Source organism: Cricetulus griseus, chromosome 2 (genome assembly GCF_003668045.3).
Source record: "Cricetulus griseus strain 17A/GY chromosome 2, alternate assembly CriGri-PICRH-1.0, whole genome shotgun sequence".
Taxonomy (NCBI): Eukaryota; Metazoa; Chordata; class Mammalia; order Rodentia; family Cricetidae; genus Cricetulus; species Cricetulus griseus.
Window position 1 is genome coordinate 41,008,878 of NC_048595.1, and position 544,920 is coordinate 41,553,797.

Genomic DNA, 544,920 nt, shown 5'->3' on the forward strand with positions numbered 1-544,920 from the left:
TCCCACCAGCAGTGGAGGAGTGTTCCCTTTTCTCCACATCCTCTCCAGCATAAACTGTGGTTGGTGTTTTGGGTAACGCTAACCAGAAAAGTGAAAGACCTGTATAGCAAGAACTTTGAATCTTTAAAGAAAAAAATTAAAGAACATACCAGAAAATGGAAAGATCTCCCGTGCTCTTGGATAGGTAGGATCAACACAGTAAAAATGGCAGTCTTGCCAAAAGCAATCTACAGATTCAATGCAATCCCTATCAAAATACCGGCACAATTCTTCACAGATCTTGAAAGAACAATATTCAACTTTATATGGAGAAACAAAAGACCCAGGATAACCAAAACAACCCTGTATAATAAAGGAACTTCTGGAGGCATCGCCATCTCTGACTTCAAGCTCTATTATAGAGCTATAGTTCTGAAAACAGCTTGATATTAGCACAAAAATCGACAGGCAGACCAATGGAATAGAATTGAAAACCCTGATATTAACTCACACACCTACGAACACCTGACCTTTGACAAAGAAGCTAAAACCATACAATGGAAAAAAGAAAGCATCTCCAACAAATGGTGCTGGCATAACTGGATGCCAACATATAGAAGATTGTAGATAGATCCGTATCTATCGCCATGCACAAAACTTAAGTCTACATGGATGAAAGACTTCAACATAAATCCAGCCACACTGAACCTCTTAGAAGAGAAAGTGGGAGGTACCCTTGAACGAATTGGTACAGGAGACCACTTCCTGAACATAACACCAGTAGCACAGACATTGAGATCAATAACTAATAAATGGGACCTCCTGAAACTGAGAAGCTTCGGTAAGGCAAAGGACACAGTCAACAAGACAAACCGGCAGCCCACAGAATGGGAAAAGATCTTCACCAACCCCACATCTGACAGAGGGCTGATCTACAAAATTTACAAAGAACTCAAGAAGCTAGTCTCCAAAACACCAAATAATCCAATTAAAACGTAGGGTACAGAACTAAATAGAGAATTCTCAATAGAGGAATATAAAATGGCTGATAGACACTTAAGAAAGTGCTCAACATCGTTAGCCATCAGGAAAATGCAAATCAAAACAACTCTGAGATACCATCTTACTCCTGTCAGAATGACTAAAATCAAAAACACCTCTTGAAACTTCCATTCCAGCTCTTCTCTAATTTGCCTGGATGATGATGATTTGGTTTTTTTGAGACAGGGTTTCTCTGTATTGCTTTGGAGGTTGTCCTGGAACTCACTCTGTAAACCAGGCTGGTCTCAAACTCAGAGATCTGCCTGCCTCTGCTGGGTTTAAAGGCGTGAGTCCCTGCCACCACCCAGCCATTGACAGGGGTAATCCCTGGAACCTAGGAAAAAAAGGAGATGCAGTGGTACATATCTGCAACTAAACATTTCTACAGAGGATAAGAGGAAGGACAGGAGAGGTGCCCTGAAGCTATCATGGAACACATGGTACAACAAGACAAACAACAAAAAAGACCCTGAAGGTCAAAGGTGAGAACCAACTCTTGAAAACGGTCCTCTAACCTCTATGCAAAAACACCATGGCACACGTGTGCATGCTTGTGTGTGTCTGTGTACATAGAAACCCAATAATTTAATTAGAGTTTAATTAATTAGAATGATGTTCAAGTCAAGGTGAAGTGTGAGTTTATTTTCTAGTCCTGCTCATTTAAAGACCCTAAAAGCAATGGCATCATAGAGGCAGTGAGGAATGATATTTAGCATTTAGATCTGTTTGTTTGTTTAGCCAGCTTGACCTAAAATTTACCACCCTCCTGCCTCAGACCCCACAAGAGCCTGGGATTACAGTTGTGTGCCACCATGTCTAGTCCAGGGAATTCCTTTTTTAAAAAAGCATTCTCCACTAAATGGAATTAGTGTTTTTAGGAAAACCAAATTACTCCAGCACAAGGGCTAGCAGAGTACAAAGTGAACCTGAGGTACGGTGACAGAAAGCCAGAAGAGTCTAATAAATGAAGAAATGCTGAAGGAACACTGAAGTTAGTCAAGGCTGAAAAATGCTTGTGTATCAGTGTGAATAGGGTAGTAATGATGACAGGCATAAGCTACCATACACAGTGAAAAACAAAAGTCAGTGGGGAGAAAGTTAATAAAGCAACAAATATAGATAGCTAAGAGGCTTTCCTACATACCAGGAAGAAAAAGGTATAAGGAATAATGATGGAATTAGACAATTATGTGGTGATCTCTATAGTAATAATTGTTTCAAACAAGAATCATCAATTAATGTTAAAATTTGTGGGTATTCTCAAATGGTCTTCCCAAAAGATATGTATTAATCACAGAGCTAAACTAGTTACTTTACAAGATGGGTATAGTGACAGGCACCTATAGTCCCCAGTTACTGGAGGGCAGGGGCAGAAGGCTACTGGAATCCTTGAGTTCGAGACAGTCCTAAGCAACATGCATAAACTTCCAACGCAAAGCAAAAATAAAAGGAAAAAAGAAACAAGACAGAAAGCATTTTTATGGTAGAGAAATCTGGTAGATGCCACTTTGAACAAATGAACTAAGTTGTTGCTGCTATGGGACACACAGGTATCACACATCTTATGTAATTCACTGAGACCATATACCAGCTCTGCAATATTACTTCACATATGCATACCTTGAACTTAATTATGAAGAAACATTAGAAAAACTGAAGTTAAGACAAAAGCTTACAAAATAAACACACTCCTCAAGATTGTCAAGTCACAAAAGACAAGACCAAGAAACTGTTCCAGCTTAAAGAAAAAAAGAAACTTTAAAACTATCTTTAAAATATTTATTTTTGGGGCTGGAGAGATGGCTCAGCGGTTAAGAGCACTAGCTGCTCTTTCCAGGGTCCTGAGTTCAATTCCCAGCAACCACATGGGGGCTCACAACCATCTGTAATGAGATCTGGTACCCTCTTCTGGCCTGCAGGCATACATGCAGGCATAACTCTGTATACATATTAAATAAATCTTTAAAAAATATTTATTTTTATCCACCCCCACTCCCGTGTGTGTGTGTGTGTGTGTGTGTGTGTGTGTGTGTGTGTATGCATGCCTCATGATACAAGGTGCCTGGGGAGGCCAGAAGAGGATGTTGGATCCCTGAGAGTTGAGAGTTACAGGTGGCTGGCTTGAGCCTACTGATATTAGTTGCTGGGAATTGACCTTGGTTCCTCTGGAAGAGCAGCAAACACATAATCATGGAGCCATCTGTTGAGGCCCCCAACAACTACTTATGTGTGAATCCCATATTGTAGTATAGACCAGAATAAAAAAGTTCTCTTTTCTTTCCTTTTTTCTTTCTTTCTTTTTTTTTTTTTTAGTTGTGGTGGGGATAGGGTTTCAATACATAGCCCTATCTGGCCTGTAACTCGCTCTGTAGACCAGGCTAGCCTAGCCTCAAACTCACAGAGATCCACCTGCCTCTGCCTCCCATGTGCTGGGATTAAAGGCGTGTGCCACCATGCCCAATAATTATTTTCTTTTTCTATGAAGGATATTATTGAGACAATTGATAAGATTTGAGTAAGTTCATAGATTAGATCATAATACTATACTAATGTAATGTTTCTAATCTTTACAATTATACTATATCTGTACTGTTTTGAGGAAATACACTAAAATATTTAGGAACAAAGGATTAGAAAATAATTATTCACTGGGCAGTGCTTTGAGGCCAGCTTGGTCTACAAAGCCAGGGCTTTTATACAGAGAAACCCATTGATGGGGGAGGTCCTTCTGTGTATATGTTTGTCTTATTGGTTGATAAACAAAGCAACGTTGGCCAACAGGGAAGCAAGTTAGGTGGGACTAGGAGAGAAGGAGGATTCTGGGAAATGTAGGAAAGGGAATCGCCATGTGATCCCAGGAAGAGAGGACGCATAAGGCTGGCGTCCTCGGTAAGATAACTCCTTATAAAAATATATAGATTAGTAGTTATGGCTAATAATTAATACTGAGCTAGCAAATAAGAAATCCTAGTCATTGGCCAGCAGCACTGTAACTAATATAAGACTCTGTGTGTTATCTAGGGGCCCTAAAGTGGTGTCGAGTTATCATTACACCCTGTCTCAAAAAACCAATAATAATAGTAATAATAGCAACAATAACAATAACTACAAAGAACTAGTAATCTGGGGTATCCAGCCTTAACTAATACATCTGCAACACAACACCTGTACCTAAGGATCAGGGAACATCATGGAAGAGAGGACAGAAGGATTGTAACAGGCAGAAGGACCAGGAAAGCTGCTGTGAGATTGTGTCTCCTAGAAATGATAGGGAAACTTCACCTCAACAATATGGTTGCCTAAACAAGACCTGAAGAAACACACCTCTGGACAAGCTAACATTGAAACGGGAAATCTCACAGGGCCCCATCCTTACAAAGAACAACAGGTACCTAAGGAATGCTAAGAGTAGGAGAAATAGTCTTGCCCAAGGATGAGTCTCCTAGTTGGTATATATATATATATATATATATATATATATATATAATATATATTCATTTGAGACAGTGTTTCTCTGTGTCTCCCTGGCTGTCCTAGAACTTGCTCTGTAGACCAGGCTGGCCTTGGACACATAGACATCAGCCTGCCTCTGCCTCCAAAGTGCCAGGATTAAAGGTGTGAGCCACCACTGCCCAACATAATTATAATTTGAAAAATAAAAACTAAAAGAATTACAGCTATATATATTATATACACATCTACATATCTATTATATATAATAGCTGTATATATTATATGTATATATACACATCTATCGCTTATTGAGATAGAAAAATAGAGAATAAAAGAAAGTATACTAAAGCCAATGTGGATACAGTTGAAATATACTTGAGATCTGGTGGTACTATCTTTTTGCATTCTTTTAAATAAAAAATTATTCCAAATTATAAAGTAAGAAATTCCCACAAGCATACAACATTTTAATTATTCCTTTCTAAATAGATGTACATTGGAACTGAAGAGATGGCTCAGTAGTTAAGAGTTTTTACCGGTCTTGCAGAGGACTGAATTTGGTTCTCAGCACAAATGCCATTGGCTCACAACCACTTCTAATACCATCCCCAATGGATCTGAAACCTCTGGCCACAGAGGGCATCTACAATACCATGTATAGACTGGCATACAGGCACACACATTGACACATCTATTAAAAATAACAAAATTAATCTTCAACTATATCTATATCTATGAATAACAATTGAAACCGTACAACATTATTTTTTACTTTATACTTTTATTAATTGGGTATTGAATCAAGAGCACTTTTCAATGTCATCTAAAATAATTTAAAAACAATTACTGGAGGCTGGAAAGCTCCAGTGGTTTAGAACGCTCACTGATCTTGCAGAGGACCAGGGTTCAGTTCCCAGCACCTACTGGAGATGCTTCATAGCCACCTGCAACTCCAGGTCCATGCGATCTGATGCCCTCTGGCCTTCTTGGGTACCTGTATGCATATGGTGCACATAAACTCACACAGGTGCACATATACATATTTTTAAAAAGATTAATGGATGCACAATATTTTGTGGCAATAATGTACTTAATCTATTTTAGGTTATCCTCATATTTTATGCCAACAACACTTTTATATACCATATATAATAACATATTTGTTATTTTATTATATAATAAAAATAAACATTTATGTATACTTATTTTATACATTTATCTATCTACATATCTTTATTTATACATTTGTTTACTTCTTTGTGTTCAATTCCTAATCTAAAATTGCTTTGTTTGAAAAAAAAATTATTGCACTTTGTGTGTGTTTCTGTGTGTGTGTGTGTGTGTGTGTGTGTGTAGGTCAGAACATGTGCAGGACAAGGGACAACTTGTAGGAGTCAGTTCTGCCCTGCTACCATGTAGGTCCTAGGTCATCAGGCTTGGAGGTAAGTACATTTCCCCCCTGAGCCATATTGCAGGCTACTTTGTTCTTTTTTTAAGTGACTAAGGTGGTTTAACAAGCTCCCGGATATCCCCAGGTTCCGTCTTCAGTTTGGGTTGCTTAACTGACTTCTGGCCTGCTCTGGGGCTTATCCACTCTACAAGACTTGGAATTTCTGGTGTGACTCCGGGCAGCATTTGATGAGGGAAGAAGCATGTGAGAGATCCCAGCTGTCAGCAGCAGGCTAGGTTCAATTCTGGGCTACACATCTCAAAGGGAATTCTTATTTTAGATCCTAAAAATTGAAGGCCAGGCTTAAAAAGTCACTGAGCAGGTATGATGTAGGCTATCTAGTTCAGCATAACAGTACCCATGCTGAGTTCTAGGGATGCAGAGAGGATTAAAACACTGCACCTGGCCCACAGGCTCACGATCTGATAAGAGAGACATACAAGTAAATATGTATTGGCCTTGTATTGATGAAGAATTGTTAAGTTGGGAAAGTACAGGGCTAAAAAAAAGCACGGATGGGGTTTTATGTTTCACTTTCAACAAAATTTATATAGTATATACTTTTGTACACAAATATAAAATTTATTTATTCCTTTTTCCTCCCTTCCCTTTTCCCTTCTGTAAACTTATAATTTATTCACCAAATATCTTAGACCAAAGGGGCAGCACCGAGTTGGAGGGGAGGACTGTAATAAAAACAAAACAAAACAAGAAGTAAAATTTGTCAGGCTTTGTATCCAGTATTGATACAAAGTGATACAGAGTGGTAACAATTGAATATGATCCCCAGAATTTGGACTAGGTACCTGGTGGATGATGATGTCATTGATATCTTCCCTCCCCCACTTGAAAATTTTGAGATGGGACTATTGTATATTACCTAGATAGGCTCCAAACTCCTGAATAATAGTGATCCTTTTGTTTAGCCTTTGAAATAAACAGATATACAGGTGGATGCAAGCATGCCTGGCTTCATTCGAAGTTTAAAGAGCAAAGAAAATTCTATTAGGGATGATCCTAAACTCCCTTGAAAACATTCTTAGGATATTGGCTTTCTGAAGGATGTCTATGGTATAAAAACAAATGTGGGGAATTATGATATACTTTAAAGTGATTGGAGGGTGGTGGAAATCAATGCAAAATTGAGAGTGGGAGAACTGAAACAACTGACAGCAAGCTGAAGAATTAAAATAAAAAGAGATCGTTGGTAAAGAAAGGAAGCAGGTCAGAGACAGGCCAGGGGCAGAGGATAAAATGAGTAAGGAAGAGGGGGAAACAGTCATGGTAGCAGACAACAGGGTTTTTTTTGTTTTGTTTTGTTTTGTTTTGTTTTGTTTTAATTTGCTGATTGATTGACTATGGGTACATGCATGCCTCCTATGGTAGTTGGTTCTCTCCTTCTACCATATGGGTTCCAGAGATGGAACTCAGATCACCGGCTTGGCCCTTTACCACACTAAGCCATCTGGCCAGCATATGACAAAGGTTTTAAGCAAACTACTATCAAGCAGCCAATGGAAGAAAGTGTGAGGCAAGAAGAAACTGGTCCTGGGAACAAATGAATCATCTCCATGTAGTAGCTACACCCTAGATGTCATGATTATTCATAAACAAATGCAGGTTTTCTGCAGTGTTAGTGAGCTAGGCTTGGAAAGGACAGTGCTAATGTCAGGTTGCTAAATTGATCTAAATTAAAGGGCCCAATTCTAGATAGCAAATTTTGTCAATAGTAACTTAGTCTAACAATGTTTTCTTAATATTTCAGAAAGGACTATTATCAGATAGGAGACTGGAGGAATTCTACAGTCTACTTCCAGCTTTTTCTTCGGTTGGATGTATTTCACAAGTAAAATGGTGGTACCAAGGTACTGGATTCATAGAGATGTTGTGAGGATGAATCACAGTTTCCTTCTGAGCCTGTTTCTGTCGTTATAAAAAGGGGATAGTGATTTTTTTTTTTTTTTTTTTTTTTTTTTTGGTAATGTGACTCAGAAGTATGTGGCAAAGAAGACTTGGGACTGTGCAGGAACAGCTTTCATTGACGAGAAGAGAACTGCTAGGTTATATTTTCTTTGGGTGGCTGCTCAATTATTTCTTGAACAGTTCCTAAAGTCCTTATGTAATTTTCTCATGATTTGTTACTATTATGCCATAATCTAAGGTAAGGCAAGATTGCTTATAATATTTTTATGCAGAAAATGTAGTGATTCTATTTTGATACCTGCTGTGCAATAGAATGTCAAAGGATCCAGTATATTAGGCTCTCTTCTTTAGAGGAGGATTATATAAGTGCACTAGTGAAATTCAGAGAAATTTCACTCAGACAAGGGATGGTGAAAATGACCTTTGATGAGGAACACACACACACACACACACACACACACACACACACGGTAGGGGGAGTGAGGTGGGACAAACAAAAACAAGCTGGAGATTAAGAATGACTAAGTGTTAGGATGTTTTGGAATTAACAAAAATTGGAACCATAGGCCAGTCCTTTCATCCCTAACCTTCACAACCAGCTAGGCAGGCAGAAGAAAACAGGTTCAAAATATTACATAACTTTCCAGGGTCATAAAACTATACATGATGTAACTGGGACCAGTGGTATCAGGCTCTGCTTGGCACCAAAGTCTTTGCTTTTTCTAGTATTGCACTCAGAAGAAACAAACAAACAAACAAAAACACCGTACTTGGGAATTTGGGGGACCAAGGGCTTTAGGAATTTATTTCTTTCCCCATTTCTCTTCTGACAGTCTTTTGCTTTTGGTTGTGACATTAGTGCCCTAGAAGCTGGGCAAAATCAAACAGGAGGCATTTGTAAACAAAATTATTGCATAGCCCTCCATATACCCACAATGTCCCTCTTCCAGAGTCTTACCTAGGATTTGGTTAAGGGGTGGGTGGTGGTGAAGTGGTAGAGTAGAGGTGGTGGCCAGGGCTAGGTTATTAAAAGGATGGTTCTTTTCTTACCTTTAAGTTGTTTATCAATTTCAGGACAACACGTTGCTTATTCTCTTCTCTTGGGTCAGCGTTTTATTTATTCTCTATTTTCGGGAGGAAGGTTAGGGGTTAAGGGATTCTGTAGCAAATTTCTGTAATGAATCTGCACAGTAGCCCCCCAAAAGTTAAGATTAAAGATCATTCCTTTATCTGTTTTGGGAAGGGATTTTGCATGTGCTTAGAAAAAGATAAAAGGAAGATTTGTTCTGGGTCACTCTCCTTTCATGCCAACGCACTGAGGGGATTAAAAGGAACCCCCTGTCTTCCATGAGAAATGAACCGAGATTCCCTCACGTTCCCGCTCTCGGGTGCGGGTCCGAGTGACAAGAGCATTCACATACCTTCCGGAGGGAAGAAAGGTGCTGGGGTCTGACGGGGGTGGGGTGGGGGTGGGCCGACAGCTTCCGGCTCCCGGGAAGCCGCGTTAGGGCGGGCCGCGGGCGCGGGCGGCGCAGGGCGCACGGGGCCCAGCCACCCGTAGGCCGCGCTGCCTTGCGTTCCCTGCCGCCGTACTCGCGCGGCCGCCGCCGCAGTCCCGGCGCCGTAGGGACGTGGGTCCAGGGGCGCTGTGGCCCGGCGGCGCGGGAGCTGGAGCGGCCACCGCGGCGCCCGAGGCTTCGCCGAGCCCGTCTGCCTGCAGCGCCTCCGTCGTCCCGCCGTCGCCTGCGCCCCCGGACGCGCTCGACCGCGCTCCCCCGGACCCGCGTGGCTGAGGCGGCCCCGGAGCCGATGCGGCTGGAGGGGCGCCGGGCCTCGGCCTCCGCCGCAGCGACCGCAGCCCCCTCAGGAGTGCGAGGCTTCGCGGCGGAGCCCTGCTGAGGAGGAGGAGGCTTGCGGCTCAGGGACGACCCCCTGGCCATGGAGAGGCGGTGAGTGTGGCGCGCCGCGGTGCGGTGCGGTGCGGGGCTCGCCGGCTTGCGTCGCTCAGGGGCCCTGGCGCCAGCTCTCGGGCCGGGCGGACGGAGCGTCCTGGCACTGCGGCCGCCGCGGGCACCCCGCAGCCCTGGGGCCTCGGCCCTTTTTCCAAGGGTCCCCCGGGAGGCTGGAGGCGCGCGGGGGACGACTAGGCCCGGTGCTGCGGAGAAGCCCTTGCCCGGGCCTGGGTTCCGGCGCGGCCGGGTATGTGAAGACCGGGCTGGCGGCCGCACCGGTGCCCTTCGCGTTTGTCCCGGGCGGGGCCGAGCGTGCCTTCCTTCCCAGGGCCCTGCTTGCACATCCCGGAGGGAGGGAAGGGACGCTTGTTTGCAAACAGCTTTGGCTTCTCTGCGGCATACCGAGTCCTGCAGAGCCACCCCCTGGGTGGGGAGTGGTGAGTATTGAGGTGCAGAGAGTGCGGGTCCCCGGAGCCCCTGATACTCCAGGAGTAGCATTCACGCCTCTCCTCCTAGAGACACAGCGTTTTGCGTCTTATTTGAGGTGAAATTTCATCACTTGCCGCTAGCTCCTCATTTCCTTCTTATGTTACATCTTGTCTCTGAGCGAGGTCTGCCTTGGAGAAAGCCCCATCCCATCTTTGCCATGCTAAGTTTCCTAGCTAAGCACTCACAGTTCAAAGAAAAAAAAAAAAAAACCTTTTATGAATATGTCTTCTCCCACCTTCAAAGAGACAGGAAATGTTTTAATGCTTCAGTCCTTGGTACAAAAATGTTCCACCTAAATAAGGAACGATTGGCAAGAGAATTTTAAGTCGAGCTAATTATCCTAATAACAAGGACCTGACGAAAATGGGGTAGAGACTCAATTGTAAAAGGAAAATGATTTGTTCTGGTAGTAATGTAAAAGAAATTAGTGTTTGTAGTGTGATACCACAAGTCAGTATTGGGGTGGTGCTTGTTTAGGATAAATGTGATTACAGGTTATTCTTATTCTCCTATTATATAGGGCTTATATGTACATCTAGAACTTTGATTCATGAAAATATACTGTATATATAGTAAATTATTTGGACACAGAGAGGTTCTGTATCGGCGTTCAGTACTTATTTAATAACTAGAGAGCGATTACTGATAACGTCATAGTACGTTTTGATGGTCATTCAAAGTTTAAAGTGAGATCGTGGTGATGGTGACTTGTAAAATTATTATTGGTCTTAAATGAAAAATGCTGACTGGTCCAATTTACAACCAGGCATTTGTTTAAAAAATATGAAATATGTTACTAATTACCGGAGTTAAAGCCATTAGTTAACATGGGTTGTTACTTGTAAGACTCCTGACTTAACTTTCCTATACAGCATGGGAATCTCCAGAGGTCTAAGGAGGTTCAGTGTGGTGAAGAATTTTGAGGATCCCTTATGTTAGGTGTTGTAGCTTTGCCTTTGTCAGATCTTGTGTAAGCATTTCTAACTGTAAAAAGTTGGATTGATTAGATATTTTGGTTAATTTAGGTCTTAAAAGTCGAATTCTTTTCTCATTGTGTCTCTGAAGACCAATATTAGAATCAGTTGGGAGTGCTGATTAAAAATTCGATTCCTGGTCCCCTACATCAGAATTGTGGGTATAACAGTAACTCAAAGATTGTGATTTTTATCAACCTTCCTGATTCTTAGTACTACTAAATGTGAACATTACTGATAAAAGTTAAAAGAGATTTGCTTAGGTGAACAAAAGTACCAGCTTTCTAGCAAAACTATCTTCAGTGGCTTACAGATGTTTTGCATAGCAACAGTTAATGGTTTTATAATGCAGATAGAAAAACTGTGTTTTGAGGGACAGCTGTTTCAGTCCACAAACGTCGAGAGCCTGTTACAGTAATGTTAAGGCTATCAGAGCATTCATCTTGGCAATTAATAAATTTCAGTATTGTCTGTAAAATGCAGTTGGTATACTTAATTTGGAAGGTTTTAGGAGACAGCATTTGAACAAAGTATTGTAATATATAAAAATTTTATACAATTTTAGCTATTAGTAATGTCAGGTTCTGTCTTAGGTGTTCTGGGAAATACAAAAATTACAAGGCTTCTGATAGCAATTAGCTAATTGTGGAAGCAGTACAAGTTTAATTAACTGTTACAAGACAGGGTCAGAAAGTTGTTGTAATTGAGTAAAATGAGCTAGATCTCTCTCTGCTCAGGGTTTCTGTGTCTCATCCAGTATCTTGCCCTTCAAGGGATGGGAGGTCACTTGGTGGAAGAGGACTTGCTTAGAATGTACAAGCCTCTCGGTTTAATTCCCAGAATTGAGAAAAAAATTCATATGTAGTATTCCTTTCTTTTGCAATTCCTGATTCAGTGTTTTCTTTAAAGAAATAATGGCATATGTTGCCTGGAAAGCACTAGTTTTATATTAACTCCTTAGTGAAGAAAGAAAAAATGAATGAGTAGGGGTGGTCCCATTTCTTCCTCTGTTGCTAAGCTACCATTTTTATTCCATGCACTAGAGTTTATTGGCTACTCTTATGTGCTGGCCACAGATTGGCTGGTTGCAAGGTACAAAACTTGATTAAAAGATTATTGCCAAGCCAGGTGTTGGTGGCGCACGCCTTTAGTCCCAGCAGTTGGGAGGCAGAGGCAGGCTGATCTCTGAGTTTGAGGCCAGCCTGGTCTACAAGAGCTAGTTCCAGGACAGCCTCTAAAGCCACAGAGAAACCCTGTCTCGAAAAACCAAAAAAAAAAAAAAAAAAGATAATTGCCTAGATTTTAGTTTAAGGTTTTTTTTTGTTTGTTTCTAGGAGGTGGTACATATGTGTTTTATGATTATTAATTACATTGCATGCTTTATAGTACGGAGATGGAGTCAGATATGAACAGGAGTCCTTACTACACCTCTTAGAGCAACGTGACACTTAGGTTCTCAGCTTCTTATATTCTCTTAAAGTAATATTACTCCTCCCAGGGCCGTAGAAAGTGTCTGTGAGATGCAAGTGATCGTACACAGTGCAGACACATGTTCATTTCTATTCTTCCTTTTGGGGAAAATAAAAGTTAAAAACCAGATCTTGTATCATCTGTGTAACTTAAAGCTTAGTAGCTTTATTTATTTATGCTTTTGGATTTTTTTTCGGGGGGGGGGGATTTGATGGAAAAAATTGATTCTAACAGTGCATATATTTTCAATTTCATCTTTAGTAAACTAATATACTTGTTTGTTAATTCACTTTAAGTTTTACATTACTGTTGTGTATTTGGCCTGCAGTGTTAATTAGTAGAGTGTCATTCTCTCCCTCCCTGCCTCCCTTTTTTTCTCCCTCTCTCCCTCCCTCCCTCCCTTTTTGAGACAGGGTTTCTTTGTGTAGCTCTGGCTGTCCTAGAGCTAACTCTGTAGACCAGGATGGCCTCAAATCACAGGTCTGCCTGCCTCCTCTGGGATTAAAGGTGTGCAACCACCACTGCCCAGCTGTAGAGTGTTATTCTTAGTATGTAGTGATAATTGGAAAATGCTTAGTTGTAGATACTGAACAGAAATAGTTCCTGTGCTTTGTTTAGTTTAAGAACTGAGTAACAGGTGTTGGAGAGATGGCTCACTGGTTAAGAGCACTGGCTGTTCTTCCAGAGGATCCAGGTTCAATTCCCAGCACCCACATGGCAGCTCACAACTGTCTATAACTCCAGCTCCAGTTCTGATACCATCACACAGCTACACACACATGCAGGCAAAATACCAATGCACATAAAAATTAATTAATTAATTAAAAAAAAGAGCTGAGGAGCTGGTCGTTGGTGGCGCACACCTTTAATCCCAGCACTCAGGAGGCAGAGGCAGGCGGATCTCTGTGAGTTCCAGGCCAGCCTGGTCTCCAGAATGAATGCCAGGATAGGCTCCAAAGCTACACAGAGAAACCCTGTCTCGAAAAAAAACAAAACAAAAACAAAAACGTAGACTTACTTTATAATCTGTAGTGTTCTTATAAGGATTAAGTGATATAATATATAAATCAGACATATAGTCTGTTTCATGGATAAATATACATTGCTCTAGAAATGGAAAATACATGTCTTTGAACTTTGAAAAAGTTTAAAAGACCATTAATTATTTATACAGTTTTCTACTAAGAAATAAAGCTAGCATGATCAATTATAAAGCATTACCAATTAAGAATGAGACAAGTTTTGAACAATTAGTATTTTGATTATGTAGTTAATAGACTGTCTTATACTTCATCATAAATTTTATTTAATGAAATAATTTAAAAATGCTATTTATAAAATAGTTCACATTTTATAAATTAGGTAATACATTAAATTTTATTTTCTTTTGAGACAGGGTCTGATGTAGCCCAGGCTAGCCTAGAACTTGCAACTGTAGCAGGCAATGATCTTGAACTTCTGATCCTCTCATCTCTACCTCCCAGGTGATGGGATTATAGCCACGAACCACTATACCTGTCTTAAATGATTTTAAATAGTCCAATTTACAGAACTGAGCTATTATAAAAATTTGAATGGTATGTATGTTTGTATTTATACCTTTTCAAAACCTTTGGTAAAATAAGGTAAGGGCAAGATCTCTAATGTTATCCATTAATGTCTGGAAACAGTATACAAGGGAAAAAGAATTTAATGCATGTTGATAGGAATTTTGAAGCAATTAAGATTGCTTCTACGACATTAGCTGTAGAGACTTTAAGATAGAAAATGAAGAGCACATGTATTTCAGCCAAATTTAGAATATTAAGGAAGGGTCTTTTTTTTTTTTTTAATGGTCTATGTCTTGAGATACAATTCACATACATTTAGTTTATTCATCTAAAGTATAAAATTTAATGGCTTTACTATATTTACAGAGTTGTGTAAATGTTGCTACTCTCATTTTGCAACATTTTCATCAGTCCAAACTGTTATCCATTAGTAATCACCACAAATATATCCCTAATCCCTCAGCCCTGGGCAAACACTAATGGGTTTCTGTTTTATCAATTCTAAACACTTAATATAATAGAATCATATAATATGATTGGTTTATTTCAGCTAGTATAATTATATTTTCAGGGCTCAATAATGAATCTATAGCTATTTTTTTTTGTTTGTTTGTTTTGCTTTTTTGAGACAGGGTTTCTCTGAATTGCTTTGGAGGTTGTCCTGGAACTCACTCTGCTGGTCTCATAGTCACAGAGACCTGCCTGCCTCTGCTTCTCAAGTGCTGGGATTTAAAGGCATGAGCCACCAACACCCAGATAGTTTATTTTTTTTAAGTTTAATTTTAAATTTTCTACTCATTTTACATACCAACCAGTTCCCCCCACTTCTCCTGCTCCCCCCACTCCTTCCCCATTCCCCATCCACTCCTCAGTAAGGGCAAGGCCTCCCATGGGGAGTCAACCAAGCCTGGCATATCAAGTTGAGACAGGACAAAGCCCCTCTCCCCTATATCGAGGCTGAGCAAGGCATCCCATCATAGGGAATGAGCTCCAAAAAGCCAGATCATGCACTAGGGATAGATTATGGTCCCACTGCCAGGAGCCCCACAAACAGACCAAGCCATACAACTGCCACCCACATGCAGAGGGCCTAGTTTGGTCCCATGCAGGCTCTCCAGCTGTCAGTCCAGAATCTATGAGCGCCCAAGAGCTTGGGTCAGCTGTCTCTGTGGGTTTCCCAATCATGATCCTGACCTCCCACCCCCCTTGCTCATATAATCCCTCCTCCATCTCTTCAACTGGACTGCTAGAGTTCTGCCCAATGCTTGACTGTGGACCTCTGCATTTGCTTCCATTAGTCACTGGATGAAAGTTCTATGATGGCAATTAGAGTAGTCACCAATCTGATTACAGGGAAGGCCAGTTCAGGCACCCTCTTCACTATTGTTGGAGTCTTAGCTGGGGTCATCCTTGTGGATTCCTGGGATTTTTCCTAGGACCTGGTTTTTCCCCAACCCCACAATGGCTCCCTCCATCAGGATATCTCTTTCATTGATCTCCTTCTCTGTCCCTTCCCCAACTCAGCCATCCTGTTGCATCTATAGCATATTTCTTACTATTGTTCAATAATATTCTGTTGTATAGATATTCCACGTTTTATTTATTTGTTCATAAGTTTGCGTATACTTTTACTTTTTGGCTGTTATGAATATGTGCATGTGTACTTTCATTGTTTTTGGAATATACATAGGAGTAGAATTGCTGGGTTAGATAGTAACTATGTCTAACCTTTTGAGGAACAGCTTGGTTGTCTAAGTGGCTGCAACATTGTATGTTCTCACTAGGAAGTGTGTGAAGGTTCTGATTTCTTCACATCCTCACCAACTCTTGTTATCTGCCTTTTGATATAACTGCCTGAGTAAGTGGAAGGTGGAAAGGTAAGACTTTATGTGAGATTCATAACTTTGTTTACAGTCATTAGGTAAATTGTTGAAGCTTTTACTTGGTGACAAATTGCCAGATTTTTTGATGATAAGAAATGCTTTTGGCTTGAGGATAAAAGCTGTGTACTTTTAGTGAACTCATTAAGAAGAACTGGTTAGCCATATTGGGCGATGATGGGAATGAATTAGGGACTCCAGATTTTTTTCCCCCATGCTGGCCTGGAACTCACTTCGTATCTCAGGCCAGCCTCAGACCTCAGGGTTTCCTTTTTCAGCCTCCAGAGTGCTAGAATTACAGATGTGAGCCACCAGACCAGGCACAGACCTGTATTTTTATGTGTAATATGTTCAGGTTCTTAAGTAACTTCTCATGGTTAAAGTGGTATTTTATCTGCCAGAATTTGTTTTATTAAAATAAGGAGTGCTGAGATTAAAGGCATGCTCCACCACCACCCAGCAAAGTGTGTGTTTTAATTACTTTTTTGTTTGTTTGTTTTTTGTTTTTTGTTTTCGAGACAGGGTTTCTCTGTGTAACTTTGTAGCCTATCCTGGCACGGGCTCTGGAGACCAGGCTGGCCTCAAACTCACAGAGATCCACCTGCCTCTGCCTCCCAAGTGCCGGGATTAAAGGTGTATATCACCAACGCCCTTTAATTACTTTTTAATATATTATTTTATTTTTATTATAGTATTATTTTGTTCATAGCATAATAGTCTATGCTAAAATTCATAAAACTTTAACAGTTTTTTAGATTTATTTATTTATTTGTGTGCAGGTGCATGCTGTTGAATGTGTACCATGGTACGTGTTTGGAGGTCAGAGGACAACTTGTAGGAGTTGATTCTCTCCCTATATCATGTGGGACCCAATTACAGTCTCAGGTTTTTAGGTTTGCCAGCAGGTGCTTTTACCAGTGAGCTATATCACCAGCCCTTTTTGGTTTTGTTTTGTTTTTGAGACAGGGTCTCAAATAGCCTTGGACTCAGAATGTAGCTAAAGATAACCTTGAACTTCTGATCTTCTTGACTACACCTCCAAAGTTCTGGGATTATAGGCATGGGCTATGTGTGACACCTGGCTCATGGGATGCTAGGCATCAAACCCAGGGCTTTGCACATTTTAGGCAAGTACTCTAGCAACTGAACTATGTAAACAGATGTTTCCTGTCTTGACTTCCTGGTCCCAAACAAACACACTGAGACATAATATTACTTATAAATGTTCAGCCTGTAGCTCAGGCTTATTACTAACTAGCTGAACCCATCTCATTTAATCCCATGTACTGCTTGCCCCAAGGCTAGTGACCTTTACCTCTATCTCATTTTGTGTGTCTAACTCATTCTCCATCTTCTCACTCCACCTTCTCCTTCCCATCATCCTATCCTTCCTGCCTGGTTGCTGGCCAGTCAGCATTTTATTAAACCAATTCGAGTGACAAATCTTTACAGTGTACAAAAAGGATTATTCCACACCAGAACTACCTCTCAGGCCAATGGTTTAGATTCCTTAACCCTGGCAGACTGCCCCTCACAATTTAGTTACATCATGATCACCCTTCATTCCTGTTTCTGTATTTAATTCTTCCAAAATAACAAATTTGTGAAGTTTTCCATCCTATTTTTTGTATATGCGCTATTTTTTTGTATAATGTGTAAGATTTCACTGTAGTGTGCCATCTTTTTGCTAGCTGTTTCATTGTATTTTATTTCTAACTATTAGAATGACCTTAGAATGTCCATAGTGTTATGTGTGTTTTCAGCCAAGGAGGTGGAGGCTTGGAGAGTCTTTACTGGTTTTCCATGTTTCATGATTCAAACCCATATATTTTTTACTTTGTAATCAGATACTATTTTTATCTTTTGCCAATGTCTGTTATCTAATAATTTCCATAATAAAGTATTTCCAGCTAAATACACATTTAGTTGGTTAATACAGATGGGTATTTGCCTTTGAAGTATACTAACATTGTCTTATACAAGCCAGAAAAAGATGTGTGTGTGTGTGTGTGTGTGTGTGTGTGTGTGTGTGTGTGTGTGTGTGTGTATTTTGGGAATTTCAGGTCTCATATACTATATTTTTGAATAGATAAATGTCTTACTTGTTGTTATTAGAAAAGTATAACTGGTTTAGGCCTCAGGTTTCTGTTCTAAAAACCAGTTGTAGTCTCCATAGCAAGGCCCTTTCTTTCTTTCTTTTTTTTTTTTTTTCAAAAGATTTTATTTATTTGTTAGCAACATTCTGCTTCCATGTATATCTGCATACCAGAAGGGCCACCAGATCTCATTACAGGTGGTTGTGAACCACCATGTGGTTTCTGGGAATTGAACTCAGGACCTCTGGAAGAGCAGTCAGTGCTCTTAACCTCTGAGCCATCTCTCCAGCCCAGCAAGGCCCTTTCTACATGTAATACTCTATTAGTTATTTCTTTTCTTTTCTTTTCTTTTCTTTTCTTTTTTTTTTTTTTTTTTTTTTTTGAGACAGGGTTTCTCTGTGGCTTTGGAGGCTGTCCTAGAACTAGCTCTTGTAGACCAGGGTGATCTTGAACTCACAGAGATCTGCCTGCTTCTGCCTTCCGAGTGCTGGGATTAAAGGTGTGCGCCACCAACACCAGGCTCCATTAGGTATTTCTAAAGGATTGAATTGAGTGAAAAGATAGATGACATTAGATGACTTGACTTGAGGCTATAGAGATGGACTGGTACAGATAAAGATTGGGATTGATAGGCAACTGGTGGTGACTGAGAAATATGCAAGAACCAAGCAGAGGAATTGTATTTTGTATTGTATTTTATATTATGTTGTATTTTTAAAAATAAGCTTTTCTTTTCTTTTTCTTTCCGTTCCTTCCCCCTCCCTCCCTCCCTCCCTCCCTCCCTCCCTCCCTCCCTTCTTTCTTTCTTTCTTTGAGACCATGTTTCTCTGTGTAGCTCTGGCTGTCCTGGAACTCCCTTTGTAGACCAGACTGGACTCAAACTCACTGAGCTCCACCTGCCTCTGCCTCCCAAGTACTGGGACTAAAGGCATGCGCCACCACCGCCTGTCTACACGCTTTTCTTGTGTTTGAAAGACAGTGTGTTTCTGAAAACAAACCTTGAAAGTCTGAACATTCATTTGTGTCTGAGGCCTTTTCTGTCTTTAGCTCATATCCTCGTTCTTCTGCCTTTGCATATGACAGTGTGCATATGTTTGAAACAAATGCATCTAGAGCTGGGTTGTATGGAAATAGGTCATTCAGTACCATGCTTGAAATAATGAAAGTTTTCATATTGCTTATAATGTGAGAATTTAGTAATTGAAATATGTCCCTGTGGTTACAGGTCTGTGAAGTTTGTCTATAAAGGAAAGGAGGGCATGTACTATATTCAAAAAGGATGAAATACATTTTTTGAAATACATTTTTATAACAAGATTTATATAGCCTTCCCACTCTTAAAAGGTGTTAGACTAATATTGATAGAAATAGACAGGTGATAGTTTGGCTAACTGGAAAGTTAACTTTCCTTTCCTTGTTAGCTTATTTTAGATGTTGTGGTTAATTGAATATTGACTTTGGAAAGAAATTATCCCAGGCCAGGATTGTTCAAGTGTATTCTCTGGGAACAAGGAAATGTTCTTTAATCACATAAGTTTGGGTTTTCAGCATTCTGTATTGATCACATTAGCATTTCAAAGACTGAGGAGTGGAAATAAACTAGCTGAAATTTGTTCAGCCACATATTACCAAGCTTGTTTGTCTGTGGAACAGCCAACATCAAAAGGGTAAACAGTTACTAATTGACCCAGCAATTCTATTCCTCTGTATCTATCCCAAAGGAAATGAAAGTGTATGTGCAAGTTAACAATCTGTACATAAACATTCCTAACATTATTCGTAGTAGACCTGTAGGGGATGCTGTAGCCAGTCCCTAAGCAGGCGTGGCTACAGCATCCCCTACATAGACCAAAATTGAGAGGTGTTAATATACCTTTTACCAATCTAGGTCAACTTTTATCCGTTTTTATAATGCCTCATCATCAATATTTGAACTCTCAGTTGATAAGCTCTCATTACTTCCTTAAGGAATCCACTTTGTTGTTTACTCCTCATTATTAGAAAGTTTTTTTTTTATATAGATTTTGTAAAACATCTCCTTTTCTCTAGTTTGCATCCTTTTGCTTTCTGAAACTAGGAAGAACAAATCATTATTCTTTTAACTTCTAGAGATGTCAAAATAATATCTTACCTCCTAGAGGAGTAATTCAAAACACAGACTCTGGAATTGGATCCAGTTATATTAGTTTTATGGCATGTTGTTGGGCAAGTTAGCAGTTTTTTGTGCTAGCGATGCTTTCATTCCTGCAAAATAGGACTAGCAGTAATACTACAGTGCGAGATGATCACCCAGTGTAATGGATATGTTTCCTAAAAAACAGCCACTGAAATGGATTTAGTAGTATAAAAAAATGGAGAGAGGAGGTTAGAGGGGAATGTGAAAGAAAAGGGGAGGGACCTGCCTGTTACACAGTTCTGAAAAAACTTAGCTAACCTGATAGGGAACTCTAGAGCACAAATTGCTGGCTAGAGTACTACACTGGGCAGAAGTGGATGGATTCTACCACCCCTGTCATGTTTAGGCACTGTGTAGTTGTTGCCCTTGACAAGTATGGTCTCAATTGGGAAGTTGGGATTCAAACATGTTGGAGTTGGAGGTTGTTAGCTACTGTACTCCTTGCCCCTGAATGGCAGTTCTCTTTGAAAGAAGATCTAAATAAGTGCCACTGTCCATTTCTTGTGCTAAACTGATTCGTGTATTTAAACACTTTCTGAGAGCAGCAGTCCTAGGATCCATAGACTTTCTTCCTGGTGAGAAAGGTGGAAGGAAGTAGTTGAGATAGGTTTCAGCCCCCATTGCTGTAACTGATCTCAGGCTACAATAGTTTTCATTGTCTGCCTTCTCTGATGTTCAGTCTAAATAAAAAGTCCTTGGTCTAGCTGTCATTTCTCCTAGTCTTGGCTGCTTATTAGTAGTATGGCCAAAACTTTCATATCTGAGGGGTCTGAGAGCCATATCTTTTCAGGCAGGAGTTACTGTATATGTGAATTCATAGTTAGGCAAGAGATTATACTGTTGTCACCCCACCGAATATCTAAGTTCCATGAATACCTCTTGTTTGTTATGTAACTGTAGCTATACTCCCTGATGAAGATGAGGGTTAACTAAGGCTGCAGAGATTGTTGCTCTTCTTTTGACTCCTGGATACAGGGAGTTCCAGCTGTAAGTTGTAGTTGTTGCAATCTTTCCCTGTGTCCCTTCGTTACTTTGTTATTGCTGTGATAAAACACTGAACAACACTAACAGGGAGGAAGGGGGTTATTTTGCTTACAGTATATAGCCCATCATTGAGGGAAGTGAAGGCAGGAGCTAAGGCAGCAACCAAATCTGGGACCATGGAGGAATAATGTTTCCTCCTGGCTTGCTCAGTTTGCTTTCTGACACACTCCAGGACACCTGCCCAGAGACAACACCATCCCTAGTATCATCAATCAAGAAAATGCTCCATAGGCTTGCCTACAGGCCAGATGGGGGCATGTTTTAAATTGAGGTTCCTTATTCTCAGATGACTCTAGCTTGTATCAAGTTGTCTAAAAGCTAACCAGCATGGTTTACTAGCAAGGAAAGAATACCCCTTTAGGCAGGAGGTTCTAATTCTGTAGAACCCAGCATTCCAAGGATGAAAAGCACAAGTTTTCCATTGGATCACTGGAAATTATGATGGTTGGGGCATTTATTTTTCAACCTGTTTCTAAGACCATGTGATCCTGCTAATGGGAATACCCTACTAGTAAAATACAACTTTGAATTAGTTTATATACCATATACTAGATCAGTGGTTCTCAACCTGTGGGTCACAACCTCTGTGAGGGGTTGAATGACCCTTTCACAAGGGTGGCATATCAGATATCCTACATATCAGATATTCAAAGTATGATTCATAACAGTATCAAAATTACAGTAGCAACAAATTTTATAGTTGGGGTCATCACAACATGAGGAGCTGTATTAAAGGGTCACATGTTTAGGAAGATTAAGAACCACTGTGCTAGAGGATCTTACATGTTCTTACCCCTCTGAGTTGGCATACACTGGTAGTATGGGAATCTCTGTTTCTTGGGTTATGTTTTTGTTATTTATTTATTTATTTGTTTGTTTGTTTTTCGAGACAGGGTCTCACTGTGCAGCCCTGGCTAGCCTAGTACTCTCTCTGTAGGCCAAGCTGGCCTTGAACTCACAGGGATCTGTTTGCTGCTGCCTCTGCCTCCCAAGTTAAGTTTCTGCTCTCCAGTTCCTTATAATGGGAATTAAATTTCAACACATGGACCCTTGGGGAGCATACTCAGACCATATCCAAACCAGAGTAGGTACTGTGCAAGCCCTATGCGGTGGTGCTAGTCTGGGTTTTTACTGGCTAGAAAGGCAAACCCATACCTGTAATAATTGTCTGTTCCTGTGAGATTCAGTCACTGGTTGTCATGATCATTTTTTTTTTTTTTGTCATCTCAATACAAGCTAGAGTCATCTAGGAAAAGGCAACCTCAATTAAGAAAATTCATGTCTCAGATTGGCCTATAGACATGTCTGAGGGCATTTTATTGATTAATGATTGATGTGGAAGGGCTCAGCCCACCTTAGGTGGTATACTCCTGGGCAGATGGTCTTTCGGTTGTATAAGAAAGCAGTCTAATAAAGCCTTGGGAGCAAGCCAGTAAGCCGCATTCCTCCATGGTCTCTGCTTCAGTTCCTGCTTCCAGTTCCTGCCCTGACTTCCCTTTATGATGAAACTGTAAGCTGTAAGGTAAAATAAACTCTTCTCCAAGTCTTTATCACAGCAATAGAAACCGAACTAAGACACTGGCCCTTCTGAGATAGGAAGGACATAGAGTAGTCAACTTGCTACCTAGTAGCTCGTTGATTGATTGAAGTTTAGTGCTTTATTGGGAGCTTGGCAATGTTTAGAATTGGGTGTGGTAAATGAGACCATATTTTCTTCTCTTTCCCCCATTTCTATTTTTGCCAGAGTGACCTATTCATTCATGTCCTCCTCATGCCAGTTCTGAGGTGGCATATGTCAGTTGAGTCATTTTGTACATTTGGTGGTTCAGTGGCTCTTCTGCAGAAATTAGATGCTTTCTGTCGAGCATAACACAGGAAACAGATTTTCATGCTTTGTGCTCAATTCTATGTGGTCATTCAATTGTTCCTTTTTCTTACAGTGTTTCTCTGGACAGTTAGCCAGTCTGCTTGCCATTGTCTATACAAGTGTGCATCCTCATCCCACTTTTTCTTTCTACAAAATTTTATAGCCACATGCATCATTCCATCTTTTGAGGAATTAGGGAGGTTTTCATTTCCAGTGTCAAGGTCACCCTTAAATTCGGCTGTAATAAATCCACTGTTTGTTCTCAGCTTGCATTCACATACTGAGATTTAGTGTTTTTTTTTTTTCTCCTTTCCTTATGTTGATTCTATAGGATCTCTAAACAGCTGTAGATGTGAGCTAAGGGAGTGCTTGGATAATGGTGGTGTCTGTCAGGGAAGTCCTGGCTGCCTGCTTATGTAGCTTGTGTCCTCTGGTTCTGTTTTATTTCAGTCTTTGGTATATTGTTTCCATATTAGAATGGGTTGCTGCTGAGTTCAAATGCATTTGAGACTTACACATGGTGCCCAGTGATCAAGCATTCTGTCTCTTACCAGGATACGGAGCTGTTGTTCTAATAGCATGGCTTTCCTGTAGAACTCCATCATGTACCACTGGTGCTTCCTAGCGATTGATTACTATTCCTTCCCCATGAATACTTAACAGCTTAGCAGTGGTTCACAACCTATGGATTGTGACTCCATTGGGGGGGCATCAAACGACCCTTTCACATGGGTTACCTAAGACTGAAGCATTAATCTAACTAAACTTAAAATCAGTAAAAATCTGGGGGTGAGATACTGGGGTAAAAACCTAGAAGATCAAAGAACCAGGAGCAGCTGCCAGTTGCTTCCTACCTGTCTCCTTCCTCCATCCAAAAAAAGGCTCAGATTCTGTCTCCATCCCACTTTACTGCTTCCTGACTCCAACTCCTGAGTGCTGGAATTAAAGCCATAAGCCACTCCCCCAGCTTCTACAGTTAACTAGTGACTAGCTCCGCTTTCTGATCTCCAGGTAAGCTTTATTTGTCAGAACACAATCAAAATATCATACTACATACGATTCATAACAGTAGCACAATTGCAGTTATGAAGTGACAATGAAAATAATTTTATGGTTGGGGAGGTTATCATAACTTGAGAAACTGTATTAAACAGTCAGAGCAATAGGAAGGTTGAGAACTACTGGCTTAAGGACTGCTTGCTTGGATTTCTGCAGAGTTGTTTTCCACTAGAAGCTGGTAGCCTATTGTGTCACCATATAGGCTCCAGCACTATCCTATATAAAATATGTTGCCTGTAGAATCAAAAGAAGGTCACCAGTCACTGTAGGGATACAATCAGTAGCAGTTTGTTTTGGAGGGGGTGCATTGGTGTGGTCCTGACAATTTCACTGAGATGACAGAACCCTGAATACAGTCACCCCATGTATCTGTGAACTTGACATGCATAGATTTAATTGACTATCCATCGAAAATATTTAGAAAAAAGAATTGTCTGCACTGAACATGTGTAGACCTTCTTTTCTTGCCATTATTCCCTAAATGACATAGTATCACAGCTGTTTACCTATCATTTATATTGCACTAGGTATTATGAGTAATCTAGAGATGACTTAAGAAGATATATGTAGATTATGTGCAAATACTATACCATTTTATAGAAGAGATTTGAGTATCAAGAATTGGGCTTCCATGGATTTTGTCATCCCACAGAGATGGAGGACTAGAACCATTCCTCATCAATATGAAAAGACAAGTGTTTTCTCCTATCCTTTGGAATGTCTGTATTTTTCAGGTCATTCAGCATGTTGGAGATTGGCATGCAGTTGATGTTACAAATGGATGTGGTGTTCTGAGTCTGTATTTCTTCAGACAGTAGGGATATATATGAGTCAGTGGGTCTGTATCTGGACAACTTAGGTTCAGGAATTAGGTATGGGCTACTGGATTTTTTGGTGGGCTATCAGTCTGAGCCTCTAACTTGTTTTGAGTGTATATGTTTAGCAGCGCTGTGATTGACTGTCTACTTTTCTCCTAATGATGCTCTATCCCATTAACTATCTGCACAGGTCCCGGAGGATTTAGCTTATTAGTTTTTACTCACCTGTCAGTCATTATGATAGATTCACTTCTAGTGTTGCCACATGGTTGCTGCTATTGCTTCAGTGGCCCCATTCCTATTCCTATCAATGAGCCAAACCCTGACATCCTCTTTTAGAAGAAAACCACTGTCTAACGACTTAGTGATGCTGTTGTCTCTCTGTGTTCTTGACGGTCTTGTTGAGTGTTCTGATCTTCTGTAATTTATCCATTCTACTGATCTTTCCCTATCCTGTCCTACACCCTGTCCAGTCAGTTCAGGCTTTTCACTTTTTCCTAGGCTTCTAAGAGCCACCCTAGCCACAAGGTTATACTATCACTTAGGTCTACATCAGAATTAATTCCTGAATCTTGAGACAGTGTCTCCTTTGCAGTCCACTCCTCTCCCCTGTAAACTTTACCTTAGGCAAATGTTTCTGCTTTGATTAATGGTATTAAAAATACAGCCCTGTGGATGTCCTGCATCTTGCTGGGTTATGCTGGCTAGTCCTTGCAGTTCTTTTGGAATATATATTTTCTTTTCTTCATTTTTCAGGCTCAATGCGTCCTTCTCAGAGGTGGCATTAATTACTTTCTTAGCAGCCAGAAGTGGAAATGAGAGCAGATTGGGGTGGGGGAGAACTGTTACCTTGGAGGAGGAGGACTGTTGTGAGAGTGCTTTCTCTGGGGAAATAGAAACAGCTGATGTAAACAAATGTCTACTTCCTTATAATGTCCCGGTGATAAACCAAAGTCTTACCTGCTAAATCAGTGACTTTTGGGGGCTTACTTACAGAGTGTGGGATGAGGGGCTGCTTATAATAGCATGGGTGACATGGGTGACCTCTTAGGCCACCTGAAAGTCTCACCCCAGCATGAATGATAACTTCCCCATAGCTGCATAGAATTCTCCTTTCAAATTCTCTGTACTCTAGTACCTCCTGAGACCTTGGAGCAACATACACATACTTTAGAATGGGCTTGTAGCTGGGAGGTGCAAGAGAGAGAGAATGCACTCTCAGGTGAGGGTTAGTGACTCCCTTCTATGAGGGAGTATCAACTGTCAAAATGCCCAAGCTGAAGAGTCTCTTGCAAGTAGTTACAGCTGCTCTGATGAAGATGAGGCTGTTATGTTAGGAGGATAGCGTTCTGCAACAACAAAGGCCTCATACAGCATGGGGAGGACTCTCTCATTTCTGTAGATTTGGAGGGTTCAAAGAAAAATGACTGGCTAGTCCGTGGTGCACACCTTTAATCCCAGCAGAGGCAGAAGCAGGCAGATCTGAGTTTGAGGCCAGCCTCATCTGCAGAGTGAGTTCCAAGCCTGCCAAGGCTGCAAAAAGAAACCCTGTCTTGAAAAGCCAAAATGAGAAAAAAGGAAAAAAAGAGTGACTGCCTTTGAGGCCCACTGTCTTAAGTGTACCTACCCCATCTTTCAGGCTTCTGGTTTCCTAAATTAAGACTGTGGACTTTCACATAACATATTTTCCCATGGCGAACATTTAGTTAGTTTTCCAACAATGGTCTTAACTGCCCTGGGTTTACTCTGTGTTTACTGCTTTCCCACTGTAGTGATAAAGATCTCTGTGTGCTACCAAACAGTCCTTAGTTTTCAGTCATTTGTTAGTGGCCCTCTCTGGGGAATCAGTGTAACAAAATAGCTAAGCTCACTCCATTGTTCTTGTAACTCACACTTTTAACTCTTTATAGCAATCAGAGAATTCCTTTCTGGGAATTGTCTCTAAAGTCACATCTCGTGAAACTGTTATTGCTTGGACCACCAGCTTGTGCCAAGGACTGTCCATGCATGTCTCATATCCCACCTGGCATGAGGTTCTCATTGCCTGTAGGATGATAAGTGATTTAGTTTCCAAGCCTTGTTTTACCTCCTGTTCTCGGTCCTTGTCTGCTATCAACTGTGTCGGTTCCAGTCTTTTAGGAAGTAGCTGCTGACACAGAATTAGGAACACAAGAGGTTTATACAGGAGGAGAAGACTCCTGAGAAAAGGATGGGAGAGGTGGTAGAACTGTCAGGAAGAGCTCATAAGTGCCATGTAGATCAAAGTTTCCCATTGACAAAGAAAAGCTGTGGGATCAAAGCCTGTTCTTTAGAGCAATTTTTAAATAGATATTATTTAAATCAGAAACAATCTTATTTTACATACAATCCCAGTTCCCTCTTCTTTCCATCCTCCCATGACACGCCCCCAACCCCCCATCCACTCCCCAAGGAGGTTGAGGCCTTCCATGAGGGATCATCAAAATCTGTTAAGTCATTTAGGGCAAGGCCTAGGCCCTCCCTTGTGTATTTAGGCTAAGGGAGTATCTCTCCATGGGAAATGGCTCCTGAATTCCATTTGTGCACTAGGGATACGTCCTGGTTCCACTACCAGAGGCCCCATAGACTGCCCAGTGCTCCTAGCTGACACCCACGTTCAGGGGGTCTGATTTGGTCCTATGCTGGTTCCCCAGCTGTCAGACTGGGGTTCATGAGTTCCTACTTGCTCAGGTCATCTGTTTCTGTGGGTTTTCCCAGTATGGTCTTGACCCCTTTGTTCATCACTCCTCCCTCTCTGAAACTGGATTCCAGGAGTTTGGCTCAGTGCTTGGCTGTGGATCTATACTTCTGCTTCCATCAGCTACTGGATGCAGGCTCTAGGAAGGCATTTAAGGTAGTCATCATTCTCATTATAGGGGAAGGGCATTTAAGGTAGCCTCTCCACTATTGCTTAGGATCCTAGTTGGGATCATCCTTATGGATCTCTGTACAATTCCCTAGTGCCAGATTTCTCTTTAAACCTATAGTGGCTCTCTCTATTGATGGGTCTCTTTTCTTGCTCTCCTCTATTCCTCTCCCCACTCAATCTTCCTGATTCCTTATGTTCTCCTCCCTCCTCTTTCTTCTATCTCCCTCCCCCTCCCCCATGCTCCCCATTTGTTCAGAGGCTCTTGTCCCTTTCTGCTTCACTGGGTGACCACGTATGTCTCTTTTATGGTCCTCCTTGTTTCCTAGCTTCTCTGGCTGTGTGGATTGTAGGCTGGTCTGGTAACCCTTTGCTCTATGTCTAATACCCATATATGAGTGAGTACATACCATGTTTGTCTTTCTGTGACTGTGTTACCTCACTTAGGATGGTTTCTTCTAGTTCCATCCATTTGCCTGCAAATTTCAAGATCCCATTTTTTTTTTTTCCGCTGAGTAGTATTCCATTGTGTAAATGTACCACATTTTCTGTATCCATTCTTCCGTTGAGGGGCATCTAGGTTGCTTCCAGGTTCTGGCTATTACAAATAGTGCTGCTATGAACATAGTTGAAGAGATGTCCTTGTTGTATGAATGTCCTTCTTTTGGGTATATGCCTAAGAGTGGAATTGCTGGATCTTGATGCAGACTGATTCCCATTTTCCGGAGAAACCGCCATACTGATTTCCAAAGTGGCTGTACAAGTTTGCATTCCCACCAGCAATGGTGAAGTGTTCTCCTTTCTCCACATCCTTTCCAGCATAAACTGTTGTTGGTATTTTTGATTTTAGTCATTCTGACAGGTGTAAGATGATATCTCAGAGATGTTTTGATTTGCATTTCCCTGATGGCTAAGGATATTGAGCAATTTCTTAAGTGTCTTTCAGCCATTTTAGATTCCTCTATTGAGAATTGTCTATTTAGTTCTGTACCCCACTTTTTAATTGAATTATTTGTTGTTTTGGTGACTAGCTTCTTGAATTCTTTGTAAATTTTGTAGATCAGCCCTCTGTCAGATGTGGGGTTGGTGAAGATCTTTTCCCATTCTGTGGGCTGCCGTTTTGTCTTACTGACTGTGTCCTTTGCCTTACCGAAGCTTCTCAGTTTCAGGAGGTCCCATTTATTAGTTGTTGATCTCAATGTCTATGCTACTAGTGTTATGTTCAGGAAGTGGTCTCCTGTGCCAGTTTGTTCAAGGGTACCTCCCATTTTCTCTTCTAAGAAGTTCAGTGTGGCTGGATTTATGTTGAGGTCTTTGATCCATTTGGACTTAAGTTTTGTGCATGGCAATAGATATGCATCTATCTGCAGTCTTCTACATGTCAGCATCCAGTTCTTCCAGCACCATTTGTTGAAGATGCTTTCTTTTTTCCATTGTATAGTTTTAGCTTCTTTGTCAAAGGTCAGGTGTTCATAGGTGTGTGGGTTAATATCAGGGTCTTCAATTCAATTCCATTAATCTACCTCTCTGTTTTTATGTCAATATCAAGCTGTTTTCCTTATGCTATATAGTAGAGCTTGAAGTCAGGGATAGTGATGCCTCCTGAAGTTCCTTTATTGCACAGGGTTGTTTTGGCTATCCTGGGTCTTTTGTTTTTCCATATAAAGTTGGATATTGCCCTTTCAAGGTCTGTGAAGAATTGTACTGGGATTTTGATAGGGATTGCATTGAATCTGTAGATTGCTTTTGGTGCCATTTTTACTATGTTGATTCTACCTATCCAAAGAGCATGGGAGATCTTTCCATTTTCTGGTATATTCTTTAATTCCCTCCCTCCCTTCTGTCCCTCCCTTCCGTCCCTCCCTTCCGTTCCTCCCTTCCGTCCCTCCCTTCCGTCCGTCCCGTCTCTCTCTCTCTCTCTCTCTCTCTCTCTTTCTCTCTCTCTTTCTTTCTTTCTTTCTTGAGGTTGTCCTGGAACTCACTCTGTAGATCAGGCTGGCCTTGAACTTACAGAGATCCTCCTGCCTCTGCCTCCTGAGTTCTGCAATTAAAGGTGTGCACTACCAACACCCGGCTTTTAATCTCTTTCTTTAATGACTCAAAGAAAGAGAACATGCAAATTAACAAAATCAGAAATAAAAAGGGGGATATAACAACGTACACTGGGGAAATCCAGAGAATCATCAGGTCATTATTTGAAAACCTGTACTCCACAAAATTGGAAAATTTAAAGGAAATGGACAATTTTCTGGATAGATATCACTTACCAAAGTTAAATCAAGAACAGATAAGAAATTTAAATAGACCTATAAACCCTAATGAAATAGAAGCAGTCATTAAAAGTCTCCCAACCAAATAAAGCCCAGGGCCAGATGGGTTCAGTGCAGAATTCTACCAGAAATTCAAAGAAGAGGTAATACCAATATTCCTCAAATTGTTCCACACAGTAGAAACAGAAGGATCATTGTCAAACTCTTTTTTTGTTTGTTTGTTTTAAATAAATAACTTTCTTTGAAGTTCAAGGCATAAACAACAAATAGTGTCAACAGTAACTGATACAGTTTTCAAGTGGAATTCCATAAAAAAGCTGCTTCAAATAAAACATTTATAATGAGCACATTTGTGGGAACCCCCAAATATTTAAGAATATTCTACTTCCTTTCACCTTTTCCTGATAATGGTCCCTTGTTCCCTTGGGATTCAGAACCCAACAGATGTTAAACTGTGAAGACAGTTTATTCAACAGATATTAAACTTATATTTCTTACATACATTGGGAATAGTGACAAGGAATTGGTTCATATATGTTCATGTGCAGCCATTTTTTTTTATTAGTTCAAATTAGAAACAAGCCTGCTTCACATGTCAATCCCTTCTCCCCCTCTCTCCCTCCTCCCCCACCCCCACCAGCCCCTACCCCATCCACCTTCTGCTCCCCAGGGAGGGTAAGGCCCTCTATGGGGGATCCCAAAGTCTGTCATATCATTCTGGGCAGGGCCTAGGCCCTCCCCCATTTATCTGGGCATAAAGAGCATCTGTCCATGTGGAAAGCCTCGAAAAGTCCTTTCTTACGACAGGGATAAATATGCCAACCCAGGCTACTGTATCCAGTAAAACTTTCAATCACTATAGATGGAGAAAACAAGATATTCCATGACAAAACCAGATTTAAGCAATACATATCCACAAATCCAGCCCTCTAGAAAGTACTGGAAGGAAAACTCCAACCCAACGAAGAGAACTACACTCACAAAAACATAGGCAATAGATAATCCCATTTTACCAAGCACCAAAAGAAAAAAGAGGGGGAAATCCACCCAGTAACACCACCAACAATAAGTCCAAAACAAATAAGAACCAATAATCAATGAACATTAATATCCCTCAATGTCAATGTCAACTTGCCTGTAAAAAGATACAGGCTAACAGATTGGATATGAAGACAGAATCAGTCCTTCTGCTGTATACAAGAAATACACCATAACTTCAAAGACAGAAATTACCTCAGAGTTAAGGGTTGGGAAAAGATTTTCCAATCAAATGGACCCAAGAAACAAGCTGGTGTAGCAATCCTAATATCTAACAAATTAGACTTCAAACTAAAATCAATCAAAAGAGATGAAGAAGGGCATTTCATGCTCATCACAGGAAAAGTCCATCAAGATGAAGCCAAATTTTTTATGAAGCTACAATTACCTTGGTACCCAAACCACACCAAGACACAACTAAGATAGAGAACTACAGACCAATTGCCCTCATGAACATTTAATGAATGAATTACCAATACGGAGTCAGGTAGGTTATTTATTAGGGAATTGTTTTACTTGCAGAGTAACCTAGCCAGCCGGCAGGCAGGGAACAGAGTAAGTAGAGCAAGTCCATGATGAAAGGGAAGAAGGGGCTCCCATGTGCATGCCCCTCACTCTTAAACCTTCCCCACATCACCCTGACCACGGTGTCCAGAGCAGGGGTGGAAATGGTGTCCCCTACAAACGTTGATGCAAAAATACTCAATAAGATACTGGCAAATCGAATCCAAGAACACATCAGAAAAATCATACACCATGATCAAGTAGGCTTCATCCCAGGGATGCAGGGATGGTTCAACATACAAAAATCCATCATTGTAATCCACCTTATAAACAATCTGAAAAAGAAAAACTACACGATCATCTTACTAGATGCTGAGAAAGTCTTTGACAAAAATTCAACACCCCTTCATGATAAAAGTCCTGGAGAGATCAGGAATACAGCCCAGTTGATTTGAGTGTAGAGTGAGATGTTTAATATGGAGAAGAGATATATGAGATAATGTGAGGTTTTAGGAGGATAGACTAGGTTTAAAGGGATTAGTTAAAGCTATAGTTGATGAGACCATCTGATGAGAAGATGAAGAGTGCAGAGAGTCTATGAGAGAAAGCACGAAACTGTATACAGTCACAGTTAAGAAATAAAGAGAACTGGACCTAGTGCCATATAGACCTGTAATCCCAGCTACAAGGGAGTTGAGACAGAATGATTGTGTCTTAGCCACTGTTCTATTACTGTGAAGACACACCATGACCCAGGCAATTCTTATAAAAGAAAGCACTTAATTGGTGCTTGCTTACAGTTTCAGAGGTTTATTCCATTATCATCACGATGGGGAGCTTGATAACACTTATGGCACTGGAGCAGTAGCTGAGAGCTATATCTTGATCCACAGACTGAGGTGGGGGTGACTGGGCCTGGCATGGGCTTTTGAAACCTCAAAGTCCACCCTCATTGACACACTTCCTCCATCAAGGCCATACCTACTCCCACAAGGACATATCTTCTTATCCTTCTCAAATAGTGCCACTCCTTGGTGACTAAAATTTCAAATAAAGAAGCCTATGGGGGTCATTCATATTCAGACCACCACAGATTGTAAATTCAAGGTCTTCCCCGGGGAACTTAGTTAAACCATTTCTCAAGAGTGAAAAGGGGACTGGAGTATGTAGCTCTGTGGTAGAACCCTTGTCCTAGATTCATTCCTCAGCAAACAAAGATGTGTTGGGAGCGTGGGGAGAGACAAAGAAGTCATCAAGTTTTGTGGAAGAAAAGGAGAGTTTTACAAAGCAGTGGTCAGTTGTGTTGGTATGTATTGTATAGGTATAATAGGTGAGAACTTGAAGTGTCTGTTTGAGGTAAGAGTCTCAATGAGCTTTGATCTTATGAGTAGGGAGGCAAAACAGGATTGCCATAAATAGAAGCAGCCCTGAGCTTCATGGCAAGTACCATGCCAGCTAGGGCTACATACCAAGATCCCATCTAAAATAATCAAATAGACTGTGGCTGGAGAGATGGCTCAGCAGTTAAGAGCACCGACCGCTCTTCCAGAGGATCCGGAGTTCAATTCCCAGTACCCACAAGTTAGCTCACAACTAACTGTCTATAATTCCAGTTCCAGGGGCCCTGACACTGTCACACAGGCATACATGTAGGTAAAATGGTAATGATTATAAAATAAAAATAAGTTTTAAAAAAAATCAAATAGACCAACAAAAGCTTAAAAAGTTTGTTGCTAAGGGAACTGGGATTGTCATGTGAATCAATCTGTCTCTAATTCAAATAAAAAAAAATGTTGAAAAAAAAGTTTGTTGCTGGGTAATGGTGGTGCACACCTTTAATTGCAGCACTCAGGAGGCAGAGACAGGTGGATCTCTGTGAGTTTGAGGCCAGCCTGGTCTACAGAGCGAGTTCCAGGACAGCCAGGGCTACACAGAGAAACCCTGTCTCGAAAAACTGAAAAATAAGAAAAGAGAAAAAAAAGTTTGTTAGACTTGGCAGTTAGAAAGTATTGACCTTGGCTGGAGCAGTTCTGATAGATTGGAGATGAGAAGATGGATCAGTATAAATGTCTTTATTTTAGTTTTATTGTTTTAGTTTAAAAATAATTGTGTGTATGTGTACACATATACATTCTCGTATGTGCCACATGTGTGTATGTACCTGAGGAGGCCAGAGGAAAAAGCTGGAGTTACAGGCAGTTGTGAGCCACATGACATGGGTGCTAGGAATCAAATCCAGGTCCTCTGAAAAGCAGCAAATGCTCTTAACCACTGAGTCATCTCTCCAGCCCCAGTTAAAAAAAAAAAAAAATGTTTTTAAAGAAAGCTTGGCTGGCTACACGGTGGTGGAGCCATCATGTGGATCTCTTGAGTTTGAGGCCAGCCTGGTCTACACAGTGAGTTCCAGGATAGCCAGGGCTACACAGAGAAACCCTGTTTTTAAATAAATGAATGAATGAATGAATGACCAAAAAAGTGCATGATTAAATAAACAAACAAGAAATTCAAAAGGGCAGTAACTAGGACATACTAGGTTAAAGCAAAGATTTGAATGTTTGTTATTAAAAGATAGGTGAGCACGATTATAAATCTCTAAAGGAAGAAGCTGAAGACGGGAGTGTCAAGTACTACATGCATGCTGGAAGATTGTTCCAGAATTAGTTATATATGTATTGGAAGATACAGTAATCTGAACTATGAACACATTGGATATATTTTTGTTATAGCTTATTTGAACAGTACCCACCAACAAATAGAACATGCAAACTCAATTTTAGAAGTCTTTTATTAGTGTGAAGTCTCTACATTGGTTAGATGAGGGAATTAAGACCTGTGCTTTGGTATGTTTGGCTTTTTAAATTACTAGATTTATTTATATAAAATTATTAATATTTAATTTATTAATTACTTGACTTTCCTTTTTCAGGATCAGACTTTTGTTACATATATGTTGTTTGGACACAATAGCATTCAGTTTTTAATATTTTCTAATTGCATATTTGCATGCTGAATTAAATGCTATTATCTCTGAGCATCCATTATTATGAATTGTATTACACTCAGTTGTTGCCCCTCAATTGGGCTGCAGGTTTCTTGTTTTCAGAACTCTTACCATAGCTTGATTAATAGATGATCATTAAATAAATGTCTGGGTAGACACATGATTGGTTGAATTGACAAACTATATGAGAAGGTTTTCTTTCTGTCTGTGCATAGCCTTAGTATTGTCTAAGGGAAGATGTAATGTTGATTTTGATGATGTCTGATATTATGTCGGGTTTTATTGATGTCTGATTTAATCAGCTTTATTTGATTTGCATTCCTTCCCTCTCTTCCATTTGAAGCACCATACTCACATGCATTGGAATTGCTTGCCATTAGCTTCCAAAATTACACTGTTTTTTTTTTTTCTTTGCTCTTAAGACAGTCTCACACTGTAGCCCAGGCTGTCCTCAGATGTGAGGTAATTAATTCTGCCTTAATACTGGATAGTTGTAGCTCAAGTTCTAATAGGTCTTATTAATTAAAAACCTGGGGGTTGGAGAGATGGCTCAATGGTTAAGAGCACTGGTTGCTCTTCCAGAGAACTCAGGTTCAATTCCCAGCACCATATATCAGCTCAAAACTGTCTGTAACACCAGTTCCAGGGGACCTGACACCCTCATACATACATACATGCAGGCAAAACACCAATGTACATGAAATAAAAATAGAAAAATTATTAAAAAAAATAATAAAAACCTGGTGTCAGATATCGGGGTAAATGCTAAGAGGTCAGAGAAGTAAAGGAGCCAGCCATAAGAGAGACCTCTTACCTCTACTGAATCCTCAGACCAAAGGGGTGATCCTGTCCCTACGAAACCTCAAACTGAATGCTATGAGCTCTTGTCTCCTCCTGCCTTGTATTCCTTTCTCTGCCCAGCCATATCACTCCTGTCTCCACCTCCCTAGTGCTGGGATTAAAGGCATGTGACTCCCAAGTATGGAGTTAAAGGTGTGAGCCTGTTTCTCTTTTAGACTGGATCAATCTTGTGTAGCCCAGGGTGACCTTGAACTCACAGAGAACCACCCGCCTTTGCTGGGATTAAAGGGTGCCACCACTGCCTGGCATCTGTGGCTAACTAGTTTGGCTAACTCTGCACTCTGATCTTCAGGCCAGCTTTGTTAGATCACAAACAAAATATCACCACATTCCCCTCCCCTCCCCGTTTTTTTTTTGTTTTTGTTTTTGTTTTTGTTTTTGTTTTTGTCTAAAACAAAAAAGGTAAATAACTAGTATAAGAAAAACTATGTACAGTAAGTACAATAACTATATATAGTATATACAGGCAATAAATATATCAACAATGTCTAGTCTATTTGCATTTGACAAATTCAGAGAAAACACTCCATATCTATCCTATCTTGGTGAGTCCAAAAGGTTGTACCTAATGCACTTTCTATTCTAATTTGCATTATCCAAATTATTTATTAATCTCTCAATCTTTTGCACTTTACACCTCTTTAGTGAGTTTCTTTTTTGAGTCTGGTCAACAAGGAAAACTCATAAGTATCTAGTCTTCAACTCCTTCAGAGACCTGAGAAGGAAATAATATTAACTGAGTAAGCAGGAAGTGCAAGCAACTGACTCCCAAAACATGTGACAAATGACAGAAACAGCTGGCTGCCTGGACAGTCACCCGAAGTTCCTCTGTCATGTTGGGCCATCCATCTTCGGCCAGACTTTTCTATGAAGCAGGATTTTTTGAAGAACTGTCCTGCCTTGTCTTGGCAAAATTTGGCAGTCACTCTCTCTTGTGTCCTACTTGTCCAGTTTGGATAGCATACTGTCAGCAGTTGAGGCAAGGGCACTTTCTTGCCCAGTGGCTTACTTTTGCCACAAAGAAAGTAAACTCTGTGTGGCATTTGTTCAGTGCCCATCATCTTCTCCAACATAGATTGGTGCTGCCACGAGAAGACATGTCTCATTGTCATAAAAAAAGAGAACTGTATGTTACTAAAACATCTTAAATGCCATATTCTGTAAATCTCTGGAGTGTTTGAAGACAACCTGTCTATCTAAAATATATCTGTTTGTCCTTGAAAACATACCTAATATGACTACAAGTTTGATTGTAATAGGTGACTAAACTACTAACCTGAATTTCTTTATTTATCCTAAATAGTTTCTAATAATAATTTTCAAGGACTAGAAATTTGCATTACATTGTTAAATGAGCTATATAGGTACAATACCTTGAACAAGATTAGAAATGTATGTATAGTATGTTCTAACAAAAATAACCTTAAATTTGTATCAATATACAAAGACCCATTTCAGTGTAAAATATTTAAAACTAGTAGATGCTTTTTAAAAGCAAATTTGATAATGTGCCTTTTTTATCTTATCACATCTGTATTCTCCCTCAGAGTAGACTCAGTAATCTACCCTTTTATTCTATCAGATAGTTTTCAGTAATCTGCCCTTTTATTCTGTCAGATAGTTTTTAAGATGTAGTTTATGCAAACTGATGCTTTCCTCACCAGCTACAAGTGGTGTTTGAAGTCTAACAATTGATCAGAAAATACCTTTGAATTTTTAAATATTTCGAACATCACTTGTTGCATGCTTTCTATTCTTTTATTGCTATTTCGGGGTTGGTTTTTGTTTTGTCTTGTTTTGTTTTGTCAAGACAGGGTTTCTCTGTGTAACTTTGGAGCCTATCCTGGCACTTGCTCTGTTGACTAAACTGGCCTCGAACTCACAGAGATCCTCCTGCTTCTGCCTCCTGAGTGCTGGAATTAAAAGTGTGTCACCACTGCCTGGCTTTCAGTTAATGTTTTTAATAAGAGCTCATCAAATCTTTCATCCTTATAAAATAACTTTTAAAAAATTAATGGTGGACTCCCTTAATATAGGTGACAATGTTGTGACTGGGACAATATATGAAGCCCCTGGCAATGGGTCCAAGACCTAACACTAACATACAAACTGACATAGTGGAGCCCATTCTATATGGACAGTTACCTTGCCCAGCCTAGACACAGGGGTTTGGGGTGGGGAGGTGCCTTGGTCCTGTCTCAACTAGATGATGGGACAGACTTAGTAGACGTCCTATGGGAGGCCTTACTCTCTCTGTGGAGCAGATGGGAGGAGGGAGGAGTGGAGGGAGTGCGAGGAAGGGGGGAGGGGGAATTGGGACTGGAATAAGTGTCACTTTACCCTTGGGAGTATACCTTTTGAGCTAGAAGCTTTAAATTGGGCCATTTTATGGCTCTATTTGTACTTATGGCATTGAATGGCAAGTGTAGATGTTTCCCTGGCATGGTATTTTTAATTATAGTTTGCTAAGGATGGTGTCAGAGAAAATGTTACTTTTGTTTAAATATTTGTATTATTTAAAAAATAACATTAATCAAGTCAGCATGACATTTTTGTGACTAACTAATTAAAATACTTTAAGGAAAATAGTTATAAGTCAGCCTTTCCAGTTGAGGAAACGAGGGTGGGAGTTTGTATCATACATTTAATGTATTAGTTTAAAATCTTTGACTGTCCAGGATGGTTAGTATAGAACTAGCTTCTAAATGTATTTATTTTTTATTTACTGTTTGTTTTCTTTGTCCCTCCCTCCCTCCCTCCCTTTTTGTTGTTGCTGTTGGTTTTCATTACAGGGTTTCTCAGCATAGCCCTGGCTGTATCAGAACTTGCTCTGTAGACCAGGCTGGCCTCAAACTCAGATCTGATGATTAAAGGCATGGCATGGGCTACCACCACCCAGCTGCTGTTTGTTTTCTTGAGGCAAGGTCTTACTGTGTAGCCCTGGCTGTCCTGTGTTGAATATGTAGACCAGGATGGCTTTAAATTAGCAGCAGTCCTTCTGCCTTTTTGCCTAGGTTTGGGATTACAGGCATGCACCACAAAACCTGACTTTGGTCTTTAAAAGACTGAATAGAGTTCAGCGAATATAACTGTGAGGACCTGAATTCAACTCCTATTTTAGCTGGGATTTACGGTATTATGATGAAACATCATGATCAAAAGCAATTTGGAGAGTAAAGGGTTTATTAGTCTGCACTACCCTATAAAACAGTGGTCCTCAACCTTCTAATGCTTTCACCTTTTAAGATAATTCCTCATATTGTGGTGACACCAACCATAAGATTACATTGTTGCTACTTTATAACTGTAATTTTATGAATTGTAATGTAAATATCTGGCATGAAGACATCTGATATGTGACCCCTAAAGGGTCTCGACCCACAGGTTGAGAACCGCTGCTCTAAACCCTCACACGTCTGGCTTCCATTGTCTATACTACTTTCAGTGTTCTTACCTTTCACGCTCCCAGAGAACAGCCTGCTCAGCTCTGACTGCTCAAAGACTTTCTAGCCCCAAATTCCAAATGCCTTCCACAATTCCTCAAAACAGCTTGGTCAGGTCTGTCACAGCAATACCCCATGATTGTCACAGAATTTTTTTAGTTAGAAATTCTATCACTGTGATGAAACACTATGACCAAAAGTAGTCTGGGGAGGAAAGGGTTTATTTTATTTACTCTTCAATATCAGTTCATCATGAAGTCAGGGTGGGAACCTGGAGGCAGGAGCTGAAGCAAAAGCTAGGAGGAATGGTGCCTACTGGTGTACTATTCCCACCTGCCTCTGCCTCTGCCTCTGCCTCTGCCTCCTGAGTGCTGGAATTTAAGGCGTACATCATCACCACACCAGCCTCAATTGTAAGTTCTTGCACTGATACAATAATAGGTACTTAGTATAGGTATTTGGGTGAAATTAAAAATGAAAATGTGAGCCTGGTGAATAAGGAATGTCTAAAATTCTGTTGCTGGATTAATGAACCAACCAAACAAAATATATTATCAAATAAATGCAATACTATTTATTAGTTGGAAGTTTTAATATGGAACTGTGCTAAGTACTTTTAGTCCCTCGTTAAAAATAAAATTTAGGGCCAGGCAGTTGTGGCACATGCCTTTAATCCCAGCACTCGGGAGGCAGAAGCAGGCAGATCTCTGTGAGTTCAAGACCAGCCTGGTCTTCAAGAGTTAGTTCCAGGACAGCCTCCAAAGCTACAGAAGCCCTGTCTTGGAAAAAAAAAAATTAGGAACTGGAGAAATAGCTCCCTGGTAAAGAGCTTGTCCTGCAGAGAACCCAAATTTGATTCCCAGCTCCCATGTCAGGTAGCTAACAACTGTAACTCCAGCTCCACAGGGACCTGACCACTATGGCTTCTGAGGGTGGTACTCACGCACACACATACATACACACACACACACACACACACTCACTCTCTCTCTCTCTCTCTCTCTCTCTTTAAACGTTTAGCTTATCAGTTAATCTGGCATTTTATAAATATTTTAAAACATATACTTTTCTTAAAATCATAGTTTTATAACTCTTAAGATGAATTTATTTGGTGCCTGGATAGATGGCTCATTGGTTAAGAGCACTTGTTTTTGCAAAGGGCCTGGTTTCATTCCCAACACCTACATGAGGGCTCGCAAATCATTTGTAACTCCAGTTCCAGGGCATCATATGCTCTCTCTGACCTCCATAGGCACAAAGTACATATGTGGTGCAATACATATATTCAGGTAAAACACACAATCTTCAAAAAAAATGAATTAATTGGTTGTGAGAGGACTGTTTGTTACCTTTTTCATCCTGTAATTGAAGATTAGTTGAAATGGCTTATATTGTAGGCTGATGGATATAGCAGAGCAAGCATATTTCAAGCAGGTTGAAATTATAGTTATAGCTTTAATTCTTGTTTCTACAATAACTTTCTTGAGATATGTACATACCATAAAATTTGCCTCTTTTAAAAGTGTACAGTTTAACAGTTTTTATTGTATGTACAGAACTGTGCAATGATCACCACTGTAGTAGTATCTAATTTTAGAACAACTTCATCCCATGAAGAAATCTTGTACTCATTGGCAGATCCTTCCTCATCTTCACGTTTCAGTTTCTAATTATACTATAGTTCCTCTGTGTAATTGTCTATCTTGTATGTTTTATGCAAATGGATCCAGCATCTGGCTTCCTGCATGTTTTTCTCTTTCCATTCCTACTTTTTCCTTTCCCCATTCTCTTTCCTTTATTTTTTATTTTATTTTTTTTAGACAGGGTCTTGTGTATAGCCCACAATGGCTGCCACTATGATGGGATTTTTAGGCATGTACCACCACATCAAGACATCTAACTTAGCATGCTATTTTGTCTCTCAATTCTTTCCCACTAATATGTATTCCTAATGGATCTGTGGTAGAAACACACTTTCTAGATTAAACTAATTTTGTAGTACGTTTATTAACTAGGCCATGTGAGCCCTTCAACTTTGATTTTATGGTATGATTTTGACTAGCACTTTTACAAGATGTATTTTCAATTATCTTGACAATATTGACAACACAGAGTACCTGGGATTTTGATATAGTTTTGTTGAATCTATACTTCAATTTGGGAATTATCCTAACATTAAGATTTCCAGCTCAGCTGGGTGTTGGTGGTACACACCTTTAATCTCAGCACTCGGGAGGCAGAGTCTCTGTGAATTCAAGGCCAACTTGGTCTACAGAGTGAATTCCAGGACAGCCAAGGCTACATAGAGAAACCCTGTCTCAAACAATCAAAATAAAAATAAAGACTTCAAACTCATGGACATGGCAGTCTTCTCATTTATTTGGGACATCTTTAACTCCTTTCCAAGATGCTTCTTAGTTTTCCATGTACAAATACTGCACTTCCTTTAAATTTCCTCCTCTTGATGCTATTGCAATAAGGTTGTTTTCTTAATTTCATTTCTGGATTATTTGTTAGTAGTATATAGATTTCTGTATATTGCTCTTGTAGCTCTTATCCTTGGTGAATTTAGTACTTTAGTTTTTGTGAATTTATAAGGATTTTCTGTACTCAAGTTCATATCTTTTGGAAGTAGAGAGTTTTAACTCTTTCTAGTCTGAATATATTTTATTTCTCCTTTTTTATTGACTGTCCTTAGCAGTTCTGATTAACTGTGTATTTGTACAGTTTTGATAGAGGTTATATATAATTCGTGCTGTTGGCTCTTCCTGGTGCTAGCACTGAGCATTTCACTGGAAGTGTGATGTGAGGCATAAGTTGTCATTAGCTGCCTTTTCAGGTTGAGGAAATATCCTTTTTTCTTTTCTCAGGTTATATCTATTTATATGCATGTATGTATACATGCATACTATAGCACGTGTAGAGATCACAGGACAACTTGCAGGAGTTTTCTATTCCATTGTGGGTCTCAGGGATTGAACTCAGGGTTATCGGGTTTGGCCTCAAGTGTCTTATCAGCTGAGTCATCTTGCCAAACTTAGATTATCTGAGTCATTTTGCCAAACTCAGATTATCTATTCCTACTTGAGTCAGTTTTGAAGTTCATGTATTTCTGAGAATTTATATCTTTTACTTAAGTTGTTCAATTCTGTTTACTTCTATAAGGCTAATAGTAATGTTCATGCTTTCATTTCTGATTTTATATTAACTTGAGTCTTCTCTCTTACCAGTCTTGGTAGAAAGCTCCTTCCTTTTCAAATTCTGTTCAAAAAACTAAATTCTGTTTTTTTTTTAAATTTTTTGTATTTTTCTTCTTTTTTATTTATTTTATTCTTTATTAATACCTATGCTTGCTTTGGTTAGTTTCCTTCCCTTTTTATAATTTCTTAAGGTGGAAACTTAAATTATTATTTGAAGTCTTTTAAAACTGTAAGTAAACCAGATGTAGTTCATTCCTGTAATTTCCAGCATTTCATAGGCTTAGGCAGGGATATCATGAGTTTGAGGCCAGCCTAGGTTAGTCTGCATAGTAAAACTATTAAACCTGTCCCCTCCCTGCCAGGATATTTTTAGTGATACTTTCTCAAGTACAGCTTTGGTTGTATCCCCTAAGTTTTAGGATACTGCTTTTATATTATGTATTTATTTTGTTTTTTGACATAGGATTTCTCTGACTAGCCCTGGCTGTCTGGGAACTCACTCTGTAGACTAGGCAGGTCTGGAACTCCAGATCTGCTTGCTTCTGCTTCCCTAGTGCTGGCATTAAAGATGTGTACTACCACTGCCCAGCCATAAATAATTTTTAAATGAATATTATTTTTTAATGTGCATTGATGTTTTCCCTGCATGTATGTCTTTGTGAGTGTTTTAGATTTCCCTGGAGTTGGAGTTACAGACAGTTGTGAGCTGCATGTGGGTGCTGGGAAATGAACCTGGGTCCTCTGGAAGAGCAGCTAGCACTCTTAACCACTGAACTCTCTCTCTCTCTGCATTTAAAAAATAAAAAAATTTCAAGGCAGGGTTTCTCTTTGTAGCCTTGGCTGTCCTGGAACTCACTCTGTAGACCAGGATGGCCTCGAACTTACAAAGATCTACAAGTGCTCTTAACTGCTAAGCTAGCTCTCTAGCCCCAAATTTATTCTTTGGCCTTTTGGTTATTTGTATGTTGTTTAATTTTCATATGTTGGACTGGGGATTTTAGCTTAGTCAGCAGAGCCCTTACCTAGGCATGAAGCCATGGTTTTGAACCCAGCAACACATAAACTGACCAGAACTGTCCACCTTTATAATCTCAGCACTCAGGGGATGGAGACAGGGCAAGCTCAAGGTCATCCTCAGTACATAGTGAGTTTGAAGCCAGCCTGGGTTACAAGGGACCTTGTCTCAAGAAAAAAGTTCCCAGAGGTTGGGAATTTCTCAGACTTTATTCTGATTTCAAATTATATTCTGCTGTGATGAAAAACATGTATTTTATATGATTTTTAAATCTTTAAAAATTTCATAGCTTATTTTATGGCCAACATATGATCTCACCTGATTCATATATTCCTTGTCAACTTAACTTATTGGAAATAAAATACAGATGATAGTTCTTTGTCCCTAAAAGAAAATGATTTGGTACCCATTGTTTTTTCTTTCTTTTTTTTTTAACTATTAGCTATTTTCCTTTTTTGGTTTTCAATCAATTTCTAAACATGACTTAGGCGAAGAAAACAAGGAGAGAAGTATTCATTATATTTTATTCTGAGTATCATTTCTCTTTATCTTCAAAGCAATCTTTTTTAGTGGGTGGTAGTGTTACACCCTTTACAAATAAGGAAGTTGTAGATGTTTCTATTTGGGTAAAGTCAATACTTAATGCTTTAAAATTTTCCTATCATTTTTATTTTTTCCCAAAATTCAACAAATATGCCATGCTTTTGGGATTGGAGAGATGGTTCAGTGTTTAAGGGCACTGGTTGCTCTTCCAGAGGACTTGAACCTGGTTTCAATTCCTAGCACCTATATAACAGCTCACAATCGTCTGTAACTCTTAATTCCAGGGGATCCAAAACCCTCTTTGGTCTCTTGGACACCAGTTATGCATGTGGCACACAGATATACATGCAGACAAAATACCTATCACATAAAAGAAAATTAAAAGAATGGATATGCTAAACTTTGGGGAAGTAGCCATGATCCTCTCAGATGTTCTTGTTATCATGAAGTTAATTGTTCTTTCATTGATACTGTCTTTGAGCCATATTTCATATAGTGGTTATTCATGTTTAGAGAATATTTTAGAAAGTATTTCTATATTCCCATCTAATTTTATAGTCCTCATTGCAGTATCATGACCTAGGTAGGTTAGATATAATTGATATTATCCTCATTTGAAAAAAAAACAGTTTTTTTTGGAAATTTACAATCAAATAGCTGATGGCTGAACCAGTACACAAACTCAGGCCACCTGGCCCCAGGGATCCTGTATTTTTCCCATTTCACCACATTGTCTCATTGTTTCATGTGAAACTACAAGCCTAGATCATTAAGGACGATACCCTGGAAAGTAGCCAGTCTAATAGCACTTAGCCAAGCAGGCATTTAAGAAGAGAAACAAAAGGTCAGGAGATCCAAAAGCTGTGTCTAGTGTGCTGAAGTGAACTCATCCTTAATGTAGTGAGAGAGACCAGAGAATAAAACATGAGTAGATTTAGTGGATACAACCTCAGAAGCATCCAGATGGGTTAAGGGCCCCATAATTGTTCAGGGCAGGTTTTATTTGTCTGTTTGGTAATTTTGCTATATTAACTAACATGTGACCCTTTTCATTTAGGTTATCAAGTTTGTGGACACAGGGTTGTTAAGTGTATTAATTTTTATGCTTTTTCTTTCTATAGGATCTATAGTTGTGTCCTTTCTTTCATTTTGGGTATCACAAATTTGTATCTTCTCTATCTGCTTAATTTGCCTGGCTGGAGACCTTTTTATTTTATTTTATTATTTTTTTGTTTTTTTGTATTTTTGAGACAGGGTTTTTCTGTGTAGCCCTGGATGTCCTGGAACTCTCCTTGTAGTCCGGGCCTCAAACTCATAGAGATCCACTTGCCTCTGCTTCCTGAGTACTGGGAGAAAAAGCATGTGCTACCACTGCCCAGCCTGGAGATCTTTTAAAAATATAATTGTGTTTTGTATACAAGTGTACGTGATGCTATGGCACACATGATCTCAAACGTATTATGTACTTCAAAGATCAGAGGACAGCTCCCAGGATTCAATTCTCTCACATTCCCCGAGGTTGGGTCCAGGTTGTCTGATCTGTGTGCAAGTGCCTCTACCCACTGAGCAATCTCTGACCCAATTGCTGACTTTTGATTGGTGCATTTACACAACCAAATTTGATTATTAATGTTATTTCCATCACTTATATTGGATAAACTTATAGAGTACAGGTTACTGTGTTGGCTAGGTCTTACAACCAGAGCTCTAAAGACTCTATCCCTCTTTCTCACTTATGTGGTGTTTTCAGGAAAAGTCAGATATATTGCTTACCTTTGCTTTTCTGTAAGATCTTCCTTCCCTTCTCTGTGGCTTCTTTTTGTATTTTTTCTTTTGTGTTTTTAAACTTTATATCTTACTATTTGTATGTGTGCATGTGATGTATGTGAGTCCAGGGCACACACACACATGATGCACATGCAGAGGACTGGACAACTCTCAGAAGCTGTTTTTCTGCTTCCGTTATGGGCTCCAAGGATTAAATTCAGTGCCCTTGCCTGCTGAGCCATTTTACCTGCTCTTCATTTCGTTTATTTTCAGACAGAATCTCTTGTAGCTCAGGCTGATCTCAAATTTACTACGTACTTCAAATTGGCCTTAGACTCCTGATTCTTACACCTATACCTCTCAGCAATACCATGCCTGGCTTGCATTTTTTCTTTATCTTTGAATCTCTGTAGTTTGAATATGAAATGTATCACACACATACACACATGCTATCACATACACTGCTGCTGCTGTTGCTCCTCATATTCTGTCTTGGTGTTCTCTGAATTTCCTGGACTTGTGGGCTTAATACCTGACATCAGTTAGAAGAAATTCTGTCATTATAAAGCAAAGCAAATATTCATCCTTTTTAGTAGTTCCTTCTAGTGTTTTCATTTTTTTCTTTTACTTTTTTTCTTTCTTTCAGGTTTCTGCTAAGAAATCCTCAAGTTTAGGAGCATCTTTGCTCAGTCATGTCTTAGTAAGTCCATCAAAGACAGTTTTCATTTCTGATATAGTATCTGTGAGTTCTAACTGTGTGTGTGTGTGTGTGTGTGTGTGTGTGTGTGTGTGTGTTTTGAGACAGGGTTTCTCTGTGTAACAGCCCTGGCTGTCCTCTGTAGACCCAACCTTAAACTCACAGAGATCTGCCTGCCTCCTGAGTGCTGCTGGCATTAAAGGCATGTACCACCACAGCCTGTCCATTTCTAGCATTTCTTTTGTTTTTAATTTTTTTCCTTTTAACATTTTTAATATGGTATATTTTGATCATATTCTTTCCCCTTCACCAACTTGTCCCTGATTCTCCTTATCTCCCTACTCAGCCAACTTCATATTCTTTCTCTCTCTTAAAAAAACAAACAAAAAACAAACAAACAAAAACAACCCTCCCCCACTTACACACAAAAACCACATGGAGTCCATTTTGTACTGGTAAGTATTACTGAGCATGAACCCTGCCCTAGCTTGTGCTTGATATACGCCATGCTACTTCATTGAAGAAAACTGACTTTTCCTCTTCCAGCAGGTATCAGCTGCAGATAGCTTCTTGGTTAGGGGTGGGGTTTGGTGTCCACTGCCTTTTCTCCATGCTGGGATTTTGTCTGGGTTGAACTTGTGCAGGTCTTGTGCATGTTGTCACAGCCTCTGTGAGTTCCTGTGTGCATGGTCCTGGTGTGTCTGGAGAACACTGTTTCCTTGGAGTCATTCACCACCTTTGACTCACATTCATTCCACATCCTCTTCTGTGTAAATCCCTGAGCCTTGGGGGAGGGGTGATAAAGATGCCCCTCTAGGACTGAGTGCCCCCAAGTCTCTCGCTCTCTGCATATTGTCCAGTTGCGCATCTCCGTGTAATTACCATCTACTGGAAGAAAAAGCTTCTCTGATGAGGGTTGACTGATGCACTGATAGGGGGCCCCAATGAACGTGGCCTTTTGGTTTTTTCCTCAGTTTCAGTGGGTTCTTTTTGGCCTGGGTGTCTGTGTATGTATATGCAGGGCATGTGGGTACATACATCTATGTATGCATAAATGGAAGCCAGGGGTCACCCTTGAGTGTCCATTCCTCAGGTGCCAGCCACCTTGGGTTTTTTTGTTTTTGTTTTTGTTTTTGTTTTTTTGAGATAGCACCTCACTGTGTAGCTCTGGCTGTCCTGGAACCCACTATGTAAACCAGGCTGGTCTTGAACTCACAGAGATCCACCTGCCTCTGCCTCTGCCTCCCCAGTGCTGGAATTAACGATGTGCACCACAACCCCTGTTTGTTTTTTGTTTGTTTTAAGATATGTTTGTGTGTGTATGTGTATGTGTGTGTGTGTGTGTGTGTGTGTGTGTGTGTGTATGTATGTATGTATGTATGTATGTATGTATGTATGCTTTGTCTGAATGTATGTGTGCACACCAGAAGAGGGCATTGAATCCCATAATGGACAGTTGTGAGCTGCCACGTGAGTGCTGGGAGTTGAATTCTATACTTCTGGGAAGGCAGCCAATTGTCCTTAATAGCTGAGCCATCTTTCTAGCCTGCACCTTGTTTTCTGAGGTAGTTGTGTCTCATTGATGTGGAATCCATCAAGTAGGCTAGATTGACTTTATGGCAAGTTTCATCTGTCTGCCTCTGCCTTCCAAGCACTGGAATCACTAGTGTGTGTTACCACACCTGGCTTTTTCATGTGGTTTCTGGGAACTGAACTCAAGTCCTCATATTTGTATGGCAGTTAGTGATTGAGCCATCCTTCTAGCACATTTTCTTGAATTTCTCTTTTCTTGCCTTGCCTATCTGTTCTTACACTTTGTTTTGCCCATTATAGATCTTATGTTAATCATAGTTGTTTTATGTTCCTGGTCTGAAAACTCCAGTATTTCTGCCTTATTTAGTCTGGTTTCTGTGCTTGCTCTATCTCTTTCAATTGTCTGTGGTTTTGTTTTTACCTTTCAGTGTGCCTCATAATCTTTTCTTGGTAGCAGGACATGATATACTAAGTAAAAGAAAGACATATAAATAGACCTTTAGTAATAGGATGAAGTTGGGGTAGGAAAAGGAAACATTCTGTAGTCCTGTAATTAAGTCACAATCTTTGAACATGTCTATTCCTCTGACCTGTTAACTTCAGAAATGCTATTTAGTATTTTTTCCTCTGTTTCCAGGTGACAAATGGGTAAAATGGGCTAGAGTTGGGTATGTGCCTTGTTTCAGGTCAGTTAGGCTCTGATATAACTCTAGCAGGTTGTGTTTTACTAAAAGAATTTCTCCCAGGGACAGACCTTGTTAAGAACTGGCTTATTTCAAAATAGTTCTTTTATTCCTTTTCCTGCTAGAAGTACTATGGAGTTTTTTCTATGATACTGGCGGTAACTGTTACAGTTTGAGTTCTACCCTCTACGAGGTAAAACTCCTAAGAGTGTGGAGCTGTCCTTTGACATGAGTTTTTGTCTCTTCAGAGATATTCACACTAAGCCTCTAACAATTTTTCAATTCCAGCCTAGATTTTCCTGCCCCAGTACTTCCCTTTCCAAAGTTTTTGCTTTATGAGTTTCTGCTAATGTAATTTGTGATTTTCTATATTCTATATTCACCTGACTTTCTCCAAATTTGGGAGCAGTCATTTTGCTTGTGATCTCACTTCTTTTGTGGATCTAAGAAGAGTTGTTGAATTTTCAGTCTGATTAGCTGCTATAGGTCCAGCTTCTTATATGATGTTTAGCTTCTTATGTGCTGGGAACTGTCACTCTACATCTTTCAGGGTACAGGTAGCTCTGAATGGCCTAGATTTTGCTGTATAAACCAGGCTGACTTGGAACTTCCAGCAGTCCTTACTTGCCTCTGTTTCTGAGTGCTGGAATTACAGGTTGTGTGCAACTATGTCAGGACATATTTCTCCCCATATACTGTTTATTCTTTGATTCTCTGTGTATACAATTTATAGATTATAAATCCATCCCTCTGTTGACTAGAACATTCCCAAAAGACACACTTCTCTTCTATGAGTTTCTCCCATTCATTATCTTTTTAAAGTCAAAAAGCATCAGAATCAATGACGGATCTTAAATTTTAAGTGTTAAAATTGAAACTGTGGTTTTGATGTTCCATTTCAATTATGCTATTAAAATATATTTGTTAAGACTTTTTGGAATTTAAAGCAACCCACTGAAACTAATGGGAAAGGGGGTGGAATTTTATAAGGATGCTGCTATCTCATAAATTTCACAGGTGCCAGTTCTAGCTGTATCTTCCAGGTTAGGGTAGAGAGTCAGCAGAGAATCTCTATAGTTCATGTTAGGTCAGGAGCTCACACCATGCTAATAGGTTAGATGGATGAACTTTACTTGAACATGGTGTTTATCTTAGAATAAAAATGTATCGATAGGAGTAGTTGCCTAGCATGTGCAAGACCCTGTGTTTGATATCCTGGGTGGGTTGGGGGGGGCAGAATGTATGTATGGGGCAGAGATAGGCAATTTAGATAGCATGCTATCTAAAAATTCAAGGTATGGAATTGAACTAATGCATTGATAATTTTTGTTCAGTCAGTCTTGAACAATTAATTCATTTACGACTTTGTACTAGGATTCTCTAGAGAAACAGAGCCAGTAAAGAGGATAGGTCTGTCAGCAAATTGTGGACATAGAACTTCATAATTCCTGAGCCCAGGGCTCACTAAAATCTCATGATGTATACTTGTGTGTATATATATTGTGTGGAGAGCAAGGTGTTTTATTCAGCCCAATGGAAATGCTAATTTTTAAAGCATTCTCACAGACATGACAAACAATCTTTAATCAGATGCCTAGGCATCCATTGGCTCAGCCAAATTTCCATGTAAAATTAACCATTCCAAGGATGTTTATATGTTTGTCAATGTATTTAAATAGTCTAGGGTTGTATTACTCCAGTCTTGGGAATTAAACATACCTTTTCTTTTAATACTGACCTCAAATCAGTGGCTGAACTAGGGATTTTGATGTCTGTATATATTTGATACACCTGTTATAAACAACACTTTCCAATATTTGTTAGGCTGTTCTGTCTTTTGCTTAGTGTGTACTAGTTGAAAGCAATCACCTTGTTCTTTGTGTCTATTGACTGAGAATCTGATGGTTGTGAATGGAGCCAGATTGATAGCCTAGAAATTGAAGCCCTGTGAGACCGTGGGCAGCAATGCCAGCTTTCCAGATTCTGCCCTTTAATGTACTTTGATCTTGATCTACAGGAACAAAACTCTCCTCAGAGATTATCTCATTCCCCCCCTGCCCCAGTACTGTGATTGAAAGTGTTGATATCCAAAAAATGTGTCATGTTAGGATCAAATTTAGCCTTTTCAGAAAATTGAACAGTAAGGTTACCTTTTTGTTCTTTTTGTTTCATTGTTCTGGCTTGAATTTAAGACTAAGGATTATAATGGATTATTAATTGTATGAATGACCAATCCATTGGTTAGTTGCATGGTTCAGATTACACTCTGTCTTTCTGTCCTAATATGTCACATAAATTAATTTTTGCTAAATAATAATTCGCTAAATAATAGTTACCATCTATTGAGCACTCTACGTAAAGTTCCTTTCACCAAGTAAAATTCAAACCATAGTTTCCATATATCACAGTGTAAAGAAACCGAAGCTCAAAGAAGTTCATTGACTTAGTGAAGTAACTCCAATGTTAAATACTAGAGCATGATTAAAGCCTGAATTAGCCCGATTTTCACACCACTCTCCACTGACTGATCATTAAAGTGTTCACATGACTTAAGCATCCATCTTATATATGACATGTTATTGATAGTTTGTTAAAAATCCCAGTCCTGCTCTTACCAGATATAAATTACTATATTCATATACTTGAAATACTTTCTATTTTTTCAAAGTAGTCAAACTAATATAAATTTTCCAGAGATAAGAGATTGTAGATAGAAAGTGGAATACCTTGATATAATATGATTTAAGCTTTAATGTACAAACCATTACTTTATGTTGGCACTCATAAGCTTTGGAATTTTAAGTGCATTGAAATTTTAGCAGTCATTGTACAACTCTTGAGAACTTTTATGTCAGATATTTCCTGGATGAAAGTGCTTTGAAAGTAAATCTTTCAGTTTGTCTCACAGATAGGTAGTGAGTATATGGTGTCATCTGCTACAACAAAAAATTGATAAGGGCAATTCCAATCCTGAAAAACCTTAGGTGTTTGGAAGGGAAGACAAATGGTTGAGAAGAAATCATGACCAGGTTGATAAGTGTTGTAGTCATCATAAAAACAAAGGAGAAAGGATAGGCTCCTATCCCAGACCTAGGCCTAACTGGTAACATGTGAATTGTTGTTAAAAAAATGTTTGATTGTTATTTAGATATAATTAACATAACATAAAATTAACTCCTTTTAAAAGATACATTCTGTATATACTTTACATTTTCAATATATTTAGTGTTGTTCAACCATCAATATTGTCTAAATTAATCCCAGAGCACTTTCAGCACCCCAGAAAGAAACTCTGTACCTAATAATAATTACGTTCCTGGCCAGGCGGTGGTGGTATATACCTTTAGTTCCAGCACTTGGGAAACAGAGGCAGGAAGATCTCTGAAATTGAAGCCATGCTGGTCTTCAGAGCAAGTTCCTGGACAGCCAGGCCTTCACAGAGAAACCCTGTCTGGAAAAATAAAAGAGTCACTTCCAGGGCTGGAGAGATGGTCCAGGGGTTAAAAGCACTTGTTGCTCTTGCAGAGAAGCTAGGTAACAAAGAGGACCCTAAGAGAAACATACATGGATCTGCCTAGGAAGGAGAATTAAACAAGATCTCCTGAGTAGATTGAGAACATGGGAGGGAGGTGGGAGAGTGGAAGGGGGGAAGGGAGGAGGGAAGGGAAGTGGGGAGGAGAACATGAAGGGACAGAAAGGTCAAGTTGGGGGAAGGACAGAGAGGGAGAACAAAGAACGAAATACCTTGATAGAGGGAACCATTACAGGGTTAGCCAGAAACCTGGCACTAGGGAAATTCCCATGAATACACAAGGATAACTGCAGATAAGAGTCTAAACCATATTGGAGAGGAGTACTGAACTGGTCTTCCCCTGTAATCAAATTGAGGTCTACGGTAATTTTCAAGCCTTCTTCCAGTAACAGATGGAAACAGATGCAGAGATCCACAACTAACCACTAGGCCAACCTCCTGGAGTCCAGTTGAAGAGAGGAAGAAATGATAATATGAGCAAAGGGGTCAAGACCATGATGGGGACACCCACATGTGCTAGTGAGAGCTCACTGAGCCTGGGCTGACAGCAGCAGAACCTGCATAGGACTGAACTAGACCCCCTGAATGTGGGTGACACTGGATGGATTGGACAGTTTATGAGGGCACTGGCAGTGGGACCAAGATCTATCCCTAGAACATGAACTGGCTTTTTGAAGCCTGTTTCCTATGTAGAGATACCTTGCTCAGCCCAGTCACAGTGGGGAGGGCCTTGTCAGACCTCAACTTAGGGACAAACTTCATTGACTCCCCATGGGAGACCATATCCTCTCTGAGGAGCAGATGGGAGGTGGAGTGAGGGGAAGGTGAGGGGAACAGGATGAGGGAAGGGAGGAGAGCTGGGATTGATACGTAAAATTAAAAATGAAATAAAAATTTTAAAAAAGAATGAAAATGAGGGGCCTGTGAGATGGTTCAGCTGGTAAGGGAGCTTGCTGCCATACCTGACAACCTGAGTTTGATCCCCAGAACCCATAGGATGGAAGGAGAGAACTTCACTCTTGCAAGGTGTACACACCCTCCCCCCCCCCAATAAATAGGGTAACAGTTTCTTTTAAAATTCCAAGTGATAAATTTGACATGTGTAGGGACTAGTCTAGAAGGATACTAAATAGAATGCAAGGCAGCTAGTTTGGAACTTGCAAATTCTGGACAATTGAAAGGTGTGACAGTGTGGAAGGTGACAGAGGAAATGGAGTAAAGTGTATGGGTCAGAAAGACTCAAAAATGACTGGCAAGCCTGGGAGTTGGGATGGATGTAGAGGTAGGAGGGATAGCTAGAATGGCACTCAAGTTTCCTGGTTGGTGAGATGGAATGATGATGCAGATACCCACTAAGGAGCTCCACGTTAGCTAGGCAAGTTCTTGAGTGTTAGTCTATAAAAAATATTAAAATATGCTTGAAAAAAGAAAGCACTGAGAGGTAAATGAGACTTTAAAAAGTTTTCTACAGGTTTTTGTTTCCCCCCTTCTCCCATCTAACTTTTGCTTGCTTGAGTAATGTTACTTTTCCTACCAAACTTTACCCTGAGAGACCCAAACTGCTTCTTGTTGTCACCTAATTACTGAGATGAGGGCTTACATTGTATCTCAGGCTGGGCTGGCACTAGGAAGCCTAGGCTGTCCTCAAACTTGTGACAGCCTTCCTGAGTGCTGGAGCTATAGGCATGAGCCACCATACCTGGCTTTTTCAGGGTTTGTTTTATTGTGTCACACAAGTTGGGAGTTAGAGCAAAATAGTTTAATAAAGGAAAGGCTACACTCACATAGACTTCATTAATGCCTATCCCTTGTGAGGCTTCTACTTTGAAATGTTTGTTTTGAAGAATATCAAATTACTAACCTGGAATTCTATTTATCTCTTCCTATATAATGAATTACACCCAAACTCAAAGTATTGATTCAATTACTTTTTTTTTGTACATTTTTAGCAATTGATTGGGTTCAGATAAGTGGTTCTTAAGATCTTCATGAAGTTGTAGCTAGGCAGTGACTGAAGCTAGAGTCATCTTTAGCCTTGCCGTTCACACGTGTGAAGTCTAATGGGCCAGATCAGCTACAGGTAGGTGGCTGCTTCGTGTGTTTTCCCTGACATGGTAACTGTATAGTTAAGAGTGAGTGTTCCCAAGAGACCAAGCAGAAGCTGTTTCACTTTTGAGGGATTGGCTTCGAAAGTTATATCGTTTTCCTACATTAAGCTCTATTAGTTGAGGCAGTCACAAAGGTCAGCCCAGGTGTAGAGGAAGGAGACAGGCTGCAGCTCTCTTGGAAGACTGCCACAGTCACATAAGAAATTATGTGGGCTGGTGTGTGGTCATACATCTGTAATCTCAGCACTTGAGAAACAAGCCTGGTAGCCAGGGGTGGGTTGCATGACAAGTGCTAGACCATCTTAACACACACACACACACAAACTCACTCTCTCTCTCTCTCTCTCTCTCTCTCTCTCTCTCTCTCTCTCTCTCTCTCTCTCTCTCTCTCTCTGATTCTGTAGCATCATTTGGGAAATTTGATTTGCCACACCTACCTGAGCTCCTTTCAGACGAGGGTAAGGTTGTGAGACAGACAACTTGGCCAGTGTTTGAATGCCTTGTTAGACTTCCTGATGGCATATTAAGAGGTTTAGCTACTGGGAAAATACTACATTTGTTCTATGTGAATTGTTTTCATCAAAAACAAGACAGGGAACATACTTAGACTGTTTTCTGTTTTATTCTCCTCATTTTCTGTTTTAAAATTTATAGCCAGGATTTAGGTGGGTTTTTGTTTGTTTGTTTTGATTCAGGGTTTCTCTGTGTAGCTCTGGTTGTCTGGAACTCGATTGTAGACCAGGCTGGCCTTGAATGCACATAGTTGTGATTAGAGGAATTTACCACTACCGCCTGGCTAGCCAGAATTTTGGAAGTTGTTATCTTCTGTTATAAACATCTCCACATCAGAGATTGCTCAAACTTGCCTGTACTTTATATATTGAGCACCATCTTTATTCCTATCAGTTTCCTGCATGTTTATTTTTAAATTAATTAATTTTGGTTCTTAATTTTAAATGATTCTTTAAGTCTCTCCCATATTTCATTTGAAATTTTAGTCTTCTATTATATATCCCAGGGAGAAATAATCTTTTAAAAACCTTGCCTATCCTATTCCCATTGCTTTTCAGGTTTCAAAGTAAAACTGTAAGTAGCTTGAATTTTTATCAGTTGAAATTCAAGTAACCTCAATTCCTCATTCCATTTTGATATGTTAAGAAAAATTAGGACTATAGAGGCTCTTAAGTTACCTAAACATCAACTTTCAAGAGATTCCCTGTTTGTGTGTGTATATGTGTTTTTTAATACTTTAAAATTTTTATTCAAAATGAGGCCTTCAAATTTGTCTTCTTAGCCAGGTGTGGTGGTATATGCCTTCATTCTAGTACCTGGGAAGCTGAGGCAGGGGAATCTCTGTGAATTCCAGGCAGCCAGAGCTACGTGGTAGGACCTTGTTTTTAAACATAAATAGTCCTCTTAGCTGCAAATGAAATCAAGAAAACTGTTGTTTTCTAATAGGAAACACCTCTTTCCTGTCCTGATTTTAAAAGCCCATATACATACATACATACTTCTTTTTTTTTTCTTTAGGAATATGTAGTAATTTTGTCAGAAAGATTTAATCTGGGCAACTTTGATTCAAGACAAAACAAATCTTGTGAGTGAACTTTGAAATTTACTGAAAGAAAATGAGATCTTATGGTTTATTTCATTCTGTAACTTGTTCCTGTTTTCCTTGACATTTAGATTTTTCCACTTTTTAATTATTTTAAACTTGAATCTGAATAGTTAATTTATTATCTTTTATATTTATTCAAATATTTAAAATAAAGGGGGACAATGAGATAACTCAGTGGGTAATGACCCGAGTTTCATTGCCAGGGACCTACGATGAGAGGAAAGAACTGACCTTTGCAAGTTGTCTTCTGTCTCAACACTAAATAAATGTTTATTTTTGTTGTTTTAAAATTTTGTTTTCTATTAGGTTCTCATATATCTAACTTGTTTATTCTTATGTTACTTTCTCCCTCCTAATAATATGTTCTCAGTAGTATTAATTTTTTAGGACAGAAGAAATATTTATCATGAATTTGATTATTGAATATAGAGTCTTTAATTTGACTTGATTTAATTATTCATAAGGCATTTGCTAAGCACTTTGTGTCATGCCCTGGGTTACAAAAAATGAAGATGTCATGGGGCTTGCACCTTTTTGTTTACTTTATTTATTTTTTTTTTAAGACATGGTCTTACTGTGTAGCTCTGGCTGTCCTGGAACTCACAATGTAGACTAAACTGGCCTGAAATTCACAGAGATCTCCTTGCTTCTGCTTCTCAAGTGCTGGGACTAAAGGCATAGGCTACCATGCACAGGGCTTGTTTGCACAGGGTGTATTTCCTGACCAGTGGGAGAGAGAGCCATATTTACAGTGATAAGTGTTGCCATTAACAGAGAAATACATAACGTAAGCGTAAATTGATTCTGTACTACACATGGTGGAAAATAAGGAACAGTTCAGATTGAGTTGAGAGTTGAGCCAGATAAATGAGAGTCAGCCAAGCCAAACTAGTTTAAGTGTTTTATGATTCTCACACAATAAAATCACCTAAGAATACACTTCTCCAATGTATCCCTATCATTAAATGGTAAATGATTGTGAGTTCAGGTCTCCCTGGGCCACATACCTTTTTCTGGCCTCAGTGGTGCTAGCCCTCTTGTGCATACATGTATACACAAATTGTCTGAAATTAATTAATTACTGTCTTACTCTGAATTAAAGTGATTGAGGATGACACCCTGTGTTGCCCTCTGGCCTCCACTTGTACCTGCTGCATAAACACGCATACTCACATGAAATGAACAGGCACATACACACACACACACGGACATACACCAAAAGATAATTTACAGGGATGACCAAGGGTATTTGTCCCTTGGAATGCCTTTCTGTCTAGGGAGCTTTCCACCACTTTTCATTAGGAAACCTAAATTATTTGATCTGCTCAAAAAAAAAAAAAAAAAAAAAAAAAAAAAAAAGGATAATCAGTAAGCCTGATGTGGCTCCTAACTGTAATCTCAGTTAGGCTGACTCAGACTCTTAGGAGTCTGAGTCAGCCTGAGCTCCAGTGTGGGTTTTGACATTCTGTCTGAAAAATCTTAAATAGTAATAAAGGAATAACCAATAGCATTTTTAAAAAGTCCTACTATGGTGTTACTTAGTATTCTGTTAAGTCATAGATATCTTGTATATATGCTTTTAGGTCAAGTAACAGTAAGGGAAGTTTTAAAATTATATTTAAAAATGAGAAGTATAAGTCTACCTTCTATATTTAAAATGGTTCTACATTTCTCCCTTAGTGTTTATGGAGGAGTGGCCCCAGGACCATTGCAGACTCCATAATCCATGGAATATTTGTATATAACTTGTTTAAGCTATCTTGTATACTGTAAATCATTTCTATATTACTAAAATAAAGTGCTAAAGAAATAGCTGTTAAACTGTCTTACTTAGATAAAAATGACTAGAAAAATGTTTGTGTATGTTCAGTTCATAAGCATTTTTTTCTGGATATTTTTCATCTGTAACTTAGAACTTACAGAGGCTGACTGCATTTTGATAATTGTTAGCTTATAGGTTTCTAGATTTCAAGATCTTAGGTTGTTTATCATTGTCCAAATCCTAACACTCTTAGGATTCGTTGGAGATTTCATCTTTGTATAGCTAAGATCAATAAATTATATTTTAATAATTCAAAGTGTAACTGAATTTTTTTTTCTTTTTAGGTTTAAACAAGTCTCTTCGGCAGTGTCTCCTCACTGATGGAGAATTACTTCCAAGCAGAAGCTTACAACCTGGACAAGGTATTAGATGAATTTGAACAAAATGAAGGTGAGAATTTACATTGGGAAGTCTATTTGGATTTATGATATAGAAACTGTGAGAATAAGAATATGCAGTTCTTAAAAATACAGTCAAGAGGTTGGAAAGATGGCTTAGCAGTTAAGAGCACTGGCTTCTCTTGTAGAGGACCCAAGTTCAATTCCCAGCATCTATGTGGTGGCTCCCAACTGTCTGTAACTCTGGCCCCAGTGGATCTGATGCCCTCCTCTGGCCTTCATAGGAACTAGACATGCAAATGGTACACAGAGATACATCCAGGCAAAACACCATACACATAAAATAGAATGAAGTAAATCTCAAAAAATAAAAAGGTCTGATGATGTAATAATAGTAATAATATATAGTATATTTTAAAGGGGGGATTAACATTTCTTAACGTTATGTGCCAATTACATATTTTTAACTTAATGTTTAAGAGTTTATTAAAGGTAGTTTCTCATTTCCTGATTTAATGAGAAAATGTATGGCAAATGGCCAGGCCTGTAATCCTAGTACTTGGAAGTCAGAGGCAGAAGGATTATCACAAATTCGAGGTTAACATGATTCATATAGTGAGTTCCAGGTCAGCTAGTGGTACATAGATAAAATCTGCATACCAGCCCCCAAAATCCAAGTATGATCCATGCCTGTAATTTCAGCACTTGGTCAATAGAAGGAGGCAGGAGATTAGGAAGTTCAAGGCTAGTTTGGGCTGGATAGTGAGATGTGAGGCCAGTATAGGATACATGAGACTTGTCAACAGAATGAAACACGCAAACATACATTCACAAATACACACACACACACACACACACACACACACACACACACACACACACACACACACACACACAGACCCCCCACAAATGTACTAAAGTAGATAATTAATATGTCTGGGTAGTAGGTAAAACAACCATTCCTATATTTCCTATTTAAATAATATTATTAAACATTCTTGTAAGAAATAGCTCTTTTCAGCCGGGCGTTGGAGGCTCACACCTTTAATCCCAGCACTCGGGAGGCAGAGGCAGGTGGATCACTGTGAGTTCGAGGCCAGCCTGGTCTCCAGAGCGAGTGCCAGGACAGACTCTAAAGCTACACAGAGAAACTCTGTCTCAAGAAACCAAAGAAGAAAGAAAGAAAGAAAGAAAGAAAGAAAGAAAGAAAGAAAGAAAGAAAGAGCTCTTTCACACAGGGGTGGGCCTATGGCCTATCGCAAAAGATATGATAGACTCTGATGACACCCTAGGGAGGCCTCACAGTCCAGGGGGAGCAGAGAGGATATGTGATAAGTAGGGTTTTAGTTGGGGGGGGGGCGGTAGGGGAGGATGGGAGGGAGAAGGGAACTGGGATCGTCATGTAAAACAATCTTGTTTCTAATACAAATAAAAAAGAAATAGCTCTTTTTTTTATTTCTAAGCCATAGCTTAGAATTATTTTTTAAATATTAAATCTCTGCTACCCTAAATTTGAATTTAAACTTAAAGAGTGCCTCAAACTCAGAGGCCCACTTGCCTCAGCCTCCCTACTGCTAGGATTAAAGGTGTGTAACACCACTGCCTGGCCATTTTTAATTTTTTTTTTTGTTTTTGAAGACAGGGTTTCATGTAGCCTGTTTGCCTTGAACTTGTCATATAGCCAAGGGTTACCTTGGATTTCTGATCGTTCTGCCTCTGCCTCTGTCGTGCTTATGATGTTGTGCATCACAAGGCTCAGTTTTCTGTGGTGTTGCGGATTAAGCCCAGGCCTCATGCCTGCCACAGAAGCCCTCTACCAACCGTGCTACATCCCTATCTGTAAATGTAAGCACATTCTTTAAACAATTTGAAGTTCTTTGGTTTTCACTATCTGCCTTGAGCTGTTTTGTTTCACTGTTTCCTAGTCTGGTTGTCTTTTTGCCTAAATTGATTTATTTGTTGTTATTTTTTGTTTGATTGTTTTGTTTTTCGAGACAGGGTTTCTCTGTGGCTTTGGAGCCTATCCTGGCACTCACTCTGTAGACCAGGCTGGCCTCGAACTCACAGAGATCCGCCTGCCTCTGCCTCCCGAGTGCTGGGTTTAAAGGCATGCGCCACCAACGCCCGGCATTTGTTATTCTCTTAAATCTTACATTTGGTGCTGTGCTTTCCTGGTTTCCCTACTTACAAATCCTTGACTTTTGATAAAATGCCTGAGACCTAGTCCAGTTCCTCCTTTTAGTGAATTCAAGCTCATTTACCTCACCCTAGAATTGATTTTGTATTCTTACATAATAATTTCATTTATGTATATTGTTTCTATGTTTTATTTTCCCAATTAGATTATATACTTTGCAGAGGCATAAGGTATTAATCTTAATGCTACATAAACCAAATGCTTTTATTTGTATTTACTATTGTGTATTTATCACCTACTACCACATGACGCTATGCAAAGTAGGCCTGACACTAATGGAATGAAATGGTTTCTGCCTTCAGAAATCACTCACTGGGTGAAAGAGAAGGTAAATAAACTATTGTATTGCAGAACAGTAAAAACTTTAACAAGGTCTATGGGTGCATTGAAGATTAGTGTTACAATTATAACTGCATAATTTCAGCACCGTGGTTATTATTTACTGAAGGGAGAAAGAAGAAAAGGCACTAGGTGCATTTGTTTTTGTTTGTTTACCTCATTTAGAGATACAAAGTAGTACTGTAACTTGAGAGAATAACTTGGCTATCATAGTTATTATCTGTTACAAAGGAAACAAATGTTAGATGAATTTATGTTTATGATATGCTAGAAATTGATTTAATAGATAAATATCATTTTCCCAAATGTCCTCAGGTAAGAATATGAATATAAATTTAATTAGTAACATTATTACAAGCAGGGTTTCACATGCTGTAGCAAACTTTTAAAAAAACCTTATGGGAAAAATTTAAATACATACAAATTGTACTAGGCATGGTGTTATACACCTCTAATCCCAGTACTTGAGAGGCAGAGGCAGGTGGATCTCTGTAAGTTTGAGGCCAGCCTGGTCTACATAGAGAGTTCCAGAACCCTGTCTCATAACAACAAATGAAAGGGAATAATCTAATGAACTTACGTGCATCATAACCCAAGGTCAGCAGTGATTAGTACACTGATAGTTTTGTTTAATTTATGCTTTTTCTGCACCTCTGTTTCAGTTTTAATGTTTTGGGATTTTTTTGGTGTGTGTGTGTGTCAGAGAGAGAGAGAGAGAGAGAGAGAGAGAGAGAGAGAGAGAGAGAGAGAGAGAGAAGAGAGAGAGAGAGAGAGAGAGAGAGAGAGAGATTGATTATACACATAGGTGTTCTTGTCTGTGTGGATGCTTGTGGAGGCTAAGGGTCAACATTGTATCATGTCCTCAGTGGTATCTAACCTTAATTTTTTGGAACAGATGTCTCACTGTTCTCTGTTTGCTGTTTTCAGCTAGATTGGCTTGTCAGCAATCTTTGGGATCTGTTGTCTCTATTCCCCATAGCACTGGGTCACAGCTGTATGCCACCAAACCCCAGCTTGTGTCTGTAGTATTTTATGTGACTACTGGGAATCTAAACTTAGGTCTTCATGCTTGCATGACCAGCCCTTTACCCACTGAGCTATATCCCCAGACTTCTTTTTTTAAAATAAGGTCTTCTATATTGCCCATGTTAGTCTCAAACATAGGATATAGCCAGAGATGACCCTGGCCTTGTGATCCTCCAGCTTCCTGCTTCTGCCTTCACCTCCCTAGGACTGTAGGTATTCGCCAGCACAGTTTAGCAGTGCTGGATGTTGGACTGAGGCTTAGCACATGCTAAACACTCTTACAACTAAGCTAATTCTCTAAGCCCATTAAAAAAATTGTAGGCTGGGTGGTGGTCGCACACGCCTTTAGTCCCAGCTCTTGGCAGACAAAGGCAGCTGGATCTCTGTGAGTTTGAGGCCAGCTTGGTATACCGAGTGAGTTCCAGGGCAGGCTCCGAAGCTACACAGAAAAAACCTGTTTCAAAAAATGAAAAAAAAAAAGTTTTAAAAACTTTCTATTCACTAAAATGCCTAAATCCTAATTATACAGGGCTAATTGGGTTTTGTTTTTGTTTTTGTTGTATTTTGAGATAGGGTCTCACTCTGTTTCCCAGTTGGCCTAAACTTGTTGACTTGGTTATCCTCTCACCTCGGGCTCCCAAATAGGTGGGACTACAAGGTTGACCATACAGTTTAGTAAATGGAGATATCCATGTAACCTATACCCCAATCATATTGTAGATTAGAAGAGAGCGTATAGATTCCACAGAAAAATTTTCGCTCAATTGCCAGTCTTCACTACTGTTCCTTTATCTGTGCCTTGTCTTGTATCTAGACAGTCCAAAGGGTCTGCAGGTCAACTTAATTGTGTTATTGTTTATCTCAATCTAATAACAAAATTAAATTGACATAAAATTTTTTTGTTGTTTGAAATGTTCTGAGACTTTACCATGTATTGACAGACAATTAAAGGGCATTGTCTTAAATATACTTTATGTCTAGCTAAAGATTAGATCCTGTCATAATCTGAGAACATTTTATCTTCAGAGTATAGTTAGAAATATCAGTTAGGTAGCTTTTTTGTTTGTTTGTTTTTGTTTTTTGAGACAGGGTTTCTCTGTGTAGCTTTGGAGCCTATTCTGGCACTCGTTCTGGAGACTAGGCTGGCCTTGAACTCCCAGAGATCCGCCTGCCTCTGCCTCCCGAGTGCTGGGATTAAAGGCGTGCGCCACCAACGCCCGGCTCTGTTAGGTAGCTTTTTACGGTTACCTGCAAACTTATTTGTAGGCAGAATTTTCCTGTCCTAGCAGCTGTTTCTCATATAACCACTCAGAGTCTTAATATTAATTACAAATGCATGGCTAATAGCTCAGGATTGTTACAAACTAGCTCTTACAATTTAACCCATTTCTTTTAATCTGTGTGCTGCCCCGAGGCTCATGGCTTTTACCTCTATCCCATATTGTGTGTCCAACTTGCTCTCCGTCTGGCTGGTAACTCCTTTGTTCCGCCCTTCTTTATCCCATCATTCTCAGTTTGGTTTTCCCACCTAATTTTACCTTGTTCAGCTATTGGTCAGTGGTCTTGTTTATTAAACCAGTCATAGCAACAAATCTTTGCAGTGTACAAAAGGATTTTCTGTAGCACTTATTGTTATTACTTTTTTTATTTTTCAGATGAAACAGTTTCTCCTGCTTTATTGGATACAAAGTGGAATAAGATTCTAGATCCCTCTTCTCACCCAGTGTCTTTTAACCCTGCATTGACAAGTGTGAACGAACCTGTAGTTTCTAATGAGGCAGGACCACAGCTGAAAGTCTTCTCTCTGGCTGGCTCACCTCTTCTTACGAGGGAGGGAGAAGATCCCTGTGCTAATGGACAGGGCTGTAGTCTAAACTCAGAGAGTGACACAATGTGGATTGATGAGAACGCTGTAGCAGAAGACCAGTTAATTAAGAAAAGCTATAATCGGGATGATCAGTTTAGAGCTGTTGAAGTGGAAGAGGAGAAATGTGGAAGCCTCACTTGTCTGCCAGATGAGAAGAATGTTCTTGTTGTAGCTGTCATGCATAACTGTGACAAAATGACATTGCAAAGTGATTTGCAGGACTGTAATAGTCAACCCCTCGTGGATTCTTTTAGCTATTCACTGGATAATGAAAATAGACAAACTGATCAATTTAGTTTTAGTATGAATGGGTCCACTGAAAAAGGTATAAACTCAGAGAAACAAATGGATGCTTTGAATAAACCAAAATCAGAGGGGGATTCTGTTAATCATCTCTGTGCTGCTTCATCTAATAGTACAACCAGTGTCTCTTCACCTTCACAATTAAAGGATGATGACAATGTAGGCAAAGACCCTTCCTTAGGTGCAGGTACAAGCTTAACAATTAATTCATCCCAGGGAGTGGATGGAGGGTCTGCCGTTAAAAAGCAGGAGAATTTTATGCCAGATGAAGACCTTGGTGGCAAAAACAGCTCTTCTAGGACAAACCTGGGGAGCCCAAACTCCGTTTCCCATGAAAGTGAAATTATGACAAAAAAAGAGCCAGCAGAGGAGAGAACAACTGGAGATTCCCTCCCGTCTGGTTTATCTGTGTATCTTAAGCCAGGTACATCTGCAGTGTCTGGAAGGGACAGTTGTGAACACTCTTCAGATTGCCTTGTGTCCAGTGAAGCTAAAGCTGATGAAGAAGAAAGTAATGAGAATGAAAAAAAAGTTGGCACTGCAGAACATTTTAATGTGACAGAACATTTCTCTGACTCTCAGATGACTAATTGGAAATTAACAAAGCTAAATGAGATGAATGATAGCCAAGTAAATGAAGAAAATCAAATGGTTTCACAGATTAGCCAGCCTGAGGACACTAATAGTGGAGGAGAATGTATGGGAATGTCGGATTCAGATCTAGATTTCAAAGGAACTTGTGTGAATGAAAGTGAAGGGTGTGATTTCTCCACTGTTAATGATGTACCAGCAGCAAATTCTCTATCTAATGGCTGTGATTCCTATGGAATGCAGAGCCCAGTTGTTTCTTTTGTTCCAAAGACTTTACCCTCCAAAGAAGACTCAGTAACAGAAGAAAAAGAAATAGAGGAGAGCAAGTCAGAATGCTACTCAAATATTTATGAGCAGAGAGGAAATGAGAATGCAGAAGGGAGTGGACTGCTTTTAAATAGCACTGGAAATATAATGAAGAAAAATTATTTACATAATTTCTGTAGTCAAATCCCATCAGTACTTGGGCAGTCTTCCCCCAAGATAGCAAACCTGCAATCTATTAGTGTTCCTTTTGGTGGTGCAAGACCCAAGCAACCTTCTAATCTTAAACTTCAGATTCCAAAGCCATTATCAGAACATTTACAAAATGACCTTCCTGCAAACAATGGAAATAATACTAAAAATAAAAATGATACTCTTGGGAAAGTAAAACTAGGGGAGCATTCAGCAATCAATGCATGCAGTGCGTCTTTGGGAAACATCTCTGTGACCGATACAAACGGGGAACATTTAGAGAGTTATGAGGCTGAGATCTCCAGTAGACCATGCCTTGCGTTAGCTCCGGATAGTCCAGACAATGATCTCAGAGCTGGCCAATTGGGAATTTCTGCAAGAAAGCCATTTACCACCCTGGGTGAGGTGGCACCAGTATGGGTACCAGATTCCCAGGCTCCAAACTGCATGAAGTGTGAAGCACGGTTTACATTCACCAAAAGGAGGCATCATTGCAGAGCCTGTGGGAAGGTAAGTTGCATGCATTATCTCAGTAACTTGGCGTATTTTGTAATACAGAACCAGAAATTAAAGCAGGATTAAGTAAATGTAGTTCTGGTTGAGATGGCATTATAAATAGCCTTTGAAAGCCCAGTTCTAGTGAGTTTCTTTATAAAACATGAGCTTGCTGTTTGTTTCTGGGTGTCTTTTTGTTGTTGTTGTTGTTGTTGTTGTTGTTGTCAGAAAGTTTGCTGTCTCAGTTTTCTGTGAAGAAAAGTGAATTGGAATTAAGGAAGTGTTTCTTTGTGGTTTCTACATTGATAGATACTTGGTTAATGGGATGGTTTAAAATAAGGAAGTTGTTCTTTCATCTTTGTACATATTTGTGATTCACTTCTTTTTTTTCTTGTTTTTTTGTTATTTTTACATTTTTGTTCATTTATTTTTATATTTTTGAAAAAGAGTGTGGCTATGTAGCCTTCACTGATCTGGAACTTCCTTTCTAGAGACCAAGCTATCCTCAAACTTGCACCAGTTCTCCTGCTTCTGCTTCCTGAGTGCAAGGGATTATAGACATTACAATCACTGTGGTCTGTGGTTGTTTTTATATTTTTTAATATTTAAAAATTTAACTTACGTTGAGAGTCTATGTTATACCTATACTCTGTTTTAGGGTTTTTGTTTGTCTTTTTTTTTTTTTTTTTTTTTTTAGACAGGGTTTCTGTGTAACAGTCCTGGCTGTCATGGATCTCCCTTTATAGACCAGGCTGGCCTTGAAGTCATAGAGATCCATCTGCCTGTGTTTCAGAAATGCTTGGATTAAAGGCATGTGCCATTACTGGCCAGCAGATATGGTTAGTTTTAGTGAGTGTTCTGCTTGCATGTATGTGTACCTTGTTGTGCCTGGTGCTCACCGAGGTCAGAAGAGGGCATTGTATTCCCTTGAATTGGAGTTATAGATGATTGTGGGCCACCATGTGGGTGCTGAGAATTGAACCCACATCCTCTGCAAGGTCAGTGAGTGCTCTTAACTGTTGAGCCATTTCCTAAGCCCAGTCCTATTCTTGTTTCTGCATAGAGTTTTTTGATGTAATGAATGTTCCGAGGGCTTATATAAATACCTACACATATTTTCTCTCATATGACTTTAATGCAAATATTTGAAGGCTATATAGATCATTATTCTTATTAAAGATATAAAAATAACTAATATTCCCAAATTCTGTTAATAATACAATTTGGGTTTATTATGTTTATTTTTATTTTTGTGCATGCATGTTTGTATACCATGTGTGTACTTGCATATAGACCAGGGAGGCTAGAAGGGTATTTTGAATTCCCTGGATTTGGAGTTACAAGTGTTTGCGAGCTGCCTGATATGGGTGCTGGGAACTGAACTTGGGTTGTCTGGAAGAGCAGCAAGCACTCCTAACCAATATCCCCTTAGCCTCCACAATTTGTTCTTTAATAGGAGTTGTAAATATGGAGAAAAGAGGATTTTATATTTTTTAAATAATGTAAAAATTTATGTGAAATCTACATTCAAATTTTAACTTTGTTTCTATTAATTATGTAATTTTACTAACCCTTAGTTTTGTAATCTGTAACAAAGTTAAATAGTTTTCATTGGGTTGTTGTGAAGAACATCAGATACAGAAGTAATAGTAAGTCTCAATAATTTATCTCTACCTCCTTTTTCATGTGATTTACCTGCTCTAATGCTTTCAACATCAAGAAAAAGAATATTTGAGCTCCAGTGACTAGACAGAACATTTACTTCACATAAGACACTGCAGAGTCAGGACTGGAAGATCCCTTGATCTTCTCATGGTCTTAATCAGTAGTTGAGCTCCATAAAGTCCAGCTAGAACAGCTTCCTGTGGGAAAAGAAACTGGCTGAGGGCCAAACAAGACTTCTTGCTAGTTTCTTACCGAGGAGAAAAGAATCCCAGAGTCTTCTATCAATTTATTGACCAGTTCTAGGCCATGGGTCAGTTACTGGATTAAGCCAGGATTGACTTAATCATAATTTATTTTCTAGGTCTTAGCACAGTGTAGCCTGAACCAAAAAAAAATATTTTGTTAATAGATAAAAGGGGAGAATAGGTCCTTGGTGGGCAGTTAGGAGGCATTACCAGGGTGGGGAGATGTCTCAGAAACATGAGAATCCCTGAGGCTGGCTGGTAGTCATTCTAGCTTTGTCTGTGAGCTCCAGGTTCAGTGAGAAGAGGTGTCTCTAAAGAATAAAGTGAATGACTGGGAAGACATCTGACATCACCCGTTTCCTCTGTATACACATGTACACATAAACACACATATATATGCAAATACGTGAATGCACACAAAAGGAATAATTACCAGAAGGTAACTAAACCAGGGATGGGAGCAGAAAGAAGTTAAAGTTGAGACTGGGCTTTTGTCCTCTTATTGTTAAAGTTTAAGGAAAATAATCTGTCTAGTGCCTAAATATCTTGTATTCTATTTGTTAGTTAAACCTGCCTCATGTTCCTAGCTTGAGTAGGATGGTGTCGCCAGCTTGGAATTTAGAGACAGGAAGATGAGGACTACATGGTCATCTTCAGTTCCATAGCAAGTGTGAGACCAGCCTGGACTAATGAAACCCTGCTGAAAAGCAAAAGTGTTTTTTTTTTGTTATGCAAATAACAAGAAGAGTTTGGTATAGACTACTATGTTTTGGTTTGAGTAGTAAACTAGGACTGTAGGTGAACTCATAAAGAAAATTATAACAAAAATGAAAATTGAGAGAGTAGATAGAGTTTTCCTTAGTGTAATTTGGAGAATTTATGGAGGTATATGGATTCTGAATTCACAATTCCATCTTTTCCTTCTGTTCTTTTACCTCTGAGATGGTTACAAGGATTATTGACAAAATCCGTGCACTTCTTAGAACAAAAGGGTTTATACCTTGTAAACATCAATATAGTTTTTCTAGGTATTAATCAGATTGGGAAGGTAGGTAGGAAAATATCTAAGCAATGTGAGGTTGTAAAATAATATTATCTATTTGTAATGCAACTTTATTTGTTCATTCCAATAGAAATTAAATATCCCCAGTAATTTCTCTATTTCCATATATTATAAAGTTCTTTTCTCAGACATCAAGTGTATATTAAACATTTAACTTTTGTTAATAGAAAATCTATACTAGGTGCTAGGGGTTCATAATTTCATGAATTGGAAGTGGTTATCTCATAGAATTAATAATCAAAGGCTCTATTTCAGTATTTGAGAGAAACACTTTAAAAGAGGAAGGATTTATTTTAGTTCATGATTTCGGAGGGCTTAGACTATGGTTGGCTGGCTGACTCTATTACTTTGACCTGAAGCAAGGCGGAACATCATGGTGTCAGGAGCATGTGGAGAAGGCTGCTCATATCATGGCAGATCAGAAGCAGAACTTGAAGGTCAAAGGACTAGCTGTAGTGTTCCAACGCTCTGTCCCAGTGATGTACTCCTGCAACTAGGCTTTATCTCTTAAAGTTTCTCCCAACTCTCAAAATTGTGCTATCATCTGGGGATAGACATTCAGTGCGTTATCCTAGGGGGGACATTTAAACCTCAGTAGGTAGCAGTTAGTTTTGTATTTCTGTCATCTAGAGATTGACATATAGGTTCCACTTTTGCCTTTATTGTTGCTTAGAAAAGTATGTCACACACTCTCAAATGCTTAACAAATGTGCTTTGTTTTATACTGTAAGAAATTTTAAATTTAGGTCATTGTTCTATATAGCAACATATCCCCTATTTTTCTTCTTTGATAAGCAATAAGTTTCAGAATTAAAAAGAATACAGAGATTGCCTTTCCCAGATGGTGCCCTGTAAATTCAAATCATCGTCATCATTACAAATCTATATAGATTTCCTTGGGAAATTGCTGGTTCTAGGATATCATGATAATGAAATTTTTTATTAAGGATTGGGAATTTGAGTATTCTATTTTTAGGGAAGACCAGAAATTATGAGGGTATCAGGTGATAGGAGAGGCTAGCAAAGTTAGCAAAATTTAAAATTTTCCTTTACCTCTTGAATCATAGAATAGGGAAAGAATAGAGTGTGTCTTGGTTACTTTTCTGTTGCTGTGATAAAACAGTGTGAGCAAGGTAGCTTAAAGAAGAAAAGATTTATTTGTCTTAAGTTCCAGAGGGGTAAGAGTCTGTGGTGGCAGAGTGGAGGCAGCAGGAGACAGGTAGCTGGAGCAGCAGCTGAGATTACACATTTCAAACCACAGACAGGAAGCAGAGAGCACAAACTCAAATGTCATGAGTCTTTAAGCTCTCAAAACTATCCCCAGTGATGTACTTCCTCCAGCAAGCCACAACTCCTGACTTCCCCAGACAGGGCCACCAACTGAGAGCCAAACATTAAACTGCCCAAGACTGTTGGGAAAATTTATCATTCAGACACCACAATATGGACACCAAGTGTCTTAGGGTTTCTGTTGCTGTCATGAAACACCATGACCATAAGCAACTTGGGGAAGAAAGACTTTTCTTTTATTTACACTTCCACGTCACAGTCCATCATCCAGGGAATTCAGGACAGGAACTCAAACAGAACAGGAACCTGGAGGCAGGAACTAACACAGAGGCCATGGAAGAATGCTGCTTACTGACTTGCTTCTCATGTCTTGCTCTACCTGCTTTCTTATAGCACCATGGACCACTTGCACAGGGGTACACTACCCACAGTGAGCCTTGCTTTCCCACATTTATCATCAATCAAGAAAATGCTCCACAGGTTTGCCTACAGGCAAATGTTACAGAGATGTTTTCTCATTTCTCTTTTTCAGTATTTTTTATTGTTTGTGTGTTTTTCAAGACAAGGTTTCTATGTGTAGGTCCTGGCTGTCCTGGAACTCGCCATGTAGACCTGGATGGCCTTGAACTCACAGTTCCACCTGTCTCTGCTTCCTGCGTGCTGGGATTAAAGGCATGTGCCACCACCACCCAGCTGAAGTTCTCTCTTAAATAACTCAACTTATTGTCAAGTTGGCAATAAACTATCCAAGACACTGAATCATTGAAGAAGAGCAATTTAATGACAATTATATAGTCACTTGACTTCATTGTGTTCTCTTTTTTTCTGCTTTGATTTTTAAAAAGTATAACTCAGGTCTGGAGAGATTGCTCAGTGGTTAAGAGCACTGACTATTCTTTAGAAGCCCGGTTTTGAGTCCCAGTACCCATATGGCAGCTCATACTGCCTGTAATTCCAGCTCCAAGTGCCCCCTTCAGGCCTCTTCAGGACCAGAAATATACATGTTACACAGTCATGCAAGTAAAACACCCATACAAGTAAAATCATTTTTAAAAATTTAAAGTATAGCTCATAGATGAGTTTTTAATGCATTTATTGGCAGTTTGACTAGACAGAACAGAGAGCTGTGGTGAGGTAGCACTAGGGTGCATATGAAAAACTCTGGGTCTCCTGTTTCTTTTTTCTTTTCTTTTTTTTTTAATAAATTCTCTCTTTTCTGCTCTGAAATAGCTTGTGTGAACCTCTGTGCTTTGGGCATAGGCAGTGAGGGCTGATGAGATGGCTCAGCTAGTGAAGGTGTTTGCCAATAAACCTGATAACCTGAGTTTGATCTCCAAAATTCACATGGTAGAAAGAACATACCCCGGTTCTCCTCTTGCACTGAGCCATTTATATGCCCTCTCCCTGCAATAAAGTAAGAATAAGTACATGTATAACTAAAAGAGGAAAGGGAACAAAGATTTGTGCTAGCACTCATTTATCCTGTATGGTGACCACAGAGCTTACAGATTAGCTGAGGTCATTTTGTGAGAAGAATAGCCACTAAATGGTTTGAGTTGAGTGTATTTTCTGGAAGTCATCCAGGTAACAGAAGTGCTATTTTTCAAGGTGTCAGTAAATAGGGCCACACTTTAGGTTTTATTTTAATTTGTCATACTAGCTTCTTCATCAGGTTTCGTTTAAGGCATTCATAATCTTATCACTTATATTAAAAAATAGCTTGGTGACAATGATATCAAAGTTGCATATTGAAACATGATCTGGATTAATTTTTAATATGATTCTAGACAGGTTTCCTTCTCAGACATTTGAATTTATAGATACTTGAAAAATTGAACATTTACAAATATAGCTATAAATCATCATATCTTCTATATGTGTCTAAAATGGAAAACAGCCACTTTTTTATTTTATGCACTCATTCATAAATTTTATTTATGAATTCGTACAAAATACTTTACTTCAAAGTGGGGATTTGTTTGTTTGTTTGGTTGGTTGGTTTGGTTTTTGAGACAGGGTTTCTCTGTGTAACAGCCTCTGCCTCTGGAGGGCTGGGAATAAAGGCATGTGCCAGCACCACCTAGCTGTCAATATTTTAAGCCTTTCTTCCTTCTCTTCATCCTGGCTAATCTTGAAGTCATGCAATTTATAACTCTTGGCTGCTAATAACAAGTGACCAGTCATGTAAATTATTCATCATCGCCAAAATATTATTTTATCTATGTGTCTATTTAATTTCTGTTGTTGTTTTGAGGATCTCAGTATGTATCCCTGGATGTTTTGTAACTTAGGGAGATCTGCCTGCCTCAGCCTCCTGAGTACTAGGACTACTCACTGATGCCTTTCTCTCTCTCTCTCTCTCTCTCTCTCTCTCTCTCTCTCTGTCTCTCTCTCTCTCTCTCTCTCTGTCTCTCTCTCTCTCTCTCTCTCTCTCTCTCTCTCTCTCTCTCTCTCTCTCTCTGTCTCTCTCTCTATTTATTTATTTATTGTTTAGTGTTCTGCCCAGGCCAGAAGAGGGCACCAGGTTGCATTACAGAAGGTTGTGAGCCACCATGTGGTTGCTGGGAATTGAACACAGGACCTCTTGAAGGGCAGCGAGTGCTCTTAACCTCTGAGGCATCTCTCCAGCCCCCTTTTTTTCTCCTAATGTGGGTGCTGAGGATCTGAATCAGGTTCTCATGGTTATGTGGGAAGCACTTACTTTGCTCTCTCCTGAGCCCATCTGATCTCTCTCTCTCTCTCTCTCTCTCTCTCTCTCTCTCTGTGTGTGTGTGTGTGTGTGTGTGTGTGTACATGTTCATATATGTATGCATATGTGTGTGTGCAGTCATACATGCACATGTATGCATGTGGAGGCAAGAGGTCAATGTTGAGTGTCTTCTCTATTCACTTGTCCACCTTAGTTTTTGAGACAAGGTATCTGAACCCGGAGCTCATCAGTTCAGTTCAACTGCCAGGGAGTACAAATGTACTCCAAATGTACTCTGCTATGCCTGTTTTTTTTTTTTTTAATGTGGGTACTGGAGCTTGGAACTCAAGTCCTCAGGTCTGCTTTACACACACACACACACTCTCTCTCTCTCTCTCTCTCTCTCTCTCTCTCTCTCTCTCTCTCTCTCTCTCGATGTTTAAAAAAAAGAAAAAAAAAAGTGGAGAGTGGTGGTGTATGCCTGTAATCCCAGCACCTGGAAGGCAGAGGCAGGAGGAGGATCTATGAGCTTGAGGAGAACTTGGTCTACAGAGTGAATTCCAGAACATTCAGGGCTACACAAAGAAACCATCTGAAAAGCAAAAGTAAATAAAATAAACAAAGATAAGTATATATTGCCTACCTCTACATATCCCCAGGGTATCTCAACAGACACAACCACTTTAAAAACATTAATTGACTTTTTCAGAACAGAAAAATTAAACACAGACTATATTTTGCAAATATACTAGCTCTCCATGGTTTAACTCATTATTAACTTTCATTAATGTCATTTCAATATCCAGACATTTTTGCTGAAATGCTATGAAAGAAATATGTAGGGCAACAGTTTACTGTTTATTTTGTAGCAGGTTTTAATAAATATATATTATGTATTCTATCACATTATCCTCCAGCACAGTTATATTCTGGGAACCCCCTGTAGCCCATCTGTTTATTCATCTGCCTGAACTCCTTGTCCCTACCACTGGTCTTAATAATGATTCATAAGTTTACTTTTTGCAGAATATCTTGTAGTTGAAATCACATAGTATGTCGTAGTTCAAGCTGCCTTCTTTCACTACAAAACATGCATTAGAAGACTGGATATAGTTCAGTGGTATAGCATTTGCCTTGCTCCTGCAAGTCCCTAGTTCAAATGCATTCAGGTTTTATCTTGTCTTTTCTTGTCTTACTAACAAATTTCTTTTTATTGATAATAAGATTCTATTGTATGAGTATGCTGCAGTTTGCCCATGAAGTTATCAGTTACAGAACAACTTGGTTGCCTCATTTTGGGAGCAGTTATAGTTACATTTTGGTTTTGTTGTTGCTGTTTTGTTTCTTTATTGTTGATTTGCTTTTTTTGCTGTCCTGGTGATGAATCAGGGCTTTCTGGCAAGCCTGTGTCTCTGAGCTATAGAACTATCTTCTGCAACTCTAAATTAGACTCAGGTTCTCTGAAAATAGAGCCAGTGCTCTTAACCACTGGGCCATCTCTCCAGCCCCTTAGAATACTTTCTTTTGTTTGTTTTTAGACTGCTTCTTGGCCTTTTGGCTAAGGTCAAGTGTAAATGTGGTTATGCTCTATATCATTTTAAGTCACATTTCTCACTTTTTACTTATGATTTATTACTTGCTATCTATTTTATGTTTCATAATGTGGAAATATGTTATAAAGCAAATTTGAGCCATTTTAATGGTCAGAAAGGATTGGAAAGCAACAGTGACAGCATGCACCATCAGTAACATATTTGGCCCAAGAACTACTAGTGAATGTCCAATGCAGTGGTGGTTCAAGAAATCTTGTAAGATGAGAGCCTTGAAGATAAGAAGTTTAGTGTCTGTCCATCAGAAGTTGATAATGACCATTTGAGAGCAGTCATTTAAGCAGATTATCTCACTACTACACAAGAAGTTGCCAAAGAACTAAAATGGACCACTCAGCTGGTTTGGCATTTGAAGCAAATTGGAAAGGTTGGAAGAGTTTGGTAAGTAGGTGCCTCATGAGCTGACCAAAATTAAACAAACAAACAAACAAAAAAACACCCCCCCAAAAAACTGTTTTGAGCTGTCATCATCTCTTGTACTATACAACAAGTAACCATTTCTTGATCAAATTGCAAGATGTAGCAAAAAGTGGGTGGTATACAATAGCTCAGTCATTTGAACAAAAGAGAAACCTTACAGCACGTTCTAATATACTCATAAAAAGTCATGGCCACTGGTTTGTGGTCTGCTGGTGATCTGAACCACTGCAGCTTTCTGCCTCCCTGCAAAACCGTTACATCCCAGGACTGTGCCAAGCAAATCAGTGAGATGCACTGAAAATTACATTGTCTGCAGCTGTTTGAGTCAACAGATCTGCCCAATTCTTCTCCATGACAAAGCTCAGCCACATGGCACACAATCAACATTTCAGAAGTTGGACAATTGGGCTGTGAATTTTTTTCTTCTCTATCATATTCACCTGGTAGCTTGTCAGCTATCTTCAAACATCTCATTACTTTTTGCACAAACAGAAGGATACAGAAAATACTTTCCAGGAAGAGTTTGTAGAATCCAGAAGCATGGATTTTTATATTAATAAACTTATTGTTTGAAAGAATATATTAATTGTAATAATTCCTTAGTTAATAAAGATGTGTTAGATCTTAATTATGATTTAAAATTCACCATCCAGAACTACAACTCTTTTGTACCAACCCTAATAAATACTTTGATGTTTCTTCATCTGTTGTCTTTCTGATTGTGATTTTTCTTTTGTATTTACTGCTTATTTTGTTCAAATCTGTTCCAACTTCCTTGAAGGTGCAGATCATTTCTGCTTTGGTTGCTGCTGCATCCTCTCAGTCCTAGCATGTAAGAGATGCTTAGTTGATATTGGTTAAACTAAAAGGTAAATAGTTTCTTATCGCAACAGTGATTTTTTTTTTTTTACATTAACACCTTCAGTCTTTAGATAATGGTATCAAATTTAGATATAATAAATGCTAGAACTTGGGAGATAGTTTGCTTTTTTGTTGTTGTTCAGTTTTTTGAGATGGGGTCTTGCTGTATATCCCTGACTGGCCTAGAACTCACCATGTGGACCACATTGTCTTCACATTCATGGTGAACTCCCCTGCCACTGCCCTACACATGCTGGAATTAGAAGTGTGTGCTGCCACACCTGCACTTTATTTGAGACAGGGTCTTGTGTACCCAAGTCCCAATCTTGTTATATAACAGAGAGTGGCTTGGGACTTCTGATCTTCTTACCTCTACCTCCTAAATGATAGGATCACAAATGTGTACACCTGATGCTTTTTGTTGGCTTGAGATAGGACCTTATATAGCCCTGAATGACCTCAGACTAGCTGTGTAGTTGAAGACAACCCTGAACTTTTGTCTCTATTTCTGGCATTCTGAATTATCGTAATGCCTGGATTACAGGCCTGTGCTTCTGTGCCCCATTTATGTGGTGCTGGGACTAGGCAAGTGCTCTACCAACTGAGTTATATTCCCAGCCCAGGAAATTCTTTAAATTCTTGGATTTCTTATTTAAGAACAGATTGAAACAATGACAGGTTTCTGGTCTTGTTTTCTGTGCTAGTTGCTATTCTATTGCTGAGTATACAACCAAGGCAACTCTTTTTTTTCTTTTTAAAGATTTTATTTATTTATTATGTGTACAATATTCTGCTTCCATATATAACTGTATACCAGAAGAGGGCACCAGATCTCATAACGGATGGTTGTGAGCCACCATGTGGTTGCTGGGAATTGAACTCAGGACCTCTGGAAGAGCAGTCAGTGCTCTCAACCTCTGAGCCATCTCTCCAGCCCCCCAAGGCAACTCTTATAAAAAGAAAGTATTTAGTTGAGGCCTTGCTTACAGTTTCAGAGGGACCATTATTATCATGGTGGGAAGTAGACAGGCATGGCACAGTGGCAGTAGCTGAGAACTTTACATCCTGATCCACAGGTAGAGAGAGATTTTTAAACCCCCAGTGACACATGTCCTCCAACAAAGACACACCTGCTCCAACAAGGACATACCTCTTAATCCTCAACAGTTCATCAACTGGTGACTCAGCATACAAATATAGGTGCCTGTGGAGGCCATACTCATTCAAACCTTCACATTTTCTTCATTTATGTACTGACAGAAATCAACAGATATGAGAGCAGTTAACTGCCTTTCTTAAAACAGGATACTGCATGCAGTTCAGTTTCCTTTATACTCCACCTGAAAACCTGTAATCTTGCCTATAATTGTTATGATCTGAACCATTAGGCGTGGTCCAATAGGAAGGACAACAGTTAGATTCAATGTGGTTTCTAATGAAAACTAGGGAAATGTTTCCCATTACAGACTCTCAGAAAGACTGTGTTGGTTAAAAGTAACCCTGACCTAAGGCAGAGCAATTACCACACAGCTTTGTCTTTATTTTCTATTGTATTGAACATTGACATTAATTCTGGGTTTGACTTGCATTCTCAGTGTCCAGCACAGCTTCAAAGTGCTCAGCAAGCATTGTGAATTGATAAATGAGTCATAGATAGCTGATCTACTGTATCTCTGTGCTGAGTATTGAGTTTATACTGATAATAACTGTTATCCCTAACTCCATGTATATGTAAACATTATACCATTAACCAAAGCTAAACACGTATGTGGTAGTAAGGACTATGAAGGAAATGAACAAGAAAGTTTATGTACATAGCAGTTGTGTCTAAGGCATTCTGGGAAGGTCTGTGAGACGTGACATTGGATGTTCCAAAGAGAACAGCTTGAATGAAGGCTCTGAGCAGAACAGCACCTATTCAAGAAAGGAATCCAGTGTAGTAAGTCTATTTAGTGAGGAAAGAATCCAAAAAGAGTTTATAGAAGAGATCAGGGAAAAGACCAGGTAGTGCTTTGCAGGTCACATTAAGGATTATGTTCAACCATAGAATAATATTGCATTGCATAAATGTACGTTTTTCTTTTCCTTTCATCTCTTGGTGGACATCTAGGTTGTGTCCAATTTCTGCTGTTATGAACAGAGCAGCAATGAGCATGGATGAGCAAGTGTCTCTGCAGTAGGATGTAGAGTCCTTTGGGTCTATACCCAAGAGTGGTTTAGCTGGATTTTGAGGTACATCTATTTCCAGGTTCCCGAGGAAACGCCACATTGATTTCCATCATGGATGTGCCATGATTTTCAAAGAAAAAAATTGTAAATATACTTCAAAAGTAAAAAATACCTCGTTTTAAATTTTATTTTAGCTGTGATTCATTGTCTGTTTGGTTGTTTTTTTTTTGTTTGTTTTTTTGTTTTGTTTTGTTTTGTTTTGAGACAGGGTTTCTCTGTGTAGTCCTAGCTGTCCTGGAACTTACTCTGTAGACCAGGCTGGCCTTGAACTCACAGAGATCTGCCTGCTTCTGCCGCTAGAGTGCCGGGATTAAAGGTGTGTGTTACCACTGCCCAGTTGTGATTTCTTATTTTAAATTAACTTGCATGTTGGGGTTTTTTGTTGTTGTTGTTGTTAGGTTACAGCCATTTCTGTTTTGTTTTGAGAATTTGAGTAGTGAATACAGAATAACCCTCATAAGATCTGCAATGGCAGAACATTAAGATAGATTATGCTTTGGCTTATACCTTCAGTGATCAATTTTCTTAAGACTAGCTTTGTCCTTGAATGTTAAAACAAGGTTACTAGTTGTTCCTTAAAAAGCAATGGATAGTAAATTCTTATATTAAAAGTTGGTTGAAGTATGATGTTAAGGTCATTGTAAAGGTCAAAAGAGGTAGGTGTCTTTTTATTCATTGTGTGTGCACGTGACATGTGCACAGGTGTTACATCTTGTATATAGAGATTAGAGGGCAACTTTGTAGAGTCCTCTCCTTCCACTTTCTACCTTTATATGGATTCTGGAGGTTAAACTTAGGTCACCAAGCACCACTATCCACTAAACCATTTCGCCAACTCCATGGGATCAGTATTTTTTAAACATTAGAAATATACTAGTTGACAATATAGATCAGCCATCCAGCCTTAAACTTTATATAGAACTAATGTGATCTAGGTTTAGAATAACCATATAGTTACTTACCTGCTTCTTTATTTTAGGCAAGGCACTTTGTTCATCAGTAAGTGGAACAGACTTGCACATTTACAAATGGCTAAGATTTATTGAGTCACTTGGTGGCTTACAACTGTTTGTTAACTCCAGTTCCAATGAATCCAGTGCCCTCTTCTGGTCTACACGGATACCTGCATGCACATGGTAAATAGACAGCACATAGTCTCTCTTTTTGGTTGGCTTCACTCAGTTCCTACATCTTTGTTCACCACCGTATGGAATTTGGATATCCTAGGTTTTCCATTGCAATGTAAACTTCAACTTCTTAGCTTCACACACAGCTCACTGAAGAGCTCCATGCAGAGTCCTGACCATACTATACATGGTCTAATTGACTTTTTGTTTGGCTCCTTAGCATAAGCCCTCTTAACCCAGTAACTTTAAAATTCTTCTTGCCTGCAAAATTATCACAATGCTGATGATACTAAATTCTGCTGTGCACTTGAGACAAACCTCACTCTCGTTGACAGCAGATGCAGTGGCCTCTGTGAGCTTTTACAGCTCAGCCCAGGAAAACACTTCCTGCCTCTGTTCTCCAGCAGTACATCCTGGAAGCTCCATGTTTCCAAGCATTCTCCTTTCAAATTAATAGTCTTCAAATGAGCTTTCAGTTTTATGCCCTGGAGCCTTTCTTGAGTATAGTCGCTTCCTCAAGCAGCTATTCCTAATACCCCAGTGCTACAGTTGAGACTTTTCTTTAGTTGTACTACTCTCGAAGCCACACCAGCTTTGTTTGGACCTGCCTTTCTGCCCTGTTTGTCAAAGGTGTTAAGCACAGCCACACCCTTCCCTCACCAAGATGGACGTTTTTCGTGTCTTCTGCTCTATTCTCTATACTCTCTCACTTTATTTTAATCTTATTTTTTTGAGACAGGGTCTCTCCATGTAGCTCTGGCTTTCCTGGAACTTGCTTCAGGCTGGTCTCGAACTCAGAGATCCTCTTGTCTCTGCCTTCCAAGTGCTGGGATTAAAGGTGTGCACTACCATCACCTGGCTTTACTCTAAGTCTGTCTAAATTAAACAGTGAGTTATAACTGTATCACTACTGTAATATTACAGTATTTTCTAACTGATTACGGCAAACAAATCAGTCCATTTGTAGTTTAGCCTTGCCAGATTTTGAAGACATTGCCAGAAGGAAGTGTGATGGCTTTTACTCCAATTCTTAATGGAGTTCTCCTTCTGAACTCCAATGGTCACAGCCTTCACTGTCGGCATTTTTAATTTTTTAAAAAAATCATTGGTGAGTGTGTATGTACAAATGCATATTTGTAAATATGTGTGTTCAAGTGCACTCTTCTGTGTGTGCACATATGGAGGCCAAGTGCTGATGTTAGGTGTCTTCCTCTGTTGCTCTTTCTGTTTCCTTGTTTAGTGTATGTGTGTGTGACGTGTGCATGTGCATTTTTTACATTCACAAGTTGTAAGGATTTAAGTCTCTTTATTCAAGAAAACACCAGGGCAAAACACAGGCCAGAGCTAGGTTATGGAACCCAGCAAGCGCGGCCAGAACAAAAGGGGCTCGGGTCCCCACGTGCAGCCCCTTAAGAAGCTCCCTTACATCACCCCGGCTTTCCTTCACCACGCCCTTATGGGCGAGTCCCGGGTCCACCTGGTACCTGTCCCAGGACTATTGGGCGGGGCTAGGGTGTCTCCTTACAACAAGTGTGTAGCTATGTGTGTGCAGGGTCCCATGCGTGCACATGTTTTTGTAGGCTTGAGGTGTCTTTTTCAATCACTCCACTTTTTATATTTTAAAAAATATTACACATGTATTTGTTAGGAGGGGGCATGCAGTCAGTCCATGGTGCACGTTTGGAGGTCAGAGGACAACTTACAGAGTCTGTTTCTTCCGCTCACCATGTGAGTTCTTGGGATTCAAACTCAGGTTGCCAGGGTTGGTGGCAAGTGCCTTTACCCATTGAGCCATCCCCTGTAGCCCTCTACTTTGTATATTGAGGGAATGTCTGGAGCCTAGATCTTGCCATTTTGGCTAGTCTTGCTTGTCAGGTTACTTAAGAAAGAAATTCTGCTGGGCAGTGGTGGTGCATGCCTTTAGTGCCAGCACTTGTAAGCTAGAGGCAGGTGGATTGCTTGAATTTGAGGACAGCCAGGGCTGTCTCTAAAAACCAAAAAAAAAAAAAAAAAAGAAGAAAAAAGGAAAAAAAAGGAAAGAAAGAAAGAAAAATCCATTTCTATCTCCCATAGTGAAATTACAGGTGAGCTGTAATGCCCACCTAGATTTTATATTGGTTCTGGAATCCAAACTCTAGTCATCCATACTTGTGGAGCAAGCACTTTAACTGCTGAGTCCTATTTCCATCCCTACTGTCTGCATTTCTCAGCATTCAGGTCTTCCACACTCCCACCAGAATAATTCATCAAATTTTGCTTACAGCCTTCTGGGACTTAACCTAGCTCATAGCTCCACACTCCTCCACACATCTCCTGCAAAGTTCCAAAGGCCCACAAGCCAGTTGTCAGGCTTGTGACAGCGATGGTGCTGTTCCTGATGCCATTTTTTTTTTTTTTCTGTATTTGTTATACATCCTATACCAGAATGCCTGGAGGAAGCAGCTTAATGGAGTGTTACCAGTTAAGTTACGGTCAGGACTGGGGCCCTGGCAAAACTAGGACACTAGGTTCAGCCACCCCTCTTCAGAGGGTGAATTAACACAGACAAGTAAGAGTGACAAACCAGGAAAGGAGATTTACTCAATATGGCTGGCTACATTGGGAAAAGGAACAAATAAAGAGATCCAGTAACAGCTCCCCCAACCCCCAAAGTACATCTTCTAGGTCTTATCATGAAGTTTGTGTTTAAATAGGAGGCAGGAGTTTGCATAGCTAAGGTCAGTATGTATTCTCATCTGTTGTTGGCCCATCTTTGTTGTTACTTCAGTTTCATCTGCAAGGTGACAACTTGTCAGAACTATGTAAAATCTCTTCCTGGAAGACAAGTTCTTCCACTAACTTTAGCCTTTTACTTCTAGCATGAGACTCCTGGGGAAATTCCAGTTTTGGGGGGACTATTTTTTTTTTCAGTAGTGAAAAGCAGGACAGACAGAGGTGTGTCGCTTTAAAATATTTCATTCATATTTAAACCATAGTGGTTTTATTTGGAGGGGATTGCTCAGTGTCACTCTCAACCTCTTAAGAGTCTAAGACAAAGCGTCTTGGGCCTCCCTCACTAAGGGGTCATGTCCTAAGCATCTCCAAAGGTGTATGTTCTCTCCCTCCCTCCCTCCTCCCTCCCTCCTCCCTCCCCTCCCTCCCTCCTTCCCTCCTTCCCTCTCTCTCCCCTCCCTCCCTCCCCCCCCCCTCTCTCTCTCTCTCTCTCTCGGTTTTCTGAGACTATCCGGCACTCACTCTGTAGACCAGGCTGCCCTCGAATTCACCAAAGGTTCTCTTATAACACCATCACTTGGGGTGTTAGAATTTTAACCTGTTTAAAGAGACAAGATTTTTAAGACTTTAACACCCGTCTGCTACCTATCTGTTATCTGTAAATGACTGTCTTCATAGACATTTTTAGGTGAAGTGAGCCAAACAACATATGTAAAGTGCCAAGTATTCTTTTTTTTATTTTTAAAGATTTTATTTATTTGTTATGTATACAACATTCTGTTTCCATGTATATCTGCACACCAGAAGAGGGTACCAGATCTCATAACGGATGGTTGTGAGCCACCATGTTGTTGCTGGGAATTGAACTCAGGACCTCTGGAAGAGCAGCCAGTGCTCTTAACCTCTGAGCCATCTCTTCAGCCCCAGTGCCAAGTATTTTTACAGTTTACTGTGAATTTCAATATGTCACCTAAATGTCATTGGTGGTTAATTTTGATTGTAAACATGCGTGGATTAAGCCATGCCTAGGAAATAAGGAAAGAACATTCTAAGTATAAATTTGATGGCATTTCCATAGAGTAATAACTAAGTGGAAGATACCCCCTCCCAGTTTGGGTGGCTTTGTTTCACAGGATAGTAGGCTGATTTTAAACAGGATAAGGAGAAACTCAGCAGCTCAAGTATTCTCCCTGCTTCTTGTTCCTGGCTACCATGATATAGACACATGTCCTCCAGTTTTGTTGGCCCAAACCTCTGAAACTAAACCAAAATAATCTTTCTTCTCTTAAATTATTTTTCCTGGTAATTTTGTCTCAGTGATGAAAATTTAACAAACACAACATTAAAACCCAGTTTCTTAGCTGTGTATCATGGTTCATACCTGTAGTCCCAGCAGTTGGAATGTGAAGGCAGAAGGATTGCTGTAACTTCAAGGCCAGCATTGGCTACAGAGTGAAATTCTCCAAACGACAAAAATTAGAAACAAAACCCTTAGTTTCTTCCTGGGTGAAGTACATCACACCTTCTCTTCTATGGGTATCTTAGTGGATTTGAAATTGTAAAGTGGTGGCACACACCTTTAATCCCAGCACTGGAGGCAGAGGCAGGCAGATCTCTGTGAGTTTGAGGACAGCCTGGTCTACAGAGTGAGTTCCAGGACAGTCAGGCTACACAGAGAAACCCTCTCAAAAAACAAAACAAAACAAAACAAAAAAACAAATAAAAAATCAAAGTCCTTTGGAAACTAAATTGGAAATCATCAGCTAGATTTGTCAACTTTACCTAGTGGGAAGAAAGCTGCTGTAGCTAATGTTACGTTTAGTATGACCCTTCATCTCTTGATTCAACTTCAGAGGCATAAGATAGTTCTAGGCCATGAAAACTAGGGTAGAGTTTATTTTACTGGGAACAGCTTTCTTCCTCTGCAAAGCTATGTGGTAAGTGACTAAAGAATCCTCAAGACTCCAAAGCCGCACAGAGAAACCCTGTCTCGAAAAACAAAAACAAAAAAAACCCAAAAAACCAACCAAACAAAAAAGGAACCTGAGGAGAGGAAGAAAGGCTCCAGCTAAGCTCAGAAGGTGAGAATGAAGAGTTAGCACTTGGCCTGGCTGGCTCTGTTGTCTACTTTGGCTTCCTATAGCTAGAGCTGTGCTGAGTTTTATTATTCAGTTGTATGTTTTAATTCTTATCCTTCATAGCAAACTGATGTGGTTACTAGGTAATAGAAAATGGAATTTAAAACCCAGAACTTGCCATCTTTGATTATTTCCTCCTGCTATATAACTCCTTCCCAAACAGAAATAAGTGCAATGATCTCTTAAGTGCTGGTGTTTGTCTAAGGGTAACTAAAGCCTTGTTTTATTTTTCCTTGCTATGTATTTCCCACGTGACCATGGCTAATATTTTTATTTTCGTCAAGCTTTATTGACTTCCTTATTGTTGACAGACTTGTAAATATCACTCTTGATTTTGAGTTCCAGCTTCCTGAATTGCTGTTTTTTGATTCTGTAGCATGGTAGATAACATGGTTCAGTTTTGATCTGTATTGGTCAATAATAGTTCACTTCTTTGGTGCTGTGATCCTGTAAGTTCAGTATATTCTTTTTTCTCTCAGGTTTTCTGTGCTTCCTGCTGTAGCCTGAAATGTAAACTGCTATACATGGACCGAAAGGAAGCCAGAGTGTGTGTAATCTGTCATTCAGTGCTGATGAATGGTGAGTATTGAGACTGCAGTCACTGAGACAGAGTGAGAGAATTCCTATGAAAAGTCTCCCTTCCCCCTGCCTTTCTTTACTATTTGTTCACCTTCTCCAATGCCACGACTGTAACTGAAAATCCTGAGCTTAATCTCCATGTTTTGAAAGTATGTTAGCATTTCAGATTTCCCATGTCAGATTTAATGAGTGAATACTAAAGTTAGATCAGTTCTTTGGGAAGAATGACATCCTTTAAGAAAATGATGTTGTGTAGCTCTGCATGTTCCTGCCACATGATTGGAGAGGTGTGGGTTTGGGGTGTCTTTGACTGTACAGCTATAAGACAGTAAAACTGAGACAAGGTTCTACTTCCCAGAACTTTCACAGTACTTAAGAATACATTTTTAGTAATACCTTGCTTCATTCATTTTGTTAGAAGTGAATTTTCAGTATCAAGTAGAAATTAGTATCAAGTAGAAATATTAGTATTTAGTATTCATTATCAAGTAGAAATTTGTACTTTTTTTTTGCCAGTTCCTTCTACAAAACATTTTTTTTTAATAAGGGGGAAAGAATACAGCCAAAGGAAGGAAGATAAAACTTAATCATTTTTCATCTTTTATGGGGTTAGAAATAAATCCATGGACATTTTATTTAAAGAAAAAAAATACCAAAACCGAAATCTTTGACTATTCTTGTGAAGAAATACAGTAAAACTTAGCAGGTGATAGTATTTTCTCTTTGAATGCCTTTGTGCATTTGCCAGAACAATTCTAAGTAAACATAGTATTGAAACTGGACACTGTTGCTGCCTGTGTCCCAATAGTGGCGTCCTGGAGACTGGAATTTATCTGTTCTTAGATCCTCCTGCTCTGTCTGTCTGCATTGCTCACAGTGATGTTTTCCTGTTGCTGGCTTATTAACCTATTGCATGTCAGTTAATCTGATCTGTTCTAGTATCCTGTGATCTACCCAATTTCCTCCCATTTCTGAATTCTTGGAATTTTGATGAAACATGAATCATTCTCTCTATTCTTAAATCACTGTTTGAATGGTGGTTACTTCATTGAGTTGTTCAATTGATGGTTTTTATTCTACTGCTTTCATTGTTGGACACATATTCACAGACAAGAATATACAGCTTAATGGTAATACTTAATACCTCTTTTATTTGATGAGGTCTTCCAACTTGATAGCAATTTTTTTTTAACTTGGCATAGCTAAAGATGAAGGAAATGGCAGAGGATTCATATGGAATCACTTACTTTTTATTAAGCCAAAGAGGCCCTTAATGGGATCCTAAGGTAGTTACTTCTGGTTTTGCCAATGTCTTTTCCTCTTGCATGGCTTAGCCTGGTCTCTTTCTGAATATTTAATTTGATGCTTTTCAATGTTCCCTCTTTTCCCTTTCTCCTATTTTCTTCCTCCCCTCTTCCTGCCAGTGCTTTCAAATGAACATAGCTTTTGTTACTAGCCTTAGAGGAAATAAGTATTCAACATAAATATTCAAAGTCTTTTGGATCATTCTTTGATATTGAGTGAGGGTGTTTGTTTTTGTTTTAAAGGTGCTTTATTAAAAATTGAGTAGTTTCTATTCTTGGTATATAAACTTTTGATGTCTTTGGTTTTATAGCTTCATCCATCCTATTTACTTTCAGAGACAATGTTGATATGTCAGTATTTAGTTATTAAGATTGCAGGGTACATAGACTCTTATTTTAAAGATTTTAATTTATTTATTATGTATATAACATTCTGCTTCCATAATGTATACAACATTATGTATATCTGCATACCAGAAGGGGGCACCAGATCTCATAACAGATGGTTGTGAGCCACCATGTGGTTGCTGGGAATTGAACTCAGGACCTCTGGAAGAGCAGCCAGTGCTCTTAACCTCTGAGCCATCTCTCCAGCCCTACATAGACTCTTAATGTATTTGTGATCATACTGGTTGATCACACTTATGTTATATTGGCACATTTTCATGTTTAAGTAGGTCCTATACTTTTAAGACACACCAAAGATGTGCAGTGGTTTACTGTTGGATGCTTTCATACAGGTGATGACTGTATTAAAGCACAAATCACAAAAATACCAAAATGTATATTCCTAAGCTTTAGGTGTCTGAATTTTTCAAATGAGATTTTATCTCAGCTAAAAAGAGCCTGAAGATATAACAATAAGACTAAAACAGTCATACAATGGAATTATATTTTTTGGTTCCTGATTTAGATTTTTTAATAGACTGTATAAAATACATTAAACCAGAAAATGCCTAAAGGCTATCTTAGTTGCAGATCTTCATAGTTTGATGTAATATTCTTCCCTCTTAAGAAACGCATGGACTCCTTTAAAAACAAAACAACACAAACAAACCTATAGGACTAGTCCTTAACTTACAGTCTGTACCAACAGTTCTGGAGTTATTATTTTTAAATATTGTATCATTTTAATTTAATCCAGTCAAATAATTTGCTTAGCTAAGTGATCTCTCCTATTGAATAAAACCACCTATCTCCTGAATACCTTCACTATCTGGAAGAGAAACGTACTGGGAATGTTAATGAGGACAAACTGCATTATTTATCCAATATTGTGAAGGTCTTGATGTCCATATTTGCAATCCATTCACATTGATTGTGTCTGTATTTGCTTTAGCTCAAGCCTGGGAGAACATGATGAGTGCCTCCAGCCAGAGCCCTAACCCTAACAATCCTGCTGAGTACTGTTCTACTATCCCTCCCTTGCAGCAAGCTCAGGCCTCAGGAGCCCTGAGCTCTCCACCTCCCACTGTGATGGTACCTGTGGGAGTTTTAAAGCACCCTGGAACAGAAGGTAGGGGATCATGTGCTCTTCTCTCCTTTTCTTCACCAAGCTCCTCTGAAAGGTGCTGAAGTTTATAGCACCACTCTTTAAAACTCTACAGCTCAGTCTCTTTGGGTGATTTTTAAGTAGAAGACCCAGTTGAGAAATATATCAAGATTATATGTGGGCAAGTAAAATATACTGTATTGCCTGATATTTTGGAGGGACCTCTGAAAGCATGCCCGTTTCCCCTCCGCCTTCAGAATGACCTAATTACAGTGCCTGTACCTGAGAAGAGTTGTAGACTTTGAAACCATCCTGGAAAGTCCTAGATTCAGACTACTTAAATGTTCTTCGTAGGAGTTTGCCAAGTGGTGAAAAATTAGCCTTCTTCCTGCTGACAAAGCCATTCTGGTATTGCTTTTAGGAATAAACATTGCCGCATTCTCTTTTTGTGATTAATTAATCCATTGTAAAATATGAAAATATTATCTCATTTATAGACCTTTAAATCTAGGACTTTAATTCTGATTATATCATGTGATAGGTTATGGTCCCAACTTTTGGGGGTTGTCACTTCTTTATGATTATAGTAGTGTTAGATGAAAGGCACACTATAAATTTAGAAGAATATGAATAATAAAAATAACAATTACATATTTCTTTAAAATGACCATGTCAAGATGTTTCCCTTGCTATTTCAATCTATCTTCATTAATTTTATGTCTGTTCACATAGTATGTTCCCTTCCCCTTGTTAAAGTGTTCCTTCCCTTCTGGAGATCAGATCTCTGTTGAGATTATCGCTCTTCCTGCTTCTCCTCTTTCAGATCATCCCTTAGTGGATAATCCTTGTATTTTTGTGAGTTCGGGTTTTCTTAAAATCCTTATTCTCTTTGCTTCATTTGCCATTTTGTTATTCTTCCCTAGTCTCTTTGTTTTAACCATCAGACTGATTTCCAAAACTGGATTTAAGGATATTGTTTCATCAAATGCTAATTTCCAGCTTTCCCTGTCCTTTCCCTAAAGTGCAAACTAGCACTGGATTAGTCTTTTTCCTCTTCAGTTACACTGAACCAAAAGTCTGGTCATTTTGCGTCTCACTTCTTACAGGTCTGTGCCAACTCTTCCTTTACTGGTCAGTGCTTCTTCAGTATTCTTCAGAGCATCTTTGCCCTTTAGAAGTACCATATCATTTTGCAAGTATTTAATTTCTATGGCTGTTATATTTTTAGGAGGTAGGGATTTATTTTGCTAGATTTTTTTTCCTGCTATAAATCTATTTTCTGGGTTTAAGACACTTTCCATGATTTCTGCCAGCAATGCAGAATAGACTATGTAACATCATCATAGAATTGTCTGAGAATTACTGTATTTTTAAAGCAAAGCATTTTAAACTTTTGCCAATAAAAGTAAAGAATATTTAAAGAGGAATTTTTGTTAATTATAACTGTTGCCATTCAGCCACAGTTCTCCTGTATGTAGTGGTAAAAAGATAATAAGTAGGGACCTCCTTGAACCTCTGGAGTTGGTGACCCTTCTTTGCCATGAGAAACACTATCAATGTCACATTGATTCCTGTTTTATTTTCCTGGCCCCTCAAGTGCCACAGCCCCGAGAGCAGAGGAGAGTTTGGTTTGCTGATGGGATCTTGCCCAATGGAGAAGTTGCTGATGCAGCCAAATTAACAATGAATGGGACTTCCTCTGCAGGAACTCTGGCTGTGTCACATGACCCAGTCAAACCTGTAACCACCAGTCCTCTACCAGCAGAGGTAAGAAAACAGGAGGGCAACTACAAGTGACTACTACTTTGCTTGGCATGGTTCTGTCTGTCTCCTGTCTTTTGTTAAGTTGAATGACTTCTTTGTGAAACCCTGTGTTCTTTGACACAGTTTAATAAGAGCAGTGATCCTTTGTGTCTGTGTGTAAATAAACATGGCGAAATTAGCTGCTCTTGTTTGCTCTACATTTGAAAGGTTTTTTTTTCCAAGGGAAAGTTTCTCGGGGTACTCAGGCTGCTGCTTTAGAGAGAGGCTAAGCTTAGAAGCTATCAAGATCCCTAGATACATTGATTGGTTTTCAAATCGTGTTCCTGGGTTCTGTTGTGACCCCTCAGGAGTATTGTGGAGAGCAGTGTGAAAGTAGCCTAGGAACTATCCTGTTCGTCTTCGAGTGTCTCTAGTTGTTTACCCTGTTGTTTCCATTTACCACTTTAAAAAATAAGTTGATAAGCCATTTGCCTCCTCCATGGAAGGCTCATACAGTTTACTTTAAGATGCTAGCTGTTACTGTGTCTTCACTTTCTTATCTGTGGAAGTCAGTTACAGTTTTGGAACTAGTGGGATTTTGTTTTTTTTCCTTAAGACCCAATATTCAGAAAAACAGAAATACCAGCTCCTTATTTATTAATTTGTTTGGTTTTTGTTGAGGTGTAGAAGAGTGGATCTAGGACCTTGTAAATGATAGACAGAAACACTCTACCATTGAGCTATATATCCAATCCTTTTGAAATTCTTATTCTGAAATGGAGCTCACTAAGCTGCCGAGGCTGGACTTGATCTCACTCTCAGCTCAGGTAGCCTGGAAGTTTTCATCTTCCTACCTCAGCTTCCTGAATAATTGGAATTACATTCCTGTGCCACCAGCCCTGGCTTTTTCATGTTTAATTAGAGGATAAGAGTTTGGGTACATTTTTAACGAAACCTTTTAGAGCAGTTTTCCATTCATAGCAAATTGGAAAGAATACTAAGCTGGGCATAGAAATGCCTGCCTTTAATTCCAACACTTAGGAGTCAGAGTTTAAGACAAGCTCAGTCTACATAGTTTCAGGACAACCAGAGCTACATAGTAAGACTATGCTTCAAAACACACACACACACACACACACACACACACACACACACACACACACACACACACACACACACACAGAGAGAGAGAGAGAGAGAGAGAGAGAGAGAGAGAGAGAGAGAGAGATTTCTCACATTCCCCATAAGGCATCCATCATTATCAGTTGGTACACTTGGTGAGCCTGCATCATGATCACCCAGAAACTACAGTTAACATTAGGGTTGGATAAAGTTTGTTCTTATAAAGCTTTTCAGAAAATTGTTACTGTTTTATATTTATATTCAAAGATACTTGTTCAGATATTTATCTCCATATTGTCTGCAGACTTTGTAATAATTGTAGTTGCATGTTATTAAGATTGACTGTACTGGGTCTGGGGCTGTAGCACAGTTGGTAAAATGCTTGCATAAAGCCCTGAGTTCAATTCCCACCACCACTTAAACTGAGCATTGTATTGAATACCAATGTTCCCAGCACTTGAGTTGAAGAGGTAGGAGAATCAGGAGTTACAGTCATCCTTAGTCATGTAGTGAGTATGAGGGCAGCCTGGGCTAGTGAGTCTATCTCAGAAATCCAAGAGGCAGCTGGCTATGGTGGAATACGCTTTTAATCCTAGTACTCGTGAGGCAGAGGCAGGTAGACCTTTATGAGTTTGAGGCCAGCCTGGTCTACATAGTGAGTTCCAGGACAGCCAGGGTTACATAGTGAGACCTTGTCTCAAAAAAGAGTAAATTTCAATTTTTTGCCCAAATTCTTACTTAACATTTTAATTGTATTTTACTAAAGTCTTTCATGCACTAACGTTCACATTGATGATTGCTTCTCCTAGGCTGATATTTCTCTCTTCTCTGGGAGCATAACTCAGGTTGGAAGTCCTGTTGGAAGTGCAATGAACCTTATTCCTGAAGACGGTCTTCCTCCCATCCTCATCTCCACGGGTGTGAAAGGAGGTATATGGACGTCTGTGCTTACACAGAATCATTATATATCCACATGTTGCTTCTGCTTAAGGATGATCGAGTGGTAGTCATCCTTCTATCTAACAGCAAATGCAATATCCTCAATGCCATGAACACAGCTGGTGCTATGACTGTTTGCCCTATTGTAGCTGTTTTTGGTTTTTCGAAACAGAGTTTCTCTGTGTCTTTAGAGGCTGTCCTGGAACTACCTCTTGTAGACCAGGCTGGTCTCAAACTCACAGAGATCTGACTGCCTCTGCCTCCCGAGTGCTGGGACTAAAGGCATGCGCCACCAACGCCCGGCTCCTATTGTAGCTGTTGATATGTTTCTTGCAATAATGTCATTTTCACTCTCTGGAAGACTATTTCAGAGTTCGTCATACTCTGAATAGTTGCTTGTGGTTCTAGAGTACACCGTGGTACACTCAGGACGTTAATTTCGCTTTTCTTTTGATGTGTGATGATACCTTCAGGATGATACACGAGGAGGACTTAAGTAGCCGTTTTGCTGTTAAAGGTATCTTTTAGCTGGGTGTGGTAGCACAGGCTTGTAATATGTTTTAATTAAATATACAAAAGTATTTTTCTGTCTGGTAGAAGATGGCTGAAGTTAACAGATACAAGCTTTATCAAAACAGAACCCAGTATCTGACTTACTTTATTAATAAAATAAACCACTATAATTTCTTATTAAAATAGCCCCAATTTGTGCTTAACATAGCAGCCTTCTTAACAAAACCATGTTGTAGGGAATCTTGGTAAAGGAGCAAAGGTGTGACACAACCAAAGAATGCTGCCCTAGCTGTGACAGTGGCATTCAATATATCACACCTGCATCTAGGCAGTTCCTTTCCAGGTGAAGGGTTACTAATAATAGTTTTTTGATCTTTTCTCTGATTCCACCAACCTCATACTCCTATCTTTAACTTTTTTGTTTGTTTTTTGAGACTCTGTCTGTGTAGCTCTGGTTGTCCTGAAACTAGTTGTATAGACCAGACTGGCCTTGAACTCACAGAGATCCACCTACCTGCCCCTGCCTCCCAAGTACTGAGATGAAAGGCGTGGACCACCACCACCACTAAGCTACTGAGGTCTATTTTTAAAAGTGAAGTAACTGTGCCTATTTAAGAGTCATTGTGGCCATTAAATCATCACATCCCTTTTTGTCTACAGCAAGAACCTGACAGCAGTCAGGTTGGCATGCAATTGTTACTTTCTCTTTCCTGTTTGAAAGACTTCTGTCCTCAGACTTCTTGAACAGCTGCTCAGACTCTCAACTCTCTCAGTCTTACCCTGGGATGCCTACAAAGTAACACTTTGCTGTGGCACCCAACTTAAAGGCATGAATGAATTCACTAAAAAGTCGCTTATCTGTGGCTTTGTAGCCACTGGTACAGGCCACAGCAGCATTTGGGGAATCCCACTGGAGTAGCCACCCAATCTGGCTAGGTTTTCTTTTCTTTTTTACCCTAGCCCCTGAGTGAGTTTGGGATTTTCCTGTTGTAGCCTCTCTAAAACAGTCTCCAGCTGCCATCCAAACTCCAGAAGCACCTTGGGCTCCAAACGCTACAAGACTGGCTGGCTCAGCCTTTAGACTGCTCCTGCCACACGTGCTTTTCTACACAATCCCCTGTGCAGCTTTTCAGACAGCCCTCTCTCTCTCCCCCTCTCTCCCTCTCGCCCTCCCCCATCCCCCCACCATGGATTGCCTGCTTTCCCTACAGCCCCTCTCCTTGGGCTGCCACTCTGAGCTCACTGCCACATGCTAGTCCTGCTATCAGATGTGGTACACCTAACAGCTCACTGACATTATCAGCAGATTTGGTGAGACGATTGCGAATTCTTAAAGGAAGGAATTAGTTAAAAGAGAGAGGTTTCCCCCCCACTATAAAATGGGAAACACTATTACAATGGAGGGATTTAGGTCTCTGTATGATTATACACTGGGCAGTTTGAAAATGGAACAATTAAATGAGGGAATAACTAATATAGATGGGACTTATATAATGTCAGTTATAAACTATCAGTTTAATCTTCTTGTTTTATCACTAAAAAGTTGGTTTATCTGAGTGCTAAGATACAAATTTTAGAAAAACTTAATTAAACAGATCACAGAGACCATCAGTTCCATACAGGTGAATTTAATAGAGAACTAATTTCAGTATTGCATTATAAGGTTAGTGAAGAACAGCCTGAGGTTTTCAGACAACCAACCTTAATATACCCAGTAACCTTACAGGAGTTGCCAAATGATAGAGGCTCTGTAAGAGCTCATTGGACTCCTGTGGCAATATTAGATTTGAGATTGAAGGAATCGGTAGTTTCATGGCATGCATTTGTAGGACCCACGAAGAGGACCTAAACCAGCAATGCCAGCTCACTGAGATACAGAGACTGAGACTGCCGCAAAAGCATGAGGTTTAATTATTTCAGTGAGCACTGGGGTCCTCTATACTCAAGACAGGAGCGACCCCCATCAGCAAAATCACACATCTTTTATAGGCATTTTGAGGCAGATTCAAGCAACAGGCTAAGTTGGTTATTGTTCATTTGGCTGGTCCCATATTTGGCTATGTTTTGATAATCGGGTGGGGAAATGTTCCTCCTCCATGCTCTCTCGAGGTTAGGGTATAGTGAGCGGGGATTGTTTCTGAGAAGTCCTCAACCACCCTGCATACACCTGGTGTTTTTCACCCTGCTAAACATGGTCTGGAGTCTCACATTCCCCCCTTTCTTTGGTAGTATTTCAATCTTGAAATCTATGGTGGTTCTATTTGGTTTTTTTCCCTGATATTGCTGTCTAAGCATCATTATTTGCGCCATGGTAATAAAGCTGATAAAGGCTAGTAAGTGGTTTAAAACGCAAGACCCAAAGTTAAAAGCAGAAGCAGAATGAGTAAAGGTCTCATTAGGGTTGAGATTTCAGAGTGGTGAGCCATGGGGAGGTCTGGAACCAAGACTCAAACCATCCCTGGCTCTGCTTCCTCTCTCTCCTTCTCTTGGTCAACCCTTCTCTGACTTTGGCCATGGAGTCCTTGTTCACCCCAGAGTGGTCTATATAGAAGCAACACTCTTCTTTCAGGGCTGCACATAAACCTCCCTGTTGGAGGAACAAGAGGTCTAGTCCCCTTCTGTTCTGCAGTGCTACTTCAGATAGGGAAGTCAGTGACTGTTGGAGTTTGGTTATAGAGCTTTCTATTTCTTTAATGTCCTTATCTATGGCTTGTTGCAAATGCTGGTAATTTTGATGTCCCAGCGCTAGTGTTGATGCCCCAGTGGATGCCCCTGCCACTCCCAGTCCTAGGCCAAGTAGGATAGACAGTGTTATTCCTACCGGCTCTCTTTTGAAATGGACTATTTCCTCGTCCAGTGAGATAATAACTCTTCATAGGGGTGGTAAATCATTGTAAGCATCAACTGTACTAACACACAGAAATCCTTGGAGTTATTTAGAACTTCTAGATGAATACATGGGGTTAGGCCTTGTGAACAAGCCCACCAGCTGTTGCTAGGGGACTGGAGGAAACCAGTGCTTTGGTTTAGAGTCAGGGTGTGATTGCACAGTTGAGAACGGGAATCTGGGTCCTCTCCTATACATAACCCCTGCCAGTCACTGCTGGTAGGGTAAGCCTGACTCCTTGTTGTTGCCATCTGCATTGGCTGTTATCCTTAGCATGGTGAGTCTGTCCCTCTATAGCTATTCCCTCATAATAGCGGGGGTGGGGGGTGCCACATTGTAGCACAACCAACAGGATTTGGTCATCTTGGGATTTATGGAGTTGACCACCTCATATGCTCTCTCTATGAGAGTCATTAATCCGGAGAAGCCAGTGGTGTCCGTAGAGGCGGTAGTTGGGCCATCTTTAGGGACCTCCGGTGTCATGGTCTCCCTGGTGGGTGATGGGGGCTTAACCTTTGTTTTGGGAGACAAGTTCCTGGAGGGCCTTAGAACCGGATTTGTCGCTATGGATACAGAAGGGATCTCTATCTTTAGCCTAATGGTAAACAATACCCCATCACCATACCCAGACTTATGGAGCCTTAATCCCCAGTTGTACCCTTTTGTCCAAGTCCTATTTTTCTTGCCTGCTCCTGAAAAGTGAATACTGAGTGGATTTCATGTAAAATTGGTATATAGCCCTATTCCCTTCCACACTCCTGGCCTCTTTCCCTGAAACCCTGAAGCTTTGTTCCCTGAATAGGTACTTGAAGTCAGCCCCCAGCCCATGAGGGGGCTTTCTGTTGAGGGTAATGAGATCCCTGTTTGAGGTGAGTTTCCAATAAACGTTTCCCGTGGTCTCATAGCCCCAGTTCTTACAGGAATAAGTCTTTGCACCCCCACATTTGGGGTAGTCAACAATACCAGTTAGGGTCCTTTCCTAGTGGTTCGAGGGAGTAGGTCTGGTGTCATCTGACGTATACCCAGTGTCCAACCTGGAACCTGTGTGATGTCTTAGGTGTTCCTGACTGATAGGCGGCTGCCAGCTGGGTCCATACCTCCTTCTGCACCACCTGTAGGCCCTTGAGCCTAGCATATAAATCATTGTTATTATGACAGATTGGTTCAGTTGCGTCCCCCACTATGGTTAGTCGGGGAGGTATTCCAAAGAGTGTCTCAAAGGGGGTCAGACTGAATCTTGAGGGAGTATTCATAACCCTGAAAAGCGCTAAAGGAAGGATCACTACCCATTCCACACCAGTCTCCATGGTTAATTTAGTCAGGGTCTCTTTTAGAGTTCTATTCATCCTCCCCACCTGACCTGAGCTCTGAGGTCGGTATGCACAATGTAATTTCCAATCGACCTCTAAGTATTTGGCCACCCCCCTGACTCACCTTGACAACAAAGGCAGGGCCATTGTCCCACCCTATTACTTTTGGCATCCCGAATGTGGGGGGGAGGGATTTCTTCTAGTATCTTTTTAGCCACCATTGTAGTGGTCTGCTTGGTGGGGAAGGCCTCTACCCATCCAGAAAAAGTATCTATAAACACCAGTAAGTATTTGTACCCATATTTCCCAGGTTTTATTTCAGTGAAGTCCACCTCCCCGAAGACCCCAGGCCTGTCTCCTCTAAGCCTAGTCCTGGGTCTGTCTTATTTCTGCAAGTGTTTACCTTCTGACAAGATTGACATTGCTGGACCACTTGTTCAGCCAGCTGTCTGAGGCCTAGGACATGATTTTCAGATTTTAAGACCATCTGAACTAGCTTCTTGGCCCCTAAATGAGTCTATTGTTGCATTTGCCTAAGCATGGCCTTTGCCTGGTTTTGGGGTAGTAGTCCGTGTCCCCCCCCAATGTTTTTTTTTTTTTTTGAATTAGATACAAGATTGTTTTATATGTCAATCCCAGTTCCCTCTCCCTCCCGTCCTCCCCTTCCACCTCGCCCCCAACTAAAACCCTACCTATCACATCTATCACATACCCTTTCTGTTCCCCAGGGAGGGTGAGGCCTTACATAGGGTGTCATCAGAGTCTATCATATCCTTTGGGATAGGGTTTAGGCCCACCCCTGTGTGTCTTGGCTCAGAGAGTAACTCTCTATGTGGAATGGGCTCCCAAAGTCCACACCTATGCTAGGGATAAGTACTGAATTACTACAGGAGGTCTCATAGATTTCTGAGGTCTCCTCACTGAAACCCACAGATATGGTGTCTGGATCAGTCCCATGCTGGTATTCCAGCTATCAGTCTGGGGAGCAAAAGTTCCCCAATGTTCAGGTTAGCTGTTTCTGTGGGTTTTACCAGCTTGGTCTGGACCCCTTTGCTCTTCACTCATCCTTCTCTGCATCTGGGTTCCAGTTCAGTTCAGTGATTAGTTGTGGGTGTCTGCTTCTACTTCCACCATCTGCTGGATGAAGGCTGTATGAGTTGGGGGAAGAACAGAAGAAAACAAGAAAGGAGAGACCATAATAAGGAGGGAGACATTTTAGGTTTACAGAGAAATCAGGTACTAGGAAATGTCTGGAGATCTACAGAGATGACACCAGCTAACAATCTTAAGCAACAGAGAGGCTACCTTAAATGCCCTCCCCTGATAATGAGATTGATGACTGACTTATATGCCATCGTATAGCCTTCATTCAGCAGCTGGGGTAGTATCTTCTTACCTGTTGCAGTGAGCCAGTCTTTTCTCCTCATCAAAATGGTTTGAGAGATCTTTGGAGATTAAAGCGAGGTCCCCTGCTGAGTATTGGGATAGTGGCCTGAAGGTAGATTCCTTTATTACCATCTTGGGGGCCATTTCTCTGGCCTCCCAATCTACCTGGTTATTTCCCTGGGCGGTGAATAATACTCACTTTTTTTTTTTTTTTTTTTTTTTTGGTGCATGCAAGGCCTCCAGCAATGCCAGAATCTCAGGTTTATGTTATGTTCTTTTCCTCCGGAGGTTAATAGACCCCTCTGCTGGGAAATAGCTCCATGCACATGTACAGTTGCAAAGGTATACCTGCTGTCTGTGTGGATGTTAATTTTTTTACCTTTTCCCAATTCTAGAGCTTTTGTGAGGGCAATGAGTTCAGCTTTTTGAGCAGATGTCCCTTCTGGCAGGGCTGCAGCCCATATAACTTTTTTTCCATCTACCACTGCAGCTCCCGTCCTTCTTTTACCCTCTTCTAAGAAACTGCTCCCATCTGTGAAGCATGTCACTTCAGCGTCCTTCAGAGGTTGATCTGACAGGTCTTTGCACCAGCCATGAGCCTCGGCTAGTACCTGCTGGCAATCATGTATTGGTGGCTCCAAATCTGGATCCTGGAGCAGGGTGGTGGGGTTCAGGCTGGTAGGTGGGGTAAATGTGCTACGGTCTGAGTTAAGTAGCAGTGTCTGGTAGTGAGTCATTCGGGCATTGGTTAGCCATTGGTCAGGTGGCTGCCTTATTATGCTTTTGAGCGCATGCGGAACAGAAATTACCAAGTCCTGTCCCATAGTTAACTTATCAGTATCTTTCACCAAGGTAGCAGCTGCTGATACAATGCAGAGACAGGCTAGCCACCCTGCTACCACAGGGTCGAGTTTTTTTGACAGGTATGCCACTGGCCTCTTCCATGGCCCCAGTTTTTGGGTCAGAACTCCTTTTGCTATTTCTCTGTTTTCTGCTACATATAGATGGAATGGTTTTGTCACATCAGGGAGCCCCAAAGCTGGGGCAGACAACAAGGCAGTTTTGATAGAGTCAAAGGCTTTTTGCTCTTTCTCACCCCAAATAAATGACCACTGATTTTTGGTCAGAGGGTATAGAGGGGCTGCCATTTCTACAAACCCTGATATCCACAATCGGCAGAAGCCTGCCATTCCCAGAAATTCCCTAACCTGTTTCTGGTTAGTGGGTAGTGGGATGTGGAACACAGTCTCCTTTCTGGTTTCTGATAGCCACCTCTGGGCCCCCCTTAATAGATACCCCAGGTAACTAACCTGGTGCTGGCAGACTTGGGCCTTCTTGGCTGAGGCCCGGTAGCCTAGATCTCCTAACTCTACCTGGAGTTGTTTTGTTCAGTCAATGCATTCCTCTCTGCTGGAAGCTGCCAAGAGCAGATCATCTACATATTGCAGCAGAGTTAACCTGGGGGTTGGCCACTCGGAAGGAGGCCAATTCCTGATATAAGGCTGCATCAAATATAGTGGGGGCAGTTCTTAAATCCCTGTGGCAGTCTGGTCCAAGCAAGCTGCCCCTCGATACCCTACTCGGGGTCCTTCCATTCAAAGGCAAAGTACTCTTGGCTCTTGGGCACCAGAGCAAGACAGAAGAAAGTATCCTTGAAGTCCAAAACCGTGTACCAGGTTCTGAAAGGAGGAATAGAGCTCAACAGGTTATAGGGATTTGGCACCGTCAAGTGCAAGTTCGTTGATTTCACAGAGGTCCTGGACTGGCCGGTAATCAATCATCCCCGTACAGGGAGGTGGGGGGTATTCCTTGCTGATTGGCATTTCTAGAGGATCCCCAGCTGGAGGAGCCATTGTATATGAGGTCGAATTCCATCTCTAGCCTCCTTAGACATAGGATATTGGCAGACCATGACAGGGCTGTCTTGGGCTTTTAATTCCACACTGATTGGGGGTTGGTTCTTTGTTTTCCCCATCCCTGCAGTTTCTGCCCAGGCCTGGGGGTACTTCATTGTCCACCAGTCTATGTCTTCTCCTTTTGGTTTAGGGCTCTCATGTAGTTTGTATTCATCTTCTAACTGTATTGTTAATATTGGGATGGGTCTCCTTTGCTGTTGGTGACCTTAGGCCCATCTGGCAGGAAATGTATTTGAGCACCCATCTTAGTAAGTCTCTGCCTAATAAGGGGTACGGGCATTCTGGAATCACAATGAATGAGTGGGATACCTGGCCCATGCCAAGGTCCACCATTCTTTGGGTAGTCCATGAGTATTGCCTATTACTGGTGGCCCCTTGCACCTAAGACTTCTTGTTGGAGATTGGTCCTTCTGCTTGTAGGAAGACCGAGTGTTGGGCTCCAGTGTCCACTGAAAACTGGGTAGGCTTTCCCTCCACACATAGCATTACCCTAGGCCTGGGGAGGGAGTCTGAGCTCCGACTCCCCTAATCACTGTCATCTTGTACAGCTAAGACCTGGGGGGCACCAGGGGTCTCCCTCCTTCCCTGATATCTTCCTTTCGCCTTTTTCTTAGGGCACTCCTTTGCCCAGTGACCTTTTTCTTTACAGTAGCCAGGGGGTCCCTTCAGTTACCAGATGTTTTCTAACTAGACTCCTTCTGTTCCCTAGTCTCCTCACTACAGTGGCCAAAATCTTGTGTAAGTTTCTCTCTTGTCTTTTGTCCCGTTTAAGTTCCCTAGCCTCCTGCTCTTTCTGTTTTCTTTCTTTCTCTTTTTCTGTCTCCCTGTTGTGATACACTTTCTCACCTACCTGTACCAAATCTCTTAATGACTTATCCTGGAGCCCTTCAAGTTTCTATAGCTTCTTCCTGATATCCCTACTGGACTGATCGATAAAGGCAACTGTAACTGTGGCCTTGTGGGCTTCACTGGTGGGATCATATGGAGTAAACAAACGCAAAGCCTCCATAAACCTTTCCAGAAAAGCATCAGGGGTCTCAGTTGGTCCTTGGACCACTTCCCTTAACTTAGCCAAATTGGTGGGATGTCTGGCTGTACCCCGGAGACCTGCCATTAAAGCCTGGATATAGACCTTTAGATGCTCCCTACCTTCAGCCGTGTTGAAGTCCCAGGCTGGCCGTGTGAGGGGAAATGACATCTGGCAGGAGGGAGGGCCTGCCATCTGGCCCCGGAGCATTGTTTTTGGCCTCCAAGAGGATGTGTTGCCGCTCCTCTGTAGTGAATAACACCTGCAAGAAGTGCTGGCAATCATCCCAGGTAGATTGCTGGGTGAATAAGAGGGACTCAGTCAGATTAGTGAGGGCTTGGGGGTTGTCTGAGAAAGGGGGATTCTGGTTCTTCAATTATAGAGGTCAGCGGCTGAAAATGGCCAGTATTTTAGGGGTTATTGTCCCTGCTCATCTGGTGGCCCATAGGCCCTGAGCGGGAGGGCTTGAGTCTGATCCCTGAGTCTGGCCCTCCTCGGCAGCTCCGCGTCCCCAAGGCAGGTACCTCTGGCTCCTGGGAAGCTGTAAGAGGGGCACTGGGGGCCCCTCAGCTCCTGCAGTCCGGGGTTGGGGGGGTAGGGCGGTGGAGGGTCCAAAAGGAAGAGGTCACTATCCGCGTCTGTCTGTGAGAACAGACTTCTTTCTGTCCCCGCAAACCGCAAAATCTCCTGCAGGGGGAAGGAATGGGCGGACCCAAGAAGAGGGGTCTGAAACAAGGTTTTCCCAGGCCAGGATATAGGGGATCTGATCCGGGTATCCATGTGGCCCTGAAAAGAAAACCTTCCTTTTTACAGCCGTGATTAGGGGCCAGGAGAAAGATCCTCCCGGTGGGCTGGAAGGTGGGCCATTCTGAAGCCCAGAAGGTCTGCCATTTAGTTTTCTTGATGTCTACAGACAAGTTGTGAGCCCGGTCCTTAACCTTAGACCAGTGTTTGAGTCAAGTTCAAGGGAAGTTGTCCAAAAATATCGTCAGTCCAAGTCCACACACAAAAAGACAAACAGAAAGTAGAATACCAACGCGTCCTTTCTGTGAACGCCACTAGAGAAAGACTGAATTACTCGGCGGTGGCCTGCGGCCCACCTCCCCCTGATAGAGTCGGGTCCTATCCTACTCGACTTCCTCCCCCGAGTCCAGGGCGTCCCCTGTAACTCCTGGCTACTGTGGCATCCTGCCACGGATAGCCTAAGAAAATACAGACGGCTGACAAGCCAGAAACCAAACCCAACAGCTGCCAACGCACAGATAATGACACTCAGACAGACGAAGACCGAGACAGAGGTGCCTCACCCTGTTCGTCTCCAGTCTCCTGTCTCTGGTCTCACTAGCAGGGGATGAATGCACCAGTTGTAGAACCCACGAAGGGGACCTAAACCGGGAATGCTGGCTCACTCTCAGATACAGAGACTGAGACTGCTGCAAAAGCATGAAATTTAATTATTCCAGTGCGCACTGGGGTCGTCTGTACTCAAGACAGGAGCCACCCCGATCAGCAAAATCACACATCACACACATTTTGAGGCCGATTCAATCAACAGGCTAAGTTGGTTATTGCTCATTGGTGGCCCGCAATACCCTTCATCAATTTGGCTATCTTTTGGGGCCCGCAGGCCCCATATTTGACTATCTTTTGATAATCGGGTGGAGAAATATTCCTCCTCCATGCTCTCTCGAGGTTAGGGTATGGGGGGGGGGATTGTTTCTGAGAAGTCCTCAATCGCCCTGCATACACCTGGTGTTTTTCACCGTGCTACACATGGTCTGGAGTCTCACACATTCACCATTTGCGAAGCAAATGTAAACTCTTTGTCAGTTTGTAATAGAATTATCCCTAAAGACTGGATAGACTTGGTTAAAGCTGTCTTAGAGCCTGGTCCACAATTACAATGGAGTACCTGGTTCAGAGAAAAGGCTAAGACCATTGAACAATGGAGTAGAGCTAGAGGTATGGAAGTCTCCCAAGATCAACTTCTTGGAGAGGGAGATTATGCTACTTTAGAAAGGCAATCTCTCTATGGCTTTATGCCATGAAGCAGCTTTGAATGCTTAGGACAGAAATGGAGAAGTAGGAAAGAAAGTTGAATAATTTGCTGAAGTTATATGGGGCTCAAAGAAAGCCTTCACAGATTTCTTTACAAAGATTGACATCAGTAGTAAATAAAATGATACCTAATTCAGAAGCTAGACAAATAATTGAATCTCTGGCTTTTGAAAATGCTAATTCTCAATGCAAAAGGATAATTAGGCCGCTAAAGACAAGGTTAACACCCTTGGAGAAATGGGTCTGAGATACAATCAATATTGACTTTTATGACCCTGATGATGTGTGGGTAGGAGACGTGATTTCCAGTGTCAAATGTTTCAATTGAGGCAAAGAAGGTCACCTTAAAAGGGATTGTAAACCTGGCATTGCTAGAAACAATGTTTTTTCTAAGCATAGTTCAAACAGAATGCCCCTCCCTCCTGGATTATGCAGAAAGTGTGGCAAAGGCAGGTATTGGACTAATGCAGGTCAACAAAGGACATTCAACATAACCCTTTGTCATTGGGAAGCTTGAGGGGAAGCTTGTAGGCCCCTGTGCCAATTCAGTTCAGTTGTTTCCTGTCATAGAGGAAACTCCTCCCCAGAGCAATTAAGGAACTCAATAACTGTTGTAAGAAACCATACTGTGCTGGATGATAGAAGAGCTGTAGAAGAGAAAACAAAAAATTCAGGAGAAACCACAAGGCAAGTATTTTGGCAAATTTCTATAAATGAACAAAGACCAAATTTAAAAATACAAATAAGTGGGCTAGAGAGATGGCTCAGAGGTTAAGAGCACCGTCTGCTCTTCCAGGGGTCCTGAGTTCAATTCCCAGCAACCACATGGTGGCTCACAACCATCTGTTATGGGATCTGGTGCCCTCTTCTGGTGTGCAGATATACATGGAAGCAGAATGTTGTATAAATAATAAATAAATAAAATCTTAAAAAACATACAAATAAGTGACTTTGTCATTGAAAGTCTGGTAGACACAGGTGAGGATGTAATAATAATTTCACCAGAATCTTGGCATCCAAATTGGTCTCTTCAGGAGATAAACCGTAGATGGTAATAAGGACTTAGATAGTCCCAAGGAATTATCAGCTGAAGCTGAGAGAGAATTGGCTTTGGTGAAAGAGAAATTACACATTGCATATGTGTACCATGTGAATCCAAAGCCTAACTGCTGCTGCGTTCTGGTCATATTACCCTCTAAGCATTCCCCTACAGGATTCTAATGCAGAGGGAAGATATTATCTTAGAATGAATCTTTTTAGTACATAAGCGGAGTAAAATATTTAAAATTTTTGTGGAAAAGGTCTCTGAGTTAATTCTAAAAGGAAAATTGAGACTTTGTCAATTAGCAGGAATAGACCCAGAAGAAATTATATCTTAATAGACAAATTATGGGCAGAAAGTGAACCCTGGCAAAGAGGTTACAGTTATTTTTTGGAAGAGGTTAACAACAAATATCTCAAAAGCAAGAGAATTCAACTTAAAAAGAAAACTAGCTGGAATCTTCCTCACATTGTATGGGACATACCAATTTCTGGAGCCCCTACATTTTATACTGATGCAGATAAATCAGGAAAGGCAAAATACAAATCAGAAAATTTAAGTAAAGTGGATCTTAGCCCTTATGATTCTGTCCAAAAGTCAGAATTATATGTTAGTCTCATGGTATTAATGGATTTTATGGAACCTCTCAACATAGTTGCTGATTCACAATATGCAGAAATAGTTGCTTTGCATATTGAAACCACTGAATCTATACCAGATGATACAGAATTGACTTTATTATTTATTCAGTTGTAAGAAATAATCAGGAATATGAATTATCCCATATATATAACATACATCTGATCTCATATGTGTCTGCCAGGCCCTCTAGCACAAGGTAATTCAGAAATTGATCAATTTTTGATTGGAAATGTGCTGAAGGCCTCAGAATTTCATAAAAAGCATCATATCAATATCAAAGGTTTAAAATATTACTTTTCCATCATGTGGCAACAAGCCAAGGAAGTTATAAGGGAATGTCCTATTTGTTCTTTATACAACTAAATTCCACTACCTGCAGGAAGTAACCCAAAGTATACTCAAAAGGAATGGAATCTAGCAGGTGGATGTGCTCCATTTTGTAAAATTTGGAAAACTAAATTATGCACACCATATTATTAATACCTATTCAAGTTTTCTTTCTTTCTTTCTTTCTTTCTTTCTTTCTTTTTTTTTTTTTTTGCTTTTCAAGGCAGAGTTTCTCTGTAGCTTTGGAGATTGTCCTGGAACTCACTTTGTAGACTAAGCTGGCCTTGAACTCAGAGAGATCTGCCTGCCTGCCTCTGCCTCCAAGTGCTGGGATCAAAGGAATGCATCACAACCATCTGGCCCTATTCAGGTTTACAGTGGGCAACCACTTTGAATTTGGAAGAGGCTGATTCAGTAATCACATGTTTGCTAGAAGTTATGTTCATCATGGGTATACCTGTACAAATAACGACATACAATCCTCCAGCATATGTCTCTAAGAAAATGAAACAGTTTTTTTTTTTTTGCTTATTATTATATAAAGCATATTACAGGTATACCATACACAATCCTACAGGGCAGGCAGTTATAGAAAGATCAAATTGAACTCTAAAGGATTTACTAAATAAACAGGAAGGGATAATAAGGCCCCCCCAGAAATAGATTGCCTAATGCTTTATTAACTTTGAATTTTTAAATGCTAATGAAATGCTGTGGAAAGACATTGGATAATAGAAAAAACTTTGGAAATAAAAGCTGGTATACTTTAAAGATGTGTTGACCTCAGAATGGAAACCAGGACATGTGTTACATTGGGAAAGAGGTTTTGCTTTTGTTTCCACAGGAGAAGAAAAGCTATGGATATCATCAAAACTGATAAATATTCAATTTGAACAAGAAAGACCTCTTAATTAGAAGAGATGTAGTTCATCAAGCAGCATGGCCTTTTAATACAAACTAAATATAAAACTAAAAAGTGCTTTTTATTGGATCAGATATATAACTTGCCAAAGTTTACAAGCTTCAGAAAGGAAACTCACTAAAGAGCTGTAAAGTGTATAAGGTTGAGAAATATCTAAAGATAGTTTTGGATGGTAATGTAAGTTATGATAGAAAGTAAATTAGGTACAAGACTGTGGACTCACCAAGATAGGATAGATAATGGAGTATTTTCTCTGAATTTGTCAAATGCAAATGGGCTAGACATTGTTGATGTATTTATTGCCTATATATAGTATATACTTGTACTTATTGCATATAGTTTTTCTCATGTTATAGACTTCTTTTTTATTTTAGACAAAAGAGGAGAAATGTGGTGATATTTTGTTTATGATCTGATACAGCTTGCCTGAAGATCAGAGTGCATAGCTAAGCCACTAGTTAGCCACACACACACACACACACACACACACACACACACACAAAGCCACTAAGCCACTAGTTAGCCATAGAGAACAGGCAGTGGTGGCCACACCTTTAATCTCAGCACTCAGGAGACAGAGGCAGATGGATCTCTCTGAGTTCAAGGACACCTTGTACTACATGAGAATGAATCAATCTAAAAGAGAAACAGACCTCATTTCTTTGATCCCAGCACTTGGGATGATGCGCCTTTAATACCACGACTAGAGAGGAATATAAGGCGGAAGGAGACAGGAGCAGTGAGTCTGAGATTTGGTGGAGAGCATTGCATGGAAATGCAATCTGAGCATTGGTAGAGGTGAGAACTCTCTAGTAGCTGGCGATTTTGCTTCTTTGAACTTCAGCCTTAACCACAGTATCTGTCTCTGAGTTTTTATTGTTTATGCTACACTTTGCTTTTTTTCCTATTCTGTTACTCTTCTAGACTGTTTCTCTTTAACACTTTTCTCATTTACTGGAGATAAACTACATCTGATTGTTTCACTTAGGTCATGAAGTCATTAGGTCTTGATTCATGTTTGTAAATGCTGCTTCTTCAATGGGGCTCATCCTATGGAAGTTTTGTATGTGTTTTGTACCATTGAATGCAGCTGTCCCAGCTAGCTCAGCATTCTTTGGTAGTATCATGGACCTTTTCTTCTTTACCAGGACTCCCTAACACATGTTTTTGTAAGAAGGTTGCTCTGGGGACTGGAGAGGGCTCAGAGGTTAAGAGCACTGGCTGCTCTTCCAGAGGTCTTGAGTTCAATTCCCAGCAACCACATGATGGCTCACAACCATCTGTAGTGAGATCTGGTGCCCTCTTCTGGCATACAGGCATACATGCAGACAAAATACTGTGTACATAATAAATAAATAAATAAATAAATAAATAAATAAATATTAAAAAAAGAAGGTTGCTCTGAAAGTGAAATTTTTCGTCATTTTATTTTACTTTATTTTGAGACAGAGTCTCACTATGTAGCTCTGGGTAACCTGTAACTCACTATGCAGACCAGGCTGGACTTGAACTCAAAAAGATCCACCTGTCTCTCCCTCCTGATCTGCTGGCATTAAGGATGTATGCCATCACACCTGGCTGGGTTATTTTTATGTCTTTGTTTAATAAAGATTGTAATAGTTTATTTTTAAAAGTAGTTGTATTGCTGGGCTCTGTTTTGATATTACAATCTCTTGACTAGGATTTTGCAGTGTTCTTTTTTTTTATTTTACTGAGTTAACTTATTAGAAAATTTTAAAACAGCAGTTAGGAGCTGCTGTTAAGAGCACTACTCAGCAGTTAAGAGCACTACTGCTTTTCCAGAGGATCTGGGTTCAGTTCCCAGCACCCACATGGCAGCTCACAACTGTCTATAACTCCAATTCCAGGGTATGCAACACTCTCACATAGACATACATGCAGGCAAAACACTAATGCACATAAAATTAAAATAAATAATTTAAAAATTTTTAAATCACTATTTTTCTTTTAAATATATATTTTCATTGATAGGAAGGTAAGTATTTTCTACTATAGCCAAAAATCCCCAGTTTTCATTTCTTTTGATCAGTGAAAAATTGTGTTCACTTTTTCATCCTGGCTATCCTTTAGTGATACACTCTATGAGAACTGCACTGAAAATTCAATGTTAATTCCTTTCCTTTAAGTTAGATTTTCAATTATTTTTTGCTCATAATTTTAACTTTGTCCTGAGATGAACACCATTAAGAATGAAGTGGTCAAGTAGGACAGTGTGTGTTTGCGGAGTCAGAGGACGAGCACACTGAGTCAGGGGCTGGCCTGTCTGTGCCACAGTCCAGTGTGTGGCACACCAATGGTTTTAGTGCTGTATGTAGTGAGTACTTATATACTTAGAGGAATTCCTTCAAGTTTCCAGTGACTTATGATAGTTTTATTTTTTGGTGTGTTAAAAAGTCTAATGCTTTGTAAGGGTCATAAATATAAAACAGTATAGAGTAAAATAATCAGGCTTCCTCTGTACCAATCCATCCTTTCCATAGGAATTCCTAGTTTATAATCACCTTTTAATGTATTTTGGATTATTTTAAATGTTGATCTTAAAAATACTTGTTTTGTGAAATTTTTGTTATGTAGTTGAACATTTTTCTTAGATAAAGAGGCAGAGCAGACTTGAAACAAACCATTTTGGGGGAAAGTTTATGCATAGGACAGCCATATTTTTCATTCCAACCAGAGTAAAAAGAAGCAGTATTGACATATTGGCAGTGAGTGCCAATACCACCTGTGGCACCGATTGTCTCTTTTCTGTGACTAATCAGCCCATTCTCCACTAGATTTCTTTCTCAATTTGTCCCTTTAACCAATCCACTACAATGTTTTCTCTCTTACAGACTATGCTGTGGAAGAGAAACCGTCACAGATTTCAGTCATGCAGCAACTGGAGGATGGTGGCCCTGACCCACTTGTCTTTGTTTTAAATGCAAATTTATTGTCAATGGTTAAAATTGTAAATTGTAAGTTAGATTTTTTTAACTAAAAATAATTTAAACATATAGTTTTTAAAGCATTTATATTCTTTACACAAAAGAACTTGTTTTAAGTTGGTCTTAGAAACTAGAAACACTGTTATACCGCTTCCTTATATGCTCTCCATTGATGAAAAGAGGTTTCTAGATTAGTTCACAATTCTACCTTTATATGTCTGGCCCACTGTTAATGTCATCCACTTTTCCTTCCAGAATCACATTTAAGTATAATGCTGCTTGAAATTTAAGTTTACCACATCTAGCTCATACGTTACAATTAGAGATTAGCTAACTTCTCCATCTGAGGCCAGAAGCCATCCTGCACTTTTACCTAGGACAGTGTCTTTCCCACAGCAGTTACCCATTAAATGATTATGGGATGAACAGAGACAGACAGACAGACAGATAGACACAGAGACATATAGATAGAGACAGACAGACTGACAGAGACAGAAATTAGCTAGCTTGCAATTCCTGAAACACCTTAAAATAATGGATTAATTGGAGGGCTGGGGACTTGCCTTAGTTGGTAAAGTATTTGCTGCGAAAGCATGAGAACCTGAGTTTGATTCTAGCACTCACATTAATTAAAAAAAAAAAAAAAAAAAAAGAGGCGGAGGGGGAGTCAGGTGCAGCAGCATGCGTCTGCAATCCCCAGCGTTGGAGAAGCAGATGCAGGATTTCTAGGGCCTTCTGATCATCCAGTCCAGCTGAATTGGCAAGATTTATGCTCACTGAGATGTCTCAGTGGTGGAAAACATTTGAAGATGCCCAGCATTTCTGGCACATGAGCTTGTGCGCACACACAACATGAATATGACTGAGTTCTTCCTAGTTAGGTATACAAAGTAGTAATTTTCATACAAAAAGAAAGGGATCTTTTTATTAGTTTTGATATACCTAGTGGTATTAATCATGTTATTTGAATCCATTTGGAAATCCTGTTGTTAGGGTACAAATGATAACGTGTCAAGGATGGGATATTTTTTTGCTACATATGGCTTTTGGGCTTTTTTGGACACTTTTTAACCTAAAGTGAAGTAGAAGTCATCTAGACAAGTCATACTTTGTATAGTCCTCTTCTGATACCAGATAAAGTCCTCTTCTAATTATCTAGTATTTTCTCTTAGAAAGGACAATAATTAAACTAGCTAGTATATAGAAATGTGTTTTCTTTTAGTCACAACCTGAAGCCAGACCTAAAATCTGGGTTTTATTCTTTTTGTTCCTAGTCTTATATAATGAAAAGTGATTTTTATGTGTGTGTGTGGCGGGGGTTGGTGTGCATGTAGGTGGACACACCATGTAGGTACTTATATATGGCAGAGGTCAGTGTAAGGTATTTCCCAGTATTGCTGTCCACCTTATTTTTTGAGAGAAGGTCCCTCACTAAACCTGGAGCTCACTAATTGGCTAGTCTGGCTCACCAGTGAGCCTCTGGCACCCTCTGTACTGGTGCTACAGGCAAGTGCTACCATGGCCAGCTTTTTGTGTTGGTGCTGGGGATCTGAACTCAGGCCTCATGCTTGTACAGAAGCACTTTACTCCCTGAGCCTTCTCCCCAGCCCCCTGGAAAATTGATTTTTTTAAAACTAGTAACATGGAGGGCTGTATCTTTGTTGTCTATTTAAGTCTTAAATGTATTTTCTTTTTCTGTTATTTCTTTTAACTTCCAATTATTTTTCTAAGTTTTGAGAAAATAACAAAAAATAAGCAAGGCATTGGCATGTTTTATTTTCTACAATGATTCTTTGGCTCATGCAGTGACCATTTAAAGTTGAAGTATATGGGCTTAAGTTATCTTTCATTTTTTGCTGTGCATCCATTTGAGATCAGTGACTGAGAAGAATGTCTATATTTTTATTCCACCTATAGATGTGAACAGGAAATGCTGGTGTTTTACAACCAAGGGAATGCATGCTGTGGGTCAATCTGAGATAGTAATTTTGCTACAGTGTCTACCAGATGAAAAGTGCTTGCCAAAGGACATCTTTAATCACTTTGTACAACTTTATCGGGATGCACTGGCAGGTAGGAATGATATAGAACTTTGTACTGTTAGTAGATGATAAAAATTTTTGGACTCAGATATAAAATAGTCATATTATATTTGGAAACCTGGCATTGAACTTTGATATTTTCTAACAGTGTTGGAAACTGAACACAGGTCCTTATGTGTGCTAGGCCGACACTCTACCAATGAATTACATCCCTAGACCTCGGACTTTGATATTAGTGGCAAATATCAAATTAGAACTTGTCACAGTTTGAGAAAATTATCTATTTTATTACTGTGGTTCTCTTTATTTTACAAAGGATAGACTTAAAATTATAAGAAAGTCTGTTGACATTAGGTTAAGAATGTTGTTGTGATACTATAGGTCATAACATTAGTATTGCTGGGTAGTGGTAGCGCATGCCTTTAATCCTAGCACAGGCAGAGGCAAGCGGATCTCGGTGAATTCAAAGCCAGCCTGGTCTACAAAGTGAGTGCCCAACAGACTCCAAAGCTACACAGAGAAACCCTGTCTTGAAAAACCAAAAAACAAAGCATGATGTTAGTATCTAATAAAAAGAAGCATAATAACTCAGTCATTATAACTTCTAGTTACCAGTATTCATGTAATCATAGTATAAACACTTGAAATAGTCATATAAATATTCATATATTTAAAATCAATTAGCTTGTATGGTTTCAAAGTAAGTTGTATTATTAGCTATGCAATGTAAAAGTAAAAGCACACTATAAAAACTGGACAAGGTTAAGGATGTTAACTTAAGGAAATAGTAAAGTTGAGAGAAAAATAATTGTATTTGACCTAGCCTGGTGGTTTATGCCTGTAGTTCCAGTACTTGGGAGGCTGATGCAGGAGGATCATGAGTTTAAGGCCAACTTGGGCTTTATAGTGAGAGCCTACCTCAAAAAAACCAAAAAATACATTTATATGATTTGACAGTACAGATTCACTTGATTTAACAGAAAAAAAATATGTGGTTTAAATGAACTAATTTTTATTTATGATAACAGAAAGTCAGTAAATAATATCTGCAGTTTGATAGAGAACCAATATCATAAATGTACAAACTAAAAGAAATAGTCCGAGGTTTTTGTTGTTATCTTGGGACAAAGTTTCATTATGCAGCCATGCTGACTTGGAACTTACTATGTATACCATGTAGGCCTTGAACTCACAGAGATCCTTCTGCCTCTGCCTCCTGAGTACTGGGATGAGATTTTCTTTTAAAGGATTTTTTTTTTTTTTTTTTTTTTTTAGTTTTTCGAGACAGGGTTTCTCTGTGTGGCTTTGGAGACTGTCCAGGAACTAGCTCTTGTAGACCAGGCTGGTCTTGAACTCACAGAGATCTGCCTGCCTCTGCCTCCCGAGTGCTGGGATTAAAGGCCTGAAACACCAATGCCTGGCTTAAAGGATTTATTCTTATTTTAATTCTGTGTATGCATGTGTGTCTGTGAACATGATAGCAGGTGCCTGTGGAGGCCAGATGAGGGCATCGGATCCTCTGGAGCTGGAGTTACAGGTGGTTGTGAGTTGCCTAACATGGGTGCTGGGAACCAAACTAGGGTCCTCTGGAAGAACATCACGTGTGCCATCTCCCCAGCCCTTAAAGAGAGTTTTGGTTTTTTTTTTTTTTTTTTTTTTTTTTTTTTTTTTTTTTTTTTTTGTTGTTGTTGTTTTTCCCTAAAGAGGATTCTTACATTTTTGGTTGTGAACCTAGCCTTTAAGAGCCAAGCCATCTCTCCCGCCCCTAGAAAGACTCCTAAAGACAGATGTGGTTGCACACTTCTCTAATCCCAGAACTCATAGGCTAAGGTAGGAAGATGATGGGTTCCAGACTAGCCTAGGATATACATAGTGAGACTCCCATTTCAAATAAATAAAAAAATAGAAGAGAGATTGTCCTGAGGAACAGGAGTTGGAGACGGAGGTAAGAATGGCTAATATAAAAACTATTTTCTTGTATTATCTGATAGTTTTTCATAACAATATGAAACCATGAATTATTCAGGCTTTCTTTTTAAAATTTATTGTTGGGTGTATATATTATGTGAGTGTGGGCATGCATGTACCACAGCATGCTTATGGAGGACAAAGGACGACTTTGGGGAGTTCTCTCCTTTTTCTTTTATGTGTGGGTTCTGAGGACCAAACTCAGGTCATCATCTCAGGCTTGAGTGTCAAACACCTTACCCACTGGACTATCACCTGCCACACAGTCTTAACTTTGCAGTTCCCAAAGATGTTATCTAAAATATAAAATAGCTTTTATATGTGAAGTATTTTTTGCAGCATTGCCTAAATTTTACACAAAAATTAGAAATAAAAATACCCAGGTATAGGTGAAAAGTTTAACTGTTATGTTTATTACATGTATGCTTCTTTTTAAGAATCTGTAGAAATAGGGCGTTGGTGGCGCACTCCTTTAATCCCAGCACTCGGGAGGCAGAGGCAGGCAGATCTCTGTGAGTTCGAGACCAGCCTGGTCTACAACAGCTAGTTCCAGGACAGCCTCCAAAGCCACAGAGAAACCCTGTCTTAAAAGAAGAAAAAGGATTTGTAGTAATAACCAAATGTTATATCATAGGGGGCTAGAATGATGGTGCAGCAATTAAGAGTACTTTTTGCTTTTGTAGAGGACCTGTGTTCAGTTCCAAGCACCCATATAGTGGCTCATAGTCATGCTGACTCCAGTTCTAGGCGGTCTGATACGCTCTTCTGACCTCCTTGGGTTCCTGTGCACACATGGCACATGTGAAGCATTTATCTAATTATTCTTTATCAATAAACCTCAGGAGTCAGATATCAGGGTAAGAACTTGAATGATCAGAGATGTGGCAGAGAAGCAACCAGTGACCTACCTGCTCTCTTGTCATCCATCCAAAAAGGCTGAAACATTCCCCAATCCCTGCCCTACTACTTCCTGTGTTTCTCTATCTGTCCTTGGTCCTCCAAAATCTCTATGGCTAATTTTGATGAGCTAATGACAGTCTCAGGAGCATCAGAATGCAATCACGTGTACATACACACTCAGACATTTATATATAAAGTAAATATTTACATGTATTGGATGTGGTAGCTCACATCTTTAAAACCAGCACTTGGGAGACAGAGGCAGGTGGATCTCTGTAAATTCAAGGCCAGCCTGGTCTACATAGTGAGTTCCAGGACAGCCAGTGCTACACATGAGAGTCTGTTTCAAGACAACAACAAGGGATCCACCTCCATGAATCTGGTATACTTAGCTAATGTGGCATATTTTAGGCAGCAATACCACTCAATAGTTAAAATTAACCTACTGCTGATATCTGCAAGAACATTGATGAATGTGGAGCCACAGAAGCCAAGCCCCTAAAGTACATATTAGTTGTTGTTGATGTTTGTTGTCTTTTAAATTAGTTTCTAGAACAAGCAGAATTAATCTGTGGTGATAAAAATCAGATCAGTGCTAGCCTGAAGTAAGGTAGGGTCCAGGTATCAGGGTTTGTTTTTTTACTTCTGACTGGAATAGTGGTTACATGAGCATTTACATTTATTAAAACTTACATCACTTAGCCCATATGGTGGCACAAAGCTGTAATCATAACATTTGGTAGATGGGAAGCAGTTTGCAACTATGTGAGACCCTATGTCAAAAATAAAACAAAATCATGGAACTATATATGTAAAATCTGTGAGTTTGTAGAGCCAGGCATTTGTGGTGCATGCCTTTAATCCCAGCACTCAGGAGGCAGAGGCAGGAGGATCTCTGAGCTTGAGGCCAGCCTGGTCTATAGAGTGTGTTCTAAGACAGCCAGGGCTACACAAAAAAAGACCCTGTATCAAACAACAACAAAAAAATCTGTGAGTTTTATCATATGTGAATCGTGCTTCAAAAATGATTTTAATAGGCTAGTATAGAGATTCAATAATAAATTAAGAAATTGCAAGGCTTAAACTTATTAACAGTGTGAAAAAGAGATGAAAGAAAATGGTGGCTCAATTAAATAGGATATTGTAACTGAGTGTGAGGTCTTGTAAGAGAACAAGAGAAGGTTAGCTTCAGATTTCTGGCTTGGCACCAGAGTGAGTTGGTCTAAGTGTTCAGATGTTCAGTAGAAAAATTGACCGAAGAGCAAGAGATGCTGAATCAGAAATAATAACTAAGAAATTTTGAACTATTCAGATGGAATATGTAAATAGGAGGTGAATATATGATGTGGCTTTTAAGAGATGTCTAATTTAAATTTAAGAGGTGTAGTTTTCATAAATATCAAAATTAGAATTTTGTATAGGATAGGCCAGTGTGAAGTGACTAGGCTGTAGGCAAATCTAGGGAGGTAATAGCATTAAAATATGTTTTGTATAAATAGTTTTGCATTATAAAATTTTATTTTGTTCAAATATTTTTATCTAAATATCTAATATTAATAGAGTGTGGTACAATAGTTCACTACATGTATACAATGTGTAATATGTAGCGGTCAAATCAAGACAGTAAGCACTTTCATCTCCTCAAATATTACTCATTTCTATGTTGGGAACTTTTCTAGTAAACACAGTGTACATTGCAGATTCCTTTTTTGTTTTTTTGTTTTATTTTGTTTTTCAAGACAGGGTTTCTCTGTAGCTTTTAAAGCTTGTTCTGGAACTTGCTGTGTAGACCAAACTTGCCTTGAACTCACAGAGATCCACCTGGCTCTGCCTTCTGAGTGCTGGGATCAAAGGCGTGTGCCACCACACCCAGCACATTATAGATTCTTGTACGTTCTCTTCTGTGCTACAGGAGCTGGTTCTTCTGTGTTGGTGTTCCTTACTAACTTCTTTCTCCTGTCTCTCCTTGTTGCCCTTTGCAGTCTCTAGTGAGCACTCCCTCTCAATTCTTCTTATTTTATGCTCACAGGAAGCCCTAATAGAAATTAGAAAACAAATTATCACTTAACAAATGTCACTCCTACTTAAAAAATAACATTCGAAGACAACAGGGATTGCTTGGTTGATTAAGTGATTTTTATGCAAGTCCAAAGACCTGAGATTAATCCCCAGCACCCATGTAAAAGCCAGGTGGAGTAACAGGTGCTCATAATCCCAGCACTAGGGAGGCAGAGACTGGTGGACTTCTGGGGGATTACTGGCCAGCCACCTTAGACCAGTTAGCAAGCCCCAGATCCAGTGAAAGAGCTTATCTCAAAAATACAAGGTGGAATGCTCCTGAGGAATGGCATCTAAGGTTGACCTCTGGCCTCCACACAAATGTGCACGCATGTGAAAATACACACAAAATGAAATGTTTGTAATTATCGGTCTTCCACAGGGAAAGATTGGGAATTCCTGTTTGGTTGTGTCTAGCTCAATTGTAGGTAATAATAATTATTTAAAATATGATTGATTTCTTGATAGAAAATAATTAATAAACTTTTTGTTTCAGGGAATGTTGTGGGCAACTTGGGACATTCTTTCTTCAGTCAAAGTTTCCTGGGCAGTAAAGAACATGGTGGATTCTTATATGTGTCATCTACTTACCAGTCACTACAAGACCTAGTGCTTCCAACCCCACCTTACCTGTTTGGGATTCTCATCCAGAAATGGGAAACTCCCTGGGCCAAAGTGTTTCCCATTCGGCTGATGTTAAGACTTGGAGCTGAATATCGACGTGAGTACAAATGTCTTCTAAGCCATACAACCAAGACGTGATTAGATAAAGCTTGAAATATTTTGACCCCCTCTGGTGATACAGGTTAGTAAAAGTAACCTTTTGAAAATAGGTGTGCTAAATATGACCAATTATTTGGCTATAATGGAAAGAACTGGTAAAAAAAATCATTTTTAAAACAATTAATTTGGGCAAGTATCCTTATTTTTTTATATTATACCTATGAGCATATTTGTTATTACTTGGTTAGGAGCATTTATAAATTTTCATTTTACTTGACTGATAATGGAAACTAGTGGTATGGTGATAACTCTCACCTGGTAAGCTGACTGATAGGACTTCTGGGCCCATGGTTGTAGCAGTATAAATACATGTGTGTCTGTGTGCATGCATGCATGGGCACTCCTTATTTTTAAGACATGAAAGACTAGATGCAAGCTTTACTTTAAATTTTGTATCTTCACCTACTTAGAAGTGCCCTGGTCTAGGAATCAGAACCCTTGAATAAGGTCCTCAACTCTACCATTTACTAGCCCTATAATTTAGGCAAGTAACTCAGATTTTCTGATTGTTAGCTTCTCAAATTGTCTGGGTTTTGTTTTGTTTTATAAACTGGTGATCTTAATGGTTGCCTCATGTTATACTACATCCTTAAAGGAATAAAATAAAGTTATAAATGAAAGATTATTTTATAAATCAGAAAATGTTTCCAACAAGACAACTTTTGTATTAGTTTACTTTCTATTGCTGTGATAAATACCATGACCAAAAGCAGCTTGTGGGGATATTTATTTTAGCTTATGGGTTATAGACCATCATTGAAGGAATCCAGGACAGGAGCTCAAGGCAGGAACCTGGAGGCAGGAACTGAAGCAGAGACCATGGAGGAATGCTAGTTATTAGCTTGCTCACAGGGATACCTTCAGCTACCTTTGTTATATAGCCCAGACTCACATGACTAGGAATGCCATTGCCTTCAGAGGCCTGGGCCCTCATACATCAACTAGCATTCAAGAAAATACCACTATACATATGTCCACAGGCCAGTGTCATGGAGACAATTCTTCAGTTGAGATTCCTTCTTCCTAAGTATTGTGAAGTTGACAACTAAGATTAGCTGTCACATCTACATAATTTTATTTATGTGTTATTCATTGATTAAGAATTTAATCAGGGGGGCCTGAAGAGATGGCTCAGCAGTTAAGAGCACTTCTTGTCTTACAGAAGACCAGGTTCATTTCCCAGCACCCACACAATGGTTTACAATTACTCAGAAATCCAATTCCAAGGGATCTGATTTCCTCATCTAATCTTGGGACTGCCAGGCACACATGTAGTACTTTGACTTTCGTGTAGGCAAAACACTCATAGACATTAAAATAAGTGAATATAAGCAAATTAAAGAAAAGTAATTTAATCAAAGGCTAAACATGGTGATTTACACCTTTAATCCCAGCACTGAAATGGCAGAGGCAGGTGGATCTTTGTGAGTTCAAGGCCATTCTGGTCAACATAGCTCATTCCAGGCCAGCCAGAGCTACATAATGAGACTCTGTCTCAAAAAAACAAGGATAAAATAACAGCATTTAATCAAGGCCTACAAAGCATTTGAATCTGAAAATTCAGAAATGGCTAAGATATGATTATAGACTCTTAGGAATCTATTTAAGGAAAAAACAGAAATTATGATTATAGTAGCATGTTGTGTTGCAAACCCATGCTTATTGTTAAACTCTTTGGGAGCTCCAATGTGATCTTTATCTTGATCAAGAATGAAGGAGTTCCAGGATGGAACTCCAAAGACAAATCAGCAGAAGAGAGAAACAGGATTGCCTACAGAGAAAGCAGCATGAGTGTCTTTGTCTTGTCATTTCAAACAGGAAAACTTGATTAATGAGCCATCTAGGAGTGTCCCCAGAGTGTTTGGCCTTCCTACGGAGGGTCTTGGTTAGGAGGTTTAGGAGAATGATCTCATGGACTTCTTGAGCATAGGGGCTTGGAGAGACACTTGTTTTTCTGGATCATACAATCCAGTTGCTTCATAGGACCTGCTTGGGTCACTTTAGAAACTGCATCAAAAGACTTCTGGTCATCAGAAAACTAAGTCTGGCTCAGAAGTTGTCTGTAACCATACTAAATTCTGATGAGCCCAACATTTGAAATTTCATAGTGAGCCATTATAATTATATTTAAATTATTTTAGAATGATATCTCTTTTCCTAGAAATTTAAGCTGCCAAATTTAATCTGATCATTTCTCATTTCTGTAGTTTACCCCTGCCCGCTATTCAGTGTCCGATTTCGGAAGCCATTGTTTGGAGAGACTGGGCATACCATCATGAATCTTCTAGCAGTAAGTGGGAATTTTCTTTTTATATTTCTTGTGCTTGTGCAGGAGAAGGGAAAGATGTCATGATTTCATTGACAGCTGTTCCATTGCTGCTTTAGTCAAGTGACGCTCTATGCTGGAGGAGAAGAGAACATATAGATGCTTTTGAAAACAGTGGAGCAGGATTCTTGTATAAATAAAGACCTAGCATGTTGTCTTGTTTTCATTGTAAGAATGACATCTGCATCTCTGTATGGTTCACTGTTAGCCAAAAAGTGGTCCAAGGTTACGTTCAAATACATGCCAGTAAGGTTTCTTCTGCTCAGGGGTCTGTGTATGGACTAGATTTTACATTTTATTTTTTCCTATCTATCTGTTGACCTCTCTCATATCTGCTATATATGTGCAGGCTGATTATTTTGAACAAAATGTTGCTCAGTTAAAGTTACTGATACATATTTCACAGAATAAGATGAATCTCAGTTATTTAGAGTGTTTCCTATTCCACCTCCCAGAACTCCCTATTAAACTCTAACTAGTCTTCATGAGTGACTTGCCCCAACAAGCTGACAACCTGAGGCTAACACATCTATTAGCCCTCCGTGTGTGTGTGTGTGTGTGTGTGTGTGTGTGTGTGTGTGTGTGTGTGTGTGTGTGTGTACATTCACATGCCGTACATAGTATGTGTCCGAAGACAACCACTACTGTCTGTTTTTGCCTTTCACCCTTTTTGAAGGAGGGTCTCTTGATATTCACCATTGCGTATTGACTAGCTGGTCTTGAGTTTCCAGGATTTCTCTTGCCTTGTCTCCTGTCTCCATGTACAGGTATTGGGATTACAAATACTTGGCTATGAGTTAAACTTTTACATGGGTTTTTGGAATTCAAACTCGTCTTCATACTTTCAGAAGCAGTTTTTACCCACTGAGCCATGTGCCCAGCCCCATTGTCCCTAAGATTATTGCTCATTTCCCCCTGCTACTTGCGCTGAACTCAGGGCTAGGCAAATACTCTACTCCTGATTTACATCTACAACCCCAGCCCTATGAAATTTTTATTTTGAGACAGAGTGTCATTTAATTGTTCATGTTGGCTTCAAGCTTGTGATCCTATGGTGTTAGCCTTCAGAGTATCTGAGATTGCAGGCTTGAACCACCTTTTTGTTTTAAACTCTGTGTATGTCCTTATCTGTGTGTGCCTGTGTGTGTGTGTGTCCTGGTCCATTAATTAGGCTAGGCTATCTAGCAAGTGAGGCCCAAGGATCCTTGTCCTACCTGCCTAATATTGAGATTACAAGCAGGCTCCATCACACCTGGCTTTTTAAGTGGGTTTTGAGACCTGAACTCGGGTCTTTACAGTTGGGTAAGCACTTTATCAGCTGAGCCACTCTCTAGTGCTCTGGTTGCTACTGTTTGACAGTGCTCCAGAGCAAGTAAACTATTTCAGTTATCAAACATATTGTTTTCCATAGTATCTTTCCCTGGTTGAACAACCTAACAGGCATTTGGGACATAGCTGGCAAGGCAGTCACAGCCTCTGCTGGACTGATCTTACTTGAAGTTCAGTTGTTTTCATCAGTCACTCCTGAGTGTGTTAGATGTCTTTGGTCTAATTTTACAACACTGATTATTTTTATAAATGATTTACTAGGATTTTAATTGTCTTTCCTTGTTTTGTTGATTCATCTGTTTGTTTGAGAATTCCTATGTTTTGTGTAGCCCAGACTACCCTTAACTCTGTACTCTCCTGCCTTATCCTTCCTAGTGCTGGGTTTGCAAGCATGTACAAACTTGACAAGCTCTTAATTTCTTTTTAGATTTATTTAATTAAATCTTGTTTATGTATGTTTGTTTGTGTGAGTGTGGGTGCCTGAAGCGTTGGATTCCCCGGTAGCCAGAGTTGTGAGCCCCAGACATGGGTGCTGGGAAGTGAGCTTGGGTCCTCTGGAAGAGTAACACATACTCTTAACCACTGAGCCTTCTCTCCAGCCCCTCAATTGGTCTTTTTGAAGTGGATTTGGTGATGCCCTCCCCTTCATGATGAAGTTCTTTTTTAAGGGAAAAAGGATTTTTGTACATCATGGTGGGGAAGTCACAGCAGGAAGAACTTGAAGCAGTTGGCCACATGCCGTCTGCAGTCGGGAAGCAGACCTAATGAGTCCAGGACCCAACCATACACTGAGGCCTCCCACGTCAGTCCTTCCCACTTCAGTGAATGAGGTCTAGATAATCTGACAGATTTTCACTATGTTGAACTATAAACACTTTACACAATCACGGACTCTTCCTGCATTATTCTTATTAGCTCATCTCATCTTCTCTCACGTATACTTTCTCACCACCGAGTCTTCATAAAGAAGTCAGATCTGTCAAAACAGGCCAGAAACCTCCTCAGAATGAAAGTCAGAGGTCTTTGTGGTGTCAGTGTGGTGACTTAAATCTGTAATCTCAGCCCTGAAAATCCTGAGGCCAAAGAGTTTTGAAATCAAGGGTAGTAAGTTCTAAGTCAGTCTGGGCTATGTAATAAAACACTGTCTAAGAAAAAAATAAAAAGGAGAAAAAACATCAAACCCTGTGAGAAGCTATGACATTCAGCTATATATTCTGTCACTCTAGACTTGACTTATGCTCATTTTGCTTCAGGCATAATGGATAGTAAATACTCAGAGTAAAATGTTTGAGAAATACAAGACCAAATGAATATAGAAAATGTTAAGTGGCAATAAAGCAGAGTGATCATTGATTTAGTGTTACATGTAAGGAGTGTAGGAAACCATCTGTTTTACTGCCTGTGCCAAGTAGTGAATGAGAGCTAAGATCAGTGAGTAAGGGCTTCCATTGCACATCCTCTCTGTTTAAAGAAGCAAGCCCATTCAGTATCACCATTTTTACTTGTGCTACTTTTATTGCTGTAATTCAAATCCTACCATTTTTATCATGCTTTATTCTACTTTAATCTGCTTTGCCCAGGACTTCCGAAATTACCAGTATACTTTGCCGGTAGTTCAAGGTTTGGTGGTTGACATGGAAGTTCGGAAAACAAGCATCAAAATCCCCAGCAACAGATACAATGAGGTAAGACTTTACCACAAGGAACTTTTTTTATAATTGAAAATGTGAATGAAAGTAAAAGGTACATGATTACATGTAAATTTTATCTTCAATTGATAGTAAACTCAGTTTATATTAGTACTTGTCTTTGTTTATGTAAAATTTCCATTTACAAAAAGGTAGAGTGATAGATTTCAGATTTTTTATAGTAATTGGTGTGTCATTTTATTTTTCAATATTATGTTAGACTTTCATTTTCATTAAAAAGTATAAAGTTAGCTATAGCATATCTGTAAAACTTGGGGTGGGATTTTTTTTCTTTTTCCATCATATAGTAAATGCTTTGCTGTTCTTTTTTGTTTTCTTTTTATTGAAAATAAATTTCTTTTTTTATACAGTATGTTATTTTTTTTACTTTAGAATGTACAATATGTTTTGATTATGGTTTCCCCTCTTCCAGATCCCCCCTGACTCCCCACCCACTCAGATTCACACCCTTTCTCTCCCATTAGAATGCAAGCAGGAATCTAAAGAATAGTAATGAAGTAATATAAAATAGCATAAAATAAAATAAAAACAAGCAAACTGGAATAGGATGAAGCAACAAACTACCAGGAGAAAAAGTACAAGAAACACAGATGCAGAGACATACATATCCACACAGAGAAAAATCCCATAAAAACACAAAAACTGGAAATCATGATATATATGCAAAAGACCCATAAGGGGAAAAAAAAGAGTAAAAGTAATGCTGAACAAAGCATTATGAGACATGGAACCTCCAAAAATGCCATTGAGTTTGTTTTGTGCTGCCCTCTGCTGCTGGTGGTTTATTTACCCAGTGAGACTACATCGAAGAAAAGTACTTTTCCCTTTGCCAGCAGTTATCAGGTGGAGATAGCTTCTAGATTAGGAAAGGGTGTGTGTGTGTGTCTACTTCCTCTCTCAGGGCTCGAACCCCATCTGGCTTAGATCCTTGCAGAGATTGTACATGCTGCTATAGTCTCTGGGTTCATATGTATATCCATCCTGCTGTGCTTAGAAGGCCTTGTTTCCCCGGTGTTCTCCATTTTCATTTCCTCTTCCATAGGATTCCCTGAGCTCTGAGGGGAGGAATTTGATGGCGACATTCCATTTAGGACTGAGTGTTCCAAGATCTCTCACTCTCTGCACTTTGTTGCATTGTGGGTCTCTGTTTTTGTTCCCGTCTGCTGCACTCTGATGATTGTTGAGCAATGCACTGGTCTATGAGTATAGCAAAACATCATTGGGAGTCATTTTATTGCTAAATTCTTTTAGCATAACAGTAGTGTTTGGATTTCCCCTAAGCCCCTGGCCTATCTAGCCTCAGGTTCTTGACTGCATGGGTTCCATTTCATGGAGTGGGCCTTAAATCCAGTCAGATATTGGTTGATTACTGCCACAAATGATGTGCCATTATTGAACCAGTGTATCTTTCATGCAAGTCACCATTGTAGATCACAGAGCTTATAGCTAGGTTGATGTTTACCTTTCTCCTTTGGTGTCATGCAGACTACCTTCTTAGGATCTTGAATACTAGTCAGTAGGGGTGAAGGCTCTAGGTAGACACCAGCTCAACTTCTCTATGTTTATCAAATTGTTTAGATACTGTCTTCAGCAGTAGGACCTTACCATCAATTTATAGTGAGCAACCAATAGCCTTGGCAGTAAGCTGAGTTGTTTGGGAGTGTCCCTAGGTCCCCTTTGGCCAACAACTTGATTAGCTATAACCTATTCCTGGAACTAAAAGTTTATTTGATGATGAGAGATGTCTAGTTGGGCGTATACAGCCAAGACCACCTTTTTTTTTTTTTCCTGTGTGTTGGTGAATCCAGATTCAGGTCCTCATGCTTGCATGGCAAGTCATTTATCACTGAGCCATCTCTTTGCCTGCACATAGTCTTTCTTATCCTCATGTCCTTGATCTGCTTTTACATCAAGCTTTTCTATAAACTGCTACCTTATTGACATACACTTAACCTTACTCTTCACTTGCCTAACCCTACTTACTTTTCAAGTGTCAGTTTAAGGATATTTTCTCTAATTGATTTTAATTTCTATGGGGGGTGGTTGCCCCTGCAAACACTGCAGCCAACAGAGGAATGATCCATAAGAGTCAAGAAGGAAATGCAATTCATCACAACTTAGCTGGTGCTGGTTCAAACTTCTAGAGTCTGACCCTGAGTAGTTTATTGTGAGCATATTTTTTTAGGTTCAAAGCTGCTTGGACAATGACTAGGATTCTTCATCTGCTAGCTCAGTCTTAATTATCATAAATCTATATATTTTATAAGACTTATCAGATGCCTTATTGGCGTCCCTCCTTGCCAATGGTAAGCATATTTTTTATTAAGATTTATTATGTATACAGTGTTTTTCCCGAATGTATGCCTGCATACCAGAAGAGGACACAGAATCTCATTATAGATGGTTATAAGCCACCATATAGTTGCTGGGAATTAAACTCAGGACCTCTGGAAGAACAGCCTGGGCTCTTAACCACTGAGCCGTCTCTCTAGCCCTATTGTAAGCATATTTAAGTACAGTACACTTTGGAAAAAGGTTTACCCCTTTGAGACATAGTCTCACTATGTAAGCCCCAGCTGCTTAGAACTTGCTGTATAGACCAGTCTGCCCTGAGACTCACAAAGATCCGATTTCCTCTGCATGTACTGTGATTAAAGACATGCACTACCATCAAAGCACATTTCTGTTCATATTATTGATAATCATTCATAGTAGGTATCCAAAAATATGTTGAATAAAACATGAAACTGGGCGCTAGGCGGTGGTAGGTCCCTACTGTAAAACTAGCATTTGGGAAGCAGAGGCAGGTGGTTCTTTGAGTTTGAGGCCAGCCTGGTCTACCAAATGAGTTCCAGAACAGCCAGAGCTATTACACCGAGAAACCCTGTCTCTCCAAAAACAAACAAACAAACAAACAAAAAAAACCATGAAACTGGGGTCAGACAGCTTGAGTCCAATCCCTGGAACCTACATGTCTAAAAAACAAAAACAAAAAAACATGGCTGTGAAATATTTATCTAATTTTTTTTTTTTTTAAGACAGGGTTTCTCTGTGGCTTTGGAGCCTGTTTTGGAACTAGCTCTTGTAGACCAGGCTGGTCTCAAACTCACAGAGATCCACCTGCCTCTGCCTCCTGAGTGCTGGGATTAAAGATATGTACCACCACTGCCTGGCTATCGAATCATTCTTTATTAATAAAAAATCGGGAGTCATGGGCTGGAGAGATGGCTCAGAGGTTAAGAGCACTGACTTCTTTTCCAGAGGTCCTGAGTTCAATTCCCAGTAACCACATGGTGGCTTACAACCATCTATAATGAGATTTTGTGTCCTCTTCTGGCCTGCAGGCATACATGCAGGTAGGACACTGTATACATAATAAATAAATCTTTAAAAACAATAATCAGGGGGCTGGAGAGATGGCTCAGAGGTTAAGAGCACTGACTGCTCTTCCAGAGATCCTGAGTTCAATTCCCAGCAACCACATGGTGGCTCACAACCATCTGTTATGAGATCTGGTGCCCTCTTCTGGTGTGCAGATATACATGGAAGCAGAATGTTGTATACATAATAAATAAATAAAATCTTTAAAAAAAAATAATCAGGAGTCAGATATCAGGTAAGATCCTGAAAGATCAGAGAAGCAGGTGAGCAGCCACCAGTGACTTTCTACCTCTTCAGTTCCTTCCTCCAAAAGGGCTGAAATCCTCTCAGCCCCACCTTCCTACTTCCTGTCTCCTGTCTGTCCGCAGTCCTCCAAACCTCTATGGTTAAATTTGTTCAGTTAGTGGCTAGCTCCACCCTCTGACTCAAAGCAAGCTTTATTTTCAGAATGAAATCACATTACCATACAACATGGCTGGGAATGGTGGCAAATATTTTTAATCCTAGCACTCCAGAGGTGGAGGCAAGTGAATCTTTGAGTTTGAGGCAAGCCTGGCCTACATAGATAGTTCCAGGCTATCCAGGACTAACTACATAGTGAGGCCTTGTAACAAAAACAGAACATGGAACTATCTGTTTTCTTATTTTATACTGGTTTGAGTACCCAACAAAAACAGTACTTTGCATATAGAAAATGTTTATAAATTATCACTAGATAGATAAATAAATAAATGACAGATATTATGGGTAATGAATGGTGCTTTTACACATTCAAAGAAACTGAAATAGATGAGGGGTAGAATAGAATGATGATTCAAGCTTGTAATCCCAGCACTCAGGAAGTGTGGACAGGGGTGTCAGGAGTTCATGGCCATCCTCTATTATATGCTACATGAAAACTGAAGTGGGCTGTCTCCCAGAAGAAGACCCTAAGCTGCATAGTGAAGAGGAGACTAAATAGAGGCTTGCCGAAGGCCTTCGAAAACCAGCTGCAGAAACTTCAAATTTAATGTATATGTGAGCATAAGTGAGCCATAGCATGCATTGGAGGTCAACGTTCAGAAGTCAGTTCTTCTATTTGCCTTGGGTGCCAGGGAAGAAATGTAGGTCATCAGGCTGTGTGTCAAGCCCTTTTACCCTTGGATATGTTTAGATATCAGACAGTTTAGGAAAACATATGAGTGCTTAATAAAAGGAGTATTGAGTATGAGGAAATTGGGACACAGAGAACTTGTTTTTATATCTAGCAAGTAGTTGAGCTACAGCCAAACCCAAGCAGATCTTGGACGTTTGTTAAGATCAGAAAAATGAGGTCAGAGAGATGGCTTGTGGTTAAGAGCACTGCTGCTCTTGCATTGGACACCCATATCAGAGACCTATAACCTGAAATGCAGTTTTCTGAATTGCAGGAAGACAAAGATTCACATCAGACAGCTGCAGGAACTGTCCTGCCTTACAGGCATCAACAGCTAGAAATCCAAAGTTGTCTAGCTGTAATGTTATTATTCTCTATACCCATATAGTTTATCAACTTTTATTTGTGGTCATGGTAGTGTAACAGAAATCAGTTGTTAATTAGTTGACCTTATTTGGAGGTAAGGTCTATTCTACAATAGCAAAGTTCAAATGAAATAATTAGGGAAGCCATATTGCCACACGATAACATCATGAAGAGAAAATATAGCTACAGATGCATAAGGAGGGAAGATGATAAAGATGTAAAGGGTGAAAATAGCTGTTTTTTGTTTGTTTGTTTGTGTTTTTGAGGAACAGATCTTTCTGACGGCCCTTGTGAAACCATCTCTGATGACTTTAGTACTGGACCTCTAATTTCCAGGACTATGGGATAATCCACTTCAGCAGCAGCAGACAGGGAGCATGAAGGGAAGCTCATAATCACCCCCAATTTACTGCCTGTTCTTCCAGGCCATAAGATAAACAGGCAGAACCTAAGCAGACATTACATTTCCCCAAATTGAGGAGATAGAGTCAAGGATACAGGGAAACCATATTTTCAGGCAAGATTACCAGAAATGAAAGAGCTCAGGAGATCTTCCAAGGAGTTTGTGTTGAATGTGTGCACATGAAGAAAACACTGGAAAATAACAGGTAGAGCAGTTCTCATGGGCCCGGAAATATTTTTCTTACCAACCATGTTGTACATAAAATAATGTTGCTAAGCCATCTTAACAAGCTGAAGAGAACTTCAAAAGATGAAAGAATGTCAGTAAGATAGGTTATTGGTTAAACCTTGCTGCCAAACCTGATGACCTGAGTTCAGTCCTTAGGATCCATATGATAGGAACAGAAACCAACTGGCAAGTTGTCCTCTGACCTCCACATGTGTCATGGCACACTGGAGTGCATGTACATATACAAAATGAATAAGTATTTTTAAAATAAAAGAATGGACCTGGCTGGGCGGTGGTGGCACACACCTTTAGTCCCAGCACTCAGGAGGCTGAGGCAAGCGGATCTCTATGAGTTCGAGATCAGCCTGGTCTACAAGAGCTAGTTCCAGGACAGCCTCCAAAGCCACAGAGAAACCCTGTCTCAAAAAAGAAAAAGAATGGACCTGTTAAGAGAAATTTGCCTCATTTTTTAAAAGTCAAGTTTCAGAAGAAAAAAATAGGAAATTCTAGGGTGAGATGGCAGATAAGAAACTTCTACCATGGAATATGATGAATAAGATTCAGAAGTATAAAATGTTAACTAGTGCAGAGAATATTGTGAATGTCAGAAATCACAAAGGGTGTAGGACAATGAAAAGTGTGGGAAAACAAAGGGTAACACAGTAAGAAGAAGCAGCCCCCAGTGTGGGGAGGGAGCAGAAGCTTCATTTAGAAGATAAGCAGGTAACCTTGGTGGGAAGAGGCAGGCAGTCCTTATAGGACAAGCCTATAGTTCTTGTAAGCCTTGACTTTAGTTGGATGTGCTCATGAGCTAGTGACTCCTACAGTGCAGTAGATCAGCAATAGAGAGGAGTTCCATTCTGTCACTTACTATGTTTCAAGTGGCTGTAGCCAGATACTATATTAAAAGAACATTATTATTAAAGACAGAGAGCAATAGCAAGGGACAAAAATGACAAGTTAGGAAGCCTGGGCTCAACCTCCCACAGCCCCAAGGGGGAGACTGCTGCAGGAGGCAGTAATGGAGCCCAGGGGCCAACACACCAAAAGGTTAAGGAGACTTGACTCAAGCAATGAGGGGTACCATGGGTTGTAGCTTCATGTGTAGTGCCTGGTAGCTAGGTTCTTTGCCTGAAGATAACTGCAGAGTCTGCTGATACTGAGCTTTAGGTCAATCAACCTTTCTGCCAAGAAGCTCACTGCCACAGAGACTGAGAATTTTGAAGGCAATGGATATTTGATTGACATTTATATCCTCATCCCCACCAACAGGTGTTTAACTCAAGTACATTTTCAAAGTCTAGAGACTGATCTGCCTATATAATTTCAGTGTTGTGTTTACATTTCCTGCTGCCAATACACTAATGAGACATCCTCTAGCTAGAACATTAGTTACCACATGCCATACAAACTGGGAACTCCTGGAGCATGGGACTACCTGCCTACCTCATAGACTGCAAAGCTAAGTGTGACCAGCAGAGGCTTCTAGTATACAAAGAAAGGAAGATACTAAAGGAAAGATAGCTCTGTCCAATATCTGATCCTTGACTGATTAGCACCAGTGCAAATGGTATAGGTAAAACAAGAGTATTCAAGTTCCGTTGAAAATAGCCCTCCACGACTCTCACCCGGGAGACTCCAGTATTGGAGGGCCCAAAAAGAATCTACGCCAACATTTCATTCTTCTTTTCCTCATGCTCCCTTCATTTAAATATTCATTGTCCCGCGCCCGCTCTGTATTCCTCGCCAGCAAGAAATACACGCAGGGCACTCGGATCCTTCTGCAGACAAGCTTTAATGCATTTTACCAGAGTGGAGACTGAGCCAGAGACATTGAACCAAGAAAACCATCCCTATATAAAGGCTGGCCAGCCGCCTGGGACGTGTTATCCTATGAATGGCTTCAGCTCCTCAGGCAAAAATGAGCCACGGGATAGGCAGAGATCAAAGGAATGGAGATTACCCAGCGCCAGTGAAGTAATTCACATCTTGGTGTCTTTAGGCACCATTATAATGCAGGAACCGGCTTCCTACATATCCCCCTTTTTTTATTAATTAATGAAAAGGCTTTATATATTTTTATAAGCAAATAGGTCACCCAAATGTTGAGGGATAGAGGTAGAGGTTGTACCTTCCCAATCAAATATTAAGACTGTGTACAAGAGTCGCCATCAGGCTGTTAGCTTGACCCGAAGCGCTCTCGACCTGTCCTCTGCCGTTTTTCTGGGAAAGGGAGACTAGGGCAGGCAACCCTTATGCAGGACAACATGCCTCCCAGAGAAGCCTGCATATTGGGCAACTCTCTGTGCGATGCCTTGCTCGACATCCCTCATGGGCTGCTCAAGCCAGGCACTCTACCCTGTGCAATGAGCCTAGGCTCCGGGTGTGCAAGAGCTGTCTGGCCAGCGGCCTATTGCTTAAGCATAGTTAGCCAAATATCAGTGGAAGCCCCTTGTTCCAAAGCTACAAGCGCTTGGGCGATAACCACCTTGTCTCTCTTAGTTTGAGCCCTGAGCCTACAGACCAGCCAGAGAAGCAACATCAATCCGCAGCAAACGGCTGCACCAAACAATCCCACCCCACCCATTCCTTAAAATAGGAGACAGCTGAAGCAATCCATGATGACAGTCCCTCCGTCAAGGACAGGAGTTAATCTGGATAATAGCGGCTCTCAACTCCCGGGGAGAGGGTGGAGTTCCGACTTTTGAAGGTCCGAAGAGGCTCTTCAGGTTGAGTCTTTCTGGGATCCACAGGGGATTCTCTTTATCCTGTGGAAAAACACATATCGCTCCCCTGGATCTTATGAGAATAGGATCCGGGCCTCTCCAAAGACCAGTTAAGACATCTTTTCATTTTACCATCTCCTTAGACCTTTCAGGTTCTGAGGTATGACGCTTGGCCGCTGTATGGCCCTTAGCGTCGGTGTTTAGAAAATTAAGGGTAAAGAGTGCCATGGATATTGCAACTCTTGGCACCGAGGGTAAGGATGCTCCCATTCCCTCCTTTTGTTTGATTAAATAAGACTTAAGTGTGCGATGGGCACGTTCCACAATGCCTTGTCCTTGAGGGTTATAAGGTAAGCCAGTCAGATCTGTCTACAGAAGTGCTGGAACTTTTGAGAGGTATAAGCCGGCCCATTATCTGTTTTTAAGAAGCACACAGGTGGCTAGGTAAAGTCTTATTTCTGTAATACAGCTGAACTTCCTTAAACAGTAGCTTAACTTCTTTCTGAGGCAGGGTTTTTTTTTTTTTGTGACTTTGGAGCCTGTCCTGGAATTCGATCTGTCGGACCAGGCAGGCCTTGAACTCATAAAGATCTATCTGCCTCTTACTCACGAGTGCTGGGATTAAAGGCGTATGCCGCCAACGCCCAAAACTTAAAGGCGTGTGTCACCAACACCCTGAGCTTAAAGGTGTGTGCTACCAACATAATAGATTAGCATCTTTTACAAAAACAAGAACTTTACATTGTCAAGCTTTGCTTAAAAATTCTAAATTGAAGCTCTTTAAGTATAAACATTAATAAAATCAAACATTTGAAAACTGGTTTTAAAAAGAAATTTAAATTCCCTTAAGGTCTTTCTTTAATATATAGAAGCTTTAACATTTTAAATCTTAACTGAAAAACTTGTTTCTAAGATGGTACCTCTAATTTCCATGCGGTAACCTTTAGTTAAGATGGCGGTCTAAGTATCCTTTTTTTAACTTTAGCAAAATGGCTACCGTCAGTCATGTGACCAGCTACAAAATGGCCGTACCAGGAAATAGAACATTTTAAAACAAGCATACATAAATTACTTGAGCATCTTTAGGATATGAGGCTTTTCCCAGGCACCCCAGGCCTCTAAGAAGTTTTGAATAACATGTGCGGCCTTTTCCCCTGTCAAAGACTGGGAAAGCCATCTGCAATTTTCTCCGCTCCTCTAATGGTAAAAAGGAGTCGGTACCAAATAATGGGGGTGCTGATGGAAGTACACCCGCTGGATTAACAGGTCTCTTAAATTTACCGGGGTGTGACCGGTTATCCCCTATTTTCTCTCCCCCCTTTTTTGTTTCTTTTTCATCTAGCTGAGCTGTTTCCCTAGTATTTAAGACTTCATCTCCTGAGCTTTCAGAGTCATCAGAGCTATCAAGATTTAAAGCTTTAAACTTATTTATAGAGTCATCTAACAAATTATTCACTCCCTTGTCATTAGACATTCCAGGAGGTCCTTTTTTCTTATTTGTTGTTTTTTCTGTTAACAAATTATTCACTCCCTTGTCACTAGACATCCCGGGAGGTCCTTTTTTCTTATATTTTATTGTTAGGCGCGCCCCATCTCTCACCACATTCGGTTTCTGATATGTAATTCTGGACTTCTTTAAGATTGCTACAACAGTGAGAAAAGTCAAAATAGCTCCTAGTAAAAGCATAGAAGCCTCTATATTAACCTCCCACAATAGCAACATTCCCAAGCCAAAGTCCAGAAAAATCATACCTCTCCGAATTTACCACCCTGCAGTTCTGAATCCGCCTCGTTAGAGGGGTCTCCGCGGTGCTGGAGATGTTCACATGTTCCCGGGTTTCGGCACCATATGTCCCGCGCCCGCTCTGTATTCCTCGCCAGCAAGAAATACACGCAGGGCACTCGGATCCTTCTGCAGACAAGCTTTAATGCATTTTACCAGAGTGGAGACTGAGCAGAGACATTGAACCAAGAAAACCATCCCTATATAAAGGCTGGCCAGCCGCCTGGGACATGTTATCCTATGAATGGCTTCAGCTCCTCAGGCAAAAATGAGCCACGGGATAGGCAGAGATCAAAGGAATGGAGATTACCCAGCGCCAGTGAAGTAATTCACATCTTGGTGTCTTTAGGCACCATTATAATGCAGGAACCGGCTTCCTACAATTCATTATTAGTATTTTGACATTTTCTAAAGCTTCCATATATGTATATATTTGTTTTGTTTTTTCAAGACAGGGTTTCTCTGTGTAACAGCCCTGGCTGTCCTGGAATTCAGTCTGTAGACCAGGCAGGCCACGAACTCAGACACCCTCCTGCTTCTACCTCCTAAGTGCTGAGATTAAAGGCATGTGCCGCCACCACCTGGCCATGTCTTTATTTTTTTAAATCCCCCTTATAGTTATGTAATCTTATTTATACATCATTGTTATTGTTGAGTAAGCAGGCACTTTTTTCTCCATTCTTATTTGTATTCTCCCTTCCTTTTAATTGACCTTGCTTCTTTCTTTTTCTCCTTGCCTTACTTCCCTTATCCATTCACTTACGATTACTACATTTACCCCCAAATAATTTTTTAGCTGCCAGAGCATTCTACATTATTTTTTCAGTTTCTATTCTGTGGTCATTGACAGTGTATTAGTTAGTGTTGATCTATGTTAAGTGTATTTTGATACTTGTTTGGTCCAGTGTTGTTGCTGCTATGACAGTTTGTAGTTTTGTTTTTTTTTCTCTCTCTCTCTCTCTTTCTCTCTCTCTCTCTTGGGTGGAACTGGAGATTTAGCCCCCAGAAGTAGGACACTACTAAAAAGATCTCCAAATAAGACCACAAGAGATGGCCTGTCAGCCAGCATATAGATCACAACACAGAAACAAAAAGCAAAGCAATGTGGTACCTCTGAGAAATCACAACTTACCAGTCTCTGAATCCTACTGAAGTGGTTGAAATGCTGAACAAGATAGATAGATGGATGGATGGATGGATGGATGGATGGATGGATAGATGGATGGATGGATAGATGGATGGATGGATGATGGATGGATGGATGGATGGATGGATGGAAAGCCTACTTATAAAAAATAACAAGTGACTTCAAAGAAGAAACAAACAGCAAGGAAGAAAGGAAATTTATAAATCGTAGCTATGAAAGCAAAACAGGAAAAAAGCTAGAAACATTTATTAGAAATTAGGTAAGGATATCGTTACTTGCTGGTTTAAAAGAAAATAGCCCCCAAAGGGAGTGGCACTGTTAGGAGGTGTGGCCTTGTTGGAGTGGGTGTATGGTCTTGTTGGAGGAAATGTGTTACTGTGGAGATGGGCTTTGAGGCCTCATATATGCTCAAGATACTCCAGGTGTCTCAGACCACTTCCTGTTACCTTCAAGTCAAGTTATAAGAGTTGCCATGGTCATGGTGTCACTTCACAGCAATAGAAACCCTAAGACAAGTTACAAGTACAAAAACTCCAGAAAAGTTGGAAATGAAAACTTTAATTAATCACATATTAAAAAAAAAACAGAAAGAAATCCTAATTGGGAACTGGAGATACCTCAATGGGAGAGAACATTGGCTGCCCTTCCACAGGACCCAAGTTCACATCCTAGTACCCTCATCAGTGACTCACAGCTACCTGGAACTCCAGCTTCAGTACCTCCCACACCCTTCCATGACCTCTATGGAAACATGCGCACAGTGGCATACACACATACACAAAAATAAATATTAAAAAGAGGAGCTGGAAAGATGGCTCAGAAGGTAAGACAGCATACCACTCTCGCAGAGGACCCAGGAATGGTTCCCAGCACTCACTCAGCACTCATATAGTTCACGGACATCCATAACTACAGTTTTAGGGAATCCACACCCTCTTCTGACCTCCCTCAGCACCTGACACAAATGTGGTGGACAGACATAAATGTAGAAAAACACGAATGTACATAAAATAAAGAAGTAAATCTTTGAACTGGAAAGAAAGCATTACCAATAGAATACATCCAGCAAAAGACAGAATATTGAGATGGAAGACAAGGTTGAGGAAATTCAGGCATCAAAACAAAAAATAATAAACATTAAAAACAACATGAGCATGATCACAACATCCAGGAACTCTGGAACATGATCGAGAAACCAGACTTAAGAATCCATGGAGTAGAAGAACAAACTAAGATAAAAAAATAAACAAAACAAAACCAAAAAACCAAAACCAAACCAAAACAAAACAAAACAAAACAAAAAACTAAAGGCAAAGAAATTAGATCAAAAAATTCCCAGATCTAGGGAAAGAAAGGGATATCCAAGCACAAGAGGCATTGAGAATCCCAGACAAACATAACCAAAGAACTTCTCCCTAACATAGTCAGGATGTCAAAACAAAGAACAGTGAAAGCTGCAAGAGAAACATGCCATTCACAATGACAAACACATCAGAATAACATCAGACCTCTGGCAGAAAACCCTAAAAGCCAGAAAAAAAGATGCAATAATGCATTCAGTCTTTGAAAGGAAATGATTATATACCAAATTGCTGCAGCCAACAAACCTATGTGGGGAAGTTGTTTTGTTTTGTTGGAAACAGATATAAATAACCCAGGCCGGCCTTAAACTTACACAGCGACCCTGTGTTAGCCTCATGAATGGAGGATTGCAGGTATGAATCCCATGATCAGATCAAAGTTATCTTTTAAAAATCTACAGAGAAAGACATGATAAAACAAATACAAACAAAAAGTTCATGACCACCACTTCAGCTCTGTAAAAAACGGTCATGGTAGTTAGCTTTTCTTCTCACTGTGACCAAATACAGACAAGGGAGGGGATGTTTGTTTTGGATCACAGTTTCAGAGAATACAGGTTATGATAGCAGGGAAGGCAAGGAGACTGAAGTGACTTGGCCAATGGAGATGGGATCCTATGCAGCAGCTCTAAAGCAGCTTGTTCACATCTTAGAGAGTAAGCAGAGGGGACGGGCCTGGGTTTGTCTCCTATCACTGTGTAAAACTGAGGTGTGGTGATACATTCCTATGACTCCAGCCTTTGGGAGGGGTGGCAGGAGAATCAGAAGTTCAAGACCAGCCAGGTAATAGTGGTAAACACTTTTAATCCCAGCACTCGAGAGGCAGAGGCAGGCAGATCTCTGAGTGTTCCAGGACAGACTAGTCTACAGAGTTAGTTCCAGGACAGCCAGGGCTACACAGAGAAACCCTGTCTCAAAAACCAAAACAAAAAAGTTTAAGACCATCCTGGACTACATGAGATCCTGACTCAGAAGAAAAGGTGACATACTCGGGGTAAAGTTGACAAATGATTGCATGGCCTAACACCTAAAAACTAGAAAGACTGCTAAGAAAAAGATGACTGACTCCACAGATGAAAAAGACTTAATGCTGGTAAGTCTCCCTGGGTTGAATTATGGTTTTAACACAATCCCATTCAAAATATCAACAGGTTTTTGTTTCTGTTTCTTGGTTTGCTTCTTGTTTGTTTGCTTGTTTATTTAGAAATTGAGATTCTAAAAGTACAGTCAAACAAACAAAAAAGAACCAGAATAGCCAAAGGAACTTTGAGAGGGAGCATAATCCAAGGGCTGACAACAACCTGATGCTTCAACTTTTTTTGACAGGGTTTTGCTATGGAACCCTGGCTGGCCTGGAACTTGGCTGTGTAGACCACAGAGGCCTCAGATTTACAGCAACACTGTGTCTCTGCATCATGAATGCTGGGTTACAGGTGTATGCCACACACTCAGCTGCTGTCATTGCTTTAAGCAAATATATGAAGAGACTGCTGAAACAGAATAGAGAACCAAAAACAGATCCTCACATAGTTGATATTCCATAAAGGTGCCAGACAATTCGTTAGGACAGAGTCATCTTTTGAACAAAACTGGTAATTTTATAGTTAAGCATTCAATTTTTTAAAAATGGCTACAACCTTTTACCTCAATACCATGTACAAAAATGAGCTTAAAATGGTCCATAGACGGCCAGGCGGTGGTGGCGCACTCCTTTAATCCCAGCACTTGGGAGGCAGAGGCAGGTAGATCTCTGTGAGTTCGGAGACCAGCCTGGTCTACAAGAGCTAGTTCCAGGACAGCCTCTAAAGCCACAGAGAAGCCCTGTCTCGAAAAACCAAAAAAAAAAGTGGTCCATAGACTTTAAAAGATTAAGCCAAAGCTTAAATTAAAAAATCTTTGTAAGGAGTATTCGAAAACGGGAAATTGATCAGCTGGTTGTGGTGGCTCATGACTGTAATCCCAGCACTTAGGAGTCTGAGGCAGGAGGACTTTGAGACCAGTCTGAACTACAGATTAAGTAAGGTTCAGGCCAGTCTGAGCTAAAGAATGAGACCCTACCCCTTACCCATCAACCTCTGAGGCAGGTGGGTAAGCTGTCTCTGCCCCCCACCAGCTCCAACACTTGGGAGAGCATGCCCTGCACCTCTCCAGGGCAGCACAGTAGAGCCAGTCCTGTTGGCACAGGTGTAGTGAGCCAGGTCCAAAGTAGTAAGAAAGGAAGAGCTGTTCTCACTACTCAGCTGTCATGTGGCGGTATGGAAGGGGAAAGAGATACCCTCCTTTACCCCTTGTCCCTTACCACCTACAACAGATGAGAGTTGGCTCCCCGCCTTACCAGCTGCAGCACTCAGGAAAGCCCTGCCCCTCACCTAAGCAGCACAGCATAGCTGCCCAGTGGTTGTAAGTCAGGGTGATCTGTTTGGATGTGAGCCAAGGGAGAGCTGCCCTCATTACTCACCAACATGTGATGGCATGGGCACAGGAAAATTGTCCTCCTCCCAACCCTGCCCTTGCCTGTACCTCACCTGGGCAACAGTTAGAGCTAGCCTTGATGGTATAAGGGCAGGAGAGCAGACCCTGAGGGCATTAAAGCAGGAGAACTGGCTCACCTCTCCCTCAATGCTGCCAGAGGTGTATTAGCCCAGGCACTGCTGGAGAGCTCATCCTGGTGTTGAGGACAGGAGAATTGGCTGCTGGACCAACCCTGCAGCTGCTCAGGCCCAGAACCAGGGTTATGACTTGGCCTGCCCCAACATCCACCTGGTCTATGATCTGCTGGAGCACATGAAGGGATCTGACCCACAGATGGAAAGCTACAGGATCTCCACAACACAGGGCAACAACAGGATACCCGAGAAGAGTCCTAGGGAGGGCCCAGCATCTGTAGTGTAGTAGAAGTCAGAGGCCTCGAACCAGACAGTGACTCTTTGCAATGAACACTTGCAAGTAATGGTCTATGGACAAAGGGGTTTTCTGTGTGACTGTCACACTGCAGCTTCCATGATAGAATTTTTAACTTTTCCTTTGAATTTTGTTTTATTTGGGGATGGTATGAAGGCATGGAGGGCAAATGCAAAGGGACCCCCACCCCCAGGAAATCAATGGGATTGAGGTACATGATGTAAAAGACACATAGAATAAATACAAAGAAAGAAAAAAGAAGAATGAGACCCTGTCTCAAAAAAGAAAAGGCAAGCTGGGATCAAAGTTTCCATAACTTTTGCTCAAAAGTAAAGTGAGGAAAACAGAAATTTGTATTTTTTGTGGCTGTGGTATAATGAATCAGATACTTATATAGTCCCCCATCTTGAGTAATTTAGACTGAACAAGTTAGGCTGAATGGCCTCTTGAGATTCTTTCCCACTCTGATTTTAAACAAGAATTTTGGGTTATTTCAGTTTAGAAGTATACATATTCTTCAGGGAAGTATAAAATTACAAAATCATAATTTCAAAAGTTCTTTGTATCACTAATGAGAGCACATGGCTCTGAAATATGAGAAATGTTTTGTTTTCTGGTCTTCAAGGAATACATTCCTTTCGGGGAAGGAGGAGTTGATAGTTCTGTTTTGGAAAAAAAAATGAAATGAGTTGGTCCAAGGTATTCTAGAGAATAGTGCAGATGAAGGCAGGTGTAGTTTGCTGATGATTGACAAGGTCATTCCTTGTTTATATCAAAATGTTAGTGTAACCTTAAGCATTGTACTAATAAGGGTTCTCTTAAGAACAGAACTGAGATTGTGTGTGTGTGTGTAAAGGAAATTTACTAGATTGGCTTCCATGATGGGGTGGGCAGCTAGCCTCACAATGACTACCTATATGCTAGAGTGGCTGAGAACCCAGTAGCGTCTTGGTCTATGGAGCTGGATGCCTTAGTCCCAGTGTGACACTGGAAGGTCTGAAAGATTCCTAGAGTTGCTGGTCTTCAGTCCAGATTTGAAAGGCAAGGAAACTAATAGGATGGCAGCCACGGGGTGACAGGACAAACATACTCACCAGCGTGAAAAAGAAGGCAGGCACGATTGATTTCTCCTGTACTCTGCATTTTATTTATTTATTACTATTATCATTATTCCAGTTCCCAGAACTGAAGAGGAGAAATAGGTATGGAGTTCTACCAATAACCAAGAAGCTATCTGCAATTGGAACCCTCTGGCAAGGAGAAAATCAGTTTTGTCCAGTGCAGTCTCACTGGGCATATCATCCACACTTCAAGGCAGGCCCCATGCCTAGGAGTAGTTAACCAACACAAAATGAACTCCATGGTATTTTTACAGACTTTTTGTTTCTTTTTACTGTGTTCCGCATTTTTTGTCTTACTTATTTGCTTACTTACTTTTATTTTCATTTTTGAGGGGTGTTGTTTATCTTTGCTTCTTTGTTTTTTTTAAGAGGAAAAAAAACAAAATTGAGTAGGTAGGGAGATGGGGAGAATCTGGGGAAAGTTAGGAGAAAGGAAGGAAAAACATGAGCAAAGCATATTGAATGAAAAAAAGTCAACTAAAACAAAAAATGAAAAGGGGTCGGACATTGGTGGCGTACTCCTTTAGTCCCGGTACTCGGGAGGCAGAAGCAGGTAGATCTCTGTGAGTTCAAGGCCAGCCTGGTCTACAGAGCAAGTTCCAGGACAACCTCCAAAGCAATACAGAGAAACCCTGTCTCAAAAAAAAAAAAAAAAAAAAAAAAAGTGAAAAGGGAATCAAAACAAAAAAGGATTCCCTAAGAATGCGCCCCTGTACTCTACTTCTAGTGTCTGCCACAAGGAACTCCCTATTTATGCATGCCGGTCAAGAGGAATAGCCAGTGGTTCTAAAACACCGGGCAGAAACGAACTGATGGTATTCCCTGCTTATCAGAACTCAGTGTTGCCGCCTCTTTTAGCCTTGTGACTGCTAATCTAATTACTTTTATTCCAATTGTCACAAGATGCCCTAGACTTCTATAGTATCCCTCATTTCACAAATTATATGTAAGTATGCCCCTTTCCTACTCTGGAGAACACAAGGGCTCAGTTCTTATAGCCTTAAAATCTTTTTAAACAAATGCTTAAAGTGCATATGTGTTTGGTGCTATTCTAGACACTTTACTGATTCATACAGGTCATACCTGTGAAATGCATACTTTGGCAAGTTACATGTGTATATAATGCATTCCAGTCACTGTCAGTTCCCCTGCTCTATCTATCTCCCTCCCACTCCATCAACCCCCACTCCTCCCTACAAGTCCCTTCCCATGTTCATGTCTTTCTGCTTTGATTTTTAACTCGTAAAGTTTAACTAGGGCCGTTTGTGTGGCCCTAGGTATGGAACTATCTAGTGGTGTTTGTGTTTGAGACCAAGTCTCATGTACCCCAGCTTGGTCTCAACTCAATATGTAGCCAAGGCTGTCCTTGAAATCCTGATTCTCCTTCTCTGTCTCCTGGGTACTGTGAGTGCAACCAGGTGCCATACCTAGCTACATTTTAACTTTTTTTGTTTATTTTTGATAATTTCATATATGAGTGCTTTATTCACATCATTTCTCTCCTCTCTCCTTTCCTTTCTCCAGCTCCTCTCATGTCTTCCCCCATTCCTCAAATTCCTGGTCTCTACTTCTTTTTTTTTAATTTATTATGTATATAACATTCTGCTTCCATGTATATCTGCACACCAGAAGAGGACAGCAGCTCTCATAACGGATGGTTGGGAGCCACCATGTGGTTGCTGGGAATTGAACTCAGGACCCCTGGAAGAGCAGTCAGTGCTCTTAACCTCTGAGCCATCTCTCCAGCCCCAGGCCTCTACTTCTTAATTACTATATTTGCACATATATAACACATATAACTTACAACTATAACCTGCTGGATTCATTTAGTGTTGCTCATATGAATATGTCTTTGCAACAGACTGCTTGGGATTGAATCACCATTGGGGCTCATCCTTGGAGCCTCTTCTAAGAGGTTCCTGTGCTTTTGGCGTAGAGTTTGTATTGTAGATGTATCAATTGGTGTTGAGCATCCCACATTTAATTGTTCTCTGCATTTTGACCAGTTCCTCTGATGCAAAAAGAAGATTCTTTGATGAGAGGTGAGAGCTATACTTGTCTGTAAGTGTAAGGATAGTGTTTAGAAAGCAGTTAAGAATTTGGGAAGTGGCATAGTAGAATCTCTGTATGTTCCTTAGCTTCACTAGCCATAGGTAATGGGCTAGGTTTACCAAGTCAGGCATGAATTCTTTTCTGCTGAATGGGTCTTGAGTACAATTAGGCATCTGTTGGCTGCCCTTAAGATGTAAGTACCACCACTGTACCTTTTAGAATGCCTTGCAATGCATTCTAGTCATTGTTATGGTTCATAGATGTTACAGCTGGCAAGGATTATTGATTGCTTTTCTCCATTGGCATAATTCTTTCCAACACTATGAGAGCTAGTCCTTAGAAAAGAATCTTCCAGGTCAGTTAGTTCCAGCTTAATTCCTCCAAAGCCTCTGTCCAAAGTGTGTGGTGACTTTAGCAATAGGGTCTTACCTTTGATTTCTAGTATGCAACCAAGGACCATAGGCATAGTTTATATTGTTGGGGTTTTCTTGGTCTCCACTGACCATCACTCGAAAGAAGTTTCTTCATATTGGGCACTGGGGTTTTTGGTAGTGTATAGCTTTTGAGGGAACACCGTCCCCCCAAGCGTTGGAACTTCATTTAAAGAGTGTGTGTTGGGGGTATATATTTGTAATTATAAGTTAACATAAAATAGCTTGATTCCCTATGACTTTTTCAGACTTTTTTTTTTTTTTTTTTTTTTTTTTTGGTTTTTCGAGACAGGGTTTCTCTGTGGCTTTGGAGGCTGTCCTGGAACTTGCTCTGGAGACCAGGCCGGCCTCGAACTCACAGAGATCCTCCTGCCTCTGCCTCCCAGGTGCTGGGATTAAAAGGGTGCGCCACCAACGCCCGGCCACCAACGCCCGGCTTTTCATACATTCTTAGAATTATTTATCCTTCCTCTGTCCGTCTTCCTCTGTGTTTCCTCCCTCCACTCTCTCCAGACAAGTCCCTGTACATTCCTAACTTTCCCTTCATAAAGCCTGTAGAGCTCCTTCCTGCTCCATGGTCCTTTTTAACTTTCCTGGTGTATTACTTTTCTATTGCTGTGATGAAACTCCATGACTAAGGAAACTCACAGAAGGGAGGGTTTATTTTGAGCTTACATCTATAAGAGTCTCATCACCATCATGGCAGGGAAGCCTGCAACAGGCTTGTTGGCAGGAACAAAGCGGAGAGTTTACACCTCAGATAGCAGTCAGGAAACAAAGAGCAAACAGAATGACAAAGCCTGTCTCCCCCTAGGGACTTACCTATTCCATCAAGGCCATATCTCCTAATCCTACTCAAATAGTGCCACAATCTGGGCACCAGATATTCAGATGTCCAAGAATATGGGGATATCTCATTCAAAATACTATGCCTGGTATCCAATTGGTCCAGGTATATTCTTAACATCTAAAGGTCTGGAGCGAAGTTCAACAAATAAGAGAGAACATGTGGTTTTATCTTCCTAGGTCTGGATTACCTCACTCAGTATAATATTGTATAGTTCTATTTACCTGCAAATTTCATGATTTCATTTTTCTTTACCACTGAGCAGTATTCCATTGTGTGTGTGTGTGTGTGTGTGTGTGTCATATTTGCATTATCCATTCATCAGTTGAAGGACATTTAGATTGTTTCAATTTCCTAACTATTGTGAATAGAGTAGCAATGAACATGGCTGAGCAAAAAACTATTGTGAATAGAGTAGCAATGAACATGGCTGAGCAAATATCTTGTAGAATAGGAAATCCTTGGAGTATGCTAGGTGGGTTATATAAATACCTTTTTTTTTTTAATCTCATTTTCCAGAGGAGGCAATAGGACAGAGAGGTCATCAAAGCCAAGGTTCAAATACAGTATGTCTGGCTTAATCCTTGCTTGTTGGTCATTATTTAAGGCTGAATGAGGATGATAGCATGTATAAAAATGTAAAGAGAAAAATGTGTGCTGTATCATTTCAAAGGTGGGGATGCTCACATTGGTGTCTAATTGGGAGTTGAAGACTTTGTACAGGAGTTGAAAGTCAGATTTTTAAGGTGCTTCATTTTGGCAGAATAAGAAGAAGCAAAATAATAGTATATGCATGCAAAGATTTAGATTTAAAACTATAGTGTATCAGGTAGTCGTGAGGCTGCTCCTGCTTGTCTAACCCTTACAACCAATTATAAGATGAGCAAATGCTCAGTGGTAGCTTGAAGTCTCAGGAAACTGGCCCCCTTTGAGGTATATGGTTCGTGAGAAAGGTATAAATAAGAAGCTGTGGTGACTGGAAAATGGCTAATTAGGTAAAACAATGTACTGCACACGAATGAAGATACGATTTTCAATTCCCCAAGCCCATGTTAAAAGACAGGTGTGCTTATACACACAGCTGCAATGCCAGTGTTGTGAGGGGACTTAGACAGGAAGGTGTCTGGGGCTTGCTGGCCACCAGTCTAGTTCCAGGTTCTGTGAGAGATCTACCTCAAGGGAGTAAGATGGGGAGTGATAAAGCAGAACACTCACTATCCTACCTTGGCCTTGATGTTCATAAACGTGTGTGTGCATACACCACACACACACACACACACACAGGACAACATTAGTGTCCCACTTTCAAAAGGACCCGGAGAGAGCTCTCTTTTTCCCACGTTGAACTTCTGAAGGCAAGTAGCAGCTCTACTAGAATCACCATGAAAATTCAGCCAGGGTCCTTGCTCTTGCCATGTCTATTCAGATCACCACATCCTGACCTGGAAATGTGGCTGACCATGTCCCACCAATATCTCCATTATTGCATGAAGGACAAAGGCTTCATTAGGTTGGACTAAGTGACCTTCTTTGAATGGGTTTTTCAAGACCATCTAGCCAATGAAAGAGATCATGCTAGCTCTTTGTACATTAAAAAAAAAAAAAGCTGGAGCAATACAAGAATACTGATGAAGGAGCTGGAGAGTTGGTTCAGAGGTTAAGCACACTGACTGCTCTTCCAGAGGTCCTGAGTTCAATTCCCAGCAACCACATGGTGGCTCACAACCATCTGTAATGAGATTCGGTGCCCTCTTCTGGAGTGCAAGCATAAATGCAGACAGAACACTGTATATGGAAGGAAGGAAGGAAGGAAGGAAGGAAGGAAGGAAGGAAGGAAGGAAGGAAGGAAGGAAAAGAGAATACTGATGAAGATGAATTTCTTGGCAAACTCTCTGAAGAGGAACTGAACCATTTGGAAGTGTTCTGGATGACTTAGACCCCTAGAGTGCAGTACTGCCAGCCGGATTCCAACAGAAAGGCCATACCAGGAAGCAGCTATCAACTCATTTTACCATGAGAAACTCCTCATGTTCTTGGAGAGGGAGGTCTTTGAACAGAAATATTCTAGAGCAACTTGTGCCCTTCACAAAACAAACAAACAAGCAAAAAAACACAAAACAAAACAAAAAACAAAGGGGAAAGTTTTTAGCAGAAACTCATGAAAAAGAAAAAGTGATCCACCTGGTGGTGGTGGCACAAGCTTTTAATCCCAAACTTGGGAGACAGAGGCAAGTGGATCTCTGAGTTCAAGGCCAGCCTGGTCTACAGAGAGAGTTCTAGGACACCCAGAACTAAACATGAAATCCTGTCTCAAGAAAAGGGGGTGGGGAGTGATCCTGGTCCCAAAATCTAGAAATATCTTTGACTAGCTCTTCTGCTCTGACACTGAACTCTGAAATCATGCAAGTGTCCCTGGAGTACAGAAGTTCCTCAAGGATCAATGTTTGATGAATAAACAGCCAAGAGCAAAGATGCCAAAAGACCTGTATACAATGTTGTCAAAGGTGACAAAGCCAGTATTTGAGGAACCATCCTGTCCCACAGATGTAGGAGAGTCTGCAGTAAGTGAAAGCCAGTGGGTCTGGTCTGCAAGATGTCAACTTCAACATCAAGAACATTCTAGCTATGACCCTGAAGAAGTCTGTGAAGGCTCTGGTGACCAACAGTCACGTAAAGCTCAGCCTGACTTTTCCTGTAGCAATGACTTTATGGTCATTGCTTTTCAGATATACTGAAAGTAAGCAAGACCATGAAAAGCCTAAACATAGAATCAAATTTTATGACCAGAACTGGAATCCTGGCCTTAGAAGTCCTGAAATGTGGGAATTCATTCTGCCAATAGCTTTGGGTGAACTTTGGGGTGTCTATGGATGAGATCTCTTAAAAGGAGAGAGACAGAAGTTCTTTGCTCTGTTGGGTTGTAAAGACTGAGTCACGTGGTGTGAAGCAGCATGTGGTCGGTTCTCAGCTCCCTTGGGCAGAACTGAAGAGCTTTGCAACTGGTTATCTTTGTGGTTCTCATAACACTGAAAGAAAATGACATTTTGACAGAGATCAAGATTGACAATCAAGCTGGGCAGTGGTAGTGTACACCATTAATGCCAGCACTCAGGAGACAGAAGCAGGCAGAGCTCTGAGTTCAAAGCCAGTCTGGTCTACAGAGTGAGTTGCAGGACAGGGCTACACAGAGAAACCCCACCTCTAAAAGCAAAACAAAACAAACACATACACAAAAAGACTGACAATCAAAGGTAGTAGTTGAGAATGGCTGGAGAGAGAGAGAGATTGTACAGGTGCTAAATGAGAACTTGAGGATCCTGGAGTTTGGGTACCAGTTTATCAAGTAAGGTATAGACAAGAGTAGGAGCTACCATTACAAAGAATGATGATCCAGTTTATAAGGAAAGTGTTGAAGGAGACTTGAGACAAAGTTCACTGGTAATGTCTCACCATACAGTCATTAAAAAAAAAAGGAGACCTAAAGGTGTGCTCACAATTAGAGATCAGAGGTCAACATGCGATGTCGTCCTCTGCCACTCTCCACCTTGTATTTTGAGACAGGGAATCAGCAAGCTTGGAGCTCACTGTTTTGGCTAGACTAGCTGGTCAGGAAACCCCTACGGTCCACCTGTTAATGCCTTTCCAGCAGTAGGGCTACAGGGAACCACCATGCCTAGCTTTTACATGGGTTCTAGGAATCCAAACTCAGGTCCTTACATAATGCAGCAAGTACTTTACCTTCTGTGTTATTCCCCCCCAGCTCTCATTGGACCATTTTATCCAAGATTATTCATTTCTGTTAACCATGTAGCTAATAATTTGTTATCTGATTTTCCCACTACTTACCTATCTGAGATTCATGAACACTTCTGGGAATTTTTATAAGTAAACTGACACAGATCTTTGTGACAACACTGAAAATGATTCTGACTGTGGTGGCTTAAGTGAGAATGGTCCCATAGGCTCCTGGTTCCCAGTTACAGGAACTGTTTGGGAAGGATTAGGAGGTATGCCCTTGTTAGAATAGGTGTGCCCTGTTGCAGGAGGTATACCATTGCGGATGGGCTTGAGTTTTTAAAAGCCCATGCCAGGCCCAGTGTCTGTCTCTTTCTCTCTTTTGGCCTGTAACTTGTGGATCAGATGTGAGCTCCCAGCTATTTCTCCAGCACACCTGCCTGCTATGCTCCCTGCTATGATGATAATGGACTAACCTTCCAAAATGGTAAGCAAGCCCCCAATTAAATGCTTTCTTCCATAAGCTGCCTTGGTCATGGTGTCTCTTCACAGCAATAATACAGTAACTAAGACAGTGACCACTTTCATATTGCCTTGTCTCACTTTCCTACGTGAACTATTTTTAACCACTGAAAAGGATTTAGTGCATATCCTTACCATAAGGCCAGTCTCTGTTTGCATGCATTGCTTTGAGTTAGGTGTTCTACTTACTACATGAGATGTTTGTGTTGCCACTCTTTTACTGGCTAAGAAAATGTGGTCACTTTGGCATAAATTCTATTAGTCCCAGGGAAATCACTAAATGGGTGGAAGGGGTTAGAGTGTGGCTGTGGCTTGTTCCTTCTTCTCTCTGATCTCTCAGCATTTTCCTCTATATCTGACTCCAACTTTTATTACTTAGATCAATTAAGAACTCCCATTTACATTTTGGTTTCTGTTCAGAAGTGATGCTGTTTGGATGCCACAGCACGATTTTATTGTTGTTGATTATTTTTCCAGACAGGGTTTCTCTGTGTAACAGTCCTACTGTCCTGGAACTCACTCTGTAGACCAGGCTGGCCTCAAACTCACAGAGATCCCTCTGCCTCTGCCTCCCAAGTGCTGGGATTAAAGGTGTGTGCCACCAACATCATTACAAATGTATGTACTTTTTCCTTCCAGCCTCTCTGTACAGACCTCTATGGTTAGCTAGTGGCAAGCTCCATTCTCTGACCTTTGGACAGGCTTTGTTTATACAAACATTACTGTGGAGAAAGAGATAGAAGAGTTTGAATTGATGGAGTGCAGAAATAACATAACTAAGACAGTTAAGTATTTATATCATCAGCTGGTAAGCATAAGTGTATTTCAGGGTTAGTAAAAATATCTGGGAAAATCTCCTTTTCCAAATGAACATAATTTTAAAGGGATGTTAGACCCCCGAAAACTCAAGTATTCGGGGTCCCAGGCCACGTTCCCAGTCACCCCAATCACCAGGCGGATTCGAGAGCTTGCTGCAAACTGCACGAGGCTTTATTGTAATTTAACGAGCTAAGGATTGGTGTGCCTCCAGGCTTGGAGGGCTTGCCCTGTGTTGATTGGTCAACTGGTTGTTATGGCCCATAGGCCCTCCCAGGGTGGTTGCTGTGCACTTGTCCGTAAAGCACACCCAGGGTCATAAAGCATAGCGCCACCAACTAACTTCTGATTGGTTCCTTGTCAAGAGGCAGGCATCTGACTTTCTAGTGTCTAGGACAAGGTCATAGAAGCACGTTTTTTGGCCGTTATGGCTGCAAAAAGGGAAGCTGTTCCCTTCAGGGAAATATGCTAATTCAGCTCTAAACTAGCACCAGATAAATCAAGGAAATATTTCCTTCAATGCCAGGTTTTTATTCAGAGTGTTTGAATTGTGCGTGCTTCTTAGTCTGCTTAGTGTAGACACAATTAGAAACCACTTTAGCTTAATGCTTTGGAGGAAATGATGGGTGTGGCATTCTTTAAATTGCTTCAAGCAATTGTATCCCTTTCACATGATACAAATGTAAATTGCAAATGACAAATTAGTCTCTTAGTTGACTCTGGCCAAGCATAGGCCTGCTGATTCAAGTTGTTTGCATTTAAAAAATAGAGCCTCTGGGCCAGCAAAGGCCTTTGCTGCCAAGACTGAGAGAGCAGTGCATTTGATTCCCTGGGACCCACACGGTAAGAGGAAAGAACCAACTCCACTAAGTTGTCCTCTGACACTCTCTCTCTCTCTCTCTCTCTCTCTCTCTCTCTCTCTCTCTCTCTCACACACACACACACACACACACACACACACACACACACACACACACACACACACACACACGTGCTCAAGCTAGCATCAGGCCATCTGGGCTCTTGGATGAGAAACTTCAGCACCCTGGAAGCTGAGACTGTTTATTGTATACAGTTAAGCTGGGATGTGGGTTTACTACATACAGATAAACAAAGATGCAGGGTTTATGGTATCCAGCTGTATCAAGTTTAGGTAATCTTGGTAGGAGCAATCTTGTGAACATTTTCTGTACACACTGTCAACATCCACACTTGGGCCAGAGGGGTAGTCTGCTATTTCCCTGATCCTAGCCTAGGGAAGACAGCCATTTTTCCATTAGTCTGAGGCTTTGGAATCCTTGATATGGCCCTGCCTGAATGATAAGCACACATTCGTTTCCTCCACTCCCCACAGACTTAGCAGTTAACACTTGCTGCTCTTGTAGAGGACCTGTGTTTGGTTCCCAGCACCTACTGTTCTGATAAAGCATGTGGGCGACCTTGACATATTCCATGGAGAGCAAGGGACAAACACGCCAGGCAGTCAAAGCTTAAGTGAGAAGTGTTATTATAAAGGGAAAAGAGAAAAGAGGCAAAGAGACACAGAGACAGAGGACAGAAGAGAAGAGGAAGACAGGAAAAGTATTGTCTACCCCTTCAGGGGAACAGTGGGAAAGAGAACGGAAGTGAGTGGGGTTTTTCTTTCATTCTTTTTTTTTATATTTTTTTTATTATTTTTTATTTTTTTATTTTATTAGTTCAGATTAGGAACAACCTTGCTTCAGATGTCAATCCCTTCTCCCTCTCCCTCCCCTCCCCCCCAACATCCCACCTGCCCCTAGCCATCCCCACTCCATTCCCCATGTGTTCAGGTCAAGAGAGCATCCCTTCATATGGGATGGCCTCTCAAAATCCCTTTTTTTTTTTTAGACCTTACATATTTAATACAGTAAGTTACCCCTGTACAAATGGAAAAAAATTAAGTTCAACATTTCTAGAACAATATGGCTGTTAATTTTTGTACAATGCCAAATGAATGCTGGTAAACTGGGATACTTTTTTCCAAGGTTGACAGCACAGCTAAAGTTTCCAAAAATTCAAATTATATATATATATATATATATATATATATACATATTTATGTATATATATTTATATAAAAAGACCAATAATGGCAGTATGTAATGCATCAATAGCAGCAATAGCTTTTCCAGGTTCTGCAGTCATTTAAACAAAATTGTAGAGACATCCAGCACTCTCCACTAAAAAAAAAAAAAACAAAAGTAAAAAACAAAATCCCAGAAAAAACAGCACAGTTCTGTTACCCTTGTGGTACCTGGCACCATTTTTTTTTTTTTTAATTAGCTTCTCAATCATCATCTGGAAGGAAACCATTCTGAGCAACTTCATTAAAAACAGCTCTGATAAAGCACGGTCACTACTGTGTATCATAAAGCAGGTCCACATATGAGTGAGTACATATCATGTTTGTCTTTTTGTGATTGGGTTACCTTGCTCAGAATGGTTTCTTCGAGTTCCATCCATTTTCCTGCAAATTTCTAGATTCCATTGTTTTTTTCTGCTGAGTAGTACTCCATTGTGTAAATGTACCACAATTTCTCTATTCATTCTTCAGTTGAGGGGCATCTAGTTTGCTTCCAGTTTCTGGCTATTACAAATAGTGCTGCTGTGAACATCATTGAACATATGTCCTTGTTATATGAATGTGCTTCTTTTGGGTATATGCCTAGGAGTGGAATTGTTGGATGTTGTGGTAGACTCATTCCCATTTTCTTGAGGAGTCGCCATACTGATTTCCAAAGTTGTCACTTCCACCAGCAGTGAAGAAGTGTCCCCTTTCTCCACATCCTCTCCAGCATAAACTGTCATTGGTATTTTTGATTTTAGCCATTCTGACAGGAGTAAGATGGTATCTCAGAGTTGTTTTGATTTGCATTTCCCTGAGGGGTTTTTCTTTTAAGACTCCACTCACCTCAGGTCCTTTGCATCTGAGGGCAGACTACATAGTGATATAACAGCCATGGAACCCTGGGCTGACCCTGCCTGAGTGCATTCTGCCAGGATATGGGGCAGACCAGCATAATGCCTGAGTCCTTACACCTACATCATGGCTCATGACATCAGTAATCCAAGTTCCAGGAGATCCAATGCCCTCTTCTGGTATCTTTATACACCAGGCATGCAGAAGGTGCTCATACATACATGTAGGCAATATGCTTATACACATTGAATTAATAAATAATAAAAAACAAGCCTTTGAAAGGGCTGGAGAGATGGCTTAGCAGTTAAAAACAGTTGCTGCTTTTGCAGAAGACCTGAGTTCAGTTTATAGCCACCCATAAATTGGCCCCTAACGGCACCTTCCTCTCACATGGACACACACATACCACACACACACACACACCACACACACACACACCTACACATAATTAAAATTTTTAGATTAACCTTTGAGGACTTCCTAAAATGTTTGCCTAGCATGTGAGATCAGAGTTCAATCCCCAGCAATACATAAAGCAAGCATGGTGACATACTCTGTAATCCCAGTGCTAGGAAGGTAAAGCAGGAAGATGAGAAGTTTACGATCACCTGGCTGCATATCAATTTTGAGGCCAGCAAATACCCACTTTTCAAAAGTTACAAGTAAAGCTGTGGGATAATGATGACTTCAAGTTGTATTGATCCCTACAGTAAGCTTAATTGGGGAGGTAAAGATTTATACTGTGAAAACTATAAAAGATTGTAGAAACTGAAGAATGCCTACATATATGGCATGACCTCCATGTGCTGGATCCAGAACCTAATACTAACAAGGTCCTCACCATTCGGAGTGCTCTACTGGGTCCATGGAAACTTCATGGTTTCACAGCCTTTGAGAAATGAAGCAGCCAGTACTAGACATTCAGAGAAGTGTAATGGGTCTAAAATAGCAATTTAGAAATAGTTTTCTAAAAGAGAGAATAAAGTTGGGATAAAGCTTTAAAACTTATTACAAGACTACAGTACAATGTTGTATTGGCATAGAAATAGAATTTAGAATTGAGAAACAAATTCTTATATTTGTGGCCAACTGGTTTAAACAGGGGTGTTGTGGACACTAAATGGCAAGCGAAGTATTTCAACAAATGGCACTAAAAGAGCTGAATTTCCACACATAAAAGAATGAGATTGTAGCTTGGTGGTGATGGCAAACACCTTTGTTGTTTTTTTGTTGTTGTTGGGTTTGTTTTTGTTTTGTTTTTTTTTTTTTGTGGCAAACACCTTTAATCCCAGCACTTGGGAGGCAGAGGCAGGTGGACATCCTGGTCTCCAGAGTGAGTTCCAGGACACCAGTGCTGTTAAATAGAGAAAACCTGTCTCAAACAAACAAACAAACAAACAAAAACCAGAGTAATATTGTACCCCAGCCTCTCTCAAACTGTTTAAAAACCAACTCAAAATGGACTGGTTTGAAACCTCTCTCCATAGTGGAGATAGTAGAAACCTCGTTTCACCTTGAGCCAAAAGCGTCATGAAAACGTGTTTTCAGTTCTGTCACTTGCTGAGTTGTTGATGAAACATGAAAGCTTTGACCACTCCAAGAATAAATGGTCTCTGGTTTTGCAAGATAATCACAGTATTTTTTTGTAAACTGCCAGAGTCCCACTCCAGGGGGTTCAGGTCCCAAAGAGGAAGTGTGGAATCAGCAAGAGAAGGAGACTGACAGGACCTGGATGAATCAGAATGGCTGACCGTTTGTTGAAAATAGACTACATCTTATATACTCTGTAATTGTATTATTGTTTAACCACAAGGAACATTGAGAGCAGGCTTAATAATCCTGGGGTGAAAGCAGCCATCAGCTTTATTGCAGTATTTTTCTTGAAGCAAAAAACAGTAAGTTTAGCAAGGATCTTAATGCCTATTGTCCTCTAAGGTTCAGTAATCCCACCAAGTGCCCTTCTACTCTTCCTCATGAACAGTCTCAGCCTTTGTGGGCAGGAGGTATCAGATGTGAGTCCTGAGTAACAAACCCCTAAGAGCGATTTTCATTCTTCAAGGGGCATTGACCTGTTTCCTACTTGAATTCCTTTGTGCCTTAGTCTTATAATATGGGCTTGTTCCCCTCATGTGCTCCCCAGAGGGAAGGTGCTGTTGTCTTACTCTTTTTTCCACTATACCATATCATTCTGATTCCTTCAGTGTATGCTCTTGTATATGGCAGAGGGGGATCGAGCCAATCTAACTTCTGCCCTTTGGGGCAGACCAGATCCTGGGACTCATCCAGTAAGTCACTGATCCTGAGCACTATTCTATTCTTACTAGTTGATTTCTTGCCCTAAATGACCTCAGGCTCTGGTTCTGAGCCCATTATTTCTTTCAGTTGTGTGTTTTTCAACCCTGGGACCTGGCATGCCCCAGTTAGTAAATCTTTAGCTTCTCTATTCTTGGTGTAATGTGTTGGGGCACAATGAGGAGTCCTGTGTGAGGAGTAGGCAGAGTCATTATGCTGTATAGTTCTACGGTGGTGGGTGGTGGGGATTTTTTCCAAAGAATTATTTTGCTTAAAGAGACTGCCATTGTATACATTTTCATCCTTTAACAAAGCCTACACAATATACCCAAAGGAAGAGACATAAAAGAATTCCCATAACACAAATGAGAATCATTGAAAATGAAAGTAAAAATGTGCTGAAGAATTGTGATTCACTATGTCGAATGCTGAACTTTGTCAAGTAGCATGGTCACCATGCGGTCCGCACCAATAAACCCTTTATATTTTCATCATTCTCTTTCATCTGTTATCTGACTCACAGCCTCACTCGTTTATACATCTTGTATATCTTACACCTCTCATGCTGACTTGTCCTAGTGACATAGGATAGAAAGGATATGGGAAAGGAGAAGCTCTTCTGGGATTTAGTTACCCTTTCCTAGTGACTGGGAGTGAAGGAACTTCAATACAACTAATAAAGCCTATATGTATTTTGCTAAAGATGTCTCAAGCAAGGATGCTAAAAACAAGGGAATTTAGCTTACTTGGAGCCAGAACAAAATGGACCAGCAAACTGAATAAAAGCAACAAAACCGTAAAGTTACCCACTGTAATCCCAGCACTGAGAGGTAGAGACAAGAGGCTTGGGAGAGGAAAACAGTTCTCCACTACATGGTTATGTAGTGAGTTGGAAGCCAGCCTGAACTACATGGGACCATATCTCATAACCCCTGACCCTGCCAAAAAAAGAAAGAAAACAGGCATATAACTCAACAACAAAATATAATATGATTTCAAAAAAAGCAAAGGGCTTTGTCTTGGTCACTGTTCTATTGCTGTGAGGAGACACCATGACTAAGGCAACTCTTATAAAAGAAAACATTTAATTGGGAGCTTGCTTAGAGTTTCAGAGGTTGAGTCAGTCCATTTTCATCATGATGGGGAGCATGGTGGCGTGCAGGCAGGCTCTGGAGCCAAGAGCTACATCCTGATCTTCAGTCTGAGAGAGAACCCTGGGCTCCGAATGGGCTTTTGAAACCTCAAAACCCCAGGAGGCATTTACCCAAAGAAAGCCACACCTCCTAATCCTTCTAATCCTTTCAAATAGTTCTACTCCCTGGTCACTAAGCATTCAAATATATGAGCCTATGGAGATCATTCTTATTCAAATCACCACAGACTGTATAGGGATTTTTCAATGATATATATACACACACACACACACCATAGACACGGACATACAGACATGGACACATGTATACACACAAATAGAATAGTTCATCCACCATTAAAAATCTGGTAGCTTCTTAAAGCATTAAACAGAATTACTATATGATTTTGAGTTTTACTCCCAAATATATATTTCCCCTTCTCCTGCCAATTTTTTTAAAACAGGGCTAGGAGGTGAGCTCAGTAGTAGAGACTTGTGTAGCATTAAAACAGATTTAATCCCCACCTTTGGTTGGGGAGGGAGAGAGGGAGGATACTCAAGTGCATTTATTCACGTACATTCATAGTAGGTACTGTAAAGCATAGTTAAAAAGGTAGAAATAGCTTAAAAATGTTCATCAGTGGATAAATTGTGTTGTGTTTTTTTTTTAAAGATATTATTTATTATGTATACCGTCTTCTGCCTGCATGCCAGCAGAAGGCACCAGATCTCATTCAAGGTCTTTTTGAGTCACCATGTGGTTGCTGGGAATTGAACTCAGGACCTCTGGAAGAACAGTCAGTGCTCTTAATCGCTGAGCCATCTCTCCAGCCCGTTGTGTATGTTTTTTAAACCATAAAAATGTAGTACTGTAGGGAGCTGGAGAGATGGCTCAGTGGTTACAAGCACTTGCTGCTCTTGCAGAGAACCAAGGGTCAGTTCCCAGCACCCATGTAGCAGCTCATAACTGTCCATAACTACAGTTCCAAGGGGTCTGGATTTCTCTTCTGACCCTCACAGTCACCAGGCACATACATGTTGCACATATATACATGCAGACAAAACACCCGTACTCATAAAAATAAATCTTAGGAAACAACAACAAAAGCCTCTATGCTCAATAAGTGTAGCTAGATATGACAGTTTTAGTATATTGTGTGGTTCCATTTATATGAAACACTCGGGATAGATGAATACATAGAAACAGAAAGCAGATAGTGAGTATGGGAAGGAACTGGTGTTGCTGCTTATTACAGAGAAAGAATTGGGGACTAAAACAAGTTTCATATTAACTGTCCAGACAATGGGGCATTAAAAAAAAAATAAACCAGTAAGTGAAGCAGATGTAAAAATGTAAAGGAAAACTGGGAAAATAGAAAGGATCTAGCTGGATTTAACATCAAGGGAGGTTCTGTTTTGTTTAAAAATGGCCCATGAGTAGCATGGCTTACTGTCCCCTACACATGAGCTTTCTTTTTCTCTTGTGTCTGCACGTGCCTGTGTACATGCAGACACCAGAGCAGGATATCTGCTGTCCTGCTCTGTCACTCTCCACCTTTCTCCTTTGAAACAGGATCTTTCACTCAACCTAGGGGCCACCAAGTCCCAGCAATCCTCCTGCCTCTGCCCCTCCTACACACTGGAGTTACAGGTGGTCAGGGTCATACTTACCTGTTTATATGAGTGCTGGGATCTAAACTCAGACATTCATGTTTACCCACTGAGCGCTGTTACCATTGAACCACATCTCTAGCTCTCCACGTGTTTTTCCATGTTAGATTTATAATTTAAATTATAATTAATAAACTGTTATTAATAAACAGAGAGTTCCAGGTCAGCCAGGGATACACAGAGAACCCCCCTGTATGTGTGTGTGTGTGTGTGTGTGTGTGTGTGTGTGTGTGTGTATATATATATATATATATATATAAAGATATATATATATCTTTACTCTTTTGGAAAGAACACAACAGAATATTAATATTCATTAAAGAACTCAAACATAAATTAATAAAATTAATAACAAATTTCATAAATTTCTAGAGAAAAGCCTCATTTTTTATATTGAAGAAAAAGGCAGATGTACTTAAATTGGGACATTCTTCTGTTTGTTTTTTGTTTTTCAAGAAAGGGTTTCTGGGTGTTTATTGCTGGCTGTACTAGAACTTGCTCTGTGGACCAAGCTCAACTCCGAGCTCACAGAGATCTGCCTGCCTCTGCCTTCCAAGTGCTGGGTTTAAAGTGGAGCTCCACCACCACTGGCTGGCCAGTCATTCTTTTAGAGTTAGAATTTCAGAGGGTGTGTCCTCAGAGGATGTAGTGAGTAGCAGCAAGTACTACACTTAACTGAACTAGTTTACATTAATTGAATTCATTACAACTAGGAAAAGACAAAAAAGTTGGGCATGGTGGTGCACACCTTTAATCCCAGCAGTCTGGAGGCCGAGGCAGGTGGATGTCTATGAGTTCAAGACCAGCCTAATTTATATAGAAGTTCTAGGCCCCTTACAGAGTGTGACCCTGCCTCAAACAGTAATAACAACAAAAAGACAAAACAAATGTGTGCAAAAAGTGTATAGGTTATATGACCAAATCTCACAGGGAACTTTTGTATTCTAAACTGGCTGTGACTGACTTTTTGTCTTTGAGAAGGTGGTGTTTTACCATGTTAGAAAGGAAAATTGCTCATTCTTGTAGAATAAAGCTAACCCTGCTCTTCAATTGCAGATGATGAAAGCCATGAACAAGTCCAATGAGCATGTCCTGGCAGGAGGTGCCTGTTTCAATGAAAAGGCAGATTCTCATCTTGTGTGTGTGCAGAATGATGATGGAAACTATCAGACCCAGGCCATCAGTATTCACAATCAGCCCAGGAAAGGTAAGCAGGTGAACTACTGGGGGAGTTTCATATTGATGATGGAAACTATCAGACCCAGGCCATCAGTATTCACAGTCAGCCTAGGAAAGGTGAGCAGGTGAACTACTGGGGGAGTTTTATATTTTATATTTATTTATTATTTATTTATTTATTTTCATTATTATTTATGCATGTGTGGGTGTTTTCCTTACAAGTATGTCTATGTACCACATGCATGTCTGGTTCTAGCAAAGTCTAGAAGAGGGCATTGGCTCCTCTGGGCCTAGAGTTACAGACAGTGGCAAACCATGAAGTGTTGTCCTCTGGAAGAGCAACTAATTCTCTTAACCATTGAGCAATCTCTCCCACCCCTGTAGGGGACAGTAAGCCACGCCTGTTAGAGGCTGGCTACAGGTGTGTCTGACCATGCCTGTCAAGGCATGGTCAAGGTGAGGTCAGAATGACTCGGGATGGGCTCTTCAGGGGCTGCAGAGCACATGGGAAGCCCCTTCTCCCTGGCTTCGCTGCTTGGCTGCCCTGGTCTGGCGTGCGTTTGGCTGGTATTTATCTCAATAAAGATATTTTGACCTTGCGGACTACAGATCGTCTATTGTGGTCACGCAATACACCTCTACTTATTTTAATTATTATAGTTTTGAGACAGGGTCCCTCCATGTATTCCTAGCTGGCCTGGAAATCATCATGTGAACCTGTCTCTGACTCCAGAGTTCTGGGATTGAAGGCTCATGCCACCACACCTGGCATAGTGAATTTTTTTTTTTTTTTTATAGTGGAAGTTTTTTTTGTTGAAGGATTGGATATCTTTGGTCCCTACCACTTACTTTCCAGTAGATATGTGATCACAAATTAATCTTTTCAATTTTATTTTCAGAATTATTTTCCCTACTCAAGTAGCTGTTGGCTCTTTGAGTCTTCAAATTTGCAAATATGATCTTTGTTATAGGGGGATGTTTTAAAGATCTCTTAGGCTAGAAAGATGGCTCAGCAGTTAAGAGCCCATAAGGCTCTTTTTCTTCCTTCTCCCTCTCTCCCTCCTTCCTCCCTTACTCCTTCCCTTCCTCCCCTCCCCCCCTTCTCTCGACAGGATTTCTCTGTATAGCTCTGGCTGGTTGTCCTCAAGTTCAGAAATCTGCCTACCTGCCTCTGCCTCCTTCATTCTGTGATTAAAGGTGTGTGTCACCCTGCCTGGCCCTAGAACTTCTTCATAAGACCTTAGTACAATTCTCTGCACTCACACAGGACAAGTATGAGCCACCTGTAACTCCAGTTCCACCAGAATCCAGTGCCTCTGGCTTCTACATGCACCTGCATGCTCTCAAGTGCACATAGCACACACACACACACACACACAATTTAAATAATAAAAATAAATATTTTTAAAAGAAAAAGAGCTGTTTGGATATTGATAGGCCAACATTGATATCTGAAGGTGAGAGTATGTGTAGGTAGCATTTGCAGCTCAAGGAAGGCCTTTGGTTTGGTACTGCCCAGAGTGCGGGCTCACCATTTACAAAGGAAGACTGTTCATGAGGTGGATCTTATAGATGCCCAAGTGGTTCCAGAACACATTCAAATTCAAGAAGCTGTTCAGATTGTGATAACTCAAAATGTTCTCAGGTCCTGTGGCTTGGAATGTTCACATAGTTAGGCATGGTGCTATGTAGAGAGATCCTGTCTGAAAACCACAAAACAAAACAAAAAATAAGTAAATAAATAAATACAATATTCACATAAATAAGGTCTTAAATCTGGGAAAGCTGTGTTAAATAAGTTTCAGCCACCCGGCAGTGGATGGAAAAAAGGATGTTGTTTGACTCTTCCCAAATCCCTTTAACCACAAACTTTATTTTCCTCCAAGTTCCTTTTAAAACTGTTCCTTCAGTATATTTTGTGAAGCATTCCCTAGTCAGCAGCAGCAGTGGTCACTGTCTTCAATTTATATACATTTAAAATCAGTTGGTTAGTGGAGGCATAAAAAGTGTTCAGTATGTGTGTATTCAAATATAAAATCCAAAATGAAGTAGGGTGGAAATGCCACAATGTTCCCTGTTAGTTATGTCTACTTAGTTAGACATGACTAGAGTACTGAAAAATGTTCTGGATATCATTGATGAAAGCATATTTGAGAGCTCTGAGAAGTCAGAACTTAGATGAAAGGAAGTGTGTAAAGCATACCCACTTACCCTGGAAACAGATGCACTTGGATAAAGTATACATGTCTATCCTGGAAAGAAATACTTTTGAAGATTAAAAATTAGCTACTTTTTTAAAAAATATGAAAATAAAGATTCAGCTTATTCTCTAATAGCTACCAAAGCTGGAACCATTAAGGAAGAAGGTAGCTAAGGATGCAACTCAGTGGTAGAGTGGTTATCTAACATGCATGGGGCCTTAGAGAAGATGATGATGACAATGATACGTCGATGTACTGACCGGGTTCCAGTGGGCAAGTGTTACAGGGAGCCAGCTTGGCTCAATTTGAGGCATGCTCTATGATTCTGAGAGTTGTCCAGAGGTAGCATGCTTACCTTGTGCCTTCCTGTCATTAGGAGTGCCTGACAAAGACCGGATCACGGCCTGTTAGATATATTAGAACAATCAGGAGGAAACTGGGTTAGTCTAGTTTAGTTTAAGATGTAAGAAAATAGCTTTAATCCCAGCACTCAGGAGGCAGAGGTAGGTGGATATCCAAATTCAAGGCCAGCCTGGTCTGGTCTACACAATGAGTTCCAGGACAGCTAGGGCTACACAGAGAAACTCTGTCTCAAAAACAAACAAACAAACAAACAAAAAAGATGTAGAAAAATAAAAGCAGTATGTTTTGATTGCATAGCTTTTCCTTTCTGGAGAGATAGCGGTAGTGTGACTGTGTGTGTGTGTGTGTGTGTGTGTGTGTGTGTGTGTGTGTGTGTGTGTGTGTGTATGCACACATGCATGCAGATATGTATATGCACTTACTTGGCACATTTATAAAATGTGGAAGCCAGAAGTCAGCATCAGGTATCTTCTTTAATTACTTGCTCACTGTTTTGTTTTGTTTTATTATTGTTGTTGTTGTTTTAACATTTATTTATTGTGTTTATGTAAGTCAGAGAACAATTCGAAAGAATAGGTTTTCTCCTTCCAACATATGGGTCCTAGGGATAGAAATCAAGTCACCAGATTAGTGGCTAGTGCCTTTACTTACTGAGTCATCTAGCCAGTCCCTACCCCTACCCTGACTTACTTTTTGAAATAGGATCTCTCACTGAACCTGAGCTGACTGAGTGGCTAGGATGACTGGCCAGTGATCTCCTAGTAGATCACTTATCCCCACCCACTAGCTAGAGTTACAGATGGACACTGTTATATCGTGAATATTCATGGGTACTGAGGGAGCCAAACTCTGGCCCTCATGGTTATATGGCAGGAAGTGCACCAACTGAGATATCGCCCAGCCATAAATATTCATTCTAACTAGGCTTTAGGCTTTTAAAAATAGCTCTACTTGGGAGTGGTGCACAGCTTTAACTCCAGCACTTGGGAGGCAGAGAATGTAGATCTCTGTGAGTTCAAGACCAGCCTGGTTCATAGTGAGTTCCAGGAAAGCCAGAACTACCCAGTAAGAACCTGTCTCAAAAACAAACAAACAAATAAAAATACCAAACAAACAGAATAATTCTACTTGGCAGATAAGTAGCTAACAGACTTGTCTTGCTTTTCAATGGGTATTTATTTTTAACCTCTTCAATGTATACTCAGTTGAAAAACAGAAAATTTATCGTCGTGGTGGAGGTGGTGCACACCATTAATCCTTTAAATCAGCACTGGGAGGCAGAAGCAGGTGGATCTGTATGTTTGAGGCCATCCTGGTCTATAGATGAATTCGAAGACAGCCAGGGCTACACAGAGAAACCCTGTCTTGAAAAATGAAAAAAAAAAAATATAGAAGAATTACAACCTCTTCTAGGAAGAGCCCAATGATTAATATTTAAGACTTGACAGTGTTTGCTACCAGCTGCTCCATTTAGAGTCCTAGTACTAGATTGCCTTTGAAGGACTGGGCAGTGGTGGCGCACGCCTTTAATCCCAGTACTTGGGAGGCAGAGGCAAGCAGATCTCTGTGAGTTCGAGTCTAGCCTGGTCTGCAAAGTGAGTTCCAGGACAGGCTCCAAAGCTACACAGAGAAAGCCTGTCTCAAAACTGCCCCCACCCCCAAAAAAAGGAAATATGTAAATGAATGGAATTGGTGAGCTGTGTTCCAGTAAACATTTCTTTCAGAAATACACTACAAACTAAGCTAACTCTAGGACCATTAATGTTTTATTTGTAAAATTCTTTGATTCTTGACTGAGAAAGAGTCCAGCAGAATGTAGGATTGATTGTATGATAAAACTTTTCACAAACATATGGTAAGCATTTAAACTGACTGGTTAGTTGCACATGGTGGTGTTTTGTTTTCTGTGTGGTGATATCTGGAATTCTCAATGCCTCATATTGTTTCCAATGCCCATCTCAGTGATCTGTCTTCACTAATCTATTTCTGTGTCTGTTGTAGTGACTGGTGCCAGTTTCTTTGTGTTCAGTGGCGCTCTGAAATCCTCTTCAGGATACCTTGCCAAGTCCAGTATTGTGGAAGGTAACGGATGAATTGTTTATTCCATGTGCTTCAGTTCGGTCCTGATTATACAGCTGAAATGTAAGCGATATTGAGTTCACTGAGGGCTGAGATGTAGCTCAGGTGGTGGAGAATTTGCCTCTAAACTTGCTGCACAAACCAGATGTGGTAGTACAGGTATTGGGAAATGGAGGCAGGAGTATAAGTTCATTCTAGAGAGTTCAAGGCCAGCCTAGACCACATGAAATGGTGGAGGTGGGGCTTGACACTTCTGCTGTAGATGTTTGAGGGTTTTATTGTTGTGATGATATACCATCACCAAGGCAACTCTTATGAAGGAAAACATTTATTTGGGGCTAATTCAGAGGTTTAGTCCATGGTCATCATGGTGAGAAGCATGGTGGTGTTCAGGCAGACACGGTGCTGGAGAGGTAGCTAAGAGTTCTTCATCTGGATCTGTTCAGCCAGCAACAGGAAGAGAGAGTGAGCCACACTAGGCCTTGCTTAAGTTTCTAAAACCTCAAAGCCCACCCCCCAGTTACACAGTTTTTCCAACAGGGCCATACCTACTCCAGCAAGGCCATACCTCCAATAATGCCATGTCCTGTGAGTCTAAGGGGAACATTTTAATTCAGACCACAATGTGTAACCTGTTTTTTGTGTTTGTTTGTTTGTTTTTGGTTTTGGGTTTTTTTTGTTTGTTTGTTTGTTTTTACTGCTAGCTACTCAGGAGGCTGAGGCAGGAAGTAACTGGAACCCAGGAGTTCCAGACCAGACTAACCAACATAGCAAGAAAAACAGGCAAGCAAACAAAAACCTGGCATAGAGTGCCTAGTTCTCCAAAGAAGGGAATAAGTACAGATACCACAGGCACTGGTGAACTGTCAGAAATGGCCATTCACATTTCTGATATAGGGTGCCTGAAAGGTTTTATATAGGGTCAAATACCATATTGCAGATAGGCAAGAGTGTAGGTGATGTCACTCTCTCCTACCTGCAGAAATACTTGCTGTGGTTGCTGTAATTAGACTTGGCACACACCCTGATAGAGACTAATTAAACACCTTTGAAAGGCAGGCCAGCATACTGTTTATTTTCCTTTTGTAGTAGTTGTTCTTTACTGTGTTTTGGTTTATTTATTCTTGTTGCATTACAGATTACCTCAAAATTTGATGGTATAAAGCTGTTCTTTTATCACGCTGCTGATTCCTGGCTAAGGAATCTTGATAGGGCAGTACAGAGAGGGAGAGTTTGACTCTGCTCCATGACATTTGGTGGTCTCATTTGGGATGACTTAAAGATACAAAGTTATTTTCTGTCATGAAGATAGAATTCCCTGAAGATTTTTTCAAGCATCTGTCTGGGGCTTGGGATGATTTGGAGACCAGGAGTGATCTCTGGAGGGTTGTAAACACTGTAGTGACCCAGCAACAAAACAACAAAGTAGAAGTTTCATTGCCTTTTGTGCCCAGCTGGAACCCATGTCCTGTTGCTTCACAGTGCTCTAGTGCTGGCAGGGCAAAGAGAAGACTTAACTTTTTGATGGAGGAATAAGAAAATGGCTTTTGAGACAGGAAGTTGTATCTTTATACTACAATTGATTATATATGACAATGAATTGGGTGTTTGTTTTGTGTTTTACTACTAGAGTGCAGTTGAATTATATTGCTATAGTTTTTTATTTTGTTTTTGTTTTTCTGAGACAAGATCTCACTATGTAGCCTTGGCTAGCCTGGAACTTGCTTATGTCATAGTCTTAAACTCATAAAGATCCTCTTAATGGCTCAGTCATATTATAACAGTTTTAAAAAGATAAAAACCAGTCCAACAGTAATGATGCCAATGAGTTACATTTTAATACTATAGAAAGTACAAAACAGATTCTTACTGGGAATGTGCATGTTACAGTAAAAATAATTTTACCACTTTAAAATGTAGTAAACATTCCTGCCCTAAGGCCATCAATCTTGAGAAAAATAAATTTATAGTACATCTAAAATATTTACTCAGCCAATGGTCATAATGTAACAAAGGGGAAAAAACTAAACCAGATGGAACTATGGGATCTTGTGTACTTCAGGTTAGCCTTGAGTTCATTGTGTAGCTAAGCATGACCTCGGACCTGTGGTCTTCCTTCCTCTACCTCCTGAATACTGGGATTGCAAGTACTTACTGCCACCATACCTGGCTCAGGAATTTCTTGGGATAAGATTCAAAGCATCATGCATTCTAGGAGATCAGTCTGTGAGACTGCTACAGAGAGCTGTAAAGGATTCAGTCAAACTGTTGTTTTGAAGCAACCTGGGTAAGACACAGCTTGAGCTCAGCTTTGCTTGCTATAAGGCATTGTAGGTCTGCAGCTCAGGGGAAGTCTTTTAGATTTTATTATTATTTTAAGGATTTATTTATTTTGTTTTGCATGTATGAGTGTTTTGCCTGCGTGTATGTGTGTGTTCCACATGCATAGGGCCGGAAGAGGTCATAAGAGAGTGATAGATGTCCTGGAGCCCATGTTTCAGATGGTTGTGAACAACTATGGAAGTGCTGGAAATTAAACCTGGGTCCTCTGGAAGAGCAGTTAGTGCTCTTAACCACTGAGTCACTCCTCAGCACTGTTACTGTCTTTGAGATAAGGTCAAGGTCATACTACGAAGTTCAGGCAGACCTAGAACTTGCTATGTAGCACATTTAGAATTGAACTCTAGGCCCTCAATGTGCAGCCTCCCAAGCGCTGGGATCACAGGAGTGTGCTATCATGCTTAGCTGATAGACGATCGTGTTCATGGTAGCTTACTCTATCTAAGAGCATTCCTGCGCCTGTGAGTTGTCTTAGTGGGTAAAGGCACCTGTCACCAAGCCTAATGACCTGAGTTTCATCCCTGGGATCTACATGGTGGAAGAAAAGAGAACTGACTCCTGCAAGTTGTCCACTGACCTCATATAAACTGTGTCATTTATATATACCCTCAAATAAATAAATGTAATTAATAGCATTCCTTTTTTAAAAAGTATTTTAAAAATATATTGATTAATAATTCCATACATATACAATGTAGCTTAAACATATCCGTTCCCAACTCTCCCCAGGCCCCTCCCCCAACTTCAGTTTTTTTGAGACAGGGTCTCATGTAGTTTACACTGGCCTTGAGCTCAATTTGTAACTGAGAATATCTTTGAAATCCTGATCCTTCTGTCTCTGTCTTGTAAGTAAAATCACTCCGTTTTGAAATACAGATTTCCAATAGACATCAATAGAAAATTTTATATATATTTATACATGCTAGCTTTGATCTTTTTTGATAAGTTAAGTAAAACAGTGAGTGAAGTGCAGCATATCTTACACCCAAATCTCATAATTCCAATTATAAAGCAAACCAATATTTAAAAATCATTGGGGCAGGGCTGGAGAGGACACAGATTCTGGGAATCCTGTGCCTCTGGGCACCTGGAGTCATAGTCACATTTACAGTACCCACCCAACACACACATACATACTCACACCCACCACATACACTGACACCTACACACACCCTACATATACACCCAACATACATGCACACATGCACACCCAACACACACACACACATATATACACAGATACCCTACACATACCCAACATATACATACACACACCCAACATACATGTGTACATACATAGCCAACACACATACACACACACGCACACACACATACACAGACAGCCTACACACACCCAACACACACATACACACACCCAATACATACACACACACACATAAATACCCTACACACACCCAACGTACACACACACACACCCAACACATACATAATTAATTTTTAAAAAATTCTTTAGGAAAAAAGGAGGAAAGAAATTGTTGGGCTAGTGAGATGGCGCTCAGTGGATAATAGCACTTGCTGTTAGCCTGATAACTGAGTTTAAATCGTGGACCCCAGGGTGGAAAGAGAGAACCAACTATCAACTCACAGAGATTCACCTTCCTCTGCCTCCCCAGTACTGTGCTACCACAATTCAGACAGAGAGTCTTTTAAAATCCAGTCTTTCTTTCTTTGTTTTTGAAACCTCTATTTAAAAATTTGCAAATAAAAATATTTTAATGTTTTATTTATTTAAAATACTTGTTTAAACTTTATTACAAAAAAAATTCCAGGGGCTGGAGAAATGGCTCAGAAGTTAAGAGCACTGACTGCTCTTCCAGAGGTCCTGAGTTCAATTCCCAGCAACTACTTGGTGGCTCACAACCATCCGTTATGAGATCTGGTGCCCTCTTTGGGTGTGCAGGCAGAACACTGTATACATAGCAAATAAATAAATCTTTAAAAAACATTTCAAATAAAAATATGTACTCATGTTTATTTTTGTTTGTATGAGTGTTTTGCCTGTATGTGTGTCTGTGTACCACAGGCATGCCTGATGCCCTTAGAGACTAGAAGAGAGCATCAGATTCATTAGACTGGAGTTTCAGAAGGTTTTAAGATGTTAGGTGGGTTTTGGGAATCAGACCTAGGTCCTCTGAAAGAGCAGCCCATGTTCTTACTCACTGAGCCATCTCTCCAGACCCATAAAATCATTTGAATGTAATTAAAATGATCATTTGAATTGACTCAGATTCTTATAGATGCAAAGCAATGTGTTTAAATTTTTTGTATTGGGGCCACAACAGGACTCAGGAGGTCAAAGCACATATTGCCAAGTCTAATAACCTGAGTTGGATCCCCAGAACCTGTGTGATGGAAAGAGAAAACCAACTCGTGTAGGTTGTCCTCTGATCTCCACATTCATGACCCTACACATATACATGGAAAATGAATAAGTAATTTTTAGAGAAATTATATTAAAGAAATTATTTATAATTAAATAAACATATAGCATATCTATTATAGTATAATTAAATACTATATTAAAGACATTATTTTATGACAAGATCATGTGTATGTGGCCACAAATCAGAAAAGTATTCAACATGTGGCATTTTACTCCCAAAATTTTAATGTTTGACTCAGATAGGTAGTGTGAAAAATAGTTTACCATCTGTTGGCCATGAATCCCATCTGAAACTGGGAGGGATGAGGAGTGCCCTATTTTTAGTCAGTATGTGGATCTAGTCCCAAACCTACTACTGTAATTCTGTATTCAGCAGTCATCTTAGTTCCATTGCTGTGAAGAAACACCATGTCTGAGGCAACTCTTATGAAAGAAGGCATTTAATTGGGAGGGGCTTGCTTTCAGTTTCAGAGGGTTAGTCCGTTATGGTGTGGAGCATGGCAACATGCAGGTAGGCACTGGAGCAGTAGCTGAGAGCTACGTGATTCTCAGGCAGAGACAGACAGACACTGGGCCTGGCTTGGGCTTCTGAAAACTCAAAGCCCACCCCCAGTGACACACTTCATCCAGCAAGGGCACACCTAGTCCAACAAGGCCACACCTCCTAATAGTGTCACTCCTTGGTGACAAAGCATTCAAATCTAGGAGCCTATGGGGGCCATTCATATTCAAATCACCCCATTCCACTCCCTGGCCCTCATAGGCTTGTAGCCATATCATAATATAAAAATGCATTTAGTTGAACTTCAAAAGTCCCCATAGTCTATAATAGTGTCAGTACTGTTTAAAAGTCTAAAGTTCAAAGTCTCTTCTAGAACTTTCACAGTCTCTTAACTGTAGCTCCCTATAAAATCAAAAAAAAAAAAAAATCACATACTTCCAACATACAATACCATTCCAAAGAATTGGAAAGGGAGCATAGTGAGGGAATATGAGCCCAAAACAAGAACACAGACCAGTGATGGGGTAGAGGAATGTTGACTGGCCTGGGCCTTTAATCCCAGCACTTCTGAGGCAGAGGCAGGTGTATCTATAAGTTCAAGGCTAGCCTGGTCTACAAAGAGAGTTCCAAGACAGCTAAACCCTGTCCTGGAAGGTGGTGGTGAGGAATGCAACCAGTAGGTCAAACTCCAAATTCTCTATCTCCATGTCTGATGTCAAAGCACTCTTCAGATCTCCAACTCCTTTCAGCTTTGTTGACTGCAACACACTTCTCTCCCTTGGGCTGGTTTCACTCCTATCTGCCACAGCTCTGACGGCTCCAACATCTTGAGGTTTCCAGTGAAATCCGTGTAGTGGCCTCTCTGGGCTTCCATGCAGGAACTCCCCTGACACATGCCTAGCCTCAGTCGCTTTCCTTAGCCATGGAGGAAGACTCCATAACCACTTTCTTGTTTTCTTGACCTAAAGCCAGAACCATATGACTGGAGCTGCCAAGTTCTGGTGGCTGGGGCTGGAACTTGGCATTTTTATCAGCTCTCTGTTTTAATGGTTTCCTTCACTGCTCAAGTTTTTCTTTAATTTCTTTTTTACAAGTTGGAAGCTTGGCCTGAGGGCACACCTCCTTTTACCATTTAGTATTAGGATTTTCTTTAAACTTTTTACCTCCTTGAACACTGGCCTTAACTTTCTTCTTGAACTGTACGTTTTGCATTTATTTCTTGCTGGGCTTGCTCCTTTTCATTTTAGATCTGCACAACAGTGACCTCTAATAACCACATCACAAGGTCAGTACTAGGCTCTCTTCAAGTTTCCTCTGTCAATCCCATATCTAAAACGCTTCAATTTGGCCTCAGGCAGATTTTTTCTTGAACAAAGGCTGAAAGCAGTCGCATTTTTTGCCAAAATATCACAAGTATGGTCTTCAGGTCATTTTTTAATATTTGTTTGCTCTAAAACATCTTGCAGATTATGCCATCATATTCTACGTTGCTATCAGCAGCACTGTCCTCCATGCTCCTACAGTGGCATGGCCCATTACCCCAAAGTCTACATTCTGCCACAAGCAGCATGGTCAGGCCTATCACAGCAGTACCCTGATCCCTGGTACCAATTTTGTCTTAGTCAGTGTTCTACGGCTGTGAGGAGACACCATGAACAAGGCAACTCCCATAATATAAAACATTTAATTGGTTGCAGTTTCAGAGCTTTGGTCCATCATCATTATGGTATGGAGTATGACAGCATGCAGGTAGGCACTGGAGCAGTAGTTCAGAGCTATATCCTGATCCTTAGGCAGAGAGATAGATCACACCCACTCCAGCAAAGCCACACCTCCTAATCCTTCTCAAGTAGTGCCACTCCCCAATGTCTAAGCATTCAAATATATGGGCCTATGAGGGCCATTCTTATTCAAACCACCACAGTTAGCCCACTTCCATTATGGTGAGAAGTGTGGTGGCAGGTAGCCATGGGGCTGAGAGCTTACAGGCAGCAGGGGCATGGGAATGGAGACTGAGCCTGGGCCTAGGCCTGGCATGGGCTTTTGGAACCTCAAAGTCCACTCTTAATGGCACACTTCATACAACAAGGACATACCTCCTCATCCTTCTAAACAGTTTATCATTGGGGGACTGAGCATACAAATATATGAGCCAGTGGGGCCCTTCCCCCCTCCCTAAGACAGGTTTTCTCTGTAACCCTGGCTGTCCTGAAACTCAGTTTGAAGATTAGGCTGGCCTCAAGTTTAGCATTCCGCTGCCTCTGCCTCCCAAGTGCTGGGATTAAAGGTGTGTGGTACCATTGCCTGGCAAGTAGGGCCATTTTTATTCAAACCACCACAGTAATTTTTTATTTATTTGATTGTTTTGTTTTGGTTTGAGACAGGATCTCATTATGTAACCCTGGATGGCCTGGAATTCTCTATGTATGTAGATTAGGCTAGCTTCAAACTAGATCCTTCTGTCTCTGTTGCCTACATACTGATATTAAAAGTCTGTACCACCACACCTAGTCAAGCTTTGTTTTGTTTTATTGTTGTTGTTTTATAATTTTAAAACAATCACTTATAGGGAGGGCATTAATACACCAGGCAATCATAATAAGAAGTTAAGAGAAGCCAATGCACCTGGTAAGGGTGTGGTAATTGCAAGAGGGCAAATGGGACTAAGATGCTCTATGAGCCTGAAGAGCAGGGGTATGGTTGTGTGTAAGTTTTCCCTCTGAGCAATCTCAGAAGAAACTCTTTCTTAAAGGGGTCTAAAAGGAAGTGAGTAGGGTTGAAGCCCAGGGACTCTCCATGTTTGCTGTAGTTCTAGCTCAAAAAGAAAGCTGCATTTTGTTTGTACAGGTATCAGAGGATCTACTAGACACTAGGCACAGTGTCTCAGCCACCTCCCTCCCTGGTTTTGCACTGTTCCCATCTGTATTATCTTCATTTTGATATCCTTAGATGGCGTTATGGTCCAAATCACTGCAGAGAACATGGATTCCTTGAGGCAGGCACTCCGAGAGATGAAGGACTTTACTATCACTTGTGGGAAGACGGATGCAGAGGACCCCCAGGAGCAGATCCACATCCAGTGGGTGGATGATGACAAGAAAGTTAACAAAGGGTAAGTGGAGGCCCTCAGAGCCAGTTAAGGAATCAGTGGCAGGCTTTGTCTGCTGTGCACACTGGCATATTAGAGTTTCACTAAAACTTTGCCTACAAAAAAAGGAATTTATAACAGAAATTTTAATTTCTGTGTTTTTATCTTAATTTCTTTTTAAAAATACGTTTTTAACATTTTTTGAAGTTATGTATCTATGTGTGCCAGTGCACATGGCTGTGGGTGCCCATAGACACACAGGCCTTAGATTCCCCTGACTCTGGATTTACAGGTGGCTGGGAGCCATCTGTCCTGGCTACTGGGAACCAAACCCAGTTCCTCAGCAAGCAGGGTATGTTCCTAGCCACTGAGCAGCCTCTCCAGCTGGTTCTCTTTACCCGAGTTCTGAAGGGTTCACTGTATGTATGGCTGAGGAGATGGTAAGGCCGTGAAACAAGAGCAGGTCCTCTAAAGTTGCTCGATAGAAATACCCACACCTTTTGGGCACCAAGCATCTCCACTGACACATTCCATTTGACAGAGCAGGCACCTCAGCACCATAAAGCTAAGACACAGCAGACTCTGATGTAAAGCCATCTTCCTGGGCTTCAAAGCCAAACTCTACCCTGGTTCATGGCAACTCTGTGCTAATGGTTCACACCAAAGCTTTGGATTAATTTTGACACTTCTCTTTCTTTCCTACCCCACAGTTAACCCAACAGTAAATCCTGTTGGCTATGCTTCAGAATATATCTCATCACAGTGGCTCTGACTACCTCCATTGCCACCATCCCTGTTTGCAAAGCAGCTTACCCAGTTTAAACAATCTTACTCTGGACAGCTGCAGTGGCCTGCGGTGTCCCTTCCTGAAGTCCTTCTCTCATTCTGACCTGTCTCCAGTCTCTCTCTAACACAGCCGCCAGAGTCATGTCACTTTTCTGTTCAAACCACCAATGGCTTCTGCTGTCTTTCCAGATAAAATTTGAAGTCACTTGTTACCTCTTCAGCGCCTGTATTTCTTGTTGTTTTGAGACAGAGTCTCTCTCCGTAGCCCAGGCTGGCCTGGAATTCACTGTGTAGTTTTGCTGAACTCAAACTCAAGGCAGTCTTCCTTCTTCAGCCTCCCACATGCTCAGCATGACGTTGGCCTTTTTTTTTTTTTTTAACTGTTTGATGACAAAGAACATTTTTCTTTCTTTTTTTTTTTTATTAGTTCAAATTAGGAACAAGCTTGCTTCACATGTCAATCCCTTCTCCCTCTCCTTCCTGTGCGGTCTCCTGTGCCAATTCGTTCAAGGGTATCTCCCACTTTCTCTTCTAGAAGATTCAGTGTAGCTGGAAATAATCAAACTGAGGGCTGAAATTAATAAAGTAGAAACTAGGAAAACATTACAAAGAATCAATGTAACAAAGAGTTGGTTCCTTGAGAAGATCAACAAGATAGACAAACCTCTATCCAAACTAAGCAAAAGGCAGAGAGAGAACATGCTAATTAACAAAATCAGAAATGAAAAGGGGGGACATAACAACGGACACAGAGGAAATCCAGAGAATCTTCAGGTCATACTTTGAAAACCTGTACTCCACAAAATTCGAAAATCTAAAGGAAATGGACAATTTCTGGATAGATATCACTTACCAAAATTAAACCAAGAACAGATAAGCAGTTTAAATCGACCTATAACCCCTAATGAAATAGAAGCAGTCATCAAAAGCCTCCCAACCAAAAAAAGCCCAGGGCCAGATGGCTTCGCTGCTGAATTCTACCAGAAATTCAAACAAGAGCTAATACCAGTACTCCTCAAATTGTTCCACACAATAGAAGCAGAAGGGACATTGCCAAACTCTTTTTACGAGGCTACAATCACTTTGATACCCAAGCCACACAAAGACACAACTAAAAAAGAGAACTACAGACCAATATCCCTCATGAACATCGATGCAAAAATATTCAACAAAATATTGGAGAATCCAATCCAAGAACACGTCAGAAAAATCATCCACTATGATCAAGTAGGCTTCACCCCAGGGATGCAAGGACGGTTCAACATACAAAAAATCCATCAATGTAATCCACCATATAAACAAACTGAAAAAGAAAAACCACATGATCATCTCACTAGATGCTGAAAAAGCCTTTGACAAAATCCAACAGCCCTCCATGATAAAGATCTTGGAGAGAACAGGAATAACAGGAACATATATAAACGTGATAAAAGCAATATACACCAAACCAACAGCCAGCTTCAAACTAAATGGAGAGAAACTCAAAGCGATTCCTCTAAAATCAGGAACAAGGCAAGGCTGTCCACTCTCTCCATATCTCTTCAATATTGTACTTGAAGTTCTAGCTAGAGCAATAAGACAAGAAAAGGAGATCAAAGGGATACAAATTGGAAAGGAAGAAGTCAAACTTTCACTAATAGCAGATGATATGATCGTCTACATAAGTGACCCGAAAAACTACCAGGGAACTCCTACAGCTGATAACCATCTTCAGCAAAGTAGCAGGATACAAAATTAACTCAAAAAAAAATCAGTAGCCCTACCAAATACAGATGATAAATGCAATGAGAAAGAAATCAGAGAAACATCACCCTTCGCAATATCCACAAGCAACATAAAATATCTTGGGCTAACACTAACCAAAAAAGTGAAAGACCTGTACAGTAAGAACTTTAAGTCTTTAAAGAAAGAAATTAAAGAAGATACCAGAAAATGGAAAGATCTCCCATGCTCTTGGATAGGTAGAATCAACATAGTAAAAATGGCAATCTTGCCAAAAGCAATCTACAGATTCAATGCAATCCCCATCAAAATCCCAACACAGTTCTTCACAGACCTTGAAAGAACAATACTCAACTTTATATGGAAAAAATAAAAAACCCAGGATAGCCAAAACAACTCTGTACAATAAAAGATCTTCTGGAGGCATCACCATCCCTGACTTCAAGCTCTATTTTAGAGCCATAGTTCTGAAAACAGCTTGGTATTGGCACAAAAATAGACAGACGAATGGAATTAAATTGAAAACCCTGATATTAACCTGCACACCTACGAACACCTTATTTTTGACAAAGATGCTAAATCTATACAGTGGAAAAAAGATAGCATCCTCAACAAATGGTGCTGGCACAACTGGATTTGGACATGCAGAAGATTGCAGATAGATCCGTATCTGTCACCATGCACAAAACTTAAGTGCAAATGGATCAAAGATCTCAACATAAATCCAGCCACAGTGAATCTTCTAGAAGAGAAAGTGGGAGATACCCTTGAACAAATTGGCACGGGAGACCGCTTCCTGAACATTATGCCAGTAGCACAGACATTGAGGTCTGCAATTAATAAATGGAACCTCCTGAAACTGAGAAGCTTCTTTAAGGCAAAGAACACAGTCAGTAAGACAAAACGACAGCCCAGAGAATGGAAAAAGATCTTCACCGACCCCACATCTGACAGAGGGTTGATTTCCAAAATATACAATGACCTCAAGAAGCTAGCCACCAAAACAACAAACAATGAAATTAAAAAGTGGGGTGCAGAACTAAATAGAGAATTCTCAACAGAGGAATCTGAAATGGCTGAAAGACACTTAAGAAAGTGCTCAAAATCCTTGGCCATCAGAGATGTTGGCCTTCTTACTTGAGCACAGCTGTGCATCTGCCCCAGACCTTTGCCAGTGCTGCTCTTAACCTGCCCTCTTCCTCATGATGCCCCGTGAGCTGCTCCATCCCCTCCTCACATGGTTCCCAATGCCACTGTCTCCATCGGGTCTTCTCTGGCCACTGTCTATGTTCTAACCCTGCTGTACATTGCTCTTTTCATATACAGCGAAGCTTCCAGTATTCCCCATTCTGCAACTTTGATTTCTTCTTTAAAGTTTTACTCCATTTATTTATTTCAGGGATGGGACTTGCCATGGCACACCTGTATAGGACAACTTGGTCCAGTTGCTTCTTTCCTTCACCTTTATGTGTTATAAGCTCTGAGGTTCAAACTCTAAGTGGCCAGACCTTTCCCTGCTGAGCCATCTTGCTAGCCCCTAATTTATTTAATTTTTGATGTATAAAGAACTAAGGACAGGGCAGGCATGGTGGAGCACACCTTTAACTCCAGCACTCGGGAGGCAGAGGCAGGTGGATCTGTGAGTTCCGGGCCAGCCTGACTACATAGTGAGACCCTGTCTTGAACAAACTACAAAGACCTAAGAACATAAACAGGTTTAAGAATTATTAAAGAGTCTAGCCAGGAAGTGGTGGCAATGCCATTAATCCCAGCACTTGGGAGGTAGAGACAGGTGGATCTCTGTGAGTTCGAGGCCTTCCTGTTCTACAGATCAAGTTACAGGACAGCCTCCAAAGCTACATAGAGAAACCCTGTCTCAAAAAACCAAAAAAGAAAGAAAGAAAAGAAAAGAAAGAAAAAAAGAAGTCTAGAATCTTTGTGTCAATCGTTGTATGTTCTTTTCAGAGTAAATGTGTATCTCCATATATTTAATTTACTTACTATATTTTAAGGGAGAAATAACTCTCAAAAGTAACTTCTGTTTAGGAATCTAAGACTGATAACAGCACTGAAGAGAATTTGTAATGATAGATACTGGTCTATCGCTTCTAACCAGCACTGGAGCTATCTGTTTATTATGTTATTAGTGGAGAATGAACTCAGTCAGGGTCTTCTGCCTTGTGAGCAAGCGCTCTCTTTTTTTCTTTAATTTAAAAAATTTATTTTTCATTTTACATACCAACCCAGTTCCCTCTCTCTCCCCTTCTCTCATCTCCCCTACCCCCTTTCCACTCCCCATCTACTCCTCGCAGAGGGTAAGGCCTTCCTTGAGGAGTCAACAAAGTCTGGCATACCGTGTTGAGGCAAGACCAAGCCCCTCCCCCTGTATCAAGGCTGAACAAGGTATCCCACTATAGGGAATGGATTCCAAAAAGCCAGTTCATGCCCCTGAAGTAGGCCCTGGTGCCACTGCCAGCCCCCCCCCCCAACAGATCAAGTCACATAACTCACCCACATCCAGAGGGTCTATCTAGTTCAGTCCCATGCAGGTTCCCCAACTGACAGTCCATGGTCTGTGAACTCCCATTAGCTTGGGTCACCTGTCTCTGTGGTTTTCCCCATTGTGGTCTTGACCCCCCATATGATCCCTCCTCCCTCTCTTCAGCTGAAGTCCAGGAGCTCAGCTCAGTACATGGCTGTGGGTAACTGCTCCCATCAGTTACTGGATGTAGGTTCTATGACAATTAGGGCAGTCACTAATTTTATTAAAGGGGAAGGCCCATTCAGACACCCTCTCCACTATTGCTAGGAGTTTTAGCTGGGGTCAAGCTTGTAGATTCCTGAGAATTTCTCTAGCACTAGGTTTCTTCCTAACCCCATAACAGCTCCCCCTATCAAGATATCTCTTTCATTGCTCTCCCCCCCCGTTCCCTCCCCCAACTCAGTCTTTTTGATCCCTCATCTTCTCATCCCCCACTGCCTCCCTTCTACGCTTCCCCTCCCCCAGTTTACCCAGCAGATGTTAACTATTTTCTCTTCCTGGGACTTTCCATGTGTGTCCCTCTTAGGGTCCTTTTTTTACCTAGCTTCTCTGGGGTTGTGAATTGTAGCCTGGTTATCCTTTGCTTTACATCTTAAATCCACTTATGCGTGAGTACATACCATGTTTGTCTTTCTGGGTCTGGTTACCTCACTCAGGATGGTTTTTTCTAGTTCCATCCATTTGCCTTCAAATTTCAAGATGTCACTGTTTTTTAACGATGAGTAATACTCCATTGTGTAAATATACCACATTTTCTTTATCCATTCTTCGGTTGATGGACTTCTAGGTTGTTTCCAGGTTCTGGTTATTACAAATAATACTGCTATGAATATAGTTGAGCAAAATGGAAAGATCTCCCATGCTCTTGGATAGGTAGGATCAACATAGTAAAAGTGGCAATCTTGCCAAAAGCAATCTACAGATTCAATGCAATCCCCATCAAAACCCCAACACAATTCTTCATAGACCTGGAAAGAACAATTCTCAACTTCATATGGAAAAACAAAAAATCCCAGGATAGCCAAAACAACCCTGTACAATAAGGGAATTTCTGGAGGAATCACCATCCGTGACATCAAGCTCTACTGTAGAGCTACAGCAATAAAACCAGCTTGGTATTGGCATAAAAACAGACATGTGGATCAATGGAATCAAAGCGAGCAAGCTCTCTTATCACTGAGCCAAATCCCCAGTTTTTAAAAACTTCATTAAACTCTCTAAATTCCAAGCAGTGGTTGGTACCTGAACTACAGCATCCAGGGATATCATGTCAGGCCCTTCCCCTTCAGAACTGCCTTTCTCAAGCAGATGAGCAAAGAGGAGCATGGTGAATGTTAGGAGTCAGGAGTAGAGTGTGAACCGGGTTGGGTGAGTAGCCATTTATTTGGTAAAGAAATGCTAGGGAAAGAGCAGGATGAGTCAAGAGCCTGTTTATACTACAGTAAACTCTGAAAACTGGCTCCTTGCAAAGTGTCTACATTTTGGTTTGTGCTTGAATTGTTTCAGTGCATACCCCTTCCCATGAGCAGTCTGCATCTTGACATGATATGTATGCTGCAGATGTCTTCAGCAAGGCGTGTTTGGTATTTGGTAGTAAAATGTGACAAGATACCTCCTTCCCTGTCCTCTGTTGTAGTGTGGTGAGTCCTATAGATGGCAAGTCCATGGAATCTATAACAAATGTGAAGATATTCCACGGATCTGAGTATAAAGCAAATGGAAAAGTCATCAGATGGACAGAGGTAAGAAGTGAATATTGGTGCACTTGCCCTGCTTTCAATCGGCTCCCATATTGACCTCTGACTTCCTCACACTCTGCATGGTACTTGTGTGACTAATACATATTAAAAAAAAAAAAAAAGTAAACTTTTTCTAAGAAAAAAGCTTCTCTGAGGAAAAAATACCTTTTCATTTATCTACTATATTTAATTCCCTTGAATCTATCTTAGTTCACTGGGAAAGAAAGTCCAAAAGTACAGCCTGCTACACTCTGATGTGTCTTCTGCTTTGGAAGGCAAGAAGGCTGTCTCTGGTGGTCACCTTCTGGGCTGTATCCTTCAGAAAGCTGAGTATGTCATACTGCCCTCAAAGACCACTGAATAACATGGTCTTTAAAAGACCAACAGTTGGGCTGGAGATGTCCCAGTGATTAAGAACACTAGCTGGCCTTCCAGAGGTCCTGAGTTCAATACCCAGCAATCACATAATGGCTCACAGCCAGCTGTAATGAGATCTGGTGCCCTCTTCTGATCCACGGGGATACATACAGACAGAACACTATAATAATAAATAAATATTTGAAAAAAAAAAAAAACAATTCCCAGTAAGATTTGTCAAAATTACAAAGGAGGGCTGGAGAGATGGCTCAGAGGTTAAGAGCACTGGCTGCTCTTCCAGAGATCCCGAGTTCAATTCCCAGCAACCACATGGTGGCTCACAACCATCTATCATAAGATCTGGTGCCCTCTTCTGGTGTGTAGGCAAATATGCAGACAGAACACTGTATATGCAATAAAAATAAGTAAATTAAAAAAAATTACAAAAGAAACAAGTAATGGTAAGTTCCTGGTTGAAAGCCAGATCTAGCCAGCTCTTAAGCAGCTAGCCAGGTGTGGCCACACACTTGCAATCCCAGTACTTGGGAGGCTGAGGCAGGGAGATCACAAATTTAAGGCCAGCCTGGGCTACCAACATCCTACATCAATTAATTTTTTTAAAAGTCCTACACAACCCCTATCCATAGGCTTGGAGTAACCTCATGAGAGTGGCAAAAAGATGGTCAGAGTCAGGGGACCAGCACATCTGCTGTGAGGTAGTGCCATCTCTGTGTGATGGGAAGCTCAACAATATGGTCGCCTAAGCAAGACCCTCGTGATGACAACAGGAGTTGACATGACAAAGTGGACTGGGGAGTGTCACAAGGCTCCACTCTAGATGAAGGGCTATAGGCAGTTAATGGCTGCTGAGTGAGGGAGAGGCCAAGTAGCCATTATGGAATCTGTTGAAAGCCAGGTGTAGTGGTGAATGCTTGCAATCCCAGTACTCAGGATGAACATGAGGATTGCTGCCAGTCCAAGGCCAGCCTAACCTCTCCCCAGTGTGTTCCAGGCCAGCCAGGACTACACAGACAGGAAAGGATGGAGAGAGAGGAGGGAAGGAAAGTAGGTCCTTTGAAAAGCAGAACTCAATCTGTGAGCTGTGAGCTGTGAGATGGCTCCGTGGTTGAAAGCCCTTGTCATAGAGCCTGACAATCCTGAGTTTGATTTCCAAAATGCATGAAAAGATGGAAGGAGGGCTGGAGAGTTGGCGCAGAGGTTAAGAGCCCTGGCTGTTCTTCCAGAGGTCCTGAGTTCAATTCCCAGGAACCACATGGTGGCTCACAACCATCTGTAATGGTGCCATCTTCTGGCCTGCAGGCATACATGCAGACAGAAAACTGTACATAATAAATACATAAATCTTTTTTTAAAAAAAAAAAGATAAAGGAGAGAACTGACTCCACAAAGTTGTCCTCTGACCTACACAGACATACCATGTCACGTGTACCTGTACATGTATGTACAACCTCGGTGTCACCATCAGGAACATCATCTCTCTCCTTTGAAAGAGTCTTTTGTTGGCCTAGAGGTCACCAATTAGGTTGGACAGTGAGCCCCAGGTATCCTCCTGTCTCCCCCTCCCGAGTACTGGGATTTTGGGAGCACACCACCACACCAGCATTTTTATATGGGTTCTGGGGGAGTCAAGCTCAGTTCATCATCGTATGAGGCAAGAACTTCACCAACTGAGCTAGATCCCAAACCCAGAAAGCTTTAAGTTCCGTGAAAACTGGCACGGCAGTATGACCCCTGTAGTCACAATGACTTGGAAACTCAGCCAGGAGGCTATCTTGAGTTAATAAGAAATTAGCCTGGTAACCGGGCAATGGTGGTACACACTTTGAATCCCAGCACTTGGGAGGCAGAGGCAGAAGTAGAGGCAGGCAGATCTCTGAATTCGAGGCCAGCCTGATATACAGAGTGAGTTCCAGGACAGCAAGAGCTGTTACACATAGAAACCCTGATTCAAAAAACCTATTAAGAAGGAGGAGGAGGGGGAGGGGGGGTGGGGGGGGAAGGGGGCTGAGAGATGGCTCAGAGGTTAAGAGCACTGACTGCTTTTCCAGAGGTCCTGAGTTCAATTCCCAGCTACCACATGGTGGCTCACAACCATCAGTTATGAGATCTGGTGCCCACTTCTGGTGTGCAGATATACATGGAAGCAGAATGTTGTGTACATAATAAATTTTAAAATCTTTATAAAGAAAAAAAGGAGGAGGAAGAAAGAAAGAGAAAGAAAGAAAAAGAAAAAAAGAAATTAGCTTGGTCACCACAGTAAGAGCCTTTGTCAAATGTTGGGATGAGAAGGAGGTCCTGTGGAATCCATTATTCCTTTGGCTTGCTCTGACCCTCCTGTGTGACTAGGTCTTGGGTCCCAAATTCCATCTTTTCTCTGCTTTGGCCTGTCTACAACAAAATGTGTGACTTGTGTGAACATGATAGCGCAGCAGCTCTGGTCTCCAGAAGACTTGGATCTTGACCTCTGTCATCATCATTGTCTTTTTTTTTTTTTTTTTTTTTTTTGGGCGGGGAGGGTGGGTGTTGTTGAGATGGGGGTCTCTATACATAGCTCTATCTGTCCTAGAACTCACTGTTAAGACCAGAATGGCTGTCCTGAAACTCAGAAAGCTCTCCTCCCTGAGACTTCTCTAGTGCTGATTAAAGGCATGTGCCATTACAACTCTGTTTACACACTTGGAATAATCTGTGAAGAGCTGGATCCCCCAATCTACAATGACTGTTCTTTTAGATTCTCACATCACTTCCTAAGAAAATTGTCCATGTTTTATTGCCTTTTAGAATACATAGTTCACGGGGGGGGGGGGGGGGGGGCGGGGAGGATGTGGAGTATGCCTTTAATCCCAGCACTCTGGAGGCAGAGGCAAGCAGAGCTCTGTGAGTTCAAGGCTGGCCTGTTCTACAGAATGAGTTCCAGGACAGCCAGGGCTACACAGAGACACCCTGTTTTAAAATAAATAAACAAAAGCATACACAGTTCATTTGCACATGGTGGTGCATGGTGGGAAGATCAGGAGCTTGGGGTTAGTCTTCTCGACTACACGATAAGTTGGAGGCCAGCCTGGACTACATGAAGCCCTGTCTCAAAAAAAAAATGTACAGTGCAAAATAGGAGCCTTTTTGAGTCTATGTAGAAAGTTCTATTAGACCATGGCATGTTTGTAGAGAGCAGGCAGGCTGCTGCCAGTGTGTGGATGCAAAGACTGGCAAACAGGGATCGTCTTGGGTGCTGCACTTTTCTTTTTAAAGATTTTATTGTGTCTGTGTGTGCATAATGTGGCAAGCACATCTGCCATAACACATATATGAAAGTCAGATGACAACTTTATAAAGTAAGTTCTTTCTGGGGGTTAAACTCAAGCATATACAGCTTGTGCCTTTACTGGCTAAGCCATCCCTCCTGAGCTGGTATAGTACTTTTTCTGGCCCCAAGGACTCTATTGTATGCTCTTTCCATCAAGTCACCTTGTACATGTTAGGGAATTGGATGCTCAAATATAGTGGGTTAATCTACTTATTCCACATCCTAGGCACATGGTGAAAAGTCTCTTTTGTTTGGGGATAGGTGTTTTTCCTAGAAAATGATGACCAGCATAACTGCCTGAGTGACCCTGCAGATCACAGCAGATTGACCGAGCATGTCGCCAAGGCATTCTGCCTAGCCCTCTGCCCCCACCTGAAGCTTCTAAAGGAGGATGGAATGACAAAACTGGGACTGCGTGTGACACTTGACTCAGATCAGGTAAGAAGCATCTTGGGAAGCTTTCGGAACTGGTCTGGAGAAGTGTCTGCTTTGTTCTTGTTTTCCTGAGTCATCCCACAACACACACAGGTATGCTTCCTGGTCAGAACCTTTTGTGCATCTTCCATACAATAGGGTATGGAAGAAACAGTAAGGACCTGCCTGCCATCTGTAATGAGCATGTGTTACCCTTGGAAATTCCCCATTCCCACCCTTGAGGTACTACTGCTCTGCAGCCCATTAAGGGCAGGTTCCAGGTGTCCCTAATCTTGCCATTCTTATTCAGCTGGACCAAGCTCCTGCTGACTGTGGTCTGCAGTTGTCACTGCCTAAGGTTTTTCTTGCTACCAATATTTTCATGTAGTTGCTAGGTTTACACGCTTTCCCCAACAATTCTGTCATTGGGACTTAGTTTTTTGCTTTTTGTTTTTTGAGACAGATCCTCACTGTGTTGCCCTGGCTGGCCTTGAACTCACAGAGATTGATCTATCTGCTTCCTGAATGCTTAGATTCAAGTTTGCTTGATGTTTTGACCAAGCCTCCACGCCTCTACAGAAAGTCCCACTGGTTCTGCATTGGATGCCTATAATTTGCCAGCTACCATTTCACCCTCAATCCTTAGTGTTATTAGAAGTGAGTGGAGTGGAGGCTGGAGAGATGGGTGGCTCATGGATTAGGAGTACTTGTTGCTCTTGCAGAGGACCATGGTTCAGTTCCCATCACACACATGGTGTGCCCTTAACTCCAGTTCTAGGCGATCTGACTGGACCTTTTCTTTCTTTTTTTTTGGGGGGGGAGGGGTTGGGGTGGTTTGAGCCAGGATTTCTCAGTGGCTTTGGAGGCTGTCCTGGAACTAGCTCTGTAGGACCAGGCTGGTCTCAAACTCACAGAGATCCGCCTGCCTCTGCCTCCTGAGTGCTGGGACTAAAGGTGTGCACCACCACTGCCCAGCTGACTCGACCTTTTCTGACTCTTTGGCCACCAGCACACATATGCTGCACATGCATACACACAGACAAAACAGTCACACATATTAAAAAAAATATAGGTTTATTTTTAAAGAAAACGTGAGTGTAGGTGAGAGGTTGAAATTCCTTCTGAGCCAGTAGTTAATTCTGCTCCAAGGCTGATTCTCTCTGGGTGCTTACATGGAGAAAAATCTGGCCTTTCAGTGCAGTATTTAATCAAATAGATTATCAGGGCAGAGTGAAAAGTTCTGCGTTTGACTTCATTAACTCATCATCAGCCAGTGTTTATTTTCACTTAAGGTTCTGTCCTATGTTGAAAGAAAGCATATCTGGGGCTTGCATAAAGCCCTGGAATTGGTCCTCAGCACCAAAGCTGAGCATAGTGATGCACACTTGTATCTTAGCATCCCAGAGGTGAAGACTGGAGGATCAGAACCTTAAGATCATTCTTGGCTACATAGCAAGTTCACGACCAGTCTGAGTTATATAAAAACCCATCTCAAAACAACAAAACGCAAGCTCAGTGGGAAAAGGTATCCAGCTGCCAAGCTTGACAACCTGAGTTCAATCCCTATAACCCATGCCCTCAGTGTAGGAGAGATGGGACTCCTAAGTTCTCTGGTCTCCGCATGCATGTCATGGCGCCTGCACCATGGTGCATGCACATACCCATACACATAGTAGTAAATGCAGTTTAGAAAAAAATTCCTGTATATTAGTGAAGTATGCTTCCATCTCACATCGTACTGATAACCAACCTAGATAGAGGCTCCCTTATGTGGAACAAATGGATAGCAAGTATTTTTCTCCCAATTTTAAATTTCTGTTTTCGGTTGCTAAAAATGTAGCGTGTTGATGACTGCATGGGCTGAAGAATAAATGCTATGTTATATTCCTCTACTTGAGTTTTTACAACCAGAGACTGAAGTATTATCTCACTCATCTTTTTTTCTTCCCAGGAAATAGACATCACCAGATTAAAGGGACTAGCCCAAGGTCTCATAGCTGTCAATGGCCAAGGTGGATAAGTAGAAGTCAGAATGATGAACCACAGTTAAAAAGAGGAAGAATTTGTATGCACTGTCATGTGTCTAGCTCATGGCAAAGGAGAGATCTTTCCTGTTCAGTAACCTGTCACCCCTTCTCTCTGATAGGTTGGCTATCAAGCAGGGAGCAATGGCCAGCCCCTTCCGTCTCAGTACATGAACGATCTGGACAGTGCCTTGGTGCCTGTCATCCATGGAGGAGCCTGCCAACTCAGTGAGGGCCCTGTCGTCATGGAACTCATCTTTTATATTCTGGAAAACATCGCATAGATGAGGACTTCGTTTTTTTTCTGTTCAGACCTGTTGCAACAGCAGTCATATCCAAATCATTTGCACTTTAAAACTGGAAGATTAAGCTTTTGTTAACACTATTGGTAGGGAGGGTACGGGTGGGAGTGGGGGAAAAGGGTGGGGAGGGTGGTTGGGGGACAGATGTTCCATGATTTTAAGTCTTCTATGCATTCTCCAAGACCGGGCAGCTTCTTACTGCACAACAGTTACGCTATCTTTGCAGCTAACCTCTTCTGTTACTGTCTAGACAAGAATTCTGCTCCTCTCTTATGGTCATGTGCTCAGAAATGCTCCTATGGGTACAACCATCTCCAAGGTCAGGGTGGGGGGGCAGAAAGGAAATAAACAATGAAGCATCACTTTTCCATTTCCTGTACAGAATTGACATAAAAAAAAATACTCCACTGCTCCATTTACCATCCTGGTTACACCCCAGCTGCTTGCTAAGGAGAAGTCACATTTAGATTTGTGTTTATTTGTTCAGACTACTGACTGACTCAAACCAAAGGGGTTTCTCTGATAGCCACAGAAGGGTAACTCAGTATAAACCAGGCTGTTTGTATGCCTAAGTGAATGGCAGGTGGTAAGATGAGCCTTTTGTGACCGTTGGCAAAGAACACCCAAGACGTTTTTATTTACTATACACTAGAAATATTTTTAAGAAACCTTTTACTAGGAAATTGCTTAAACTTCCAGGAAAGTTGTAAATATAAAAAGGAAAAGAACTGTCCTCTCTTACACAGCCTCACTAACATTTGCCCATTGATTTGTCAGTGCTTTCCCTTTTTCCCTCCTCTGTAAAACTGAAGTATTTCAGGTTAAGGTGCATACAACAGAGTCCCTTACCCCTTTACAGTAACTGTTTATCCCTTGCCCAAGTAGAACTTGGCACTGTGACAGATGGCTTTAGCCTCATACCTGCCCAGTGATATCCTGGCAATCTTTCCTCAACAGTGAACCCTCCAGCCTAGAGTCAAGCACAACACAGAGCTCTTGGGCTGGCTTTCTTTGTGGCATGGGTATTTTTTGAGTGTTTTGTTTTGCTTTCGCAGAAAATGTGTCATTTGAGTTTGTTGTCTGACAATGACAGTTGACTGCATTCTCAGCCAGAGTCACTTGATGTCCTCCTGCTTCTCAGAGACGGTGGCAGATTTCACCAGTATCTGCTCAACATGTCTACTGTCCCCTTGTAAAGTAGTAACCAATATATGCAGAGGCACTTTTCAGACTATGCAAATGTCTTGCTCCCCAGAATTTCCCTTAGAATTAGTACCATGGATGTTTCTAGCCTGCACTGATCTTTTACTATGACAGCTGCCAAATGATTTTCTAATTTCAGCATGTCCTTTCTTTACCAGCTGGACTTAATCTATGAACAAATAAGCTCTACCTTCATCCCCGTTATTCATTTAGTTTTCAGGCTGGTCTTGTGGAGTTCTACCTTCCTAGTTTGGTACTCAGGTGAGCTCATCTTTGGGTAAGTTGAGCTTCTTCAGGCTGGCACCTGCACCCTTTCACAACACATTTATTTCTCTAACAGGATGCTCTAGACTAATCTTGCACTTACCTGTCAGGCTTGGAATCAGTTTATCTCTAAGCAGCCCTTTAACTAGAATAGTACAGGAAACCAAGGATTGGTTCACTCAAGACAGACACACTTTGACTTTATCTTTGTTAAATTTATTTTTTAAATTAATTTATTTATTATGTATAGTATCCTGCCTGTATGTTTGCCTGCACACCAGAAGAGGGCACCAGATCTCATTACAGATGGTTGTAAGCCACCATGTAGTTGCTGGGAATTGAACTTAGGACCTCTGGAAGAACAGCCACTGCTCTTAACCTCTGCGCCATCCCTCTAGCTCCTGTTAAATTTATTTTGATCACAAGCCAAATGCATTTCTCTTAGTTTGAAATATACTGCTCTAGGGCAACTGATTCTAGTATCCATGGCATCTTCCGAAGCCCAGGCCACACAGGATCTAGTTCCTCTATAGCAAAAGCAGTGTACTCAAATGCAGGCCTCTGGGACAGTGGGAGGCTGCTGCCACCCCCTTCTGTGGTTAGGGCTGAACCTGGCCCGTTAGTAGCTGTTTTCTAAAGGCCCAAAGGCCTGGCCTAGCAGATGTGTCTGTCTATGACCATGTCTCTCTTCTGGGTGAAGATTACATTCTATACCTGCTTCTCCAAAGGTTTTGCTGATGGAAGCTACAGAACTGGGATCACAACCTTTCTCTTACATTTAGGTACAAAGCCTCAGAAATAACCTTTGGCCTAAATAACATTAACTTGTAAGAAAAGAGCCCTTGAACCATCCCCAAACCTATAATACTACAATACAGACTACTATATTAGTCTGAATATACTTCAAAATATGGGTGCTTCTCCAGCAGCTGCCCCATCCTCCTGCCCAGCTAACAACCTTGCTGTTGGACATGGATCTTCCAGAACATGCAAGGTTTTTAACCCTCCCACAAAAGACAAATTCTGGAGCCATAAAGACAGGTAATTTTTTTTTTTTGACAGGTACATTCTTAACTCATAAAATATCCTTTATGTGTAGTAAAATCATTTTGGAAAATTGGGCTAATGCCATCAAGGATACTCATTTTTTTCTCCTTTTTAACTTTGGTTTTATATAATGTGTACTGTAATTTCTATTATAAAGCAAAATGCTAAAACATCACATTCCTCATTAGGCAAGGTTTTCTATATTTAAACCTAAAAGATAAATATAGAGCCTTCTACACAGAAGAACAGAATTGCATTCTGGTAATTTGTTTTAAAATATTGTTATATGCTTACGAAGTGTATTTGTAAGCATATATTGTATAATGTATTTCCTGGTTTTTTGAGACAGGCTCTCTTGTAGCCCAGGCTGGCCTCAAACCCACAATTTAGTTAAAGATGACATTCAATTTCTGATGCTCCTGCCTTCTCCCAAGTGCTGGGATTATAGGAATATGCCACTATACCTGATACTCTCCATTTTTTCATCAACTCTTTCTCAATACCTCCTGCACTTAAAGTGACAGAATGATTGGATTATCTAAGGTCCCATTCTCTTGTTTTCTTCATCTACATTGGGTCCTGCTGGTAGGCCCCCAAATTCCAATTAGACTTCTCTTTGATCATCTGAAAGATAATTATGCATTTAATGTATTTCTAACAGTAGCTTCTATTTTACTAATGCTAAAATTAAATAATGATAATGGGATTTTTTAGGAGTCATATACATAGGACCTAAGAATAGAGCAGGAATGGAACTGATGCCCATCTTGGAGGCCAGGCATCTAAGACCCAGAGAAGGAAGAATCCATTTGATCCTTAACACATTAGAAATAGAGCAGGTACATGCTTCCTGGGACTACCAACCCCAGCCCTATGATTTGTTTGAAACTCAAAACAGCTAACCTCACTTAGTGCAAGGATCTTTTAGGGAATGCCACAAATACTTGGTGGTAGGTGGAGCCTTAATAATTAGGAGAGCAACCATACAGGTTTTAGAGTGGTACTACATAAAAGGAAAAAAAAAATCTTACAAATCTTTGCCTTTCATGAACACAATTTCCTGACTCTAAAATTTCGCATTTTATTCAGTAAATCAAAGGACGTGCAGTGTAGTATTTATAAATGATTTTGTGGCTGGTTCTTAGTTATATCCATGAACAATGTTTGGTTACTGTGGTTGAACAAACCTTACATAAATGAGGCTTTATGCAGCTCCTCCCCCACCCATGCATTCCTTGGCTACAACAAAGACCTTTAAGAACCCCAGTCTCCAAGTCCAGGGGGTGGCTTTGTCAGGCCTCCCTCAGCCGTGAGGTTGTTTTTCAATAAGCAGAGCAATCAAGTGGACTGAAAGAGAACCAGTTGTAAAGGGAAATCCTTCAAGTCTCAGAACACTACAACACTTCCAGCAGAGAGGTCAAGTGAGAAATGCCTAGGGCTGAGTGCAATCTTGGAGAATAACCCAGGGGTGCTTCATCTTAGCAAGCAGTCAGGTGTAAATTGTAAGGAAAGTATAGCAGGACCAAAACTCTTCAGCCACTCCTCTGTTCTGGGTTCCTTCATGAAGGAAGAGACCCTTTCATTCCAAATTACTGCTGCACACACAATGTGGCTATCTCTTATATATGAAAGATTAGGAACTCACATCTGCTAGGTAAGATTGGCCAGAGGGCTTTTGTCATTAGTTTCTGCTTTATGATACCACTAACAATTTTGATAAACTCTTAAGGGCAGGGAAGCATGGTCTAGCTCTGTTATTTCCAACAGACACACAAGCTCACCCTGAGCTCTGCTTACGCAACACTGTAGTGACCAACTGTTGAATGTACTTCCTTCACATAGAGCCTTCCCAAATTATCTTGAGGAAGCCGGGCATGGTCACTCATGCCTGTAATCCCTGCACTAGGGAGGCTTCAACAGAAGGATTGCTGTGAGTTCAAGACCAGCCTGGACTATAGAGTGAGACTCTGCCTCATACAACCAAAATAAATAAAAAGTAAGTCTGGAGGAAGACTTTGTTGAGATTAATGCTTTAAAACAGGGGAAAGAGTTGGGGTGTTGATTCCTGAGAAATCTAGAATTTGTGAATATCAACTCTTGTAACTACCTGTCCATTCATTTCCATCCATTCACTAAAAGCTATAGAATTTGTACAAACAGGGATTAGCCAAGTGATCAGCTCGAGGACAGGCCTTGTCAAGAGAAATGCATGGGTGCAATGGGCACATGGTAATACTGATTTGACTTTTAAAGTGACAGGGAGCCAGGGCATTTGAAGACTCTGATACTGCTTAGAATATAAAGTCCTTTCAATGAATTAGACCTAGTTTTAAAATAAAAATGGCTACATAAAATTGATATTTTTTTTCTTTTCTTCCCAGTTAATATCTTAGTTACATGGACCAAAACCAAGAAAACCTTCCCCTTCCCACCAATAGTACCAAAGTAATTTTCCTGTCCCAAGTCCGCTGGGAATCAGAAAGGCTAGTGCAGCAGGTGTCAGGGTCAAAGGCACAAGCATGGGGAAAACAGCTGGGCGGGACAGGCTGCCACTGACCAGCTGGGTCACGGAATCCTGTCCCTCCCCTAAGCAGGGAAGGTACCGATCACCCTCAAGTTTTCCCATCACTTACAGTTAAATCTTTGAAAGGCACATCCAGAAATGGTACAAGTGGGGGCCGGGTTAAACTGTACATCATTACTATGCAGAGGTTAAGGGGCAATAGGACTCTATGGCACAGAGCAGTGGGGGTATCCTTGTCTTCATCCACATTCTGGGGAATGGAAGGCTGTAGGAGAAGCTCCTAGGATCTGGCCTGCTTCCATGGAGGCCCAGAAAAGGCAGCTCGAGGAAAGCCCAGGCAACGGTTAGTTCAGTGGATCTTTGGTGCTTGGGTAGCAGCGTCTGTCACGTACAGAGGCTCTTGCAGCCAGCAGCGCTGGGTCAGTGAGCTGGTACCAATGCTGGCTGATTATCTCCCAGTGCTGACCACCTCACAAGGCAAAAGCACAAAGAAAACCATTGGATTTTTAAAAGGTTTCTTAACTTTGAGAAGCTCTCTTCCTGCCCCAAGTCTACCAAAGAACTTCAGAAACAACCTACAAGTGCTTCCCAACAGTTTTGCTTTAGTCTCCTTCAAAGAGGAGAAAAATCAAAGGCTTTCTCCCCAGAAATGACTAATAAAAAAGTTTTAGTAGGGAGGCAGATCTGGAGCTCAGAGCTACCCACCTCACAGGCCCCTGGGCTCCAGGACCAGCCAGTTCTCAGTGACCATCTGCACATCCTGGCCACTCAAAGGCTCCCGAAGCCTCACCTTGACCTCCAGCTTGCCCCCTGTGGGCTTTCTTCCATCCAGAACCTGTGACAGCCACAGAAAAAAGACAGTAATTGAGGGACAGTCTAGGACAGGTAGGTCCCCACAGCAGATAATGCATCCTTGGTGTTTGCATCAGGAGAACCCTGTCTTCCTCCTGCAATATGGGAAGTGATGGACTGCTTACTTTCAGTGTATCTCATAAATAAGTAAAATTTCCCTAGAAATCTAGGTAAGTATCAATGCTCCTACATTTAGCACTGGCTTCAAGGGGCAGAATGAAGCCCAGAGCCCACACCCTCACACATGGCCCACAGAGAAGTGGATGGTTGGGTAGCAATTACAAGTAGAACTCAGGCCATGACCTCCTTTAAGGCAGGTAAGGGAATAGTTAAATACAGCAACAAGCTTGAGAAATTCAACCACCCTCAGGGCAATTCAGACTAGGCCCCACCTTAGGACAACTCCAGGTCTGTCTGGACCTGGCTCTGCTAAGGACAAACTAGGAACTATCAAGTCCCTTTTCCACAGGCTTGTTCCCCATTTGTTAAAGGAAGATTCTTAAAGCACCTCAGTTTGTATAACCCTGTAAGGTTATAAAAGCTTAAGGAGCTACCTGCCCAGTTTTCAATCACAACTGACATATGATCTAGAAATACTATATCCACTTCCTGTTTGGAGCTTGTTCTCTGCCTCCTGCTACTGCCCACTGCCCCAAGCACAACACAGTCCTACAAACAGAAATCTATACCATGCCGAGCATTGTTCAGAATCCTCCAGGATCTTCTCTCAACTGTCACCCTTAGGAACTTAAGTAGTCCCAGACTATGGAAAGAGTATGACTTCTTCCCATCTGGCTGCCTTTGAAAGATGCTCAGACTTTTTACTTCCCCCATTCATGACACAGGGACACAGCCCATTCCAAAGCACACTTCAGACAATTTGAAAACAGAGTTCCAAGGATATCACCTCATCCTGGACCCTACCTCCATGATCTCTCTGATCTCACACTCATTCTCCAGCCTTTCCAATTTCAGGTGTGCTGTGCCAACCAGCTTGTCACTTCTAAAAAAGGATCTGGGAAGGCAAGACATAGCAGAGGATTAGCCTGGACAGAGAGGGCAGGAATGAACTGGCCAAGTTCAGTGCAAGCAAACAGTGGTATGGGGAACAACGGGAACAGATCTGCCATTCCTCCCTTCCTCCCCTGCCAGTGGGACTGACAGAAAGAATTCTTACCCTTTGTGAAAGATCTCAAATTTGATTCCTTTGCTCTGGATCACCCTCTTAAAGCCACGGTGATTTCGATTGATGTTTAATTTGAAAACTTGTTCAAATTCTGCAAGGAGAGGGTTGGAATTCTTGGGGAAGCAGAAAAGGAAGCCCAGGGCAGGCTTCCTCTCTCGAGCTCACTGCCTGCAATTTAGGGTGTCAGTCACCAGAGAAAGGAAGAGCACATAGGTTCTGGCCTTGTAAATATTCTGGTGATCTGAGACATATATTGGAAAGCCCTTGGAATCTGGAGTGAGAATTCCTGGCTTCAAGTACCATCTCCCTCACCCCTGCTTAAGACAGTCTCACTATGTAGTACTGGCTAGCCTGGAACGCACTATATTGACCACACTGGCATTAACCTTGCTGTGATTCTCCTGCCTCTGCCTCCCAAGTATTAGGATAACAGGTGTGAGCCACCACACAACAAGCCTTCAAGTCCACTTTTAACACTTCCTTGCTTTGAGCCCCCAGACAAATCCCTTTACTCAACCTCAAGCCTCAGTTTTTGAATTGCTTTTTCTTAAGAATTTCATTAATTTTTTTTTTCAGGTGTGGTAGTGCACACCTTTAATCCCAGCACTCAGTAAGCAGAGGTAGATGGATCTGTGTGAATTCCAGGCTAGGCAGAGCTACAAGCTACATACTGATCCTATCTAAAAAAAAAACTGAAAAATACCTGTCTTAGTTTTAATAGTATGTATGTATGCACGTGTGTGTGTGCAAGTGACCAAGAATGCCAGAGGCATGGTGTCCTTCTGGGGCTAGTTACAGGTAGGTGGATATGTAACTCTAATGAGAGTGTTGGGGACCAGAAGTAGGTCCTCTGCAAGAACATTACATTTCTTCTTCTTCTTTTTTTTTTTTTTTTTAATTTTATGTGCATTGGTACTTTGCCTATATGTACATCTGTGTGATGGTGTTGGATTCCCTAGAACTGAAATTACAGTTTGAGCTGCCATATGGGTGCTGGGAATTGAACCCTGGTTCTTTGGAAAAGCAGCTAGTGCTTTAACCACTGAGCCATCTCTCCAGCCCAAAAGCAGTACATTCTTAACCACTGAGCCCTCCAGCCTTAGGCTTCAGTATTCACAACTATGTAAGAGAACTATTAATAATGCCTGCCTTTATTTTTGAGTTGGGTGGGCCAAGACAGACAGTAGCTCATAAAATACTGGAAATTGGGTTGTCCACACAAGAAGAACAAAAATAGGTCTTACATGTCACTCACCTGGAGAGTTTGTATTCTTTACCACGGCTGTTTTGCTTTTTTGAGCCTGGTCCTACAGCAGCAAGATGACAGATGTTAAAATCGATCAAAAAAACCCCAAAAAAGCAAATAAACAAAAAACAAACAAAAAAAACAGGCATGCACATAGCACTTTGGCTGAATCAGTGGTAAGGAAAGCAACCCGTCCCTATGGCCATGCCTCTCAAAGATGCAGAGAAACTAAACAGTACTGGGGGTCAGAGGGTCCTAACCCTATCAGAACCTCACCGAGTTAGGGTAGTGAAACTCAAAGCGTACAAAAGCATCCAAGTCATCAGGCGTCACTCCTACAGAGAAAAAAGGGAGTCAGGTGGGAAAGCACAGTTAGAGCCTGGTACCCAGGCATCAGGTAGGATATGTGGACAACATCCTTCAGTACGGCGACCCTGGGTACCTGGTGGGGCTGGGAGGTTCATTCCCCTGACGATGATCAGATGCATTTCTGTGCTGTTGAGTTCTGAGAAGATCCTACAGACCAGAATCAAGAGAGTGCAGAGTAAAAAGACAGTAGCAGAACAAGGGCCAGCACAGAGGTCCAGAGCAAGGACTGCTGGCAGTCCTTGGTCTCTGACTCCTGCTCCAAGCCATTTCTATGGCACAGCAGTTCTGAGCTCCTTCCTGAAGGCAGCACCCCTACCCCCACCCCACCCCCCATGGCACTGGGAAGTCTCACTGAAGACTCCAGAGTCTCCATGCTCTGCTCCCAACCTTTTGCCCTATCCCTGCACAGAGCCACAGTTTCCCTTAGGCTTTGGCACCTCACAGTCTGGAAGGTCTTCAACTCAAAGTGGTGGCTGGGAGGGTCAAGGCCCTGGGCCTGAGCTAGCTGCAGTATCTCAAGCTGTTTCTTTCGGTCCTGAGCAAGCTTCTCAAACCTGCCAGGGACAGGTAACCAAGTCAGCAAGATAGGATTTGTTATCTGGTCCCTAACCCAACAAGCCCAGCACAGCCTTGGCACTTACCGGGTAGTCTCAGCCACATTGCCCTGGTGCATGAACTGCTTGGAGAACAGCAGGCACTTCTAGAAACAGGAGCCCAGTGTGATTCCATAGCCAGAGCAGATCGTGCCAAGGCTAGCAAGGCCAACCTCTCAAAGCTCCTAACAGTCCTCTTTAGCTGAAGCTCTCCTATAAAACATATTCCCAGGGCACTCCTCCTAAAGCCTGACACACTTTCCTGCTTCCATGTATTTGTCAGTTTGAGACAGGGTCTTGGTTACACAGCCCACACTGGAACTCATACCGTTTTCCTGCCTCGTCCTCCCAGGTGCTGGTTTTGCAGTTATCTGTCACCCACCATGCTTGGCTCTACCTGCACTTGGGTGCTTCCTCTGAGGATAGCCATTTCCTAAAACTTCATTTGCAAACTCCTTCCTTCAAAACTTAATTCATGTAGGTGTGGTGACACTGTCTATAATTCCAGCATTTGGGAAGCTGAGGCAGAAGGACTTTGAGTTTGAAATCAGCCTGTGGTCCATGATGAGTTCTAGGAAAAGCATGGTACATACAAGATTTTGTCTTAACGATCAACACCATCAAAAAACAAATTCCAGCAAGAACCTTAGAACTCTGTCTTCTCAGAAAAGGCAGCAATTCAGGTCAGTTCCCTCTCACAAAACCCAGTCCCCTTCACTCTGCTGTTTGAATTTCTAAACTACATGAAAAAGGGCTTAGAGAGATGCTCACTAAGTAAGAGCAGAGGACCTGTGCTAGTTCCCAGCACCTACATAGTGGCTCACAAGCACCAGAACTCCAGTTTGTTTCAAGGAATCCAATGTCTTCTGACCTCCGTGGGTATAAGACACATATGTGATATACATACACATACGTGTAAGCAAAACATACATGTTTAAAGAAACTAAAGTAAAATTTAAAAGGGTAGCTTCATTTTGCAAATGAGGAAAGTGACTTGTTCAGGGTCATACCTTAGGCCAGTGAGAAGAGTTAGACCCTGAACCCATGCTAGGACAGAGAAGGCATAGATAACACGGGCTACTGACCTCATGTTGCTCCAGGAGTATTTTCTGTAGCTGGACATACACCTCCTCAGCCTTCTGGGAAAGTCGCAGATCCTCATGGTGAATGAGGATGAAGTCACCCTCTTCATCCGTCAAGGGTGAAGGCACCTGCCCAGATCATAAGGCCCCTCGGGCCCAAGAGTCACATTACACCTCTATTGAGCCAAACAAACACAGGAATCCATACTATACTTTTTTCCCCCAACTGCCATTAACTTCCAGTGGCACTTACTGCCTCCCAGTCTACCTTGGACTCTACAGCACTGCTTTACTAGACTGGCTGCCATGTCCCCTCTGACCACAGTTAACCCATATTCCTTTCCCCTTCTATCTCCCTAATGGTCTATTCTCAAGGCTACAAAAGGGAGAAAAGCAAAAGACTCTTTCCCTGCTGTCGCCATTCTACACAACTTCTACATCCACCCAGAAGCCACCCCAGTTCATGCCCATCAACCAGGCCCCACCTCTCTGCTTGAGGTAGCCTCCTGCTTCAGTGGGTGGCACTCACCTTGGAAAGGTCAATGGGTTGACCTGCTCTGGCTTGGATGATCTGGGCCTCAAGACTTTTAGCCACTCGTAAATGAGATTTGGCCTGCTCCAGATCCTGCCTGCGCTTGGCTTGCAGGGCTGCTCGCTGGTATTGCAGTTTCCGAGCCTCCAGCAGTGCCAGCTGCTCCCGAGCTAAAAGAAGCCAATGGTTAGGGCCATGCCTGTCTCACTGGACCACCACCACTGTCTGTCCTGTCGGTCCCTGACTCACCAGACGGACTCAGTGATTCCTTAGAACTTGAGGCCTTGGGCTCAGTCAGAAGACGAGATGAATGGGCCAGAGGCTGTGCTGGCTTCTTGGCCACTGGGGCCTGTGCTGGGGCGTCACTCTGCAGGTAGCACTCAGTTAGGAGGCTATGAAATAGTTAACATTCCCCACCCTGGCCTAGACTTTGGCTACCTCCCAACACTGCACCCATTCACTGTGTGACCTCAGTGGAGTGGCTTTGCATCCAGAGTCATAGAACTCAAAGACAGAAACCTCAAAAGCTTTCTAGCCTAACTTCCCTGACAAGAAGGATCACCATAAGAGAGGGGGTCAGAAATACTCAGGTCTGAATTCTAGTTCTGCCTCTGGCAAAGATTTTCCCAAAAATAGAGGGAAATATTTCTATTTTATGAGATTAATATACAACAGTAGGATCTGGGTTTATTCCTTATCTGTTGTCCCCCTGACCAAACCCTGATATCCTGGGCCCATAGCCAAACCTCCTCATCTTCATCTACCAGGACTGATTCTGAGGCCAGTTTTTGGGCAGTTGCCAAAGTTGCTGCCATGGAATCCTCCTCGACACCTGTACTGGGCTCCAGGCCAGGGATGGGAGGAAAGCCTGAGAAAACAGGATGGAGAGGGAGCAAGGTAGCGGCATTAAGGACACCCGAGGCTGCTCTGTGGGTGGAGTTACACACACGTGAAATTTCTTTTTCCCTACTTTCTTGCTCAGAAACCTCTTAAGTTCCATAGGCCAAACCCCACCCACCTGGAGGAACAGGTAACTCAGCAAAGTCAACTTTCTGTCCTGCTCGATGAGCTCGAACAGCATCCTGATATTGCTACATGGAAAGGAAGGAAGGAATTTGTAGCAGCCTGCAGCCTCACTGCAGAGAGGCAGAGAGAGAAGACAGGGAAAGGCTGCAACCCTAGGAGGAAAGTGCTCCCAAGGCAGCAAGACCTCTGCAAACAGACAAGGACTTGGAGAAGCCCAGGGCTTGTAGGAAAGCAGACAGGCAGGACACAGCCAGGACAGGCCAGCATAGGATAGGGACTGCACAGCAACAGGCTCACCTTTGCAATGCGATCATGCATCCTGGCCTTACGCTCATCCCCATTGGCCCGGGCCTGGATGCCTGCCTCACGGTACCTGTTCAGCCTTTGCTGTAAAGCATCCAGCACTGTTTTTGGCTCTGCAGGGGCCACTATGAAGGTAGTAAAAAGAGACTATCAGCTCATCCTGCCTCTTCCCAGGCCCCCACTCAACTGTCCCACTGTGAAGTCCTACCTGGGGTGGCTGGGAGGTCAGAGGTCATCACTGGTTGCACTTGCTCCACTGCTGGGGATAGGACTCGGGTTGCTGTGGGGGCCTTAGAAGCCTGTGGGAGAGCCTTCAGATCTGGGGACCCAGAGTAGCAGGGTAGTCAGAGTGTCTGGCCAACCACACATTTCATATTCCTCCTTAATCCCAGCCTAAGCAGATACCCCCATTATCTGACTGACCCTCAGGTGCTGGGGGCATGCCACTCAGATCCACAGGCTGCCCCTTCTCCAGGGCCTCCAGGACAGTACCAAATCTCTGCAAAGGAAGAGCAGTTACAGGCATAAGCCAGGGTACCCCAAAAGCCTGGCCTGAAACAATTCCCATCAGGCCTGAAACAATTCTCATCCAGATGCTGTCTGGCTCCCTCTCTGAGCCTCTGCTTCCCCATCTACAGGATGAAAGCAGGATGTCATACCTTCCCAATCCTCATGAGCTCCCGGGCACGATCTAGATCCCCAGCCCGCTTGGCATTGAGAGCAGCTACTTTGTACTCTCTCTGTCGTGCTAACAACAGGGCCTGTGGGTCTAGGTCTGCATCAGGCAGGGGAGCAATGGCAGAGCTGCCTGGGAGGCTGGTCTCAGGTTGGAAAAGGTTGCCTACACAAAACAAAAGACCCTTAGAGAACTTGGCTAGAGTTCTCCCTAGCCCACCCCACGTCCTGCTGGTCTTTGGGAACAAGAACAGGATATCCTCAGATACCTGGCTCCATGGCACAGGGAGCTGGTGTTTCTTTCTCAGAGTTTCTGCTGGCTGTTTCCTGGTGGGGTGGAGGCCTTTTGCCCAAGGCTACGGGAGGTGGAATCTCATCCTCACTGATCTTCCCACCTTTCCTCACAGTGGCAAGCTGGGACTCCAAAGTCTAAAAGAAAGAATTAGACTAGGAATGCAGGTAGCTACCTGGGCCTTGCTGGAAGACAGGCCAGGGACCCACCATGTTTATCACACCTGTGAGTGGCCTTCCCTTTACTGCCACCTTACCCACAGCCCTGCTCTCCCAGTCTGCCTCACAGACAACCCGACTCACCTTCAGGCCTCGTTCACAACGCCGGGCTTTGGCAGCTTCACCAGCCTCCTTGGCACTAGCTGCAGCCTCCCGGTAGTTATGGATCCTTTCCTCCAGCAAAGCCTGCAGCCCCCGAGGCCCTCCAGCCTGCAGATACTTCAGCTCAGGGCTGGGCCACTCCGTAGCCAGCTAGGCCCTTGCCATTCTCTCCCTGTGAGGAAGCTACCCCAGAAGACGGATCTCTGGGACTCCAGGAGAAAGAAGTATCTAAACCCCCAGAGTTTGAGGCAAAGCCCACAAGAGAGGCCAGACACTAATTCAGGCAAACAGAGCTCCCCTCTCCCTCCGCATCAGTAGAGGCCATGGAATGATGTCCAGGAGTGGCCTGGAACGGGAAGGCCTTTGAAGTCTGCCAGCTATGGAAGTTTCTCATGCCTGCTTTCTATGTGGAGTAGCTGCTATGAGGCAACTCTGCTTGTGTAAACCATGCTTCATGCATACTATTTGGGACACACAGGAGCATCAAGGACACATTAGGGCCTTTCTGCAAAACCTACCTGGGGCACTGCAGGTAGAGCCTGTTGGAAGGCTGTCTGCACTACAGGTTGTTCAGTGTTGTCCTGTGCCTTCTCCTCAGACAAGTCTGGGCTTGTTGCCTCCCTGTCATCTAGCAGCTCAGTTTCTTCATCCACTCCCAGGACTTCCTGCAGCTCTGTCTGGGGAAACACAATCCAAGAAGTTTGGGTGCCTCATAGCCACTCATGACTAGAAAAAAGTTAAAGGACTCATGTCTCCAGCAGTATCTGTCACTGTCAAATCCTGAGCTTAGTGCTCTTTACCAACAGGTCTTTAATATGGTCAAGGTAATATAGTCTGATAAAAACAGACTTCAAATCTGAGAATTCCAAACTGCAGAGCTCAGGCCAAAAGTCAAAGGAGACAGATCTCTTACTGTATAGCCATGAGGTCTTGCCTGGGAAAGGAAGGGTGCTCACTCAGTCTGGGGCAAAGAGGAACAAACCCCAGCCCCTCAAAAGCTCTCTCCTCTACCATGCCAGGGCGGATCCTTGGACACCAGCCTGGCAAACGTACCAGCAGCTCTGCATCTTCCTCCAGCCCTTCATCTTCCTCGCCCTCCTCCTCCAGATCTCGCATGCAGTCTGCTGCCAACTCCTCAATGTGGGCCATGGGCAGGGGGGCTGGGGAAAGAGTGATTCAAGTGAGGTGCTGGGCGGCAAAGGAGGGTCTTTAATTCTCTATACTCACTACCCCAGGTAGACATGTCCCCATCCCTTCCACAGCAAAGGCCCACTCAGAACTCTTTTTTCATAACCCAGCTCAAAAGACCCTTTGCTATAGATGCCTTCCTGAGCTCTCCAACAAGTAACAAGCTGCTCCCTTCCCTGCTTTCTGCTTGTAGATAGAAATATACTCCCCCTCTATGCCTTTCACATTTGTAAATGGTTTTCACATCTACTCAAGTTACTTACTACTTACAATTCTGGAAGATGGACAACATCATCCTCATTTTCTATACTGAATACACTAAGATGCACCAACATCATGTCCCCAAATCCACAATCTTAGTAAGAGGTGACATTCAAACCTAGGCTTGTCTAACCCCAAAGCAGGGCTAGACTAGTGAGCCCTTCCCAGTCACAGCACTGACGTTAGTTCAAAGACATACAGGATGCCCGTGAGGGTTCCTGCAAAGCAGAATATTCAGACTCCTTATTCTGATACCAAACGGGAGATTTCACTTACTCTTTTGACATCATGTCTATTTACTGCGCACACAATCTGTCAGTGCTAATCGCCTCTACTGTATATGAAGCCCTAGTAGGACTAACACTGAGCTAGGCTAGAATCAGATTTGTCCATGAAGGGGAAGAAGCTCCAAATACCTTTTTGTGGCTGAACTAAAGGAAGGATATAATTATCAAAAGAACTAGGGGAGCTGGCTGACTGATTCTTCCAGGCTGTAAGGAAAGGACCCTCTCCCCCATGGGCCTGCACCAGCCCAGGGTGTAAAAACTCACCATGCCCCTTGGGTGCTGGCTTCTTGGTTGTGCTCCTCACTTCCCCAGTGAGAGCCAATAGCTCAGCCTCCAGGTCTCCCTCATCTTCAGTCTCATCCATTCCCAGGAGCATGTCCTCAGTGTTGAACTCCACAAAAAGCCCTAGCTAAAAACAGATTTTAAAAAAGACTTTATTTTTGTTTTCCAAGATAGGGTTTCTCTGTGTAGCCCTGGCTGTCCAAGAACTTTCTCTGTAGACCAGGCTGACCTCAAACTCAAGAGATCCGCTTGCCTCTGCCTCTCAAGTGCTGGGATCAAAGGTATGTGTCAGTCACCACCAGATGGCAAAGAGATTTTATAATTTTATGTGTGAGAATGTTTTGTCTGCATGTATGAATATATGCCTGGTGCCTATGGAGGTCAGAAGCCAGATCCCCTGAAATTGAAGTTATGGATTGTTTTACACTACCATGTGTGAACTGGGAACCACACCCAAGTGCTCGTAATAGAAAAGCCATCTTTCCAGCCCTCAGAGGATTCTCAAGAAGCACATTATAGGGGCTGGTGAGATGGTTCAGCACTAAAATGCTTCTTCCTGTTGCAGAGGTCCCAAGTTCAGTTCCTAGCACCACATCAGGTGACTCACAATTGCTGTTAACTCCAGCTCTAGGGGATCTGATGCACTCTCCTGGCCTATGGACACCCACACAGGGCATATGTTCACATATACATATACCTAAGTAACTTTCTTTTTCAAATCACATAGTGAACCACAACGCAAGGGGTTAAGACAGGAGAACCATTCCAAGTCCAAGGCCAATCAGGTCTACATAGTGAGTTCCAGGCTAGAACTCGAGACCAGCCCACAAAATAAATATACAAAAAGAATCACATAATGCAGCCTGGTATGATGGCACATGCATGTAATTCCAACACTTGGGAGGGGGAGGTAGGATGATCAGGGTTCAAGGACAACCTAGGCTATACATGAGACCCTGTTCTTAAAAAAAAAAAAAAATACAATTATGTGTTGTGGCCCATGCTTATGATCCCAGCACTGCAGAAGTGTGAGGTGGGAAGACTGCAGGTTCAAAACACGCCTGGGATACATGGTAAGTTCAAAGTCAGCCTAGACAACTTGAAAACAAACAGGGCTGGGACTACAACTCAGGAGAAGAGTACTTGCCTAGCAAGCCCTGAATTCCATCCCTACTCACTTTGAGGCCCAATGAGCAGATAGGTAAACAGTCATAAAACATGGAGAACTTTTTAAGAAATCAGTAAGACATCAGTATCACCATTATTAATTAACAACAACAACAGCTGCTGGCCATAACACTTAGCATTACTCACAACTTAGTCAATTCTCACCATCCTCAGAGACCCTACCACATACACACACCCTTAACCTTTTTGGGGGGGTTAGGAGGTAACGAGACATGCTTTCATTGCATAACCTAGGCTGGCCTTGAACTCATGATCCTCCTGTTGCAGCCTTCCTAGTGCTGGGATTATACACATGGACACATTTATTTTTTAATCGTAGTAAACACACAGCATGAAATCTGCCATGCCACCTGTTTGCAAGCATGAAGCTACGTGATATCACACATTCCCACTGTTATGCAGCCATCATTACTATCTATTCACACAATCATGTGCACAACGGACTCTGTGCCTATTAAACACTAACTCATCTTCCCCTCTCTCTACCTTATTTTGTGTCCATTATTTTGAATATTCTAGGCAGATATGGGTACTAGTTTACCCCAATGTTCAGTAATAACCCAAACTTTCTGGACAACAAATTAAAATAATTTAAAATAAGGTTTTAATGACATGTATGCCCTGTATCCCAAACCATTCCTTAACTGATTTTTTATTGTCTGTTCTGATTTGTTAAATTTTGTTTCTTTTTATATCTATCATGGTTTTGCCCACATGTATGTATGTATGTGCACTGTGTGGCTACAGTGCCCATGGAGGCCAAAAGAGTGTCAAATCCCCTAGAACTGGAGTGACACGTGGTTGTAAGTCACCAAGTGGGTGGAAGGAACTCAATCCCATTCTGTTGAAAAAACAGCAAGCACTCTTAACCACGGAGCCATTTCTCTAGCCACCACCTGTTCTGTTGTTTGAATCCTGCTTGCTATGCAGTCCAGGGTGACCTGAAACTTGCTTATGTAGCCCACTGAATTGTGGCCTTGAATTTGTCATCTTCCTACTTCTGCCTCCAAAGTACTGGGATTTGGCTGTGGCCCACCAAGCCCAGCCTACCTGCTTCCAGAAGACAATAAAAACAGTCTAAGACCCAGAGGAAATAAAGGCAGAAAACATGGAGGATATACCTCCTTCAGATTCCCTCACTAATGTCTGCCCCTTTGTCCGTGGGCAGCAACTGACTACCACTGGCTATAGCCCTAAAGTCCTGGCACCCTAGAGCTAGCGAACACAGTTATCACCCTAAATAAGGAACCTGTGAGAACACTTGGGTCTCAGAACAATCTATGCCTTGGTAGCTCCTGAACACTCAGGTGGTATGTGGTATGGCCACAACAGGATGGCAGAGTTGAAACCCAAGAGAGATGAGGCTCCAGTCACTGAACTCTTAAGGCCTTCACCACCATAAGCACTACCTATGGACTAAAAAGTCACCACACCAGTGAATCAATTTGTCACAAGTGACTAGAGATGCCCACCCCAAGCTGACCCTGAGGTAAAGGAGATCATGTCCATACCTGCTTGGCAGTTGCAGCACCCTGGCCTCTGGTCTTAGGGCCCTTCTGAGGTCTTGGCCCTGGCATCTTGGCAGGCTAGATACCTATTAGGTGTAAAGTTGAAGAGACTTATACTGGAGCAGATGATGAGACATGGCTGCAACAGGGGTACCAGTGGTTGAGGAGCGCATTCCATCAGGTAAAACACCACATTGTAATTAAAGCCGGCAAGAGCAGGCAGTGGATGAAAGACTAGGTACCATTGTCAACAGTGATAATGGGGAGTGGGTACACAATAGTTATTGAACTGACTGATGGACATGGAAGACAGATTCATGGAAGCAACGCTTAGCAGTTGTACATGGCTAACGGGTACCAATAGGCAACACACACTGATCGCTTTCACCATCAGTTTCCCTGGACACTCCACACCTGACTCAGCATTCAGATCCTCTGAAAGATGTCACAAGAGATCAACGGGTACTGTGGCTCAACCAGCCCAGCGCTGGAAGTGCAGAAACTCATCTGCTCCCACCTCAATCTTCAAGGAAACCAATCCTTGGGCAGACAACCACCACAGGGCTACTGCAGGGGCCGTGGATGCCAGAGATGGCCCTTTATCCAGGACATCAAAAACGGCATCTTAGAAAGGATGATATCTATGCTGAGTCAAAGTTTGGAGACTGGGGACAAGCAGAATTCCAAGCAAATCTAACAAACTGGTACTGGTTCTAAGATGAGAAATCGCTTGGTCTACACAAGGAAAAGGAAGGCCCGGCATCACCGAGGCAAAAACCAAAACCGCGAGACTAGAACAGGGACGAAATAGAAACACTTGAGGCTCTAAAGGTATTTGGGCGTTATCCTGACAGCATTGGGAATCACTGAGAGCTGCAAAAGATGCACGGGGAAGTGTGAGGTGACACCAGGCGGGAAACCTTGGCCCTGAGCATCTTGCAAGTCTATGACCGAGCGTGGGGACTGAGAAATAGACGGGGTCCCGCGCCTGGAGCTGGAGCTGGAGTCAACAGGGCTGCGAGGTTGCCTGGGTGTGAGCGCCCAAGCGCTCGTCACTACAAGTGTCAGACTGCGACTCCGAGAAATCGCGAGGCGTCACCGGGGGTGGGTTTCGGAGCTCAGGAGAATGAGGCGCCCGCTCCGGTGCCGCAGACCGGTCGGGACTCAGGAGAGACCAGTGCTCGTCCAAGGGCGACGCCAGACTCATCTCACCAGCACGTCCTCCCACGGCCACACCCGTCCCGTCCCAAGCTACCGCCATCCCCCCGGCCGCCCCCAGACTCCACACGCTGGGACGCGGGCACGTGGCATACCTCGCGGGGGATCCGAGCCAAAAGCGGGCCTCCTCCAGCTCGGAACCGCCAGGCTTCCCGCGGCCCCCGGGCGGCGGCGGAGACAGCCACAGGAAGCGCCCGCCCAGGAGGCGGTGGCTCGCGCCGGGCACGTGACACCACAGCCAGCGACCCCCCAGTGCGCATGTGCGCGGGCGAGCGGGCGGGGGCGCAGACAGGTGACGCTAAGGGTGGGGCTGGCAGTGCGCAGGCATCTTCGAGCAGGTAACGCGAGACTGGCTGACTGAAGCCTTGTGAGGTTGGCGTCCTGCCATCGCCACACGCACGGTAGGCGCCCCCTTCCGGGCGGGCCTAGTTTCTCCTCCCTGCCTAACGTCTCTGCGCACTCAGGAGGGCTTGGCCATAGGCAATGGGGCTCCTTTGCACGGACGAAACTTCAGATCGGAGGAGTGCTCTTAGCCTGAGCTCTCTCTCCAGCCCCCTTTTATTTTTTTTAATGTGTAGAGTGTCCTGTTGCATCTGTTAAGTGTACCCCATATGTGCAGTGCCCGTGGAGCCCAGGAGGCATCGGATCACCTGGAACCAAAGTTAAAAATGGTTGTAAGCTGCCGCGTGGGTTCTGAAAATTGAATCTGGGTCCTCTGTGAGAGTTGCAGGAGTCTAACCACTGCGCAGTCTCCTCAGACCCCATATGCCTAGCTTTTTAATGTAGGTTCTGGGAATCGAACTGATGTCCTTATGTTTGTAGAGCAAGCTCTCTTACTTACTGAGACATCTCCCCGGTTATGGGTTATTGTTGGTGTCGGAGTTTTTGTGTTTGAGGGTTGTTTCGGGTTCCACTATATAATATAAATATTTAAAGGCTAGCATCCACATGAGACAACACAAAGTGTTATCACTTCAACTATTTTATAGATCCATCTATTTTATAGATCCATCTATCTTCCTGCAAATTTCCTAATGTCACTTTTCTTTACAGATGAGTAAGTTCCTTGTGAACATATATGCATCATATTGCACCTGTTGATGGACACCAATTACATTTCCTTGCTATTGTGAATAGAAGGGCGATAGGCACGATCTGAGTGTAAGTATATGGTAGGATATAGTTATCTGGATGTATATGCAGGAGCAATATAGTGAAGTCATTATTTTAGAAACTTCAGTTAAAGGAGGTTCCCAGAAAAAGTTGCACCCACATGTAAAATTCTAGGAAAGCAGATTAGTAAGTTTAACTATGGAAAGGTGAAATGCTGCAGGTCTGTAGCCAAATTATCTTGGCTTACTTTAGATGCCTAGCTAGCCATTTATATTGTCCACTATTATCTGGTAAATCCTTTTGGGGTGTATGAATGGATCTCTAGCTTCTACTAAGCCAAAAGATAAGACTATCGTCAGATAATATCAGAGGCCAATAGCAGGGGAATCTACACTTTGCTGTAACCCACCTAACTGAAGCTTCCACCAATTTATCTGAAAATTTTCTTTGGAACTGGGTTCAGTGGTTTTAAAATACTTGATTTCGGGGGCTGGAGAGATGGCTCAGAGGTTAAGAGTACTGACTGCTCTTCCAGAAGTCCTGAGTTCAATTCCCAACAACCACATGTTGGCTCACAACCATCCATTATGAGATCTGGTGTCCCCTTTCTGGTGTGCAGATATACACAGAAGCAGAATGTTGTATACATAATACATAAAATCTTTAAAATAAATAAATAACTTGGTTTCTCTTTCAGAGGACCTGAGCTTATTTCCTAGCACCCACATAAAAGGTCTCACAACCTTCTGTAATCCCATCTGCACTTAACGACACAGAGAAATAAAAATAGGAAACAAGATTGGCTGGAGAGAGAAAAAAAAGAAAATCCTGATTTTCTGTTTAACTTGTGTTTCTATAAAAACTCCATAAAACCACTACCATATTTGAATGTGGTGCTTGGTATAACCTAAATCTGTGTTCTCATGCCATTGACACTTGCATTTGGCTCTAGAACCAACTATTTATTCCATAAACTATTCCCTTTGAGATGAGAGCCAGTTTTTGTCTTGCTGTTTTGCATGCTTTTGGAGTCCCAACATGCATCCCAAAAAGACCTTGAACTAGCCACCTGCCTCTTCTTGTTAAGTGCTAAGATTAAAGGCATGCACCACCATGCCTGGGTTCATATTGGTGTCTTCCTCTGTTGTTTTCCTCCTCATTTTTCTGAGACAGAAACGCTTAGTGAATGAACCCAGAGCTCAGTTCCAGCTGACTATTAAGCCCTTAGGGATTCATTCACCTGCCTTTTAACCCCCAATGCTGGAGTTACACATGCTTACCACTGTGCCCAGCTTTTCTGTGTGTTGGTCAGGTTTGTGAAGTAAACACCGTACCCACTGAGCCATCTCTCCAGTCACATTTCAGATTTTTAGAGATTAAAAACTTTTTGATAATGTATTCGTGTGTGGATCTGTGTGTAGACATTTACATACAAGTGCACATGCCCTCAGAGTCCATATGAGGGTGTTAGATACCCTGGAGTTACAGGAAATTGTGAACTGCCAGATGTAGGTGCAAGGAATTCAGATTCTCTGCAAGAACAGTATATGGTCTTCATCACTGAGTCATCTCTTCAGCTTCTTTTTATTTCTGGCAATTAAAAATGATCAGTTGTCTGCATTTGTGCATGCAAGATGTCCATGGAGGTCAGGAGGGTATCAAATACAGGAGTTGGAATTGTAAGCTATCTGACTTCAATTCTAGAAACTAAGTTCAGATCCTCTGAAAGAGTTCCCATTTTTGGTTTTTAGAATCATGTCTTTGATCCATTTCAACTGCTTCATTTTGTTAGTTGCTCATTTTTTGATGAAGAAATGAATGCTTTATATTGGTGTGGATTTTGGCTTACTAGAGAAGGGTCCGGACCTCTAACTCCTTTGTTGGCTCACATGGTGACTGCTATGTGTCTCTGTAGAGAAGATGATTTCCTGTTTGTCCCTGCTTATATCCTGGTTCTGCCCAGCTATATATCACTTCCTGTCTGTCTGCACAGACATCCAGACCTCTATGGTTAGCTAGTGGCAAGTTTCTGTCCAGCCATGTCACTTCCTGTCTGGACAACCAGCCAATCAGTGTTTTAGTCATTAACCAATAAGAGAAATATATATACAGAAGAACATTCCCCACCATCTCCTCTTTTCTGTCTAAATAAAAAGGGTTTTAACTTTAACATAGTAAAATATATAACAAGAACTACAGTTAACAATATTTAGTCCATTAACATTTAGCAAAATTTAAAGAAAATATTCTCTCATCTATCTTTGTGAGTCTAAAGTCTTCTATGTAGCTTATCTCTAATCATAACTAAGGAAAACCATAACCATAACTATCTTTCTTCAACTCCATCAAAGACCACAGAAGAATAATATTTAGAACTCTAGAATTGACAGAGACATTTCATTGCCTGGTCAGCAACCCAAAGTTCCTCTATAACGTTGGAGCATCCATCTTCAGCCCATAGACCACTGTGTGTGTGGCAGACTTCTCAGTGAAGCAGGAAATCTTAAACTGTTTGCTTGCATTGGCAGTTTGTCAGTCATTTTTCTGTGTCCTGCAAAATGCCTGGCACTCTTCCACGAAGCAGGAACCCTTAAGACCTGTCCCATCTTGTTTTGGCATGTTCACCAGTCACTTTCCTGCTTTATAAAGCATACAGTCAGACAGTCCAGGCAAGAGCAGTTTATTGTACAAATGGCTAGTATTGCTATATCAAAAGCAAACTCCATAACAAGTTTCTTCCATGCCCATCTTCCTCTATGAAGTAATTGGTGTTGCTAGGAGCAGTTGTGTCTCATTGTCATGAAAAACTCTAAACCATTTTAAATGCCATATTCTCAAGGTCTTTGAAAGGTTTGAAGACTAAATCCATCTCAAATATATCTCTGTATATCTAGAAAACCTAAGTTTTTTACTATTAAAGGTGACTATAATCTGTATTATACATTTTTAAATAAGATACCACAAACACAATACCTAAACAAAATAAATATACATATAACAAAATTGACCTTAAATTTGTATCAATAAGCCAAAATCCATAACATTGTTAAGTATCCATTTCTATATCAATTTTTCTTCTGTAAATGACATCTTTACTCTTCTTCCTTTTATTTAATCTTGGAAATTATAAAAATATTCTGATACTGTGGCTGAAAAGGTGGCTCAGCAGAGGACAGATTTGGTTCCCAGCATACACATGGCTACTTAGCCATTTGTAACTAGTTTCAAGGGATGAGATGGCTGCTCCTGGCCTGAAAGGAATGCACACAGGCGGTATATAAACACTGATGCAGACAAAATTTTGTTTTAAAAATTTGAGTGTTTGCCTGCGTGTAGGTATGTGTATGTACCATGTACATGCTTGGTGCCCTTAGAAGACAAAAGGAAAGTTTTCAGATACCCTATAATTGGAGTTACAGATGGTTGTGAGCCATTGGGTGCTGGGAACTGAACCCTGATTCTCTGAAAGATTTAGTCCCCTTAACCACTCAGGCACTGTGTGTATCACTGTGAGTGATACCTTTTAAAACTTTATACCTATTATTTCTATCAGTTCTTTTTTTTTCAGGCTGGTTTTGAATTTACTGTGTGACCCAGGCTAGCATCAAACCTACAGCAATCCTTCTGCTTCAGCCTCCCAAATTATGGATTGCAGGTAGGTATGTACCATGCAGGGCACAAGGCATCAGTGGCTAACAGCATTTGGTTTGCATTTAGCAGTGGGAAATGAACCCAGTACCTCATGCATACAAGGAGCACTGTCACTGTAATGCACACAACCCCCTGACCCCGTTCTTTTCCAGAAAATAAATTTTATGTCATGCATGATCGAAGACATCGCAACATACACTGAACTTTTCCTCACCTCTGACAAACCACCAGGTTATTTCCCAGAGGCAACCAGTGTAGCCAATTCCATACAAATTCTCCCAGAAGTACTTTATATAGATACAAGTATAGTGTGTGTGTGTGTGTTTATATATATATATATATATATTTATTTTTATTTATTTATATACATAGTACATTACCACAAATTTCTCAAACACTCTGGAAAAAGCAAACTAAATAACATAAATGCCAAAATCTACAACAATCATTTCCATTCTGTATATTTTGCTATTATTCATGTTCTGAAGAAAAATAAATAGGCTGAGAAACAGCAGAAGTCTGTGAAGCTCTTCACTCTTCTTTCAGAGCATAGAGCACATCATCCTGGCTCACATTGAGCCTTACTCTAAGTAGTAGGTCATTCCTGCTGGGCTCCACCAGGAGGAGGCGACAAGAACCCAGATTTGAGCACACAGCCATGGTCTCCGACATGGTAGGGTAAGGCAGTCCCTCCATCCTGCACAGAGCCACATGTTGACTGTATATCTAAACATCAAAAGTAAAGCAAAGGTTAAGAGGAAAAATAATCCCGGGATTGTGTCTGATCATCTTTTCTAAAAACTGGGTTCCTGGGGCTGGGTGGGTGATGCTCTCTCACCTTTAGTTCACATACATGGGAGGCAAAGGCAGGCAGATTTTTGAGTTCCCCAACAACCAAGGCTACAAAATAAGACCCAGTTTCAAAACAATCAGATACTTGGTACTTTAGATACCAAAGGTCTCATCAGTAAATGCCCTTTCACCACTGCCAAGGAGTAGAAAACAAGCTGTAGAACAGGAGACAGCACATCTGAACCCTGCTTTTCTGTACTTTAACTATGTGACACTGGGCAAACTACTTCTCTTTCCTTTCTTCCTTCCTCTTACCCCCGCTTCCCTGTCTTTCCTAGTCTTTTTAAGACAAAGTCTTAGTCTGTGGCTCAAGGTGGTTTGGTAGTGCTAAGTTTACAGATGTGAGTCACCATGCGGCTACTTCATGTTTTAAAGCAAAGCTTCAGTTTACTTTATTGCAACAACTGAGCAATATTTGGAATAGAGAACTGCTAAAGGTTCCTTCTGGGTTTTGTTGGTGGTGGTTGTTTTTATTTTTTGTTTTTTGTTTTTTTTTCTGAGACAGGGTTTCTCTGTAGCTTTGGAGCCTGTCCTGGAACTCGCTCTGTAGACCAAGCTGGTGTCGAACATAAGAGATCTGTCTGCCTCTGCCTCCAGAGTGCTGGGATTAAAGGTGTGCACCACCACCTGGCTTATTTGCTGTGTTTAAATGGTCTCACATACTCCAGGCTGGTGTTAAACTGGGTATGTAGCCAAGAATGACCAAATTTAGGAACCTCCTTCCTCTACCTCAAAGTCCTGGGATAACAGGCATGTACCATCATGCCTGGTTAATGATGTACTGGAAAACAGAACTCAGATTTGTTTATTCAAGGCCAATACCTACCTTCTGAAGTATATTCTTAACCCCGTGCCACATATTTTAAGTGTTGGCTATTCAGACACTTCATAATCCCCACCTTTGGATATCTCTGGGCACCTACACTACTCTGGCAGCCCAGCCTGACCCCTCGAGGTTGGTGAGTGGCCACCTCCTCACCCCATCTCCACTGGCTAACCCCCCCCCCAACTTCCCTAGTGGCCCTACCAGGAGGCTAGACAATCAACAAGCTTGACAAGGTCAGGCCACATAACTTCTCCAAAGCCCTCCCCCACCCCCACCGTATGTTATGCCCAGTTCACTGCTGCTGCTCACCAGTGAGGTTTGTTGTGTAGTGTGACTTTGTGGTATTCCTTGGTTCCCGGCTGACAGTCGAGCTGTAAGACTATAATATACTAAGAACCCTGGACCCCTACATATCTAGAAGGATCAGGAAAAACAAAACAAAAACAAACAAAACCAACCAACCAACCAACAACAAAAACCAAACAGCACTCAACCAATTACCTGTTGAAATGTTGCTTCCTCTAGTCCAGATCGACGGAATTCTGCAATAATGGCTCTCAGGAAGCCCTGTTCCAGGAGGGAACAGTTTCTTAAAGGAAACCAAGAAATGTGAATTCTAAGAGGCTGCCTGCACCACTGGCCTCAAGGAGAGAAAAAATTTTCTGCATCACCTGACAAAGTCAAGTTGACAGAAAATGTTCTTTTGGAAATGGGGGAACATAGCAACTACTTTGGAAATATGTCTGCACCTCAGATAAACAATTAAATAAATAAATAAATAAATAGCCAAAAAGTCCCATGTCCAAATTGTGCGAGCGGAGTATTTTTTGTTTTGTTTTTTGGAGACAGTATTTCTCTGTGTAGCCTTAGCTGTCCTAGAACTTGCTCTGAAGACACCAGACTGGCCTTGAACTGAAATATCCACCTGACTCTGCAGGGATTAAAGGTGTGCACCACCATGGCCCGGATTGTTCATGTAACTTAAAAAAAAGTCTGTCTCTGTGTGTAGTGTGTGTGTGTGTGTGCCTTCCCCAATTGCCCCTAAGGACTTTCTCTAGCTAAATGGCATAGACTCATTCAGTTAAATGTGAGAAACAGAAGCACATTTCCAAAACCCGAAACTGTCATCTCTTCTCAGACCTTCCCAGAGGTGCAGGCAGCAGAGCATCTTACTTGATGGCAGTGATGTAGGATGAGGAGAACATTTCATCTATAGCCTCCATTAAGTGGGACACAGTCACTGGGCCCAGAGAGTTGCCATGATTATGGGAAAGCTCGCAAATCTCGGTGGCACGCCTGCAGATGTCCAGGCAGCGCCGTGCATCTCCAGAGAGGGCTGCTACCTACAAGAGGGAACATGTTATTTACAATGTCCACTTGCCATCTCAACCTAGGTTAATAACCACTGGGTCTACGCACAGCTAAAAAAAATAATGTAGTGCTGAGAATGGCCTTGTGCCAGGTCGACAGCCAAGGAACCTTGTGAAAGCCTGTAATGTATCATATATGGAACACTCTGCCTCCATTCCAAACCATAGCCCCATGATTTTATGAGTAACTCCAGTGGAAAGGGCAGGGCAGAAATCCCCAGTTTTAGTATTCAGGAAATAAGGAGGGCTTGTTATTTGTTAAGCAGGGGTAGAAAAGATGCTTGATTGTTAAGAATACACATGGTGGAACACAAACTGCCTTAAAACCAGGATGGGGAGGAAAGGAAGAAATCAAACTTGGGGGACCCCTATATTGAGACAGGTGAATCAGGCCACTGCACAATGCCAACAGCTATGCTATGGTCAGTCCTTTTCAGTTTCTAGGTCCAACTATCAAGGACCCTTTCACTCTCCCATACTTCAATGTTTTGTTATATGCTTGTTAATTTTGACAGACTATCCCAATGAAGCTGAGGCTGGCCTTGACATTGCAATCATCCTGCCCCACCTTCCCAAGTGCTTATAGGGAGGGATGCACTGCCACACCTACTCAGATCATTTACATTTTAATTCTCAGAATCAGTGCAGTCTACAAAGACCTCTTTCTCAGCTCTTATATTCCCAGGACTCAGCAAGCTGAAATCCACCTGTCATTGGACTGTACCTCTAAAATGATCCATTCCTCCAAAATTGTGGAACATAAACCAAGAAAACTGGCCGAGTGGTGGTGATTATGCATGCCTTTAATCCCAGTACCGGGGAGGCAGAGACAGACAGATCTCTGTGAGTTTGAGGCCAGCCTGGTCTACAGAGCAAGTTCCAGGTCAGGCTCCAAAGCTACAGAGCAACCTTGTCTTGAAAAACCAAGAAAACTATATAGGTATATATTTATATAATACACTAAGATTAAAAGTAGTCATCTTAGCCAGGCATGGTAGTACATGCAAGCAGATCTCTTGAGTTTGAGACAAGCCTAATCTATATAGCATACTAAGCCAGCCAGAGGTACACAGTGAGACCCTGTCTCAAAGGCAAACACAGCAGTCATCTCTGAATAGTGGGCTTATATGCAATTGTTAATGTTTTCAGTAGACCAATTAGACCAAAGAACTCTTCTAATAAAAAGGCATGAGTATCCTCGTCTTCACTTTCACTAGCTTCCTACATCCAAATATTTCCTCATTATTTCCTGGTTCCTATCATCATCCTCACCCTGTGAAACAGCACCCTAGTGGCAAACAGTGTGAACTTATAAGCTCAGGCTAAGACCTAAAGACAATGAGAGAAAACACAGAGAACAAGAAAATACTCAAAGCAGTTCCACCCGGAGCCTTAGGGCTCTTCTGTAGTGAGGAGAATATGTATACAGCCTTATCTGTAGAATGGATGATTCCCTATAAACAGTTCTAACTCTGACCAGTTTCTAAGGGTTGATCTTACTGTGTCCACCTCATTATTTCAGGGTTTTGGTCCTTCTTCGGTGGCTGGCATGGATATAAATGATCCCTTCAATTACACTAAACAGTTTGTTCCTTGAATCATATATGGTTAGTTTGTATAAAAGCCCATAATCCCTGTGGCGTTCTAAATAATGATGTAATAAAAAAAGGTTAAGGAGTCTTCTAGAATATAGTTTCTTCATTGATTTTATCCATCCATTCATTCAATGAGACAGTAGTTTACTATGTAGCCCTGGCTGACTCAGAACTTTCTATGAAGACCAGACCAGCCTCAAACTCAGGGATTCTTTCCCCGCTGTCCTCCATTTCCTATAATTGCCAGACATGGAACTGGAGGTGTGTGCTGCCACCCGCGGCCCATTGGTTTATTCCTAAAGTTCTCTTCATTCAGCATACATAGCACAGGATACATATAGCAGGTGCCCAGGAAGGACTTGTTGACTAGCTCAGAGGTGTAGCAAGGAGCTTCTTGATGGTGATTTACCTTTCTGGCTACCAATTGGATGGCATCATCTTCAAAGGCCTTTAAATGCTTGAGTCGGGACACTAGGATCTCTTTCAGCTGGTTGTGAGAATAGGGCTGGAAGGACATCCTGGTTAGACCCTGAAGAGCCAAGAAGAGAGGAACAAGTTTCATTGTCTAGGTTGGGGAAAAAAAAAAAACCCATCACACTCAGGTCCCCTAGCCCGATTCTCAAGCCCCACATAACAATCTATTTCTTCCTATTTCTCCTTTGAGTTGCTGCCGGCACTATCAATGACTAGGGTATCCTGCAGGACAGTAGTTGTCAAACTATTTATCTTAGAACCTTTTATTCTTTTAGACTCATTTGAGGAGATAAAGGTGCTCTAAAACCTGCATAGTTCCCACCTTCCCTTACCATAGGCACAACATAGTCTGCCTTGTTCTCTGCTCTATTCCAAGTACCTAAGAGGTGGCAGGTGATACATGCTTAGATATTTTTTAAAGTAATAAACTTCTAGGAATTTAAAACTACACAGGGACCAGAATGCCAAAGTATGGGGGAATGGTACTTTTAGAAAACGGCATTGTTTTTCATTCCAACAACAACAAAAACTATTAATTATGGCAGTAATCATTTTCACAGAACATCCTGGACTTACCAGCCGACTAGATACACGGTTCATCATGATCCTCTCTGGCAGGTCCATGGTGTTGGCAATGGCCAGGACTATCAGCCGGGCTCCTTTGTGAGTAGGCCAATCAAAGAGGTTGTACATGACATCTTGTTTGGAAGTCCAAAGAAGGTCAAGCTATCAAAGACGACACAGTGTCACTCAGAGCCCGAGCCAGTGCACCTAAGTAAGCGACTGCCTGCTCTACAGTTAGTACACAGTGCTGCCTGTATTACACCTTCAACAACAGCAAGGAAATCAAGGGTCAGGCTTGGTTGGATGCAGGAGCCAGCACTTCTGCCCTACCCGCCATCTGCTCCTGGGACAACAAAGCTGTGTGGCCATCCCTTCTCTTGTCCTCTCAGAGGTACTTTACCTCATCCACAAGCAGCACAGTGGTCTCCTGTTGGGACCCTTGGCTGCAGAATCGCTTTGCCAGTAGTTGTGCTGCATGATTAGCTGTTGCCTTCTGGCCCGTCAGCTTCTGCATGGGGGAAAAGCAGTTGCTGTAGTAAATGGTGATGATTCCACTCCACTGACCTTAAAGTGCGTTTGTAAGAGGAAGAAGCTGTTTCCTATACTCTGCCTGTTACTATAGACCCTTCCCCAAGAGGGACATTACATGTTCCAAGGTAACAGCTAATGAAAGAACGTTTACACCCTATTCCAGGACACTCCCACGTCACTTGTGAGCTTCTGATTACTGTCATGTTGGCATGTAATCAGTCAACATAAAGCCCTTAGGCCATGGTTTTTGATGCTAAAAATCCTACCCCCTTGCCACCTCAGCATAAATGTGTAAAATGCAAATAAAATTAAGCCTTTCCTTTTCGATGTGCTTCTTAAGAACTATTTCCAACTCCCCCCCCCAAAAAAAACTTTGCCTACCTGTAAAATCTGCACATAGACTTGGTGGGGCTCTGTCAGCTTCATGCCATTGACATCAACATATTCAAAGGGAGGAACATCATTTGTTTGGGCTGCCTGCTGCAGACAGCGTATGACCTCGTTTACAGTGGCCGTCTTCCCTGTCCCAGGAACCCCAGAAATGTACATACACCTAGAACAAGAAAACAATACTCACAGCCTGGGTCTGTGCCATCCACATCCTACTAAGAAAGAACAAGACCCCTGAGATAGGGAAGTGGGAACAGTGAAGACTACCCTAGGAAACTGCCTCAGACTTGTACCTGTTTAGACACACATTCTACAGTCAAAGCTATATGCATGCAAACTGACTACCCAAGCTATATGCATGCAAACTGACTACCCAAAGGTCACCCCCTCCTTTTAAAATTGAGACAAAACCCCACATAGCTCAAGCTAGCCTCAAACTCACTATATATCCAAGGATGACCTTGAACTCTTCATACTCCTGCCTCCACCTCACCACCATGTCCAGTTTATGTAGTGCTGGGGTTCAATCCCAGTGTCACAACCGAGCAGCCCCCCCAGTGGTCACATTAGTTCTGAAAGGCAGAATTCCACTCTTCTAGGCTTAGCAGTGGTTCTGCTTATCCTGTTGTCCCTGAGTGAGCAGCTCTTCCTCAAACTTCCTGTCTACTCAGCATTACTCACCCTCCAGTCCCATCAAGAAGTTTGCTTTCCACAAAGCTATAGATGTCTTGGAATTCCTGCTCTCGACAGGGAAGAGAGTCAGGCACAGCAGAAACATGCAGCCTGCAGTTGGTGGAGGATGGAAGAAAAGAAAGGCTTTAGAAGTCTTTCACCCAATAGAATGTAAAAGACAATAATATTTCTATACAGGAACTATATGAATAAAAGGAAATTCCTTCTCACCTCTTTCCACAGTGCCTCACCCAACCTCCCTTTTTTTCAACAAAACCACTTGGGTAGACCAAAATCTACTAGTTTCCAAAAATCTTGATCTGATCCTGAATTTTAAAAGAATTCCTACTTTAGGGCCCTGCAGCTAAGAGGAATCAGGCTCAGAAACACTAAGAAAATGGCAGCAGCCTTGGAGGCATTTCCTTCCATCTGCATTAGCCCAGTCATTAGTTGTTTAAAGTTCATGTAAGTACTTGTTTTACTGTCTTCCACCAGTATATAAAACTGACTTCACAGTACTGGCCCAACCACCTCCAATTTATGTGAAGAAAGAGGCCCACCACTCCAATCTATCCAAGCAGGACCCCTGAGCAGCATTACCTCAGCCGGGCCTCTTCAAGCACACTTGTTGGCTCCTGGACAGCGATATTTCTACCCCGAATCTGAGGAGTTGGATGATGAGTCTGTAATCAAAGAGAATATAAATTATAATAAAACAAAACAAAGCAAAAATAAACAAACAAAACAAAACCTACCCAGGACACAGAAAACTGATCTGGTAAAAAGACAAGGTAGTCTTACCTCCTACATGTATGAAAGAAAAATGATTCACTCCTCATCCCCACCCCCTCACATCAAACATTTTGTTCATAACCCAAAAAGGATCTCTTTTTATATTTATATGGGTTCAGAATTGGATTATAGTTGAGGAAAGAATTAAAAAAATATATATATAGATTATTCAGCCAGGCATGGTGGTGCATGCCAATCCCGGTACCTGGGATGGAGACACAGGCCAAAACAAAACCCCCAGGGCTTCACACCTATTATGCAAGTACTCTGCCACTGAACTACATCTCTGGCCTTTCACTAAATATTTCAAAGCTAAAGAAATTATTAGCAAACTGAAACTACTCTGCTCAAGAAAAAGAGCCATAGGTTGTGTCTGATTCCTGAGATCTTTGTTTATTTGAAAATAAGATCAAGCTTTGACTCAGGAAAAATAGCAACAACAAAACCCAATAACATCAAAAAGCCAACTCACCAGATTTTTTTATTCTAAATCCCTGGGTCATCGCTCCCACTCACAGGCCTATTCCATTTTTTTTTTTTTAATTTTAACTTTATTTCATGTGCCTGAGTGTTTTATCTGTATGTAAGTCTGCACACAATGTGCGTGCCTGAGGCACAAAGAGGCTAGAAGAGGACACCGAGTTCAACAACAATAGAATGAGTTGCTCTGTCAGTGCTGCAAATCACTCGGGTCCTCTGGAAGAACAAATGCTCCTAACTGCTGAGCCATCCATCGCTCCAGCCCCACAGGCTTGCTCTTTCTTGATGGCTACTCTATGGAGCAGAACAATGCTTTCTCTCACTCCTCTTCCTGGTATGGAGTGATGGCCAACTCTCTACCTTTCCTTGGCCAACAATGTGCAGACTCTGACTGTTTAAAAGGTCTTTTATCTATTAACAGGAGAAAACATACGATCCGCAGGAAGGTAACTACAAGTCTAGTAGACATTTTGACTATTCTGACAGGGCCACACATCCCTATTTTCTGGTGAGACCTAGGGGATGTGAACAATCAGCACAGTGAGCCTTTTGCACCTGTATTTGAGGAAATCCAAGTAAATATGGCCTTTAGTTCAAATGGGATCTACTAGACTTCCTTCCTTACAGGCTCTGCCTCAGCTCCATCTTGATCTGGAAAAATGGAGAACAGTAGTTTCTAAGCAAGCATTCCCTAACTGTATGCTAAAGAGTTCTACCGTGTTTAACTCTCGTGTTTCTCAAACCCGCTTCTACATGAGAAGATACCAACATCTTTAATGCCGTTAAAGTCAACAGGAACTTCCCTCCATTTTCCTGTTGCACATTCATTACCACACTTAAGCAGTACTCCTGATCTCTCAACTGCACCTAGTGCAGCCCAGAATTCAGTTCCCTCTGAGTGCCAAGGGAAACGCAAACCCCTGCTCTTGACCATCTGACTCTGGCTCTTGAAAGAAACTTGAACCCTGAGCAAGGCACATGTGGTAGCACATGTTTGGGGTCTGGCTATAGAGTAACACACCATAAGGGAAAAAAGTCATCTTCAAGTAAATTAATCTTCAATCAAGTTGCCAGCTCCTCTAGGGAACAAACAGACTACTTTAACTGTCATAGCCCTCTGCTGAGAATCCAGCTGTTACTGCTTGATCTGGGAATTACCATTATTTACCACACAGGAGGGACATGTCCGTGAAAAACAAACCCAAAAGAACCTTACAGTTTTCTTTGGTGTCTTGGAGGGGGTCTGCAATGATGGCTTTGAGGCCATTCTCCGGTTCCTGGACTGCGGCTGGGAATTTCTCTTTAGAAGGGAAGGAATAGAATCATCTTCCTCCTCACTAGTGGAGTCTGACACCTCTGCTGAGGATATGGACTCTTCCTCTTCTTGGTCACTCTTATCATCATCGAGAAGCCTGAGCGTGGTGGAGACTAATTATTTTCTATTATTTGGTGTTCAAGCCTTCATAAGAACTGTATAAAAGTGTGCATTAGAGGCATTATAGTTACTTCCACCACCAGGCAATGTGATTTGTTTCACTTCTTAGATACTTGCTTGAGATGCTCTGCTAAAGGCGTCACATGTTCACTAAATCCCTCAACAAAGTTTTTGGCATCCCACACTCCCAGACTTGCTGGAAACAAGAATGATGTGGCCAAGGAACCACAAGCCCAGGCCAGTATTTCTTGTCGCTTTCAAACTATGGCACTTGTACAAAATGCAAGGTGAAAGAGTATCAGTGCACTGGCCATTCAAATAGAAGGGGCATTAAGGGACAAATGCTATCACAGACAAGGTTGTTCTGCTTATCATTGGGCAGTCTTACCAAAGCTGCTGCCTAATCCGATTCAAAGTCAAGAGAGAGCTCCTTCTATGAACACGATGGGAAGTACGGGTGGGTTCTGTGTGAGCTTCTTGTTTTCCCGCCTCCCTGTAAGGCATCACATCTTAATTAGAGAAAGGCATTGAGACACCAAGGATCCACAGTAGGTACTGGAGATAGTCGGGTCTCACTGGCTCCTATTCTTTCTATAGCAATCAAACGGCTCAAAAGCTCATCAAATAGACACATGTTTTCTTAACACATCATTTAAATCACTTATCACTCTGTCATTGTGGACCAAAATGGATGAATTCAACAGATTTTTGTCCCCTTTTTATTTTTGTCATTTTTTTATAAAAGCTCAAAGTTAGCAAAAATATATTCAGTAATAATATATACTCAGTATGTATTGAGCAATGTATTATGTGCCAGGTGCTGGGAATTTCTATTTAAGAAATATTGAAAAACATGTTATTTCTAGTCTGTCACTTTTATTGTGAAACTCATTATCTACACATATTATCAAGTACCAAACTATAAAGCTTGCTTTAGGATTTATTGTCTTCTTTAACTACATTTAAGAGTAGATCCCAGGTTCAAAATACAAAAACAAACAAACAAAAAACCCCACCCAACTGAAAAAAAAAAGATGATTAAATTTAGTGTCACCATGTAGCTCAGTCTAACCTTGAACTCACACACTAGCCCTGTCTTATGCCTATCACCATACCCAACTTCAAAGAGCATTCCAAAATACAGATTCCTGGGTGCAACACTTGAAGCATATTTTACTAAACCCTGGCTCAGTAACCTTTATTTGGAAAAGATCCTCAGAGATTCTCAGTCTGGTTAGACAACCACAGACCAGAAGCTTCCCTCTGTGACATTAATTTCTTATCATAAAAAGTATCTCTGTTGAGATACTTCAGGAGGCGATGTTACTGCTTACCTCCCAGTCCGCTTTGGTGTCAGAATTGAAGTGAGCATCACTGAAGGCCTCAATCTGCTCCTGACAGGGTCGAGTGCCCTCTCCATACTAATCTTTGTAGTTATGAAAGATGGGTCTTGCGCTCTTAGAATCATGCTACCTTTGTCACAAAAGGAATGAGCCTGTCCATTCTTTTCCAGAGTTTTCAAAGGTGACAAGTTCTTGATTTCACCAGGCTGACATCTTTTAGGTGGTGAGGCTGTCTCAGAGAAGGCTGTTTTTCGTTTAGAATTTTTTTGAGAATCCAAGGAGTCACACAAGATCTTCTGTGATAGCCTCATGTTAGGCTTCCTGGGAATGTCTGAGTCTCAAGAGACAATGTAGGATATGTTATTTATACGTAGAAACACACTCCCCCAATCTCATGATGCAACTGAAGTTACACAACTGAAGCTATTCATACCTTGAATCAGTCCATATTGTCCCTTTCTAAGCCAAGTGGCCTCTTCTTTCCTAAACTTCACGTATGATTTTACTATTTAAAAACATACATAACTTTTATTTGTTTTCCTATTTCAGCCCTAGGGATTGAACCCAGGATCTTGCTAAGTATGTGCTCTACCACTGAGCTGCATCTGCTGGATTTAGAATTTGACTTCTAGGTTAGCTTTTGTAGAAAAAATATTCAGTAATCAAGCTTCCCTGAGGCAACACTGCACAGTAACCACCCCCAATGCAACAGCATTTGAAGAAATTTAGGACATTACTGAGTGATGCTATACCCAAATTTTTTTCTGTTCTTTTTTTAAAACCCAGATTATATCTGCCAAGACAGAGGAGGAATTCCTAAAAACAATCATTACATGTAGATCTGCTCTACCCTTGCCAGGACTATGAGAACCAGGGATCATAGCCCTTTATAGATACAGCTGAACTATTAAAAAGGCAAGGTATAGATTAGGTCCTAGCAAGAAACAAAAGGTGAACGAGACTCAACCTTGGTACTTATCCAAGGACACGCTGATCTAACTGAGGAGATGGCAGGCAGGAATTCCACACAGTCTAAAGCATAGATGAGACAACTTCAGTCATACTTATGGTGCGAGACAGGTACAGACAGTTTAAGAGCCATCTAGTGTCTGTGTGAATCATTAATTAAGGTGGCTTTATTCACAATCAACAAAAACTAAAAACATCCAGATGTGGTTATTGATAAAACAGAGCATTGCATAAAAAGGAACAAATCATCGATAAAAGGGATGACTCACAAATGAATGAAACTAAGAGAAGAGAAACAAACAAAAAGGTCAGACTGTGATTCCAATTGTGGGACATGCCAGAAAAAGCCAACCATAGACAGCAAACACATCCCTGTGCAGCAGGGGTTGGGGGGAGGAAGAACTGGTGTGTTACAAAGGAGCATAGCACACTGAAGTAGAACTATTTTACAACTACACTTACCACTGAGTTCCAGCGGCTTCCTTGCATTGGGGGAGACAGGATGAGCAGATGTCTGGCAAGATTTGGAGGTAGAGTGACTTGATTCAATCCTTTTGACCATTTGTTCTGTTGCGTTCCAAGAAGGGTTTTTTACATTCTTACTCTTGCCTTCTAAAGGTTTCTGGCACTTAGGGCTATCTTCTAGTTTCTTCAATGCTGCAAGTACTTCTGGTGACAGTGGTTCAAAGTTTTTTGTATTCCAGGATAGCTTCACAAACAGTGTGTCCTCACTTTTCTGATCCATAGGGATCACTTCATCTGGGGCTAAAGCCACTACCTGAAATTTGGAAGTGAGATAATCAAGAAAAAATGGAGACTATACAGCCAAGAAAAACTATCATGCCTGCAATGAAACCTATTTAAGCTCACATCTTTATATGAAATGCCACCTTTTATATCTAAAGAGAAAGACACTGCATAGCAAATTAGTTGAGAAACTAAGCATTTACAAAGTCATGAATAGTTTGAGGAGAATGTCAGCAAGATGTAATTTGTTTTTCTGGTTTTTTGAAACAGTGTCTCTTTACGTAGTCCCGAATGTCCTCCTAGGTCAGAGATCCATCAGCCTCTACCGTGTGCTGTGATTAAAGATATGTACCAACACATCCAGCAAATTATTCCTGTTTTCCCCCCAACCTCTTATTGACTTTACTTTTTTGGACAGGGTCTCCTGCAACTTCTAATCCTCATAACTTTACTTTGTGAGTATTGGAATTACAGGTATGTACCTCCACAGCTGATTTATGCAGTACTTGTAACTGAACCCAGGGCTTCATGCATGCTAGGCAGGAACTCTACTAAAGGAACTCCATCCTCGCCTTGGCTTCTCCTCTTCATTCCTGCTATCATCCAGTTCAATCACACATTATCCCCTTCCTTGCTCCCCCCATCCCACCATCTATTCACCTAGGCCAAACTCCCAAAAACTTCTCAACATACTAGACAGTTAGCAGTAGTTCCACACAGCTGCAAGATGACTTTAACTGTTCTTCAATGTCTTCTAAGATCATGCTGCACCTCACTTCCAGAGCTCTCAGTGATCCCTACATGGCCAAGCATCACTAGCAGAGCTTGGCTCTAGTAAATGTCCTGCTTACTGCCAACAGTTTGATTTTCCCAAATACTACTTCTCTCCTGCCCGTTTATTCTAGTTACTTTCTGTTGCAATGATAAAACACCGACCAAAACTAACTCAAGGAGGAAAGGGTTTATTCCACTTTACAGCTCACAGTTCATCACTGAGGGAACTGGAGACAGGAACTGAGGCAGAGGCCATGGAAGAATGCTATTTACTGGCTTGTTGCCCTTGCTTTCTTTTTTTTTTTAATACCACCCAGGAAAGGGTAGCATACACAGTGGACTGGGCCCTCCCACATGAATCATTAATCAATAAAATGCCCCCACAGACTTGCCTAGAGGCCAGTTTGTTAGAGGTACTTCATATAGACTCTAGTTAAGTCAACAAAAGCTAACCAGCACACCTTCCAAATCTACCTGCTCTGCTGCCTCAACTTCATTCATTCTATGAGATAAATTACTGTAAATAATAATAACCATAAATAAATTACTGTAGCCAGGTCAGACCAGTCTCTCTGGCCAACTGTTAAACCAATTCACTAATCACCCAAAGCCAGACTTTATACAGGAGATAGTTATGAAAGCAGCTCTAGAAATAAGATAAACATTCACGGGTACACGCACACACTACAAACACACACACGGTTTTCAAAACATTATCTACTTCAACAGCTCAGCTCCTGAATACAAAAATCCTATAACACAAAGCTGCCTTTAGCAATCAGCACTTTTTGAGTTATTTAAGGTGAAGTCCTCATGTTACAAAGCACACTCAGCCTTACAATGTTTTGTGCCTGCCATAATCATAGCTAGATATGATTTTTCACTGAGACACATTTTCTAATTCCTGCTCTTCCATCAGGTCATAATCCAAATGTCATTTCCTCTAGAAGGTACAGAACACATGTGCTATGCTCTCAATATCTGTGGGATGGGACAATCAGCCACAGAAGGTAAGAAAAAAATTCAAATTAGAAGCCGGGCGTTGGTGGCGAGCGCCTTTAATCCCAGCACTTGGGAGGCAGAGGCAGATGGATCTCTGTGAGTTCGAGACCAGCCTGGTCTACAAGAGCTAGTTCCAGGACAGCCTCCAAACAATACAAAGAAACCCTGTCTCGAAAAACCAAACCAAACCAAACCAAAATCAAATTAGAACCAATAATATTTCTGAGGCCATGCAGTGTAGATACTTTAGAACCGGAGGATTTAAGGCACCACCTACCTGAACAGGACCAATGATGGTCTCCACACAAATGTTGTTACCACAGTCGGGATCGTCATACCAGAATATCTCCTGTGCAGCAGGCTTCCGGCCTAACAAATGCCTTTTAGAGATAGGAATCTCAGAGAATCGGACACACCACTGTACTCGAGCACATTTCTTGGAATGAAATTTAGATCCTAGGAGGATCAGGTGGAAAGGGGAGATGAAAATAGGAAGGTAACTAATACAATGCATCACTGAATATGGCCTACATGCCAAATACCACACAATATAAATATTTACTCCCCATAACTCTACAAAACAGGTACTACACCTATTACATTTACAGGCCAAAAACCAAGTTTCAAGAACCTTAGATAATTTGACAATGATCCAAGAACCAACCAATCACTAGCAAAATGACTCCACTTCAGAAACATGCTCTTTATGGTACTCCACTTAGAAAAAAAAAAAAGATTTTATTTTTATTTTATGTGTATGAGTGTATTGCCTTCATGTACTTATATGCACCACTTGTGTATAGTATCCATGGAGGCTGGATTTGGGAGTCACAGTGAGTACTATGAACTAACCCTGGGTTCTCTGAAATAGTGAGTGCTTTTAAGTGCTGAGCCATCTTCCCAGCCCCAGTGTTCCATTTTTAATAGTGTTTATCAGTATAAAAAGGAATTTCCAAAGGGATGGAAAACAAGTTACTATAATCATAGGCATTTGTCAATGGAAAAATTGTATAAATTAATGATTAAGAAGGCCACCAGTTAGGTATGGCGTTTCATACTTGGGAGACAAGGACAGGAGCATCCTGAGTTTAAGGTTATAAATAGAGTTCAAGGCCAGTGTGGGGTATTAAAGACTTCGTAAAGAAACCATACTTGCAAAATTTCATATTAACTTCCTCAACGCTGGTGGCACACGCCTTTAATCCCAGCACTCGGAAGGTAGAGGCAGGCGGATCTCTGTGAGTTCAAAGCCAGCCTGGTCTACCGAGTGAGTTCTAGGACAGGCTCCAAAACAATACAGAGAAACCCTGGGGGTGGGGGGCCCTCCAGAACTACAAACATGTGTACCCAGCTGTTATGGACTATTACTTTAAGATGTGTCTCGTTTATACTACAGAGTATTTGTTCAATGATGCAAAGATGTGTTGCATTCTTTTATGTTGCATTTATTTAACTCTGTAAAACTGTGTTACTTTGACTGTCTAAAACACCTGATTGGTCTAACAAAGGGCTGAACGGCCAATAGCAAGGCAGGAAAAAGGAAAGGTGGGGCTGGCAGGTAGAGAGAATAAATAAGAGAAACTTGGGAAGAGAAGGTGGGGAACAAGAAAAGGAGATAGGATGCAGGGGCCAGTCACCCATCTGCACAGCAAGCCATGGAGTAAGAAGTAAAGAAAAGTATATAGAACAAAGAAAAATAAAAGCCCGGAGTCATAAGGTAGATGAGATAATTCAAGTTAAGAAAAGCTGGCTAGAAACAAGCCAAGCTAAGGCTGGGCATTCCATAAGTAAGAACAAGTCTCTCTGTGTGTATTTATTTGGGAGATGGGTGGCGGGCCCCCAAAGAGAAAAGAGCGAAAAAACAGACAATACCCCACAGTGTAAATCACCAATTTTCCTTCAGTCTTCCTAAACTCCCCATCCCTATACCCTGCACTTGACATCCTTAGTCCTAAAAATAATGGAAAGGCTAAATTCTAGAGTCCACTAATTCCATTTTACCACACACTATGCTGCTGCTGTGTATGAAGTCTACATGAAGAAAGAAACAGCTAATACTTATGTGATCTACCCATAGTGCTCTGCAAGTGCCTATGAATAGAGAATTCAGTATCTTCCCCTCTTACATACTTTGCAATTGTGTCCAGTAAATTAAGGCTCCCATTTCAGGCCCAAACTCACCATCTTCAAATAATTCAATCAGTTTAGCAACATAGGGCTTTGCATTATTATTTCCTTTAATCAATACAAACTGTCCAACCTTGATGTGAATCTCAGTGGAACAATCATTGACTTTCATTCGCATTTCTCTAGAAAGCAAAGAAACATGATCAAAGGGGGATAAGGTTTTTATTTAGTTAATTTAATTTTTATTTATTTATTGATTTGAGGCAGGGTTTGTGTATCCCTGGCTGTCCTGGAACTAATTCTGTATACTAGGCTGGCCTCGAACTCAGAGATCCCCCTGTCCCTGGAAAAGATTTTTAGAAACAAAATTCTTTTAAAGGACATGCCTATCTAGCTACCTCTTTTGAGATTTAATTTTTATTTCACACGTATGAGTGCTTGCCTGTGCAATACATGCATGTGCAGTGCTCATGGAGGCCAGAAGAGGACACTGGATCCCCTGGGACAGTTGTGAGTTACCACGTGAGTCCTCTGAAAGATAAGTCAGTGCCCATAACCACTGAGCAATCTTTCAAGCTCAAAAACATTCATAAGAGCTGGAGAGATGGTTCTTTCAGAGAACCCGGGTTCAATTCCCAGCATCCAGCAGGGAATCTGACATAACCACAGGAAAAACACCAATGTATATAAAAATAAAAATAAGAATAATTAAAAAATAGATTCTTAAACTAGAAATTCCTCTAAGTGGTTTCTCTAAGCTCTCCAATTATCTTACTAGGAAACCAATATACCCCGTGAAAGTACACAAAAAGGGTTCAATGAATTGTTTTAGCATAAATGACTAACTTAGATGCCTCCCCACAGTCTTAACTACCTCAGTTACTGACAAAGGTCAATAAAGGGTTCAGGAGGCTGGAAAGCTACCCAGTAATAATAGCAAAACTGCTAAGGAATGGGGAGAAGCTCAGTAGATGAAACACTTGCTGAATGGGCAAGCACAAGGATTAGAGCTCAGTTTCCCAGCACTCACGTAAAAAGCCAGTTAAGTGTGTCAACCACCTGGAATATAGCATTTGGGAAGCAGACAAGGAATCCCCAGGGCAAGTTTAGCTAGAACTGGTGAGTTGGGGTCAGCAAAAAGAACCTACACAAAATAATAAAATAGAGGTTGTCTATGAGGTTCAGGGACCTTCAGGGAAGAAGAGACAGAAAGATTCTAAGATCTATAGGTGGTTGGCCATACATCAAGGAAAAGGCGTTTTTCAGATACAGCAGGGCAAGTGCACATATGAACTCACAGCAATGTGACAGAACACACAAGACTTTTTTTTTTTTTTTTTTTTTTAAACAAACTCTAGGCAGGCAAAATCCTAGCACAGAGAGAAGGTGGGTACACGAATCCCAACAGTAGCTAAGAAGCTATTGGCATTTGATAGCTGCTGGGAGAGGGAGAGTCAGTTTTCTTTAATAATAATGCGATCCCTATAGGGCAGGCCCACTCCCAAGACTAGCTGCACAACATGAACTTAACATATTTGGTAAAGAAAAGAAAAGAAAAGAAAAGAAAAGAAAAGAAAAGAAAAGAAAAGAAAAGGGAAAGGGAAAGGGAAAGGGAAAGGGAAAGGGAAAGGAAAAGGAAAAGGAAAGGAAAGGAAAGGAAAGGAAAGGAAAGGAAAGGAAAGGAAAGGAGGAGGCCAGGCGGTGGGGTGTATACCTTTAATCCCAGCACTCGGGAGTCAGAGGCAGGCAGGTCTCTGTGAGTTCAAGGCCATCCTGGTCTCCAGAGCGAGTGCCAGGATAGGCTCCAAAGAGAAATCTTGTCTCGAAAAACAAAATAAAACAACAACAAAGAAGAAATCTCAAAGTTTGGTAGAAAGGAATGAGATAGAGTGGTGATGGAGTGGAGAGAGGATGATGAATGTTCAAAATACATAGTATGTAAGAAATCTCAAAGAATAAAAATACTGCAATCAGTAACGCAGAAGGCAATCAAGGAAGCACTCAACATCAATTTCAGGCATCCACCGAGCATACACACCTGCCCCCATACATATATGCATACATACACTAAACATGCACACACAAGTAAGTTGGGAAGGATGCAGTACCAACATCTCTCTCTTTTCTACTGTCCCTCAAATCTCAATCTGCACTGAATTGACTAGAGCAGCTTAAATACGAGGTGAACAGTTTAGCTTGAAAAGCTAGTTACATTTTGCAGCCTAACCAAAGAGCTTCGCCACTTACTTGTAGATTTGGTGGTTGTGTTTTCGATCTGGCAATGGCCTGCCAACCCATGAGAAAATTTTTCGGGTCTTCTGCCTTGTGAGATACGATGGCATGTCTCTGATGGGTTGTAAGATATAGTTAGTCCCTGCCTTCACTGAATTAGTTCAGCCTCTTTTCTCAATACCCCTGCTTTTTTATCTCTCTCTCTCTCTCTCTCTCTCTCTCTCTCTCTCTCTCTCTCTCTCTCTCTCTCTCTCAAGACAGGGTCACTTTACACAGACATGACTATCCTGGAACTCACTATGTAGACCAGGCTGCTCTCAAACTCATAAGAGATCTGCCTGCTTCTACCTTTAAGAGTGTTAGAAGTAAAGGCATGTGCAGTAGCCACCTGGCTAGCAGTAAGTACTTATAAACATTTATGACTTATTTCTTAAGTATTGGGCCTCCAGTTTCCCCAGGTGAAATTAATTAAAGTATTATATGCAATATCTACATAAAATACACTAAATTGCCTGTATTTGATTTCCAACAAGATCGACTTTACCCACAAATTAAATGTTACTGATCTAGAACAGCCAAGGCCACAGAGAAACCCTATCCCCCCAAAAAACAGGAAGAAAAAAATACTGACTTCAAACACAGTATAACAGATGTGAACAAATATCTAAGTGAATTCAGATGTAATAAAATATAATCAAAAACTAATGGTGCAAAGAGCCTAAAGGAACTACTGGAAGTTAGAAGGCCAGGTCTTGTGATTCAGGGAAAAAGGGCTTTGCAAGGATTTCTCAGATGAATTGAATAATTGAAACACCGATAAATAGAACTGAAATAAGGAGTTGCCAGCTGATTCCCTGGGACTCAATGGCAAGCCAGGCTAACCTACTTGGCAAGATAATGTTTAAAAAGAAAAAAAATTAAGTTATAGCTCCTGAAGAATGACCTCCAAGGTTGTGCATAGAAATATACCCATACAAAACCAGTAACTGACTATACTTCGTTAGCAGGACATTTTTCTTTGAATCTGGTAGACCCAGAATACTGTGAATAGGTAAAAAGAAACGCTGACATTAAAGTACAGGGTGGAGAGCTAGAGAGATGACTCAGCAGTTAAGAGTACTTGCTGCTCTTGCCAAGAACCAAGTTCAGTTCCCAGTACCTACATGGTGGCTCACAAGTGCCTGTAACTGTAGTTGGATCGCATAGTCTCATCTAGCCGCTACAGCTGGTGATGTTAGTAGGTTCACTTATACACATGAAGGCAAAAGTTTATATTAAATAAATCTCTAAAGTACATTTTTAGTGACAAAAAAAGTTAAAGGACCAAGAAGTACAAATACAACCTTCTCCGCAAAAGATGTAGACATTAAAACCTATCAGCCCTGGAGGTGGAGAGATGGCTCAGAGGTTAAGAGCACTGACTGTTCTTCCAGAGGTCCTGAGTTCAATTCCCAGCAACCACATGGTGGTTCACAACCATCTGTAATGAGATCCGGTACCCTCCTCTGGCCTGCAGGCATACATGCAGGCAGAACACTGTACACATAATAATAAATTAAAAAAAAAAACTATCAGCCCTAATAAAAATATTAACACAGCATCTTAGAATTAATTAGTACTAAGCCTTTAATCAAGATTTCATGCTTCTCTTATAGCTCTCAGAGGGCTAATATACAAGAAAACTGGGACTTAGAATTTTTCTGAATTACTGATGAGAACAAAGTCTAGGGGGGGGGTTATAAAAACATATAGACATCCAAATTAAACAAATTGGTTTCCTTGAGTTTTGTGACATTGTGTACTTATTCTATTCAGGAACATTTGACCCCTAAAATTTCTCAGCTTTTCCTTTTCTTTTCTTACTTTTTTTGGCTTTTCAAGACAGGGTTTCTTTTCTCTGTGTAGCCTTGAAGCCTATCCTGGCACTTGCTCTGGAGACCAGGCCTGCCTCAGCCTGGGATTAAAGATGTGTGCCACCAATGCCCAGCTTACTTTTTTTTTCTTTGAGACAGGATTTCTCTGTGTAGTCCTGGCTGTTCTGGAACTCCTCTGTAAACCAGGCTGGCTTCAAATTTACAGAGATCCACCTGCCTCTGCCTCCTGAGTGTTGGGATTAAAGGCGTGTGCCAACACTGCCCAGATGCGTTAAAGAAAAAAAAAATTGAAGAAACTCTAACAGTGAAATGAAGATACTGGGTCATTAGTAAATAAACCACCTATATAAGATGCATGAGGGACTCTGGCTCTGGATCCCTTCTTGTTGCAAGGAGTCTGCTTTCTCCCTTACTTACACTTTGAATAAAAATTAGCTTTGCAAAAACCTCAGGGGGCAGGGCAGGGAGAAGAGATAGATGAGTGATGGCCTTGAACTTCAGCATTTGGAAGGCAGAGGCAAGTCGATTTCAGCTGAGGTCCAGTCCAGCCTGGTCTACATGACACATTCCAGGTTATCTAGGGCAACACATAGCAAAACCTTGACTCAAAAACAAAATGACATCCTTAGTCATCAGGGAAATGCAAATCAAAACAACTTTGAGACACCATCTTACTCCTGTCAGAATGGCTAAAATCGAAAATAACAATGACAGTTTATGCTGGAGAGGATGCGGAGAAAGAGGAACACTCCTCCACTGCTGGTGGGAGTGCCAACTTGTACAGCCACTGTGGAAATCAGTATGGCGACTCCTCAAGAAAATGGGAATGAGTCTACCACAAGATCCAGCAATTCCACTCCTAGGCATATACCTAAAAGAAGCACATTCATATAACAAGGACATATGTTCAACATTGTTCATAGCAACATTATTTGTAATAGCCAGAAACTGGAAGCAGCCTAGATGCCCCTCAACCGAAGAATGGATAGAGAAATTGTGGTACATTTACACAATGGAGTACTACTCAGCAGAAAAAAACAATGGAATCTTGAAATTTGCAGGAAAATGGATGGAACTGGAAGAAACCATTCTGAGCGAGGTAACCCAATCACAAAAAGACAAACATGATATGTACTCACTCTTATGTGGACCTGCTTTATGATACACAGTAGTGACCATGCTTTATCAGAGCTGTTTTGTTGTTGTTGTTTTTTTTAAAGATTTTATTTATTTATTATGTATACAACATTCTGCTTCCATGTATATCTGCACACCAGAAGAGGGCACCAGATCTTATAACGGATGGTTGTGAGCCACCATGTGGTTGCTGGGAATTGAACTCAGGACCTCTGGAAGAGCAGTTGGTGCTCTTAACCTCTGAGCCATCTCTCCAGCCCTATCAGAGCTGTTTTTAATGATGTTGCTCAACTAATTTAAAAAAAAAAAATGGTGCCAAGTTCCACAAGAGTAACAAAACTGTGCTGTCTTCTGGGATTTTGTTTTTTACTTTTTTGATGTTGTTTGTTTTTTTGTTTGTTTTTTGTTTTTTTAAAAATGGTGTGTGCTGGATGTCTCTACAATTTTGTTCAAAGGACTACAGAACCTGGAAAAGCTGTTGCTGCTATTGATGCATAACATATTGCCATTATTGCTTTTTTATATAAATATAAATATATACATAAATATAAGCTAAAAAAAATTACAAAATAAAACAGGCCACAAATGATTGTATGATTATGTGATGTATAATTTGCAACATATTACCAGTGTTATTAACTTGTACTGCTCTGTCTGTGCTACAAAACTGAATCAATTTTAATTGAATACAAAGTAGACACAAGCAAAGAGCAAAGAAGCCAGGCTGGGTGGCAGAGAGACATAGTCCTAACTATTCAGGAGTCTGAGGCAGGAGGATCACCAAGTTCAAGGCCTGTCAGATAGATTGAGTTCAAGGATGCTATCTCAAGCTGAAAAAAAAAAAAAAAAAAAAGCGCTGGGGATATAGGTCTATGGGTATTCACTTGCATAGCTTTATGTGTTTATGGCTCTAGATTCAATCCCCAGTACTTGGTAGGGAGGGGATGAGCAAACATAAATAAAAGGATTGCTCAAGTGAAAAATAAAATTGGATTTGTACTGTTCAATAACCTTTTGGGAAAAATTAGTGAAAGTGCTTGAATCTATACAAATGTTTAAGGAAAATCTAACACGTACTTTCAACATATATTCTTTTTAAGAGATGATGCAACACACAATTGTCAGAAATAATCTTGTAACTTCTCCCAGCTTTCCACAATGAAATCAAGCAAATGCCTCTGGAATATAAAACAAGGACTTAAATAAATTGCAGTACTCAGCAAGCACTCATTTAAATAAAATGAGAATATCACTGGGTGATTTGAAGCAACTTACTGTTTTCTATCAAAACCGTATATAATCCTCAAATGATCTAACTTTAAGATGAATGGCATTTATATTGGTACAGCCACTAGGCATAATGGCCTTTAAATCCCAGCAGAGGTAGGCAAATTTCTGAGTTCAAGGTCAGCCTGAGCTATATAGAGTTCCAGGGCAGCCAGGGTGACACACTGAGACCACTCCTCAAAAACAAAATAGCAAAAACAAAAACCCTATAGAATCCCTTTGGGAAACTAAAAAAGTTTTCTTTTAAATTCCTGGACATATGCCTACTCTTTGACCCAGTAACTCATGTGCGTATCAAATATACACACATCATGAAAAGACACGAACAAAAATGTTCCCATTATTTTACTAGGTTGGCACACAACCTTTAATCCCAGCACCCAGGAAGCAAAGACAGTTGAATCTCTTCCAGACCAACCTAGTCTGTAAACTGAGTTCCAGGTCAGCCAGGGCTGTTACAAAGAAACACTGTCTCAAGAAAAAAAAAAAATTAATTTTGTTCCTGTGCATGTATGTGTTTACCAAGTGCCAAAGCACACATGTTGAGGTAGAGGACAATTTGAGGAAGCAGGTACTCTCCTTCCAACCTGTGAGTTCCTAGATTCTAGCTTAATGTCAAGGGCCAATATTGTCATTTTGCAGGTCCTAATTTTGCTTTTTCAATTGGAATGTTGAGGACAAGTGACAGAACTTGGCTTGTTAGAGCACCGGTTGTGATCTTCTATTTGAAAACACTACTTTCTTACATTCAAATATAAAGATCAGCATTTAATTTAAGTACAAATTCGATGTTATGTAATTCACAGTTCAATCCAAAACACTGAACTCAATTTCACAGAATTCAGAAACCTCCAAACATCCAAATATTGTCCTCTAATACAGCTCTTTAAAAAAATTGTAATTCTGGACGGACGGTGGTGGTGCAAGCCATTAATCCCAGCACTCCGGAAGCAGAGGCAGGTGGAGGCCAGCCTGGCCTACAGAGTGAGTTCCAGGTTAGCCATAGTTACACAGTGAAACCCTGTCTCGAAAAACCAAAAAGTAAATCAACAAATAAATACACAGTAATTTTGAAAAAGCCAGGCATGGTGGAACACACCTTTAATCCCAGAGCCCGAGAGGCATACACAGTAATTTTGAAAAAGCCAGGCATGGTGGAACACACCTTTAATCCCAGAGCCCGAGAGGCAGAGGCAGTCTCTGAGTTCGTGGCTAGCCTGGTTCAGAGCGAGATCCAGGACAGCCAAGAAGACAACACAGTGAAATACTGTCTCGGAAAAAAAAAAAAAAAACCCACAGTGCGACTATTCGACTTCTATGGACAAGTAAAATGGCCTGCCTCATCATTGCAGTTTCACTCGTACTAACCCTCAGCAGGCATCTCTCATCTCAAGCCTTAGGACAACCACTTGACAAGGTTACATTCTGTTCTAGGCTAGCCCCTAGAAAGTAGAAAGCGGGCCATTAGACTTTCTCTTTTGTGACTGGCGATGAAAGCCTCCCCCACCCCCCAAGGGCAACCCATTTGGAGAGGATTCCTGAGCAGGCCGGGACGCCAAAGCACAAGAGATAACTTAGAGAAAGTCTCTCTCTGGGCGCAATCGCTAGTTGATAAAGTGGAGAAGAGCATCAGCTTCGCCGTTCCATAGAAAACGTTGCGAGGGTTTTTCAGAGGCAGTGCTTATGAAAAGCCAGAGCCTTAGGCACCCGAGGGCAAGCCACACACACACACTTCTCTGAGGTGGACTTCCGGCTTCCACAGGGCAAACACTCGGTTTCCCGCAGAGCAGGAAGTATTCCAGGACCTTGGTGGAGCCAAGAAGGGTCTGTTTGCTAGCAGAGAACAGTGCCCGCCACTTAATAGGTGCTTGGTGCATGTGTGTGGACCGAAATCATTAAGTCTGTGAAGAACGAGCCGCACTCACCACGCCGAAGCTTGCCAGGTCTGGCCGCTGCCTGGCGCTTTCCACCGCCTCCAGTCCAGGCACTCGGGGAGCTAGCTACACAAGGCTCGCCCGTCCGAGCTGGGGTCCTCCCGGGACAGCCAGCTGCGCTGCGCACCCACCGCACGCGCCAGAGTCGGAATGGAAGGCAGAGCAAAAACTTTTCCCGCCACTAGCCGTAACTCCGCCCACAGCCTGATCCCGATTGGCGTTCTCAACCATGTCGCCACGCCTACCCAGGGCTCATGACGTATTTCCGCCATCGCTGATGCCCGCCCTGCGTAGTTCCGGGGAAGTGTTCAGCGTCGCAGTTTCCGCTTCCAAGCGGGTTGCTTTCAGCTGTTAGAAGGGTTTCCCCAGCCTCTGAAGGTCTTTTTTTAAACCTGGATGTGACGTATTGAAGAAGCCGACGGAAATAGAATCGAAAGCGTTCTAAAATGGCGAACCGTACGGTCAAGGATGCCCACAGCATCCATGGCACCAACCCTCAGTATCTGGTGGAGAAGATCATTCGGACTCGAATCTATGAATCAAAGTACTGGAAAGAGGAATGCTTTGGACTTACGGGTGAGTGACAGAGTGCGGCCCGCGTCTCGGCCTTGCGGCTGGCTTCTTCTAATTCAATGAGGAAGGATAGACCCTCGGGTGTTGGTACTGCAAAAGAGTATGTCAACCATTCACATAAATAGCTGTGTGCCTAGACCCGTACCAGACAGGACACAGACAAAGCTGACAGGGACTCTCTTGATGCTGAAGGGTTTCTTTAGGTTCTTTGAGCCGTTCCAGGCTGGCCTCGAACTCAGAGATCTGCCTGCCTCTGCCTCCCGAGTGCTGGGATTAAAGGCGTGCGCCACCACCGCCCCGCATGTGATGGTATTGACAAGACTTTTTTCTGCACGATTTGTTGGATAAAGATCGAAGACTCATGAGCCACACCCTTCCTTGACGGACTACAAATAATTAATGGGGGCTGGGATAAGGGGTATTTCTTTCTTCAATGGGGTAGCCCCAGGCAGTCATTTTTTATTACTATTGTTAAGAAGCACCTGTTCTCCCAGTATTAATTAAATTCTTGTTGACTATTTAGCAGCTCTAAACATCTGTTTCACCTTCCAACCAAGAAAAGCTAAGACCTTTATTATGTCTAAGATGTCACTATTTGTGTTTGATTATTTCAGCTGAACTTGTAGTCGACAAAGCCATGGAGTTAAGGTTTGTGGGTGGTGTCTATGGTGGAAACATAAAGCCAACTCCTTTCCTGTGTTTAACCTTGAAGATGCTTCAAATTCAACCTGAGAAAGATATCATTGTTGAGTTCATAAAAAATGAAGATTTCAAGTGAGTACAATGTTGACTAGTACAAAAATTTTAGTGGTTCAGAATTTGGCTTTGTTAGTAGGACTGAGTGTTATATGTTTAATTTTCACGGGCTTTTGCCCTTGAATTTTGTATTTTGGCTGTTGTGATTATGTAGACCTTCTACTTTATCAGTCTTGGTAACTTCCCCTTCTCCCAAAAGTATTTCACAAATTAAATAAATTCATGCAAATACCTGTACATGTACAGATACACACTATGTCATCAAAATGATATGTTGGTAGGCAGTAGATATGGGAATCATACAACATAGAATTTTAGTTAACAGGTTAAATCTGTATCTTATCCAGACTTTGCTACCTATTGACTGTGAGCCTCTTTAATTTTTTAAGCATAGCAATGCATGGTAACCATAATAAACTGCTCCATATTTATTATCCATTCTCTAGGCGTTCAGAGTCAGGTAAATAGCTAATTATGTACCATGATGTGTTTAAGGGTTCTACATATAGGGATTCTTTTTTTTTTTTTTTTTTTCACTCCACCAATTTAAAAATATGATACCTGTTTTACTTGTGAAGAAACTGAGACTCCCGGAGAGATTGTCAGTAATTTGCCTAAGGTCAGATGAGTATGTGGCAGGTCTGGGCTGAGATAAAGCTTGGTAGTAGAAGAAATGGTAGTAGAAGAAAAGTTTTATCCCCCATTGTGAATTGGGGAGGCAAAGCTGGCTTCAGAGTACACTTTCTTCCTGTGGGTTTTGTTTTGTTTTTTTAATTGAGATAGTGCCTTACTATGTAGTGCTGGCTGGCCTTGTATTTATGGCAGTTCTCTGTCCTCTGCCTCCTGAGTGCTCAGCCTCAGCTACAACTCATGTCAGAGTACATATTCTCTGTGATAGTGCTCTTCTCATAAGATGGATCTTGGATTTCAGATGGAGATTTGAGTAAGGAATTGAATACATGAAAAAGGAAAAAGAAGGAATATTACCAAAAAAGAAAAAAGAAAAAGGCTAGAAAAATAGCTAATTTTGTATGCTCATGTCCTTCTGACACAGTTTTCTTTGCATTTTTTTATGGCACCAAGGCAGTAAATTAGGTTGCAGCTTTCCATTTTAGAGGTTGAGAAAATAAGCTTCATGTCTGCTATCAAAGTTAGTAATATATGAAGTCAGAATTTTAACCTCTATGACTTTGATCTTTTTCCAGAACCTGTTTGTGGCTATGTATGCTTGTTCTAGCATTGTTGTAAAATGTATATAATGCCTTGTGTTAAATTTATTATCTTTCTGGAACCTTAGGCTAATTCTTTTTTTTTTTTTTTTTTTTTTTTGGTTTTTCAAGATAGGGTTTCTCTGTGGCTTTTGGCTTAGGCTAATTCTGTGAAGTTTTACAGATAATATATTTGAAAGCTCCCCTAGCCAGTAATCCATAGATGAGAAAGTTCATTAGGTCTCCATATTTTAGCCATCATCTGTTCTATGGTACCTTCAATATTATGACTTTCTTACCTGATAATGAGAAGGAAAACAAACTTTTATCTGCTATTGTCATGAGAAAAGCCAGTTATAACACTCAGGAACTCTTAGGATGGCTTGTTGCGTCAATATCTTTTCTCTGTTAGGTATGTCCGCATGTTGGGGGCACTTTACATGAGGCTGACAGGAACTGCAATTGATTGCTACAAGTACTTGGAACCTTTGTACAATGACTATCGAAAAATCAAGAGCCAGAACCGAAATGGGGGTGAGTATGATACCAAGTCTCTAGACTATAATTCCTGGGCCATTTGTATTTCCCCTGTATCTCTACTCATTTTTATATACATTAAATCTTTCTCTTCATCTGCATGATGGCTGTCTTCACCCAAATTTTCCATCTCCCCCACTGGTTGGCCTTAACCCTTTTGGTACATGGCTGCCTCCCTTTCCAGCGGCATTTTATGCTCAACACTGACTTACATCAGATATATCTTCCATACCTGTTCCATCCACAAGATCTGGAAGCTTAAAAATGGTTTCTCTATAAAACCTGAATTAGCCTGCCCCAAGTAATTTTCCAAATATTACAACTTCACATTTTTTTCCCCCTTGCAGGCCACTTATCTACGACTCTATTCCATGCTATACTTTGTAGACTAAGTGGACCTATATTAATCATGTAGAGATTAACAAGGAGATATCGCTGTATATTTTACACATAACACCTTTGTTTTGTCTTGATTTGAGGGCATGTGGACCAGGCTTCCTTCAACACTGTGTAGCTAAAGATGACCTCAGGCTTTGGATTCTATAGTCTCTGCCTCCTAAATATGAGAATTACAGGTGTGCACCACCATGCCTGTCTTTTCTGGGGGAAGTGGAGGAGCAGCATTGGAGAAACTGAACCTCATGCATGTGAGATAAATACTCTGGCACCAGGCTCCAGGCCTTGCCCTCATAGATACACCCTCTGTGTTAAGGAAGGGTTTGTGGTAATATAATCAGAACCTTTAAATTGGAGAGACGCCTTTCTTTTTCGGAATATAGAAGGTTGAAATTTAGTGTAAGTTGAATATCCCTTATTCAAAAGGGCTTAGAACCAGAGTGCTATAGATTTCAGGGTAGTTTAGATTTTGAAACCGTGTATAAACAAGCTGTCAGATAGCATCTCTATCCAGAAACCTCAAATACTTAAAAATCCAAAGCATAATGAGTAAGTATCATGTCTATGTTAAAAGACTTTCAAATTTGAGGTCATTTCAAATTTAGAATTTTTTTGTCTTAGGCATTCAATCTGTATTGTACTTTAAACTTTTATTAATGTATTTCTTCACTGAACTAATATGTATTGAGATTAATGATAAGCCCGGTGAACAGATGGATATGACTGTAGTCATTTTTGAATTATATTGTGGTAAACTAAGATGGGATATCTCAAAGCATTGACATTTTTGACTGGGTAATTCTTTGCTCTGTGGTAGTGCCATACAATATGTTAAGCAGCATCCCTGTATGCTACCTAGTAGACACAACTAGCCCTTCCTTTAAGTAGGGTGATAGAGGTATGCAAAGTTACTTGTATAAAACTAAGGTAATGTTGTGCTTTTGTGCTATAAAAAATATTTTTAATATTTTCTTTTGTGTATCTGTGTGTTTGTGATTATGACTATGTGTTTGTGATTATGTGTGCTACGGTGCAAGTGTAGAAGTCAGAAGACTAGGAATTGGCCCTCTTTTTCCAGTGTGGGTTCCTGGGATCAAATTCAGATCATCAGGCCTGTGTGGCAAGTGCTTTTACCTGCTAGGCTATCTCACCACAGGTCCCTAAAGGAGAAATATTGTATATTCAGGGACATTATGGCTTAATGTGAGAAATCACAGTTAAGTGATCTATTAGAATTAACTTGAGTTACTTAATCTTGAGTTATCTACTCAGTATTATCCTACATAATTCAAGACTGTGTTTACTTTTATGTTTGTGTCTCCTGATTTTGGTTTTGTTTTGTAGTGTTGATAGGAATTGAACCTAGAACCTCACACATACAAGGCAAATGCTCTGCCACTAAACTATACTATACCTACAGCCCATCTTTTCTTACTTGGACTAGCCTCATTCCTTAGTCCCTTGTTCCTAAAAAGGCTTGGTTGGGCTGACACTTCCTGTCAAGTCTGACTTAAGCCTGGGACCCAAATGATCAAAGGAGAGAACAGGCTCAGTTTTCCTCTGACCTCTGCACATATACTATGGCAAGAGCAAGCACACTTGCGTGTTTATGAATGTGCAATAAATAATTAATAATTAAATAATTTTTTAAAAGAGGTTGGGGATTTAGCTCAGCGGCAAGCTCAAAGCCCCAGGTTCATCCCCATCTCCAAAATAAATAAAGAGGTGTGGCATGTAGGGAACTTCATTTAAAATTTCATGATTCCTTGACTTTTTGGTTAACTAAATCTATCATTTCCAGGTTGCTTGAACTAATACATCTTCTCTTCCAGAGTTTGAATTGATGCATGTAGATGAGTTCATTGATGAACTTCTGCACAGTGAGAGAGTCTGTGATATCATTTTGCCCCGGCTACAGGTATGAGACAAGGGTCTATTATAAGAGTCACCTTTTACCTCCCACACAAATACATACTGAAACACTGAAGTGTTAAGGGTTGTCTTAGTAAGTCCTTATAACAGGCTTTGTACATGATAGGGAATAAGATGTTTCAAGCACAGGGCTTTAGAAGTGAATAGTTAAAGAGTTCTTCAGGATGTATTATCACAAGTTCTGTAGCTGGAGCAACTCGGAATGAGAAAATAAGCCCTCAGTCCCTTAAACTTGTTTATCCTCCTGCCGCATATCCCAAATAATGATTATCTATAAAGCACCCTTCAAGGTTGTGGGCTGTTTGGTGGTGTTTTGTTTCTTGTTTTTTTTTTTGATAGTCTTGACCATATAGCAATAACAGGCCTGGGCCTGACCATATTAACTTGGTTGTCCTCATGCCTCTGTCTTCAAGTTTTTAGGCTTCAATCACCATGCCTGAATAAGATTTCAGTTTTCAGTTTTAAAACTATCATTGAAGAAAAACAAACAAAAAAACTACCATTGCAAAATACAAAGAGAAAAAAAAAGATGGCAGTTAACCTAAAGAGAAATGAAATATGCTGTGGTGGAGAGTTGACTGGATAAGGATTTAACCTAGGTTCCTGTATTATAGAACCTTATCTATAAAATGGGAAATTCCTGTTGAAACGAAAAAGGGGGGAGGGGGAGGGGGCAGCCTGGCTGAAAGCAAACTGTGCCAGGTATGGTGATGGATGCTTTTAGTCCCGGCATTTAGGAAGCAGAGGCAGGCAATTCTCTATGAGTTTTAGGCCAGCCTGATCTACACAGCAAGTTCCAAGCTAGCCAGGTTTACACAGTGAGACAAGAAAGGAAGGAAGGCATCAAGAAATCATTCTGCTCATTATGTAACTGGAGGAAAAGGTGAGTCATGACATTTGTGGCTGTCTCCACTTGTTCCTCCCTTACATCTTTCAAGTAGATATACAGGACAATTTAAAGGGTTGGAAGAGACTTACTATCGTGATTGTAGTGAAAATTTCAAGTGTGTATGTGTTAAAACTTAAATATACAGTGTTCATTGTTATGTCAGAAAAGGCAAGTTGAATAAAATGGTACATGTCTGTAATCCTGAGTACTCCAGAGGCTGAAGCAAGGAGATGCTGAGTTCATGACAGCCAGTGGCTACATAGGAAGCCTTATCTACACACACACACACACACACACACACACACACACACACACACAGAGACACACACACACACACACACACACACACACACACACACACACAACACACACACACACACACACACACACACAGACACACACACACACACACACACACACACACACACACACACACACACACACACACAGACACACACACACACACAGACACACACACAGACACACACACACAGACACACACACAGACACACACAGACACACACACACACACACAGACACACACACACACACAGACACACACACACACACACACAGACACACACACAGACACACACACACACACAGACACACACACAGACACACACACACAGACACAACACACACACACACACACACACACACACACACACACACACACACACACACACACACACAGACACACACACACACACACCCACAGACACACACACAGACACACACACAGACACACACAGACACACACACAGACACACACACACACACACACACACACACACAGACACACACCCACACACACACCCCTTTACTGTGTTCTCTACAGAAACGCTATGTGCTGGAGGAAGCGGAACAGCTGGAGCCTCGAGTTAGTGCTTTGGAAGAAGATATGGATGATGTGGAGTCTAGTGAAGAAGAGGAAGAGGAAGATGAAAAGGTACGGAACATGAAAGCTTTAAGGGCTAGCAAAGAAGGAAAATAGCCATTATTTTTCAAGCTTTAGTTTTAAAATTAATGCTAACCTTTTCAACTACTATTTTTTTTTCTTTTTTGTTTTTCTAGACAGGGTTTCTCTATGTAGCCCTGGCTGTCCTGGAATTCACTATGTAAACCAGACTGGCTTCAAACTCATAGAGGTCCACCTGCCTCTGCCTCCTGACTGCTGGGATTAAAGTTGTGTGCCACTACCACCCAGCCTCTTTAAATCCTTGTGATTACTTTTGGGTCCGTTTGGACAAGGAGGGCCCTATTGTATGGATCATGCTAGATAGACATTTCAGATCTGCCTCAGGGATGCTAGGATCATGGCCATGTGTCTAAAAATGATGGGGGTGGGGTGGCTTGGTCCTGCCTCAACAAGATGATGGGACAGACTTAGTGGACTTCCTAGGGGAGGCTTTACCCTCTCCAAGGAGCAGATGGGATGTGGGGTAGGGAGGAAGTCGGGGGAGCAGGTGGAGCAAAGGTAACTTAGATTGAAATGCAAAAAAAAAAAAACAATAGCAACAAAAAACAAGATGACCTTTAGAGTCAAATATCCTTGGTTTGAATGCCTCAGCTCTGTCATAGCAGTGGTATTATCTTAATAGTCCTGATTTTTCTCCTTTTGTGTGAGGTACTGAATCCACAGTCTCAAAGGATAACAGTACTTTTCTTTGAAGACTGTTGTGTGTTCATGAAGGTCTTAGTACATTTCCACATAATTGGTTAATGAATTGTAGCTATTAAAAAAAAACTTGGAAAAAAGGCATGCCTGAACAAACTCTAAGGAGGGAAGTTACTTGCTGCATAGTCATGTTTTTTTCAGAACTAGTGATTATAGTGCTGAACAGCAAAGAAACAATCAAGCTCTCTAGCTGTCAGTGACTGAGGAGTCAGATATATTGTTAGACTGCTATTAAAACAATGATAATGGGAAAGTACTTATAGTGAAGTAGCTCTAAAGCATTTGAATTAAATTTTAGGAAACATTATATATAGAAAGGGCCAGAAATAAATAAAAGAAATGGTAACCCTGCTGGGCATGGTGGCACACGCCTTTTATTCTAGCTCTCCAGAGAGGCAGAAACAGGTAAAGCCCTGTGAGTTTGAGACCAACCAGAATTTCACACTGAGACCCTATCTCCAAAACTAAAAAGTTAACCTCAAATTAGGTTTTATATTGATGAAACAGTAATCTTATTTTTCCTCAACATATCTATTCCAGTCCTTTGTGGTATTTTATTTTTTTAATTTTCCCTCCGCTTACCTACATTGCCATCTTTGCCACGATTCCAAGTTATAAATGTTCCATCTATTTCCACTTTCTTCTGCTGGCAAATGTGTGCGAGTAGGACACTGCCCCAACTGTATAGCTTCATAGTAAGTCTTGATACTTGGAACAGAAAATGCCTCTTATACTGTACTTCAGCAGCAGTGGTGCTATTTTTGCTCCATTGTTTCTTCTTTGGCTTATTTATATTTCTGTGTATGTGTATGAGTATGTGCACATGAATGCAGGTGTCCTTGGAGACCAGAGGTATTAGATTGTTCTGGAACTGAAGTTACAGGTTATCATGAACCACCTGATGTAGGTGGAATCTGAACCCAGGTCCTCTGCAAGAGCAACAAGAACTCTAAACCACTGGTCCATCGTTCTGATGGAAAAGATATAATCTGCTGGAATTGTGATTAGAGTTACATTGAGGGGCTGGAGAGATAACTCATCTATAAACATGGTATCTAGGCCTCTACAGGTCTTAAAGAAGTTTTATATGTAAATTTCTCCTATTTACCTACATTCAGTCCTAGATTTATTCCTTTTAATTTATACATAAACCCCTTGGTTTTGTTTGTTTTGTTGTTATTGTTGCTAATATAAAAGCCTTTGTTTTCCATTTTTTCTTTCTTTTTTTTTTTTTTTGAGGGGCAGGCTTCACTATATAGACCCTAGGTTCAATTCCTAGTACTACACACACACACACACACACACACACACACACACACACACACACACACACACAAATAATAACGAAAATTCATGGTTTCCATTTGCAGTTTTGAAAATATAGGAGGGGACTGGAAACACGGCTCAGAAGATGGGAGTACTGACTGTTCTTCCAGAGGTCCTGAGTTCAATTCCCAGCAACCACATGATGGCTCTCAACCATCTGTAATGAGATCTAGATCTGTAGAGTCCTAGATACCATGTTTACAGATGAGTTATCTCTCCAGCCCCTCAATGTAACTCTAATCTCATATTATATATATATGAGCTCAAATAGCCATACTACAGAAACACAGGAACATTAACTTTTGGGTGTGATTGTACAGGTCTGTAAGCTCAGCACCTAGGAGATAAAGACAGACAGGAGTTTGAAGTCTAGCCTGGGCTACATAGGAGGCTGCAGACCACCTTTAGCAAGACCCCTTCTCAGAAAACTAAAACAATAAAATTAGGCACAATCCCAGAACACATACAGTAATTGAATATGCTGCTGAGAGTCTAGTAAGCTCTTTCTCAGACTAAATAGTATTATTTGTCCACTCTAAAATAATCTAAAGTTTTCAGGAAAAAAAAAAATACTAAGAGGCATACAGCTATGTCTGCTGTTGCAACTCTAGTTCCAAGGGATCAGCTAACCACTTCTGGCCTCTGCAAGAACTACACACACACAGTGCACAGATTATACAAGCAAAACAAAACATATATAAACATAAAATAAACTAGAGGAAGTACAAATGTTGACATGGATCCTGGGACAATTCTAATGAAGTATATCAATTCATTTTAGGGTACAAAATGCAAGGCCATCCTCTGGATCGGAAGTCATGCAAGGATGATTACTCTTCTTTGGGAAATGAACCAAATATAGGCTCTTTGTAGTTGTACTTTTTAAGGCAGGGTCTCATGTAACCCAAGCAGGCCTTTAACATGCTGCATATCCTAAAATGACTTCAGCTGATTGGTCTTCCTGCCTCAGTTCTCCCAAGTGCTAGGTGTGAGCCACTGTGTTTGGCTGGCATATTCTCATTTCTTATGTTGTCTTTCTCTTGTGGTCGTGGGCACTGAGCCATACTGTTGGCCTTGTCTCACTTGTAATGTTAGGATCCACTAATGGCCAATACCTAGATGTGTTATAAAATGGTAAGCTATTCTAATTCTTTCATATCTTCATTTTCTTTAAATCTGGAATATTCATAAAAAGAGGAAACTTCCAAATCAGCATATTTTCATAGTAACAGTTTAAAGGCTACAAGTAAGAGATACTGTCTCATGCTCCACAAAAACAGGTGAATTTCTCATGAAGTAAGATAGGCACAGAAAATCATGAGTTGGTTCTGTAGTGTCCTCCTAAAGTGATGCTTTTTTGCTAAGGGTAACATTTTAAACCACCATAGTTTAAGCAAATTTGGTGTGTTAATCCATGTAGATACTTAATCCCTTGGCCAGCAGAGACATCCTATCCAAATACACTTTTGAGATTTTTAGATACCTTCACCGCTTGATAGCTTCCTTGCTTTATTTATGATGATGGCATGTTCTAGCCTCTACACACATCTAGCCTCTTATGTACTTACACTCCAAACATAAAAGTAGGTATTTGTCCAAGTAGGTAATTAATAATCTGGGTGTTGCTACACTTTCCCCTCACTCCCCCCAGACAGGGTCTATGTAGCTCTGGCTGTCCTGGAACTATATAGAACAGAATCCACCTGCTTCAGCCTTTCGACTGCTGAGATTAAAAGCATGTACCACCATGCCCAGCTCCTGCTCCTACACTTTTGTGTAGAGGAAATTAAGATTAAAATCCACTGTGACTTTGCATTTAACATTACTAATCTTATCTATTTTTTTTTTCTTTCATACTGGAAATCCAGCTTAAGGAAATATGCAAAACCCCCCCCCCCCGTTTTTCTTTTTTCAAGATTTATTTATTTATTATGCATACAGTGTTCTGCCGGCATGCCAGAAGAGGGAATCAGATCTCATTATAGATGGCTGTGAGCCCATGTGGTTGCTGGGACTTGAACTCTGGACCTCTGGAAGAGCTGCCAATGCTCTTAACCTCTGAGCCACCTCTCCAGCCCTTTCCCCCATTTTTCAAGACAGAGTTTCTCTGTGTAGGCCTGACTGTCCTAGAACAGTTTTGTAGACCAAGGATTTGAAGGCCACCTTCAAATCCCAGAGATCCACCTGTCTCTGTCTCCCAAATGCTGGGATTAAAAGTGTGTGCCACCACTACCTGTAGGCTGCTGATACTGGTAATTATTTTTGACACTAGGGCTACCTGTCTATGTAGTCAAATCACTGTTGTAAAGTCATTTAAGAGATGTACATTGGGACAGAATAGAGAGGGGACAATAACTATGTTCTTACATGGCTGCCTTTAATAAGAACCAGTACTCATCCATGTTCTTTCAAGCTGGAAAGAGTGCCATCACCTGATCACCGAAGAAGAAGCTACCGAGACTTGGACAAGCCACGACGCTCCCCTGCACTACGCTACAGGAGGAGTCGGAGTCGGTCTCCCAGGAGGTAGGGCTAGAACACTTAGAGCTTAGGACTCTGACTTTAGAAAGGAAAAGGATTAGCCTATAGAGAATGTTTGCCACTGTATCTGTTTCCCTTTTACTACCGAACCTTCACCCATAAAACCTCATTGGCAGAAAAAAAAAATCCATTTCTTTAATTTACTTAATTTGTGGTCAGTGAATTAAGCTGGGCTTGAATATACATACAACTGAGTAACCTTAATAAGGATGGCTAGAGGAGCTTCTCTGTACCTCCCATCCTCCAAGAGGTTAAGTTCGTTATGTTAAAGGTGGTGACAGAATTCAAGAGACAACAGGTCCTTCCTGTAAGTGTTTTTCTCATATCTGTATCATATTTAATATCATCCCACTGGTCAAAATAAATTGCATGGCCAGAGCATTAGGAGTAGAAGTGTACTACATTTTAGACATATACACAAATAAGAATCAGGAGCAACTGTGTTGAATCTCCCGCTCTCCTCCCCTCTTAAAAGGGGTGGGGGTGGATTTTATTTATTTATATTTTGCAATTTGCAATATCCAGTGCACTAACCTGCTCTTCTTCTTGCTACAGGCGAAGTAGATCCCCCAAAAGAAGAAGGTGGGTCCTGAGTTATTTCTGACAAGAGGAGGGTTTCGAGAGGGAAAGTGGTGGTGATCTTTATTGCAAAACGTGTGCTGAGCTCGCTGTTTTTTTCCATAGCCCTTCTCCCCGCCGAGAAAGGCATAGGAGCAAGAGTCCACGACGCCATCGAAGCAGGTCCCGAGACAGAAGACACAGATCCCGCTCTAAATCCCCAGGTATTTGGGTTCTTTCCTGCTTGTCTTAGTAAAGAAATCTGAAAGGAGCATTGAGACTCCTGTAGTACAGAACTCCTAACTGCACTACAACCTAACAGGAAAGACGATGGACATGGAATTCAAAAGTGAGGGTCATTACTCTGAGGGTCATTAGACTCTGGTGATGGGGTTGCAGGGTTTTTTTTTTTATCCAAAATTGAAGAAATAAGGCCTAGTAAAATACTGGTTAAAGCCTGAGACAATGTTTTGTGAAGTTAGCCATAATGTTCTGGATATATGATTTCATTACTGCATTCTCTGTCACAACTAACAATCAAACAGACAGGTTTGATATTAAGTGGTGTCCTCTCATTATAGGCCAGAAGGTAATACAGGAATGAGAGGAATTGGGGGAGGTGAGAATGATAGTCTACAAGTGGGAGAAAAGAAACTCATCCAGTGACCTTTTCTTCCCTAGGTCACCACCGTAGTCACAGACATAGGAGTCACTCAAAGTCTCCTGAAAGGTATGGGTTACACTTCCATTTTAACAATTTAATACTGGGCTGGGAAAGTGCTCATTGGGTAAAGTGCTTCTCATTGCAAGCAAGAGGACTGGAATTCAACCCACAGCACCTATGTTAAAAGCCAGGTGCATCTGAAATCTTAAGTTTATAGTGCTGGAGAGACAAGAAGACCCACTGGGCTTCCTGCCAGCCAGTCTAGCCAGTCATCCAGCTTCAAGTTCAGTGAGAGACCCTATCTCAAAAAATAAAATGGGAGTGAGTTAGGAAGACCATGTTTACCCCTGGCTCCCGTGTGTACATAAATACATACACATTATTCAAAAGTTAAAGTTTCAAATATAACTAAGACAGGGAATTTTGTTTTGATGTGGGTATTGGTAGTTCATTACAAGATAAAATAGGCGCTTTTTTTGCTTTGAGAATTCCTGCCATTCAATTTCTTTTGTACCTTGTTTTCCCTTTTAGAATTAAAGCTTTGAACATTGGGGGATATAAAAGTGGTTCTGGGCCTTTTAAATTTTAATTGTATATGTATATCTGCATACACTTAAGTGCAGATGCCAGTGGAGGCCATAGGTCTGGAATTCTCAGGAACTGTGGTTATTGTGAGCCACCCAATGTGTGTGCTGAGAACAGAACCTAGGTCCTCTGAAACAGTGCCTGCTCTTAACCACTGGTCAGTCTCTCAAGCCCAAGAACCAACTTTTAAAACTTAACAGTTTAAGTTAAACCAACTTTTAAAACATTTTAAATTGATCTTCATTAGAACCCTGTGAGCCATGTACCCCATTAGGAACATTCTTATGAAGCAGTTCTTTAATGGAAAATTCTAGATAATAATGTTTGACTCAAAGTGCTGTTCAGAACCATAAAAACAAACTAAAAACTCCTGATAAGTTCTCAATGGCTGAAGTGCTGGTTACGTAAAGAGGTCCAAATCCTCAGAAACCTCTTAAAAAGCCAGGCAGGTGATTATTGCCCTTCTCAGCACTCTGGACAGGAGCCTCAACAAGTTGTTTCACTTTGAGCTCTAGTTTCAGTTGAGAGATCTCTTTGCTTTTTGTTACAGGGATAAACAGCATGACCCAAAGCAACAGGATTGAGGGAAGTCAGGGTAGGAACTCAAGCAGAAATTATGAATGGAGAAAAATTGCTACGTCCTTGCTCTCTGGTCAGCTTTTTACACAGCTAGAGCCAACTACCTTGTGATGGTGCAGCCCTCAGTGAGCTGGGCCCTCCTACATCATTCAGACATTGCCAAAAGCTAGTCTAAACTAGACAGATCCTCGATTGAAATTTCCTTTTTCCCAGGTGACTGGTTGTGTCAAGTTGACACTAAAAACTAACCAACACATCCTGTCCCAAAAGAGCACTCAAGGAGGACACAGGGTCAGAGTTTTCCAGCTTTTGCATGCACATATGCACTCAAGTGCATATGTACATATTAGCAGGCATACAAGACACACACAATACAAATAAAATTGTGCTGGGTGTGGCAACAGACCTGTAATCCCAGCATTGAGGAGGCAAAGGTGGGAGACTGTCAAGAAAACATCAAAGTGCATCTAATGTTTATGTCATCTCGATTCATCAGTGTCAGCCTACTATGATTGTCTTCCATATTTGCTCCTTAATTTAATGATTTATATCCCATTTCAGGTCTAAGAAAAGCCACAAGAAGAGCCGGAGAGGAAATGAGTAATGGATTGATTTATATTTTAGTCCAGATGGCCTCCTGTAAATATGAGAATATCTGTCTAAGTGAAATGATCAAGATCTCTTTAGGCAGCTATGAGTATTTGGGGGTTTTAAAAAATCAAGTTATTGTTTGGTTGGTTTTTTTTGTTGTTGTTGTTTATTTTAATATTACAGAGGTGCTAAATTTTGTATCTCTTTGAATTATAATCAACATCTTTGAAGGGTGTTTTTGACCAAGTCAAGGTCAGGTTTTGACCTAACCAACTATGGTTATGTATACTTAACAAGGGCCAAGAGGACCTGGGAGTTGGGGAGATCCATGAGAATGAAGAGATGTAGCCACATGATGATACTTTTATTTGTAATTAAACCTGACACAGTTGTCATTTTTCTCTAGTTTCTGGTCTGGTTTCTCTATGAAAACCTGAGAATCCTGTGATTTATGCTGCTGGGACCCAGCTAGTAGTAATTCCTAACTTCTCCCTAACTACAGACAGCAGTAGTACAATAAACATACAAAGTTACTGGTTAACAGAATACATTCAAACATAAAGCTTTTTCTGGATTTTTTTTAATTCGATTTCATTAAACAATTCAACATGATTGCACTTAACATCCTTAATACAAGCCAAGTACAGTGGTTCACACCTGTAATCTCAACACAGGCCAAAGCAGAATACTGTTTGTAGTTTTGACTGAACTAAGTTGCTAGATAACATTAGAGACTGCTTTTAGAGGATAGTATGGGAGTAAGAAGGCTGTGGTGGTAATGAAAATGACACATTCAGTTTAGCAAGTTTAAGACGGCTATGGTATTTCTACATGGGTAGAAATAGGAACTAGTAGGATTCAACATAGTGATCTAATCCAGAATTGACAATTGTTAAAGATGTTTAGATGCCCAGGGAGTATAAATAGATTTAAGAGAAAACAGCAGCACCACAGGCAATGCCAACACTTGTGACTAGTAATACAGGTCACCTAGTAAACGCTGGAATGAGCCATTCATGAAGGTAAAGAATCAGTAGGTCAAGAACACTGAAGGGTCTGAAGCTATATAAGCAAAATAAAACTTTACTAAGTTCAGTGTCAGTGTTGCTGGAGAATATTACTATCTTAGCTAAAACAGTTCCTTTTGCCTGTACTTACCTTTCCTCCTTTAAGAGGGTAGAAATGATTGACTTCTTGTAATTCTAATCCTAGGAAGAATTGTAAAGAATTGTAACTGCCTTGTAGGAACCAGCTTCTCAGGAAGTCATATCTGGTCGTAGGATAAACATTTTTATTGTTTGCTGTTGACTGGGGGACTTTTCTAGCAATATTAAAGCAGTTTTTTTTTTTATCAATTTGTGCTTTTATATTCTTTAATGAATTCTCTAACCATGATACCTAAATCAATAAAGTTGTAAGATGAAACCTATTATAGCTTATTGATACAACTATCTATTGTAACTTTTAAAATTAAATACAAGTATCTCCATTTGGGTTTGGTAGAGATTCCTAAAAGTTATTTCTTAGTGAGGTGATTTACGTGGCTACATAATCAAATGGCCAACCAAGTACCATCCACTAAAAAAAAGAATTTAAAATTAAAGTAGATTTAAGTAATAATAAACCTACAACAAAAAGCTCCAACAATATTTTAAGAGGAACCTTTACAAATTTTAAAGTATGCATTAGATGTAGTGGAATCTGGATCAATGGGCAGCAAGAAGCATAATATTTCTACTTAATTAGAACAAAGGAGATAAGGGTGAGTTGAGTAGGACATGTTGACCATTTTAACAAACTACAGAATTACAGAGATGACTTTTTTTCTTGGTTTTTTGAGACAGGGTTTCTCTGTAGCTTTGGAGCCTGTCCTGGAACTCGCTCTGTAAATCAGGCTGCCTTGAGCTCACAGAGATCCGCCTGCCTCTGGCTCCCAAGTACTGGGATTAAGGGCGTGTGCCACCACTGCTGGCTCAGACATGTTATTTTAAGGACAAATTTCTGTCATCTGTTTCACCTATTATTACAAGATGACTTTGAATGGTAGTGTTAAAACTCTTAGGTTACAACATACTCTTAGAAGTATGCTTTACATCTCAACTGTACACATGCATATATTCTTTGTGCTGAAGCAGACCTTAAGAAAAAGTTATGCAGGCCATGTGGTGGTAGCACACACAGTGAATCCCAGGACTCCAGCCTGGTCTACAGAGCGAGTTCCAAGAAAGCCAGAGCTACACAGAGAAACCCTGTCTGGGAAAACCAAAAACCAACCAACCAAACAAAAAACAAAATTATACAAAATGCATTCATATTACTTTTATTATTAGGATTTCAAAAAAATTTGTATGTGTATGTCTCTTAATGTAGATGCACTTACTATATGTCCAAGTGGCAATAGGCCAGAAAAAGGTGTTGGATTGCTTGAAACTGGTAGTTACAGACATTTGTGAGTAACCTGAGTTGGTTGCTGGCATCCAAACTCCACTCATGACTGAACAGCAGATGCTTTTAACCATGGAGCCATTGTTCCAGTCCCTGTAGTTAATATTTTTACATCACTAATTGGATTTCACTTTCTACAATTTGAAATCCAGTTCTTTAAAAGCTTACTTTGGACACCATGACCTTAACATTAAGGAAGATGTGTTTTCAGAGGGAAAAGAAGTTGCAGACTTGGTTAGTGGGTTGTAGTAAAACCCAATCTAACCTCATCAACCCCTTTCTGTTACTCTTCAGTAGTGTAACATGAGTTTAAACATCAGAAAATAGCACCAAGCCTAATGACCTGAATCCACTTCTTGGATCTTCACATGCATCACACATCTACATATAGAATAGTAAAAATGAAAACAAAAAAGGTTTGTTCATTTTTTTATATTAAGCATATTGACTTCAGAGAAACATGAAGCTAAGAAAATGAAAGTTGCCTCTTCAGTGTTTTACATAACTGTTCTTAGTCTTGTGAGCAATCTTGAAATTATGCTTTCTTGTGTGGAAAAACAATTGTCATTTCAATTTCCTAGTCTTCTAAGTCTGGTAAAATTAATTTCCTATACTTAAGTGCCCAGGAGACCGACAGCAGTTCTGTAACTTGCTGTATTTGTAAAGTAACAGACACTTTTATAAAGTATTCTGCATATATACTTATGATAATTCACTGGAATGATTCAAGTTCACCAGATAATAGAATTCTTACTTGATGGATTTTACTGTTTTACATATTGTGTATGCACACACAAGTAATATGTGAAATAAAAGTGACATCCTGTTTTCTTCATCAAGAAATGCATGCACTTTGGTTGCTTAGCCATAGCCATCTTGCTAGCCCTAAACTTTAACACCCTTTCTTTCAATAAACACATCACATTATCATTTATAAGGAAAGTGGGGAGTTTAAAGTTTTATCTGGGAACCATTTTTGTTGTTATTGGGTTTTTTTTTTTTTTTGGAGACAGGGTTTCTCTTTGTAGCTTTGGAGCCTATCCTGGCCCTCGATGTGTAGATCAGGGTGGCCTTGAACTCACAAAAATCTGCCTGCCTCTGCCTCCCAAGTACTAGGATTAAAGGCGTGCACCACCAACACCTTTATCTGGGAACCATTTTTATGGAAGGCAATTAGGCAGAAACTTTAGAACTTTGGGCCTGGAGCAATGGCTGAGTGAAGAGTGAATACTGTTCTTGCAGAAGCTCTGAGTTCAGTTCCTAGCATCTACTTCAAGTGGCTCACAACCACCTGTAACTCCAACTACAGGGGAGTGGACACCCTCTTTTAGACTCAGGACACCTGTGCTCCCGAAATATAGGCACAATTAAAAATTTTAAAAGCTTTCATCCTTTCTCTCAAGTCCCACTCACCCTAGCAGAGTAAATCTACGAGCAAACATTATTTTGCCATCAGTATGCATGCATTTTTTTTTATTTACAGGAGAAAATTTACAGACAGTAAAATTGTCTATGTGAGGAGGACTAAACAAATTACACATTTTATTGTTTTTTTTTCTTCTTATTTAGTGTTTGGAGACAGGGCCTCACTATGTAGCATTGGTTGGCCTGGAATTGAGTAGGTATATAGGCCAGAATGGCTGTGAAATAGATCTACCAGCCTGTGCCTCCCAAGTACTGGGATTAAAGGTATGTGCCACCACTTGCAGCTATTAGTGTGATTTAATGGGCCAAGGTAAAACCATCTCCATGTCAAATGGCACAAAAATTGTATCACAAAATAATTATGATTTTAAGTGTGTATGTGTTCTCTAGGACTGATCATTTTTTGAACTGTTAACTGTTTTCAAACTACTAAACTATTACGCAAAATCTATTCCTCAGCTTAGAACACAGTTTTACAAACTCTGAAAGAAGGGTAGATATGTTCAAAATCAGTGAATAGAACACTGTCATAGAAGTAAAACCTGGGTTAAGAAGCTGCCTTCAGACAGGGGAGAGGGGAGGGCTGAGCTCCCAGCATATTGCCATGTTGGAGTTTTTAAGAGTTTGGTTTTTGTTTGTTTTTTTTCAGTGAAAACCTCAATTTTACATAAAAGCAGAAAGAACAGTGAAAAGAATGTCATTATCTTAATCTCCAGGTGAAATACTTGAATGCTTAAAAATTGAATTGTCTATTTGCTTTTAGACAGTCTTTTTGTAGCTGTTCTGGAACTCTACGTAGTTGAGGATGGCCTTGAATTTCTTGCTGATTGAGACAAACTCTCACTATGTAACTTTGACTATCCTGAAACTTGATGTATAGATCAGGCTGCCTTCAAACTCAAGATCTGCCTGCCTCCGCCTCCCAAGCACTAGAATTAAAGTTGTATACCGTCATGCTTGACAGACCTTGAATTTAATTTCTTGATCCTACTGCCTCCACCTCCAGAATGCTAGGATTTCAGGATGCTCCACATTTTTTAACTGAAAAGACAGGAGGATGCCAGGCGGAGGTAGCAATCGCCTTTAGTCCCAGCACTTGGGAGGCAAAAGCAGGTGGATCTCTGTGAGTTCGAAACCAGCCTGATCTAAAAGAGCTACTTCCAGGACAGCCTCCAAAGCCACAGAGGAAACCCTGTCTCAAAGAGAAAAAAAAAAAAAAAAAAGTACAGGAGGATCAAGTATATTATTAATAAAACAAAAGAGCTGACTCAAACAAGATTCTGAATGATACTGAATCTGTAATGTAAAAAACCAACAGTAAAATATACCTGTCCTTGGGGCTGTAAATATGGCAGGGAAAACCTGAACCACCTGCATTTCAGGGTTATTTTAAATGTCTTTCAAGTTGAAAATATGGAAAGAGCTCAGACAATCTCTTATTTAAGTAACACACACCTGAGAAAACAACAAAAATAATACACTATCCTTACAAATAATATTTTATCTACTACTAGCTTGTGCAAACATCCATAGTTCCAGCTGGCAAATCTAATTAAGGGACTTTAGAAAAAATAACTCACTGAAAAAGGAATAGCTAAAAAATGTCACCACTATCTCAAGTCTGAATTTTAAAATACCATGCACTTTATGATAACATTTTGCTTGATGACCAACTTTGTGGCCTATAGTAACGGGGCTAAAAATGCCTACTACCTGTGCCATGATCTCAGAACTACCTATAAACTACAGGTTCATGGTGAAGCTCATATATCAAACCTATTGTACTGCCAGTTGTAAAAAGTTACAGCACCCACAATTCTGTATAGTCATAATAGTATATGTTTTATATAAGATGTCTATTACTATAAGGGCATGATATATTCTGCCAGCAGCCAGACTCACATATCTTGTGTTTACTGTGTTTGCTAATTGCAACAAGAAGCCAGATAAACAGATTGGCAGTATCTGAGTTTAGGCGAACTGATGTTTGTTGGAACAATAATGATATCACTCCATGAAGCATTTCTAAAACTACACCCCAGCAGCTACAGGGCTCAAGACTGATGACAAGTATTGATAAACAGTTACCATCCTGGCAAGTGTCTTTCCAGGAAGCAGCACAGGGCTCTGAATACAGTCTGGCACATACTAATTCTTCACTAAAAAAATTGTTTTTCCTTTAGTATCCTTTTAAAAGATTTATTTTGAGCCAGTTAGTGGCAGCATACACCTTTAGTCCTAGCACTTGGGAGGCAGAGGCAGGAGGATCTTTGTGAGTTCAAGGCCAGCCTGGTCTACAAAGGGAGTTCCAGGACAGCCAGGGCTATACACAGGCTAAACCCTGTCTCAAAAAACAAAGGTTTGTTTTTTTTTTTTTTTTTTTTTTTTGGGAGGGGGTGGCAGCACAGGAATGGGCTGGAGGGAAGATATTGCAGGGGTTGAACCAACTGCAAAAGGTAGGAAGGCTCTCTGTAACTTCACAACAACCCTCATGAGTCAAACTGTAGTCCACTTCACTGTTCTGCTCTTGAGTTTTCACTGTCAACGATAAAATGGACATGCCATCTGCTTCTATTACCTTCATATGGCAGTTGTGAAACTCCAATAAAATGAAGGAAAAGACCTTAAATATCTAAAACATCTGATTTAGAATAACCACTGAGAGTAAAATCTTTCCATTATTACAACGTATTCCTATAGTCTTAACCACATGAATTAACCAAATTTGACTCTTGTCAAAAAGATTTATTAACTTAAAATAGAACTTCAAATACAGACAAAACTTTCCATTCAAGTTTGAATATATTCAACATACAAGTATGTAAAAGAAAATTTTTTTGAATCTTTATGTTGTAATTTTATTTTTTTTTTGACCTTTTAAAAAGTTTTTGGCACTACAAGGTTCTGTAAAGAATAGAAGTGACAAATTTAAAACACATGAAATCCTCTCCTAATCCTTAAGAACAATATATATAAAGTCTGAAGCAACCAAAGTATGAATACAGCTAATAGAAAATAAAGAATGTAATTTTTAAATTCTCTCTTTATACAATTCATCAAGGTTAAACAAAACATAAAATTCCCTTAAAAATAGGGTAATAAAATAGATGAAATTTGTATCACTCATTTTAGTGATACCAGTAAAAACTATAGTTCATATTTATATACAAATAATACAGTGTTTAAAAACAGTCTTAGAATTTAAATAAGCTATCTAAACATGTGTTAAAATTTTAAATCAGGACCTGATTTGTTTTGCTTTCCTTAAATGTCACTTTTTCTGCTGAGTGTAACTGACACTGAGGTACGGATACCCTTGAAACAGCAGGATTGGCTGGTTGCTGTGGGCTGGCATTACTCCGACACATTTCCTCTTGGTGGGTGGGGACAACGCTCTCTACAGCGACGGGTAGCACATCTGTCTGCTGGAAATAACATAGACAGCATACTGAAAGACTTGCCTACTTACCTCACAACCCCTTAAAATAAATGTGTAACTAGTTATATACAGTGCTTAAAAAATTCATGTAATAAAAGCATGATCAGATATTGGGGGGAGGGCAAATATAAGAAGTCAGGAAACAAAAAAAGACAAGAGACAAGGGAAAGAAACCCCACACACAGAAAAACTGCAAATTTTTCTATAAGAGAAAGAACTTCCTCAGCTCTAGATCTCTGCTCAAGAGATAAACCCAAATGTAGTCGAGGTCCTGCCATTTATTCTACCAGTGGTTCTCAACCTTCCTAATGCTGCAACCCTTTAACACAGTTCCTCATGTTGTGGTGGCCCCCAACGATAAAATTATTATCATTGCTACTGCATGACTGTAATTTTGATGCTGCTATGAATCATAATGTAATATCTGTGTTTTCTGATAGTCTTAAGCGAATCCCCATGAAAGGGTCATTTGACCCCAATGGGGTCACAACCCACAGGCTGAGAACCACTGCTCTATACTATGTAAGAATCTACCAATTCATAGATCAGGAAGGATATTCCCTCTTGAGACATACTTTTGAAGTAAAAGGTTAGATAAAATGGCCTAGTCCTTAAAATGTATGGTTTGCAATCTTTATTACCTCAGTCATAGCTTTTATACTGCTATTAGTATAGTATTAAATAAATCTGACTCAAATACCATTAGTTTTCTAAATGAAGTTCAAACTCCTTTACAGAACTTTTCAGCCTACCTTCCCTAACATTACCATCCACCTCCTTTCTCTAGTATTACTTTTTTTTTCATGTCAGCCAAAACTAAGAACACCTTCCTTTCTTCTAAATTCTAGAGTAAACATAATTCTCATATTACAAGACGGAATTCACACACAATCTCTGGTACCTAAAGCCCTGCTTGGTAAAGGACTAAGACACTGTTAACTCCTAAACTCCTATTTTTGTCTGTTTTTGCATGCTTGGCTCTCTTATTAAACGATGCATTAAGTATGGGCATTGTGTTTTACTCATGCTTGGGAAACAAGTACTGCATATAGTCTGGTATATTAATACAGTATGCTATCTCAATAAATATTTGCTGAATGCATGAATTCCTACATACTGGCCGCCACTGAGATTCCCACCATAGATAGAATAATACCCACCCAGCTTGATAAATGATTCGTAAGCACTGGTACCTTGAGCATAGAAGGGTTTATTGGGCTGAAATCTTGGATTTCCCTGATGCATGAAATTTTGATGCAAACCATAAGGCCACGAAGCTGGGACAAGGGGGAAATGGGGACGTGGTGCATGTTCCCATGGAATTGGAGGATTTAGTCCTCGAAAGCGTGGCTCTGCATTCCAACAAGAAAAGAAAACCACATTTTAAATGATAGTTTACTAATTCAAACATTCCTTCATTTTAGAGACATACTGAATAACTACCATCAACTATGTATTATACCACATCCAGACACCAAATTTCTTTTAAAGAACCAAGCATTGTTATTTGTCCAAATTACTTGAATACATGCAGTATATAATAATATGTCATTTATACCAAAGATGGCTAACCAAGAATTTTAAAGAACAGACAAAAGTGGCAGAATGGGCATTTCAGAGAGAAGGATGAAAATGTATGAAAACTTGAGGGCAAGAAAGCACAGCAAGTTTGGGATTACAAAGTAATCGGCAACGTGATCAAAGGAGACATAGTCAACCTGAGCATGGTGGCAAACACCTTTAATCCCAACACTTGAGGCAGAGGCAGGTGGATCTCTTTAAGGATCAAGGCATCCTGGTTGACACAATGAGTCCAGGACAGCCAGGGAGAGACCCTGTCTCAAAAAGCAACAACACATCCACAAAACAACAATCCAACAAACAGGAGGATGAAGAAATGGTCAGGTAGATGGCAAAATATATCTCACAGAATCTTAATACATGATGCTACAAAACATAGGTTTTTACCAGTATGGTAATGTCAGCTAGGCCAGAATCTAGAACTGGAAGAAACTCATACAAAAAAGGTTGAGGTATTATGATTGAAAACTTGGGTTTTGGAACCAAATCATACGTAAGTTCAAATCATAGTTCTGAAAACTGCTATGGCTCTTTTTTGAACCTCAGGTTGTAAATGATAATTGAAAAAAAATTAAATGGCTTACACAGCTTTGGAAAATAAACACGAATACCCCATATGTTGGATCCAGGTAAAAATGAGTAAAAGTATTTTTCCCAACAGCTTGAGGTTGAGTCCAGAAATTCTCAGTCGAAGGGGAAATGAACTCCTGAAAGTTGTCCTCTAACCAGCAAATATGAGTTGTAAAAATGTGTGAACCTACACAGGTGTGTGTGTGCCTGTGCACATGATCATCAAAGTCTGTTGCATTTCAAAGTAGAGTACCTATGAAAACTGGCTATTTCTAGTTGTTTTTCTTATTCAGCTAATTATACTAGAGAAAACAACTGCTAACCTTTGACTCCTGTTAGGAGATAAGAAAGGAAAAGCTTGTATTTGCTGCATTTTCACAATCAGTCTTCTTGGAAAGCAATCAGAAAAGGCTGGTTTATGAAGTTTAAAAAGTCACATTACAAGTAACAGAGCTAAAATTAAGGGCTCAGAGTTTGCAAAATAAATGAGAATTAGGTATCATCATCATGGCCAACGGAGAAATACATTAGAATAAAAAGATTATTTTTGAAGGATATATTACAATGTCCCTTGCTCAATTTTCACAACCAAATATATGACACTAATATGTCACCAAGAGCAAGTCTTTAATTCCAGCCCTGATCCAGACGCAGAAGCAGATGGATCTCAAGTTCCTGAAGAGACAGGGTTATACATAGACCTCATCTCAGACAACAAACAACATAAAATAAACAAATACCCGGGCGTTGGTAGCACACACCTTTAATTCCAGCAATCAGGAGGCAGGGGTGGGGGCACACATAATGAATAAAAGTTAAAAAAAACAAAAACATGCAGAGAAAAATTACACAATCTTCCACTCTAATAAAATTCTACTTTTCAAGTTTATCCATTGCACACACACCCCCTTTGGAGGCTGTTCTGGAACAAGCTCTGTAGACCAGGCTGGTCTCGAACTCACAGAGATCCGCCTGCCTTTGCCTCCCAAGTGCTGGGACTAAAGGCGTGTGCCATCACTGCCCAGCTTACATTTATGATCTCTTTTAAAAAACAAAAGCCTAATTTTCAACTTAGTATAGTCCCACTACTTTAACTCAGTAATATTTTTAGCTTTAATATTATGAGTTGTATATGTATAAACCAAACATTTGAATTATTATTTAGTATTAATACAGAATGTAAATGATGCATCTAAAAGTGTCAGGCACTAATCTAGATATTGCAGAGGCTCAGACAAAAAAACAATTCTTGGACTTTAGAACAGTAGTTCTTAACCTATGAGTCAAAACCTTTTTGGGGGTTGAACAGCCTTTTCACAGGGGTTGCATATCAGATATTTACATTACAATTCATAACGTAGCAAAATTAGTTATGAAATGCCAAAGAAAATAATTTATGGTTGGGGATCACCACAACATGAGGAACTTTATTAAAGGGTCATAGCATTAGGAAGTTCAGTCTAATGGGTTGAGCATACAAGTATGATTTGAACACTGTGAGACAAGTGCTATGGTATAAATACTAAGGAAACAGGCAGACAAAATTCAACTGGAGGACAAGATCAACAACATTCAAAGGCTTCTTGAAGACAGTAATGTAATTTAAGTCTTCAGGATAAGGCTGGAGGTACAAAAATGGGTATTAGAGGTAATGGAGAAGACATCCCAGATAGAAGCAATCACCTGGGTAAGAGACAGTATGGTAGATTTCCAAGATGTTTTGTTAATTAGTTCATTATGACTGAAAGAAAGATGATGGAAGTCCTTCTGTGTATATGTTTGTTTTATTGGAAGATAAGTAAAGTACTGTTGGTCAATAGGAAAGCAAGTTAGGCGGAACTAGGAGTCGAGTGGGATTCTGGGAAATGCAGTAAAGAGAAGTTTTGTGATCTAGGCAGGAAGTTACATAGCAGGCAGACTCAGAATATAAGTAGGGACAAACAGGAAATCACTTTCTTCCTCCTCTCTTCTCTGTGGAGTCGCCATGTGATCCTGGGAAGAGGACGCATTTCCACCAGTGTCCTCGATATGTCTTTTAAATATATAGATTAATAGTTATGGTTGATACTTAAGACTGAGCTAGCATATAAGAAATCCTAGTCATTGTACCTAATATAAGTCATGGTGTATAATTTTGGTCGCCCATGTGGCGGTGGGGCTCAGTTGGCTTGGCAGAAAGATTTATCATTACAGAAAGATATACCGATGGCAGGTTGGAGAAAGTATTTGTATAAAAGTGAACTAATCTGTCAAAGGACAAAATACAGGTTCTGTCTTTATAACTCATTGACAATCATAACATATACATAATAAATGTCTGTTGACAGATACAAAGACTATGTATACTATATTTCCTTTGGTCTAGAAACTAAAGTTCCACTTGCTTTATTCCAAACAGGTTAGAGGTACCTTCTAAGATATCACATACTTTTGGGTTGGAGATATAACTCTATGGTACAGTGCTTACCCAGCATGCATACACCCTGGGTTCAAATCTTTTTTTTTTTTTGGTTTTTCGAGACAGGGTTCCTCTGTGTAGCTTTGGAGCCTATCCTGTGGCTTTGGAGGCTGTCCTGGAACTAGCTCTTGAAGACCAGGCTGGTCTCGAACTCACAGAGATCCACCTGCCTCTGCCTCCCGAGTGCTGGGATTAAAGGTGTGTGCCACCAACGCCCGGCCTTTTTTTTTTCTTCCTTTTTTAAAGACAGGGTTTTTCTGTGTGACTGCCCTGGCTATCCTAAAATTCCCTTTATAGACCAGGCTTGGCCTTGAACTCACAGAGATCTGCCTGCCTCTGCCCACTGGATACTGGGATTAAAGGCATGTGCTACCATGCCCAGCCACATAGGTTCAATTCTTAAAACCACTAGAAGAAAAATGCAAACAAATACTTTTCCCTGGAAATATCTCTAATGTTCCTTTGAAAATTAATAAAAGGAGCCAGGTGTGGTAGCAATCACCTTTAATCCCAGAACTCTTAGGGGAAGGCCAGCCTGGTCTACAAAGTGAGTTCCATGACAGAGACTGCTCCCCAGAGAAACCATCTCTTGTAGAAAGAAAGAAAGAAAGAAAGAAAGAAAGAAAGAAAGAAAGAAAGAAAGAAAGGAAGGAAGGAAGGAAGGAAGGAAGGAAGGAAGGAAGGAAGGAAGGAAGGAAGGAAGGAAGGTAGGAAGGAAGGAAGGAAGGAAGGAAGGAAGGAAAATTAATAAAGGGAAAGACTGAACCAGTTATGGTAACCCAAACAGAAGCAAGAGGTTCACTTCAAATTAGAATCCATTCTCATCTACATAATAAATTCTAGGCTAGCCACTATTACACAGCAAAACCCTGTCTCAAAAACAATCAAGTAAACCTTAAAACTACCTCCTCTAAAAGCTTCTGTCTGGCTATATTCCCTATGCAAACTATACTTCAGAATAATTAAGTAGGTAATAGGAAAAAGTTCCTAGTAGAAGATTCTCAATGAGGAAACAGATTGACACCCACCTAACTTTGTGCATATGGGGCAGGGTTCCCAAGTGAGATGGTGTGAAGTGTGGGAGTGGGGGGGGGGATGAGGGAAAGAAAGTGTGTGTGTGTGTGTGTGTGTGAGTGTGTGTGTCCCTATCCCTATCCATCCATCCAGAAACTCAGGTTATCCGGCTCAGGTGGCAGGGCATTTACCTGCTTAGCCATCTCACCACCCCAACCTGAAGTCTAAAGGCAATTTTGATCCACTGTCTGAAATTTTTTAAAAAACTGTAGTAAAGGGTCAGATAAAAAGGAAAAAAAAAAAAAAGCAGTTAAGTTCACTGGTAGTATTTCACTCTCTCATTTTGTGTTTGAAATTTCCTACAATAGTATTTAAGATGAAGACAGTTATCACTACAAAGCTGGATATAAAATCAGCATATACAGCAAGTAAACTATTTTTAAATACGCAAGTATAATTAAAGGTTTTTTATTATTCTATGTGTCAAATCTATGTATTTATTAAGACATCAGAAAAAAACTGTTTATTAATTCTACTAAATGCATTTTGACTGTACTGCCCCTTAGCCAAGTATGATGGCACGTTTTTGTAATCCAAACAACAAGGCAGCAGAACTGAGGCTGAGGTAAGAAGACTGCCATGAGTTCAAGGCCTCCCTGTGAAACAGAAGAAAGGGAGAGAAGGGGAAAGAGGAAAGAACAGGAAAGACAAAAGGAACAGGAAAAAAAAAAAAAAAAAAAGGGGTTAGTAGAAAGGGAAAGAAAAAAAAGGGGGGGGGGAATGAACCAAAAAAAAAAAAGAAAAAAAAAAGAAAAAAAAAGAGCAAAGAAAGGGGTGACATTCCTTTGAGGAGCCCATGCCCACACTTGGGTATGTCTCAATTTATACAACTTTGCTTTGAGAAGCCTACACCCAAGTTCTCAGGTGTGTGTTACTTTGCTCTGATCGTCTTACTTTCTTCTAACCTTATGCTTAAGCCTACATTAAAACATTTATATTATGTTTCTTCCAATTAAAAGAGGAAGAGAAGGGAGAGAAGACATGAGTAAATGAGCTGCTCCTTACTGTAGAGCACAGGTTTAGAAAAAACAAACAAATCTTATTAGTCTAAATCTTGATTCTACCACTAATGACAGTTACTTATTTCTTCAATTTTATACCACTCACCCTAGGGGGAGGGGCATCTCATATAGCTCAAGCTGGCCTCAAATGTATTACCACACCTGGCTTTCTATTTTACTTTTGTTGTTCTTTGAGACAGAATCTCATTTAGCCCAAGCTAGTCTTGATCATCCTGAGTGCTGGGAGTGCAAGTGTACAATACCACACCCAGTGGGCTCTCAATTTTATCATTTATAAAATGAGTACCAATAATACCTACACCAAATAACGTGAAGGTGAAAAGGTGAACAATAAAAAGACCAATATATTCAAGTGTTACCTCATTTAATATTCTCAACATTCTTGTTAGATGTTATTCATATCCTTATTGTAGAGATGAAACAAATGCAGAGATAATGTCAAGACTTTGTAATAAATGGCAGACAAGATTCAAATCTTGACAGTATGTATCCAAAGGCTATACTGTTTACTTTTATCTAAATTTTATATTCTATCTCCATAAATACAGATCTTACCTTCCTTTTTTCTCATTGTTATCCAAGGTTCGACCAATAATACCAACCACCCAACCTTTCCACAGCCAAATATAAAAGAACAAAAAAGGAAAATTACCTGAATTACCCACTGCACCATTGTTCACCAGGGAATTTGGAGCCACAGTACGAGGCCAGTGTCCATCATGAGAAGAGCTAGGGATTGCCATTGGTCTGGCAGCAGGCTGTGCAAATATGATGCTGGGATCATTCAAGCCAATATTGCTGGGGGTACTACCAGGTGCAGAGTGGAGCATTGGGCCATGAATGGGCCATGATGGGGCAGGGATCTGGAGGGGGTGCATTGGCAATAGTCCCATACCATGCATGGGAGAATACTGAGCTGGTGGTGATTGAGGAAAGTTATACAAGGGCATCTGAACCTGATGAGGGGGCTGGCCTCCCTGCTGAGGTGGGCCAAGCTTAGGCTGGGATCCTGGCTGGGATGGAGGCTGAGGAATAGCGGTTGGTTGGGGGGAATTCTGTGGAAATGGCTGAGGCTGAGGAGAATAAGATGGTGAATCAGACTGCAGGAAAAAAAGACAATTTTAAAAATTAATTTATGAACATCTTAATTTCCTAAAAATGAAGATTATTAAAATAGCAGTTATTTCATTAAAACAGCATATACAGAAATATAATATATATTAATTAACAAATAATAAATATTACATGAAGGTAAAATTTTCCCCAAGGTGTTCAAATTCTCTTACATAGGTAATGGTTCATAAGCCCTTTTCTTGAGAGATGGAGAGGGGGGAAGAGGGAGGAAGAGGAGAGACAGAGAGCTTAGCATCATTCCCATCAAAAACAAACTACTTCATTTGTAAACTAAGAACAAACACATAAATAACTCATAGCCACTTTCATTCAGTTCTCTGAACAACTGTATGCATTAGGCATTATTACCAGGTACTTAAAATACAATACTAACACGTATGCCTTCATGAAGCTTAAAAGTTTATTGGGCAGGAAAATCAAGAAGCAGAAAAAGATTAATTACATAAGGAATCACAATCGAATATAATGATTATTAGTATGATTGGACAGGCAGGTATGGTAGTATATCTATAGTCTGAGTAGGCAGGAGAATAAAATCAGAAGATCCTGTGTCCTGACCAGCGTGGGTTACATATTGAGACCATCCCAAAACAAACGAAAAAAAAAGTGTCATTCATAGTATATAATGATAAACAGGAAAAAATAACTTCCACTTTTCAAGAAATGTAGAGATCAAGGAGTTTCCAAGAGGAAGTAACCTTTAGACTGACACTAAAAAGTAAGTAGAAGTACAGTAAAAGCCAGAGGATACAGAGAAGAGAAGACTATTTAGCAGCAGAAATAACATGTCTGAAGGCCCATGGGCATGAAAACACTTAACTGTTTAAGGTAACTGAAATCTGGAAGTTTAACAGTAGAGTACACGGGTAAGGGTATTCCTTACATATCTGTTGAGGAATAACCTTTTAGCACATTGTGAAGCTGTATCTTTGTCAAGGTGACTTCTGATTGGTTTAATAATGAGTTGAATAGCCAATAGCTAGGCAGGAAGAGGTTAGGTAGGACTTCCAAACAGAAGAGATGCCACAGGTCACAGAAAGGAAACAGGAGATGCAAGATGGAAGGGGTAAAAATTCACGAGACAAAACATAGATTAATATAAATGGGTTATACAAGCTAGTGGGACAAGTCTAAGCTATAGGCTGAGCTCTCATAATTAGTAAGTATCTGTGTCACTTTCTGTGAGCTGGGGGCCCAAAGAAAAATCTGTGTGTACTTCTCTGAAACTTAAGAACTAAACAGAGCCAGGCAATGAGGACTCCTGTGTCTTACATATCCCATAATTTATACAATTTATACAAGAGCAGTGCAAAACGACTGAAAAGTTTGAACCAAACCACAAATATAATCAATTTGCAATTTATAACAACTATCCTGACTTAATAATAATGACAAACACTAAATAAAGTGAAAAAATACTTTTAAAAAAGGCAAGCCAGGTGGTGATAGCACACACCTTTATTCCCAGCACTTGGGAGGCAGAGTCAGGTAGATCTTAGTGAGTTCAAGGCCAGTCTGTTCTACAAAGCCAGGACTGTTACACAGAGAAACTCTGCCTCCTCCAGGGAGAGAAAGAAAAACACAAAAAACACAAAAAAAACGGATGAGACTAATAAAAAGGTTTAAGGAAGTCCATCGTGGTGGCACATGCCTTTAATTCCAGCAGAGGTAGATAGATCTCTCAGTTCAAGGCCAGCCTGGACTACAGAGTGAGTCCCAGGACAGCCAGGACTACATAGAGAAACCCTGTCTCTACAAACAAAACAGAACAACAACAACAAAAAAGCTGTTGTGCCTCAGTAGTACTGAGATTATAATACAGGGATGGAGGGAAGCAAGGTACTATAAGGATTATTTATTTACTTACTTATTTAAGATGGTCTCACTATATAGCCCTACCTGGCCTAGAATTCACTATGTAGCCAAGGCTGGCCTGGGATTCACGTAGATATGCTCTCTTCAGCCTTTCAAGAGAGTGCTGGTATAGTCGAGATGTGAATCACAACACCCAAGCCAGGATTTTGTTTATTTTGCTTTTCTGAGCTCTTATTGCATAGGATGGCCTCAAATTCACTATGTAACACACAGGATGATCTTGAACTTCTGATCCTCCTACTTCCACCTTCCAAGTGCTAGGATTACAGGTAGGTGCCACCATGACTGGTTTATACAGTGCTAGAATCCAACCCGGGGCCTTGTGCATGCTAGGCAAGCAAGCATTCTTCTCAATTGAGCTACATCCCCAAACCCAATTTATAAGTTATTTTTGAAAGACTGAAGCAATAGAGCTTGGTAACTGACTGGACACAGAAGTTGAAGGAAAGAGAAATGTAAGAGAAAGCTAGACTGTGAGACAGACATTAAGGCTATAAACACTGGACAAAGAAGCAAATCTGTATTATTGAAAAGAAACATAAACTGCATTCTAGATAATTAAAGCTGAGTTGCTTTGTAGACACCAGAAAGACAATGTCCATTAGATTCTTAAAGAAAGTTGGGTGAGAAAGATTGGTAAATGACAAAGAAATTTAGGAGCAACACAAAAAAAATAATTAGAGCATAAGTTTTATACATAGAACATGCGAGTTCAAGTTGATTTCAAGTTATCTACTAACATTAGGCAAGAAACTTAAATAATCATTCATAAACTGATAATATAAACTACCTCATGTTTCTATTGAGATTAAACAATGCACATGGAAAATATAAACGCCAAATTATGGTTCTTTTCCCCCTTTCTTTAAGAAGTTCCAAGGGTAGCCAGGCAGTAGTGGAATCCTAGCACTTAGGAGGCAGAGGTAGGTGGATCAACCTGAGTTTGGAGGCCAGCCTGGTCTACAGAGAGTTCCAGAACAGCCAGGGCTACACACAGAGAAAAGCTATCACAGGGGTAGGGTGGGGAGGTGTGTGTGTGTGTGTGTGGGGGGGGGGGTTGTCCTGAAACCATCAGACTGCCTCAGCCTCCAGACCTTAGGAACTCCACAGTGCCTGGCTACTGGTGCATTTTTATAGCTAGGAGAAGGTGTATAAATAGCTTCAAAATTAAAGTTGTAAACAGTTAGAGACAATGGCTCTCTTCTTGTCAAACTCATTCAAAGGCAGAGTACTTACACATTCTGAAGACTGTCTAGTCCTTATGGACTGGTCACCCTGCTGCTGGGCTGAACCAGCCACCTGCTGAGCATTGACAAGATTTCGGACTAGCTGGGCTGCTGAGAGAAGACATCATAGGAAAAAAAAGTCAGAAGTACAGAAAAAGCAGGCAAGCATGTTGTTTTATATCTATAATCATAATGCTAGAAGCACTGAGGTGGAAAGATTTCTGTGAATTCAATATCTGAGCTGCACAGTGAGTTCCAAGCCAGTTTAGGGTACAAACAAACAACATAGGAAAGTAAGAAGAATGAATAAACAGAAATCAATAAACTAAAGATTATTTTAATGATACTTGTTTTTGTGGCACTAGAGGTTGAACGAAGGATTTCACATGTTAGGCAAGCACTCTACACTGAGCTACAACCTTAAATTCCAGTGTCTTAATAAATTTCAAGACTTGACAGTTTTATCAAGATACACATTTTGAAATAAGATTGGCAAGGATTACTGAAAGTATAGTAATATACACAAAAGCACCACACAAAGATTTCTCAAATGAGCAGACTAAAGTGAACGTTTTTTAAAGGCTGATTTTATCACTACTTTCTACCCCACCTCCATGCTGAGATCACAGCCAGGGCCTTACATATGCACTCTACTACACAGCTGTATCCTTTCACCTTGTGTGTACATGTGTGTGTGGGGTGACATGGAGACAGGGCTTCTTTACCTAGCCCTGGCTGTCCTAGAACTCACTTTGTAGACCAGGATGGTCTCAAACTCATAAATCTGCCTGCCTCTGCCTCCCAAGTACTGGGATTAATGGCATGTGCCAACACGGCTCAACTTGTGTTTTTGTTTTTAAATTTTTACTTTTATTATGATTTATTTCATGTGTATGTGTTTTGCCTATATTCAGTTCTATGCACCACATGCACATGCAAGATGATGGCACTAGATCCCCTAGAACTAGAGTTCCAATTTGTGAGCTACCCTGTGAGGGCTGGAATAGAACATGGATACTCTGAAAGAGGAGTCAATGCTAAGTGCTGAACCACCTCTCCCAGCCATTTGGGGTGTGGGTGTGGGTGTGTGTGGGTGTGGGTGTGGGTGTGTGCGCACGCGCGCGCCCAAGCACTAACACACACATGTACCCTCCACCCACTATGTATGCAGAGGTGCACATGGAGGCCAAAAGAGGACACTAAACCCCTAAAGCCCCTGTAGCTGAAGTTATAGGCAATTGTCCATTGCCTAGCATTGATGCTGAGAAATGAACTGAGGTCCCTAACAGAGCAACAAGTGCTCATAACTGAGCCACCTCTCCAGGCCCCTCATACCTGGTTTTGTTTTGTTTTTAAGAGTCATGTTATAGCCAGGCGTTGGTGGCGCACGCCTTTAATCCCAGTACTCGGGAGGCAGAGGCAGGGAGACCTCTGTGAGTTTGAGGCCAGGATAGACTCCAAAGCTACACAGAGAAACCCTGTCTCGGGGGGGGGGGGGGGGGGGTGTCATGTTATATAGCCCAAGCCAGTCTCTTGTTAACATCTCAGAAATGTTGGGTTTAAAACTCACTTTCCTATCTCCTATATAAACTGATTTTTTTTAATTATTTTTCTGAATTTGTCATTTTTTAAAATTTCATACTGTAGGGCATCAAACCCAGGACCATGAACATAGCAGATTTTCACTCTCACTGAGCTAAACCCCCAGCCCAGATCAATTAAAAAAGAATGCCTGAAGTTAAGTATTATATATCCGAAATTCCAGAGAAGCTGGTGCAGGAAGATCCTAAGTTTGAGACCAGCCTGCACTATATAGCAAAACTCTGTCCCCAAAACAAAGTATACTAGTACTAGGACTGTAGCTCAGTAGTAAACCATGTGCCTAGCATGGACAACAGCCTTGGTTTGATCCCTATCAACAAGCAAATAAACATTCTCAACTACTTTTGATCTTTTCTACTTACCTGCCACACTGCTATTCCTCTGTCGGGCCATCTTGACTTCTGGGCATTCCCGACGCACATGTCCTGCATCTCCACATATGAAACACCTAAGGTCTCTGGAGTCAAGGTCTCGGGAGTCTTTTTCTTCTTCGTTTCCTTCCTTCTCTTCTTCACTGTCTTTCTTCTTTAGTCTAAACAGTAAACTGCTGATACCAATAATGTGGAGCCAGGAACTTACAAACTGATGATTCATAAAACAAACTAAACCATATACAATGACAAATGGACTAACACATGCAGTTTTACACTGTTTTTTAAAAGAAAGACATTTCCACTTATAACATAGCTAAATCATATTTCAAAAAAAAAGTATTGTAGCCATTTTATAACAGTATTTTTTGTTTAATTTTGAGACAGGGTCTCACTATATAGTCCTTGCTGGTCTGGAACTCATTATGCAGAATCCACTGGCCTCGATGTCAAAAGATCTTTCTGCCTCTACCTTTCAAGGGCTGGGATTAAACGAGTGTTCTACCAAGCTCAGACACAATAAAAATTTTAATATTAAGTTTTAAACTTCTAAGATCCTTAGAGAAAAACATGGAAAGAAACTAGTGCTTATTTAAAAACTTCCAAATGTTTTATTAAGCCAAATTAGGTAAAGAAAGGTGCTCTACCCATCTACTGAATATACATGTGAACCTGGGAAAGCATGAATCACATATATATCTTTTCTCCCCCCCTCCTTTTTTAGTTGTTACATTTTTGAGACAGGGTCTATTACATAGCTCTGGCTGTCCCTATCTCAATAACCTCACAGAGATCCTCTGGCCTGTGCCTCCCAAGCACTGGGATTAAAAGTATGTGCCACCAAGCTTAGACCCACAGATATCTTGAGGCGGTACAAAGGACATGAATTTCTCAATTTACGTAATACACAGACCCAGCTCAACATGAATCTCCAGGATTCAGCTTATTGTACTTTTTTTGTTTGTTTCTTTTTCAAGACAGGGTTTCTCTGTGGCTTTGGAGGCTGTCCTGGAACTAGCTCTTGTAAACCAGGCTGGTCTCGAACTCACAGAGATCCACCTGCCTCTGTCTCCCGAGTGCTGGGATTAAAGGCGTGTGCCACCAACGCCCGGCTATTATTGTACTTTTATTATGAGCTTGTGTGACTATAAGTTCTCCCTTTTTTTGTGTTCCTAGAGGTTCCAAACATATAATATGTCAATAAACATTTCTATTTTAAAACTAAAACCTGGCCGGGCAATGGTGGTGCAAGCCTTTAATCCCAGCACTAAGGAGGCAGAGGCAGGTGGATCTCTGAGTTCAAGGCCAGAGTGGTATACAGAGTGAGTTCCAGGACAGGCTCCAAAGCTACAGAGAAACTCTGTTTTGAAAAAAAACATTGAAAAAAAAAAACCCTAATAACTGAATTAAAATAGAAGACACCACTAAACATAAATTTCACAAAACTCCAATCAAATGAAAATCTATTTAATTAAGATCCAATTAAAAACCTTAAACTTAAAATTTTAACTTTCATACTTAAGATATTTCTGGATAAAAGTATTAATACAAATTGGTCTCACATTTACTTTCTCTATAAAGATGATAGAAAGTTGTTTGCCAACCTTTTCCTTTTGGGACAATCTTTCATGTAATGACCTATTTTTCCACATACTCGGCAACAACGATCATTAGGAGCCAGTTCTCCATCTGTTAATACTCTCGAATCAAAGAAGTACTCCTGAAGAAATAATACAAATTTACTATTTAAAAAAAAATCAATATAAAACTTCCCAAATGCAAAAAAAAAAAAAGTTATCAAATATTTCATTGTAACTGGAAGCATGGGTAAGAAAATAAAGTTCAGAGCTCAGAATTATTGTCAACATCATATATAGGTGGTAACAGTACTAAATACTTTATATCCACCAAATTATACAGTATAATGCAGAGAGGCTAGCGATATAAAGTAAATACTATTTTCCATTTCAATTTATAGACAAAGAAAATGCAGCACAGAAGATTCAAATCATTTGCACATGGTAATGAAGTTGGCTAAATCTCATACAAAGTTTCATCTGTAATGACTGAAAAACTCATGCTTTCTGTTACACCAGGCTACTTCTACTAAGGAACTGCTCATCTTTCCAAATGGTTTCATGTAAATAAATCATTTAGCTTATTTAAAACGCAATTGGATTTGCAATTAAAAAAACAAACAAACAACACACGTATATGATGGGTATATGACTGTAAATTTACATAGACCATGTACATGCAGGAGCCCGGGAAGCCAGAAGAGGGCATCAGATCTGCTAAAACTGGAGATAAGAACTAAAAGGGCTCTCAATCACTGAGCCGTCTCTCTAACTGCAAATAGCTTTTAAATAATATGTAACATTTACCATATAATGTGGAATGTACCTGAGAAGGCCAAAAAACATTTTCCAAGTCTCAAAACTAAGTTCATTTCTATCTTAGAACCTTGCTTAACCTTCTTAGAGCAAATCCTATATAGGAGCTAGAAGTATTAGAATACTAATAAAATGTAGTATTAGGGAGAGGATTTGAACCTCTGGGAACAAGGGCTTAAGTCTTACGAAATTACAGGGCTCTACCACCCTAATTAACCCTTATCTTGGGGAGAGTTGATATGAATTTACTATGTTGAGATGTATTCATTGATTATTTAGGGGCGCTTGTGTCAAGGGGGCTCCATTTCTCTGCCTTTCATACTGGGAGAAATCGTAAATAGATAGAAACCGACCTGGATTACTCCAGAATAACAACCCGGATAACCATTGTTAGTTAACATACATGTACATTAACCTCCTATGAATTTACCTACTATATAATGTTAATCCAACACAGGTGTGCTTTAAGGAAAGATAAAAAGAAATAAAAGGAATTCAGCAAACATGAATCCCGCCTGTTTACCAAAAACATAACCTCTAGCATCACAAGTATTAGAGACAATGATGTGAACTCAGATCATGTAGGACTTTAATCGTTGAACAAACGAACCTTTAATAGCTGCTGCACCATTAGGATGTCCTGATCCAACATCGAGTTGGTAAACCCAAATTGTTGATATGAACTCTTGAATAGGATTGCGCTGTTATCCCTAGGGTAACTTGGTCCGTTGATCAAATATGTTTTCGTCAATGAGATTATAGGTGCTTTGGCTTGTGGGCCTTGGCTTTAATCATTCAGAGGGTTTTTTATGCTCTGAGGTCACCCTAACCGAAATCTATAACTTCTGTTTTATGTTTTGGGGCCAATAGGTTATTGTTTTATCAACAACTCTTCATGGGAAGGTCAATTTCACTGATTAGAAATAAGAGACAGTTGAATCCTCATTTAGCCGTTCATTCTAGTCCCGAATTAAGGAACAAGTGATTATGCCACCTTTGCACGGTCAGGATACAGACCGTTAAACTCAGTCACTGGGCAGTCATTGTCTCTAATACTTGTGCTGCTAGAGGTTATGTTTTTGGTAAACAGGCAGGATTCATGTTTGCTGAATTCCTTTTATTTCTTTTAATCTTTCCTTAAAGCACACCTGTGTTGGATTAACATTATATAGTAGGTAAATTCATAGGAGGTTAATGTACATGTATGTTAACTAACAATGGTTATCCGGGTTGTTATAGGCTTGTGCGTGGAGAATTATATTCTTGTTACTCAGACTAACAGTATCTCATCTATTTATTAATAGATTAACCCAACTATGAATATAGGAAATAGGTAAAATTTCACATATTAGTAGTTTTTAAGTGTTGAGCTTGAACGCTTTCTTTATAGATGACTGCTTTAAGGCCAACTATGGTTTATTTTATTCCTTATTCACTATTAAAGGTTGTTTCCATTCCTAAAGAGCTGGCCCTCTTTAGGCTATATTTTAAGCTTACATTTAGATTACAGTTTCTTATAGTAGGCTTAAAGATGAACTGAAATTCTTTATTGGGTAACCAGCTATCACCAAGCTCATTAGGCTTTTCACCTCTACCTAGAAGTCTTCCCACTATTTTGCTACATAGACGGTTGCATTCATAAAATTGCTCTTAGGTAGCTCGTTTGGTTTCGGGGTTTCTAGCTACAGTTCTCTTAGAAGTTTTCTAGTTAGTTCATTAAGCAAAAGGTATAAGGTTTAATCTTTGTTTTTTTGAACTTTTAACATATCTTTCATCTTTCCCTTACGGTACTGTTTCTATAGCTCCTTGAAAAAAGTTTCTATCACCAATACTTGTATTAATAAATGTTTTGGTTAACTGGTTAAAATAATTTAGTTTAAATGTGCTAGGGCTAGAGTTAGATCATAGCATCCAATGGGTGTGGAGCCTTCTGGGTGTAGACCAGATGCTCTATGGGGTTTAAACTACGTTATGATTAATCCAAGCACACTTTCCAGTATGCTTACCTTGTTATAACTTATCTCCTCTCATAGGCTTGTCGATCACTATTAAGATCGGCAGTCTAATTTGAGGAGGGTGGCAGGCGGTGTATACGTAATTCATTGCTCTATTCAATTAAGCTCTCGATTCTTAATTTACTACTAAATCCTCCTTTGTCCTCTAGATTTCATAGAAGGTAGCGTGAATGTTCTTATCAAGAAAATGTAGCCCATTACTTCCCACCTCATAGGCTACACCTTGACCTAAAGTTTTTACGGTTATGCTCTTGCTTACTCTTGTCCTTTTTTAAGGTTTGCTGAAGATGGTAGTATATAAGCTGAATTAGCAAGGGGTGGTGAGGTATAACGGGGTTTATCGATTATAGAACAGGCTCCTCTAGATGGATATAAAGTACCGCCAAGTCCTTTGAGTTTTAAGCTGTGGCTAGTAGTTCGCGGGCAAATAGTTTTGTTATTTAATTATTTAAGTTTAAGGCTAATCATATTGGGGTATCTAATCCTAGTTTGGGCCTTAGCTGTCCTGTATTGGTAGAATTACTTTCGTCATTGAGTTTAGCTCCAACAATGAGTTGTCACATATTAGTTGGGTTTTAATTCTATTAACTTAAGTCTATAATCCGTTTTATGACGAAGATAATTAGTTTGGGTCAATCGTATGACAAAGGTGGCTGGCATGAAATTTACCAACCCTGTGAAAGGTATTACTAAGTCAAACTTTCGTTTATTGCTTAATTTTTATCACTGCTGAGTCCCCTGGGGGGCGTGGCTAGGCAAGGAGTTTTTAACTATTAGTATGTGCTTGATACCCTCTCCTTAGAGCTTAAAGACTAAAGTCTAGGGATTTGAACTGGTGTAAGGAGTTTTTTTGTTTTGTTTTGGTTTTGGTTTTCCAAGACAGGGTTTCTCTGTGTAGCTTTGGAGCCTATCCTGGCACTCGCTCTGGAGACCAGGCTGGCCTCGAACTCACAGAGATCTGCCTGCCTCTGTCTCCCAAGTGCTGGGATTAAAGACGCTCGCCACCAACACCCGGCTGGTGTAGGGAGTTTTGCATGTGTAATTCTACCTTCAATTAATTATAAGGCCAGGACCAAACCTTTGTGTTTAGGGGTTAAAAATCCACCTAAGCATTTTCAGTGCTTTGCTTTGTTTATTAAGCTACATGAACAAAAAAATCAATATTGAGCTCCCACTTGTAGATTTTGGTTAATATAGGTATTAGGAGAAATTTTGGTTATTTTGATAAAATTTTACACATACTAAAATTTAAGTCACATTTGGTGAATTACTAAAATGGTGGAAGAGGCTTGGTTATTGAAATCTCTGGTTTTGGGGTTTTGTCAGAATTAGTAAATGCCAAGCAGGGGGAAAGGGAGTTTGGATTGAAAATCAGTAGTGATTCAATTTATATGTCCGAGAAAACATTAATAATATGCTTTGAGAGGTTTCCTATGATAAGTGACACTTGAATAGAGAAGTCCTGCTACACGAATAAACTGACCTTCATGCCTTGATGGCTATGGTGAGCCACAGCATACCGAAAAATAAAAAATACCAAAGGCACGAGACGACAGTGTGTTGGGCATGGGCTGACTAGACCCGTACCATTGAGATGTCTTATCTAAGGGGAACATATGGATGATAAAACATTCTATGGAACTAAAGTAAGAACCAGATGCCATGTAAAAATCAGGGATAAAAATATGAGATATGGAGCTGGAGAGATAGCGCAGTGGTTAAGAGCACTGACTGCTGTTCCAGGGGACCCATGTTCAAATCCCAGCACCCACATGGCAGCTAACAACTGTCTGTAAATCTAAGATTTTGACACCCTCACACAGACATACATGCAGACAAAACACTAATGCAAATAAAATAAAAATAAAAAAAGAGATACCCCAATAGAATTGATAATAAAAATAATTAAAAAAACAATGGTGACTGTAGAAAAACTGAAAACTATACGTGTTTCTGGTAAAATTATAATAAAGCACAGATTTGCTAAACACACACACACACACACACACACACACACACACACACGTATATTCAACCAAATTAGTAATTCCACTTCTTGGTGTAATCTCTTAAAAGCATACATTCATGCAACAAAAATTTACACATGTATTCTTCATAAAGGCACTGCTCATAATAGCTAAGACAAGCAATCCAATTAAACAACTGAATGGATAAATAAAATACAGTATATTTATATAGAATATTCAGTTATAAAAAGAAAGTACTGACACATCATACAACATGGATGAAACTTAAAAATATGATTAGTAACAAAAACTATATATTATATGATTCTAAACAAATAAGAAGAGTAAAATCTAGAAAAAGAAGGCTAGTGGATTCAGAATGGGAAAGAGGAGCTCTCTTGGAGCCCCTCCTATTCTCAGGTGTTCCTTCGCACTTTCCTTAATAAATCTATACTTCCTATTCTTAAAAAAAAAAAGTGTAAGTGTGTGTGTGTGTGTGTGTGTGTAGAACTAGAAGATGGCTCTACAAGTAAAGAACAATTACTGCTCTTGCAGAGAAACAAATTCAATCTCAAGAAGCTACATTAATTAGTTCACAACTGTCTGTATCTCCAGCTACAAGTAGATTCAATGCTTCTGCTCCCAATGGTTACTCAGGTGCACATACCCAGGTATCAACCCACATGCATACAAATAATTAAAACAAAAATAAATCTTAAAAAAAAAACCCTCAGAAATAAAATAATAAAAATTTGGTGATGTGGTTACCAAATATTCTGAATAACTAAAACCTCTGAATTGCAGTTAATCAGAATTATACCTCAACAAAGCTATTTAAGCTAGCACGTATATGCAAGCAGGGAACCAAATGGCAGGGAGGAAATTTTTAGAAAATGAGTAAAGAAGCCCAAAATGTTAGAGTAAACATTCATATAATGGACACCGAAATAAACACAGACTGAATTTAGAAACCCCATGACTGAAGCCTGTAAGCCACTGCCATATCCAAGTGCTGGGATTACAGGCATGTTCTACTATGTACAGCTACAACTCTATTTTCTATCAAAACAACAACAAAGTCCTTTCTCATGTCACCACTTGCTTAATGCAGAAACTGGCATCATCCAGATTCTGATCTTCACCCATTACTTCTAATTAATCATCAAGCAGTGGCCATTCTATTCCTGAATTATCTTTGTTTTCCTCTATCTCACCATCACTTACAAGGGACCTGGTTTTGAGATTTGCAAAACTCAAATACTTTAAGGATTTTGGTGGTGGCCAAACTTAAAACAGAATGGAAAAGTAAAATTTTGCTAAAATTTATAAACTTAAATTCAAAATATGCTAGTAATGAATGTAATTTATACAACTTAAGTTTATTTTTAATTTTATTTATTTGTTATGTATACATTGTTTCTGCCTGAACACCAGAAGAAGACACCAGATCTTATTATAGATGGTTGTGAGCTACCTGGGACTTGAACTCAGGACCTTTGGAAGAGCAGGCATCTCTCCAGCCCTACAATGTAAGTTTACTAATTAAGAAGAACATAATTTTATGAGTGTGTATGACAGAGTAATTCACTTGAGATTAAAGATAGTGTTCCCCACCAAAATCTGTGGCAAATATTCACCTGTAATTCATCTCTAACAATAAGAACAAAGAAGGATGGATGGATGGAAGTAAGGAAGGAAATAGAAGAATTAAATAAAGTGAGACAAAATGTAAGACAGTGAATTTTTAGTAAAACAAAAAAATGCTTTAATAAAAAAAAATACTTATTTATCCTCATATGTGCATGAAAGTTCCTATACATATGCATGGACACCATGCATATGCCTGGTGCCCATGAAGGCCTGAAAAGGGAATCAGATCCCTTGGAATTGTGCTTACAGACAGTTGTGGGCCAACATGGATGCTGGGAACTAAACTCCGGTCCTCTACAGGAACTATTAGACACTAAGCCATCTCTCTAACCCCTTGAAATTCATTTTACAGAATAAAATATTACAAATGACTAAAGTTGTAATAAGACTATCAAATTGTGCCAGGTGTTGCTGGCACACACCTTTAATCCCAGACTCGGGAGGCAGAGGCAGGCGGATCTCTGTGAGTTCCAGGTCAGCCCGGTATCCAGAGAGAGTGCCAGGATAGGCTCCAAAGCTACACAGAGAAACTCTGTCTTGAAAAATCCAAAAAAAAAAAAAAAAAGACTATCAAATTGTACTGACAAGTCCAGTTGAGGGTGGCAAATATTAATTTGTAGTTGTACTATACATCAGAAATTGCCTAGATTTATGACTTTTTTCTCATTAGTGCTATTCAAGCAGAGAGACAGATGACAGCTGGACTTAATGTAAGGTTGAACTTAAGTGGATACAAAAGGTAAAGTATAAACCAGAAAGTAGATAGGGTCAAATGGGAAAAGAAAATAGACAGAAGACAACTGATAGGTAAGAAGAAAGTAGGTTAATATTATATATTAAGAGAACCAAATTGTAGAAAAAAATAAAGTGGGAATATTTCTACGCATTCCTATAAGGAGGCAGCATATTTAGCAGTGAAAAAGATATTACGTGTAAACATGAAAAACAATGAACAGTTCCTATAAGATATAATACTGATAAAATAAAGACAAATGTCCAAAAGAAAATGACTATAAGTTATAAAATACCATATACTAATTTTTGTTTGTTTGTTTGTTTTTCGAGACAGGGTTTCTCTGTGGCTTTGGAGGCTGTCCTAGAACTAGCTCTTGTAGACAAGGCTGGTCTCGAACTCACAGAGATCCACCTGCCTCTGCCTCCCGAGTGCTGGGATTAAAGGTTTGCGCCACCAATGCCTGGCTTAAAATTTTTAATAGAATAAAAAGATTAAAAAAATGATTAGCAGGCTCCAAAGACTCCACTTTTGAGGCATCAAAATAGCATTTGGTTTTCATACTAAACAAAATACAAAACTAAAGATTTTTATATCTACATACAAGTAGGGACAAGTTGCAATGTACTGAATTATAAAAGGATTATTAAATTTTATTCATAGCCGGGTGGTGGTGGTGGTGCATACTTTTAATCCCAGCACTCGGGAGACAGAGGCATATGGATCTCTGTGAGTTCGAGGCCAGCCTGGTCTACGGAGTGAGTTCCAGGACAGTCTCCAAAGGTACAGAGAAACCCTGTCTCGAAAAAACAACAACAAAACTTCATAAAATGACATTCGTATATTTCAAGTTAACTGAGGTATCTGATATAGTACTCTGTACTATGTGCTTGCACTGCTAAGTTCCTACTGAACATACACATAAATAGTCAGTATTCCCACAATTTCCAGGTAAAATGTCACTGTGTATTGCTACATCAAATAATGCATTAATAAAAATATTATATTCTCTTGTAAGTTATTTTTTCATAACTTGTGTTTTGAAATTTCCTATTTAATTATGTCCAATATAATTATTACTCACTAAGAGGCTAACAAACAAACATACATACATGAGAACCAGTGTTCCAAGGAAAAGATAATGCTTTTATTCCACCAAAAAAGGAAGAGTTTTAAGACTGGAATAGACAAGTTTTCAAGGAAATTCGTTATGTGATGATAAATACATGATTTTACTCACTCCAGATTTTTTTTTTCTCTTAAAAGTCTCTTCCTCTAAAACTCAAAGCTCCTTGGGCCCCATAGCCAATAGGAAGCAAGCAAAAGTTGAGTGAGATCAAACAACAGTATGTGACAAACACAATTCAGGTCAGAAGGTTTAACTCTGCAGCTACAGCAGTTTGAGCAGGAGTCACAGTAAACAACTAATTCAGATTTGTCTTTTCTGCTATTTCAGACGTTTTGCTCCCTTTCACTTTGCCATCTGTAAAAACCTCAATGACAATGAAGTTCTAAAAGAAAAAAAAGAAAAGAGTGAAAATTCCAAATAATGTAAACTTACAGCTTCTCTGCCAATGAGTGGATAAAAGGGGGTACCAAAAAGTTTCCTTCCGTTAATGAATGCCTTCATAATAAAATTGGTCACTGTTAAGAAAGAAGATAATAAAAGATGCAGGCATTACTATGTCATAACTTCTTTTAAAATTTTATTTATTTATTTATTTATTTATTTATTTATTTATTATGTATACAACATTCTGCTTCCATGTATATCTGCACATTAGAAGAGGGCACCAGATCTCAAAACGATGGTTGTGAGCCACCATGTGGTTGCTGAGAATTGAACTCAGGACCTCTTCCAAGAGCAGTCGGTGCTCTTAACCTCTGAGCCGTCTCTCCAGCCACCTATGTTATAACTTTTAAAGCACAGATTCTCTATATTTAAAACTTACTTTTTCTAGAAACACCAGCACCAAGGTTATGATTCAAGTCAAAAGGATCTAGAAAAGAAATATTTGTTAATTAATAAAAGTATTATTCCATAAAGTGAACTTTGCAGGAATGAGTCTACTTCTATATATTTTCAAACTATTCAAACCAGTGAATTCTTCTTTTAAAGTTACTAAGTGACAGAAAACAAAAGGTTTTTCAAGACAGTGTTTCCGTGTAGCCCTGGCTGTCCTCCAACTCACAAAGATCCACCTGCCTCTGCCTCCCACATGATAGGATTAAAGGTGTGTGCCACCACTTCCCAGAAAGGCTGACTCTTTCACATCAGTTTTCTTTGCCAATTTTTCTTGTGGTTCTTGAATTAACAATTATGTAAACAATCACCTTCAATTGCAATGCATTTAGATGTCCACTGCTTTTCAAAAGTGGTCAATAGCTTTTTCTGACGAATACTGATTACATACTCCTTGAAATCAAATTCTTCAGTATAGAATCGAAGCAGTCCTAACCAAAGCTCTCCTAGTGATTCTGTGTTCTTTCCAAGTGAAGGTAAACGCTTTTTCTTCAGTTAAGGAAAGGGGGAGGAAAAGATAAGACAGAAGAGGAAAGTAAGGGAAAAGAAGAGAGAAATTGGTACATTATTAACAATATTGAAATTAAAAACAAGTACAATTATTAAACCATGCAAATCCTAACATCAGTGAGCATTCTATAATATAAAAATTACCAGTTCTTCTGTTTTATCAAAGAAAAAAGCATTCCATCCATCAACCATTCTCTGTGGAATCTGTTTTCCATCAAAGATCTGTATAAAAAAATATAATTAGATTTCAAGTTATCCAATCCAAAGACCTATAAACTTTCCTATCATTTTAGAATTCACTTACAGGAGACATTAATGATTTACTTCCCAAGGAAAAACACTAGGATGTGATAACCTGATAACAAGTAATTAATTAATGGGAATATATCTAAAACCAAGCTGAGAAAGTATATCTGAAGAGTATCATATTCTCCAAACCCACTTAATATTATTTGATGCTACCTATTTGTTCTATCTAAATAAAAATAATATCCAGCCCAAGATTAAGTAAAAATAAAGGTAAAGAAAATGAAAATGGCCAGTCAGTAGTGGCATACACATTTAATTCCAGCACTTGGGAAGCAGAGGCAGGTGGGTCTCCCTGAGTTCGAGGCCAGTCTAGTCTACAAAGCTAGTTCCAGGACAGTTGGGGCTACAAAAAGAAACCCTGTTTAGAGAGAGAGAGAACTTGATTGATTAATGGATTATAAACGTAGATATACAATAGATAATGCTGCTTATATAGCCTAAGAAAATCAGTATCACTGTTCCCTAGTACATTCAATCAATTACTATGATCACATAAGACAGAAAGGTCCTTAGATATCAGATTATGTTTAATGGAAAATTAGGTAGCTTTCCCTGATATCTTTATTAAAAAAATATGAATTCTTCTAATTAAGTTGTACAGTCTGGCCTCAAACTTGAAATCCTCCTGCCTCAGCCACCAGAGCAGCTGATATGTCTGACTAAGAACTACTATTTTGTTAGAAAAAAGCATCCAATTAAAAAGTGATTGTTTTAGATACAACTGACTTCCCACAAGTAATTTTGTGAGTTTGTTTTTCTTTTATTGAGACAGGGTCCAGGGTGGCCCTGAATATGTTATGTAGCTAAGGATGGCACTGAACTTCTGATGTTGCCTTTAGCTTCTGAGTACTAAGATTATAGGCATATGGCACAATGGCTAGTCTATATACTTCTAGGGATCCAACCTAGTAAGGCTTATACATGTTAAAGAAGCAATGTTACCAACTGTGCTACACATCCAGCCCTTATTATTTCCTTTTTAAAAAGAGGTTTAATAAAATGACTCAACAAAGTAGAAAGATATACAATATTGTTTCAGAGAAAGCAAAACTAATTTCTAGTCTCAGGCCTACATACAGATTCTGGTCAAGATAATTATCCCCATAAACCTCCAATTAACCAGTAAAGATAAAAGATTACATTAACTACACAAGTAGTTTATAAATTGACTTTTGTTTTGTTTTGTTTTTTCCAGACAGGGTTTCTCTGTATTGCTTTGGAGGTTGTCTTGGAACTTGGTCTGTAGACCAGGCTGGCCTCAAACTCACAGAGATCCGCCTGCCTCTGCCACCCGAGTGCTGGGATTAAAGGCGTGCACCACCACCGCCCGTCGATTAAGTAACGTTACTGAATACATCCTTAATAACAAAAAAAAAAGGATCCATGCCAATGGCCAGTACTTAAATAACACCAGACAACAGAAACCATTTGACCAGAAAGGGCTAGAAGCAAAAATGTACTTATCAGTCTGGAAGTGTTGACCCACAATCAAAACTCACTATACTGGGCCCACTGACTCCCTGTCATTTTAACTATTATAATCTGTTAACCAAATAATGGGGTATTCTCTGTCAACAGTCCATATACTAAACTGAAGTGACACAGAGAATATCAGCATGAACTATGCATAAGAACAACAGCAAATTCATGAAGCATAAGAGGCCATGAATGTGAAAGGGAACAAGAAGGGCATAAGGCATGGGCTGAGGGAGAAATGGGAAGAGGAAAATGATGCAATTATATTGTAATCTCAAAAACCAGAAGGAATATTTTAAAAACAGATAATAGGAAAGTTTTTTTAAGTTGAATAAAATAATTCTATTTTCCTAACAACAATAATTTTGGCAATGATAATAATCACAAAAAAAGGTAAAAGAACAATTAAAATAACCACCACTATGAATATCTATTTTTATATCTATTGTTAAAAGACATTCAATTTCTTGGTTTATTTATTAGGTTGCTTCAAACAGGTTCTCACTTTGTGGCCTTGTTGGTGTGGAGCTCCCTATGCAGACTAGGCTGGCCAGAAACTCAGAAGTCCCCTGCCTCTGCCTTCTTGAGGACTGGAATTAAAGACTGAATGCATGTCCAGCTTGCTTTTGTTTTCTGATTTTTGAAGAAAGGTGTTACTATGTAGCCAGGTTAGCTAGTTTACAACTGCTAGTCTTAAAATTGAGAGCCTTCTCCTGCTAATTACGGACATGCACACACCCATGCACCACTTCAGTGTCTCTGCTATCCAAGACAACACTGGAAACATATTATCATTACATTTTGTTTGGTTTTGTCTGTTAAGACAGGATGTTGCTATGTAACCTAAACTTGAAATCATCCTGCCTCACATCTGCCAATGGTGTTACACTTTTATTGATAGTGAAACTCATAATTATGGAAGTTATGTAAGTTGCTGAAGCTCATACTATCAGAAATAGTTTAACTAAACTCTGAGCCCAAATAACACAACCACATATATTAGCTCATGCCACCTCAATGATAATTAATCCATGATATAGAGAAAATACTGTGGCCCAATCATGTTAATCAATATGCTGTCAAAAGAACAAAGTATAAGTAATATTTGAATAACAAAAAAAGCTCCTCAAATTCAAAGCCTAAATAATTAGAGAAATATAGAAAGTGATAAAATTAACTTTGGCAGGCCTAATTAATTAATGGCAGATTTAAAAATTTCTATAGTAAGAGCTGGGTATAGTGGTGCAAACCTTTTATACCAACACTTAGGAGGCAAAAGCAGACAAATCTCTGTGAGTTCAAGGCGAGCTTGGCCTACTGTGAGGTTCCAGGAGAGCTATGCAGAGAAAACCCTGTCTCAAAGAGAGAGAGAGAGAGAGAGAGAGAGAGAGAGAGAGAGAGAGAGAGAGAGAGGAGGAGGAGGAGGAGAGAGAAAACCAATACTTAAATTGGGGGGGTGGGGGGAAATGTAGATTCAAAACTTGCTCAGAAAAAAGATCATGGAGTGGCTTTAGATGAGAGGGAAGAAAGTACATGGTCAAACAATGGGCCCATGGAGACAGTGTCTTCTGGAATAAGAAAAACAATTCTTAATTTTCCAATGTGGCTCCAGATAAGACAGGTAAATAAAATATTTCTCTGGAATGGTAGTGGTAAAATAAGAACCTGGATGCTCATTCTCTGTGGCTCATTAACCTAATCCCCAGCTTCGAGGTAGCAAAGTTCCATGACTGAAGGGAAGGGAAATGAGGCTAAAGGCCAAGAAATTAAACCTTAAAATTAATTGACAACATTTGATTAAACAAAACAACAAAATAAAAAAAAAAACTTCAATTATCACCAGCAATGGTGAAAAAAACGGGAGCATAAATTAACATAAGAATAAAATAAGCAACCACAACTATAGATTCCATGAATAATAAAAGGCAATATTATGAACTCTTTATTCCCAAATTCAATAACCTATATGAACCAGACCTTTCTTTCCTTTTCTTTTTTTCTTTTCTTTCTTGCTTGCTTAGTTTCATGGTAGTCCAATCTGCTCTCAAACTCAGAATATAGTCCACAATGACATTCAACTTCTGATCCTTCTGCCTCCATCTCCCCAGGTTTTGGGCTTACAGGCATGCACCACATCTGGTGGATATGGTACTGTGGAATCAAACACTGGGCTTCATCTATATTAGGCAAACACTCTACCAAATGATCTAAATGCCTAACCTTTATGTATGTTTTTCTTTTGATAGGATTTCACTCTGTAGTCCAGGCTGGCATTGATGTAATACAAATCTTCCTGCCTCAGCCTCCCAAAATGCTTCAGTTACTAGCATGAGAAGTACATCGAACTAGACCAATTTCTTTATAGATAATTTTGCCAAAATGCACACAAGGACAAACAAAACAATCTGGATAGGTGCATAGCAATTAGAGAAACTAAATCAATACCTAATGACATTTCAAGAAACATCCAGCAATGTATCAAAATAACTACAAATTAAGATCAAGTGAAATATATCCCAAGTATTCAAGACTGGTTCAACACATTAAAAAAAAAATTCAAACTAATCTATCACATTAGCAAGCAAAAGAAAAGTCCTGTTACTATTATCAATAGACTCAGAAAAAACATTTGACAAAACTCAATACTCATTCATGAAAATGAAAGTAAAGCCACACACAGTGGCACACAACTACTTTCAAGTTCAAGAAGAATCAGATAAACTCAGAGTTTAAAAGAAGCTTGGGCAACACAGAAAAACTGTTATCCCCAAAAGACAAAAATTACCTAGGCATGGTGAAACAAGATAACAATCCTGGCACTCTGGAAGTAAAAGCAGAAGGCTCGGGCTGGAGAGATGGCTCAGAGGTTAAGAGCACTGACTGCTCTTCCAGAGGTCCTGAGTTCAATTCCCAGCAACCACATGCTATCTCACAACCATCAGTTATGAGATCTGGTGCCCTCTTCTGGTATGCAGATATACATGGAAGCAGAATGTTGTATACGTAATAAATAAATAAAATGGTAAAAATAAAAAAAAAAAATAAAAAGAAGCAGAAGGCTCACCAAGACCAGCCTGGTGTATATATCAAGTTTTAAGCCAACCAAGGCTCACATACAAAATCTTTATAAATTTTAAACAAAAATTAAAAAACAAAAGTAAAACCACAATGATAAAAACATAACAAAATCTTCCAAAAACTAGGGTTTAGGGAACTGATTTAACTTGAAAAGAAATCTACCAAAATCTACAGGCCTCTTTTCCCTTTGGCAATGCCAAGCTAGGCAGCGGCACTGTATGTGGTGCCTCTGCATAGTCATGAAGTATCTTTCTCTGCTTCTCCTTGGAGCCAATTTGTATTTTTCTTTCCAGTCCTTGCCTGACTTCATGCTTGCCTCCTCCATGAATTCAGTTTTTTTTGTGTCCACTTGTGATACATGCCACTTTAAAAATTTTGCCAAAGACCACGACTAGAGAGATGGTTCACTTGTTAAAAATCACTTGCTGCTCTCACAGAGGACCAAAGTTTGGTTCCAAGCACATGTTGGGAAACTTGTACTCACCTGGTAGACACTCACATAGACACACACATATAAACATTAGAAAGGTATTGGCCAGACTTTAACACACACCACACTACAGACCTAAAGATGACAGCTGAGCGTATGGAAAGATGCTCTCCAATGTAAGTAATAGGGAAATGCTGATTGAAACAAGGAAATATCACAGCACATCTAATAGAATGGGCAAAGTACTTAACACAGATGTAGCACAAATTCTGGTAAGAATTCGGAAAAAGAGGAGCTTTCCCTCATTTCTGGTAGGTATACAAAATGGTACAGCCACTTTGGAGTTCAGGCCAAAAGAGGACATCAGATGCCCTGGAACAGGAATTGCAGATGATTGTGAGCTGCTATGGGGTACTGGAAAATGAACCTGTGTGCTCTGCAAGAGCAGCCAGAGCTCTTAGCTGCTGTGCCATCTCTCCAGTAAAGTGTCAACTTGCTACAACTTAGAATCACCTCTGATAGAGAGCATGAATGAAGGACTGCCTAGATCAAGTTGGGAAGTACACATGTCTGTGGAGGGCTGTCTGTCTTATTTGTTAACTCATACAGAAGGACCCACCCCATTATGGGCAGCAGCATTACCTAGGTGTTGGGAAGGAAGAGACTATCTAACAGGAGATAGTTACCAGAAAGCAAGCAGTAAGCATGGATGTATTCATTTTTCACTGCTCTTGACTGTAGATGTGGCGTGACCAACTATTTCAAACTCCTGGTATTGTGACTTCCCTGAAATTATGGACCAAAGCTGAAACTGTTTAAGCCAAATAAGACCTTTCCACCCTATGCTACTTTTTTGTCAGAATATTTTATCATAGTACAGAAATGAAACAGAGACAAACTGTCAAAGGTTTGGTCATCAAGATGATGCAATGAAGAACTATTAGGTTTTTATGGGAAATTATTAGGTTATTGAGGACAGGTCCTACAAGTGGATTGTGAAACCCTATTTTCAGTGTGTCTGTGTTTCTATGCCACCTGCTCCACCACATACATGAAACATGGTATGCTAAGGTGGGGGGGGGCAACTAATCTTAAACTTAAACAAAAAGGGTAGATACTATTTGATACTCTACACAGAGACAAAAATTATGGAGATACCAAAAAGATCTTGGTGGTGGATGCCTTTCATCTCAGCACAATGGGAGGCAGAGGCAGGCAGATCTCTGTGAGTTCAAGGCCAGCCTGGTCTACAGAGTGAGTTCCAGGACAGCCAAACCTTGTCTCAAAAAATCAGTGATTACCAAGAGTTGGCAGGATGGAGGATAACTACACAAAGCAAAAGCTTACAAGTTCAGAAAAAACTATATCATATAACCAATGTGCACATAATTAGGTATTTATCCAAGCATGAACTAATAATATAAACTATAGATTTGGTATGATTATGACATGTCACTGTAAATTTATAAATTTTATCAATGAATTAAGTTGATAATGAAGGAGTGACTGCCCAGATAGGGGTTATATGAGAAGTTTCTACATATTCCTCAAATTTTGCTGTGATCTTAAAATTAACAAAAAATACAGACTGTTCTGACTGGAAATATATCTCAATAATGTACTGCATACAACACAACAAAGACAAATATAAAGGCATAATACCAAAAATATAGCACTTAGTTAGGAATTTTTGCCTGGGGGAAAAATATTTAAAATGACTTCCCTGGTACTGATTGTAAAAAGAGAAAGAGGTACTGCTAAACCTGTATCATTCATGAGACTATTTGAAAATTCAGGACTGGCTATCAGGTATTTATATCACATGGCTTGGTATTTTGTCATTTTCTTCTTTGCCATCATATTATAGTTAGTGTATCCGTCTTGCAGTGAACTTGCAACAATGGCCACACCCCCTTGGGTGTGGTCTCAATCAGAAGGAAGCATAAAAAGGGAAGCTTGAGGTATGGCTTTCCTTGGTGCTTTCTTTTTGGTAGATCAGCCGATCTGGTAAGAAGGGAAGGGAAACACTCTTGGGGTTCTTTGTATTTTTCTGTGTAATTGTTCCCCAATAAACAAATTATTATTTATCTTGGATCTAGTGAAATAATTAAACCTTGCCTTCATTATAGTTTATGTGAAAACAGAGTATGTGGTTTTCCAGCCTGGCATGGTGGCACACACCTTTAATCACAGCACAGGGAAGGCAGAAGCAAGCAGGTCTCTGAATTTGAGGCCAGCTTGCTCTACAATTTCCAAAACAGTCACAACTGTTACACAGAGAAAACCTGTCTCAAAAAAACAGAGCAAAAGAATTTGTGAGTTTCCAAATGCTTCTGGTATTTTCTCCTATCTCCTAACTTTAAGAAGACAGAACTGGATTTTCTCTAATGCCCACAAACGCATTCTATTCCCAAAATTGGGAAGAACAAATGGAACATTAAGAATTATTTTACACCCTATTTCAGAGTGCATAAACTGGCTTTAGAAGTTGACACTGAGTCACCAATTCTTGGTAAATATAAACATAATAACCTCCTTCTTTCAAAGTGCATTCTTATGCTTAGTTAATATGACTTTAGAAGAAATGAAGAAATTGTTCTTACTTCTTTTGGGGGGGGGCAGGGAGGGAGGACAGGCTTCCTCTGTGTAACCCTAGTTGTCCTGGAACTCACTCTGTAGACCAGGCTGGCCTGCCTCTGCCTACTGAGTGCTGGGATTAAAGGCTTGCGCCACCACCACTGGGCTCATCTGCAAATATTACAAGACTACAACATTTTGAAATATTATAAAAGTACTCAACAGTTCCAATTACCTCACACTCCTCTGATACTCAATATGCTCCTATAATAAATTTTCCCAAAAGGTTCACTATTTGATTATAGCATTAATTTTAACAGGAAAAAAATTTTAACATAGAAAAATCCCTCATGATGTCATGAACTCAGCAAGCTCTCCTGTTTAAATCCAAATTTGCTTGAAAATACCTGTAAGAGTTCTTTTTTAGACAGGTTATCACTCATTGCTTAGGGTATCCTGAAACATACTATGTAACCAGGTTGGCTTTGAACTCATAATAATCATATTACTTTGGCCTCCCAAGAGTTGGGACTACAGGAATCAGCCACTGTGCTCTGTCTGGGCTTTACAGTATTCTTGAACACTAACCTCTTGTAGGACTGGGATAACTGGTGGCTTTCTTTGCTGCAGAAAGTACAGCACCATAAGGATATACGCATATGAAGATAAACTTCCCCGAGATGCATCTCCAATGTCACAGCGCTAGAAAATAGAATGATTTTATAAATAAACATTAATATTCTCATTCCACAAACCACTGACTACACTGATATGCCATTCTATTTTATTTTATTTATTTTTTGAAGCAAGGTATCTCTGTAATGTCCTGGCTGTCCTGGAACTCCTTCTGTAGACCAGACTGGCCTCAAACTCACAAAGACCTACCTGCCTCTGCCTCCCAAGTACTGCGACTCAAGTTATTCATTACCATGCCTAGCAACTTTAAAGAATCAGTTTAAAACACCCACTATGAAAAGCAGGCACTACCAAAACAAGAACAGCAAATCAAATTTAATGACCTAGTACTTCTGTTTCAAAAATTATCTTTAAAAATGTATAAAATAACTAAGAAATTTAATTTTGAAATTGGAATAGTTACAATAGCAAAACAATAAGAAAAAAATTAGTTTATCATTAAAGTTTAGTATAAAAGTACTAGAGCTAGCCATACAAAGTAGTAGTAGTAGTATATATCCACTTAAAACAAAGTAATTAAATTATTTTTTTTTTTAAAAAATGAGGGTTAAGAAAATGGCTTAATGAAATAGAGCAATAGCTGTAAAAAACAAGAGGGCCTGGTTTCACACCTGAACACAGCACTGAGGAGCAGAGATAGAAAAATTCTGAGCGCTTGTAGATCAGCTGTCTTTTCCTTTTTAAAGATTTATTTATTATGTATACAGTGTTCTGCTTGCGTGTATCATATGCCAAAAGAGGGCACGAGATCTCATTACGGATGGTCATGAGCCAACATGTGGTTGCTGGGAATTGAACTCAGGATCTCTAGAATGGCAGCTAGTGTTCTTAACCCTTGAACCATCTCTCCAGCTCCAACTATCTTTTTTTTTAAAAGCTCAGGGACCAGCCAGACATACTAGTACACACCTTTAATCCTAGCACTTAGGGGACAGAGGCAGAGGGATCTCTGAGTTCGAGGCCAGCTTAGTCTACATAGCAAGTTCCAGGCCAGCAGAGACTACATGATGAGACCTTGTAACAAAAATAAATTTAAAAACAAGTAAATAAGTTAAATTAATATATAATAAAAGTTCAGGTACAACTCAAGAGATTAAAACAGCAAGATCAACTGAGTTGAAGAAACAGAGCAAGACCCTATCTAGAAAGAGAATGAAAAATAAATAGGAAGAAAAAAAATCTATGTAAATAAAATTAAGACAATATTTTGACAAATCTAACATCGGTATGTTTCACTTTGGCTATCACAAGTATTATAACCAAAGAGATGATTTAACTTCTCCATAAGTACCTTGGCAAACACTTTCATTGTATATCCCAGGTACTGTACTCTAGGATCAATAGCTGCATAGGTAGCTAGCATTCTTGTGTTGTGTTGAGCCTGAAATAAAAAGTACGTATTTGAAGCCATTTAATATGTACTAGTAAACTTACAAATCATGTAAAAAGATACAATATACTGTAAATACTATAGAGATTTCAAGATGCTTAACATATCAATTTCACTCTGAAATCAGTATCAAAACTAAAATACTTTTTCCTTATAATGCTCACAGTTGAGAATTTACACACACCAATAATCTGTCAACTTTTTAAAAATCTTATTCATTTATTATGTATACATACAGCAGAAGAGGACACCAGATCTTATAACAGAAGGTTGTGAACCACCATGTGATTGCTGGGAATTGAATTCAGGACCTCTGGAAGAGCAGTCAGTGTTCTTAATCACTGAACCATCTCTCCAGCATTTCAACTTTTTTTTTTTAAGTTAATAAGGAAAAGTGGGAATGCAGTGCCCCCACTATCACAAATTATACTATCAAGTTTCCCACATTTGCAGGGGTCATTCAGCATATCCAGGATAAAACCTATGTGACAATGATACCTTCACTGCCAGGGAAGTCTGTCAACTTTTCAAATTAAAAGTATAAAACAATAGCAAACACACTAAGAAGGAGATCACAGATATTCCCATTCACAACAGCCTCAAAGTAAATAATGTATATAGGAATAAACTTAAACGAGGAGAAAGATTTCTACAATGTAAACTTTAAATCAATGAAGAGATAAAACACTAGACCTATCATGCTCATGGACTGGTAGAATCAATATTGTGAAAGTAACTTTCCGCCAAAAATCTTAACAGTTTCAATACAACCCAATAAAAATCTCCACCTCATTCTTCACAGAAATAGAAAAAAAACTATTCTAAAATTCATATGGGAACACTAAGGAACATGGATAGCGAAAAAAGATCCTGAACAAAAGGAGTCATACTGGAGGGATTACAATTTCAGACCTTAAGATTACATTATTAGGCCCGGCGTTGGTGGCACACGCCTTTAATCCCAGCACTCAGGAGGCAGAGGCAGGTGGATCTCTGTGAGTTCGAGACCAGCCTGTCTATAAGAGCTAGTTTCAGGACAGCCTCCAAAGCCACAGAGAAACCCTGTCTCCAAAAAAAAAAAAAAAAAAAAAAGATTACATTATTATAATGTATATATGGCTTATTACAGAGCCATAATAATAAAAATAATATGGTACTGGCACATAAGAAGACATGTAGACCAATGGGAAAAATTAAAGACCCAAACATGAGTATGCCTAACTACAGCTATCTAATACTTGACAAAGATGCCAAAAAATATATATTGAAGAAAACATAGCATCTTCACAACCATGGTCCTGGGAAACTGGATGTCCAAGTGGAAAAGAATGAAGTTATACCAGTATCTATCACCTTGCACAAAAAATAACTCCAAACAGATAAAAGACCTAAATCTGAATCCTGAAACATTGCAACTACTAAAGGAAAACAGTACCTTATAGTGTTTAGGTGTAGGAGAGGACTTACTGAATTAGGACTACACCTGCCTAGGTATTGAGTCAAAGATTGAAGACCTCATAAAACTAAAAAGCTTCTATACAGCTAAAAAACAATCAAGTGGCCCAGAAGAGGTGGCACACGTCTTTGATCCCAGCACTTGGGAGGCAGAGTAAGAGGGATCGCAGGGAGTTTGAGGACAGCCTGGTGTACAAAGCCAGTTCCAGGTTAGCCAGAACTGTTAACCAAGAAAAACCTGTCTTGGAAAAAAAAAAAAAATGAGACAAGGAGACAGACAGAGAGAGAGAGAGAGAGAGAGAGAGAGAGAGAGAGAGAGAGAGAGAGAGAGAGATGATCAAGTGAAGAGAAAGCCCAAAGAATGGTACAGAATCTTTGCCATTTGTAAATATGACAAAGGATTGATATTCAAATATATAAAGAATTCAAAATACAGTTAAACAAACAAACAAACAAACAAAAACACCAAATAATCCAATCAAAAATGGGATTGGGAGGGCTGGAGAGATGGCTCAGAGGTTAAGAGCACTGGCTGCTCTTCCAGAGGTCCTGAGTTCAATTCCTAGCAACCACATGGTGGCTCACAACCACCCGTAATGAGATCCGGTACCCTCTTCTGGCGTGCAGGCATACATACAAGCAGAATGTCGTATACATAATAAATAAAATCTTTAAAAAAAAAAAAGGGCTTGGGATCTGAACAGGGAATTCTTTTGGTTTGTTTTGTTTTTCAAGACAGGGTTTCTCCATGTAGCCCTTACTGTCCTAAGAACTCACTCTGTAGACCACGATGGCCTCAAACTCAGAGATCCACCTGCCTCCAGGATTAAAGGTGTTCACCACCAAGCCCTGCTCAGGGAATTCTTAAAAAAAAAAAAAAAGAGGAGGAGGAAGGAGGAAGGAGTGAGGAAGGAGGAGGAAGAAGACTGCAGCATATCTCCAAAAAATGTTCACCATCCCTAACAATTAGGAAAACACAACTCTGAGATTTTGTCTCACCCCAAAACAAAACAACCAACAATCAATCCTGGAGAGGATATGGTGAACCGTCGTCCTCTACTGTTGGGATTGCAAACTGCTGCAGCTAGTCTGGAAATCAGAGAGATTGAAACAAGGGACCTTCTTATAGAAAAGGGAATTCTATAAAAATATATCTTGCAGACATGAAAGAATTGTGTAGGTCTGAACATTGTTGTCCTTAAGGCATTGCGTCATGTCTATTATTTTGTAACTTTGTAACCACAAGTTGACATAATTACTGCAAGAGCAGGATGTGTTTGGATTGTTACTTACTTAAGCCTACAAAAATTCTGAACTCTATGTCTAGAAGAAGGTTATGTAGGGGGTGGGAAGGTGTACTTGGGGAAACATAAAGGGGAACACTGGGTGTTTTCATAATGATCATAATATATTCCTTAAATTGTGATGTGTTTCTTAAAGTAAAAAATAGAAGCCAATAATGTAACCCTGGTAAGAAAAAAAAAAAAAACTGTTTAAGTATAAATAAAGACGGCCTGAACTTTATGGGGCCACTTGAGTGCAATCCACTTGGTGGTCTTAAGTTTTCCTTGCACCAACACCCCTTCCCCACCTCAGGACCTGAACCCAAGCTGAGGATGGACATTTTCTAGCAAGACATTTGCTAGAAATTTCAGAGAAGTGAAACCCATGAAGTCTCAACAACATGGCTGTCTAAATAAGATCTGAACAAGGACTACACCAAAAGATACCTTTAAATGAAAGGGGAAATCTCCTGGGACCTCGACCCTAGAAGAAAGACTGAGGGCAACTAAGGAATGCTAAGAGCAGGAGAAATAGTCTTCCCCCCAAAAAACTTGGCAAACTACTACCAAGTGATCAACTCTAAAATCATATACATACAAGTAAGTAACTTCATATGAACAGAGCAGGCTGTATTTATGTATTTAGGAACATACATACATATACAACATATATGTACAACCATATACATACACAATAATTAAAGAATAGATGCCATCAATTTGTAGAAAGAACGCAGGGGTGCATGGAAAGGGTGGGAGGAAAGGGAAAAGAAAAAGGGATGTAGTTATATTTTAATATCAAAAATATATTTAAAATGTAAAAATAAAAAGTACAACAATAGCTGAGCCTACAAAGGAAATCTTACCAATGTGTTATATAGACTGATATCACCTTCTAATCCACTTCGTCTATGTTCAAATTTTACGATAGGCACTTTGGCAGTAGTTATAGGCAGAATATTTCTTAAACCTGAGGTTGAGGGAACAAAAACTTAAAGTTAAATACTTCTTATAATGCTAAAAAGTATTTTTTGTCATAAAGATATGAAATTTTACCTGGATGCCTCTTAAGAATTTTTGCCAGATTTTCAATTATTTCCTTACAGTTTAATTTCTGGAAAAATAAACAAGAAAAATAAATAGGGTTCAATTTGACCTACTATAAATTCTACTTTAAACAAAACATTTAATACCCATACTGTTAACTAAGTAACAGTTCAAAGACCCACATCATCAACGTAACTCTGGAACCTGGTAGAAATGCAGAATCTTAGGCCTTTCTAATATGTTTTATAGAAGATGTCAAGGTTATTCATACACAGACTGAAGTCTCAAAAGCATGAAGAGAGTAAAATTATTTTCAATTTGTGAATCTGTTTTTTACAGGAAATTATCTATGATATCTATTCTTTTGGTTTTGAATAGCTGAATTTATTAAGAATCTAGTAAGTAAGAGTAAAAGAAAAAATAGACCAGTATGCAGCAAAAAAAAAAAAAAAAAAAACCCAAAAAAAAACAAAAGTAAGAGTGATCAGACATACAATGCAGCAGAAACTACCAGAAAAGCCTGGGTTACACAACAGCAAGACCCTTTGAACAAGAGGTCCCCAGGCAGAACATTCAGTCAGTTTACTTACTGTTTACTCCTTTAGTCCTGGTACTATATATTCAATAAACTCACTCATTAAAAAAAATACAGCTATTATAGACCATTCTCTATATAAAACATAAATAGTATAGCTGCAAGATCTATAAGTTGCAATTTCTGCTGAAACTTACAGAATGAAATTAAAGATAGGTTTAGTGAGGGCCAAATACTGTAATGATAAAGAACACAGGCACCCAATTTACATAAAACCAGACTCAAATTTTGAAGTATTAACTGTCTGCATGATTGATCCTTAATATCTCCAAAGATCACACTACTACTCTATAAAGACAAAATAACCATTAAGTTCCTGCCCTAACCCTGAATTACATACAAACTATTAAAACGCATTCAGCAGCTAGGAGGTGGTGGTGCACGCCTTTTATCCCAGCACTCAGGAGGCAGAGGCAGGCAGATCTCTGTGAGTTCAAAGCCAGCCTGATCTTCAAAGAGAGTTCCAAGACATCCAGGACTGCTACACAAAGAAACATAGTCTCAAAAATCAAAAACAAAACCCCCAGCAAGTCTGATGCAAGAAAAGTACTTAAAAGTTTTTCAGCTATTTATTATTGTTGTTATTGTGTATTTTAGTTTTGCTTGTTTGTTTCATTTTGGTTTTTTGAGAGGGAGCTCTCTATGTAGCCCTGGCTGTCCTGGAACTTTCTATGTATACCAGGCTAGCTAGCCTTGATTGAACTCAGAGATGCTCCTGTCACTGCCCCACTGCCCCTGCTGGGATTAAAGGTGTGTACCACCATGCCTAGTTTCTGTTATGTTCAAGAGGTACATGAACAAAATCTTATTACTACAGCACCAACTTCCTCAAGGAAATTTAAATCTATTTTTTAAAAAGCAGAGACAGCAAAATTGGCATGGCAATGAAAATCAAAATAGAGCCTAATCCTCAGGGTCAGAGCAGCATCAGTGGGAAGCCCCAACACCAGCCCAGAAGCAGCATCAGAAGGAGGTCCCAGCCTCAGGCTTGGGAGCAGAGAGCAACCACTGGGTAAGGAATCAGCAACAGTTTCCAACTGTGGCTTCCAGAAACTATAGCAAGAAGGTCCTTTGGGAAAGAGAACCTGTGTCCCAGCCAGCAGCCACTGCCATTTCTCAGTTGGAGATTCCCGCTACTACAGCAACCACTGGACCCTCAGCCCCACCTACACCAAAAGGAGCAATCACTACAGCTGTGGGCCCCACCTCCAACCAGAGGAGCATCCACCAGAGATGTAGCCCCATCTGCACCTCAAGGAAGGATCACCTGAGCCTAGGGCCCACTTCCACTAGGAGGAGTGTTCACCAGAGGCTCTGCTCTGCTTGCTCAGTCAACGGAGCCACAGCCCCAACTATACCAATTGGAGAAAGAGAGACACCCTGAAGCATAAGCTCCAACTATACCAATTAGAGGAAGAGATGCATGGACAACAAGGTAAGAACACTCAACAATATAAAGATCAATATGGCATCACTAGCAACTCGTGAACATCCCAACACAGATGATGTGGAAGAAAACAACCTAAAAAAATAACTTTATGAGGATGACTGAAGCCCTTAAAGAGAAAATGAAAACTCCCTTAAGAAATGAAGGAAAAGACAAACAAAAAATTAGAAGAAATCGACAAATGCCTTAAAGAAAAAGCAATCAAACAAGTGAAGGAAATGATTCAAGTTTGAAATATGAAATAAGGCAATAAAGAAAACACAAACTGAGGGAATCCTGGATATGGAAAATCTGGTTAAACGACCAGGAACCACAAATACAAGCATAAACAACAGAATACAAAGGATGGAAGAGAAAATTTCAGGCACTGAAGATACAATAGAAGAAATAGATTCATCGGTCCAAGAAAATTTTAAATTCAACAAATCCTTAACACAAAGCATGCAGGAAATCTGGGATGAAAAGATGGAACCTAATAATAACAGGGATAGAAGAAAAAAGAAGTCCAACTCAAAGGCACAGAAAATATATTCAATAAAATCATAGAAGAAAACTTTCCCAACGTAAAAAGGGCATGCCTATCAAAGTACAAGAATTTTACAGAACACCAAAATAGGCTGGACCAGAAAACAAAAACAAAACCCTCCTTCACCACATAATAATTAAAACAATAAATGTACAGAATAAAGAAAGAATATTAAGAGCTACAAAGGAGAAAGAACAGGTAACATATAAAGGCAGACCTATCAGAATTACACCTGACTTCTCAATGGAAATAATGAAAGCCAGGCAAGAAGGCCAGAAGGTCCTGGTCAGACATTATGCAGAAACACTAAGGGACCAGAGATGCCAGCACAGACTACTTCTTCCAGCAAAGCTTTCACTAACCATAGATGGAGAAAACAAGATATTCCATAATACAACCAGATTTATAGTACCTATCCACAAACCCAGCCTTACAGAAAGTATTAGAAGGACAACACCAACCCAAGAAGTTAGCTACATCCACAAGAACACGGGCAATAGATGAGCTTATAGCAGCAAACACCAAAGAAGGAATTGAACACACAATGCCATCACCACCAACAAAAACAAAACTAACAGGAATTAGCAATCACTGGTCATTAATCTCCATTAATATAAATGGTCTCAATTCACCTATAAAAAGACACAGGCTAATAGATTGGTTACAAAAACAGAATCTATCCTCCTGCAGCATAGAAGAAATACACCTCGACCTCACTAACAGACATTACCTCAGAGTAAAGGATTGAGAAAAAATTTTCCAATCAAATGGACCTAAGAAGCTGGTGTAGTTATCATAATATCTAACAAAAAAGACTTCAAACTAAAATCAATCAAAAAAGATGAAGAAGGGCATTTCATATTCATCACAGGAAAAATCCATCAGGAAGTCACAATTCTGAACATCTATGCGCCAAGCACAAGGACTACTGCATTTGTAAAAGAAACATTACTAAAGCTTAAATCCCACACACTAATAGTGGGAGACTTTAACACCACAATCTCACCCTGGACATATCTGCCAGACAGAAGCATAACAGGGAAATGAGGGAACTAACAGATATTATGACTCAAAGGAACTTAACAAACATCTACAAAACATTCCACCCAAACACAAAAGAATATACTTTCTTTTAAGAACCATCTCAAATATAGACCACATACTAAATAACAAAGCAAAATTCAACAGATACAAAAAAAAATTGCAATAACCCCTGTACCCTATCAGATCACCAGAGTTTGAAAGCACTAGAACAGAAGAAGGAAATTCACCCAGAAGGAGTAAACAGCAAGAAACAGTGAAATTGAGGACTGAAATCAATAAAATAGAAACAAAGAAAACAATACTAAGAATCAATGAGACAAAGAGTTGGTTCCTTGACAAATTCAACAAAATACACAAACCTTTATCCGAACTAACCAAAAGACAGAGAGAGAATATCCAAATTAACAAAATCAGAAACAAAAGGGGGACATAACAACAGACACCTAGGAAATCAAGAAAATCATCAGGTCATACTTAAAAAACCTATATTCTGGGGCTGGAGAGATAACTTAGAGGTTAAGAGCACTGACTGCTTTTCCAGAGGTCCCGAGTTCAATTCCCACCAATTGCATGGTGGCTCACAACCATCTGTAATGAGATCTGGTAACCTCTTCTGGCATACAGGGATACATGCAGGCAGAATACTGTATACATAATAAATAAATATTTTTTAAAAACCTGCACTCCACAAAATTGGAAAACTTTAAGGAGATGAACAATTTTCTAGCTAATTACCACATACCAAAATTAAATCAAGAACAGATAAACAACTTAATCCCCTTATAACCCCTAAGGAAATAGTTATCAATAGTCTCCCAACCAAAAAACAGCCCAGGCCCAGATGGTTTCAGTGCAGAATTCTATCAGATGTTCAAAGAACTAATACCAATACTCCTCAAATTATTCCACACAACAGAAACAGAAGGAACATTGCCAACCTCTTTTTACAAGCCCACAGTTACCTTGATACCCAAACTATACACAGATACAACTGAGAAAGACAATTATGGGCCAATTTCCATCAGGACCATTGATACAAAAATACTCAATAAAATACTGGCAAACCAAATCCAAGAACACATCATAAAAATCATCCACCAGAGATGTAGGGATGGTTCAACATATGAAAATCTGTCAATGTAATCCACCATATAAGCAAAGCGAAAGAAAAACAATACCACATGATCATCTCATTAGATGCAGAAAAAGGCCTCCAAATTTAACACCTTTTCATGATAACAGTCTTGGAAAGAACAGGAATACAAGAAACATAACTAAACATAATAAAGTCAATATACAGTAACCCAACAGCCAACATCAAATTAAATGGTGAGAAACTCAAAGCAATCCCTGTGAAATCAGCAACAAGACAAGACTGTCCACTCTCTCTGTATCTATTCAATATAGTACTCAAAGTTCTAGTTGGAGCAATAAGACAACAAAAGGAGATTAAGGGGATACAAATTAGAAAAGAAGTCAAACTCACTATTTTCTGGTGATATGACAGTTTACATAAGCAACCCCAAAAATTCTACCAGTAAACTCCTACAACTGATAAACACCTTCAGTAATGTAGCAGGACAGAAGATTAACTCAAATAAAAAAAAAAAAATCAGTAGCCTTCCTATATAAAGATGATAAAAGGCCTGAGAAAGAAATCAGAGAAACATCATCCTTTACAATAGCCACAAATAACATAAAATATCTTGGGGTAACTCTAACCAAACAAGTGAAAGACCTGTATGATAGGAACTTTAAGTCTTTGAAGAAAGAAATTAAAGAAGATACCAGAATATGGAAAGATCTCCCATGCTCTTGGATAGGTAGGATCAACATAATAAAAATGGCAATCCTACCAAAAGTAATCTACAGATTCAATGCAATCCCCATCAAAATCTTAGCATAATTCTTCACAGACCTAGAAAGAACAATACTCAAATTCATATGGAAAAACAAAAGACCCAGGATAGCCAAACAACCCTGTACAATAAAGGAACTTCGGGAGGCATCACCATCCATGACTTCAAGTTCTACTACAGAGCTATAGTGATGAAAACACCTTGGTATTGGCATAAAAACAGACAGGTGAACCAATGGAATAGAATTGAAGACACTGATTATCAACCCACATACCTATGAACACCTAATTTTTGACAAAGAAGCTAAAAATGGAAAATGGAAAAAAGAAAACATATTCAACAAATGGTGCTGGTATAATTGGATATCCACATGTATAAGAATGAAAATAGATCCCTATCTATCACCATGCACAAAACTCAAGTCCAAATGGATCAAAGACCTCAATATAAATCCAGCTACACTGAGCCTCAGAAGAGAAAAGTGGGAAATAAATTTGAACACATAGGCACAGGAGACCACTTCCTAAATAGAACACCAGTAGCAAAGACACTGAGAGCAAAAATTAATAAATGGGACCTCCTGAAACTGAGAAGCTTCTGTAAAGCAGAGGACACAGTCAACAAGGCAAAACAGCTTCCTACAGAAATGGAAAAGATCTTTACCAACCCCACATCTGACAGAGGGCTGATCTCAAAAATACACAAAGAACCCAAGAAACTAGAAACCAAACTACCAAATAATCCAATTAAAAAATGGGGTACAGATCTAAACACAGAATTCTCAACAGAACAATCTCAAACAGCAGAAAGACATTTAAGGAAATGCTCAACATCCTTAGTCATCAGAAAATGCAAATCAAAACAACTGTGAAATACCATCTTATACCAATCAGAATGGCTAAGATCAAAAACACTGATGACAGCTGGAGAGGATGCGGAGAAAGGAGGACACTCCTGCATTGCTGGTGGGAGTACAAACTTGTACAGCTGCTGTGAAAATCAGTATGGTGCGTTCTCAGAAACTTAGTGATCAACCTACCTCAAGACCCTGCAATACCACTTTTGGGCATATACGAAAAGGAGGCACATTCACACCACAAGGACATTTCCTCAACTATGTTCATAGCAACATTATTTCTACTAGCCAGAACTTGGAAACAACCTAGATGCCCCTCAACAAAAGAATGGATAAAGAAAATATGGTACACTTACATAATGGAGTATCATTCATCGGTAAGAAAAAATGACATCCTAAAATTTGCTGAACAAATGAACTGAACTAAAAAAAAACCAACAACAAGAAAAAACATGCTGAGTGAGATAACCCAGACCTAGAAATACAAATATAGTATGTACTCATTCATAAGAGGATACCAGACTTAAAGCAAAAGATAACTAGCCTACAATCCACAACCCCAGAGAAGTTAGAACCCTCTTCCAGAAACAGATGGAAGCAGATGCAAAAATCCACAACTAAGCATTGGGCCAAGCTCCTAGGGGATAATCGAAGTGAGGGAGGATAGATAATATGAACAAAGAAGTCAAGATCATGATGGGGAAACCCCCAGAATCAGCTGACCCGAGCTAGTGAGAGATCACTAACTCTGGTCTGACAAATGGGGAACTTGCATAAGACCAAACTAGACTCTGTTAAATATATAGGTGACAATGGTGGGGCTGGGACAATAGAGGAGGCCACTGGCATTGGGTCCAAGATCTAACTCTAATGCACAAACTGGCTTAGTGGAGCCTTCTGGAGAGATACCTTGCTCAGCCTAGACACAGGGGCATCAGGAGGTGAGGTGGGGTGCCTTGGTCCTTCCTCAATGAGATGATGGGACAGACTTAGTAGACTGCCTGGGGGGTGGGGGGTCTTATCCTCTCTAAGGAGAAGATGGGAGGTGGGGTGGAGGGATGTGGGGGGAGCGGGAGGAGAGGAGGGAGGGGGAAGTGAGATTAGAATATAAAAAATATAAAAAAAAGAAAACCAAATAGAAAACAAATATAATGAGTTTATAAATTAACTGTATTAAGCTAAAGAGCATAAAAAATCAATCCCAATTACCATTACCAAATCACTTTTGTATATATTCAACTTATATTCCTTAATTACAAGAAAGAGCCTATGCAGGTAAATCTGGAGATTTCAACAGAATCATCAGTTACTAATTCATATACACTAAAAAGGATAACTGCTCTTTTAATTTTTTTAGATTTTCTTTATTATGTATACAACATTCTGCTTCCATGTATATCTGCACACCAGAAGAGGGTACCAGATCTCATAATGGATAGTTGTGACCCACCATGTGGTTGCTGGAAATTGAACTCAAGACCCATGGAAGAATAGTCAGTGCTCTTAACCTCTGAGCCATCTCTCCAGCTCCAAGTAACTGCTCTTGACTGTGGAAAATATACAATTATGACAAACTTTTACAGAGCTAATAATATCTCATCTGGAATAAACGATTTTATTCTTTTTAATTTTCTCAACTTCCATGTATTTAATCCAAACCAAATTATTAAAGTTAATAAAGAAGATATCTGTATCTCTCTTTGCTGCTCCATCAGTTTTTGCTCTTCAAAATAGAGAAGGGTAACTTCCTTCCACATAGGTGAGAATTTAAAGAGAAAGACAATATTTACAATTCTTCAGTTGGCTTTGAGGAGGGGGGTATAACAACGTTGCTCTGTGTAGCCTTGGCTGGCCTGAAACTCACAGAAATCCACCTGCCTTTTACCCAGAATGATGGGATCACGTTTCTTTATAAAACAAACATTTTGCAAACAAAGCTTGCAAAATGACCATGAAAGTCTGATGCCTTGAGTTCAATTCCTTGAATTCCTTGAACCCACAGCAGAAAGAGAAGTAACTCCCAGAGGGTTATCCTCTGACTTTTACATACTTATGACAACTAAGACATAGGCACAGGCACTCGCGTGTACACACACACACACACACACACACACACACACACACACACACACTATGATGATGATGACGATAAATAAAATTTAAAAAAAATTTAAGGTGAGATGGGCGTTGGTGGCGCACCCCTTTAATCCCAGCACTAAGGAGGCAGAGGCAGTCAGATCTAGGTGAATTCAAGGCCAGCCTGGTCTACAGAGTGAGTGCCAGGATAGGCTCCAAAGCTACACAGAGAAACCCTGTCTTGAAAAACCAAAAAAAAAAAAAAAAAAAAAATTAAGGTGGTCACTTTCTTAAGAGTCAGACACCACTGCTATATTTACTCCAGGCCTACCAATTTTAAAATCATCCCCTGGAATAACTGCCTCAGGAACACAAAGCTACACTATTCTGCTGGATTATTTTCTTTAAAAGACTTATTTTTTAATCATGTGTGTATGGGTGTGCACGCACACACACACACAGGGGCATACTACATGTATGGGTGCCCAGGGAGGCTCAAGGTCTACAATCCCCTGAAGCTGGAGTTACAGGTGGCTTTTGAGCTGCCTGATTTGGGTGCTGATGATGAATCAAATTTGGGTCCACTGGATGAATAAATAACACACACTTTTAAATGCTGAGCCATTTCTCCAGCTTGTGAATTATTATCTAACAGAAGATACACTGATACCACTACAGATGCCAAAAAGCTTGACCTTACTCCAATCTTACAAATGGTAACTGCAGGGCTGAGAATATGGCTCAAGTACAGAACGCTTGACTAGCATACACAAAGCTCTGGTTCTATCTCCAGGAATATTTGGGGTTAGGAGTCAAGAGTGTGAGAAGTTCTAGACCAGAACTACATGATACCCTGTTATAATGTACCATAGCATAACACAGCATAGATAAAAGCAAAACTAAAATAACTCATTTTACCCAATGCATTTTACCTGAGACATGATTATTGATTGAAAAAAAAAATAAAGCCAATAGATACATTGGTCAAAGATCTCTACAAGCCCTATTAATACTATATTCAGCTACATTTGGGCTAAAAAATATTAGAGAGGCAGTGAGATATAATATGAAGAGCAGGAACCACAGAGCCCTAGACCCAAATGCTGGCTACAGTATGTACAGGAAAGTGAAGTATGATTAAATAAATCAACTTATCTTTTTTTTTGGGGGGGGGGGTGTCTGTATGAAGAAAGTGGGAGCGCCATGGCACATAGGGAAGTCAGAGGACAACTACAACTTTCTATAGCTAGGTCTCTCTTTCCATGTGGATCCCAGGATCAAACTTAGGTTGTCAGACATGGAAACAAGCATCTTTACCCACTGTACTATTTCTATGGCCCAAAGTTTATCTTTTGAAACTTCAGTCTCCTGATTTTGAAAATGTAATTCATATCTACCTCAAAATGGGTTAAGAATGAAAAAGGATAAAGCATGTATAACTATATAGAGCAACTCAATAAATGTTAGTTTCCTATCCAACCCAGAGTAAAAAATTCTAAACCTGTGGACACTGTAACATTCCTTCTATGGAAAAGATGTCAGTACCCCCAAATTATAATCAATTTTTATAATATAATCCATTTATAAATTAGACAACTGCCTGGATTCTCTACTTCCAGAGTATATAGCACAGAGAGACAGAGACAGAGTAACCAAGATCAACGCTTACAACCAAACAGAAGTACCAGCTTCTCACTAGTTCTAATGAAAGAACTGCAACTTATGGTAAGCTAACCTTTTCACCCAGTTCATTACTAGACCTTTGAAAGTCTCAAAAACCTAGTTGTTACATTAAAACAGGATGAATATCCATGTCCATGTCCCCACAGTGGTTGGGGGTCTAGGGTGGTGTCTGTGGCTCATATTACCACCAAGGGCTCTGCAGATGCCTGGGGTCTGATGCCCGAGGGCCATGCTGCCACAGAGGCTCTGCTGATACAGGGCCACCGGGGACATGGTAGCATCCAGCCCATGGTCCTGCTGCACCTGGTACTGTGGTTATGTGCATGGACCATGTTAGCACAGGGCATGCTGTGCTGAGCCGGCCCTGTCCTTCACTGGCCCTGCCCCTTGCTGGTTACTGCAGCAGGCAAGCTGTCCTTACCCCTCAGGGGAGAACTGGCCCCATGCTAGGGAAAGATGGCCGCACCCCTCACTACAGGCATACACCTCACCTGGAAGGCACACTAGAGCCTGACGCAGCGGTCTAGAACACATATGAGCCAACCCTAAGGGAGTGACAGCAGGACAGCTGATCCTCGCCTCCTCCCTGCCCCTCCCCCATCTACCAAGTGGTGGCATAGGTGAGAGAAATATGCCTCCCCACTCCTCCTATTACCACTTGTAGAAGGGGAGAGAGCTGGCCCTGGGGTCACAAGAGTGGGAGAGCTAGCCCTGACCCTCACTGGCTGCAGCACACAAGAGAGTGGACTTTGTAGTGAAGACTTCTCGGTTTAGCCCGATCCCACTGGACCAGTTTCTCTCTACCCACCGGGTCCCTGCAGGCCCTTATAAGATAACCACTCAGAGACTCAATATTTATAATTGCTTGGCCAATGGCTTAGGCTTATTACTGGCTAGCTCTCTCTCTTACAAATTAACCCATTTGTACTAATCTGTGTAACACCACATGGCTGTAGTTTACTGGTGATGTATTCCCTGGCATCTTGTTTCCCTGGTGGTTACATGGCACCTCCTAGACCCTGATCTCAGTTCAGATTTCCCACCTAGCTTTACTCTGCTTAGCCATTAGCAGAAAAAGCTTTATTCATCAACCAATAAAAACAACATGTATTTGCAGCATACAGAATGACATTCCATATCAGGGCTCGCACACTAGAGCTGACCATGCTGTCAGGGATGCAGGTGAGCCAACCCTGAGGGCATGAAAGCAGGAGAGCTAACCCTGAATGCCTCACCCTTGTATGCTCCCTACAGCAATCAGGAGACAGGGCCCTGTACCTTGCCTGGACAAAACAGTAGAACTGACTCTGGTAATGGGAATGTCGGAGGACCCTGATCTGAGGATGTGAGAACATGAGAACTGGCTTGACTCATAGCTGTAGGCTGCACTGGGTAAGCTAGCCAAAGCAATGCTGGAGAGTTCACCTGGGCAGTGATGTTAAGAAAAAGCTGGCCAGCTGACTAACCCAACTACCACCCAGGTCTAGAAACAGGGCTATGAATTGGCTAACCACAACCTCCACCAAATCTATGAACTGCTGGAGCATGTGAAGGGAATAAACCAACAGATCCAAAACAGCAGGGTCTCCATGACACAGGACAGAAGTGAAAGCCCATTATTGGTGGTGTACCATGAGCCAGAGGCCTAGAGCCAGACCAGTGACTTCTGGAATGAACACTTGCAAATAAAGATAAGTGGAACAAACTGTGTGACTCATCGAGCCACACTATAGCTTCCAAACCTATTTCATTTGTTTCTTTGTTCTGTTTGTTTTTCTGTTTTCTTTTAAATTTGATTTTGATTTAGGGGAAGTTCTAAGGACAGAGGGCAGATGTGAGGAGACATAGAGATAAGTAGGATCAAAATGCATGATGTGAAATCCACAAAGAATCAGTAAAAGTTAAAAAAAAAAAAAAACAGCATGAATAGTAAATTTACTTTTTTTAAGTCTGAATATTTTTAAAACAGATTTCTGAGTTTAATTAACAATAGCTGAGTTTAATTATTTCCTAAATCCATAGTGCTAATGGTTCTACATCTTAAACACCACTGACACAGATACAAAAATAATAACATGTATAATCAACACAAAAACAAACTGTTAAATCCCTTCCAAATATCAACTCTTACCTCTGCATTTTCATGGCCTTCCAAAGTCATACAAATATCCAGATCACTATCACGGAATCCAAATCCATTCTTTGAAGAACCAAATAAACACAATCTTGCCTTTTCTAAGCTCAAGAAAACAATTCAATGAGCAGGTTAGAGGAGTCATTTAACATCTACTAATAGCTTAACACAAATCGATACCCTGAGAAATCCCAAAACATTTAACCCCAGCTAGGATCTTTTGCTGAGGTTCTTATACCCAAGTAGCTAACTGTACTTTCTTTTCAACATATCATAAATTGAACATGGCTGTACTATCTACCTCACCCTGGCCTTCTATTATTCCTATAATTCCAACTGTGTTTGGTAAAGTTGATTATCAGTCTTATGGGGGATCTCTAGACATGATTATGAAGTACTATCTAGATTATGTTAAATGAGGTGGTGGGACCCACCCTTAATGTGAGTGATAGGATTCCATGGACTAAATAAAAAGGAGAAATTGAGCTAACACAAGCATTCATCATTTCCTGCTTCCTAACTAGATACATTGTGACCAGTGGTCTCCAGCTCAAGCATTCATCATTTCCTGCTTCCTAACTGGATACATTGTGACCAGTGGTCTCCAGCTCAAGCATTCATCATTTCCTGCTTCCTAACTGGATACATTGTGACCAGATGTCTCCTGCTGCTGTGATAGATGCTAGTCCCTACAACTATATGCCAAAATAAATCCTTCCTTAAATTATTTTCTCAGGTATTTTGTCGAAGCAAGGAGACAAGTAACTAAAACACTAATTCTCAGCAAACAGTATCATTTTCTATTTAGATGTTCACTAGAAATATAGGAGGTCTTTAATACCGTGCTCAACCTACATAAGCCAATCACTAAGACCTTCAGCTTCTTCCCACTGAACTACCTACCACCCACTGTTGTTCTTTAACACCAGTACCAAAGGTTAAGCTCAATATCTGATAATCTGATAACTCATCTCTTAAAAGTAAACTAGTTCTTTCAGTGTATAATTCAAGTACTTTTAAATTATCACCTCAATACATAGGGTTAATTTTCCTCCCATAGTCACTGTAATTCACTAGACATAAATCATGTTAGAGTTATTCCTTTTCATTTAAGAGTTCTTCTATAACACCTACTTTTCAAACAAATTGTAACTTAAAAGTTTAATTACACTTATATTAATTTATTTATTAGTTGGGGCATGCAAAAGTGTGCTGGCGGCCATGTCAGCAGGTAGCAACTGAAGTTCAAGGTGTTAGCCCACCAGGAGGTAACTCCCTGATAAGTGAATCTTGGATAGGCAAGGTCCCAAGACCACAGCACCTGGAATGTCTTTTGCTTCTGCTGTGCCTTTACTGTTTGTTGCTGCCATCTTCCTCTGGTATCTAGCATGGTGTCAATGGGTGTGGGAAGCTCTCCACTACCTGTAATGTAGTGTGTTTATCTCATGGAAGCATCCCGTTCTACTGGGCAATTTTACCTGTGGATTATTATTAAGATGATTCCTTCCTAGCTGTACTTCTAACTAGTAATAATAATGTTAGTTTAAATGGAGTTTTAATGATAAAAATAAAACAAGAAAAGTGTCACACGGCTAGAACATATGAGTTTCTTTTATTGAGGAGCACTATAAACTGTGGCTTAGGTTGATGACCAAGAAAAACAACTGAGCCGGGTGGTAGTGAAGCACACCTTTAATCCCAGCCCTCAGGAGGCAGAGGCAGGAGGAACTCTGTGAGTTGGAGGCCCACTGGGATTAGAGGCCAACACTTGCCATATTTTTAAAACTTTATTTGTGCATGTGTGCATGTGCCACAACACATGTGGAGCACAGAGAATAATTCACAGAAGTTGATTGTCTCCATCCACCTCATGGGTCTAAGGAATCAAATTCAGCTGAGCATCTTTACCCAATGAGCCATCTCACTAGCCCAAGAATTTATTTTTATGAGTTTTATTTTGAGGTTTTGTTTGTTGGTTTGTTTGTTTGGTTTTTCGAGACAGGGTTTCTCTGTGGCTTTGGAGCCTATCCTGGCACTCGTTCTGTAGACCAGGCTGGCCTCGAACTTACTGAGGTCTGTCGCCTCTGCCTCCCGAGTGCTGAGATTGAGGCGTGCACCACCAACTCCTGGCTGAGTTTTATTTTGAATTCTACTAAAATAAAATATCATTTAAAGTACCCTCAACATAAAATACTTTAACATGAGCCTTCGTTTTTCAAATACACAAAATATTCATGAAAAAGAGGCTATGATGACCAAAGAAAATCGAGTATGAATTTTATTTTAAAGAGAGGGAAGAGACTTAAGATTGTCTAAACATCATCAGTTAGGATAGCTGACAAGTGAGCACAGGGCCAGGAGGCCTGTCTCTGCCTTCTCAGTAAGGAGATTACAAAAGTGTACACATGTGTGTGTGAGCATGTAGGCACATATGGACACAAATGCTTGTAGAGACCAAAAAAGTGTTGAATCTCTAGAATTACAAACAGTCCACTGTACACTAGTGCTGAGAATCAAACTCAGGTTCTCTGGAAAAACAAGTGTTCTCAAACACTGAGCCATCTCTCCAGCATCTGCACCCTATGTTTTTACACTGGTCCTGGGAATAAAACTCAGGTCCTCATGCTCACAACACTTACAAGTGAGCCATCTACCCAGATCTAAATAAATTACTATAAATATCCTTTTCTAAAATATGTGATCATAAACCTCGTTTCTTTATGCTCACACTAAAAAACTGTCTTGTTCTGCCATTTTGGAGCAAAAGCCTTCAGGTCGTGCTTGATTTTTCTTTCCTTTACACCATACATGCACTAGCAATTCCTGTTAGCTCTAGCTTCAAATACAACTCAATTCTGACCACTTACTTCCTCTAGTTCTGTGCTTCATCTGTACTTACGTCACAGTTCTCTGCAATGTTCTTGCTGGTACTCTCAGAGGGGTATAATCTGTTCTCTAGAATGCATCACTTAATGCTAAAAGCTTCTATATAGCTTTCATTAAACAAAATGTTCTTCTACCAATATCCAAATGGTTCTAATGATCTAATCTTTAGGATACTTCTATGACCTCATCTTTCTATTACAACTTATCTTATACATTCCACTCCAAACACAGTGAACTTCCAATCAGTCTTAAAAAATGTCATACATAATCTAAGACTTGGTATCTACCCTTTCTTTCTATAATGTTCTCTCTTTGGAAGTTCATATAATGTGTTACTTTGTATTATTTAGACTCAACTCAATCGCTACCTCAGGAGAGATTTACTAACAACTTATCACCACACTTTTAATAGCATTTACTATTTACTGATATAGTTATATCTATTTCACTTGACTGCTATCCCCTCTTAAATATACTCATGAAAGCAGTTTCTCTTTTATGAGTAATACTGCCACAGAAAGCAAAACAGCACTTAACATATAACTGTTAATAAACATTTTTAAGTCAATTAAAATAAAACATTACGTAACAGTAACGACCAACTTTTAGCCTATGACATACCATCATATTCTTTTTGTATAAACTTTTCCAAGCCAATTAAAATTTGCTCCCTGTTATGTTGTTCAGAGCAAGGTGGTGATAATTCATCTATATGAAAAAGAGAAAGAAAAGTGAGAAAAACAGAATATAAAAATTCCTTCAGGTTTTAAACCTAAAAATTTTGACTCTTTATTTTCACTATTTACTTTTTTGTTTTGTTTCAAGACAGGGTTTCTCTGTGTAGCTTTGGAGCCTGTACTGGAACTCACTCTGTAGACCAGGCTAGACTCAAACTCACAGAGATCCACCTGCCTCTGCCTACCGAGTGCTGGGATTAAAGGTTCTCATCACCTTGCCTGGCTGAGATGGAACCTTTAAGAGGTATAACAATAGTAGGAAGTCTTCCAATCATAGAGAACATGTCCTTGAAGAGGGGAAATTTTGGAATCCTATGCACTTCCTCTTCTCTTCAGCATAGCAACTTTGAGAGTAATGGTTTTGCCATATTGTGCACTTCTGCTACAATACATACCACCTCATCATAAGCACAAAGTGACAGAACCAATAGGTCCTAGACTAAATTCCCTCAAATACTGAGCCCAAATAAACCTATTTTTCTTTTAAGTTGACCCCTTTGAAATTTAGCTTAACATGACTAAATTATAAAAAAAAAAATCATAGAACCAAGAGCACTAAGAGTAAACCAAAGTGAATGAGAACAAAGTATAATGATATATATTTATAATGATTCCATGGAAACCCACTACTATGAAAGCTACACTAAAAAATTAATAAAACTGTTTTAGGGTATACAAATTTTACAAAATGATTCAAGATCAAAGGATCTCAGGATGAAATATAGACTGCAATCAAAGGATTTATTCTATAAATGCACAAAAAGCCTTCACTCAAGGGAGTGGAACAAAAGTACTGAACCTAAGTAATTTTGAAAATAAATGTTAGCCTGGTCTAGTGAATTCCAGAGCTACAGAAACCCTATTGTTGTCTTAAAAAAAAAAAAAAAAAAAAACAAAAAAAACAGCATGGGCACACCTTTAATCCAGCACTTGGGAGGCAGAGGCAGGTGGATCTCTGAGTTCAAAGCCAGCCTAGTCAATGGAGCTAGTTCTAAAACAGCCAAGGCTACACAAAGAAACCCTGTTTCTTGAAAACCAAACCCAAACCAAGCAAACAGTAATCTAAGAGAAAATAAGACAATGAGTGCAATCTGTAAGTTTAAAGCCAAAAGAAACTATACAAATGCTCAACTCTGATGATGATGTTTCTCAAGATTTTAGTTAAATGGTTCTGAGACTGCTAATACAGGTATATTGAAATAAAACAAATAAGTTTTAGTAGCAGATTATGAGAACTGGGGTCTCCTTACTGGAGAAGAACAAAGAATGAAGAATGTAATAACTCAGAATCAAAGAAGAGACTGTGAGTGAAATCAAGTTTAGGATAACATAAATAAGATGACAACATGTAGAAAAATATATACACAAGGGTTAATATTTACACATGTGTTTTCTTGCTGAGTGTCTAAAAGCAACATTCCAATAATGTTAAGAACACATGATGGGTATAGTGGCACAAGATTTAAACACAGCACTGGAGGCAGAAGCAGGCATGCCTTAAATTTGGGCTAGTCAAGGCTACACAGTGAAACTCTGTCTCAAAAACAAGCCATCAACAACAAAACAGAATACCTCCAATTCACATCTTGAATCCTAATACTATTCTCCAATGAAAGAAATTAAGGTACCTTGGAGAAAAGTCCAACTTTAGTACTAAGTCAGAAAATATACACAATAAGCCTAGAGTATCTTGTGGTCCCCAAGGAAACCTAAAAAAATGAATAAAAACCCACACACTGATGAGGTTGTTAGAGACACAAGCTCCAACAAGTTATATTGGATTACACCCAAAAGTATAAGATTTCCATGAGTAAACAATGAAATAAGGAAATGACTAATTACAGAGTTAGTAAAGTATAGCTTAATAAAGCCACTCTGAAAAAACATGCTATCAGCTAGGTATGGCAAGTGGATCTCTGAGCTCAAAGCCAGCTTGGTCTAAAGAACATTCTGGAACAGCCATGGCTACACAGACAAACCCTGTCTCAAAAATAAAATTTGGAAAAAAAAAAAAAGAGGAAGAAAGAAGAAATTATGCTATGGTGCTGGAGAGATGGGCCAGCAGTTAAGAGCACTGACTGCTCTTCCAGAGGACCAGGGTTCAATTCCCAGCACCCACATAGCAGCTCAAAACCATCTGTAACACCAGTTCCATGGAATCCGACACCCTCTTGTGGCCTCCATGGGCACTGCATGCACTGTGGTAAACATACATCCAGGCACTCATATACTCATATACATACATACATGTATGTACGTATGTTTGTATGTATGTGTATATATGTATATATCATATATATATATACTCATATATATGTAACATATATACTCACATACAAATATATATCATGAAGATAAATAAAATTAAAAAAAGAAAACATGATTTAATTATTCCACAATTGAGTATTTCCCACAAAGAAATACCATATGATCATACCAGACTCCTACTTGTGTCTAACAGATTTTTAAAAAGCTTTTTATTTATATGTATGAGTGTTTTACCTCCATGCATGTGTATGCACCATGTACCTGCCTGGTGCCTGCAAAGAGAGCATTGAAAACCACAGAATTGGATTCACAGGTGATTTTGAGCCACCATGTGGATTCAGAGAATTGAGCCTGAGAGCTGCAGTACTTTTAACTGCCAAGCCAACCAACCCTGGGTGTTTTTATGTAGTTCAGACTGGCCTCAAATTTGTGACAATACCACCTCAACTTCCCCAGTGCTAGGAATACAAGGGTATGCCACCATACCCAGCCAGAGTTAGCTAGAATTATGCTAATTTAGGTAAGTGTCTTTTATATCCAGCCAAGCAAACATGGTCCAAAAGAACACAGCAAAGACAGAAATGTTCTCCATCTAGGCCTTCCAATGCAATACCCATACACTATCTGAAAGGTGGAGATAAGCCAGTTAAATTTTTTAACTTTACTTAGCTTTAACTGATCTTAATTCAGTAAGCACAAAGAACTAATAACTATAGTATTAGATATCACAATTATTCAGTTTAAGTTTCTTCAAGTAGTACATACAAATTCAATTGTATTTTCCTTAGTATTTAACACAGTACCCTGAGTATGGTTAGCATTTAATAAAATCTATGCTTGATCTTTTCTATTAATAAAAAACCTGTCAATCAAAATTGAGTTTTTTTATATTAGAAAATAAATATTCAGCATTTAGCAATCTACCTCCAGTAATTTTTGTTCCAAACACTTACCAAAACATCTTTTGCATACTAAATCAAGTATTTCTCGAAATCGGTTTGTCATTGGTGGTAGAGGTTTTAGGTCAATTTTCCTGAAATCCTCTGGGCAATCATTTTTTGAATGGCCATCCTTTTTGCAGATGCTGCATACTATTGTTGGCGGCTAAATAATGGTTAAAAAAAAAAATCCAATGAACTTTTAAGTTATTTCAACACTTAGCATATCCCAAAATAGAGCAGCAACAAACACTATGTTGTTAACTCAGTTTGGATAACCTATTCAATCAATAGGTTTTTGTAAAAAGCTGTTATGAATGTAATTAATATAAAAACTTGTTTTAACCACTTTACTCTCCCACCAAAATTACATCATAAACCATTTACCTGGAAATATAAGACACAGGAATTAACTAGCAATACAAAAGGTTTGTGTTGATTCAAACAACCTAATCAACTCCCAAAGGAAAACATATACTTTGTATTTTTGTCTGGGCTCCCCCCCACAACATTTATCTTTATGTTTATTAATGTTTTGCCTACCGGTGTATCTGTGCACCACTTGCTTATCTGGTGCCCTGAGGTCAGAAGAAGGCATCAGATCTCCAGGAACTGGGAATTACACATGACTGTGAGCTAGCATGTAGCTGCTGAGTCATCTCTCCAGCCCCCATCTATCTGGTCTATAAGACAGGGCCCCAAACTGGTCAAGTGACAAGAATAACCTAGAACTTCTGATCCTCCCATCTCTTTCCTGAGTGCTGGGATCATAGGTGTGAACTACCACACTGGGCTTATGCAATGCTGGAAATCAAATTCAGGGCCTCATACATGTAACTACTCTACCAATTGAGCTACATTCTACAGTTCCTACCTTAAATTCTTGACTTACTGAGACCCAATAAAGTTATTCATAAAGAAATTTTAAACTGCATCTTTCATTTGACTCCAAGTATTTTCCTTCTTTAGAATCAATCAAGAAATCCTCTTTTACCAGGTGTTGGTGGTGTACGCCTTTTATCCCAGCACTCAGGAGGCAGAAGCCGGCGGGTCTCTGTGATTTCAAGGCCAGACTGGTCTACAGAGTGAGTGCCAGGACTGGCTCCTAAGCTACACAGAGAAATCCTGTCTCGAGGAAAAAAAAGAAAAAAGAAAAAGAAAAGAAAAGAAAAAAGAAATCCTCTTTCAGCTAGTGTGTAAAATTATATTGTGGTTTGATCTCTGGAGACTGAACTCTAAAACTTAAACCTCCATATAATGAGGCAGTTAGTAGCTACTAACTGAATTTCCAAATTCTATAGCATCATTTTAAATATTTTCTAGCAGAACACCAAATAGGTGGGTCAAACAGTAAACAGTTATGCCAATGAGCTAAAGAAAGGAAAAGCACACATGGTTAATACCTCATTGTTATTATGTGTACCTAAAGAGTTCCTCCAATGTTAGCTTGGACATTTACATAGCCAGAAACTCTTGATTCAAATTATACAACAAAGGGGATCAGAGAGGTGGCAATATTTAAGAGCACTGGCTACTCTTGAAGAGGACCTGAATTTGATTCCCAGAACCCATAAGACAGCTCACAAGCATCTGTAACTCCAGTTCCAGGGAGACAGACAACCTCTTCTGGCCTCCGTAGGCATAAAGCACGTATGTGGTATAAACACACACATGTAGGCAAATATTCATACATACAAATTAAAAAACTAAACAGAATATATACAGAAATTTCTATAGGCATAATGTCATAAAACAATTAAAATTATGTATATATGCAATTAAGAGTACTATAGAAATTTCTACCAGCTTTTATTTTCTGTTTTTTTAAACAAAATCTCACTATAGCTCTGGATGTCCTAGGACTTGCTACATAAACCAGGCTGGCCTCCAACTCACAAGAGATCTACCGGGAGCTGCCTCCCAAGTGTTGGGATTAAAAGAATGCAGCATTATGCCCAGTTATCAGTTTTTCAAAGCATTCCAGTTCTGTTGTTTTTTAAAATGATACATTTAGAGTAGAAATTCTTTTGTAAACAGAGTACTAATTTATATGACAGACTGTACTCAAAACTGGTTATGTAGTCCAAGTGGGTTTCAAATTGACAATTTCCCTGTTTCATCCCTTCAAGTGCTGGAATTACAGTCACACTTAAACCACAATGGATTTTTTTTGATTATTAGTATAAGTTTGGGGGAGGGAGGAATGAGTTAAAGGAATGTAAACTGCAATTCTCTAAGAGGTTTTTCTAACAATCTGCCATCTAGTCTTTTCAACAGTCTATATAAATAAATACTATGACCAAGATAATATGCTTATACACAGATATATCCTTATACACAGATATATCCTTATACACAATAAAGAAATACTACCTAAGTAAGTGGAGGAGAGAAAAGAAAGGAAGAAGTATGGGTCCAAAGCTACAAAATTTCATTTATGTAAAAGAAACAGGTTCTGGAGAGCCACTGTTATCTGGGCCTATAATAGTGTATTACAGTCTTAATTTTTGCTAGAGATTAAAATGGAAAAGGAAAAAAAGGTGGAGAAAGGACTTTTTGAGATGATGGATATATTTGTGGCGTCATCAGTGGTCATGATTTCATAGGTGCTGACGTATCTCTAACACATCAAGTTGTGCATGTGCGTTTGTGTATGTAATATCTATAGCTTTTAAAACTATCAATCTGGGCTAGACAGATTGCTTAGCAGTTCAGAGCATTGCCTGCTTCTTTCAGAAGATCCTGGATTCAATTTCTACCACCCACATGGCAGCTCACAACCATCTTTGTTAACTACAGTTGGCAGGGATACAATATCCTCTTCTGGCCTCTCAGGGCACCTGGCAAGCAAGTGGTGAACACATATACACAAAATACCCATACACATTAAATTAGATTTTTTAAATCCAATCCTATTTTAATAGTATTTTTTAATTGTATCTCATGTTGTGTGCATGTGTATGCACCTGTGTGTATGTGAACACGTTTACAGTGCCTACAGAGGTCGGGAGAGGAGGCTGTCCCCTAGAACTGGAGAGATGAGGTAAGCTAACAAGCGGGTCCCCTTAGACACCTAGTCATCTCTCCAGTACCAACAAAATAGTTTTGTTTTGTTTTGTTGGTTTTTCGAGACAGGGTTTCTCTGTGTAATAGCCCCAGCTGTGCTGGAACTTGCTTTGTAGACCAGGCTGACTTCAAACTCACAGAGATCTGCCTGCCTCTGCCTCCCGAGTGCTGGGATTAAAGGTGTACGTCTGACAAAAACAGATTTTTTTTTTTTAAAAGAAAGAAATACTGCTCAGTAAATAGGTTAACAAGCTTAAAGCTGGTCAACAAGTAATTATTGATAAAATAAGTGATTTTCTACTTCATTTTTCACCTAACAATCTACTATGCTTACAATTAAGTCTAAAAATCATTTTGCTATTCCACATGTAGATATTTTAGTAATATACATTGTACTAGAAGAAATGCAATTTAACCAAAACTCTTTTTATTAACAAAAGAGTTATTGCTTATTTTCTATTCCCTGTAGTACTTTATATACGATAAAGAGTTAAGTTCAAATTCTTTCACTTTAAAAGGACAGGACTCCTATGATCCATAAAGGATACTAAAGTCCAGAAATATTCAGTGTCAGAACAGAATCAAGAATCTCCATTTTTTTGACTCTTGTTCTTAGTTTCAACTACAACTTAACAGTATACTTATACATTCACATCAAAAATAAAAAGGAAAAATTATTAAAATTTAAAATTCTGCCTTCTTTTTAAAGAGAAAATAATTTGATATATAAACAAGTAAAACTTTAAAATATATACTGCTTTACTAAACTGATTTTCATAATATCAGATAAACCATTTCATGTATAAAAAAGAGAAAACCAATTACTAGTAGATTACTGGTGCATCTTTACACTTTATATGTTCTATTTAACTGAAACTAGGAAAAATATTAAAAAGATATACACCAAAATATCATTCCAAAACAAGTCACTACCATAGAAGCTATTTTATGTTACTATTAATAAATCTAATAACTATCAATAGTCATACAGAAACTGAAAAGTTTTACAAATTGTTTATTATATCCTACCTTGCCAGAGGTTAAAATAAACTTATCAAACACATAATATAATTCCTGGGAAGGGAGGTTATCATCATCAATAAAGTCAGAAGCAACTTCTGTAGCTTTGCAGTTGCAAGAGGTAGCAGATATGTTGTTGCACACAATCTGATGTGAACTCTCCATTTCTAAATTTGATCTGCAGTCTGTTCCAGCAGATTCAGCTCCATCAGGGGACCCAATGCAATTACACTGGCTGAGTTCCTTCTTTAAAGAAGTTTCTGAAGGTGTTAAATCACCTTGTTTCTCAGCTGATTTTTGCTCTAATTCACAACCTTCACTGGCAGTAGAAAGAGATGAAGATTCTTGTCCATGGTCAGCCAAACCTAGTTCATTTGCCAACAAACTGTCACTGTCAACAATACATCTCTGTGATGTAAACTCCATTTCATCACATTTAGCAGGTTGACCTCTTTCTGTATTTACTTTCTCTGTGCTTTCGCCAAGAGTGCAACAGTTGGTTGCCATACAATCAGACTTCACTGGTTTCTTACTGCTTATTTTCCCCTTCTCTTTTTTCTTGAAATCCACTGTAGATTTATTTCCACCCTTCCTTTGAGGACAGGCAAAATACCGATAAGCTGCCCTGAATCTCTCCACAACATATTCATAAACAAGCTGGCTGTTTAAGCTCCGTGCAACATTCCTCTTGACTGAAAATGGATCTAGTAAAAAAAGAAAATGATCAAAGGCTAAATTTTTACTAGCAAATTACATTTCCATGCTTACACAAACAGATCTTAATTGCTAGAATGTCAACAGAGTACATTTTCCCCAAAGTTTTCTAACCTAGGATCTTCTGTTCTTGAAAACAGAGCAGAAAAGACAAATGTGTTGTCTTTTGTTTCTTCCATACAATTAAAAACTAAAAGGGAAAAATTATAAGAGAATAGCTACAGTCAACTCAATAAAGTTTCAATCAAGATATTACTATAAGCTATACCACTGTGCTTCCCCTACACACTGTCACTGAATGAAACATTTCAAATTCCAGTACCCAAATTAACAATTTCATTTCTTGTCATAGTATCTTTTTGACAGGGTTTCTCTGTGTAGCTTTGGAGCCTATCCTGGCACTCGCTCTGTAGACCAGGCTGGCCTCAAACTCATAGAGATCTGCCTGCCTCTGCCTCCGGAGTGCTGGGATTAAAAGTGAGCGCCACCACCAACCAGCATGGATCTCACTCTTATAGCCCAATCTGAACTAAAACTCATTATGGCAATTTGCCTGCCTAAGTCTTCCAAGTGCTGTGATTACACACATGCTGGCTTTTTGTCACAGCATAATTATGTGTATGGGATTTGATGCGGAACCCAGTCGGCATCAATTATCATTTTCTTTAGCACACCCAAGTGATAAAGCTTAGAATGCAGTGTTAGATGGTGAGGAACACACACACAAAATAGCTTGCACATGTACAGCATATCATCTCACCTTCAATGGCTATTCGTCTTTTAGGCCAGTTTTTGTTCTCTCTTGTTAGAATATCTTGTATCCGTACACATATAACATATTCCTCCAAAGCAAAATCCAGTGTGTAAAATTTTAGCAACTCTAACCACAACTGTCCCAAGGGTACCTGATTTGGTGCTTCTAATGTTAAAGGAGACTGGAAGAGAAAATATTTTTCATTAAAGTTTCTCAAAACCATAAAATCAGTAAGTTGTTAATTAGAAAATAAATTTAAGTGTATTTGTTTTCAAAAATAGGCATAAAGAAAGCATTTCAAAAGCAAAAAAAAAAAAAACAAGAAGAAGAAAAGTCAGTTTAATTTACAGAAATCCAAGGAATTCTGTGTTTTTTTTTTTTCATTAAGCCAGTGACTAGCAAATTTGACTGCACATAACAATCACCAGATGAGCATGAAAGTCCTAATAATCCGATTTAACTGATCTGGGATAACTGGAATGATGACGAGGGTTTCTGTAAGTGTGAGTCTTCGGGGTAAGAACACTGTGGATGGAACCCAGGGGCTTTCACAATGTTAAGCAAATGGTCTGCCACTGAGGTATATCTTCTTACAGTTTTTTTTTTTTCTTTGTTTTTTGTTGTTGTTTTGTTTTTTGGAGTAGGTGTGTGAGCTTGAGACACAGTTTCATCCTGCAGGAAAAATCCTAGTTCAAGAAACAACCTCCCAAGTAACAGAGTTACAATCACCACACTTATCCTTTAAAATTGTTTTAAAGCTCTTTGCAGTGAATGTCATGCACAGTCAAGGTTATATAAACTACTGAATAGTTATTGCAACTTCTTGTTGCAAAATTACTTTCAAAAATTAAAAAAAATCTGTCATTCAGCAAACATGTCTTTAAAACCTATTGTGTTCCTGGATTTGTGCTAGGGATATCATAATAAAGAAAACTCACATTTATACATTACGCAATGTCTACTATCCGTATTCACACATCAAAAACCTAACCCTACATTAACAATTCTATGAAGCACACATTACAGAGCAAGGATCTGACTGAAGACCACCTGTCTACTATGTCTGTGTTGTAAATCACTACATAATAACGCCACCCAAAGATGGAAAGGTCCTACTATACAAACTATTAGGACAGAGAGTGATTTTGACAATTGCAGTAAAAATTAAATGCTAAGGTGGGATTTGGAATAATCTTTGGAAAGAAGCCAAGGTCCTTGTCTTCATGGAGCTTACTTCCCATGAAAACAAATACACTTGATAGGTAAACTAAATAATAAGTTAGAAGCAACTAAGTACCATGGGGGAGCAGGGAGTTGAACAGAACAAAAAGGATGGGAATATAGGAACAGGAAAATTTAAGAGTGTTAAACTGAGTATCAGGATCAGTTTCATCAAGAAATCCTGACCTGATGAAAAGAGAAATGTGTCATAAGAATGGGGAACAGATAAACACATATAACACAAAGGGGTACTAGCTTTAAAAAGAAAAACCATGTTATTTTCAGCATTATAGGAAGGAAAAAAAGGGGAGAGGGAAAAAGAAAGGAAAACATAAGAGAAACATTGAAAGCTAGTGTAGCAGAAGGAAACAGAAGAAGCTAAGAGTGATCCAATGACTTTTTTCTATACTAAATGAAATGTCAACAAACTGAAACATTTTTGTGCAAGGACAGACAAGGACAATATCTGACTTAACATTTTAACAGCCATTCAGATTACTACATTGCTGATGAGAGCAGGAATTATCTGTTGGAAGACAGTGGCAAAAATCCAGGCCAGGATGATAGTGGCTAGGATCAGGATAGTAACAGTATGTGTTAAGAGGTGATGGAATTCTGAATATATTTTGAAGTAAAAATAACAAGATTCAAGATTTTCTGACATAGTTGATAAAGGGTTTTCAAGAAAGCAAGCAATAAAGGATGTCTCTGAAGTTTTAAACTAAATGCTTGAAAGGATGGAGTAGCATCAACTGATGAAATATGAGAAACTTCAAGTGAGAGTAACATCCAAAGTTCAGTTTACAAGATACCTAAGAAGACACTAAATAGGCAGCTAGATATAATTATACAGTTCAAGAAAGAGGACTTTGGCCGGGCGTTGGTGGCGCACGCCTTTAATCCCAGCACTCGGGAGGCAGAGGCAGGTGGATCTCTGTGAGTTCAAGACCAGCCTGGTCTACAAGAGCTAGTTCCAGGACAGCCTCCAAAGCCACAGAGAAACCCTGTCTCAAAAAACAAAAAAACAAAAAAAAAAGGAAAGAAAGAAAGAAAGAAAGAAAGAAAGAAAGAAAGAAAGAAAGAGGACTTTGTCATCTTACAGATGGCACTTAAAATCAAAAGGATTGGACAGGATCACCTACCACAAGTAATTAGATAAATCAGAAAAAGAGAGATTGGGATAGAGAGATGTCTCAGCAGTTAAAAGCACTGGCTGTTCTTCCAGAGGACTCAGGTTCAATTCCCAGCACCCACATGACAGCTCACAATTGAAACTCCAGTGCCAGCAGATTCGGCTTCCTCACACAGACATACATGCAGGCAAAACACGAACTTACTTTAAAAAATAATAATAAATAAATAAATGAATCTTTAAAGAAAAAAGAAAAAGAGAGGTGACTGGACACACAGACATATATGCAGGCAAAACACCAATGCACGATCTATGGATGGATGGATGGATGGATGGATGGATGGATAGATAGATAGATAATTACGTAAGTCTTTAAAGAAAAAATAAAAGGGGGGGGAGCCTGGAGAGATGGCTTAGTGGTTGAGCCCCGGCTATTATTCCAGAGGCCCGAGTTCAATTCCCAGCAACCACATGGTGGCTCAAAACCATCTGTAATAAAATATGGCACCCTCTTCTGGCCTGCAAGCATACATGCAGACAAAACACCACATATATAATAAATGAATCTTAAAAAAAAGAAAAACAGAGACCATAAACCAAGCTCCTACCACTTAAATGTTAACTGACTAGAGAAAAAGAATGAATTAGCAAAGGAAACTGAGGACTAAGCAACTATAGGCGGGTGTACTGAAATTATTCCAAGGAAATAATCAACTGGGAAATGTTACTATGTCAAAAAAAAATTTTAAGTGACCATGAAATTTAACAAAATAGAAGCTAATGATACAAGTTTTGGCAGATTGATAATATGAGTTAGGAGATACAGCAAAATGTGAAATTGTGAATATAAGCAATTCTATTTAGTTTTACTACAAAGAGAAACCAAGCAATAGCTGGGAGGGTAGGTACTTAACTTTTTTCTTTAAAATGGGAGAAACAAAGGAATGGATGAATGAAAAGTTGACAATTTAGGAAAGAAAGAAAATGGTATCCAGGCGGTAGTGGCGCACACGCCTTTAATCCCAGCATTCAGGAGGCAGAGGCAAGATTATCTCTGGGAGGTTGAGACCAACCTGGTCTACAAGAGCTAGTTCCAGGACAGGGCTCCAAAGCTACACAGGGAAACCCTGTGTCGAAAAAAAGAAAGAAAAAGAAAACTGCTAGAGTAATATATTCATTCTAAAAGAAGGCAATGGAGAAGATGCCTTTTGATCATGACATGGGAAGCTCCTTTAGGAAAAAAGGTACAAGGCAAAATATGAGTATAAATGATAGAAATGATGGTGAGTGTATAGTCCCCTTTTGATAGCTTCGGTGTTCTCAATAAACTAAAAAGCAAGATCATTAACTGGAGCATTGATGCTTTGAGAAAAGCGTACAAGGTAGTTGAAGAAAAAGAAAGATACCTCTCTAAAATAATGAAGTAGATCCAGGGAACTATAATTCAGTGTTAACCAATCATTTCAAACAACAGTGCATCTGTATTTTTTGAATACTACAGGCTTCTGAAGGACACAATCCATGTATATTTGCCTATGGTTGTCTAGCACTCAAGAAAATTCCTGGAGCACAGCAGGTCTTTAATAAATGCATGCTGAATTGATTAATTAAGAAAGCCATCTCCGCATAGAGCAAGACTTTCATTTCTCTACCAAATCTGGCAACATAATTTACATTAATCTTAAACTATAATGAAACTCATAAAGGGAATTTTGCAGGTTTAAATGAAAAAGGAAACAGAATTACCTTGATACAATTCAAACAATACATAAGTTTATTAGAAAATCTCAGTACCAAAAACTAAACCAGATCAACCCCTCACTTTATAGATGAGGAAAATGAGGCCAAGAGGTCAATCTACTAGTAAATAGTTTCACTCAAAGGTAGCATAAATTCTACAGATAGAAAAGCCAAAATAAAAAACAAAAAGCTTACTTTGCCATGTTTTTCCTTCATGGCATTACTTTGGTTGTCTGTTTCTGTCTTCTTGGTATCATCTTTTGGTTGGTCTGCCTTAGCTTTGTTTTCATCAGCAATTAAGTTTCTCTCAGTTGCACTACTTGAATTATATTCCCACTTCACAAACTTCTCTTCTACTATGCCCTTCAGCTGAAAGTCATCCATTCTTTTTGGGTCAAAGCCTTCAATCTATATAAAAAGGCATTCCAAATTGGTAGTAGAAAAATTATTAAAAAAAAAAAAAGAGAAAGGGAAAGAAAAGATAGAGAAACCAGAATTCCACCTTAAAATGTTTAAGCACAACACTCAGCAAGAACTATTTATACATACATATATATGTATATATATATAAATACATACATGCACATATACACCACAAACTTATGCTTACCCAACTTCCAAGTAAGCAAGGAAGAAGAGGGGGTTTTCTTTGTTGAAGAAAAAACATCACCATTAAAGCAAAGCAGTAAGAAGGGATTCCACCATCAGTTTGGGAGTCAATATAGCACAACTGCAAAATCAAAAGGAAAAATTCCTAGCATTTAGGTTTCTTCAATTTTCATAGCACATGTAGCTTGTTACTATTAAAAACAAACAAACAAACAAAAAACCAGTCCAAGCAACAATGAAACTTAAGAAATAGTCTGAAATCTCACTAGTTCCCTGAATATACACCCACTTTATTTGATAAAGGGTTTCACCATGTAGCCTATCCTATAAAATGCAAGCATCTTGCCACATACCCCAAAAAGTGAAATTACAGGCATATACTACCACATCAAGGAAGAAAAACTTTTAAAATCCAATAATCTCTTTTTAGATGTCAAACACAGCTTAGAAAATAAAAATAAGGCCGGGCACAGTGGCATACAGCTTTAATCCCAGTACTTGAGAGGTGGATCTCTGCTAGCTCAAGACCAGCCCAGTCTAAAAAGTGAGTTCAAGACATCCAGAGCTATGTAACAGAGAAACCCTGTCTCAAAGAAATCAAAATCAAAAATAAAAGATTTAAATTAAAATTTAAAGATTAAAATTTTAAGCACAATTCTTTAGTACAAAATTAACAAAAATCAGGTAACTTGACTGGAATTACTAATGATAGAAAACTGAAAGTTTTTTGTTACCTTGATTTAAAAGGTTTTATCTATAATAACTCCCTATCACTTGATGGGGGAGGTCCTTCTGTGTATGTTTGTCTTACTGGTTGATAAATAAAGCACTGTTGGCCAATAGGGAAACAAGTTAGGCGGGACTAGGAAAGAAGGAAGATTCTGGGAAATGTAGCAAAGGGAGAGTCGCCATGTGATCCCAGGAAGAGAGGACCCATAATGCCGGCGTTCTCACTAAGATAAGTCCTTATAAAAATATATAGATTAGTAGTTATGGTTGATAATAACTAAGACTGAGCTAACAAATAAGTCATTGGCCAGCAGCATTGTAACTAATGTGTTAGTTACAATGTATTATTTGGAGGCCCTAAGTTGGCAGCAGAACCCAGGCAGCTCCCAGAAAGAGTTATGGTTACAATCACCAGAACCCAAAAGAATGCATTATTAACTACTTAATAATGTGCTCATTACTTAGTGCTCATACTTTCAACCTAAACTACATAACAAATGGCGCCACCTTGAATCTCTACTATTTATGAGGGTTTCCTGTCACTGAATTCTCATCTGCCACCTGACCCCAAAGAATGAGTCCTCAGTACTTTGAAGCATGAATTCTTCTTATTCCATGCTGTCTGGGATCACTTCCTACCTAACTAGCCACTCTACTAGCCCATAAGAGAAACAGAGCTAGCTCACATCTTTAATCTCACCACTAAGGAGGGAGAGGCAAGTGGATCTCTATGAGTTTGAGGCCAGCCTGATCTTCAGGGCTAGTTCCACAACAGCTAAAGGTGTTACACACAGAAAACCTGTCTGAGGAAAGAAAAAAAGAGAGAGGAAAGGAGGGAGAGAAGGGGAGAGAGAGGGAGAGAGAGAGAGAGAGAGAGAGAGAGAGAGAGAGAGAGAGAGAACCAAACCAAAGCTACGGCTAGATACCCCCATCCCTGGAATGCTTTATCAGGTACTCTGCATCCTCACCCAGCTCCTCTAGACACAAGACTGAGCTCTGACGGACCATCTCTAAGAGTGAATGCTGTAACTATGGTCCTAAGCGACAGTTTATTCAAAGTCCAGGTGAGTTACACAAGCCAACTGCTACTTCAAATACATGATGAAACTCTACCACAAATTCTACTTCCCTGGGCTACTATGCCTATGACTTGAGATGCCACTTTATACACAATCCCAACAAACACCTGCCTATCACAGCCACCCTCTATGTGTGTATCAAAGCACGAACTTCCTTGCCTGCCATCAGCATCAGACCTGGCAGGTCCTTGTTCTCACATTCTTTCTTGCCCTGCAGCTCCACCCCATCACTCAGGGAACTTCTACTTTCATCCTCAGCCTTCTCTGCTGCCCCTAGACCCCTTGTGACTCAAAGGGATCCCACCTCAGCCTGTTGCCCTTCTGGTCCAAGAAAAGACCCAGTCCAAATGAATATGCAGGAACAACAGCAGAGATAGGGTGTGCAAGGTTATGACTCACCTATCTTTGAGGCCTGGGTGTTTGAACCACCCCAAACCCCAACATAACCCACTCCTCATCTTCAATCACATCTCTACATGAGTGATAAATGCCTGCCCAGCACAAATCAGCTAAAGGGAGGCATCGGTGCTGTGTGAACCTGAGAGATCCGCAAGTTCTTCAAGTGCCCTCCCCTCCCACATTACAAAATGCATTAACTATTCCAGCTGCCAAGGTGGAGCAGGTCCTCAGTGTACAAGCTCAGTGTTCAAATGGAATGCTTCCTAAAATTCCTATGGTGCCAGGTCTTCCCTGTCCACACCTTTAATATCATCACTTGGGAGGATGAGGCAGATGGATCTCTGTGAGTTCTAGGCCAGACTGATCTACAGAGTGAGTTCGTGGAAAGCCAGGGTTAAACAGATAAACTGGGCCTTGAAATAAAACAAAACAAAACAAACAAAAACAAACAAACAAACAAACAGGACACTATAATTACACTATAATATTCAATAATATTTTTACATTAATAAGTGAGAAAACAATCAACTGTCAATCTTATCAGTGATGTGAGAAAATTTTATCATATGCTAAATTTTTTCTAAACCCCAAATCATAATCTGTTTTTCACTATGCAAAATAATGTGACTTATAAAGTTTCAAGAGAAACAAAAATGTTCCAAAACTTTAAATTAAATTGAAAGAAACTTGTAAAAAAATATATTAGCAATTATTTCTAGGTTTATAGTAGTAAATTTGGAAAATGAAGGACATGAAAACACAACTGCCCAAAATGAAGAACATTGTTGTATCAAAAATAGGAATGGACCAGTCTGCATATCACTCCCTACTCTTATGTTCCAGCACCCTACAATGACTGGTGTACTGAGACACAATTACATATCAAGTACCAAAACAAGAAACCATGCTAAAATCCACTTTAGGAAACAAAGCTCATAAGATTACTTTTTTGTTGTTTTTAATTGAGAATATCTTATTTAAGAAATGAGAATCAATGGCACACACCTATAAAACCATCACTCAGGAAGCTGAGTGAGGAGGATTTTAAAATTCAAGGCCACCATGGGATGTATAGCAAATTTAAGGCTAGCACTAACTAATCAGCTAGGCCCTATATGAAAAAAAATATATCATTTATATATATATAATATATATATATATATATATATATATATAGTTTAACTTATTTTATTGAGTAAAATTATGCCTGTAAGGCAGCTGGGTATGGCGGCCTGTAATTGCATCACTTAGGAGGCAGAGGCAGGAGGACTACCCCAAGTTTGAGATGAGCTTGGAAGACAAAGCAAATTCCAGGTCAGTCGGGGCTACATAACAAGAAATCTTTCTCAAATGACCAAACTAAATAAGTTCTGTGAGAAAAATGGTACTATTTTAGCTCTCCAAAAACCAAATCACAGTTAAGAATTATCTCCAATAATAATTAATATAAAACAAAAACAACAACAAAAAACCTCAATCTGCATTAAAAATAAAGGAAAAATGGCTCAGCAGATAAAGGTACTTGCCACAACCTGATTACCTAAATTCAATCCTTGGAACCCACACTAGAGGAGGGTAAACAATTCCCGAAAATTGACTAGTAACCTCTACACACATGCCATGCACCTGTGCACCCATAATCACAAACACACATATATATGAAAAGAAAAAAAAAAGGAAAACATTCCTTTTCTCTTTTTGTTTTTTTAGTTTTTCAAGACAGGGTCTCTGTGTAAACAGCTCTGGCTGTCCTGAAACTTGCTTTGTAGAGCAGGCTGGCCTCAAACTCACAGAGATCCACTGTAAGCAAAACATGGGAGCAAAACACTTGCACACATAAGGTAAATAAATTAGAAAAAAAAAGTATATAAATTAAACAGAAAATTCCCAAAGTAAGTAATTCAGAAGTTTCAAATAACTTAATGCATTATTATTAAAGGTGTGTGCTACCACCACCCAGCCAGAGAACTTTTCCATAGTATAAAAAGGTATGACTATTAAAAATCCCAATACAACAATAATTCTGTATCATAGTGGCCATTATTCATAGTTATATTTTCGAAACTTTCCGTTTCCCTTAGTCAACTGTGGTTCAAAAATATTGAAGAGAGGGCTCAGACAGTTGATCACTGGCAGAGCTCTTGCCTAGGATGGATGAGGCTCTGGATTCATTCTTCAGAGCTGACAGTAAAAAATAGTGTTTTTAAAAATAAATAATGAAGCACTTGGGAGGCAGAGGCAGGCGAATCTCTGTGAGTTCGAGGCCAGCCTAGTCTACAGATCGAGTTCCAGGACAGCTAGGGCCACCCAAAGAAACACTGTCTTGAAAAAAACAAAAATAAGTAAATAATGACTAGAGTTGATTCAGAGGTTAAAAGCACTTGTCACTGTAGAGGACCCAGGTTCAATTCCCAGCACCCACATGGCAGCTCACAATTTTCTGCAACTCCAGTATCAGGGAATCCAATGCCCTCTTCTGATCTCACCAGATTCCAAGCACCCAAGATATACATGAAAGCAAAACACTTGCACACATAAGGTAAATAAATTTGAAAAAAAAAAAAGTATATAAACAGAAAATTCCCAAAGTAGTTCAGAAGTTTCAAATAACTTAATGCATTATTGCACTGTCATAAATGTCCTATTTTATTCTCTTATGTAACCACAGAAGTTAATGAAGGAAAAAAATAATATGTAAAATGACTCAAGGTCATCTACAGTTTCAGGCATCCACTGAGGGCTGGATAAAGGAACTTACCACATACCTATGAAATCTCATTTTGATGTCCAAGATGCAAACAGACACATGATTTTCTGTATGAGATAGACAACTACTTCCTCCTACATGTTATAATTTATATGTCAAAACAAGAAAAGGCTTGATTACTTACCTTAGCCCAGTAGCGAAAGGCTAACACTAAGGGAGTGAAGACAGGTTCCACTTTGCCAAGAGCAGCAAGTAAGTCAGTAGTGAGACATGCCATATCATTTCCTGCACTCACTCTACATAGTAAACCACTGTGAATGAGAAACAAATTTCACTGCATTAATACGTTTAAAAGCAGAATACTTCAAAGACCCAAAGAAAAGGCTACCCTTTTCTGTCACCATATTTTAATAACCAAAAAAGTTACTGTAGAGATTGGAGAAATGACTCAGCAGTTAAGAGCCTGTACTGTTCTTGCAGAAGACTCCAGTTCTATTCTTAGTATTTACAAAGATATACATATAATAATAATTGTTTTAAGTCATTGTAAAACATTTCTTCTGTTCCTTTACTTATTGTGCATGTACACGTGTTCCATGATATGAATGTGGAAGTCACAGAAAAATTTGTGCAAGTTGGCGCTCTGATTCCACCATGTGGGTCCCACCACAGATCAAGCTCAGAAGTCAGGTTTGGAGACAAGCAACTTTATCTACATTTTTGGAAAACTTAAGGACACGATCTTGTTATAAAGTCCAAGCTAACAGTATAAGCTTGAGCCACCAATGATACTAAAATCTTCAATGTTAATTAGTATATCTTACTTCTCTTCTAGTTCATTCTTTATGGTTTTCTACATGATAAAATTTTTAAAAATTAATTTACAGGCTATACTTCAACTATAATTTCTTAATCTTTCATAATTTTGCTGCTACCTTTAAGTTAAAGATTAGAATTTATTAATCTATGAGTCATGCTTCTGTATAATGAAAGCAGTAGCTACCTTAAATGGAATGAGAGGAATACAGTGGAGAATATCCAGGGGAAGAGAAGGGGAATAGCAAAAAGAATGATTCTGAAGCTGTCTGTCACATACAGTATGAAAAATGTTTTCTGTTTTGTTTTGACCTACTAAAAGTGGAATATCTATACTCCAGTACTGATTTTATCTTAAATGGTATAATTTGATAAAATGCTTACCCTCTCCCAGTGTGAATTTTCTAATTTAGAAAATAGAGAAGTTGGGCTGGCAAGATGGCTTAGCCAGCCACGTAAGCCTGAGGACCTCAGTTCAATCCTTTAGAACCATTCCCAGAACCCACACAATGTTTTAAAGGAGAGAACCAACATTACAAAAATTGTTTCCTGACCTCTACACATATCATGGGGCACAAATGTCCACACATATACATACACTAATAAATACTTTAAAATCCAAAATAAGGAAGTTGAACTAGACCTCAGCAAAAACTTCTGAAACTGAATAAAAAAAAAAAAAATTCCACACAATCTTAGACTACAAGAAAAGCAACTTAATAATCAAATGAATATTTGACCATCTTTGTCCTTTTTTTCCATGTTAATCTCAAGTACTATTTAGTTTCTTTTCTTCCTTCCTTATGAGCCATGCTAAGTCAATGAAAACTAGATTGTAAATATTTCTTATTTATTTTTGTATGTGTGTGTGTGCCCCTGCACATACACAGTTAAATAGAGATCAGGAAACAACTTTTAGGAGTCAGTTGTTTCTTTTTACCATGCATGTCTCAGGATAAGTTCAGTTCTTCAGTCTTGGCAGTGAGTTCTCTTACCTACTAAGTTATTTTGACAGGCCCTAGATTATAACAGGCAGTAAAATCTTATCAAGAGTGGCTATTTCTTCATTTTTTTAATCTCCAAAGCAATATAGTACTTACACAAAAGTAAATGTTCTCAGTATTGATGGGTGACTAAATGAATTTAGGCAGAAAGAGAAGAGAGGAGGGAGCTTTACCTAGTGTGTTTTAACTCTGCTAGTTCAATTTCTTGTTCACATGCATTTGGTGTGCATCAATAAACAACTTGTATGGTCACATTAATCTAATAAATCTAACACACATAATTTCTTCTCTTGGATATGTTCAACACAAATTTGGTTCTCTGTAGGAGTTTTCAAGGAGTGGAACTCTGTCAGGTTTATATGGCAAATAAACCATCTTACTGGCACCCCGTGCGTGCACGTGCGTGTGAGAGTGTGAGTGTGTGTGTGTGTGTGTGTGTGTGTGTGTGTGTGTACACAAACATGCATGGGTACATTGACACATGTGTCGTTGCCAAAGGTTCTTGTTGGGTATCTTTGATTATTGTTCTCCTTGTTTAAAAACAGGTCTCTCATTGAACCTGAAGTTCAACATTTTGGATAGGCTGGCTACCCAGCAAGGCCCTAGGATCTCTCTGTCTTTCCCAGAAGTAGGATTGCCCAACTTGTTATCTCAGTGCTAGGGAATCAAACTCAAGTCATCATGCCTCATGCTTGTGCAGCAAACACTTTACCCACTGAGCCATTTACTCAGCCCAAGGTTTGTTTGTCTTTATAAATACCTTATTTTCTTCATTACCAACCTTTTACGATCTTTGCACACCACAACAGGAACTTTAGCATGAAAATCAGATTCCACATCTACATATAATGCTAGTAAGAGGGGGGGGGGGGAAAGTAAGTTAATGTCAACATCTCTAAGTATTTTTTCAGTCAACAATAGTAACAAACAGTTTCATTCCAAAAATCACTCTCATTACCTCTGTGGGATAACCTACTCTTCTTATTATGAAAATATTAACATCCGAAAGAATCTCTTACACCCCCCCCCCAGTCATTTGTTGCATATACAAATCACAAGTATATTCTAAAATATTGTTTGGAAATTAGAAGCACCTTAAGAAAGGGCTTTTAACATCCCTCAGTGTTTGAGTATTTCCAAGTAAGTAGACAAACTTCACAGATACACAACAAGAGGGGACATCACTAAATTCTGAGGGCTACAGCCATAGGTGAACTTACGTTTTGCCATTCAGGTACAACTCATGGCCTCACCCAATTACTGTTTCCAAAATCTGCCTAATGAAAGCTTCTTAGAAGGTATTAAGGGGGGCACAGTCTATCACCAAAGTAGATTTCAAGTTATAAATATCTACTTTATGGTCTGGGGAGATGGCCCACCAGGAAAAGTTCAATCCCTAGCACCCATGTGATAGAAAGAGAAAACCAATTGCTACAAGTTGTCCTCTGACGTCCAAAAATGCATGCAAGCACCCAACCATCCACAAACATGCACAGGTATATAAAATTAATTTAATTTAAAATTAAAAATAAATATTTTAAGTAAAGATAAATAGATTAACATTTCATTTGGGGGGGGAACCTAACTAAATGGAAATCTCTAGTAGTAGTTGATGGGATGATTAGTAATTTAAAAATATGTACTGGAAACCCATTATGTCAGTCATACCATTACACACAGTGAATATGGCATTATCTTAAAACACAAAAACTCAATGAGGATTTGGAACACAAATATGAAAACAAATCTTGTAGATGACAAGTTTCTAGAGGATACAATGAGGATATTAAATAAAACAATTTAAAAATCAGATGAAGCTTTTAAACCTATATTAGATGACTTAAGATGATCTCTCATGAAAAGTATGTATTTTTTAATAGTTATAATGGGCTGCTACTTCTCAATAACTCTCAAGAGGTAAAAGCCATTATGTCTACCTCATATGTTTACCTATGTTTTTAAGTTTTTGTTTAATTAGAAACAAGCATTTATTAACAAAAGCAACTCTACTGAAATATCCCTACATCATTCCTTAAAAATGAATTTTCCAGGACAATGATCAATAAAAAGCTCATAAATGAGATAATAAAATAACTTGGCTAGTAAAGGCCCATGCCTTTAAGTATGACAACCTGAGTTCAATTCCAAGGACCTACACAGTAAGGAAAGAACAACTATCATGCACACCAAAAATGCCACAAATCACACACACACACACACACACACACACACACCCCTAAATAATTATAACAAAAAAAAAAAGAGGAGAAAAATGAGCCAACTAATAGGTACTAGGATTTGGTTTGAAACACCACTCTTTTTACTTTTACCTATGTAAAAATCCTTTTACAAAAGCATTCCAGACAAGTAACATGGAAAAGCTACTTGGTATGATTCAGCTGATATAACGTAAGTGATTACATTAGGCTACTATTATTATTTCAAGTGGACTACTACTTCAAATGGAAAGAAAGCATCAAGTATTAGTGGTACATGCCTTTGATCCCACCACTCAGGAGACAATGGCAGGTAGATCTCTGTGAGTTCGAGGGCAGTAAGGTCTACAAAGTAAGTTCCAAGACAGCCAGGGCTATAAAGAGAAACCCTGTCATGTAAAACCTAACAAACAACAACAAAAACAAAAAGAAAACATGTATGCACAATGCATACACATCTTTATTTTGCATTTCTCCCCAATTTTCCTTCATCGGTGACTTTTCAAAAAGATGAAGACAGGTCTTTATTTACAAATAAAATGCTCATAACATAATCGTTCCCTTTTACCTAAAAGAAATACGTTCTAAAATGGCAGTAAATACCAGCAACCCAAGGTAGTATCACACGATGTAAATACTCATTTCTTTTCTTCTTCTTCTTCTTCTTCTTCTTCTTCTTCTTCTTCTTCTTCTTCTTCTTCTTCTTCTTCTTCTTCTTCTCCCTTCTCCCTTCTCCTTCTCCTTCTCCTTCTCCTTCTTCTTGAGACAGGGTTTCTCTGTATTGTTTTGGAGGCTGTCCTAGAACTCGCTCTGTAGACCAGGCTGGCTTCGAACTCACAGAGATCCACCTGCCTCTGCCTCCCGATTGCTGGGATTAAAGGCGTATGCCACCAATGCCTGGCTACTCATTTCTTCTTAATCACACAGCCAATTGAAAAATTTTAATACATATATTAAGGACTACAAAAGATTAGCAGGAATAACTAAATAGAACAGAATTATAACATAATCAGTTATATGAATGTGGACTCTCTTCTGTACTGCAAGGAATTAATAACCTGATAACTAGATAGTTACTAAAAGACAAATTGCTGGAGCTACTGAGACCGGAATGCAACTTAAAAATGAGGAAGGACTAGAGATATGGCTGAATGGTTAAGAGCACTTGTTCTTGCCAGGCAGTTGTGGTGCACTCCTTTAATCCCAGCACTTGGGAGGCAGAGGCAGGCGAGACCAGCCTGGTCTACAAGAGCTAGTTCCAGGATAGCCTCCAAAGCCACAGAGAAACCCTGTCTTGAAAAAAAGAGCACTTGTTCATTCTCTCTCTCTCCCTCTCTCTCTCTCTGCACTTGTTCTTAACAAGGACCTGAGTTCAGTTCACAACACCCTCATCCATCCATAACTCTAGTTTCAGGGGATCTGACACCCTCTTCTGACCTCCACAGGCATGAGGCACACACATGGTCTACATATAAGCATGCAGGTAAAACACCATACACATAAAATAAGTAAAAAAAATTTAATGAGGAATTGCTTGTTTTTAGAACATTCCACCTGATTTTCAGATTGTAGCTGAATGCAGATTGTAACTGAAACCACAGAAAACAAAACTGGTATCATGATTGGATGGTAGCTTACTGACAGGACAGAACACGCATGTAGTGCAAGGCCCTGGGTTCTATCCTGGCACTGAAATAAATATATAAATATGTAAATTTTGTAGCAAAGGAGAGACTATTGTATTGAAAGCTATTATCTAAATTCCATAACATTTTTTAATTATTAATTTCCATACAGTATATCTGACCTAACCAACAAGTAAATTACTTTCCAAGTACACCTACTAAATATACGTGGATATATAAACATATTCATACATGGTATCAATTCTAACTTGGTTAGTCATATGTAAAAAACACACTACATAAACTTTTAGAAAAAAAATTCATAAAAGAAGAAAAAGTAAGGTACTTACTACTTTTTTTCAAAATTCCAAGCACTTGTATCAGAAGATCTGGATGATTCATCTAAAAAAATCATTAAAACAAAGAACAAGCAGCAGAATATTAGTGAGAACTCAATTTGATTAAAGAGAAACATTTAAACAAAACTCATACTATGTATTTTAAAATAATACAAAGTAGTACTTTTACTTTATGTTAACCAATCTTGCTCAGAAGTAGAATACAACAAATGTATAACTTTTTATTATTCAAGGAAAATAGAAGCAAGTTTACCAAATGACTATTAAATAGACTAGAAATTTAAATGCCAAACTTTCATTCAAACCAAACATCTTCGAGCAAAAGAAAAAAAGTATTTAAAAAAAAACTTTAAACATATTTTTATGTCAGCTTGACACAACTCATCATTTGGGAAGAGGGAACCTTGATTAAGAAAATATTATCACTAGATTAGCCTATAGGCAAGCCTATAGGGATTTTTTTTTCTTCCCTTGATTGATGTGGTGGCACCCCTGGGCAGGTGGTCCTGGGTGCTGTAAGAAAGCAAGCAGGGCAAGCCATATAAGATTTAAGCCTTTAAGCAGCACTTCCTTCATGGCCTTTGCTTCAGTTCCTGCCTGCCTTCCCTGGATGATGGACCAGAAGCTGTTAAAATGAAATAAACACTTTCCTCCCCAAGTTGCTTTTAGTCATGGTATTTTATCACAGCAACAGAAACCTTAAGACAAACTTGAAATTTTGAGTGGTAATTTTTAAAAAATTACTATTATTGTGTGTGATAGGGGAGTGTATGCACAGCCCAAATGTGAGGCAGATGACAACATGTGGAGTCAGTTTTTTTCTTTTCAATTTGATGTGGGTTCCAAGGACTGAACTTAGGTCACCAGGCTTGCTTGGCATGCGCCTTTACCCACTGAGACATCTTGCCAGACTTTGACAGACAATTTTAAATGTTTGATTTGACAAAAATTAGCAATGTTGCTAGGCAGTGGCGGTGCATGTCTTTAATCCCAGCACTTAGGAGGCAGAGGCAGGTGGATCTCTGTGAGTTAAGGCCAGTCTGGTCTACAAAGTGAATTCCAAAACAGCCTCCAAAGCAATACAGAGAAACCCTGTCTCAAGGAAGGAAGGAAAAAAAAAAAGCAACGTTAATACCATGTATTATTGACATTGCTACTACCTGACTACTAGTTCTTATAAGTATTTATCATTTACCAGGCTATATGTGTTCATCTCATTTAATATAAAAATTGGGCTAGGTGTGACAAAGCACTTTTAATCCCAGCACTTGGCAGATAGAAGCAGGGGATCTGAGTTTGAGGTTAGCCTGATCTACACAAAGAGCTCCAGGACTAACCAGGGCTACATAGTGAGTCCCTGCCTCAAAAACAAAAACATTAACCCCTGTTTGGAAGCCAGAGATGGATATTCTAATAGAATGTGGTCCAATGTGGTGGTGCACGCCTGTAACAGCAGCATTCAAGAGGCAAAAGCATGAGAATTACCAGAAGTTCAAGGACAGCTTGGACTATACATTGAGTTTCAGCGCAGGATAAATAGGGAAATCTTGTCTTGAATAACCAAAAACAACAAAAATGTTATTAGCCTTGTTTTGAAACTGAGGAAAACAATGTTAAAAGAGATGAAGTAATCTGTTTTGTTTTTGTTTCCAGTAAAGTTTTAAATTCAGCTTTTTGGTTTCTATATCTTTCCAACTTTTCAATACTGCTTACCAGAAGTCGTAACTAATCAATAATCAAATACAAGCACTTTTCCCTTTTATTACTTTCTCTGTTGGCTATTTTCTCTCACTTGTATGTTTTTACCCTCCCTATTTGAAATGTAAGAGTAACTTTTAAAAACACTGTTTAGACTTCACGGTAATACTCAACAGCCAAAGGTTGTTTTCCTCCTATGGATATCAAGTACTAGTTAAGTACCATACAGAGAAGGTTCTTTTGTAATTACTTACCTTAGGAGGAAATTTTATATCTATATTAACATCACTGCTTTTCAGAGCAAACTTTGTCAGAGATGAACCATACAACCTCAGTGAACATTCTGGAATAAAGATAAAACACAAAAGCATGAAATTATAAATGAGTTTTGGGGTTTGTTTTTTGTTTGTTTGTTTGTTTGTTTGTTTGTTTTGGTTTTTCAAGACAGGGTTTCTCTGTGTAGCTTTGGAGCCTATCCTGGCACCTGCTCTGAAGACCACAGAGATACGCCTGCCTCTGCTGGGATTAAATGTGTGTGCCACCAACGTCCGGTAAATATGATTATTTTTTTTAAAAATTCAGAAACTGGAAAGATGACTCAGCAGTTAAGAGCACTTGCTGTTCTTGCAGAAGACCAGAGTTCAGTTTCCAGTGCCTAAATGGTGGCTCATAACCATCTGTAACTCCAGTTTTGGAGTATCCAGTGGCCTCTTCCAACCTATCAGGCATTCACACATACATACTACATATAAACTCACGCTAGTCCCACACATATACATCAAAAAACAAATAAAAACATCAGGAAAACTATACATTACTTCAATCACATAATTCTGGCACAATTATTTTCACAAAATTGACATCCTTTCAATGGGTATTATGGGTACAAGAACAAATTATTCATGGGTACAAGAAAAAAACCTACCAGAAAAGTTCAGTGTTCAAATATAAACAGGGCATTTAGAAACCAATCTAAGAATATTTAGCAAATTGTACTCATCTAGCAATGCTTTTGTCACAAAATGTATTGTTTTAGATACTTACATAAGAACCAACTTTAAGAAAAGGATCAGACATTCAATATAAATGCTTTTTCAAAATACAAAGTGACTCCAAGTCAACTGATAGTGCAAACTTAAAACACAAAAAACTTTATGGCTGTCAAGAGGTCTTAACACAAGATAAATAGAAGCTACCTAGATCTTCAAAACAAGGCATACTTTCAAAAGATCACACCAAAGAACAAGAGAAAATAACATATGAAGCTGGTACTGACCAAGCAGCATCAGTTTCTTAAAAATAACATTCACCTTCAGTTATATACTTTTCAAACTTAGAAATATCAAAACATTATGTCATTAAAATCATAAAAATATGTCCTGTTTTTACAATAATACTGAATTACTTTTCAACAATTCTAATCAATACCCAATGCATTATTTAGGTAGAAAAACATTATGAGAAAAGTAACAGGAAATGAACTATTTTTCCTCTTATGACTCTCACAGTAGGACTATATGTGACTATAACTAATCAAATTTCTAACATCTCTTCAGATGGTAAGAAACAAGTCTTATTTAAGATACATTTATCTAAACATTAAAAAGAAGACAGGCAGCAACATGTATAAATGTGTACATGTTTAAATGTATACAATAAATCTGAATTCATAGCATCTTGAACACAAAAACAAATTTTCTCTAAAGTTTTTACTTAAACTAATTTTTCCCTAACATTAAGCAATAAGAATTTTTTTTGGTGCATGGGTGCGTGTGTGTAGCTCTAGCTGTCCTGGAACTTGCTTTGTAGACTAGGCTGGCCTCAAACTCATAGAGATCTACTTGCCTCTGCCTCCTGAATGCTGGGATTACAAATGTATGCCACCACCACCTGGCTAAATAATAAGAATTTTATTTGGTGATGTTATAATGTGCATACTGAAAATATATAAAAAATGTTAAAAATCCACCTAAAAATCATTAGATACGGGGGGGGGGGGGGGGTGGCTGATGAAATGGCTCAGCAGTTAAGAATACTTGCTGCTCTTACAGTAGATCCAAGTTCAGGTTCTCAATACCCCCATCAGGAGACTTATAGCCACCTGTGACTCCAACTCTTAATTAATACCACCTTCTCACCTCTTCAGGCACCCAACACATGTGTGGCATACATACACATATAAATACTTTTATAATAAAACTTAATCTCTAAAAACAAAACAACAATGATACTCATAAACCAATGTAAACTAATATGAAATTATCTATGTTTGGCATTTTAAAAATCTTTTTCTCATACCACAAAATTATATAATTTTCTTTTATTCTTAAGATACTTTAATAAAAGCAATTCCTAAAGAGTGAGATGTTAAAGGTACTTGCTGCCTGAGGAACCGAGGTGGATCCCAGACCACATATGGTGGAAGAAAAGAAGTTGTCCTCTGATTCTACACTTAGAAACCAGAGCATATGCATCCACAAACACACATAAACAAAAATTTAATGTACAAAAAAGGTCATTCCTATGGCACTCAAATTCATCTACTTTAAAGAGGCAAAACACAAACAAACAAAAAAACGCAAAACAAAAATTTAAAAAAAAAAAGCAAAACAAAAAAAAGAGATGAGCAGTGGTGCCACATGCCTTTAATCTCAGCTGAGGTTACTAGGAGGCAGGTGTATCTATCTCTGTAAATTTGAGGCTAGCCTAGTGTGCAGGTTGAGTTTGAGAACAACCAAAGCTACACCAAGAAACCATGTCTCAAAAAACCAATTAAAAAAAAAAAAAAAAAAAAAAAAAAAGGAGGATATACAGCCGGACGTTGGTGGTGCACGCCTTTAATCCCAGCACTCAGGAGGCAGAGGCAGGCGGATCTCTGTGAGTTCAAGGCCAGCCTGGTCTACAGATCAAGTTCAAAGACAGCCAAAACTACACCAAGAAACTCTTATCTCAAAAAAAAAAAAAAATTTACTCCAGTTCAAAAGGAAGTAAGGGAAAATTTTGTGATTCTAATAATTAAATATGTAAAATGGTTCTGTACCTGGTAAATAAGTCATTATAACCTTTGACATTTCCTCCACAATGTTCTGGCGGACTCTGAGGTCATCATCTGTTATTCCTTGTTCTTTTGCTAATTCAACAACCGCAATACTTAAAGCAGCCAAGTGAGCAGGGGAAGGAGATGGAAGAGATCGCAGTTCACTTTCTTCCTGTTTTTCCTGTTAGTAGAATGTTCACAACAATAACAAAGTTTCAATTTAATGTCCTTATATTTAAGAAAAAAATATAAATAACAAATATTCATCTATAAATGAGAAAACATGTAATAAGTGAGGCAAAAAAAAAAAAAAACTTTTGCTTTTAGGACACAGGATTCAAGGAATGAAAGGTACAGCAAGGGAGTTTACTAGTGATTCTCTGTGGCTTTGGAGGCTGTCCTGGAAGTAGCTCTTGTAGACCAGGCTGGTCTCAAACTCACAGAGATCCACCTACCTCTGCCTCCTGAGTGCTGGGATTAAGGGCGTGTGCCACCAACGCCCGGCCTAGTGAGATTTTTTTTATACTTTCAAGTTTTTTTGAGGTTATAATTATATCATTTTACAAACTGCTCTACTGAAACTGGAGACATAGCTCAGAGGTTAAGAGCATGAACTGCTTTTCTGCTTTTGTGAAGGAACCCCATTTCTGTATTACCTATACAGAACACTGTATAGGTAATAAATAACTAAATCTTTAAAAAAAAAATGTGAAAGAACTCTCAAAATAAAAATGTCTTTGGGAGCTGGGAAGATGGCTTAGTGGGTAAGAAAGTTTGGTAAGCATGAGCACCCACATCCATTAGCTCACAACTGCCTATACAAGCTCCAGGAGACCTGATGCCCTCTTCTGGACTCTCCTAGCTCAAAGAGGGAGCCATTATACACTTACTCACTCACTCACAAACAAATAACCATTTTAAAAGAACGTAACATTTTAAAAACTGTTCTATTGTACTATTGGTACATTTCTGAAAATCTACATCAAAGCTAACACAGAGGTTCAACAGTTGGCTCATGAGTCTGTGCCAGAAAAGGCAGCTATCTTAGGTATATCAAAAAAGTCATCAATTGGGGAGGGAGAAGGAACTGGGATTGACATATAAAACAATCTTGTTTCTAATTCAAATAATGGAGGGAAAAAAAAGAAAATATATCTAAATTAAAAGTTGTCTTAAATAGTAAAAAAAAAAAACAAAAAAAAAGTCATCAATCAGATCTAGTCAATACAGGCAGCAATGAGTCAAATTGTCATAATACTCCCTAATACATATACAAAATACACAGATTAGGCTTTATAATCAAACTATGCAAAAGCTTCTATGGGAACGCAGAGAAGGACTACAACCCAGACATTCTGGAAAATCAGGTGAGAGGATTCTTCTTAGAGAAGTTATCAGAGTTGAGACTTAGACTATAAATTAGTAGTAGTATAATATTTGAGAGAAAATTAAATAGTTAATATACCAATATACTTTAAAAAGTATTCTAGATAATTTAATAGAAATAATTTAAAAATTGCAAATTCTGAAGTACAAAATTTAGGAGGATTTCTGTGGTCTACACTTCTCCAGCTTCATGCCATGCCATTTTTCTTCTAGTACTTTCCTTCCCCCTTACTGAATTCACTCACATCCTTACACACCATGTCCACTTTTCTCTGAGATTTTAATGTACCAAACTCACTTTTTGTTTCTTATACTACTGTTTCAAAGTTCAGGTCAAAGGTCACTTTCCATATAAACTTCCGTGCTCTAGACCAAGTAAAATATCCTTGTAAATTTCCTTAGCACATTTCTGCCTCTACCAAAATTTACTGTACTTAAACCCCTATTCACCAATTATTAGGAACACTAAGGACAGGAACTGTGATTACCTTATTCACCATCACCTATATCTAGCAATCAGATAATAAATACCCTGTGTATAAGGTGAGACAGAAAGACCAGGAAAATTATGAAGACATGGAAAGTAGAAAAAGCACCTCATCCCAGAGTCCAATTGAAGCATCTTAGTGAGAAGTCAAACTTCCAGTACATTATATGTTTGCTGAGAAGACTGAAGAGAGATAATATTCCTTTCATATATAGCTATTTTATGTTAAAATAGCAAGTACACATGTGCACAGTGGCATGTTCGCCCAGGTACACAAAACAAATGATAATAAATGTGAAGGAGGAGCTGGAGAGATGGCTCAGTGGTTAAGAACACAAGCTGGTTTTCCAGAGGTCCTGAGTTCAATTCCCAGCAACCACATGATGGCTCACAAACATCTGTAATGAGATCTGATGCCCTCTTCTGGCCTGCAAGGATACATGCAGACAGAACACTGTATAGGTAATAAATAACTAAATCTTTAAAAAAAAAAAAATGTGAAAGAACTCTCAAAATAAAAATGTCTTTGGGAGCTGGGAAGATGGCTTAGTGGGTAAGAAAGTTTGGTAAGCATGAGGACCCAAGTTCAGCTCCCAACACCCATGTAAAAAGCCAAGCACAGTTGAGCACACCAATGGAGATGAAAATTATTAAGACTTCTTAGCCTGCAGTAATAACTCCTGGCTCAGCGAGAGACCCTATCTCAAAGAATAAGGTAGAGACTGACAGACACCCAAGTGTTCCCAGGGCCCCAATACAAGTATAATCACGTTCACCTCCCTACACACACACACACACACACACACACACACACACACACACACACACACACACACACACAAACACACACACACCTTTTAATAAATCACAACTCTGTTTTACACTGATTATCCTGGAATTCCTTTCTGAGTTGAAGCCAAGGATCCAGTTTTATCTGAGCAGCTGTCCCTAAAAGATTAAGGGAACTCCTTGGGCTACTGCAGGTGGCAGTATGGAGCCATGCCTCTTTGCTGCTGCTGCAGCTATACTTGACAGTTTTTAATTTATGAATCAATTTTCTTTAGCATGATCAAACTGATTCCTAGAAGGTTCCTTCTAACCACTGGAAATGAAGAAGTTAATCACAGCTTTTCAAGTCTATCATTTCTATTACTTCATGCCTTATTATTAGGTTTGTAAGTTTAAAAATTGCCTAATATACTTTTACAGCTGGGTGGTGGTGGTGCACACCTTTAGTCCCAGCACTCGGGAGGCAGAGGCAAGTGGATCTCTGTGAGTTTGAGACCACCCTGGTCTACAATAGCTAGTTCCAGGACAAGCTCCAAAGCCACAGAGAAACCTGTCTCGAAACCTGCCCCTCTAAAAAAAATTGCCTAATATACTTTTACAATTCAAAAAGTAAAGATTTTTAAAAGAGATTACTTACCAAAATATTTTTCTTATGTCGTTTTTCTTTTATGTGTTTATGTGCTCCTTGGATATTTTCAATGTGAATTAAGCAAAGTTTGCATAGATAACGGCAATTGGTATATTCTGGTGATCGCTGAAGAAACAAGTTTAAAAATATACTTTCTCAGTAAACAAATAAATGGCAGACTATATAAGTGAACAATCTGACTAACTGTAACAAGCCAAAATAGATACTGAAGAGCTGCTGATATAGCTCAGTGGTAGAATGCATGCCTACCTTATGCTGGGACTTAGGTTAGACACCCCAGCACCACAACAAAGAAAGCAAGTAAGCACTACAAGAACATGTGTTTTAGTAAGCCAGTGATTAAGTACTCAAGAGATAGTTGACTTTTTCAAAACAGTCATTATAGGATACTAACTACTAATTTCAAGTTATATCACAAAAATTCCAAATAGGCTTACTACTCATCTAATATCACCTTGCTCCTCAAATCCAATGGTATTCCCAAAATCAATTTCAAACTTAACTTTTGGTCTTTCTGAGTACTCTGAAAAATAAAACAGTCCCTTATGTTAAGATTCAAATGAATTGATCACAACTATTGAAGAAAATTTCAAAGGCTAAATTCTAAAAATGCTCCAATCAATCACTGTACCATGAGAATAAATAATAACCTCTTGATTATCTACTCTGAAGATACAACGTTTTGGGCATAATAAAATACAAGTCACAATACTTCACTCATGATTTTCTGTGTGTTTTCTCAAAATAATAAAACAATAATTACTAAGTGCTTGCTAGGTACCAGACACTATGCTAGACAGTTCATATATAAATTAATAATCCAGGAAGATTAATATCTTCATTTCATGATGTGAAAACCATAGAGCTTGGGACTTCAGAAGGTTTCAATAGTACCGAGCAGGAGATAACAAATTTCAGTTCATGCGTATCTCAATCCAAAGCCAACAATCTTTCACAATAGAAAATTAACAAAAATAAACAATTTTTGATTTTAAAGCACTATCTCTATTGCCTGACATTAAAACTTCAGTAATACTTACTATTTTGTTTCAGATTAATTTTCAATATTCAATGCAACTCCTGACAAAAGCATTTTCTTACCTGGGAATATATATTCTTTTTTAAAGATTTTATTTAGCTGGGCAGCAATGGCACATGCCTTTAGTCCCAGCACTCGGGGAGACAGAGGCAGGCGGATTTCTTGTGAGTTCAAGGCTAGCCTGGGCTATAAGAGCTAGTTCCAGGACAGCCTCCAAAGCCACAGAAAAACCCTGCCTCAAAAAAAAAAAAAAAAAAAAAAAAAAAAAAAAAAAAACTATTACATTTCCAACTACAACTATATATACTCAGCATTTCTTAAATTTTATGTGAAACATTTTTCATGGAGCTGAACAGAATTTATATTCTAGTGCATGAAGATTAATAATAACAGTAAGGTATAAATAAATAGAAGTAAATGAAAGTTACTTTTTAGAACATGGTCACCACTTAAAGACCTTTTTATACAGTGATTTAAAGGCAGTGTAGGATTAGGCTGTTGTAAGATACCTAGAGCCATATACTCATATTCCATACAGAGAAAGAAACTAAGGTCCTGAGCCAAGAATATAACCAAAATATTTATGAAACCACATATTACAGTTTAGGGCACATTTCAAGGTCAAGGTGTAAGAAGTAAAACTGTGACTGTTAATGTTGTCAACTTGGCTTGTTTGAGAAGCACCCAAGAGATGAGTAAATGTTGAATGGGTTGAGGAGAGGGAGGCCTCTTTGCCCCACTCCTTCCCTTTGGGCCTCCACCGTGTGAGTTGCTTTCCTTCACCACAGCATCTCTTTAATCTCTGAAACTGTAAGCTAAAATACTTGTCTCCCCCTTTTTCTTGGGTCCTGTCACAGGAACAGGGTTTTTGATGGATACATTATAAAAACACTAGTATGACTAGTAACTGGGTCAGATCACAAAGTCCTAAGGATTCCTGTTTTTACTCTAAGTATAAGAGAAAGGCTATAGAGTGTGTAAGGGAAAGCTTAATTACCTAAAAAAAAATTATGTTGAATTGGGCATGGTGGCACAAGCCTTTAATCCTAGTACTTGGGAGGCTGAGGCAACACAGGGTTTCTCTGTGTAGCTTTGTAGACCGACTGGCCTTGAACTCAGAGATCCGTTTGCGTCTGTCTCCCGAGTGCTGGAACTAAAGGCGTGTGCCACCACCACCCAGTTCAGATAAAATAATTTTTTAATTGTTTCATAAATACAGATATAGAAGTAGGTCTCTGTGATATTTATTCCAAAATCAGATGAAATATCTTAACATTCTGACTTCTTACTCAGTGTTTGTTATATGATGTTGAGTTCTCCCTCTCCCCCGCAAAAATCTATGCACATTCCATGTACTAACATTTTATATCACTGATTGCATGTCTCTTAGTGATCTCATCAGTGTTAATGGTTTTATTAGATATTAGCTATTTTCAGTTCTTAAATCTAAATCTTTACTACTCTGCCACATTTGTTACCTCTTTTCTAGATTATTCCTGTTCTTAGAAAACAAATGGTTCTTTTAAGATGTAGATTAGATCTGTATATGGTGGTGAATGCCTTTTTTAAATTTTATTTATTTTTTCATTATGTGTGTGTGTGGGTTTGTGTACATGGGTACAGTACATGTGGGAGTCCAGAAGAGCTTTGGAGTCCCTGGAGCTTGTGAACCACCTGTTGTGAATGCTAGGAGCCCAACCCAGATCTTCTGAAAGAGCAGCTTGTACTCTTAATTACTGAGTCATTTTCCCAGCCCTGTTTGGTGGTTCATGTCTTAAATCTGTCAGGAGGTGAAGTTCGGAGAGTCAGGCATTTAAAAGATCATCTGTAGTTGGGGTGGAGGCACCTTTAATCCCAGCCAATTGGGAGGCAGCGAAGGCAGATCTTTTGAGTTCAAGGCCAGTCTCGTCTACAGTGTGAGTTCCAGGGTAGCCAGGGCTATACAGAGAAACCCTGTCTCAAAAAAACTTAAAGATCATCCACAGCTACATAATGAATTGAATTAAAGACCAGCCTAAGACACCTATGACTTTGTATTTTAAAAAAAGCCACCATGCTTTTAATCCAAGGAAGCATATGCGGGAGAATCTCTGTTTTTAAAGCCAGCTGTTCTGTATAGTGAGTTCCAGACCAGCTGCAACACACAGTGAAACCATGTCTTAACAAGAACAAAACCATTCAATGGGAACTGTCTGTTTTATTTTTGAAATGGAGTCTTACTGTATAGCTCTGTCTGTCCTGGAACTCACCAAGTAGATTGTGCTACCCTGAGATTGATAGAGGTGTGTTGCCTCAGCCTCCCAAGTACTAGGATTAAAGGCTTGTGCCACCATGCCCAATTCAACATAATTTTTTTTTAGGTAATTAAGCTTTCCCTTACACACTCTATAGCCTTTCTCTTATACTTAAGAGTAAAAACAGGAATCCTTAGGACTTTGTGATCTGACCCAGTTACTAGTCATACTAGTATTTTTATAATGCATCTATCAAAAACCCTGTTCCTGTGACAGGACCCAAGAAAAAGGGGGAGACAAGTATTTTAGCTTACAGTTTCAGAGATTAAAGAGATGCTGTGGTGAAGGAAAGCAACTCACACGGTGAAGGCCCAAAGGGAAGGAGTGGGGCAAAGAGGCCTCCCTCTCCTCAACCCATTCAACATTTACTCATCTCTTGGGTGCTTCTCAAACAAGCCAAGTTGACAACATTAACAGTCACAGTTCAGGCCATCTCATCTCTCTGGTATCTGTCATCTCTGTCATCACAACATGGAAGCAGCCATAGACAATATATAAAAAAAAGGAACACAGCTGTGACCCAGTAAATGTTTCCAAAAAAGAGAGGTTACATGTATTTTTCTATATTCAAACAAAATAAGGGGGCATGCCATAGTTTGCTAATGCCTACAATAACTAAAAGTCAACTTATATCAGGAGTGGTGGCATGCTTTTAATCTCAGCACTCAGAAGGCAGAGGCAGGTAGATCTGAGCTTGGGATAACCTGGTCTTATATAGTGAATTCCAAGCCAGCCAACACTACATAGGAAGACCTGGCTCAAAAAAAAAAAAAAAAAAAAAAAAGTGAATTTACAAGTGTATTTGCTGAATAAGGGGGTGTCCCATCAATAAAAGAAACATGAAGTGTTACACTCTGGAAAAAGTTATAAAGCATACACTCCTCCCTCAATAACTATTATGACATAGCATACTTTTTCAAGTCGAAAGATGTGATCTCTTTCTAGGCGTTCTTCTGCTTGTTTCAAGCCTAGTCTCTGCTCAGGCGTCAATGCAGATTCATCTATCACAGTGGCATTTTCTAAGTAGTCCATCTCAGAAGAATTTTCCTTATTAGATTCTTCACTCTTCATTTTACCTACAAAAGAAGCAATCACTACATCAGTTATCATCATGTTGGGCGTGATGGTTCACACCTTTAATCCCAGCACCTGAGAGGAAGAGGCAGGCTGGTCTCTTTGAGTTCGAGGACAGCCTGGTCTACAGAGTGAATTCCAGGACAGCCAAGTCTACAGAGAAACCCTGTCTCAAAAAACAAAACAACAAAATCAGTTATTATCATTAAAAATTATAAATTTAAAAAATAAACATTTAACTATGGGGGAATTCTTTTCTTATATTTAACTTGGTTGTACAAATTATTAAATTATTTTTAAATACATGTGTAAGATATATGCATGGTGAGCTTATGAGATAGCTCAATGAGAAGGATAATTACCACTAAGCGTGATAACCTGAATTCAATCCCCAGGATTAATATGGTAGAAGAAAATATACGCCCAGAAATTGTCCTCTGATCTCCACACATGCCATGTGCACACCCACACATACAACAAATGAATAAACATAACATTTTTAAAAAGCAGTGCTAAGGAACTGAAGAGATAGTTGGCTTAGCAGTTAAATGCCTTGGTAGTAGGTGGCCATGAGGGTGTGCCTCTTCAATCTCAGCAGTGGCAAGCAAATCTGAGTTCAAGGCCAACTTGATCTACACAGTAAGTCCAAAACAGGGCTATAGAGAAAAACCCTGTCACAAAAAAAAAAAAAAAAAAAAAAAAAAAAAAAAAAAAAAAAAACACAAGCACCTACATGACAGCTTACAACTATCTGTAACTCCAGTCCCAGGAGATCTAATGCCTTCTGCTCACCTCCATTAGTACCAAACCAAAAGAAAAAAGAAAAAAAAAGATACACACACATACATGCAGGCAAAACACACACACACACAAAGTAATTTTGTTAAATTTTAAACCAATGTTCAGTCAATCAATAAAATACTCCATTATATTAAAAAATTACCCATCATATTCAAAAGTCAACTACTTAACAACAGTCAATCTCATCTTTGGTTGGTTAATTTTGAGGTAGGTAAGGATAGGGGTGTGTGTGTGTGTGTGTGTGTGTGTGTGTGTGAAAATACTAAAGCTCTAATTTTCTAAACAAAGAAATAGCATTTAGAAGTAGTACATATCCTACCAAAGGGCATAGGACTGTCTAGAATAAAAAGTAAACTCTTTAAGAATGTCATAAGAAGGGAAGTAAATTTGGGCAAATACCCAAAGGAGGCACACTCACACCACAAGGACATTTGCTCAACTATGTTCATAGCAACATTATTCATAATAGCCAGAACTTGGAAAAACCTAGATACCGTCTCAACAAAAGAACAAATAAAGAAAATGTGGCACATTTACACAATGGAGTAAGAAACAATGACATCCTGAAATTTGCGGGCAAATGAACAGAACTAGAAAAAAAAAAAAAATCATGAGTGAGGTAACCCAAAACCAGAAAGACAAATATAGCATGCACTCACTCATAAGTAGATATCAGACATAAAGCAAAAGATACCCAGCCTACAATCCACAACCCGAGAAGCTAGAACCCTCTTCCAGAAACAGATGGAAGCAGATGCAGAAATCCACAACTAACCATTGGGACAAGCTTCTAGAGTACCATGGAGTGAGGGAGGAGTGATAATATGAACAAAGGAGTCAAAACCATGATGGGGAAACCCACAGAATCAGCTGACCCAAGCTGGTGAGAGATCCCTGACTCTGGTCTGACAACTAGGGAACCTGCATTAAGACTAAACTGGACTCCCTGAATACAGATGACAATGGTGCAGCTCTGGGGAGATTCCTTGCTCAGTCTGGGGCGGGGGGGGGGGGGGGGTCCTGCCTCAACGAGATGATGGGGACAGACTTCCTAGAGAAGACCTTAACCTCTCCAAGAAGCAGATGGGAGGGGGAAGGAAGGAGTGGAAGAGAGGAGGAAGGTAGAACTGGGGTTGGAATGAAAAAAATAAATAATAAATTTTAAAAATCTGAAAAATGAGAAGAAGAAAAGCTGGCAAGAAACAAACCAAGCTATGGCTGGGCATTCATAAAGGGGATTGGAGAGACAGCCCAGTAGTTAAGAGCAATTGTTACCCTAGTGGAAGACTCAGGTTCAGTTCCCAGCATGGCAACTAACTACAGTCTGCAACTTCAGCTCTAGAGGATTCTCGTCTTTGGGGGCAATGCACATATATGGTGCCACACAGGCAAAAGATCCACACACATAAAATTAAAATAAATCTCTTATTTGTGTTTGTTTTTGAAGACAACGTCTCTAACCCTCAATGTCCTGGAACTCACTATGTAGACCAAGCTGGCCTCAAACTCACTTGGTTGAGTCACGACCAGGCTCAATAAATCTTTTTTTTTTTTTTTAAGAGTGTTATAAAAAACACCAAATACTCAAACGTTACTTGGTAAGATAAAGCCCTTGTTTTTTTTTTCCTAAGAGATGGCTTATCAAGGGCTGGTTGCTCATCTAGAGGTCCCAGGTTCAGTTTCCACCACCCACACAGCAGCTCACAGCTACCTATAATTCCAGTTCCTAGGGATCTCATACCCTCTCTTCCAGACTCCATAGGCACCAGGCACACACGTGTGGTACACAGACAAAACACCCATACATATAAATAAAACTATTTTTATGAAAAAAAAGATCTCATTGCTTGAATGCACATTAGATCCACTTGTTCTGCCTTCTGAGTACAATACCACAACTTGCACAGTAAGTGTTAAGTGGCAGGCAAACACTGATGCACAATGTGGTATTTGGAATTATCTCCGAGTATTTGGGAAATTTTTAGTGACTTTTATTATTGAACTATGAAAGACAGAATCTAGTTTATTTCTATAGTTCATGAAAAAGAACAGTAACAAGACAATACAACCCTCTTTTTAAAAAAAAAAGTACAACTTTCCCTACATGACTATTAACTAACAATACAAATCCCATGAAATTATTATTTCTAAGACAATAATTGGAAAAGGCTACATAGCACTCTTTCTTTCTTCCTTTTTTTCTAGATAGGGTTTCTCTGTGTAGTCCTGGCTATCCTGGAACTCCTCTATAGACCAGGCTAGCCTCGAACTCAGAGATCCACATTCCTCTGCCTCTCATGTGCTGGGATTAAAGGCACTGGCCACAATTCCTGGCTACATAGCACTTTTTAAGTCAGAAATAGGGCATGGTGGCACATGCATTTAATACCAGAGCTCAAGAGGTGGAAACAGGCAGATCTCTACAAGTTCAAGGCCAATCAGGTCTACATAGCAAATTCCAAGAGAGTCAAGGCTACATGGTGAGACCCCAAGTCAAAAACAGGGTATATACTGCTCTTCCAGAGGACCAGGTTTTGATTCCCAACACCTACACTGGGCAACTCACAACCACCTATAATGCCAGCTCAAAGAGATCTGACTTCCTTGGGCACCCACACTCATATGCACATAGACATATATAAAACTAAATATAAAATAGGGATGGAAAAATGGTTCAATTGTTAAGAGCACTCAACAGCTCTTCCAGAAGACCCAGGTTTGGTTACCAGCACCTGTAGGATAAAAAGGTCAGTGAAAGAAACACAGTTTGCCCTAATATCAGAGCCATCTCTGCCCCTGACCCACTAAATTAACCAATCCCTGAGCAGAAAAACCTCTCCCTGGGAAAACTTCGCCTCCAAGAAGCCCTATATAAGCTGTCGGCTGTCCTTTCCCACCCTGGCAGAGGCAACAACTTTCCTGGACTCCTCCTTCCCAGATAAACCTCTTTCTCAAGAGAGTCTTAGGTGAAGATCTTCATTCACCAGTGCACAATAGAAAAACTTGCTGAGTCGTCCCTAAAAACAAACAGAAGAAACTTGCTGGGAAATTCCCATGGGGGGCTGAGCAAGTCTATAGCAGAAAAGTAACAACTTTTCCCAGGAGCTGAAAGAGATTGCTACATTTCTTCAGAGGCTTCTCCTTGGCAGACTGTAGCTGAAGCAGGGCCAAAGAAGAAGCAGTTAACTCTGCTAAGATGTTCACTTGGGGGAACAGAGAAGAGCTCAGCTTAACAGCGCTTTCCAGGGAAGGAGCAGGACTGCTATGTCCTGTGGGGAGACCATACCCCACCACATCCAGCTTCAGGACACCTTTGCAACTCCAGAGCTGTAACACACTTGCTTACATTTTGGTGCCAAAACTCAGAAGTCACATTAGCTTATAGCACCCACACCAGTTAACTCAATTTCCAGGGATCTGATGCCCTCTGACCTCCACAGGTATCTGCAGGCACACGGTGCACAAAAACTCAAGCAGGCACACATACATATACTAAATAAATAAATCTTTGAAAAATAAAGTATCCTTTTTAAATGTATGAAATTATTACATTTTCTAGAATAAACATTAAATATTAAACACCAAATTGCTCCAAACTATGTTCCATAGATTGCAATAACTTGATAAATGTGAATACATTTATAAGCAAGAAGTATAGACAATACCTGTCCAAATGAAGTCTTAGGCTGTGGAATAATCTTTTCATACACTATAAAGATTTGTTACTCAAACTTGCTTAACAAAATGCTAACTGGTCAGTAGCCAAGCAGGCAGTATAGGGTAGAGAGACCAAACTAAGGAGTTAGGAGTCACCAGCCAGAGGCAGAAGGAGCAGGAGATGATCATGGTGTGTTAAAGAAGGTATCGCCAAATAGCAAAGTGTCAATAAGGAATATGGGTTAACTTAAAATGTAAGACCTAGTTAGTAATAAGCCTGCGCTAGTGACTGAGCATTTATAATTAATATAAGCGTCACTGTGTTTGAGAGTGGCTGCAGGACAAGAAAACTCTGCCTACAGTCTTGTATATGAATGTTTATATGATTAGTGGTTGGCAGTGAATAGAAGATGACAATGAATAGTGAATACAAATATATACAGTGTATTTTGGAGGCATGATTAAAAACAAGATGGTACAAGCCTTTAATCCTAACACTTGGGAGGCAGAGGCAGGCAGATCTCTGTAGTCTGAAGCCAGATTTGTCTACAGAGTGATGTTTCAGGCAGCCAGAGATACACAGAGAAAAACCCTGTCTCAAACAAAAATGGGCTAACAATCTAAGCAACAAAGGAGAGGCTACCTTAAATGCCCTCCCCTGATAATGAGATTGATGACTGATTTATATGCCACCTGATAACCCTCATTCAGCAGCTGGTGGAAGTAGAAGCAGACACCCACAACTAATCACTGAACTGAACTGGAATCCAGATGCAGAGAAGGACGAGTGATGAGCAAAGGGGTCCAGACCAGGCTGGTGAAACCCACAGAAACAGCTGACCTGAACATCGGGGAGCTCTTGGTCCCCAGACTGATAGCTGGGATAGCAGCATGGGATTGATCCAGACCCCAGGAACATGAGTTTCAGTGAGGAAACCTTGGAAATCTACAGGACCTACTGTAGTAGTTCAGTACTTATCCTTAGCATAGGTGTAAACTATGGGAGCCCATTCCACATAGAGGGATACTCCCTGAGCCAAGACACAAGGGGGTGGGCCTAAGCCCTATCCCAAAGGACACGACAGACTTTGATGACACCCTATGGAAGGCTTCACCCTCCAAGGGGAGCAGAAAGGATATATGATAGGTAGGGTTTTAGTTAGGGAGGGATGGGTTGTAAGGAAGGAGGGGAGGGAGAGGGAACTGGGATTGACATGTAAAACAATCTTGTTTCTAATTCAAATAAAAAAAAGAAACAAAAACAAAAAAGGGAAAAAAAAGAAAGACCAAAAGATAGAAAAGGAATTAGGTAATAGTGATATTTGTATAACTGGAAGTATACTAAAAGGATGACTCCTGGCCTGGAGGTGGTGACACATGCCTTTAATGCCAGCATTCTCTGTGAGTTCAAGGCTAGTCTGGTCTATAAAACAAGTTCCAGGACAGCCAGGGCTGTTTGTATAACACAGAGAAACCCTTTCTCAAAAACAAAACAAACTAACAACAACAAAAAAAAAACAATAACAACAACAACAAAAGGGTGTTTGTCATGCATACCTAAGCAACCTGAGTTCCCTCCTCAAAACCTAAAGGTAGAAAGACAGAATCGAGTCCACAAAGTTGTTCTCTGACTGCTACAGACATATCATGAGATACACCTCCACATATACACATTTCATACATACACTATAATAATAAATTTAAATGAGCCGAGCGTTGGTGGCACACGCCTTTAATCCCAGCACTCGGGAGGCAGAGGCAGGTGGATCTCTGTGAGTTCGAGACCAGCCTGGTCTACAAGAGCTAGTTCCAGGACAGCCTCCAAAGCCACAGAGAAACCCTGTCTCGAAAAACCAAAAGTAATACTAATAATAATAATAATAATAATAATAACAATAAATTTAAATGAAAAAGAAACAGGAAGTTAAAAGGACTAGCTATATGGATATGTAGGGGACAAGCACTCATAAAGAGAAAAGCAAATGCAAAGGTCCTTCCTGAGGTGGCCTTTTGCCTTCAGGGAAAATGCAGGAAAACTACATAACTAGAACAGAGAGAAAGAAAAGTTAAAAGAATGAGGGCACAGAAGTAGGAATGCCACATTATACGGGACCCTACCACTCACTCTAACACTAGTTTCACTATAATGTATGGCTAACCATTAAAATATGTGAACAACATTGTCTGACTCCAAGCCATTAGGATGCAAGCACAATGAAAGGTGATATGGATTTATTCAGGTTTTTTTTGTTGTTTTTTTAATGATGACTTAAGGTATGATATTCAAAAAGATTGGTCCTAACCACCCACCCACCCCAAAACCCATGCCAGCAGCAGCAACCAGGAACTTGCTAGAGTTCAGTTTCTCAGGCCACTCCCTAGATGTTCTAAATCAAAACTCTGGGAATGAAGCCTAACAACCTCCATTTTAATGTGATTCCCAGGAGACTCACATGCATACTGAAGTTTAACTTTTGTTTGCTGGTGACTTTGGGAGAAGAGAACAATATGGTTGTTATTGTAAAGCAGGCTCTTACTCTGTAGCCTAGGCTGGCCTAGAACTCACAACAATCCTCCTACCACATCTTCCCAAATGTTAATATTACAAGTGTGGGCTATCTCCATATCTAGGGTAAAGCTGTGTTTTGTTTTTTGTTTTGGAGGTGGGACCAGTCCTTGAGATTCAATCTAGAGCATCCCTCATGCTACAAAGTTTCTCTACCACTGAGCTATATCCTCATCTTGAATATTAAAAGTTTGATAATCTTTTATCAAGAACATTCTCCTCCAAATAGTCAGTTGGCTAATTCTCCTGTTTCCTTCAACTATTTGCTCTCATATACACAAAGACAATTCTATTAATGTTTTTAAAATCTGTTTCTAAACTGTGGTAATTTGGATTATGTGAGCTATAGGCTCAAAGATTTGAATACTTGATTACCAGATAATGGCACTATTTTCAAGGATAAGAGGGTGTGGCCTTGTTGGAGGAAGTGTGTCACTAGGCTTTGGGGTTTCAAAAATCCCATTCTAAGATCAGAGTCTCTCTCTTCTCCTGCTGCCTGTGGATCCAGACCTCAAACTGTCAGCTCCTTCTCCAGCACCATGCCTGTCTATGTGCCACCATATTCCCATCATGGCAATGAACTAACCTCAAACTGTCAGCTCCTTCTCCAGCACCATGACTGTGTGCCACCATGTTCCCATTCCCATCATGGCAATGAACTAACCTCAAACTGTCGGCTCCTTCTCCAGCACCATGACTGTGTGCCACCATGTTCCTCATCATGACAATGAACTGGCCCTCTGAAACTGTAAGCAAAGCCCAATAAAATGCTTTCTTTTCTAAGAGTTACCTTGGTCGTGGTGCCTCTTCACAGCCACAGAACACTGACTAAGACATAAACCATCACCTGTATCCTATCATAAATGAAAAGGTAGCTATTTCTGGAAAAGAAATGGGGGGGTAAAAGGGGGTGGAATATGTGCAGGTCAAAGGACAACTTCAGGTAGTTACTCCTCTACCTTCCATCATGTGAGTTCCAAGGATCAAATTCAGGTCATATTTAGTGGCAAGTGCCCTTAACTGCTGAGACAATTCACCAGCCTTATTTCTGAACTTTTTACCAATGTTTCACAAAATATGGCAATAAAGCATTTGTAATTTTTTTTTGAGAGGGTGCTAGTGATCAAATCCAGGGCTTTATGTATACTAGACAACTGTTTTACCAGGTGAGTTACATCCCTAGCCCCAATTGGTTTATTTTTATTTTTACATTAAGGTAAACTTTACTCTCCAGCCATGGAAACAAAAGAAAATAAAACTGCCTCCTCCCAAATCATTAAACAAAACAAAATTAAAACTACCAAAATAATAATAATAATAATAATAATAATAATAATAATAATAATAAAAGATGAGAGCTGAGCATCCTAACATGCATATACTTAGACAATTAATTGAAAATAAAACAGAGCTAACCATGGTAGCTTATGCCTATAGGTAAAATACAATTAAAAAAAAATATGTTTGAGACTAGGTCTTATTATGTAGCCCTAGCTAGCCTGGAACTCTCTATGTAAACCAGGCTGGCCTCAAAATCAAGAGATCTTTAGAGCTAGTATTAAAAAGAAATGGCCACCACAGTCAGCCAAAACATTTTTTTTAAAACAGAAGTAAGTAAATCCGGATGTGGTGACCATGCCGATAATCCCAGCACTAAAGACATGGAAGACAGCCTGGTCTACAAAGCAAGTTCCAGAGCATCACAGAAAGACATTCTCTTTTAAAAAAAAATATGTACATAAACATACACACACATACACATACACACAACTCAAGAAATGAACAAAAAAAATTTACAATAGTAGTTCACATATGTTAACAATATATATCTTAATCAATCTCTGCTTCCACTTTAACATCTAACAAATAATGTGGTGCATTGGAGCCAAAAAAAATTAAAAAAAAAAAAGTAGAAAACATTTTCATGGAACTATATTTGATTCCTTGAATGTCTTCTAAAATCATACATAATGTTTATTCTGTCATAATTCAAAATCACCTTCATTTTATGCCCAGAAAGCTGAAATTTTATCATGCCCTAAAATTTCTGCTCAATACTGAATCTCATTCATAGTCAGTCCACATTTAATAAAGTAGTCACCCAATCTGAAGGCCAAGTAACAAATTAAATTATGTACATTCTCAAGTTTTTGCCACTGAAAATCAGTTTTGTAACACATCAAATAGGAAGCTTTCTTGAGACCTGGAGTTGGATTTCATTTTGGTTTTCAACTGGAAACACATTACCGGGCCACAAATAAGAACCCAATATAGCCAGGCAGTGGTGGCGCATGCCTTTAGTCCCAGCACCTGGGAGGCAGAGACAGGCAAATCTCTGTGAGTTCGAAACCAGCCTGGTCTACAATACAAGAGTGAGTTCCAGGACAGCCTCCAAAGGCACAGAGAAACCCTTAAAAAAAAAAAAAAGGAACCCAATATATACTTAATTATTGAATAAATAAGAATATATTCCCAGTATCATTTTTTTTAAGACTGGGTTGCCAGGTACAGTGGTAAATTCATGTAACCCCAGCACTTCTGATACTGTCAGATTAAGAGTTAGTTCAAGGTGAAGGGCTAGAGAGATGGCTCAGTAGTTAAGAGCACTGGCTGCTCTTCCAGAGGACCCAAGTTCAATTCCCAGCACCCACATGGCAGCTCACAACTGTCTGTAACCCGTTTCAGGGAATCCAATACCCTTACACAGACATACATGCAGGCAAAACACCAATGTACATAATATACAAATAAATAATTCAAAAAGAAAAAAGGAGTTCAAGGTGATGGCTAGAGCACATAATGCTCCAGGCGTTGGTGGCGCACGCCTTTAATCCCAGCACTTGGGAGGCAGAGGCAGGCGGATCTGTGAGTTTGAGGCCAGCATAGGCTCCAAAGCTACACAGAGAAACCCTGTCTCCAAAAACCAAAAAAAAAAAAAAAAAAAAGAGCACATAATGCTCTTCCAGAGGAATCAGGTTCAAGTCCCAGCACCTACATCAACTGATTGACAACTAACTATAACTCTAGCTCCAGGAGAGCCAACACCATTGGCCTCTGAACAAAGGCATAAACACACAAACTCCTACACACATATATGCACATAAGTAAAAATAATTTTAAAAGCCAAGCGGTTGTGGTGCATGCCTTTAATCCCAGCACTCAGGAGACAGAGGCAGGTAGATCTCTGTGAGTTCAGAGACAAGTTCCATGACAACCAGGACTGCACAGAGACCCTGTTTCATAATAAAACAAAAATAGTAATAATAATATTTTAATAATGAAATGAAAGAGTTCTAGACCATTTTGAGTTACATAGTTCAATCAAAGCCAGTCTTCTCTATACAATGAGACCATCTTTAAAAAACCTAAATAAGTGTACAAGGCCAAAAGTGTAGCCCAGTGATAGAATACTTGTTCTTGTCCAGCATACACAAGGATAAGACAGATCCCTACTATCACATGTATGTGTATTCACAAACACCCAGTAAACTCATGTGTGCAGTCTTTTACCACAAAAAAAAAAAAAAGGTTTTGCTTATCACTTTGTTTTCAACTTTTTGAAATTAAAGTAGCTAAACCAGAAATAACCTATAGAACATTAATAGGAAAATCCTGACCAAAACGTAACTTGTGGAAAACACCATGTGTATTCATACTTACTCAACTCATCTGATGTATCTTCAATTCCTGAAGCACTGTCATCAGAATCACCAATATTATCTGTTCGTGTCTGTTGCTTCTGAGATGGTGATAAGTTTTCCAGAGTTGATTTTACTCCCTGTGGAGCTTCACTGTTCCTTTTGTCCACAGAAACAACAGAGCTTACAAGTTTTTTCCCAGTCTGTTGTGATTCTGTCTGTTTCATGCTTTCTTTCAACAGTAAACTGGGTTGGTTTTCTGGTTCTAGAGGTGAGCTGGATGTCTTTTGTAATTTCATCTGAGAAGTGGGTATATTTTCTTCTTTCTTCTGTGAATTAAGTGCTTTTTCTATTGTTGTTGCTGCTGCTGCTGTACAGGGTATTTTTTCTGCCTTTACTGGTAAATTAGGTGACTTTGGTAACTTTTCTGCTTTTGCCTGTAAACTAGGTGTTTTTTCTACTTTTGCCTGTGAAGATCCCTTCTGGGCTTTCATGGGTGAATTTGGTATCTTTTTTACTTTGCAATGACTTTGATCTCGAAGTACTAACCCCAAATCTTTAGGGCCTGGAACACTGGCAGCATTTATTTTACATGATTTAACTTCTGTTTTGTCTATACAAATATCATTTTGCTTGGTTTTTTTACTACTATTTCTATTCAGAGAGCTGGTCCCAATTTCTGTCATGGACTTATCATTTCTAGGTTTCAAGGTTTGATTAGTTATAATTTTAACTGCTTTGCTTTCTTCACAAATAATATTCTTCTTTGGTTCATGATTTTCGCTTTTAGAAGTCTTGGGCTCTTCCATTATTTGAAAATCTGGTTCTTTTCAATTGTGATACTGTAAAATGGCAGATCTCAGGTATATGAACTGCTCCAAATCTAGTTTAGGCAAGCAAACTATAGGATTTAAAAATAAAAACAAAAATCTGTTATTTAAAAATCAAAAACATTTGTAGTCATTAGTCAATTTTAAATAACTTTAAATTTGTTCTCAAAACTAAAGAAAAATTCTTCAGAAAGCTGTATGAAAAGAGCTTAAATTCTCATTTATCAAGAGGCAGGCAGATCTCTGTAAGCTCCAGGCCGGCCTAGTCAACATAACTAGTTCAAAGCTACCCAAGACTGCAAAGTGAGACTGTCTCAAAAAAAAAAAAAAACAAAAACAAAAAAAAACCAAGACACCCAGAAAAACAAACAAACAAACAAAATCCAGACTTTTTATAAAAACAAAGTTGCTTTCAATTGCCTAATGAGAATTTCCACTAGAAAATAAGTAAATATTCCCACAAAAATAAAACCTGGCCAGGCAGTGGTGGCACACGCTTTTAGCCCCAGCACTCAAGAGGCAGAGACAAAGATAGGTGGAATCTCTTAAGAGTTCAAGGCCAGCCTGGTTTACAAAGCAAGCTCCAGGACAGCTTGGACTACACAGAGAAACCCTGTCTTGAAAAACCAAAAGATAGGAAGTAGGGAAAGGGTGAAGGAGAGAGAGGGAGAGAAGTGAGGAGAGGGAGGGACGGAGGGGAGGGAGGGAGGGAGGGAGGGAAATAATATGCCTCCATCATAAGGAACTGGAGAACTGAAGAGCTGCAGAACTTCAATCTCTGTGCACAATAAGTAAAGTTATAGAACCCTCAGCTTTAAAAGTCTTTCGCCCACATGATTTCATCCTAAAATGCCTGTTTATAACAAAACCTATTCATACACAATTCTCTAAATATGAGAATCACCACTGAAGTAAAAAGTATAAATGAATAAATTCAAGTAAATAAATAAACTTTTAAATTCTATTATTATATATTTCCTAAAACCCAAATAATGAACACCACAAAGTACAATTTCTGCTTAAATCTATGGACTTTGGGTGATAACAGTGTTGGTGTAGAGTCATCAGTTACAATAAATTTATCACTCTAGTGCCAAGGGTTGATGGTAGGGGTAGGCTATAAACATGTGAGGACAAGGAATATGTGGGAATGGTTTTCTGCTCAATTTTGCTGTGACCCCAAGAAAGTGACAGTAAAAAAGAACACTGAAAACAATCAATCTATTTTTCTCTAAAAAATAGTCAATAGGAACAATTATACTGATGAAGAAACATTAAATTTAGAAGACTATTCACATGGTTAAAAAATGTTGCATTTTGTTATAGTATTTGTGTATCAGAAATACCTTACATATTACATTTTATAGAATTTTTTTAAATTCTTTACCTTGCCCAATTTGCCTTAAATAGATATATGCCGCTTAGCAAAGATTAATATATGAATAAAAACTAGAGTCTTCACCCAACAAAGGCAAATTCCAGGGAATTACAATATATTATTATCTTTGACTTTTACTAGGTAATATTACTAAATTATAAACCAGAGCAAGCAAGTCTAATCGTATAAGCATCCATCATATAACACAAAAGTATTACCTAAGACAAAAAGCTCAGAACATGAATCGATTTATTTGCAACTATACATATGCAAAACTATACACACAAAAAAGAAAACTTCAGTCTAAGTATGTTGCATTAAAGCATCTCACCAGGGCAGGAGAGATGGTCCAGTGGTTAAGAGCATTGACTGCTCTTCCAGAGGTCCTGAGTTCAATTCCCAGCAACCACATGGTGGCTCATAGCCATCTATAATGAGATCTGGTGCCCTCTTCTGGTGTGTAGGCATATATGGGGCAGAATGTTGTATACATAATAAATGAATCTTTACAAAAAAAAAAAAAAAAAAAGCATCTCACCAAACTATAACTAGAGTTTGTAACTCCAATTTGTAGAAAGTCCTCTACATGACCTGGCAGTGGTGGCGAAACTGGACACACACCTTTAATTCCAGCTCTCAGAAGTTTTGAACTCCCTGAGTTCAAAGCCAACCTGGCCTACATGAGTTCCCTAGTCATTGTAGTTACAGTGAAACCCTGCCTCAAGAATTGTTGCTTGATCCACTTATACTATCAATATCCATCATTATTTTTATTCTTTTATCTATGCATGAATCAAGGATAGACATAATCACAACCTCAAAGTTCTTCACTAGAGATCTTTGACATCCTTCCAACAATTTACATTACAAACTGTTTTAAAATGCATTTGCTTCTCATTTACTGACACCTCATACTTCTCTTAACAAGAATAAATTCAGATTATGCTCCTTCCTAAAAATACTATGGCTTTGTAGAATATGTCAATACTATCATAAAAATGAACATCCATTCACAGTAAGACAAGTATCTTCAACTCCATACCTCATGGTCAAGACAAGTCTCCTTATCACAATTATCATTCTGAATGGTTATATTCCCTCTTGTATGTGTCTAAACTCATACTGATTGAGTTATTGGTTGCACAAGATGACTTATTTTTGCACCTGTCTTTCAAGCCTTTATCTACCAGTTGAACAAAAACAGCTATCGTTGTTTTTTAAAAATATTAGGCTCTGGAACTAGAGATGGCTCAGCTGTTAAAAGCACTAGCTGCACTGGGTGGTGGTGCATGCCTTTAATCCCAGCCATATCAGCCTGGTCTACAGAGTGAGTTCCAGGACAGTTGGAGATAACATGAGACCCTATCTCAGAAAAAAAAAAACAAACAAAAAACCAACAACAGCAAAGAGCAGTAGCTCTTTCAGAAGACTCAGGTTGAATTCCCAGAACTCAAATGATGGCTCTCACAACTGTCTATAACTCAAGTTCCTAAGGATCTATCACTCACTCCTGGCCTCTGAGCACACTGGGCACACCAGGCAGACACACAGCTCAAATACATACATACAGGCAAAACACTCATACACAGAAAATAAAACAAAAATAAATTTCCTTAAATACATTTACTAGTGCTGGGCATTGGTGGCGCATGCCTTTAATCCCAGCACTCTGGAGGCAGAGGCAGGTAGATCTCTGTGAGTTTGAGGTCAGCCTGGTCTACAGAGCAAGAGCCAAGATAGGCTCCAAAGCTACACAGAGAAACCCTGTCTCGAAAAACAAAATAAACAAATGTGTGTGTGTTGGGAGGACACCCATGCCACAGTGTGTAGGTGAAGGTCAGAGGACAACTCTATGGAATCAATTCTTTCTCTTCTTTATGTAGATTCAAAGGATCAAACTCAGTTCACTAAGCTTCATGGCAAGTTACCCTTTGAGCCATCTTGCCTGTTCTTAAACTTCCTTTTTAATATTTTCTGGCAGATCTACAATAAGTTAAAATTGTGAAAAAAAATACTTTTACTTCTGGGTTTGGTGTTTTCGAATTTGCTTAATAAACCCATTTTGCATTTCCTGTCCTTGAACTGCTAAAAATTTGCCAAAGGCTAGACACATGACTCACAGGTTTAGAGAATGCACTGCCCTTACAGAGGACCAATCTTCAATTCCCAGAATCTAAGTTAGGTGGCTCCCTATCACCTATAATTCCAGTGCCAGAGGATCCAAAAGCTCTGGCCTCCATGGGCACCAGCACTCACATGCACACACCCACCCACACACACACAAAATTTAAGCTGCCTAAATAAATGGCTCTTCCTAAAATATTACAAAAACTGACATGTTTTATTTTAAAAAGAAAAATGAGCCAATGAGATGACTCAGCTGATAAGGGAATTTGCTGCAAAGTCCAACACCCTGAGTTCAGCCCCTTAGTGCTCACATAGTGGAAGATGTACTCTCTGCCCTCCACATACACACACATGCCCCACCACACACACAAAGACTGACACACATACAAAATAAATGTAAAAAAAGAAAAATAGGCTGTATTTTTTAAAGTTTTATTTTAACTCATCTAGTAACCAAAATGTTTTAAATTTTCTAGTGGTGTTCTATTAGTCTTTAATAATTTATAGACGACATCTTACTGATAAGAACTGAAATTTCCAGAAAAAAATAAAAGTTGCACCTATGTTAAAGATTTACAAGGCACACTGAATTAGAATGTTCAGGACTAGAGAAAGCCAAATACCTCGGACTATTTTAAGTCCCCTGTTGCCCAGCCTTATGACTATCAGAATGTAAAAGAGATCCCAAGTTTCTACCACCAATAGGCTAAAATATCAGATAGCATCTGATGTCTATAGCAGAGGTTTCCCTGCTCTACAGTAATCTACCTAATATGCCGTTTCCAACAAAAAGGTGCCTTGGTTTATGACTTTCTTTGTTCTGTTAAATAACACATGCTAAATAAATAAATGCAAAAATCTCATTTTTCTGTTACCACACTGGAAAATGGTATTAAGAAACCTAAATCTGTGTTCTTGGGCCATAGTCACTCACATTTGACTCCAGAATAAATTATCACATTCCTTTTGAGGTGAAGCCAGTTTTTGTACATTGACAAAAAAAAAAGCCATAAACAATAAAGACTTTATATAATATTAGAGCACAATTTTGTTGATTAACTTCATTGAAAAAAACAAAAAAGCTGAGGGAGAGGCAACTATGAAGACAGTTCAGTGAGTAAGTGCCTAAAAGGAAAGCCCAAGACCAGAGTTCAGACCCCTAGAACCCATGACAATGTTAGAGATACAGAAACCAACCTGTAGTCCCAGCCCTTGGAAGGTAGAGACAAAGGATCCTAGAGCAACCTAGCTAAGTAGATTAGCCATATTAGTGGGCTTCAGACACATCAAGAAACCCTACCTTAACTGGGCAGATGGAAGTGACTGTGTTGACAACTGAATTACAGGCTACTCTTGTTAAACAGTGGAAATGAAGATGGCTGGCTTTTATTTAAATTCTCTTAAAGCTGACAGATTAAGTTTACCTAGAGAGAAATTTCTAGGTAGCAAAGCACTCAGACAGTGGCCCATGCATTATTGGCTGCTTTTAACCGCATTTTACAGTGAGGAGCGAGAACCAAGAGAAACAGAGCAGAATGATTTGGGGAACTTGAGTTTGGAAGTGGGGGAGAGGCTAAAGGTGATACCATTAAAGGTACAATTGTTAAAGAGATTAGAATCTGTCAAACTTCCATAGGAAATGGTTTAAATGGAAAAGATTTACTCAGTTTCAGAGATTTCAGTCTACTGTCATTTTGGTTCTATTACTGCAGGCTGAGGTAAAGCATAGCATCATACAGAAAATAATGTTGTAAAACTGAGGTGCCAAGCAGAAAAAGGCAGAAGGAAGCTAAGGCACGACACACCTTTCAAAGACATGTTCCAAATGACCTACTTCCTCTAATCATGCCCTATCTCCAGCTACCCATTTAGTATTAATTCAACAACGAATTAACCCACTAATGAAACTAGGCCCCTTATGATCCAACCACCCTTCACCACCAGTTGGGAAACAGGCCTTCAATAACATGAGTCTTTTCCGAGTTTTGGGGATTATGGAGGCTGCCACTGAGATTTCAAAGTAAAGTCTAAAAGACCAAGCAACGTATGGCAAGCTTCGAGTCACTATGAGCAACACCTGACAGGACAATCATGGAGCTGTTAATTAAAGCTAAAGCTGCAATGGAAACCCAAAAAGTTAAAGAGATACCAGGACAAACAAACTGTCTGCCAACTGAAGCTACAGATTACTGACAGCCAACCCAAGAAAGCTGCCATGCGGACTACAACTAGCAAGGCTGTAGGCAGGAATAGATGGCCCAAACCATTGGAAACCCTGAACTTCACAATGCCTAGGATGCCACACACAAAGCATCAGGATTTAATGTTTACCCTACTTGGTTTGGTCTTGCTTTGGTCCTAAACCATGGCTGTCCTGGACTAGCTCTGTAGACCAGGATGGCCTCAAACTCAGAGATCTGCTTGCCTCTGCCTCCCAAGTGCTGGTATTAAAGGTATGTACCACCATGACTGGAGAAAATAAATCTCTCTAACCCTGGAACACAATGCTACAGTTTAAATTTCCCCTAAAGGCCTGTACATTAAAGACTTGTTACTCTCTAGCTTAATGCTATTGGAAGGTAGTAGAAACAATTTTAAGAGGCAAAACCTAATGAGAAGTCTTCTAATCACTATGTGGTTCTTAAAGAAAAGGTAAGGCAGGGCAGTGGTGGTGCATGCCTTTAGTCCCAGCACTCAAGAGACAGAGGTAGGCAGATCTCTGTGAGTTCGAGACCAGCCTGGTCTACAAGAGCTAGTTCCAGGACAGCTTCCAAAGCCACAGAGAAAAAAGAAAAAGAGCACCTTCCTTCTCATACTATGAAGTTTTATAGCATACTGTTGATATGGTATGCTGTCTCTCCATAGGCTCAGAAGCAACAGACCAAGAACTGAAACTCTAAAGCTATGAGCTAAAATATTTCTTCTTCTAAATTAATTATTTCAGGTATTTGTTCTAATACAGAGAAATGAATTAACACTATACAAATCTAGCAATTTCACTCCTGGGTCTATACCCAAAAGAACCAAAAGCAAAGAAAGGTCTCTCTAGAAGATACATCTGAATTCCCATGTGGCATTATTCACTACAGTTAAATCATGAAAGCAACACAAGTATGAACAGATGAGTAGTGGCACACACCTTTAATCACAGCACTCAGGAGGCAGAAACAAGCAAGTTTCTGTGAGTTTGAGGCCAGCCTGGTCTACAGAGAGAGTTCCAGGACAGCCAGGACTACACAGAAACGCCCTGTCTTGAAAAAAAGAAAGAAAAGGAAAACCTATGTAATGGTATATAACTCAGCCTTAAAGGATGAGGCAAGCAAGATAGAGTTCAGCAGGCAAAGGTCCTTGCCACCAAGCCTGACGATCTTGAGTTCAATCCCTAGAACTCACATGGTGAAAAGTGAGAATAGACTCCTACAAGTTGTCAAAGGACAAAAAAAAAAAAGGACAACTTGTAGGACCCACACACATCTACAATACTAAATAAACATAAAAACAAAGAGGGCTGGAGAGATGGCTCAGGGGCTAAGAGCACTTACTGTTCTTCCAGAGAACCTGAGTTCAATACCCCACACCCATATCAGTCATTTTACAACTAACTGTCTGTAACTCCACCTCCAAGGGATCTGGCTTCCAAAAACATCTGTATACATGTGGTGCACACACACAGACACCTAAATAAAAAAATAAAAACAAAATAAAAACATTAAAAACTAGGAAATTCTGCACTATCCTATAATGTGGATTAAGTTTGACCATTCTATGCTAAGAAAATAAGCCAGTCACAAACACACTTACACTTATGATTCCATGCCTATGAAGTAGTAAAAAAATAACAAAATGGTGGTAAGAGAAGGAAAAAAAAAGAAGTAATTTTCTTGTTTTGGGGGTTTGGGGGTTTTCCTGGGGGGGGGTGTTGTTGTTGTTTTTTCTGAGACAGGATTTCTCTATGTAGCCTTGGCTGTCTTGGAACTAGCTCTGTAAACAAGGCTGGACTCAAACTCTGTCTCCTGAGTGCTGGAATTAAAGGAGTGAGCTACCACTGCCCAGCTGAAGTAATTTTCTAATGAGAATAGTTTCCCATTTTATAGAATGAAAAACATTCTAGAGTTAGATATAGTGATGACAGTACCATAATATTAATGACTAAATACCATAAACTATTAACTAACTCAGGTCACCCTCAACTACACAGCATGTTTAAGCCAGTCAGGGCTAGATGAGAACCTGTATTTTTTTTAATCAATTAATTTTACAAAGATCTCAAATTTTATGACTGCTTTTTTTACCATCTCAAATTTTTTTACATTGTACAATTTACCCCATTTGTTAAAGAAAATAAAGACTATAAAATTAAATACCTAAAAAAAAAAAAAAAGAATTTACCATCCAGATTATATAAAGAATCCTTGAGGCTAGAGAGATGACTCAGCTGCTAATAAGACCCTTGCTATTCTTACAAAGGACCTAGGTTCAGTTCCCAGAACCCACATAGTGGCTCATAACCAACTGGAACTCTAGCTTCAGGGAATCCAATGCACCCTTCCAGCCTCCACAGGCTCCTACATGCGACCATACAGTCTATAACTGGAGCTGGAGAAATAGATGGCTTAGCTGTTTAAAGCACTTGCATTTCTTCCAGAGTATCTAAATTCAGTTCCCATCACCCATGTATGGAAATGCCAACTCTAAGCCTAGGGAATCCAAAGCCCTTCTGGACAGACAGGCAAACAAAAGCACGCACATACATACATACATACATACATACATACATACATACATACATACATGATCACACACACACACAAATAAATCTTTTTAAAAGTGAGTCTATAGCCGGGTGTGGTGGTACACACCTTTAATCCCAGAACTGGAATCAGAGCTCTGGAGGCAGAGGCAGGTGGGCAGGTGGATCTCTATTAGAGGCCAGCCTGGGCTAAAACCAAGTTCCAGGATAGCCAGGGATACACAGAGAAACACTGTCTCTAAAAATCAAACAGGAAAGGACAGGAAAGGAGAGGGAGTGGAGGGGAGAAGGGAAGGAGAAGGGGGGGGGAAGAGGAGGAGAGGGAGGACAATATCAAGTGACAATAAGGATGTGGAGAATCTGAAACCCCACACACATTGCTCCACTCAACTTAAACCAGGAGTTCCTAATAAAATTGAACATATCAAAATGTTCAGAAACTTCACTCTTAAATGTACAGGCAAGAGAAACCAAGCCTACAGTGATTGGAAAAAAAAAAAAAAAAAAAAAAAAAAAAAACTGGAAATCATCCAAAGGTCCATCAATAATGACAATACTATTTCTGCATAAAGAGGGATAAAGGAGCTGCCTACATGAAAATGTATGGACAAACCTTAAAAACATTAAGCTTGGTGGAAAAGTATACACATACACTGTATAACTGCAGTTATATAAAATGCCAAGAACAGGCAATCTCCAGAGAAAGTTTAGTGGTCACCAAAGGTATAAGAGGCAGAAATGAGAAGTAACTATTAATGAGTAGCGTTTCTTTCTGAGAATAAAAAAATTAGGGAATAAAATGCTTGTAATGGTTATACAACCTTATGACTATACTAAATTGGGTATTACATTAACCTGTAGGGGTTTAAAAGATTTAGTGTATGTGTATGCCACCATCACTCAGCTGAATTGGATTTATAAAAGGTGAATGTTATGGTACTATGAATATATCAAGAAAAGGGGGGAGTGCATTCCACTAGTCTTCAGAGCACAGAATTTCATATATCGTGTAGATTACAGATGAAAAAAGGAGGAAAAAAACACTACATCAGTATTATCACAAAATCAGTTTCAGGGGTAGGCAAGATAACTTAAATGGTAAAGGTGTTTGCTGCCAAGCCAAAGACCTGAGTTCAGTCCCTTGGCCCCACATAATGGAAGTAGACCACCAACTTACACAAGTTATCCTCTGACCTCCACACATGCATTAGAGCAGGTACACACAATACATAAATAATTTTTAAGAACAGTTTGGCTCTAAGACCCTTCACAAGATGTGTCCATAGTAACACTTTGATGGTTCAGGAGGTAAAGATGCTTGCCTCCAAGCTTAACAACCTGAGTTCAATCCCCAGAACCCACATAGTGGAAGGCAAGAATTGATACCCACAAGCTGTCCTTTAACCTACACTATACACACACACAAATTCTTTATAAATGAAAGCTAGCCAGGCATATAAAATTTTTAAAAGCTATGAAGAAAAACAAAAATGTGGGGCTGAAGTGATAGCTCAGTTCCCAGCATCTATGCCATGTGGCTTATAACTGCCTGTAACTTAAGTTCCAAGGAATCTGAAGCCCTCTTGTGGCATCCTCAGGTACCCACATTTATGTGCACATATGCACAGAGATACATACAAATTCAAAATAAAATAAAACTGCTGGCTATGGTAGTACATGCCTTTAATCCCAGCATTCTGGAGGCAGAGGCAGAGGCAGAGAGAGGTGGATCTCTGAATTTGAGGTTGGGATACACATTGAGATCCTGTCTAAAAAAAGAAAGAAAGAAAATAAATGAATCTTTTTAAGTGTCCATAGTTTGATTACAATTGAGTACTCTAAATCTATGAATGACTGGCACTTAATAGTTAATAAGTAGCTGATTTGAATAATTGAAATCATTTAAATTACAAAGGCTAACAGATAAAATTCAATTAGGTTTATCTATACTATATAATTCATACTTTCTGTACATACAAAATATTATTGAATATTTTCTATGTACTATACAAAATACACTTGACACACTACATCTGATACTCATAACGTGGTGTACTGGTGAGGCACTCTAACTCTAGGACAATCGCAGATGAAATCCCAACTCTACTGCAAACTATAATCCCTTTCCTTACCTGTATATGAGAAATGTGAGGACAAGTTAATTTTCTAAAATCCTGAGACGGTTATATGTACAAAGTACTATGAACTCTTACTCTATATAAAGTACCAATTTAAAATTATGAGACTTATGTAATTCATAGAAAATATCATTTGCTTTTTCCTTCAGTGAAAGGAACTAAACTCAGAGTCTTACATATGACTCTTTTTTTTTTTAAGATTTTATTTATGTTATGCATACAACATTCTGCTTCCATGTATGTCTGCACACCAGAAGAGGGCACCAGATCTCACTACAGATGGTTGTGAGCCACCATGTGGTTGCTGGGAATTGAACTCAGGACCTCTGGAAGAGCAGCCGGTGCTCTTAACCTCTGAGCCATCTCTCCAGCCCCTACATATGACTTCTTAAAATTACATTTGTGTATGTGTGCTTGTGTACAGCACAAGAATGAAGCTCAGAAGACAACTTTCAGGAGTTGATTCTCTCCTTGTATCACATGTATCCCAGGGATTATACTCACGCTGTCAGAATTGGCAGCAAACACCTTTACCCACTGAGCCATTCCTCCAGCCTTCCCTAAATTTTTCTAAGTACAAGATGTTTTGTATAGAGTTGGTCTGAGCTCATATTTTTCGGTGAACACTAAGCTTATAAGTTTTCCTCTTTCCAACTAACTCATACTTCCCAATGTCCTAACCTACTGCTTTCTAGTGCTAAACTAGAAATTGTAAGATTATCCACGTCAAAAGAATGAAAAACTTCCTTACAGGTCATAGACTCTGTTAGTACGGAAGCCAAGTGAGAAAACAAAACAAAACAAAACAAAACAACAACAAAAGAAAAAAACCACTGGACCAGAAGTCAGAAAACATTTCTAATCACAGCTCAAAACATTACCTCACATGGTGATCTCAATTACAAGATTTAAAGCTTTTTCAAAACATGTCTTAGTATAGAGTACAAATAGAAATGTTTGTTAAAGTAAATGAATGAATAATTATCAACCTTAGGCAGTTTTCCCTTTTATGAAACTGAAAAATATTCACTAGATCTGATAAGCAAATGGCATGTATATATGCATATGCATATCCATATATATATGGAATAGAGACCTGCTTTGAAATTTGTTTCTCCATGATCTTCAGCAACTCAACCTATGTGAGCCACAGATTCCTCATTATAGTTTTCACAGATTTTAGGTAAGCAAGTGAAAAAGTCTTAGTACAGTGCCTAGAAAGAGAATAAAAGTAGTCTAACATTTTCTCTCTCCTTCAATTCACAGAATAAATATGAACATACAATGAGAAATTTTTATATGAAATGATGTTAAAACTATTAATTCAATGGAAAAATTTGAATTGTTAATATTTGCATTTAGGTACCTTTTGTTTTTTGTTTTGTTTTGTTTGGAGGATTGAAGAAGCACTTGGGGACATGCTGGTTTTTAAACTTCCCTGAATTTGTGATCATCTCGAACAATTTATTTAGAAGTACGTAAGCAAAAAAAAAAAAAAACAGTATGTAAGCTAGCCTAAGTCCTCTACATTATTTTTTTTAATCTACATATGGTACTCTGAACTAAAAAAAAACTACAGTGTCCCTCCCCTTGCCTGCTTTAGGTATTCAGAGAATTGTTTAATCTTTTTGTGTATGTTTGGAGATTAAACATAGAGCTTCATACATACTGAACAAGTGTTCTACCACTAAGCTACATCCTGAACACCATTTTTTTAAAAAACATACATCTAACTAAGGATGACACAAATTTGAGCTGGGCAGTGGTGGCACACTACTTTACTCCCAACACTAGGGAGGCAGAGGCAGGAGGATCTCTGTGAGTTTGAGGCCAGCCTGATCTACAGAGTGCCAGGATAGGCTCCAAAGTTACACAGAAAACAAAAACAAAACAAAACAAAAAATGACACCAATTTCTTAATATTATTTTATTAAACACTTGCAATTTTATATGGCAAGGAACAAATCTAATGTAATCCTGTTACATCCAAATATTCACTTTTTTGTTTGTTTGTGGGTTTCTGTGGATTGGGATTTGTTTGTTTTTAAAACTGGATCTCACTATGCCTCCCTGGCCAGCCTGGAACTCACTATGTAAACCAGGCTGCCCTCAAACCCACAGACATCCACCTGCCTCTGCCTCCAAGCAAAGGGATTAAGTCTTACAACACCATACACAGCTAAAATGGTGATAAACAAAATTTATTAGCATCAATATTTACAGGTTAAGTCTTGAATATTTTGTTTCTCTAACACCGAATCTTTTCCTAGTCAATAAATTCAACCACTTTTTTCTATGCACCGAACCTGACTTGACTCTATAAAGAATACAACATAATCAACACTTATTTATGTAAAGGTTAATTTTGAAGTTAAAAAGGAAAGTTTTCAAGCCAAGCAGTGGTGATGCACGCTTTTACTCGGGAGGCAGAGGCAGGCTGATCTCAGTGTATTCAAACCCAGTCTCGTCTACAAAATAAGTTCCAGGATAGCCAGGAATATTACACAGAGACACTGTACTTCAAAACACCAAAAAAAAAAAAAAAAGTTTTCTAGTTACTTTTACTAAAATGAGCATGCTATAAGAGCAAATAAAAATCATATCTCAGCACTTTCTTATAGAAATATTTTTAATTGTATTCATAAATTTTAAAACCTAAATTTAAAGAGCAAAGTATTATTCTAACTAAATTAACAAGTTTGAAGTATATTTATAAGTGTCTGATAATACCTGTTGACTTTCTGTGGTTAGATATTCATGATACTTAAAACATAAAATGTCATTCGCTTTCACTTCCACTTTTAGATTCTTTTAAGGAAGCTTTACTTTTTTTTTTTTCATTTTCTGCACTAGCCAAATAAAACTATGCAAAAAGAACATTTTATCCAAGAGTTTTGCGTAACTTTCTTTTGTTTATAATAATTTTTTAAAAACAAGAAACACTTAAACTTATCTTCCCCAACATATGTGTTTTTTAAGTCCTCTGTATAATTTGTTTATAAAGGCACCACAGCACACTGAGCCTAAAACAATATTGCAGTTTTACAAGTTGTGAGTAATCAGTAGTAGTAGCATGCAATGTGCCTGGTATTTCTAGGGGGACACACACGGGCTCTGAGTAAAGAAAATGTTAATGGATAAGTCAACATTTTATTTAAACTTTCCCACAACTCAACATTTGGGAATGGCATTTTCTCTAAATTATCAGATCCACTTGGGATTACCCAATTTTATTAGCTAGTAGTTATTCCTTTTAAAACAAACAAGGTATGCCGTTTCACCGAGTGTTTTGAAAATGTTCGTGCTACAAGGACGAGGAGAGAGGGAGAGGGTAAGTCTATAGATACAAAAGGTTATATGACCTACTCGAGCTAACTACTAAATTCATGCAAACAATACACAATTCAAATTACATTTCTGGACGCTACGATTACAAAAGATGGCAGACTGAAAATTATTTTTGTATCAAAATGAAGAGATGTGGTATCCTGAAAGCTAAGATCTCTGCACAAGGTAACCGAGATTCCTCTGATTTAAAGTTTGATATTCTTCTAAAAAAAAATGTTTAACCAACGTTAAAATAACAATAATTAATCCCATTCAGGTACTGACTAGAAATCCCGCTGCTTCTTTGAGGTCTAACCACCTCATTCTTTTGTAATCCTGATATCAAAAGGATCAGAAACCACTTGCGGGGGCGTGCGACACACTGGGGAAGTGCTCTCTGTTTACAAATACGAATCTCACAGTTACCCACGTCAAAAGCGCGCATTACCACCATTCGACTAGGGGGCGCGGGGGGGTGTGGGGGGGCGGACAGAGACGGCAGGCGAGCAGGAAACGAAATCCACAGGAACCTACCTCTTTCTCCCTACAAGGACAAGCCCAGAAAAGAAAGAAAGAAAAAAAAAAAACTGTTTTGTGTGTGTGTGTGTGCGTGCGTGTGTGTGTGTGTGTTTACATGGGTGTATAGACAGCTATACGGGGTGAAAGAAAAGGCAAGCACAACAGAGACACACACCGGATCTGAGAGAAGACCAGACCAATCCCGTTAACTCACACCCTCCTAACCCGTCTACAACAACAGGTTTCGGTGGCCGGACGGGCCCCCCAAAACCCTCCTCAGGCCGCCCAGGCCGCCTTCTCTACTCCCCTCCTTCCCTCAGCTTTCCCCTGGGACACTTGAAGCCCGCTCCAGCGGAGGGGGAAGATCCAGGCCCCTGTGCGGGGTGAAGGGGGGGGGGGGTGGCGGCCGAGACGCGCTCCCGCGGACCCGACACCTGCGAGGGGCCGCACCTGAAGGGGACAAGCGGGGGCCTCGGGGCTCGGCCGAGCACACCCCCTCGGCAGCCCGCGCAGCGCAGCGCGGCGGCCCGAAGCTCCGTACCTGCGAGGCCCGCGAGCTACAGGCGCGCGCGACGCCTCCTCATCTCAGAGGCTCCGGCTCCCCCTCCGCCTCCCGCTGCCGCTGCCGCCCCCCGCCGCCGCCGCCGCCGCCGCCGTCGCCGCCGATGGAGGCCAGGACACGACGAGCTCAGGACTCCACCGCCATGTCCGCCGCGCCGCGAACTGCATTGTGGGGGGGAAGGGACGGGGAGGGGGGAGGAGGAGGAGGGAGCGAGAGAAAGAGGAGGACCCGCTGAGGGGAGGGGGCCGAGGGAGAGTGGCGCCGGGAAGAGGGGGAGGGGAGCCGGAGACGTTCCCCTGACTGGGGTCCCCGCGGGGGTGGGAGGAGACAGGCTCCGAGGTCTGCGAGCTGAGCCCTCCTCCCGGGGCCGGGTTCAGGGGCGCCCTCTCCTTCAGTTCTGGGGATCCCTCGGCCTTCCCCCACCCCACCCCGCGCGCGCGCCCCCCCCGGGCACCCGTCAAACCTCGGCGGGGGAGGGGTAGGCCGGGGGGAGGGGCTACGCTCCGGGGCTCGTGGCGGTCGCCCGGAAACAATGGGGAGGGGATCGAGGTGGGAGGACGGCGCGCACACACACACACACACACACACCCGCGCTGAGGAGAGAGTGAGAGCGAGCGCGAGCGCAAGCGCGCGCGCTCCCGTCGGCGCCCGAGCTGGGGGCGGGCCCCGGAGGAGGGAAAGGGGCGAAGCTACGCGCGGCTAGCTGGCTGGAGCTGGCCTGCAGGGAGAGAGGGTCTTGCGGTCCAGCACGCCGACGCCGGGGAGCGGCGCGAGGACGCCAGCGAGCTCGGGGTCGCGTGCACCGTCGCGCCGCTCACGTCAGGCTCCCAGGCTGCGGGCTGCTCCGCTGAGGCCCCCAGGCGGGAAAAGGGGCTGGTCTCTTAGCTGTTCCCCGGGTGGGAGGCCGTAGAAGTGCAGGCTCGGGCTTGTCACTGCCCGACTGCCCATGCGTTTTTTTTTTTTTTTTTTAAAAAAAACTCTTCGCAATCATTCCTGGCTTCTGAGCACCGTCAGGGAGCTAGCGAGAGAAAGCCCCCCACCCTACCCCTTCACCCTTGCCACCAGTCCTGCTTTGCGTCACTGCAGGAATAACAAAGCAAAGAGATCTTGAGAAACATTTCGAAAACCATTTCTGTAGTTTCAGGTGGGCATAGAAACAACTACCACGAACGGCTTCCGCGCGCGCGCGCGCGTGTGTGTGTGTGTGTGTGTGTGTGTGTGTGTGTGTGTTAGGTTCCTCTCATTTAAATTTGCACTTGGAAGACTTGAAGGCTTTGTTAGTTTAATGGCCCCAAGCCTCGCGATTATTTGACCAAGCTCCTACCTTCACTGAGAGCTGGACAAATGTCAAAACTGCAATCCTTAAATTGGATATTTACTAATCAGAAAAAGTGTAGGACACCCTAAACGTGGGGTTTTATAAGGTGAAGTAGTTAAATCTTAAATATTTACAAGGCAATGACAAATTTTCTAATGACTCTCAGAGGCCAGAACAGCTACAGAGAGACAATTGTCTCTTCATAGTTCATCGACTTCCCATTACATCCCAGAACTGAATACCTCTTAATTGATTTGTCCATCTGAATCCCAAAAGCTAATGAGCTCGGTGAGAAGGGGCCAAGCATTGCCAACTTAGTACTAGGCATTGAGTTAGGGGCTTCATACACTTAACCAGCTAATCTTCATAATGATCTTGTGACAATAGATACTATCGCTTCCATTTGCAGATGAGAAAAATAATGCTCAGGCACTTCTCCGTCTGATTCTTCCAGGCCCACAAGCATTGAATAAAATATTGGATTTCAAGTCAGCCTTTCCAGGTTTGGGCAATTATCAACTGGATGACTTAAAGCTCATAAAAATCCAGACTTTTCTCATCTGAAACCTTTTTAAATGTATCCATACTTCAGAGAGATAAGGTAAGGAACAGGAGAGGAAACAAAAGTGAAAGCCTAGTGTTGGATGTGGTGACTTGTATTTGTAATCTTGGCACTCTGGAAGCTGAGGCAGGAGGATCACCAGTTCAAAGTCAGCATAGCAAGAGCTCTTTAAAAATAAAAATGACCTGTGTGATAGAGAGCACACTTTAAATCCCAGCAGGGATAGTGAGGCAGGGGTAGGTGGATCTTTGAGTTTGAGGCCAGTACTTGAAACCTGGTCTCAAAAACAAAAGGGGAAGGGGGAGTAGGGATTGGGCATATAGCAGTTCAGTGTAAGAGTGCTTGTCTAGTATGCAAAGGGCTCTGAGTTTGATCCTCAGTGCTGGAAAAAAAAGAAATAATGAAAACTTAAAGCTGATAGACACATTTAAAGTGATTACCAACATGCTCCTCACTAATATTAATGTCCTTGGATGAAATTCAATTGAAAAGAAAACATTTCCTGATTACTTAGTATATAAGCAAAACATAGTTCAGTGCCTAGACAAACCACGCAGACTGCTGCTCAGAAAGCTCACTGTCAAACAAGGAAGGTAGTTTTATTGACCTATAGTCAACAGATCATATGAACAAAGGGTTGGGCTAATACAGAGGAGAATGTGATAAATTCCACACGAATGCGGCTTCAATGGAAGAGGTAGGTCTTGGGGGCTTACATATTTTGTGCCAAATACGTGTTTATGATTCAAAAGACAGCATTTAGTCTAGAGTGTGAAGATATTGAGTCTAAAACAAAGCTACAGCAGATGGGAGAGTCCTGGGCCTCTGCCCTTGTACCTCCAGATAACACCCTTTCCCTATTTCTCAAGACCCAGCCCAACTCTTTCTTAGTTTTTGTTTTAGACAGGATCTCTTACAGCCCAAAGCTGGCTTCCAGCTAGCTTCCTAGCTGAGGATAACCTTGAAGTCCTGATTCTCCTCCCAAATCCTAGGATTATAGGCATGAACCACTATAACCCTTAGCCTGTAACTTTACTTACTGAATCTGAACACACAAGCATTCCATTGGATACTCTCTCTCCAGTCTCTGAATTCCAATTACTTTAACTGTCTGATACCAGTAGATTATAATCTTAAACACACATACTAATATTTGTTTTGCAGTACCTACATACTTGTTGAGTTGGACATTTTGGCAACCATATACCTGTTTATCATCACAACTAAATAATTCAGATATTCTGACAAGATGAATGGGGAAATAATAGGATCTAATTAATGCCAAGTTCATAAATAAATCACAGACACAACTAGAATGCCAGTTCTGTGTTCTTTGCTCTGAACTACAGATTACTGAAAAAATTACAAATCTGTAGCTGCTCTGTGAAAATACTCAAAAGACCTTCTCTGTTACACTTTCAAGAATATTCCCATGGTTGTAGTTAAGGTTTTAAATTTCTTCTGATCTAGATGGTCCAGGAACTCCATCCACTTACTTCATCCTAACAGGTGAAAATTACTTGCCATAAAAGTCTTCTTCTGTCCTACCAAATGAGAAGTACAATTGCCTCATGGATCAATACTTATGTTTGTTCTCTTCTTAGATAATAGAACTATATTATTCAGCTCTTGTTACTAAAATGACATACCAGAAGTAGCTTAGTTATGAAGAGAAGTTTAGGGTTTGGCGTGTAGTTGAGTATCATACTGTCTGCCTAATAATATGCTCAAAGTCCCATGTTTTTTCCCTGTATCTGGGAGAGGGGATTATTTATCTCACCATCTTGAGGTTCAAAGTTCAAGATCTAATGATGATTTGGGCCTCTGATGAGGGTGAGAAATGGTGTCACTTCACGGCAGAAGATTATATAAGAGAACGGGCTGTCATATCTCCAACCAGGAATAGGTCTAGGCTCAAGGATTTATAAGAGCCCTCTCAGGAAAACTGCTTCCTTTAATCCTAATAATCTTTCACTAGGCCCAACATCCTTTTCAAATTAATATATAGGGGCGGCAGGGCAGGAAATATGGTCTGTGTGCATACATACATAGACCAGAGAAGGACACTGGGAGCCTTCCTCCATCTCTCCATCCTTTGGGGTTTTTTGTTTGTTTGTTTGTTTTTAAGAAAAGGTCTCTCACTCAACGGGGGCCACCAGTGAGCTCCCAGGATTCATATGTCTACATCTCTTAATGCTAGAGTCACATAAGGCCATGCCTGGCCTTCAAATAGCTGTTGGAGATTTGAACTCCGTCTTCTTGCTTTCACTGGAAGCACTCTTATCTGCTGAGCCATCTCTCCAGCCCACCACTCCTCTCCAAAGGTTTCATCTGGTGCCATATTGCCTCACTGGGAGCCGAATCCTGATCAGAGCAAAATCTTACTTAAAAAAAAAAAAAAAAAAAACTAATATTAAATAAAAAGGTAATTTGGAGAGTAAATAAAATCAAAGCAAGACAAAAATCAAAGCAAGATAAGTCTGTCTAAACTAAGATGATCTGCTGGTTTCATCATAAAGATCTATGTATGTGGTGGGAAGAGAGAACCAATTCTACAAGTCACCCTCTGGCCTTCACATATGCACCATGACACTCATGTATCACCCTCCCATACACATACACACACATGCATACACATGTTTAAAAAAAATGTTGTCAGGCAGTGGTGGCACACGCCTTTAATTCCAGCACTCAGGAAGCAAAAACAGGTGGATCTCTGTGAGTTCGAGGCCAGCCTGGTCTGCAGACTGGGTTCCAGGCCAGCCAGGACTTCATAGTGAGTCCCTGCCTCAAAAAACAAACGAACATAAAAAAATCTTAAAAGAATTCATCACATCCATGAAGTGACCCTTATCATGTCTTCTACTTTGTAATCCCAGCATACAATCCTGAAATATAGGAAGTACCCAGAACTTGTTGACCTGTAAGTTATCTAAAAACAAGAAAATACCTTCAAAGTTTAAAATTGTGTGAACTTTACTAAGACCATAACAACAACAAAGCGCAGGGAAGGGGGGTGTGTGAATAGCTAAGGTTAGAAGACTTGCCTAGCATGCAAAAAGCCCTGGATTAGAGCCTCATTACCACCAAAATAAAATCTCCTAAACTGTCTTCTCAGCTAGAAGACAGTTAAAGGACTATTTGACTTTGGCTCTTTGCATTCTTAAAATTAAACAAGATTAAGTATGTAAAACATCCTCTTCTCAAACTTGAGTTTCTCATCTGCCCCAGTTGGGATTTGATGTGCCCTTAGACTCACATTAGCACATGTGTGTACTTGTTACCCATTGATTCATCTTAGTGTCTTAGTCTGTCCAGAGGATTCTGTTTGGAATTTAAAAAAAAAAAGAAAGAAAGAAAAAAGAAAACTACACCCACACCCATTCACTTACTTGAAGCATTAGGAAGTCTTTTTTTCAAAGTCACAATTTTTTTTTGTCTCAAAACGATAGGTGACTTTCTAGACAGCTCAACAAGTAAAGGTGCCTGCTGCCAGCATCTGATTACCTGAGTTTGATCCCAGAACCCATCCAATAGGAGAGATCCAACTCCTACAAGTTACTCTCTGACCTCCACACACACACCCACTAACTGTGGTAACCCCCATGATGCCCCCCCCACATATCCAAAAACATGGAGAAAAAGATGATCTTAGTATTAAAAGACATTAGCATTCACAGATGTACATAGCAGGAGAAGATTCTGTGAAGCTGATCTAGGACCATATCGTAAGACCTACAATAAAAATAATTCTCATTAGGGGGGCTTGAGAGACAACTCCGCAGCCAAGAGCACAGGTTGTTCTTCCAGAGGACCTGAGTTTGATTACCAGCACTCACATGGTGGTTCATAATCATCCATAATTCCAGTTCCAAGAAATCCAATGTCCTCTCCTGACCTCTGAGGGCACAAAGCACACATCTGCTACACATAAATGCATGCAGGCAAAGCATTCATATGTAAAATAAGATTAATAAATCTTTTAAAAATATTTTTTGGCTTTTTGAAACAAGTCTCACTATTTAGGCTATACTGTTTCCAAACTCACAGAAAGTCACCTGCCTTTGCCTCCTGAGTGAAGGGATTAAAGGTATGCACTACCATACACAGCCCATAAAATACAGCTTTCTTTTTAAAAAAACATCCTTTAGGGGGCTGGAGAAATGGCTCAGTGGTTGAGAGCACTGGCTGCTCTTCCAGATGACCTGGGTTCAATTCCCAGCACCCACAAGGCAGCTCACAACTGTCTAGACACCAGTTCCAGGGGATCCAACAGCCTTACACCAATGCACATACAATAAAGTTAAATGAAAATTAAAAAAAAAAAATCCTTTAGGGACTGAGGAGATGGCTCAGTAGTTAAGAGGGCATGCATACTGCTCTTCCAAAAGACCTGAATCCACTTCCCAACATCCACATCTTGTAGCTTTCAATGGTCTATATATAACCACAGCTCCAGGGGAATATGACTCCACAGGTACCTGCATTCTTGTGCACGTACACATATTCTTCCATACAAATGTACATAATTAAAAATAATTTGTAAGCTGGGTGTTGGTGGCGCACGCCTTTAATCCCAGCACTCTGGAGGCAGAGGCAGGTGGATCTCTGGGAGTTCGAGGCCAGCCTGATCTCCAGAGCCAGTGCCAGGATAGGCTCCAAAGCTACACAGAGAAACCCTGTCTCGAAAAACCAATAATAATAATAAATAATAATAATAATAATAATAATAATTTGTAAAAGATTTTAGTCGGGTAATAGTTGTACACACCTTTAATCCCAGCACTCAGGAGGCAGAGGCAGATTGTTTGAAACCAATGAGATCTACATAGAGAGTCCAGGCCAGCCAAGGATACATAGTAAGACCCTGTCTCAAATACAAAACAATAACAATGTACAGGTAGTCATTAAACTTCAATTTTAATGTTTGTATATTGAACAGAGATCGCTTTTCTTCCTAAATCTACGTGTTCTAGATGACAGAAGTTCTTCCTACATTCTGTTGAAGTCTTCTTAACTTTCTTCCTTTCTTGCTTCCTTTCTTTCTTATAATGAGAACAAAAGTATTGTGTAGCCCAAGCTGATCTTCAGCTTATTAGCTGAGGAAGACCTTGGACTTCTAATTCTCTTGCCTCAACCTCCAGAATGTTGGAATTACCCCCAGTTTCGTTCAGTACTGAGGAATCAAACTTAGGGCTTCATTATGCTGACAAACTCTGAGCTACTTTTCCAACCCAGAAATCTTCCTTTTAGTTTATTTGCTAGTAATTCTGGCTTCAAAAATAACTTCACTCTTCTTTTTCTCACATGTGAAAATGAGAGTGAATTAGATAAACTAAGATAGGAAGACACTCCAAAATTCTAAAATTCTGATATGAACTCTTCTAAGTCAGCTGTTTTACCTCCCTCTAAGTCAAATGTTTTCTTCTTTGTCCTTTAAAACAAAAATGAGATCCAATTTCATTCCACCAGTCTCCCTGCAACCAATTCTAATGTGTTAGGACAATCTGTACCCTGATTCATCTTTGTGTCCTATAAAATGCCATGCCCTTTACCCAGAAATAAATCCTTGCATATATGGTCAAATGATCTCAACAAGGATGCTGAGGTAAGCAACTAGAGTAGCTTTTAAAGTAAATAATGCTAGAGAAACTGGATCCCCACATGAAAAGAATGAAGTTAGACCTTGACCTTAGACCATATACAAAAGCCAACTAAAAATGGATGACCTAGAGGTAGGGCCTAAAACTATAAAACATGTTTTATAGTTTTCTTAGAAGAAAACAAAGGGGAGGAGCTTATGGCATTAGTTTGGGCAGGGATTTCTTGAATATGACACCAAAGGGACAAACAACAACTAAGAGAAATTGAACAAGAAAATTGTAAAATTTTGTTATTTATTTATTTATTTAGCGACAGGGTTTCTCTGTGTAACCTTGGCCATCCTCTGTAGACCAGCCTGGCCTCAAACTCACAGAGATCCTACTGCTTCTGCCTTCCAAGTGCTGGGATTAAAGGTATGCACCACAGCCTCCCTGTTCCTTTTTTTCTTGACCACAGTCAATTCCATTTTTTTTCTTGTTTTTAAGCTCTCTGTGTGTACACAAGCATAGGCTGTAGCATACAAGTGAAGGCCAAAGGACAATTTTTGGGAATCAGTGCTTCCCTTTTGCTATGTGGATTCTGGGAATGAAACTCAAGTTGCCGGGCTTAGCAGTAATCGCTTTTACCGGCTGGGCCTTCTCCCTGACCTATAAACCTTACTTTTGCAAAGACACTATCAACAGAGTACAAAGGTAATACAGAGAAAGAAAGAAAATATTTACAAATTACGTATCTGGTGAGGAACAAATAACTGCCATATACAGAAGACTCCTAAAACTCAAGAACAGGGAAACAATGTAATTCAAAGCACACTAGGATTTGAAATGTTTTTCCAAAGAAAATATTGAAATGGCCAGTAAGCACAGGAAAAGACACTGAAAAGCAAATCATTAGGGAAATGCAAGTCAAAATTACAATGAGATACTATTTCATTATTTAGGCTAGCATTAAAGAAAAAAATAAGATCAGTAGTCATGGTCCCACAGTTGTACACAAATGTAAACAATGAGTTATATACTTAAGTCTTGTGCTCTTACTCTGTAATGTAAAAAATGGCAAGTAGTCTGGTTTAACATGGGGTAAAGAAGAAAGAACAAACATCTATGTCACTAAGGGTCCTCCAAAGAGATGTAATGGCAGTGAAGAGACCCATTTGAATGTGGGCAGCAGGAATCTATGGTCTAGGGTCCAGACTGAATGCAAAGCAGTACCAGCATTGACGTGTCTCTGCTTTCCTTTTTTTTTTTTTTTTTTTTGTTTGTTTGGGTTTTGTTTTTGTTTTTGTTTTTTTTGTTTTTGTTTTTGTTTTTGTTTTTTTGTTTTTCGAAACAGGGTTTCTCTGTATAGCTTTGGAGCCTGTCCTGGAATCCTCTCTGGAGACCAGGCTGGCCTCGAACCCACAGAGATCCGCCTGCCTCTGCCTCCCGAGTGCTGGGATTAAAGGCATGCGCCAATAACGCCCGGCTGTGTCTCTGCTTTCTGACTGAGAACACAACATGGCTAATCACCTCACACTCCTGCCAGAATGCCTCCCTGCTATAATACATAATACTATGAGCTAAAGTAAATGTGAACTGAAATAAACCCTTCCTCTCTACTTTTAAGATTTATTTATTTTTATTTTATGTGCATTGGTGTTTGGCCTGCATGTATGTCTGTGTGAGGGTGTTGCATCCTGGAGTTACAGACAGCTATATGAGCTGCCATGTGGGTTCTGGGAATTGACCCAGGTTCTCTGGAAGAGCAGTGAGCCCTCTTAACCTTGGAGCCACCTCTCTAGTCCCCAAACCCTTCCTCACTTAAGTCACTTTCATCAAGTATTTTGTCACAGCAGGGAAAAAGGGAGCTAACATAATAAATTGCTAAATGAAGTTAGAAAGATAGAGAGGCAATAGGTTGTGAAAAGCCATATTAAAAAGACTAGGCTTAGCTGGGCTTAATCCCAGCCCTCGGGAGGCAGAGGCAGGAAGATCTCTGTGAGTTCGAGACCAGCCTGGTCTACAGAGCGAGTGCCAGGACAGGCTCCAAAGCTATACAGAGAAACACTGTCTCAAAAAACCACACACACACACACACACACACACACCCTCACAAAGACTAGGCTTGACCCTGCAGGTAATCTTAAACATCCCAAGTTTAAGTAGGAGAAGATGTGTTCACATTTCTGCTTTGAAAAGTCAATTCTAGGTGACAGTGCAAAGTCAGTTGTAGGGAGAAAATGGAGAATAAGTTTCTCTGATCCAGACAGGATCTCAGCTGCTGTGGCTGTTTGGCCAAAGAGATACTAATTTTATATCCCGCTTTCAAAATTATGAGGGGAAAGGGAATTCAGTAGTTACAAATGAAAACACTTAGAGATTTTGATTCACACTTAAATATTTTTATTGATATACCTAATATAACCATATCATAATTTCTTTTCTGGTTTTTTTGAGATAGGGTTTTTCTGTGTAGCCCTAGATGTACTGGAACTCACTCTGTAGACCAGGCTGGCCTCAAATTCATAGAAATCCCACCTGGCTCTGCCTCCTGAGTGCTGGGGTTAAAGGCATGAGCCATCACTGCTCAGTTTATAAAATATTTTAAAGCTTTTAAGAAAGAAATGGCATTAAACTAACCACAATCCAGCCAGAGTCCTATTAGTATTTTAGGTGTTGTTTGTTTGTTTGTTTTTTGTTTTCTTTTTCTTTTTGTTTTTGTTTTCCTTTAACCAGTCTTACTTCATCTTCGAGATGAGTCGAGGAATCCAGCCTTTGGTGTTAGGAGAGTAACAAAAGCTAAGTCAGATCTGGCAAGTCATAGCCAAAGTAATCACTAAGTACATCTTGGCAAGAACAAGGCGGAATCTAAGTAAAAGCCAAGTCAGAAACATGTCAAAAACAAGGAAGCCAGTGGAAGAGAAGGTGAGATGATTGCAAATGCCAGGCTAGTCTGGGCTAAATAGTGAGTTCCAGACACCGTGGGCTACATAGCAAGACCTTGTCTCAATAAAACCAAACAAGCATGAAACGAAGAGCAAGAGAATAAAGGATGGTTGTATTAAAAGTGCCACAGTCCTAATATTTGTGTCCCTGCAAAATCCCCATGTGGGGAACTTAATACCCAATGAGATATTTATTAAGAGGTAAGGCCTTTTGATAAGTGATCAAATCATGAATTATGAGTGGAATTATGTCTTTATAGAAAGAAATTAAAGGACACTGTCCCACCCTTCTTTCATATGAAGATTCAGCAAGTCCAGTGGTGATGGCACACGCCTTTAATCCCAACACTCGGGAGGCAGAGGCAGGTGGATCACTGTGAGTTCGAGACCATCCTGGTCTACAAGAGCTAGTTCCAGGAAAAGCCTCTAAAGCCACAGAGAAACCCTGTCTCGAAAAACCAAAACCAAAACCAACCAAACAACCAACCAAACAAACAAACAAAAAGATTCAACAGAAGGTGCTTTGAAGCAGAAAGCCACCCTTCAGCACACAACAGGCTATAGTCGGCTCTCTAAGGGGTTGCTGAAGGGGTGACAGTTCTGGCCAATGGGGCTTGCAGCTTTGTCTTTGGTCTAGTTTCATAATCATAACCCTTTCCACAGTCTTCTTCTCCCCCCAAACTCCCCAGGGGAGTGTTCTTGGTGGTTTTGGTTTTTTGGTTGGTTGGTTGGTTGGTTGGTTGGTTGGTTGGTTGGTTTTTCGAGACAGGGTTTCTCTCTATAGTTTTGGAGGCTGTCCTGGAACTTGCTCTGTAGACCAGGCTGGCCTTGAACTCAGAAATCTGCCTGCCTCTGCCTCTCCAATGCTGAACATAACCTTCTTTCTGGGTCTCTCATCAATGCATGGCTGCCTATTTGTTTGTCCTAATTGCCTCCACTTCATGCTTATTCTCTCTTCTGTTCATATGCTTCCTACCCTCTTTTTTCCCTCCCCCTCCCCCAAGTGCCTTCTCTTCTCCATAAATGTGCCCCCCTGAGTCTTTCTAAGTTCCTCTTATCATACCAGGCTTTTCTGTTCTTCCTCCCTGACACTCATCCTCACAACCCCTATCTCACTCAGTCTTTTCTTTGTCTTCAGGCTCATTCTCTCTCTCTCTCTCTCTCTCTCTCTCTCTCTCTCTCTCTCTCTCTCTCTCTCTCATCCTTAAACTTATGTCTCTTATTAAACTGATCTGTTCTAACCAGATGATACACACACCAATCACAATTTTACCTCTCACCACAAACAACTATTTTGCATCCCAATGAATAGTCTCAGTGGAATATTGTTATCTCTCTAACTCATCCAGGACTTCCTCTGGGTGTTTATTATCTTACATGCCAAGAAAAGGACACTTTTATGCCCATATTTTCTTTTCTACCCAAATCATGATACAGGAGAACACAACTTATACCTACTATAGTTACAACAGGATAAAATATTTGAAATCTGGGTCTGTCCTCAAAAATCTAGGACATAATGTTGCTATAAATTCCACCTGTCCAGGATCCAGCAGAATCATAGGAAGAAACCTGAACACTGAGTTGCTGGGAAGTTTAGGTTCTATATATTGCTCTTTCCAAAGAGAGGACCCCTCTACCCATCACCCTGCCCTCTCTAAATGTGAGAATTTTGACATTCAAATTGCTATCTATAAATCATTTGTGGTGTTGGCTTCAACAGCTACATATGCTAACAACACATACTAAAACAGCACATATACATACATAGAGGAACTCTTTACTGGGACTTGGTGACACTCAAAAATCACTGAGCAAGATTGATCCCCGCTCTGAAGGGGGAGTACACAGCTTGCTGATCCGTAAATCTGAGTAGCAATCTCCAATGGTGATTTACTTGGTTTGTTTTAAACTTTTGGTTCATTTTCCCATTTAAAAAAATAGAATGCTCTTAACCTCTGAGAATTCTTCCAATCCATCTAGATTTTCCATTTTGTATTACCCAACTTCTGCTAATTCTCTTCTGTCCCAGGGTGTACCTTGTGCTGTAGATGGGTGAGTAGGTAGATAGATAGATAGATAGATAGATAGATAGATAGATAGCGTACTTGTAATCTTAATCAGATGTCTGAATAATAATGTTTTCTCCAGTAAAAACTACAAAATTCCCCAGGCAACACATGCCTTTAGTCCCAGCACTTGAGAGGCAGAGGCAGAGGCAGGTGGATCTCTGTGAGTTCAAGACCAGCCTGGTCTACAAGAACTAGTTCCAGGACAGCCTCCTAAGCCACAGAGAAACCCTGCCTCAAACCTGCCCCCCCCAAAAAATACTGCAAAATTCTCCCTTTTATTTTTTGTTTGTTTGTTTGGTTGGTTTTCAAAACAGGATTTCTCTGTGTAGCCCTGGCTGTCCTGGAACTCCTGTGTAGACAAGGCTGTCCTCAAACGCAGAAAGTTGCCTGCCTCTGCCTCCCAAACAATGGGATTAAAGGCATGCGCCACCACCACCCACCCAGCCCCCTTTTTATTCTTTGTTCTTTGTTGAATTGACATTTCTCTTTGTGGACTAATATGGTGCTACCTAGATCTAGACATCTTTTATTCTTTTTGTCATGCATTTTGCCCACTTTTGTCCTTTCCTAGAGTGAAAGAAATGTTTTAAACTTTTGTTTCCAAAGAGCAAACTAATGGTTGGAGGATCCAAATTTAAAATGGGCCCCCTTGGCCGGTCGTTGGTGGCACACGCCTTTAATCCCAGCACCCGGGGTGGGGGGGCAGATCTCTGTGAGTTCAATGCCAGCCTGGTCTCCAGAGCGAGTGCCAGGATAGCCTCCAAAAGCTACACAGAGAAACCCTGTCTCGAAAAACCAAAAAAAAAAAAAAAAAAAAAAAAAAGGGCCCCCTCAGAGGAACATGGACATCCTGAGACATCTTATAAAATACAATAAATGTTCATGCTACCCCAATCCCTTGCTGACTACAGCAGCTGAAAGAGTCGGAGAGAGAAGTCATTTGTTAGTATGTTGTGCTCAGTCTCCCGTTGTCTGTACAAATTATAGAATCTACGCACTCTTCTCTTGGAAGTGACTTTCATCTGATCTTGTACCCAAATTGAGATATCTAGTTTCTGTGCCCGCTCCAGATCACGAACAACAACTAATGGAAGTAGAGGTGGAGAGGGAGACAGAAAAACACAGAGAAGGGAGCACAAGTAAACTGTTGGCTTGAATACTGGTGCTGCTGCTTCCTAGCTGTATGACTTTGAATATGTGTCTTATTCTTTTTGCTTCAATTTCTTCAGCTGTTGTGGTTTGACTAGGAATGCTCCCCTCCCCGTACCCCCATATTTAAATGTTTGGCCATTCGGGGGTGGATGCTACTTACCAGGGATTAGGAGGTGTGGTTTTGTTGGAGTAGGCGTGGCCTTGGTACAGGAAGTGGGTCACTGGGAATGGGCTTTGGTGTTTCAGAAGCCCAAGTCAGGCTTAGTAGCTCACTCTCTCCTTGCTGCCTGCCTATCTAGATATAGAACTCTCAGTCCCTCCAGCATCATGTCTGTCTGTTTGCTGCCATGATGATAATGAACTAAACCTCTGAAACTGTAATCTGGCCCCAGTTAAATGTTTTCCTTTGTAAGAGTTGCCATGATCATGGTGTCTCTTCACAGCAATAGAACACAGACCAAGACATCTGTAAAATGAACATGGCAACAGTACTTACTTCACAGTTGTCATAAAGATGAAATAGATTAATATCTATAAGTTACCCACAATTATAAGTACTGAATGTGTATTGAGTGGAGAAGGCACTTTGAGTGTAATGACGAAATGTAGCAAAGAAGAAAACAAGGGGTGCTGGAGAGATGGCTCAGAGGTTAAGAGCACTGACTGCTCTTCCAGAGGTCCTGAGTTCAATTCCCAGCAACCACATAGTGGCTCACAATGATCTGTTATGAGATCTGGTGCCCTCTTCTGGTGTGCAGATATACATGGAAATATAATGTTGTATACATAATAAATAAATAAAAAGAAAAAAAGAAAAGAAAACAAGGACAAAGAGCAATGAAACAGAAGCTAGGTTGACCTAGTGGTAGAACACTTGTCTAGCTTATAAAAGGCACTCAGTTCAAGCCTCACCATAAAACAGAGGGGATCCAGAAGTTGGGTGTAATGGCATACACCTTTAATCCCAACACTTGAAAGCTAGAGTCAGGTAGATCTCTCTGAGTTTGGGCCAGCCTGATGATCTACATATCCAGTACTATATAGAGAGAACCTGTCTCAAATTAATAAGTGAGTACATAAATAAGTAAAATGTGGATAATAATCCATATCTCCCAAATCATTTTCTATTTCCCATGTTTTGAGACAAGATTTCTCTGTGTAGCTCAGCTGTCCTGTAACTCATTCTGTAAATGAGGCTTGTAGGGGAACCTGTAGCCACACCTGCTTAGGGGCTGGCTACAGGTCTGCCTGACCACGCCCTCTGGCAGCAGTCTGTACAGCAAGCCGAAAGCGAAAACCAAAAGTGAAACACAGCCCTCAACCTCTCCCTCTACGTCACCCTGACCACACTCTCACAGGTGTGGTTAGGCAGACCTGTAGCCAGCCCCTAAGCAGGCGTGGCTACAGGTTCCCCTACAGAGGCTGATCTCAAACTCACCGAGATCTGCCTGCTTCTGCCTCCTGAGTGCTAGGATTAAAGATGTGAGCCACTGCCTCCGGGCTACCTCCCAAATTCTTATGAGAGTAAGAGGAATAGGGCTGAGGAGACTCAGTAAAGGGCCTGCTATACAAGCAGGACCACCAGAGTTTGATCACCACAACCTATCCTTGAGGTTCACTGACGAGCCAGCCTAACCTAATCAGCAAGATCCAGGTTAACCAATAAGAGACCTTGTCTCAAAGACAAGGTGGGTAGTTCCTGAAGAATGAACTCAAGGTTGACTCTGGCCTTCATACACATGTTACTAACATGTAGTCACACAAACAGTAAAAGGAATAACAAGTGCCTATTACATGCATACACCTTTAATCCCAGCACTCAAGAGGCAGAGGCAAGTGCAGGACTGTGAGTTTGAGGCCAGCCTGGTCTACACAGTTAAATTCCAGGCTAGTCATGACTTTACAGAGTAAGAGAAGGGGGTGGGGGGGCGGGAAAAGAGAGACCCTAGAATGTAAAAGGTACTCAGAAGTACCTTGCCATTTCCTTTTTCTTGTTTTCTTATTTTCCTTTGGTACAAGAGCTTGCATTATTACTATGCCATCCAGGCTGGTCTCTAACTTCTGAGTTCAAACATACACCCACCTCAAACACCTGAGTACTTATGACTATCAGTCACCTCCAACATAGCTGGCTTCTTCATCATTTGTAAACAAACCTTAGTCTTTGTATCTTACTAAGCCTGAGTAATACAGTGCTTCCCTGACCTGATAAGCCCTCCTGTGTTTTGCTTCTGCTAAACTGTTCATCCTTCGTGCGTCAGGAGACTCAAATGCATTCACCCCTCTGAAGCCTCCCTTGTTTTTTTCAGAGAGAATGAGTCACTAACTATTGGATTCTGCAGTACTTACCAACTGCCACCTCACTTGATTGTAGTGTGTTATCATTTTTTATTTACAAGTCTCCGTCACCTGCTGACCCTCCTGCATGACTAAAGCCGTAATCTTATTTTCACAGCATCTAGCCAGCACTTGGCCCTCAACAAATATTCTGATAAAAGGATGGTAAAACAATCCCTTAAAACTACCTAGTTCTAGGCATTGTTTCAAATGTTTTACAAATGTTAGCTTGTTCAGTCCTCATAAAAATTCTGTGAGTTCCTGTCATTTCTATCCTGCAGATGAAGTAAAGGACCAGTGAGATCATGTAGTTTGCCTGAGGCCACTCAGCTGCTAACTGGTCAAAGCCAGGATTCAACCTAAGCAGTTGGTGTCACAGTCCCGGCTCTGCAAGCACTCACTGCTACAAGGCCTCCCGGTGAACAAGAGAGCAATCTCTAACAAATTTGGCCCTTCTCAAAAATCTTTAATTTTTATTGTTACTTATGTGTATGTATCTGAGTGAATGTATGCCTTGTGTGAGAGTGTGTAAGGTCATGAAAGGTCACTGAAGTCACTGGAACTGGTGTTACAGGCAGTTGTGAACTAACCAGTGTGGGTACTGGGAACACACTGCGCCCTCTGGAAGATCAGTACAATCTCTTGACAACTGAGCCACCTCTTCAGCCATCTTCCCAAAAGTCTTACAATGGCGAATTTTGTAAATGGGCGCCTTCCTTCCTTCTTTCTTTCCTTCCATTTTATTTTTTATTTTCATTTTTTGTTAAGACAAAGTCTCAATTTGTAACCCTGGTTGGCCTGGGACTCCTTATGTAGACTACATTGGCTTGAATTCACAGAACTCTAACCTGCCTTTGGCTCCCAAATTCTAAGATTAAAGGCATGGCTCACCAGGCCCAGCTCTTTCTTCCATTCCTATTCCTTTCCTTCCTTTTTACTTTTGTTCCATTGTATTTATTTGTGTGCATGGGCCATGGTGCATATAAATGGGTGAATATAAAGGTCAGAGGGGCATGGAGAGATGGCTCAGTGGTTGAGAGCACTGGCTGCTCTTCCAGAGGACCAAGGTTTAATTCCCAGCACCCATATGGCAGGTAGCTCACAACTGTCTGTAATTCCAGTTCCAGGGGATCTGACACTCTCACACAGACACGAATACAAGTAAAAACACAGATAAATGGATAGATAGATACATGATAGATAGATAGATAGATAGATAGATAGATAGATAGATAGATAGATAAAAGGTCAGAGGACACATTGTATGAGTTGATTTTCTCCTTCCACCAGGTGGGACCTGGGGATTGAACTCAAGTCATTAGGTGTGGTAGCAGGTACTTTTATGCACTGAGCCAACATTGGGCACAGGCTCACCATTAAAAGCAGTAAATGTGCACACCTTTAATCCCAGCACTCAGGAGGTAGAGGCAGATAGATCTCTAAAAATTCCAGGCCAACCTGGTCTACAAAGTGAGTTCCAGAACAGCCAGGGCTACACAGAGAGACCATGTCTTAAAAAACAAAACAAACAAAAAGCAGGAAATGAACTTCTTGTTTCTTCCATTCTTTCCTCCTTCCTTCCTTATAGTCTTATTCTTTCCTTCCTTCCTTCCTTCATTCCTTTGATGAATCCTACATCAGAGTTTCTATGTGTACATTAACACAGTAACTGTTGTCCCTGTTACTCGCCATCCCCACCCCCATGTTTTTGTGCTCTCTGGCTGGCTCCATTCTCTCTCTCTGTCTCTCTCTGTGTGTCTCTGTGTGTCTCTGTGTGTCTCTCTGCCTCTGTCTCTGTCTCTGTCTCTGTCTCTGTCTCTGTCTCTCTCTCTCTCTCTCTCTCTCTCTCTCTCTCCCCTCTCCCCACTCTCAGACCCCCTGAAGGCCACATGTGGCTTTCCTTCACTTCTCAACTAAAACTACACACCCTCCAGAAAGCCTTCCACCATCCCCTCAGGTAGAGCTAGGTGTGTTCTTTTCCAAGGATCCCTGTGACAATTTATACCTTCCTGGTCATTCTTTTTGGGTTTTCTTTTTTTGTTTGTTTGTTTTTTGTTTTTGTTGTTGTTGGTTTTGTTTGTTTGGTTTTGGTTTTGGGGACAGGGTTTCTCTGTGTAGCTTTGGAGCCTATCCTGGCACACACTCTGTAGACCAGGCTACCTCTGCCTCCCAAGTGCTGGGATTAAAAGCATGTGCCACCAACTCCTGGCCCTTCCTGGTCATTCTTACTCCTCTTTCCTACTTACTTGTCTGTCTTTCTAACTAGACTACAAACTTTGTGAGAGCAAGAATTATGTCTCAGACCTGGTGTGGCAGTGCAGGTTTTTAATCCCAGCACTCAGAGGCAGAAGCAGGCAGATCTCTTTGAGTTTGAGGCCAGCCTGATCTACATACATAGTGAATTCCAGCCCACCCAAGGATACATAGTGAGACCCTGTCTCCCCCACCCCCACACACAAAATAAAGTCTTTTTCAGTTATCATTAAACTTGTAGCACTACTCTGATGCTTAACACATAATAGGTGATTGGTAGATACAAACTAAAGAATGAGCAAGACGCAGTCACTTCACTTAAGAAATCTAGTGAAGAAAAGGAAGTCTAATGGGGATACAAGGAAACACTACACTGACAAGGTGGTGCACACGTGTAATTCCAGCTCTCAGGAGGTGAAGGCAGAAGAATTAAGAAATGCAAGGTCAACCTGACCTACCTAAATGAAACTCTCTCAAAATGGCAAAAATAAATAAATGAAAATGCTTGCTGTGAATGTCTACTGACCTGGGTTCGGTCCCAAAAGGAAAAAACTGACCCCTAAAAGTTCCCATATGCACTGTGGCATGGTCTTCCCCACTTCTCTCCCTCCCTCCCCCTCACCTTCTCGCCTACCCTCCCCACTTTATGGATATCTTATTGATTATTCTCCACTACCATTTTCAAATTGTTTCTATACCACTTAATTGAGAGCTACTGCAGGCTTTGGTTTACAGAACTTTATGGCTTTTTGATCCTATGTTGGCCCCGAACCCTGAGCACAGTCAGACCAAGGAAAGTTCTTTGAATCCTGTAAATATGTACTATGAAGTCTTACACGAACTGACCTCCAGCACTCTTGCAGCCCACACTCTGTACTCCAACCAATCATCAGCACTTTTCAGTTCCCTACACAAAATTTGGCTCCCAAAAGCCTTAGGTCCCCACACATACCAATGTCATGTCCCCTGCTCCTTCCTACTCATTTTCCTACTCCTCATTTGCTAACTCCTACTCACTATCCACATTTCAGCTTAGACATTACTTCTGAAGGAAACTTCATTTGATGTCTTCCCATTACATGGTTCTTTACTATCCTGTGGACGGAAGTTACACCTCCCCCACCACCACTATCACACATTTCTATATTTTTTAAGATAAAGTATTTTTAAATATTTATTTTTATTTACTTCTGTGTGTCTGTCTGTGTCTGAATGAATGACGCCTGTATGTAGACGCTCCTGGAGGCCAGAAATCAGTTTTGGATACCCTGGAACTATAGTTTACTCAGGAGTCTCCCGATGTGGGTGCTTTGAACCCAACTTGTGTCCTATGAAAGAACAGCTAGTGCTTTTAACTGCTGTACCACCCAGTCTTGCCCTTATTTCTTCACTGTGTCATTCACCATACTTGTAAACATTTGATCATCATGTCTTCATTAAATCATAGAGTTCATAATTCAGCCCTTGGACTATAGTGTATTACAGACACTCAATTAACATTCTTTTTTAATAAGTTCTGAATAAATGAATCAAGGCCTTTTTTTTTTTTCAAGTATGGTTTTGTTGCCCAGCTTTCAGCAGGCTTCCATATTGGCACTAATTACTTCAAACCAGAGACTCACCACTTAGTGACTTAGTATTAGAAGCATTTCTCAACAGCCATTATGAAAGAAGGCTGGGACCAACAAGATGGCTCAGCTATTAAAGGCACTTGCTGCAAGTCAGAAATCTCGAGTAAAGTCCTGGTTCCCACATGGTAGATGGAGAGAACCAATTCCTGAAAGTTGTCCTCTAGCATTCATATGTGCACATGTACAAACTAAATGTTTTGTTTGTTTGTTTGTTTATTTGTTTTAAAAAAAGGAAAAAGCATTAAGGTTAGCTGAGGATACGGTTCAAAGCAGTGTGCTTGCCTGGCATACGTGCAGCACTGGGTTTGATTTTGAGAGGGGTGGGGGGAGTCTGGAGAGCTGGTTTGGCAGTATGATCACTAACTTTTCTTGCAGAGGACCAACTCCAGTTCCAGGAGAACCAATGCCCTCTTCTGCTTCTGAGGGCACTCACTCATGTGGCGCACTTACACACATACAGACAAAGCACCTGTTCACATAAAATAACATTTAAGACATTAAAAAAAAGAATCAGGATTTGTTGCCCTACAGGGAAAATATTTGAAGCAATACTGGTTTATGCAGAGTTCTCATTGTCTTCCTTTTGCCTTGGACCGTTTCTGGAGATTCGTTCCTTGCCATCAAAATTGCCCAAAACATTAATATATTACAGCTCTTGGCTCCAAACTATTTTACTTGGCACCTATTTAGAGGCTACCAACCTGCCTTTCTATTGGAAAGAGACTGGTATGGCTGAGGAGCCAAAGAAAAGACAGTCATCATCTTCAGTGACCTCCCAGTCTACTGACAGTTATTTCCTTCTCACCACTCTCCCAGTACTGGTTTCTTAGTAGTCCTTCTAGCTTGTATCTTGAATATTAGTTGAAATTCTTCTGGAAGGGAGAATTTTTATTCTCTTCAATTTATATATTTATCCAATCATTTATATCAATAAAGACTCAGCAACACTTGTTCCTTTTTTTTTGAGATATAATCCATTATATGATTCTTTTGTTCAAATTGTTACAGCTTTGGTCATTGGACACAGTCCTTTGCCTTAGCTTTCTGAGTCTCTTTTGGCATGTTCTCAGCCAGACACCCTGTCTATCTCCAGACTCACTTTATTATTTTCTCAGCTTTAACCTGGAATCCATCCAAGAAGCCATGGTTGTTTTCATTGAAGATGAGTGATCAGAAACCAAACGTGCCAGGCGTGTTGGCTTCACACCTTTAATCCCTGAATTTGGGAGGTAGAAGCAAACGGATTTCTCATATGTTAAAGTCCAGCCCAGCCCACATGCAGGCCAGCTAAGGTTACATAAACCCTGTCTGAAAGAGAGAGAGAGGAAGGAAAGAAAGAAAGAAAGAAAGAAAGAAAGAAAGAAAGAAAGAAAGAAGGGGAGGGAGGGAGGAGGAGGGAGGGAGGGAGGGAGGGAGGAGAGGGAGGGAGGGAGGGAGGGAAGGAAGAAGAGAAGAGTACTAAGTATGATCATTTCTACTGGGGTATCACTGCTTCTATGCACTTTTTTTCTATGCACTCTCAGAAAACAGAGGTAGAAAATATATATTTTTGATCATATATAAGAAACAGCAGTATCTATCTCTGTATCTGTTTTAAAACATTGATAGGGCCAAGAGCCTGAACACACTTAGCCCAGACCATAACTGCCAGTAACAGAGGGGCCCTCATCTTACAGAAGAGGGAATGATCAGAGTTCACAACCACACTGAGCCTTAATGAGTTATTGTGGAACAAAGGAGAATAGAAAGAATTTTTAAATTTATTGTGTAAGAAAATTAGAAAATAAGGTAAATTTAGCCACTAAATCACCCAGTGGCTAAAAACTTCCAATGCCATCTTCTGTATCTGCAGAATCAAAGTATAGGATATGCATTGCTTATTTGTTTTGTTTGTTTGTTTGTTTGTTTTTCCAAAGCTTTTTTTTTTTTTAATAACAGTAAGATCCAGGGTTAGTTTTTATAGCCGCGGCTGGCCCTTCTGCCTCTGACACGTTTGAACTTCCGGCCCTTGGAGCAGACATAGGGTTTGGTATGGCTGTGTGGTGTTCCTGGGGCCTTGCCAAAATGCCGGTATACCTCTTGGCCCTTCCGAGGACCAGACAAGAGCACAGTGCCACGGCCCTTGGGAGACTCCAGAGCTAACTGGTCAAACGTGAGGATCATGCCTCCAGCCTTCAGGAGGCCCGGCTGCTCACCCGCAGTGCACACACCTTCAGCTTGGGCACTTCGAGAATCCGCACATCATCTGTGACAGTCCCCACAACCACAGCTGTCGTGTTCTCTTGGCCAGGAAGAGAACATTTTTCAGATCATCCGAGACAGGGACAGAGGTGGCCGGTTAGTGCGACTCATAAACAACCTTTTCAGCACAACCTGATTGAAGGTGGAGTTGGTTCTTCTGGCCAGAAACCTGTACAGCTTGACTAGCAGCCGCAGGTAGATGTCCTGGCCCTTAGGCTCCTTGTGCCCGAACCTTTCGGTCCTTGTTGTGTCGAATGTCAACACCCATGATGGCGCATCCTGCTCGGCCAGGTCCGGAAAGCTGCATTGCTTATTGTACAGGATGTAATGACAGACAAAAGAACGTGCTACATTAAAAAAATACATTAAGAGAGATTAATATTCTTCATGTTTCCTAACTTTATCCTATATGGTTTCATACTATTTTTCTGTAGCTTTAAACTTTTTTTTTGGTCTGGTGTTTGCTTTTTAACTATCAATTATTTATTTATTATTGTGTGGATGTGTGTGCATGATGTATGTGTGTGAGTGTCTGTGTGTGGCATATGCGTGTGCATGTGTTTGTGTGTGTGCATGGTGTACGTGTGAGTACATGATGTGTGGGTTGCACTTGTACCACAGCGAGTGTGTGGAAATCAGAGGAGAACTTTTGGAGAGTCAGGTCCGGTCTCTTCCTCATCCTTGTTTAGTCAGTCTCTCTGTTGTTTATGTCATGCTGCATACTTCAAACTAGCGGACCCACAAGTTTCTGAGTGATTCTCCTGCCTCTGCCTGCTGTTTCACAGTAGGGTGTTGTAGCCATCTATAGTAACCCTACTTTGCGGTGCCAGTCTGTAGTAACCCATCTTTGTGGGGCTTTAATTGGATCCAGCCGGCTTGCCGGGTTTGCACCTGAGAGGGGGAGTGTGGATTGAGAAATGGCAGATAAAGATGCTAAGGAAAAGACAAAGACACAGAATAGAGTCAGGAGGGCCATCCAGTGAATACTTAATGACCCAAGTTTATTCTTCAACATTCTTAAATACCCCAACCAAAAAGGGGAACTTGGCAAAAGACTTCTTTATCAAGGTACAAGGAAGAAACAGACCTTCTTCCTTAATTCTCCAAACATCTGGTAACCACACCTTAGACTAAAATTTTCATTAATTGGCCTTGATGTTTAAGAGTAACCACACTGCGGGGCGTTGGTGGCACATGCCTTTAATCCCAGCACTTGGGAGGCAGAGGCAGGTGGATCTCTGTGAGTTCGAGACCAGCCTGGTCTCCAGAGCGAGTGCCAGGATAGGCTCCAAAGCTACACAGAGAAACCCTATCTCGAAAACAAAAACAAAAAAAAAAAAAAAAAAAAAGAGTAACCACACCTTAGAACAAGTCTCTTGTTATTTACATAAAACATCCACCACCAAGACCAAACATCCCACAGTAGCCACGCCTTGGACTTTTAGGTCTTATGACTTTAACCTTGGAAGAGTAAAGATAGTTTTGAACCATCTGATCTTAAGCCAAGATGAAGTGAAGCCATTTTTATGGGCCCGGCAGTAGGTGTTACAAATTTGTGCCACCACATCCAGTTTTTTGGTGTGGGCTTAGGGATCATACTCGGGGCAAGCACTGAGCCATCTCACCATTTTGTGGTGTTTGCTTTTGAGATTTAACCATGTTGATACAGAAAATTCTGGTCTGTTCATTTTGAAAACTCTTAATAGTAATCTTAATAGTAACCTGTTGTTATGCCTCATCCTCTATATTATTTCTAAACACTACCAAATTTCCTGTAAGGCATTTGTAGTAGTTATATGTAATAGACAGTATCCTACAGAAAAAGGAAAGTTGATGGCCCTCTTCTCACCCTAGGGACATTATAACTGTCACAGTCACATGGGTACTGTGTCTTTTGAAGAACACAGTACGAGGGTTTTGTTGCCTGGCCAACCACCCTATGCTCTTTGTGGGGATGAAATTTGCATGTTGTGTAGCTGAATGAATATGGTGAGCTATCTATCACCTCTTTGTTTCCTTACTTCAGTTTTATATTTCATCACTAATCTACTTGGTGATGGTTATCCTTTGGAATTACCTTTGGAACTATTTGTAAGTTTTTTTTCCATTTTATTGTATTTTGTAATCTCCAGTCTCATTTACCATTTGAACAAAAAGAGCTGCCTTTCAGATTGAGTCTGAATTGTCTGAATATAATTATTATTACATGTATTCATTTATTTTTTGTGTATGCATGCATGTGTGTGTTTGTGTGGGAGGGTTGTGGGTGTGGGTGTCAGTATGCATGCATGACATGGTGTTTATGTGGAGATGGAGAACGATTTGCCAGAGTTGGTTTTCTTCTTCTGCCTTGTGGATCCCTGGGATTGAACTCAGGTCATCAGACTTGGTGGCAAGTGCCCTCACCTGTTGAACCAACTTGCCAGTCCTGCCTTGACTGAATTTAGATGTAATTCAAGAAATAATTTGGTTGAAACAACAACTATTGTGGTAATATTTTTGTTAATGATTTAATAAAGCTTGACTGAAGATCAAAATGAAAAGCTACGGTTTGCAACCGGGCAGAGGCGGAAACAGCAGTTTCAGATTTTTAGGCCTCACCATCCAGGGGGAGCAGAAAGGATATGTGATAGATAGGGTTTTAGTTGCGGGGGAGGGGGGGAATAGGGGAGCATGGGTGGGAGAAGGGAACTGGGATTGTCATGTAAAACAATCCTGTTTCTAATTCAAATAAAAAAAAAGTTGGAAAAAAAAATGAAAAGATAGCCACTGCCATAGAAGCTGAGCAGTGGTGGCACACATCTTTAATCCCAGGATTCAGGAAACAGGGGCAGGTGGATCCCTGTGAGTTCAAGGCCACCCAGCGCTACATGAGAGTGAATCAGTCTAGAAGAAAAGGAGCTCACTCCTTTAACCCCAGCTCTAGAGAGCTATAAAAGGAGCTCAGGATCTCATGTGGCATTCAGTCTTGGGCAATTAGTCTCCAGCCATGTTGAGGAATAGGATCTCCCAGCCTTGGTAGAAGTAAGAGCTCTCTGGTGGCTTGGCTGTTTTGCTTCTCTGATCTTCAGCTTGAATTCCAATATCTGTCTCTGCATTTTATTATTGCTGCTACATACTGCAGAAATTTAAGTGCTATAATTATCCATTTCTACAATAACTGTCTTATACCTTGCCATTTTGTTATTTATGCAAGAATTTAACACCTAGTTCTAACTAAAAATTAATCATTATCAAAGTTAAGGAATTTAAATGCAAAAAGTTTCAAAGGAGAAAGCTAAATAGGGCATGGTGTCACATGCTTTTAATCTTAACACTCTGGAGGCAGAAGCAGGCCAACTTCTGTGAGTTCCAGACTTGTCAGGTCTACATAGTGAGACTCTGTCTTGAGAGATAGGGGTTGAGGGGAGAGGAGAGGAAAGGAAGAGAAAGTCAGATTTCTTTCTTTTTTTTCTCTTTCTCTTTCTTTCTTTCTTTCTTTCTTTCTTTCTTTCTTTCTTTCTTTCTTTCTTTCGACAGGGTTTCTCTGTATGGTCCTGGCTGTCCTAGAACTTGCTTTGTAGATCAAGGTGGCCTAGAACTCTCAGAGATCCACCTGCCTCTGCCACCAGAGTGCTGGAACTAAAGGCATGCTCCACCACCACCCGGATTCAGATATCTTTTTGAGGATCTTATTAGTTGTTTGTCACACTGCACTGTAATTACCTTTATTCCCACACTGGAGCTCTATGAAAATGGACACATGATATATATTAATAATGTTTCACAAAGAAGATGCCCATCAGATGTTAAATGATGGATGGATAGTTGGATGTATAGTTGTAGAGAAGTATAGCATCACTTTACATTCTGATATCAGGGCTTCATAGGAGCTGGTGAGAAGGCTCACAGAAAACACTTGCTGTGAAACCCTGATGACCTAAATGAAATTGCTGGAAGCCACATGTAAGGTGGAAGGAGAGAACTGACTCCAGAAAGTTGTCCTCTGAGTGCACACACACACACACACACACACACACACACACACACACACACACACACACCCCTATACACCCCTACACACGCATTCACCTGTATACCCCCCCACCTATACAAACACATCTACACACCCCTACAATCCTCCACACACATACATACACAGAGTAATAATGAATAAAATGAAATATATTTTTTAAAAAGAAGTCTTTATAGAGAACACGGAAACTGAATTGTTAGGTTATGGGTGGGTATTCACTTTATTCTTTCCCTCTACTCCTACTTGAAATGCAGATGCTCTCATTAAAAAGATAGATGGCATACCATCAGGCAGTGTCGATGGACGTAGTTTAGTTTTACAGCTGTGGCTTCACTTCATTATCCTGGTTGTAGAGTAAAAAATTAGAAAATCTGAATTCCCAGCTAGGTGGTGTGTCAGCACACGCCTTTAAACCCAGCACTTGGGAGGCAAAGACAGGCGGATCTCTGTGAATTCAAGGCCAGCCTGGTCTACAGAGCAAGTTCCAGGATAGCCATAGCTACCCACAGAGAAACCCTGTCTCAAGAAAAAAAAAATGAAAGAAAGAAAAGAAAAGAAAATCTGAATTTCCTTCTTTATATGACCTTCCTTGGACTCGTCATATCTTAGGTCTGAGCATCCATCAATAATGGTACAGTAACAGCTCTAACTTGGAAGGATTTGTTCTCTAAACTTATATGGAATAGTCTTTTTGTTAGTCTGCTTTATTGCTGTCATAACACCATAACCAAAAGCAAATTGGGGAGGAAAGGGTTTATTTTATTTACAGTTCTCAGGTCAGAGTCCATCACTGAGGGAAGTCAGGGCAGGAACTCACAGCTGGAACCTAGAAGCAGAAACTGAAGCAGAAGCCATGGAGGAGTGCTGCTCATTGGCTTGCTCCTCCTGACTTGTTCAGCTTGCTTTCTTCTACACTCCAGGACCACCTACCCAGGAATGACACTTCCCACAGTGCACTGGGGCCTTTCACATCAATCAACAATCCTGAAAATGCCCCACAGGCTTGCCTGCAGAGTAATCTGATGGAGGCATTTTCTCAATTGAGATTCCCTCTTTGCAGATGGCTCTAGCTGTATCAAGTTGACCAAAAACTAACCAAAGCAGTCCTCAATCACAGAAACATAAAAAAAAATATAATTATCCCAGAGTCACTTCTGTAATATTGAAGAAAAAAAAAAACCCTAGAATTTAGAGTGGTTATTTTAATCCACTCTCCCTCAATAGCTTGAAGCATGATTACAGACTCTGTTACAATAAATCTTTCTGCAGTCTCTCATATACTAGGCAAGTGTTCTATCATTGAACTATACCTTGGTTTCTACAAGCTTTAAATTTTTTTTAATGGAAGGGGCATGCATATGCCACTCTATGTGTATAGGGTCAAGGAAAACTTTGTGGAGTTGGTTCTGTCCTTTCACCTTTCTGTGGAGTTTAATTCAAAGCACCAAGCTGGTTGTAGCATTGCATACCTATAATACTAACACCACTGGAAAGGTAGAGACAAGAGGATTTTTGGAGCTTGCTTGCTAGCCAGTTTAACCAATCAGTGAGTTCCAGGTTCTGAGAGTCCCTGTCTCAAAAAATAATAAGGTAGAGAACAATAGAGAAGACACCTTATACACACCCCTGGCCTCCACAGGCATGCATGCCCCAACACACACACACACACACACACACACACACACACACACACACACACACACACATGCACACACACTGAAAGACATCCATGCCAACCAAACCACTGGGTCTGGTGACCTGGCTCAGTGGGTTAAAGTGCTTGCTGCCACACCTAGTATCCTGAGTTCAATCCCTAGAACCCACGTGATGGAAGAGAGAATCAAATCCTGCAAGTTACCTCTGACCTCCACAAATCTGCTTCTGCACACAGGGGCATGAGGTAAGAGAGATTTAAAAGAACAAAAGACAGAAGAAACTATCATAAGGGATTCATCCCCCTTTCCCCATGTTATGACAGTGCGGAAGACTGAATCCATTTAAATGTAGAACTAAGCCTTAAAGACTAACAGGATTTTAATTGCAAAACAAAACACAAATACCATGAATCTGGCAAAGTTTTTTTTAAAAAGTGAGTAACAGGAGTTAGGAGGTGAGGGAAAAGGTGGGAGAATCATAACAGAGTGAGTCACCTCAGCATGACAGACAACAGTCAGTCAATATTGTCTCACACAGATCTGTTCCACGAAAGGACAGCTTTGATGAGTTCCATCATCTTGTCCTGCTTTGATTGATTCGTTTCTGGTTTTTTCCAGGCAAGGTCTTGCTGTGCAGCTCCTGCCTCCACCTCCCTAATACTGGGACAACTAAAACCAGTCTTCATCATCTTCTGAAATATTTTATTACTAATCTATGTCTTTGGTTTTTAATTTATTAAATTCAATCATTTATTTTATTTAAAATACCTTATGGTGTGTCAGTGATGCTGTATCAGTAATATAGATATATACAGAACTATTTTCTTTATATGTCAAAGCTATTATTTTCCATGTTAGACTTAGGAGTGATGTTATCCTCCTAAGTGATGTATTTGTGTGTATGTACTATTTTAATTTTTATGAGCATATATCATAATTTTAAAGTACAATAAAATTACTTATTTTAAACAATATGAGAGAGGGAGTTTTGTTCTGAGGAAGTATCCACTGACATTTGGCAGATACATTCCCTCCACAGGGTGAATACTTACCTTCACCAAGTGCCAAGGATTTTTCAACTAGTATCATCATCACTCACTACAACTCTAAAAGATGTAAAGATTATAAGTAGCCCTTTACCCAAAGTCAGTACCTAAAAATGTCAGCATCCAGAATTGAACTTAAACCAGGCATGGTGTTCAGGAGCTGAGGCAGGAGGATCAGGAGATCAAGACCAGCCTGGGCTGCATGGTAAGTTTGATACAAACAGCTGCACGAGACCTTGTTGTTAAAAAAAAAAAAAAAAAAGTTATGAACTTAGACCTCTCTGATTGCTCCCACTGAAGCACTGCTATGTTCATAGAAAGTTAAACCAAGGACCAGTAACTTTAGATTATTCTATGGATAATTCCATAGAAAACAGGAAAACAGAAACCCCCAAAGAGCTTAGAATGTCCCTGAAATAAAAATCTTCCCATAAGTGAAATTAACCATCCATAGGAAAGTCAAAGTTCATCTATGAAATGATGTCCTAGAAGCCTGAGAGCACTCAAACTTTAATCAAGACGGTCTGGAGCTCATTTCAAAGCTAGTCCTAGAGGCCCACTGCAACGTAGTGAGTGAGCTTCCTTGCTATATATCCTCTATGGAAATAGAAGTAAGAGGACTACCAACCCTCAAGCCCTGAAGGCATCTTTCCAGGCAATGTCCCTAAATGAGATGACTTGGTGAACGCAGACATCTTAGTGGGCAAGGTCCAGAGAGAAGCCCATTGCTTGCACACTAGAACTGCCTCAGTGGATCTGAAAATGAGATTCCTCCTGAGCCTTTACTATATAGGCTCTCTTAACTGGAATGTCAGAGAGTGGGTCCCAGGAATCAGTACTTCAATAATCTTCCCAGGTGATACTATTGGGCAGTCAGGCTGAGAAAGAGAGACAGAACACACAGAGTCCAAACTCACTGGCAGCTCTTGTTTGGATATTGGCTCATACTCCCCTTGCTCTCATGCCAGACCTACTGCCATGCCACCTTCTGATATTTGGCTTCCCATATGTCACATGGTCAGAGGAAAGGAGAAAATGAACAGATATTCTGAGGTGATTGTTCCAGTCTGCTTTGCAAACTAGAGTGGCTTTGCAGATGACACTTTCATTTTAGAAATTAATAAATGACCTTCTGATTTGTGCGCCAGACATAATGAGCTTACCAATAGAAGATCATTTCTGGTGCATGCAGCCACTGTTCATGTGCACAAAATCAAGGTTCTGGGTCTGTCAGACATTGGACCATGGTGATCTCAAGTCTTGGAATGAGTCCAGGTGGCCAGCTGGCTGTCCCCAGAAACACATTCTTAGCCCCACTCTATGCCTTTTAATCTCAACAGCCTGATTGTAAGTTCCTTAAAAATGGCCCACTCCACCCCATGCTTGCTCTCATTCTTGATTTCTTTCCCCCGTCACTCCCTCATGCTGGCAGTTTTGAAAGCAGGTGCCTGGGATGGGGGAGTCGGGAGTATAATTTCTGCTTAGTTTGCACTCCTTTCTCCTTCACCTCTCAGCTGTTACCCCCTAACACCTCTTACATGTCACCACCAAGGTTAGTAAGCTCCTCTTCTCTGTAATCACACTGCCCTCTCTTTCCTCTGTTGTGGTCCCTATTGCAGTCCACTCAAGTTGCCCACTTACTCATCTCTCTCCAACCACAGGTTTGGAGGTAGTAGAGGCTGACACTGCATCCTGGTTATCTTCACACTTGCAATGGATGGTATTACTAGATCAATAACTATCTGGTTGGTATAACTTGTAATTCTTGTTTGTTTTTTTCTGAGACAGGGTTTTTCTGTGTCTCTGTCTCAAAAGAAAAATTATGTGTATGGGTGTTTTGTCCCCATGTGTTTTTGTGAGCATTGCCCATGGAGACCAGAAAAGACAGTCAGATCCTCTGGAACTAGACTTACAGACAATTGTGAGCCCCTGTATGGGTGCAGGGAATGGAACCCAGGTCCCCTGCTGGAGCAGCCAGGGCTCTTGACAACTGAGCCATCTCTCCACCGCTCCTCCTCCCTATGTTGAGAGGCTCCTCATGAGTCATGAAAAAAAAAAAAAGAATATCTAATCTAAAAGCAGAAAACACAAGACACTTCCTTGCAGGAAAACCTGAGTGCTCCAAGCAAGGAGCATGGAGATTCCATTCTTGCAACATGATGGAGACAGCAGCCGACACACATTTCTGGAAATGAGTATCCCAGAGGATCCAGCAGCCTTATCAGCAGAGGGCTTGGGCTCTCCTCCCTTGACTTTCTCATTCCAGTCTGTTTTCTAGATTTCCCCATAATTCTGTGAATCCTTGGTGCCCTTTTGTAATTCTTTTCCTGAAATACTTAGAACTCTGTTATAGGACGAATTACACCCCACCCCAAAGTTCACATGCTGAAGCCCTAATACCTCAGAATGTGACTGCTCCTGAAGATGGGTCCCTAAAGAGCTGGGCAACTTAAGCTGGGGCTGGGAGGATAGGCCTTAATACAGTTTTACAATATCCTTAGAAAACAGGAAATCTGGACATACAAAGAGACATCAGGAAAACTCATCTCCAGACGCAGTATCAGGTAAAGAAGTATCCAGAAGACCACTTCCAGTTTAGGAAAAAGGTCTTAGGAAATGCCAAACCCGGGGCTGGAGAAATGGCTCAGAAGTTAAAGAGTATTGGCTGCTCTTCCAGAGGACCTGAGTTCAATCCCCAGGACCCACAAGGCTGCTCACAATTGTCCGTAACTCCAGTCCCAGGAAATTCAACACCCTCTTCTGGCCTCTCTGGGCACCAAGCATGCAAGTGATTCACAGATAAACATGCAGGCAAAACACCCATACATGTAAAATTTAAAAATCTAAAAATTGAAAACAAAGAAGAAACCAAACCTGCTAGCATCTAGAGCCTTGAGAAGTATAAGAAAATAAATCCCTGTGGTTTAGTCCCACCAGGCCTATTGCTATGGCAGGGGAATAATACCCTGACTGCACTTAATGACTGAATCAGTAGATAAATAGTATTTCCTTGTCACAAAGTAGGCATGGGAACAAGAGCACCACAAGTAAGAAGGGTAAGAAAAGAAGGAAGGGCCTAGGTGTGCAGCAGCTACTCAGGGCCCTGGGGAGGATATAAAGCAGAGTAGGACAGCAACCCTTGGGATTCCCATAGCCATAATGGGAATGTTTATAGAGGCCCCAAAATTAAGAGTCTTAGATGTGCTGGGCACATGCCTTTGATCCAGCACTCGACAGGCAGAGGCCTGCCTGATCTGCAGAGGAGTTCCAGAACAGCCAAGGCTACACAGAGAAACCCTATCTCAAAAAAACAAAACAACAAACAAGAGTTTTAGATTTACACAGGAACTATCATGGAGGCCTGTCATGGACATTGGCAGCAGAGATCTGGGTTCAAATCTTATCCCATCACTTATTCAATATGTAATTCTGAAAATTATTTTAACTTTCTTTTTCTTTTTTCTTTATTTTTTCCCCCCTCGAGTCAGGATTTCTTTGTATTGCTTTGGAAGCTGTCCTGGAACTTGCTCTGTAGACCAGGCTGACCTTGAATTCACAGAGATCTGCCTGCCTCTGCCTCTGCCTCCCGAGTGCTGGGGTTAAAGGCGTGTGCCACCAACGCGATCTGTCTGGTCTCTTCATGAAGTTTCCTATCTATAAAACAAAGATAAAAACTAATAAATACTAGCTGGGTGGTGGTGCATACCTTTAATCCCAGCACTTGGGAGGCAGAGGCAGGTGGATCTCTGTGAGTTTGAGGCCAGCCTGGTCTACAGAGCTACACAGAGAAACCCTCTCTTGAAAAACCAAAACAAACAAACAAACCTAATACTGATTTCATTAAGAACACATAGACAGAACTGCCTAACATCAAATGTCAATTCCTTTTTTTTTTTTTAAGCCTAGGGCTAGAGAGAAGTAACAGCCTAGGGAGAAAGCTAAAAAATTCTTAGACAAATGTACAGTGCCCAAAAAGTATGATGAGTTCAGACATATTCTAGACCAGTGATTGTGGCAGCAAGAAGCCAGAGTCTAGGCATCAAGTAATGCTGACAAGGGTCTGATGGAAGAGGCACTGTAGTTCTGGGTCGTTATTCTGTGTGCAGCTATATGCAGTCTAGTGGCATAAAGAACAGGACCCACTCCACTCCCTCCCTAAATTAGGGTTAGTAGGACTTAGGCAGGCTGACAGCCATGAGACATGTATATTGTAAAGTGGAGTGTGTTTGCTGAAAACCAGTAGTACAAATTGAATCAGAGTCCACATCTGACATATCTAAAGTCAGGTCTAATTCTTGGGCCCAGCTGCTATTAGAGGTGAGGAACTCTGCTCCTATGATATCCTGGAATGGCTCAGATGCTGGACAAAGCTGAGCCTTTGCTACAAGGGCATAACACTAATAACAGTAATAATAGTAACTATAATGTAGTCATGACTTCCTTCTGCTAACATTTTCATACACCCTCATCACAACTCTTGGGGAAGGGAAATTTGTCGTTTTTAAAATTAAAAGTAAAAATTTGCTTTAAAAATGGAATTTGAAGCCAGGCATGGTGGCACACACCTTTAATCCCAGGATTCAGGAAGCAGAGGCAAGTAGATCTTTGAGAGTTTGAGGCCAACCTGGTCTCCAGAGGGAGTTCCAGGACAACCAGGGCTGTTACACAGAGAAAACTCTTGTCTCCAAAAACAAAAACAAAACAAAAAAAGGGGGTGGGAATTGGCAGCATGCCAAGGTGTACAAACCTTTAATCCCAGCACTCAGGAGTGGAAGCATGGGGATTAAGAGTTCAAGATCAGGGCTGGAAAGATGGCTCATCAGTTGAGAGCAGCGGCTGCTCTTCCAAAGGACCTGGTTTTAATCCCCACCAGAAACCCACACCTGTCTATGGTCCAGTTCCAGCAGATCCGTGTTAGGGTCCTTGGAGTATCCCACAAAACAAAGACAGGCATTCACATATGCAATCAGCAAGAGCTTTGTTTCTCCTAGCATGAAGAAAGGGAAAGTGGGGCTGGAGAGATGGCTCAGAGGTTAAGAGCACCGACTGCTCTTCCAGAGGTCCTGAATTCAATTCCCAGCAACCACATGGTGGCTCACAACCATCCGTTATGAGATCTGGTGCCCTCTTCTGGTGTGCAGATATACATGGAAGCAGAATGTTGTATACATTAAAAAATAAATAAAATCTTAAAAAAAAAAAAAAGAAAGAAAGAAAGGGAAAGGGAAACTAAACTGGGACCCAGGCCCAGTGGAGGCTGGGGCCAGGAGCAGCCTGTGGCTTCTCTTCTGTCACCCTCACACAGATGTGCGAGCAGGATGAACACCATTGTACATTAAAAATAATAATAAAAGAGTTCAAGATCAACCCCAATTATGTAGTGAGTTCTAGGCCAGCCTTAAGTACATGAAACCTGGTCTCAAAACAACAACAGGAAATTGATGTCCAGAGAAGTTACACCACTTTTTCAAAACCATAGTGTTAGGCTGGGAGAGGGCTCAGAGATAAAAGCGCTTGCTCTATAAACCTGAGGACTGGGTGGGCGTGGCAGCTTCCCTGTAGTCCTAGTGAGCAGTAACTAGAAACAGGAAATCAATCCCTGGAGCCAGACTAGCCAAGTGACCAGCTCCGGGTGACAGCAAGAGACCCTGCCTCAATATACACGGTGGAGAGCAATAAAGACAGACATCTGACATCAACCTCCAGCCTCCACATCCATCCACACAAGTATACCCACACATGGATGTACAACACATGCGCGCACACACACACACACACACACAGCCAAACTAACAAACAAACAATAGTCATAATATTAATAAAGGGTAGGACCAAAATATGTTTACTGAAACAGAGGGTTTACATGTTGGTAATACAAAGAAATTGCTTTAAAAAAATAAAGAAATTTATAATCTAACCACAGATCCCTTAAAAGCACAATATACCTCCTAGGATCTCCATCTGGGTCCAGCCTCAAACCTTTGATACTTCTACCAGAAACCCATATAACAGAGAGCGGTCCTATGGAATATTTTCCACAGGAAACATCTGCCTGGATATTTCGAAGGCTGCAAAGTGTCCCAAGAGGGAGTGGGGGAAGCAGAGGCCAATCATGGTGATCAGTCCAGGTACCAGGTGGACCGGAGCACAGAGAAAACACAGGCTTCCGCCTTCTGCTCCCTCTGGAACCTTGTGCTGGTAAAATAAACTCCTTCCAAGACTCAGGTTCCCAGGTTAGCGATCTGGTTTTCTTCTAAAAAGATGTGAGCTGTGTCTCAGTGGGGGGAGGGGAAGGGAGAAATTATTGCCAATTACTCAAACTATGTAGGCGGGGAGTTCAGGCATTTCATGTCTTTACAATTGGGAGACCTCTACTTTATGCTCAGAGTGGGATAGACATTCTTTCTTTGAGTGTTTACAAGAGAATCAATTGAAAAAGATTGTTTAAATCCTTTTTTGTTTAAAGAAACTGACATAATAGAAAGACAGACTTGAGTCTCTGACAAGAAAAGCCTTCCCCAACTTTTCCTTTGCCCAGCTCAACAGCACTTTAAGGTCTTTTCATAAATCAAGTCATTGGCTCCAAAGAGAAAATCGCTACCAGGAAAGAAGACGTTTTTTGTTTTAAAACTGAATGTGTCTGGGTAGAAATTAGCCCATATTCACCCTGGATGTATTACTCAGATTAATTTTTTTTTCTATTTCTCCTTGGCGTGTAACTGGTGAGAACTGCTCCTCATGTCCCAGGCACTGAGTCTCCGAGGCTATGAATCCATCCTGATCTTTGCTGTCCTAGAGCTTTTAAGCTAAAGAGGAAATAAACCAGCACTCAATGATGGTACAAAGTCTATAAAAAAGATGGGAGAAGTCCTACAGAAACTGAGCACACAACACCCAGTCAGTGGGCTCCAAGTTGGGGGTCCCTAATGGGAGAAGAAGCTCTTTAGTCTTTTGATGAGGGAAATACTCTTCCTATTTAAGGATAGAGGAGAACTGCCCATTACTCATCCAACTCCCCTCTTTTCCTGAATTCACAGTTGTTGTTTTTTAAGCATCCACATACAAGAGAGAACATGTGGTGTTTTGTCCTTCTGTTTCTGATTTATCACTTACTATAACATCCTCCAGTTGCACCCATCTTGCTGCAAGTGATAGTACATCAATCTGAGTATAATATCCCACTGTATGTATCTACCATATTTTATTTATCTGTTTATCTAGTGATGGGCATCTAGATTGAGTCTGCTTACAAATACAGAGTAAATGAATGAGTGAATGGATGAATGTTTGAAAGAGTTGTAATCCTACCTAGTGAACAGGGTTCAATCAGATCTCCTAGATGGGTGTGGTAGCACATGCCTGTAATCCCAGCGCATGGGTGAGCTGCACAAAGATTGTATTTGAGGCCAGCCTGGACTGCATTAATAAGATCCTGTGACTGCCTGCTTACCACTGCTACAAAACAAACTAACAAAAGCCACCCAAGGTCTGGGACTGTATCTCAGTGATAGAATATACACAAGCACAAGTCTCTAGGATCGATTCTTGCACACATACAAAAGCTCTCAAAAGCAGCTAAATAAAGGAAGAATGATCCAAAGGACCATCTTTAAGAATAACTAAATCTCTCCCAAATCCACAGCAGCATCCATTTGGACTTGATGATGTTTCCTGGATCTCTCTCTCCCTGGTGGTCTCCTACTCATCATTCCACATGTCCTCCTATTCTGAATATCACAGCTCCTCAGCTCTTACAGTCTGGCTCCAGTACTTCCCACTCTGCTATGCCTTTCTGGGATCACTGAGCCAGGCAGACAGGTTCTGGGGGCCTGGTGCTGCTGCCTTCCAGATTAAAGCCCACCAGTTAGAACCCTAGACCCCAAGACTCAAACTCAGACTTTGAAGGACCTCTCAGGTCATTTATTTTTATTTTTATTTTTATCTGCATTCATGAATGTCTGTGTGAGGGTCAGATCCCCTGGAATTTGAATTACAAACAGTTGTGTGCTGCCATGTGGTTGCTGGGAATTGAACCCTGGTTCTCTGGAAGAGCAGCCAGTGCTCTTAACTGCTGAGCCATCTCTCCAGCTCCTTGGGTCATTTCTTGTCCCAGGAAGTTTCAGGTGTCCTAGCCCCTAAGCAATGTTTGCTGCTGAAGCACTTACTCCATGATCTTTGACAAAGAGGGCAGCAATTTGACCACAGCTGAATCCAGCTTGCATCTCTCCTCCAGTAGGCCCCTCAAATTCAACTTGTTCAAAACCAAAAATACTGTCCAGAGCTTGGGTGTTGCAGCCATAAAAACTAGGTTTAACCTTGTGCTTGTTACATGGACTTGGAACAGGCTACTCTAGCTCTTCAACCTTGGTTTCCCCTTTCAGAGACAGGAGGTTTTGGACTGGGGGAGTGCTGGGACCCCATGCTTGCTTTAGAACAATTCCTCCTGCAGCTGAATGGGGGATGGGCTGGAGGGGAGAAAGCAGAGGCAGTTTAAGAGACTGCTGAATAGAAGTGTTTCCAATTACCGGCAAGCTGGCCTCACAGCACACTCTCTACTGTGACCCCAGAGCCAACCTCATGCTGTTGCCTAGCAACTCACCTGCATCACCCAGGGATCTGAAGCTGGGGCCCCTCCAAGGATGGGGAAATGACCAGTTTAATTACAAAGGCTCAGGAGGATCCTATATCAGCTCATTCCTCAAATCCTGGGCTCCCACCAAGAACCAGGTCCAACTGTAGGTACTGGTAATTTAGAGATGAATAAAACCTTTCCTGTTTCCTCAAGAAATTCCCAGTGTAGTGGGATGGACAGATTTTTTTTTCATTGATTTAAGAAATATTTGAGGGATGGGGATGTGGCTCAGTGGTATAGTGTTTGCCTAGCATTAGGCCCTAGGTTCAATCCCTAGCATGATGGGGGTGGGGTGGAGAAGAAAAGAAAGAAAATATTTGGCTGGGGACTGAGGAGATATTTCATTCAGTAGAGTGCCTTCCAAGCCTAGGAATCTGAGTTTCATTCCCAGAACCCATGTAAAAAAGCCAGGCATGATGATATACACTTATGTTCCCACCACTGAGAAGACAGAGCAAGCAGATCCCTGGGGCTTACGGCCAGCTAGCCAATCTAACCCACATAGCAAGCATCAAGCCAATAAAGAACCCTGTTTCAAAAAAAACAAGGTGGACAGCTTCTGAGGAACAATACCCAAGATTGACTTCTAGCCTGAACACACATGTGTACACACACACACACACACACACACACACACACACACACACACACAGTATTTGAGTGTTTATAAACAGTAAAGTGGACAAATTTAGGATAGTAATGCAATTTAATAATATGAACCCAGAATAAAAATGAGTAATCTATGACTACCAAAAAAAATATGGAACACTGTGCATGAAATATTGCATGATTGAGAGAAGCTGGAGGAAAAAAAACCAAGAGTGTATCTACATGATTCTATAGATGAAGAACAGAAGAAAGGCAGGCAAAACTAATCCACATTCTCAGAGTGGCAGTAGCTGGAAGGTGTAATGAGGAAGACTTCAGAGTCCTGGAACTATTCTGTATATAGAACTGGGAACAGGTTACTGTTGTGGAATATTTGTTCACACTGTAAAGATGTGTCTCTGCTTAAGGCACCTTCTGATTGGTTTAATAAAGAGCTGAATGGCCAATAGCTAGGCAGGAGAGAATGCTCTGGGAAGAATCGAGGCAGAGAGATGCCAGGGAGACACTGAAGAGGTTGGACATACGGTACAGAGCAGAGGTAACTGAGCCACGTGGCAGAATGTAGATTAAAAGAGACACGTTAATTTAAGTTATAAGTGTTAGTTGGGAAAAAGCCTAAGCTAAGGCCAAGCTTTCATAATTAATAATAAGTCTTAATATCATCATTTGGGGGTTGGCAGTACAAAGAAAGACTCTCTTCAGGTTACATGGTACGTTCAGTTTTCAAAAGTTTATCTAGTCTCTGTGAGTTCGAGACCAGTGTAGTCTACAAGAGCTAGTTCCAGGACAGCCTCCAAAGCCACAGAGAAACCCTGTCTCGAAACGCCTCTCCCCCCCCTAAAAAAAGGTTATCTAGCATGTATGCTTAGGATATCTTAACTCTGCTGTGTGTCAGTACAAAGCTTTAAGTAAGATACTTATGAATACCACTACCTGCCAAGCATTGTATGTTGAACAGACATTTAGAGAGCTATGTACGGGGCAGCATGATAGGTACACAGGCAACTTGGGAACAAAGAAGTATGCCCTTTGTGGCAAGGAGCCTGAGCAAGGTTTCCCAGAAGACGAGACTTTTCAATCAAGTGGGAGTCTACTAGGAAACAGGAAGCAGGGCTTAAGAGGCATCGGAAACATGAAGGAGGGGAAATGAGGCTGGAAGGTTCCATAGAATCCGAACTGTGAACAGCCCTGGATACATGAATAATGACTTTGTTCTGACCAGCAATGAACAATATTTAATTTATTAAGTATCCGTTTATTTAACCCACCAACCACACAATGCTATTATTATCCCCATTTTACAGATTAGGAAAGGTAGGATCAATTAACTTGCTTAACAATCCCACAGAAATTGGCAGAACTGTGCTACATACACAAGCCACCAACCCCAGTTTGCTTAACCACTGCCCAATACTACCCAGGCCATTTGGTCAGCGATGACATCACTGCCGGGTGTTTGAACAAAGGAGTATCATGATCAGATATTTTACTGGTTTTGTTTCAGGGTTTTTTGGGCAGGGTCTTATTTTAGCCCAAGCTGGCCTGGAACTCACTATGTAACCTAGGCTGGCCTCATATTTGCAGCAGACCTGTAGACCCTGGATTAGATCATTTCAGCCCCAAACTCTCTCTCTCTCTCTCTCTCCCTCTCTCTCTCTCTCTCTCTCTCTCTCTCTCTCTCTCTCTCTCTCTCTGTGTGTGTGTGTGTGTGTGTGTGTGTGTGTGTGTGTGTGTGTATAACATCTACACACACAGTTCATGAGCTTTGCGCTTAAAGGTCTCTTGCTTTATTTACCTAATCTTCCTCTTTCCTCTCCTCACCCCTTGAGGTAACATCTAGTGTGTTTACTTGTGTGATCTTTTCTATTCATTTTTTTGTGCTATGTTAGTTGCTTTTTTTGTCACTATGAACAATACCTGGCATAAAGGAGCAACTTCAGGAGAGAAAGGCTTTTTGGCTTGCCATTTTAGCAGGATTTTAGCCTACAATGATATGGTAACTAATAAAGGAAACATAGAAAGCTAGTAGTGTCAGAGCCAGAAATCTGGTACAAAGCCTGCCTCTAATGACTTACTCCATGAGATAGGTCCTACCTTCTACAGGCTCCATGGCCCTCCAAATAGCATCACAAGCTTGGGACCAAGATTTCAAAACATGAACCTGTTGGGAACAATTCAGATTTAAACCATAACATGTGCATATACGTATAGCTGATACCAGGTTGTCTCCTTTATTTTTAATTCTACACTCTATTTTCCAAGACCTATCCCCACTGCTAGGTAGAGCTTTGGTTTGTTGTCTCTAACTGCTCCTGGGGATTACAAAATTGAATCGGCACACACCATTTGCAGAAATCGTTCAACCGTGCAGTGGAGACTTCAGCCACAACCTCAGTTTGTCTATTACTTTGTGGTTTGAACTTGGGCAAACCCCTTCCTGGATTTGGGTCTCAGCTTCCCCATTCTGAGAATCTGAAGTGTTTCTACCTTGAACCTTCCACGAAGCTTCCCTTATTTCCACACAGGAAATTTTGGTTCAGAGAGTGAGTGGGAGTGACTTGATCAAGGTCACACAACAGTTATCATCAGCAGTTGAGTTCAAGTTGGCCCACATTTATTGAGTGCCAGGCATGGTGCTAAGTGCTTTATGTATTTAAATAACTGTGCCTGCTGAGTCCTTTCCGACAGGGCCTCTAGACAGAGCTATGTTAATTCCCCCAAGAGCAGGTGCATGGAGAGCCCGCAAGGCACTGGTCAGATGCAGTAAAGATGTTAATAGGAGTGATTTCATTTAGAAGGTAAGACAATACCTCCAACACCACACTTGGCCTCTAGTAAGAAAGGCCAGATGGGGCCCACTCCTTTTTATTTGCAGAAGATTGTCTATTGCTATAATATTTACTGGGCCTGGTGGATCTGATAGAGTAACCACCCTTATCTGTGTCCACGTATGACATCATGCAGTAGTTACCACACCATAAATAAAATTTCATATTCTCCTCTGTGGAAATGTTTTTGTTATTATACAACATTAACAGCTACTGTTGCTATTTACTCTCTGCTAGACATCAAGCATTTCATGTATGCTAACTCACTTTATCTTTATTAAAATGACAAGAGGCAGGAGCTACTACTATTATCCACATTTTAAAAATGAGTAGACAGAAGCATAGTTATGTTCTTGTCTTAGGTTTGTGGGTTTCAAGTATTTTAAATGAAACTACAAAAACACCAAAACCAAACAAAAATCAAAACCTAGTTTCATGGTATTTTACAGCAGTATACTAATCCCAACTATATAAAACAACCCTGGAAATTTACTTTTCCTTTTAGCGAGCGTGTGTGTGTGTGTGTGTGTGTGTGTGTGTGTGTGTGTGTGTGTGTGTGTGTGTATGTATGTATGTATGTGTGTGTGTGAATATGCAAGCATGCATGGATGTCAGAGGACACCTTGTGGGAGTCAGTTCTTCCTTCACCTTGTAGATCCCTGGAATCAAATTCAGGTGGTCAGGCTTGGCGACCAGCATTTGTTCTCACTGAACCATCTTGCCAGCCTTGTATTTTCTACTTAATTATTTTTCCCCATGATAGCATGAACTACTAACATAATTCCATGACCTAAATGGCTTGCTACTTACCATGGGAAAAATAGTTCCCTGGATGTTATATACACCAAATACACACCAAAACTATAAGGAAATTCCAAATCCTAATACTTTGTAGTATATGTGGTGCTGAATTGAACCCAATGTGCTTCTTAGAGACAAACTCTCCACCACTGCATCCCACAACCCTAAATCATAACACTCTTTAAAGTGAACTTTCCCATCCTGAGCCCTCTGTATGGGGTCCTGTGCTGCACTGTACAGGCACATAAGAGTGATGGAGTCTCAATCATGCTTGCACCTTTACAATCTCCTGGGAGATTTTGAAGGACAGAACACTGACCCCATGCCTAGACTTCTGATTCAACTGGTCTAGGGTGAAGCCTAAATGGGAGCATTTTTTAAAACTTCTGTGTGAGTCTGTGATGCAGGCAAGACTGAGGATCACATGTTAAATGCTTCACTCTAGAGAAGCAGGGAACAGAGGACTACTTAAAGAGACTCAGAGAGAATCTGGTGTTTAACTTTTTGATTTACTGTTATTGGTTTGAATGTATGTATGTATGTATGTATTTTTGTTTTTAAATACAGGGTCCCGTGTGGCTCCCCAGGTTGGCTTCAAATTCACTGTAGAGCATATGTGGTGGTTTGAATAGGTATGGCCCCCATTGACTCATGTGTTTGAATGCTTGGCCCATAAGGAGTGGCACTTTTAGAAGGTGTGGCCTTGTTGGAGGAAGTGTGTCACTATGGAGGCAGGCTTTGACGTCTCAGATGCTCAAGCTGTACCCAGTGTGGCACACTGTCTCCTTCTGCTGCCTGTGGATCAAAATGTAGAACTCTCAGCTACCTCTCCAGCACCATGTCTGCCTGCATGCTGCCCTGTTTCTCCATCACCATAAGGGACTAAACCTCTGAACTGTAAGCCAGCCCCAGTTAAATGTTTTACTTTGTAAGAGTTGCCATGGTATCTCTTCACAGTAATAGAAACCCTAAGACAGCATAAAATGACACAATTTCATTATGTGACTTTTTTGGGGGGGCGCTGGGGGTGGGTGTCTTAGTTAGGGTTTCTATTGCTATGAAGAGACACAATGACCACAGCAATTCTCATTAAAGGAAAATATTTAATTGGTTTACATTCTCAGAGGTTTAGTCCATTATCACATGGTGTGACACGGCTGAATGTAGGCAGACATGGTGCTGGAGAGGTAGCTAAGAGGTTTTTTTGTTTTGTTTTTTCAAGACAAGTTTTCTCTGTATTGTTTTGGAGCCTGTCCTGGAACTCATTCTGTAGACCAGGCTGGCCTCGAACTCACAGAGATCTGCCTGCCTCTGCCTCCCGGGTGCTGGAATTAAAGGCGTGTGTCACCAGTAGCTGAGAGTTCTACCTTTTGTGCAGGCAATAGAAAGTGGTCTGAGATACTGCGTATGGCTTGAGTATATGGGAAACCCCAAGTCCACCCCCCCCCATCGACACACTTCCTCTAAAAAGGCCATAATTACTCCAACAAAGCCACACTTCCAACAAATGGCCAAAATCCCTTTGGGGGGCATTTTCTTTTCAAACCACTACAGTGGGGTTCCAGACAGACAGGGGCTCCTCTAATAGCCTGGCCTTGAACTCAATATTTAGCCAAGATGGGCCTTGAACTCCCACATCCACCTTCCAGGTGCTGGGATTGTAGGCATACAATGGCCCCACATTGGGCTTTGCATTTATTTGCAGTGTTGGGGATGGAACCAAAGTTTCTTGCGCAGCAGGCAAGTGTTTTAGCGCTGATCTACACTCTGGCCAGAGGTTGTTTCTTGAGTGAGGCTTTGTGCTATATACCCTCTGTTTGTCTACCTATCCAAATGAAAATGAGGACATGACCACTCCAAGGTATGGTTGAGGAGAAGTTGGGGGTTTATTTTGTTTGTTTGTTTTGGTTTTCAGACAGGGTTTCTCTGTGAAACATTCTTGGCTGTCCTGGAATTCATTTTATAGACCAAACTGGCTGGGAACTCACAGATTTTCCGGCCTCTGAAGTGCTGGGATTAAAAGGGGTGCACCACCACGGCCCGGCTGAAGAGAAGGTTTTTATTTTAAATATGAGGGAGAGTACAGCCAGAGACATCTGCAAGGGACCAGAGAGAACAGAGCCATGAGAGGAGAGCGAGATAGGGGAACAAGAGAAGAGGAGAGGAGAGAGGGCCACAAGGACCAACAGAGAGCTAAGGTAACCAAGAGGACAAAGAGTGTGTAGCCAAAATAAAAGTTTTTATAGGAATCTCGTTAGGGGAGGGAAAGTGAAGCCCCACCAGATGGGATGAGAAGTTTCAAGGAGCCACAGGTACTGAGTGAGGCCAAGCCGACACTGTGGTATGCTAATAGACACCATAGTTAGCCATTTATCCTGAGTTTCTTTGGGACTGGCACTATCTAGTTTATTGATTGAGGACATAATTCCTCTGCTCCCTGCCTTTCACTTCAGTTCAAGCCAGAGCAGCCTTGAAGGTGATTGGAGAGGGGAGAGGATAAACTTGGAAATTAATTAATCCCATGGCTGGCTGTCAATCTCCTTTATGTTAACTAACTGCACCAATTTTAGGTCAAGAGGTGTTAACAGCTCAGAAAGTTCCCTGAATTATGCCTGCCTTCTACCGAGGTGTTTGGAATCAGTTCCTTTGTAAGAAACCCTCTCTCAGAGGAGCTTCCTATCTAGGATCTGGCTAATAAACTCTGTAAGCAGGGGGAAAGCTTGGTTTTTCAGTACAGGGTTTCTCCGTGTAGCCCTTGCAGTCCTGGAACTCACTGTGTAGACCAGGATGACCTTGAAATCACGTAGGTCCGCCTGCCTCTGCCTCCCAAGTGCTGGGATTAAAGGCATGCCACAGCGGCCACTGGCAACCACCGGCTTTTTTTCAGTTCTCAACCTTAATCTTCCTAGATTTATCAGCAGCATTTGAGTATTTCATTGCTCTCCACCCTGAAACAAATTAGTTCCTTGGCCTCCACAGAACATACTGAGTTGTTTTGTTCTCCCCCTGGCTAAATTTCTCAGCCTCTTCTGGTTCCTTCTCTTTTCCCTAATGTCTTCATCTTCTTGATGTTGAATGTTGAAGTTCCAAAGGCTGTTCCTTAGTCTGTCGATATCAGCTCTCCATTTTCCTCCAGGATCCTGACTGTAAATAGTCGTCATGCCGTCCACACCCAGATCACCCAGACTGACAGCTCTGACTTAGCTCTCTTCCAAGTCTACACTCCTATAACCCACCTCATGGCACATAAGAATGGTGTCTTCAGCCAACGTCCAACATTAGATGTTACTTTTTAAAGGACTTTTGTAAGCTTCTTGTTAACCATTGCCATTTACTAAAAATTAGATGGGAAAAAGATAATATTCAAAGCCCGAGTTTGGGGATACAGCTCAGAAGGTAATAGACACAGACACATGAATTTTCAATAAGGAGTAATGTACATTTTATTGTTTGCGTAACATATCTCACTATCAGTAAACTTACATATGTACACACACACACACACACACACACACACACACACACACACACCCTCCACACTCCCCACATGCACATACAGACACACCATTCTTTTTCCTCAGCAGCTAGCTGTTAAATATTTACTAGCATTCCACTGCTAATAGGTAACTTGAACTTAGCTTGTCCAAAACTGACCTCTTGAGTGTCCATTCCTAATCAGTTGCCTCTGTAGACATTCTTCATCTCAATGAAAGGGACTTTATCCTTCTAGCTGCTCCACCCAAAAACTTTTGTCATCTCTGACTCTTCTCTTTCAGACTCTATATCCAACCCACAAGAAATGTTTCCCAAGCTGGGTGGTGGTGCTGCATGCTTGTAATACCAGCACTCAGGAGGCAGAGGGGCAGGTGGATCTCTGAGTGTGAAGACAGCCTGGTCTACAGAGTGAGTTCCAGGACAGCCAGAGCTACCCCAAGAAACCCTGTCTTGAAACACAAAAAGAAAAAGAAAAATGTTATACGAGTTCTAATAGACCTTAATAATAAAAACCCAGAGTAATATATTGGGGTGAGGGAGGGAGCTGAAAGGCCAGAGAAGCAAAGCAGCCAGCCACTAGCTCTTACCTCTACCTCAGACTGAATGGGTGATCCTGTCTCCATGAATTCTCAGACTTGAATGCTCAGACTGCATCCAAAGACTGCATCCTCAGACTGACCGCTTCAGACTGAATGCCTCCACTGCTCTGAGCTCCTGTCTTCTCCTGCCTTATATTCCTCCTTCTGCCCAGCCATATCCCTTCCTGTCTCCACCTTCTTACTGCTGGGATTAAAGGTGTGTCACCCCAAGTTCCGGGTCACCTCTGTGTGAGCTCTGTTTCCCTTTTAGTTTGGGCCACTTTCGTGTAGCCCAGTGTGGTCTTGAACTTACAGAAACCCATCTGCCTCTGTCTCCCGATTGCTGGGATTAAAGGTGTGTGCCACCACTGCCTGGCCTCTATTGCTGTGGCCAGCTTTGCACTCTGATCTTCAGGCAAGCTTCGTTAGATCATAAACAAAATATCACCACAGAAAAAAAAATATTTCACTCAATTCTCAAAATACACGCAGACTCTGATTGCATCCTACCATGGAGAGCTTCACAGCCTCTTAACTAGCTACTTCAGAACAGAGTGATTCTGTTGAAACATTAGAAATGTCACTTCCTGGGCTGGGAATGGAGCTCCGTGATAGAGTGCTGTCTACCACACCCAGGCTCTGGGTACAATCCCTAGCACATAGCATACACAAAAAGAAGAAATATCAATTCCCTCTCTAAAAACCATTTAATGGACTAGGCGTGGTGGTGCATGCCTTTTATCCCAGCACTTGGGTGACAGAGGAAGGTGGATTTCTTTGAGTTCAAGGCCAACCTAGTCTACAAATTGAGTTCCGGGACAGCCAAGGCAGTTATACAAAGAAACCCTGTCTCAAAACAAACAAACAAACAAAATAGAAAAGCAGGTCATTGGAGATGTCTGGTATCCCTTGGCATAATGTTGATGAAGGAATGAGAAGGCCTGGGGAAATTTCTATGCTAGAGTGGGTACTCTGTATAAAATCTGAATCTCCACAATAGGAAGGCCCAGAACAGATGCCCGTCATGAATCCTATAAGACACAAAATGGTGAGAGGAGCTTCAGTACATATGATGAACTTTGTTGCTGCGCTTCCCCTTGTGCCAGACCTTAGGGTTGGAGATGCTGCTGCTCAACTGGATTAATTAAATGCAGTGGGTTTAACTGGGTCTCAAGGTAGCATGGGCCATGTGGCAGCACTGAATCACCAAAGTAGTAGTAGTAGTAGTAGTAGTAGTAGTAGTAGTAGTAGTTGTTATATTATCGTAAGTTATTGTAATAGACAACATAGACAAAGTAATGTCCATAATGGCCTAACCCATAATGGTCAGCAAATTTTATGGTGACATGATTGGTATGGACATTGGCTGGCTAATCAATCATGGTGTTTCTAGATATGAAATAGATAAGAAGCCTGCTGCATTTTTGTTTGATCTCTATAAGCAGAAAAATTCTCAAATGAAAGAAAGGCTATGTGTGATCAAGGCAAATGGAAATCTTGGTCCGTGAACCAATTTCCAGACTTAAGACAGTCTGCAGACCCAGAACCCCTTTAACTAGGGGAATCACCAGGTTCCCCTGACAAAGAACCTTGATAAAAACCTAATAGTTTTACTGTTAGCCTTTCTCCAGTCCTTCCTCAGAGGAACCTGGCCATTTACACGGGGACTTGTACACTGGGGGAAAGGAAACAATCAGATATTTGGGGTCTGTTGGGTACTGGTTCTGAATTGAAGCTGATTCCAGGAGACCTGAAGAAACATTGTAGCCTTCCAGTTAAAGTAGGGACTTATGGAGGTCAGGTGATTAATGGAATTCTGGCTGAAATCTGAGTCACAGTAGGTCCAGTGGGTCCCTGAACTCATCTTGTGGTTATTTCCCCAGTTCCAGAATGTATAATTGAGACAGATATACTTAGAAGTTGGCAGAATTCTCACATTGGTTCCCTGACCTGTGGAGTGAGGGCTAGTATGGTTGGAAAGGCTAAATAGAAGCCTTTAGAGTTGCCTCTGCCAGGAAAAATAATGACTCAAAAACAGTATTACATCCTGAAGGAGTTGCAGAAATTAGTGCCATCATCAAGGACTTGAAAGATGAAAAAGTGGTGGTTCCCACCACATCTCCCTTTAACTCTATGTGGTCAGTGCAGAAGACAGATGGGTCGTGGAAAATGACAATGGACTGCTGTACTACTACTAGATGTGGTGTCTTTACTCGAGCAGATTAACACCTCTCCTGCTACATGGTATGCAACCGTTGATTTAGCCAATGCCTTTTTCTCAGTACCTGTCCATAAAGACCACCAGAAGCAATGTGCTTTCAGTTGGAAAGGCCAGCAATATATCTTTACGGCTTTCCCTTAAGGAAATATTAACTCTCCTGCTCCGTGTTATAGCTTAGTTCAAAGGGATCTTGATTATCTGTCTCTTCTAGTTTTCTGTTCCTCTCACCATTATCCCACACCCTTGAAATCTGTTCCCACACATATTCCCCCACCAACTATCACATTGGTCCACTGTATCAGCAGCATCAAGCTGATTGGACCAAATGAGCAGGAGGTAGCAACCACTTTAGACTCCTTGGTAACACAAATGCACATCAGACTATGGGAAATAAATCCAACCAAATTTCTAGGGCCTTCTAGGGCCCTCTACCTCAGGGGAAATTCTTAGGAGTCCAGGGGTATGGGACATGCAGAGATATTCCTTCTAAGGTGAAGGCTAAGTTATTGCACTTGACCCCTCTTACCACCAAGAAAGAAGCTAATAATGGGCCTATTTGGATTCTGGAGGTAATACATTCCTCACTCGGGTGTGTTACTCCAGCCCATATACCATGTGACTCAGAAAGCTGCTAGCTTTGTGTGGGCCCGGAATAGAAGGCTCTTCAACAGGTCCAGGCTGCTGTGGAGGCTACTCTACCACTTGAACCATGTGATCCTGCAAACCAGATGGTATTTGAGGTGTCACTGGCAGGTAGAGATGTGGTTTTTAGCCTTTGGCAGGCCCCTGTAGGTGAATCACAGAAGAGAACTTTGGGATTTTGGAGCAAGGCTCTACCAACCATCATTTTCTGGCTATTCTCCCTTTGAGAGACAGCTCTTGGCCTGCTATTGGGCCTTAGTGGGTACTGAATATTTAACAATGGGCCACCAAATTACCATGTGGCCTAAGCTGCCCATCAGGAGCCGGGTGTTATCTGAGCCACCAAGCTGTAGTATACACAGTAGCAGCCTATTATCAAATAGAAGTGATATATATATAGGGCCTGAGCAGGTCCTGAAGGCACAAGCAAGGTACACAAGTTGCCCTAATGCCTATGGCTTTTTTTTTGTTGTTTTTAAGATTTTATTTATTTATTATGTATACAACATTCTGCTCCCATGTATATCTGCACACCAGAAGAGGGCACCAGATCTTATAACCAATGGTTGTGAGACACCATGTGGTTGCTGGGAATTGAACTCAGGATCTCTGGAAGAACAGTCAGTGCTCTTAACCACTGAGCCATCTCTCCAGCCCCCATGCCTATAGCTTTTACTCCAGTTTCAATGCCATCTTCTGCCAAGCATGCACCTATAGCCTCATGGGGTGCTCCTTATGACCGGTTGACTGAGGAAGAGAAGACTAGGGCCTGGGTTACTGATGATTCCATATGCTATGTAGTCACCACCCAGAAGTGGACAGCTGCAGCATTAAGACCACTTTCTGTGAAAACCCTAAAAGACATCACAGAAGGGAAATCTTCAGAGTGGGCAGAACTTCCGGCAGTACACATGGTCATACATTTTGTCTGGAAAGGACAATGCTTTGCCCTTACTGGAGTAGATCCTTATTTTGGTTATGGATTGGCCTTTCCTGCATGTCCATGCTTCTGCCAAAACCACCATCCCTGTACTTACAGAATGTGTTATCCATCATCATGGTATTCCACATAGTATTGCTTCTGACTAAGGAATACCCTTCACATCCTGAGAAATGTGACAGTGTACCCAAAAGCATGGAATCTATTGGTCTTACCATGTACCCCATCATCCTGAAACGGCTGATATATTAGAAAGATGGAATAGCATTTTGAAGACAAGCTTACAGCACCAATGGCAGCAGCCTGGAGGGCTGGGGCAGGATTCTTCACTAGGCAGCATATGCTTTGAATCAGCATCCAACATTATGGTATGGTTTCTTTCATAGCCAGGATCCATAAGTCCAGAAACCAAAGGGTGGAAAGGGGAATGATTCCACTCACTATCACCCCTAGTAACTCACTAGGGAAATTTTTGCTTTCTGTTCCAGTGGCCTTAAGTTTTGGCCTAGAAGTTTTGTTCCAGAGTCGGAAGTGCTCTTGTCAAGAAACACAACATTCCATTGAACTGGAAGCTCAGACTCCCCCCTGGCCACTTTGGGCTTCTAATGCACTTAAGCTAACAGTCTGGAAAAAAAGAAATGGCAGTATTAGGAGGGGTGATTGATCCAGATCACCAAGGGGAAATTGCATTGCTTCTCCACAATGGAGGTAAGAACAATTATGTCTAGAGTGTAGGCGATCCTTTAGGGCGTCTCTTGGTGCTACCATGTCCTGTGATTAAAGTCAATGGGAAAGTGTAGCGTGAGTTCTAATTGGGTCTTAATAATAAAAACCCAGAGTCAGATATTAGGAGGTGAAAGCTGAAAGACCAGAGAGATGAAGGAGCCATCCATAACCACCTTACCTACTCAACTTCCCAGCTGAAAAAAGACTGGGCTCCTGTCTCCTCTCGCCTTATCACTTCCTGTCTATCTGTACAGACCTCCAGACCTCTATGGTTAACTAGTGGCTAGCTCTGACCTCTGATCTTCAAGCAAGCTTTATTTGTTAGAGTATAAACAAGATCACCACAGGAAACTTCAACAGCCTAATCCAGGCAGGATAACAAAGGGCACAGACCTTTCAGGAATGAAAATATAGGTCACTTCTCCAGGAAAAGAGCCAAGACCTGATGAGGTACTTGCTGAGGGTTGAGGAAATGCAGTGGGTAGTAGAGGAAGGTAGATATAAAGCCAGCTAAGGCCAAGATTCAAAAATGGGGATTATAACTGACCTGAGTTTTCTGTTTTTGTTAAGAGTATGCTTGTACAGACATTTGTTTTCTTTCCTCAATTTATCATGTAATGTAATATCAACTAAGAGAATATCACTGATTATCATATTTAAGTTTTGAGATACCAAAAGAATGTCCCTCAAGGGATATTGTCATCTATTCTAAAAATTTTAGTGTATTTCAGTTTTACAAGGAATAGTTATATAATGCTAGGCATAATTATGACCTGCTTATTGTTTAATTTGGAAATTAAGCATGGCTTAAGGAAACCTGATTGTTAGTTGACAAGGTGTGGACTTGTGATGGCTAGAACTTGGTTGTCAACTTGACTACATCTGGAATTAACTAAAACTCAAGCAGCCTGTGAAGGGTTATTTCTTAATTAAATCATTTGATTAAGATTTAATTAAATTAAAAAAAAGTGGGAAGACCCACTTTTAATCCAGATTGTTGGAGGTGGGAATATCCACCTTTAGTCTGGGCAACACCTTTTGATGGCACCTCTATAAAAGACATAGAAGGAAGCTTGTTCCCTTTACCTTCTTGCTCTCATTTTTACTGGCAAGTCCATTCCTTCACCAGCATTAGAAACCACTTCAGGATTCCAGCACATACTGACTACTGGATTCTTGGCCCTTTCATTGGAAAATAGCCATTGTTGAACTACCTGGCCTGTGAGCATATGTATGTGTGTGTGTATGTATGTATGTATGTATGTATGTATGTATGTATGTATGTATGTATGTATTCAATCAGTTCTGTTCCTCCAGAGAAGCCTGACTAATACATATATACACTAATAATAAAAAATGAACACAGATATGACCAGCTGGGTTTCCTGGCTCTGGCCATGGCAGCTTGTGTCCACGCGAGTCGCGCGTGGGGGCGGGGCGAGGAGTCGTTAGTGGGTTCAGGACCGATTGCCGCTCGCTCGTGGGAAGCAGTGACCGCTGTTGTCCGTTGTCCGCACCCGTCCACGCTCGCTCCCGGCTGCTGCCATACTGGCACTCATCTCCCATCTGCTGGACTGGTTCCGCTCACTGTTTTGAAAGGAGGAGATGGAACTGACCCTTGTGGGGCTGCAGTATTCTGGCAAGACCACCTTCGTCAATGTCATAGCGTCAGATCAATTCAGTGAAGATATGATAACCACGGTGGGCTTCAACATGAGGGAAGTAACTAAAGGTAATGTCACAATAAGGATCTGGGACATAGGAGGACAACCCCGGTTCCGGAGCATGTGGGAGCGGTATTGCAGAGGAGTCAATGCTATTGTTTATATGATAGATGCTGCAGATCATGAAAAGATAGATGTCTCTCGAAAAGAGCTCCATAAGCTTCTAGATAAACCACTGTTACAAGGAATTCCAGTACTAGTACTTGGGAACAAGAGAGATCTTCCAAATGCCTTGAATGAGAAACAGCTAATTGAAAAAATGCACCTGTCTGCTATTCAGGATAGAGAAATTTGCTGCTATTCAATTTCTTGCAAAAAAAAGGATAATATAGATATCACACTTCAGTGGCTTATTAAACACTCAAAATCCTGAAGAAGCTGAGACATCTTCCGACGTCTTCCGGTCTTTCTTGGCATTAATCCTAGAACTACTGTCCGTTCCTCTGAATTACTTCCCAGAACATGGTCCTTCCTAAACCCATGAAATTGCCTTTCTCAGAGTTTCTCATGTGCACTGCTGAAGATGTATATCCCTATTCTTCATAACAAATCAGCTGGAGTTATGATAAAGTCAGCACACACTGAAAGACTTCATACACTTTCCTAGTGTGTAAAGACCTCTTTCCTTTCTTAAAAAAAAAAAAAAACCCACATTTTTGACCATCTTAAATTAAGAAAATTACATATTACCATTCTGGTCTTTCTGGGCCAGATTTTTGTATTGGTTTTAAACGTCTGCCTATTTCATTATAGAGTCCAGTAGCTTATGCACTGGTACTGACTTGATGCAGCATGGAATTCCTAGCGCCACACGCAGTATTTAGAAAAACTTCAAGCCTGACTCATGTTGGATATGAACATACAATGCTTATCCCGTCTCACATATGCATGCGAAATATAGACTTCTGCCGTAGGAATAATTCGTCTGCCAAGAGTTAACAGAGGTCAACAGAGTGAGTTCCTTATGCTGGAGACTTCCTACCTGATAAATTTTAAACATTCTGCTTTCTGAGACTGCTTTGTCATCAGATAGCATTTGGGGAGATGGGAAGAGTTACAGCATGCTCTTCTGTATCTGTCCAGATCATTAGCTCCCCCCCAACACAGTTTTTTAAAGGGATGGAAATTGAAGATTTTCTTCAAAAGTTTTCATGAACTTAGAGCATTCCAGCTAGTGTAATAAAACCCATTAAGAATATCTGACTTTGTGTGAACGCACGTCTGTTCTTTGTCTTCTGTCACCCACCTGTGCTGCCGCATGACACCCTTAATTCCTGACTTTTTATATCTAGTCATGAGTTGACTTTCAGCACAAAGGATACTTATAAACAAATTTTTCGATGGGCATTGGTGGCACACACCTTTAATCTCAGCACTCCGGAGGCAGAGGCAGAGGCAGGCGGATCTCTGTGAGTTTGAGACCAGCCTGGTCTACAAGAGCTAGTTCCAGGACAGCCTCCAAAGCCACAGAGAAACCCTGTCTTGAAAAACCAAGAAAACAAAAACAAACAAACAAACCCCAAATTCTTATTTTTCCTTACCATTGTAAGGTTTGGCACTCTTTTCACTGGTGCCACTAGACGTCTTGATTGTGACAACTCTAGACCTGCCTGCTCAGTCTAATCATGCGCAACGTCTACAGGTTGTTTGATGACAGGCCATGGAGAGAACTGGGGAACCAATGCTGTTTATTTACTTTTATTTATTTTGGTTTTTTGAGACAGGGTTTCTCTGTGGCTTTGGAGGCTGTCCTGGAACTCACTCTGGAGACCAGGCTGGCCTCGAACTCAGAGATCTGCCTGTCTCTGCCTCCCAAGTGCTGGGATTGAAGGCATTCACCACCACCGCCCAGCCCAATGATGTTTATTGTTTGCTTCTATGATACAGAGCTGTACAAAAGCTTACAATGATCATATTTTATAGCTTATTCATCTCCACATAAAGGATAAAGGGATATAGTAATACTGGTTCACCTGTAAAATGTTACTCATGCCGATGCAGTGATAAAACCCTTTGCTTATATCTGCTTTAAAAAAAAAAATAGAAAAGAAAAACATACTGTAGGAAATGCAGGAAGACCTGAGTGAGTGAAGTCCTGAGTGAAGGTGCATTTTAGCATGAACAAGGCCTGTTGAGAACTCTGATACCAGTTGGCCCATGGGAAATTGGTAAAGCCATTATCTATGGACCAGGCTCAAGAGGGATGGCAGTGTTTTCTTCAGGAGACTGGGTATGAGTGTTTATGAACAACTGACCAGAATGTGCAAAGACTAGCAACTGCAGCTTGGTCTTCCAGGATGCTGACAGCCTGAGACTGCTCCCCTACAGAGACCTTCTAGAAAGATTAAACTAACCCTTCTCTCTGTGCTGTACCTAATAAACATGTTTCAGGATGCAGTGATAACAGTGTTAAAAAAAAATCATTGGGCAGTAGTGGAGCTCACCTTTAATCCCAGCTCTTGGGAGGTGGAGACAGGTGGATCTCTGAGGCCAAGCTGGTCTACGGAACAAGTTCCAGGACAGCTAGGCCTACACAGAGAAACCTTGTCTCAAAAAAATAAACAATAAAACAAAAACCTATCATCCAGCTTCACTGTATGTGTGTTTGTCTTTTCTCCATTCCCTTGCCACCCTGGGCCAAGGTTCCAGGACCCAAACTGTGAGGGACAGGGTACCATACAATGTTGCAATCCCTCTTCCTCCCACATTACCCCTCTACCCTATTTCTCATCATAAGTACTATAAGCTTTTTATTGTATGTTTTGGTTTTTAGTCCTTTCTCCTCTGTATCACACATAATAAAAAACCCAGAGACAGGTATTGGAGTTCAAGCTGAAGATCAGAAAAACAGAGAAGCCAAGCCACCAAAGAGCTCTTACCTCTACCAAGGCTGGAGGAGGGATGCTGTCCTCAACGTGACTGGAGACTAATTACTAAAACACTGAATGCCCTGTTCCTAGCTTACATTTGGCTCTAGTGCTGGGATTAAAGGTATGAGCTCTGTTTCTCTTTTAGACCAATTCACTCTCATGTAGCTGTGGGTGTCCTTGAACTCTGCCTCTGTCTCCTGAGTGCTAGAATTAAAGGTGAGTACCACCACTGCCCACCTTCTATTGCTAACTACTGTGGCTGGCTTTGCATTCTTATCTGCAGGCAAGCTTTATTAGACAGTAAACAATATATCACCACGCTCCTCCCACAGGAATATAAATTCAATGATTTTATCTTATTTTTCCCACTATATTAAAAATTCTTTAAATGGTTTCATATTAGGCGTTCAACAGTCTGATAAACATAGTAAGCATCTTAAATACCCATGAATAATGTCTTTGAGCTTATTGTGGGAAAGAGGAGGACTAGGGATCCTAGAGTGAGTCCCCAAACCTTTCAATTGCTTAGCTGAGATTTAGTATGGTTTGTCTTATGTCTTCGAATCTCCTCATTGTTAGATGTGCCACCTGGAAATAACAGTGCCCCTTTAGAAACATCAGAAATAGCTGGGCGTTGGTGGCACACAAGAGCTAGTTCCAGGACAGCCTCCAAAGCCACAGAGAAACAGTCTTGAAAAATGAAAACAAAAACAAAAAACAAAAAACAAACCAAAACCAGAAATATATAGTGGACTGAAAATAAAGTGACAGATTACATTCTGTTGGCTAAAATCAACAGCATCTCATATCAGAGTCAAGCATGGACACATAGTAGAAGTCACCTGAAGGTTTACAAAAGATAAACATTTATTGAGTTGTGTATGAAAGAGGACACAAAGATGATCCGGACACAGGCCTTCCCTGGAGATGCTCCCAGCCTAGTGGGCGAGGCAGTCATAGAAATGGACAACTATACAATGTTACTGTCAGCTCAACTGTTTATATTAAGACCCACCACAGGCCTCAAGGCTCCCACAAGATAGGGGCAAGGGTGCAGAAGGGCAGGGACACTTGCTTACGTCTTAGCCTTGCCTGGAACACCCTGTCCTGTATCTCACCTCTGCAGGCAAAGTGAAGAGAGAGAATATCTTGATGGAACAGGAAGACAGCCCACTCTAAGGGCCGGGTTTTAAATCTTACTGTGTAGTGACCTTGTATTCTGCTTCAAGTCTGCTAGCTACAGCCTATAGGGTGGTGTGATACACACAGCCTTTCCCCAGCTAGCTCCTCCCCTCATGCTCTGTGCCTTCATCATCACAGCTCCCCTTCTCTGACACTTTTGCTTAGCCTTCCCAACTCTGACAGTCCCATTCCTTTCTCAATGCATGGCTCTGCTGTCACCATCTCTGGGCCTTAAAGCTCCACAGTTTCTGCTCTACCATCATCTGCTCTTGACTTTTCCTGTCTACTCACCACAAGGAAGCCAGAGGGATCTGTCTACAACAAAACATAAAATTTCATTTCTTGATTAAAAGGCTATATATTTTTTTTTTCACAGCTCGCCTGAAACTATATAGACCAGGTTGACCTCTGACTCAGAGATCTGCCTGCCTCTGTCCCACAAATGCTGGGATTTAAAGGCATTGGCTACCATGCCCAGCAAGCCCATAAACTTTAGTGTGGCCCACCAAGCTGTGTGCCAACCTCCCACCTCCCCTTGTCCCACCCCCACCCCTGCATTGTTCTCTGCTCCAGCCAAACCAGCCTTTCTTGCCCAGTGTATCAAGTTTCACTCTCCCCGGCAACCTTCACACATGCTTCCTGCTTTAATGTGAATAATGTCCACTCATTCGTCAGACTTCAACCTCCCTCCCGTTGTCCCCCCAACCCACCCTCAGCTTTGTCAGGTACTAACTTGCCCTAACAGTAGTTTTAGAGTTAACTGTGCCCTATCTCCTTCTGAAATGGATCACACATCTTGTTCACCATTGCGCAAGAGGCTCCTGGAGCTCAAAATGTGTGTTAACTCATACTTAGTCACCAACAGATTCTCAGCCCTTTGTGGGTGTCATAGAAGTTTTCTGAGCCTGGCAAACACTGCAGTGCGATGTCCAGATCTCCTGTCACTAGACTTGAGATTCCAGCAGCTAACCATGTTCACAAAAAGCTGTCAGCTGCTCCAGACATGGGACCTGCTTGGCTCCTGTTGCACCTCGGGCCAGGAGACACTAATCCAGTGATTGTCAAGACGGTGGTATAAAGGTCTGCTATATCAAGAGTCTCTGCTGGGTGAACCAATAGATGATCCCCAAAGCAGTCTCTCCTAAACCTCCTGCACTGCAGGAACCCAAACCGCTGCAGACTCAGGCCCCTTTGACGGCTCTGACTTCTCTATTTGGGTGAAACACTACATTCGTTAACCTAAGGTTTGTACACATCGTTCAGCTATCAAAGTGTTTCCCACCATTTTTCTGTTACAGTCCAGTATTCCCAATTCTACATTGACTAGGTTTATTCCCGTGGAGAACTGAGGCTCAGAGTTGTGAAGAGATCACCTAAGGCCAAGCACTGTCTAGATGCTAATCTCACACAGATTTTTCTCCTCTCTCTCTTCCTATTTTTAGTCTCTGCATTAAGCGAGCAAATTCATAGAAGCGAAAACGCAAGAAAACAGGATCCTTGGATCTGGAGCTGACCGGCGCAGAGCAGCTGGGGAAACTGAGGTTCAGAGCCAGGACTCCACGCCTGTAGAGGCGACCGCGAAAGGGGCGCGTCCTGCCCAGTGGGCCGCCTCCTTCCGCCCCCCACGCCGGGGTCTCCCCTCCCGTCTTTTCCCTCGCCAAGCCGCCTCCTCGGATGCGAGCCATGGTGGCGACCGTGGCGGCGGCGTGGCTGCTCCTATGGGCCACGGCCTGCGCGAAATCCGAGCAGGACTTCTACGACTTCAAGGCGGTCAACATCCGGGGCAAACTGGTGTCGCTGGACAAGTACCGCGGCTCGGTGAGTGACGGTCCCCTGCGGGCCTGGCTCCCGGGGGCAGGGTTTGATGGGAGCGCCCGGACCCGGGACTCTTCGGGAGGATACTCCCCTCGGGTGCGTCACAGCTCGCACAGCACCCGGGCAATCCCAGCCTGGCGATCCGTCCATCCGGCGCCCCCCAGGCCCTTGCCCACTTAGGCCCGCCGCTACGTGGCACAGTCCAGGAGCCAGTCACACGCGCTATCTGTGCTCTCCGGGGCTCACGATCGCGCCTGGAAGGTGAACGCCCTCCGCCCTAAGAGTGAACCTAGCCTTTTGCCCCACCAGTCGGGCTTTTGCACCTGGAACAGTGGGGTCCAATGAGAATGCGGAGAGACAAATAAATGGGCCTTGGAGGAAGTGACCCTTTAAGACGGACCCTTGCATGGATCTTAGAATGCTCCCTGAGGCCCTGAGAACCAAGACTTGGGCACAGGACCACACAACAGCAGAAAGCAACTCATGCTGGAAGAGAACCCTACCTACACCCTTCCCATCCTTTGGTCCTCTCAAGGCCCACCCCTTACAGGGCAGTTGTGATGGAGTTGCTAGCCATCCAGGCCGACAGGCCCCTCCTCGCTAGGCTGAATCACAGTAAGGAAGAGTAAGGAAGTGTATCAGGATTGGGTCTTTTAAATTAAAAAAAGACTTGAGAAAGACAGATCAAGGCAAAGAGAGCTGGCCAAGTCCAGGCACAAGCAAAACTGCAGGTAGGGTGGGGAGGATCAGGGACTTCAACAGCAGAACCTGAAGGATACAAGCCCTTAGGCTAAATGGTGGTAAATGAGGCCTACAGGACCAGAAACAAGGCTGCGAAACTTTGAACTATAAGTTCAGAGACCCAGGTTTGTGATGAAGAATCTTCTCTAGATCGGGGCTTGTCATAGCAGGCCTTTAATCCCAGAACTGCACTAGAGAAGAGACAAGCTGACCCCTGTGGGTTTGAGACCAGTTTGGTGTCCATGTAGGGAGTTCCAGGACAGCCAGGGCTACATAGTGAGACTGTATCTCAAAAAAAAAAATAAAATAATAATTTTAAAAATTCTTTCAAAGAATGTTCTGCCTTGAGATGCAGTTGCTGCCTCTTGAGATGCAGTTGGAGACCCTGGTGTGAAGACGTGTGGCGTTGGACATTAATGGACCTGTGAGCCCACCATCCTAATTCGGATGAATTACAAAGAAATGGCTATCATGAGCTTTTCTTGGGAGCAGGGCCACCTTTAGGGACAAAACCAATTTCAATGGCCTTGAAATTCTCGATTATGCTGGCTGTGCTGTGAATTTCAAAATGAGAGGGCAGTGTGGAAGCACTTGGTAACTTTAAGGTGCTCTATGTGGGTTGTAGGTCTCCTCAATGTCCTCATCCAAGACTCCAAAGAATAGCAAAGAGCAGGACCTATTCCTGTCAGGCCTCCCCTCCCCTCTGATACCGCTGGACAAAGGCCCCAGATGTACCACCTGCGCAGCTCCTCCAGGCATTAATTCATTGTTTATTATTTGGCACCTACTGTATACCAGCTAGAAACCTCAAGTTCTGAAGATAAACAGTGATGGGCAAAACAAGTTTATGTCTTAATCCACCTCATAGGGAAGAAAGACAATAAACGAGGCTCTGAACCAGGCAATCCCAATAGCAGTAAGAAATTAAAAAAAAAAAACAAAACAAACAAACAAAAAAAACCCAAGATTTTTCAGCTTCTAAAAGGAGTATGATATAGAGTTAGCCTGAACATGCACACTTTTAATCCTAGCACTTGGGTGGCAGAAGTAGGCAGATACCTTTGAGTTCAAAGCCAGACTGGTCAATAAAACAAGTTCCAGGCCTGCCAAGGCTGTATTAGGTAATGAAATCCTGTCTCAAAAACCTTAAAATAATTTTTTTTAAAAAGGTAGAATTAGAAGGCCAGTAGGATTGCTCAGTGGACCTGAGGACCTGAGTTCAATTCCCACTTACATGGTAGAAGGAGAGAATCGCTTTCTGGAAATGACTTTCTGATCTCCACACATGCACACCACAGTGTGTAGGATGATCACCCTACCCCCTGGTCTGTTTTGTTAGTTTGTTTTAAGAGGTAGAGTTAGAATTTGAACCCCAGAAGTACAACTGTAGAGTCTCTGCCCTTAATTGCTAAACTCAGAAAGAAACCGGGGAGCAGTCAGCTGGGCTGACTGCTTGGGGCATGCCTTCATTTGTTCATTAACAGACATTTGCTGCCTCCTACTACAGTCTGGTACCGAGTGACAGTCAGAAGGATGACTGGGATGACAGTCATTTAGTCTATGGTTGAACACAAATGTTGAGGTGATTCCTTTGGAATGCGCTTACTTCCCCGGGTGGGATGTATGAGTGAGAAAGAGAAAGAAAGAGGGGGGAGGTATGTGATGTGTTTCCTTGCTTCTCTGGACACACCTGAGTCTGTTTCTGTGCACGTGTATGTACATGTGTAAATAAGCTATTGGGTTTCATGGGTGGAATGAGAAGCAAGAAGCAAGATGTCCCCCTTCATGAAGACTGGGGAAACACATAAGATACATGTTAAAAAGAAGCATTTTAAGTGCATTGAATAAAAGTCCAGTGGGAAAGAAGGGAGAGGACCCTTAACTGGAGCAGGAAATTTAGAGTTCCAATTTCTAACCATCTTACCAGGCAGAGTGTACACTGGGTCAGATTAGCTAGCTCAATGATTCTCAGCTACATGGTGGCACACGCCTTTGCCTTTAATCCCAGCAGGCAGATCTCTGTGAGTTCAAGGCCAACCTGGTCTACAGAACTAGTTCTAGGATTGCCAGAAAAACCCTGTCTTGAAAATAAAAAAGATAATAATTTGAAAAAATTTTTTTGTTATTACATTGTGTGTGTGTGTGTGTGTGTGTGTGTGTGTGTGTGTGTGTGTGTGTGTTTGCCTTTCATGGTGTCCAGGTGGGGGCCAGAGAACAACTTAGGGGAATAATTTCTTTCCTTCTATTTTGTGGGGTCCTGGGATTGAACTCAGATTGTCAGGCATGGCAGCAAATTGTTCTCTCTCCATTTTGTTTGTTTTGAGATAACAGTGTTTTACTGTTCAGTAGCTCGCCTGGAATTTGGTATGTAGATCAGGCTGGCCTTGAACTCACGAAGGTCCACTTACCTCTATCTCTGCCTCCCAAGTACAGGGATTAAAGGCTTGCTGCACTTTTTTTTTTTTTAAAGGAAATGGTCTTACTGTATAGTTTTGGCTGGCCTCCAATTTGAAGTTCTTTTGCCTCAGCCTCCTTAGAGCTGGGATTACAGGAGTGTGCCACAGAGCCCATGAGGAAACATTTTTGGTGATCAAGCTTAGATATCTAGTGGGTACAGGCTAGAATGATGCCAAATATTCTACAATAAACAGAACAGCTCCCCATAATGAAGACCCATTAAATTCTTAAATTAATACTTAAATTCAGTAGTGCTGAATTTAAGAAGTCCTATCTAGCTTGAGCAATTTGTACCCAGTGTTCCAGATTGACCCTGGGAAAGTTCTTTTTGTTTGTTTGTTTGTTTGTTTTTGTTTTGTTTTGTTTTTTGTTTTTTGAGACAGGGTTTCTCTATGTAGTTTGGTCTTCTTTAGGGTAGCCAGGTGATATCCCAGCTTGTCTCAAAAGCAGCCATGGAGCTAGGACTAGGGCACCCAGGTAAAGGATTGTAATCTTTCAGTAATACATAGCTAGAGGCTGGAAATGTGGTATTGATGCCAAAATTCTAATTACATAATAACTCAGTTCCATCAGCTAGTTCCGTATTTATTGCCTAAAGTATTTAATAAAATTAGGACTCAGTGATCAAAGTATTTGTTTGCCAGAAGGAAAGAGATACAAAGGCTTGTCCTGGGGGTCATTCTGTCCATGTACCTATGTTCCAGCAGCCCCATCCAGGGGAAGACACAGAGAGGCACACTGTTCTTCTGCTTCCTTTTTCTTTAGAGATTTCTGGGAAGGAGCCGGCCTGAATTCCTGGAAGTACCCAGCTGACTGAACCAAACTAAACCAAGTGTGCCTTTCTCCTCCCCACATCACTTACTGATGTGTGCCCTCTGTGTGCATGCCTGTCTGTGATTGTGCTGTATGTATTTGTGGATCTGTGTACTGCTAGATACACAGATAGGTTTGCATCATAGAGCATGTGCATATTAATTTAGGTGAGTTGTATGCTTACAGTCACAGGTACTCATGTATGTGTGTACATGTGCATAGGCCCCTCCATGATTGATTTTATGTGTGAGTGTATTATGTCAGAGCATTATACACATATTTACATATCTACATAGTATTCTTGCATGTGTGATGGAGTCACCTATGTGTGCATGTCAAAGCAGATGCAAGTGCATGCCTCGCCACTGGATTGTATATGGTTCTGAGCTTTCTTCTGTTTTTGCCATGCAGGTTTCTCTGGTGGTGAATGTAGCTAGCGAATGTGGCTTCACAGACCAGAACTACCGGGCCTTGCAGCAGCTGCAACGGGACCTGGGTCCCTACCACTTTAACGTGCTTGCCTTCCCTTGCAACCAGTTTGGCCAACAGGAACCAGACACCAACAGGGAAATCGAGAACTTTGCCCGCCGCACCTACAGTGTCTCTTTTCCCATGTTTAGCAAGATCGCAGTCACTGGCACTGGTGCCCACCCTGCCTTCAAATACCTAACCCGTGAGTCCTGTCCCTTCTCCTCCTCACCTTCCCTCCCTGGCCGTGGCCATGACTTCCTGGGCAGCAGAAGCTGCTGGCTGGCTGGGTCACCTTTTTCTTCCTGACTCTTGGAGGAAAGTAAGGGCAGGCTTGAGCAGAAAAAGAATCCTACCCAAGTCTCTCCACACCTGCTGTCTCACCCTAGGACTTCCCTGAGGTTTGGTCTCCACTCACAGGGGCTTCTAGAAGGACACAGGTCATCATGCTTTTGTCAGTGTTCCTTGGCTTCTCTATCCTATAAAGACTGAGGACAGAGAAACTAAGGCACAGTCATGAGACGTCACACGCCTGGGGAAGGGTGACCAAGATGACTGAAAGTCTCTTGTTCTGAGTCAAGTCTGTACACTAAGAGGGAAACCTTCTCTCCAAAAGATCAACTTAATTGCCATGCTGGAATACCAGGGACGGGCACAAAGTGTGGGCTGTGAATGAGTTCACCAAGGACAGAAAGGCAGTAGAATTTGTTAGATACCCTGTGGTCCAGCTGCAACAGACAAGATGGTAGAGAAACGGCACAGAGATGGTCAGGTGGTGTTTCAATGTCACTGTGCTCTGATTGTTTGGGTCTTATCAGCTGGGACATCTGCACAGTGCTGTCTCTCTGGAAGGTGAGGCAGGAATAAGTTTTACAACATAAGTTATCTCATCATGGGACTGACTATCGATGTAAGAGGCAAGCTTGGTTCACCAAGGGTCAAACATTTGCTGGTCTGAGCCTGCTCATTAAAAAGTGGGATTCTGGGATTAGAGAGATAGCTCAGAGGTTAAGAGCATTGGTTGCTCATCAAGAATCAAACCCAGGTTAGATTCCTAGTCCCCACATGGCGGCTCACAACCATCTGCAACTCCAGTCCCAAGGAATCTGTCCAATGCCATCTTCTGGCCTCCTTGAGCACTATACACATATAGTGTACAGGCATATATGCAAGCAAAACACCCATACATATTGACAGGGAGGAAGGAAGCAAGCAAGGAAGAAAAGAGAGGAAAGAAGGAAGGAAGGAAGGAAGGAAGGAAGGAAGGAAGGAAGGAAGGAAGGAAGGAAGGGAAGAAGGAAGGAAGGAAGGAAGGAAGGAAGGAAGGAAGGAAGGAAGTCCAAAATGCCTGTCTCAGTTGCAGACCTTGTGAACTTTGGGACCTGGTGAGCTTTGTGTATTTGTTAAGTCATACTTTTTCCCCCCTCCTATGTATTTTGTTAGTTTTTCTCCCAGTTCCTGCAATTGTAGATCAATCCAGTCTTGCTTTAGGAGCACCTGGAAAGATCTTATAACTGTACAAGCTTGAGCCCTACTCTAGCAGGGCCCAAGAATTTATTTTAAGACCCTGAACCCTGACAGTGATTTTGATCCAGCCAGTACATGGAATAGCCCTTAGAAGCCATTAAGATTTCATTGGAAGCAAGGAATTGTAGTGTAGGTCTACACTTGGGAGTTAGAAGCCAGGAGGATAAGGCATTCCAGGTCTTCCTCAGCTATATAGCAAGACTAAGGTATCCTGGGTTACATAGAATCCTGTCTGGAAACAAAACAGATTTAGAGAACAGGGTGTGGCTGTTAGGGATGATTAGAAAAGAATGGCTGATAGTGCGGTATCATGTACGTCCCAGGATCCTAAAGTTGTCTCTCTCAATCAGGATCCCACGCTGGAATCTACTGGAGAGCTCCTGAAAAGTGCTGGGGGCTGGGTCTTGTTCTCAGTGGCTCTAATTGAAGTAGTCTGGGTGGGGCCTGGATGTGGGAGCTATACCAATAGTGGGATCCCAGGAGAAGGGTACAAAGAGGCACAATGCTCTTCTGCTTCCTTTTTCTTTAGAGACTTCTGGGAAGGAGCCTACCTGGAACTTCTGGAAGTACCTAGTGGACCCCGATGGAAAGGTGGTGGGGGCTTGGGATCCAACGGTGCCCATTCAGGAGATCAAGCCGCAGATCACAGAGCTGATGGTGAAGCTCATCCTTAAGAAACGAGAAGAGCTGTGATTGGTTCCCTCTTCCCCACCACTCCTGTCCCTCGGCAAACTCAAGAGGTGCTTCACAGGCAGTCTGGGCTTCTTGCCCCTTCATTCACATGGAGGAAGAAGTCAAAGACTTGAATGATTTGACTCCAAGAGCAAGGAATAGGAAATCCTGGCCAATGAGAGTTCTGAACAGTCAATCACCGGCCAGTAGGCTGCTAGCCAAAGGAAACATGGCCAGGCTATGAGAAACCATGTAGAAGGGTATGAAGCAACCCTCTCCTAGCTAGGCTTCTATAAAGAGAAGCCAAGTCTTACCTCACAGAAGGCTGTGAGGATTAGCATCTAACACCTGAGAACGTGCCTGGGGCAGTGCTAGCCAAAGAGGAAGCATTCAGCACATGTTTTCTGCCTATAAACAAAACATTACTTGTGATAATAAAACTTGAACTCAACACAAATCTAGCCAGTGGAAATCTAGTCCAAATGTGTTTGCTGTTGTTTTTGTTCTTTCTTCCTGTGTGGATTATTATTTAATTATAAAAGATGCAAGTGCTTGGAACGGAGTGGGAAAGGGCTCTGAGTTCAAGACTTGCAAGACTCTGGGCTCCATTCCCAGAGAGGCAAAAAAGAAAGACACAGAAAGAGAGTGTGCTAATAAAAACCCTAACAAGGGCTGGAGAGATGGCTCAGCCATTGGATGCTCTTCCAGAGGACCCCTGTTCGGTTCTCAGCACCCACTTGGCAGCACACAACCATCTGTAACTGCAGTTAAAGGGGACAAGACACCATCACACAGACATACATGTAGGCAAAACGCTAATGTACACAAAATTAAAATAAATCATTAAAAAAACAAACAATACAGATTAATATAAAAGTAAACATTAAAGGTTTCCAGCTCTTTTAATTTCTTTCAATCAAGCTACACATTAATCCTCATAAAAAAGTTTCAATCAAACATACACTACAGAAAAAAAAAAAAAGTGAAGGATATCATAATTTAAATGTGAGCTATCTCCCACAAGTCATGTACCTGAACACTTGGTTCCCAGATAGTAGCACTGTTTTGGCTGAGGGTGGGCAGGTTATGGAATCTATTATATATGGAGCAGATGTATGTATAGGAGCAGGACTTCAACCAAGATTCTGGCTGGACCTCAAGCTCTTCTTCTAGACTGCTCTGGCAGTATGACCCCAGTCACACACACACTGTGGCCAGGAGTTAATCCCACCACTATGCCTTCTCAGTTACAGTGGGCTGATATTCCCTGAAACTGTGAGCCAGGAGAAATCTTTTCTCTCTTAAATTGCATTAGCCAGATCAGGGCAGGAGGAAAGTAAACAGTGCATATATGCATTTGCAGGCCACGGGTGGCCAGTAAGGATTCCAAACATAGCAGCTCTGTTATGTTCTCATCGAGCATCTGGGGCCCCTACCAAACCAGCTGGGGCCAGACTAGGACCAAGCCTTATTTCCTTGTCAGGCTGCACCTAGAGTTATTGGAATTTTTTATTTATTTATTTTTTTAGACATCGTTTCTCTATGTAGCTCGGAGTATCCTGGAATTTTCTGTGTAGGCCAAGCTGGCCTCAGACTCACAGAGATCCACCTGTCGTCCTTCCAAGTGCTGGGATTGAAGGGGTGTGCCTCCACACTTGCCTCTAAGAGCTTTTAATAAGCAAACTGGAGCCAGCATTTAAGGTTTGTTTTTTTTTTCTCTTATCCCTGATGCGGGAGAAATTTAAACTGTTTAATTCACAAGTTTGTGGATGTTGCAATACTTATAGAATACAAGATCTCTCATGGGAATCTGAGGCTTGTTAATTAAGCCAGGCTGGCCTGCCAATAACCCTGGGGATCCTCCTGTCTCTGCCTTCCATAATTCATGCCTGACTTTCTGTGTATATGCTAGGACCAAACTCAAGTCTTCATGTGCTTTATCAACTGAGCCATTTCCCTAGCCCTACTTTGTTCTGCTTGTAAATATGATCTCCATATGAAGCACCAGCTGGCCTTGAACTTATAACCCCCTACCTCATAGTCCCTAGTGCTAACATCCCAAATACCATATAAAATGCCTGTAGTTTTGATAAACCAAGTTTTTAAGTTATTATTATTGCAAAATTTAGACTGTTAAAGTGATAACGAAGGTTCTCCTTTTGTCTTTTGAGAAGGCCATATTAGGGGTGTGATGTGTTGAAGGCATGTATTAGGGGTGTGATATGTTGAAGGCTGTTAGGCTCTAGTCATGAGTCAATGTAAGAAATGGAATAGATCTTGTCTCAGTAGCCTCCTGGTTGGGCACAAGTGAAGTATGAGGGGTTAAAGTTTATTCTGACTGTTTGAATTTTGTTTCTTGTGCTTTTTTTGCCTTTTCAAAACAGAGGCACTTTGCATTAAGGAAGGTTTGTGCTCATGGATTTTATTCCAAAGGCCCTGTGGCTAGTGCTCAAATTTAACCATGCTAGCAGGAACAAAGATGTTCTAAAGGAAGACACCTTGCCCTTCGCTTTGCCTATCAGACTACTGAAACAACAGACTACAAGAAACTGGAGTTCCCCCCAGACACATGCTAGAAGAAAGATAAGATGGGGACCCTCAGTTAGAGGGGAGCTTGTCCCTCAGAAGAGATTTCACACAGTATGTTGCCTTGCAGGAGAGATTAGTCCCAAGCAATGATGAATCATCGATGGGTGGGAACACCCCTTGACTGGAAATGTTTAGTTATACATACATCTTGCTTTCTATTTAAAACTAAATCTTGCATTAGGACCTTGAATGTGAACTTGGGGAGGTGTCACTGAACTTTATTTCTTTTCCCAATGTGGCTATATTGGATAGACATGGACACTAATGATAAAAAAACCATTTCTTTAAAATGCTGTGAGTCCCACTGTCGACTCCATACTTCTTATAGGACATGTATTTCTATAGATTTTACTAGCTTCCAGGCTGCTCTGTTTCCTTCTACCATACATGAAAATGCCATTTTAAATCTTTATCAACTCTCACCTTAACTCTTAATTAGCCATTATCTGCCAACAACCTTGTCTTCAATTAATCCCTTGGTTATCAGTTAACACTTGAGTAGTTGACATATGATTATCTACTAATGATTTAATTATCTCCTAACGCCAGCTTATCATCTAGATACCTATTCACTAGGCTGTATTACATGACAGTTCAGTTGCCTGCTAAACCTTAATTATTAATCAATAGTTTAGTAACTTGCTTTTGACATATTACTGATACTTTAGTTATCTGTTGTTAACTTAGAGTACAGTAGTCCTCCCTGCTCACAGGAACAGAAACACAGGGACAATTGTGGAGACATGGAAAGAGAGAAAGAATCTCCCCTTCCCCATCCGAGCCTTGGCTGAAGCCTCTAGGCAGCTGACACTCAGGAACTCCAGCACAATTACCCTTGTCTACAGTTTTACTTCTATCCAGATAGAAACCTGCAACTTTCTGGGACTCTTACTAGAAACTTTATTGTAAAATGGTATGTCCTAACTTCTTGTGTAACCCTAGTGGCTCTTCCTTTTATTTTATTAGATTGTAATCCATCCAAGCCATCTCCAGAGCCATCCTATAAATTCCACTTATCAAACAGAGAAAGGCTGGAAGGTGGTAAAGTGGATAAAGGCACTTGGTACCAAGCCCAGCAGCCTGAGTTCAGTCTCAGAAGGTGGAAAGGGGGGGGGGATAACTTTTTTTCTTTTATTATGAGACAGGGTCTCATTATACAGTCCTGGCTAGCATGGAACTTAGTGTTTAGACCAGACTGACCACAAATTCACAGAGAATTAAAGAGTTGTGCAACTTTCTGGGCAGCGGTTGCACACACCTTTAATCCCAGCACTCGGGAGACAGAGACAGGTAGATCTACAGAGGCCAGCCTATTCTACAGAGTGAAAGGACAACCAGGGCTATACAGAGAAACCATGTCCTGGAGAGAGAGAGAGAGAGAGAGAGAGAGAGAGAGAGAGAGAGAGAGAGAGAGAGAGAGAGAGAGTTGTGTACCACCATGCTTAGTAAGAGTTTCTTAGCAACGTTTGAGATGTAACTTGAGAGCCATGAAGATGGTATATGAAGCTAATGCCAGGATAGTTAATTGCAACTCTCTCTTGAGAATGCCTTGCCCATGTGTGTAGGTCTTATTCTTTTCCCAAGCACCTCTTTCTCATAATCTTTGTACTTAAAATCTGTACTTAAATATCTTTAATAAAGCTGGCTTCTTTGAGGCCATCCTGGTCTACAAGAGCTAGTTCCAGGACAGCCTCCAAAGCCACAGAGAAACCCTGTCCCAAAAAACCAAAAAACCTGGCTTCATACAGGCTAGTCCTGGAATTCTTTTCTGGGTCAAAGCCAAGGATTTGGTTTTGCCTGAGTCCAGGTCCCCAAAAGTTTTGGGAATTTTTCAGGCTGCTTCTAGTAACAGTGTGGAACTATGACTCCAAGTTCCGGTCACCACTGTCACTAAGGACTACACTGGATACCTAAAAAACTGCAGATAGTACCACCCCCTACATACTCTGTTTTTCCTATATATATACACGCACCTAAGGTAAAGTTTTATTATAAATTAAGCACAGTAAGAGATTAACATCAATAGCTACTAATAAACCATCATAATATACTGTAATAGCTCTCTCACCCTCTCTGTCTTTCTTCCACCCCTCCTATCACTAGACAAATAGAACATACAGTATCGATGCAGCAGTCACAAGTTTGTTTCACACCTGGGAGAGAGTGAACCAGGGTCATCGTGTAATCACAATGGCAATTTAAAAATTATGACTCAGAGCCTAGCATGGTGGCATACGACTTTAATCCCAGCACTCAGAAGGTTGATGCAGGTAGATCTATTTAAGTTTGAGGCCAGCCTGGTCCGCCACAACAAGTTCTAGGACAGCCAGGTTTCTATAGTAAGACTCTGTACCAGAAGAAAATTATGAATTGGTTATTTCTGGAATTTTTCATTAATATTTACTATATTCAGACCACTGTTCACCATAGATAATGGAAGTTTTGGAGCATGCAGCTGTAGACAAGGGCACTACTGTAGACTACCAGCCATGGACTCTGGTTAGTGGTTTTTTGAGTGAGGGGTCATTGGTGATTGCAGCTATGACACAAGGCCTTTGTGTTTTGTTGACCCCTCCTTTCAACTCCAGATGGTTTGCTCACCACATCAACACTTTATATGCTCCATGCTCATCACTACCTGTGATTTTGTCCTCAAGTTGGACAGCTGGATGATGAAGGGAGGACAAGTGGACAGTCAGGGGACTCCCTGGAGTGTTACAGTTAGAGGAGATAGCCACTCATCAACAGATTTTTTTTTTTTTTTTTTTTTTTAGCTCTGCTTAAGTGTCAGGCTCTTGTTATGTTCTTAGGGTACATCAGTGAACAAAACAGGTACATTTCCAGCTGTGCAGAACTCAGAGAATAGTGGGAAAGACAAACAATTCCACCGATTATTTCATAATTACAATTAGGATAAGCACCAAGAGCAGGGAGCCATGTGTATGTGTATACAAGTGCCACTTGACCTATTCTGGAGCTCAGGAAATGCTTCCCTGAAAACTGACATTGAATCTGAGAACTCTGATTTTCAAAACAATTAGAGATTAAGGTATGGAAGTCCTAAGTGGCTGGAGTAGCTTGGCAAAAAACCCAGGATGTTGGCTTTGATGGAGCCAGGACTGCCTGCAGCCAAGTGGTAAGAGTCTACGAAGGTGCCCTGCCAGTTTAGGAAGAACTTCGTGATCTAAGTGAGAACCGATAGTGAGCTGAGACAGCATGGCAGGGCCACACTGGGAGTAAGCTGTGGGGCAGAGGAAGACATCACTGGTGGAAGTAGGCTACTCTCCGGGCTTCTTGGAGCACAGGTAATCCTGGAGATGCTCGAAGGAGAAACACCCAGCAGGGCCAACCCAGGGGACTGCTAAAGTCTGAATCCTACGAGTCACCTCCTTTCACATTCCTGGGACCCACTGAGTGATGATTATATCGGACATGGTCCAAAGGCCACATTTAAGAAAAACTGGCCGGATGGTGGTGGCACACACTTTTAATCCCAGCACTAGGGAGGCAGAGGCAGGTGGATCTCTGTGAGTTCAAGACCACCGTGGTCTACAAGAGCTAGTTCCAGGACAGTCTCTAAAGCCACAGAGAAACCCTGTCTTGAAAAACAAAAAAAACAAAAACAAAAACAAAAAACAGAAAGAAAGAAAGAAAGAAAGAAAGAAAGAAAGAAAGAAAGAAAGACTGTCTAGGGTATAACAAAACAAACAAAAATAGTAGACAAGCCTCCACTCTTCCCCATATCTCTATGAGCTCCTATGTTTTGGTTTCATTTATAGTTTCTATCCCTTTGTGACAACACAGATTTGCCTGCTCTAAGAGGGACAGGGTGGGGGGATCATTTATTTCATTTATTCCATCCTTTGTAAAAAAAACAAAACAAAACAAAACAAAAACAAAACAAAACAAAACAAACAAAAAACCAGACCTTTGCTCTGCCATGACATCATCAAGGGTCCAGACTGACAACTCTGCCATCTCTAGGATATTGCCATCAACCACATGGCCCAAGATGGCTGCCCATCTCAACCATATTCCTCCCGTGCTGTGTCTTATCATTTAAAATTCAGTCACCTAGCCACACTCTGCTCACTAGAATATAAAATGTTTATCCTGTGTGGTCACCCAGATGAAAACTGAGGGTTTAAACAGGGTACGATGGCACATGCCTGTAGTTCCTACCCAGCACTTGGGAGGTGCAGGTAGGATGATGGGGAACCCCTCAGCCTGGGATACATTAGAATGAAGGAACAGAAAGAAGGAAGGAAAGAGAGAGAAAGAACAAGTAAAAGAAAAAAGCAAGGGTTTCATTAACGCAGAGGGGAGAACAGACTTTGCGGAGGCAGAGGAGTCATCTGCACTCCAAACCTTAACATCCTTCAAATCTCCTCCTCTTCCTGCTGCTTCCTGATTTTATTTGAGACTGCTTACTGTTGTAGCAGCAGCTAAATCTGTATCCCAGCCAAAGGCAAAAGCCACAGACGAAGATTAAAATGGAGGGGTTAAGGGAGATGTGGGAATTCACCATCCCTGGAGCTCATATCCTTGGTCTCAACCCCTCCTCCAATCCATCTTTCCTACTGCAAGGCAGATGAGGTTCTAGAAAACACAACATGTCACTCATCTGCTCCACTGGACTGTGACCCGGAATACCTGCCGGGCTCTTTCCCAACTTCTTTCCATTGCCCAAGAGGAAATTCTCCTTCTTGCCTTAACATAGCTCTGTGTCTTAGCTCTAAGGTACTCTGAGCACAGCAAACATCTGACTCTCAGCAGATGTTCAAAACACATTAGGGGTGGGGGACAGATGATTCAGCAGGTAAAAGTGCTTACCGCCAAACACGATGACTTGAATTCTATCTGGGTCCCACATAGTGGAAGCAACTCTAAACACGCACCATGGCATGTATGTATCCTGCTCATGCACACAGTATAAATAAGTGTAATTTAAAAGTTTATAAATGCAATTTTCTCCCCACGGGGTATGGTGGCTCATGTCTGTAGTCCGTACATTCAGGAGGCTGAGACAAGATAATTTCTTTGAGTTCAAGTCTGCCTGGGCCAGTCAGAGCTACACAGCAAGGACTTTAAAAAATAAAAGCCCAAACCAAAGAAAAACCAGTGTTGAGGAGGTGAGGAAGGAGGGACCCTTATTCTCTGCTGGTGAAAATACAAACTGCGTGCAGCTGCTATGAAAATGGTTGTGGGGTTTTCCCAAAAAACTCAGAATTAGCATATTACCCAGCTAGACCACTCCCAGATACAGATATAAAGAATTGTTAAGTCAGCATAACACAGACATACTTGCACAGCCATATATTCCTAATTGCCAAGACATGGAACTAGTGTAGAGCCCATCAAAAGCAGAATAGGCTGGGAACATAGCTTAGCAGGTAAGGACTCAGGCCACCAAGCCACACAATGGTCTGAGTTCAGTTATCAGGACCCACGTGGTGGTAGGGGAGACCTGCCTCCTGCAAGTTGTCCCCTTAGCCTCCACATGTAAGCCACGGCCCATATGCCCCCTAAATAAAAAAAAATGGAATTTTTAAAAGGTCAATAGATAAAGGAAACAGAGTTTCTGTTAAACTTACAGAGCCTCTGCCTCTGCCTCTGCCTCTGCCTCTGCCTCTGCCTCTGCCTCTGCCTCTGCCTCTGCCTCTGCCTCTGCCTCTGCTCTGCCTCTGCCTCTGCCTCTGCCTCTGCCTCTGCCTCTGCCTCTGCCTCTGCCTCCCAAGCACTGGGATTAAAGGCATGTGACACCAGGCTTAGCTTGTTTTTAGACAGGTTTTTATGTATCTCAGGCTGACTTCCAGCCCTCTACGTAGCCAAAGATGGCCTTGAACTCCTGATTCTCCTGACACTATCTTCCAAATTCCAAGGCCTCAGAAAGACAAAAATCATTACACACATAAGTGGTTTCTTACTGTTTATTGCTGAATTTTATTTTTTCTTTTTAAAAATAACTTTAAAATTTTGTTTTATTTTATTTATATGAGTGTTTTTGCTTAAAGACATTGGGTTCCATGGAACTTGAGCTATGAATGGCTGGTCTCCCTGACTAACCACACCAGAATTTTATTCAGCTATAAAGAATGAAATTATGTCATTTTCAGGGAAATAGGTGAGACTGGAGATCATCATGTTAAATGCAGTAATTCAGACTCAGAAAGGCAAATATTAGGGCTGGAGAGATGGCCCAGCAGTTAAGAGCACTGGCTGTTCTTCCAGAGGACCCAAGTTCAGTTCCCACTGCCTACATGGTAGATCACAACAATCCACAGCTATCACAGCTCCAGTTCCAGGGGACCCAATACCTTCTTTTGGCTCTTGCTGTACTGCATGCAAACATATACACAGATACTCACACATCCACATAAGAAAAAGTAAATAAATCTTTTAAAATAGCATTAATGAAAGGAGAATGGCAAAAATAAAAATACTGCAGAACTGTGGCTATTAAGAACTATTGTTGAAAAGACAAAACTGTACAGCAATTCTGGAAAACAGTGTAGCAATTTAAAAAAAATGAAATAGGTTCTCACGATGAAGCTCTGGCTGGCCTTGAACTCACAGAGATCTACCTGCCTCCACAAAAATAAATCAACTAGATAGACCAAAGGCTTCAGCATGAACAAAGTCCACAGACATAAGGCTAGGAGGAGAACTAGCTCTGGAAGAACTGTGTGATTGCTGTGTTTAAATTTTTTTATTTATTATGTATACAACATTCTGCTTCCATGTATATATCTGCACACCAGAAGAGGCCACCAGATCTCATAACGGATGGTTGTAAGCCACCATGTGGTTGCTGGGAATTGAACTCAGGACCTCTGGAAGAGCAGTCAGTGCTCTTAACCGCTGAGCCATCTCTCCAGCCCCTGTGTTTAAATCTTAAACCACTGGTAATGCACTTCCACACTTTACTCAAAGATCCCACGCAGGTGGTGGCATCAACAAGTGCTCAGGAATTGCAAGTTCAGGAGAGTGGTTCCCTTTGGCTATTTGTGGGGTGAGGAGGAGGTAGGGGAACTTTAAGCAGAGTGGAGAATCTTTGTACAGTCTTCTTGTCATTTCAGAGTAAAGCAACAGCAAACCCAATAAAGCCTGAGGAAAGGGTAAGAAAAGCTGGCTGGCCACTGGATCTGGACACCAAGGTCCCACCATGGCCCTGTCACTTGTCTCAGAAGGAGACTGAGCTTACTCTGGAAATGAAGGGAAAGCTGCCTCCCTGAGGATTGGCTCACAGTCCCATCCTTCCATCCATACGAACAACATGCTGGTTCCCCAACCTGGAGTGGACGGGGTTGGTGCTACAGGTGCACACCACTACACGAGCTAATATTTCCTTTTGGAGGATGGAAATATCGCTGTTAGTTCACAGTTGGTTCTCAGTTGGTGTAAGACCTCCCCTTCCCCTTCCCACCCTCTTCTCGGTACTCTCCTCTATGCTTTTTCCCTTCTAATGATGAGAGACTCTGACCCACAGACTTCAGCTTAGGAGAACTCTGATGGCTACATGGCTTTGGGAAGGTCATGAAGCCTTCCCAAATCTCAGTCACTTTGTCTGAGAAATGGGAAAATAAGCATCTACCTCAAAAGATTTTTCAGTTGGCAAGATGGTTCAGGGGGTATGGCAGTTCGAATGTAATGGCCCCCAAAATCTTGTAGGGAGTGTTGGCACTATTAAGAGGTGTGGCTTTATTGGAGTGAGTGTGGCCTTGTTGGAGGAAGTGTGTCACTGTAAAGGTGGGCTTTGAGGTTTCCTATGCTCTGGATACTAACCAATGCGTCAGTTGGCTTCCTGTTTCCTGCAAGATGTAGGTAGGACTCTCAGCTAGTACTCCAGGACCACATCTGCCTGCACACTGCCATGCTCCCACTGAACCTTTGAAACTGTAAACACGCCACCCCAATTAAGTTTTCTACTTTATAAGAATTGCCATGGTCGTGGTGTCTCTTCACAGCAATAAAAACCCTAACTAATACAGAGGGTAAAGATGCTTGCCACCAAAGCTAACAACATGCATTCCATCCTCAGGACCCATATGATGGGAGGATAGAACAAGCCATGTGTACCATGGCATATGAGCATGCTTACACACCACACACACAAATCCATACAGCCTGGCATACAATAAGTAAGCAATTAATGTCTTCAGAAAAAAATATGAAGAGGGAACATAATAGGTTTAACAAAACAACAAATATTGAGGAAGGAGCTAGACCAGAGAAAGATGATTTTACCACGGGACCACAGGGGCATGGAGTCTTTGGATGTAGTGCAAAGGGTCTGTGAACTTGGAAGGGAAAAGTACATCCTTGTTAACACTAACCTCCAACTGGGCTTCAGCACTTCCTTCTAGAACTCAAATAAGCAACAAAACAAACAAACAGCATTGGTATCTACAACTTTGTCACTATGTAAATGACCACAAAATTATAGTGCTTAGTAGACTCAGCAATCTTGTTGACATTTTAAACAGCAGGATTAAATTGCAATTCAATGCAACTGGCAGCCTCTATGATCCTAAATCACTTCTTCTTTGCAATTAAAAGCATCATTGTTAATAGAGGCCCATAGGCTTCATCAAGAATCCAAAGGAACTCTTATGGAGACAGTCGTGGCACCACTCCTACGTGTTCCACTGATGGATGACTGTGTGACATTGTGCTCCTTTCTCTCGGGGGCATAATCCTTCCGCTGGGTTATTAGGAGAAAGACATTCATTCTTGACTGGAAAAGGGTTTGGGGAATTGTCTTTCCAGTTTTGTCACCTGTGTGACAGACCAGTTTTGTGTCTGACCGCGTCCACAGAAGCCTCACTCCTTCCCAAAGGGGTTCCCCCTCCCCTCCTTCCGTCTTCTGGTAGATGGAGGTCAAAGTGTGCCTTCTTCAGTCTTCAGTGATCACAGCTCAGAAAAGGCTTTTCTGGGAATGATAAGAGTTCCTTTTTGTTTTGAGGTACTGGTGATAGACTCTGGGGCCTCGTGCATGCTAGGCAGACGATCTACAATTCAGCTATACTCCATGCCAAGGTTAAGTTTTTGTTCATTGTTGAGATGAGCTCTGTATTGGCAGGCTGATCTTAAACTCCTGGACTCAAGCAATCCTCCTGCCTCAGCCTATTGAATAGCTTGGACTATGCCATCAAACAGCCAGTGGCACATGCCATCAAAACTGGCTCCCTTTTTATTGTATTTTTTTGTTATTGTTGTTGTTTACTTCACAGTGACCCTCAATGCCTTCACCCTCTCAAAACCCTTCCTTGTTCCCTTATGTAGAGGCCCTCCATGTCTGAAATCCCTGTATCCCCCTTTCTCTGCCCAGTCCTGTGTTGATTCCCTCACCGACCCCTCCGTGATGAATCCTCTCTGATTCCTCCACAAAACTGTTTCTCAAGGGCAGATGCAGATCTGAACCTTTCAGGTGCCCAGGTCAAAGGTTTGGGGCTCAACAGCATCCATGGAGCTGTTTTAGAGGACAAAAGAAAAAAAGTACAGTTGAAGCAGGGAAGGGTCAGCTGAGCTCATACCCAGAGCCCTTCAGATCCATGGCATGCACACGCACGCACGCACGCACGCACGCACACCAAAGCAAAGGGGAAGCATCACATTCATTATTTCCTACTATCAGCTTCTATGAAACACAGCAAGGCTCTGGGGAACTGGAGAAGTCCTTAGAGATCTTCTGTCTTCCCTCTCGGGGTACACTGGGGGCTCCTAGGCTCTGGAAGTTCCTTCAGAGAATATTGAGACATGAGAATATTGCCCTTGTAGTCTGGGAACAAGTTGTGAAGGCTGGCAGCCCCTAATGAGGTAGGGGGAAAGGCTTGTTCCTGGGACAAGCCCTATTGTCCTTGGCCAATAGCAGGGAGTGCTAACAGGGGGTGTGTCAATATTGTGGGTGAAAGAGGGACCAGGAGAGGAAAGGACAGGTAAAAAGGTAGAAATGAAGACTTAAAAGATTAGGAGAGCAGGGTGTGGTGGCACACACCGGGAATCACAGCATTTGGGAGTGGGAGGCAGGGTCATACAGACGGCACGGCCAGTGGGAACTACATGAGGCCCACTAGAAAAGAGGTTTGCTGAGAACCAGCAGACAGCAGGGTTGAAATCCCATGGGCTCCGGAGCCCGAGGAAGTACATGACTTGTCTCTGGTCTTCAGCTGCCGTCTATACAATGAAAATCCCTGGTCCTCAGGTTGCTTTGCCTGTTAAACGGAGTAGTGTTTCATCAACCTCAGAGGACCGCACTCTGCCTGTCTCCTGCGCAGCACACAACCTCCTCGAGAAGGGTCCTGTCGCCCGGGCACGGTGTCATCTCACACAGGCGAGGTCCTCAAACGTCCACCTGGTCCCGGCGGCTGGGGGCAGGTCTCGCTTTGGACAGGGTCCCGGCGCGCTCCCCTGCCTCCGCGCCCGCGCACCTGGCAATCGGGTCCCCGGGCGCCCTGTCCTCACCGCCCGCCTCCGCCCCTTTAGTCGCGGTGCGGTTCTCTGAGTACCTCTGATGCACGCTTCCCTGCCTGCCTGACCCCGTCTCTTTTCCAGGCTCGCCTGCTGTCCGTCTGGTGGCCCAAGGAGGCGCGATGAGCGGTGCCTGCTCCAGCTACGTGAGCGCAGAGCAGGAGGTGGTGCACGGCTTCAACTGCCCACTGCCCGGGGGCGAGGCGGCTGCTGTCTTCTGCTGTGGCTTCCGCGACCGCAAGTACTGCTGCGATGACCCGCACAGCTTCTTCCCCTACGAGCACAGCTACATGTGGTGGCTCAGGTACAGGCCCTGGCCCTTATCTCTCCTTGAACCCTTTTCCTGTCTTAACCCCCTCGTCCACCCGCAGCATAATGCCGCTCCAGCCATCCCCCCCACACACACAGGGTTTCTCTGTGGCTTTTGGAGGCTGTCCTGGAACTAGCTCTTGTAGACCAGGCTGGTCTCGAACTCACAGAGATCTACCTGCCTCTGCCTCCCGAGTGCTGGGATTAAAGGCGTGCGCCACCAACGCCCGGCTTCCAGCCATCTTAATATAAAGTGTGGTCTGGGTGAAAACACTTCAGATTCCCTGTCTGTTCAGGGACAGAGCTGCTTGGGCCAACTCTGACAATCCTGAAAACCAAGTATGGAGCTGAGGGCAATAGGTCTTAATCCCTCGGAATCCACAAAGGCTTTGCCCAGAAAGTAGAACCTGATCCTCATTCTGCTCTGGGAAAGTGGTAGCAGCAAAAATGGGATGGTCCATCAAGAGGTTTCTGTCCGTAAGAGTGTATGAGCATACAGCTGTGTGCTTTCTGGGTGGGAAAAAAGCATCATTAGCTATGTCTCTATCTACCAGTGGGGGAAATGACGAATCCCTGTCCCAATTTTTGATTAAGGCAGAGTCAAGGACCAAAAGAGAGAAGAAAACAGTTTGATTTATACCAATTACAACTACAAAGACTGCCTTTTCTAAGGTGTTCAATCTGTAATTCTAAAACATTTTCAGATGACCAGGATATCATATGGTGCACATTTGGCTGCTGTCTAAAAACGAAAGGAATCATACTAATTTATTTTCTGTTCCAAGTATTCATCCATTTACTATAATCTTTGCTATAGGGTCTTTGTGCACGGCAATGAGGATACAAAAACCAATTGTTCCCTGCAAGAGAACTTACCATTCTTATGCGAATCAAACCCAAGGCCTTGGGTATATCATAGACAAGTTCTTTAACACTGAGCCTACCACCAACCCTCCCAGTCTATTTAGAGCAGAGGTTCTCAACCTTCCTAATGCTGCGATCCTTTAATACAGCTCCTCATATTGTGGAGACCCCAACCATAAAATCATTTTTGTTGCTACTTGATAACTGTAATTTTGCTACTGTTATGAATCATAATATAAATATCTGTTTTCTGATGGTCTTAGACGACCCTTATGAAAGGGTTGTTCGACCCCCAAAGGTGTCACTACCCCTGGGTTGAAAACCACTGGTTTAGAGAGGCAGAACCTGCTCCTATGTAAAACAGTACAGTATCCATTAGAGTCTCACTGTATTTAACACTGAGCTAAGAGCTGGAGGAAGATGATTGCCTTTGAGTTCAGGAGTGGGTGTGGAGTTTTGAGTGTGCTCAAAACCTGGTGCAAACCTTGGCTCTATCATACCAGCCTGTGAATTAGAAAAGTTGTTTAATCCCATGGACTCTTTTCTCTTAACTTTAAAATGACAGTTGTAGCCAAGCATGGTGGCTCACACTTGTAAGCCCAACACTTGTAAGGCTTGAGGCAGAGAGACTATGGGTGATGCGGTGGCCAGTTAGAGACATGTAGTGAGTGCCAGGCCAGTCTCAAGGACACAGTTAGATCCTGTCTTAAAAAGTTAATATAAAATGTACAACAGTGTTATTAATGCTTGCCTCGTAGAAGACAGTGTACAGAGGGAGTGAAGTAGTGTGTATTGCACATGAAGGTGCTCAATGCATTGAGTAGGCACCCAGTAGGAAAGAGTTCCCTTTCGAATCTATAAATGTGGGACACAAAGCTCAGAGTCTGAAAGTGAACCCATTCTTCTAGCAGTATCACAGCAGAGAACATGGCTTAGGACAGGTTACAGGCTCCCAAACATACATGGCCCTACAACATCTCTCCATTTTATAGATGGAGAGACTTAAGAGGGGTTAAGTTGCTATTGGGAGTACCCCAGTGAGAAGTGGCAGAGCTGAGATGACCCCAATCCATGACTTGTCCTGTTCAATGACGGTCTGAACCCTTTCTGGATCCTTACAGCTGTTGTACTTGGCTCTCCCCAAAACATCCACCGACTACGGTCTTCTGGCTGCTGGGCTGCCCCTTAGGATGCAAAGATGTGTAGTCCCCTCTTCTTCTCTCAGTGCTCCCCATGTACTCACATCTCGTGACCTTTCCTATTGTCTTGGAAACTCTCTCCAAGAGGAATGCTTAGTTTAGTGGCTTAGACGGGTTTCAGTAGAGGGTTGGATAGGAAATCTCTAAGGTCAGATGCTGTGTCAGTGTGACCCCAAAAGCAGATGAAAGGTTCCAGTGTGTGAAGTGACTTCCTGGGTTCTTTTGTTTGTGGGTGTGGTTGGGTGTAGGTGTTTTCTATGTGTATATATACACCTGTGTACCATGTGCACATAGTGCCTGCAGGGAGCCCTGAGACTGGAGTTACAGAAGGTCGGAAGCTGTCGTGTGGAGTGCTGGAGATGGAATGCTGGTCCTCCAGAAGAGCAGCCGGCACTCTTAACTGCTCCCCCACTTCCTGGGTTCTAACATAAGTTCATAAACACCAAGACCGTTGCTAAGCATAGAACTGAGGCTCCTCAGGATCATTAGTGTGTCCTGAACTCTGATACAGTTCCCCACATGTTTCTGACAGAGCCCCAACACTGCGACATGGAGACCTTGTTTTGTTCCAAATTTCATCTGGCCCTTTTCATGGAACCCCATTCCTGCAAGCATAATAATCTCCAGGTAAGCACTGTATCCATAGAGAGAATGAGGAGATATCCTTAAAAACTAACCATCTCAGAAAGAAAAGACATCCCTCGGAGAAAGAAACAGCTGGTATAACCGCACCATCTGGCTCAGTTGCCAAAACCTCCTTCCATCTTTCTGGCAGAATGGGACAGAAGGCAAGCCACTGAAGAGCAGAGTTGATAGTCAGGTACCACAAACTCCATCTCATTGCAAACTTTTACGGCCACTGGGTGAGATAGGAACATTCACAAAAGGAGATCAGAAAAGCAAAGTGGTATTTTCCCTTATGTATGGCAAAATCAGGATTCAAACACTGAAAAGTACTTGATCTCGAAAACTGCAAGGGCTGCTTCAGTGCCTTCTCTGGAGTCACGGTGGGTCTCCGTCCTTCAGAGTCAGCCCAGCAGTAAAGCCTTCTAACTCCAGAGGCCTCTGGTTTGGTTTCATCTAGTACTGAAACCAGGTACCCCTCTCAGAGCCTTCTCTGTTGTTCCTTTCTCTGTATCTTCAGTCTCCAGACAGAACACCAAGGATAATGCACTTCAGCATTTGTTCCCTGTCTCACCTCCAGTTAGGGACACATCCTCCAGCCTTCTCATCCATTCCTCATCCTTTTAAAGGCCACTTTCTTGTCTTTGTGCTCATAGATGTCACTCATAAACAGTGAGGTCTTCATCTGCACACAGGTCCAGCAGCTGGTAGCCCCATGAACAATACGTGTATCTCAAATGAGAAAACTACTGGATTTTTTAAAATGTGTGTGTGCACACACATGTGTGTACATGTGTATGCATGTGTGGAGGCCAGCAGTCAGCCTCAGATGTGATTCTGTCCCCCCTCCTTTGAGAAAAGTTGTCTCATTAGCCTTGAGCTCACCAGTAAGCTAGACTGGTGGGTGATGGGCTAGTTGGCCAGTGGGCCCCAGGGATCATCCCGTCTCTACTCAGCAGGGCTTGGATTACAAGTGTGCACCACCACATGGATTCTGGGTATTGCCTTGAGTTCTCATGCTTGCAAGTCAAGCAAGGACTTCTCCAAGCAAGCTCTCTCCCGGGCCCAACTATTTAAAGTATCAACAAGAACTAAAAAATGCCACATAATCAATGTGGAAAAAGACAGAACAAAAGGAGCTGGAGTGTGACGGTTTGTGCTTTAAGCGGAAGAGTTGATGGCACAACTTGTTGCTTGTTTGGTTTGATTTTTGAGACAAAGTCTCTCTGCGAAGCCCTGGTTATCATAGAACTCCCTATGTAGACCAAGCTGGCCTTGAAATCAGAGATCCTCCTGCCTCTGCCTCCTGAGCGCTGGGATTAAAGGTGTGCGCCATTACACCCAGCTAAGTAGTTTTTGTGGAAAGTGGTCCCAGAAAGCACTGATAGAGGGTAGTAAAATGAGACAGAGAGAGAAAACACCAAGAATAGGTTATGTTATCAACAAGTCACAGCACTTAGCTCTGCCAGTCGGCATACGATGTATACCTCAGAGTTACACCACCAGAGGACACGGGAGCTGGGGATGTATGCACCACTGTGGTTGAGGGCAGGTCAGGAAGGGAAGCATTAACTATCCTATACCCCTGACTTGTTCAATGAGCAGAGCTTTGTTCTGGGTCTAAGGAAGTCCTCAGGCAAAGAGTTACAGGTGCTGGGAATTGAAACTGTACAAATATTCCACAATGACAGGACCCAAGGAGATATGACCAAGCTTTGTGTCTAGTATTGTCTTGCTATTTTCACTTTACATCATCTTGTAAGAATGTATTTGTGCCGGGCAGTGGTGGCACATGCCTTTAGTCTCAGTACTCGGGAGGCAAAGGCAGGCAGATCTCTGTGAGTTCGAGACCAGCCTGGTCTACAAGAGCTAGTTCCAGGACAGCCTCCAAAGCCACAGAGAAACCCTGTATCAAAACAACAACAACAACGAACAAACAAACAAAACAAAAAAACTCACTGACATTCCTGAGATACTGGCTGGAAAGTTGAAGCTGACTCCTGTCACTCACTCTCTGCCTTCCCAGGCTCCAGCACTCAGCCCCTGTGGTCTTCTCTCCCCAGCATCGGAGCGCTTGTGGGCCTCTCCACAGCAGCAGTGGTCCTGCTGGCCTTCATTGTCACTGCATGTGTGCTCTGCTACCTGTTCATCAGTTCAAAGCCCCACCCGAAGTTGGACCCAGGCTTAAGCTTGCAGACAACAGGTAAGACCGAAGCCGCAAGATGCCCTTGTAAGGGGCAGGCTCAAACCTTTCTTTGTGGAGGAGTGATAATTAAAAATGAAGTCTGGAGGGCCAGGCCTGGGAGAGTGTTCTTTTAATCTCAGCATTTAGGAGGCAGAAGCAGGCAGATCTCTGAGATTGAGCCAGCCTGGTCTACACAGTGAGACCTGTCTCGAAGTGGGGGAGAAAAAAGAAAGTGAAAGAAAGGAAAGGAAGAAATGAGATCTAGAGTCTTGGCCTTCTGTGTATTCTAGAACATTCCGGTTTCTCAGGTCTGTGAACTGGACATTTCAGACCCAGACTGGTGTGCTTAGTCCTCATCAGGGTCTCTAATGCCATCAGCATCCTATTCTCAGAGATTACATATGGTGGATTTTCTAAGATAGTGTTTTCACTCCAGCCTTAGGGGATGCAAACTGATTTTCATATTCTCCCAAACAAAACAGAGCTAGTAAGACAAACCTGCTGTTTCTCATAATCAACCTTTAATCAGAAGGTTTTATTTTTCATAATCTGTTGTTCTGACTACCCATTCCTTCATGAGCCTGGGCCATTGAGAACCTAAGGGAACAAAAAAAGTGTTGCCTTTTCCTAAGTCCATACTGCACATTTTATAACCTCTGATGAGGAACTATGACAGATCCAAGCCCGAGTTGGCCAAAGAGTTCTCAGTGCAGTTGAGGGAGCATCAGCCGAGGTGGGTCTTGCCTTCACTTCACAGGTGGGAGAGTCAGGGTGGAGAGAGGGCTGGAAACTTACTCCAGGAGTCCCAACTGACAAATGAAATGAGGTGAGTCACACTCTCCTGCCCACTAAACATGGGCTGTGCACGCATGTAAGTGACACACTGCCTGATACTAACTTTATCAGCTTTAATCAGTGTTATGTCAGTAGAGATGATGGTGAGGTGAAACACTAGAGGGAAGGCAGGGTGGGTAAAGGTGTGGGCAGGACTGCCTGAGTCCTGGGTAGGAGCAGGGTCACTCATGGATGTGCCACAAGGAATACGGCCAGCAGGGTAGGAGAGGAACGTAAGCAGCAGAGGTGAAGGTGGCAAGCATCAGGCAGGTAGAGGGGCAGGTGGCTAATTCCTCAGTCTCAGAGCAAGATGGAGAGCGCTGAATGCTATCCATTCGTAAGAGATTAATTTTCTGACTTAAAAAGGCAACAAGCAACAGCCCTTAACCCTTCTAAGATCCTGAAGATGGTTGAGAGTGGAAGGTTCATCTGGCTGTGGAGTCGAGAATAGGAAAAAAATCCGAGCAGAACAAACTGACCAATTTGCTTAAAGCAAATACAAATGACATAAGACCTCATATGTAAAGTTAAAAAAAACAGTGATAAACTGCAAAGATTTTGTGTGTGTGTGTGTGTGTGTGTGTGTGTGTGTGTGTGTGTGGTGTGTGTTTGCATGCAAGCATCTACCCTCATCATAATCCTATTCACAGGTTGTATGTTTTTGAACTTGCTTATTTGCTAAACCTATTTGTAACCTCAAAATAAATACTTGAGACACTTATGAGGCTATTACAGATGTAGGTATGTACAGAGTGGCAAAAACTTGAGGTGCACATGTCCCAGATAATGTCAATCAAGGCTACACTCTGTAAGCATGTGTTCTCTTTGTGTCTGTCTGGAGCCTTTTGTTCAATGTTTGTGATGCTCACTGACGGTCGCCCTGTTGAAATGTCCCTGGATACAGTTCTCAAGTGCTGTCTAGTGCTCCAGCATAAGAACACTGTGTACTTTGTGAAGAACACAGAGCACTAAATGTCTGACATGAGAATTTAAGTCCAATGTCAATAAATCAAAAATATTTATTAAATAATGGGACTGGAGAGATGGCTCAGCAGTTAAGTGCACTGGCTACTCTTCCAGAGGATCTGGGTTAGACTTCTCAGCATCTATATGGCAGCTCACAACCATTTATTACTTCAGTTCCAGGGGCTTCAATACCCTCTTCTGGTCTCCAGAACACCTAGCATGCACGTGGTACATAGAAATACATTCAGATAAAACACCCATACATATAAGAATAAAATAAACATTTTAAAAAGAAACATATATTAAATCAGGTGTCTTTAATCAATAGCACATAGAAGTTAAGTATTAATTGTTGGACAAAAATGTCATGACCAAAGGCACACAGAAACCTCATCTCATATTCTCTCTAAAGACAAAGTATCATTTAGCCCATTCTAGCCCCTGGAACTCACTATGTAGCTAAGGATGACCTTGGACTCCTGATCCTCCTTCCTCCAACCCCAAGTTGTCACCAAGCCTGGCTTAGCAGTGTTTTAGAATTTGCTAATGCAGTGTTTGTGGGAACTTTATAGTACATAACTACATAATTGCTGTGAATAAGCATGACTCACTGCATATAAAGTAAGACAGGGCTTAGGTCCAGAATATTAAAACACACCTTTAAACAAATGAGAAAAGTGTAATCATAATAATAACAAAAGCCCAGTACAAGCCTGGTGTGATGGCACAGGCCTGTAATACTAGCCCTTTGGGAGGTAGAAATAGGAGGATTGCTGGGTGGTGGTGGTGGCAAACACAATTGATCCCAGCACACCAGACAGAAACAGGCAGATCTCTGAATTAGAGGCCAACCTGGTCTACAGAATGAGTTCCAAGACAGTCAGGTCTACACAGAGAAACCCTGTCTTGACAAAAAACCAAAACAAACAAAGAAATAGGAGACCAGTAGCTGACTGTTGCCCTTGGTTACATATCAAGTTTGAGGCCAGCCTGGTATCATGAGAATACCTCAGACAAACAAACAGCCAAAGGAACAAAAAAAATCACACTGCACATGAAGAGATCATCAGTGTAACAATCAGAAGAATGCAATTTAAGGGGTGGGGGGTGGGGGGTGGACCCTTTGGACTGCTGAGATGGTTCAGCAAGTAAAGCCATTTGCTGAACAAGTCTGACAACTAATTCAATCCTTGGAACCTTTGTGAAGGTAGGAGAGTTGTTATCTGCCCCCCTGCCCCATATATATATATATATATATATATATATATATATATATATATATATCATACACATAAAATAAAAAGAAATAAAACACTGGCAATACTTTAGTAATGGGTCATATTAATAGTGAGAAAGTTGGGGGCAAGTGGATAATATAATACAATACTGGCAGTAAAATAAATTGGTTCACCTACTTTGAAGAACGACTTGGCAATACCCTCTTACGCTAAAAACATGTATGCCCTGTAACTCAGCAGTTCTCCGTCTAATGGTCCACCCTTGTGAAATAATTCCATCAGGTAAAGACAAGTACAATAGATATCAGGACAGCCACAGAAGAAACCAATTAAAAGTTTATCTGTGCAAGGAGCTAGGTAAACTGGCATGCTGGACCAATAAAGTACCATACAGGAGATAGAGGGATGAAACCTCCCTGAATGGACTACCAGGTTTCTTCTGCATGGTCCCTGGGCCAGGACAGTTGCACAGATGAGGAAACTGAAATTCAAAGTCACCTAGTGAGTGAGTAACTGACAGCTCTATCTCCACCTCCTCTTACCCCTGTTGCTGAGAAAGGGAAGCCCCTCTTGTGTGCTAGATGCTACTCTTTGAAATTGCACAGGTACCCTCTTATCTAATCTTCCCCACTGCCCCAGTGAGATGAGCATCACTCATGTACAACTGTGACAGCCGGGTCTCAGAGATGCTGGATGATCTGCCCAAGGGCCTACAGCTTGTAAGTTATGGTCCTGGGATTCCAACATGTCTCTCTGCCTCTCAAGCCCAGACTGTGACTTTCTATCCTGCCACCCCAGCCTTTCTGGTTCAGAGTTCATCCTTGATAGTACAGATGGAGACCACCTACCTGCTTCTCAGTGTTCAGCAAGCAGCCAGGTTATTTAGTTGCTGAGGTTTGGGAGAGCACATGCTCTTGCTTTTTGTTCCTCACTTTTTAAAGATGGAAAGTGCATCCATTGACCTTTTACGAGATGATTAGTTTCCTGTTACGATAAATCTTTCCGCCAAAAGCCGCCTGAGCCCCACTGCCACAAGTGAGCTTTACGCCAGCCGCCTGCCCAAGTTAGGCCAAATGAATACACAGAAACTTGTATTAGGTCCAAAGCTGCTTGGCCAATGACTAGGATTCCTTATCTACTAGCTCAGTCTTAACTATCATAAATCTATATATGTTATAAGACTTATCTTATCGGACACCTTATTGGCGTCCCTCCTTGCTGTGGATCACATCGTGCCGCTGGAGGAGGAAGGGGAAAAGGGGACGCTTCCTGTTTCTCCTTCGCTTAAATATGAGTCTCCCTGCTATGTCACTTCCTGCCTGGATCGGCACTTCTCTACTACATTTTCCAGAATCCTCTTTGACTCCTAGTCCTGTCTAACTTGCTGTCTCATTGGCCAAACAGTATTTTATTTAACAATCAATAAGATAAACATACACAGTACATTCCCCATCACTTTCCCCTCTCTGCCCTTTGCACAAATGTAGCTCTAGTCCCCAGGTCTTCATTGTGTTGCCCTCCCTTTTTCTCTGTACCCACAGTGCCACACAAGAAGCATCTGAGATGGTGTTTAGGTCCACTGTGTGTGTTTACCACATCTTCTCCCCTTTGCAGACTCCTGCTTCCACTTGCTTTAATGTCTTGCTCTTCAGTAAGACAGGAGAGATCATGGCTCCCATTTTACAGGAAGAAAAACAGGGGAAGTGACCAAGTCCCCACAGACAGTAAGAGTGTATGTTTGGGATGGCAGCCAGATCTGTTTTTATCTCTCTGAATGATGAGGAAAGAGTGGTGTGACAGGTAGCTTGGTAAGTGGCCATGAAAAGGCCACTTTCGACACAATTTCCTTCCCCTGCCTAGGATTCTGTCATCATCCCATCCCATCCGAACTCCCAAACCTGACATGCAATAGAGATAGAAACTTTTCCTCTTTCTTTCCCTCCTTCCTTCCTTCTTCACATTCCTCCCTGTGCTGGGGATCTAATGCAAGACCTCACACACGCAAAGTACACAGAACGTCCTTCGTGTAGTTCTCTGTGAGGAGCCAGAAGGGTGACTGCAGTCCTGCTGTTGTGTTCTGCCCTGTGATGGGGACTTCAAACACATCACATTTAACTAGCTCCACATCTCTGGTAGGTGGCTGCTACCAACTCTGTTTTGAGACCAGACAAGTGGACTGAGGGCAAATATGTTATTCTAACCCAAGGTCATTTAGTGAGACTAGAAAAATCAGAAAAGATAAATAAATAAACAATCGGCCAGTCTATGGTGGCGCATGCCTTTAATCCCAGCACTCGGGAGGCAGAGCAGGCGGATCTCTGTGAGTTCAAGGCCAGCCTGGTCTACAAAGCTACATAGAGAAACCCTGTCTTGAAAAACCAAAATAAATAAATAAATGAAACAAGCCTTTTGCTTTCATTTTCTTCTGGAAAGAGGTCATTAATCAGCCATTCTCCATGTCCAGAACCCCCAGAGACCCAGAAAACCAGTTATGATGCTCCTGTTATTCGGGAGGGACACTGGAACCCTGAGAGGAGCAGTCATGCAGAGTCCCCAGACTAGCTGGTGGTCAGGCCTTTGCCTTTCAGGTCACAGACAGTTCTCTAGAACAGCTGCCCTGTGATTATGGTGGCTTCCACCACATCAGACTCCCATCCATCCCACATTTTGTAGGGCTCAGTCACCTCAGACCCCACTTTTGACTTTTGACTAAGCACACTTGGGGTGACACCTGTGAATCACATTGTTACCCACAGGTGTCAGTGATAAGTTAGTCTTGACTCATCTCCAAGCAGGAAAGAACCTTCCAAACCCCAACTAGGTTGGTCACCACAGGCACATCCTAAGTTCAAACTGAGGACGTCAGGGGGTAGGGTCTGATGACAGAGGTCTTTAGTGCCCTAAATCCAATATTAGTTTTCTGCTCTCATGGGATAGTTCCTCTGTTTTTCTTTTTCTTTCTTTCTTTTTTAAAATCAAGACAGGGGTTTTTCCTGTGTAGACCTGGCTGGAACTTGCTCTGAAGACCAGGCTGGCCTTGAACTCAGAGATCTGCCTGCCTCTGCCTCCAGAATGCTGGGATTAAAAAAGGTGTGTGCCAGGCTGGAGAGATGGCTCAGCGGTTAAGAGCACTGACTGCTTCTCCAGAGGTCCTGAGTTCAGTTCCCAGCAACCACATGGTGGCTCACGACCATCCGTTATGAGACCTGGTGCCCTCTTCTGGTGTGCAGATATACATGGAAGCAGAATGTCATATAATAAATAAATAAAATCTTAAAAAAAAAAGGTGTGTGCCACCACTAACCAGCCTAGCTACACTCTGTTCTTAAAAGCAGATAACAACAGATTTTTTTTCCAAATAGCCAGGGCTTCTCTGCATTCTGGCTGTGTCTTCCTCTAGAAAATGGACTTGTAATTTTTTAATGGCTTTTAGCCTTCCTAGGGCTATGGTGAAGGTCGGCTCTTTCTCTCCTAGAAATGGTGTCTCTTACCTAAAGAGACACATGGGCAGTTTCTACTGCGTGATGTGGTACAGTGCTATGTATTTGTTGTATGAATGGTACACCGTGAACACAGGGAGGTGCTCAGATCAGAGAAGTAGGCCATGGGTGTGGTGATGGTGGGTAAAAGGGTCTGCAGGAGGATGCAACCTCAGATTGGGCTTTTCAGGCTCCAAGGAGATGTCACCTGACCATCAGCATTTGAACACAGCAATCACCATGGAGGTGCCAGAGGCAATCTCTCCCAGACAGAGTTATTCCTTGAACTCATGACTGGAAAGCAGTGAAAGGCCCCAGATGTCTCCTCCAGCACAACTTCATGGCCACGGTGACTGCTAGCAACATTCCAGGCAGCCCTGAAGAGGCCTCTTTCCCCACCCCTGACCCACGTGAACCAGTTCTTTAAACGCCCAATAAATGTCTACATCGTCCTTTCTGGATCCTCTTATTTATTTATTTATTTATTTATTTATTTATTTATTTATGAAAAGGTGGAGGTGGACATGGCTAAGGAGACCTTGGAGACTAGTGGATTAAATCAGGGCTTTTCCCAACAAAATCACCCTGGTCTTGTTATGGACCCAGCTGTCTTGCTCGGCCTAACTGACCAACAGAAATTGAATGTGAGTCATCATTAGGAGCAGGGTAGCAGCAATACCACACAATCCAGAAACCACAGTTTGTGGAGACTCAGAGAGCCCTTGTGAGGAGTCCTGACCTTTACCTGGTTCCTCTGCCCCAGAGTAGGTGTATGTAAAAGTCCTTGGGATGGAGACCCACACTTAGAGGGGTAAATCTACCTGTCCATCACTCCACCTGCCCTGGAGGGTACCACTTGATGAAGGACAGAATGAGAGGGAGGATAGTACGGGTGGACAAAATACTGAACAACTGACTGCTGATGAAATGGCTCAGCAAGTAAAGGGGCTTGCAGCCAAGCCTGATAACATGAGTACGGTCCCTGGAACCCACATGGTTAAAAGGAGAGGACAGACTCCTCCATATTGTCCTCTGACCTCCACACTTGCATTAAGGCCTGTGCACAAGCACACACACACACACACACACACACACACACACACACACACACACACACACTGTAATTTTTAAAGTAAATGAGTGAGGGAAAGAATGGTTATCACACCGGGCGTTGGTGGCAAATGCCTTTAATCCCAGCACTCGGGAGGCAGAGATAGGTGGATCTCTGTGAGTTCGAGGCCAGCCTGGTCTCCAGAGCGAGTGCCAGGATAGGCTCCAAAACTATACAGAGAAACCCTGTCTCGAAAAAACCAAAAAAAAAAAAAAAAAAAAATGGTTATCACACCAAATACAGGCCCTACAGGGTAGACTGAGCCACTCAACTCAAGTGGCCTTGACAGTCACTAAGTCTCCCCATGACTCTGTTTTCTTGCTAAGTGTTTAATAAAGTGGTAGACTTAAGCTGACTTGGTGATGTAGATCTGTCATCCAAACTACTTGGGATGCTCAAGCAGGAAGATCACAAGTTCAAAGCCAGATGAGACCCTGCCTCAAAACAAAAAGTGGAAAATTTTTTAAAAAAGGGGGGGGCTCAATGGGGGGCCGGGAAGATGGCTCAGTTCATAGAGCTTGCTATCCAAGCATGAGGACCCAAGTTCATTCCAGAACCCACATAAAAAGGCAGATTGTGAAAAAAATAAAACAAGGCAGATGGTGGTGGCTCTAGCTTGTAATCCCAGTGTTGGGGAGGCAGAGAAGGTAGATCCCAGGGTCTTGCTAGTCAGCCAGCTTAGCCTACAGAGTTCCAGGTCCAGGCCAAGAGAGAAACCCTGTCTCCAAATAAGCAAACAAGGTCCTGGAGTGATGTTCCATGGTTAAGTGTTCTGGCTGTGCTTCCAGAGGATCAAAGTTTGATTCCTAACGCCTACGTTAAGTGTCTTTCCTGTAATTCAAGCTTCAGGGAAGTCAACACCTTCTTTTGGCTTCCATGTGCACCACACAAACACATGGAGAAATAAAAAACAAACAAGAATAACTTTAAAATTATTTTATTGTCTTAAAAAATAAAAAACAAACCATCAGTGGTGGCTCATGTCTTTAATCCCAGCACTAGGGAGGCTGAGGCGGGTGGATCTTTGTGAGTTCGATGACAGCCTGATCTACAGAATGAGTTCCAGGATAGTCAGGACTGTTACATAAGAGAAACCCTGTCTTGAAAAGCAAATAGTAGTAGTAGTAGTAATTTAATTTAATTAAAAAAATAAAAAAACAAAAACCAAGATAGATGGCACTGAGGAAGAACACCTGAGGGCTGTCCTGGAACTTGCTATGTAGATCAGGCTGGCTTCGAACTCACAGAGATCTGTCTGCTTCTGTGCTGGGATTAAAAGTATCAGTACACTACCACATCCAAGACTTTAACATTTCAAGATGAGGAGGCTTGGTGTAGGATGTCCTGTACACTTCAAATATATGTTGCTTTTATTGGTTGATGAATAAAACTGCTTTGGTCTATGGCAGGGCAGAATATAGCTAGGTGGGAAATCCAAGCAGAGATACAGGGAGGAAGAAGGCAGAGTCAGGAGACACCATCCAGCTGCCCAAGGAACAACATGCTTATAGACTGGTAAAGTCACGAGCCATGTGGCAATATATAGATTAATATAAATGGGTTAATTTAAGTTGTAAAGCTAGCTAATAAGAAGCCTGAGACATTGGCCAAAAATTATAATTAATATTAAGCCTCTGAGTGACTATTTTATAAGCAGCTACGGGACTGGGCAGGACATATAAAAGCTTCTGACTATAGGGGCTGGATAGACGGCTCAGTAGTTCATGTGCTGCTCTTGCAAAGAAACTGTGCTTGTCTCCCAGCACCAACATCCGGCAGCTCACAATTGTCTGTAAACCCAGCTTCTTAGATACAACACCCTCTTCTGGTTTTCTTTGGCACTGCACTCATGTGCACAAACCCACACAAAGGTATATAAACACATACATACCCACATAACTAAAATTAAAAATAAAGAGGCAGGCAGATCTCTAGAAGTTCAAGCCCAGCTTGATCTATATAGCAAGATCCAGGCCAGCCAGACCTACATAGTGTGACCCTGTCTCAAAATAAATAAATAAACAAATAAGCAAACAAATAAAGGGATGGAGGGATGGCTCAGTGGTTAAGAGCACTTGTTGTCACAGAGAAACCCTGTCTTGAAACTCCCCCACAAAAAAACAAACAAACAAACAGAACAAAACAAAGAGCACTTGCTGCTCTTCAAAAGACCTGAGTTTGAGTCCTAACACCCAAATGGTGACTCACAACCATCTGAAACTCCAATTCCTGACGATCTGATGCCCTCTTTTACAGAGAACTCACTCTGTAGACATCAAGCATACATGTGGTGTACACACATACATGCAGGGAAACTATTTTCACACATAAAAAAAAGTGAATAAATCTAATGGCTCCCAACAGCACTTGGGAGGAAGAGACAAGTGGACCTCTGTGAGTTTGAGGCCAACCTGATCTACATAGTGAGTTCCAGGACAGCCAGAGAGCTACGTACAGACCCTGCTTCAAAAAACAAAAAACAGCAAAATAGACCTGGAGAAATAACTCAGCAGTTAAGAGTACTCCCTGCTTTTTCCAAGGACCCGAGTTCCATTTCCAGTAGCCATATCCATAAGCAGCCTGTTCCTGCAGTTCCAGAGGATCTGACACCCTCTTTTGGCTCCTCAGACTACATACATACATACATACATACATACACAAATAAACCTTTAAATATATATATATATATATGTATAAAATGAATAAAACTCCAAATGAATATGCTTCAGTGTAACACGGTCATTATAAACAATGCTAATAGGCTGGCTGGTTAGTGGTGGTGCACACCTTTAATCCCAGCACTTGGGAGACAGAGGCAGGTAGATGTCTTGAGAGTTGAGGCCAGCCTGGTCTACCAAGTGAATTCCAGGACAGTCAGGGCTGTTACACAGAGAAATGTGGTGAGCTGGCCACTAGATAGCCATAGACACCAGGCAGTGGTACACACACCTTTAATCCCAGCACTCAGGAGCCAGAAGCAGGTGGATTTCTGTGAGTTCAAGGACACACAAGATTGAGCTAGTCTAAAAGAGAAACAGAGTCAGGCACTGGTGCCTCATACCTTTAATCCCAGTACTTGGGAGGTGGAGATGGGAGTGATATGGCCAGGCAAAGAGACAAATATCAGTCAGGAGGAGGCAGGAGCTCATGAAATACAGTCTGAGACAGTCAATCTGAGGACATTCTGGGGACAGGATTGACCCTTTGGTCTGAGCATTGGTAGAGATAAGAACTCTAGTGGCTGCTTTCCTCCTCTGATCCTTCAGCTTTCACCCCCTGTTGACTAACTCTGAGTTTTTATTTATTTTATTATTTATTAGTTTTTTGAGACAGGGTTTCTCTGTATTGTTTTAGAGGCTGTCCTGGCACTCGCTCTGTAGAGCAGGCTGGCCTCTGAATTCATAGAAATCCACCTGCCTCTGCCTCCCCAGTGCTGGGATTAAAGACATGTGCCATCAACGCCCGGATGAGTTTTTATGATTAAGACCAAAGAGAATTCATGCTACAGAGAAAACCTGCCTCAAACAAACAAACAACAAAAACAGTGATGATGGAGTCGAATATCTAGTTACAATCCTGACTGCGACTTGCTGGGTAACCTGTGCCTCAGTTTCTCTCATAAACAAATAGAATAGTGATAGCTAGTTCCTCAGGCATAGGGGAAGATATTTACTAAATGTTGGAAAAGGGAAAAGTTTACATTAATCATTATTACTACACATTGGCCTCTAACATTTTGCTTTTATTACTAGCTAAATAACAGAAGGAGCAAGCAGAAGCTCACCGCCACCCCTCTTTCCTGACTGCTCTTCTGCCTTGGCAGGGGCTTTTGCTTTGTTTAGGAGGTTGAGGCAGATCAGAGAGAACTGTAGCCACTGGAAGCTCCTCTTGACATTTCACCATGGCATGACTTGGTGCTGGGTTTGGCAACAGTGAGACAGTCGCTCTTAGACATCTGTGCACAGGTCCCTAGCCAGCCAACAAAACACACATGAAGAGGGAAGCACTCAAGACTGGGTTTGCCCCCTCCCCTTGGGGAGAGTGCTATTTTCAGCACAGGGAATACAACACCTTTTTCCACTAAATATGTACTCTGTGATGTCTATACCAAACCAGGACCTGTGAGTTGCTGAAAACAAAGGGCAATTCTGCTGTTTAGGGGCTCACATGGCATCTGAGGTAGACATCCCCCCCCTCAAAAAAAGGCAATGGGCCTTCTGGAGGTCCCCATGCTGTGGGAGGGAGCAGAGATGTCCAAACTGACTCATCATTGATGAGTTAGCTCCAGGTCAGACAGAATCAGAAGATGATGTGGACAGAGAACAGCCTGTTCGAAAGCAGTGAGAAAAACACAGCGTGGCCCAGGGCCAGGAAGCATGTGTGTGTGTGTGTGTGTGTGTGTGTGTGTGTGTGTATGTGTGTGTGTGTGTGTGTGTGTGTGTGTGTGTGTAGACGTAGAGGGTGGGTGACAGTTGCAGTTTAGTCTGTGACACTGGGTTATGACATTTACAGAACAGATTTTCTGTCCTGATAACCCCACCAGTAAACTTTTTTTTTCTCTGAATATTTTTACAGTGGAACAATCTGCTAATGCCTATCTGGCTGTTTACTGAGAGGGAGAGACAGTTGCAAATCCTAAGAATGCAAGGGAGGGGGGTCTCCTCATCAGTCAGAGGCAACAGTTCTCGAGTTTCTGGTTGCATCAGAGTAGGCTCTGGCTTTGGTGTTGAGGGGGAACCCAAGGCCTCACACACAATACAATTCCAACTTTTTTGTACTGTTTTGAGACAGGGACTCTCTCCATTTTCCAGGCAAGCCTTGAATTTGTGACCCTCCTGCCTCGACTTCCTGAGTAGCTAGAATTACAGGTCTGTACCCGGAGCTAGCGGGAGGGCATATAAACAAAGAACAGTTTGCTGGTCCTCACGCCTCTCCCCAACCTAAGTCTGTAGGGCTGAAGTGAGTCCTCTAGATTTGCATTTTTAACAAGTTCCAGCTGCTGCTGCTGCTACCCTGGGACCTCTCTCACAGCACAAGTGGCCCTGAAGAACAAAGACAAGCTTTGTGGGCTCTGGTCACAGAGGTCAGAGACCCCACACAGAGCAGAGCTCAGGAACCTGGTATGATCTGCTCCCCAGGACCCTACGTGTATGTGGTGCGCCGGTGGAGCAGAATGAGCTGCCGTCTATATATCACCGGCTACATAATGATCCCACCCCCACCCGAGTTTTGAATTTTGAATCTCTGGTTTGAATTTGCTCTCTCTCTCTCTCTCTCTCTGAGCAGGTTTCCACTGGGGTAGGCAGGTCAAAGTCTGGCTTTAGAAACTAACAACCCACCTTCTGAGACAGGGCCCCCCCCCCCCAGGGCGCAGAGCTGGGCGGAAGCCTTGTGAGCTGACAGGCAAACACAAATACTCCGAGCTCACTGGGGCTGCCAGGCTCACATCGACCAGCAATTATTTCTTGTAAATTGCTTTCCGGGTTATGTTCAGAACATGTACGTGTGGCTCCCTGAGAACAAACACTCAGAACATAGGGCGGGAGTTGCTAGCTGGGGAGTGGTCTGTCTATGAAGGGGAGCCTTAGTCTTCATCTTCAGCCCAAATTAATTTAGAGAATGTTGAATATTGGAATTTAGAAATACTAGAATCAACCGGGTGTTGGTGGTGCATGCCTTTAATCCCAGCACTCGGGAGGCAGAGGCAGGTGGATCTCTGTGAGTTCGAGGCCAGCCTGGTCTACAGAGATAGTTCCAGGACAGCCTACAAAGCCACAGAGAAACCCTGTCTCAAAAAAAAAAAAAAAAAAGAAAAGAAAAAAAAAAAAGAAAAGAAAGAAAGACTAGAATCTTCCACTTCCCTTTATAGTACCCTGCTAGGTGGTGATCTAGCCTCTGTTGAAACATTCACTTCTCTCCACTCAACACTGATCCACAGTGATTCTTTGCCAGACTGGACAAGGTCCATAGTCTATTTTCAAGGAGCTGGTAGCACCTGGCAGTGCTTTCGTTCCCAGCACTTGGAAGGCAGAGGCAGGCAAATCTCTTGAGTCTGAGGCCAGGCTGGTCTACTGAGCGAGTTCCAGGATAGCCAGGGCAGTCACACAGAGAAATCCATAGAAAAACCCAATCTCCAAAACAAAACAAAAGAAGCTGGTAGCAAGGCTGGAGAGATAGCTACGCCATTAAGAACACTGGCTGTTCTTTAAGAGGACACAGATTCCCAGCACCCACATGATGGCTCACAACTGTCTATAACCCCAGGCCCAGGGGATCCTATGTCCTCTTCCAGCATCACCTGCACACATTTAGTACACAGATATGCATGCAGGCAGAACAACCACACACATAAAATAAAATAAATCTTTTTTTTTTTTTTTTTTTAAGAAGCAGTAGCAGCTCCTGCCATAGGCGTCTGCAGGAGATGCCTAACCTGGCCAGGGACTTCAGGAATGAAATAGTGTCTGAATCAAGTCCTAAGAAGACTGACACGCAACAGGAGTTTTGTGGTGCAAGCTGAACAGTGTACAAGACACGGCACAGGAAGAACCACAGGTGAGAATCGGGGACTGGTGATTGCAAGTTCTCTCTGGGCAACGAGGCGAGCGATGACACGAGATGAAGCTGTGCTTGAAAGCAGCTCTTGAAGCCTCTGCCCTAGCTAGAGGTTGGGGCTTTAACTTGACAGCAACGGAGAGTGTAGAACAGCAATATATGGAAGAACTTGGTCTCCTGATTTCTGTGACACTAAACGTTCAAAGATCTCTACTGTGTATGTGCCGGGGGAGGGGCACTATTGGATTCCTGCCCTGCGGGAGTCAGGATAGCTCAGAAGTCAGTAGGACAGAGGTGACACAAAATGATTCAGGCCCCAGACAGCTCCTCATCCTGAAGGAGGCCACTATACTGTCTGCTATGTGCTCAGAGGCAACTGAAACCAAGCTGTAGGCAAGTGCCCAGGAAAGCCGCAACTCATATGGAGCACTGGCAGCCTGTGGCTCATAGCATACCTTGCCACACCTCACAGACCATCCCCTGGGAGTGTTGACTGAGCTCATGCAGTGGGCCTACTTGAAATGGAGCCTGACCCCATTGGGACTCACTAGGATTTAGAATAAGTCTGACCAGTGAAACCCCTAAAAGAAGTCAGAGTTGTCAGATAAATGGAGTGAATAGGGTAAGGGCCATTAGAGGGCAGATTCCAATACCAGAGATAAGAAATATCCTGGAATCCTTTGTGAAGGAAGTCTTGTTGACTTTGGCCTTGATGGAACATGACAATATTTGAAGGTCTCAGATAGAGCAGTGTCATTGTTTCTTTGTTTGTGAAACAGGGTCTTTTTGAGTAACCCAGGCTTGCCTCAAAATGAACACCTTCCTGTCTGTGCATACCAACTGTTAGAATTTAAGGTGTGAACCACCACATTTGGCTCTGACTTCGAATTTAAAGATGGGACCATCCAGGATGGAGGTTGAGGCTAGATGGCTCAGTGGTTAAGAGCACTGGCTACTCTTCCAGAGGACCCGGGTTCAGCTGCCAGCACCCACATGGTTGTCTGTAATGACAGATTCAGGGTAATAAGACACACATGAGGGGTGCATACATGTTGGCAGACACTTATACACATATAATTAATTTTTTTAAAGACTAAAAGTAAAGATGGGACCATTCCTAGCCCCACCCCTTACCACAACAACCAACCCACCCACATTCTAATCTTTTGCCCCGAGTTCTGTGAACAAATAAATAAAATCATTTTAACTCCTGTCCTCCAGACACCGCTCAACCTTTTGAGACGGACTGGTAAATTAAATAGCCGGTGACATTAGAGTACGAAGAGCGATAGGATTTCGTCCTTCTCAAGTTCAGGGCAAGTGCAGCGAGGGCTCCATCTCCAAAGTGCCTTTCTCTTCACTGCGGAGCTCCCTTTGTGAAACCATCTTCCCGGCCTCACTCCGGGTTCCTCCACCCCACCTCTCTCCTGGTGCGTTTCCATGGAGACCTCAAGCCCCTCGCAGCTTCCTGCGTTTCCGCGCCCCTCCCCCCTCGCCATCTCTCTTGGCTGCAGATTCCCTGTAGGGTTGATAATATCCAGAACTTTCGCCAGGCAGGAATTATTATCCACATTCGGTATCAGTGAAAGCTGAGACCCAGACATTAAGCGATTTGCTCCTGGCTCTGTCTGTCGCCAGTCAAGCTTGGATGCCCTCCGCCATGCACACTCCTGCCTTCTGCAAGCCGCTCACTAGGCCTCCTAGGCTTGTCTCTCTCTCTCTCTCTCTCTCTCTCTCTCTCTCTCTCTCTCTCTCTCTCTCTCTTCTCTCTCTCTCTCTCTCTCTCTCTCTCTCTCTCTCTCTTCCCTTTCCTATCTTTGGTAGTTCAATTTTTGTCTTATAAGAAATATCACAACGTGTTCTGAGTAAAAAGACAAATGAAGTTCAATCCTTACATTAGTGACTTTAAATCTATTCTTGGATTCGCTGTTTCAAGTCCTTTGTGAACTGAAAATAGTGCTGGATGATAAAGACCTGCCAAAAAGCCATCTCAGAATGTACCAGCCCTGATTATGCTCAGGCAACAATGATAATCATATTCTTGAGCCTCGAAATATTACAGAGTGCATTAAGAAAAACCATGTATGACCAAATTTACACAACACACAGAATTTAGACACAAGGTACCAAGTACTTAAACTATAACTCCAGAAGACAAGAACATCAAAACCTTGACATACAGAAAGTAGGCTGTCCTACAAGGCTGTTTACCAATCCCATCAGCCCATTCTTTGTCTTCCACACTTTAATTTGAAAGAATCACTCTTATATGATAACTATACAGATGTGAAAGGACTATAGAAATTTTGGGGTTTTTTTTTTGATGTTTTTTGTTGTTTTGTTTTTTTGAGGCAGGGTTTCTGTGTAGCCTTGGAGTCTGTCCTGGCACTTGCTCTGTAGACCAGGCTAGCCTGGAACTCACAGAAATCTGCCTATCTCTGCCTCCTGAGTGCTAGCATTAAAGGCATGCGTCACCAACACCTGGCTGGCAGGACTATAGAAATTTTGATGTGCTTGTCATGTGTCACTTATTGGTATTAAATGAATATCAGAAACTGGAGAGAGAGCTCAGATGTTGAGCGCTTAGAGTCCATGCAGATCACCTGGGCTCAGTTCCCAGCACCCACATGGTGGCTGGAAAACACCTGGAACTCCAGTGCTAGAGGATCTGAAGGCACTTCTGACCCCCTTGGGTTTCTGCATATACATGGTATACACACATACACATAAAATGAAAATAATATAAGCATCAGAGAAAGATGTCCTAGATTTTCTACCTCAGCTCCTCCCTCCCCCATCAAGTTGACTCTGAAATTGTCTATTGCTAACACGGGTAATAAGAAAAGTCCACGGGTCTGGCTGGCCTCCTGAACTGCTTCTCCTCTCAGAACCCCATGACTCTAACTTTCTTACTCTATCCATCTGAGCCAAGTGCAGGGTGGGGACTAAGGCCAGAAGGAGGATCCTAGCAAGCAGGTGTCTCTGCTATCCACCACCTGGGCTCACCCATGGAGCTATAGCCCAATCCCTGTCCCCAGCTTGTCCCCCTTCTCCCAGCCAGCCTCCTTTGGGGCCTCATTTTCTACGCTATCCATATTCATGGCATATTTTTCTTCCATTAATTCCAATTAAACCACTTTGTCAAGGCTTCAGGAAATACAATTCCCTCCCCTAGGGTGGGAGCCAGGAACCTGCTTGTCCCCTCCTCACCCCTATGTATCTCACACATCCCCAGCATGTTTTCTTATAAGCTACACTCCAGGCAAGGTTGGTGGCTGCAGGCATTCCTGTCTCTGCAGGTTCTGTCTGGTACATGGTGTTCTCTCCCGGATAGCCCCATAGGCAAAAGCAGCTGACTCACCCCAGGCTTTGACTAAACCTGTGTTGAGGTTGAGTTAACTCCTCCTGGGGAGATGTAAACAAAGTTGACTCATCTCAGATAGGCAGCTGAAGGAATAGTCCAGTTTTGTGAACTAATGCCTTTATTGGGCTTACTTTGGGAGACCTGGGAGACCCCCGACACAATCACATCACCTAAATGTCTCACCCCAGCATGGCATCCCCTCCTTCAGTTAATCTTACACACTCTATATATTATTGCACCCTGGGAGATCACATGCAGCTGGAGCAGAATTGCAAACAGTTGGAGTTGAGTGTGTATGTATGAGGAAGCAGACAGAATCTCAGGGGTGGGTCTAACGACCCTCCCCACCTCCTCCTCCTCCTATGAAGGAAACCAACCAGCCATATACTATGTTGGAAATCGTTTCCCATGATGCTTGGAGGACTGTGCTCCACAACAGGTATCCTTGTATTCTGATAGGACCACTGCACAAAATGAAACTCAGCAGCACATGTTACTGTGAGTTCACACACGTGTCGACACTACCAGCCAGGAGCTACTCAGACACCTGGGTCCTAGTCCACATTGTTTACTGAGTTTTGCTGAGCCAGCGCCTCATCTAGGTGTAAAAGTGCAATGCTTGATTCTAATATCAACTTGCCACACATTAGAATCACTTGAGTAGGGGGCCTCATCTGAAGAACTGTCTTGATCGCCTTAATTGCCACGGGAAGACCCACCCCAAATGTGGCATCTTAGATAATAAAAAAAAAAGGTGTGGCAAAGGGAAGATTATTCCCCTTTTGCTTCATTGGCCTTCCCTTTTGTCTCCGGGTTGGTTTATCCTGTTGAGGCTGCTGCTGATTCATTTGCTGATGTTAGAACCAGTGTTTCCAGGTTTGCATCACGGACAAGGGACCAGCAGCTCTCCAGGAATCTCCCAGGCTTTCAGAGCCAGTTCAAGGCTGCTGAGGAACCCAGCCTCCTGGATTGAGCAACAACCAACCTCTCAGGTATGAGACAACTGTTATATTTCTATTTATAGATATTCATATTCATCCTATCAGTTCTGTTCCCTTAGAAAACCATGACTAATATAGGGGACATTCCTGCTCCCTAGACTCAAGGTTGTTTTGAAACTTCTGAACAAACAGTTCAACTCTACAGTGTCAAACAATAATGTATTGTGATAGAAAGTGATGTCTAAGTCATGACAGACATCTAGCACTTGAGAGGTAGAGGCAGGAGGGTCAGGAGTTCAAGGTCACCTTTGGCTACACATGAGTTAGAGGCCAGCTTGAGCTACATAGAATTTGCCTGAAAAACAGAAACAATGCGAAAAGGAAGGAGTGAAAGAAGGAAGCTGTCTAAACACAGCATACCACAAAGAACTGTCTAGCTTTAGCCTCATGCCTGTGTCACAGCTAGTCACCACTGCTTTGTTGGGCTCTTTGCCACTGAAGCCTCCTGAAGTAACCTCTCTGACTGTCCTCCCCCTTCTGCTTAATCCCACCAGATTCCAAAACCAGTCAGGGCATGAACTTGACCAAATCCAGGCCCACACAGGGTCAGAGGATAGAGTCACTGATTCCTCCAAACAGGAAAAGAATTTGGATGTAGAATGACCCAAAGCCATCCGTCTACCCTAGCAGTCAATGATCTTAAATCAGATGATAGCCCATTTTACAGATGAAAAAACAGAGGCCCTGAAAGACTTATCTGCTGTCACCCAGCCTCACAGAAATAGAGGAGCCCCATGAGCTGCGAAATGGATAAGAGGTGATCCCCCCTCCCCTTAGTAATAGCTCTTGCTGGGAGTATTTGCTTGGAGGAGGTTTTCAAAGACTCAGCTACATTCCCTGGGACTCTGGAGATGGCTTTTCTCCTTGGCCACAAACACAGGTGTGTTTGATTCAAGGATATCCCTGTGCAGAGAACCACAGTCACGGCCATCACCAGCACGAGTCTTCATCATCACCGCCATGTTGCTTTTTTCACATTGGAGCCTCATAGAATTTCAGTTCAGGGCTCAGTGAGTTTTTGTGGCTGTGATGAGTTCATGGGGTGCATCAAAGCCAGAGTCCTACCCAGAGTTCGTGTTTCCAAAGTCCATTCTAGTGTATAGCCTTTAGGACCCTGCAGGCTGGAAATGGTACATGCAGGAGTCCACATGGGCACAGAGCATCAAGACAGGAAGAGGCCTGGGCTGTGTCTGCACCCTGTGGTCCTTGTCACTGGCAGGAAAGCTGAGTTCCTGCGGAAGGTGAGAAGTGGCCCTTATTACACAGCACCACTGATGAAGCCCATACACAAGGGTATTAAGCAGTAAAAGGAACTTGGGATAAAGATATCCTTTATTAGAAAAACACCAGCCAAACGCAAGCCAGAGTGTGCCAGGAGCAGCAAGGCTGGGAGGCCAGAGAGAAGGTGCCCCCATGTGCTTTGCCCCTCAAGCATCATCCTGACCTCACCTTGACCACGCCCTGACAGACGTGGTCAGGCACACCTGTAGCCAGCCTCTAACAGGCGTGGCTTACTGTCCCCTACACAAGAGCTCAGGTTTAAATGAAATTCTCTTGCCCCTCAGTTTAGAAATATTCACCTCACCATCATGGAGTTCATTTTAAACTCAAGTGACTAAGATGGGCAACCGGGAGTCAATCGCCTACCCAGATGTTGGTACAGGAGCTGTCTGAGATGTGAGTTCACATGAGAGGACAGGGCAGCAGAATGGCTGGGAGAGAACAGGCTTGCACCTCCGGAAAACTCTGTTCTCTCCAAAATCAGGTGATGTCTGCACACATTAAGAGTCAATTACCCTGCCCTGGTTGGAATTGATTGCCATAGACTTGAACCTGTGGGGTTATTGGAATTGCTGGGGAAAGAAGCCTGAAGGTAATTAGACTCGATTAGGCCAAACATCCACAGCCCAGGAACTGGACAATCTGTGAAAGTTAGCACCTTAACCTGAGGCCCACACCTCCACACCTGGAAATTTCCATGTACTTTGCGCTGTCCCCAACCCATCGAGTCAGCTCAGACACTGCCCCTCTAAAATGTTGGTGATTCTCACACTGGGTGGGATCCTCCTCTGGTCTCCTAGAAGCCCCACAGTTTCTATGTCGTGACTCTGGCCACAATGGCTGTTAGGACCTGTGTGTCTGTCTTCTCCATTCCAATTTGTTAACTCCTAGGCATGGACAGTACCTGCCTGGAAAAGGGAGAGGAAAGGAGAAGAGAAATACCCAGGAAGCCAGCCCTTATCTCAGCCCCTCCTCTCCCTGCTGCCCCTGAGATCCAGGCCGAGGGGCCTCAGGCTCCATTCTACCAGCCCCAGGGTTTGGCTTCAGACCAGATTTCTCTAGTCATGAATCACTCATCATCCCCAAATAACTGTGGCTAACTGCCCTGCTTCTTACCAAGCTCCAAGGGTCCTGAGTTGCATAGAAGCTGTCTTCAATCCTGAGTGTTCCATGTGCCCCTGGCCAGCACTCAATGAGGTAACCCCAAGAGCTGTCACAGGGTTAGCATGCACTCTGTGAAGGTACTGAAGTCACAGAAGTAGTCAAAGCCCACAACGCAGACAAACCCTGAATTGGCACCTGAAACATTTCCAAGGAGAGTGGAAGGGTCAGAAAGTAGATGTAACCATGCAGGTGCCACTAGCAAATGGTTCCAGTAGTAAGTTGCGCTGCCTCCATCCCTTCTTCCTCCTCTTCCTCTTTTGAGTCACATAAATCCCAGGCCACTCTTAAATTCACTGTGTAGACAGGCCTTGTGGTCTTCCTGCCTCCATCTCCCAAGTGCTGGGATTATAGTCATGTGCCAACACACCAGCTTTATGGGGTGCTGGGGATGGAACCCAGAGCTCTGTGCATGCTAAACAAGCACTCCACCAACTGAGCAAGAGCCTCATTTGTACCAGTTTGTTCTTTAAGGGGTCCTTACAGGGCACTGAGCTAGGACATGTTGAGGACTCACTCTGAATCCTTGAGATGTCACTAAGGAGGGCGCCAGGACATCTGGAAGAAGGATTCTAGGGACTTGGTTAAATTCCAGAACATTCTAATGTTCTGACGGGCTAATGTTCCAGACCCGCACAAGCTCCCATAAGTTCTCACTTTGCCATTCCACTTCAGGGGATCTTCTGCCCCGCCCACACTCCACACCATCAGCCAGCGCTACAACTAAATCTTCCTTCGCTACAAGCATTTATTCTTCTCTTCATTCCTTATATCAGTGACTTCAATAGTTTGGGGAACATAAACCTCCTTGAAGAAAATGTTCAAACCGGTAAAATGTATGGTCCCTTCTCCCTGGGGAAATATACATGTACATTTTATATATTACTCCATGTATTCAATGATTCTTGGCAGAGTCCACAGCCTCTAAGTTGAGAGCTATTTCATTTTATCCTGCCTTGATCTAGAGGACATTTAAAACATTTACATCATCAGGTGTAAGACAGGTCAAGAGGAGACTGGACCAAAACAAGGCAGGAACAAAGCAGAGCCTGGAGTGACACTAGCACAGACCATTGCGACCTACACAGCTAAGTTTGTGTCATATATTTAGCTCAGAAGACTCTAGCAGCAAGAGAAAAAGGGAAATATCACTTACACAGGTCATGGCGTTCGTGGGATAAAAACAAATGGCTTATTCCTCAGAAAACGCACAGCCAGTCTCAGTATGGTAGGTGGGTGAAAGTCCCTTCCGAAAGCCTCATAAGGGATAATAGCAAAGGACAGGTCTCAGCTGAGCCCTCCCACAGACTTAGATGCCTTCCCTCTGTGGCAGGGTGACCCACGTCTCCTCTTTCACCTGGAACTCTCTTGGTTTTAGTGCAGCCCACACTGTTCACAAGCTGAGAGGGCTGGTCTCATTTTTGAGTTACAATTCAGTTTGAGCTTGTGGATGGGCCAGTGAGATGGCTTACCAGGTAAAGGTGCTTGCTGCCAACCCGGTCACCTGAGCTTCATCTCTAGTAACCACATGGTGGAAGGAGAAAACTGAATCCCTCAAGTTGTCCTTTGACCTCCATAAGCACCTCCATAAGTATATATAATATATATATATATATATATATATATATATATATATATAATTTTGTTTTTGTGTATACAGGCACTTTTGCCTGCATATATGTCTGTGCAAGGCTTGCACATCTGATGCCCATGGAGGGGGCCAGAAGAGGGCTTCAAATACCCTGGAATTGGAGTTACAGACAGTTGTGAGCTGCAATGTAAGTGTGGGGAATTGATCTCAGGTCCTCTGGAAAAGGAACCAATGCGCTTAAATGATGAGCCTTGTCTCTGGCACACACATACACTTGCCAAAGTTTCTTTTTTTGTTTTGTGGACTGCTATGCCATTGGAGTGAGAACTGACAAAAACACTATAGAGTACTTCTTAGGTACCTAGCCACTGGGACAAAGTGGGCAGTTGACTTACCTCTCCTTTGACCCACTAAACAGCAGCTACCATATGTGCAGTACAAAATCTATTTTTCTATTTCTGTCTCTCTCTAGTCTTTTGTTTGCTTGTTTGCTTGCTTGCTTGCTTGTTTTTTGAGACAGGGTTTCTCTGTGTAACAGCCCTGACCATCCTGGAACTTGCTCTATAGACCAGGCTGTCCTTGAACTCACAGAGATCCACCTGCATCTGCCTCCTGTGTGTTGGGATTAAAGGCGTGCACCACCACCACCGCCCAGCTCTAGTCCTTTGAGAGCAACTATAATTGAATTTTTATCAGCTAAACAAAACCTGTACCTATCTCACAAAATTGTTATAAGAATTAAAAAGAATCAATATTGTGAGCTGTGGCTGAGTGGTTACTTGCTGGGTTTGGTCCCAGCAGCAGCTGACAAAGAGTAGGTGTATTAAATATAGATGGTCTGTTTTGTGTCTTTAGGTTTTTTGGTTCTTAATAACATTTTTGAAACAGGATTTTATGTAGCCCAGGCTGGCCTTGAGCTCCTCATCCACCTGCCTCCACTGCCTCAGTGCTCGGATGATAGACATATGCCACTACGTGTGGTGCTGAGGAGGGAACGCAAGGTATCCTTCATATTTACCAACCATGCTACCACCTGAGCTTCAACCTCTGCCCACCTCCTGTTCTGTCTATAGTAATTCTGCATAGAGACCTCCTTGGGAATTTGTTAGCAGACCCTGTGGCAGAGACAGGCTGTAAGGCCTAGCCCTCTGTACTTATAACGGACCACCAAGACTCCTAGAGCATGATGGGCAGCCTGACTCTCGTGTGGGATGTGTTAAGTAGGAGAAGGGGCTGTGTGGCCTTGCCTCTTTCACCACACTTGGTGATTGACTCCAAACACACTCAGACAGCAACAACCTCAAGTTCCCGGTGTTTAGACTGCACAGCCCCCTTCCATGTGGCCAGATGGTCCCTGGGGGCAGGCAGCCTTGACTGGTTGGGATCTGTCTGGAGGACTGGTACACTGGGCTGTGTGCCAGAAAGTCGGCCACAAAGCAGTGAACCACTGAAAGTGAAAACTCGACACTGAGGAATGCTTTGCAGATGTGAGGGGCTGGGATTAGTACACAGAGGTGAGTTCAGAGAGACAGAGCTTGGATCTAGCCTGCAGGGGAGGGGGGAGCAAACGGGATCGATTCAGAAGGCTCAGAGTGAAATATACCTGATACTTATTCCCCAGGAACTTAGAAAACAATGCTTAGACACCGACTTCAGTTGAAATTCTAGGGATAATGACCATAAAATCTGACCTAACTTTTAGGGGCACAACCTTCTGCTCCACCACTTAACAGTGTTGCAATCAACAAGACTTACTTTACATGTCTGTTAAATGGGAATGCTGCAACATGCCGACACTGTAGAATTGTTTTGAGGATTAGTTAAATTGATTAAATAATGATTAGATAATAAGTGACTAGTACCTGTACATGGTACTTCATTTATGTCAGGTTCTACTCAGCATGTTTTATGTATGTAAACAATCCTCACACTAACCCAGGGGAGGGGATATTTTTCCTTCTTTCTTTCTTTCTTTCTTTCTTTTTCTCTTTCTTTCTTTCTTTCTTCTTCTTATTAATTTATTGTTTACATTCCAATCCCAGTTCCCCTCCCCTCCTCTCCTCCTGCTCTCCCCACATCCCTCCCCCACCTCCCATCTGCTCCTCAGAGAGGGAAAGGCCTCCCCTAGGAAGTCTACTAAGTCTGTTCAGTCATCTCATTGAGGCAGGACCAAGGCACCTCTCCACCCCCACACCCCTGTGTCTAGGCTGGGCAAGGTGTCTCTCCATATAGATTGGGCTCCACTAAGTTAATTTGTTCCTTGGTGCTAAATCTTGGACCCACTGCGAGTGGCCTCATATATTGTCCAGTCACACCATTGTCACCTATATTAAGGGAGTCTAGTTTGGTCTTATGCAGTTTCCCTCTTTTTTAGACCAGAGTCAGTGATTTCTCACTAGCTCAGGTCAGCTGATTCTGGGGGTTTCCCCATCATGGTCTTGACTCCTTTGTTCATATTATTGCTCCTTAGGAGGGGATATTTTTATCCTCAGTTTTGAGGTGATAAAATGGAAGCTCAGAGAGGCCAAGTAACTTGCCCCAAGTCACACAGTCAATAATGAATGGAAATAGGATTGAATGTCCTGTGGAGACCATTCTTCACCAATCTGCCATTGCCTGTGTTTCCAAGAAATAGTTACTTACACACAAGAAACACTGTCTCATCAGCTGCCCATACCACAGCTTTATTGGACTGTATTTTACATATTATGATTACATTTCGTCTATCAGGAAACCCTTTCTGACACCAAGTTTAAGTGCCCTCATATCTGCCTGTCCTCTGTGGTTTCCAGTTTGATCCCCAGAATTTCTCTAACCAGGCTCCTCCCTTCCATCTGTATAGTCTTGAAGAGATTTGCAGTAACAGCCAGACCTGGCTGATGGGGCTGCAGTTAGCTTCCTTCCTGTCTATTGGTGACTCAGCCATTAGCCTAAATGATGGGATCATGGGATTGACAAACCTCTGACAAACTCCAGAGCCACTGCAGGTCTGGAGCAGCCGCCTCCCATCCCAGAGTTCAGCAGCCACATAAATAAACTACAGAATTTGCAGGGTCCACTATAAAATAAAAATCTAGGTGTCCTGGTATAGTTTCTGTTGCTGTAATAAACACCATGACCAAAGCAATCTGGGGGAGAAAAGGGTTTATTTGGTTTACACCTCCACATCACTGTCCATTCTCCTAAGTTAGGGTGGGTGTGGATGCAGAACTGCAAAGGAGCTCTGCTTGCTGGATTGCTTCTTCTAGCTTGTTTGGCCACCTTTCTTAGACAGCCCAGGCCCACTTGCCTATGGATGGTACCACCTACAGTAGGCTGCACCCTCCTCCTCCTCCATCAATGAACAGTAAGAAAGTCCTCTACACACATGCCCAAAGGCCAACCTAATAGAGGCAATTCTTCAGTTGAGATGTGTAAAGTTGACAACCAAGATCAACCACCATGTAGGGCCTCATAACCAAAATCGTCCTTAAGACTTTGAAGATAGTGAGAGAGGTCTCAGACTTCTGAGCTGGAGTATCTTCTTGGATAAGAGATTTGCTGGGAAAGTCTTTAATGCCATGGTAAGAACTTTCAGGCCCACGTGACTAAGTGGGGACCCCCTTTCTAGGTTTCTAAGAGAATGGGGAGGGCTCTCACCTCATGTGTTGGTGAGTAGCCTAGAGTACAGGCTTATAATTTGGTTATCTCTGATTGCCAGGTGACAGGAGAAGGGGAAAGGTTCAGCCTTTTAACTAGTTCTTGTGTGTCCATCAAGCAGGATGTGCCACATGTAGGGTGCCTAGCAAACTTGCTTTGGAAAGCAGGGATTTTGCAGTTACTATCAGCCATAGTAGGGCATGTGCCATGTCTTTTATGAAGCTCTGAGGGCAGAGAGAGAAAGAGGGCTAAAGACCCTCTAGACCCTCTCAACCTTCCAAACAGAGACCCTTTAATACAGTTCCTCATATTTGGTGACCCCCCCCAACCGTAAAATTATTTTCACTGCTGCTTCATAACTGTAATTTTGCTACTGATGTGAATCCTAGTGTACATATCTGCATTTTCTGATGGCATTAAGAGACCCCTGTGAAAGGGTCATTCAACGCCCAAGGGGGTGTGACCCACAGGCTGAGAACCATGAGTCTAGCCCAAACTAAACAGTAATCAGGAGCATTAAGTCAAACTCCACCTTTGCAAACGTAAAGGCCCTGAGGGAATCTTTTATCTTTTCTTCCTCTCCCACCTGTAGCCCAACTCACGATATTCCAACTAGAAGCTGAGTCTAGAAATTGCCAAACAAAGGAAATATTAGGCTCTGAGAAAACTAAAGAGCAGCTGGGCTCTGGGCTCTGGCCTCTTACCTAATGCCTACACACAGCTGCATTGGTGGGCCTCAACCCGCTCGTCAATCTGGTTTTATTTTTTCTTTCTGTTGTTGTTTTGAAACAAGGTCTTGAGTTTGTAACCCCAGCTGGCCTGGAACTCACTCTGTAGGCCTTGAACCTGTAACAGTCCTCCTGCTTCTGCCTCCTGAGTGCTGGGATTACAAGTATGGGACACCTCACCCAGCTACAATCTGATGTTTATAGAATTCTAGGCCACATTCTACTGGGACACCAACTAGGAAACTTGGGCATTTGTCTGCTATGCCTGTAAGACCCCTGGAAAGCTCAGGCTTCCAGGATCTCAGCACAGGACCTCGGCCACCCCATTCACCATGCGGAGTCGAAAGCTTGATGCAAACTGCACGAGACTTTATTATAGTTGTTTAACAAGCTAACCCCATGTTAGCTCCGGTCTTTCATCTACCCACCATGGTGGATGGCTAGAAAAGACAGCTCGAAGAGTCTGCATAGAGATCTTATAGGGCAGCGTAAGGGGAGTGTCTAGGGGTATGCACAGGCTCAGGATTGGTGTGCCTCCAGGCTTGGAGGGTTTGCCCTGTGTTGATTGGTCAACTGGTTGTTATGGCCCATAGGCCCTCCCAGGGCAGTTGCTATGCTCTGTGCGTCATTGCTGTGCACTTGTCCGTAAAGCACACCCAGAGCTGTATAGCACAGCCCCGCCAGCTAACTTCTGATTGGTTCCTTGCCACGAGGCAGGCATCTGACTTCCTAGTGACTAAGACAAGGTCAGACAAGCATATGTTTGGCTGTTATGGCTGCCGAAAGGGGCAGGCATCTGACCTTAGTGACTAAGACAAGGTCAGACAAATACGTGTTGGGCTGTTATGGCTGTCGAAATGGGGAGCTGGCCCCTTCATGCCCAGAACCCTTCTGAGGTCCTAGGAGTATTCTTTCCTTCTCATAGAATCAGGGTCACTGGCAGGGGCAGCCTAGGCTCATACTCCCGCCTGCCACATACTCACTGACTTTGGACAAACTAGATCTGAGCCCCAATTTCCCTACTTGTACAGTGGGCTCCATGTTGCCCAACCTTCCTCCCAGGAACTCTTTACCAGGAGCTCCCTGCATGCAGAAGGCAATTAATGTCAGTATTCTTTTTTGTTGTTTTTTTGAGACAGGGTTTCTCCGTAGCTTTGGAGGCTGTCTTGGAAGTTGCTCAGTAGACCAAGCTGGCCTCAAACTCACGGAAACCTGCCTGTCTCTGCCTCCCGAGTATGCACCACCACAGCCCTGCTAATGTCACTATTCTTTTCTACCCCACAGCAGCTTCACAATCATAGCTTGCTTAGGAAACAGAAGCAAAAGAATCTTGGAGTTTGAGGCCAGCCCATTCTACAGAGCAAGTTCTAAGACAGCCAGAGCTGCAACACAAGAAACATGGGGTAGAGGGGGTTGGGGGAATCACAGCTTGCTGCCACTGATGTTTGGAGCCTGCTGGGGCCTCAGGGAACCTGATCAGAGGCCATCAGTGGCTGGGGAGCTGTGTCAGCTGCTATTCCTGGAGTGAAGGAACCCAGCTGGTTTCAGGTTCCCTCAGGGAACCCTGACCCAGGCAGCTTGCTGATTAGGTGAGCAGTATCTGACCTCAGTATGTTCTGGGCCCTCCATGTAGCCAGACCGAGAGGTCTGTGGAGCACAGTGTGCTGTGGAGACACCACATCCCAACTGCAGCTGACCTTAGCCTTTAACTCACGCTTCCTAGAATCTATTCCATGCTCAGAGATGATGTGTGTGCTGCTCTGTTTCCAACATCTGAATGGAAGGATGCAGGCAGAACTAAATCCTAATGCCAGCTGCCATATTCACAGGGCCTGTTGTCTGTGTTCCTAGTAGCTACTTTGGCTGAGCCTCAGTTTCTCTGTCTGAAAAATGGGAAGAATGAAAGTTTCCTTGGAAAGTTGCAAAGAGGACTAGAATAATTTATGCTCAAGCAATGGTCACAACTGAGACCATGAGCTCCTAAATGACAAATGATATCATTGCCTCTGTGTGCTGTGATTTTATCATGTGTCCCTTCGTACGTTAAAAGCTTAGGTCCCAGAGTGGTGCTGTTGGGAGGTAGGTAGGGAAACCTTTGACAGGAGAGTCCTTGAGGGAGAACTTTGGGTCATTGTGAGGTGGGGAATGAGGTACATCTCGTGAAACTGCTTAGCTCTTTCCTTTTTTACATGTGTATGTGGGGGCGGGTGTGTGTGCACGTATGTGCCTTCATGTTTACATGTGAGTGCAAGTGGTGCCCAGAGTTTGACAGCAAGTGTCCTTGATCACTCTAACTTGTACCTGGAGTTTGCTGATGTGAGCTAGTCTAGCTAGTCTGCCAGTTCTGGGGATCCCCTGTCTCCACCACACAAGCTGTGGGACCGTGGCAGCGCCACCACACCTGCCTGCCTTTGTCTGGGTTCTGAGGCTCTGACCTCTAGCTTTCAAGTTTGTATAGCAAACTGTGAGTCATCCTTCCAGCCTCACTCCCCGTTGGCAGTTCTTTCTTTCTGCCCTGTCTCCCACCCCCAAACACAGGGTTTCTCTGTGTAGCCCTGACTGTTCTGGAACTCACTCTGTAGATCAGGCTGGCCTCAACCCAGAGGTCTGCTGGGATTAAAAGCATGGCCCACCACCACTTGGCCCACTTGATAGTTTTTTTTTTCTTTTTTAATTATTATTTTGTATTTTAGAGGCATTCATATTTACATATCCATCCCCCCATTCCCTCACCCATGTTCCCCCCAACCCCCAACCTGCCCCCCAACCTCCTCGCCAGGGATAGTGAGGCCCTCCATGGGGGACCTTCAAAGTCCATCATATCATTTGGGGGAGGGCCTAGGCCCGGTTTCGTGTATCTGGGCTGCAATATTATCCCTCCATAGGGAATGGGCTCCCAAAGTCCATTTGTGCTCTAGGGATAAACACTGGCTTCACTGTTAGAGGTCCCATAGACTGTCTTGGCCTCCTAGCTGGCACCCATGTTCAGAGGGCTTGGTTCAGTCCAATGCTGGTTCCCCAGCTTTATGACTAGGGTCTCTGTGCTCTCACTAGGTCAGGTCAACTGTTTTTGCAGGTTTCTCCAGCACAGTCTTGGCTCCTTTGCTCATCCTTCCTTCCTCTCTACAACTGGATTCCAGGTTCAATGCTTAGCTGTGGGTGCCTGTGTCTGCTTTGAACAGCTACTGGATAAAGGCTCTAGGAATGGTAACAAAGGTAGTCGTCAATCTCATTATAGGGGAAGGGCATCAAAGGCAGCCTCTCCACCACTGCCTGAATTCTTAGTTGGGGTCATCCCTGTGGATCCCCTAACATTTCCCCTGTGCCAGACCTCTCTCCAAACCTGTACTGTCTCCCTCTATCAAGGCATCTCCTTTCTTGCCCTCCTCTATTCCTCCCCTGTCTCAGTCCTCTTGTTCTCCTCCCCACCCCTTCTCCCCTTCTCCTCTTCCCACTCCCCCCCCCCATGCTCCCAATTTGCTCAGGGGTTCTTGTCCCCCTCCCCTTCTTTGAGGAACTATGCAATCTTCTCTTGGGCTCCTCCTTGTTTCCTAGCTCCTCTGGCAGTGTGGATTGTAGACTGGTAATCCTTTGCTCTATGTCTAAAAATCATGTATGAGTGAGTACATATCATGCTTGTCTTTTTGTGGCTGGGTCACCTCAGGATGGTTTCTTCTAGTTTCATCCATTTGCCTGCAAATTTCAAGATTCCATTGTTTTTTTCCGCTGAGTAGTACTCCATTGTGTAAATGTACCACATTTTCTCTATCCATTCTTCAGTTGAGGGGCATCTAGGTTGCTTTCAGGTTCTGGCTATTACAAATAATGCTGCTATGAACATAGTTGAACATATGTCCTTGTTGTATGAATTCAATGCAATTCCCATCAAAATCCCAACACAATTCTTCACAGACCTTGAAAGAACAGTACTCAACTTCATATGGAAAAACAAAAAACCCAGAATAGCCAAGACAACCCTGTATAATAAACAAACTTCTGGAGGCATCACCACCCCTGACTTCAAGCTCTATTATAGAGCCATAGTCCTGAAAACAGATTGGTATTGGTATTGGCACAAAAGTAGACAGGTTGATCAATGGAATTGAATTGAAAACCCTGATATTAACCCACACACCTATAAACACCTGAATTTTGACAAAGAATCTAAAGTTATACAATGAAAAAAAGAAAGTATCTTCAACAAATGGTGCTGGCATAACTGGATTCAGACATGTGGAAGATTGCAGATAGATCCATATCTATCGCCATGCACAAAACTTAAGTCCAAATGGATCAAAGACTTCAACATAAATTCAGCTGAGAAGCTTCTGTAAGGCAAAGGACACAGTCAGCAAGAGAAAATGGCAGCCCAAAGAATGGGAAAAGATCTTCACCAACCCCACATCTGACAGAGGGCTGATAAAGAAAATATACAATGAACTCAAGAAACTAGCCACCAAAACACCAAACAATGCAATTAAAAGTGGAGTAGAGAACTAAATAGAAAATTCTCAACAGAGGAATCTAAAATGGCTAAAAGACATTTAAGAAAGTGCTCAACATCCTTAGCCATCAGGGAAATGCAAATCAAAACAACTCTGAGATACCATCTTACTCCTGTCAGAATGGCTAAAATCAAAAACACCAATGATAGTCTATGCTGGAGAGGATATGGAGAAAGAGGAACACACCTCCATTGCTGGTGTGAGTACAAACTTGTACAACCATTTTGGAAATCAGTATGGTGGTTTCTCAGGAAAATGGGAATCAGTCTACCACTTGGTAGTTTTTAAGAATGTTGTTACATAGCTGGTGGTGTGTAATCCTAGTGCCACAGGAATTTCACTAATTCAAGGCTAGCCTTACAGGAATTTCACTAATTCAAGGCTAGCCTTGGCAATAGAGCAAGCTGTGACACCTGCTGTGGTTTTCAAATGAAATCATCCCAATAGGCTCATATATATCTGAAACCTTGGTCCTCAGTTGGCTGTTTGGGAAGGATTAGGAGGTGTGGCCCTGTTGAAGGAGGTGTGTCACTGGCTATTGATTTGGAATTTTTTTTTTTTTTTTTTGAGACAGGGTTTCTCTATGTAACAGCCCTGGCCATCCTGGAACTCACTCTGTAGACCAGGCTGGCCTCAAACCTACAGAGATCCACCTGCTTCTGCCTTCTGAGTGCTGGGTACACCACCGCTACCTGGCTCTGATTTGGGATTGAAAAGCTTTCCATCATTCTCATTGTACTGTCTGCATCCTGCTGGAGAGACATAACTCTCAGCTGTTCCCATGTGAAGGCCGAAAGGACCGACTGCACAAAGTAGTCCTCTGGTATCCACATGAGCACCGTAGTGCTCACGCCCACATGCACATCACGCACACAGAGACACAGGAATAAATAAGTCAATAAGCATTTTTTTTAAAGAAGAGGAAGTAATTACAAAGGCAGCAAGCCTGGCCCATCCCATCGGTCTCCTGTTTGCTCCTACATTCCTGATGAGGGAATGTCCTTTTTTGTTTTGTTTTTTGTTTGTTTTTTTTTTTTTAATTTTGTTTTGGAGGCAGAGAAAACCGAGTTTCTTTCTTTTTTATTTATTTATTTATTATACAACATTCTGCTTCCATGTATATCTGCACATCATAAGAGGGCACCAGATCTCATAATGGGTGGTTGTAAGCCACCATGTGGTTGCTGGGAATTGAACTCAGGACCTTTGGAAGAGCAGTTGGTGCTCTTAACCTCTGAGCCATCTCTCCAGCCCCCGGGAATGTCCTTTTGTATACGTTTCTCTTACTAGTTGATGAATAAAACAGTTGGGCCAATGGCCAACGAGGCAGTAAGATAGGCAGGACTAGGAGAGAAGGAGAAGTCTGGGAAAGGTTGGCAGAGTGAGCCCCCACCCCCCAAGTCACGATGGTGCTGGAGGAGTAACACTATGCCAGGCATTACCAGGTTAGCCACAGCCTCGTGGCAATACATAGATTGATAGAAATGGGTTAATAATTAGGACAGAGCTAGCCAATAAGAAGCCCTAGTCATCTGCCAAGAGTTTCATAATTAATATAGCATCTGTGTGTTCATTTGGTGTTCAAGGGCCACTGGATCTGCCACACTCCAACCATTTTGCTCTCTGCCCTGAGGTGACACAGTTGAGGGGCTGCCCTTATCATAAGAGTCTCTTCTATAACACTTAAAATTTTGAACTTTCAGAACTGTGAGCTAAATCAACCTCTTATAAAATTAGCTACCTCAGGTATTTCGTTGCAACAAGGCAACACTCACTAATGCAGACATGAAGGCCTCATCTGGCTTCTGTGTTTCAGATTTTTCCACACTAATTCCTACTTAGTTTTACCTAGAATCATTTCCTCTGCATCAGCCCTGGCCTTCCAGCAGGCTTGCATGTGCCCAGAACCGGAAGTTCATAGTAGTTCACTAAGGCTTCCCATTCTGTTGAGTAGAATGGTCTTCCTCCGACTCAGTTTCTATACTCACATCTGCTCTCTGGATGTGTGTGAAACAAACTTAGTTCCACTTTCAGGAGAAATTAAGAAGTGGCAGGCATTGAGCTAGGTACCTCATTTAATCCTTTAACCTTGACATTAGCCTTGAAAGTGGATACTGTCTCTACTCCAGAGATGAGGGAAAACAGCTCAGAGCTTCTCTATGACAGGGTTTGTCCTTCTGTTTGTCCGTTTGTTTTTTCCCTTTCTTTTTATCCCAGGCTGGCCCTAAACTACACAGGTCAGGTTGGCCTCAACCTCACAGCAGTCCTCCTGCCTGAGCGTTGGGTTTATGGGCGTAAGTTACAAACATCCATTCCTGTGACCAATCATTTCTCCAAAGTGCTGCCGTTTCAATGCTCAAGGAACTCGCCGGGTGTCAGGAGTCATCTCCGGAGTTTACTTCCTGCCCCTTCCCTTCAGTACACATGTTTGACATTTGTCTTTACTGAGAGTAGAAATGAGTCAGCATGAACTCCATGCTCCAGACACTTCAGGCACATCACTGTTGCAAAACCTGTGAAAAGAGATGGAGAAGCACACATCTTGGGGATCCAGGCGGGCTTCCAGGGGGCAACATTTGGGCTGAGTTTTGAGACTGTCAGTTGTCCAGCCTCATGTCAAGGCCCACAAAAGCAAGATGCTGCCGTGTAACTGGGTGTAAAAAGGTACAGCTGAGGGGCTACTGATGTAGCTCAGCATACAGAAGGCCTTGGGTTCAATCCCCACCATTGCATAAATTGGGTGTACTGGTGCATGACTGTAAACCCAGGAGATGGAGGTGGAGGTAGGAAGATCAAGAATTCAAGGCCATCTTGGGCTACACAGTGAATTTGAGGCCAGCCTGGGATACAGGAAATTGTGCCTCAAAAACAAAACAACCACCACAAAACTGAGACTGTGGAGCCAGGATGCAGAGAGAGCACAGCGTCTAGCTAAGGAGGCTCTACTTCAGTCACTGGCACAGCTGCCTAGCCTGAGTGCGCATGACTCCTGTGGGGTTTGTTTGTTTGAACTCCAGGTTTTCATTCACTAGGTCAAGGCGGACCCAGAATCCCTCTGGTTGAAGCAGATGCCCCAGGAGATGGGGAAGTAGGGTGCCTACTGCTAGAGATAAGAAAAATAAAAAAATAAAAAAAAAACCAACAACCCAGGAATTGAAAGAGGACAGAGTTCTTGGACTCTCTTAATACGCAGTTATGATGAACAAAGACCAATTATCATTGTTATTTTCTTTTTTAAGCCCTGACTGTCCTGGAACTCACTATGTAGACCAGGCTGTCCTAGAACACACAGATATCTGCCTGTCTCTGCCTCCTGAGTGCTGCCACTATGCCTGACTTAATCATCCGTTTATTTTTATTTATTTTTTTTGGGGGGGGTAGTATGAGTGTTCTGTCTGTATATATGCCTGCACACCAGAAGAGGGCATCAGACTCCATAGAGATGGCTGTGAGTCACCATGTGGTTGCTGGGAATTGAACTTGGGTCCTCTGGAAGAGCAGCCAGTGATCTTAACCACTGAGCCATCTCTCCAGCCCCCAATTATTTTTTTTTAATTATTTTATTCAGTTGTATAATACATGCTTTTAATCCTAGTACTTGGGAGGCAGAAGCGGGAGTTTGAGTTAGGCCTCTCTACATAGTGAGTGTTCTAAGATAGCCAGGACTGTGTAGGGAGACTCTGTCTCAAAAAAAAATTTAAAAACAAAATTTTCAAAAATTATTACTATTATTATTATTATTATTATTATTATTATTATTATTATTATTTGGTTTTTCGAGACAGGGTTTCTCTGTGTAGTTTTGGAGCCTGTCCTGGCACTCGCTCTGGAGACCAGGCTGGCCTCAAAATCCCGAGTGCTGGGATTAAAGGCGTGCACCACCAACGCCCGGCTTCAAAAATTATTTTTTAAAAACTTGCAAATAAAAATATCACACATCACTGGGAGGTGGTGGCACACACCTTTAATTCCAGTACTTGGGAGGCAGAGGCAGGTGGATCTCAGTGAGTTTGAAGTGAGCCTAATCTACGGGGTGAGTTCTAGGACAGCCAGGGCTACACAGAGAAACTCTCTCAGAAAACTAAAATAATAAAAAAAAAATATTAATCAGATCCAAAATCTATATAACTCAGTGAGTTTCTATACAGTGAGACTCATTTAGAATGCCTCTGTTGAGATTCACATTAAATTATACACTTTTGGTGGTGAATATATTTTGTGCATTTATCTACTAGCAAAAAACAAAACAAAATCCATGGCAGAATTAGAACTACAAAAGCAATTAGCTTTATATTTCATAACTCATGTCCATCACTTTCATCTAGTCCTCCCCCAATTATTCTTAGTATTCCAAGAATATGTGGCCTACTTAGGGTTCTTGGGCCATGAGGATATTAATATTGGTCTGCTGGCATTAAATCACCAAACACATGCTTCAAGATGCCAGGGTAGCAATTCTGGGTCCTGTCCCTTCATGATTTCAAAATTCAAAACAAGAATGTTTTTCTTTCTTTCTGTCAAGCTCAGAGCTGATTTTATCTACTGTTATGCTTAAGCCTTGTCAGCAAATTGGGGTTGGGGAAGAGGGGGTGCTCATTTACGGCTCTGTAAACCATACAGAGCCGGATGTATGAAGGAGCCTAGGTCTGTTTCATCTTGGTGGAGGAAGCTGTCATCTCAGCCAGTAGCCACTGAAGGCCTAGGATGTGCCCAGCCTCCCTCAGGTCTCAAGGTAGAAATAGAACCGACCAGTCCCGGGTCCCCAAGAACTCAGGCTTATGAAGAGCAGACGCCACACATACAGAGAGCTCAGCAAGTGTCCCCAGTGCTGTGATGGACAGAAGCTACGTGAGGGAGCAGACTTGAACAGGGACCACTGCACTACTGCAGCCCAGAGGAATGTGCAGCCTTCCAGCCTAGGAGATGAGAGAGAAAGGGAGTTCCAGGAAAGAATCCAGCATAGGCAACCTGGGTATTTTTGTTCTCATTTTATTCAGAATAAACCAACAAATGAAAGATATACAATGTGATGTATGTACACATTATATACTGGTTATCAGTGGTTGATGAACACACCCACCCCCACAGTTTCTTTTGATGTTGGGTGGTAGTGCTGCTGGGACTACAAGGCAGTTCCCTGATGCAGAACCCCAAGTAAGAAACAAGATGGGCTAGGCGGTAGTGACGCATGCCTTTAGTCCCAGCACTTAGGAGGCAGAGGCAGGCGGATCTCTGGGAGTTCAAGACCAGCTTGGTCTACAGAGCTAGTACCAGGACAGCCTCCAAAGCCACAGAGAAACCCTGTCTCGAAAAACCAAAAAAAGAAAAAAGAAAGAAAGAAAGAAAGAAAGAAAAGAAAGAAAGAAAGAAAGAAACAAGATGGAGCTAAATACAGTGTCAGGAATTGGCATGGGGGTGGGGAGACATATGTTGGGCAAAGGATTATCTTTCCCACTTAAACAGTAAGAAGGCCTGATTCATAAACTGTAATACAATCGGCACTCCTCAGGCCGGTGGAGGGGCAACAGCTGGGAATAGTTTCCACTCTGAGCCCCCAGCAGGTGCAGTTCTCAGGGACTGTGTTCAGGCAGCAGAGAAAGGAGAGGATGGTGAGGCCCCAAGTCCCCTGCCCCAGGCCCACCTCTTGCAGCTGCTCTATGCCATCAAAACCCCCTGGAAAGCCGCCTCCCTTGTTCCCCTGATAGTAAAATGATGACAGCCTGTTTTAAAAGCTAGACTCCCACAGAAGCTAACAAAGCCGCGTGGCAAGGAACAATGATCTAACGTAGAGTCTGCTTTTTAAAGGCCATCATTCTATGATAAAGGCGGTTACTTAGTCCTTCCAAGGACCTATTAGAGGGCTTTCTTATCTCTACCTGAACAGAGAAGGTTGGGTAACTTGTACAAGGTCAGAGAGTCAATAAAATGCAGAACAAAGAGTAGAAACCAGTATGTGCCCTTTGAACCTAAAAACTGCAGTCTGGGTCCCTGCAACCAGTACAAAACATGAAGTGGATTTCAAAGTGGAAGATCTATGCTGCTCCAGATGCCTGGAAGCCAAAGCTTTCTAAAAATGTATCTAGATTTTTATCTTTTTAGTGTGTGTGGGTGCCTGCATGCTACAGACACAGGAATACAGGAGGTTGATTTCCTCCACCATGTTTATGGAGATTCTGGGAACTGAACTCCAATTGTCAGGTTTGAGTATCAAGTACCCTTACCCACTGAGTTGTGTCTCCGCCCCTAAAATAATTATTTTTTCTTGTTCCTTGTCAGGTGCCCTGAACTGTTTAGTCTTGTCTCACTAATCCAGAAAAGCACACACCTGCATGACACAGAGTCAAGGCACTTTCTCTGCTGTGCTGTCTTTACAAAAAAATAAAAAAAAACAAACAAAACAAAAATGTAACTTATTTTTATATATTTATAAAACCAGCAAACAGCTGTTTCTTGTTCCAATCCTTCCACACAAGTGTCAAATCAGTATGAATGACTCCCACTGTCCTTGGAATTGCCCGAGCTAAAATTTATGTTTCTCTTTAAATTCATGCTTGACTGTACTCTAAATTTTGCTTATCCAGTTGCCTCAATCTCCTTCCTGCCCTCCCTCACTCCTCAGCTCGGGCCCCACACCATCCATGTGTCCCACGCTGGATTTTTCTTTCCCTCTTGAGACAGGGCTCATTATGCAGCCCAGGCTGGCTTGGAATTCAATCATTTTGCCTGAATCTCCCCAGTGCAGGGATTACAAGTCTACACCACATCTGGCTGGAAATGTAACATTTTGACAGCTAACCTTCTCTATTGTTCCCAGCTCCATCTCAGGATGTGACCTAATGTCATAGGTGCCTCAGGTCCTGGGCAGGAACTACTCCATACAAAACAGTGCGCACCCCACAGTCAAGTAAACTAACTCTCCAAAATCACAAGGGCCATTGTTTAATTGAAAGGACACATGTATAAAATTTTTTGTCTTTTTTTAAGACAGGGTTTCTTTGTGTAGCTCTGGCTGTCCTGTAATCACTCTATAGAGCAGGCTGGCCTCATCCACTGGCCTCTGCCTCCCAAGTGCTGGGATTAAAGGAATGCACTACTACCACCTGGCTCAAATTCCTATTTTTAAAAAGTTTATTTTTGCCGGGCGTTGGTGGCGCACACCTTTAATCCCAGCACTCGGGAGGCAGAGGCAGGTGGATCTCTGTATGTTCGAGACCAGCCTGGTCTACAAGAGCTAGTTCCAGGACAGTCTCCAAAGCCACAGAGAAACCCTGTCTCGAAAAAAAAAAAAAAAAAAAAAAAAAAAAGTTTATTTTTGTATGTATGTTTTATCTACAGGTATGCACTATGTGTGCATATACCAAGTGTGTCTGGTGTCTTCAGAGGTCAGAAGAGGGCACTGGATTCCTTGGAACTGCAGTTAGGGATGGTTGTAAGGCACTATGTAGGTACTGGGAACCTAACCCAGGTCCTCTGCAAGAGCAAGTCCTCTCAACCATCTCTTTCTTCCCAATTCTTAATTTGGGGGCTGGAGAGATAGTTCAGTGGTTAAGAGCACTGATTGCTCTCTCAAAGGACTCTTGTTCAATTCCCAGCACACACATGACAGTTCACACATATCTGTAATTCCGGTTCTGGGGAATCCGAAACACATAGACACACATGCAAGCTAAACACCAATGCTGCTTCTGTGTACAGCATCCTGTTTTTCTCATTCACTGACCTTTGGCTGATGTTACGATGAATGCAGGCTATAGAGAAGTCCCGGGAGACCCAGCTTTTGGTTCCTGCAGGTAGATACACACAAGTGGAATGCCTGGCTTACAGGGATAATTTAAAATTTCCCATTTTTTTCATTGTCAGGTGATCTAAATGCATAGGCTTGGTCTGCCTCTGATTAACCCAGAACTGTACACATCCATAAGAGCCAAAGTCCAGCCATTTTCTCTGCTATGCTGATAGCCACAAATCTTTTCAAGCAATTTCATAAACAAAAACATGATTTATTTCTAAACTTTCACAGTCCCACCAACAGTGCATAAGGGTTCCAGTTTCTCTATATTTGAGTAGTAGTGTTCCTACTGGGGTGTGAGGTAGTATCTTGGTGTGATTCTATTTTGATTAGATTTTCTTACAGCTTTTGGTTCACAACAAAGTTGAGACAATACAGCAATTTCCTATGTACGAAGAATCAGCCCTTACACAGACACATCCTGACACCTTCAGCAGAAGGCACGTTATAACTGATGAACCTATGCGAACACACCATCCCCAAAGTCCTCGCTTACATTAGGGTTTACTCTTATTCTCTTATTTCACATTTTAACAGTTTGAACAAATGACTTAAGACCTGTATCCACCATCAAGAGTACTGTAGCCAGGCGTTGGTGGCGCTCGCCTTTAACCCCAGCACTTGGGAGGCAGAGGCAGGTGGATCTCTGTGAGTCGAGACCAGCTTGCTCTACAAGAGCTAGTTCCAGGACAGCCTCCAAAAGCCACAGAGAAACCCTGTCTCGAAAAACAAACAAACAAACAAAAAAGAGTACCGTAAAGCTGGGCATTGGTGGCACATGCCTTTAATCCCAGAACTCGAGAGGCAGAGGCAGGCAATTATCTGTGAGTTTGAGGTCAGCTTGATCTACACAGAGCAAGTGCCAGGATAGGCTCCAAAGCTACACAGAGAAACCCTGTCTCGAAAAACAAAAAAACCAGAACCAAAGAGTACCATACAGAGAGTGGCTTCATGACCTTACCATTCTACCATGTGAACTTTTTTTTAAACATTTTTATGTCATGTATAAGACTTTTGCATGTACCATGTACATGCCTGCTGAGGCCAGAAGAGGGTATGAGATCCCCTGGAGCTGAAGTTAGAAGGTTCTGAGCTACCATATGAGGAAAACAATCCTCTAAGAGCAGTGAGTGCTCTTATACACTGAGCCATCTCTGAAGCCTGCCACCTCAACTTTGGAACCTGTAGAACTCAGGAACTCAGCCCTCCACCGAGCCACACTGCCAGGCTCTAACTTACTGCTATCACTTTTTTGAGGACACCACTATCATACAGTTGAAATCAAGGATGTAACACTTCAGACTTGGCCTTTCATTTAGTAATATCCCTCTACATCTTTTGTGACCAACTCATTTCTTTTTAGTGCTAGTCATTCCATAGTATCATTTACCCTTTCATCTACTGAAGGACACCTTTGCTGCTTCCAAGTCTTGGCAATAATAAATAAGGTTGCTATGAAAACTCACATGCTGGCTTTTGTATGAGCATACTTCTAATTCCCCTGGGGAAATATAAAGAGGCAAGATTACCAAAGACACTGTATGTTTGTTTTTGTTAAATACCGATCAACTGTCTTTCCATCACTGTTTTCATGAGTCATGCAAGTCCCTGCCACTCCACAATGCTACCTGCGTTTCAGCTTCTGCAGTCACAGCAGTGTGCTTGGTGCACTTTGCACCCCTCCTGCCTTGCTGCAGAGCACATCTCATGCACACATTTGCCATTTCTGCTTGGTTTTTGTTGTTGTTTTTGAGACAGGGTCTCACTACATACTCCTGGTTAGCCTGGAACTTCCTATGTACATCAGGCTGTCTCTGCCTCCAAAGTAGGCCACTGCACACAACTTTGCTATCTTTTAATCAAATTGATTGTCTATTTTTTTATATTTCTTATTATATTCAATTTTTTTTTTTTTTTTTTTTTTTTTTACTGGGTGTGTACTCCTGCATGGAGGTCAGAGGAAAACTTGCAGAAATCAGTTGCCTCCTTTCACTGTGCGGTCCCAGGACAGCAGAAGAGTCCATGCTGTTTTCATGTATAGCTGCTCCATGATTATCTTTTCCTATGTTTGTTGGCCCACAGCAGCCAATCACACAAAACATTATTTTCAAGACATTCTAAAAACAAGCCTAGTATCTTTTAAAATCTCTCTCTACACTTAGGAAAAGCCCTCCCTGTATCAACTTGAGAGGGCAGCTGGCTGTGCTCATACTGCTCAAAGGCAAGCTTGCCTTCTAGAGCAGCTAACTTCCAGACAGGAAGAGAGACCAGGGTAGTGACAGATACAATGGTCCAGCTATCAGAGGAAAAGGCCAAGCTCGCCCCCTGGTGGCAAACAGAGACAATAGAAGGAAAAAATATTAAAAAGGCACACACACACAAAGGCAAAAAAAAAAAAGTGCAGCCACCATGATGAATACATTCCATCCTGCCAGGGTCTGGAGAACAAGAGCTCAACAGATTAAAAAACAGTTCATTCATCTTGACAGTTTGACATGTTCAGTCCTGCCTGGCATAGTGGTACATGCCTGCACCAGGGGCTGAGGCAAGGCTGAGAGTTCAAGACCAGCATAGGCAGCACAAGGGCCTGTTCAAAAAAGAAGTCAGCCAGTGGTGGCCCATAAGCACTCAGGAAGCAGAGGCAGGCAGATCAAGGACAGCCTAGTCTACAGAGGGAGTCAGTCCTAGGACAGCCCGGGCTGTTACACAGAGAAACCCTGTCTTGAATCCCTACCCCCAACCCCCAACCATACACACAAAGAAAAAGGCTCTGTTCAGAGGACACTTTGTGCTATCCTGTCACTAACTCCTAGCTGGAGCTGCTTTAGGACTCATCTGTCTTCCCATGAGGAGCAGAGGCAGCTGAGGAGGTTAATTTTTAAGTTGGATTTGTCTTGTCTAGAGGAGGGGATGCTTTGGTTTTGTCTTGTCTAGAGGAGGGGATGCTTTGGTTTTGTCTTCTTTGGCAAACCAAAGGCACACTATAACCACCCTTCAACCTTCATGTGGTATACAGCTCCTGATCCTATCAATCTGTGGAAAGGTCTGATTGGAAAGGCAAGGAGCCCACACCGTGGTTATATAAGGCAGAGGGTGGCAGTCGTGACTGCTGCTGTTCTTACCTCCTCAGGACCTCTGTTATGCAAATTAGGATACTTTGTAATTTTCAAGCTCTTCCAATAGCTGATTCTTTGAGGCCTGTGGCTACTAAATTTCCCAACTTCTCTTTGTCTCCCCAACCCCAAAAGACTATGGCTCTACAGTTTGCGGCTCCTATTTTTCAGAGGTCCAGTTTAGAAATTAAGACCCCCATAACATGCGTGTCTGCACAGAATACACACAAAGGATTGTTTACTAAAACACACACTTCCAGCCACTCCCAGCAGGTGACACTCTGGAGCAGATAGCACTGACTGACCTCCAAGGGCTTATCTGGTCTCACAGAAGAGGTGCCAGTGTCAAGCTGTCTGTTGCTTGGAAGGGAGAGTGGATCACACATTACCCAAATGTTACAGGTTGGACATTTTTCTGCTGTTCTTTGTGCAGCTGCTGGGCCCTGTTTTTCAGCATTTCGGCCTTGGCCTCATCCTTATCAACACCATCCCCCAGTTTGTACATTCGGCTGGCATTTGCGCAGGCCCAGACGTGGCCCAGGTCACAGGCCTTCATTGAATATTTACATGCCAGACCCATGTCCTTGGGAAAGCCAGGGGCACCCTGTAGAAACATGGTGCTGAGGTTGAAGCAACTGGCTGCATAGTTGCCATCACAGGCCCTGGTGTAGTAGTCCCTGGCCTTTCTCAGGTCAGGCTGGCCATCCTCATTGATCTGTCCATCATGTGCCAGGAGTCCAACATTGTGACAGGATTCCACAGACTTCTTCCCTGGTTTCTCACAGGCCATCAGAAAGCAGGCAGATGCAGCCTTTAGGTCCTGAGTCAGGCCACCTACAAACAGCAAACAAAGAAAAAGTAAACTCAAGGGCTGGGCAGATAGCTCAGTGGTAGAGATCTTGCCTAACAATGTCAGAAGTCTTGGGTTTAATCCCCAGTACCTCCCGCTACCCACCAGCCAGGGCTGAACCTATCTGTTTCTGGCCAAGGTTAGGGAATAATCCCTCAGTCAAGTCCTGTGAGCTGAAGTAACATGAAGGAAGGCAGCCAGTGTGGTAGCCATGGAATCTTTGGTTCATGTGCTAGCTTATAGGGAAGCCAAGACAGGAAGAGACATGTCAACTTAAGAGCACCAAGGACTACCACATGGGGCTATAGTGAGAACAGAGCATTTCTAAAATAAGCAAATGAATGTTTCTTAATCTAAATATATAGTTGGCCCTACATATTTATGAGTTCTGCATATGCAGATTCCATTAGTTATGAACACTTTTATAGCATTCAAACCAGACAGCAGCTGCAAATTTAACCAACCATGGACTGAAAACATTCAGGGAAAAAAAAACACGTCTGTGATAAAAATATATGGACTTTCCCCTGTCACTCCCGGAACAGTACATGGTACAACTATTTACATTAGTGTTTAGACTGATTAGGTAGCACAAGCAGAAACTATTTGAAGTGAGGAGAGGGTGGGTGGGTGTTTATACCAATTCTCTGTGCACAAGAATGGGAAGCACCTAAGCATTCTGATCCTACAAAGCTCTTGGAAATAATCTTCCAGGGCAGACCAAAGGGGGGTGGGGAGCTAACATGTGTGTGGTACATGTCTTTAATCCCAGCATTTGGGAGGCAGAGGCAGATGGATGCCTGTGAGTTCCAAAACAGCCAGAGCTACCTAATGGAAAGACCCTATTACAAACAAAACAAACAAAGTCAAAAAAAGCTTAAGAAAAGAAAGAAATGTCACGGGGACTGGGAATGGTGACATATGCCTGTAACGCTGTAGCACTGAGGAAGCAGAGGCAGGAGAATCCAAAGTTTGAGATCATCTAAGCTACATAATAAAGTTGTTTCAAAAAAAAAAAGTAGCATTCAACCTTCTCTTATGTATTCAGTGTGGTGGCTTGAAAAAAAAAATGCCCCTCAAAAGGAGTGGCACTATTAGGTGTGGCCTTTTAGGGTAGATGTGGTCTTGTTGGAGAAAGGGTGTGTCATTGTGGAAGTGGCTTTTGAGGCCTCATATATGCTCAAGCCACACCTAGTGAGACCACTTCCTGTTGCCTGCATGAGATGTAGAACTCTCAGTTATCTCTCCAGCACCATGCATGCAGCCATGTCCCAACAGTGATAATGGACTGAACCTCTGAATTGTAAGCCACCTAATTAAATGTCTTCCTTTATCATCATCATGGCGTCTCTTCACAGAAATAGACATCCTAACTAAGGCAGAAATTGGTATCAGGGACTGGGGTATTGCTATGATAGGCTGGGCCTTGTTTTAATTTGGAATAATATGGACTTTGTGAATTTGGGTTAGGAAAGCAATGGAATCCTTTAAGCACTGCTTAATGGGCCATACTAGTAGGAGCAAGGAAGATAGTGGTGCTAAGAGTTATTTGAGTCGTGGGAGCCTGACTCAAGGGGTTTCAGAGGAGGAAAATATTAATATGTAGCCTAGAGATTGTTCTTGTGATATTTTAGTGAAGAATGTGACTGCTTTTTGACCTTGTCCGAAGAGTCTGCCTGAGGCATAAATGAAGAGATGAGGATTAATTCTCTTGGCAGAGGATATCTTGAAACAGCCTAGTATTGACTCTGTGGTGTAGTTATTACTAGCTCTCTTATAAAGATTTACAATGAAGAGGAGCAAGCTGAGCAAGGAAAAATATTTAAGGAGAAAAGGAGCACCAGAAAGTGGACCTCAGGACGAGATCCCACCCAGTTAAGCTTTCAATTTGTGAAATGGAATTAAAGAAAGCTTAGAGCTGGATGTGGTGGCACATGCCTTTAATCCCAGCACTGGGAAGGCAGAGGGTGGCAGATCTCTGAGTTTGAGGCCAGCCTGGTCTATAGATCCAATTTCAGGTCAGCCAAGCTTAGGCAATGAAGGAAATCATCAAAACCAGAAAGTTGGTGAAGATGTAACTGAATGAGGGAGCCTTTTCCAGCTTCAATAAGCAGTAGAACTTGGCAACTTCAGCCACATGGTTCTCTCTGGCTTTAGAAAAAAAGGAGCCATGGAATTTGCCTCTGCATCTAAGGAAAGCCGATGAGGCCAAGCATCTGTCAGGGTGTCCCTGAATGAAGGCCCAGAGAGGTCATTGTGTGAAGCTGTGAAATTGATGACTGGATTGCATTGGAGACCCCAAGATGCTGGAGATGCCAGAGGCGTGCGCTACCTACCTGTCAAGGAAAGCTGCTAACAGGGAGTGGAACCAGCCCAGGAGAGAGAAGTGTGTTGCAGTTAACAAAGCTGAAAGGAGTTAGAGATCTGAAGAGCATTTTAGTATCAGACATGGAGATGCAGAGTTTGGAGTTTGCCCAGCAGATTTTTTGTCTTGCTTGGTCTAATATTTTCTCACTGTGCTCCCTTCCCTATGTTTTGGAATGGTAATGTATATCCTATGATATTATATGTTGGAAGTATGTGATCTGCTTTTTGATCCTGACTTACAGTTAAGGGAATGCATGAATCTCAGAAGACACTTTGAACTTTTTTAACCTGTGAGTACAAGTGAGTGCCTGCATGTATATCTGTGCATTACATGCATGCCTGGTACTCACAGAGGCCAGAAAAGAACATCAGACCCCCTGGAATTAGGGCTACAGATAGTTGTAACTGCCATGTGGGTGCTGTTAATGCAACCCAAGTCTCCTTGGAGAGCAGCCAGTGTGAACCACTGAGCCACCGCTCGAATCCTTTTTGGATTCTCTGTTGGGTTACTTACCCTGAAGAAAGCTAAAGGCAGATTTTCAGGAGACTCAAGCACAGCAGAGAGACATGGAGAGTTCAGTCGCTGGGATCAAAGGTCCCTGACGATAGCTGACAGAAGCCAAGGCCTTTGCCATCAGGCCAGTAAGTCAACATCTAAATGGCAACTTCAATCAACCTCCCAACAACTGCAGTACTACTGCCCTTGCCAGTGTTTTGACCAAAGCATCCAGCTAAACTAACCCCAAATTCCTAACCAACAGAAGCAAAGAGGGAAACTTGTTATCTGGCAATACTTAGCGTTACTTAAAATATAATGCCAATTAGGGCATGAGAAAAAAATACAAGGGCATAATTACTCAGTTTTTATTCTGTGCTCTGCATATCCTGATAGCTTTACTATATTTTATTTTTAAATTGTATTTATTTCAAGCATTTTGCCTGTGTAAATGTATGTGCACCATGTGTGTGCCTAGTGCCTGAGGTCAGAAGTTGAATTCTCTGGAACTGGAGTTACAAATGGCTGAGAACCTGGGTCCTCTGCAGGAACAAGAAGTGCTCTTAACAGCTGAGCCAACTCTACAGCCCACATACTGGTATCTTTACCTGAACTGCCTGAAGTAACTCCATTTTGTCCTAGTTTATCTAACGCCATCTAACTGCTCCCCAGCACCACATCCTGCGGAGCAGGAGCAGAACGCTCTCATGCAGCTTCCGGAGGTTCATTGTTTTACAACAGAAAACAAATTGTTTTTACAAACTGACGCCCCACCCACCCTCCCACCCCCCCACCCCCGCCCAAACAGATATCCTACCCCACCCTCCCATGCCTCTGATGTAATGAAATTGTGATTTGGACTTAGAAACACACCCTGCTTCAATTCAAGTGGAGAGTTCTTTCTGGTGTGAGCCTATTCTCAGCCACTAGCAAATAAAGGACTCTTTATCAATCTTGTATTCTTGGTGGTCTGTAATCTACTCAAGTGGTATTTCTTTCTTTATTATTTTTATTAATAATAAGTGATTTGGGGGGGGGGTTTCGAGACAGGGTTTCTCTGTGGCTTTGGAGGCTGTCCTTGTAGACTAGGCTGGTCTTGAACTCGCAGAGATCCACCTGCCTCTGCCTCCCGAGTGCTGGGATTAAAGGCATGCGCCACGAAACACCCGGCAATGAATGATCTTTTATTATTTTTATGTGTATAAGTGTTTTGCTTGCATGTAGATATGTGTACTGTATGCATGCAGAACTCAAGCAGCCCAGAAGGTGTCATAGCTATTGGAACTGGATTTACAGATGACTGTGAGGCACTATGTGTGTGGGTGCTGAGAACAGAACCTGTGTCCTTTGCAAGAGCAACAAGCATGCTTAACCACTGAACCATTCTCCTCAGCCCCTTCAAGTGGTATTTCATACTTATACTATAGAGCATTAACTATTTCTTTCATTTTCTTTTTTTTTGGATTCTGAGGCAGGATCTCAATCTGTTTGCAGGTGATAAAAAGGGAACATGAAGTTGAAAGTGACTAAGGCCTAATTGTATGGGGCCATACGAGGGAACCAACAGGCAACATTGGAACTCATGGAGCACTGCTGGGTAGAAAGCAAAGCCACATCCAAGTGAGACCTGGAGAGGCAGAACCCCAGGGTTTACATGTCCTGAGGACCTCATGCTGTTATTGGGCATAACTCTGCTTATTGCCTTCATGGTCATAATTAAATAAATAAATAAGTAGACACAGAAGGGAAATATCAAGGTAGAAGAACAGAACAGAGAAAGAATAGGGTAGAACAAGCAACAGAAAGAATAATCACTACATCCCTCATAATCTATGGGCTGTGTGAAAACTCTCAGGGGGTTTCTAGCCCTCACTGGGCAGTGTCACTGGTACTTAGAATAATAGTGATTGACTTTTTCCAAGCATTGCTGCTGGAGCAGATTAATAATTCAACCACCATCCTTAGAATTTAGACATATAGATTGTTAGTAAAGTTAGGTTAAGATTTTTTTTTTTTTTTTTTTTTTTGGTTTTTCGAGACAGGGTTTCTCTGTGTAGCTTTGGAACCTATCCTGGCACTCACTCTGGAAACTAGGCTGGCCTCAAACTCACAGAGATCCGCCTGCCTCTGCCTCCCAAGTGCTGGGATGTGTGTGCCAACGCCAGGCAGGTTAAGATGTTTTTGTTAATGACTTTAAAGTAGAAAACCTTGGGGAGCAATTTAAAGTTTAGAAAGGCACACTTAAAGTAGTTGAGCGAGGGCTGGAGAGATGGCTCAGCTGTTAAGAGCACTGACTGCTCTTTCAGAGGTCTTGAGTTCAATTCCCGGAGCCCACATGGTGGCTCACAACCACCCTGAATGAGATCTGGTGCCCTCTGCTGGCACGCAGGCAGAAGACTGTATACATAATAAATAAATAAATCTTAAAAAAAAAAAAAATAGGAGTTGAGCGAGGGACTCCTTGAGGTCAGAGAACAAAACAATGACACTCGTTGAGGTCAGAGAACAAAACAATGACAGACTGGCTATGGCTGGCTGATCTACCTTTCTTGCTAGGATAGGCTGGTGATCAAAGATGATTAATTCCTTGTAACCATGTCTGCTCTCAACTTCCTGATATGATTTAATAAAAAAACTGTTAATAAGTGGGTATGTACCCTGAGGACTTAAAGTACAAATGACTGCTTTTTGATTCTTTTAAGATTTTTTTATAAGATTACCTTTTGAGAATGAATAAAAAAAAAAAAGATTACCCTTTGAGATAACTTTTGAGATAATAAAATGATTGATCCTTTCTTTTCTTTTCTTTCTTTTTTTTTCCCCCAAGACAGGGTTTCTCTGTGTAACAGTCCTGGCTGTCCTGGCACTCGCTCTGGAGACCAGGCTGGACTCAAACTCACAGAGATCCACCTGCCTCTGCCTCCCAAGTGCCAGGACTAAAGGTGTGCATAACTACTGGCCAGCTTTATTCCTTTTTTGGTAACAGCAAAATGAAGCCTGCCAGTAAAAGAGCTGGCTGAGAAAAGTACCTTACTTGTTTACACTGTGTTAATCTATAAAATGATTGGACATGAGTGTATGTGGGTTCTTGGGGATAATTTGGTTTTCACCTGTAATAGGTAAAATGTCTAATCATTAAGTAAAATGGGAAATACATTTTTTTACTTGTATTCATCGTAATCATTCACCTAAAAATAGAATGCAACCATACTGTAATTTTTATATTGCTTGAAAGATTTTGTTGGGGTATATAAGCTGTAAGGGAAAAACATAAAGAGACACAGAAGGGAAACAGGGTAGAAGAACAGAACAGAAAAAAAATACAGTAGAACAAACAATAGAAAGAATAATAAAATGAAGAACTAAGCTTTGGCCCTCAGAAAAGTCCTCATGTGTCTGTCTGTCCAGCAGTTCGCCTGCTCTGCGTCTCCTCTTCAGTTTTTCTGACCTGCTGAAGGCTTGCCATTCATCAGCACCCTAGGTGAGATCCTGGCATGTTGGAGGGGTGGGTGTGTTTTCCTCTTTTCACTGGCCCCAGAGAATTAAATTTCACCCCACTCGCTGGCACCACAGAATTAAATTTTATTTCCTCAGATAGAGGTCAATTGAGTGATTAGTCTCACGGACTCCATGGCTCCCCTTCAATTCCCGAGCTACTGAAGGCTGCTCTTTCCAGCAGCACTTAATCTGAAATTTCTCATTCAGGAAGCAGATACAGGAGGTTCCTGAGAAGTCCAGGCCAGATTAGATTAAAAATTGAATTCTAGGCCAGCATCTTAGTTAGGGTTTCTATTGCTGTGATTAAACACCATGACCAAAAGCAAATTGGGGAGAAAAGGGTTCATTTGGCTTATTCCTCTGCATCTATAGTCCATCCCTGGCTTTCTTGGCCTGCTTTTGTGTTTCTTCCTTTCTTTCTTTCTCTCTCTTTTTTTCTTCTGTGTAACAGTCCTGGCCGTCCTAGAATTTGTTTGAGACCATTGCCTGCTTTCTTATAGAACCCAGGACCATGACCTTCCCAGGTATGGCCCCATCCACAATGGGCTGGGTCCTCCCCCATCAATCACTAATTAAGAAAATGTGCTCCAGGGTGGCATACAAGCTGATGTTCTGGAGGCATTTTCTCAGTTGGGGCTCCCTCCTTTCAGATGACTCTAGCTAGAACAGCCAACCAAACTACAGTAAAACCCTATCCTAAAAAAAGTTTGAGCCAGACTTGGTGGTGCATTTCTTTAAACCCAGAACTCAGGGGTTAGAGGCAGGCAAATCTCTGACTCTGAGACCAGCCTGATCTACAGAATGAGTTCCAGGACAGGCAGGACTACAGAGACCCTGTCTAAAAAAAAAAAACATAATTTAATCATGAGCCAGAGAAATGGCTTGCTGCTGCCAAGTCTGACGACCTGGGTTCAATTCCCAGAACCTACATGGTTGAATTAGAGAACCAACTTCTGCTACTTGTCCTCTGATATCCACATGTAGAGGACATGGTACACACCCGTCCCACACTAAAATAAATAAGTAAATGTAATTTTTTACAAAAAAACTTTAAAAAAAAGAAGAAAATAAACTAGCTCAAGGTCCCACAATGTGCCAACAGTAACCTCAAAGGCTGTGTCACTTAATGGACCATGCTCTTCCACCACCTCTGTGCTGAAGCCCTGACTGTGAGGTCTCTCAAGATGGGCATCTTACCTTTTCCAGTCACGTAATAGGCCCCCAGCTTATAGCAGCTGTCACTGTGCCCGTTGTCCTCACAGTTGAACTTCAGCACCTTGGCAGCTTCATCAAAATTCTTCTGGATTCCCTCCAGATAGTCCACCAGCCTATAGCAACCTAGGAGAGGGAAGAGATGCTCATGCCAGCAGCTGCTGTTCAGCTGTTCAAGGGGACCAGGCACAATCAGAAGGAGTCTATCCCTTACTCCTCAAGTGTGGCATTGTCCAGCCCCTCCTACAAGGGACCATGTCTCCCCATGGCCAGCAAAGTATGGGTCAGGAAGACTGACCCCAGTAATGGCTCTACCACAGCCAGCCCTTCTGATCCCTATCAGCCCAGCCCAAACACTAGCTGACTTCCATGACATTCTGCTAGCTTTGGAACCTCTCTGCAAATTCTATAATGAAAATACCAAAACCCAAAAGGGTTTGTGGGGTCCTCTTGCAGCAGCAAACCAGAAATGAGGTGGCCCTTCCTCCCTGGCCCAGCTGGAAACCTGAAGCCCAGAAAATAGAAATAGAAACTACCATAGCAGTGGCGAATGGGTTTCCCTCTCTGGGGGTCCCAGTGGTAGCCAGCCTCTTAGCATTCTCAGCTATATCAAAAACCATTTTTCCTTCACTTTCAGTCAACAAATAGTTAAACAAATATGCACTGTCTTATGTATGAAAGCATATACCAGATACGCAACTGCTGGGAATACTGTCCTTTGCCTCCGAAAATTTATACTGTAAGTCAGGCATGCAAATTCATGTCTATAATCCCAGCACTCACGAGGTGGAGCCAAGATAAGGAGTTCAAGATCCTCCACAGCCCAGTCAAAGAGCACAGCTCAGGCTGTGTAAGGACAAAATACAATGAGGAAACTCGGTATTCTCAAACAGTAAGTGTTATAACTAAAATAAGCCAGGATGATAAGAACGGTGAATAGCTCGGGCCACTAAGGACTAGGATACCCGAGCTGAGACAATGAGATCTGGAGGCACTGCTCCATGGCAAAGCAGAGCCCAAGGCCCTGGGTGGTTCCATCCCTAGACATCAAGAAAGACAAGGAAATGGAAAGGGACCAGAGAGTCCTGGAAAAAGAGCCTGTAAATACAAGCAGGTGGAAGAAGAAATAAACCTTTCACAGATAAGGTAGGACATGGCTGAATTAAAGAGGTTATGGGGCAGGAAGGGAAGAACCTATAAAACATCAGGTGCTGGGGACTGAAGTGCTCTCCACACTGGGCACACTACAAACTACAAACCACAGAAGAGCTCTCAAGAAGGAAGTGGGGGGTGCTGGAGAGATGGCTCAAGGGTTAAGAGCACTGACTATTCTTCCAGAGGTCCTGAGTTCAATTCCCGGCAACCACATGGTGGCTCACAGCCACCTTTAATGAGATCTGGTGCCCTCTGCTGGCATGCAGGCAGATATGCCTGTATACATCATAAATAAATAAAAATCTTAAAAAAAACGAAGGAAGTGGGGCTGGAGCTGTGTGTAGCTCAGTGGCACAGTACTCGCCTAGAGTGTGGGAGGTCCTCTGTTCAATTCTTATCCCCACAATAAAAACAATACAAGTAAGGTACCAACTGAGAAACCTCCTACAAAGAAGGCAAGTGATAAAATTTCCTTTGTAAAAATATTACACAGGTGCATACGTTTGCACCTGCCTGGATGACTACAGAGGGAGCTAACTGGTGAGAGGACATTCCGACACTGAAAATAATAATAATATACATATAATAGGAATAGTAATACTTATATATAGCCTAGGCTGGACCAGAACTCACTATGTAGCTGAAGCTATCCCTGACCCTCCTACCTCCACCTCCTAGAGTGCTAGGATTAGAGGCCAGGCATGTGCTGCCATACCCAGTCTAAGCCAGGAATTGAACTCAGGCCCTTATGTACACAAGGTGAATACTACCAACTGACCTATATCCCTAGCCCTCAGCAGTTTTCACATGGCTCCCCACTCCCTGTCAGTATATTCTCCACATAACACACATCAAATACCAACTCCTCAACATGTCTACAGAATCAGGTCTAAATTCCTTACTTAAAAGGGCAGACATACTGCAGAGACGGGGCTCCCTGTATAAACTTAATTCTGAAACTAGAGTGCAGTGGGGGAAAACTTGCACTCAACAAGAAAACTCAGAAGCCCTGGGTTTGAGCTCAAGACTGCAAAACAAAAATTATTTGATAATTCCGACAGATCCTGACTTTGACTTTCCAAAGGAGAACTTTGTCTTCCCATCTCTCCTCCACTGACTACAAAACTCATCCCTGTAGACCAGGCTCAGCCATCCTGCTTCTCGGGAGGGGAGGAGGGTCAAGTCCTCTGAGATTTCTCTTCAATTGGGATAAGGACTAGCTACCAAAGAATAATTCTGGCTTCTTCATCCACACAGTCACTCTGTAGTGAACTAGTCTCAAGAAATAGCAAGTCATTTCCTGGAAACTAGACTGCCTATTGGAAGGGAGGGCCAGCGCCATTTTCTTTCTCTTCCCTTAAATAAATAAAACACTAGGAAGCAACTCAAAGGCACTGGCTGATTCTCTGTGCACCAATCACCCACACACACAACCTCACTGCACACAAGGGGCCGTTTCTGCCTCAGCCCTCTTTGTTAGCTGTTACCTCTGCCTAGCAAAGACCTACAATAGTTTGTCTGCTACTTTAAAACTTTATTCAAAAGCCATTCCACTGTACACTACCCTTCACTCAGATCTTTTATCCTATTTCACTTTTTTTTTTTTTAAGATTTAATTTTGGGCCAGGCAGTGGTGGCCCAGCACTGGGTGGGCAGAGGCAAGCAGATATCTGAGATCTACTGAGGGAGTTCCAGGACCGCCAGGGCTACACAGGGAAACCACGTCTGGAAAAACAGAAAAAGTTTTTTCAATTAAGAACAGGTCTAGTGGCTCACTCTGGAAAACACAGAAGGCAAAAGAAAGTGGTTCTTTAAGTCCACGGCCAGCGTGGACTGCACTGCTGTCAAGGCTACATGAGACTTGGTTTCAAAAAAAAAATAATTTTATTATTTTAAATTATGTATGTGTGTATATGTGCAAGTGGTGTGGAGCCCGAGGAGGCCAGAGGCATCGATCTACTGGAACTGTAGTTACAGACGCTTGTAAACGTCCCCACGAGGGCAAAAGCACTATGTGCTCTTTAAGCAGTATGTCCTCTTAACCTCTTGCCATCATTACAGTTTCCCTCTCCACTCCTTTTTTGTACCCACGCTGGTCCTTAACCCCTGAGCTCTAAGTAATCCTCCTGCCTCAGCCTCCCCAATGCTAGAATTACAGGCGACACCAAACCTGACTCGCATTTACTACTATCACATATTTCACTTATTTCCTTTGCACCTTAACGGATTCCCTTAAAGACACATAAGAGGAGGGTCCTTACACCCTAAGACGGACGACTCTGGGTCTAGCCTGAGGGCTCCGCCCCTGCACAGAAGCCCCGCCCCGGCAACCCCAAGTCCCCGCCCACAGCGCGCTAGTGTCCCGGGCCGCGTCCTCGGGCGTCCTCGGCCCGCCATGTGACCGCGTCCTAGCAAAACGCTCGCGCCCCTCCTCTGCGTCTCCGGCAGCGCGGGCGGCACTCACCGTCCGGGTCCTTCTCGCGGTAGCACTGGTAGTGGCACTCCACCTTCATGTTCTCCAGGAAAGACTTCACCTGCTCCTCATCCTGGAAGTCAACCAAGCCCGCCATGGCTCTTACTCCCAGAAGCCGAGCGCTGGCCCCGCCCCTCGATCACGTGAGCCGGTCCAGGGGCGGGACTTGGGCGGCGAGCTTGATGCTGCGCTCCGCGGGACTGGGAATGACCGCCGCTTCCCAGCAGCCTTTGCAGTGGTGCTCCTCCTCCTCCCCGGGCCCGCGCTGCTTTTTTTAGTCTTTGTGGACGGCTCCTGCAAGGATTCTACCTCACTCAGCCTATCTAATGTAATTCTGCCCCTTAACGGTTTTCTCCCTGCAGTTCAGTTCTAAAGCCTAGACAGCTGGGAGCTGCGCTCCCTGCTTTCAGAGCGTTGATCTGGAGCTCACCGACAAGAGCTCCTAGTGCTGCAAAATAAAGAACTTGAAATTAATCGGGAAAGCATTTGTTTGTTCGGGTAGCAAACATTTTGAGTATCTTGTGTGTCCCACATATGGCTGGAACAACTGACAAAAAAATTAGGCTCTGTTAGTGCCATGGAATGCATTTATCTCTATATTCTTTCTAGACCCCTCAAGGTCACCAACATTAATGATAAGAATGTGACCGCCAAGCCGGGCGGTGGTGGCGCACGCCTTTAATCCCAGCGCTAGGGAGACAGAGGCAAGTGGATCTCTGTAAATTTGAGGCCAGCTTGGTCTACAGAGCGAGTTCCAGGACAATCTCCAAAGCTACAGAGAAACCCTGTCTTGAAAAAAAAATGTATTTATTCTTTGATAACATCATACATATATACAATGTATCTTGATCATTTCCACCCACTGTTCCCCTCAATCCCCCCACACCCTCCCAACATGCCTCTAACACTATTATTTTTTTAAAAAACCAAAAATTGGGTCAAGCAGTGGTGGCGCAAGCCTTTAATCCCAGCACTCTGGAGGCAGAGGCAGTCGGATCTCTGTGAGTTCAAGGCCAGCCTGGTCTTCAAAGAGAGTTCCAGGACAGCCTCCAAAGCCACAGAGAAACCCTGTCTCGAAAAACAAAACAACAACAAAATGTGGCCGCGAGTGATGATTAGAACACAGCAGTGGTAGGGATGATAGCTAATGCCAAATGAGGAGTATCAAATTTGTGTCTAAGAGCTTTACACTAGTTAAATCATTTACTGTGAAAATATACCTGTAACTTCCCCATCTGCAGACTAGAAACGGGTTCAGAGAGGTTAAATAACTTGTCCAGAGCCATACAGTGAAATGGTTGGTGCACAACACTCTTTTTAAGAGAAAGTATGAAGATATAGCTCGGCGGTAGAGTGTTTACCTAACAGAAGTCCTGGGTTCAATCCCCAAAACCATACAAACAGAGAGAGGTGTGTCAAGATGGGAGTCGGGGAGTTTAACCTGTCTTTTTAAGTCTTATTTAGAATTATTACTTTCACAAACCTGAAACAAACTATCCAAAAGCAGTTCCTTTTTGTTTGTTTTTTGTTTGTTTGTTTGTTTGTTTTTCTAGGCAGGGTTTCTTTGTGTAGCTCTGGCTGTCCCAGAATTTGCTCTATAGACCAGGCTGGCCTCAAACTCACAGAGAGCCACCTACCCCTGCCTCTCTAGTGCTGGGGCTTGCTGGGATTAAAGGTGTGCACCACCACAGCCTGGGAAATTAAACCAAACCCAGCGCCTCAAGCATGCTGGGTAAATGTGTTATACCTAAACCACACACAGCCCAGAGTGCCAGTTCATCACTGAATGCCGGCTAACCCTAGTCTAGAGCCTTTTGTGGAACACAATCCATGTTTTCCCCTCTATCATATATAGCATGGCTTCACCACTAACTCCTTTTAATGGCAAATGAGGACCAACTTACTTCAGCTAGTACATATCTTTGGAAATCCCTGATTATTGATTTAGGATTTTTTGTTTTGTTTTTAGAGACAGAGTTTCTCTATGTGGCTTTGTAGACCAGGCTGGTCTCGAACTCACAGAGATCTGCCTGCCTCTGCCTCTGCCTCCCAAGTTCTGGGATTAAAGGCATTCACCATCAATGCCCAGCTGCAAGATTCCACTTTTACATATGTGTAGGGAGTCACCCTAGCCCCGCCCAATAGTCCTGGGGCAGGTACCAGGTGGACCCGGGGACTCGCCCAGAGGGGCGTGGTGAAGGAAAGCCGGGGTGATGTAAGGGAGCTTCTTAAGGGGCTGCACGTGGGGACGCGGGCCCCTTTTTTGTTCTGGCCGCGCTGGCTGGGTTCTATAACCTAGCTCTGGCCTGTGTTTTACCTTGGTGTCTTCTGGAATAAAGAGACCTTAATCTTACACCTGGCGCTCTAGAAAAGTTAGTACAGGAACAGCTAGAGGCTGGTCACATAGAGCAATCTACCAGCCCTTGGAATTCTCCTGTATTTGTCATCAAGAAGAAGTCAGGTAACTGGAGAATGCTGACAGACCTGAGAGCCATAAATAAGGTAATTCAGCCTATGGGCGCTCTGCAGCCTGGAATGCCATTGCCTTCCTTAATACCTAAAGGATGGCCGATCATAGTAATTGACCTTAAAGACTGCTTTTTCACTATACCATTACAAGAAAGTGATAGAGAAAAGTTTGCATTTACGGTGCCAACTCTTAATAACTCACAACCAGTTCGGAGATACCAATGGAAGGTTTTACCTCAGGGGATGCTAAATAGCCCTACCTTGTGTCAACAATTTGTACAACAACCTTTGGAAATAATTCGTAAACAATTTCCACAATCTCTTGTTTATCATTATATGGATGATATTCTTTTAGCAGATTCTAGTGAGGAAACTTTAGAACGTATGTTTAAAATGGTGAAGGAGGTTCTGCCTAGATGGGGTTTACAAATTGCCCCAGAAAAGATACAAAGAGGGGATTCTATTAACTATTTGGGATATAAGATAGACTTACAAAGAATCAGACCTCAAAAGGTACAAATTAGAAGGGACCGTTATCAAACTCTTAACAGTCTCCAGAAGCTACTGGGAGAAATATCTCAATTACAGACGATTATTGGTGTGGAAGGACATGACTTAAAGCATTTAAAAATGGCACTAAAAGGTGATAAGGACTTAAACAGTCCACGAATATTGTCGGCTGAGGCAGAAAAAGAGCTACAATGGGTAGAAAACAGAATATTGGATGCGCATGTAGATCGGATAAACCTTGATCTAGACTGCATTCTGGTCATCTTGCCATCCAGAGAATACCCTTCTGGAATTCTGATGCAGAGGGAGGACACTATATTGGAATGGATATTCCTGCCACATAAGCAGAACAAAAAGTTAAAGACGTATATAGAAAAGATTTCTGATTTGATTTTAAAGGGCAAATTAAGACTTCGTCAGTTGACTGGGAAAGACCCAGCAGAGATTATAGTACCTTTAACTGATGATGAGATTTCCTCCTTACGGAAGGATAATGAATATTGGCAAATAGCTCTCACCGACTATTTGGGAACAATTAGTAACAACTATCCCAAAACCGACAGAATTAAATTCATAAAAAAGACAGTTTGGATTCTTCCACGCATTGTAAGACAAACTCCCATTTCTGGAGTTCTTACCTTCTACACTGATGCTAACAAAACAGGTAAGGCTGGTTATAAAGCAGGTGAGGTAAGTAAAGTAGTTCAAAGTCCATATACATCTGTACAGAAAGCAGAATTATATGCAATTCTTATGGTGCTTATGGATTTTACGGAACCTCTTAATATAGTTACTGATTCCCAATATGCAGAAAGAGTCGTCTTGCACATAGAGACTGCAGAATTTGTCCCTGATAATACTGAACTAACCTCGTTGTTCTTGCAGTTACAGGAAACAATCAGAAACAGAAGTAACCCACTGTACATTACGCATATCAGATCCCATACGGGTCTGCCAGGCCCACTGGCACAAGGCAATGATGAGATCGATCGTTTATTGATTGGCACTGTGCTAGAAGCTTCGGAATTTCATAAAAAGCATCATGTAAATTGTAGGGAGCCGTCCCTGCATTCTCCATTACAATGATGGCGCCTGCAGGCACTGAATGTAAATTATTGCGCAGGCGCTGGGTAATTTTCCATTTCCTTGATCTCTGCCTATTCCGTGGTGTCATATGGCCTGAGGAGCTGAAGCCAATCATAGGGTGACACGTCCCAGGCGGCGGCTGCCAGCCTTTATTAGGGGACGGGATTCTTGGCTCGGGGTCTCCGCTCTGGTAAGCTTATGCTCTCCTCCTGTCTCAAGATGCATTAAAGCTTTCCTGCAGAAGGATCCGAGTGTCCTGCGTGTTTCTTGCCGGCGAGAACATAGCGCGCGGGACATCTGGTGCCGAAACCCGGGAACTTGTTAACATCGCCGGCACCGCGGAGACCCCTTGGCTACAAGGCAGATTCAGAACTGCAGGGTGGTAAATTCGGAGAGGTATGTCTTTTCTGGACTTTGGCTTGGGAATGTTGCTATTTTGGGAGGTTAATGTAGAGGCTTCTGTACTTTTACTAGGAGCCATTTTGACCTTTCTCACTGTTGTAGCAATCTTAAAGAAGTCCAGAATTACATGTCAGAAACCGAATGTAGTGAGAGATGGGGCGCACCCAACAATAAAATATAAGGAAAAAGGACCTCTCGGGATGTCTACTGACAAGGGAGTGTGTATAAGAAGAGAAACAGCAACGAATAAGGAAAAAGGACCTCCCGGGATGTCTAATGACAAGGGAGTGAATAATTTGTTAGATGATTCTGTAAATAAGTTTAAAGCTTTAAATCTTGATAGCTCTGATGACTCTAAAAGCTCAAGAGATAAAGTTTTAGAGGAAACAGCTCAGCTAGGTGAAAAAGAAACAAAAAAGGAGGGAGAGAAAATAGGGAATAACCGGTCACACCCCGGTAAATTTAAGAGACCTGTTAATCCAGCGGGTGTACTTCCATCAACACCCCCATTATTTGGTACCGACTCCTTCTTACCATTAGAGGAGCGGAGGAAATTACAGATGGCTTTCCCAGTCTTTGATAGGGGAAAAGGCCATGCATGTTAGGCCTGGAATGCCTGGGGCTTTAAAGCCTCATAAACATTGACGCTCAGGGCCATGCTACAGCCAAGCGTCTCACCTCAAAACCTGAAAGGCCAAAGGAAATGGTAAAATGAAAAGATATCTTAACTGGTCTTTGGAGAGGCCCGGATCCTATTCTCATAAGATCCAGGGGAGCTATTGTGTTTCTCCACAGGATCAAGAGAATCCCCTATGGATCCCAGAAAGACTCACCCGAAGAGCCCCTTCGGACCTTCAAAAGTCGGAACTCCACCCTCTCCCCGGGAGTTGAGAGCCACTATTATTATCCAGATTAACTCCTGTCCTTGACGGAGAGATTGTCATCATAGATCGCTTAAGGGGTGGGGATGGGATTGTTTGGTGCAGCCGTTTGCTGCGGATTGATGTTGCTTCTCTGGCTGGTCTGTAGGCTCAGGGCTCAAACTAAGAGAGACAAGATGGTTATCGCCCAAGCGCTTGTAGCTTTGGAACAAGGGGCTTCCACTGATATTTGGCTAACTATGCTTAAGCAATAGGCCGCCGGCCAGACAGCTCTTGCACACCCGGAGCCTAGGCTCATTGCACAGGGTAGAGTGTCTGGTTTGAGCAGCCCATGAGGGATGTTGAGCAAGGCATCGCACAGAGAGTTGCCCAGTATGCAGGCTTCTCTGGGAGGCATGTTGTCCTGCATAAGGGTTGCCTGCCCTAGTCTCCCTTTCCCAGAAAAACGGCAGAGGACAGGTCGAGAGCGCTTCGGGTCAAGCTAACAGCCTGATGGCGACTCTTGTACACAGTCTTAATGTTTGATTGGGAAGGTACAACCTCTGCCTCTATCCCTCAACATATGGGTGACCTATTTGCTTGTAAAAATATAAAGCCTTATCATTAATTAATAAAAAAAGGGGGAGATGTAGGGAGCCGTCCCTGCATTCTCCATTACAATGATGGTGCCTGCAGGCACTGAATGTAAATTATTGCGCAGGCGCTGGGTAATTTTCCATTTCCTTGATCTCTGCCTATTCCGTGGTGTCATATGGCCTGAGGAGCTGAAGCCAATCATAGGGTGACACGTCCCAGGCGGCGGCTGCCAGCCTTTATTAGGGGACGGGATTCTTGGCTCGGGGTCTCCGCTCTGGTAAGCTTATGCTCTCCTCCTGTCTCAAGATGCATTAAAGCTTTCCTGCAGAAGGATCCGAGTGTCCTGCGTGTTTCTTGCCGGCGAGAACATAGCGCACGGGACAGTAAATAGCAAGGGTTTAAAGAAGGGCTTCTCCATCACTTGACAACAAGCCAAGGAGATAGTGAGAAGCTGTCCTACTTGTTCCTTTTATAACCAAACTCCACTGCCAGCAGGATGCAATCCTAAAGGCCTTCGGAGGAATGAGATCTGGCAAATGGATGTCTTGCATTTTGCAGAATTTGGAAATTTGAAATATGTGCATCATACCATTGACACATTCTCAGGTTTCCAATGGGCTACTGCTCTCAACTCTGAAAAGGCTGATTCCGTTATTACACACCTACTGGAGGTGATGGCAGTTATGGGCATACCGGCGCAGATAAAAACTGACAATGCTCCAGCATATGTCTCCACAAAAATGGAACAGTTTTTCAAATATTATAACATTAAGCATGTCACAGGTATACCACACAACCCTACAGGACAAGCAGTCGTCGAAAGGTCTAACAGGACACTTAAGGAGATGCTCCATAGGCAAGCTGGTAAGTCGAAACCCCCCAAACATAGATTGCATACTGCCTTATTAATGCTAAACTTTCTTAATGCCAATGACAGTGGGCAGACAGCTGCGGAAAGACACTGGACTACGGAAAAAACTGCTGAACTGAACCAACCAGTGTATTACAAAGATGTGCTGACCTCGGTATGGAAACCTGGACATGTATTACGTTGGGGTAGGGGTTTTGCATTTGTCTCCACAGGAGAAGAAAATCTTTGGATACCATCAAAATTGATCAAGATTCGAGTTGAGGGAGACAACCCCCTCGACAAGGATGACTGACAGGTATTTTCTGAGGAACCCCCCTCTATAAGTCAAAGGACACTACATGTATGGATACTTAAGGAAAGAACGTAGCTATAACCATCGAACAAAAGGAACGTGCTATACGGTAAAATTTACAGCTGTCTCTCGAATAACTCTGTGTCTATTCATTTCCTAGTCCCTATTCAACTAAATCGAGACTGGATTTAGAGTTGGATTTGGCTTTCCTACTCTAAAATCCAAGCATGTTATTTAACAACATTTAAAAGTTTCTGTGTTATATCAAGAAGCCAATTGCTATAATACAGAATAAATGAAGAATAAGAGGACTATCTTTGTTTTTTCTTGGCTTTTTCTTTCACACCCTCTCATAATTGTTGTTCGTCAAGGTTCGTCAAGGTACCTTTCCCGGTACACATACATAAACAAGCGAACATTTCTCTGATGACACTTATGTTTGAGTCCCATACAGCCAACAAGACCCAGCCTGACAGCAATCCCTGCATGCTCCGGAAAAGGAATTGGACTACACCTCCCCGACTACACTGGATTCAACTCACTCCTTTTCGACTGACACTCCAACCAGAACCTCGAGTAACGACTTCAATCAAGTTGAGGATTTCAACGTAGATCTTCAATCAAACAAATCTCATCTAACATGGACTAGACATAACTCATTAGAGACTTTCCCTGTACTGGCATTTTTTTTCCACAGGGCCCCCACATGACTACCATCGTCCCATTTCAGCAGGAAGTAACCTAGAAGATGCTACGCCCCCGTTCCCCATTATTGTGTATTAGGGTAGTGTAAGCCTAGTTAAGAATGACCTTCTTATTGTTTAGAGTTGGGATTGGAAGAAGGTGTTCAAGTCAGACACTTTTTCCACATGACTTTAACACTTAGCTAGAATAGACATAGGATGTACCATAGCAGATTATTGTATCTTCTTGTATTTCACCCTTATGATTGTTAGTTTTGGATATTTTACACTATTAAGTTTTAATCCTCTCTTAGACTAAAAGGGGAATTGTAGGGAGTCATCCTAGCCCCGCCCAATAGTCCTGGGGCAGGTACCAGGTGGACCTGGGGACTCGCCCAGAGGGGCGTGGTGAAGGAAAGCCGGGGTGATGTAAGGGAGCTTCTTAAGGGGGGACGCGGGCCCCTTTTTTGTTCTGGCCGCGCTGGCTGGGTTCTATAACCAAGCTCTGGCCTGTGTTTTACCTTGGTGTCTTCTGGAATAAAGAGACCTTAATCTTACACATATGGTTTCTTTTGTTGTTTTTTCTTGGCATAGAATCTCACTGTGTAGCTCAGGACCACCTTTAACTTGAGACAATCCTCCTGCCTCAGCCTACTGAGTACTATTACAGATATAAGCTACCACATCCAACTACCCATATTCTTCTTCTTTTCTTATATCCCTGGCCACTAGAGGGAACCCTCAGAAAACATGCCCTTTGGTTTTGAGACTCCCTCCTTAGGCTGACCTTCAAGGCCCTGTGAAATCTCATCCTATCCTCTCAATAAAGTTTGACAGATACAACTGCTACACCAACCCAAAATAGATCTAAGAGGCTTCTTCTTTCATATTATTTGGTATATTCTGTATAATACGTTATGAAGGCAGACAGATCTTAGTTGAGACCCACTCTCCCACTCTACTAATGGAGCTCAGTGGTCTAGCTCTTGTCCATCATATTCAAGGTCTTAGGTTCAATTCCCAGTGCAAGGGGGGAAAAGAGAAGAAGAAGAGAAAAGCTAATGAGATGGTGAGGCAAAACTCCCCTCCTCCCACAAGTATATAAATGTAAACCATTTTTAAAAAGTTACTTGTTCAAGCCAGGTGTTGGTGGCACACGCCTTTAATCCCAGCACTGGGTAGGCAGAGGCAGGCGGATCTCTGTGAGTTCCAGGCCAGCCTGGTCTCCAGAGCAAGTACCAGGATAGGCTACAAAGCTACACAGAGAAACCCTGTCTCAAAAAAAAAAAAAGTCACTTGTCCAAAAGCTAGGTGTGGAGGCTGGAAGATCAGAAGTTCAAAGTCATCTTGCTTTTATTTTTCTGCAGGGTCATCCTTGACTATATACTAAGTTGAAGCCAACCTGAGCTATGTAGTGAGAGCCTGCCTCAAAAAAACAGGAACAATAACAACAAACAAACACATCCAGGAAAAAAGTAAGAATCCCAGTGCCACATTTATTTATCTTTTTTTTTTTTCCCAAGACAGGGTTTCTCTGTGTAGCTTTGGAGCCTAGCCTGGCACTCGCTCTGGAGACCAGGCTGGCCTCGAACTCACAGAGGGCCTTCTGCCTCTGCCTCCCGAGTGCTGGGATTAAAGGCATGTGCCACCAATGCCTGGCCAGTGCCACATTTATTAAATTGTGAGTTTGGGCCTCATTCCTATTCCGTAACACAAATCTATTCTCACTTGCCAATGCAACTAAAAGATCTGTGCATGCCATGTGATGTGCATGGTGCCTGGTTCAGGTAGTTACTGTTGCAGAAATGTTTCTTGCCATGCCTGGAATGACATGAAAGCTGGTGTCTCCCCCTAGATTGATTTCTAAGTCTCTTATGCTGGTAAGAGGGTCAAAAATAAAGGAACGGGGTTGTGGTATAACTCAGCAGGAGGGAACTTACCTGGCATGTTCAAGGCCCTAAGCTGGATCACCAACACTATGAAAAATAAAATAATAGAGCAGGGTTCAGTGAGGATGCTATGGATAATTAAAGCCAAGGACTGGCCACAAGTACTGCTTTTCACTTAGTTTTATTTATGGGGTTACTCTGCAGTGGAATGAGACTAGCTGAGCAGTAGAGGGCAGTAGAGAGTTGTTTAAAAACAGGTACCACCAGGACAAATACAAAGTCACATATCAGTTTGGTTTTTTATTTTTGTTTTTGAAACAGGGTCTCACTGTGTAGTCCTGACTGTCCTAGAACTCGCTCTATAGACCAGGCTGGCCGGCAATGCACAGAGATTCACCTGCCTCTGCCTCAGTAATGGGATAAAAAACATGCTACAAATTTTAGAAGGAAATGTAAGATCTTTAAAAGAAAAATAAGCTTCTTCTTCTTCTTCTTCTTCTTCTTCTTCTTCTTCTTCTTCTTCCTCCTCCTCCTCCTCCTCCTCCCCTTCCTCCTCCTCCTCCTCCTCCTCTCTCTGTCTCTCTCTGTCTTCTCTCTCTCTCTCTGTCTCTCTCTCTCTGTCTCTCTCTCTCTCTCTCTCTCTCTCTCTCTCTCTCTCTCTCTCTCTCGATAGGGTTCCTTGGCCGGGCATTGGTGATGCAAGCCTTTAATCCCAGTACTCGGGAGGCAGAGGCAGTTGGATCTCTGTGAGTTCGAGGCCAGCCTGGTCTCCAGAACAAGTGCCAGGATAGGCTCCAAAGCTACACCGAGTGCTGGGGATTAAAAGTGTGTGCCACCATTCACTGCCCAGCAATCCTCTGTATTCTTACAAATGTTCATGTTCACTTTGTAAATGTCTCATTGCTCGATGAATACATTGATCTGTGTTTATCACAAATTAGTCTCTTGTTTTCCACCTTATAACCCTTTTCTCTAAGTGTGATATACAGCTAGTACTGGTGATGGTAGCAGGAGAATCAGTGGCCCGTGGTCATCCATGGATAATTGAGACCCTATCTAAAAAAATCATGTGGCTTTTATAAGCAGACGAAATAGTAAGAGCACTCATTAGAAACATGTCATCCGAGTTGGAGAGATGGTTCACTGGTTAAGGACAACTCTGGCTCAATCATGAGTTGCTAAGTTCATATCCCAACACCTACATTGGGCAGCTCACAAACACCTGTAACTCTAGCTCCATGGGACTTAGTGCCCTCTTCTGACCTCTCAGGGCACTGCCACTGGTGTGCATCCATTCACACAGACATGTACAAGCATGCAAGAAATAAAAAGAATAGATAAATCCTTTTAAAAATTCCATCTCTAGACATAGTCATTTTCTTTCATGTGTGTGGGTGTTTTGTTCGAAAGTATGTCTGTGCACCACTTGTATGCCTGGTACCCACAAGAGAGTTTCAGATTCCTTAGAACTGGAGTTGCAGCCTGTTGTAGGCCACCACATGGGTACTGGGAATCAAACCAGGGTCCTCTGGAAGAGCAGCCAGAGCTCTTAACCACTGACCCATTTCTCCAGGTCCCCATATTTATTCTTAGGAGCTGTTTCAGGAGAAGCATTGATGTCTGTTTTCTGCTAATGTCCTAGTTGGGGTCTCTGTTGCTATGATGAAACACCATGACCAAAAGCAAGTTGAGAAGGAAAGGGTTTATTGGTTCATGCTTCCACATCACAGTCCATTACTGACAGAAGTCAGGACAGGAACTCAAATAGGATGACAACCTGGAGGCAGGAGCTGATGCAGAGGCAGTGGAGGGGTGCTGCTTCCTGGCTTGCTCCTCCTGGCTCTCTCTACCTGCTTTCTTACCTAACGGGCCAGGGATGACCCTGAGCACGACAGGCTGTAGCCTCTCATATTATTCACTAATTAAGAAAATGCCCTACAGGCTTGCTTACAGCCCAATCTGATGGATGCATTTTCTCAGTTGGGGTTTCCTCCTCTCAGATGACTCTCTAACCCAATAGTTCTCAACCTGTGAGTCACAGCCTCCTTGGGGTTGGATGGCCTTTTCACAGGCGTCACCTAAGACCATGGGCAAACACATATATTTGCGTTATGATTCATAACAGCAGCAACATTACAGTCATAAAGTAGCAATGAAAAAATTTATGGTTGGGGTCACCACAACATGAGGAATTGTATCAAAGGGTCACAGCATTAGGAAGGTTAAAAACCACTGCTCTAGCCTCTGTCAAACTGTCATAAAATTAGGCACCACAGCTTGAGTGTGTTGTTTTTGTTTGGTTGGTTGGTTAGTTGGTTTTTTGAGACAGTTTCATTTATCTTAGACTGACCTTAAACTCAAAGGCCCTCCTCCAGCCTCTGCCTCTGGAGTGCATCACCATGCTGGGGTATGTGGGTTGTGTCTAACATGCAGGCCTTCCTGCATGTTAGACAAGCACTGTACCTGTCCTTTTTGTCTGTTTATTCATTGATTCTTTCAGGTCAATGCATAAAGGAGTTAACGCTAGTCCATGAGTACATTATGCAAGCTATGAGGTTTTTAAACGTGTGACGAGGTACAGAAGGGAAATCTTCACAGACTTTAGAGAGCCATAAGCACTTGGAAACTCATGAGCCTTGGGCTGATCATCCTTAGTCTGTCCACTCTTCATTAGGCACTGCCACATCCGTATCCTGATCACCCTGTAGCTGAATTACTTCTCCGCATTCTGGAAGCTCAATTACAGTTGCAGGCAAATTCCTTCCTAAACGCCTTCACTGGTGTCTTTTTATGGTGACTATTAGTGATCCTTTGGATGGCAGTTAATCATATGAAACTGCTTCATTTAGCATTTATTGCACCTTAATACGATTCTAAATAGTACACTGATTCTCATAATTTGGGTTTTTTACTGAAACTCTCAAAGATACAATCTTTTTCAAACTCAGTTAAATATCTTTCAGCAGTAACATCAAATGATTTTCATTTTCCTTACATATGGGTAGAGTCCTCAGGCAGGAAACAGGTCATCAGCCTTGCTAGCATCAGCAAAGGGGTCCAAAGAATGTAGGCTCTGAATAGTGGACATTCAATATGATTCTTTTCCCTGGGTGGAAATGGCCAGCGGGAGATGGCTGTGTGTGGGTTGAGGAAGAGTGTTGCGGGAAGCAGCTGAGTACTTGAAGGTGGGCGGTGACTCTTTTTATCGAATTTATTTGTGTATGTGTGTGTTCTTGCGTGTGCACCTGTGTGTGAGGCCAGGGAATTTTGGGTAGTGTTCTCAAGTATCAGCTGAAGTATTTTTGTTGTTGTTTTGTTCTTGCAATTAAAAAATCTTTATGTTTATGAACATTTGGCTCATAGATATGCGTTTGCACCAGAGGCCTAACAAAATTGCTGGTGCCTGCAGAGGCCAAACAAAATTGTTGAATCTACTGGAATTTAAATTATAGGCAGTAGCGTGCTGCCATGTAGGTTGCCACCAAATCCAGGTCCTGTGCAAGAGCCATCTCTCCAGGAGCCCCCACCACACCCTCACTCTGATGTTGTGTGCTTGGGTCTTATGCATATGGTCTAGGTGGCTTCCAATTGATTGTGTGTTTGTTTTTGAGACAGAGTCTCAATGCACAATATCAGCTGGCCTGGAACTCACAGAGATCTCCTGCAGGGCCACCCTCTCCCCACCCCCAGGACATGTTGCTGTTCACACCTTCCATCTGCTTGAATGCATTATTAATACTGAGCTAAGGCAGTCCTTGAACTCCTGATTCTCCTGCCTCCACCTCCCCAGTGTTAGAGTCATAGGTGTTTGCCACCACACCCGGTCTAATAGTTGTACGTTTAAAAAGACATTCAGACAAGTAAAGATCACACAGCCATCCAGGATTCTGCCTGTTGCATAGATGCAGGACGTTTTACTATGAGGTCATTTTTGGAGGCTTGGGATTGGTGTTTGTGTCTTAACTAGCCTTTTTGCACTAATGATGACGTAGAAGCAAAGCACGGTTCGGTTCGTTCAAGGTCATACTCAGACTTTCCCAGCTCCAAGTCCTCGCAGATCAACCTTCAGAATTGGGCAGCACGCCAGAGAGGCGGCCTGCCTTTCCCCGCTGTGACCAGCCAATTGCTCAAGCCCAGGAGCCTGAAGCCCTCCTCACTGCCTCCCTCCTCCCATCCCAGGCTGTCACAGCCGCCACCCCTGCCCACACTGCATATCAAGGGTGATTGATTACAAGTCACATCATCCTCACGTGACTTGCCTGGCCCAGAACCCACTTAAAGCCGAGGGTCTGTGAACCTCCAGCGCTGAGCTTGAAACTGCTTGTGCCCTGCCTTACAAGGGAGAGAAGACTTGAATTCACCTAAGAAAAGGCTTGGTGCCAAGGAACAAGGAAATGACAGCCCTGAACTTTTTTTTCCCCTCAGGGTAACAAGTTGGGTGGGAACCTTTCTGACTTCATCTTTGGCCCACTACACATTAGGGTCTCTTTTTCTTTTTTCTTTTCTCTCTCTCCCCCCTCCCTCCTCCTCCTCTTCTCCCTCCCTCCCTTCCTCCCTCCCCCTCCCTCTGGCTCTCACTCTCCGCCTTCCTTCTCCCTTCCTCCCCTTCTCCCTCACTCCCTCTCTCTCTTTCCCTCCTCCCTTCCTCCACTCCCCCATCCCTTCCCCCTCCTCCCTCCTCCTCCCTCCCTCCCCCTCTCTCCTCCTCTCTCTCTCTCTCTCTCTCTCTCTCTCTCTCTCTCTCTCTCTCAATTTTGTTTCGTTTCAAGACAGGGTTTCTCTGTGAAGCTCTAGCAGTCCTAGAACCGCATGGCTCTTTTTCTTTATTATTATTGTTATTGTTATTATTATTATTGCTGGGAAGTGATGGTGTACACCTTTAATCCCAGCAGAGGCTGGGGCATCTCTGTGAGTTTGAGGCCATCCTGGTCTACAGAGCAAGTTCCAGGAAAGCCAGGGCTGTTACCCAAAGAAACTGTGTCTTGCAAAAACAAAAAAGAAAAAGAAAAAAAATGCTTTTATAATTTATCTGTCTGCATATGTGTCTGTCTGCATATGAGGACAGAGGGCTGGCAGACCACCTGGAGCTAGTGTTTCAGGTAGTTGTAACTTGCCTGATATGGGTCCTGGGAATCAAACTTGGGTCCTCTGCAAGAACAATGTGTGCTCTTACCCACTGAGGCATTTCTCCAGCCTTTATATTAGGGTCTCTTAAACTTTTTCTACTTTGGAACCCCTTTCACCAGAGACTTTTTACATGACCCCAGATCTATACCCATATATAATAGTGTACAAATAAAACATTTACTGATAATAAATCATCAAAAGGTTTTTGGTTTTGTTTCTTGGTGTGTATAGGGAAGTGAGACAGGGTGTCTCACTGAGACCCTTCTAGAATTTGAACTGACCCCTGATCTCAGTGGTCTAACCCTTTGAACACCAGCCTGATCTACATAGTGAGTTCCAGGTCAGCCAGAGCTACAAATAAATAAATAACAAATAGATAAATAAATATATAAGGAAATCATTCCTTGTAGCAAACGTTCTTCCAGGGTTTAAGTGTACATTAGTGAACAAATAGACAAAAAAAAAAAAAAAAAATCCCTGCCCTTGTGTAGTATCTTAGCAATGTTTGAGACTGATTTAAGATGGTTAATGAAAATTACATATGAAATTTAGTATGACACTGACACATAACACATACTAAGCCAATGGCAATTGCTCTTAATCAGAGGAAGAGCCCCACTGGCGTTACATTAAGCTTGAAGCTCCCGGGAGCAGCCTTGGATTCACACCTACATCAGCAGAACTTAGTGCAGAGCTTAGGGCAGAGTAGGGCTTGGCAAACATTGGAGAATGCAGGATCAAAAGGCAGAGATCAACATTGCCATTTCTCTGCCTTTGCTAAGCTGTTTTTAAAGCCGACAGTGCAAACATAAACCACAAGCTCCAGATAGGCCTTCTACCCTTCATTGGTATATTTCACCCCTACCGGTGTGGAAAGGTAACTTTCTCAACACACATGTTACGATATGTCTGAAATATGGTTGGTGTGTTGGTAAATTAAATCAATGGATGAGCACCTTAACTATAGAGAATAGAGTGACTGGAGAAAATTTAGGCAAGGTGGTGCACACCTATACTCCCGGGACTCAGGAGGTTGATACTGAGGATTGTGCATTATAGGCAGGCAGAGGCTGGGGGGGGGAGGAGCGGCGGGGGAAGGGAGATACTGAAATGCAGGGAAAATAGCACTGGACAGTTCATTCTAATTCTTAGGGTTTTTTGTTTGTTTGTTTTGCTTTGTTTTGTTTTGTTTTGCCTATTTGTTTGAGAAAGGGTCAGGTCTCACTGTATAGCTGTGGTCTGGAATTTGCTATGTTGACCGGGCTGTCCTTGAGCTCACAGAGAGCTGTTGCCGATGCCTCCCGAGTGCTGGGATTGTAGGCATATGTGAGTATGCAATGGGACTCTTTCTTTCTTTCTTTTTTTTTGGGGGGGTGGGTTTGAGACAGGGTTTCTCTATGGCTTTGGAGGCTGTCCTGGAACTAGCTCTTGTAAACCAAGCTGGTCTCGAACTCACAGAGATCCATCTGCCTCTGCATCCCGAGTGCTGGGATTAAAAGCATGTGCCACCACCACCTGGCGTGGACTCTTACTTTCTACGCTACCCCAAGGTTAGGACATATACTAACCTTATTTCCTAAGGATGTTTTGTTAGTGTTTAATTGTGTGTGTGTGTGTGTGTGTGTGTGTGTGTGTGTGTGTGTGTGTGTGTGTGTGTGTGTGTTTGCATGTCGGCATGTGCATGGGGAGGCCAGATCACATAGAGCTAGAGTTACAGGTGGTTATGAGCCACCTGATGTGGAAGGTGGTAACTGAACTTAGGTCCCCTGAAAGGGCAAATCCTTAGCTCAGCACCCAAAGCCTTCCCATCAGACCCCGAGGGACACACCACTGGAAACTTCCTCAGCTATATCCCATTCTTTCCCCAAAACTCAGGCATTTTTCCTGGACTACCCTTCCAACATGCCCCCAGCTTCAGCTCAGGCTATGATATACACCCTTGACCTCACTCCCAGGCTAGTTCTCCTTTTGAAATTTGACTGATTGGTGTAGGGCTGTGGGTACAGAGCTGAGGTTTCCTTTACTTAGATATCTGCAGGTATTTCCTATTTTTCATTTCGGTACCTATTTTATCAGACTATGAACCCCTTAAAGATAGGAACTCAATCTGATTTATTTGACCACTAAGTTCCCACACATAAGTAGGACCTTGATAAGTATTCAATGCATTCCTTGAGGCCAATGATTTTCAAAATGTTTGCTGGGTGTAATGCTTACCTTTGTATTTTTAGATCCAAAATTCCTGCAAGTTGGGCCCTGGTTTTCATTTCTTTTCATCTCACTTGAGATGCTACAAGTGCTTGAGCACAGCAGGCTCTGTTCACCACGCGTGCTGATGGATTCAGCTGGGGATTGTAGTCACACGCACAGTGTGCATGTGGACTTGGGGAAGTTCAGATGACTCAGCTGTTGCAATTCTAAGGGCAGGGAAAGAATTGGGTTTTGTGGTAAATTATCTCAAGTCTCAGCTGAGATTTAGCACCCTCTAAAAAGCTTACAAGGTGTTTGCTTCAGCAGATCATATACTATAATTGGAATGACAGTGTTGTGGGATATTCGTACATTGTGTGAAAATGTATTGCTGTTATTGGTGTAATAAAAAGCTGAATGGCCAATAGCTAGGTAGGAGTTATAGGTGGGATTTCTGGGTCCAGAGAGAGGAAGTAGGAGGAGATAATCGAGGTATAGAGAAACACCAACAAGACACGGAGGGAGTCGGATATACAGAATGAAAGAAAGGTGAAAAGATAGAAGGCACAATGTAGATTGCTACAAATGGATTAATTTAAGTTGTAAGAGCTAGTGAGACAAGCCTAAGCTAAGGCTAAGTTTTCATAATCAATTAATAAGAAGTCTCTGTGTCATTATTTGGGAGCTGGCTGGCCACCCAAAGAAAAATACAACTACAAGTGGCACACAGCGTGGGGTACATACACAGAGCCCACTGCTCTTAGCATATAGAGGTACAGCTCTTTTAAGAAGCCCTGGCTTTGCAGCAGAGCTCTTGAGCAGCTACCCTGCTAGGGAAAAAAGCCTGCCACTCAGACTCAGCAAATTCCCAGAGCTGCGGCTCCTGCTCCTGCCGGTGCTGCCATGAGGCTAGGCTCTCACGGAACTGAGGGGGGTGGAGCCAGCCACCAGAGCCCTGGGGTGGCTGGCATGGCCTTTTAAGGTTTGTCTCATAATCAGAGAAAGCTGCAGATCCATAGAAAGTCAGGTCCATATTAAAAACAAACAAACAAACAAACAAACAAAACAAAAACAAAAAACCTCCAAATAGGTAGAGTATGCTTAAAAATGTGCTTAGATGGTAAAGAAAGGAAAATGGGTACAGTCATAGAAAAAAATAAATAATTTAAGAATAATAAAGTCTTTAAAAAGAGAGTAAGGTAATATATAAAAAAAAAAGCCACATAAGAATGGGAAATATTATAACACAGGAAGTTAGGAACTTATATGGTGCTTTTTTTTTTTTTTTTTTTTGGTTTTTCGAGACAGGGTTTCTCTGTGTAGCTTTGGAGCCTATCCTGGCACTCACTCTGGAGACCAGGCTGGCTTCGAACTCACAGAGATCCGCCTGTCACTTCCTACCGAGTGCTGGCATCAAAGGTGTGTGCCACCAACGCCCGGCCTATATGGTGCTTTCTTAATTTTGAATTTTTTGAATGCTAATGTCAGAGAATAACAGCTGCTGAGAGACATTGAATTATGGAAGGGACTGCTGGATTAAGCCAGTTTACATACTTTAGGGATGTCTTGGCTTCAAAATGGAAGTTCAGAATGAAAATTATGTTGCATTGGGGGAGAGGTTGTGCTTTCGTTTCCACAGGAAATGACAAGCTATGGGTCCCTTCAAAGTTAATCGAGATCAGATTTGACTGGGGGAGACCTCTTGAGGATCTTGGCTGCAGACATGAAGGGAAAAGCAAAAAAATATTACAAAGCAGGTGATATAAAAGCTTATCCCTTGACATGGCAACAGCTCTGAGACTAATGAGACATGATAAATCTTGTTGGCTACAGAGTCCTCACGACTTATTCCATGCCATCCTTTCATATGGCATAGATAGAGGTTGGGATGGTATAGTCTAAATGGACTTAGAAAGTTGGCAGATGCCTTTTACCTGCTCAAACATAGACCCAAAAAATCATCTTTACCTGAGGTGTGCACACCACACATTCCATACTTGTATTAATGCAGATATATGTTGCTTTTAAAAGTTTGTGTGTTGCCAGTGGTGGTGGCACATGTCTTTAATCCCTGTACTCTGTAGGCAGAGGCATGCGCCACCAATACCCAGCCTCATTTAAGATGTTTTAATAACATAAGGTTTTTCATAACAATAAGACAGATCTGCTCTGGACATCACCAATTTATTTTAAAAAAGGATATGGGCATCAAAGAACCTCCAAAGAACTTGTTTTTTGTTGTGGAAAAGATAGTCACTGGGCAAAAAGCTACCCTTGCCTTGACTAATGATGTTATGCTGTCCAAATTAGATGAGCAGGACACAAAGGAAGACAACTGCTGAACTTTACCAAGACAACGTAGGACAATCCTTCAGAATTCCTGCTTCACCAAAAAGTATCAGATATTCTAGGCTTGTAGGTCGAAGAAGGACCCCAATGTTATAGAGGAACCTTGCGTGACTTGTCTAGGCAGCCAGCTGTTTCTGTCATTTCTATATTTTTTGTCGTTGTTGTTGTTGTTTTTGTTTTTGGAGACAGGGTTTCTCTGTGGCTTTGGAGGCTGTCCTGGAACTAGCTCTTGTAGACCAGGCTGGTCTCGAACTCAGAGATCCACCAGCCTCTGCCTCCCAAGTGCTGGGATTAAAAGCGTGCGCCACCACAGCCAGGCCATTTCTATAGTTGTGGAAGTTGCTTGCCTTGCACTTCCTGTTTACTCAGGTAATATTACAACCTTCTTGGGTCTTTGATGGAGTTGAAGACTTTATAGTTATAGTTACAGTTTTCCTTGTTACCAAAATCAGAAAAAAAAAACTCACAAAAGAAGTATAAAGTGTAGAAGTTTGAGAAACATAAAATCTTAAGCTGTTTATCTAAAAAAATGGTTTGAGTTTTAAAAAGATAATTTTGGGTTGGTAATACAAGTTAGGATAGAAAGTAAATTAGGTACAAAACTTTTGACTCACCAAGACAGGATAAATGGAATATTTTCTCTGAATTTGACAAATACATATAGGCTGGATATTGTAAATGTAATTCTTACCTGATAATTGTTCTTATCATATATAGTTTTACTATGTTAGAGTTAAAACTTTCCCTTTTTATTTAAACAAAAGGGGGAAATATTGTGGGATATTTGTACACTGTGTGAAAATATATTTCTGTGATTGGTGTGATAAAAAGCCAGATGGCCAATAGCTAGGCAGGAGGTATAGGCAGGATTTCTAGGCACAGAGAAAGGAAGAAGTGTAGAGAGCTGCCAACAAGACCTGGAGGGAGTCAGACATCCAGAATGAAAGCAAGACAAAATGTAATATAAGTGGGTTAATTTAAGTTATAAGAGCTATGAGACAAGCCTAAGATAAGGCCAAGCTTTCATAATTAATAAGAAGTCTCTGTGTCATTATTTGGGAGCTGGCTGGTGGCCCATAGAAAAATCTGACTACAACACAGATGTTAGCAAGGCCCCTGTTCGTGGATAACACTCAAATTTATCCCATAACTTTAGTTAGGAATGGTGATTCATGAATTCTAAGGAGGCTGAAGCAGGATCACCTTGTGTTTCAGACCAGCGTGTGCTACACAGTGAGATCCAATCTGAAACAAACAGAGCTGTTAATCCCACTGGTCAAGAATTAAGACCACTATCACAATTTAAAGCTTCTTTGTAGATCAGGCTGGCTCCAAACTCACAGAGATCTGCCTGCACCTGCCTCCCAAGTGCTGGAATTAAAGATGTGTGCCACCTATTCCAGGCCTTGAAGCAAACTTTAATTAAATAATGGTCAGCTGCATGGGCTCTGGCCATGTCTGTACCTGGTTTCCCAGGAAATGCCTTCGAGTCATGGCTTGCAGGGAATTAAAGTATTTCCCATCAGGTCCAATCAGGGACGAGCAAACATCCTGCTGTATTTCCTGCCCACTGTGATCAAGCATATCCAGTGGGTCAAACAAACCTGTTTAGGGGGCGTGAAAACTTGTGGCTTGCTATCTCCATAAACAATAGCCTCCAGCATTTCAGGAACTATCTGTGCTTGGGCAAGGGGCTTGCAATTCAGAGGCAATTTTTGATTCATGAATCTTTTAGGCATAGTAATTAAAACATTTTTGTAGCTTTGGCTCTCACAGAACCTGGAGAGATTGGATGCTGTTTGAGCAGAAGACTTAAGTTAGCTTCCCTACACCCATGTTAGACCATTTACAACTATCTGTAACTCTAGCTCCATGGGACCCCACACCCTTTTCTGCACTCTCATGCATATATATACTCCACCACACATGTATATACACATAATTAAAACTAAAGAAAATAAATCTTTAGTTAAAATAAACACAAACAAGCACAACTGACTAGGCTCACAGGATTTTAAACTTTAATCCTCAAAGTCGCTTCCCGAAGCCTCCCGCCTGTACTCGGGAGTGGATGCGGTTAGGTGCTCCAGCACGAGGGGATTAGTTAATAATGAGTTAATACGGACTTCTGAATGTCATCAAATGCTGACTGTCAGAAAAGCACCAGTGCCAGCAGGGTGTTCTCACGGAGTGTCACACAGCACTGAAGATGAGATAAACGCTCACTCTCCAGAATAATCTGCCCCAGCCTGCCTTTCCGGCTCTGTCTCCCACGTTTGGGTACACTGTGGACTCTAAGCACATGGTCTGGTTTCATGCTTCAATGCCTTCGCATAAGTGAGTCTCTATACTTCTCCCATATTCTCAAAATTTATTTAATTCTTCCTTGTCCTTCAAAACCCAGTGCATCTGGAAAGAGTGACGTGGAACCCTTCTCTGACCTCTATTGCCTACCTGGGTTGGGTATATCTATGTTCCAGTAGGTATCAAAGTTTTTTTTATGTCATCCTGGAATTTACCGTGTACATCAGGCTGGCTTTAAACTCACAGAAATCCATCCACCTGCCTCTGCCTCCAGGGTGCTGGAATTAAAGGCATAAACTATAGTTTTTTTTTTTACTCTTTGTTCTTTGGATCTTTGTTCTTTGCTCTTTTGGGTTATGGGTTAGTGTTAAGGGTTACAATTAGGGTCAGGGTTAGTTTTAGGGTTAATACTCGGATTAGGGTTAGGGTTTAAGTAAGTTTATGGTTAAGGTTAGGTTAGGGTTAGAATTAGTTTTTGGGTTACAGTTAGGGTTAGGTTTGAGGCTAAGGTCAGGCTTAGGGTTAAGTTTATGGTTAGTGTTTGAGGTAGGGTTAGAGTTAGGGATAGAGTTAAGGTTAGTGTTGGGGTTAGAGTAGGGGTTATGTTAGGATTAGAGTCAGGGTTGGGGTTGGTCTTTAGGTGTTAGTGTTGGGTTTAGGGGTTAGGGTTACTGTTAGTGGGTAAATTTAGGGTTAGGGTTGGGCTTAGAGTTCTGGTTAGGAAAGGGCTAGTTTTAGGGTTAGGATTAGTGTTAGAAATTAAGATTAGGGTTACTGTTAGGGTTTGGATTGGGGTTTAGGGTTAGTTTTAGGATTAGGGCTGGTGTTAGGGAAGCAGTGAGGGTTAGGGGTAAGGATAGTATTAGGGGTTAAGGTTAGGGTTAGGGTTAGAGTTAGGGTTAAGGTTGGAGTTATTATAGTTAGGGGTAGATTTAGGGAAGCAGTCACGGTTTGGGTCAGAGTAAATTCATGTGACTTCAAGGCCAGTTTAGGCTACCTGAGCCACTCCCTCAACACAAACAAATAACAAAACCCTCACTAATTTCAACGACCCCCCCCCCTTTTTTTTGTTTTTTCAAGACAAGGTTTCTCTTGCTTTGGAGCCTGTCTTGGAACTAGCTCTGTAGACCAGGCTGGCCTCAAAAATCACAGAGATTCACCTACCTTTGCCTCCGGTGTGCTGGATTACGGGTGTGTGCCACCACTGTCTGGCTGTCATTTATTTTAGAACTAAATTTTATTTTTATAATGAGAAATGCTTTTATTGATGCTCCCAATTTTAAGAAAATCTGTTACATAGTGGGGCAGTGGTGGCACATGCCTTTAATCTCAGCATTTGGGAGGCAGAGGCAGGAGGATCTCTGTGAGTTCAACAAGAGTTAGTTCCAGGACAGCCTCCAAAGCCACAGAGAAACCCTGTCTCGCAAAATAAAAAACAAACAAACAAACAGAAAAAAAGAAAAAAAGAAAGAAAAAAACAAAATCTGTTCCATATTTTATTATTTTGTTAGCTTATTTGTTTTTATGTTTTAGGTTTTTATTTTGGTTTGATTGGATTTTGTTTTTTCCTTCCTTTTTTTTTGTTTTTTTTTGTTTTTGTTTTTGTTTTTTGTAGAGAGGGGTTTTTCTGTAGTCCTGACTGTCCAAGAACTGTAGACCAGGCTGGCCTCAAGCTCACAGAGATTCACCTGCCTCTGCTTTCCGAATACTGGGATTAAAGGTGTGAGTCACAACATTTGGCCTTGTTATGTAGTCTTGGCTGGCCACTACATAACCCAGACTGGTCTTGAACTCACAGCAATTCTCTTATCTCAGCCTAGAAAGTGTTGTGATTACAAGTGTGAGCTACCTACATATTGTTGCTGGATTAATCAGAACTAGATTAGTGGCTACACATCCAAGGGCTGGTGACCACAATCAACTTCCTCTGGCCAACAGAGTTTACAACTTATGTGAACAAGTACTTTTCTATAACTTCTATAACTTTTCTTTAGCTTAACTAAATTGTTTCAGAACAATTAAAATAAATGTTCTGGTATTTTTGGGAAGCTGTGCTCATCTTGATGAAGGAAGGATTCGAAGCATATTTTTAACTTGAATCCAATAATAACTGGTCACTAATTCTTCAGTATTGTTTTCTCCTGTTTCTTAGGAACAGATGTTAATGTTAATCCAGCGTCCTGTGCTCTCAAAACTGCTGTATCCTTTTGTTACTTCAGAGCTTGTAGACACTGATCTTAACATAATCATAACCAAGTCTCACCTATGATATTCAGGTAGTATAAATTATTTCTTCAGAAAATCAACTGTGCTCAGAATTTAGACCATCTTTTCAGCTTTGGGGATTGAACCTAGGACCTAGTCCATTCCAGGCGTGAGCCAGTATACTTGCTCAATCAGGTCTTTCAACTCATCCTGTGGTTGAGAATGACCTTGAACTTCTGATTCTCTTGCTTCTCCCTCCTAAGTGCTGGACTACAGGCACACACTGCTATGTGGGGCTTAGTGGAGTTTTGGGTTTTATTTTATTTTAACTATTGTTGCTTTTTCTCTCTAATAAATGGGGCTTAAATCTAGGACTCAATGCATGCTATTCAGTTGCTCTACCATTGAACCACATTCCTAGCCTAGATTTTTGTTTTGAATATTAATTTATTTACTTTTAGAATAGAAAAATATATTCTCATAGCTAAAAATACCAATTCTTGGGAGCTAGAGCTAATGGCTCAGCAGTTAAGAGCACTTGTTTCTCTTTCAGAGGACCCAAGTTCAGTTCTTAGCACCTATGTCATGTGGATGCAATTCCAGCTCTAGGGGATTAGAGGCTCTCTTTTGTGGCTTCTGCAGGCATTCTCACATGTAAATACTCACACATACACACATATACTTACACTCTCACACACACACTCACACATACACAATAAATAAATGGAATAAAATAAAAAATACCTGACTTGGTGTCACATATGCTCGTAATCCTAGCACTCTAGAGGTGGACTAAGAGGATGGGAGTTCAAGGTCACCCTTGGGAACATAGTAAGTTGAGTTTGAGGATAGCCTGGTCTACATAAAATTCTGTCTCAAAAAATAACAACAATAGTATAACTATACTGGGCTGGTTAATTTTTCTCACTTTGAAACCAGGGGGTTGTGGCACATGCCTTTAATCCCAGCACTCAGAAGGCAGAGGTGAATTCAAGGTCAGCCTGATCTACAGAGCAAGTGCCAGGACAGACTCCAAAACTACACAGAGAAAGCTTGTCGCCTATCTCAAAAACAAAACAAAACAAAACAAAACAAAAAACAACAACAACAACAAAAAAACCCACTTTTTTTTGGTCACTTTGACACAAGCTAGGATCAAGTCATCTGGGAAGAGGGAACTTCAATAGAGAAAAAAAACCTTCACCAGAGTAGCCTGTAGGTAAGTCTGTTGCATATTTTTGTATTTTGATATTTTGAGACATAGTTCCTCTGTGAGGCCCTGACTGTCCTAGAACTCACTCTGTAGACCAGGCTGGTCTTGAACTCAGAGATCCACCTGCCTCTGGAAGTAATGACATGGGTCTGACTGAATTAGCTTTGGGTGCAAGTGCAATAAGGCAAACTGTCCTCCTAATGAATTTTTTTGGAGAATTTTTTATTTATAATCTATGACTATAATTAAAATCAGCTGTATTATGGGAAGAGCCATGCACAGTAAGTGTGCACCACCACCGCCTAGAGTTATTTTCTTGATTAGTGATTGACATTGTGAGCAGTGCCACCCCATGGTCAGGTGGTCCTGGGTTGTATAAGAAACAGGCTTAGCAAGCCATGAAGAGCAAGTAGTGTTCCTTCGTGAGTATAGTTCCAGTTTCCAGGTTCCTGTCTTGGCTTCCTTCAATGAAGTATGGTAACTTGTAAGCCAAAAAAACTTTTGCTTCCTGCAAGTTGGTTTTGGTCAATGTTTAATCACAGCAATAGAAAGCAAACTAGGACAGATGCCAGGAGTATATACATTATGAGGAGTCTCACTCTTGCCTGTCTCCTGCTACCTGGTCTTCTTCCAGGGACAGCTTATGCACATGCAAGCAGTTATAAGAGTACATACATCACTACCACTTCTTCCTGGGATGAGCATGTAATGCACACTATTTAGAGACCATTTTACTCTGTAATAGAGCTAAGGATTCAATTGAATCCCTGCAGCAGCTAAAGAGGCTCTGGTCTCCTGTGGCTCCCATTTTGGCTTCTGGAAACAGGGCCTCTGTCTCTGGTATGACTGTTTCCGATGGTGTCATTGAAGCATCCAATGACATGAAAGTGTACTGAAGGGACCATCTCCCCATTTCGGCAGCCATAACAGCTGAACACGTGCTTGTCTGACCTTGCCTTGGTTGCTAGGAGGTCAGATGCCTGCCTCGTGACAAGGAACCAATCAGAAGTTAGCTGGTGGTGCTATGCTTTAAGGCTCTGGGTGTGCTTTTCGGACAAGTGCACAGCAATGACACACAGAGCATAGCAACCACCCTGGGAGGGCCTATGGGCCATAACAACCTGTTGGCCAATCAACACAGGGCAAGCCCTCCAAGCCTGGAGGCACACCAATCCTGAGCCTGTGTGTACCCCTAGACACTCCCCTCACGCTGCCCTATAAGATCTCTATGCAGCCACTTCAAGCTGTCTTTTCCTAGCCATCCGCCATGGTGGATGGATGGAAGGCCCGAGCTAACATGGGGTTAGCTCATTAATAAACTACAATAAAGCCTCAAGCAGTTTGCATCAAGCTTTCGAATCTGCTTGGTGATTGGGGTGACCGAGATCCTGGGCTGAGATCCTGGAGGCCTGAGCTTCTGGGGGTCTTACAATACATGTTATCAGAGGAAGTAAAGAAGCAGAAGAATGTAGAGCTCTTCTGCCTGAGTAAAGTCAAAACATCCAGGAAGAGGCAGGGAGCCCATGGCAGGTGACATGGGCCAAGTATGGATAACCCCTACTCATCTTTGTCAGACAAGAACTGCAGCTATGGACTCTATGATGCAACCTATGGACCAAGGAGAGGAAGAAGTGTGGTCTGGTGTTCATCTTCTGGGCCCCTTGGGATTTTCCCCCTTAAGAGCAAAAGGATCTCTGCAGGACCAAGGATGCATCAAGAGGAAGCTGATAAGGATCAAGCATGAATTATAATCAAGCTGCTTGGGGGATGTCAAGGACAGAAGGAAGCATCCTGGCGGAGAAACTGGGAGGCAGCGCTGTTTGTCAGGAGCCGAATATTGTGCTATTAGAAAGTGTCTTGGGGTCCAAACCTCCGGTTCCAGTAACCGGGAGCTCTGGTCTACAATTGTATTGCGGATGCTAGCTAATCTGCTATTGAATGGCATAGCCTCAGTGGAGAATGCCTCCTGTTTTGCATCTCTACAGAACTAAGCATTTGAATAGGCCTGCACCAGGGCAGAGGGCTAGGTGTACTTGACAAGTGAGGACAGATATGAGTTAGGAGATGTCTGGCAGAGGCACAGTTGAGAGAGATCTGCTGATAGGATCCAGGAAGATGGAAGAGAAGCTGTCTCAGGGTCAGAGAAGCACAGTTAGGAAACAGCCGGAAGATCTGAATAAAGAAGAGACTCCAGTTTTGCAGCTTGGAACTGAGAGCTCTCTAAAGATAACAAGATGCTTATGTTTGGTCTTTATCGCCTTTGGGCTACTAGGAATTCCCATGTCCATGCTCCCCGACTGGGGCTGGACCTCGTGGCTTCTGTGGTCTGGGGCCGAGTCATGCAGGGCCATGACAACTGTTATCTCCTGAAGGCAAGACTTTGTGATCCTCTTCCATCCCCCTGCCTGGAACATTCAGCAAATTTGTCCCACAGGTTGGGGAGACCCCAGGGGTTAAACAAATCCCCGGCCCCTGTTTTGGGAAAGGAATAATCTCCATGCTGCTGAAAGTTATCTGACAGAGCTGTGGGGTGTCCACCAGACATGGGCTTAAGCCAATAGAAAAGTCTTTTTTAGCTGGTGGGGACTACATTGGGTGTTCAGAATCCCAGTGTAGCCTCAAGCCTTTCTCAGGGTGAGCTTTTAAGCACAAAAACCATGTCCTGGATTGACATATGTCAGTTAACAAGAACAGCTAGACAGAAGTGGAACTAAGGAAGCCAAAAAAAATTTTAGTACATTTAGAGACTCTCCCAGAATTATTGACTTTGGTGGGTTAGGCCTTTGTTTTACTTTTGGCAGGTGGTGGGTACTATCTATGTGTAGTGAGATATCCACCCTGCCCATACCTGTAGCACTGACCATGCCTGTTTGGGTGTGGTCACAGGTGAGGACATGAAGGAGGACAGAACTAGATCTGGGGTCTCGGACCCCAGAGTGCTCCCTTGCTGCTGGTCGTGTCATAGGGAACAGCCTGGGAGGATCCCACTTCTGACACCAGATATTGTGTGGGAATCAAGATTCACTAGACTCAGTACAGGTTAAGTGAAGTTTATTTGTGAGAATGCACTTACATCTATGTGCTGAGTTTTGCAGCCTGAATGGCACTTCCATCATGGAGTCATTTATGCTAAGATCTCAGTTCCTATCAAGGTCTGGGGCCCTGTTATATTCCCCATTGGTCTCAGGGAATGAATCAAATTGTGGGCTCATCCTGCTCTGAAGAGGTGTAGTTGGTCCTAAAAACCATTAATTTTACTGAACTGCTACATAATTGGTCATATAGTTTAAGATGCAGGGGCCTGCTGTTAATCTAATTAGAAAGAGAGTTAATGGCCCACCCAGCACTGATAGCAGAATAGTTATCCAGACCAACCAAGAGAACAGAGACTGGTACCAACTATTTCCCCAACCATGGCAAGATTTTTTCTAATTATTCCTGATTAATTAGCACAGAAACAAGTTTCTCCCAAAGCCATACATAGTTTTTTCATACTATTTTCTTCATACTTTTTCATAGTTTTTTTTTTACTTTTTTGTTTTTAATCTCATGAGAAGGCTAAGCCTCTTCAATTTTGTAGGATCGTTTTTGCAAGGTAATCTAACTTGTTTTAATTTAGAAGTGGAGACTTTTAATACTTCTATGTCCTGATCAACCTGTCTACTTAGTTTGGAAAGCATTAGGAGAGACACAATTAGTCAAACCATTAGTACATGCCCACCAAGTAGTCTCATAGCCCAGTAATATTGTTCTTATCCATAAGAATTAAGCCATAAGGCAGAATAGTAGGCATCAGAATCCTGGCCTTTAATCCCAGCATTCAGGAGGCAGAGGCAAGCAGGCAGTTCTCTGTGAGTTTGATACCAGCCTGGTCTACAGAGCAAGAGTTCCAGGAGAGGCTCCAAAGACACACAGAGAAACTCTGTCCTGAAAAACCAAACCAAAACAACAACAACAAAAAGTTCTGGCTATTAGATACGTTTCAGCCCCTTTTAAGTCCCCTAATGTTTTGTTAGTCAATGGGCTGACAGTCTGGTTAATTTCTATCCCTATGTAGTACAGGGGCTGGCTGTCTAAGCATAACCAACAATACTGACGGGTTTCTGTCTGGGAACGATTAACTCTATCCCTAGGATCCCTTCCTGTGTCAGAGAATCTGATTCTTCAGGTTCTTCCTGTTTTCCAAAGGCCAGAATCTTTTAAAAAGAATTTTTCTGGAAGCCTCAGTTTTACAACCCCAATTTTTTTTTTTTTATACAATGGAATTATCCTTGTTTCTGGCAACTAGGGGCCCAACCACAGAGCATGAATAGAACTGCAAATTCTATATTCCTATCCTTTTTGTTTTGTTTTGTTTTGTTTGAGACAGGGTTTCTCTGTAATAGCCTTGGCTGTCTTAGAACTCACTTTGTATACCAGGCTGGCCTGGACTCACAGAGATCTGCCTTCCTCTGCCTCTCAAATGCTGGGATTAAATGTGTGTGCCACCAAGCCTGGTTTGTATTCCTATCTTAAAAGATAAATTCCCCTATCTTTCCTTTTCTTCATACAACCAGACACTTAAAGTGGGCATCAATAAGAAAAGGTCAAGATGGAATATGAGTTGCTCATCTGTAGGCATGCTAGCTAATACTTTCCCCGTATCTGTCTTCCTCAGTTCCAGTCCAGGCCAGAGGGCAGTGGGGGTGGACCATGCACAACCCTGTATTTATACCCAGAGTGCAAACACAAGACCCAGGAGGAGGTAGAGGGGCAGGGAGTGGAAGGGCTCAGGGCCCAATGAAACCTTAATTTCAATGGTTCACAGTCCAGAGAGAGTCCATTTGGTAGCAGCATCTGTGGCTTCTGCTTTCTTGACGTAAGTGTGATGGATCCATGGTGTAATGCCAGCTATCTTCATCACAGTAAGAGTGGAGAGAATCACCTCACAGGGTCCTTTCCAGGTTAGTTCCAGCACCCCTTTGGCTATTCACTTGGCCCAGACAGTATTACTGGACTTGAACAAGGAGAAGGAAACTGTGGTGAACCCAGAGGTCATAAATAGCCTTTATAGAGAATAGGAGGGCCTGGAAAAAGGAATGGCTAGAAAGTTTTGCCAGCTCAGTGTCTGAGCTTGGGAAGCAGTGAGGGAGGTCTTCCAAACCTAATCTCACTGGGAAGGGCAAACCCCTCCCTACATGGGGAGCAGAAGGCCAAAGCAAGGAGGTCTATCCACCCTTTGCTGGACTCTAAGAAAAGTTTGCTAGAGCTTCTTTTAATGTCCTGTTTATTCTTTCTGTCTGCCCAGAACTCCGAGGTCTATATGCACATTGAAGTTTTTAACCTATATCTAAAGATTTAGCTATTAATTGAGAGGTTTTGGCTATGAAAGCCAGGCTATTGCCAGACCCCATTTCTAGGGGGAAGCCAAATCAGGGAACAAATTCCTGGACAGACTTTTTAGCTATGATGTGAGCAGTTTCAGTCTAGGTGAAGAATGCTTCTACCCACCCAGAAAAGGTATCTATAAAAACTAGCAAGCACTTTTATCTTCCCACCGCAGACTGGATCTTGGTGACGTCAGTTTTCCCAGAGTTCACCAGGGTGTTGGTCTCTTATATGGACCCCTTCCTGGGTAAGGCCTTCCTGGGTAAGGCCTTTCTGTTTTATATGTACTTGCACACAAACACGGCATCTGGCTAAGACATCTGGCTAGTCTGTGCAGTCAAAGTATAACATACCTTGGTCTAAGCAGCTCAGAAAGTTTTGTGGACCCCAGATGAGTAGGCTGGTGAAAGTTAGTTCCCGGGGAATGATTTTCCCCTGGTGTCCTCCATCAGCCTGTGGGTTTGAGCTGTTCGTTATTTCTTTGTCATGGAGTGTCAGGCAGCACCAGGTATGTCATCAGAGTATCAGTAGACCCCACTGATCTTAGGGCTGTTTGTTGGGTATGCAGGTCAGTAGCCCAGCAGTGGAAGATAGTAATTTGTAGAGGGAGGCAAATAGCCTCTAGGAGAGCCAAGATTTTTTTTTTTAAGTTTTTTTTTTTTTTTTTAAGATTTATTTATTTATTATGTATACAGTGTTCTGCCTGCATATTGCCTACAGGCCAGAGGAGGGCACCAGATCTCATTACAGATGGTTGTGAGCCACCATGTGGTTGCTGGGAATTGAACTCAGGACCTTTGGAAGAACAAGCAGTACTCTTAACCACTGAGCCATCTCTCCAGCCCCGAGCCAAGATTTTTTTAAATGTCCTTTTTTCCAGTTATGAGAAGCCCTTTCCCCCCTGTAGTTTATACCATGGACATACCTGGTAGTAAAAAGAATAATTAACTGATGGCCCATGTATATGCTGGTGGACTTTTCCCCATCTGGAAGCCTGGATCAGATCAATCAGTTCTGCTCTCTGGGCTGAGGTACCTGGCTTGGGTTCAAATCATTTTGGTTAAAGTAACTACTACAGCTCCCACATACCTGCTTTCCTCCTTCATCTGCCTGTCATGGATGAACCCCCAAATCATCAGGCAAGAGGGGAGCTGAATTGATGGCAGTGGGTTTCTCAAATAGGACTAGAGGGTGGACTAAGAGTAGGGCCTGGTCCTGGGTCACACAGTCATTAGACAGCCAGCATTCTGAGGCTCTTCAGAGCAGGGCCTCAACAGTGTTTGTGGTGTGCTGTGAGTATAAGACCTTGACCCAGAGTTAGCTTGTTTTGCTTTCTTTCATTAAACTAGCTGTAGCTGCCACAGCCCTTACACAAATGGGCCATCCTGTGGCCACAGGGTCCAAGTGTTTGGACAGGCATGCCATGGGGCATTTCCATGGCCCCAAAGTTTAAATTAAAATCCCCTTTGTTTTTTGTTTCATGGACAAACAGATGAAAAGGTTTTGAGACATCTGAAAGTCCTAGGGCTGGGGCAGAAGTCAGAGCTGTTTTTAAAATCTCAAATGCCTTCTGTTTAGTTTCAGTCTAGATTCAAGGCTTAGTGTCCCCTTTGTGCTGGTGTATAGAGGTCTTGATATTTCTGCAAACTCTGGTGTCCAGAGGCAGCAATATCCAACTGCACCAAGGAACTCTTGAACCTGTCTATAGTCTTTGGAGCTGGAATCTGAAGGATGACAGCAATCTTACCCTAAGACAAAAATCTTACTTTTGCCTCACCTCAGCTGGTAGCCAATATAGGTCACCTTCTACAAAGGTGGGCTTTCTCTCTTTCTTCTTCCTTCCTTCCTTTCTTTTTATGGTTACAATAGGCATTTATTTAAAGCAAGGCATCTACAGAGCAAATAACTCTTAAATTGTGATTCAGGTTGAAACAACTTCTTAAAATATGCTGAGACCAGGCACATCCACAGATCTCAACTACAAGGTCACTTCTTTGCCCATTCTTTCTCTTTCCTTTCCCAAACAACCTCTTTCAGATAGGGGTCAAGGTAGAATTTGTCCTCCTCATATTTTGTTCACTACTCATTAGGCAAGATCTGATGCCTTATGGTCAGGTCCAGGGTTCTCTTAATTCAAAACATTCTGTCATTATAAAGATTCTCAGGAAGCCTTCTTATGGCTTCTTTCACGACTTTAGTCTCATACATTGTATCATCTCTCATTAAACCCAGCTTGTTGGGCCAGGTGTTGGTGGCACATGACTTTAGTCCCAGCACTTGGGAGGCAGAGGCAGGCAGATATCCGTGAGTTCAAGACCAGCCTAGTCTACAAGAGCTAGTTCTAGGACAGTCTCCAAATCCACAGAGAACCCCTGTCTCGAAACACCAAAAAAGCAAACAAACAAAAACAAAACAAAAAAAGCCCTGCTTGTCGAATCCTGCATTGTTATAATACCATTTTCAAAAACCATCCAGTCACTTGCTTGATGCTGCAACAAGTCTGCCTGCCATTTTGCTTTCTTAGCTGACATTTGTAGCCCAAGGTCTGTAACTCTTGCAGCAGTTTCTCAGTGGCTCTTTTCCCAGGTAACCTCTGACAGAAGGTGCAGGAGTCTGCATTTAGTGTTTTTAAATACTGGGGCAACCTTGTCCAGGTATGTTGCCCTCTGTGACCTCCCACTGGGTCTGTCCATTTAAAAGCAAAGATGGGTTGACTCAAGTCTGTCAATGGGAGGTGAAGAATTCGTCTTTCAGATCCAGGACAGTGTACACCTGTTGCTCTAGAAGAGTCAGACTCATGAGTATCAGAGGTACCAGGTTTCTTCATAGGCAAGAGAGGCATATTCCAGGGTGAGTGGCAGGGTACAAGGATGCCTGTCTCTTTAATCTAGACAATATGGGCTGCAATTTTCCCTTTTGTTTCTGGAGTCCTTGAGTATTGTTTAATCTGGACAGAGGTAGCTAAACTGGTTAGTTGAACAATTATAGGAGCTTGGTGTTGGGCCAGCTCTGGGGGTTGGTTTCTTCCTACAGAGGGCAAGACATCAAAATTTTGTTGGGTATCTGTAAGTCTAACCACATCTCATCAACAGAGAAGGTGACAGTGGCTTTAAGTTTATGCAAAAGTTCTCGTCCCAATCAGTTCTCTGTTGTTAAACACCCTTTGAGCTACCTCCAGTAACTGGTACCTACTTATATCACTTTTTTTTGTATCTTGGGTCTACAAGGTGACAAAGGAAATCTGATGAGTGAATTACCAATACGGAGTCAGGTAAGGATTTAGGGTATTTATTAGGGAGATGCCTTACTTACAGAGCAACCTAGCCAGCTAGCAGGGAGTAAGTAGAGCAAGCCCATGATAAAAGGGAAGAAGAAGGGGCTACCATGTGTGTGCCCTTCAATTTTAAACCTTCCCCATGTCACCTTGACCATGCCCTCTCGTGGTCAGGCACACCTGTAGCCAGCCCCGAGGAGGCGTGGTTAAGGTGTTCCCTACAGAAATCTTTTTAGTAGCTGTCTTTAATCCTTTAAAAAGGACCTAGTGAAAGTTGTTTAAGGTTTCCTTGGTCACAGGAAAGGCAATTTTGTAAGAAAGGATGTGACCAGAACCCAAAGTTGGAATCTGCTTTTATCTCTAACTCAAGCAGTGTCTTATCCCATTAGTGTGAATTTGATTTCATACTCTGAGGAGATTGGCTAATCCCCAAAAAGGGAATGGGGAGGTTGAGGGAACACTGACTTTTGTAGGACTAACTACCTTAATAGAATAAAAAAATATTGTTACACCTGGACCAAACTCCTCCCTCTATCCTTGAAAGTTCTAGCCTCCCCAAACCACTTTTCTTCTTCTGATTCCCCCAGGGTTGGAGCAGACTACACCCACTTTCTTTTCTTTCTTTTCTTTCTTTTTTGAGATGGTCTCAAGTAGGATGCTAACCTTGAACTTGACTTGTAGCTGAGAATGAACTTCAACTCCTGATCTTCCTGCTAAGCCTGGGCCACCACCCTTACCATACCCCACTTCTTTTTTTTTTTTTTTGCTAGGGTTTTCTGTGTAGCCTTGGGTGTCCTGGTACTTGCTCTGTAGACCAGGCTGGCCTTGAAATCAGAGATCCATCTGCTTCTGCCTCCTGTCTCCTGAGTGCTGGGATCAAAAAGTCTCTCTGTAGGCAGAATTTTCTGTCCTGCCAGATAACTCCCAAATAACCACAGGGACTTATTATTAATTATAAATTCTCAGTAAATAGCTTAGACTTGTTATTAACTGGCTCTTACAACTTAAATCAACTCATATTTCTTATATACAATCTGCCACATGACTCTGTACATTTCCTCAGTATGGCATGCTCATCTTCTACCTGAGTCTTCTGGCAACTCCCCCCACCTTCATCCCAGCACTCTTTCCCTGTCTGAAAGTCCTGCCTAACCTCATCCTGTCTAGCTGTTGTATATTCATCTCTTTATTAAACCAAATGAGAGCAACATATCTTCACAGTGTACAAAAAAAATATTTCTTGACAAAAGTCCTTTGATACTATGCCGGACGTTTATTTTTGATTTTATGAGACAAACTCTCAATATGTATCCCTAGTTGAACTTGAACTTACAACCTTTTGCCATAGCCTCCTGAATGTTAGGATTCTAAGTATATGCTACTATATTTACCTTCTATCATTGTCTTTTATTGTTCATATATGTATGTGTAAGCATGTGTGCCATGGCACACATATGGAGGTCAGAGAACAGTTTGTGGGAGTCAGTTCTCTTCTTCCACCATGAGGGTCCTGGTGACTGAACTGAGATTTTCTTGACATAGTGGGAAGTGCCCTCACCCACTGAAACATCTCACTAGCCCCTCCATTTCTTTTTCTATCAATACATATTTTCTGCACATTTCACCTTTTTGGTTTTGTTTTTACTGAATTAAGTTCTTATATAAATAAGAAAAGTGCCCATCTTTCCTTCTGCCTGCCTTCCTTCCTTCCTTCCTTCCTTCCTTTCTTTCTTTCTTTCTTTCTTTCTTTCTTTCTTTCTTTCTTTCTTTTTGTTGTTTTTGAGACAGGGTTTCTCTGTGTAACAGCCCTAGCTCTACTGGAACTTGCTCTGTAGAACACACTGGCCTCAAACTCACAAAGATCCGCCTGCCTCTGCCTCCTGAGTGCTGGGACTAAAGGCACGTGCCGCCATTGATAGGTGAAAACTGTCCATCTTAGATATGAAATGCAAGTATACATATGTAGTCATTTATTCCCTGCCTCTGCATATGTTACCTTGTTTCCTATAGGCTTTTATTTCTATGTACTGTACCAGGGCCCCAGACTTTAGTAGGCCTGGAGACCTTAGCACAACTGACTCTATGATGGAAGTACCATTCAAGCTGTAAAACTCAGCATGTAGACAGAACCACTTGCCAAAATGAAAACAAAGACCTAATCCATCATAGTTCTGGGAAAGTCTCTAAATATATTATGTAGCAAGTTTTTTTTTTTTTTTTTCAGATGATCTTTGGACTGCCAGCCCACAAATGATGACTAAGAGACTTATTACTAATTATGAAATCCTGGTCTTAGCTTAGGCTTTTTCACCGACTCCCCCCCCCCCCGCCACAGGGTTTCTCTATATTGCTTTGGAGGTTGTCCTGGAACTCACTCTGTAGAGCAGGCTGGCCTCGAACTCACAGAGATCCACCTGCCTCTGCCTCCCAAGTGCTGGGATTGAAGGTGTGCGCCACCAACACCCAGCACCCCAACTAACTCTTATGACTTAATTAACCTATATTTTAAAAATGTATGTTCTGTCACACAGCTCAGTTACCTCTTCTTTGTAGGGCAACTTGCTTTGGGTTTGCTGGCAAAATCATGTGCCTAGATTCCTCCTCCCAGTTTCTTTCTATCTTTCTACACGGAAGGTCCCGCCTATTCTGTCCTGCATAGCTATTGGCCATTTAGCTCTTTATTAAACCAATCAGATGGCACCTTAGGCATAGACGCATCTTTACAGTTCTTGTTAACTGAAGCAGGTCAACTCAGGATATGGATTTGTTCTTAAAAGTTCACCCTGAGAAAGGCTTGGTGCTACACTGGGGTCCCAAGCACCCAGGGTAGTTGTCGACCAGCTAATAAAGATTATCTATTGGCTTAAACCCATGTCTGAGCAGTCTTCTCTGGTAAATACCCCACATCGATACTAAATGTGTCACTTCTTTCTTTATGGCATTTTAAAAAAGAATTTATTTTATTTTTAACTATGTTTATGGGGGTTCCCTTGGAGGCCAGAGGTATCAGATCCCCCAGAGCTGGTGATATAGGCAGTGGTGAGCAATCTCCTGTGGTTGCCGGGACTCAGATCCTCTGCAATTGTGGTCTGAGCTCTTAATTCCAAGCTGTCTTCCTAGGCCCTCTTTAATGGAATTAGGTTTTGTTTTGTATTTTAAAATACTTTCCTCTTGTTGAGAGTATAAAAAATTTCTCATCTGGAAAGGTGGCTCAGCAGTGAAAAGCACTATCTGATCTTCTAGAGGCTCAGAGTTCAATTCCCAGCACCCACATGGCAACTCACACCTATCTGTAGCTCCAGTTCCATGGCTTCTAATGCCCTCACACAGACATACATGCAAGCAAAACACCAACGAACATAAAAAAAAAATTAAAAAATATTTTTTCCAGGTGGTGGTGGAGCATGCTTTTAGTTCAAGGTCAGCCTGGTCTACAAAGTGAGTTCTAGGACAAGTTAGGACTGTTTCACAGAGAAACCATGTCTCAGAAAAAAAAATATTCTCACAAAAACAAAACAAAAAAAATTCTTCCAATATTTTAGTTTCATTTTTTCCTTACATTTTAGTTTATCTTGCTGAGTAGCATGTTATGTAGATTTGTGTTGAAAAGTACTAGGTAGGCCGGGCGTTGGTGGCACATGCCTTTAATCCCAGCACTCGGGAGGCAGAGGCAAGCAGATCTCTGTGAGTTCGAGGCCAGCCTGGTCTCCAGAGCGAGTGCCAGGATAGGCTCCAAAGCTACACAGAGAAACCCTGTCTCAAAAACCAAAAAAAAAAAAAAAAAAAAAAAGAGAAAAAGAAAAGTACTAGGTAGTTGACTAGTTATTCCAATACTAAATGTAATCTCACCCCTTTGTTACTGATTTGATATTATACCTTGATCATGTTATATTTTCTTGTTTAGTGGATATATTTTTTGGACATTCTAATTGATTTCATTGATTGCACATCAACTTTAGCTCCCGTTTTTTGTTATTGTTTTCAGACAAGATCTTACAATGTAGCCCCAACTGGTCTAGATCTCACTGTGGAAAGCAGGCTGGCCTGGAACTCACAGAGATCCACCAGCCTCTGCCTCCTTAATGTTAGGATTAAAAGCATGTGCTACCACTGCCTGACTCTCTCTCTCTTTTTTTTTTTTTAATAAGAAGAACAAAGTGTGGTAATACACAATTTTTAATTCCAGACTTTTGGATGCAGAAGTTAATGGATCTCTGTGAGTTCAAGGCCAGTTTGGTCTTTATAGTGAGCTCCAGTCCAGTCAGGGCTAAGTAGTAAGACATTGTCTCAACAAAACAAAAAACAAAACAAAACATCGTCATCATTTGGGTGGACA

The 544,920-nt window shown here is 41.3% G+C and overlaps 10 protein-coding genes and 2 pseudogenes across 18 annotated transcripts; 6 read left to right on the forward strand and 6 right to left on the reverse strand.

Annotated features, from left to right (window-relative positions):
• The first annotated feature begins 9,665 nt into the window (after positions 1 to 9,665).
• Positions 9,666 to 181,447, forward strand: Zfyve9 (zinc finger FYVE-type containing 9). The gene is made up of 18 exons (XM_027402426.2): positions 9,666 to 9,795; positions 58,025 to 58,130; positions 63,296 to 65,367; positions 83,881 to 83,980; positions 86,624 to 86,800; positions 88,374 to 88,543; positions 90,451 to 90,571; positions 107,463 to 107,585; positions 109,473 to 109,628; positions 115,020 to 115,244; positions 117,514 to 117,596; positions 120,542 to 120,646; positions 154,718 to 154,868; positions 159,406 to 159,486; positions 167,679 to 167,841; positions 174,504 to 174,609; positions 178,550 to 178,726; positions 180,849 to 181,447. The coding sequence occupies exons 2-18, from the start codon at positions 58,061 to 58,063 to the stop codon at positions 181,008 to 181,010; spliced, it is 4,242 nt and encodes a 1,413-aa protein (XP_027258227.1). The 5' UTR covers positions 9,666 to 9,795; positions 58,025 to 58,060; the 3' UTR covers positions 181,011 to 181,447.
• Positions 181,448 to 184,603: 3,156 nt separating this feature from the next.
• On the reverse strand, positions 184,604 to 200,705 carry Cc2d1b (coiled-coil and C2 domain containing 1B). Of its 3 annotated transcripts, none has more exons than XM_027402428.2 (25): positions 200,570 to 200,705; positions 199,260 to 199,342; positions 196,543 to 196,687; positions 195,596 to 195,702; positions 195,061 to 195,219; positions 194,525 to 194,650; positions 194,200 to 194,359; positions 193,915 to 194,096; positions 193,679 to 193,754; positions 193,464 to 193,574; positions 193,250 to 193,380; positions 192,945 to 193,017; positions 192,673 to 192,794; positions 192,176 to 192,293; positions 191,924 to 192,096; positions 191,398 to 191,523; positions 190,361 to 190,419; positions 190,157 to 190,273; positions 189,793 to 189,866; positions 189,627 to 189,685; positions 189,360 to 189,411; positions 188,096 to 188,195; positions 187,843 to 187,933; positions 186,772 to 186,901; positions 184,604 to 186,527 (listed from the first exon to the last, which is right to left on the reverse strand). In XM_027402428.2, exons 2-24 carry the CDS (start codon positions 199,323 to 199,325, stop codon positions 186,773 to 186,775), a joined length of 2,556 nt encoding a protein of 851 aa, XP_027258229.1. In that variant the 5' UTR covers positions 199,326 to 199,342; positions 200,570 to 200,705; the 3' UTR covers positions 184,604 to 186,527; position 186,772. The 3 variants fall into 3 exon arrangements, with proteins under 3 accessions (XP_027258229.1, XP_027258228.1, XP_027258230.1); XM_027402427.2 differs by having other exon boundaries at positions 184,604 to 186,535; XM_027402429.2 differs by lacking the exons at positions 192,673 to 192,794; positions 192,945 to 193,017 and having other exon boundaries at positions 184,604 to 186,535.
• Positions 199,848 to 205,244, forward strand: LOC107978069 (translation initiation factor IF-2-like). Its single transcript, XM_035438667.1, has 4 exons — positions 199,848 to 199,960; positions 200,168 to 200,875; positions 201,528 to 201,635; positions 205,156 to 205,244. Exons 1-2 carry the CDS (start codon positions 199,848 to 199,850, stop codon positions 200,814 to 200,816), a joined length of 762 nt encoding a protein of 253 aa, XP_035294558.1. The 3' UTR covers positions 200,817 to 200,875; positions 201,528 to 201,635; positions 205,156 to 205,244.
• A 336-nt stretch (positions 205,245 to 205,580) lies between these two features.
• Positions 205,581 to 230,777, reverse strand: Orc1 (origin recognition complex subunit 1). The gene is given in 17 exon segments (NM_001246688.1): positions 205,581 to 205,964; positions 207,418 to 207,505; positions 208,090 to 208,259; positions 210,291 to 210,410; positions 210,932 to 211,081; positions 211,320 to 211,427; positions 211,832 to 212,003; positions 212,522 to 212,623; positions 213,113 to 213,195; positions 215,001 to 215,196; positions 215,608 to 215,712; positions 216,554 to 216,899; positions 217,994 to 218,309; positions 220,332 to 220,510; positions 222,236 to 222,363; positions 224,429 to 224,527; positions 230,637 to 230,777. Coding segments are annotated over 16 exon segments (2,553 nt in total). The 5' UTR covers positions 224,524 to 224,527; positions 230,637 to 230,777; the 3' UTR covers positions 205,581 to 205,769.
• Positions 230,778 to 230,956: 179 nt separating this feature from the next.
• Prpf38a (pre-mRNA processing factor 38A) lies at positions 230,957 to 245,612 on the forward strand. Its single transcript, XM_027402430.2, has 10 exons — positions 230,957 to 231,221; positions 231,833 to 231,992; positions 233,595 to 233,716; positions 235,948 to 236,033; positions 237,778 to 237,888; positions 242,357 to 242,469; positions 243,040 to 243,066; positions 243,169 to 243,266; positions 243,724 to 243,772; positions 245,432 to 245,612. Exons 1-10 carry the CDS (start codon positions 231,092 to 231,094, stop codon positions 245,472 to 245,474), a joined length of 939 nt encoding a protein of 312 aa, XP_027258231.1. The 5' UTR covers positions 230,957 to 231,091; the 3' UTR covers positions 245,475 to 245,612.
• Positions 245,613 to 252,055: 6,443 nt separating this feature from the next.
• Tut4 (terminal uridylyl transferase 4) lies at positions 252,056 to 369,836 on the reverse strand. Of its 7 annotated transcripts, none has more exons than XM_027402424.2 (30): positions 369,680 to 369,836; positions 354,092 to 354,970; positions 343,246 to 343,409; positions 338,989 to 339,105; positions 335,693 to 335,870; positions 332,907 to 332,995; positions 330,946 to 330,997; positions 327,536 to 327,605; positions 325,119 to 325,245; positions 320,022 to 320,141; positions 319,607 to 319,819; positions 315,325 to 315,499; positions 313,860 to 314,554; positions 309,780 to 309,930; positions 306,443 to 306,529; positions 302,933 to 303,036; positions 290,725 to 290,782; positions 290,535 to 290,638; positions 286,832 to 286,921; positions 285,433 to 285,546; positions 277,119 to 277,196; positions 276,776 to 276,953; positions 276,394 to 276,441; positions 276,003 to 276,085; positions 267,288 to 267,403; positions 265,675 to 265,844; positions 263,721 to 263,821; positions 260,128 to 260,575; positions 253,964 to 254,122; positions 252,056 to 252,756 (listed from the first exon to the last, which is right to left on the reverse strand). In XM_027402424.2, the coding sequence occupies exons 2-30, from the start codon at positions 354,876 to 354,878 to the stop codon at positions 252,686 to 252,688; spliced, it is 4,947 nt and encodes a 1,648-aa protein (XP_027258225.1). In that variant the 5' UTR covers positions 354,879 to 354,970; positions 369,680 to 369,836; the 3' UTR covers positions 252,056 to 252,685. The 7 variants fall into 7 exon arrangements, with proteins under 7 accessions (XP_027258225.1, XP_027258222.1, XP_027258223.1 ...); XM_027402421.2 differs by having other exon boundaries at positions 265,675 to 265,856; XM_027402422.2 differs by having other exon boundaries at positions 252,056 to 252,753; positions 265,675 to 265,859.
• Positions 369,837 to 391,463: 21,627 nt separating this feature from the next.
• Positions 391,464 to 392,086, reverse strand: LOC100755814 (annotated as a pseudogene).
• A 29,485-nt stretch (positions 392,087 to 421,571) lies between these two features.
• On the forward strand, positions 421,572 to 422,088 carry LOC100760444 (ADP-ribosylation factor-like protein 8B). Its single transcript, XM_035438940.1, has one exon. The coding sequence runs from the start codon at positions 421,587 to 421,589 to the stop codon at positions 422,076 to 422,078; it is 492 nt and encodes a 163-aa protein (XP_035294831.1). The 5' UTR covers positions 421,572 to 421,586; the 3' UTR covers positions 422,079 to 422,088.
• A 5,313-nt stretch (positions 422,089 to 427,401) lies between these two features.
• Gpx7 (glutathione peroxidase 7) lies at positions 427,402 to 434,695 on the forward strand. The gene is made up of 3 exons (NM_001256842.1): positions 427,402 to 427,575; positions 431,995 to 432,256; positions 434,108 to 434,695. The coding sequence occupies exons 1-3, from the start codon at positions 427,441 to 427,443 to the stop codon at positions 434,269 to 434,271; spliced, it is 561 nt and encodes a 186-aa protein (NP_001243771.1). The 5' UTR covers positions 427,402 to 427,440; the 3' UTR covers positions 434,272 to 434,695.
• A 12,736-nt stretch (positions 434,696 to 447,431) lies between these two features.
• Positions 447,432 to 459,434, forward strand: Shisal2a (shisa like 2A). The gene is given in 4 exon segments (XM_027402278.2): positions 447,432 to 447,613; positions 452,369 to 452,508; positions 459,198 to 459,315; positions 459,317 to 459,434. Coding segments are annotated over 4 exon segments (558 nt in total).
• Positions 459,435 to 493,633: 34,199 nt separating this feature from the next.
• Positions 493,634 to 507,046, reverse strand: LOC100756398 (cytochrome c oxidase assembly factor 7). The gene is made up of 3 exons (XM_027402418.2): positions 506,888 to 507,046; positions 503,254 to 503,394; positions 493,634 to 495,679 (listed from the first exon to the last, which is right to left on the reverse strand). Exons 1-3 carry the CDS (start codon positions 506,991 to 506,993, stop codon positions 495,231 to 495,233), a joined length of 696 nt encoding a protein of 231 aa, XP_027258219.1. The 5' UTR covers positions 506,994 to 507,046; the 3' UTR covers positions 493,634 to 495,230.
• A 32,250-nt stretch (positions 507,047 to 539,296) lies between these two features.
• On the reverse strand, positions 539,297 to 539,821 carry LOC100756699 (annotated as a pseudogene).
• Between the last annotated feature and the right edge of the window lie 5,099 nt (positions 539,822 to 544,920).

Bases quoted from the DNA above. Each gene is read 5' to 3' on its own strand.
- LOC107978069 (XM_035438667.1), top strand. From the start codon at position 199,848: ATGGCCCTTTATCCAGGACATCAAAAACGGCATCTTAGAAAGGATGAT. The intron at 199,961-200,167 runs GTACTGGTTCTA...AGGTGACACCAG, and splicing joins CAAGCAAATCTAACAAACTG to GCGGGAAACCTTGGCCCTGA.
- LOC100756398 (XM_027402418.2), bottom strand. From the start codon at position 506,993: ATGGCGGGCTTGGTTGACTTCCAGGATGAGGAGCAGGTGAAGTCTTTC. The intron at 503,395-506,887 runs GTGAGTGCCGCC...TCCCTCTCCTAG, and splicing joins CCGCGAGAAGGACCCGGACG to GTTGCTATAGGCTGGTGGAC. The intron at 495,680-503,253 runs GTAAGATGCCCA...TGCTGTTTGTAG, and splicing joins CTATTACGTGACTGGAAAAG to GTGGCCTGACTCAGGACCTA.
- Cc2d1b (XM_027402428.2), bottom strand. From the start codon at position 199,325: ATGCCAGGGCCAAGACCTCAGAAGGGCCCTAAGACCAGAGGCCAGGGT. The intron at 193,575-193,678 runs GTCAGTCAGATA...CTGGGTCCCCAG, and splicing joins CATGCCCCCAGCACCTGAGG to ATCTGAAGGCTCTCCCACAG. The intron at 186,902-187,842 runs GTAGGGTCCAGG...TGGCTGTCACAG, and splicing joins AGATCAGAGAGATCATGGAG to GTTCTGGATGGAAGAAAGCC.
- Prpf38a (XM_027402430.2), top strand. From the start codon at position 231,092: ATGGCGAACCGTACGGTCAAGGATGCCCACAGCATCCATGGCACCAAC. The intron at 231,993-233,594 runs GTGAGTACAATG...TTTCTCTGTTAG, and splicing joins ATAAAAAATGAAGATTTCAA to GTATGTCCGCATGTTGGGGG. The intron at 243,067-243,168 runs GTGGGTCCTGAG...TTTTTTCCATAG, and splicing joins AGATCCCCCAAAAGAAGAAG to CCCTTCTCCCCGCCGAGAAA.
- Zfyve9 (XM_027402426.2), top strand. From the start codon at position 58,061: ATGGAGAATTACTTCCAAGCAGAAGCTTACAACCTGGACAAGGTATTA. The intron at 58,131-63,295 runs GTGAGAATTTAC...TTTATTTTTCAG, and splicing joins TGAATTTGAACAAAATGAAG to ATGAAACAGTTTCTCCTGCT. The intron at 167,842-174,503 runs GTAAGTGGAGGC...CCTCTGTTGTAG, and splicing joins GACAAGAAAGTTAACAAAGG to TGTGGTGAGTCCTATAGATG.
- Gpx7 (NM_001256842.1), top strand. From the start codon at position 427,441: ATGGTGGCGACCGTGGCGGCGGCGTGGCTGCTCCTATGGGCCACGGCC. The intron at 427,576-431,994 runs GTGAGTGACGGT...TTTGCCATGCAG, and splicing joins TGGACAAGTACCGCGGCTCG to GTTTCTCTGGTGGTGAATGT. The intron at 432,257-434,107 runs GTGAGTCCTGTC...CTTTTTCTTTAG, and splicing joins TGCCTTCAAATACCTAACCC to AGACTTCTGGGAAGGAGCCT.
- Tut4 (XM_027402419.2), bottom strand. From the start codon at position 354,878: ATGGAAGAGCCCAAGACTTCTAAAAGCGAAAATCATGAACCAAAGAAG. The intron at 335,871-338,988 runs GTAAGTAATCTC...TTCTACTAACAG, and splicing joins GACATAAGAAAAATATTTTG to GAAAAACAGGAAGAAAGTGA. The intron at 252,757-253,963 runs GTACCAGTGCTT...TGTTATTTCCAG, and splicing joins TAAACCCTTCTATGCTCAAG to CAGACAGATGTGCTACCCGT.
- LOC100760444 (XM_035438940.1), top strand. From the start codon at position 421,587: ATGGAACTGACCCTTGTGGGGCTGCAGTATTCTGGCAAGACCACCTTC.